We start from the raw sequence: 576,716 nt of genomic DNA on the forward strand, positions 1-576,716 counted from the left end.
GTCTGAATCCCTGCTCTGCCAAGGGACCATGGGCCAGTCACACTCTCGGTATAACCTGCTTCACAGAGTTTTTGTGAGGATAAAACGGGGAAGGAAAACGATATAAGCCACATTGGGTCCTCATGGGAGAGAAAAGGAGGGTATAATTTAAGGAAATAAATAAAAATATCACAAGTCTCAAAACCAACAATAAACAGGCAGCAGTAAATAGAACAGCAATAATTACTAAAAATTGCTGTAGCCAGTTAAGACTATTGAAAGCTCAAAACCACAGCATGCACTTAAAACCAATTAAAAGCAATATTGGAAGATGCTGGTTAATTAACTTAAAAAACACTTGAAATGAAAATATTTTGGCATGGAGCCAAGCCATTGAAGTCATATCTGGACTATGCTTCGGTTTACTGGCTCTCATCCAGCCCATTGCTATATCCAGATAATGGTCCAGAGCATCTCCTTTCTCACCTGAATCAAATAGAGGATTGAATGACATCTGCATATTGGTGACACATCACACTATAACTTCGGATTACTTTCCCCAGTGGTTTCACTTTAAACCAATGAAAACTATGATGATGATTCAAGCAGATATTAACTTGGATCCTGCCTGGAGTTCCTTCCCATGGGAGACTTCTGATTCCCCTCAAGCTACTCCTGAGGATCTCTCACCCCTCAGGAGCAGCACTTTGGGGTGTGCTTCAGGGATGCTGCAAAACTTGCCCCCCCCCCAAGTGGAAATCTAGATGGAGTACGAGCTATTAAACTGCATGGAGAAAATAACTGAAGCTTGGAGAACTCCATAACAGAGTAGCTATGGAGTTGAACTAACCCCTTCCCTGCCTTCTGAAAACATTCATCTGAAAATAAGTGGAACAACCAATCCTTGATGCTTCCAGTTCTCACCCCAGCCAAATGATTCAGAAGGATTCCATAATCAAAGGGGGGGGAAGTTACTGGGAGGTCCAACAGAATAGGGATATAGTCCCCCTGCCACATTCCTGGCAAAGGTTATCACCAGGGTATAACGCATCTGGATAATCAGTTTCATCTTAAAACTGGCTCTGAGGTGGATGACCACTATCAGTTTGAGGAACTTGCCCTAAAGAGGGCTTTTCAATTGTAGACAAATGGTTGCCTCCTGAACCAGCCTCAGAACCATTCTCTCTCTCAACTACCTCCAAGATCCATCTGGCCAGAACCATTCTCTCTCATCAACTACCTCCAAGATCCATCTGGCCATATACCTTAGCATTTTGAAGAAGAGGTAGACCAAATTTCTCTTAGCTTGCTGATAATCTCAGATCTCATGAACTGAAACTCATTCAACAAAATATGACTGTCTTATACTACCCAAAGGAGTCTTAAAGCAGTTTTCAATTGCCCTCCCTTCTTCTCCCCACAACAGATATCCTGTGAGGTAGGTGAGGCTGAGAGAGCTGTGAGAAGTGTTACAGGCCCAAGGAGGATTGGGGAGTCAAACCCAGTTCTCCAGATTAAAGGCTTCTGTTCTTAACTACTACATCACACTGGCTGGAGATAAGAATGCTTTGCCACTAAATGGCTTTCTCCTATGTTCATTTGAATTCATTTCAAATGCATCTCTACAGAGGTTACAAGTTCTCACTTGCCTAAATCCCACCAGGGAACAGTCTAAATTGGATGTGGAAGGGTATACTGATCTCATAAGCTAAAGTGGGTCAGATGGGAGATATCCAAGGAAGACTTTTCAGGGGAAGGAATGGCAAACCACCTCTACTTGCTAAAAAAAAACCCTTTGGGATGGCCATAAGTCAGCTGCAGTTTAACAGCACAGTAGTATACAACCATGACAATGGGTTTGATGAGAATTATTCCCCTCCCCTTTCACACCATCTCACATATTATCAGAGCAGAAGATGAAGAAACTCAGCACCAAGGCCAGAAGCAGAAAGCAGTGATCGTGAAGCCATTCTAGGTGCTCCTTCCTTGCTGGTCAGGCCAATGACTGACTAAAATTTCAGTCACTCCTGCAGCAACAATAAGGTGAACTGGTGGACTTAGAAATCTGCCTTGCCATGGTAACCATACTAAACTTTGTTGGGGGCATAATTCCAGTGCAGAAGAAGACTGGGAAGAATTCAGGAAAAAAGAGGAATGGTCTGATGTGGAAAAGACATTAGGAAGGGGAGGAGTTAAGAGGACATTTAAAATATATACTAGCAATGTTTCCTTACTGCCTTTTCTTCACTTTAGCAGTTTGCAGAGTCAGTGATGCTAGTCATATTTGTTCTAACACTTCTGGATATGATGTTCATATTTTTCCCTCTGTACACAGTATCTCCCTGAATTGTTAAATCAATTAGTGTTGATCTAGTCAGAGTGAAACACTTTTGAGTCCCATTGATCTCAATAGAAGAGAACAGCATACATTCTTAAATATCTGCCACTGAAATCAATAGGTCTGCAGTGGTTTAGTAACACAGTGCTTTTCACAGTGTGACAGATGTTCCAGGTGAACAGCTCTCACTGTGCAATGCTTCAGAATGGCCACCAAGATAGAATGGTTCATGCACAGCCATCATTCTGTTTTTGACAGCACATATATTTCTGGAAAACGGTGATACCATTTTAACACAGCCTAAAACTCCTTCAGAAATGTTCCTTCTAACAGGACAAACAGTTCCACAGAAGACTGAAATGTCATTAGTCTAACTTCACTCCCCATTACAGAAACGTTATAAAACATATGTGCTAATAATAACTTCTGGTGGTTTTGCCCTCAATGTGAAATAGATATGTGATGAGTTATATTAATATCTTGTTTTTGAGTGGAAATTCAACCTACGCACTCAGATAATGTGGTTAACATTGGAATATGTGAAATGTGTAGTGTGCAGAGCAGAGGCTTCTAATCTGGCAAGCCGGGTTTGATTTCTCGCTTCCCCACATGCAGCCAGCTGGGTGACCATGGGCTCGCCACAGCACTGATAAAACTGTTCTGGCCAAGCAGTAATATCAGGGCTCTCTCAGGCTCACACACGTCACAAGGTGTCTGTTGTGGGGAGAGGAATGGGAAGGCGATTGTAAGCCTCTTTGAGGCTCCTTCTGGTAGAGAAAAGCGGCATATAAGAACCAGCTCTTCTTCATAAGAAGAATATCCATAAGAAGCATTGGAGGGGATATATAGAATAGGAGCCTCCTGATATTTTTCAGATCTTCTCGTTCCCTGCTTTGCTCAATTGGGCCCATTATGCACAGAGTGGAAGGTCCACATTCGGGGTGGAATGGCGGCAGCTAAAATCACCAATTATGCACGCTGCAGGCAGCAACCCAGTTTTGCCACCATTTTGCCACTGTTACGTTCCGTCCCGTGCGTAAGCGGTTTGCTTCGCTTCTTCCTGCTCTGCGTTCTCCATGCCGCCGTTTCAGTGGCCGTGCATAATAGGCCTTGGAGACTTCCTGCTCCTTTGAGCATAATTCCTCCCTGCTTGCCTCCAGAACAAATAGACAGACTAAAGATAATAAACCAATTAGACAGACCTCTCTCACCTCTCTTTTTATACAAAGTTTTTTTCTTTTCTAGATATTCTTTTAAGTAACTCAGTTCTGTGATATATAAACTCTACTAACACTTAATGTATCTAAAATCAAACAAGTGAGACATTTCTCATGATTTGAGCTGTATTTCTGTTGATGTTTTCCATCTCTCTGTATTCTCCCATAGTCCCATTATGCACGGCCGCCAAAACGGCGATTTCGGGTCACATGGAAAACACAGAGGGGGAAGACGTGAAGCAAACCGCTTATGCATGGGACGGGATGCGACGGCGGCAAAACCCAGAGTAACCAATTGTGCACGCGGCGACCCCGGCGTTGCTTCTGGTTGCACCTCGGTCACCCGGAAGCTGTGCTTTCTTCCGTGTTTTGCTGACGCGGCTTTTTCGGTGGCATGCACCAAATCTGCAGCCGGTTGCAGCCGGCACCGTGTGTTATCGGTGATTTTAGTCGCCGCCATTCCCCCCTTGCATAATGGGCCATAAAGGTGTTGAGCCTACTTCTGATCTTTCCCTGATCCAGTAGTTCCATTTGGTTTACATCTACTATCTCCCCTTTTCTGTTCTGTCTTATTTCTTCTCTCGATAACACAGACGTCACCCCAGCATGCAGTGCTTCTACCCAATCCTGCTATTACAAAGTATTCCTCTTTGTTCAAAGATATCCTTCTTCCCTGTGCAAGAACATCTTCCTTCTCTTTGAGGGATGCTCATCCTGCCAGCCTGTGCTGCCTCATAAAATTATTGTATTTTAAAAATCGAGAGACCCATCAAGCATGTCAGCTTCATGACATAGGAGCAGGCCGCCCATCCAGGCTGCCGGGTTGCCTAGCAACCTATTTCTCACTTCTGTGATGAGTCATTTGCCTATTGCAATGCCTTGCTGATGTAAGCACAACCAAGGAAAACAATATTGCAGAGGCAATTTTTCTTGTTGGCATTCATTTATTAATTATTACCCTATAAAATGTTTATTCCCCACCTTGTTATGGCTCCTTTCCTGTTCAAAAGAAGCAGATCATGTGGGCTTAGGAAACACGGCTTTATCATTTCGTATGTGTGCTATGCAGCGCTCAGTCGGCATCAGACATCTGAATTTCATACCCACAAATTAAGCAAACAGATTGTTTTATTTTCAGAGGGCTGAATTTGCTTTGCAGTTGAAGAAATGTTCCTCAAGGGCCTCCACTTGCCTTGTTGTACATTTCCTCTCATTTTCTTTCTCTATATGGAGACAGAAATCATCTAGAATGCTAATGGTAATAAAGATTTTGCCACAAGTAGGGCAAACTGAATCAGCTGGCTCCTTGTTAATGTCATACTGTATATTTCCTTTCCCTGCTCTTCTGCTAGAATCGTAGAGTTGGAAGGGATCTCCAGGACCATCAAGTCCACCCCCCTGCATAATGCAGGAACTCACAATTAATTACCAACAGTGATCCCAATTTGATGCCCAAGTGATTACCTACCACCCCCAAAAGAGAGCCAGCTTGGTGTAGTGGTTAGGAGTGTGGACTTCTAATCTGGCGAACTGGGTTCGATTCTGTGCTCCCCCACATGCAGTCAGCTGAGTGACTTTGGGCTCGCCACGGCACTGAGAAAACTGCTGTAACCGAGCAGGAATATCAGGCCTCTCAACCTCACCAACCTCACAGGGTGCCTGTTGCGGGGAGAGGAAAGGGAAGGTGATTGTAAGCTGCTTTGAGACTCCTTCGGGTAGAGAAAAGCAGCATAGAAGAACCAACTCTTCTTCTTCTTCTTCTTCTTCAAAAATCTCCAGAATCCAGCCTGGCCTGGAGGAAATTCACTTACCATTTCACAGTGGCGATCAGCAATTGTCTGGGTATACAAAGCACACCACAAGTTGTAGATATAAAGATCTTGCTCAAATCTCATAACTTCTCTTTAAAAGCCTGTCCTAGGATCCAAACACTCAGATGTTATTAATGCAATATGTTCTTTGTTTGTGAAACATGGGAAAACTGACAGATGTCCTACCCTGGCTGTTTGAGCAGCTAGGAGGAAGCTGTTGCATTTATGCCTGTAACACCCATCTTTCACACACTGTGAGCCGTACTTACAGCGATGAACTGGGTGTACTAGCTGATGAACAATCTCATTTTTCATTTTAAAATTTTTATTGCAGTTTGGATGCTGGTGAAACCCAATAGCTCGGGAACAGAATTTCTGTTTTAATGCATATTTGGACCCCATGCATTGAATAGTAAGTTCAAAAGTGCCACTGGACTCAAACTTTAATACCATCCTAGGTCTTCCAAGGCCATATTACCCAGCTTGTGGGGCTCTGAAAGTGGGTTGCAGGCTAGCTCTCCCTAATAGCTACTCCTGCCCTTTGTATCCTCCTCTTTCCTTCTCAGCAGCTTCTCACATTCTCATCTCCCCCTCCTTCATTATTTATTTTTTATTTATTTATTATATTTACATATCACCCTTAACAAAGGCTCAGGGTAATTCACATAGAACTGAACAGAAACAAAACAGATAACTTAGATTAACAATAATGTATGAAGTGAAACAACAAGCAACATGGAACAGTAGAAAAATGTGGGAAACATTACATTAACTCATATTGATAGCCCAGTGGGTTCGGTGGAATTATGGTGAGTGCCATAGGAGGGAGCTCAGGAGGAGGGCCCTTGGGAAGTGATGGCACAGGTCGACCTCAACCAAATGCCTGGTAGAGGAGCTCCCTTTTGCAGGCCCTGCGGAACTGTTCAAGCAAAAATGTGAATATGATGGGGAGAGGAGTAGTTGAAAGAGGGTAGGGGCTGGAGAGAACTTGGAAGCAATATTCCCTCTTATCCCCCCCCTGAGTGGAGCAGTTCATATCCTGAACAGAACAGAACTGCTGTAATCTTAGGGCCATTCCGCAAGACTTTAATGTAGCAGAAGGCTTGCAAATTGTAAACGCTACTGATTTGCAGTTCCGCAAAACGTCGCACACAATCTGCCACACTCCTGAAACAATCCCGCAAAAAGCAATTCGTTGTAGCGCTTAAAGGGAAATCGGGAAAAGTGGATTCACCCTCCGAAAAGCGCTACACTCTTGGAAACAATCTGCAACAGTAGTGAAAAAGACCTGTGCGTTCCCATTGTTGCGGTTCCAACAAAGTCCCCCCCCCCGGCTCTCTCCTCCGAACTTCCGGCGAAGCAATCACCTTTTTTTTTTTCTCAGAGCAAGCAGAAAGCAATGAACCAGCGAGCCTTCATTCACCCAGCGAGGCTTCTCTGGCTACAGTCCCTCCACAGAAGTGCTTTAAAGCTCCCCTAAGTCCCCAAGCACAATAGCCCCGTTTGCAAGTTCCCTTTATTTTCGGCTGAAAATCGCGCCCATTCAGGGGGGGGATTTTTCTTTTCACTCGGGGGGAGTGTGGTAATGATGAATCGCCAGCTCACACGCCAGCTGCCAGCTAGATGGGTCTCTATGTTAGGAAGAATCAAGGCATATTTGTTGCAACGTGTGTTTTTTTATTTATTATTTTTAAAAAACTGTTCTTAAAGGGAAAGGGGCTTTCCCGGGGCATGATAACAACCGCCCATTGGCTGTACGTTTGATTGATGGCCAGGGGCAGGGCAAAGCACAGAAAAAATTGCTTCCTGTCTAGCAATGTTTGTGAGACTGGAAACCTGTGGGAAACAAATGAAACGCTACTGAATTCCACTAAAAAAGCAGGTATGCGTAACGCCAAGATTGCACTTTTAAAAATAGCGTTTCTGCTTTGTGGGACCAATTGGCAACATTGGTCCTTGTGCGGAAAGGCCCTTAAAATGGGCAGTAGGCAGTGCAAACCCCTGTGCTGTCCCAGACTGTTGTTGTGCTGGGATCCCTGTGTTAATGAGCAGCCACTCAGACTCACAGCTTAGAGAGAGACCACTGAGTGGGAGCTGTTCAGCAATCCATGGAAAAACCAGAGAAGGATCAAAGAGGTGTGTGTGTGCGTGTGTGTGTGTGTGTGTGTGCATAGGCTGCTCTTGGTGCTGCTCCTTCAGCTGCCCAGTCTCCTGCCCGCTGCATTGCCTCATGGCCTTCCACCTGTTGTGAGAGATGCACTACACTAAGTCTTTTGCCACCAGCCTCTTCACTCCTATCTGACATCTTCACATATCTCCTCAATTCAGTGCCTCTCAAGCATACCTCCTGAAATTCCAGCTTTAGCCTAACTGCCAGAAGGAGATGAACTCCCACTTGCTGGGGTTCATAGGGGGAAGCTGCACCCTTTGTCCACTGTTCGTTGGTTTCTCAAAAAAATTTGGTTGGGCACCATAGAAAATGGGATGCAGGAATAGAAGGGTGCCAACGTCTTAGTTTGTTTAGGGCACAAAAAAACTTTAGGCCTGTTGTGTATACTCTACAACAGAGATCAAGAGCTTGGCTCCTGGCACTAGCATTGGAGATTTCTGAGGTTTAAATTAATACATTCATTTTTTTTTTAAAAAATACAAAAACATGGAAGTTAACCACTATATCAGATTCCAATAAATTCCCACTCCTCACTTATTACCCTCACCTGAGAGCTAGTTAAGAGGAAATGAAGTCCGGGCACAAGAAAATCTGGAGATATATACAGGTATGTACATCTCCAGGGCCCTCTAGTGGCATTTACTCTTTCTCATCTGCTTCATGTGTGCCAGATATGTAGAGCAACTATATTCATATTTACTTGTGCAGATAATTCCTATTTAATTCAATGGGATTTACTCCTCAGTGGTCTAAAAAGAAGGTAAAGCACTTGTTTTTTTTAATAAACTGGGACTTTGGTTTTGTTTCTGAGATTATACATATCTAATGGACAATTGTGACAAGTATTTGCATATTGCTTGTGATCTGTTTAAAAATACTATCAAAAGGGTTAGCACTGACCTAGTTCTTACCGCCTTGATAAACCTGCATGTAGGCTGCACCACTCCAGGAAGGCAGGACACCTTGCAAGTAGAAAAGAGAAAGCAAAACTATAACCTTCCTCCCTGACAACTAGTTTTCTACATAGAAGAAATTTCTTATATGAAAGAATATTCTAGCTGCAATCTGAAGTGCCTAGATACAAGGTTAACTCTAATGTGAAAATTAAGCTAAAAAGTAATCAGCAGCATGAAGTAGCTGGGAAAGTTACTGGGAAAGTTCCCTGTGGGCTACTGTCCTGAAGGGGCCCTGGCAGCCAGGAGGAACTAGCATCATTGCAGGATTACCTGGCTCAGACTCAGGCCGGGATAATGATGGCAATGGGACAAGCCAATACCTGTTGTTGTTGTTGTTGTTGTCACCATGGCTCAGGTGCAGACTGAGCAGCCCCTGTGGCCCCCAGGGAAATTTGGCTTGGTGTGTTCCAGGGCCGTTTTAATATCATGGTGGGAGCTTCTATGGCAGGATGGAAACTAATAGGGGGGCTAAGAGAGCACCAGCTTGGTTCAAATTATGCTTTCAATTCATTTTGATCAATCCTGGAGGCTTTCTTTGTGAACAAGATGTTTGTGAAAACTGTAAGGTAAAGAATATAGGGAGACCAGCATTTTTATTGACCAGATCCTCTACGAATTCTGCCATAAGATGAATTCCACATAAGAAAGGGAACAAGGGCCAGTTTAAATGGCCCAAGTAAAATGCAGCTTAGGAATCATCACCTGTTCTGTGTCACTACTGAGGAGAAAGCAAATAAATACATAAACAACTGAGATAGTGCAGATAAACCTTGGAATTATTCTCTTAATTTTTCATTTTCGTGAATGCACGATCTGTGGGACCTTTCCACTTTCTGCAGGGCCTGCAAAACGGAGCTCTTCCACCAGGTCTATGGTTGAGGCCGGGTTAGTGCAGGAAGAACAACTGGAGTCCCCCTGTTGCCAACAATGTATACCATCTTGACGTCTCTCCTTTCGCCACATCTATGAGTGTGGGGGGGTTGAGGGTTCCGCCATCTTTACTTGCTGTTTTGATTGCTGTTGTTATGGATGTATGATAGTCCATTTTAATGAGGGTTTTAATGGGCTTTTAGCTGGACTTTTGTAAACCACCACGAGCCTTTGGGAGTGGCGGTTAATAAATCGAAGTAATAAATAAATATTAAATAAATGTTTCCTCTAAGAACCTTCTGGAAACTGTATGGTTTTACCATAGAAATTGTACAGTTTTACCATAGTGTTTCCAGTGATGCCTAGAGAAGCATGATGTCACTTCCAGGTTTCCCCAGAAGTGACATCATGCCATTGCTGACGGCTGCCCCCCACATGTGCGGCATCCCAGAAGGAGGAAAAATGCCCCAGATGGCTCTGTCATGCACAGCAGAGCCACCTGAGGCATATATTTTTAAGAATACAGTGTTGCATTATTATGCAATACCACATTGTTAAACAAACAAACAAACATGCAGTCTTGGGAAGAGGTGTGGCAATCTGCCCAGGCCCAAATACCAGGCAGCAGCCCGCCACAACATCCTCCATGCGGTAAAGGTCCAGGTGCCTTGAATGCCGAAAGCTCTCCGTTTAATCCCTGGTAATTCAAGTACCAGCACTGGGGAGACATTCTTGTAGATACCGGAAGAGTTGCTGCTAGCTAGAGTTGGCCGAAGAGGACTCCATAGGCCAATGGTCAGACTCAGTGTAGGGTGAGCTCCACATGCCAGTTTAACCTCAAAATTCCACCAGGTGTCATGAGGGCAGCAGAAAAGGCAACTTACTACATATAATGGGCTTCTGGTGAAACTTTCTTGGAATGAACATCCAAACCATTATCTGAAGTTGAGAGTCAGTGTTGTGCACTGGTTAGACAGAGTGTAAAACTAGATCTCGGAGGCCCAGGTTCAAATTCTTACCATATTTGGCACCAGTCACACACACTCAGCCTTATCTATGTCACATGTTGTTGTAAGGATAAAATAGAGGAAGAATAAAAATTTGAGCCATTTGAGCCAAAAAACTGAGACACTTTGAAAAAGATTTTAGTTTACCGTTGACAATGTAGCTTTGCATTCGTGCTACAATGCGGACCATACCATTTTTTTAAAGGACTCAGAGCAGAAAATGGAGAGGGGAGGGCGGGTGTGAGGGCGGGACAATGCTGCAGAGACTATCGCACCTTCCCCCCTCCGTACAGGCTTGCCTCTGGTTGCTCGCCAATGGGATGCGTGATAAAAAGTGGCAAATCCACTTTTTGAGATTTTCCTCATCTCGATGCAAATCTGGGCAAAACACGAGCCAGCCCCTGGAGAGCCTTGGAATGCAGGCAATGTCATGTGGAGGAGGCTCTAAAACCCACCAGCAACCAGAGGCTGTCCAGGAGAAGATTCCTCAGGCGGTAACAGTTTAAATTCAATCCAAGAATGAAAGTTTGTTTTATTGCATTTGCCACTAGGTGGTGCTGTTACACAGTTTCCCAGCGTTTTGAAGGCAGTTATGATATTTGGCACAGCAGACTTTTTAAAATGAACCAGCAGGTGGTTGAAGTATGGAAGAAAGCATAACTTCACTTAATAGTGTGTGACATTTACTCTGACTATTGTTGCCCATAGCTGCTGGCTGTAGCTTTTGCTGTCCTGTGTTTAGCCATCCTGGTGGTGCTCTCATGAATTGCTTCCCAGTGAACTCTGGTTCCTAGCGTGCATCTCCACTTTAAAAAGAACACATTTCCCTTGGTCTCCACTTCATTTTTCTCATTCTTTCCAGTGCGGTCATTCCACGAATCTCAGCTGCCTTCTACCATTCCTTGGCCATCACTGCATCAGCTTCCTCAGCCTCCCTAGGGTGCTTTGACATGGAGATGGTTCACTAGCCCTGTACATACAATGCCTCCAAGCACTGACTGACTTCGTAGGGAGGAACAATGGGCACAAGCACACCCGCCACACTCCCTACGTCTGGGTAGCTGCCAGGTCCTAAGCCAAGCACCTGTGTGTGAAGGCAGGGTCCAATTTTGGAAAGCGCTGTCCCTAATCACAGGAAGGGAGCACACACATGGACATTGGTGTCATGCTCACCACCTGCCAATCACACAGAGGGGGGATGTGGAGCCAGCATGCATGTGCCCACTCCGGATCCTGAGCATTCAGTCCTCACACAAAGGGGCCAAGTGTACAGGGCTTTCATGTGCTTGTTGCTGTTGTATGATTGCAGTGATTAGAGAACATCTGCACAGTTTTCCTGACACTTTTGTTGCCTCAGCCCCCATGGCCACCATGTGTCTCCCTCCATGGCAGGACATTGTTTTTTTTTTAATTCTGGAATTGCTAGATTACTATAGCATTATAATGTTATAATAATCTATTGCCACAATCTACTAATTCACAGCTTTTGTTTAAATAAAAATGTAAATCTCTAGGCCTTTATATTGCAGATTTAAAATGGGGGATGTGTACCCTATACTTTCTCCCTCTAACTCCACAATGTAAATTACTGGATACTTTTTAATTTACATGAAAGCAGAAACTACTATATCATCACAATTGCACTATAGCAATGTAGCAATTCCTGATTTTTTAAATAAAGTAATAGCCTCCAAGAGCTCGTGGGGGGGGGGATGGCAATGAGAAGGGGATGCAGCAAGGAAAACTTTTTGTTCAGCAAGGCTGCTGTGACATGTCCCTGCAGACCCTGCTGTAAGGCCCAGAACTAGCTTTTGCCTGAAAATTCCCACCCTTTAGACCAGGGGTAGTCAACCTGTGGTCCTCCAGATGTTCATGGACTACAATTCCCATGAGGTACTAGGCCTAAAACCTCTAAGGTACACATCCCTCCGATTGAATAAACTGAAAGTATCCCAGACAAGCTCGACACACTGGCAACATCTGATTCTGTATCCTCCAAAGCAGAATCCAAGTACTGATACAGATGGAAGTAATTTTATCTGCACAGTTCTGAGCAAAGCGGTCAAAGCGGGCCTCCAAGTAGTCCACTTCCTCCTGCAAGCCAGATCCCAACAGGCGGCTGAATATTCAGGACAGCTCACCAGGCCTGTAAGGTACAGGTGCAATGGTGATGGGAAAGTATTGTTCTTCTGCTGCCACCACAGCCATGACGTATGCTTTAAAGCTTGTTTCATCTTGTATTTGCCCTAGGTCTTCCTTTTCTGTCACTCTAGCTATCTCCCTTGTTTTTTTTCAATTGCTACAGCCCCTCAGCATACCTTGAGGATACCTGGCTATGAGAAAGAATGCCTGGGGTCTACTGCCCTTCTTGCTGCTCAGTAGCCTGAGTGGACAGAGGCAGTCTTGAGGGTGGTGTTAAAGAATTGTTTTCTTGATAGACCTGGCATTTAATAGGATCTTATAGCCCCTAGAGCAGGGGTAGTCAACCTGTGGTCTTCCAGATGTTCATGGACTACAGTTCCCATGAGCCCCTGCCAGTAAACGCTGGCAGGGGCTCATGGGAATTGTAGTCCATGGACATCTGGAGGACCACAGGTTGACTACCCCTGGTGTATATGACAGCCATTTGTACACAGAAGATGAGAAGGCTGAACCCAAGCTCACAGGTAACTGGACCTCTTTCAGGACTATCCTCTTTGTTCTGGAGATTCTGGAGCTTTCCAGGGGCCAGGATAAAGCCACCTGAAATGTTATGAGCCACATTATTCAATGCCACTCATGAAGGGAGGCAGCCTAAGATGAACAGTCTGTGTGATGGGAATGGAGGAGGCTGATTCGCTTTCCAACCAGTAATGAGAGTTAATCTCTTGGAAGTGACTCTCTGTCCATAAACAGCAATTACAGCTGATCACATTCTTTCCAGGAATGTTTGAAGAATGACTCAGGAAACTCAATGAGCCACAGACATCCAGTTGCCAGATGCCCTTCTTGAGCAGAGCTGCAAAGTCTGAATTTGGATCAAAAGTTCTCCCAAGTGTCTTGGGTTTATGTAGACAGGAGATCTCAAACCAATTTGTCTCATTAGAGACAGACGGTGCAAAAACAATTTTTTGAATTAGAGCTGATCTGCAGCTGCTGGTAGAAAAGCTTATGTAATTAACTGTAAAAGGAAGGAATCTCAGACTGCCTTTTTTCTTCCCTTCCTATTTATATTTAAGGATCAAAGCCACATTTTTGCACATTTCATGTTAACCATTGGGGTTTCATGCCAGGACTTCAAAATTAATTGGTTTAGTTTTTGAAAGAGCTTGTGAGGAATCCTTGTTCCTTGTTCTTTAAATAGGGGGGCTGTGACAGCCAGGCCAACCTGAGGGCCCAGGGGGCCAGCCTTAGTTAGCCCTGTAGGTGATACTCAGGGGCTGGGCCATAATTCTGTCCTGTTCATGCACATTTGAGAAAGTGGCATAAGTAAAACTCTCCACTCCCTTGCCACAGCCTTACAAATAGGCTCATCTGCTTCGCTGCCACTGGCCTTCTCTCTAGCCAGGGGAGAGGAGTGAGTCTGCTGTTCAATGGGCTCTGATGAGTTCCTGGAATGTGTCACAGCCTCCTGTCCAGACAGAAGCTAAAACGGCGCTGTTACTCCCTTCACCCAGTGAATTTTGTCATTATCTATTCTTCATGCATCCCAGCTGCTTTCCTGGTGCCTTTTGACATCATTCATAGCACTGGCAGTAGCTTTTTTTCTCCCTTATAGCATTGAAGTGGTTGGAGAGGCCTATCTGCTCCTCCACTGCCTATGGATTTTTTATTATTATTATTATTATTATTATTATTATTATTATTATTATTATTATTATTTGCAGAAGTACAGGCAGGATTTCGAAGAGGCAGAGGAACTAGAGATCAAATTGCCAACATACGTTGGATCATGGAGAAAGCTAGGGAGTTCCAGAAGAACATCTACTTCTGCTTCATTGACTATGCTAAAGCCTTTGACTGTGTGGAGCACAACAAATTGTGGCAAGTTCTTAAAGAGATGGGAATACCAGAGCATCTTATTTGTCTCTTGAGAAACTTATATGCAGGTCAAGAAGCAACAGTGAGAACTGAACATGGAATCACTGATTGGTTCAAATTTGAGAAAGGAGTTTGGCAAGGCTGTATACTGTCGCCTTGCCTATTTAACTTGTATGCGGAGCACATCATGAGAAAGGCGGGATTAGAGGAGTCACAAATTGGGATCAAGATTGCAGGGAGAAATATCAACAACCTCAGATATGCAGATGATACCACTGTAATGGCAGAAAGTGAAGAGGAACTAAAGAGCCTGTTGATGCGGGTGAAGGAGGAGAGTGCAAATGTTGGCTTGAAACTCAACATCAAGAAAACTACGATCATGGCATCCAGACCTCTCAATTCCTGGCAAATAGATGGGGAAGAAATGGAGATAGTGACAGATTTTATTTTCCTGGGCTCCAAGATCACTTCAGATGGGGACTGCAGCAAAGAAATTAAGAGACGCTTGCTCCTGGGGAGGCAAGCTATGGTAAATCTAGACAGCATCCTAAAAAGCATAGACATCACCTTGCCAACAAAAGTGCATTTAGTCAAGGCTATGGTATTCCCAGTTGCAATGTATAGCTGCGAAAGTTGGACCATAAGGAAGGCCGAGCGTCAAAGAATTAAGGCTTTTGAACTCTGGTGCTGGAGAAGATTCTTGCGAGTCCCTTGGACTTCAAGGCAAACAAACCGGTCAGTCCTAGAGGAGATCAGCCCTGACTGATCCTTAGAAGGCCAGATCCTGAAGATGAAACTCAAATACTTTGGCCACCTCATGAGAAGGAAGGACTCCCTGGAGAAGAGCCTAATGCTGGGAGCGATCGAGGGCAAAAGAAGAAGGGGACGACAGAGAATGAGGTGGCTGGATGGAGTCACTGAAGCAGTAGGTGCAAACTTAAATGGACTCCAGGGAATGGTAGAGTACAGAAAGGCCTGGAGGATCATTGTCTATGGGGTCGCGATGGGTCGGTCATGACTTCACACCTAACAACAACAACAATAACAACAACCACTACTACTACTACTACTACTACTACTACTACTACTACTATTATTATTATTATTATTATTATTATTCAGGGTACAAGATGAGGCTTGATGGTATAAACAGAGTGAATTTTGGCAACAAAAGTTGTCTCCCACCTCCCCTCACCCATGTGTACTGGGACAATAGCTATTTTTTTGGACCTAGTCCTACCTTGAGAAGCATCTCCAGCCACTGCCGAAATCACTTGCTTATACCAGCCTGCCCATCTCTTAACTTGACATAGCATATTGCGTAACTGAAATGGAGACTGACCATGAAACATCATAACTCACATTCTGAGGCAGAGTGACAGCCTTATGCACAGCACATGATACAAGCCAGCCTTTCAAAGCCAAGCAGCCCCATCAGCACAAATGCCTGTCTCCTGCCAAGTACATAAATGAAATATCTATGACATGTGCCCCTTAAAAACTTTGTTTGAGGAGGATGGGAGCAGAGGACATGTTTTCCTTTGGTACCTAAACTAATTTATCACTGTCAAAAGCACTGGCAGCAGAGTCATGCAAGATGCATATTATTAAAACAAAAAGGCTACTGCTGCTGAACTTGGGCTTCATTCCCTTGTTACTGTCCAAATGGGTGATATGTTCAGATCTCTGCATTACAACATCCAAGCAGTTTCCCTTCAAAAGTTGCCATAAAGTCTCAGTGGGAAAACAGGAACACTTCCATTAAGACTCACCAAACCAAAATGTGAATGTGGATCCTATTAGCTATTTATCAGCATGACTGGAAGGGCTGCAGGGCCAACTTCTCAAGGCATAGCTGCTCTTTGGTGCTGAGCTGAAGCAGATTGAAGACATATGTGTGCAGTACTGAAACCATAACATGATAGAATTTCAGTGACGTACAGAGTGTTGCATGCATCATTCTCACTATACATACATGGTGAGAAATTACTGCAGAAAGCATTTAGTTCCCCTAATTGGTCCCCTTTGGGGAGAAAGCAATGGAAATTCCTGACATTCTTGTAATACTGGCTTTATTTACAGGCAAGCCATAAGCAAAAGCACAGAGACATTCCCATGGGAAATCAGATCTGTAAACTCACATCAGATTCCCAGAGAGAGACACACGCACAGATAGACAGACAGACAGACAGAATGACCTTTCAGGGACTTCTGTCAATTCCAGTTGTGGCTGTCTGATCTTCCCTCTTACTGCTTTCCCACACCTTCAATGTACTTTAGCAATTGTTTGCAACTAGATTTTTCTTTTCTAGGAGAACTGGATGTAGTAGGGTAAAGAGGCTGAAGTTCTCAGAGCAACCTTTTCAATGCACATCCTCTAGCAAGAAGCAGTGATATCTGTGTTCAGTGCCTATGTCATAGCAGCATTAAGCCATAGAACAGCATTTCCAATGCCCACCTGATGTATTTTGTTTGGGGCAGTACAAAGGAAGCACTATATGAAGGCCACTTTGCAAGGTGCATCATGTGGGCTGGCTCTGAATCCACACTATTGCTATGCCAGCACAAGATCTCTTCCCTGCAGAGCCACTGCTTGGAGCCCATGCCTGATGTCATACACCTGAAAGCTCAAAGGGAACTCAAATGTAAGACAGTTGACACAAAATTATTCAGGATGGTGACTTGAAGAGCTCCAAGAGGCTCTTCACAATTGAGCTGCATGGTTGGCAATGTTGTTCAATGTTGGTAAGCATTAAGACTGTGCACACTAGGACAAAAAGTCCCAACTTCAGGTATAGATTAATGGGGCATGAACCTGCTGACACAGAGAGAGGAAAAGATTTCAGAGTCATAGTGGACAGGTCACTGTAAGTGTCAACTTGTGCTGCAGCAGTGAGAAAAGCAAATTCTATATTAGGAAATATTAGGCAACACAAAATGGTTGATATTATAATGCCCCTGGATAGATCTACAGCTTCATTTAGAATACTGTATACAGTTCCTATCACTGGATCACAAAAATGACATTACAGAAATGGTTTAAAAAATACAAAAAGGAGAAACCAAGATGATTAGGGGGTTGAAGCACCTTCCCTGTGAGGAAAGGCTGAAAATGCTAGAACTCAAAGACATCAAATGAAGCTGATGGGCAGTAGATTCAGGACAAATGGTAATACTTCTTGACTTTTTACACAGGGACTGATTAAAATCTGGAATTCAGTGCCAGAGGATGTAATGAAGGCCACAGGAATAGACAGCTTTGAAAGCCATTTGATAGACTCATGGAGTCTATCGATGGCTACTAGCTGTGGTGACTGAGGGGAACCTTCATGTTTAGAGCAGGAGACAAAATCAGGGGAAGGTCTCAGTCTCCATGCTCTGCTGTTGGCCATCCAAAGGAAGTGTTTGGCCATTGTGCAAGACAGGATCCTAGACTAGATAGACAACTGGTCTGGTCCAGGGCTTTTCTAGACAATGTAGGGCAGCCATCAGAGAGGCCAACGCTGGGAGTAAGTTGAGACTGGCCAAGGAAAGCCACTATAACAAGAAAAGCTTCTTCAGATATGTGAGGAGAAAATGTACAATAAATGAGGCAATAGGCCCACCTTTTGAGTGAAAATGAAGAAACTCTGAGAGAAAGCAAAAGGCTCAGTGTCTATTTTGCTTCTATTTTTTCCCCTGAAGAAGAGCATAGACACATCTAGAGATGGTAATAGGCAAGGAATAGTGTCTGGTTTGCAAGTTGACATGGACAGAGAGATTGTCAAGAGGCAGCTGCCTGCACTGGATGAGTTCAAATTCCCTGGATCTGATTGCATGCACATGAGAATGCCCAAAGAACTTTCTGGAGAGCTTGTGGAACCTTTGTCCATCATCTTCAGGACCTCTTGGAGGTAATCTGCAAACATCTGAAGGACAATTTGGTAATTTGGGAAAGTCAACATGGATTTGTCTCCAATAGGTCAGAACAACTGGTTTCCTTCTTGAATGCCTGATGGGTTTACTAGATTGTGGAAATTCAGTTGGTGTTATTTACATGGATTTCAGTAAGGCTTTTGACAAGGTTTCCCATGATGTTCAGATGGGTGAACTCGAGGACTTCAGACTGGAATTTTTGATAGGTAGACAGGGAACCGGTTAGAGAATCACACCCAAACAATATTGGTTGATCGGTCAGTTTTATAGACCACCCCTTGGAGGGCAGGGAGAAGCTCCTGTTGGCAGAGGCCTAGACCTGCAGTAATGGGTTCAAACTACATGTAGAATCGTACTGGCTAAATATCAGGAAAAAAAATTCAGTTAGAGTAGTTGAGCAGTGGAATAGGCCATCTAAGGAGGTAGTGAGCTCACCGGTGGTCTTTAAGTAGAAGCTGGACAGATACTTTAGGCTGATCCTGCACTGAGCAGGGCTGTATAGCTCCACTCTATGATTCTATATACTATGTGTCCCTCTTCCCCATTGTGTGGGTGACAACAATAGAGCACATTACAAGCAGAAACAGAGCTGGTCAACCTGAAGTCTTTAGCTGCATGGCTCAGTTTTATTTTTGATGGGAACTACCAGTAAAATCACCACTGAAGGAGAAGTAGTATTTATAACTGGCAAAGTAGAGCATTTCCATGAAACATGTGTCATATGCTTGGCTACTGTAAAGTGTTTGACTGAAAACAGCTAGATTTGGCTCCATTAAAAACAGAAACTACTTTTTGATAATTTAGTTTTAGGATTTTTTAAACGCATGTTTTATTGTACAGAGCTTTGAAACTAAATCCATTTGTCTGGTGATCATAATCCAAACCTTTGCTGCTGTGATTTTGGTTTTTTTGTCCTAGGTTACAACATTAGATTTGGGCTTTAGGAAACCAGGGCTGCACTTACTTTGTTTATTCTGTGGTGGATCCTGCTGAATCCAGATCAATTTGAACTTGGGTCTTCCTCTATTCCCCCCGCTCCCATTGAAACAAAAAAGTGTTCTGCACGTGGTTAGGGAAGCTCAGAAGGGGAGGGAGGAGCCAAGCACAGCAGGAGCCTCTTTCTTTTCTTGAAGGGGGGGGGATTGGCGACAGCAGAGGAAGGAGAAAAAAAACAAGAGGCAAATCTCTACCAAGAGAAGTTAGGGCTTCTGGAGCTTCTGCCGAGAGAAGTTAGGGCTTCCCCTTTAAGGCAAGTTTGCAGCCTGGGAACAAGGAAGCCTTTGAACTTGGCCAATCAGGGCTCCTCTACCACAGAGGCTCAGCAGCAAGTTATTTCAGGGAAAGCAGGCAGTTGCATGCTTTCTCATGCCAATTTTTCAAATATTGAGGGTTATATCTACTCTAGGATATTGTGGGGAAAAGGTAGGGTCACTCCGGAGTAATCATGCTTGTTGCAGAGGGAAAATTTAAATCAGACAAAATCAAAATGGAAATCACATTCATTGGAGACAGCAGGGACTGAATTGACCTGGGATTGGAATATAAGCTCTGGGCAGATTCAGCCCTGGATTCAAATCCTTGCTCAGTTCCCAGGGCAGATTCACACTTAGCATTTAAAACACATTAAGGGTACTCATAGAAGTGTGAATGTGACAGATAGTTATGTGGAAATTAATGTTTCAAACAGGTACACTTACAGGAATCATGAACTTATCCTGTGACAAATATGAGTTTGTCTTTAGGGGGATGTAAGAAACAGGCATATCTGGTTAAGTTTGGTCAAGTCACTATTTCTCAGACTGGCTTGTTGTGCAGTTGAAGTACTGTTTTAAATTATTTAAAGGGCAGAGATACAAGTTTAATCATTAATATTAATAATAATTAATAGTCATTATCTTTCCCCCTTAAATTATTATAAGGTAAATTATCATGGGCATCTCTGCCAACCGCTTTGGGATTTGTTTTCTATTCATATGGTGTCCCCTGCCTTGGAAAAAGAACAGATGTAATATCTGTTTCAACCAACATGTTCCTCATTTATCTTTGGTGAGAAGCGGCCATGAGGCATATCTGTCTTTTGTATAAACAACCAAGAACTGCTTATTGTTGCTTTTTCTGGAGAACTGACCAACCTAACAAGTGATACAAAATTCTACACTTTATGTAACAGATTCTAGAAGGGGTATCATTCCTACTTCCACACACTATTCTGTTTTATGCTGCTTCTTAAACAGGAGAGGTCATTTGGTTTTTATTTCTGGTATGAAATTGTCTTGTGAGCTCCTCAGATCTTGTCATTCCACACAATCCCCCCTTGACAGGAACTGTTACACAAGGAGGTTATAGATTAAAGCAAACAAAAATGTTCTTAAGACTTCCACTGAAAATTTGATCTCAGACTTCCAATGAAGATTCTGGAGCCTCGTCTTGTATACCTTTCCCCTTGAAGAAGCTCACACAAAGGTAACATTCAGGGTTGTTAATAATTCTTTCTTCAATCGTTCCATTGGAAATGGCCCCCAGTTTATATAGGTCTGGCTGTATAAACTTTTTCGTGCCAGATAACCGCAGACTTGGCCTCGTGTTCTCATTAGTTATATAATTTATTATAAAATGGTAATTGAGTGGATTATAAATTCAGGATTCTGCTTTTTCACAGGCCTGGAGCCCAGATTCTGCCTGCCTCGTGCCAAGATTCTGCTGGTTTCTGGAAGTGGCAAGAGTCACATCTCACAACCACAGTTCAAACCTGCAAGAGGAAAATAGTGTCATAATGGCTTTGTGCAAAGTAGCAAAGTTGGGGAAATTGGTTTCACTACTCTCTCTCACACACACTGCATTTCTGGGGAATTTGCAGGGATGAGACACATTAGATGTTTTTGCATTTGGAGGCTGTTCATCTTGCACCCAGAAATTTCATTAACTCATTTGCCCTTCTATCTTTCTCACTTATTTATTACATTTGTAATTCATTTTTCCAATTCAAAGATTCTTTTTCCACCCAAAGATCAAATTTTATCTTGATAGCTCGTAGTGTCATAAGATACAGGCATGGTGATACTCTGAGGTCTATTCTGCAGATTAAAAAAAATAGCGTTACACCAGCGCATGGCATAACGGTATAAAAAAATCATGCTTCCAGCCATTCCTCACCTCCTGGCTCTCTTGCTCTCCTCTGCTGCCTTCTTGGCACTCTGTGCCACTTCTTGGCACTCTGCATGGCTGCTTAAAATGGCAGAGGAGAGGAACGCACTATACATGTGGCTCTCCTCCACCTGTCAATCAAGCCAGGCAGCCAATCACCTTTCTCCCTGTTTTAAAGGGACCGCAATGCAAGCTAATTTTTTAAAAGTAAGATTTCTCCATCACTATGCCTATGCATCTAATCATAGATGCATAGTGCTTACTTTACTGACACCCCTTTTGGAATCATGAGCCTTGAAGCTTTAAAAAAGTAACCTGGTTCCCGATTTAGGGGGGGGGGAGATTGAGAGGCATGCTTTGTGAGTTAACTGGTGAGGAAATTTTTTTTTGCTCTGCCTGGATGACTTAACACGTATTCATTGCTCCAGGCCTTTCACTATATTTCCTGGGTACGGAACTGCCCTGAAAATAAAAGCTTTTCTGATTATCAGTTTATAGCCCACTGAATGTGCAAGTGTTAGTCATTTGCTGCTTGGGTTCTAGACATCTTTGTCTACATTAGCAGCATGCTTGTCCCAAAAATGTTACATGTTTTCCCAGCACAATAAAGTGGATACTGGAAAAAAACAAGTTTCCTTTCATCTTGTACTGTATTACTCTCGCAACCATTCTGCGGAATACAGTTGCATGAATTTCAGAAGCACTAAATATCATGACATCATTGACCATGAATGGCACCACTTTCCCCATCCCTGTATATTCATTTAATTTTTAAAACATCATGGCCTTTGTGGCTGAGCATTGACATCATGGTCTAGGGCAGGGCTAGTCAAACTGCGGCCCTCCAGATGTCCGTGAACTACAATCCCCATGAGCCCCTGCCAGCATTTGCCGGCAGGGGCTCATGGGGATTGTAGTTCACGGACATCTGGAGGGCCGCAGTTTTACTACCCCTGGCTAGGTAACCTGCAGTTCTGAAACATTCATCAGTGCTAATTTTTAAAACCCCTGGAAAGCAACAAATGACTACTTCCCTTGTAACATCACTCCAGGAATCAGTTTTCTAATGTATTTATTGACTGCACTGTTCTTCTCTCAGTTAAATTAGCACAAAAGAAAAATTGCTAACTGCTGCAAGGCAGCTGTCCCCATGGCAAGGTCTTTTCTATCCATTGCTCAGAAGAGAATATGTTGCTATTGAGTTGGGTCAGTGCTGAAGATAGTAGGAGGATAAGTGGGGAGTATCTGGAAAGGCCCTAAGGTTTGATAGAATATGTTTCTAAATAAATATTGGACACATCACACAGTTTTGACATGTTCAATTGTTTCCCATCTAGAGAGACAAGTTTGGGTCCCTATGAGAAAACCTAAGCCTGAGATAACCATTCAAGGCTTCTGAAAAATGGCATGCTATTTCAAAAAGTAAATATTGGTCACATGCGGCCCAGCATTGGCCTTACTGTGAAGCAGGACAAGGTGGGCAAAGGCATCTCACGTGGTGGACTATAGATGTCATTGAAAGCATGTTGGTCAGCAGTGATGCTATTACAAAAATGGGGGAAATTAAATGGGGGAAGGAACACCCTAGCTGCTTCGGGTTCCATGGAGCAACCAAACTAGCCAACCTACCATGGGAATGGAGGCAAAGTCTTCCAGAGTAGCGATCCCCAACCTGTGGGCTGCGGACCACATGCAGTCCGTCGACTAATTGGAGGTGAGCCGCGAAGGACCCCCCCCCCAGCCCTTTACTTAATCCCCCCCCTCCAGCCCTTTACAACACACTTCAGGTGTCATTGTCTCCCATCACTCCCAGATGGAACTATCTCGGTGCAGAGAAACAAGCTCAGGGTTCCCATTGATTTGTCATTGTCATGAGTTAAAATTTCCATGAAAATAAAATGTTCCTTATGTTCATTGTTGCGGCGTGTCTGTATCTTATTTTGAAGGGATGTTTAAACATTACCATAGCGATCAGAGAGCGTTAGGGCAGTGGTTGAGAGTAGAGAAGTAAATTACCCCCCCCCCCAGGCCTCAGTAAAATTGTCAAGCGTTGAGTGGTCTCCGGTGATAAAAAGGTTGGGGACCACTGATCCAGAGCATATGCTTAGCACTGGACAAGAACGCAAGTGTGGAGAGCAGGTCTGTGAGAGGACAGAATAGACATGCTAATGCCTCAATCTAAAATTGCCAAGTATTTGGAAGTGTTATTAAAGTCAGTGATATTGACCAATGTCTGGGAATTTGGAAAAGTATCTCTCATCCAAAATTACTTTAGTATCTTAGATACATGATAACAAGACCTATCAAAGCAAGTCTAGGGAAAGCAAGTCTAGGCAGTTTGCTTAATCTGAACCAGGGCAGGTCCCTCCAAAATACTTTCAGTGCACTATCCATTCTACAGCTTGTGGAACAAAGAAAGCACCTCTGTGCATGGAGAGGGGGGAGAGATTTCCTTGACAGCTGAATAACCTTTGCCCTATCCAATCTGGATTTAAATGCAAGGCTTTGTTTAAGGTTTCATTCTTCTGCCCAGGAATCTCCTATAAAAACCAGGGCGCTTTTTAGGACTTCTCCATGCTAGCATTTTGGAATACTTGGCCATACGTCGATCTACCTTCAGATCCGGCACTTCTAGGCAGCAGAATAACTTTTCGGTGGTTCCCCTTTGTGTCGGGTGGCCACGCGCTTCGCTCTCCTGTGTGCGGTGCTTCCCGCCCACTGTCTTTCGGGATGCCTGTCTGTCTCTCTGCTGGGGTGGGAAGGCGCCGGTTGCCCTCCCTCCGCTCGGCGGGGCCACAATCTCGCCCCGCTTAAGTGCTTTCCCTCTCCTCGGCCCAAACGCAGGCGCCCTAGCACGTGCGCGCCGGCTCAAGGGCCTGGGCCGGCGCGGCATGGCGTGGCGTGGCGGGGGAGGAGGGGCCCGCGGGATCGTGCGGCCGCCCGGGGCGTGTGTCCCCGCCGCACCGGAGGGCTTGTGCTTTTCGGGGCTGCGCAGGGAGCTGTCAGTCAGGGAAGGGCCCCAGCCCCGGGTGATGTCAGTGGATCAGCTGCTCTATAACAAAGCGCGGAGAGCCGAGTGCGGGAGAGAGAGCGGCGACAGAGGCAGCAGCTCCTCGCCTGGCCGCTCGGCGAGCTGTAGGGGGGACAGCAGCCGGACGAGGCGAGCGCCAAGGCACGGGCTAGCCGAGCAAGTTGACGCTGCCATGGACAGTGACGAGGAAACGCTGGAAGAGACCGTCGAGGGTAATCGCCTCCTGCCTGGGCCTGGCCGCACAGCTGTCGGGGGCGAGGGCGGAGGGGCTGGCCGGCCGGCCTGGCTGCCTCCTGTCCTCAGGCGGGGAAGTCGGCAGCGCCGAGCGGTGGCTGCGCCGAGGAGCCCTCCCCACCAGGAGTAGGGTCTCCGGGAGGGGGGGGGTAAACATGGTGCCTGCCTTCCCGCCTCCTCTCGCTTTTGGCCCCCACGGGCTCGTCGGGCAAGGGCGGCCAAGCGTACGAGGAGGGGGGGGGGCTCCGGGTGAAGTCGCCGGCCGGCGCGAGGGGCGAGGGGCGCGTGGCACGGCCTGGCCGGGCGTCTGGGCGAAAGCTCCGAGCCGTCCTCCCGGACAGAAATAGTTGCCCCACCCCGAAGGCGGGTGGGATCCCTCGTCCCCTCCCGCGTCTCTTTCCTGCGCGGAGCCTCGGGGAGGATGGGGGCGAGGAGCAGGCTTGTGGGGGGCGAGGCCCGTTCCCGACGTCCAAGTTCACTCCCGACTGAGTCCTGGCGGGGTTGCCGGGACTTCCTTCTGAGCAAATGTGACGGCAGCAGTGAGCTTCAAAAGTCAGGGCGCATCTTTAAAACGTGCATCTCTCTCAGTTCCCCAGCAGAGTCATGTTGTCAGAAATGTTTTCAGGACTGATGAAGTGAAGCTTAACGAAAGTTGAAGCTTTCCTGATCTTATCGCTGCTTGATTTATGGCAGTGGTCTTTACAAAATGTGTAGATGCCTGATCAAAACTGCAACCCGTGGCAAGCTTTAGTCTTCTGCTCTCTTAATTTCCTGCTTTTGGGTTAACTTTATTAATGTGCCAGAATCATCTTTCTAGTGTAGCTTTTAGTATAAGTGGAGATTTCAAGAAGAAGATAATGTTGAGCTTGGCCTCTTGATAGCTGTGGCCCAGTCCGTCCTCTATTAGAAGAGGAATGCGAATGTGTCTAAAATACCTGTAGATCTCCACAGGCTTTGAGCATGGAAAATGGTTGCATTGAAGTGCCCATTAAGGTTTGGAAGAGGGTGCTTCCAGCTGAGCTAGTAGAGGGGCAGGCAGGTGTGTGTTTGTGAAAGCACACTTCTCTGATGCTTAAACAGAAAGAGAAAAGCAGAGAGTAACTACTTTATGTTGTTCAGAGCACCTTGGTGGGTAGGGATCTCTTTCTCTGGGGATCTGATGTAGGATAGCACAGCTGCTACCCTGTAGGCGTTCCAGTTTGTGTATGATTGTAAATGAAGCAAACACTATATAAAAACATATTTCTCTATCCAGTTCTCTATCCAGCCCAGGCAAGCACATTCTCACTATTCAGGGAGGTGGGGCGCAGAAAATGTGCACTACTCTAAAATTGTTTTAGTGCAGCCTCCCTAGAGAGTGATGCTTGCTATTTTTATAGTTTAGGAGTTTCCTCCCCTGAAAAACAGTTTCTTGCTTTTGCATATTTTGTACTTTTAAATGTTGCTCCCAGAAAGGATACAATGGTGCATGTATGGTGAAGTCATATGGATTGTACCAGCAGAACTGATAGAATTGGCACAATGATGATTAAACATTGTTAACATGAAATATGATTCACTCTGTGTTTTAAATTATTGATTGTATATAAAACAATTGCAGATCTGGCATTCTGTAATTTGGACATAACTATGCAGAGCCAAACATTTCTTTCCTTCATTCAGAATGAGCTATGGCATTTCATCTGCTGCTGACTTCATTCCTAATATGACTATTTTTAAATGCTACCTTTTGTTTGACGGTGTAATTCCTCATTTGTTGGGTTTTATTACTCCCCATAGTTAACTGTTGATACTTTCCTAAGCACAAAAGGATTGCAGCTGTACAAAAAGCCTTTTTGGTACAGCATATCTTTGGAAGCTGAACATGCATGATGGAGGAAGAAAGATTCTGAATCCACCCTTATTTACCCAGCCTCCATGGATATGCTGTGGGGAAGGAATGATGTAGTGTAAAATATTTTGAATTTTTTCAAGCATTTGAAAAGTTACATTATTTTCCAGGGGCAGGCTTTAGTAAAGACAACTGGAATTATGGTATGCAACTAATGATTAGGTAATGAGAGTGACAGACAATATGTCAGCAAAAAAGGGATTTTTTCAAGCACTAAATAGATAAATGTTGCCTACTGAAAATGTAGAAAATTCTAGGAGTAGGCACTTACCAGTTGAAAAATAAAGTTGATTGGGTATGTTTAAAGCACTGAGTTTATTAGGACAGAAAATAACAACTCAACTTTAAACTTCAACAGGTTTGAGACTTGTGTTGATAACAATTATAATTTTAAAATATATTATTGTAACTTTTAAGAATTTCATGCAAGAATTTTACATCTGCGAAACATGCAGTGAACAGGTCTGCCATAAGGCTGACATACTGATACTCCAGGATTAGTCTACAGTTTCAGCTTTTAAAGAGGTTGAAATAGAAATAAAGCAAAGAAACATGGAGTAGGTAGCGTCTGCAGCAAGACAGAGACATGGCCAGTCCTAGGCCTCTGTGACTTCTTGTGTTTCTGCTCTGCTTTGAAATGCCTGCAGATGTAACAGGAGGTCAGTAATAGAAGCTTTACTTTGCTGCTGGGTTTTCTTTGATTGCATGCCCTTTCATTGTTGCCCTCATCAACAGACCATAATAAAACAAAAATATAAGTTTATACCTATAAAGTGCAGTTGTGGCTTTGTATTTCACCATAATCAGATAATAATGTGCTGGCAGGGGCTTATGGGAATCATAGTCCATGGACATCTGGAGAGCCATAGTCTGGCCACACCTGGTTTAGGGCAATGTTAATACAATGGATTTGGGGGGGGGTGTTACATGGTCATAATTACTGGCAAAGCCTATGCTAAATGGAGTGCACATTTTTTAAAAATGACATTGGTGAACAGAATGTCATAGTAAACTGATAATGTTTTCAAACTTTTGCTTTGTTCATACTAGAAATCTATTGATTTTACCTAGATGCTGCTTTTCTCACCATTGAAGGCCCAAAGTGGCATCCCCAAAGTGATCTCCCCCCATTTTATTTGATCAACTTTGCAACATGCTTGTGAAGTTGGTTAGGCTGAGAGAGTGCCTGTCCCAAGATCACCCAATTGCAAAGTGGGAATTCAAACCTGACTGTCCCAGCTCCCATTTGACACATTAACTACTGCACCATGTTTGCTATTATGAGCATTGGCTTTGACAGAATATGTATGTGAATGGGCAGCGCCATTTAATAATGCCAAATGAAAACAGTAAGGTGAGCACTGTGACTGCTTGGTTCCCCCTAACTTGTACAGTTTATTTCTTGAAATTTTCTCTTGTTGAGTCAGGCAGATGGGTATTTTCATTGCCTGCGGCACCTTTTGTTCTGTCCCTTCCATCTTGACACTGTTTTTCTGCCTCTCTCTTCTTTTTTCTGTGATTTCTAGTTTTGGAGTGAATGAACCATGTTTGACAGTAATTTTGTATTTATACTTCAGCTAAAGGGCTAACACACTATGCCCATTAAAGTTAGTTATACACATTCAAATCAGAAGTAAATCCTGTGAGTAAGCCCCATCAAGACTCTGTAGAACAAACGTTATCTTCTGCAGTACAGACTAATATAAAGTTACATGTTGAGTTTTGCCTGAAGACTGACGGTTGCACAATTTATGCTTCCTTGGCCTGAACTAATCATTCCTGCAAATCAGCCAAGTTCCAGTGTCACAAATCTCTCTATTTATAAAAGAACCAGTGCTTTTGGATTGGGTCATAAACTCTGAAGACAAATATTTGAGGTGACATCAAAATGCTTGAAGCTTGAGGGCTGAACAGATTTAATTAATTAAAAATTAAAAGGTGGCTTTAAATGTATTCCAAGTGTTCAGAGAGGTTTCATTTGGCTTGTGATGGAGTGGAATGAAGGTTCCATAAATTGACAGCTGAGTGGCACAACAGAATTGACAGAGTTTGTCAATACACCGTATAGTATTATATCAGAATATTTAAGTGCTCTTTTGTTTTCTGATATCTACTGAATTGCAGGAGCAATCCTATGCAGTTCTATTCAAAAGCAAGTCAGATTTTATTCAGAGTGGGATACTTCAAGGAAAGTTGGATTCAGGTCAGTAGCCATGATGGTCTAAAGCCCCAGAACAAAGTTTATGTCCAGTGACATCTTTAAACCAAGAAAGTTTTATTCAAGATATAAGCTTTTGTGTGCATGCACACTTCTTCAGATACATACTCGAAAGATTATACCTTAAACACAACTTTGTTGGTCTTAAAGGTACCACTGGACTCAAACTTTGTTCTTCCAGGAGATCATTCTTAGGAATGCAACCTATATATCACTTTGGATCATGGCTGCAGTCAAATATGAGTCAAGTTAATTCAATTGATATAGCAAGATCCACTTTGTCATCACACTTCATCCATATTCAGAATAGATTCATAGAGTTGGAAGGGGCCATACAGGCCATCTAGTCCAACCCCCTGCTCAACACAGGATCAGCCCTAAGCATCCTAAAGCATCCAAGAAAAGTGTGTATCCAACCTTTGCTTGAAGACTGCCAGTGAGGAGGAGCTCACCACCTCCTTAGGCAGCCTGTTCCACTGCTGAACTACTCTGACTGTGAAAATTTTTTCCCCGATATCTAGCCTATATCGTTGTACTTGTAGTTTAGACCCATTACTGCGCGTCCTTTCCTCTGCAGCCAACGGGAACAGGCATGCTTTCCATTTTTCTGACCCAGATGCAGAACTTTACACTTATCTTTATTAAATTGCATCTTGTTCTCATTTGCCCATTTTTCCATTGTGTTCAGATCTCATTGAACTCTGTCTCTGTCTTCTGGAGTATTTGCCAGTCCTCCCAATTTGGTGTCACCTACAAACTTGATGACTAGTCCCTCATGTTACTGTTATGCTTTAGTATTTAGTTTGGGCTGTACAACATTTCTGATTCTCATGCCCTTTCTGTTGTGGTATCTACTTTATGTAGAGGCTTGCGGGCAATGGTTTATAGTAGCATCAATCCATTCTGTGTTTCAAAAGTTTGTACAAGGCAGTCTTTTTACAGAGAGGATTAGGATTGTTGCTCTGGGCTATGGATTTCGGTGTTTCACTGGCAAATGAGAATGTAGTTGTGCTGTGATCTTTCTGAGTTGTGTTTGGCTTGGATCCAGACTAGACATTTTTGCAGGCTCAAGGATTTCTGTCCTCAGAGAATATCCTAGATCTGAATCTCTATAGGAGAACTTCTGGCTCCGTTGCCTGACAAATTAATCACAAATATTTTTACTGCTTGGAAACATAGTAGTACATACATAACAATGAGCTTTAATAAATTGCGCTGGTGTAAGCTGTTCCATCTCAAGTTCGTATTCACTGGTACAGTTAGTTTCAGGTACTTCCTTTCCTGTAATTTATTGTCAGTAGCTCGGTATAGATAACACTATGCCATTTGCTGTTTCAGTATGAAGGATTTGGGGAGCAGTGTTTTGGATGATTAAATACCCCACAGAAACTAACAGGTTTCTTAAAAATGGTTTCACTAGTAACTGTCTAGAATAAATTGTATGGATGCAACAGACAGCTAATTTTAAACATTATCTAGGTCTCATAAATTAGATGAAAGATGATATTGCAAATCTTGTAAATACATAAACTCATAGGATTTAGTATATTTACTATCTTCTTTACCTCTAAATAAAATAGTAAGATGGTGCTGGGACGAACTGGGACTCAACCCCTAACCACCAATCAGGTTGGCTGCCCTGGCTGTCCCATTCCTGATTGGACATCCATCCAATGAATGGCCAATCTGGAAGGATGTCCCACCCCTGGTTGCATCCCCTTCCAACTTCTTCCATTTGGAAGAAGTACCAGCCTGGTAAGCAGAAGCTGGGAGGAACTGTAGGCTGGTGGGGGGAGGAAGGGGGAGGAAGCCTCTGCCAGCACTCCCTCCGCCCTGAGTAGCTCCAGCTGCAGCCTTCCAAGGCCTTGGTAAGGCTGCTGGAGTGGCAGGAGGAGGAGCGGACTGCCCGACAACGCCTCCTCCCCACTCTGAAAAGGCCTACTGAGGCCTCAGCAGGCCTTGGCGACCCTTTTGGGAGCAGTGGCAAGAGGATCAGAGTCCCCCCCCAGTGCTTCCCCCTGCCCTCAAAAGGCCTGCTGAACCTCTCCTGGCCTAGGCTGGCCTGCCCGGGGATGGGGGGAGGGGTGGCCTAGCACCTGTTGCATTCAGGGATGCAACAGGCTTTTCTGCTAGTTTTTAGTATATTTACTACATGTTCCTTTTTTGTAGCCTGGTTTTATTATTTTTTAGGAGACCTTGATGATGATGGGCTGCCCCATGGATTTTGTACAGTCACATATTCTTCCACAGACCGATTTGAGGGAAATTTTGTGCATGGAGAGAAGAATGGCCGTGGCAAGTTTTTCTTTTTTGATGGAAGGTAGGCACATTGTCCTCTTTTGGGGGGTGGGGGGTGGTAATTATTTATGTCTATTCTGCAGTGCTTAGAAGTTTATTCTTTAACTTCTAGTTGTCATAAGCTATATGAAACAAATAAATGCAGCCTGTTTTGAGATGTCATCAAAAGCAGATCACAATTAGTTGTTTAGTTCTGCTCTCAGTCTTTTTTTAATTGTTGCTTTTCTGTGTTTGCCATAATACACTTCACATGGGAATACACGTCACAAAATACACGTCACATGCCCAAACCTCCACAGTTATGCAGGGCCTGCACGAGGGAGCTCTTCCACCAGGCATTCGCTTGAGGCCAACCAACTTAGAACACCTGCTGGTCCCCCCAAACACCCCCCCCCCGACTGAAATAATTAACCTCCCAATGTTACTTAATTGTTATTTATATTATAAATGTGGTATTGTAATCTTTTGATGCTTTACTGAAAGTTGCTTTGATGTTACAGTCTGTATAATGTTCCATGTAAGTAATAGAATGTTCAGTGTAAACCACCCAGCTGCAAAGAAGTGGGCGGCATAGAAATCTAAATAAATAAATAAATAAATATTTCTTGTCTAAAACAACAATGTATATTCTTTGAAGATGGAGGAATCAAAGTGCTAAGATAGACAACAGGATCTGTTCTGCAGAAATAGAGACTTTCCCTTACCTATAATAGTTGCTCTATTCATCTCAGTGGAAAAGAAAGAGACAGCCATTTGCTAGAATATGCACCACATCCACTTCACAGCACGTGTGAGGATTCATGTTGGGGTACAAAATTCATCATTGATTAGGCTTGAAAATGAGTTATGTGTAAATATGGCTCCTCTGATATATTTCTTTTTGTCAGTACCCTGGAAGGATATTACGTTGATGATGCTCTGCAAGGCCAGGGAGTGTACACTTATGAAGATGGAGGGGCTCTTCATGGCTCTTACATGGATGGAGAATTGAATGGGCCAGCCCAGGAATATGATGCTGATGGGCGATTGGTATTTAAAGGGCAATACAAGGACAATATTCGACATGGCATTTGCTGGATATACTATCTTGTAAGTTTGTTTCACTTCCTCAGAATAGATATTTAAATGCTTTCTCAGTGGGCTGATATATCTACTCATGTAATTATGTTCTAAGTCTTCTGTTGATCAGGGCTGGAGACAGAATGGTATCTGAAATGGCAAAATGTTTTGTATTATCAGGAGACACTCTTGCAACAGAAGCCTTATGTTCTGTGCAAGTCCTTTCTACAAAGGCTGTTTGAGTCCAGCAGGCTCCGTTTCAGCTACCTTTGGCCTATTAGTGTCCTAAGAAACTATACAACTGATGAGGCAATAACTAGGCATGTGCAATTGAAAAAAAAATTGTATTTTTTAGGTCTGGGTATATTGGGTCCAAAATGTTAATATTTCCTGATATTCCTGTACTAATATACTGCTGGGCTTCGGAAAAATATTTGGAAAAGCCAAATATTTTCACCTCCTGCACATTTAAAGGGACCAAGATCCATTTAAATGTCTGAATAACAGCTGATCCTGCAGAAAGAAGTCTCTCCATGGGACTGGCTTGAGCCATGCTGGGGGGGGGGGTTCGAATCAGCCCCCCCCCTCACAGTCCAAAAGACAGCTGATCCCGGGAGAGAAGAGTCTGTGAGATCAGCTTGGACTGTGAGGGTCCTCAGTTTGCCCCCAGCAAATCTGGCTGGCTGGCAGCCATTCTAGCTGTTCCTTTCGCTTCCCTCCCTCTGGAAGGGTGCAGACTGAAATGGAGGGTTTAAATGAATGCTGGCCACTTAAACTTAACAGCTAATTGGCAGATTGGTCCAACTATTGTTTAAATGGCTGGCATTTGTTTCAGCAGTATAGATTCTGAATATCCCTGAATAAAAACTATATCAGTAACTGAAGCAGATTAGAGAATCTGCATTTGGTTAGAAATTTAAAAAGATATCAATAAGTTATTGGGGGAGTGGTTTGGGTGAACTGAATGCACATACCTAGTGCTATCTTATTGTTAGCAAATGACACAGAATAGGACAGATTCGCTTCACACTGAATGTAGCTTATGTGGAAAGTACACTGTCATGGATAGCCATACTTCCTGTTAGATTTGGGTCTTATCATAAGTGCAGGATCTTACTTGGTCTTTATTCCTCTCTCTCATTAGGATAGGAGCTCATCTTATTTCTAAGTGTTTAGCGAATATTTGTCTTTAATGGTTCTAAATTTAAAGACAGCACAGCAGAGTTGCTTCTTGTTTTCACAAATGAATAGCTCTATTCAGGCCATTCAAGCTAGTGACACTTTGCCTAAATAAATAGTGAATAGGTTCTGTATTGACCATGTAGATGCTTTATACATCAATCTGCTGTAACAAAATGTTCTGAACTCTGAAGCTGGAAAAACAAATTATGCTGTTTAAACTTCTAAACTTTTTAGATGTCATCCCAGAAGAACAGTGATGAAACTGACTCCTGTATAAAGTGATGTAGAGAGACTAACTGTAAATACAGACTGTAGGATTTATGGATATTCCTTAAGAAATTACACCTGAAATCCTAAAACACTATCCTAGAAGGAATCCTAATTGAATAAAATGGGACTTCATTCTGAGTAGATCTGCTTAGTATTGATCTTTAATAATTTTCTTAGGAGCCATAGGAATGCTTGAATTTTGTTGGCAAATATACTGCAGAAATTTTCCTAGTGAATCTTATGGAACCCTATGATGATTGTCATGAATTGAACAGATATTACAGAAAGAAAGCCTAACAAGGCTCATGGCTGGTATGACTTACATTTTTGTGGTGCACAAACTAGCATGCCATCCTAAGCAGAGTTATACCCGTCTCAATCTATTTTAGCCAGCAGCCTTAGAAAGAATATAAGTTTTCGTAAGATGGCACTGTAATTCCAGTTCAAGCCTTTCCTATGTGGACTGGTTTTTGAAAGAGTAGAAAGATGACAAGAGGGGGCCTGCTAATACTCATGGGGGAGGCGTCCCACCTCCCACTCCCCTACTCTTTTCTTGAGCCCAGACTGGCCCCTGGACTCTCCTGCAGCTGCCACCAGGCCCTTGGGCTGCATCATTGCTGTGCCCAGTACTGCTCCTGGGCTGTTCTGCCACCACACCCAGTGTGGAGCATGGAGCTGCAGGGCTACTGGTGTCAGGCCCAGTGGGGGCCCCAGGATCTCTGGCAGCTACTGCTAGGCCCAGCAGAGCACCTGAGCTGTGCTGCCAATTGCAGCATGCCCAGTGTAGCTCCCAAAATGCACCAGTGACAGCATGGCCAGCATGGTTCCTGGCCTATATGGCTGCTGTCAGGCCCAGCACAGCTCCCAGACTGCATAGCCACTGCAGGAGCTAGCAAAGAGCCTCAGGCTGCACAGCTACCATTGACCACTGGAGGTAAGTGTTTTGCTTTTCAGGAGATATAACAACCCTCCATTGAAAAAAAATATATTTTTCTGCATACTTAGGGAGTGCTCCAAGTTTGCTGACAAATCTGTTCAGGTTCCATATGGTGCCAGTCTGCAAATTTAGCTATCCTAAGATGAGGGCCAAGAGTGGCTAATAGTATATAGGTGTTTAGTCTCCTTGATGTTCAGTATTTGGTGAAATCAAGCTGTTTGATGTGATTTGCTTTGTTTTAGTAGGAATTTTATGGATTTGTCCTAAGCATGATATAAATAAAGTAAATGAATTCAGACTATAATGATGTGATATGAATGATAAGAGAACTTCTGGGATAGAATGGGATCTGGGATCACTTTGGGGTCAAGTGAAATTAACTTCTACTAGGCACCCATGGAATCAAAACATTGTGTGGATATTTTATTACAGAAATGTTTACAGCTGACAAGGCCATAGCATTGTAAGGGAACAAAATTTTCCCCAAATACATACATGAATTCTTGTACCAACCTTGTGGTTCTCTTTCAGGATGGTGGGTATCTGGTTGGAGAAGTCAATGAAGAAGGAGAGATGACTGGAGAGAAGATAGCTTATGTGTACCCTGATGGGAAGATGGCCTATTATGGGCATTTCATAGATGGTGAAATGTTAGAAGCAAAGTTGGCAAATCTCTTATCTGTAGAAGAGGCAAAACCACAATTTGAAGTAGTCCCAGGCAGTAAGTTCCCACCAGAGGTTTTTGTATCATTGTGTTTGTACTTTTGCATCCCATGATGTTGTTCTGTCCAAGGAAACCTTTTAACAATGATGACAATCTGGATAGATGAATTTAATTTTTTCCCATGGAACTAAACCCCAACCAAGTACATGGGGTTCAAAGGAAGTCTCCTATATAGTCACGGACCAAACTCAGACCTGCTTCAAGTTCAGTAAGGTCATTGTGTCGTGTGCCCTCAGATTATACCTTTAGACCATGCTTATGTGGAATGAATGCTTGCTACTATGAAGTGTGGTGATCTAGAACCATCTCAATTTTGTATTTTGTACTTGTGTGTGCTTAAGCTGAGCACAAAGTACATATGCCTTGTGCAGAGTTTACAAATATGGTTCACTTACCACTTTTCTTATCAAAATACATGGAAGGGGATACCACATCTTTTGCAAACTGTGTTTATAGTGTTTATATTTTTGCAAAATGTAAGATGAAAAGCAGGCTTTAGCGGGATGGTATCTTTGTTTTCTGTGCGCATTTTCTTTTTAAGCTTTGTTAATGATAAAAATGTACCTATGGATATACACAATGAGTACCACCATAGGGTTTTATTTTTATTGATGATGTCTCTGCAAGATATAACCTAACATAAATCAACAACATGTAGTATTTCTCATTTTCATATCTGTCTAGCCTTCTAAACCTCCTCTGTTATCTGGGCTCCACTTAATCCAGAGCCAACATTTTGTTGGGTAGGTAAACATGTAGCTCTTTTGTCATGCTTCTGCTGATGAATTCTGATTCATGTTCTCCTGCCTTTATTCTTTCTTTTAATTGTGTAGGCTGCCTTTCTAGACCTACGCATGGCAGCTCACACCTAAAGCAATAAAATAAAACTAAACTAGGAACTCAAATTATAAAAACAAATCACATCAATAAAAAGTCAAACCAATAAAATATATAACTAAGAACATGATAATAAAACCAAATCAGTGCATTATAGCACATTAAACAATTATAACAGTCCTCAAAGTATGAACAGACAAAAAACAGCTTTAAAAGATGGAACCCTTTCTTAAAAGCCTGAGTAAATAGAAATGTTTTGGACTGATACCTAAAGGAAAGGAAAGTAGGAGCTAGGGAAGAGAGCATTCTGAAGGCAAGATGCCACCACTGGAAAAGTCCTGGCTCTGATTGCCCCAACTTAACTCTGCAGGTAGAGGCAAAAGAGCAGGGCTTTATAAGCTCAGCATGATTTAAGGAATGGCCATGTGAATGCAACTTGCTCAGTGTCTAATGCACAAAGAAAAGAAAGACATATTATTATCATTATATTGTTATTGTTACTGTTGTTACCACATTACTATAAAACTGAGTTAATCTATTGTTGTTTAGAATAAAGCTCTGATTGATAGGTGATTGATAGGTGATGGTACATATGCCACACTTCTTTGCAAAATTGGCCAGTTAACATTCTATTTAAATAAGTTCAGGAATCATTGCCCTGAATCCTGTACTTTGATTCCTCTTGGTCTTCCACTGCAACTTGTATATCCCTCAGATGCTAGGCATTTCCTTTTACTCAAGATCAATGTCTTTCAATGAGCTGCAGTGTTCCTAATGGGAGAGAAACAGGCTACACTGCATAAGAATACCTTCATACCTTCACTAAGGAAGATGAGTGGAAACAAGAGCTAGGATCCAAGCCATTAATTCTAAATTGAGTAAACCTGAACTAATCTTGATAACAAAATGATACATCTGGACACAGTTTGCAGGTGCAGAAAGAAGTGAAAAAGGTGGAATAATTGGATAGAAGTTTAATTAGCTATTAAAACAACCCTAATTAAAATATCTCCACTTGCTTTTTTATAAATAAAATTTCTTTGTGGTTGTACTGAATGCATTACCCTTTAATAAGAAATATGCTTGAATTTTAATATTACACATTAATTCCTTTACTGGTTTTGTTTTTAGGCCCAGTATACAGTTTTGATAAATCTTCTTCATCCTGCATTTCTACAAATGCTCTTCTTCCTGATCCTTATGAATCAGAGAGGTAGAATTACTTTTTTGTATAAATGAAACTTTCACTTTGCTTAAATATTTTCAATAAACTTTGGCTGTTCTGCTTGCATGTTAGTTCACCATCCTACAATCTTTTATTTTTTGAATAGTGAACAAGATGGCTTGTGAGGGTGCTTGTTAAATCTGCACTTTAACTTGAAAGATGTCTTCGATTGCTCAGTTGAATTTAAATGTTTCCATTAAAACACAATAATTGTCTTTAAAGGTGTGTGATTGTAGCAGACAACCTATTCCTCTTGAAAGAAGTTTTAAGGAACTTTTATACTTCAGCAAGACTGCCTGTTCACGCATCCTGAACATATTGGAGTAATTTGTGACAGACAGACATGAAACTGGTTAATTGTTGGGCTCTCACATTACCTCCTTCCCCCACCTCTAAAGTGTTCAGAAAGCCCTATTTGGTTGTGACTTCCAAATCTAGATGGCTTCGCTCATTGTTACCCATTTCTGTTCCCATAATAGGAATTTTTATCTGGAATCCTAGGAAGTGAGATACAAACTAACCTCAGTTAAGAAAAGTATACTCATATTTGGACGTCACAACTAACTGGATTTTATATTATCTTGCCATGTAAAGGGAGAGGGAAGAAGCCACAATTTAATCAGAGGTGTGCCTGTGACAGATGATGAGTTTATCATGAGCTTCAAAGAAGATGTGTGACCTTCTACCAACCAGTATACACAGTCAAGAAACCAAAGCATTCAGGCACATAATTCAGGGGATGCAGCATTTTCTTGTTTAATGCAGAAACCTCTGTCATATTTAACTTCTGTACTGACATATTTTCCTTTCTGGCTTAAGTAGTCCCTATGACTAATCAGTGGAGCAAAGAAAGCTTGCTTTTCTGTATGTGCATTATAAAAATTACACCTTGAGGAGACAAGAGGATAAAATGCTATATTTCTGTAAGGAGCTATAATTGACTTGTACTTAACTGTGCTACATCCTAATTTAGATCCAGTTTATCTTACTCTGAAATCTTTTAAATATATTTCTACTTACTCTGACATTTATGTTTCCATTTTTATCTCTGCCATTTTGGAATATAATGTAAAATTGGATTGGGGCTTGAATCCTAAGTTTCCCACTGAGTAAATAAGTGAGTTCCCAGTAGTGGATGATTATGTACTTAACGTGAGGGAACCTTAGGATCTAGTCTATTATATTGCAGAAAATTGCTGGCAAACCCTCTGAATAATCTCAGCATTTTTGTTTGTTTAATTGCTGGTAGATTGTTAGGTGTACCCAAAGTAATACAAACTGACAGAAATATCAGTGTATCTACAGAATATAAATATTTGACTTTACCTTTTTGTCAGGGTATATGTGGATACATCTCTCATTTCTAGTGCTGGAGAAGGGTTGTTTAGTAAAATAGCAACGGAAGCTGGCACAGTTATGTCTTTTTACAATGGAATACGGATTACACACCAGGAGGTAAAGTATAGAATTTTACTGCTGTTCAAAATACACTTTGTCATAAAAACTCTCTTGCTGATTGTTCACTCTGTTACATGCAGGCTTTAATATGCATGCAGGGATTTTGTAAAATGAGTAATTAAGGATACCATGGTCATTGTGGGAAGGTGCCTTCCAACTGCTAAACAAACAGGTTTTTATTTCACCTCCTTCACATGAAGGAAAGAGATGCCAAAGAGCCCAGCCATAGAAAAAGAAAATTAGCTTTTTCACAGATAATGTCCTCACATGACTAGCATTTATAATCTTCCTTACTCAAAATGTTTTATCGTGTCTGTTGTTTTTAGGACTGTTTGCTTCTCAGATTCTTTATAGAAGGAAGCCATGGTGGTGAAGCAGTTAGAATGTCAGTCTAGGATCTGGGAGACCCAGGCTTGAATCCCCTCTCTGTCATGGAAGCTTGCTAGGTTGACCTGGGGCCAGTCACCCACTCTCAACCTTCCCTACTTCATATGAGAAGAAAATGGAGGAGAGAACAATATGTGCCAATTTGGCTCCCCCCTGGGGAGAAAGGCAGGGAATAAATGAAATAAATATGAGTCATGGAAAATTATGAACTATGAATTATTCTACCTTGGTGCTAGAAAACCTTTTTGGCAGGTATGCCAGAAATTCATTGAATGGTGCAATAGAAGGGGAAAGAAGTGTGGGATGATTAGCTATGGACAGGATTACTGAAGTGAAATTGTCTTCTTTTCAACTTGACTTCTGACACACTTGCCATAAAGTTTGTCCACTGAGGTATTCCTGAAAAACAAGCAAGACAAAATCATAGAATCTTTAACCACTCCTGTGGAGCGGAAAAAATAAAACAGTAAGGGCCCCGAAGGTGGGCCCTGTCCGGGATGAGGAAGGGTGCCGATAGGCCCCTTCGCCTGGACTGACAATTGGAGTGCCCAATTGGCAGGCGCAAAGCGCCTGCCAATTGGGCCCTCCAATTGTCAGTCTGCTGGCAAGGGACCAATTGCGAGCCGCGCTCTGCGTCGGCCGCATGCAGCCGACCGCCGCCATTACCCGCCTCGCCGTGGAGAGGCCAGGTCGCCGCCCCCCTCTGACGTCGGCCGCATGCAGCCGACCGCCTGTGCCCAGCGGCGAGAGAGGCAGCGCGCCACCCGCTAAAAGCACAGGTCGCCCGCTGGCCCACGCACCCAGGAGCGGCTGGCGGAGGAACCTCCAGGAGCGGCGGCGCCGGAACATTGCTACCATCACCTGTGTTTCGGCCTCCAGCTCGCCCACCGCTATCTGCTGCCTCACACACACCAACTTAGGTAGGTGGTGGCACGGGGGGGGGGAGGAGGAGGCGGCAGCTTACAGCCCGGCCCATGGCCGGTCTTGGGTGCGGGGACGGGGCCCGGGAAGCCGGAGAGCCGCCCCGCCCAACTCACGAGACCCGCTAGCGCCCGCTGTATTTACAGTACAGCGGGCTTAGTTTCTAGTCATAGAATAATAGAGTTCGAAGGGACCTCATGGGTCATCTAATCCAACCCCTGTACTATGCAAGATGCTCACATCCCAATTGCTCATCTACTGTAACCTGCCACCTCTTTGCCTTCACAGAATTAGCCTCTCCCTCAGATGGCTATCTAGGACCTTTTCTGTTTCTTTAGCTTCTTTACAGACAAAGTTAAAAGCAATACTTTTACTTTATTTTGAAAATTAGGTGGACAACAGGGACTGGGCTTTGAATGGAAATACAATATCCCTAGATGATGAAACAGTCATAGATGTACCAGAACCCTACAACCATGCAGCTAAATATTGTGCCTCATTAGGGCACAAGGCAAATCACTCTTTTACACCAAACTGTCATTATGAATCGTAAGTATTACAGTTGCACTGAACAGCTGATGTTGATTTTGAAATGTGAGGCTCTTATCTAGGTATCCAGTAAATTGTGGTAACAGATGTGATCTAAGGACCAAACTGAGATACCATGAGAAATTCAAAGAAGCCATCCCTAGAAAAGGCTGCTAACCAGGGTGTCTGCTAGAACTGCCTTGTGCTTGAAGGGGAAACACCAAAGGGCACAATCCAAGTGTCTCTTGTACTATCACACACTATTCTGGGGGTGGAACACTTGGATGAGCTATACAGGCAAAGAATTTAAGAGTTACACCTTCACATCCTCTGCAAAATTATCCAGAGAAGTACCTTTCAGATCATTGACTGATTAATTAGTGCTCTTCAGAATATCACTGCCTAAGCTACCAGCTTGAGTGGTTTGTGGAACCAGATATTTAGAATGAGCAACCAACAGTTCCTCCATCTAGGAATGGAATGACCTAATCTCAGCATACAAGTGCATGCATATATGTGTTCTAAAACCTAATTCTCTTAATTATAGCTACATGGTTCTGCCTTCATTTGTGTAGCTGCTAGACCTCCGAGTAGAAATATGGAATCAGTTGCATGCATAGTGTTGACAACTTTTTAACTGATCCCTCCAGCATTGGTCAGATGATTACATTCATGCAGCAAAAGCTTCACCTGCTTGCTTCCAGACATTCCCTGTGCAGGATTGTACTTGAAAACTGCTGTCCCTTGCCATTCAAAATTTTGAGTGGTTCCACAAAAGTCATGTTGTAGAATACCCAACATACTTTGCTAATCTAAAGAGTTAATTAGAGTAGGTTTAAATTAGCAGTTCAAGCCTTGGTGAGACAATATAAACATGCACATTGTGTTTATGAGTGTATGAAGAACTATGTAACTCTTTAAGGAAGTGCCTTGAGTAGATACTTTTTTAAAGGTAAAAACAGATAGTTTGGGGCTGAGGGATGCCAATCCAGACTACAGAGATCAGTTCCCCTGGAGTAAATATATGTTTTGGAGGGCAGACTCTATAGCATTACTCATCTCAGAAGCTAAGCAGGGTTGGCCCTGCCCTCCCTTGGCTGTACCCCCAAATCCGGAATTTCCCAATGTAGAGTTGGCAACTCTGGTTAGGCTGCTTTCCCCCTTTTTGTGCTTGGAATTATAACATCACATTCTTCTTCACTTTCTAGGTATGTTCATCCTCGTTTTGGGCTGATTAAATGTATTCGCACTATTAGGGCTGTTGAAAAGGATGAAGAATTAACTGTGGCTTATGGCTACGATCACAATCCTTCTGGACAAAATGGGCCAGAAGCACCAGAGTGGTACCGCATGGAACTGAAGGCCTTCCAAGCTGCCCAGGAAAAATGAAATGTATGCAGCTTCCTTCTTCAGCAAACTGGATCTATGCACTACTTTCATACTGAAAATAGGAAAGCCAGAGATTTTTGTTCTATGGCTCTTCACTCTGTTAGAGAGGGATTCCTTGCATATTAACATACTAAATCTTGCATACTGAGTCTTTAGAGGAATTTTTAAAAAATTTTTGCTAGTGCTATGAAATAACTATTTATGCTAGACAGGACAGTGTGACTATTTGGCATTCTTCATCTAATTCTCCGTCATATGCAAAGATGCCAAAATGTAAAAAGACTGAATTTACTCCCTACAGTCTAGTTGTTACTGTGCAACTATATTTTATATACATGCCATTTGTCATGGTACTAGAATTGTGCTGTTTTAATATTCCTGAAGAGTAGTGTAATTTTAAAACCTTTGATCAACTGTTATTTTAAAGCAGGTTTTCTTCTTCGCACATAGGAGTTTGGTCTTTTAAGTCCTCTCTCTAAACAGTATTGCTTTCTAAAACTTGTCTGTTCTGAGTTAGCCTAAAGGTTTATCAGAATTTCTCCATACAGATATATTGGCCAGATGGGCGAAAACATTTTTGATGTGTTCCTAAAAATAGCAGGGTTGGTGTAAATAACACTTGGATAATTTCTAGTTGTTTATGTTTTAAAAAGATGAAACAGGAAACAGGGTAATTTATAAAGAAATGCTGCTGGTTTGAATCAGTATGAGACAGAGTGATGTAAAGATGAACCAAGTAGTCTCTTACTTGCTTTAAGCTTTTTCCTTCCTTTCCTGCCTCTATGATCATGTTGTTTCCAGGAATATTATTTGGTATGCAAGGACAAAGTCATGACAGGAGAGCACTGCACTTTTCTTCTGGTTTTACTGTATAAGACATGGTATAATAAAGAAAATTAAGAGTAATGTTAAAAGATTAAAGGCCAAACCTTGAACTGGTACAGTAAAGCAGTGCATTCTGTGTGTATTTAAATATATTTTTACATTCTTAACTAGCATTTATCAGTTATTTACTTAAAACAATTATCATTGTAAATCAGTAATTTTTCAGTAGTCTGTGATCCTGGATTTTAGCTTTTTAGATAGCTTTCTAAATATTTGCATTGCAATATTAAATAATTTGCTGTGTAATTCGTGTACCAGGAGTATTGCATATATGCCACTAGAATATTTTTTATTCCTAGTTTCCCTCTAGAAACAGGGTTGTTTTTTAAATCCATCTACTTGTATTGGGATTAAAACCACCTATTATTCAAGCTGGAGGGAAGTTCTTTTTTTTTTACATTGCAGGGTAGATTTAAAAAAATACACAAAAGGTTGTTATATGGTATCAGACAACCATCAGTGTAATTCTGTTACCTTGCTATTAATAGAATGTTCTGATAAAGCCTTATTTATTTTCAGCTTTAAAAAAATCATAGAAATACTTCTGATTGCTGTTATTTAGTCCTGAAAAGAGGAACGATTTTTGATTTTCATGCCTGCTTTAGATTTCATGGCAAAAATGCTGTGAACGGGGCTTTTGTATTCTGATTTTTCATGTTGGTGACTCTAGCCCACACCCCTTCTGCTTCTTCAAATATGGGAGGAGTTGAGATTTTGCTGACTCTGTTGCATTTGCTGAGACTGATCTGATTCTCTTGCTCATGGAAGTGTGAGCTGCAAATTGCTGAAATGCTAATACCACTTCTGGAAGTCGGTGGACACAAAATGTTATCTGAAACTTCTTTCTTGCACATAAGAATTTAATTACACAACCAGTGGAGTTGCTGTCAGTTTACAAATAAGTCTGTAGAACCATAGTACTGACTATAATATTGGTTGGTGAAGTGACCCAATACTCAGATATTGGTTCAGTTTAATTACCCAGTATTTAGTGAGAAGGCATTGTCTTCTGAGTTTGCTCAAATGCATCCCTTTGAGAGAGTATTTCTGAGATTTAAGGTTATAGTCCTAAACAAATTTATAATGGGACTTGCTTCTGATGAATGTGCTTAGGATCACATCACATTACCTAACTAATATTATAGCAGATGCTGTCTGTAGGTTGCTGAAATAATAGACTCACCCCTCATAATGTTTTGCCTTCTTCTCTAGGGCTGCTTCCACATGGCAACTTTTTCACAAAATAACTACTATGTAATAACAATTGCTGCAACAATCAGCTGGTTACTCTGAACTCCCAGTTTTTACACATAAATGCAATTAAACCTCTAGCTCTAATTCAGAGGAACTCCTAGATTGCTGGAATGGATTATTAGAACACTATATTGCAATCTAGCAAGTCTCTATTTTGTTTTGTTTTTCAGAAGTGCCACAAAGCAACTCCTCAGTGGCTTGAAGGGAACATGGTGGCAACGAGAGAAAATAGGGCAGGAAACTGATGCCGATGTGTGTGGAACTTTGGTAATGCACACCTTCCATCGATAGTGTGCTTTCAGCTGTTCTCAGAAAGATCAGAGAAAGGTCCAAGAGAAAGTATTCTGGGGATGGGGAATTATTATTAGACTTATGTGGGTTTTCCAAATGAAAGTGCTTCAGTATGATAGCTGAAGCAGAAGAACGTCAGCTTGGTGTAGTGGTTAGGAGCACAGACTTGTGGCGAGCCGGGTTTGATTCCCTGCTCCTACCCCACATGCAGCCAGCTGGGTGACCTTGTGCTTGCTATAGCACTGATAAAGCTATTCTGACCGAACAGTAATATCAGGGCTCTCTCAGCCTCACCTACCTCAAAGGATGTCTGTTGTAGGGAGAGGAAAGGGAATTTGATTGCAAACTGCTTTGAAATTTCTTCCAGTAGAGAAAAGTGGCGTGTAAGAACCAAGTCTTCTTCTTCAAAAACCTTCATGTAGAAGGAGCCTAGCAAAAAAAGATTTGCCTCCTATGTTAATAGACTAATAACTAGTGTTGATGTAGCAGATGGACTAGAAACAGGGAGGTCTGACTTTAGATCCCCTCTTTGCCATAAAGCTCACTGGATAACATTAGGCAAGTTGCTATTTCTCAGACTACTTAGCCTTACAGATATGAGGATAAAATGAGAAGGGGAACAATGTACTCTCAAAGCTGAACAGTGTCCCAGATGAACTATCTTTTTTCTACTTTGTAACTTCTTGTATTACCTAAATATTTCCCCTTTCTTCTGTAGCTTTTTTGAGATTGGTAGTCAGTGGGCAGTGTTAAAAAGAAAGGTACTAGATTATGCAATGGTATCTATTTTTCCTTTGTTATCCAAGAGAACGATGATAACCTGAGAGTTCCATCAGCCAGGATCTTAATATGAAAAACAGAACATCTTCTGAAAATAATTAGATTCGAGTTCAGTGGCACTTTAAAGACCAACTAGATATTCAGGATAATCTAAGGTGCTCCTGGACTTGAATATAGCTCATCTACTGCAGACTGATATGGCTGCCTTCCCAAAACTATCTTCCTGAAAATAACTAGGATATTTTGGAAATTATTCTGAAATGAACTGCCCTAGAGCAGACTAATGATTATTGGTCTTCTTTTTTAAATCATCTTTTATTTTACTAAACTTGGTCATGAAAAAGTTTGCCCCCTTATGCCTAGGAAAATTGCTTTGGCTGTTTCTCTCCTGTTGCACCTTGAAGACAAGTTCCAAGCAAGAGGAATGTATAGCATAGACCTGGGTGAGCCCAGGGAGAAATTAGGAGAAATGCAATAAGAATTCTATGCTCAGCTAGTTCTCTGATTCAGTAAAGCAGTCTCCCATTTTCAGACTTTTTCCCCTGCAAAGCAGTTTCTGGGAGGTGTACAGAACTGCTAAAGTAGGATCCTAAATAGTTTGTTGTGGCATATAAACTAGTTTTAACTTGCAGTAATCTTATTTGAAAAATAGTGGCAGCCATTTTTAATTTGTGTATGCTATTTTCAATACTTGAGTCATCTACAGTGCCCTGTATCAACCTTATCTGAATTTTCAAAAAGTCCACTCTAGTTTCATCTGCAAAAGCAGAGCAGACAGAAATCAACTACAATTTAAAATGTAATTATTTGCAATACAGAATACAATCATTTTCATCTCTGTTCTGTAGATTTCTGCCCTACAATCAGTAATTGGGCAAGCACTTTATATGATGTCACTGCGGATCTGCTTTGAATAAGTTATATGTACAGCAGCTACCTCCGTACTGTGGAAAGCCCAACTTAGAGGATTTACTGGAACGTTTAATAATTTTTAATCGCTCTTAGTGTTGCTGTGTTTTAGCCTAGTTTCACATGAGGTCACATATGGCTTTTTGGTATGGCACTTGTGAGCACTGAGTAAAGAGCATAGTGCTATTCAAATAAATCTGGTCAGTGTAATATATACAGGGGAATTCACAGAAGCAAAGTAGATCTGTTTTCCGACAGATGTATTTTTTTGGCTGACGTCCTCTGCTTTATTTGTATATATCTGTGGCAGCAATAGTCAGCTTCTCTCTTTCTCTTAACACTCTCATTAGCTGTGGATTTTTATTGGTGTGTTCCACATAGGGACAGGATTTTGTGGTTTCTTTATTGGTGGTGAAGCTGCAAATAAAGTGCAGCAGCAATGGCATTTCCATATGGCAAGTTTTCCTGCCCTAGTCTCCCAGCAGTGATCCCCTCCACCCCCCAGGCTACTATAGCTTTTGCAATTTTAAAAAAATGGGCACTAGGATATTGTTATATTCATAATACTCCTGTAACAACAGGTGTAGCAGGCTCTCTGAATTCTTAACTTTCATTACAAAAAAGTTTGTTTCTAATCCTTTTGATTGCAAATGTATGCTTTTTTCCCTTATACTTTTGCAAGAGAAGGGGTTAAATGCATTTTTTAAAACAAGAATTGGAAATACCAAGAACTCAGTACACCAGTTGTTACAATAGTGTGCCTATTGAAAAAATAGCAAGCCCCCTGGTGGCAGAACGAAGAAATGGCTGCTTCACAGTGAAGAGAAAATTACTGCCATGAGGCTTGGGAAATTACTTTTCCCACTAGAAAGTAGGCCTTACTGAGACCTTTTTCAAAACTTCAAAGCAAAGCAGGTTTGAGAGAGATTGGAGAAGAGTGAGGGAAATTGCACAAATGTACCATGATGCTGTGAAGAAGCAGGAAAAAAATCTGCTTTCTGAAAGCTTTGAAAGGGCCAGACATCATAGACTCCTTCATGCTGCCAAAACGCTTTGCCAAATTATGATGTGATCAGTCCAGTTTCTGCAATAAGTTGAAGATTTCTTCTAGATGGTTCCTATAATGGATGAAGAATCTTAACAGGATAAGAGTTTCTATTTGGGTTTCTAGGTTTCAGTATAATTGGACATACTTACAAACAAGCCTACAGGAACCTGGTAGCAAATATTCAGAAGCACCTATTGAGACAGCGATGGCCTTTCACAAATGCTATGCTAATGCTTCTTTGCATATGCTTCAATGAATAACAGCAAATTTTATCCCCATAGAAAAATGCCTTCTGCTTTTGTCTATTGATACAATAATTCTGGGATAGGGAGTGCTAAGGCTCATTGGCTACATCTAACCCCTAGACTTTGCCTCTGGTCCACACAGGAATTGTTTAAAGATTTGTAGGGCCCATAGCACCAGAGCAAGTTTAAGGATTCACGGGACCCCAACATAGTACAATTGCAATGGGAGTAGTCAAACTGGGGGAGGGGGAGAGGCTGCAACCCTGTTCCATGGGGGGGGGGAGGCACAGCACAGGGCCCCTGCAAGCATGGAGCCTGTAAAGTATGCAACATGTCTCACATGGTTAAACCAGCCCTGGGTCTGCACAGATACAGGCTGGCATCATGTGGTGACTTTATGAGAACTGGGTTGTCCTGCAGACAAAGCAGAAGTGTGTATGTTTGTGTGTGTGTCAAACCAGGCAAAAACTTTGTTAGCCTTAGTGTTTTCTCTGTGTTGGATCTTAACCAGCTTTTCCACACATAAAAATGGAAAATGGTATCCTCTTTGATCATAAAAAAGGCTATACTGGGAAACATGGGACTCGCATAAACAGTTGCAGTTGGATTTTAATAAAAAGGGTAACTGTATCAGATTGAGGGAAAAGCTGGTTGGATCCAGTTCTATGATCTTTTGTGAGCTAGTGCAATCAGCACATGGCAAAGAATTAATACTTTTTCCCAATAGTAGAATTATGATATATTTGTTTGCAGTTCTTTCTAATAAATTTAATATATATATATGTAGTGGATCATACAGAAAAGTGCCAACTTCAAAGTAGGTACAGTTGTGCAATAATACTCTGTAATCATTATGTTGCTGGTAAATTGATTCTATAATAGCACTAGAACTTTTATCTGGAACTAGTGGATAATAGGTTAGCTGCAACATACTTGCACAGATCAAAGGTTTTGACCGTTACTTTTTCTTACTGTTATTTATTGCTACTGTAAGATGGCCTTTTCCTTCTTATATTTTTACTAACAACCAAAATGAACACAATATAAAGCTGCAGTTATGAATGGAAAATACTGTGGTATTACCTGGTGAAAGCAGTGAAATATTCAAGCCATAAAATAGGGTGCAAGGGGAGTTTTACTTCACAGGTTTTCATGTGTGTATATAAATAGATATGTGAAAAATATTTTTATGGCAGAATGCACATGAAACCCTTATACTAATAAATTAATTTTATAAAAATTAGAAGAACATGCAAGTAGACAAAATGCTTTACAATGCAGAAATTAAACTAGTGTCTTACAACAGCAACAAAACATTACTCGAAGTGTGTGTGTATTGTGATTTTTAAACATTTGAATATAGGCATATTGGATCCTTTCTAAGTTCTTTCTCCTACCATTATTTGTTCAACACCAACACTGAAGTCAAAAAGTAAAAAGTCAGATGCTAAACAGTTGCCAACTTGGTGTAGTGGTTAGGAGCGTGGACCTCTATTCTGGCAAGCCAGGTTTGATTCTGCACTCCCCCCATGCAGCCAGCTGGGTGACCTTGGGCTCGTCATAGCACTGATAAAGCTGTTCTGACTGAGCAGTGATATCTGGGCTCTCTCAGCCTCACCTACCTCACAGGGTGTCTGTTGTGGGGAGAGAAAGGGATGGTGATCGTAAGCCGCTTTGAGGCTCCTTCTGGTAGAGAAAAGCAGCATATAAGAACCAACTCTTCTAATTGTTATAAGAAGATTTGCTTTGCTGGGATTTGTATCCACAGGTGCTGGTATGGCAGCCACATTAAATAGTGGTTGGTTAAACTTTCTGTCATATATGAAAGCTGCATTCACTTCTGTGTTGTTGTTTTTTTTAAGATCAATGGGTCTATTTGTGAACATTTAAAATAAGTTTTATAATTAGTATTTAAAATAGTCTTTAGTGTCTTATTTCATGTTTCATTTTTTAGGTAAGCTATCTGAAGTCTTCACAACATCCTATCCTATAATTGAAGGGAATAAAACTGAAGGGAATCTGTGCTCAGGAAGTCAGAGTATAACCGCTTGCACCTGTAGCCATGTAATTCTAGATCTTGTGTCAAGATACTAATTAGAGTGGTTTGTGCTGCTGATATAATGCAGGTTGTGTTGCCTTGACAAGGCATCACAGAATGCAAAAACTGTATTATCAACAGGCCGTGTCATTCAAAACTTTTATGAATACTAGGATGGAGGGGGGAACACGCTTCTTCAAAGAAAACTAGCATAGAAATATACACAATGGTAAAGGGTAGAAAGGGGGGGGAATTGGAAGAAGATAAGGCTAAGAAATACCAGCCAGTTCTGGCAAACTTTCATGAGATTTGGTGAAATCCATACATCAAAAAAAGTAAAATATTTTTATAAAAATAACATACTGACAATATTCAAAAGCACAAAGAGATGCTGTAACTAAGAGGTAGGTGTTTCATGACTGGGATACTGCACAAAGAATTATCAAGCTTTTAGAGGAGGGCTGTTTGCGGTTGGTTGCTTGGGAAGTATGCTTTGAAAATCCTACATAGTTATCCAATCAATAATTTATTAAGTTACAAAATTGGTCTCATAGTTTTTTAGATGTGGCAGTAGCAAAAAAACAAAACACTAACTTGCTCAAAATACTACATAAGCAATAGGAGAGGACAAATGTGAAGATTTCGTAGGGAAGTGATGGTGATTCAACATTCAATGGGAAGAAAGAATTAACAGTGACCACTTGCCCATGTATCAGCAGTTGATTTCACAAATGACCTTAATGGTACTGAAAATGCAAGAAGGGGCTGCACAATGAAAATACAAAGTCCCAAGTATGATAGCTTATTACAGGCACTGAAGCAACATACTTTGTTAAGCTGCTTGCTGATATTTGGCATGTAGCCCTTGACTCAGTTCATTGGTTGGCTGTCACAGGAACCAAAGGGGTTGTAGCTGCTAAATTTTTATTTTTCAATCTTCAGAAATGTGCCGGCAGAACAATTCAAAACAAAAGCCTATGGACTATTTGTGCGATGCTGTGTATATGCTGCAAGGGTGGATGACTGAATCTGATTTGTGATTCTTTTTTTGTAAAAACAAAACTTTCCAATAACAATGCTGTCTTAAACAATGCTGTATTAACTCTGTGTATTAAAGAGACACATGTTTTCACCGCAGACTGGGATATAACATAGAATGATTCATTTTATATTGTTATACTGTAGTGTGCAAACTATTCTACAGATAATTATTCACTTGAACAGGCATATTTCCCAGTACCTTAGCAAGATGAAGATAACAGTATTTTCATGTAGCTTGTTTTGTATAGAAATGACACCATCATATTACAATAATTATGAGAATATTACATTGCTTTTTAAATTCAGAGCACATTTTAATGTTCACAAATTGCTTTCTTGACTACAGAATTGAAACTATGCATTCTTTTATGTGACACAGAAAGATATAAAGATGGGAAGAAAAACTAGTATTTTTGTATAGCCACCAAATAGTGATCTGTGAACTTTCCATGTAGAAATGATACTTAACAATCATGTAAAAGGGCACATTATCACAAACTGGAATATTGGAGTCCCAGTTGTGGGTTTATACAGGGGTAGTCAACCTGTGGTCCTCCAGATGTCCATGGACTACAATTCCCATGAACCCCTGCCAGTGTTTTCTGGCAGGGGCTCATGGAAATTGTAGTCCATTGACATCTGGAGGTCCACAGGTTGACTATCCCTGCCTTAACATGTTTCATACATTGAGATGCACTTTTTTTCTCTCTCCCTATAATCTCTGTGAAACTTTCCAACTGTAACTACATTCTGTTTTCCAAAATAACTGCTGTATTTAAGACTCTTGGGGAAAATGTTCACTTTTTAAAAAATCAGTTGTCTTGCCATGTCCTGCTGGGGCCCATCCCTCACAGGTGAGACTTTATTTCGAGAGGTGTTAAAAGGCTTCTGTTTACAGGCAATTCTACAATATTTAATATATACTTGATGGTATAAAACAACTAATCATACTAGAATTATGAGCCTTATTGAAATCCATAGGTTTACTTGGTTCCGCGCCCCCCAAAACTATGGATAATTGTAAAAGAAACGTTTACATGAATGACAGTTGCACTTCCTGTTTTTATGAATGAGATTTTTTTGGTATGTTTTGAGTACTTGCATAGGGAAGCAAGGAAAATGTTTCTGGAGCAAAAAGTACTTGGAATAATTTTAAAATTTGCTTCAAAATGTGCTATGAAAGCAATTGCATTAAATGAATTAAACTGCTACAGCCTCTGTTTGAATAATTTTTGTTTTGTTTCTAATTGCCATTATGTTTGGATGCATCTGGAAGAATACTTCCTAAATGAAGAACCAAAGAACCACTTGAAGGTGAATAGAGAGGTCCATTCCGCACAGCGTTAATGTTGTTAAAGTCTCACTATTGTGTAATGCTTTTTTAAACATTGTGTACGGCGTCGTACACAATCTGCAACACTCCTGCAAAAATTGCTTCATTGTAGCACTTTTTGGGGAATCCACAAAAAAACGCTAGACTCTTGAGAACAACCTGCAACACATCCGAAAAAGACATGTGCATTCTTAATATAGCAATATATTGGCTGAAATCCCTCCACCAGCAATTGTCTGTAAAGTTTCCAAGCACAATACAGCCCCCTGTTCAACACTGCCCTAATTTCGGCCAGAAATTGCACCGGGGGGGGGTTAAACTGTAAGAGCATATAAACGATTAAGCGCCAGCTCCCACACCAGTGAAAAAGGTCTTTCTGATACATCGAATGAACAAATATTTGTTGCTACAGGTGTGTTCAGGTTATTAAAAAACAGTTTTTAAAGGGAAGCATGAACACAACAGTTAATAGGCTGTTCTGTTTGATTGACGGGCAGGTGCGGGAGGAAGCGCAGAAAAATATCGCCTCCTTTGTTGCGATTTCGGCGAGACTGGAAACTTGTGCATCACGAAAACAGCGCTAGTGGGAGAGCCTTTTCTCCGAGAAAAATGGCTGTGTGCATTACCGAGCCCCGCCACTATTGATTGCAGCGCTTTTCAATAGCGCTCAGATTTAGCTACATTGCCGGTTGTGCAGAATGGCCCAGAGTATCATTTCTAAAGCCTGTTACTTCCAATTCAGTGGGTCTACTGTGGGCAGGGCTACACATTGTATGCAATTCTTCTAAGGCAGAGGCAGGAGGACTTATAGACAAACTTGGCTTTGGTTGTCTCTGAGAAACTCTTTCAACTTTAATCCTCTCTTGGATGGCTCAAACTCCCACCCCCACCCCCACCCCTTGTTTTATTGCTCAAGGAAAAAGGACGGGGGGGGGCTGCCCTTATGCCATATTACACAATATGTAAATGGGGGGGGGTTGAAGTAGTCATCATCACCCTTCATCCCCCAATGCCCTTGTTCGTGTAGGGGAGTGGTATTTTCCGCCGTGTTGGGTATTTTTATAGTCTTTTAATGGGAGTTTTAATGGGGGATTTTGAGACTATTGTTACCCGCCACGAGCCTGTAGAGAGTGGCAGGAAATAAATCTAATAATAATAACTCAGAGCTGTAACAATAACAATAAGTGCTCATCTGAGTCACAGACCCTTCCAATTTCATAGAGGAAATCTGAAAGAGAGTTTCATGGTTGGATCATTTCAGTGCCTTTCTCCTTGTCCAAGCGGTAGAATCAGGGCCAGATTTACCATTAGGCTAACTAAGCTGAAGGCTAGGGGACCTCCAGCCAAGGTGTATAATATTTTTGACACTGTCATAGGCCTTTCTTACACATGCTATATACAACCTGTTAAGTGTGCAGGTTCAGTGAATACAATCTCAGATGTTCTTGAAAAACACCTTTACTCTGATCTGGTTTGGCCTCACTTGGAGTACTGAGTTCAGTTTTGGGCGCCCCAGTTGAAGAGGGATGTAGGCAGTGTATCCAGAGGAGGGCAACAAAGATAGTGAGGGATTTGGTGATCAAGACGTATGAAGAAAGGCTGGGGGAGCTTGGTCTGTTTAGCCTGGAGGGAAGATGACTGAGAAGGGATCTGATAACCATCTTCAAGTATTTAAAAAGTTGCCATATAGAGCAGTGGACCCCAACCTGTGGTCCGCGGCCCAATGCCAGGCCGCGAAGGCCAGGGCGCTGGGCCGCGGCTCCCACTCCCCGCCCACCGCGGTAAAAAACTCCCTCTCCCCGCCCCCCCCACAGTAAAAAAGCTTCTTACTGCGGGAGGAGGGGAGAGGGAATCCGGGCCGCGCAGCTCAGCGCGCATGCGCGGCAGGCCCCGCATGTGCACATGCGCGAAAGTGCCGCGCATTTCGGGTGCGCATGGTGCATGTGCGCATGCGCGGGTGTGGGCGCGCTTGCGCGCTGCGCAGGCGGGGCAGTTGCCCCACCGGTTCCCAGCTGGAAAAAGGTTGGGGACCACTGATATAGAGGATGGAGCAGAGTTATTCTCTCTTGCCTTAGAGGGATGGATCAGAACAATATGATGAAATTAATTAAAAAGAAATTCCATCTAAACATCTGGAAGAAGTTCCTGACAGAGCAGTTTCTCAGTGGAACAGGCTTCCCCGGGAGGTGGAGGGTTCTCCATCTTTGGACTTTTTAAAACAGAGGCTGGATAGCCATCTGACGTAGAGGCTGATTCTTTGAAGGTTCAAGGGGGTGGCAGGTTACAGCGAATGAGTGATAGGGTTAAGAGTGTCCTGCATAGTGCAGGGGGTTGGACTAGATGACCCATGAGGTCCCTTCCAACTTTATGATTCTATGATTCTACCTCTCTATTAGCAACACAGCTGGTTTGGGTTCTAAAATGTGTGTTCTGCTACAACACTCTTGACTCTTCCATCTTTAGTTGTGAGGGAGGGCAGGAATTAGGGGGGCCTCTCTTCCTCTAAATCCAGCCCTGGCTAGAAATGTCAAATATAAGCAATCCTGTATTAATTCAAGTTGCCATCCTCAAGGTGCTGGCTGAAGGTCTCCAGAAGTCACCACTGGTCTCTGGACAACAAAAGTGCCATTCTCCAGTGGCGGCGGCGGGGGGGGGGGTTGTCAGGTTTGGAAGTTGGTCCCTCTGGCATTATACCTCCCTAGACTCCACCCCCAATCTCTCCAGGAATTTCCCAAACCAGAGCTTGCTCATACGTTTAGGTATTTAGACAATCAGATGTAAAGAAGTTAAGTATTCAGATATTCTGCTGACCTGTTAAGCAGAAGTTTTAGAATCCCACCAATCTCAGCACTGAAACAAACTCCAGGAGAAACGAATGATCTGATATAAAACAACATAAATTCTATGGGTGTTATTCGATGGAGCATTTAGGTATTAACTGCCTCAGAGCAACTGATTGGCTATATTGCATTCTGCCTGGCTATAGGTCAGCCCAACTTAACGTGACCAGATTGTCCCACTTTTGGAGGAACATCTGGGGGCACCTGGAAAATTGTACTTATGTTGTAAGTAAAATATATATATTACAATACTATTTTTGTGTTCTATGAAAATTTTTGTTGCTCCATATAGACCAAATTTTAAATCAAGACCCCCCCCCTCCCGGTCAATGGTGTCCCGCTTTACCAATGTTAAAATCTGGTCACGTTAGCCCAACTTCCTGCTCCTTGCCCCCTATTGATTTGTCCTTATTTCTTTGTCAAACCGTGGCACTCTCTGTTCTTTCCCACAGGGGCTGGCACTAACAGAATCTATCACCCTGTAGTGGTGGTAGAAAAAGAGTCAGCAAGTTGCAGCCAATTTATGGTGATCCCCCTCAAAAAGAAGACTCCCTTCTTAAAACTTACCCTTTCTTTGTCCTCTTCTCAGCCAGGCACCTTATCCTTCAGTTTCCCTCTCTTCTAACCGTCATCACGTGTTGTGTTGGCTTCAGATCAAAGGCTGTGTGAGGGTTCCGTGAGGGTTCCGTGAGGGTTCCGTAATGAGACTCCAAAGACTATCACAGTCTAAGGAGTTAATTTCTGGTGGAGGGAAGGAGGCAGAAGCAATGACTGTGATGCAACAAATGCTAGTAGTTCCTATTGGCTAAAGAGCTGTGTTTTTCCCTGGAGAGTCCCTGTGATGCAAAGGTCAAATGTGGAATTAGGCTGAGGCCCCCCATCCAGGTTAACCTACCTGTCACAGATGTTGCCTGAACAAAATGGAAGAGGGAGGGAAGAACAATGAAAGCCACTTTGGCTGGTCTTACTGGGGAGAATGGCAGGGTATAAGTGAAGTAAATACATGAAACCAGTCTAAACTGATGCTCTGGCACATCCCTTGGGCATTTGATTTTCCTTTCCAAATGGCTCTCCGAAAAGGAGCAGATCACTGCAGTTGTAGAGGACAGCAAGGTGACAGGCAGTGGCTTCAAAACACCAGCTTTATAAGGAAGAAGAAGTTGCCTGACCAAAGTCCTCTTAGGCTGTTCAGCAGGTGTGTTTTGTTGAATTAAATGCAGAGCCCCTGAAGGATTTAATCTCTGCAAGGGGACCTGATTTTTAGAGATTACTAGAGAAGCCCCTTGGGCAGGTGGAGGAGAGATGCATAACAAGCAAAGGGAAGTGGGTGCTAATGTTGTGGGGCACTCAATGGGTTAAAAACCAGGAAACAAGGAAAGGTGCGCTTGCACAGGGGCGGGTTGGTTTAGACAACAGCTGGGTGGGGCGAGCCTTGTTCAGGCTACAATGAGAAATGAATGGGAGGCTGGAGGGGACAGCAGGGCTCTGGCTGACTCACCCTTGCCAGGACAGCCAGTTCAGGGGGAAGGGGGGCAGGTGTTTCTCTCAAGTCTGCCTTCCAGAGGGAGGAAGGGGTGGCTGAGGTAAGTGAATGCCTCTGGTGGCTAGAGGTGGGTGGTGTTCCCAAGTGCTCCTGGTGCCCTCTCCTCCAGCTCCCTTCCTGCTCAACAGACAGGGAGCTCAGCCTGCAAGGTACTTTCCTCAGAAAAGCTCAGAGTCAACTTGTGCTTCAGGACATTTGCCCTGGAGCCCGGTATTCTTATGATGTACCTGATTCCTTCTAGGAGGCAGGTACCTCACCCCTTTTCTCTTTTGTCCTGTGCAGAAAGTTTCCTTTCCTTTAACTTCAACTTCTAACTTCTCCATTCTCTAGGAAATGTTTGATCTAGGTCTGTTGAATCCTGCTAAATACTGTTGAAGCCGTTAAAATGTTTTAGGGGATTGCCTGTAATCACAAGAGGAACTCTTCCTGCACCTTCTCCAACAGAAATAACGCGCAGCCATAGCTGCTAGGCAGGTGCAAAGGCCAGCAGCTGCCTTTTCCAAGGGTTACAGCCACTTTCCAGTTTTAATGCTTTCTGATTTACCTAAAGGTACAAAATGCCTCTGTCTCATTAACACTCAGTAATAGCCTAGGATTGTTTGGGCTCAATGTTTACCTGGTGTTTGTGTGTGTATGTGTATGTGTTTTAATTGTGCCAGTTTGCAGCTGGGCTTAATTTTTCAAGTCAGTTATGTTTACAATGCAAACTCTTATGTGAAACCAAACTGTAAAGACATCTATGTTTCATCTGACCACCACATGTCCGGGTGAGGCAGAGTGAAAAAGATCACTGCTGCTAACTAGTTTACAAGGGACATTGTAGGTTCCATCCGGTAGCCTAATGGTTATTTCATTATAGCCTTGCGCAAGGAACTAGCTTTCACACTGAAATGGAGTCGACACACCTAAGCTAATTCTCACTAATACCTCAGTTGAAGAATACAAACATTCCAGTTGTAAAAGCATGAATCTGGAAGCAGGTTTAAGATCAGGGATGTGTCTGGTACATAAAACAAATATTAATTTAATACGTTTGTTATACAAAAGCCTAGAACATTATGAAGTGTACTTTTCTCCATGCCCTCCCCTGGGGAAGCTCATGTGGTATACATGGTCTGTCTCCCCCCCCCCCCCCGCCCCGATATTCTTATAACTATTGGGATAGTTAGTTAATATAGCATAGTTTGCCTAGTCACAAAAGCCTGATATTACATGTAATAAAACTCCCAAGAAATATATCGCAAAAGTAAAACAAATGTTTATTCAGGTAGATTCCGTTTGCATTCAGGTTACAATCGAAAGGAGAGAGAGAAGCCTAATCTAAAGATTACTAATTCCCTTAAGAAGTGGCAAACTAAATCCAGCCTCATGTACATGGAAGTATGAGGGCATTGTTTCTACTGGAGAGACCTGCTGTAGAGATCTGTGATTCTCTGAAGAGCCAAAAGGCAAGTGGCACTAAGAGTGATGTAGTGCCCCCCACCACATCCAAGCCTGTCAAGCTGCTTACACCAACAAAAACAACCCTGAGACAGAATGGCCAAAGGTCATTTGAATCTGGGTCTCCAGTTTCCTCGTCCAACATACTTAACCGATACACCAGACTGGCTCATAGGTTCTCTAACACAGGAGTGGTGTGTTGTCTAGAAAATAGATGGTGCCTTGAAATCATCATCATATACAATAAAAATGTACTTGCTATAATCTTGTATTTCTTCATTAAAATTAATCCTTTAAATGTTTTCCTAATATAGGGAACAACCTTTTCCAAGTTTAAAAATGTGCTGCAATTTTCAACTCTACCTGAATTATTGCATAGAAATCAAGTAAAATTGACAACAAAATATTGATAATTTATCTGTTGACATTTGATGAAGTACACATGGTCAAAGTGCATCTGATGCAGCCATGAAACACATGGAATGTTTCCATTTTAAAAAGCAGCACAAGTGAACAAGGAGATCTCTCTTCCTGGATTGTTCTCCTTTCAACAACACACAGATCGCTTCTAATTTTTCTGATTGGAAAAAAGAAGCAAAGCAAGCAACAAGCACATCTCTGCTGCTAGACTAGGTGGGGGCAGAGATCCTGAGTTCTCTGTCCATCACTAGGAAACTTTTCGACTTGCACTTCTGTATGCTGCTTTTTCCCCTGAAGGGACTCAAAGCAGCATATAGAAATTCAGCATGCCTGATTTGTGCTATGTGGACTTCAATATGTTCATCATTTATCCAATTCTGAATCAAAGAATATTTGATGTATTATTTTTCTTTAAACCATCAAAGGTTTTTGTTTTTATTTTGAGTGGATATCAATTTGTAGGCCTCCATAAATGTAGCAACTCTGAATGTTGACACCTGTGGACTCTAACAGACCCTAATGGAACGACATGTGAACAGTTTGGAATGTTGATTTTCTTTCTTTCTTTCTTTCTTTCTTTCTTTCTTTCTTTCTTTCTTTCTTTCTTTCTTTCTTTCTTTCTTTCTTTCTTTCTTTCTTTCTTTCTTTCTTTCAGCATATTTTGAAGGGACCCTTGCTTTTTGCCATATTTGAATGTTCCTGGTAACATCTGGATGAGCTGGAATGGATCGCTACAGATATTTCATCTTCAATCAGAAAAGCATGGTTGTGTTGGGGCTGTTACAGACAGCTTTTGCTACAGTGTGTGTCATCAGTGGATTAATAGATGGAGCTCTCAGAAGAGAATCAACACTGAGTAAAACAAGGATACCCATCTGGGCTGGAGTGGTAATTTCAAAGCTACCTTTCTTTGTGTTTATTAGATTAAGAGTGTGTTTTTGTTTTGAAAACCTTTTATCTTTTGTCTAGCAGACAAAAAGGCAATTGCGAAATTGTGAAAAGGTGTAATGTTGAGTATCTTTATTAAGAGTACACATCATGTCAAACGTGTTCGTTGAAAGTGAAAATTTCAGTTGCCACCTCTCCCCTCCCCAAGAAAAATCTGTGCTGTGTTTTGTTGTTTGTTTTTCTGTTTTCTGTTTCTAAAGATTCCACTTCCTTACAGAACCACAATTAACGTTTCGCAGGATTTACTCTCTGCAAGAACCTAGTGTTTGGCAGAAACAAAGAAGAGTCTCAAGGCATCTTAAATATCCCCAGATCCATTGTAGCATGAACCCACTTAATCAGATGCATGATGCATATACACACATAGTATATATGTCCACGTGATAGTTATTGTCTTGTAGTGATGGACCCTGTGGAGACTTGGGTTCAAATCCAAACTCAGCCACAAACCTTATTGAGCAATAGTGTGCAAATCACTTTCTCCTGCTTCACAGGTGTTGAATGCCACCCTGAAGTTTAATGAAGGGTGGGTTAAGGAAATAACTGACAGACATCCACACTGGGCTGGCGGAGGGAGGTGAACGGGGACTAAAGGGCTATAAAATGTTAGAGGTATAATCTTTGACACTTCTGTGCAAAACTATACTAGATGAGCAAGCTGATTATCTGCAACTGTTGCAAATGATTGATATCTTTAAAATGTTCAATACAGAAAAAGCCCACTAGGGGTTTCCTGGGGGGGGGGGGATGTGTGCCCATATTGTTAATGGATGATAATTTGTAGATTTCTGTATTTTGAATGTTGACACTGTTAATTGAAGCAATTTATAGTGCAATCCTAAACAGAACCACACCCTTCTCAGCCCATGGACTTCAGTGGATTTAGAACAGTGTATCTCTGCTTAGAATGGCACTGATAATTAAAAAATGCTTTTTTTCTTTCCCCTTTTCCCTGCCCCTCTAAATATTTGTGGACTGATATTTCTCTTTATACATTTGATGAAGTGCACTTCTTGCTACAATTAGCCTGATCGTCTTTTGGGCGCAACAGGACTAATTTTTGCTTTTGGTGCAAGAGATTTATATGGCTACCCTACTGGAAAGTATTAAGTGAAAGCGTGCATGTGGCCTGGCTGCTATATTGCCGGTCTCTGTTTCGGATTAATGTAATTCATTCTGGAATCCTGCCTATTTGAAATGGCACGGCTTCTTCGCTTAGTCCTGTTTCTTTAAGGCCGAAGTAGAACCCAGACTAGTCCGATCTCAGAAACTAAGCAGGGTCGGCTCTGGTTAGTATTTGGAAGGGAGATTTCCAAGGATTACCAGGGTTGTGATGTGGAGGCAGGAAATTGCAAACCACCTCTGAATGCCTCTTGCCTTGAAAACGCCATGGGGTCCCCATAAAATATGGGGACTTAATGGCACTTTCTACCACCAGGGGAGCAGAAGATTGGGTTGCTTTAATGATATTAGTTAAATTCTCTCCTCCTTCTGCTACTAATTTTAAATGTATCCTTATTAAAACCAGCTTTGTTTGTATGGAATGTGGAAGCTCTAACAAAAGCATAGCAAGCAAAAAAAAAGCAGCTGGGAATGGCAGTAGAGTAAGCAGGGTGTGTTTTTTGACAGTGCTCACAGGTACTGAGTGTCAGTCCTTCTTGGGGGAGGGGGCTCTCCCAAATCCTGGCCCATACAACTCAGTCAAATGAAAAGAGAATGGAGCCTCAGGAATAATCAAGTGGGAACCTGCAAAGGGGTGGCGGGATTGGCACAAATTTATGTAATGGCACTTCTTTTTCTTTGTTTCTTTTTGGAAAGCAAACACAACACCAAGAATAAGTAAGTAACGACAATAGCTTACTTCAGGTCAATGATTTAATCCAAATACCCTTTACTCATGCTGTCAAATCCCATTATCTTTTGTTATTATAAGCAGTGAGTTGGATTACATAACTTCTATTTTAGTGCCTCGTCTAAATGCTTTAACACCATACAGTGGCAATTAACCTGAAGACCATCCCTGGTAGGTTTAATACAGCAATCAGATTTCCACTAAGACAAAGAGAAAGCAAAAGGTGGCATTGATTACGAATCCCAGCTCTTGAGTGGACAGGTGAAAAAAACCTTTGCTCCCTCTGTAGTGTCAGAATGCTCTTCTCTATGTCCTACTGCAAAGTTTGAGCACATAATCTTATTGTAGCACCATGTGGCCAAGATCATGAAAAACCTTGATGTCTAGAATGAGTTTTGATCCTTATGAAGCAGATTTTGCCTTTGTATGCTACCAGCTGGGTGACTTCGGCCCCACTGAAGGAAAATACTCTTTATTTCACCCTCTCATTTTTCACTACCTCCTATTCTGTAGATTATGGGAGTTCCTGGAGTCATGGCTTTGTTTTCTTCTCAGAAAAAGAATCCACTTCTGGTAGGTTTTTATTATTTACTTTTGATTTATTCTATTAATTATTGGTGTTCATTTAACAGAATGGGAGAGAAGTCCACCATCACGTTCATATATAAACAGTTTATTATTCATATAATTACATTTTAGGTCATTAGTTCTTTATTTAAGTGATATTTAAGTGGAAGAAGAAGAAGAGTTGGTTCTTATATGCCGCTTTCCCCTACCCGAAGGAGGCTCAAAGTGGCTTACAGTCGCCTTCCCATTCCTCTCCCCACAACAGACACCCTGTGGGGTGGGTGAGGCTGAGAGAGCCCTGATATCACTGCTCGGTCAGAACAGCTTTATCAGTACCGTGGCGAGCCCAAGGTCACCCAGCTGGATGCATGTGGGGGAGCACAGAATCGAACCTGGCATGCCAGATTAGAAGTCCGCACTCCTAACCACTAGACCAAACTGGCTCTCACTTTAAACACTTTAAACAATATTTAAACAGTCATAAGACCAGAACAGTGTTAAAACAAGATACATAAAAAACAGATAAAATGGCAATAAAAGGAAAAACAAAAAACAAACTCTTAAGGCAGCGGTCCCCAACCTCCGGTCCGGGAACCGGTACCGTATCCATTTATCAGTCAGTACTGGGCCTCGTCCCCAGCTGCTACCTCGGGGGCTGCCCTGCCATTCTGCTGCCAGCTCGCCTTTGGTGCTTTTCAACGGACGCCATGGCTGGGGCTCCCCTCGGCATGGCACTTTGCAGATGCTGCTGACAGCGCCTCCTAGCGGGTGGCAGGAAGTCAGGGGCACCAGTGGGAAACCAAGTGGAGCAGGGGCTCAGGAGGTGACGTCCCTTGGCAAAAGACGACACCCCCCCCCAGGCCTCAGTAAAAATTGTCAAACGTTGAGCGGTCCCCGGTGATTAAATGCTTGGGGACCACTGCTCTAAGGAACAGGATGAAATAGAACAAATCCTAATTTACAAATGAATCAGCCCGTCATAAGGCAATGGATTTTGTATGCAGCATTGCAAAACTTTGTAGTAGTAGCAGACACCTGATGATTCTCATCACTGAGTAGCAATTTTACCAACACTGAATCACAGCAACCAGGAAACCTCATAAGCACAAGGACAATCAATCTGAGATGAATATTTCTATAGAAAGGGCAGTGTAATAAAACATGTTTTACTGCTTCTAATTGTTTTCTCATGGACAAAATCTCTTAGAAAAAAGGAATTTTTTAATATCAACTTTCCAAAATGGCCAAATGTAAATAGAGCATCTAGCGAGCATAAAAGCTTTTCTGAGACTATATCTAGGGATGAAAGGTATGCAGCAGGTCATAAAATGTATTTGGATTCATCAGAGGATAGAAAGGCAGGAGACCTTTCTATATCCAGTTGTCGCTCAATGTCCTCCGCTCTCAATTTGACCATTTGTTTTACCTGATTCACACCCCTTCTCAAGGAGAGAATGTGAGGAAAAACCCAACCTCTTCATCTTGCTTCTAGTGGCCACTAACAATGTTGACTGAAAGTCGTCCCTTAGAATTTGTATTTAATCTATGCCATGGGAGGATAGAAGAGACCTGTGGCTGCGCTCAACAACATACTCAGCAGGGGCACCCCTGTCTCCCGAAGCTTGTAAAACCACTCTCAAATATTCAGATTTAGTGACCTGTTTGATTTTGTGGCCACTTAATTTCTATTGCCGAATTTTAGGACACCTACCAAAAGCAATTACTTTTGTTTACTGATAATTTAACTCAAGAGGTTCTGTGGCACAAGATCAAGCAAGCTTCTTAAGTGCTCTGTTTAGCCCTATTGGAGTTCTTGACAGAATGACCACGTCATCAGTATATAAAAGTAAAGGTATCTGACGATGTACCAGTTTGGATGGATGAAGATCTGCCTTCCCTTCATCTATGAAAAATCAGGCCATATTTAGGTAGGCCAGGGGCAAGTTCTTCCTTCTGGGAAATCCCTGTAATTGCAAGTGGCTAGTAGGAAACACTGTCGTACTGCAAAGTCTGCTCCTGACTGCTGTGTGACTCGCAGCCTCAGAACCCCTCATTAACAAAATGGCATCCTGATAATCTAATATGGGTAAACTGTCACATAGATAGAGACATGGAATATTTTACTGAGAACAAATAATTCAGGGAGTGACTGGCTGTGACTTAGTGGGAAAACATCTGCTCAGCAGAAAGAAGGTTCCAGGTTCAGTCTCCCAAACATGCTGACCCTACTGAAAGTTGAGTTTGTCTTAGTTTTGGCCTGATTTTGTGCCCACACTCCAGATGTTGTATGAGAAAAATGCCTGCCTTGGTATTGTTACTGCAGTTTATAATGGTGGCATTCATAGCAGCTCTGGAGGGTTTTTTTGTGGGGTTTTTTGGCACTATCTTAAGCCAAAACGCAGTTTTTTTCTTCCCTTTTCATGTCTCTACTCCTTGTCTTTCATACAGGTGAATGCAATGATAATTGCCTCAGTATTTTCCTATTTCACCACTCTAATTGTAGTTGTCTATGCCTCTATAACATTAGAGTATGGTGAAAAATATGAATTCAACGATGTGTCCTCTTATCATCCAGCTGTGGTGAGTGCCAAATATTCTGACAAACTCTCACACTTCAGTTCTTATCATTTTAGAAGCATTGCAAATATTCAGGAAGTCTAAGGTTGAATTAAATGTCATATATAAAACAATGTTCATGAATTTCCTGTGTTTTTGACTCCCAGGTGTTTGTGCTTGATCGGCTTGTGGAAGGAGCCAATGTAACAATGCTGATTGCATCTCTCTCTAGTGCTGTTACTGTGCTCATTATTATTTATGTCAGTTGCCGAAGCCTTCCATTTTGTTCATGCTTTGACAGCGTTACTGGACTTGTAAGTAGCAGTATTATAAAACCTGATATGTTAAATTATTATGGGTTACATTGAAAATCCTCTTGGGCTTCTAAAACACACCTGTTTTGGATAATTTGATTACAAATGTTTTAGTTCTTTAGCTCAGCGGTCCACAAGCTTTCAGCCGCTGCGGACCGCTGCTCCGGAGTGGGGGGAGAGGGTGGCCCGGGGCCCCGCGCATGCACGGCAGCCCCAGCGCAAACACGCATGTGCGGACTGCCACGCATGCGCGTTTTCACCCAGCAGGGGCGCAAACGCGCGTGTGCGGCAGTCCGCACATGCACGTTTGTGCCGCCGCCATGCCGGCGGCCACGGCTCCCCCTCCCAGCCCCTCCGGGCCGCCAGCAGAACCGATTAGCTTGCGGCTCGGCAAGCTTCTCTTCCCTCCCCTCCCGAAACAAGAAGCTTGCTGGGCTGCGAGCTAATTGGCCGCTTTGGCGGCCGATTAGCTCGCGGCCCGGCGAGCTTCTCGCTTCGGGGGGGGAGGGAAGAAGGAGCTGCGGCCCAGCGCCAAGGCCTTTGCGGCCTGGCACCGAGCCGCGGCCTGCGGATTGGGGACCACTGCTTTAGCTAATTTAGCCAAGGCTTACAATATATGGTTTCACCCTATGTGGCATGTAAGCATCTAAAAGTTGTTAGCATGTGACCTACAAGCAATGAATTCTTGAAACTAAATAACCATGGGTCTCAGTGCTGTCAGTTTTCCAATTTGGGGAGGGGGGGATAAAGAAAATATAATGCATCTCTTGAGCTTTATATAGGTAAGGCTGTGGGTAAGGTTGATGATTCTATGAGATCATTTCCCCCTTTTTTCCCCTATAGGACTTCCACTAGGGTTGCCAACTCCAGCTTGGGAAATTGTTGGAGACTTGGGAATAGTTCCTGGGGAATAGAGGGAAAGAAGCTCAGTGAGAATGTAAAGCTCTCCAAAGCTACCATTTTCTCCAGGGGAACTGGTCTCTGTAGTCTGGAAAGTAGACAATGACTCAGTCATGGCTAAAGCTGTCTGGTGTTTGGTTGTAATGGCATTAGTTAAGCACAATTCTATGAAACCTGTGGTCATATTTATAGTCTGACATCAATAATTCTTATCCATACCTGTGTTCTTGTTCTTAGGAAAGACTCCAGTCTAATGAAGATCAGCTACAAACTGCAGAACTAGTTTGCATGTCACATGGTATGTAGCCTGTTTTTGCAACTTTGAAATTAACCATAACTGTTTTATCAGTCACTCATTAAATACATGATCAATTCCTGAGGAAAATATTTAGGGTTTGGAGGAAATAACTATTGCGCTCATGATAAACTCTATATTTTTTTCTAGGTCAAACGGATAGAATTTTTAACTCTCCAGTACAATTTCCAGATCTAAATTTAGGAGCTGATGAGATAACCAAACCACCTCCATACATCAGATTTTCTTAAGTTTTATGATAATGGATTTTATCAGAATTAATGTAAGAGTGACTTGCTATAAAATGTCAAAATCTTCAGAAGTCTATCATTCTTTAAAAGAGACCATATAAAATATTACAGATTCTCATGAGCAGAATAGCTTGTAGGCTTTGTGTCTTCTTGCATAGCCAATATACCTAATCTTATCACTGACAAAATGTGAACTTCAGGTCCCCGTTATATGAGCTAAAATGTATATCAGATATATACTAAGAGAACACTTCATCCAGAAACGTGGCTTTTAATACAGAAGATGGACTTCCACACACCGATTCATTTGTTGGATCAAGAATGTGTAAAAACAGATCACATGTAGAAAGTACATGCCAATTGGATTTAGTCCAAAAGTACTCCTATGGGAGAGAATACTATGGATGCTGTAAACATAAACATATCATCCTAGGTTATCCATTTCTCAATTAATTTACCTGCCTCGTTATTATATGAAATTACGTAACTAAAGAGTATTTTCTACAACATCACTCAGTTAGTTTATGGAAATAAACTAGTTTGCACCCCATCTTGACGATAATTTCATTGCTTTTCCTCCTTAGATTTTTCTGAAAAAGTTTAGAATCATAGAGTTGGAAGGGACCTCCTGTGTTATCTAGTCCAACCCTCTGCACTATGCAGGATGCTCACAACCCTATCGCTCATCCACTGTAACCTACCACCCCCTTGAACCTTCACAGAATCAGCTTCTCCATCAGATGGCTATCCAGCCTCTGTTTAAAAATCTCGAAAAATGGAGAACCCACCACCTCCCAAGTAAGCCTGTTCCACTGAGAAACCGCTCTGTCAGGAACTTCTTCCGGATGTTTAGATGGAATTTCTTTTGAATGAATTTCATCCCATTTATTCTGGTCTGTCCCTCCAGGGCAAAAGAGAACTCTGCTCCATCCTCTACACCAGTGGTCCCCAACCTTTTAATCACCGGGGACCACTCAACGCTTGACAATTTTATTGAGGCCTGGTGGGGGGGGGGTAGTTTACTCCTCTACCCTCTGATCGCTATGGTAATGTTTAAACATCCCTTCAAAATAACATACAGACACGCCACAACAATGAACATAAGGAACATTTTATTTTCATGGAAATTTTAACTCATGACAATGACAAATCAATGGGAACCCTGAGCTTGTTTCTCTGCAACAAGGTAGTCCCATCTGGGAGTGATGGGAGACAATGACACCCGAAGTGTGTTGTAAAGGGCCAGGGGGGGGAGAAGGTGTCCTTCGCGGCCCACCTCCAATTATTTGACGGGCCACATGTGGTCCACAGCCCACAGGTTGGGGATTGCTACTCTACACGGCATCCTCTCTATACTTGAAGATGGTTATCAGATCCCTTCTCTGCCAGCTACCTAAGACTGGAGTTGACATTAAAACAGAGGGAGCCAGAAAGAGGTGGAGGGAGGCTGATATAGCTTCTGACTGCCCTCATGGAAGAATGCAGTTTTGCAAGCCCTGTGAAGACCAACAAGACTTTCAAGACTCAAACCTCCCTGTATAAGATGCAAGAGCTTTGACTCTTGAAAAGTCATACCCTAAAAATCTTATTGATGTCTAAAGTATACTGGACTTGAATCTAGCTGTTTTATGGCAGATCAATACCCCGGTACCAGCTGTGCCAACCAGCATAACTTCTGCCTCGAAAAGAGTAAATTTTCAGTTTATTCTCTCCCAACCATTATCACAGTGCTAATTCAAACACTGAGGAGCAGAGCCGTATCCATGATAGCTAGTAATCGAAATACATCAAAAATGGAGACCAAATATGGCAGAATTGGATTTATTCATTTTAAGACAGTGTCACATAGTGTGGTTATTCTGACAAGAATGCACATAAAGAAAGCCTTCATTACTTTAGCAGGATAAAAAAATACAAAATGACAGACACTTTTGTACTTAAAGCATCATTGTTACACATGGACTCATTTTTTATTAATGATGTGTGCATATGCATAGTAATATGATTAAAATGCTGTTGAAAAATGTTACATATCATTATTTTGTTTTTCAATCTGTACAGTAACCCTACAAGTTCCAAAGTAACCAGCTCGCAGGTTGCATGGGGTACTGGGACTTACATGACTTCTTCCACTCCTTATCCACATCATTAAACCCTTCATTTTGTGCTTACATTTTTTAGTTTATAAACAGACACTGATATTACATTTGCACTATATCTTTTCCTTCATATTCTTAATTTATGTAAACAGGTGAGTCCTCCAAGAGAGGAATGTAAACCATATTTGAAAATTATACACATTTAAGACATTCTTTTATTTTAAAAAAATTACAATTATTAATAGAAGCAGTATAAGCTAAATGAAAGCTACTTAAGGTTTAAAATCGATAAAATTCCCTTTTTTCCAGTATTGTACAAAAAACCCTTGTAACAGATGTATTGATAAGAGAAAATTCCAAGCACCATCCACATGCATACTTAGACTAGGTTGTCCATGGATCATGCTTTTTAATGACTGAGGTGCAATTAATATGTATTTAAACCTAGACCATAAAGCTAGAGTTTTGTATTTCAGTATTTTACAACAGAATATTTATTCATGATATATCTGTAATTATCCTACAATGACCAATGATGATTATATTAAGGTGAAGGTTAAAAGCTTGAGAAGATGCTCATATTTACTTTTCCCCAACAGCAGAGAACAGTGCCAACAAGCTACACTGGCAGATTAAGTGTTAACACACAATACTGATACTTCAAAGTTTTCTACATATTCCACAGCTTACTTTCCCTTTTGTAATTTCAGGTTATCAAATGGTTACATGGCTATAATTAGAGGAGGCATCGTCCTTTCCTGTCATACAGATAATTTAAACCCTTTTCTTACATTATCTAAAAACTAGTAAAAAAGCCCATTGTATCCGAAGTACAATGGGTGCTAGCAGACTGGGGCAGAATAAAAGGTGGCTTACCGTTGAGCGGGTGGGCTCCCTGGCGGTGTCTTCTGGCTGGCGGCCATTTTCTTTATGGAGGCAGCGTGTGCCGGGCCGCTAGGGGCCTGGGGAGCCTTTTTCCTTCCCCCCCCCCGTTGCGAAAAAAAGCTCCCCAGGCCCCGGGGAAGGTGCTCCGCGAGCTGCGGAGCGCCTTCCCCGGGGCTTGGGGAGCCTTTTTCCTTCCCCCCCCCCCTGTTGGGAAAAAAGCTCCCCAGGCCCCGGGGAAGGTGCTCCGCGGTTCTGTGAGCCGCGGAGCGCCTTCCCCGGGGCTTTGGGAGCCTTTTTCGTTCCCAAGCCTTCTCCCAGCTGGCAGAGCGGCCTTGCAGCGTCTACGACGCCGCGAGGCCACTCCGCCGGCCGGGAGAAGGCTGCGCGGCTGACCGCTCACCTGTGGCTGTCTGCGCGGCTCGACTGAAGCAGGCAATGGGGCGGGATGGACACTTGGAGGGGCCAATCAGGAGCCGCTTTGCGGCTCCTGATTGGCCCCTCCGAGCTTTTATCCCAGACAGGGCCCGCCCTAACTCCTCCCACAGTGCCCTTACTGCTTTATTCAGTCCGTGGCGCTCCGCTCCGCGCCACGGGGCTGTTTAAAGATAAGAAATACACTTTATCCTTCACAACTATTGTTTTATTCACATGCAAGTGTATGCTACAATTAATTGTATGAGTCTTAAGTGGGAAACAGCTTTATATCCAGAACTTATATGAAACACAGGTGATCCATCTGCACAAGGAAACTAAAAGGTAACTTGATCGCAAGTTGTCTGATAATGCTATTCAGGAAGGTTGTGGGATTTCCCACTGCCAGTACTGCATGTTATGAGATAATCGTGGAAAGGCCCTTCTTTTCACTCTTCATTAGGAGCAGCAAAGCTCTTTGGATAAGAAACAGGCAAGGCTTCATTTTCATTCTCATCAAGGAGGATTTTTGATACTGTTTGCATAAGTGGAAACATCAATCCAGGCCTGTCATATGTACCTTTATACTATAGCAACTAACATTCATTTCTATTTTTTCCCTTATGGAATATAGCAGGATAGTCTGTATCACATAGTAAGGCACGTAAGTTCTTACTGCTGGAAAGACTGTGTAATTTTGTTATTTTGAAACATTAAAACAACATGACACAAATCAACCAGTCAAGCAGGATAGTATTTGCTCCTCCATATCAGTCCACCTAAACCTACATTTGCAGTTCACCGGACCTTTTCGGTAGTGCTACCACTTCAATCTTAACCGTTTAACGCAGGGGTAGTCAACCTGTGGCCCTCCAGATGTCCATGGGCTACAATTCCCATGAGCCCCTGCCAGCAAATGCTCAGGGCTCATGGCAATTGTAGTCCATGGACATCTGGAGGACCACGGGTTGACTACCCCTGATTTAACGTACAGGTTAGAGCTTAGTATCCTGATCTAAAATGTCCATCTAGAACTATCCCATGCTGTGACTGGTTTGGATGCCACACAGAAGAAGTCTGCTAAGACTTCAAGTCTCCCATTGGAATATGCCACTATTCACCACAGTAAGAAAACATGATTTTAAAAGCTCCAAAGTGTTGCTGGGGCAGGGCATGAAAAGCAGGTGGACACAGGCTGGTGAAGTGCAAATGGGAAGAGTGTTGCTCTTCTTATGATGCCAGACAGTTCTTAAAAGATAAAGTGATCCTATTGATTGTTCCTGTTTCAGAATACAGTTATAATCACAATATACAGTACGAGTTTTCTTTAGATTCCCATTATATGCCTATCTTGTAAGAGATGATAGAATGATGTATGTAATACATGCTGGAATAATTCTGGCTATTCTCTCTTTTCTATCATTCTCTCACTCAAGAAAAAGCACAGATCTATAAAGAGTGCTAGTCATATGAAAAATTATATTTTGAGTTTCAAACTACATCTTTATGCAGAAAAGCTCTGAATGTGCATCCCTTCATTCATGAACTTACTGAGATTATAATAAAGCAACCAGAAGAATGTGACAGACACCCAATATTAGCACTTAAGTCAAATCTTTCTATTCCTCTGTGCACCTGACAAAATAATGCAAAGGAAATATTAATTTTGCAGTTATTTACCAAATATTTGGATTGTTACCTTGTAACACTTCAGTTTCCTACAGAACTGTGGTTAAGCAGCACAATAACACAGCAATCCTGAGGAGAGTTTGCACCCTTCTAAGCATATTGACTTCAATGGCCTTAGAAGGGTATAACTCTGCTTTAAGATGGCACTGTAAAGGTATTAGAAAATTAGCATATTTTAATATCTCCTTTTAGTGGAGAAAAGATTCTGAAACTATAAGGTACTTTAATGGGATTACATCAAACTTCACGTGGAAAGCTAATTTCCGCAATCTAGAGTAATTTGGATTCAACTAGTACAAAGTGCAAAGAGTGTAATACACCTAGACATAAACGCATACAATAAAGTGCCAAAACGACCCAACATAATTCCTGCTGCACTGGATTATGACCAAGGCCACACTCTTAACGCACTTGCACACTAGACAGGCTGATTAAAAATAGTATAAGTTAACACCAACAAGTCATTGCAGGTTTTGGTTCAGATTCTAATTGTACTGTGCTATAATCAGGTGGTTGACTAAGCATTAATGGCTTATGGCTCTTAAGCTTATGAGCCAGGGTCATAAATATGGCTTCTACATGATCGTTGTCATCAGGGTTTTTAGCAGACGTTTCAAAAAGTGGCATACTATGAGTATCAGCAAATTTCTGTGCCATGTCCGTAGGTACCTGAATTGCACTTCTCAAATCGCATTTATTTCCAACCAAAATCCGTGGTACGTCATTGGTGAACAAATATTGCTTGCACTCCTCGATCCACAATGGCAAACTGTGAAAACTTGCAATGTTTGTCATATCATATACAAACACAACAGCATGTACGTTCCTATAATAGTGTTGAACCATGCTCTTCCTGAATCTCTCTTGCCCTGCTGTATCCCAGAGCTGGATCTAGAATGGTCCAAAGGGGCAGGGGTGGAGAAAAGAGAAAACACAAATAATTTCACTCATTGTGGGAACAAGATACCAGCTCAACACTTTAGAGTCAGATCTTTTCTATGGCGAAGTTTTGTTTACACGGGCATGTTAACAAACTTGTTATTCAAGGTTGCTGCACACTGCTTTCATGAATACTCTACCTTAGGGGTAGTCAAAGTGCGGCCATGGACCACAAAATTCCCATGCTCTAACCTCACTCCTCTTTTAAGGAAGTTCAAGAGGATTCCCCTCCCCCTTCCCCATTTTATCTTCAAATGGAGTGAGCGAAAAGTCCCCAGGTCCCTTCATGAAACTGAGATTTGAATATGTTTGCTCTTGTCAGTATAGCAAACAGTGACACCTTGGCCTATAGCTCACAAAGCTTGCTTATAATTTTTATCAACAATTTTACAGGTTGATTCACTTCCGGCTAGGTGAGAGGCTGCTGAAGTTTTAAGACCTCATCTCAAGCAGAGGTTTTGCCTCTGCAACTCAGGAGGTACGTTCAGGTCTGAAGTAGCACAACAAAATCTGAGAGTCCAATTGCACCTTTAAGACCAACAAAGATTTATTCAAGTCGTGAGGAAGTCGTTTTGCGCACGCGAGGAAGTGGCCATGCTCACGCCTTGAATAACCCTTTGTTGGTCCTAACGGTGCCAAGGGACTCCCAATTCTCAAGAGGTGCACTTTAACTCCCGGACTGAAGCACGGCCTTAAATGTACGCGAGGCCGCTGGTGACCCCTGGCGAGTCCAGGCTGGAGTCGGGTCTTTCAGCCTGAGCCTGCCCCACAGGGCTGTTGTGGCGGGAAAGCGTCTCCTGGGCGCAAGCGTGGCCAGCTGCCCTGCGGCGGCCAAGGGAAGCGCGTGCCCGCCTGCGCGGCTCCAGGGGCTCCCGGCGAGGGCCTTGATGCCGAGCCCTACCTTGATTCGCTCCCCGTCAATGGCGACGGCGCGCTCGCGGAAATCCACCCCGATGGTGGCCTCGGTGCGCTTCGGGAAGCGGCCGGCGCAGAAGCGGAAAGTGAGGCACGTCTTGCCCACGTTCGAGTCCCCGATGACGATGATTTTGAAAATGCGGGAGCGCGCGGGGGGCAGCGTCCCGGCCTCGGTGCCGCTGCTCGACAAGCTCAGCTCCAGCGAGGACTCCACGTCGGTCGCCATCGCCGGGCCCGCAGCTCCGCAGGCGCAGCCCCCGCCCCAGGCCCCCCGACAGAAGGCGGCGCGCACGCGCCCTCGCCGCCCCAGCGGTCGCACGAGCGCCAGGCCTGGCTAGGCGGAGACCGCTCTCGGCCGCTTCCTGCCGCTGGGCGCTGGGGCGGAGGCAGCCACGTGGGAGGCCGCCCCGCCCCTTGCTTGGGGAGGGCCGGGCGGCTGAGCGCAGAGCCCGGCGAGAGGCGAGATGCCGCCAGCGGCCGCCGTAACGTGACCCCCGAGCACCAGTGGGCGCGTCGCTAACGCCGGGGCCAGTCCGGGCTCAGGCCAAGCCGTCTGCGGCAGCAAAAGAAAAGTCCAGCGGCCCAGAAAGCAAAACCTTAAGAAGCCCCCTACAGGCACAGCCATTCTGGGTCTTGGGGCTTTCAACTACCCTTATCTAGAGGCGCGGTGGTACAGAAAGAACACCACCACTCCTCCCAGGCTTGTTCACTTACGGGGATGCCTACAGCTTTTATAGTCCGATGCTATCTCACTCCAGCCCCGCAAGCATCAAAAGCAGGTTAAGCGTAAAGGGGCCGACTGTACTGGAAGGGAGCTTGGAAAATAGTTCAGTTTCATTTACGTGCACCATGGGATTTGAACTACTTTGCATATACCTGCTTATGGCAAGAACGGTTATGGAAGCATTATTTCGTTGCTCAGCTTCCCTTGCCTTTTACAACTGTACACAAATATTGTGCAATTTGTTTAATAGGGCAAAGCTGAGATATGTAATTCTGAGCTCCAATCACTGTATCTGCGATTATAAAAACTGCCAAGATTGAAAAATCATACAGAGCAGAGGGAGGAGGAGAAATGTAAGAAACCTATATTAGTTGCCCATATCTACACTTCAGCAGAGCTCACAAATAATATAGTTTTTATCTACAATGACAAGGCTGTAGCGGCATGGTTTCTATTGCCATCTGCAAGATTTACAGATGGACATCTTGAGATCCCTGCAGACTAGGCATGAATGCCCTTGTAAATTAGTGGCTCACACAGTATATTTTCATTGAGAAACAACTTGCTCAAATACTAGCTCATGAACAGAGTGATTAACATAAGATTATGACAAAACTAATGTTGTTCATTAGTATACATTTGCACAAACAGTATATTTATAGCTGATGAATGAGGAATCCATACTTTTCTTATCACAGAAAGAGTAATGATCTCCCTTTAAAGGGATGCACAACAATGAAAACCACCAAAATGTCAACACTCAAATTTTGCCAACTGGCAACCATTTAGACATTTCCCTTGCTAAATATTAGGCCTCTAAGTCTTAAGTTTTCTAGTCTATTTAAGTTCTCCTTTAATTCAGTCTTCTCCAAAATGATGGATGTTATATTTTTTCAAGCTACACCCTTTGCTAACTTGTAAGTTACTATTCAGAGCAGCAGCCACTGATTAAGATTTACTGGGGAAGAAGGGTGGGAGTAGTGTCTCCAAGCACTGTTGCATTATGCATTGTGGGATTTCACCAACACTAATATGATTACATTGATCTTGCCCTACTACTATTTACCTAACAGCAGCTTTCAAATTCTCCAGTCACACAACTCTCTTTCAAAACATTTTATTGCATTATATTTGGTACCTTATGTTTGACAAAGGAAATTACATCTGTAACTGCAGGAATAAGAAGCTGGTCTGTTATTGAAAAAAAATCTTGGGCCCGTTAAAAGTTACAAAGTCATGGGCTTGCCTGAAACAACTGAGCAAGAAATATATTCTTAGAAATGTAGGGCTTCAAGTATTACAAACCTGTGACACTGTGGAAAAGTTCCAGAGGTATCTAAACTGCAGCACTTTTTTCTGCATAACGTGAACAAGGCCTGCTGAGGTTTTAAACAATTAGTCTCTCGATCGATCAGAAATTGGTAGTCAGGAGTTCTGCTCTTTGAAATTTCAAGCCATAGTTATGTTCATTTATATTTCCACTGTACGTGAAATATACATGCTGTCTTTCTAATGAGTTGGTGCCACATCACAGTGCATAATTTCATTTGGTTCTTGCATGACAGTTTTAACAAGTTTAGCCAACCAATGCTGTCAATACTTGTCTCCAAAGTAAGCAGATGATTTCTTTTCAAATGGTTAATTAAAACAAATAATGTTCTAACCAGTTCCTTCATTTAAAAACTGTGGTGCAAGAACACCAAACTGATCACGTGCAGTGAATTTCGGAGACACAACAAGCTTATTGAACACCTTATGTTTCGTTATTTTGCTTCATATTTTATGTCCCAGTCTCTACAACAATATTGTATGCATGTTGCAGGTTTGTCTGCAAATAGTGATTCACATCGCATACTTCCAAAGGGTAGAATCATCTTGGTATCAAAATCAGTCAGATGCTAAAGCCCCAACAACTCTTTGTGCTCAGTGAAAGGATCCAGTGCTAAAACAGCAATTCTGCTGTCCGAGATAGTCATCTCAACAAGACAAATTTAAAGTAATATTTCTGCCACACACCTGCTCCCATGGGTGTTAAGCCTTCAGATTCCATATAAATTAGTTTAAAAACAGGGCATGTAGATAAGGGATACTTTTCAATTTTAGCAGTGCTTAGTTTTTCTTTAACTGAGCCACCTATATCCAGTAATACGTTACTTTATATTATATACTTCGTCAGCAGGATAAAAAAGTAAAACTTTGAAGGCAACCATTTTTACTTCTCCATTCTCTGTGTACGGTAGAACAATTCAGCAGGTGCGTGACAAAAATATTATATACCAGATACGGTCCAAAAATTAATCCACTCTTTTTAAAAGTTCATATTTCATTGGCCAGTTCTTCGTTCTCTGCAGATATATCTCCGTTAACTGTGATCTTCATATCCTCTTCATATCCAGGGGGCATAAAAGCCAAAGCGTAAGGGAAAAGCTTATGACAATTTGCTCTGTATATTTCAGCTGCTTCTTTACAGTCTCCAAGGCTACCATCGTTCAATGCTTCCAATACCTCCATACAAGTCTAAAAAGCAAGGGAAAGAGTGTTAAACATTTTAGCAATTCCTATCAATAATGCATATTAATACTTATATTAAAAATGTTATAGCTAGGCATTTTTTTATTACAAACATTTGTTATAATGTTATCATTTACTTCTTCAAGTACTTTGATATAATGATTTTGAGCAGTTAATAAGTAATCTTTATTTCTTTAAAGAACTTTTATTCTTTAAGGAAAGTATGGTGGAGAGACACTTGGACACGTAATCCTTAGTTCTATGTCTACCAACAAATATGGGACTATCTTGTATTTTACTGTGGTCAAAGGTAATTTAGTTAAAATAAGGACAATCCATAAGTCAAATTAAAATTCAAAAAGAAGTAGCTGATCATTGATAATCCAAAATAATTACATAGTTATAAGATAAAAACAAATAGGTGAAATAAAATGATTATCATATATACATTCCTCCATCGAATGCTCATTAATCAGTAATTCACACTGACTATAATGCCCATGGATTAGAATGATTTTTTACTTAGCTGATTATCCTTTTGTATCACCCTAGCCAAAAATTCGGCTACTAGTTCTGTCATTTCTGGGGATTTATCAGCTAGTAAATATTGAGTGATTCTATCCATAGGGCCAGAGAGGTTTACAGTAATGAGGTCAATAAATCGTTGCCTGAGCAAGTAATGTGACAGACAATGAAGTAAAATATGTGATACTGAGTCAGACTCTGAATGACAGAATTTACATAATCTGTTCTCCATTGGTACGTTACTATATCTACCTGATAGTACAGCTGATGGGAAGATGTTTAATCTAGCGAGCATAAAGGCACGCTGGTGGAACGGATTAATAAGATTTTGTATATAACAAAATCTGTTTTAGAAGTCAACCCAAATCTGTGTTAGAAGTCAACCCCCCCCAAAAAAATGGGGGGAACAAGTCCGATTAATTCCCGCTTCGATGGACTGCCTTTCAGTATCATAAATTCTCTGTCTAATTACACATATATTTGAGATTCCTCATAATTAATCAAATACCTTAAATTGATACCCAGATTATGGATTTTGTATTGGATCTGCTGGTACCATTTAGAATCACTTAGCAGATCAATCTATAAGTCATGATAATAGATATAGGAAGGGCATTCCAATATCATATGAGATAGGGAGTCAACCCTTTCAAAGCACATTGGCAAGGCCTATCTGAATAAGACAGTTTAGAATCTCTTCCATATAAGACTGCTGAAGGGGTAGTGTTTAAGTATGCAAGCATGAATGCTCTGTGAGTCAAATGTCTAAAATAAGCTGGGATACTTGGGGAATGGAAGGATGCCAAAGAACGGGGCAGAGCACACTCTCCTAGCTTGAATAAGTGGGCTGGTATAGTCTTTTATGCATTTCTTAATAATTATGATAATGAACATGATAAATGAGATGGGATGGCCAGTTATGGAAATTTGCCAACTTATTCTAATTGTGGGGAAATTAGAATAAATTTCCATGTCATATTTCCCATCAATTCAAGTCATATTTCCCATCAATTCTCCATGTCATACAGGTAGTTTTCTTGGCTTTAGAAAAGAACATAATATTTGATTCTGAAAAACTGATCTTGAAATATTCAAATCTACAGTATTTTGAGGATAAATATAGATGAAATTCTGCTAAGGAGAGAGCAGTTACAAGATTGTTCAATTACAGATTGAAAAGGGTGCCAAGATGCAAGCTTGTTTCACTCCTCTATAAAGATGGAAATACTCCATAAGTTTTCCCTTGTCTCCATAGAGTACTTGAGCCATGTAAGAAGAACAGTGAGGTTTTTTAAACCAAAGCAGTGTTTTGTCAATTTTAGCATGCCACAATCTTCCCCACAATCTAATCTTAGGTATAGCAACAAAAGCATTTTTAAGGTCTATAAATATTTCATACAATTTACTTTTAAGTGGCAAAGTGTACTTTGAGCTAAGTGGGCTAAGATTAAGCAATGATCTTGAGGAGCAAAGCCCTTTCTGAAGACTAAAATATTACTACAGATAATCCATTCCTCTAATTCAGGTTTTCTTAACCAAGGTTTCATGAAACCCTGGTGTTTCTTGATGGCCATGGAACAATGGATGGGAGGTAATTGTTAAAACATTTATTGGGTGATATGTATATATGGTCATGTTGACCTTCCCCCCCCCCAAAAAAAAATGGCCAGTGGGGGCCTGGAGGGGGTGGGAAGGGGAGGGTCCCAGGTAGGAATGTACACAGCTATGATTCACAACCATATTCTGAACAAGTGTGCCACTTCTGAGGTTTCTCAAAGCCTGAAGAATGTTTCATGGTTGCGAAAGGATGCTCTAATTTGAGGTATAGGTATGAAGTATATAGCTCTGCCACTGATGAGAGGGTAAAGGGGACAGTAGTTTGCTGGATCTGCCTTGGAACTTTTCTTGAAAAGTAGGATGATAGAGTGTTATTATTTGTGTAACATTTGTGTACGGATCCCGGTAGTTCACAATTGTCAAATTAAAACAGCCATGGTAAGATTACAATTAAAACTGCAATGTGCATGTTCATTCATAATATGTGCTCTCTAGAAAATGGAGTATTACCGTGAAGCTAATTCCAGATCACTTTTTAAAAAAGAAATAGGAGACTACTATCTTACTTAGAAGTCATTCCTGGGGCAAAGAGAAATAATTTTGCATATTAATTCAGCCTGATTCCTCGCTGGAACTGTGTGGAGACAGTCCATTCGACCAGTGCTCTGCCAGCTGCACTGGCTCCAGATTGAGGACCAAATCAGATTCAAAGTGTTGGTACTCACCTTTATTTATTTTAGTATTTGTTAACCATCACTCTTGGACCCAGCTGGCTTGTGGCAGTTTACATAAAAATCTAAAACCCCCACATAAAACAGTACATACACAACCACGACAACGGCAAAATCACAATCTGCAGGATATCCCACTTTACTCCTGCCCTCCAGTCCCCATTCACAGTAACCATCAACCATCCAAGGGGGCAACTTCAACAGGCCTGTGCAGGGAGGGAGCCACTCTTCCTCGCCCGGTCTCAACCAAACGCCTGGTGGAAGAGCTTTGTTTTATAGGCCCTGTGGAATGCTGACAGCCCTGTCAGGTCCCTTAGTTCTTCTGGGATCTCATTTAACCAGTTTGGGGCCAGGACTGAAAAAGCCCTGGCCCTGGTCAAGGCCAGGTGTACCTTCTGCGGCCCAGGAACAGCCAGCAGATTGCTACCCACAAAGCGAAGAGCCCTGCAAGAGGCATGAGACAAGCGGTCCCTCGGATAAGTGGGGCCCAGGCTGTGGATGGCCTTGAAGGTAAGAACCAAAACCTTGAACCTGATCTGGAAGCCAATCGGCAACCAATGCAGCTGCCTCTTCATAAGCTGGACATGGGACTTCCACAATGACCTTGAGAGGACCCTAGCAGCTGCATTTTGCACCAGCTGCAATTTCTGGGTCAGATACAAGGGAAGACCCACGTAGAGCAAGTTACAGAAGTCTAATCTAGAGGCGACCATTGCATGGATCACTGTGGTCAGGTGGTCTGAGGACAGGTAGGGTGCTAGTAGCCTAGCCTGGCATAGATGGAAAAACACTACTTGGGTTACTTTCGTGACCTGAGCCTCCACAGATAAGGAGGCATCAAAGTTCACCCCCAAGTTTCTGGCTGCAGGCACAGCCATAAGCTGTGCCCCATCCAAGCATGTGAGGCATGCTTACTGATCCTGTTCCCTTCTACCCAGCCACAGGCCCTCTGTCTTGGAGGGGTTGAGTTTCAGGTGACTCTTCCTTCCAAGAGTCCAAACAACTGGCATATGTTTCAGTGGGGGAGTCCTGCCGGCCATCCATCAGGAGATAGAGCTGGCTGTCATCGAATTGAACCTGGCTCACCAGATCCGCACTTCTAACCATTACACCAAACTGGCTCTCCTACACCAAACTGGCTTTACTGTATTAATATGTTGAGATCAGTCCTAAGCCTTTGGGGAAGGGTGGCATGGAAATATGAAAATAAATAACATTTACCTGAAGATTTCTGTTCATAAGAGATTCATCAAGGCAGGTTGCCAACTCCACAGCTCTTTTCTGGCTAGCAGGATCCAAATAGTATACCATTTTGGCAGCTATAAGAATGGGGAGGGGGGAAAACAGCTCCATTCAGTTTATCATATAAATAGAACAATGTCAATCTCTTATATTTATTTCTGCATTTTAGTGATTTTGATTCTGCTTTTCTACATAAAACATTCAAAATTATTGTTCAACAAAAACACATGTGGTTCCACTGTGTCTTCTACTGAAAAGCAAGTTTTCATGCAGCAAGCAATGTTTAATTATGTCAGACACTGTAATAAAAATAAATAAATAGGATCAAAGTTATACAATAACGTCTGGCACAAAATTAAGCAAAATACCGAGCCCCTCCCCCATTTTACATTTTCATTTGCAGTTTACCAAGCTTTTAATGTAACATATGAAACTCTTATATGGTCACAGCTTAAGACAGGAGTCTAAAATAATTTAGAATATTTACTTATTTAGAAAATAATAACTTTTAATCCACTGGGATCAATGCAGTTTATTATTTTACTGTATGCCATGAAGTCTAATATGACTAAGAACATTTTCAAAACCACAGAACCACACTGGATAAGCCAAATTCCATCTCTACATGAAGCTATTTTTCAGAAACTTTCCTAACATACAACCATTCATGAATAGTGACCTTTCAAAGTTTAAAAACTATGGGTTGTGTGGATATTTCCCAAAACGAAATCAAGGAAAACATAATAAAAGAGAGATTTAACTGTCATTGTTTTTTCTATGCATAATTACTAGCAAGATGGAAAGTAGATAAAAACTTTAAGGTTTTTAAGATGCTAAAACTCTATTTAAGATGGAATTGTGTACATATGATGAGCATGTTATTGCAAAATGTATTAAATTTTATTGAAATATGACAAAGAAGAACAGATGAAGAATGTATTTTGGATATAATACACAGAACAATGGAAAAATATGGTAGAAGGGGATTAAATTTACATTAAGTTCTAGCCTTAAAGAAAAAAACATTAAAAAATGATGTATGTGACTATGAAAAAGTTGGGTAAAATGTATAAAAATACATCAGATAAATGCTGGAAATGTGAAAAACATGAAGGAACCTTCTACCATATGTGGTTGCTGTATTAAAGCAAAGAACTTTGGGATACAAATACATGCATACATGCAAAAAATTAAGAATATAAATCTACAAATCAGACTATAAGCTTTTCTTTTAGGACTGACAGATAAACACTTGGAAAACAGTCACGGGACTTTGTTTTTATATATGATAACAGCAGCGAGACTATATATGCTCAGAATTGGAAAACTACAAGAATACCTACAACAGAAGACTGGCTGTTGAAGATGTTAGAAGAGGTGGCTAAACTTACATCACTGATTAGAGAAAGGACAACAACTTCCTTTATGAGCAAATGGAAACCCCTTATAGAATTCTTGCATGAAAACGAAAAAAATGATCTGATGATTTGCGGTTTTAGGGATTTTTTTTTCAAAATAATTTTAATCTTAATGTAAGCAAATAATCTTATTAGAAATTGATACATCTGAATTACTGGTTAATTGTTTATGTCCTAGTCGACTGGAAACTCAAAAACTTATTTTGATGAATTCACTTAGTCTATTCTTTGTTCTTTTTTCTCATTCTTTCCCCTTTTTATAGTCTACGTTCTTTAGAAATTTTATTTTTTTTGTATTAAAAATTCTCTATAAAATCTTTTAAAATACTTCTATGGTCGGTATCCACCATTAACAGAAAAGTCCCAACAGTCTTAAATTTCCCCCTACATTTCCCTCTTAAATCCATGGAGTTGCAGAACCTCTATGGAAAAAGCCATACAAGTCACGGTGGCTGGAGCAAAGAGAAAGAAAAAAATGTTGATACTCTCTTTTGTAAGCATGGAAGATGGGGCAATTTTGCATGATTCCTCTCCTTACTTTGAAATGACCTATGTGGCCTTTTGTCCATACAGTCTCTCTACTGTGAGGATCATCTTTCTGCTCATCAAAAGGAACTAGTTAGGGGAAGGGAAGTATAGAGAACACTTGTACACATTGTGCTGATTGGACATGTTCCAATATAATTTAATAAAACTAAAGGAATAGGTACAGCTCTAAGGATCATATTCTACAATATTACAAACATAAGTTTAGTAGCTGCTTGCTATAGGCACTGTTCTCAATAATGTGTTTAAACAGCTATTGTATTCCAATAGCTCTATCCAATAGCTCATTTTCTTCAGGATAATTTTGTTGAGCAAGAGAGGTAAAGCCAATGCTTCCATCTGGAGGACGGATTAGGATTTTTACTACCTTCACCCAGAAGGACCTTGAAATTGGATGCCAAACATCAGGGACTATTCCAAAACACAGTGCCATGTAGCATAGGCAAAGGTAAAGGTATCCCCTGTACAAGCACCAAGTCATGTTTGACCCTTGGGGTGACGCCCTCTAGCGTTTTCATGGCAGATTCAATACGGGGTGGTTTGCCAGTGCCTTCCCCAGTCATTACCGTTCACCCCCCAGCAAGCTGGGTACTCATTTTACCGACCTCGGAAGGATGGAAGGCTGAGTCAACCTTGAGCCGGCTGCTGGGATTGAACTCCCAGCCTCATGGGCAGAGCTTTCAGACTGCATGTCTGCTGTCTTACCACTCTGCACCACAAGAGGTCATGTAGCATAGAAGAAACCAATTATCCCTTTTCCTTAACTTACAAAGGAGGGAGGTGGGATTATTTATTTTATTTTTTATTTATTTAGATTTATATACTGCCCTCCCCGATGGCTCAGGGCGGTTTACATTAAAACTAGTCAACAATACATGAAACAGTCTTCGTTAAAACATACAGTATGTTTATATTTATTATATTTTCTTTATATATTTATTATTATATTTATTATTATTTATTATATTATATTTATTATTATAAATTATATTATATTTATTATTTATTTATTAGATTTTTATACTGCCCCTCCCCGCAAGCAGGTATTTTCTTGCTAATCCCCCTCCCCCATGACTCTGTTCTGAGAAGATCTAAATCTTCAGCTGCAGCTCACAGGTGAGAGAGAATTCTATTAATATGCTCCATTTGCAGAAGTGCTATACTCACTCCTATGAGAGCTGTGAAATTGATCTCTGCATGACTCTTTTAGGTCCTCGACATTGGTACTCCATTACCCCCCCTTCCATTCTCTGTTGGATCCAACCCTATCTTACAGTTTTGCACCTAATTCAGTACTTCTGCTAGAAACGGCAATAGTCATGCCATATCACTTCTAAGATACAAAACTTCAGCATTTGCATATGATGGATCAAATGCTTGAATGTACTGATAAATCAGTAATTTTATATTCACAGGCCTGTGGGAACAAAAAGAAGATCATGCAAACATTTGGTATCTTACCCACTGTCTTCATCCAAGCAATAACTCACATGAGGCTGATCATGTGGCTTGGATCTAACATTCCTTTGAAAGTAGTATAGGCTAGTATGTTTAAATTTTAAAAAGTGTATGTAGGACAAAAACTGCTACATTATCAGACAACAAATATTTATTGAGGCAATACAGGGAAATTACATACCAGATAACCTGTGTGGTAGTGAATCATAGTTCTGTTTAAGAAAAGTTTCATTGAAGTTCTTTGGATTAGTTGCTCCAAAAAGTCGATTCATTTCTTGATTCAACACTGTTCTGACTGTTTCTGGTAGATCTTTGCTTTCAGAAACTATAGCATTAAAAACAGGCAGTAAACTTCAGGTTGTCTTTATTTTAATAAAAGGGCAATTACTGAATTATTTCCATTAAATCAAAGCCTAACTTTTCTTTACTGTATATTTGTTAAAGTAGTTTTGTACATTTATAGCAAATCATTACTGATATTGATGTATTTTCTATGGTTATATTCCAATTTCATTTCTCTAAAAATCAATATTATTTTTCCATATAAAATCAAATGATACCAATTTAATTGATATAATTTTTGTTAAGGATACTATTTATTGCTCAGTTCATTTATTTATCAATTTATGTATCGCCCCTCTAGGACTTGCCGTCTCAGGGTGGTAAACAACAGTTGAGACATTAAACAATAAAATTTACATTAGCAATAAAACAATAACAAAAACTTTAAAATCTTAATTTAAAATAGCTGTCAGTGCCAACAATAATTACTTGCATTGATGGTAAATTTACTAGCATAGATTTTGAGTAGGAGGTAAAGAACCGGGGTGGGGGGTGGAGACGAGGGGAAGGAAAGAGGCCCAGTTATTTGTTATAGAATGGTTTTCTAACTAGCCCCAAATGTAGGCCTGGCGGAAGAGCACCATCTTGCAGGCCCTGATCTCTCCAGGGAACTCATTCCACCAAGCAGGAGCCAGGGATCATTAGCTAGCTGGTGTTACTAGATCAAAGTTCTCTCTGGGGAACATGTTCAGAGAGGTGATCCTTCAGACATGCAGGGTCCAGATTGTGTAAGGCTTTAAAGAATCAACACCTTGAAATGGATTCATAACTCAACTGGAAGCCAATGAAGTTGCTGCAAAACAACGGCAGCAGCATTTTGGACCACAGCAGGGTCAAGGACACCCTTTAGACAAGATAGGAGCTGAGAAGAACCATATAGTTAGGATTATTGATCGGCATGCACCAAACTACAAAGCAAAATTTGGCACAAATCTTGAGCTGTCTGTGGTCCACAAACCTAAATTCCTTCCAAGAACTTTTAAAGCAGGTCATAGTGGTTTGAAGATAGAATAAAAAGCTTTCAGCGCTCTGCAAAAGCCACAAATACAGCTGAGCAATGCAAGAAAGCCTGAAACAGCTGCATGGTGGGAAGCAGGTTGTTCCCCACAGGTAATTTGCTTTTTGGGTTCTGCAAACCTTGTTTAAAGGGCCTGTAGTCCCTTTCAATGGGATTTTTGAGGTCACAAACTGGTTCAGTTTACAAATGAGCCTCCCAATTCAGGATTCAGTTTGCCGTTCAGTCACAAATAAATACATTCCATCTTTTCTGGTTTGTGCCCATCCCTAGCCAGCACTCTGCATACGTATACATGACTTCACATGGTAACTAGTACAGAGTTAGCCTACCATAGAATGAACTGCAAAAATCTTCAAAAAAGCCATCTCTGCTATATATTAAGAATCAAGACACATTGGTAGCCAGAGCCTGAACTATCTACTCTCCAGAGTCCCAGGCCTTTCTCACCACCTACTATCTAATTCTTTTAATACAGAAAAACTCAGGATTAAGAAGTGTGCTTGCAGCACATGCAGCTCATGGGTTAGAACCACACTAAAGTTTCTATAGGTACAAGAATTTCCACCCACAGAACATTATTTTCCACCTCCCCGCTACCATAGTAGCCTAAACCCACCCTCCAATTCTTTTCTTGTCAGAGAGGGAACTGTGGGCAGAAATCCTGAGAAAAGTAGTCATACTTTCTAGAGAACAAGATATGTCATATATTGAGTAAAATGTTCAGAACTATCAATTACAACAGATTACTACATATAACAGTTTCTGGAAGCATCTTGGCCAGGTCACAGGTTGGATTCATACCACTGCTGAAGAGGTGAATCATACACTCGTGAAGCCATGGGTGACTGGGGTCGATAGCAAATGCTCTCTTCACAGACTGGAGCATAAGAAGAAATTTTTCTGTTGGAAGAAAAATAATTTGACACTGGATTACAAGTATTCTTACTTTCTTGACCACCTAAATTCAGCAGAAAATCCAAATATGCTTTTATATCACAATGAAAATAAAGTTTGAAAGAATTAGTATAATAAACAAATAAGTATCCTCTGAGAAATCAAAGGGGCTTCCCCACAGATAAGAAGAAATGTCCAGAAAAACACATACCAAAATTGGAAATTTTGAGAGCATGGAAAAAAACTCATATGAAATATTTTCTATTTACATTGAGTGAAATGAATTTAAAGATAAGGTAAAGGTAAAAAGGTAAAGGTATCCCCTGTGCAAGCACCGAGTCATATCTGACCCTTGGGGTGACGCCCTCCAGCGTTTTCATGGCAGACTCAATACGGGGTGGTTTGCCAGTGCCTTCCCCAGTCATTACCGTTTACCCCCCAGCAAGCTGGGTACTCATTTTACCGACCTCGGAAGGATGGAAGGCTGAGTCAACCTTGAGCCGGCTGCTGGGATTGAACTCCCAGCCTTATGGGCAAAGCTTTCAGACGGCTGCCTTACCACTCTGCGCCACAAGAGGCTCTTAAAGATAAGGTAGACATGCTGTATACATGTCAATCCGGAATGCATTTCTACACTTAGGATACAAAATCTTCACGAGGGAAGCAAACATGGCTTTCATTGCTTCTCAACAGTTATGTGCCATCTGTTGTTCTTTTGAGCTGATGCAGTTTATCTTTTCACCTCTCTCTCAAATCACTATGACACATTTACCCAGGTATGTTCTACATTTGCAGCATGGAGAAAAAAGATCATGAGGAAGTAAGGCAGAAATTTGGTCTCTCTATCCTGATAGCAAAAATTAAGGGATATATGCTAAGATAGGAGTGCATCACCATGCAGTTTCCTGCCAGGTACTGGGCATATTTGCAGTTCTTCTTTTATAAAACAAAGGCATTTATAACCTTTAACTTCCATTAATATGTCAAATACTGCAATTTCATATGCTAAGTAAGTTTTGCATTTGATGTTGTTAAACAGTAAAACCTTTAGATAGGACAGTAACTATTGTACATATTCCAATTTCCCTCCAAATTTATTTATTAATTGATTTATATACCACCCCTCTTGGGCAGTGAACAACAGTTGAGCATACATTAAACAAAAAATTCCCCCCTCCAGGTCACAAATTTTGGAAATTTTACATTGGTATGTGAGAGACTATTTGGCCTCTGCCTTGAGGTGGATTTTAAATAATGCAATTCCAACTGGACCACTAGTTTTTTTGTAAGAATGCTGGCACTGTTGTTTGGCTGACTACTGAGGCATGCATAAAATAAGTATAGCTGATAATATAAAGAAGAATTTGCTTTTCAAGGTTGTTTCCCATATTAAAAAGCACAGGGTAATTTTATTGTAAGAGTAAGATTACTTTTAGAATCATAGAATCATAGAGTTGGAAGGTATCTCCTGGGTCACCTATTCCAACTCCCTGCACTACGCAGGACACTCACAACCCTACCGCTCATCCACTATAACCTGCCACCTCCCTGAACCTTCATAGAATCAGCCTGTCAGATGGCTATCCAAGCCTTTGTTTAAAAATCTCCATAGATGGAGAACTCACCACTTCCCAAGGAATCCTGTTCCACTGAGAAACCGCTATAACTGTGGTGCCCAAAACTGAACACATCCGACAGCCCAAAATCCCATTTGCCTCTTGATGTATACAACTATGAAATAGCAAGAACTCCTCATTGTACATGTGAGGAAGGTACATGTGAGACATGAGTCTCCTGGACCACTTGGCATACAAAAGAACGAAAGAAAGAACGAACGGACGAAAGAAAGGCTTGCAATTTACATTTGCAGATTTTTCTAGATTACTGATGCTGTTCCACTTTATGGCTTCTTCCACCTACCTTTCCTGAAGTAAATTTCAAAGGCAAAAAGATGAGTTTCTATTTTGTTCTTCACCAAATTCTTCAATGGAGTTAAAAACTTAATGGCTTCTTCTAACGGTGCTTCAACCTGGAAATGCAAAACATTTGCCAAAACAGGAGACACTTGAAACAGTTTTCTTATGTTTAAATGGACAAATTCATATAAAAAGAAACAGAAATTCTCCATGTCTGGGATGCCCAAGGGAGGCAGCAGATTAAGCCCTGATCCAGTTGTGATATTTCACTTTCCTTTTCTTTACATAAATGGCTACTGTTCCTCCCTCTGGGGAAAAAATTAAGTGCTGCCTTTAGGGATGAGTTGGTAACAAAACCTACCCTTCACCCCTGCAACCAGGTCATTGATGTATAGGTATTCCATGTTATTTAATAAAAGAGCCTTTGCAGTGATCATGTACTCATTTAACCTCTATGAAGTACATTTCTGTTCAATTCCCTAGAACTGCATATTCCAACTAAAATTCCACAAGAACAAATTACAGTCCACAGTTTGAATACCTTTGCTAGTTTCTCAGGAATAAGCTCTTCCTTCGGTCCTCCAATTTCTTCATCATCATCATCTTTCTTCTTTTTCTGATTTCTTTGCTGCTTTTCTTTTTCTGCATTCTTTTTTTCTTCCTCTAGCTGAGCTTTTTTCTGAGCTCTCCGCTGCTTATTGCGTAGCTTCTTTAGTTCTTTATCAGACATATTTGCTTTATGGAAACCACATTTGAACAAAGATTATGCAAAGAATATCCAGTTCTTGTCAATATAGTAAGCCTCAATTCTAGCAGCTCAAGTCTATTTCCTGCAGTTCCCTCTTCTATTGTTCTATTGTTAACCTTTATCAGGCTCTGAGTTATGATCCAAATCTGGGATGCTAGAAAAGTAACAGAAGGTCACTTCCAAGTTTCCCTCAGCTAGACATTCTCCAACATTAATAAAGATCAAAGGAACCTTAAAGTCAGTAATCTACATGTTTAGACCAAGTTTATGACAACAGATTCCTGTTAATTTTTGGCTTGACCATTTTAAAGAAAATGCATAATGGTGAGTATATTCTATTGTATATTCTATTGTAACTGCAATGAATACTGAGTTCTACATTTTTTTAAGAACATACAATGCACTTTAACTGGAATAAAATACTACCTAATTTTGCATTTCGTAATACCCGTGACTAATTTAAAAATAATACAGTAAAGGCATTCTTACACACGATTACTACAAAGCTAAAACCCAACTATATTGTATGCAGTGAATCTGGAAGCAGCTTATACCTGTATCAGCCTCATGCTCTTTATTCTCATCTGTCAGGGGGTTATCATGAAGTTTCAAATATATTTCTATGGCAATTCTTGCTGCCTTAAAATAAAATGGATGCTGCCGAAGTACATCTTCTAATTTCAACAAGTCCACATAAGATCGAAGTGTGATTTTCCTCATACAGTAAGTGTGGAAGTCAAATTGGTCATCTGTGATTTCTACAAAATGCTAATACAATAACAAGTCATTTAGCAAGTTTCAGCAATCCAAAAGATCTTAAACATGATTATAGACGTTATATATAGCTTAAGGGTTCTACACTATGAAGTTAAAGGCGGGCAACACAGTCAACAGACATCAATAAGCGTTGGAGAGGGGCAACAGTTAGACAGTACAGTAAATGCTACATGGCTAGAACAGCATTTTAATTCTCATCTCTCAGGGTGCAGGGCTCAGCAAGACTTCTGTCCAAAATCCTGAACATCCACTTCCGAATCAGGATAAGCAGCACAGAGGTATATGAGCAAATTTCCATCAGGCAGATCCTTATGCTTAACAATCACATTAAAACAACTGACAAAGCAAAACAAGACCAGAACTATAAACCCATGTCAAAACTTGCCATTTTTAGGCAGATATTCTTGAAGGGTTGAATTTGCCTAGGCTAGATATTGTGCTGTCTATTGAGACATGAAGTACCTGGAAATTGGCTCAGAACACAACCTTGTTTTTTAAGAAATAGCCTGGTAGTGGGACCAGGAGTATTCTTCCAAATGCATCTCATGTGAAAAGCTCTCTACCCTTCCTGACCAAGTCACACCAATCCATGCTTTTGTAGCCTCCAGACTACTACAATGAGCTCTACTGAGGACTGCCCTGGAAAGAAACAGGGAACATTCAACAAGATGCAGCAGTGCGCTTCTTAGTTGTGCTGTACTCTGTGGATATAAGGCCTCTTTTAAAACAGCTGCACAGGCTTCCTGTTTCTTTCTGGGTACAATACAAGGTGCTGGCTTCAAGCCCACTATGATCTTGTACTCCCTATCTGAACTTTATAAACTCTAATTCTGAAATGGGTAATTAAAGAATATTAAATTTAAATTAATTAGGTACATACTCTCTCAATTTCGTGGCATTTTTTAAGTGCTTCACCAAATTTATTCATTGTTTTATAAGCTTGGGCGCATTCTGTCTGGAACCACATACACTGCATTTCATTCAAGTTTTCTACTGCTGATGTTCCTTCCTGAAAAGGAAATTTTAGAAATGTTTCAAAGCAAAGTCATTGCATAAGTTCAATTTCTTTTCTTTTTTAAATCAATTCTGAATCAATAATTGAAATGTTTTAGAAAACATTTATCAGTTCTTAGAAAAAATAACAGGAAGAACACAAAGTGAACTGAGGATACTTGTCAGAAAAGCAGGCTACAACCAAATATCAAACATGGAATCTGAATGCAACATTAAGAAGTTTAAATTTAGAACGAGGCACTCTAGGTGTGCACATATTCTGTAGTAGTGTGAAGGTTTTTTTCATACATCCAATTTTTTTTTACTAAAAATATGATCAATAGCAGGACAGACATTAGTAGCACATATCAGAAGGTCCTGACATATGAGAAAGTTGCCGACAATATTTAGCAGACAAATAAAACAGAACTGAATTTCTTTATAAAGCTAATACATTCTGACTGTTTTTTTAGTTTAAAAAATGTACAGTAAGCTGCACAAACCCTTGTAAACTTTGAACACATTTCTTCTGCCTCTTTTATCAAGTTGGCTTTCAACATGTATTTTGCACATTTGGAGTTGATAAATCTATCTGCTGTGTCCAGGGCTTGGGCCTCATCCATCCATCTTGCCGCTTCTTTTATGTTTCCAGCATGCTTTAAAAAAAGAAATGAACTAGATAAATGAACTAGATAAATTGTTCAGCATATTGACAGGCCAATGAATTCCAATATTAAATAATGAAACTCATGGTTTTTTTAAATCCAAATCCATATCAACAGATTTCAAAGGAAATGGATGCAGGACAAGGAGATTAGGAATATGTGCCAGAAGAACAGAGAGACCAGGAAGCACTGTATAAGAAGGTCCACTCTGCTCACTCCGTGATCATACAACTCTGTATTTGCCAGACACTGCTGACATTTCTGACCACTCTAATATTTTCAATACCAATGGTGTTAGTACCAGCATATGGAGACAGACTGGAACGTTTGCCTGTTTAAAATATAAATTAACAAACTTATTAGGTGTGGCGCTATGTGGCAGGACCGCCCGGACCTTGCTGCCTTTGGCCGTCTTGCTGGCTCCCTTAAGAAAGAAACCAGTCCACTCTCTCTGCTCTGTCTTCAAGGTCTTTACTTTTAATGTTCTCACCCACACTGTACATCCATCCTCTCCCCTCGCTCCTCTCTCTCTCCCCACTCTCCTCAACTACCCACCCTCATGTGTTGGACCCTCCTGCATTTTATCCCTGTTTCTATGCCATGCCCCCTTCTTTTAAACCACTGTGCCATCTCCTGCTACTTTCCTCCAACTCTTCTGGGTGTCGTCTGCTTCTGATAGCTTTTCCCAGGGCCAGTGTTCTTGCCCAATGTCTCCCACTCTGGCTGTGTTGATGGAGCTCTCTCTTGCTCCTCCCAGGGGGAGCTGGGGCTGGGAGACAGGCTCTCGCTCCTACCCACCCCTTCCATGGGCCTGATGAAGTTTACTGCGATCCAGGAAGGACCTTTCTGCACTTCACTGTCTTCCTAGGTAAGTCTCCTTTCCTTCTATGTTTATCCCCCCCCCCCCCCGCCCTTCTCAGTGCCTGGTGATCCCTGTCTCTTCCCTCCCCATCCTTTGTCTTCCATGACTCCCCAGGTCTTGACACAGCCAGCCTGGCCCCTTTCTGGCCGGTCCCGTGTTTTTGTGCAATGTCATTCATGGCACGAAAAAGCCCTCCCCCCTCCACTGGCTCTGGTCTGCTGGCTGCAGTATTCCTCAGCCTTTATAGCTCTGGCAGGCCCAGACTGCCCCGGGTTGCAGGGCATCTCACAGCCCCCACTTGAGCCTGCGCCCATCAGTCCAGGCCTGAAGAGGGAAAGCCCACTGAGTTGGGGCATTGCCCCATCCATGCCTGGACATAAGGAGAGGAAGATTTGTACCAGCACCCAGATATCTTGCTGGATTAACCAACTTATAAATTGATAGAATGTGTACCCACAACCCTGACTGTTATCCAACGAAATTGCTCATTCTTCAAATACAAGAAAAGATAATGTTGTTTGGTACATAAAGGTCAGCTACAATAAGAATGAAATTACCTTGTAGATTTTAGCCTTCACAAGGAACAGCTCTATCAAGGTCGGTGTACTTTCTATTGCAGCATTAATGTACTCCAGAGCTATAGATGGCTGCCCTATTTTGTCATAGTGTTGTGCCAAGTAGTACTGGACCCAGAGCAATGTAGTTGGAGGTTCTTCTTTACCATCATCTATTTTGAAGAAAATACAATTTTATATTAGATAATGCCAAAAAGAAAACCCAGTGAAAAGAAAATATTTGCTTCTTCTCACCAGCCAGCTATATCTGGACCTCTCTAATAAATAGGCAAGTTTTATAGTCTCAGGAGTCACCACTGTAGTATTTGGGGGCGGGGGGCGGGGAGAGAAGGGTGGCCGGCAAAGTTAGATATAGGTAGTTCAGAGCTGACAATTCAGCTTAGCAGTTTCACAAATGTGCTCTTATTCCTTTAAAAACTATCACATTCAAGCTATATGAATTACAAGAACACAGAATTTCAGTCTTTGAAACACATCTTAAGGTTAGTATTTTAAGAGCACATTCCAGACTACAAGATTCAGGAATTAGGACAGATCCATGTTTCCAGGGATGTTTAGTTGTACTAGAAGAGCAAGCTGGTAGTAGGGGAGTGCTATGCGTATAAGTGTGCACAAATAATGCAGCCCTTCATCTATGACTCTGCCATGAGAACCCAGGACAAGCTAGATTTGAGCCCCAAGCTCAGCCTCTCACTTGCACTGCAGCGACTGAAAACCAGTGTTGCCCAATCTGTCAGCTCTGAGAGTGGTGTTCACAAACTGAAAATGGCCCCAAAAAGCACAGAGAAAATGAGTACAGGTGGTGCCAGAACTGCATGCCAAGGGAATTCCTGGCATAAACTAGAAATGGGTAAGGAGACAAGATGTAATTAAGAGGGAAGTCAGTATCTTCTACAGTGTTACACTTACCATTTGGATTAAATAATCTGCAGCTTTTAAGGGAAGTTTCATAACCTACTACCAGTTCTTCTATGATTGCCACCTATATTTGCAAGACATATATGTATGACAAGTATTTTAGTTTAACATAGATGACATAATCTCTACAAGATTCCAAATCATCATTAACATATATATGAGGCAATAGTAGAATCCAGAGCTGATATAACTGTGAACTTGTCTGCACACATGTTTACACTCCTGGTCATCAGTTAAAATTACAGGAGGCCACTTTATTTCATCCTTATAAGGTGATGGGCCAGGCTGCACCCAAGGCTTACAAGGACATGGTTACTAGTCCCTCCTTGTGTTTATTTTGCCTTTGGATTGACAACCAGAGAGTATGCTTTGGATTTGCAGGAAGACATCACTGAGTCTCCAGAAGCCAATTTCTTACTACATCCAATATTTTCTGATTGGAAGTGACCAACAGATTAACAAGAGATAGTTTGTAGATTAGAAAACTTTAACATTAGATTTTTGCTATCAGATTACAGAACTGTAAAGCAAGCCAACAGAAGGAAAGTCTGTGTCTAAGAACTAAAATGTCAGAACAGATGTCTCCTGTAATTGCATGGGGAGTTTATTTATTATTTACAAATTATCTGCACATACATGTTACTGCACATACACATGACTGAAAAAACATTTTCAAATAATGCCTTTATTCAAACAGCTCAGGGCTCAGTTTAACAATCCACATCCTAATTCTCTATCATAAAATTATAATACAGCTGCTAATTGAACATATATGTTCTTACAGATATGCAAATATTATTCCTTGAGCAGCATCCATAGAGGGCATGGATCCAGAATCCTATGGAGAAATATTAACTATGCTCCAAAAGTGTGCCATAAAGATGCTTTGTGACTTCTCAGTGTCCCCAACGTAAACAGTCAGAATGAGCCCATGAAAATTAATGTTTGCAAGGGGGTTAATGAGTATCTATGTCTATTAAACCAGGAGATGTATTTTTGAGTGTGATTCTAAGAAAAGTATCACACAATGATTACCTTTTCTTTATCTTTGTATAATGATCTCAAAGTATTGAAGACAGGTGGACAGCCTTTGCTGAAATTCATCCTTAGAAATTTGTCCAAACATTCCTTAAACTTTTCACCTTGGGAAGAAAAATATCAGTTAATTCTCTTGCATTACTCCAACAATTTTGGGTTGGATCTTAAAAGCACTGATGGAAAGGATTTTCTCCACCTTCCCCTTTTCTAATCAACCTGCTGGTTGTCCCAAAATTCTATGAAATTTGGAAGAGCTTTGCTAGCAAAATCAACCACAGGAAACCATCTCTTTCTCCACCCTCATCTTGCATCACAGGAAGGAGAATGAGATGATTATTATTCAGTTTTCCCTTGTCGCTGTAGCACCTTGTCCACTCATGCATTTTCACTGAGACTATCCTAAACCTTAAAGAGGGGTTTCAGGACAAATGGCAGATTGTTCAACAAAGGCAGGAAGAAAGATATTCCATTAACTTCTTCTGTGAAATCTTCTACTTGATCAACCCCAGTATCTAAATTCAAACAAAAAGCTAGTAATAACTGTCCATGATATTACCTGCCATGTAATTAATTAATTAATTCAATCAATCAATCTACTGCCCCTTGCTATAATGTCTTTATGACATTGTCAGATGCACACCCCACAGATCATTCTCGTAACAGAACCTGGGAAGATCTGCTTGCATCTTTAACTGCAATGTGTGAAGCAGGTGACAGGAAGAATGTTCACATTGAAGGTATTTCTATGTATCAACATGCCTATTGCCCTACCTGCAGACTGTAACAGATGCATTCCGGTATGAATAAAAAACACATCCATGAAACAGTCTCCAGCCACCAGCTGAATTGAACTTCAATCCATTACTGACCCAGATTTAAGCACAAATCTTTCTACTACTTCAATCTGTGTTATGTTAAGACAATGTGGCAAGCAGTGCTAAGACTTAGGACATTTTTAAAAAGGTAAAACTATTTATAAGAAGCAGCTTCTTATATCAGCTAAAACATACTTTATATGCAGCCATTTCCCAGACCTGATTTAGAATAAACAATATAGCAGACACAGTAGCTACATTCACATGTCAATGACAAACCATGGCTTATTGGCATGAGATATTGGCCTTAGAAATCCTTAGGTTAATACACTCCTTTCTTCTTCCTCAGCATAACGTTCAATTTAATCACTTTGGCATTTACCAAGATCTGTGATTTCATATAAGAATACGAAGACAGTCTAATTTGGCCAAATTATTCAATTAAGGTTTATCATGATTTATTGATCTCTGAGTCATATAAAGAGGGCTCCAGACAGGTAGTATCTTGGGGACTCAAAGCTTGCTCCTGCTGTATTGGCAAAATATGGTTTATTATATCTGGATACAACAGCCAGTATGTCTGCTAGAAATACTGGGGAGACACAAGTCAACTTTAGATACAGGTTAGAGAAGATGTTTGATCTCTCTGCCCTCCAAACCAGGAATGCTTTCTTCATCATCAATCTTTTTTCAGCAAAAACAGTGTATCTACAAAATTGCTGGTGTGCATATGTGTGGTAACACTCAACGTTGCTTAGCTGCAATACCGGATTGATATTAGTGGATATTATGTTTTTCCATCCTAGAGCAGATAATATTTTAATATTTACAGAACAACTTTTAAAAAGTTAAATGCAGTCCCCTGCCCCCAACACAAGCCGGCTCAACTTGGAAACAGCAAAAATGTATCTTTGCTGCTGCCTTTTTCAAAAGGGTGGGTGTGCAGGGCAACAGTAATGTCAAATCTCTGCAACACTAATGCTCTGGATTTCTACACTGCCACTCTAACAAAAGGTAGTCATGGCATCAGCAATCCTAGTCTGTAATGTAGACAAAGAAACAGTCAATCTACTATTCTCATGTCTACAGCTGATGAAAGAAAAATTCTGATGTCACTTCCAATGTGTTGATGAAAGAGTGATGGAACATGAAACATTATATTCTCGAAGGTTTAAACTAGTCTATTAAACTGTCATATATTTTCTTACCAGATAAGAAGTTTAATGGCAACCTTCTTGGAACCAGTCCTCTTGGGTACTTAGTCCAGGCTTCTTCATAAATCTTGAATCGCTCTAACATGTTACCTTACAGGAAAACAATCAAACGCAAGAATGCTTACAATTTTTTTTCCCTATGTAAATAATTTTTTAAAATTAAAAAAACTGCGTGTAAAGAGCCATCTAAGATTTAGGCAGACAATAAACCTTGCAATAACTGCCACACATTACAACAATAAAACCCTAAGTAAACAGCATTTCTAGTTAACCAAACATGTAATCAAGAGAGTATGAGATGAAAGTTATAATATACTGAGATCCTTAAATAAACACAAAAAATCTAGCTTCCAACATTAGAACAATGTAGACACATACAAAATGTATTTATCTACCATATTGCATTTTCCTGCAAAAAAGCATAACGAAGCTACTGCAATTCCATATGCCATAAAAGTAACCCAAGAGAATTCATGAATGCACGTGTTCTAGATACATTTTAATAAATACACATGCATCATATGAAGCTATCTCATACTGAATTAGACCTCCTGGACCATCAAGGTGTGACTAACACTAGCTGCCCAGTATCTTAGGCAGAGATCTTTTACATCATCTACCATCTGATCCTTTTTTTAGTTGCAAATGCCAGAGGGATTGAACCACCTGGAGCCATCTGCATTCCAAGCAGAAGTTCTACCATTCAGCTGCAAACCATATCCCAAAATGTTAACTGTTTCACAGGTTCACTCTTATCTTTACCCAAGCTTGTTACCTGGTTTAAGTGCCTTTTCTAAGCCTTTATAATAAGCCCAGTTTTCCGGATTTCTTTCTTGCAGTCCTCTATAAATCTCAGTTGCTTCTTCCAGCCTGCAGAGTTGTAACAGAAGTTCTCCTGTTAAAAATGTAGAATTACAAATCAATTGTGAGAAGAAGCTTAATATCTATTGCCTGAAACAAATTGTTTTGGACAAAATGCTCTCTTGTATGTAATTCACCGTCATCTATTAATATTGCCAGATTTAAAGGATATATTTATTAAAAGGATTTGTTCAGCTATACAACAAAACCAAACAAAAGTAATTTCTACCACAGTTAAAAATGCTGAGATATCAAAGTCAACTATTATTCCCCAAAAAGGTAGTGAGAATCCAACTGATGAGTACTAACTTTAAGAGTGGTCTTCAATCCTTCAGGATGAGAAACTGACAGAGCAAAAGACTGCAAGAAAAGACAACTATTCCAAAAGGAAATTAGCCCTCCAGAGGAACTGGTTGGCCACTGTGAGACAGGATGCTGGACTAGATGGCTATCCAAGCCTCTGTTTAAAAAATTCCAAAGATAGAGAACCCACCACTTCCTGAGGAAGCCTGTTCCACTCAGAAACTGTTCTAACTGTCAGGAACTTCTTCCGGATGTTTAGATGGAATTTCTTTTGAATTAATTTCATTCCATTAGTTCTGGTCCATCCCTCCGGAGCAAGAGAGAACATTCTACTCTATCCTCTATATGGCAGCCTTTTAACATCTTATCATGTTGGCTGCTAAGAGACATACTGCTCTTTCATGCTATTATACATCAAAGACAACTAGAACTATCAGACCCTATAAGACACAAATACTTGACTTAAAAAATCATCTAATAAGAAAGAAATCCAAATATGGCCCAGTTTTTGGAAAACAGGCATGCCCAACACACTTGTAATCTTACTGACTGGTTATCAATTTATGTAAATAACCTTGATGCTGCCAGGACCACAGCTGTTAATTATTTAAAATTTCAGTATCTTGCAACACAGCAATTAAATGTTATATTTGAATCAACTGAATTAGTCTCTACTGACAACTGAGTATAGAAAGCTGGAGTCATTAATACATTCCAGATTAATGCAGGTTATCTAATATGTTGAGTTAAAAAAACACCAACAAAAATCTCACCACATTTGCATGAATATAAGCTAATCTACTTTTGTACAAAGTAAATTTTGAGTATCTTTATGTTTCCAAATCCAAGCTTTCCTCCATAAACAAGACCTGAAATATTTCTTTTAAAAACAACTGAACTTTTAAAAAAACCTCAATCTATTTATGGAGGGCTCAACAAAAAAACACTAAAACTGCAACAATATCCACCCAGCCATGATCTTTGTTAGTTTTAGATCGACTCTTTTCATGTCTATGTCTCAGAGCTAAATATGGCCTTGAAATTTAAATGCAAACTAACCACACATTTAGCTTCAGTTGGCCATCAGTTAACATTACAAAACACAAAGTACAACAAATATAATACAGCAATGAAGTAATAGCCAGAAATGTGTCTCATCATTTCTGCTGCACTATATTTCATAAAATCATAGAATTGGAAGGAGCCATACAGGCCATCTAGTCCAACCCCCTGCTCTACACAGGATCAGCCCTAAACATCCAAGAAAAGTGTGTATCCAACCTTTACTTGAAGACTGCCAGTGAGGGGGAGCTCAACCACCTCCTTAGGCAGCCTATTCCACTGCTAAACTACTCTGACTGTGAAATTTGTTTTCCTGATATCTAGCCTATATCATTGTACTTATAGTTTAAACCCATTACTGTGTGTCCTATCCTCTGCAGTAAGGAAACTGAGTGAAAAGCTGTTTGGAATCAACCCTAAGTGGGGCTGCCTTAGAAGATCTGACAGAAATTTCAGCTGCAACAAAGAATTAAAAATGTTGGAAGTGAGGGATATAACTAAAATATTACTACTACTACTACTACTATCACCACCACACTGCAGTTTTCCATGTTATAATGCCATACTGGTTACCAGTTTTGTTCCTAGGCATAACTCAAAGTGCTGTTTTTGACCTTTAAAGTCTTTGTAAACTGAGAATATAAAATGCCACCATCTCCCAACATTTTCCTAAGAGAACCCTTCCCAGTCTAGAAATTTTGAGAACACAGAAAGTTATTTTCCCAGGAAACATTTTGCGGTGGGGTGGGGCAGGGAATTGAAAATTTGTGAAAAATTGAAATAGATGAGTTATTTTCTTATCATCAAACATAAACACATTTTACTGATTTAGCTTATGACTTTGAATATAAAATTGAAATATTTGTATATTTATGGTGTTTAGAAGCACAAATATCTTTGTTTTATAAAAGAAAAATTGCAAATGTACCCAAACTGTTGCACATGCTACCTTAATTAGTGCAGGTATCTTAATTTATATCACCTGGTACTAGTAAAAAAAGCTGAAGACACAAAACAAATTTTATAGTAAAGAAAATAAAAGTGTATTATTTGGACAGAAACAATCTCATACAGTAATAAGCAGGACTTCCAGAATATCTGGATGTCAAGTTTTTAACACTGAAACCACTAGTCTACCTAAAGACAACGAAGAATCCAACTATCTGTATATACGACTGCATATCTGTTCTTTCTAAGTAAGTGGATGTCTATCAAGAACTGGTGGTATACCTATTTCTATATACCTATTCCCATATCACTGAAATAGTATTTTCATACAGTTAAGACACCCCAACCTCACCTTCCTCATCAAGCCATATCTTGGTAATATATACCAAGATAGCTCCATTGATCCAGGATCCTCTCCTGCCTAAGGGTTACTATTTCTATTTAAATGCAGGACTTTAAGACTCAATGGTTCACTCATATGATACCCAGAGTAGCTATGAATGGGAAAAGGATCAGAATGGAGGTATCTAGACTCCCTTTTTGTTACCAGCTGAATGCTAAGCAGAAAATAAACAACAAAACAATAAACAAACATACATATTCAAATGTAAGACTGAACAATTCTGATTGTCAACTGTTATGCATGGACACTATCGCAAACTATTAACATACCATGATAAATCAGAGTTTCTAGGCAACTAAATTTTGTATTAAATATTTGTAATGCATCAATATATATATTATATATTTTTAGTTGTATGTTACCTTCTGCTCCCCTATTCCATTTTCCATGGACAGAAACAAAGCGGGCCACTGAAACAATGGCTTGCTTGGGTGCCATCAGAGGAATTCTTAAGTTCTTATAACTTTCAAAATGTTCCAACAAAGAACAAATATTAGTGGGAAGGCAGAAGAGGAAACAAACTCAAACCGGAAATGTTTGGGTACAATGGCAACCCGCAATAATCAGTTACCTTTTGTTTCTTCAACAGCTAATTTGTCACAGATTTGCTTTTCATAGGTACTAAGATGATCCAAAGCTTCTTTATATAGCCCTGCTTCTCGGAGGACCTGATTCTGGTACAAGAGCAGCTCACTGTATTCATAGTCAACTTTATCAGGAGATGTCTGCATATGTAAGAAAATGAAATAGTCATAATTTTAAGTTCGACAATAAAACGTAAAAAAAACAAATTCCATTCAAGCCAGCAAAGGACATTTGAAACACACATTAATACATTAATTTCCGAATGTAATCCAGTGTCTAAAAAGTTGCCAGTATGGAAAAACCGCCTGTATCTAGTTCCTTTAACTAGAAATGCAGTCTTCACTGTACAATCAAGATGTGTTTGCCAAATGAAAAACTAGCAACGCCTATTCATATACATGTGGAAGGGGGCACAACCCATGCACTACTGTGTCCTCCTCCTAAACAGAAAATTGGCAGAATCAGAATAAATGGATTTTTAAAAGAACTACTGGTTCTTTTACGTTTTTCATATGTAGCTGAGCTGCAGGCATATACTGTCTTGACATATTAACTCCCCATATGCTGTTCTGATTGCTGACTCACAATACCTGTTGAGTCTTCCTAAACTCTTCCAAAATCTTTGCTGCCATTTCATAATCTTCCAATAGATGATAAGCTATAGCATAGCCAATCCATGATGCTCGTTGTGCAGGTCGGAGTTGAAGCAACTGATACCTGGTTTCCTGCAGGATAGTAATAAACCAGCAGTTTTTACAATCTAGTCTATTTATGTGTTTATTACTGAAATTCTAAGTCATTAAATTTGAAATATACTGCAGGGAGATGTCATTAAAAAAAGTTCATTAAAACATGCAACTTATATAGAACTTTTTGTACAATACTTTGGTCATTCAACTGTACTTTACAAACATTATCTTTCTTTAAGCAAAGATGAATGCTTTATTAGATCTAGCATTTATCCAGAAATAAATTCTACATAGAACAGCTGAGCAGTGTGGGTCTACAGCTGACCCGTAAGGTTAGCTGCAGTTCATTTTACTGGTTGGTTACTGGTTGGTTCCACTCTTCCCCCGCCACTTCTAAGGTAGGGAAAATGAAACAAACTGGTGAAATGGCTGCCAGCCCCATGGTTAGAGCAAAACAGACTGGTTAAGTGGCTGTCAGCCATTCCTGCCTAACAACTGATGGGCACACCCAGCTGCTGTTAGGCTGAAATAACTGCAAGCCATTTCACCAGTCAGCTTGCTTCCTGCTGCTTGGCAGCAAAACTGACCAGTGAAATGGCTACAAGCCATTTAAACCTAACAGTGGAGTAAGTTCCTCCCTTCAGCTGTAGGTTTAACTGGCTGTGAGCCATTTGACCTGTTTTGCTTCCCCCCCCCCAGGGCTTCAAATCACGGGGAAGCAAAATGGACAGATTGAATGGCTGCCAGCTATTTAACCCTTCATGTGCAACACCTCCCTTTATCCCGGCTGTAGCCAGGAGAAAAGGGAATCCAAACTGGTTAGTTTGGTGCATTTTGTTTGGTTTGGGGCTGCCTTGAACCCTGAACTGGAATTTTTAGTTCGTGCCCATCCCTGCTTATAACTAATTTCCTCCATTTGGTTCAACAAGACTTGGTAACAACTCACTTGACATGTATTAGGACCCAAGAAACATAAACTGTGCTACTAGATATATAAATAGAATCAGACTACCAATGTAAATGGTCTCTATACTTCATCTACATAGAAGACTTCCCGCAATACAACATCTGATACACAATGGGAACATTCAGTATTTTTCCTAAAAACTGGGCCAGAGGTTGAACAATATTATCATAAAGAATAATGAAAACTAGATTCAAGTTGAAGGCTTGCACGGCTCCAGGAATATAGTCCCTCCACCACACTTAATATAAAAAAAAACATTTTACAGCATGTGTACATGGTTTTGTTTGCTGAACACTGTTCTAAGTTGGGGAGGGATGGTTTCAAGATAAATCTGCTGAGAATAGGATTCCCAAATAGGGGACTGCCTTAAACTGCTCAGTATTGCACCTGTTGATTGAACTGTTCCATTTCGTAGTCTTGGAAAAAAACAAGATCTTAGATTTCAGATAATTAATTACCAAGCTTTGTCAGGAAAAGTAACTGCAGAAAGATTAGAAGGCCCTTTTGCAAACCATCTCTAAGTCAGGCCAAAATAACAGCATTATCTGCATAAAGCAGGATAGGGACAACAACTATCAGCGAATTTCAGTGGATGGGTGGCAGTCATCAAAGACTGATGCTAAATCATCTTATCCATGGTTCCTTTTATATTTATGAAACTGCCTTGGTTGTGGAGCATGTCCAGGGAGTCCAAGTTGGAATAGGGCCAATCCCGGCCCCTACACCTAACGCACTCCAAGCCTAGCCGCTTGCTCCTCTGACACAATCACCAGACATGTGCCTACTGACCAAAGCCGCCACCTCTGCATCTCTCCACTGCTCCACCCGACAGACTAAAGAGGCGGAGCACACCTGCTGCCCATGCCACCAATGAGGGGCTGCCTCAGGGAGCAGTGCTGGACATGCCACTGTTCCACCCTTGTCCGGCCAACCTCAATGCCGACTGATGAGGAGGACCCGGCGGCCCTGCACGCCCCATGGCTACACGTGCGATCACAAGGTGCCACTGGTGCATGCCGAACCCACCTCTCTGCTGAAATACACTGCACTGATAAGAACAGCTCGACCGAAAGCACCCCCATGAGCTGCTGCTGCTGCACGCTGCGCTCGCTGACGAGGAGGACAAGCTGGGCCCACACCCCCCCCCTTGCTGCCCGTGCCACCACCTCCGCTACACTCACTCCAGATGCAGCAAGCCCTACTGGGAGCTGCCCCCACCAACCGCCGATCACCTCACTCAGCCTCCCAGGTCCGACACCGCCCGCAGTCACCCAATTGCAGCCTCCCTTCTGCCCTGCGAAGTGCTTGTGGAGCAGGGTCAGCTCTCTGCTGCTCCGCCTGCCTGCGTCCTCCCCTCTCCAAAACGCCCCGCCACTAGCTCCCGCTTCATTGAGACTGCAGCGGGCTTGGATACTAGTTTATAAATAAATTGAATAAAGAAAACATACCTGTTTCAAGTTAAATACATTTGTTAAGTGCCCTTCATATCCATAGCCTTTTGTCCCTACTACTTTGATTAAGTTTATGCCCAATCTAGGATGATTTACAGAATCAAAGGGCCCCTTAAGGCCAATAAAGCTTCCATATAATCAGCCCCCCTTTAATATTTCTCAACCAAATGATAGAAAACTAGACAATGGTCATGTGGATAAGCCCTGTTGATGCCCAATATAGCTTTTGATTCCATCCAATCCAAAAATTTCTTAAGCAGATCAGCAAAGAAGGAGGCCAATTAGTCAATAGCAGGATTTGTCCACTGGAATTAATCTGAGTAAAAATTGGAGCCAAGATTGTAGTCCGCCATTATGGATCAGCCTTGAATAACTCATTGGGAATTAGATCAGAGCCAGGGACTTTTCCTAATTTTAACCCCTTAACAAGGCATATAACTTCATTGATTGATACCTCAGGCCAAGGTGTTGTTAAAGATGAACAAGGGCTGAGATTTTTTTTTTTGCAAGTTCGAATATTATATCCTCAGTGGTTCTACAGGGGAGATTTCTCAACAGACCTTATTCCAATAGAATTTGCCCTTGCGGCATTAATAGGACTGACACATTTAAGGGATCATTATATTAAGCCTCTAATTGATCAATCATCCCCTTACACCCTGGAAACTCTCCCATGCTTAGTCATAAGGTTCCTAAGAACACTCTTGCAATAGCAAAATTTGTTTCAGTCCTTTTAGACCTTGCATTCCAAAAATTAGGAATGAGAATCTTCTGTTGCTCAAGATTTGTTAATCAGTGAGCATCTAATGGAATAAAAGGAATAAGAAAAAGTAAGGAACACCATAGATTATTTCTATAATAACAATCAAAGACAATCAATAGGATCTAAAAATAGCATATATTATAAGTGAAGTTAGTATTGACACACCTAGCTCATAAAAAGAAAAGTACTGCACAGAACAGCAAATGATATGCAGCTAGGTGGTTAAAGAAACATTTCTCTAGATTATCCAGGAATAAAACAGACAAAATTGATTATAATGGTCCCCAAAGGCTATAATGTAGTCAAAAAAAAATCCAGCATTTACTAATATTTACTGAATCCCAATACCATACCAGTATCAAGATTTGGAAGTTTTGGGAAATACTGGTATTTTTTCAAGTTTAAAATACCATATATTTTCCCCATACCTCTATAAAGCAGTTCCTACTCAAGAGACTATATCCAAAGAGCTAAAAACAGCACTGAACTAATGGAATGGATTTTTCCTACTTGCCACTGCAATCCCATGAAAAGCCAATCCTGAGCATCAGGGAATCATCGGAAATGGTGTGGGCACTGAGGTGGAAAGAGAAATCTGTGGAAATTGCTTCCCCCTGTTATATGTATGGAAGGGGAGTTTAGCTGTAATCTATGAGAAGGTAACAGAAAAGATAAACAAGTCCTGCTTCCATTGTAATTACTGTACTTGCAAAACAATGTTTTTAATTTCTCAGCTCACCCTGTAGCCTTCTAGATCCCTCATTTGAATTTGTAGCAAAGAGAGGTCTCTCAAGATTTGAAGATTGTCTTTATCCCATTTCAGGGCATTTCGATAACATTTGATGGCTTCATCATATTTCTTGTCTGACCTCTGGAGTAGACCATACACATGCCAACCTGGAAACTTTAATTAAGGATATCACCGTTTTGCAGAAAATAAAGTAAGAGAAATATACCATCTAATTATTTTATTTAAAAAAATTAAACATTTTCTAGAAGTATAAAACAGCTCACACATCTTACACATATGAAATACTATAGCAATCCACATGTATAAGAGTTAAATATGCGTGGCTATTAACAACATGCATAACTTTTAAAACATAGACATTCAAGACTGCAGATGAGTATAGTTAAATGCACAATCAAACTATTTATAGGACTTTGCTTATGTCTGAGCACTGGTCACCCAAATATATAAAAATGACACTTTCAAATAGAAAAAAAGAGGGTACAATGCTGATTTAAACATAAATTTCATTTGTAACACAGGCTGTTTAAAGGTATTCAATATCACTATTCTGCAAAACACCTATTAGTATGTGTAACAAAATCCTTACTTAGTAAGCAAAAATGAATCACTTGCATATATTAACCATTTTTCCCAATGAAAATGAAAAATATATCTTAAAGGATACAGACATGACTCTTCAAATCATTTCGTAGGCCTCTTCGCACCAATTCATATGCCTCTTCTTTCTTACCTAAACAGTTTAATGTTAGGCCTTTCATAGCCAGGGTTTCTACAAACAGAAACAAGATATTTTATCAAGCCATAATATCAGAAAATTTAATACATATTTAAGACACAGTAACTGGGAGTACACATTTGGGTATAGAAACTAAATTTCAAGCCACATTTCTGTTAAATCTTAAAGCTGGCTATGCTTTACAGAAGGGGGAATTCTGTAATTTATTGGAAAATGTTAGTTTCTATTCAACCAATGAAAATATATAGCCACATTTGTCTGTAAATACAAGAAATTTTTCCATTGTCACTCAGAAGTTTGCAAATCTTAAGCACCTGGGATCCCACAAGGAAATTTCTCTCAAGGTACTTGCAAAATGCAAGCAATTTCTATATTGGATTCTAGGGACTTGCGAACAGAAGCCCCTGAGATCCAATGGAGAAATTTCCTAAGGACAGGTCAGAATGGCACCTCTCATCCCAGATAACAGTTGACAAGTGGCACTGAATGTGGGGGTCCCCTCCATTACATGGGTCATAATGAAGGCAGGTGCTGCCATCAGGTGGACTACTTGAGCTCCAGTCAAGATTCCTTATGACTCACCTCAATGTGCTGGGCACCCTGACATAGCCTGTTGGAAGAACTCTAGACCAGTGGTCCCCAACCTTTTTATCACCGGGGACCACTCAATGCCTTTTACTGAGGCCTGGTGGGGGGGGGGTAGTTTACTCCTCTACTCTCAACCACTGCCCTAGCACTCTCTGATCGGTATGGTAAAGTTTAAACATCCCTTCAAAATAAGATACAGACACGCCACAACAATGAAGTGTGTTGTAAAGGGCTGGGGGGGATGAAGTAAAGGGCCGGGGGGGGGAGGCGTCCTTCAGGGCCCACCTCCAATTAGTCAAAGGACCACATGTGGTCCGCGGCCCACAGGTTGGGGATCGCTACTCTAGACAACTCAAAAGCTTCCATACTGTTTTGTTTGGCCTAAGCAAGACCACATTCCTTTCATTCAAGCAAATAAGGATTGCTGACTGCAGTATGTTCATTATATAACAATGTGTATGATGAACAACCTAAAGATTATTTCCACATAACAAACATTCTCAATGTTTTGAACAAATTCCACAAGTGATTCATTTTTCTGCAAAAAACTGACAAGACAGCAGATGGAAACCTAAATATAGCAAGTAAGCACTGTAACTTAAGCAGTCACATATGCAGGATCTCAGGACAAAAGTGAATGTGAGGCATATTTAAGTCACTGCAGAACAACTTTAGTGTGAGATTGTTTCAAGCACAGAAGCACTGAGAGGGAATCCTTCCTTTATATATCAACCTTTGTCCTGAATGGATTTCAAAATCAGAAGGCAAGGTGTTTTAATTTAGAGTACATTTTGTTATACGATGAAGGTTTAAGATTTCAGCATACTTACTCATTTTCAGCTGACTGCTTATAGTATTGCTATCCATTCTGAAGCTTCAAGTTTGGTGCAGGCTACGAACAGCAATTTTAGAATTATCTATTATTTGTTCTAAATCTATGCTCTGACAAACTCACCTCCATGTTCTGCAAACTTTGGATTGGAAAGAATTTGTTTGCAAAATTTCAGACCATTCCTGTACTGTTTGTGTTCATAACATCTCTGTAAAAAAAACAATCAAAGCTCTATTAGCATCCCATACATGCAACGGTATACACAACTATAGTTGCCAATTCTCTATTGCAAGATGCCAGTCAACCTTAGATATTAACTTTCCTGTGGTCAAATGGAAGTGCTCGGGGAAAGGAAAAACAGGAAGAGAACCCTGCTTCCTACAATTATAGATTGCAAAATTCAACCTAATAATGATATCTCCAAATTCTTCAACAAAGGAAAGAAAAAACAGCTATTTGTTATCCAGAATTATCATCTGAAGTCTGCTTGTTCCTGAATTTAAAAATGTATCAACAAGGTGATGGGTATAGTATAACATGTATTCCAGAATTTAAATATATATGTAAAATAACTGCCTAGTAACAGTGAAGACTATTCAAGATTATATTAAGAACAGTGGGCTAGAGAAATTTATCAGTGACAGAAGCCCAGAATTCAGGTATTTTGCCCTGTCCACATGAATAAGATTTAATTCTTTTCCATGAACATTTGTCCACAGCTCAGTTGACTTAAAATTGTGGTACTCTGATTATTATCCTAATATAAGAATTAACAGAAAAGGACCATATTATGAATATGAACATTTTAACTGTTCTTGAATGACTTTTACCATAGATTATATTATATTATATTATTTATTCATTTGATTTCTGTGCCACCCTTCCATATGGCTCAGGACTGTTTACCTACAATATCACGGGACGATACATGGAACGAATCAACATACAACATAGTCAATTCCAACAACAACAATCTGTGGTTCTAAACCACACAACTTCAATGATCCCAAACAAAAACAATATAACAGGAACAGAATCTTAGCTAAGGTCCCTAGAGAGGTCAGACTGGTTCAGGCCATGAAGGGGATGTCTGAGGGGGACCTGTGGTCATTCTCAGGCAAATGCCTGGTGGAAGAGCTCCCTTTTGCAAGCCCTGCAGAACTGTGGCAGGGCCCTGATCTCTTCAGGGAGCTCATTCCACCAGGTGGGGGGGGGCAGGACAGAAAAAGCTCTGGCCCTCATTGAGGACCAATGTGCTTGTTTGGGGCCAGGGGTCACCAGCCAGTTGGCGGCGCGTAATGCTCTTTTTGGGGTATAGGCAGAGAGACGGTCTCTTAGGTACACTGGGCCCAAAATGTACATCCTTGAAGGTAAGAACCAAAACCGTAAGCCTGATCCAGAATTCAATTGGGAGCCAGTTGAGTTGTTGAAGTATAGGCTGGATGTGAGATCTTCATGGTGTATTGGTGAGAATCTTGGCCGCTGCATTCTGCATCAATTGCAGTTTCTGGGTCAAAAATGATAGGCCTGCATAGAGTGAGTTGCAGAAGTCCAGTCTAGAGGTGACCATCGCATGGATCACTGTGGGTAGTAGGTGTTCTGGTGCCATAATGGGAGACAGCCTTTGTTTTAGGCAGCTACATTATTAAAGCAGATTATGACTGCTATAGGTTATGTATAAGTTCTAGCTGAAGGGACAAAATATTGTGTTTCTTGAGATGTTTAACAATAAACACTCATACTCTCCATATATTCAATAGCATGACTAAAATAATCTGTAAATTATGCTCAGCCATTGTCATGAAAGCCTATCAAAATATATGAATACAAAAGCTTTGCAATAGGCATCATAAATTGCTGTAAAGCATTATGCTGCAAAGAAAATAGGTACTTTCCCATTGACAACTTCCTTTTTTGGCTGGTATTTAAAAAAAAAAAAGACAGATTACCACTAATTAAACTCAGTACTTACTACTTGGATTGGAAAAGGTTTTCCAAAGTGTTGTATATAAGTCATTTATATTGTGACTACTTAAGATACGGAAACAGATTGAACCCAATCTTTTCTACATGCAAAGCATGTGTTCATCTACTGAGCTATGGCATATCCCTACTACCTGTGTACAAGCGACAAATACACTTAAGAACTAGAAATATTTACTTAAGTTCTTGAAGGGAAAAACAGAGGAACAATTTATATTACTCCAACTCAAAAGCAGACCCACATCTAATCCAAGATCAATCTGAAGTTTTAATTTCCATGAATGTAAATCAAACTGTTGCATTGCCAACTGTTTGCCCAGGAAGAGCATAACTATCCAACTTAATTAGAATGTATGTATAAAAAGAACTGTAACTCTCAATGCTCAAATTTTGAGGGTTTTTTTTTGGGAGGGGGCACAATAGCCTCTTTAACCATTTGAAACATGGAGAGTTTTACTGCATGGCTCCTTACTTGGGCTATCCTGATTCCACAAGTGAAAGATAGTATGGAGAGCTATAGGCTTGGAGGATCCTTGCGACATTCCCCAATGAATGGAGGGTTTGTAGAGAGAGGACCAGTGAGGGCTATAGTTTTGTGTAGGGACCAGAAACAGAAAAAGAATTGCTGCTACTTCCTAGCTTTAGTCAGTCAGAAGTGGAGAAAATGTTAAAAATAAAATGGGAAATATAGTTTCAACCCAGCAGACATTCAGGGAGCTGTTGGCAGAACTTATTAGATGAAATAGATGGGAATAGTAGTCCACCACAGGAAGTATTAGTAGACTGTTAAAAACGATTTCCAAATTTACCCACTCTTATGTCTTCAGTATTGGGAAGAAACAAACAAGAGAAGTTCCTTCTTATGGATCTTCGTTTTTTAAAATCAAGCTCCCATTTATAAGCTTTATTACATTTAGTCTTGCAATTACTTGATACATGAGACGAAGCACCTTAAATCAACCCTGCAGTTGAAGCTACATAGTAAAACAATGTGGCAGAAACCCATGCATTCTCACTGGAGTTTGCTCTGTCTGATAACACCAAATTTTGTTTACAGTTGAGCCAATTAGACCGATCTTGCCTTACAAAAACAGCATAAACCAGAATGAGATTAAGATGTTTCAGAGGGAGCAGCATGATTCTGTTGAGTAGGGCAGCCTTCCAAAGATTCTATCAGTGTCTCTTTAGGGTGTGCCCTGAAATATGCTCAGCTTGAAAAATAGCAGCTTATTTCTAAATCACTGATCAAGGTAAATATATTGGAATAACTGTCTATTTAGGCACTCTAGAACAAGTCAACTAAGAAGAGTCAAATCACCTTCATAAACTGATAAATAGTTGCTAACTGTAATTGTATCTTCCATTTTGCCCATATGGTTACTGAACATGTGCTCTACATATGCAACAGCAATAGTATAAATGGGGGGGGGGGGCGACGACAACATTCAAACGCACCAAGAAAGTATCTGAAATATCATTTCTTTTACGTGCACACAGAACTAAGTCAATCTAAAAACTGCCTAGTGCCATGTGTGGCTAGTGCAATAGAATTCCCCCGCCTCCGCTTTTTAGTGTTCAGTCAGTTATTAGAACAAATAAATATGAAACAGGTAGCATGAGCAAGTTCCCTTTAAGTTTAATTGTTCACAGTGTGAACTAGTGTTTTTAAATAACTAAAGGTAAAGGAAACGGTATCCCCTGTGCAACCACCGGGTCATGTCTGACCTTTGGGGTGTCACCCTCTAGTGTTTTCATGGCAGACTCAATACGGGGTGGTTTGCCAGTGCCTTCCCCAGTCATGACCGTTTACCCCCCAGCAAGCTGGGTACTCATTTTTCCGACCTCAGAAGGATGGAAGGCTGAGTCAACCTTGAGCCAGCTGCTGGGATTGAACTCCCAGCCTCATGGGCAGAGCTTCAGACTGCATGTCTTCTGCATTACCACTCTGTGCCACAAGAGGCTTTTTTAAATAAGTAGACAGTCTTTTTAAAATCCCCATCATTCAGTGTCCAGTTACCAGTTCCGTGTCACCATAATTTAATCAGTTGTATTTTTAAGCTATCAATACAAAATATTTTAAAGGGACAGTAGTGCAAATATCAATTTATACAAAGCACAAAATGATAGTATATACTTATTATACTAACTGGCTAGAAATAAAACCAGTATTCAGTTTCAAATTAGCAATACAAATATTTCTCAAAATAAATTAGAAACATACCACAGCACTGTAAGATTGTAGATGCCATTTATTGCTATGAAATGCAATCCAGTTATCAATCCAACTTGCAATAAAATGGGGAATCTTATGTATCAGTCATATTCTTACCTGTCTGTAAACTCGACTGAATAAAGCAACACATCAGATAAACAAGTACAAGATTGCATTGCACAAGAAGCAGAATTTATGTATGAAGCTGCACACTGAGATACATGTGTTACATTCTGAGATGATGAACGAGTGAGATGATGAGAACGAGCTTGGTGTAGTGGTTAGGAGTGCGGACTTCTAATCTGGAGAACAGAGTTTGATTCTGCACTCCCCCACATGCAACCAGCTGGGTGACCTTGGTCTTGCCACAGCACTGATAAAGCTGTTCTGACTGGGTAGTAATATCAGGGCTCTCTCAGCCTTACCTACCTCACAGGGTATTTGTTGCGGGGAGAGGAAAGGGAAGACAAATGTAAGCCGCTTTGAGACTCCTTCAGGTAGAGAAACGCGGCATAGAAGAACCAACACCTCTTCTTCTAAAGCATGGATTTATGGTGCAGTGACATTTAAGACCACGTTACACCAAACTCCAGATTATGTCAAACATCTCTCTCCAAATTATTACAACTGGTTAATGAACAAACCTTTATTGGCAACAGGATCCAATAACTCCCAAGAGGGTTTTTTTTTAAGCCAATTAATTTGAGAAGGAAAAAAAAGAAGAAACAAACACATTGATTTTTTCAACTGAAGAGTAATGTAAGCCAACATGAAATGGATCAAATGGCTAAATTTTCTGATTGGCAAACATTTAGTAAATGTGCATTTCAAATATTCAAAGTATTTCATATACATTATCTCCCTGATCCTTAGTAAAAGCTCTGTAAAGCAAGCCAGTACTGATCCCTAATTGCAGATGGATAGAACTGTGACTAGTTCAAAGCCACACACCAAGTTTGTAGGTGAGATGAAATTGAGCCATGGTCTTAATGGTTCCAATCCTATTATTATACCAGCTAAGAAACCCAGACACTACTGGGTAGGCTTTTTCTCATCTATACTTGAAGAACATATTTTGAACAACCAGCAGAATCATGTAATTCTATTACTAACCTTAAAAAATTTGGGCAAAAAGAGAAAATAGGATTCAACCTTGTACAATCTTCTGCAACCCTTTTTGGGCTGTTCAAGATTAGACATGCAAAGGTCCTTCTCCCTCAATTATGTTGAGTTGAGATGAGATGCAGGTCACTATGATGAAAACTGAACATGGTTGTAGTCCTATTCATTTTTGAAATGACAGGAATAGGAAATTCTAATGAGTATTTTCACATCAAGGGCTAATTTCTTTTCCCCTATCTGACAATATCCATAAATGGCTTCATTAATGTCACAGAGATGATTTCATTGCAGTCATAATGATATGCATTACATCAACGGGAGAATGAAAAACATGCAAAAGCAATAAAAGGAGTGGACCCCAATACATTTTTAAGGCAAGACAGATAAACAAAATTGTTTGCAATGGTTTAATCAGTGGTCCCCAACCTTTTTATCACCAGTGACTGGTCAACGCTTGACAATTTTACTGAGGCCTGGGGGGGTAAGTCTTTTGCCATTGCCACCGCCTGAGCCCCTGCTCCACTTGCTTTCCCCCTGGTGCCCCTGACTTCCTGCCACCCACTGGGGGCACTGCCAGCAGCAGCTGTGTAGTGCAACGCCGAGGGGGAGCCCCAGCCATGGCGGCCGCTGGAAAGCACCAAAAGTAAGCTGGTGGCAGAGTGGCAGGGCAACCCCCAAGGCAGGAGCCGGGGAAGAGGACGGGGAGGATACCGACTGATCCACGGACTGGTACTGGTTCCCAGCCCGGGGGTTGGGGAGTGCTGGTTTACATGACTTAATTAAGAGAACATACAGGAATGTCATTCCAGTTAGCAGTTAGGCAATATATGGTGTTGAGTGTAATATCGAAAACCAAATGCAACCAACTTGCTTAATTTACTTTTAAAGCATGCTGGATTCACAAACCACTTTAGGTACAATCCAATTACATCACAGTTTGAAAATTAATTTGACTGAACTGAAAATGGCCAGAGATTCAAAAGGTTATGTTATAGTTACTTGCACAGAAATAGTATTTATTTATTTCCCACCTCTCCAGACAATGTTGGCTCAAGGCAGCTCACGTAAAACAATTAAAAATCCAAAAATACAATACAATCCATAAATACAAAACATCCCTCATCCCCACACTTATAATCTAACATCAAAATGGTGATAAAACAAGAGAAAAACTCTTCCCCATGACTTCGCTGATCCGAACTCAACCCATTAGCATGGCTCTCAATGGTATCTCAAAGGTTGTGATCTTCCTGGCATCGGATCTAATACCTAGCATTTACCATAGGGCAGGACCCCCATTTTGTAACTCTGGGCACCCCTCCCTGGCCTCAACCAAATGCCTGTTAGAAAAACTCTGTCTTGCAGACCCTGCGGAACCTTGATAGTTCCATTAGGGCTCTTAGTTCTTCTGGGACCTTGTTCCACCAGGTAGGGGCCAGAACCAAAAGGGCCCTGGCCCCGGTTGAGGCCAGGTGGATGTCCCGGGGGCCTGGGACAACCAGTAGATTCATACCCGCAGAGCAAAGGGCCCTGTGGGGAGCTTAGGCAGACAAGCGGTCCCTCAGATAGGTGGAACCCAAGCCGCGTATCGCCTTAAAAGTCAAAACCAAAATCTTGAACTTGATCCAGAAGCAGACTGGTAACCAATGCAGTTGTCTCAGCACAGGCTGGGTATGGGCCCTCTAAGATGTCTTAGTGAGGACCCTTGTAGCCGCATTCTGCACCAGCTACAATTTCCAGGTCAAGGACAAGGGTAAGCCTGCACAGAACAAGTTACAGACATCTAGCCTGGAAGTGACCATTGCATGGATCACTGTGGCCAAGTGATCCAGGGACAAGTAGCTGCAATATAAAAATAACTGAGGTCACCTTAATTTGCAGGATATTTGCAAAAAGTAAATATACAATTTCATTACATGTTCACTCTAACAGGGTGTGCAGCAATGTTTGGGAGACTGCATTTGAGGAAACATAAGAGTTAAGAGCAAATAACAGTTTGCTAACACTTCGCAAGAAAAATTCAGTGCAATAATTGAAATCCTAACACATTATGGAAAACAGCAATATTTAATAATTTTTATGCACATTTGGGATGTCATGCAACATCCAGTAGCTACCAGTCAAAGTGATTGATGGAAGGCGATATTTTCCCAACATAACATTTCAAGCACTGAAATAACATAAACACTGAAATTTCAGACTATGGAAAGGTTAACTGCTCAGGAAGGAATATGAAATTTAATCAAATTTATAAATTGGTTGTCAGAGTTTTCCAGATAAGTGTGGTAAAGTGGTTAGGAGTGGAAAGATCATGGTTTAACTGCTCACAAAGCCATGAAACTCACTGGACGATCAGCTGTTCTTTCAGACTAACCCTACCTCATGAGTTTGTTGTGAGAGCAAAACGGGGGGGGGGGGGGGGAGAATCACGTATGCCACTTTGAGCTCCGTGGAGAAAAGGTGGGATAAAATGAGTTAAACATTACAAATATACCAAGTACAAGTTTTGTATTTTCTCCATGTACATACACAGAGCAGCATGTTAGAACAGACAAAATTTGTTCTTAGTGTCTGAATTTACCCATTTATTCTAACGGGGTTATTAATACCCTGAAGTTCTCGGGATTTTTTTGTTGTTGAAAATAAAATGAAAGGGGCATGACCCAATGTGGTGCAGCTAAATCCATTATACTTGAGAAATGTGTGATGTGATACCTGAAAATCCATATATTTTTGTTGATAAATGTGTAATGTGATACCTGAAAAGCTGTATGATTTTTGTAAACCTCTGGATATCATACTTCACCAATGAACAAACTTCATAAAGTATACAATACAAACATAGAATAAGTACTATGTGATGCATTGAACATCTTTAATTCATCTGCATTAACTAGTTAAATATATTTATGAAGCACAATTAACTATACATTCCTTCATATATAGGGGTAGACATGATCCGACTCACAAATCAAAGTTTGTTACAAACTTTGGCTTGTTCGTTAGTCCATGTTTGAGAGTAGAGAATCACCATGAACTTCCACAAACTTTGATGCAGTTTGTGGCAGTTAATGAACAGCTGAAAGCAGGTTCCAATGGCTCAGAGCTATTTAAACCCCTGTTTTCTCATCCTCAAAACAGTGGCAGGGAGCAAAAACAGAGGATTAAATGTCTCCACTTAAACTTCCAGTTCTGCTCCCCCACAAACCAACTGGGAACTGATAGGGAGGGTTTAAATGGCTTAGAGCCATGTAAACCCTCCACTTCTGCTCTCCCTCCCCCAGAGTGAGAGGGAAACAATCTGGAAGGTTTAAATGGCTCCAAGCCATCAGAAATTTGGGAGTGAAATGTCTCCCAGGGGGAACTTCACCTCCTTCTGGCTGCAGTTTACCACAGACAGTAGAAAGGAGGGGGTGAAGTGCCTCCCAGAGGATTAAATATGGAATGAAGTACCTCCCAGGGGGCACTTCAATCTCATATTTAATATCCTGGTTTTGCTCCGCCTCACTTTGAAGTGGTGGGGAGCAAAACTGGAGAGTTAAATGGGAGGAGAGTAGAATCAAAGGATTTAATAGCTTAATGCCATTGAAACCCTTGCTTTCTGCTTCCTATTGCTTTTTCAGGAGCAGAAATTAGCATTTAAACTTTAAATTTCTCATGAACCTATACAACTAGTTTGCTTCATGTTTCAGCCATGAATCAAATCACTAAATTACCTATCCCTTTTACTGTAGTGTTTAACCTTTTTCATCACCATCAGAAGACCATCATTTTCTCTGATGCAGCAATTCTAATTGAAGTGGACATTCTGCCTTTCAATCTACCCACTAGATTAATTTGCCAGAGACAAGTTATTCCTTTGAAAGAAAATGCAGTAAGATAGCTAGCCGGATTTACTAAAATCTGCTGCCCCAATCAAAAATCCAATCAGCATTTGACACCTTTTTAACAAAATATGTTTCTGGCCAACAAAAACAGCGGACACTGTATTTTGTAATATAAGGTCATCATACTCCTGGGTTTAAATTTTCAACCAGTCCTATTTTAACAATTTAAAAAATCCTTATTCTGTCTCTTTTGCATTTTGTACAATGCCATCAACACCAGAATGATTTAAGTAGCCAGAAAATATTCTCCTCTTTCCTCTAATTATCACATAAGCATTTTAAACCTAATCATACAATGAAATCTGTTCATGCAATTACTTCTGAAAAATGGTTAATTCCTCTAACCCCAATAACTTGGAAAAGTAACGTTTTATCAACAGAGAGCTCTTCTTTCCAAGCAAATGAACTGCCTGCCAATGTGCATATTTCTGTCTTGTTACACAATACGTTTTTTGGGGGGGAGACAACACAAAACTTGCAGAAAGGCATGCTATCTACTACAGACAATCCCACTATCATTAATTTCAAAGTTTTAAAATATTGAGAGTTCACATACTTTTCTGGATATCAGCTGTAAAGTACATACATGAGAAGAAAGGCCAAAAATACTGCCTGGACAGTTTCTGTGATGGATATTGACAAGATCCTGAGATATGTGCAGATTTCTATTTGGTGTGGTGGTTAAGAGTGGTAACCTCTAATCTGGAGAACCAGATTAGATTTCCCACATGTCCACATGCAGCCAGGTGGGTGACTTTTGGTCAGCCACAATTCTCACAGCTCTCTCAGCCTCACCTTACGGAGTGTCTGTTGTGGGGAGAGGAGGGGTAAGCAATTGTAGGCCGCTTTGAGTCTACTTTGGGTAGTAAAAAGTGGGGTACAAAAAAACAGCTCTATTTCTTCTTGTAACCAGAAACCTTTTAGCTGCTAAAATCATGTAAGGACCACATCAACAAATCCTTAGCATCTACTACAAATCAGTCACTAACTCAGAAGACCTTCCCTTAGTCACTCAAAGAGGTGGTTATCCAACCATTACTTTAAAAAACATACCTACAGAAAAATGATGTAGCCAATTACTAACAGGTATTTAATCAACCCTTTCTTGGCAAAGCGATTGAGAGAGCAGTAGTAGACCAAGTCTTCTTGGATAACTCATCTACTCCAGACCCTTTTCAGGCCAGACTATGGGACAGAGATAGTACTGCTACCTTTATCTCTGTCTGAATGTAGACAAAGGTAATGTTGTTATTATTGGATTTGTCCACTGCCTTTGATACAGTAAATCATGCCAACTTATTGACAAGCAGGTATTGGAGATGTGATCTGAACTGGTTCAAATCATTCCTCACAGATGAGACTAACATGGCTGCTATGGGAAACCAGTGTTCATGAATGTGGATGCTATCCATGTGGCATATTTGAATTTTTGACCTATTTTTTTTACTGCTTATTCAACTGGGGAAAAAAGCTAAGAGGTAGAAAGATAAAATACTAGTTTGATTATCTGTGATGGATCTAAATCCAAGTCACTGTGAGGAATTATTGTGAACAGATTTCTTAAAATTGGGCATGCATTTGTTTAATTCAAGCTTGCACTTAAAAAGGTTTTAGAAGCCAAAGAACACCTTATCCAGTGGAGTCCCTTAAATGTGTCCAATAAAAGAATTTTACAGACCTGTTTATTTGCATAATAGTATTGAAATGTGTGCAGGCTGAAACAAGCAAGAAACATTAACTTTCTCACCCTATGTCTAACTGGTTGTTCCAAAAGCCTACTCCCAGCTACAATATGACCACAATGGAATAATAATCACTCTCTAGTTTTACAATAAGATTGTGTCATCCAGTGGCTAAGATTCAGGATTGACCTAGGCCCACGTCCCATCTTAGTCATGGGCAAATGGCTGAGAGTACACAACCACATTACTAAAACTAAACACACAGTCTTCATGAATGCATGAATGGGAGACTTTTAGGAACATCAGGTGTGAGTTTTCAGGAAATAATTAGATTAAAAAGCCATGCAGACCTATAAGTTTATATACATCTCTGTACATTAAATATTCTATATACATTCATATAAATGATACATGGAGGATCCCAATTTAAAAAGCTAGAAGCAGCATTTTTTCTTATCAGTATAGTACTGTTTATAATATAATACAATGGAACTATTGTGTGTTATTCATGCAAATTTCATCTAATTAAATACAGAATGGGAACAATTTAGTGTATTGAAGTGTTGAGGTGAGCAACACTTAAAAGTGCTTATGTGCAGCTTGTATGATTAATTCATTAAAACATAATATTTTAATATTAAATACTTTAACAATGTAGGAACAATTCAAGTATTTTTCTCAGTTAAAATAACCACCTATGGTTCCAAATATATATTAACAGATGTTTGTAAAGGGAAACCAGTAGCAGAAAAGTCAACATCTGTACATTACTCCAGGGATTATATCTGTAACCTACAGCAGTGCTAGTAGGTAACCTAAATATCTCCAGCATTCTTGGCTTCATATATTGTAGCAAAAGAAATGAAGTGACATACCTTAACTGCAATGCTAGGTAACTAACATGATGCTGGGCTCTAAAGATTTCATTAAAGCAATTTAAGTAGATAATACAATGAATTTTAAACAGATCAGTATCTTCCCAACTTGCCACTACTTTCCAGTAAAACTTGGAAAGATTGTTCAACAAATAATGGAGATTTAGTTACCTACCCACAATGATTTCAAAACTAACCTTAAAAAAAGCTCAAGTTGATCAACTTTCTGAACATTTCTATTATGTTTAAATAACAAATTTCATTCTTATATCACTTTAACCACAATACTATCTTACAGATATTCTAAACCCAAAAGATTGCGCACTTCTAAGGAGTTAACATAGAAGTGTTCGCTTCATTGCCACATCGAAAAACTGGGCCATCAGGCCTATTTTCTAGTAGCTAACACAAAGCATGATGAGAATTACCACCCCCACCCCAGTCAGTCTTTGAACTCATTCTCAGACTTCATAAGAAAGGCCAGTTCTCCAGGAGCTTACAATAGGCTGGGATAATAAGTGACAGGTTGTACAGGCGTTAAGAAAGTGCTTGCCCAGGCACTTTTCAAAACAATTCGTTCAGATTGAAGACGGGCTAATGAGTCAGTAACTGAATATTTACCTCTTCCCTTAATTAAACGTCTGGGCAGAAACACCTGTCATGAATAAAGAGCTCAGGAGGGAACACGAGGCACTTGGGAAGTTACAGGTCCTCGCCCTATAAGTTTCCCCCCTTCCCCCACGATTTCACGTTCCAAAAGCAAAACAAGCTGGCCGTTCTAAAGTCAGGCATGCCTGGGCCGTTCGGCGGAGTGGGAAGGTTCTAGAGCCAGGAACGCCCGGGAACTCCAGGGGCGCGAGGCACAAAACCCCGGTCGGGCGCCCAGCGGGCGAGGCCTCCTTTAAGGGCGGCAGGAGAAGCAAGGCGAGCCCGAGCGGAGCCCCGCTTCACAGCAAGCCCCTCACAATGCCCTCCGACGTATCGGTCCGCATCCCTCACTCACCAGGATGCGCTTGAAGAGCGCGTTTTCCTTGGGCGGGAGGCTCACCGACGGCATCGTCTCCGCTGCGGATGCCTTTCCTGTCGCCGCTGCCGCGCCGCCGCTCCTTGCGACCGATGCGAACTCCGGACCGGTCAGTCGGGTCCCTTCTCACTGCCGCTGTCGCCAACTCCCAGGGGGGACTCTCCGCCAGGTCGCCACCAGCACGGCCGAGCTTTGCCGCTGTGGCTGCTCCTCGCCCTTCCGCTCTCCGCGGCCTCTCCCAGCCGCCCTGGCCTGCGCCCGCTTACCCCTACCCCGCAGCGAGCCCCAGGCGGCGGGCGGTTCACGTGGTAACTGAACAGGCCGGAGAGAGGAGGCGCCGCCAAAATGGCCGCCACCGAGGGCTTCCCCAGCCGGGTCACCCAACCGCGAGCGCATGCGCCACGACCCCATCGCTTCCCTTCCTCGGGGCCTGAAGGGGAGTCGGGAAATTGGAGCGCGCGTGCTCGCTCTGCCCTCCTCCTCCCTGCCGCTGCGGAAGTAGTGCGCCTGCGCTCGGGAAGACAGAGCTGCGGAGTGCGCCGTCGGGGTCTGCCTTTTGCGAAGACAATCTTGTCTAAAAGACCGTGGGAGGGGACCCTTGCAGCATAATTCACTATTTTTAAATTATATTATTTATAACCCGCATCCCTCCCTTGTGCTGAAGGGGGATTAACACGGAGTGCAGATAAAGCCTGTGATAGGACAAAAGCCTAGTTTAGGACTCCTGCTTGTTCTTGCTGCAAACTGCTATGATGATCTTTCTGGGGTGAATTGTAGCCAAATACAACACTGAGCCAAGTGGACAGCAGAGTTGGTCTGAAGTAGCACAGCAAAATTTGAATCCAATGGCACATTTAAGACCCACAGATTTATTCAAGGTGTGAACTTTCATGTGCATGTACACTTCCTTGGACTTGTCTGTCTTGGTCTTAGAGGTGCCACTGGACTCAGATTTTGTTGTACTGAAATTTAAGACCATAAACTATAATTGGGAGAATGGCATGTTTATAAATATTTTAAATGCAGTATAGGAACTGATTGGGGGAGGGAGGGCATTTACTTGGTGAAAACTACCAAGGGAAACTCCCAGTCCCTGAATAGGTTTTCTTCCATCTTTATTGAAAAATACAATGTCAAGTTGAGTTTCACACCTCCTTATTCTTTCTGCTTACTACACTTTCACAATTAGCCTCAGCTTGCTAGGAGAACCAGGTTTTAGCCCACATTCCTGCAAGGGTGGAGACACCTTATTCAGCTCCAGCCCATGGTCTAGTGTGCTGTAATTATGATGCAAGAGTAAATTGGTTTGAAGACAGATGGCTTTCAAAGAATTAGATATGATTCTAATTCAACTAGTAGTAGGCCTATGACTCTTCTAGATCTATTTCCTGCCCTTGGTTTTTGACTGGAAATTATTCAAAACATATGAGAGACAATGTTTGGTACCTATGCCTTTGTTGTGGTGACTCCTAAACAAAGGGCATCTATTTTTGACATCTCTAATTTCTTTTATTTTCTGAATTTTTTCTGTAGATACTTGCAATACAAGACAGCAACACCAAAGATAGAGCACCCCCCCCCCAAAATAAAAAGAAAAAACTAGCAGTTCCCACTGTAACATCTTGCTCTGATAACTGCCTGATACAAGTATACACTATTTCAGTACGACTTTTGACAAGGTTCCCCATCATGTTCTGATGGCTAAATTGGCAGACTGTAGATTGGATCTTTGGATGGTTAGGTGAGATAACTGCCTAGAAAACTGCACAAAGAGAGTGGTTGTCAATAGTATTTTATCAACGTGGAGGGAGGTGAGCAGTGGAGCACCACAGGGCTCAGTGCTGGTTCCAGTACTTTGCAATATTTTTATCAATTATCTAAACTAGGGGGAAGGGGGACTCCTTAAATTTGTGGATGACACCAAATTGGGAGGAGTAGCAAATACCCCAGAAGATATATAGTTCGACAAGATCTGAGCATGCTGGAGAATTAGGCAAATGAGAACAAGATGTAATTCAGTAAGGAGAAGCGCAGAATTCTATATCTGGTTCAAAAAAATGGGACGTGTGCATACTAGATGGGACATACACTTCTGGGTAGCACTGTGTGGGAATTTGATCTTGGGGTACTTGTGCTAAATGTAAGCTAAATACGAGCAGACTATGATGTAGTGGTAAAGAAGGCAAATGTACTCTTGGGCTGTATCAACAGAGACATCGCATCAAAATCACAAGATTACATCATCCCATTGTATACTGTAGCGATCCCTAACCTGTGGGCTGCGGACCACATGTGGTCCGTCGACTAATTGGAGGTGGGCCGCAAAGGACGCCTTCTCCCCCCCCCGCCCTTTACTTCATCCCCCCCAGCCCTTTATTAACACACTTCAGGTGTCATTGTCTCCCATCACTCCCAGATGGGACTATCTTGTTGCAGAGAAACAAGTTCAGGGTTCCCAATGATTTGTCATTGTCATGAGTTAAAATTTCCATGAAAATAAAATGTTCCTTATGTTCATTGTTGTGGCGTGTCTGTATCTTATTTTGAAGGGATGTTTAAACATTACCGTAGCGATCAGAGAGCGATAGGGCCGTGGTTGAGAGTAGAGGAGTAAACTACCCCCCCCCCACCGGGCCTCAGTAAAATTGTCAAATGTTGAGTGGTCCCCAGTGATAAAAAGGTTGGGGACCACTGGTATACTGCACTGGTCAGACCTCACTTGGAGTACTGTGTGCATTTCTGGAGGCCTTACTTCAAAAGGATGTGGGCAAAATTGAGAGTGACGAGTGATCTAGGGCCTGGGGAGCAAGCCCTATGAGGAAACATGGGAATGTTCAGTTTGGAGAAGGGACATTGATTGCTGTCTTTAAGTATTTGAAAGGTTGTCAGTTAGAGGAGGGCAGGAAGCATTTTCTGTTGGCTGCAGTGGACAGGACCCGCAGGAATTGGGTTTAAACTACATGAGAATGATATCCACTAGATACCAGGAATTTTTTTTTTCACATTCAGAGTGGTTCAGCAGTGGAATTGACTGCCTAAGGATGTGGTGAGCTCCTCCTCACTAACAGTCTCCAACCAGAGATTGGACAGAAACTTTTCCTGCATTGAGCAGGGGGTTGGACTAGATGACCTGTATGACCCCTTGCAACTCTATGATGCTATGGTTCTATACACTCCCTTCAAGAAGCATGGGTGAAAAGTGTTGGAAGATTATATCTGAATAAAACCTTTTTCTCAGTGCACTGTTTTTGTTGTTCTTTTGTACAATTACTCTCAACATTACATAAATTGGAATAAATGTGCTGTATGGATTTTTACAATGCTTTTAACAATAGCAGATTACCACAAAGTTTGGGTTTCACTAACACAATCATAGTCACAATAATGACAAGTCAGCAATTTCATTTATAACCAAAATAAAATGGCAGTCCTATAGGACTTTACCAAAACTTATTCCAGCATAAACCAACTTCATCAGATGCATGGAGTAATACATTAGGTATATTTATATTAAATCCAGGAAGGACATTGCAAAGAAAAGCCTGTTTAAAGCAAGATCCAATCCAGAGGCTAAACAGAGTATTATTTATTATTATTATTATTATTATTATTATTATTATTATTATTATTATTATTATTATTATTATTATTATATTTATATCCCGCCTCCCCCGGCTGCAGGTTTTCCAGCCCGGGGGATGGGGTACCATTTCCAGGGGATACCTGCAGGCCCCTCTTCAATTATATATTATGCTAGGGTCAGCATATTGTGAAAGGCCAAAAAAAAGAGGACAAATTTCTTGACTTCAAACAAATGCTAAATCTCATTTTAAATGCCCTTATTCAAGCTGTGATAATTGCTACTAGCTATGAATTTTCCTAACCTTCTAGCCCAAAAAGTGAACATCATCAATATTTTAAAAAGCGACCGAAAGAGAACGGACACTAATAAAGGGCATAGCGTAGGGATACCTGTGTTATGCACATTTATAAATATTATTCTAATATCATAGTTCCAAGAAGGAGGAACTGTAAAAGTTGCAAGAGTGCATACGAGCTATAAGCAAAAAGAACAAAATATATATTTTAAAAATCACCCTCCGGAGTTCATGCTCACTTTAAGGCTACTAATTGTTTCAGTGGTTAGTCCTGCGCCGGCTGCCGGCTTGCTCGTTGGTATATGACTCTCCTGTCTCCTGATCCCGCCCCTACAGCCATTTGATTGGTCGTTCGAACGGCCTCTTCCTAGAGGGGGAGAGGAGAGAAGCGACCGACATGGCGGCGCCCTGGCAAGCTGTGCGGCGGCTTCTGCGCTTCTCGGGGCACCCGACCCCCAGTGAGTGAGCTGGGCCGCTTTCCTGGCTTAATCTGGCAGGAGAAGACCGGGGTGCTGAAAGAAGAAAAGGCTCTTTCCCCGCGCAGCCTGTCTTTTCTTTCTGCCTTGCATGTGCGCTTGTTATACGGGTCTCGGGCAGGAGGTGACCTTCAGATGCGGTCCACGTTCCCCCGGTTGCTTTCCCTGAGCCCGATGGCTGGGGCGAAGCAGGCGCGGGACGGACACCGGCGAGGAAGCCTCGCGCTTGACCGGGCACGGAGTGTTGTGGAAACGGTTGAATGGGCCTTCATAGATAGCGGCTGCAGGTTTTCCAGCCCGGGGGATGGCCTGAAAGTACAGGGTATGCCGTGAAGCAGTGCTGGGTGGATGGGGCTAGTGCTGGGGCAGGAGACTTCTTGAGGGTTTTAGCTGTGAATGTTGCCCCGAGTGCTTGGGAGAAAGGCAACACACCCTAAAGTGCTTCGGTAGGTTTTCATCCTGACAGTTGGGATGGCTCAAGAACAAAGCATCTCACACACCTTGGCATTTCCAGTTTTCAGGATTAGGTGATGTTCAAGGTCTCCACCTGAGAGACCTGTTGCCAGTCAGCATAGACTGTTCTGTCCTTGATAGACTAGTGGTAATAGTTTGCGTAGAGTTATCCCCCACACACATCCCTGCACAATTCCCTAGGAAAATTCCCTAGGTGGTGAGCACCCCCTCACTGGAAGTCTTCAAGCAAAGGTTGGATACACACTTTTCTTGGATGCTTTAGGATGCTTAGGGCTAATCCTGCGTTGAGCAGGGGGTTGGACTAGATGGCCTGTATGGCCCCTTCCAACTCTATGATTCTATGATTCTATGAAAACAGACCTACCTTGTTTCTTGCTGAATGCATTGCTATTATATATGTTGTTGATGATGACATGCTTTTCTTCTCATACTAACAGCCTACTGAGATCTGGACTTTTAACAAAATGTTGGGAAGGATTAGTAGATTAATAGCAGAACATAAGTGTTTTGTATACAGGATTTGTCAGTTTTGAGGGTGTTTCTGTTTTGGGGTGTTTTTTTTTAAGAGGGATTTTTAATACTAGGCAGAGAAAGATGGCTGTACATATCCTTCCTTCCCCATGCCTGGATCTTGCCTCTTGTTTTGTTCTGAGATTCTATCCCCAACCCTTCTTCCTGATACTGTGTTCCTTTGGTTCTTGCTGTAGAGATTCTTACTTTCCTTTTATCTTTCATTTTGGCTTCTGGGAAGACCGAAGTTATGTTCCCTAAACAAACTGTCTGTGCTTATAGGTGCTATACATGCAAAATGACCCTAAACATTTTAAACTTTTTAATTAATACAATGTTTCTCTCCGTGTGTAGCTTATTTAAAAGCTGTAAATAAACCTTAATACAATGTAATTAATACATTAATTGCAGATTGGTTTTCAAAACCTGTCCTTTATTATTATTTTGGCTCATAACAGATGATCTCAACTGACAAAGAACAATGAAAATCAGGGGGGAAATAGTTTTGATTAGAGAGTGGAGAGAGTGGAGTATTTCTACATATGGCAAAGAAGCTTCCCAACAAATGAGTCATTTTTCTGTTTCCTCTATCCATCCCCCCCAAAAAAATGTTAAAGCATAAAATCCTCTTTTAAAAATCTTAGCTCAGACAATTAACTCCCTTGGCTGTGTTCCTTTTATGATGAGCAATGCTTTAATGAAGTACCAATTCATAGAGCAATTGCTATAGCTATTCAAATTATCATATCAAGTTACTACTTTAAGCTTCTGCAAGTTTTCCTCCCTTTCCTTTTCATGATTTCTGGTATTTAGTGAGAAATCCATTCCACTATTGATTCTTTTGTATTATTAATCAAGGATAGTGATCCTGAAATCCAGGCAAACCATCCCCTCACTTTAACTTGTCTGTGTGGTCCTTTATTCTAGCATTGTCTCGTTCTGCATTCACGGCAAGGAGGGATGATTCAAGTAAACCTGACTGGCTGAAAGTTAGTGTAACTCTTGGTTCTACAATAGCTATATGGATTCTGGTAAGAATAATTTATTAACAGTGTTCAGAAACAACTGTTCCTTAGTCAATATTCACAGCTCCATTTCTATAAAGCAGTTCACACATATGTGTTGTTGAGACTGGAAACATGTTATAAGATTCCAAAGAGAATTTTCTATTTTTGTGACAGCATTCTAAATCAGAAGCCAAAAGGCATTAATCATGCTTCTAAATATTTATATAGGCCCAGCTGTAAAAACATCAAGAAGGCCCTTCTACTGCCACATGAATTGACTCAATTGGGCTAATAGACAGTAGCACAGTAGCTATTTAAAGAGAATTTTGCTTTAGCCAGTTATATAGGTAACTGGCAGGAAACTTCACTGATATGAAGTTTGATTTCTTCAAACTTGACAGGTAGGGCTTGATTTCTATAACTCGCTCTTCCCTTGTCCTTGACTTGGAAATTGCATCTGGTTCAAAATGCAGCTGCTAGGGTCCTCATAGGAACATATTGGAGGTCCCATATCCGGACTGTGCTGAGGCAGTTGCATTGGCTGCCAGTTGTGTTCCAAATCAAGTTAATGGTTCTGGTACTGACCTTCAAGGCCATCCGTGGTCTGGGCCCCACATATCTGAGGGACCGCCTATCGTCTTATAATCCCCGCAGGGCTCTTTGCTCTGCGGGTGCAAGTCTGTTGGTGGTTCCCGGCCCACGAGAAGAGTAGCTGGCCTCAACCAGAGCTAGGGCCTTTTCAGTCCTCACCCCAACCTGGTGGAATGAGGTCCCAGAAAAGCAGTGGGCTCTGTTAGAGCTTGTACAGTTCTGCAGGGCCTGCAAGATGGAGCTTTTCCACCAGGCATTTGGCTGAGGCCGGTGCAGAGAAGATCTGTGGGCTCCTCCTCAGCATAGCCAGACCATCAGTCTAACCCCTATTCACATCCCCCTGAGGCACATTGGGGTCTGTTGGGTTGATAGGAGGAGAAGGGGCTGGGAGCTTTATTTTGTTTCAGGGGACTGTAAGGGTGGGTTTTAATTGGGGTTATAATGTGGAGGGTTCTACTCTGTTACCCGCCACGAGCCAGCTAGTCTGGGAGTGACGGGAATCAAATCAAATAATAAATAAACAAACAAACTGCTTAAAAGCAACCTTGGAAATAAGGGACCCTTGGAAACTGTCACTTGAATTAAGTTTCTTCGTGAAAACTCTCTCACTACAATATTATTCTTGTGAATAAATAGAACTTGATTTTTAATTGATGAGTGTCTTTAAATGTTGCCTGGTATGACTCATGCTTTAAACCTACTTGTGTTAAATTTCAGATCTTAAAAAAGCATGATGCCGATACTAAAGAATATGAAAGGAGAAAAGCAGAGAAAGAGTCTACGTTGTTGGCCAAAGATGGTGAGTATGAGCACAATGCTCTATGATTTGCCTATCCTGTTCATTAGTGAACAGAAGAGCCTATCCACTAGATAGCTCTAGGCAATTACTCAAGGGGGCAGATCAGGAGTGTCATTCAGCCCTACCAGCCAATCCATACCCTGGGAAACACCCCTGGTCCTTGTGGATGGCTAGCAGGGAACTACTCCATCCTTCCATCACATCCAGCCGTCTTCCTCAGCTGTGCCACACATGACTGGTGGGGATGGTAAGATGGTGGGTGATGGCTTCTGGTCATGGTAAAGAGAATGAGAAAGGCAAGTGCTGCAGTGCTATAAAGCACTGTCTTCCTACCTCCCTGCAGGTTGGTGCAGAAAGGAAGTACCATCTTATTGCTGGGGGGGGGGTCATGTAGGGCTGCTAACATTCTACAACTGGCCATTTAAGTAAAATACTAAATTTTGTAAGATGTGTTGCCTTTAATTGTGGAAACCATGGAAATTGTGGTTTTCACTTTAGGCTGTTATCTGTCTGTTCAATCTAATAGTATACATTTCTGTTTGCATTAAAAACATGCACAAAGGTCACTGTTTGGTCTTAATCTACTTGTTACAATTCTGAGTAATAAAGTTGTGTGTGAACTGTGAAAGTTACTTTCTCTAGGCCAGTTAACAGGATCCTCCTCAATATCAGGTTCATCTGCTCCATATTCGTCTGTTCTTTATCTCAGCCTTCTTAACTGTCACAGCACACATGGGTATCCCCAACAGTACCCAGGGAATTTCTGTACATCAGTAAAAATAGTGTTACACCAGCTGAATGGCATAGCACTAAATCATATTGTATCTCCCAGCCCCTCCTCACCTTTTTGCTGTGTTGCTTGTCTTTCACGAAACTCTGGTTGAGGAAGCCTGCTGTATACTATCCCAGTGATAATGAGCAATTGGTGGTAGAACTGGGAAGGTAGGCATCTGGGATATACTTTAAGGAAATATGGTAATATTCAAAGCATGCTTGTATTTTGAGGAAAATATAATATTTTTAATTGGGCTTGTCCGTGGCCTTTATAAAGTTTGTATCTCTAGTACCTGGTATTAGATTTTACAGCGCACATGGCCTTGGCCTGACAGAGTGATATTTCTGTCAGATCTAGACCTGGTAACAAATGAGTTCGACACCTCTGGCTTAGAGTATAGAACCAGGATCTGAGAGACCACAATTCAAATCCCTGCTTTGTCACAGAAGCCCTTGGGAAAACCTTAGGCTAATTACCTTCTTAGTCTAATCTGCATCATAGGATTGTTGTGAGGATTAAATTGCAGAAGGAAGAATATTATAAATTGCTTTGGGTTCCTATCAAGGCAGCCATGATAGTTGTTATCCAAGCTTTGGTGATTGCTAACATCTGATTTGTGGCAATGTTTGCAGATGTTGCAGATCTCTAGACTGGGTACCAAAACTGATTTAATAGTAACAAGGTACAGTTCCCACACAGTGTGCTGAGGCCTCTTGCCAAAGCCAGGATTATGCTTAATTTCTATAGTAAATATATTTATTCTGGAAATAAATGTGCTCTTTTTTTCACTATTGGTTTACTTTTAACTGGAGTGTTAACGATTTACTTTATCAGAATGTGAACATACAAACTATTAAATATTTATAATGCTGTGTAGATCACTGATAATCCAAATGGCAAAATAAACATTTAATACTTTGGGCCATTCCACACTCGTCCAAAATAGCACAATGGTTACAAATTGAAATCGCTACAGTTTTGCCATTATGCACAACATCGTTGACAATCTGCAATACTCTGGAAACCGATCTGCAAAAAGCGCTTCGTTGTAGCGCTTTCAGGGAAATCCCCAAAAGTGGATTCACCCTCCGGAAAGCGCTACACTCTTGCAACCAATCAGCAACACTAGCGAAAAAGTTCTGTGTGTTACCATTGTTGCGGTTTCTGCAAAGTCCCGCCCCCTAGCTCTCTCCTCTGATCTTCCGGCGAAGCGATCGCCATTTTTTTTTCTCCGAGCGAGCGGAGATAAACGCACCGGCGAGCCTTTGTTTACCCAGCGAGGCTTTCCTGGCTGCAGAGCTGTTTTAAGTCACTAAGCACGAAACAACACACAGCCCCGTTTGCTGGTTTATTTTCCCTTTATTTTTTACTTTATTTTCGCCCGAAAATCGCGTCCATGCCGGGGGGGGGGGTTATTTTTTTTTCACTCGGGGGGGGGGAGCGTGGCAACGATGAAATGGCAGCTCAAACACCACCTGCTACCTAGATGGGTCTCTCTGTTGCAATGAATCAACGCAGATTCGTTGCAACGTGTGTGTTTTTTAAACTTCCTTAAAGGAAAAGGAGCTTTTTGGGAGCATGATAACGGCCGCCAATTGGCTGCTTGACGGCCAGGGACGGGACGAGCTCGGCAATATCGCTTCCTGGCTAGCGATTTTTGCCGAGACCGGAAACCTGTGGGAAACGATAGAAACACAACTGAATTCCACTACAAAGCCAGGTATGCATAACAACGAATTCCACTATTTAAAATGGCGTTTTTTTGTCCCGCAACCAATTTGCCACATAGATCCTGGTGCGGAATTGCCCTTTGTCAGTTTTCACTGTCAAGATATTTTGAGTGTAGACAATAATTTCCCCCATCTGTAAATTGCAAGAGTCTCTCTTTTGCTTGACTTTTGGGAAAGGAGTGAATACAACCTAGAAGAGTCTGCACTGTGAGCCATTTCATTGTGATTGCTATTCTTGCTGTATGGTTTCATCTTTTTCAAAATCTTTTCTAGGATGAAGGTGTGCTCCTAAGAAGCTACAACATTTAATGCATACTGCAGAAGACGATTACTAATTTAGGATAATCCATTGGTTGTTGGATTATCTTCCTGATATAAAACTGTGACAAGAAGGGAAAGTGGCTGTAATTGTCATGTTTTATTTGGTTATTTCTGGAGCTTATAAATAAAATGTTACTTGTAAGGTATCTGTCTAATTTGATCTTTCTATGCATAGAGTAGTATCTAATTTGTATATGAAGGATATTTGTTTATAGGAGCAGTCTTCAACATGGTTACCAAGAAAATCATGGAGCACACTGACACTTTCCCTGGCACCTGCCAAGTGTTTAAAAGTGTGTGGGGCTTTTCCAAACAAAGCTTCTGACTAGACATTAGAGATTTGATTCTGCATATTTTTACAAACATATGTTTGGCAGCAGCTGCCACTGCTGCACAAAGCTTGACTGTGATAGCCACTTTGTGACTGGCTCCATCTTCTATGGCAGCCATTTTGTGACTGTGCCCAACATGATGTGTCAGAAGTTCAAATGTGCCCACAGGCTCAAAAAGGTTGGGGGGCCCTAGTTTACAGGAATGGTTACAGACATTTCTAATCAACTGTTAATTACAGTCTTAATTGGTCATTTAACAATAAATAAAACTTTATGTTGAGGATGTTTCCATTATGGTCTACCTGGAGTCCCTATGGGGAAATGTTACTGCTTTTTAAAATTCTAAGAATGATAATGACAACACAATAGATAAAAGCAGCAGCTAGAACTCCCATTTCTGGTCAACCCAGTAGGTCTTTTGAATTCTTATAAGCTTCTGTGGATTTAACTCACAAGACTTTAGAGAGTTAATTTTTCTTTTTGGTAACCTATACTAGCAATCTGTTTTGCCTCTTGTATTTGATCTCAGAACTAATATACCTTTTATGATTTGTTTTTAACTATAGCACATCTTCTTGCATGTAAACCGCCCTGAGCCATATGGAAGGGCGGTATAGAAATCAAATAAATAAATAAATAAATAAATAAATAAAATGGAATGTTGTGTGTATAAAATTGAACTACATTGGTCTGTGCTGAACTAAAATCCCTGGCAAACTGTGGAGACACTGCATTTTTCACTCTTCCTCCATATTGTAGGAGACCTGAGTCCTGATCTTTAAAAACATGTTTTAAAGCTGAGCTGTGGATGAAATACAGTAGCTATCACTGCCCCTAGCTCACCACGCTGCCTCTCCATGAAATCAGCTGACGGCTGTGGCAGTGGCCGTCAGAATGCGGTGCTCTGGCATTTGCGGCATGGCCAGGCACCGTGAGGCGCTCTGTAGATTCCTGCAGCCAGCAACTGGGCCAGGCGCCTCCTCAGGCCAGCGCTGGCGCCGCGCGCTCTCGCCTAGCCGCCTCACAAGTCTTCTGCCGCGTCGCTGAACACTGGCCTACCTGGCGAGCAGATTTGGCTAACGAGCGGAGAAAGCACGGGCAAAAAGGGAGTGGCCTCCGGAAGAGGCAGAGAACGCTCTCGATCAGGCAAAGGGCAGCCCGCGAAGAGCCTGGATTGGGCGAGCTCTCGCTCAGGCCCCGCCTTCGACCTCCTCCTCGCGAGAAACGGCCGGGACTGGCTGCCATTCTCTCCTTCGCTCGCAGCGGCTCGGGCCTCATTGTAGCCCGCTTCCTCCTCACAATGCCGCTTTTTAGGGTCGCATGGCAGACTTTGGCCTCCCGCTTCGGTAGGGCTGCGCCCCAGCTTTATGGACACGGTGAGTGAGGGGAAAGCAACGGGGCTAGGAGTGTGTCTGGCTGCGCTGGGTGGCACGACGAACTGAGGGAGGGGGGTGCTGGGAGCGCGGAGGAGTTTGCCTTGGTCGCTGTGCGCTGCCTGCGAGAGGAGACAGGAAGGAGACACGAAGGTCATTCTAGAGCATAGGCAATGGCACGGGACGCAGCCCAGCCCTGCCCAGCCCGCGTCGGGCTTAGGGGATCCTTTGAATGCGCCCAGCCCCCCCCCCCCCAGCAATCTCTTCTTACTGGATAAGGGTCCCTGAATGTCCAAGCTCTCCTCCTTAAACCATGTGCTTTGACGGGGGAAAACGAAACAGCCCCCAGGACTTCGTGCTCTCTCTCGATTTTCTTCTTGAGCTGTTTTCAATAGGATTCCGACACGGTCTGCTGGAGGAAAAACATATGGGCCAATAGTCGCCATAAGAAAAAAAAAGCCCCCCCCCCCCCAAACAAACCCAACTCCAACCCAGACAAATCTTGTGTGGGCCTAATGAAGCCTGTGCACACAGGCTGTGCAGCTGATGCAAATTAATGCTGAAGGGTGAGAGAAGCAAGAATGTGGAAATAAAGGGTGATTTTCCCTTCTTGTTTGGACTCATAAATAGAGCTGAGCTGGCACACCCACGAGTACTCATCCTTGGGTTCAGTGAAGAGAATTTGCAGATTGTGTTCAGTGCTGGCAGGTTGCATTTGTTTTAGCATATTCTCAGTTCAGAGCAATGCGGGATTTCTGTTGGATGTGTGTGTGGCTGCCCAGGGTCTAAAGGACTGAATTCTGCCCTTGACAATCTTAGTCTCTACCTCTGGTGATATTTGAATTAGAGGGTAGCCTTATTAATTTGCTGCCTGTGGATATTGTGATGGCCATTAGCATAGATGCAACTTGAAAAGGGATTAGACAGGTTCATAAAGTGTATTAATGGTTCCTAGCCATGGCAATTGTGGGCAATAGCTGCATCCAGTAGCAGTTAATCTCCAGTGCTAGGAAACAGCATCAGAAGAGGCTTGATATCTCCTGTGGGTATCTGAAGTGGCTCAGAGCATCATTCTCTCCCTTTTATTCTGAGGTGAGTCAGGCTGAGAGAGATAGATTGGCTCGAAGTTCCATGCCAGACTGGGGATTCAAACTTTGGTTTCACATATCTGACATGTTACAACTAAACAACACTATATAAAATAATTACTCTCTAACTCTTAACTTCAAGCATTGAATATATGACGAAGTAACATCCCCATTGTTATTTGTAGTTCGCCTTACTCACATGGACTCAAGGTGGATTACATATAGTGGATCAGTATACCATCAATAAAATGGAATATTCAGTAGATAATCATTAGGATATCAGAAGATCGGAACCACAAAGAAAGAACAGGAGTATAGCAGAAGAGTTCAGTCTTATAGGCCACTTTTCTCTACCAGAAGGAGTCCCTAAGCGATTTGCAATTGCCTTACCTTTCCTCTCTCCACAACAGACATACTGTAAGGTAAGTGAGGCTGAGAGAGCCCTGATATTATGGCTTGGTCGGAACAGCTTTATCAGTGCTGTGGCGAGCCCAAGATCGCCCAGTTGGCTGCACGTGGGGAAGCAGGGAATCAAACCTGGCTCGCCAGATTAGAAGTCAGCACTCCTAACCACTACACCAAACTGGCTCTGTAACCATTGAATAACCACTGAATCCATGTTGTCTAGTGGATAATTTTATGGAACTGAATGAGGTCCTTTTGAAATTATCTGAGAGTTGTAGCCTGGACTCTACATGCTCCTAACCATTATACCAAGCTGGCTCTCCAAGTATTAACATGATATATTAAGTAAACATGATATATTAAGTAGTACAGAAATTACATGATGGGATCCTGCTTACAATAGTTTTTATCCTGCAGTGAAGACCACAGGTTCCAATAATTTATCCAAGAAAATTTGTGAAACTGTTTTGTTCTGTGCAGCCTTATTATCTGGATAGGAAAATCCTCTTGAACAATTCAGTTTTGAATTGTTTGCACAAGGTCAGGAGAGAGAGAGAGCTTTCTTCAACTCTCCCAGTAGGGGAAGCTACAATACAGAAAACATGTGTATGGGCTATTTATTATTAAATTTCTATACCGCCAACTCCCGGACCATCCAGCTCGTGGCAGTTCACAACAGAATAAAAACGTAAAAACACAGGACAACGAGATTACCATCTCCCCAATAAATACATACAATATCCACAGTTTAAAAATTGGCAAAGATGACAGACATAAAAAGATCCAAATTCCTCACTCATCCATTGTGTCAACCAGATGTAAGTTGTAGCAGTGGATGGCCCCAGAGGGATTCAGATGCCACAAGGGTTGGGGAGGACCCGATCTTATAGCCCCATATTCAGCCTGGCCTCAACCAAAAGCTTGGTGGAAGAGCTCCATCTTGCAGGTCCTGCGGAACCTGAGGAATTGTTGATTTTATACATTTGTAGGTTGTAGGTCAACTGCATTGACCCCTCCTGCCATGAGCAGAGTTGTCGTCATGGTAGAGCCTTGAGAGACAGGAAAGTAGAAAGGAAGATGACTCTGAATGTAACATAATCCCACTTTTAAAAAGTAACAATTTTCTCAAATTAATATACACAACCGTAACTTGTTTGTGAATTTAAGGTGGCCCCATCTTTTATTTGATGGCACATGTGGGGGAAAACCCTAGCGTTCCTTTTAAGTAAATAGAGAATTGTGTTACTGTTTGCATTATTATATTTAGACTGGCAGCCAAATAGTATAGACATCCAATCTCATGGAGAAGCCTGCTCCATAGTTAGCAATCCTTGATAATAAAACAGTTTTGGAACTTCAACACTTGTTCCAAACAGAGTTATACCATTCTAAACGCATTGGTTTAAGTGGGTTTAGCAGAATATAACTGCTTATGATGGCAACTGTATGTGTCTTTAATTGCTTAGCATGGATAAAGAGAATCCTAACCAAAAAAACTAAATTTCAGTTTTTCTAAGCAGATATGCATTCTGTAGTACAAAAGGCATGTGATATGGACTATTGGGCTCAAGCTTATACTATGCTCCTGTGTAGTGCAAAGGCATTCTGAAATAGTAAACGTATGTTTTGTTAGTTTCTGTCATGATTAAACTCCTAACAAGTCTTGCTTAGGAAATTTCTACACTGGATTGTTAGATCAGTGAGTAGTCTACTATATCACAATTAAAATCTTCCATAGTGTTCGGATATCATACTGTATCTAAGCTTAGGAGATGTGTTGTAACTACTAACTCTGTGTTAGCAGCAAGAAAAAGATAGACACTTCAGTATTAAATATGTATGACCAAGAGTCTCTGAATTCTAAAATGAAAGATGCTTTAAAGATGTTTCTCTTTATACATTGCTGTATTGGTTGTGATTCCCTAACCCTAGAGTAGAACTTTCCCTGGGATTCATGTTTCCAATGCATGGCAACATTTATGGTTTTTATTGCTGTAATGAAGATGATAAAACAGTGAACACATTTTAAGATTATCAAGTATAGTTTTTTTTAAAGACCTATAATAGACCTACAGCCTATTGATATAAGTATTAGTTTTGACATGTGATTCTAGCTTATCAGCTGTGTGTTACATGAGCAAAGTTCCCAACCTCAATTGTCAGGGGAGAGCTGACAGCGAAGGGTGCTGGTACCTATGTCTTTCACACTGTGTCCTGTTTCCCTTCAGCTATTTTTCTTCCGTTGGCCATTTTGTTCCCGTTTCTCCAACTCTTCAATACATTTGAGTGGGGGACTAAACACCTGGAACAAGTTGCAAAGGTAGAAGAGGAGGCAGTGGAAATGCAACAACACTTATCCTGGAAAACCTTTTATTCTCACTATTTAATATTAGAACTTGTGTTTGCAGACACAATTGCTGCAATAGAAGTTCTCATGTTCGCCTTGCCATCTACTTGAGGATGGACCCATCCACGTAACAAGTACATTTACTGGATCCTACTGTGAAACTGAGAAGGGTACATAAGCAACACCCAACACCAGAAACCGAGAGGCTGCCAAATATGTTTCCACATACAACTTGAAACATGTAAAACTAGTAAATAAGCCCGCTGTACTCTAGATACAGCGGGCGCTAGTCGTGTGCCCCCCCCCCCACGGCACGGCGTACCTGTCTGGGCGGAGTCCGAGCAGGTCTGTGTGCGGGCGTGGCGCTGCTGCCGTGCGGCTCAGCCGCTATCGTTGCCACCATCTGCGCCACGGCTCGCGGCTCTGCCACAGCTGGCTGCTCGGGGCTCACGGCCCCTGGCGGCAACGGCGGCTCTGGCACCGCCGCCTCCGGGAAGGCGAGACAGGTAATGGCGGCGGGCAGGCGAATGTGCGGAGAGTGGAAGGGGGCGGATCGGGAGGCGCTTCGCGGCTCGCAATAGACCTCTTGCTGCCAGACTGACAATCGAAGGGGCCAATCGATTGGCCCCTTCAATTGTCAGTCCGGGGGAAGGGGCCTATCGACACCCTTCCTCATCCCGGACAGAGCCCACCCTAACTCCTCCCCACCAGCCCTTACTGCTTTATTCAGTCCGCGGCGCCGTGGGGCGGTTTAAAGATGATCTGTAGTCTACAGCCAAATGCTATGTTACAATAGCATTTGCTTTTGATCCCTCCAACAGGGAATCTTTAATACCCATATCTAGAGCTGATGTAGCTACCTATACTCACAGATTAGCGCATCATTGGTGACATTCAGCCATTTCAACCAGCCTTTCTAACTTCCAGACAGCTTCCCAACCTAAAACACCTTCTCATCAATAAGAATGGTTATAGTAGAGACAGAGGAACATGAACCAAATCCTGTAATACATCCAGATGCAACTCTATCCTTAGATGTACGTTGGCAATACCATCTTGGGCTCATCTGTTTGCTTGTAATTCAATTTAATATATGCCAACATGCAGCAATGGTGCGCTTCGTGGATACATAGGGCAAAAGGGCATTTTAAAAAACATAACATTCAGAGAAAGGTAGGAGAACATTTTAACTTCCTGGAGAGACTGTTGCAGATCTTCGGATTACTGTTTTTCACACCTTCCCCTACAAAAATTTAAAGGAAGAATCTACCATGAAAGTATTTAATTAGATAACATTAAAAGAATTAACGCCGCACAGCATCCTAGTTTGAAGACTTAGGGTTCCTGATTCAGTTTAGCGTAACCCACACTTTCAAAATGTTACTGGATTCTCCTTAACATGTTATAATCATGTTATTTTTATGCTGTATCACACTGTGTTCCTTTTCTGACACTTCATACTGCAGTGTGACTTTTATTTTGTGCAAGTCTTAAACACCATAGTTGAGATAATTTCAGTTGTAGCATTTTGCCTGTATTGAGTTCCTTTCTTAGAATGACATTTGATTTTTTTTTTTTTTAGTACCTTTCCGCCAGATGTCATCTGGAAGTCTTCTTGGATCTTCTAGGGAGAATTTGATATATGGTCTGTTAGCTGTTGGTTTTAGTGGTGCATGTATTTTTTATGTGAGTACCTGATTTACATTTCACATATTTTTATTCTTTCCATGAGCCTTTAAAATAAATCATATCAACAGTACTCCCTGTTGTGATTTTAGAATTTCTGTTTAAATTATAATTTCTGGCATGGAGATTATGGCAATGAGAATAGTTTGTTCTGATAATACTTTAAAAATCCCTATCTACATAAGACAATTATCTGAGGCTGAAATCTTCCACCACCACCATATTTATTTATTTAAACTATATACTGGTAAATAGCATTCAAGGGGCTTATGATACAGAAATATCTAATAGTATTTCTGTCTGATACTTAAAGAATTTGTATGCTTTAAGTCTAAAAGCCAAAATTAGTTTTAGAGTGTCAACTTGATTTATAGTTGAACTGAAACATATCCTAATGGTAAGAATGGTTGGAACAGGTTTGGGTATAATCCTAGATGACAAGAGTTTGGATATAATAATAAGTTAAAAATTGTGATGTAACAGTGGTGTCATGGGAAAAAAGTAGACATGTTACATTTTGCTTAAAATACATGTGTGTTCAGAAATAGCATAGAATTTTGCACAGATGTTACCTTCTATATCAGTGGTCCCCAACCTTTTTGAGGTTGGGGACCGGCAGGGCAACTGCCCGGCCGCGCATGCTCGCCTGCGCACATGTTCCATGCGCGGCCGAAATTGCGCATGCACGATTTTGGCCGCACATGGCATATGTGCGCATGCGCAGCCCAGCCGCGGCCCTGATTCCCTCTCCCCCCCCCCTGCAGTAAGAAGCTTCCCGGCCCGCAAGCTTGCGGCCTGGGAAGTTTTTTACTGCGGGGGGGTGGGGAGAGGGAGCCGCGGCCCGCGGGTTGGGGACCACTGTTCTATATGATAAATGCTATCTTCTCTATTGAAGGCAGACTCTGAAAGCATTAAGAGCAAACAAACTTAAAGTCTTGATATGTTCATCCTTTAGAAAGGGTCAGAGGTAGAGACAATAGAGCACCTGTCTTCGGAAAAATGGCAGTTATTTAAAAATATCTCTTCAATCCTGATTGGCTAGTTAGCATTTGTGTTTATGCACACTACTTCAGATACAGCGAAACAAGACATCCTCAACCATTACAAATGGGGTGGGGATGGTTAATTGCCAGGAAGGGATATATATATATATCCTTATAGCCATACCAACTGACATTTGTATGTGTTTGAGAAAATTGCAAATATAATATAAAAGTATTGCAGTTACCCTAACCTGTTCATTGACACGATAAAAACAATATAAAAGGCTGTTCTTCTTATTGCAGAAAGCAGCTTTTTTCAAACTTCAGTTTGGCTTTTTTACAGTGTATTTCCGGTTGGTATTAGGTGAAGGTTAATTGAACTTTAACTTTAGTGACAGCTTTGGCCTGAATTGATGGCCAGATCTTGGCTGCTAAGCAGGGTTGACCCTGGCTAGTACTTGGATGGGAGACCAACAAGGAAGTTCAGGGTTGCTAAACTTGAAGAGGTAATGGCAAACTACTTCTGTCTGTCTCCTACCTTTAAAAACCTGTGGGTTTGCCATGTCAGCTGCAATTTGACCACATTTTCCACCACCAGGAGATGAAGGTTACTAGAGCTCTGACCGGAATCTAAATGAGGAATTCCATGCACACAGCAGCGGTCTTGAAGGCTAAATGGTGTATTGCATTTAGGGCTGTCCAATCATAGATATGCCATGTAACTAGAGTTGCCAACTGGTCTGGAGAATATACAGATTTTAATAGAAACACTGTGGTTAACTGTTGCAGTTTTTTCTTGTATGTTTGTTTGTTTATTTGTTTGTTTATTTATTTATTTATTTAGATTTATATACCGCCCTCCCCGAAGGCTCAGGGCGGTTTACATTAAAACTAGTCAACGATACATGAAACATTTAAAATGCTAATTTGCTGGTTTCTGAGGTTTGATTATTTTTTTTCTGTTTTGATATTTACTTATTTCGGATATCTCTTTGCTGCCTCTTTAGAGTCCAGTTCAAGGCAGTTTACAATTAAAATCACCATTGGACATGAGAAGTGTAGAACTATCCATGAAACAAAAGCAGAATTTAAAAAAGTGAATAACACAGAAACCCCGTAATTAAGCAGCTGGGTAAAAATATGTGTTTTAGGCACCACACACATCTCAAAGGGGGAGGGAATTCCAAATGTGAGGTGCCAGCATGGAAAATACCCTGTCTTTAGTTACCACGTGCCTCATCTCTGAAGGTAGGGGCAGAGAGAGCAAGGTTTGAGATTCAGATTGTAAGTGGAGTATTGTGTAGTGTGGGAGGAGACAGTTATTCAGGTTGATTGTGTATTGCTTCAGCACTTTTTTGATGGGCAGGCAAGCCTTATTTAATCTAGTATTTGTGAAACCACAGTACATCTGCAGCAGTAATATCCCAATCTGAATTCTTAAAGATGAGTGCTGTTATGTAATCTATTTTAAGTCTTACAGGATGGTCACTTTGGATAATATGAAGTACAGGGAACGAATTGAACTAATGGAAAAAAGAACCAAACATGAATGGAAACCAAGGCCCTGGCCTCCTTCATGTAAGTTCACTATTTTTTAATTTCTGTTTTCTAGTTCTGTATGCTAACTCTTGATTAATAAAAAAAGAAAGTATTTTAAATTACAGTAGTTAGGCCAAAAAGAGGAAGGAATATTCAATTGCCTATCCAGTGGATTTTCACTAAACTACTTAAAGGGCCACACAGGGTTGCCAACTGTAGGTTGGGATGCTCTTGGAGATTTCGGGGCAGTGCCTTTTTGTGATGGGAAGGGATCTTAGCAAGGATGTAATACCACAGACTCCGCCTTCTGCTGCTGCCATTTCCACCATGGGAACTTATCTGTGTAAATTGGAGATCGTTTTTGATTCCCGGAGCTCTCTAGGTCTAGAGCTACACACAATGAAATTCTGATTAAATGTTTTGGAAAAATTATGAAGTTATTTAGATGGGATGTATTTTTTTTCTTGTTTACCAGTTGATTCTTTTGATTCTATGGTAAATGTAGCACTTAATTTTTATAAAAATAATATATTAATTAGACTTTATATTAACAAAGACAATGATTGGTGATTTACAATTTAGGAAAAGGTTAGTTAAACATGGCTAAATACACAATGCAATCAAAATCAGTTTGTGTACTATGTGGGAGAAGATTATAGTTCTAACTGGTCAGCATTTGAATAGCTCAGGCCCCAACAGAAAACACAAGTTGTGTCCTGCTGAGTTATTTAAAGTGCATGTGTGGAGGGGAATACATTCCACATAGGATATTCAGCAAATTGTTCACTACTGCTTAGAGCAAGACTGATTTTTCAGAAGCCCCCCCCCCCCAATGCCTCTTTCAATAGATAGTTTTCGCAATATTTTAAATTTAAATTTAAACAAAGAAGGCATATAGTTAGTACTTATTTCAATTGTTCATGACCCAGGTTCCCATAAGGAATGCTATAATTTAGCTTCATAACATATGAAGAAAAAGTATCTCCAAATATGTGCAGAGATAATAAATCTACCACAGTCTTAAGAACCTTTAAACATATCTCTGTACATACTCAGAGACACTTCTTCATTTGTCGTGAAGCTGAACTTAATAAATGTATGCTATATTATTAGTAAGGTTCATATACTTAATACATTTATCACAGCCTTAAAATGTTTAAATATAAATTTCTGAACTCGGATGAATAATTAACATTTTGTGTTGTGAATTGTATAGTTTATTCATTACAACTCTGAAGGAGGAAAGAATGAAGATATAGTATGGTTTACTGAGGGTTCTCAATTTAAATTGTTCTTGTATTACCCTAAAATCAATTCATAGGGTAACAGTTTATCTCCAACAATTTAATGGAAGAAAATGTTTTTGGTGAATATTGATAATGGCTGTACTGATATTCTCTTTTAGTTTATAAATTACACTTTTCAACTCCAAATTTAAAATTGCTGCTTTAAATATTTGAGTTTAATCACACTGTCTCTGCATTCCTCTCTAAATTTTCCAGCTGTAGTCTTGAAACCACTTGAGCACAGTCACAGTGAACTGTGTCCTATACAACTGCGTATAAGTATATGCGTTGGAAAGGAAGGGCAAAAAATAAAATAAAGTAACTATTTCAAGGCTTATACCGTGTTTCTTGAAAATATGTAGGTTGTCATGAAGGGTTTTTTTTGTTTGTTGTTGTTCAGTCCTTAACAGAGTTACATCCTTCTAAATCTATTGAAGTTAATGGACAGAAGGGTATATAACTCTATTTAGGAAAGCACTGTCAGAAATGTTGCTTACAGACATTATTTGCACTTGACACCTATTGAAGTCAGTACACTTGTAGTCTACAAATTAGTGACTGTACTTCCTTGGAATTAAGCACTACTGAATTTAGTGTAGTTCACAAATAAACAAGTTTATTTTCAAGTCATGTTGCTTCCTATGGAATGTAGGAACAACTAACTTGTAGGTTGAGCCTGGTCACTACAAATTACTATATAGCTCTCTCACTGTTCATCCTCAAATGTCTTATGATTTTAGTATTTATTTTGTCTCCCTTTATAAATGCAATAAAATACAAAATATCTTTTGTATTTTCCCTGTTCAAGATTTTCCTTCCCTTTTGTTTTCAATTATGTGAAATAATACTTCTGGGCTTGGTGTATTATTAATTCCAGTGTTAATCTACTATTTTTTTCTCCTCTTGTCTTTCTGTCCTTACCCTATGTAGTGTTTTTTGAGAAGAGAACTGGGTTATGGTTTTCCTTGGGCCATTTTTCAGAAATTACCTTGTTCTTCCTAAACTGTATTGCTGAGACCCCTTAAATATGAAACTTACTCAGAAAAAGAAAATAAGAATTTCCATTGACTTCTTAAAGCATTCTGTATTTCAAATTATCTTACAATTTGAAAAACCTGTAAGATCATTAGATTTATTTGTACCGTTTTTTATTCTTAATATATTTTAAAGGTTTAAACCTAAGATATTTTAACTATACATCCTAAAACTATAAAACAATAAAATAGTGCTGTAGCCTAATTAGCCCTAACTAGTTTGAGCTTGTCAGAGCTTGGAAGCTAAGCAGAGTCAGCCATGGTTAGTACTTGGATGGGAGAAACCAAGGTTGCTGTGGACCTCTGATCACCTGTTGACTTGAAAACTCCATGAGGAGACAGTTGTTTGCAACTTCATGGTACTTATTATTATTACCATAATTATTATCATCATCATTATCAGAAGATGATGGCAAACATTTTAACAAGACCACTGATCTTACAGGTATTCTTGTCAGGGAGCTAGGGTTTGCTGTCATGTAAAATTTATTTCATGCAATTTTAATCCCATCATTCCTCTAAGCAACTCAGAATGAGCTGCATGGAACTCCTGTCTTCTGGCTTATCTTCACAACAACCTTATGAGGTAGACTAGGCAGAGAAAATGGCTGGCCAAAGGTTATATGCTAAGTTTCAAGGCAAATAATGATTTAAACCTTGGCATCCTCAGTACTAATCCTGTGCTCCAAGGTTCCCTCTACACATTACAATCGCATCCTCTTCATTAATTTAATATATACCACCCTTTCCTTGTGGCTCATATTTGTTGGAGAACAACATGGAATGAGAGTTTTGTGTTTCTCAGATCCACACTGGTTCTTTTTCTGTTTGCAACTATAGCAAACTGAGAGAAGCAGCTTTAGCCTCTCTCCCTTTCTGTTGTTGCATCTGCACACGACCTCATGGATTTCTTGTTGGCTCTGTTGCAAAACTTACATGTAACTTGATTTTTACAACAGAGCTAATAGCAGTTCTATGGGATTCAAAAAGAGCAGATGCAAAAACAGCAGGGGACATGCACCAAAGGCACAACACTCCCATCGCATATGGGATGCAAAGTCTTATGTTCCTCAGCAAACAAGGATTTTGTAATGTGCAGATGAAGCCTGTCTATGAGCATGGTAGATAGGGGTGGGTGGAGAAAACTTAAAAGTCAGTAGAAACAACCTGTAAAATGTTTATCATAAATGCTAATTACCTAATTTTCAGAATAATTAGTTTTTATTATCTTCTGAGTGATTTCATTTTGTTCCCATTTCTATTATGTTTTCCTTTTTTCTGTCTTGGACCATTTATGCACTGGGAACTTCACTGCCCCAGCTTCCATGCAAGAACACAAATTGGGGGCGGATGAGGTTCACCGGGCCAAATGCTCCCCCATGTGGGTGCAGGAAGAGGTGGGGCAACCTGCCACGACTAAAACTCCAGCCTGCAGCCCGGCATGAAACCTCCAGTGCATAAACGGTCATAATCTTTCTTGCATTAGAAAGGTTGCATTTACTCTTTCTAATTGTTCTTCTGCTTTTATAATTTCAGAATAAAGTACAAGGAAAATCCCTTTCCATGCAGAAGGAATAATTTTTCAAAGGACAGTCCATCATTATGTACTTTGCAGCCAAATTTGAGAAAAATCATCTGTGTGGGGGATAGTTTTGTCCCTACAATTATATGTTTTTGAGCCTAAGAGATAGCACTATTTAAAGCATCCTGCAGAAGATGGCATTCATGAGATACTGGCTGTTTTGAAAGAATGCATTTATAATTTTACTGTCCAATAAAGCATATTGTACACTGATCTTGCTTGTCAATCTCTTTTTTGTCCAAACAGGCTCATTTTCCTGAAAGGGACAGAGTCAGGTATTATGGCCTCAGATTTACAAGTATGCAGGTTGGACTTAAAAACAAACAAAAAACAGCCAGCTGCATCTGCATATTAACAAATTGCTGTACTGTAAGCCAAAACAGCAATAATGTCTCCCATTTTTTTCCCCAGTTTAAAACTTAATGTTTAAAATTTCCTTGCACAAACTGTTATAATACTTGGAGGCCTAGTTCACATGATAGAACATGATGAATTTGTATCAAGTTTTAAAGACAGGGTCATTCTATAACCTGACAGTGTCTCTTTGTATATATTGTTTGTACTGCATGTGAATCACAAGTTCCTTTCCTGCTTTGTTTATCTCCTGGGTAGTTTCTCTGACTGAATTTCCACTAACAAAGGTTGTGCTGCACTGTTTTGTCTGTATGCTGTAGTGCAGGGGTAGTCAAACTGCGGCCAAACTGGCAGGGCCTCATGGGAATTGTAGTCCATGGATATCTGGAGGGCCGCAGTTTGACTATCCCTGTTGTAGTGCCTGCTCCGTTTAACCTTCATTTTCATGTTGTCTTATCTACAAAATTTAAAATCCTTATATGAGAATATTTCTTCCCATTTGCAGGCTGAAGTATTATTTACATACATTTCAGTGGGCTTCACTGTTTCTTACAAAATGACACAGGCAGGCACATTTCACAAATTGGTTAGCTGGGCTCACAAATATATTTGTCTGATTTGTGATGCCGTAGGGCAGTATATACAATGATAGTTTGCACTGAGTTGGATTGAAGAATTCCATTCTGCTAACTGGGGAAAATTTTTGTCCAGAAAGCGGATAGTTGATTTAGCAGAGAGTTGTTTGAGTCTGTTGCACCTAACTTGACTAGCTTTTAGTGTAAATGCAACCACATTCACTTCAAAGAAACAGTGTTATGCATGTAGGATTGTACCCTCTAATGGAGTGAATAGAGACTTCTTTCCATGCATGGGAGCGCAGGACGTAAAATGGTGCTGGTATAAGTAGAAACATTTTCTTGATGCAGTTGATAATGTCGCTGCTTGGTCCCAAAATCCTACAACTATTTAATTTATTTATTATATTTATATACCGCCCTCCCTTGGGGGCTCAAGGCGGTTATTGCACAAATTTATAGTGTGATGCTGTGCCACACAGGGGCTTCTAATCATGGCATCAGTGCCAACTTTTAAAGCCATCCGTGGTCTGGGCCTCATATGTGAGACTGCCTCCCTCCTTATGCCCTCTGCAGAGCACTTTGCTCTGTGGGTACAAATCTGTTGGAGATCTGTGGCCCAAGGGAGGTATGTGGGGGCTTTTTGTTCCTGGCCCATACCTGATTGAATGAGCTTCCAGATATGCTGAGGACCCTGTTCTGCGGGGCTTTCAAAACGGAGCTCTTCCGCCAGGTCTTTGAGGCCTAGGCAAGTAAGATTCAGGCCCCTTTCTGTGCTAGCTAGGTCATCAGGCTACCTCTGAGGCAAGTTTGCAAAGTCTATTGAGTTGGGGGAGAGGGAGTTCTGTCACCTCCAAGGGTGGTTTTTATTTGGGTTTTATTATTGCTTTATGGAGTTTTACTGTAAGGGATTTTTGTTACCCACCACTAGTCACTGTGTGGAAATGGCGGGCTATAACTTGAATTATAAATAATAAAATAAATCAAATATCGATTTCATAAAAAATATAATAGGCATATGAACTGAATGTATTCAAAGGAATCATTTCCATCTATTTTTATAATGACCAGTATGTGTTCAGAATCAGAATACCTTTATTGGCATGTATTATCTTCTGACAGTGCAGTCCTAAACCATGTTACATCCTTTTAAGCCCACTGATCTTAGAAGACTTTGAAGAGTTAACGTTGCTCAGGAATGTACATTGAATTTTGCTTCCTTACATCCAGTGATTCAGCATGTTTCTGCTTATTCTGTTAAGTACTTCATAGTAATTTTTGCTTCAGTTCATCCCATTATGGTGATGTAGAAACAATTTAGTTTTGTGAGAACTTGACATAGTACTATTCGTCATCGTAAAGTAGCTTTTGCATAGTACTATTCGTCATCGTAAAGTAGCATTTGCACCTGCCATCTTTATTTGTTCTTACTGGACTGCATGACATGCTTCATGATTTCTCTGTTGTATTAAATAAAGCCTTAGAAAGTGATGAATCTGAAACAAAGGAAGCTACTGATACAAGTGAAGAGCCAAAGGTTGCAGCTGCAGAAGAGTCTGAAGGAGTAATTGGTGGTGAATCTCAGGTCCAGAGTGAAGAACATGCAGAATCTATGGAATTGGAGAAGGGGGAAGAATCACCTGTTGAGGAGGCAACCTCTGCTGTGCCAGGAGGAGAGCAGGAAGCTCCTGCTAACTCAGAGGCAACTCAAGATTAAGGTTTATGTTAATGGAATTTCTGTTAACAGTTTTGTCTCCCACCACAGGAAGCACTACTCTGCTCCCAGTAGAACCCACAATCCTCCAAGTGGAAACAAGCTGCATGATAACACTTTAATTTTCATTTAAATGCTCTTGAGATTTCACGTCAGCTGTAGTGTTAACACTTTTTCATCTGGCACAGTTCATTCCATCTATTCAGGAGAGCGTCTAGGTTTGTTCAGAAGAAAAAGTATAGTATAAGTGAACCAGACTCTAGAAATGCAGTATACTATTTGCTCCAGCATGTGAGGTGGCTAAAATCATATTTCAGTTCATTAGAAATAGAGCTGCTCAAAAAACTAGTGTGTGGTGCACCTCACCCCTCCTCCACTTTTCTAAAGGAAAAAAAAGTCATTTTGTGGATGAAGAGAAGTGGTAGCATTTTTTAAAAACTTTGGAAATGGATGTGGAAATAATTTGTGACAGCCCCCTCCACCCTGAAAAAAAATGAACAAGCCATACTGAGTTAATCTTGGTGGCTATAATCTAGCAGGTGGCTAAATGTAAACACAGTTTGGGCTTGATTCCATTGTTAAGGGTCATCTGGATAGGTTTTTCATCTTCCATATGGACTGTGAAGCTTGGCATTTCAATTCATTCTGTTGGCAATATTTTCAAGATTAAGCTAATAAATGAAATAAGCAAAATTTTGATATTCTACTTTATTAAGGAATCTCCAGCATGTTACTCTCTGTAATCTAATTTCCTTTTGATATTAAGTAAAATTGTATCATGAATTCTGATTCTGGCTACCTGTAACATGCCATTAAAAAGATATTGCACTTTCCATGAAAACAAGAGGATCGCTGGGAGCAGCGATATATAAATATAATTAATGAATAATCAATAAATTTGCCTTGTTTTGATTTAAGCTTTAATAAAACATTTCAAATGAAGTGTATTCCCCCATTTTCTGCATTGGTGTCTCCTCAGTAGTCTTAGAGTTATTGGCTTTTGATTCATGATATAATTTTTATTAAAAGCAAAGGGCATGATATATTTTAAAGTTGACATTTGAAATTATTATTTCAGAAGTGTTTCATTAACTTTAGCAGTAATTTTCCTCCCCAGAATCTTGGGAGAAGTTCTTTCATAGTCATGGTACCTGAAATACTGATAGCTGAAGATGCCATGGATGGAAATTGGGTCCCTTTATATGCAAAACGTTAGTTTTGTCATTGCAGTGTAACCTGTTCCTTGTTCCACAAAGGTTCAGGTATTCACACAAAGTCTTCCTGTTAAATTAACTCTTCTGAGATGGTTCTGTGTACACAATAGGAACTGTACACACTAGTCTCAGATGCTATGCTGAGTAGGGAATGGGGAAACCCTTGGGATCATGAGCTTTCGTGTGGACAAATAATTGCTGAATCAGGATTATTATCTTGTTGGGCTTTTGTATTAAAAATAATACAAATAAAATGTCAGTGTAAGCTGTAGTATTACCTATTCTAATGTTTAAAACACTTGCTAGTATAAAGATTGGATGTGTTTTGTAACATTTTTAATTTATAAGGCTAGAATTATTCAACTGTAAACTTGTTGTTGCATATGGGCTATTGATTAAATTCAGGAATGTTATTTTTAGTACATCTAATAGAAACACAGTATTTGCTATTAAATAAAAGTTATCTCGGTCATCTCTGAATCACCTCTTATCTTAAGAGGGATGGGTTAAATATTAATTTAAGTACCTATAGCTGGAACAACAAAATGATAACTTCGTAAATATTGCACTGTAAAATTTCTAGGAATGGAAGTGAAGATTCCTGTTCTAATTTCTGCCGTGGAATAATTATTTTTGCATACAAAGAAACTGAACCAATTAGTTTCTTGCCTACCTCTTATTAAATAAAGGGTCTCATTTTACAACCTGTGTTTTGGTAAAACGTTTGGTATTTTCTGAAATTCATTGTCTATTAACAATTTTTTTCTTTGAGAAGGTGGAGAAATAATATACTAATGTGATGGCCTATGGTGAAATGTTGCAGTCTTACAAAGTTATGCATGCTTTGCATTTTTTTCTATTGTCTCACATTGTTTAACAGACAAGTCCTTTGTAGTCTACTATTGGCTTTCCTGCTTAAATAACTAAATAAAGTGGCTGCAACAGAAATTTGTAATCCACCTCTGCTGTGTGCACAGTTCATCCTTATTGTATCATTGGAGGGTGGCCAAATTGTACACCTTTTTTAACAAATATATCAGCAGGAAGCCCATCAACCAGAGCCTTCCAAAGATGCTGCTTTCGCCTAAAACTATGACTACTGAACAAACATCAGCCAGAAGACTGTTCTCTTCTTTCCCTCTGTGTTATAGAGATGGTAACTGACATGAAAGTCAAGTTGTGTTAATCTGCTTTAGCAATGTCCTTGACCATCCTGGCTATTAAAATCATGCCACGAGATAGTGATACCATGCTGTGTATATCCTCAATTCAAATGAATTGTGATTAAACCCCTGTTTAGGTTATCTTTGGTTTGACGATAGAGTAAGTTATGTCAGAGCAACTACATGCATTTCAGAATGAAACATCTGCCCTTAACTTTTTCAGTCTGGCTTTTGTCCAGAGGATTTGAAATAGCACTAGTGGCTTAGGCTGATGATTTTCACTTACAGTTGGATAATATTGCTCATATCTCATCTTCCAAACCTCTGGAGGCAGCTGTGAAGTCCTGGGATAATGTTTCGTGGCTTGATTTGTTTCAGTTTGGTGGTGAACAAACTGAAGTTTAATCCAGATAAGTTGTAGGTGAGGCTGGTTGGGAAAGCAGAGTGCTTAGATGGAGTCAATCTACCAGTCTCAGATGGGGTTAAGCTCTCTAGTAGATCATGTTAAGAGCCGTGGCTGTGTGTATGTCCGCAGGTTCTCCTGGACACAGCCTTTTTGACAGAAACAGGTGGATTCTGTTGCTTGGATCTTCTTTAAATTATGTCTGCCTTGTAATCTGGCCCCTTATCTAGATCTGGCTGACCCAGATACACTGATCTATGCTACCATAACTTCCAGATTGGTGCAGTAGTAACATGCTGTGTGCCTCTGAAGATGTCTCATAAGCCTCTGTTAGTAAAAAGAGGATTATACATTAACCAGATTTTGGGAATGATGAACTCAAAAGGCATTGTCAAGATCCATCTTTGAAGGTATATGTTTATAATCCAACAAGAGTACTTAAGCCTTACAACTAGTTGCATTCTGATTGACTGTGGGAACTGAGAAGGAAGAGGATGTTGATCTTTGAGACAGATCTGAAAAATTTTGCCATTTTGAAACTTTAGTACATGATTGGCTTGTACCTTGGAGTGTATTTGCCGTATTCTGACCAAAATGTTTTTCTGCAGAGATTCAAAACTGCTTGTGCCTCTGCATCAGTCCTAATCCTGTCTAGCATCATGAATTACTGTGAACCCAAGAATTTAGAGAGTGCCAGGCTACTACCCTAGCTCTCAGATCTTGATAGCATAGCTAGAGGGGTCCCCCCACCCAATGTGAATTAATTAAAACATTTCAAAGTATGCAGGAAACTCACCTTGAAGATCAACAAGGTTTTAATGTGTGTGTCAAAAGTTGTATTTGAAAAGCTGTATTTGCAAAGAAAATTGTTTTTTTTTTAAACCTTGAATTGAATAGCACTGTTTTTCCTCACAGTTTAGGACAGGAAGGAAATACACTTTAGTTCATTCTCATCCCACAGCTCCAGGCAGATTCCAGTTGTGTTCTGCCATCTGTTATTTTAGCTTCATGGAATTCTGAAAAGAACATTTGCATACGTCATTCTGTATTAGAGGAAATGATGTCCTGATGGCTGAATTAGCGAGGAGTGGGGAATCAAACTTGGTTCTCTAGATGAGAGGCTTTCTTAACCACAACCACAAGCTGGCTCCAATTGTAGAAGGGGGAGACAATGAATAGGAGAAATTGGGAGAACAAAGTTTGAGTCCAGTAAAGTTTTATTCAAGGTACTAGTAATTAAGCCCATTGTACCCAAAATACAATGGGCTCTAGAAAGCGGGGGTAGAGGGGGGGGGGAAAGGCGAGGGCAGCGTTGTGAAAGAAGAGGTACCTGAAAGCGGAGGCATTGTCGAGGGCGGTCGGCAGCAGCAGCGGCGGGACGTTCTTTTTTCGGCGGCGGGGCAGTAAGTAGTGGAGGAGGGAGGCCGTTGCTTCGGGCGGCGGCCCCCAGGCGGTCTGGCGGCGTGTGCAGCGGCGGCTCGAATGTTCCTAATGGCATGTTGGGCTGCGGCTCTGTAGGGCAGTGGTCCCCAACCTTTATTAGGCTGGGGACCGGCAGGGCTTCGGGCCGCACCCGCGGATCGGGCCCCGCCCGCGAGCCGCGCCCACGGATCGAGCCGAGCGGGCGCGGCCTGCACGGGCGCGGCCCGGCCCTGATTCCCTCTCGGGCAGCATCGGCGGCGGCCATCTTCTTGTTGGGCGGGGCAGCGGCGGCCATTTTCTTTGTTGTGCGGGGCAGGGAGTCTCCGGCAGCGGCGCTCCGCGCTGCTGGCGGGGGCTCCCTTGAGGGGAGGCAGGCGGCTCCAGGGCGGCATCTTCTCTTGTTGTGCCGGGCAGGGAGTCCCCGGCAGCCGCGCTCCGCGCGACTGCCAAGGGCTCCTTAGAGCGGAGGCAGGCAGCTCCAGAGCGACGTCTTCTGAGCGGCGGCCATCTTCTTATGGTGCCGTGGGCTCCCTGAGGCGACGGGCTGACGGCTATCTCCTTGTTGTTGCGGGGGCTCCCTCAGGAAGCGGCCTGACGCGGCGAGAGGCGCTTCGCGCCTCTCGCCGCATCAGGCCGGGAGCAACTGTGAGCCGCGCTGCGCGCGGCTCGCAATTGCTGGGGCTGGGAATCAGAGGGAGCAATCGGCAGGCGCTTCGCGCCTGCCGATTGCTCCCTCTGATTGTCTGTCATGAGGAAGGGTCCAATCCGGACCCTTCCTCATCCCGGACGCATCCCGCCCCAGAACCCCTTACTGTTTTATTTAGTCCGTGGCGCCCGCGGCGCCACGGGCGGTGTACAGATAATGCATATTATACATGCACTAGATATTAAGCCCGCTGTGGCCAAAATACAGCGGGCCCTAGCATGGTGGGTGGGTGGAGGGATGGAGCAAAGGAAGGAGGAAAAGGAGAAAGAGAGACAGAGAAAGACAAAGAAAGAGGAAGATAGAAGAGAGAGAAGACAGAAGAAGAGAGAGAGAAACAGGTAGCCAGAAAGAGGCAGATGGGAGAGAGGGAGGAAGGGAGAAAGGGAAAAACAGGGAATGCTGGGAGGAAGGGAGGAACAGAGTAAGGTAGGTGGCCTTGGGACCTTCTGCCGGGCCCAGGGGCAGGCTCGGCTGCCCCAGGGCCCGGCAGAAGGCTCCGGATGGGGGCGGCGGGCTCTGCGGTCTACTGCCGGGCCCAGGGGCAGCCGAGCCTGCCCCAGGGCCCGGCAGAAGGCTTCCTGCGCGAGGGGAAGCCGGCTGGAGGACTTACCGCTGGAGGACTTACCGAGTGACACTCGGAGGGCCCAATCAGGAGCCGCAAAGTTTTTATCCCGGACAGCGCCCGCCCTATCTCCTCCCCTTTAGCTCTTACTCCTTCATTTAATCAGCTCCGCAGGAGCGGTTAAAGATACTTTGTCAGAGAGAGTAAGGTAAAACAAGTCCTGGATCTGAAACATGCAGTAGAGCCTGGAAGCTGGTGACAATGAGAAAAAAACCCTATCTTTTAACGAGACATTACCATTCCTTAAAGCCAAACATATTCACATTTATCAGATAAGAATCTTGAAATAAAGTTCTGTTCTGTTGACACATAGAACCAAACAATGTGTAACAATGGCATCCTAGTCATGGAGCTCCAGTTTTATTTGTAATTTGGCCCCAACCTTGCTTGCCTACCTTTCAAACTAAGTGAACCAACTGAAAATAAGCATCTAACAAACGTGGAGGAAGGTTGTGTTTCCCCTTCCCAGATCATAAGAACCTACTTCTCAGAGCTCTGCCAGAGTTATTTCTGCTGGAGTTCTTGGTGTTCCCTTTTTTTCCTTTCCTCTGAGTTGGGACCCACCTAACATTTCTACAGAAGTGGATGGTTTTTGACAATTCCCCTCTGTCATTGAAGGTCTCAGATTTCCCCTTCATGTTGGCCCTGAGGGTCACCCATCCCCTAGAACAGTGATCCACAACCTTTTTATCACCGGGGACCGGTAAATGTTTTGACAATTTTACTGACGCCCGGGGGGGGGGGGTAGTCTTTTGCCAAGGGATGTTGCCACTACCACCTGAGCCACTGCTCCACTTGCTTTCCCGCTGGTGCCCTGACTTCCCGCTGCCAGCAGCAACTGCGCAGTGCCATGCCGAGGGGGAGCACCAAAGGTGAGCCGAGGCAGCAGCTAGGGAAGAGGACGAGGAGAAGCCGCGGCCCGGTACTGGTCCCTGGACCGGGGGTTGGGGACCACTGCCCTAGAAGAATGTCCCCTTGGGTGGACATTTGGGTTTGCACTGAAGGAGAAGATTAAAAAGTCACAGTCTGCTAAAATCTTTCCATTACCTGTAAGTTAATGTTTCTGCAAACATGATTTTCTTTAGCATATTAAAAAGGTAAAGGTATCCCCTGTGCAAGCACCGAGTCATGTCTGACCCTTGGGGTGACGCCCTCTAGCGTTTTCATGGCAGACTCAATACGGGGTGGTTTGCCAGTGCCTTCCCCAGTCATTACCGTTTACCCCCCAGCAAGCTGGGTACTCATTTTACCGACCTCGGAAGGTTGGAAGGCTGAGTCAACCTTGAGCCGGCTGCTGGGATCAAACTCCCAGCCTCACGGGCAAAGCTTTCAGACGGCTGCCTTACCACTCTGCGCCACAAGAGGCTCATTCTTTAGCATATTACCAATACATAAAGTTGAACAGCATCTTATTATTTTATTTATAATAAAATCAGAGTCCAGTAGCACCTTTAAGACCAACAAAGATTTATTCAAGGCATGAGCTTTCGAGTGCAAGCACTCTTCCTCAGACTATGGACTGCTTGCACTCAAAAGCTCACACCTTGAATAAATCTTTGTTGGTCTTAAAGGTGCTACTGGACTCTGATTTTATTGTGCTACTTCAGACCAACTCATTTGAATCTATTTTTTATATTATTTATTATTGGTTTTATAGATTGCTCCTCCCCGCAAGGCTTGGGGCAGTTTATATCACTCCAGACTTGGTATATCTACCCACAGAAAGCTACAATTTTAAAAGAATCTGGCGTAAGTCCAGGTTTGTATGTAGTATTTGTGGAGGGGAACAGGCATGCATGAGTGGATTCAGAGGTAAAATGGCACTAATGTAAGCAGAGAGATTCAGAAATCCATACCTTCCCATCCATATGATGGGCAAACCTGCTTCAGCTTGATATTTCTTTGTTTGTTGCGAACCAGATTTTTACAAGAGCATCCCAAATATGGGAAAAGGACAACAGACATTGCAGAATGTTGTAAGGATATTCCCCCTCTCCCCACAAATTCTATACCTGTATGGTTGCAAAATTAGATTACATTCTCTATGTGAAAGTAGATTCTCGAGAACACAGAACACACTAACTCTGTATTAATGCGTCGTGCTATCTGTGGGACTACTAAGAAGAAGAAGAGTTGGTTCTTATATGCCGCTTTCCCCTACCCGAAGGAGGCTCAAAGCGGCTTACAGTCACCTTCCCTTTCCTCTCCCCACAACAGACACCCTGTGGGGTAGGTGAGGCTGAGAGCACTGATATCACTGCTCGGTCAGAATAGTTTTATCAGTTGAAAAAATCAATGTGTTTGTTTCTTCTTTTTTTTCCTTCTCAAATTAATTGGCTTAAAAAAAACCCCTCTTGGGAGTTATTGGATCCTGTTGCCAATAAAGGTTTGTTCATTAACCAGTTGTAATAATTTGGAGAGAGATGTTTGACATAATCTGGAGTTTGGTGCAACATGGTCTTAAATGTCACTGCACCATAAATCCATGCTTTAGAAGAAGAAGGTTCTTCTATGCCGCGTTTCTCTACCTGAAGGAGTCTCAAAGCGGCTTACATTTGTCTTCCCTTTCCTCTCCCCACAACAAACACCCTGTGAGGTAGGTGAGGCTGAGAGAGCCCTGATATTACTGCTCAGTCAGAACAGCTTTATCAGTGCTGTGGCAAGCCCAAGGTCACCCAGCTGGTTGCATTTGGGGGTGCGCAGAATTGAACCTGGCATGCCAGATTAGAAGTCCACACTCCTAACCACTACACCAAACTAAGCAGAAGTGGACATTAAAGAGATGTGCACTGTTCAGCATATTAGTAATAAACTATTGGGATGATCCCAGAATTTCCTCAAGGAATTTATTCATGATAAATTCTGTTTATCTGTTCCTTTTGCTCTGAAATGCAATATTCTGTTGAGCACATAACGAATAGTACAATATTCATAACAGAAGCATATTTTCAAATGTGAGTAATCCACTGCCATCTGCATCAAGATTTTTTGTTGGTATATGCACAGCCAGCCCTCTTTGTTGTGAGCATTCAGTTTGATAACACATATTTGTAAACAGTGCTGTGTCCATAATATTAGACATCAGAATAAGGAGAAAGCACATTTTAAAACAAGACCACAGTCTAGTAAGTCAGGTTCTTTCTGCTAGCTGGGTTGCAGTAATGTCTTCCTTTTTCTCTGTTCTTGTTCTCACAAAGTTCAGTAGTGGACTACTTCAGTCTGAAGCATTGGCCCAGATGAGAAGATGAGGTGTGATTTCCTTTTAGAATTGAATGGCTTCAGATCCATGGGACAGTGGGTAAATTATTTTGTGCTGCCAATCATAGCCTACACTTCCACATGACCTTTGACTTGATGAGGTATTTGGAATACTTCCGTGTAAAAATCATGATTATCTGCTAGGATTCCTAGCTTGGATCCATCTTTTTAAAAAATTTAGTAAGATCACAGAAGAGTGGATATATGATTTTTATACTGCAGCATATGATAGCATTAATTAAACATTGAAATTTTGTCCTATTTATAAGAATCACAAGGAACCATCAGTTCCACTGTAAATCTATTTTCACACCATAGCAGCACTGTGACAAGGAATTCTTTATTTTTATATTGTTTATATATTAATACAGCTTATCTGCCCAAGTGTGACTTGAAGCAGTTTTTTATGCTTTATTATAAGAATCATGAGTATACATGTTTAAAATCTTAGCTTTTCACCACTGTTCATGTGCGATTTTTATGGTACAGCCCATGTCCATCTCTGCCAGTGGCCAGCAGGGTCCAAGCAATTTGAAGGGATACCAGTGTAAATTATGATTTAATGGTATATTTTGGGCATCTTCATGGGCATACTAAAAACCATGGTCATAGATTCAGGCTTTTCAGTTATGGGAGAACTACAAAATATCTGTAACTTTTATATGGACAAAGATGTCACAGTAGATGGTGGATTTGGGGTGTGTTGCTGTAAAAATAATGAGGATTCATGATAACTCATTCAAATCTATACTTTTTGTATTACAGGGACACTGCAAAGCTTGCTTCCCTCTCCCCAAATGATGCATGCTATACACGAGCTGTGATTTGACACTGGCCTTTTCACTGTTTTAAAAATAATGCAAAGTCAGGAGGGTACATATAGATCCTTCTAGATTTATTTTTCCCCATACTCTTGACAATGCAAAAGGCCTGCAAACTATCCAAGCCCTGCCTAAATTTGCTGCTGCAATATTTATAGAGAGATACTGCTGCTACAGGAGACTGAGGCTTAACCATGCATAGCACAATCCAAAATGGGGACCTCATGTACCTGTGAATATTCAAAAAATGCTGGGAACTCTAAGGGCATTTCCGCACCCATTAAACGTAGTAAAATGCTTACCTAATGTAGTCACTATATTCCGACCCCTCCATATGATGTCGCCAACATTCAGCGGCTCGTTATATCCTCCATTTTGAAGTGCAAGTTCAGGAATCACATAAAGTGAATTCAGCAACCTATTTAGCACTAGCTACTGGAGAGCAACCAGCAGAAGGAAGGTATGGCGACTCAAACGCGCTGAAGGCACGTGCCTCATCTCACCCTCGCACCTGCCTGCCTCTCCCTTGTTCCTGGGGATGGGAATTTCTTTTTAAAAATGGCTAGTTTACTGGACCAAAGAACAGGCAGGCAAGCATGCAGGCAATGCCATAAATAAAAGTTCCCCCCCTCAAAGTTGCAACACAAAGTTCTCTCTGCCCCCCCCCCCAATCAGGAACAAAATTAATTCTTAAAAGTATCAAAGGACTCATGATCCCATAAGGGGTAGCGTTCAAAAAGCACTATGCATCTATGATTCTACAGAGAAGTATGAATTTTAAAAAAATAGTGGGCATTGCAGGACCTTTAAAACATGGAGAAAGTGGATTGGTTGCCCGGATTGATTCACAGGCGGAAGCAAGTCATGTATAAGCCGCGTTGATCTCTTCTGCTATTTCCAGCAGCAGATGTGGAGGGTAAGATGCGTGAAAAGAAGGCAGACAAAGGTGAGACAGGAAAAAGGTGAGGAGGGGCTGGGAGGCACAATATGATTTAGTGCTATGCCACTCAGCTGGTGTAACGCTATTTTTACTGATGTGCAGAAACTTCCTAAAAATAGCACACATCTGATTTGACAGGATCTGGAAGCAGTAGAATATGAGGTTAAGCTTGAGGAGAACAAAAGAGCTGCTACTCTAGTCCCATTCTCTGCTGGTGTTCCTCAATGTTTCTTTCCATGCATCTGCTGACAGAACAATTTGGTTCCCAGTATCATAAGGTAAGTAAGTAAAGTCAGTCCTAGCTTGGATCAGGCATCACAGTTTATGGTCACAGGGTATGCCTTAATAGCCAAGAATTTACAGGGAAGCAAGGAGCACTGGGGAAACTGAAGATTGAAGTTGTGCCACACATGACTGGAATCACAGAATCATAGAGCTGGAAGGGGCCATACAGTCCATCTAGTCTAACTCCCTGCTCAATGCAGAATCAGCCTAAAGCATCCAAGATAAGTATCTGTCCAGCTGCTGCTTGAAGACTGCCAGTGAGGGGGAGCTCATCACATCCTTAGGCAGTTGATATCTAGCTGATATTGTTCTACATGTAGTTTAAACCTATTACTGCAGATTCTGTCCACTGCTGCCAGTGGGAAATGCTTCCTGCCCTTCTATAAGTGACAAACTTTCAAATACTTGAAGAGGGCTATCACGTCCCCTCTCAGCCTCCTCTTCTCCAGGCTGAAAATTCCCAAGTCCCTCGGCCTTTCCTTAGGACTTGGTACCCCAGGCCCTGGATCATTCTCATCACTCTACTCTGCAGCCTCAATTTTATCCACATCCTTTTTGAAGTGAGGCCTCCAGAACTGCACACAGTGCTCCAGGTTGGGTCTGACCAATGAAAAATTCTAGATTCTAGGAAGGCAGGGATGCAAGAATACAGGTAGTTTAACAGCCTGTACAAGTTAACATATTTTTATTTTGTTAATAGTGGCTGTAGGCCAAGCTGAATTATACAACTTGAACTCAGTTGTTATGCAATAGGTTTACAGTACACCCATCAGAATACCTCTGGTGGAGTCATGGAAGGAAACTGTGAAAGTCCAAAAAAACAAGTGAGCAGCTTTATGTTTTTAGTTCTCTTGCAAAATGGATCCCACATTTGGCCTTAGCTAAAGGGATATATTAGAAATAATTTCCACAATGATTTCACTTTCATATATAGCCCATGTGCTTTCTCACAAGTGCCAGAGTGGTGCAGTGGTTAGAGTGCTGGACTGGGAGCTGGGAGACCCAGGTTTGAATCCCCACTCTACCATGGAAACCTGATGGGTGACCTTGGGCCAGTAACACTCTCAGCCTGAGATACCTCATAAGGTTACTGTGAGGATGAAACAGGATTAGCAGAATCAAGTCAAAGTCAAATTTTACTTACGGTCATTCAGTCCAAAGTTCAAATGGACAATTAAAATAGCCAATGAATGCAAAAAGAAATATTGGAACACAAAAGGAATGTTTAAAATAAAATATATAAAACATGGCAGGATTAAAATTTAAGTAATGACTCAGTACGTTATTCAGTTAAAAAGGAAACTTTCTGACTTACATAATACCAAGCAATTTAATGGCAGCTGCCCCAAATTTCACAGTGTATAAAGTTATTTGAAAGTTTAAGTTATTTGATGGTTTTCATCAATGAGAAGTTTTGATATTGGTCTAAAGTTGGCTGGATTAAGTTGGTTCTTATAACATTATAGATGGGACAGTGTAGAAAATGTGTCTGCAAACTCCGTGTGCATGTGGGGGTTAAGAGCAAAGGCAAAGAAGTCTAAAATTCACAAAGCTTTTTGTAGTGCAGCTTTCTGTTGCAATGACATATATTAAACAGAAGAGGGCACTAAGTCAAAGACAGTAAGGTTGACAGAGAAATCATGCTGCTAACAAGAGATAACAAGAGGAATGAGTAATATATTTTTCCACTGGGTAAGGCTGGTGCGGTTAATTTTAAAATACACCTAGTATTTCTTTTCAAAGCACATTGGTGTGATTTGCACCCCTACCGGTTGGTGTTATAATTTCTTAAATTTATTAGATAAGATTATTAGATAAATGTGCAGAGCGTTCTGTTTCCCAGAAGCCTATTTATGATAGATAACGAACTGACACTTGGATGCAAACAATATTGATGTTTCCCCCACATAAATAACCAATTTCTTTCTTTCTGAACGTGTCATAAAGTTATGTATAATTTGTTTAATGGAGGTGAACTTTATAAACCTTTTGAAGTGTTTAATTGCTACTTTTAGTAACAAAGGTAAGATTTTGATAGAATAATTATAGTGACTGAGGTTAATTACTTCCTGCATTGTCCAGCTAATACAATGGCAGCTGCTTTAGGTTTAAACCAATTCAGGCCTTGCTTACTGATAATTCTTTTTTCTCCCTAATAATCTAACTTAGCATATGTTGTCCCCTGTCTTTATTCTTACCACAAGAGTTATTGTTTGCAGAAGTGTAGAAGTCCCTAAAGCATGCATGCTTAATGACATACCTTTAAACTGTCTAGTCTCTGGCTACTTTTGTTACTCTTTCATTTAAGGGATATAACTGAAAAACAAGCCAAGAGGCTTCATGTTCCTAGTCAAATGAAAGGTTCTTCAAACAGTGGGTTAATGTAACCACATTTTTCTAGCTTTGAAATAGTTTTTCAGATCAGTCTTGAGAAAGGAAAGTGAATTTAAAAAATCTGAATGTGGAACTAATGTTGACATTATTTATTTGGGATATTTCTATGCCTCATTTTCAGAGTCTTGCTCGAGGCGGATTACAAGTAAAAACCAGAGTATAAAATACAAACCATTAAAAACACAAGCAGCATAAAAATTATATATAAAAATAGCATACAATTAAAAAGCTGATGACCTCCTAATTAAAAGTTTGTATAAAGCCTGGCCCCCAAAAGAAAGGAAATTAGGTGCCAGGCGAGCCTGAGGGGGAGGACGTTCCAAAGGCAAGATGCTACCACAGAAAATACTGCCTCTAGTTGCTGCTCATCCCATCTCTGAAAATTTGGGTACAAAGAACAGTATGTCAGAGGCAGAACTTAATGGGTTGACAGAGCTGTGGGTAGCACTTTGCATTATGACCAGTTAGTTACAATACTGGACTTGGAACCATACAGTGTGGGCTTTTAGCTGGTGGGCTAGATAGTAGGGGAGAAATATAATAGTCCTTCCATATATAATAGCTCTGAAGCTCACAAAGAAATCACAGGGATGACTGAGAAAAAAACAGGAATAGTGAAAGACTCTCGTCCCTACACACTGTTGAGTTACAAGCCCTCCCCCAGAACTTATATGAAATTAACAGGAGGAAATTTCAACTTTTTTCATCCTTGAATGATAAATTGTAACTGTCAAATTTCTTGTACTATTAAATTACTAAGGGTACAACACACCTGTACACGTCTGCAAACCTACTGAAAGATGTCATTTCTCTGTATAAAAGATTTAACTATCATCAGAGTTGTTAGGAGTTGTTTGGAGGGAAAGGTGACCTTATGTTCAAAGAACAGGGAGTATTTGGCTGCATTCCGCTAATCATTTTCAGACTTACAAACCCTTTGCATCTTTTCATTTTTTAGTTTGGACTTGGGCAAACAGAAAATACATGAAGGGCAAAGAAGGGGAACGGTTGAGAAAGGCCACTAGTGAAAATGTAACAGAGGGTACCTGTGGGATGCAGACAGCTTGGCATAATCATGATCACGTAAGTCTGCCAGATAACAAAAGATACTCAGGGTCTGAAAGTCCATTTCCCAGTCAGGCTTTATACAAACAGTGTCAGGTCCAAAAGACAGCTATGGTTTGAGTCCAGGAGACAAGCTTGTGTATGAGATTCTGGCTCTATATGGCTAAATATTTGTTAGCAAAATAATGGCCCACCTTGGATGCTTGACCTCATCTTTAACAGCGGGTCGCTGTTAAATAAAAGGCTAAGACTTAAGTGGGCGGAGAATGGGCGGGGCCGGTCCGGGTGAGGGCCCAATCAGAAGGCGCGAAGCATCTTTCGATTGGGCTCTCACCAGGACAGTCCAGAAAGCAACGGGGAAGCGGCGTCACAGCATGAGCCCAGAAGCACACCCGGGCCTCTTTCCCCCTGGGCCTAGAAGCACAGCTGAGGCCTCTTTGAGGCCCCGGGTGTGTTTCTGGGCCCAGGGGAAGGCCTCCTCCCCCTCCCCCACTCTTCAAGGCCCGAGGTGTGCTTCTAGGCCTGGGGGGAAGGCCACCAGGGGGAAGGGGGGAGGAGGCTTTCCCCCCAGGCCCAGAAACACATGCAGAGCCTCAAAGAGGCCCCGGGTGTGCTTCTAGGCCTGGGGGAAGGCTGGGCTGCCGTAGGAGGGATAGGAGGGAATGAGCTTCTGGGCCCGGGGGGAAGCAGGCCTTCCTCCCAGGCCCGAAAGGCCTTCTTCCCCCCCTCCCCCCCTTTCTAGCACCCGCTGCATTTAAAAGTACAACGGGCTTTAAATCTAGTATAGTGTTAAATAAATGGCTTAAAGTTGTAACTACTGTATAGGAAGAAAATGAATGCGGGAGCAATGAGACAAAAGGCCCAGCAGTTAAGCTGACTATATTTAAGGTGTGTTAATTGACTTGAAAATCTATCCTGCTTTGCTCCAGTGCCTTTAACAGCAATTGCATTTAACATGTCACCAGGTAAATTATTCATATCATGAACACTATTTATCTTTAACATTTATTTCTTTATTTATTATATATTTATATACCACCTTCTCCAAAGGTTCAGGGAGGTTTACATAAAACAGGAATGATATAGATAATTTATAACAATAATACAGTTATAACAGCAAGCAACATAGTAGAATGATAGAACAATAGGGAGAACATTACATCAATGCATACTGATGGCTCAGTAGGTTGGGAGGATCTGCAGCAATTGCCATTGGATGGAGGCTCAGAGGGCCAATGGGAAGTGGTGGTTCAGGTCGATCTCAACCACATGCCTGGCAGAGGAGCTCCCTTTTGCAGACCCTGCAGAACTCTTTGAGTTCTGTTAGGGCCCCGATATCCTCTTGGAGCTCATTTCACCAGGTGGGAGCCAGGATGGAGAAAGTTCTGGCCCTGGTTGAGGTCAAGCAAGCTTCCTTGGGGCCAGGGATCAGCAGGAAGTTGGAGGTGGTGGAGTGTAAGGCTCTTTGAGGGTTGTAAGCAGAGAGGCAGTCCCTCAAGTATGCTGGGTCCAGACCACATATGGCCTTAAAGGTGATAACCAGAACCTTAAGCCTGATCCGGAATTTCACCAGAAGCCAGTGCAGCTGCTGGAGGATCAGCTGAATGTAGGACCTCTGATGTGTAGCTGTGAGGACTCTGGTAGCTGCACAATGGACAAATTGTAGTTTTCGAATCCAGGATAAAGGCAGGCCTGCGTAGAGCGAGTTGCAGAAGTCCAGCCTAGAGGAGACTCTTGTGTGGATCACTGTGGCTAGGTGTTCCGGAGTCAAATAGAGCGCTAGTAGTTTGGCTTGGCAAAGATGGTAAAATGCCAGCTGTGCTACCATTGTGATCTGAGCCTCCATTCTGAGGGAGGCATTGAGAATCACCCCCAAGTTCCTGGTGGAGTGGGCCAATGATAGCTGCACTCCGTCCAGGTGCCTGCATCTGTACGCTGAGTTACACACTGGTGCCTGCGCCTCCCCTCCCGCGGTGCGGTGCTGGCTGCGTCAGCCTAGAACAGTCGATTCAGATGCCACTGTGCACAACCCTAAGCTACTGCCCAATCTGGCTACAGTTATGAATTTTTCTGGTGGAAATGCTACTGAAGTCATCATTCCTGAACTTTATTTAGGTAGCTGAAAATCTTGCTCCATTAAATTACTAAGGGTACAACACACCTCTGCAACCTTATTTAAAGATACTGAAGTAATCATTTCTGAACTTTATTAAGGTAGTCAGCCAGTCAAATCTGTACTGGGATACACAGGAGGAATCCCAATTTAAAATCAGAAGTCTGAGCATACTGTAGTGTAGGCATAAGAGTTAAACACACTGATGAAATGGATAATAAGCATGCATTTTGCACACAAGGTCAAACACATCTATTCTACCTGTGATTAGAACTGCTAGGTCATTGCCTAGAGACTGATCAGAGACTGATCAGACTGATAAGGATATATGATCATATAGCCTGCAATGAACACAGGAAACTCCTTCTATCTGGTCAGACCATGTACTTATCTTGGGGAAAGCAAAGCCCCTCTCCAGCATCCGCTAAATGAGATTCTTTTTTGTTGGAAAATGCCAGTGATTGAATCTAACTGGTGCTTACCATTATGTCATGACCCCCCTGCACCAAGTCACAAATATAGGCTGCAAGCTCCATGTATGCATGTTTAAACAGGACTCTCTTATAAAGACCACTTATTACAAAACCCAAACCATCAGGAGAGTAATTTAAAGACAAGAGACATGGGTGTTGGATTATACATCGTTATTTATAGAGGGAAAGTAATTCAGTTACCTTTCCCAGATTTTTAAAGTATTATTTAGGGGTCAGGATCTATTTTTGTTGTTGTTAAAAAAAATTAGGTTTAAACTTGCAAATTTATTTTATTTATTTTTGGACTTATATCCTGCCACTCTTGAGAGACTCATGGCAGCTTACAATTATAAAATCTCATAGACCAATAAAACCCATATAAAACCCCCAACAAACCTCACAACATTGACAACCCCGCCTCTCAAGCAGACCATCCTAGGGGTGGAGTGCATAGATACAAATGCTCAGCCTGAGGAGGGGCCACGTTGATTTTGGCCCTGGCCTCAACCCAGAACCTGGCATAAGACCTCTGTTTTGCAGGCCCTGTGGAATTGTGATAGCTATTTCAGGGTCAACAGCTCTCCAATTCCACCAGGTCAGGGCCAAAAACAAAAAGGCCCTGACCCTAGTTGAGGCCCGGCATGCTTCCTTAGGATCTCCAACAGATTAGTACCTGCGGAGCAAAGAGTTCTACAGGGAGCATAAGGAGACAAGCAGTTCCTCAGATAGGTTGGGCCCAAGCTGTGAATGGCCTTATGGTGGCTAAATAAACAGGCCATGCTTTAGCATTCAGGACTATATCCAGAAAATCTACATTTCAGAAGCTGCTTAGATGCCAGTAGCAAACATTTATTTATTATTTATTGGATTTATCTCCCGCTGTTCTCAGAGACTGGCTCACGGTGGGTTACAAAAAAGACAATCCAGACAATAACATTCCATAAAATGCCCCTTAAAACCCCAATAATTACAATTAAAACAATCCAAAAATGGCAAAACCCACCCTCCTACAGGAAGGCCCTTACGAGGGTGGCATGCTGTCCAGTCACAGCTGATTTACACCAACCCCATAGGTTTTTCACGGCAAGAGATGTTCAGAGACAGTTTGCTAATAACCATAAAAAAGGAGGAAAGCAATCAACTTTGGTTTTTGGGGGGGGAGGGTTAAATTGTACTTTTATCTGATTGCTGTGAACCGCTTTGAGCTGGTTGGAAGTGTCAGCCAATAAATGAAATTAATAAATAAAAACATTAGTGTGCTGTAGTGACTAATACTGGTCTAGTATATGGGAAATCCAATCTACTGTGGAAACTTGCTGGGTGACCTTAGACCAGTCACTGTCTTTCAGCTTTACTTACCTTATAGGGTTGGTACTGCCAACTGGCCTTAAAAAATGTCATATTGTTATAATAGTACGTTCATGTGTGGAAATGAGCAGTTGAAGGTTTTCATGACATAAAAGTAAATAAAAATCCCATTAAACATCTATTACAGGGACAGGATTTTTTTCTGCAAGCCTTTACAGAGGTTTTGTAAATACAAAATGTGAGGGTGGGAGGGTGAGAATGATGTATGTTCTCTTCAACACTTTACTGAAAAATCAGTATACATTTGCTACAGGACAGCATTGCCACTCTGCAAGGGAAGAATAAGATACATCTACTTCCTATGAATCTTAATAAACAGACTGCCTTTTCTACTACACTGTAGAAAATGCATACCTTTTATTTCCTTTCTCTTCCCTGTAGCCTCTCTGCTTTTCCTGTTTTCTTCTCTCCTTTTTATAAATGTTCCTCTTCAGCTTATTTTCATCCTTGCCCACAGCAGCCTCTATCTGTGGGGAACCTGTACAGACATGCAGGTGCACACCTCACATTTCTCTGTATCCCCTTCCCTATGCCATTTCCTTTCCTCATATTTTCCTAGTTCCTTTCCAACCTTCCTCCCTTTTATATGCTCCTTCATCTTCAGTTATGTTATTATAATATAATATACTACAATTCTACATACCTTTTCTAATTATCCTCTCCTCTTTTTTGGCCTCACCAACCTGAGAATGTGTAACTGGCTCAAGATCACTCCTGAGCTTCCACAGCAGTGGGGTTATTTGAACCTAGGTCTTCCTTTCGTGATAACTATTGTACCAGTATGGCTTTTACAGAATGCCTGCTGTAAAAACAGTAAAAAGCAGCTTAGTAGCAAAAGGCCGAGAAGCGATCAGTGAGTCATGCAAGTTGTGTGGACGCTGAGTCCCCTCTTAACCATCAAAGCAGTTCTAGAAAAGGTGGTCCCCCCTTGCAGTCTACTGACAGAAACCAAGGCTTGAAAACTGGCAGTACTGTATGGATGCCTGGCAATGGCCATTGGGCACTGTTTCTTAAAGCGACAGGCACCGATTCTATTATTTGGGCTTTTGAAATCGCCTCAATATGTTTTTATATATATTTCAGATTTTTCCACACACCCAGGGCACTTTTCGGATTTGTAGAAAGACTGGACGTTTTGAGAATTAGAGACACTAGCATCCTTGTCTCCCTTCGCGACCCCTTTACCTCCTCAGACGCCCGCAATGAAAGTAAAGGCAGAGCCACGGCCGCTTCCCTTCCCCAATGGGCATGTGCGAGACTTGCGCACATGCCTTCTAGGCAAGGGCATTTCAGGTGCTTGAGCATGTGCAGAAGCGGAGGGTGAAGGCCGGGCTCGCGCGGGCTGCCCTGAGCGAGCGAGCGGGGCGGGCAGGCTGCGCTATCGCTCGGCCCAGCTTGTTCTTTCCCTCCCTCCTGTCTCCTCCCCCAGCGTTGGAGGCTGCTGTTCACGAGGAGCGCCCCCTTTCCCCCTCCTCTGCTGGTTGTGGCCGCTGCTCCTGCCGCCGCCGCCGGCTGTTTTTCCTCCCGCCGCCGCTCGGCCGGAGAGGAGAGGAGAGGAGCGACGTGACGCTTCCCTTTGACATCTGAGCAAGGTAAGGGAGGGGGAAACTGGGGGTCGTCTTGCGCCGTTGGCTGCGCGGCGTCGTCGTCGGAGGCGACACTGAGCTTCTCCGGCCCGCGGAGAAATGGCCCCGGCCGCTCAGGGGCTGAGCCCGGCCTCAGCAGTGGTGGCCGCCGAGGCTGAGAGGGAAGAGCCCTCGCCTCGCCCCCCCCCCAGCCCCCGGGAGTGGATCCGTTCGCGGCGACCAGGCCAAACGGTCTCCCTTCGTTGGGGCCGCCTCATCAACACGGGGGTGGGGGGGGGGAGATGTTTGCCCCCCCCCTGCCCTGAATCTCTCCCCTCCTTTTCTCCCCTTCTGCGCACTGGCTGGCCCTAAAGGGATCTCCCTCCTCCCTGGCCCCGAGGGTCTGGAGGGCATGTCCATGGTGGGGGGTGGGGGGGATCGTGGTCTCAGTCTCTGCCCCCATCCCGGTTTCTTCCTAGGATCCTGTCTGGTCGGGAGGATCCTGGGTCACAAACTGGTGTCGGAAAGTCCCTGGATCCCCCGTCCTCTTCTGCTGAAACGATTGTGCAATTTTTGTTGCGGGTGTGTGTGCACAGCTGAGGAAAGGAGAAGGGGCGAGGAGATGGGCTGCGATAGCAGACCGTGTGCTGACTCGGCGGAGGCCGGTCTGTCAGGTTTTTGTCTGGCCGTGTCATGTGAATGTTTGCGGGATACTCGAGTCATTGTCGAGGAACGGGGCGCGCGGGGGGGGGGGGGAGAAATGTAAAAAACGTCAGCGCAGTTCCCTCTTCTTGCTCCCATCGAGGCTGGTTTGGCTTTGTTGACGATAGTGGGAAGGGAGGGGAGCATAAGTGGGGTAATCGAGGCCATTGCCGCTGCCTGGAAGTGAGGCGGATCCAGTCTGTTGCCTGTCAAATGAGAGGACTATACTTTCAAGCCAAGCCAGTTCCCTTCTCTCTCTCTCCCTGTCTCTCTCTCCCCTACCCCTCCTCTTACTTTCAGTTTCTTGTGTATATATGGCCTCCCTTCCTGGATGTGAGGCTTGCATATGTAAATGGTTGGTGGAGTGTGTTGGTTAAGCCTCAGAGCGCATTCCTCTGTGTCTACAAAAGATAGCCCCCTCCCATGACAAAACAACAACAATCCTGTACCCGGCGTGGCTTACAAATATTTTCCACATCTACGAGAACGGATGTGGATCACTGCTCTCTTCACGTGACTGCTTTTTTTCAGGGAGGAGAGTTGTAAATGAGCCTTGACATGGTCTTTGGGGGGTTGGGGGTGTCTCTGTGTTAGTCTAGTAAGATTAAAGGATTGCTGTAGCTTGCTGTGTTTTCTTTTATTCTTTTATGGTCATGGGACTTGAATGAAATGCCCATTTTTTCTCATAGAATGCAAGAAGTAAAGGGAATGGTCATATGATGATTCAGTTTTGGAAAGAGAAGGCAGATTGGCTTCTCCTATTCTACCACTCTCTTAAGCTGTCATGATTTTAGTGAGCAATTGGATCATTATATAAATGTGAACAGAATATTAGGTCCATCTCCTTACAAATCACAAAAGTCATGGTACTTCTACGTTACAAGGAAGAAAAAGTAGATTTGAGCTAGCTACAGCTACAGGAGTTGGAACTCTCAGTGATTATTTGATATTTAATCAAGAAGAAAAAACTGTACTATTTGCACTGATGCAAATTTCCCAGCATTAATTTGGGGTGTTTAAAGTGACATTGGTGATCTATATGGCTTATTTTTGCAGGTTTTACTAGATCTTGAAGCAGGAAAAAGGTGTGCCAAGTTGGAATATTCAGCCAAGTTCTGTGTCAACTCATGTTTAGAACTGAAATAGGTGCTTTGGTGAGACACACAATAGAAGTATTGTGACTTGTACAGACAGTACTCTGTACAGAGACATGGAAGTGTCATCATACTTGTTTGCCTTTCTGTTGCCCTTGTACCTCCGTCACCAGAAAACTCATTTTCAGGGATTTAGAAATAGCTCAGAAAATGGTATTGCCTTCCCAAAGTACAACCAGTAAAGTAGTGTCTGATGTTGAGGATGAAATACTAGTTCACCATTGTTGCCCACACTATTTTGAGACTGTCTTGAAATGAGTTTGTAATGAAAATCTTTATCTAGAGCAGGGGTAGTCAAACTGCGGCCCTCCAGATGTCCATGGACTACAATTCCCAGGAGCCCCCTGCCAGCATTTGCTGGCAGGGGCTCTTGGGAATTGTAGTCCATGGACATCTGGAGGGCCGCAGTTTGACTACCCCTGATCTAGAGTTTTGCAGTGACAATTGCATTATAAGACTGCAAAACAAAACTTTATACATGTAAATATTTCATTCTGTACAAGAATGCTTTAATTTTGTTTGTATTAAGCTATAATCAGTAATGTGGACTGATTTTAAAACTGTATAGGCAGATTAAGTCTGGTACCTGCACGTATGTTGTGACTGTTTGCTCTGTATGAAACTGACATAACTGTCATGCTTGGTATTTTCATAAAACCGATTAATCAAAATGAAGATGAGCTCATTGAAATACAAAATTAAATTAACATGGTGTAAAAAAACCTCAAACTAACCCTTCTGATTTATGGTAGAAAATGAATGTAAAACAAGGATGGGTTGCATTGTTTGTGGTTGTTTATGACCCCTTGTGGCTTTTTCCTTGTCTTTATTCTACAGTTATTGTAGTGATTAATTTGGTAGCTTGCCAGTGCCCAGGTACAAGTCCGGGTGACTGGATACATTCCATAGATCCTTAGTTAGTTTACTTCTGGTGTAGTATGTTTTCTCTGGTATAGAAGGGTAAAATATTTAGAAATTTGAAATGAATAAAAAAACTTTTTTTGAGAAAGTACTGAAACTCTGGGGAGAAACAATATGCAGGTAGTAGCAACATAAAACAAAAACATTACCATTTTAAGGATATGAAATGTGTAGTTTATTTAAGTTAGCATGGTGGGTATATAAACTTAAATTAAAATTTAGGGTGTTAATTTATTCAAGATTAAGTCAACTACAATTCTGTTTATTTGAAAGTCAAATAATAATTGCAAAAAATTCTGATAATGCTCTACTGTTGCATCCTGAGACAGCAGTTTATTGCACATTTAAGAGCAAAGGAACACAATGGCATTTATTTCAGTGTAAACATAGCATGCTGTAAGTTATCAAAACTAGAAGAGGAAAATGAGTATCTTGTTTTAATTATAGTAATAAGAATAAAATTATAATTTTTTTGGACTTAGAAGTAGTGTGTAAACACTATTATACAGAAATGGGCTGACAGATCACAACCAAAGGGAGTGCTTCAGGGATCTATCCTGAGCCCTGTGTTGTCCAAAATATTTCTAAATGATTTGGATAAAAGAATAGATCGGGTGCTTAAAAATCTGCTGATGATACTAAACTGGGAGGGGTAGCAAATACAGCAGAAGACAGAATTAGGATACAGGATGATCTTGACAGGCTGGAAAACTGGGCTAAAATGAATAAAATGTGTTTCAATAGTGATTTATTTATTAGGAAATTTCTGGACTGCCCATCAGCACAGTCATCTCAGGTAGTTTAAAATATTATTAAAATACACAACAGTTAAAATTGTTAAAACAATTAAATTAAGTAAATAATTAAATATATCTGCAGACAATCAGTGATATATAGTTCTTGTTGGGGTAGGCTAGAGCTATTAATTTGCAGCAGGGGAGGCCCATTATTATTGGTAATTATAAAGTTCTGCATTTAGACAGGAAAAATTAAATGCATTATTATAGGATGGGGGAGACTTCTTGGCAGTAGTAGGTGCAAAAAGGATCTAGGGATCTTGGTAGACCAGACACTGAACATGAATAAGCAGTGTGACTCAGTGGCTAAAAAGGCAAATGGGTTTTTGGGCTGTATCAGAAGTATATTGTCCAAATCACATGAGGTGATGGTATTGTTTTAGTCTGCTTTGGTGAGATCTCACTAGGGTACTGGGTTCAGGTTTTGGGCACCACAACTGAAGAAGGAAGAAGGAACAGACAAACTTGAGTGTGTGCAGAGGAGGGCAATGAAGATGGTGAGGGGTTTGGAGACCAAGTTGTATGAGGAAAGGTCGAGCTTGGTCTGTTTAGCCTGGAGAGAAGATGACTAAGAGGTGATATGAGAACCACCTTCAGTTACTTGAAGGGCTGTCTTATAAAGGATGTAACAGAATTGTTTTCTGTTGGCCCAGAGGGGCCAATTAATTCAAAAGATTTTTTGGCTAAACATCTGGAATAAGCTCTTGACAGAAAAGTTCTTCAGTGGAACAGGCTTCCTCGTGAGGTTGTGGGTCCTCCTTTGGAAGTTTTAAATGGGGTTTAAAATGAAGTTTTAAACTTATTTTTATAAACTTATTTTTATTTTCATGGACCTTTGATATTAATAGACCCAAGTTATATGGCTTAAAATATAAAATATAAGGTAGTGTGTTGAAAACCTGGTGAAGCTGCCCAACAAGATCAAGGCCCTAACAGAACTTAAACAGTTCCATATGGCTTGCAAAATGGAGCTCTTCCACTAGGCTTTTGGCTGAAATTACCAAACTCTTCAATGCTCCTAAGTTATGTTTGATGTTGACTGTTATGAATGCTATGATCTTTTCTGTTCTTACTGTTAAAAATAGTTTGATTTATGTTCTACTTAACTGGTTTCTATGTACACCCCCCTGAGATGTCACATTAAGGGGAGGTATATAAACTGAATGAATAAATAAATACTATATAATACCTTTTCCCGGACTTTATTGTTATGGCAGTTATAGTCATTCTTTCTGAAGTGTTCCAAGAAAGCAGGTGCTATTATTGCAAATATGCATTGTAATGTCAGCATATAATTGGAGGGGAAGGTGAAAGAAAAGGCAGATAATAGGCAGAGTTGCTTTGTTATCACTTGAGGTGAGAATGGAGGAGGGAGCAGACTCAAATCCCGAGCTTCCTCATTGGGAGAGAAGTCATATTTTCTGAGGATTCTCAAATTGCATGGCAAACCATTCGGATTTGCTCCTTATGGACCTGATTTTTGTATCAAAGGTTTATTCCGTGGAACTTAGAGAGGCCATTGCGGCATTTTTTTTGTGGCTGCAGAAACAGTCTGGCTGTTTCATTTTGGACCAAATCAAGTTTCTGAACAAATTGCAAAGGCTTAGGCTCAGTGTATCCTGAGTGTAACCCCCACAAGAGCAGCCTAACTTTCAATTCCTTGAGCAGTTTTGTAATTAATGGTATGTCTTTTCTGGACTGAATTTCAGTTTACCAGCCCTCATCCATTCCATTACCATAACAATCATCCTCAAATTTGCTGGGTTTTTTGTTCTTAAATTGATGCCTTAGTTGGTTTATGTCTTAAAGCTGCTGTATGTAACATCAAGCAGTTTTCTGGAGAGAAATAATTTAAGAGAATAAACGTTCCAGGTACTCTAGAGCAGTAGTCCCTAACCCCCAGTCCGTGGATCAATCGGTACTGGGCCACGGCTCCTCCTCGTCCTCCTCCCTGGCTGCTGCCTCGGGGGCTGCCCTGCCACTCTGCCGCCGGCTCACCTTTGGTGCTCTCCAGCGGCCGCTATGGCTGGAGCTCCCCCTTGGAGTGGCACTGAGCAGCTGCTGCTGGCAGCGCCCCCCAGGGGTCAGGGGTGCCGGTGGGAAAACAAGTAGAGCAGGGGCTCAGGTGGCGCCGGCGACTTCCCTCGGCTAAAGACTACCACCCCGGGCCTCAGTAAAATTGTCAAGCGTTGACCGGTCCTTGGTGATAAAAAGGTTGGGGACCACTGCTCTAGAGCTGTAGCTGTCAGTCGTCTGCTGCCAAAATGGGACTCTTGTAGCACCTTAAAGATAATGAATTGTCATGTAAAGTGAATCAGAACTTACTTTGTCACTTGGATTTACTTGGCAAAAATATGCATTCACAAGCTACCAGCAGCAGAAGAAGGATGGCAATGGAGCACAATAGAAGCCAGTGGTGCAGCATTCCAAGAAATAGATATCTTGCATTATATATCATCAGGGTACAAATAAAAACAAAAGTCTAGCTAAAAGAATAAATTGTCCATCAGAAGTGGTATGGGCCATTCTCAGCAACTGAGCAAAGTAGGATGAAAACAAAAACCTGTGAGAAAGGGCAGCAAATATCTCTAATAAGCTGTCCCCACTTGAGTCTGACAGCATCCTAGAGACTGCCTTTGAATTTATTCTGTTGATGACTTGAGTGTTTCATTTTTAATGTTTAATTTGGGTGTGTTTCTTCTTTTGTGTGCAGTGTGTCTAGGTTGACCAAAATAACTGGCAGAAGGGTATTACTGGCATGTGATGTATATTTTACATAAGAAGGTATGAAGGTGAATGAACTGGCAGATGGTATCAGTTATTGGTGGGTTCTGTGTTTAGTATCTTTTGAGTAGATATGAAGACAGAGTTGACACTGGGGAAAGTTACAGAGTCTTGTCTATCAGTTTGCATCCCTGTTGGGTGGTTCATTCTTGCTGTTGAGCTGTTGCTTCAGGCTGGAGTGGTGGTATGTAAGTAATGACAGGTGGCTACTTCTTAAGGCCTGGAGAGGAAGACCATTTCCGCACTGGGAACTTTGTTGCTCTGGCTCACATGTGGGAGCACAAATTCAAGGCAGATGAGGTGTACTGGGCCAAATACTGTGCAGGAACAGGAACAGGAAAAGGTAGGGCAACTTGCCCTGGCTCAAACTCCAGCCTGCAGCCCAGTGCAAAGCTTCCAGTGAGGAAATGGTGGGAAAGACAGTTTTCTAGAGGAGGTATAGATGTTGGATCATGTGCTTCAGGGATTTTAGCTGTGAGCTTTAGGGGATACATTCTGGATTTTCCACTGGGTCTGTCTTGTAGACCAGTGGTCCCCAATCCCCGGTCTGGGGACCGGTCCATGGATCAGTCAGTACCAGGCCGTGGCTCCTCCTTGTCCTCCTCCCCGGCTGCTGCCTCGGGGGCTGCCCTGCCACTCTATTGCCAGCTCACCTTTGGTGCTTTCCAGCGACCACCACGGCTGGGGCTCCCCCTTGGCGTGGCACTACACAGCTGCTGCTGGCAGCGCCCCTCAGCGGGCGGTGGGAAGTCAGGGGCACCAGAGGGAAAGCAAGTGGAGCAGGGGCTCGGGCGGCGGTGACGTCCCTCAGCAAAAGTCTCTCCCCCCCCGGGACTCAGTTAAATTGTCAAGCATTGGCCGGTCCCCGGTGATAAAAAGGTTGGGGACCACTGCTGTAGACGGTGAGTGCTGAGTCTGGCCTTGTCCATCTATCTCTACTTACTTTGATCAGTACTGTAGTTTTGGGAATGCTAGATGTAAATTCATATACTGGCAAAGTGTGATTATATGTTAGAGATTGGTTGCATACGTCAGACCATGTAGTATGCTCTGGATAGTAGCTAGAAGGATGTATATGGTAATCAATAAATTACAGTTATAAAATGTTGACCGTGTAGTCGTATGGTAGGGTCTGGAAAGTGAAACTGCTACATAGACATGTTCATACTCAATTGTTAAAAATGTAAAACCACGCTGGGGATTTGGGATTTTGATGACTCAACTGCCTGGCTGTTGTTCTTTGCGCAGCCAGCATCTCTTCAGGTCTGCAGAACAGTTTTCTCCTGATTTTGATTCTATAGAGGAACAGATAGATTTAACCACCGTTTTTGTGTATGTTTTAAATACATCTTCAATGGCTATTAGTGTTTAGGATTCTGTTCTCCTTTGCCATGGCTCCCTATTACATTCTGTATCAGTTTTGTACAAGAATTGTAACTAAATAAGTGGGGAAGCTACAAGAGCTTGTGGGCATCAGTTTATTTCTGGTCAAGTGCCAAAACTCATATAGCAGTGATGGTTCAGATGAGTTATGTGTTGGCCACTGCTTGGAGCCAACCAAGTTGTGCATATTCTTTGGACGCTATTACCAGGCCCAAGCAAGTTGTGTGATATCGGGTCATAACCATACCTTGATAAGTTGAAGAAATGGTATGGTAGCAAGTTGTCTGGTGGTGACCACTGGTGGTGACCCTTGATAAGTTCTTCTTCCAGGGCAGGAGGGGAGGGGAGCAGGGTGGACTGGGAGGCAGAAGTAGCCCTAGAAATGGCCCTGTCCCCCTATTCCTTTTTCTCACAGAAACCAATGTTTGACAGCTAGCAGTATTGTTGTACTAGATTCAAGTTCAGTAGCACCTTAGAGATTATCAAGATTTTCAAGGTAAGAGCTTTCAAGAAACAAAACTCCCTTTTCCAGATATGATTTAATTTAATTTTGCACTTCTATCCTGCCCACCCCTGGTGGCTCAGGGCAAGTAACAACAATGTTCAATAAAGCATTAAAATACAGTAAATCAAAATAACACATAAATATAATATACCATCAACAGCTGGCCTCCCAACAATCAATCAACTTGGGAATATGTGGAAATAAATCTAGATGGCAGTTAATGACAACTCCACAGTACTTTATTCCCATATACCATTGGCAAAAGAAATGAAAATGATTTTGACGAGCTCCTAAGATTTTAATGTTAATTGTTTTGATGTTTTTAATGTTAGATTCTAATTTTTAATGTGGAAATGTCTTAACTCTGTTATTATAAATGTAAACTATCCATAGACCTAGGGGAAGGGTAGCATATACATCAGATAAATAATGGAGTAGGATAAGGTGACCAGATTTTAACATTGGTAAAGGTAAAGGTATCCCCTGTGCAAGCACCGAGTCATATCTGATCCTTGGGGTGACGCCCTCCAGCGTTTTCATGGCAGACTCAATATGGGGTGGTTTGCCAGTGCATTCCCCAGTCATTACCGTTTACCCCCCAGCAAGCTGGGTACTCATTTTACCGACCTCGGAAGGATGGAAGGCTGAGTCAACCTTGAGCCGGCTGCTGGGATTGAACTCCCAACTTCATGGGCAAAGCTTTCAGATGGCTGCCTTACCACTCTGCCCCACAAGAGGCTCTTAACATTGGTAAAGCGGGACACTATTGACTGGGGGAGTTCTTCATTAAAAATTTGGTCTATATGGAGCAACAAAAAGTTTCATAAAATGCATAGAATGCAAAAATAGTATTGTAATATATATTTTTTTACTTGCAATATAAGTACAATTTGCCAGGTGCCCCCAGATATCCCTCCAAAAGTGGGACGTTCTGGTCACCTTAGAGTAGGAGTTAATTTTTAATATTTTTTAAATGTGTTATCAGGTGATATGACCATATATAGTCATGTTGACCTCCCCCCCCCCCAAAATGGCCAATAATGGGCCTAGAGAAGCAAAGCTGAACAACTGTGTGTTGCAGGTCTTGTGGAACTGATTGAGGTCCCACAGGGCCCTGATCTCAGTAGGTAGAGCATTCCACAAGGCTGGGGCCAGAGGCTGAAAATACTGTGGCCCTGGTTGATACCAATTTCGCCTCTTTTGGGCTAGAGACCCTGAGCTGATTCTGATTACTAGATCTTATTGCTCTTTGGGAGAAATAGTGGCAGTCCTACAGATAGAACAGCCCGAGACCATTTAAGGCTTTAAAGATTAGCACCAAAACTTTAAACTTGATCTAGTTTTCAGTCTAGAGCCAGTGCAGCTGGGAAAGCACAGGTTGAATCTGTGTTCTCCATTGGGTCCCAGTATGGCCTCCAGCAGCTGCATTCTGGACCATTTCGAGTTTCTGGAACAGCCTCAAAGATAGCCTTTCGTACACTGAGTTACACTAGTGTAACCTGGAGGTGACTGTTCCATGGATCACAATGACTAGACAGGATGCTGATAAGTAGGGTGCAGATTGTTGGGCCTGGCCAAGATTATGCTTGGTATGGGTGACATTTATGAGCTTGGCCTCCATAGATAAGGTGGCATCCAGAATCACATCTTGATTGTGGTTGAAACCTCTTGATTGTGGTTGAAAATGTTAGTTTGACCCTATCCAGAGCTGGAAGTTGCACTGCATCACCCATGTCATGCTGATCCAGCCATAGGACCTCTATCTTAGCTGGATTCAACTTCAGCTGACTCTGCTTGAGCCAATCCATCATGTCCTCCAAATATGTGGCCAGAGAATCTGGGAATGTATTCAGATGGCTGTCTGTCAACAGAAATACCAACTCTTGAAATCTCATTCACCCAAAATCTTGTTGGTCTCTAAAGTGCTACTGGACTTGAATTTAGTTCTTCTGCAGTAGACCAGTACAGCTAGCCTCTGAAAATATTTTTGTAGTTATAGGTACTGACGCTGCTTGTATTATTGGTATTATTGGTGGTAATGGGAGGGAGAGATTTAAGATTTTTTTGCAAATTTGGGGCTTTTCTCAGATTAGTAGAAAGATAGTTTATTTCTGCTAATGGCTTTATTCTCTGGATTTAAGTATCCAAAGCTGCTTACCTAATTCTGCACTCTGTTTTATCCTTGCAAGGACCCTGTGAGGTAGATTAGGTTGAGTATTTTAGGTTGAGTATTTTATTTGTTTAGGGTCACCCAGTGAGCTTCCATGGCAGAGGAGATTCAACCCTGGGTCTCCTGCATCCTATTCTGATACTCTGCTACACCACTCTGGCTAATATTCCTAAATACCTAGCAGCCAAACAGGTCACAAGTGAAAAATGTTAATTTAAAGCAGCCTTTCTCAAACCTTTGACCTTGGAGGAGCCCTTGAAATAATTTTTTTCAGGCTTTGAGGAGCCCTGGAAATGATGTCAACTAGCCATAACTCCCTGCAGCATGCCTGGAAGTGATGTCACCAGAAGTGTCATCACCACCCATGTTGACAGGGAGCCTTGAGGAGTACTGGGGGGGGGGGGAGAGACAGGAGACAGTTTAAGGTGGGAGTAGGCATGCAGGCCCCACCTCCTCCCAGGTGCAGAAACTCACTCATGCTCAGATGGCAGGAAGGAGGAGCAATGGAAACAGCTGGTTCCCTAGCTTGTGGCAGGAGGAGAAAGACCACAGACCCCCTCTGGAGCTCCTGCGAACTCCAGGGGGGGTCCATGGACCCCTGGTTGGAAATCCCTGATTTAAAGCAATGAGTTGCTGATATGTATGGGATGAGACTGGCAAGCTACTGACCACACAAATGCTGTTCTAGAATTGGGTAAAACTTTTTCCTTTTCCTTCTGTCTTCCAGGACAGGGGTAGTCAAACCTGTTCCTCCAGATGTCCATGAACTACAATTCCCATGAGCCCCTGCAAGCATTTGAACTAGTGGGATGAAATTAATTCAAAAAACATCCCGCCTAAACATCCAGAAGAAGTTCCTGACAGAGCGGTTTCTCAGTGTAACAGGCTTCCCCGGGAGGTGGTGGGTTCTCCATCTTTTGAGATTTTTAAACAGAAGCTGGATAGTCATCTGATGGAGAAACTAATTCTTTGAAGATTCAAAGGGGTGGCAGGTTACAGTAGATGAGAGATAGGGTTGGGAGTGTCCTGCACAGTGCAGTGGATTGGACTAAATGACCCATGAGATCCCTTCCAACTCTATGATTCTATAACTTTGCACAATACTGTGAAATAGTGATTTGATTAAGATAGTGTGAGATTGGTCTTGTTTCTTTTTGGAAGGCAATGAGAAAATGATATTGTAGATGGGGTTGTCTGTCGGTAATCCAAACATACTGTCTATTGGAAACACTGTTCTAGTTTTTAGTTTGGGAATGAGCAACGTCGTGTGGATAAGGAAAAATGGCATACGTGTGCTTAGAGGTATTTAATTTTTTTAAAAAGGTGTACCTTGTATCAGGGACTCCCTGCCTTTGAATTAGACTAGGTTAAATTGAAAACGTTTGATTGATTCAGCTAATTATTCTATATCAAAACACTTGCATTCTTACGAATATAGTAATTAAGTTCACTAGTTTTTGTATGAAACGAGCAATATTGAGTATATATGAAAATCTAATCCAAAATTTGGCCTAAAAATAATAGCAAATGTAATGTATACAGTAGAAATAGATTCTACAGATCTGAAATAAATCTCTAACTCTCAAGTGATGCCATAACATTAAGTCTATTCAGAGTATTAAAAGTATCAGATTCTTTTTTGTTTTATTAACTGACACCCTTTTTTGATGTACATTTAAACTCCTATTTTAACTTACTTTTCACATTTCTTTCAGGATTTCTAATCATAGTAGCAGAGAAGTTGAATTTTGAAACATTTCTTCTTGGTTGACAAACTTCCTATATCTCAAGCTTCCAGCATTACCATCATTGGGAATATTTGGCTACTTTGCCACAATCCTTCTAATCATTCCAAGGAATGCACCATGACATCAGCAGTAGTTGACAGTGGAGGTTCGGGCCTGGAATTTGACAGCAATGGAGTACAAATTCAAGGCGAGGTCAGGAAATGTTAAATAGCCCGTTCTCATGCAGTATTCATAAATGTTGATTAATGGTTAGTAGAGGTGCAGGTTGTAAAGGAGATTGTTTCGTGAAGACTTATCAGTTTATAGTAGGAGGAAATATGGTATTTGATACAATACAGATTTGATGAGATAAACACATACAGTATGATTAGTAATCTTCATGTTCTTAACCTTAAAATGAATAGAACAGGCTTGGCCTATGCAATTTAAACTATGGGTTGGTTCCAGCAGAAAGTTCTACTGATACAAGCAATCTCTAACAGTAGATGTGATTTCCTGCTTCTTGTTGCAGTCTAACCCTCCCCCCCCCATTTTGCTTCTAGGACATAAGGGACCCCCTAGACGCAGCATGGGGGGAACTGGCAGAACATCCACCTACCCATGGATCTGCCAGCAGAAATCCTTCATGGGATCCCATCTCATGTCTGATATTGAAAACAAAAAAGTACAGCTTTCATGTTCCAAGATAATGGCAAATATCTATTCAATATTAGAGCCCAAGTAATGTGGACCTTGGCAGTGATCAAAATCCTGTATGTGAGGATTATGCTTAGCTATCCAATTGAAACCCCATTAAATTATAATTTAGAAGTGGTTCATTTTGGCTGCATTCATTTGGCTGCATTTTTGCCATAATTATTCCAATTTGCAATATTTCTGTAGGGAGTATTTTGGCATTTGGTAGCTTCATGACAACAACACATTACTTATTAATCACATGCAATGGATTCTGCATATCAGGACTGCTCTGATGCATTTCTGGTATAGCTGCAGGGTTGATAATGTTCTTCAGATGTTTTCGTGGATTCAATTATGGTGATGAACTACTGACACACTTTCTCACCCTTATAGGAGAATGACCCAGTCTCTGAATATCCAGCAGTGATTGTAGAGCCGGTGCCAAGTGCGAGAGTAGAACAAGGATATGCTGCCCAGATCTTTGTATATGATGATGAAACTTACCTTCTACAAGATGTTGCAGAAGAACAAGAAATTGAGACTGAAAATGTAAAAACAGGTAAGTTAAAAATTTTATTTTGTTAGTCTTTCCCAAAGTTTGGATTTCATATTAAAATATGTCCTCTTTCTTCTGAAACAAGAATGGGTAATAAGGAAAAAAATCACTCCTAGGGAACTTTAAAATCCAGCCATTGTGTGTACCGCACAAATATTCTACCTCTGATCTTCCTGTGTAAAATTTGGTTAAGGAACTTTATTCTCCTTTTAATTAATATTCAAAGCTAACAAATGGTTTGCCTCCTGGGGTGTAAGATTGCTGTCATTTTTTTCCTGACAAAAAAAACACAGCTAACCAGCCAAAAGTGCTTGTTAAAACTGGTGTTTTCTTTACACTTGGATTTTTGCAGTGCTGATGGTTTTTAAAATTGTTAATTTTTCAGACTATTCTGGTGTGTGGTTATAATAGGGAATAGCTCTGATTCTAAAAACTGATTAAAATATTAGCTATGGTAATTCCTTTAATATTAAGCAGTTTTGTAAGGTGCCTGATAGCCAATCTTGCAGGATCTTTAGAAATATTTTCATTGAGACTTTCAGTTAAAGCCATATCAATCAGTTGGTTATAATTTTCAATTAGGTATTTTTGCCAATCATTTTAAATCTTTACTGTCTACCTGTCATTCTATCATCTTAGCTGGGCCATAAATATACATACCAACCCCTCCTCCCACCTTCCACAAAAATTAATAGAATATTTCTACATATGTGTCTAAATTAGATGCTAAGGATGTTCTGCATTAGCAGTTAATACAGTGAAAATACTATTCAGTATCTGTTCTGCTATAACCAAGAACACCCTGTCTGTCTTCATTCGCAGAAAAGTATATCATGGAACAGCTATGTATTTATGTACTTTAAGAATTTGTCCTGATTTTTTGCCCAAACACGGCCACCAAGCCTTTTACATACATAGGCAGATATATTTTAAATGCACTTTGAACTTTCTGTACAAGTTGATGTAAAGAAAAATAAAAGAAAGGGGAGTTTTGAGGCCATGACTTCTTTCCTAAAACAAAATAAAGACTCTCTTGCTTAAGAAAATAGGTTAATAGAGGAGTTATCACTTGACTTCAAATGAAATGTGACTCTGTGTGTGCTTTTAAGTTTTTTAGAATGGGTGAGAATTTATTTTTTCCATAACAATAAGATCATGTGAGAAGTGTTTTCTTTTTAGATAAGCTGGTACTTTTTAAACATTCAACATTTTCTGGTTCTTGACTTCACATCAGAAATCCTCCCTGTGGCACAAGCAAAGCCTTTTAATTATAAAAATATTATTGCCACAGAGAGGTAGAAGATGTTAAATGAAAAACACAGAACTTAACAGAAGCTCCTTCATGATTACCACACAGTAGAAGAAAACCTGAGGCAGAGAACAATGTTGGTATGTATAACTTTTTTGATTACACATAGAAAAATTGAACAATGCAGTTATAAATAAGGGTGGGTTATAAAAATACAGAAAACCCTTTAGCCCCTTTAATGAAAAATACTGGTTTATGTTCTGAAACAAGTTTTCTTTCTTTTTCAGATTATGTCAGATCACTACAAATACTTGTAATCACTTACTACACTGTCAATTTCATAAGCATAAATTTGAAATGTTTTTCTCTGAATTTTCATATGTTAGGTTATAAAACATTTTTGCCTCTTTTGTAAATTAACTGTTGTAGTAGTTAAGTCCTCTTGATGTACTGCTGAATCAGGTGGACCTTGGCTTGATGTAACAGGGCATGCATTTTGTGATTAAGGGAACTCTTGTGGAACTATTTAGTTTAACAGAAGTGTCAAAATGCTGCTTGAAGAATCTGTAACATTAATTTTTAGACATCAGGTTTGTTATTTTGCTGTGAAATATGTGCTTTATGGTCACCTCCAGAATAGATTTCTGTAACTCACTCTACGCAGGCCTGCCATTGTCCCTGATTCGGAAATTGCAGCTGGTACAAAATGGAGCTGCTAGGGTACTCACAAGAATATCTTGGAGGGCCCACAACCAGCCTGTGCTGAGGCAGCTGCATTGATTGCCAGTTGCTACCCAGATCTGGTAAAAGGCTTTGGTTTTGTTCTTCAAGGCCCTTTGAGGTCTGGGACCCACATACCTGAGGGACTGCCTGTTGCCCTATGCCCCCCGCATAGTGCTGGTTGTTCCCGGCTCCAGGGAAGCACGCCTGGCCTCAACCAAGGCCCGGGCCTTTCTGGTCCTGGCCCCTACCTGGTGAAATGAGCTCCCAGTTGAGCTGCAGGCCCTGCAGGAGCTCTCAGCATTTCACAGGGACTGCAAAACGGAGCTCTTCCGCCAGGTCTATGGTTGAGGCCAGGGTGGGTGGAAGATCTGATTGGGGCCCCCTGGTGCTAAGCAACGTTCGGCCATGTGTCATTGATGGCCACCTCTCCCTATTCCCTTGTTTAGATATGTGTCTGGAGGGATCAGAGAATTGAATAATACTGCCATATTTTTTATTTGTTTTGATTCATTGTACTTTATTGTTGTAATAGGGTTTTAATGGGAACAATTTGTAACCCGCCACAAACCATTCTTGGGAGTGGCGGGAAATAAATCTAAATAATAATAATAATAATAATAATAATATAACCATTATTATAGACAGGAAGGCCTGGAGGATCATTGTCCATGGGGTTGCGATGGGTTGGACACAACTTCGCACCTAACAACAACAACAACAACAACAATGTAACCATTTTTTGCAGGGGAATATTGAATTTCTAAATACACTCTTGTGCATCCCCATTTCTTGGCAGTTGAAGTTGGCATATGGCATTAACAGAATTTTGGTTTGAAATGGGCTATATCCAAAATTACTGCAAGTTGTACTCCACCAGCAAAATGGAGCTTTCCTACTTTCCCCATCTTGCCTCCAGAATTCAGGGAACCTCCACAAACAGACTTGAGTGGTGTGGAAGTCCTAGGAGGAGCTGGTGAAAATCATCCCCCTCCAACTGGAGTGCTGTATTTGGTCCCAGTACTAAACAAAAGTACTGAGAAATTATCTGTATTTTGTGCAAAATCAAGATAGCTGCAGTGAAAAAAAAGACTGCTTTAGGTAACTGAAGTAGTTTTACAAATTATCCATCCATCCCATTTACATTTGAACCTTCATAGTATAGTACAATACAACATCTTGGTTTGAAATGTATAACATTTTTAAAAGTGAGAATTTGTATAAATTTTCGTAACATAATTTAATGTTGAACAACTTGGTGTTATCACTCCAGTTTGGTGTTCAACAATGGGACTTGGTTTTACTGCACTGCTGATTCAGATTCTTTTTTTATTAGTGCAGTTTGGTGGTTGGGAGGGACCTCTGAGCTCTGGTTGGTGGTAGGCTCACTTGCCTCGATCGAAAACCTGGTGGAAGAGCTCCAGTTTGCAGGCCCTGCAGAATTGTTTTCACTCTGGCAGGGCTCTGATGTTGTCTGGGAGCTCATTCCATGAAGTGGGGACCAGGACAGAGAAAGCCCTGGCTCTGGTTGAGGTCAGGCAAGCTTCCCTGGGATCAGAGATCACACAGTTTGTTGTTGTTGGTGGAGCGTAGTGCTCTCTGTGGGGCATAAGTGGAAAGGCAGTTTCTGCCCCTTCTTTCCTAACCCTACTACTTCTGCCCTATAGCCTCCTTGTGGTGGCTCTGCGATGTATAATTTCTATATATGAAAGTTGCTTTAAATACTAAATCAGCTGTCACTGAAGAAACACATATAATTGTAAGTTGCTTTTTGACTTTGGGGGAACTGTAGGATGCTCTGTTTTGGAACAGATCCAGTAGAAAGCTTTTCCTGACAGAAGGAATTCCCATCAATGGAGTGTGAATTCTTTCTCTCTGCCCCCTGCCAATTTAGGCTGCATCCCCAGATGTTCCTTGAAGTGATTCCTCTGTTGGCAGGGCAACAGGAACAATGACAGGGGAATTGTCAAAAACTGTCCCATCTATTCTGTCATATTTTCTGCTGGACCCAAATGATGCATGAAACCTTTTGCATAAATCTGCAATACTTGATTTGGAAGAAGAAACCTTGATACTGCCATAGTAATTCTTATATTTAATGAAGGAGAAGCAGATTTCCCATGTAGATCTTGCTTGCTTTTTAAAATATCAATTTCATTTTCTCTGCATGCTTAGTAGAATTAGTATGTTTAAGGTTTTACTACTCATAACTGAACAGTGCTGTTTGAACTTCCATATGGTAAATATGGTGCAAGTTTTCAGATTCTACTTGAATTTTGTGTGTGCTTATGTAAGACCTGCATTAATTGTATGTAACTTTGTGTATAAATAGTATTTAAGTGCATTCTAGCATGTATGTTAACTATAACAAGTGAGGACTGTGAAGACTTCTGGGAGGGAAGAAGACATTCTGTTTCTCCTGAGTCTTTCTGCCCCATCTTTCTCCACCTCCCCGCCCCACTTTTTGCCATTGTTGCTGCAGTTCCTACTTTCCCTTCTCTTTACCAGCATTCACTACCATTGGTTCTGCTTCCCTACTGGCTCTGACTGTTTTGTTCCATCCTTCATCCGTACTTCCTTTTTCTTATGGCTGCTTCCAGATTCCCCTTCCTTCTTGTTCTCTCCCCTCCACAAACTTCACTGCCCCCCTTCCTATCCCCAGCAACTACTTCTGCCCTACAGCCTTTTTGTGGTGGCTCTGTATGCAGATAACGCAGCTCAAAATAGTTTGTGGCCTAGTTGCTCCTCTCTTCCCAAGCATCCCTTGAAAATGCAAGGTAGACTGCAGAAGTTGGGCAATAGATCAATTCAGTGATGCCCTTTTCTGCACTTTTTAAGCTCTTCACCAATGCAGCTGCAGAAATAGTACCCCTTGAATTCTGCTAATCTCCTTGCTGCCATAATTGCCTGCATGTATTTAGAAATCATGGTTTATTTACTTTCTCCCCAGCTTTTCTTCCCAATAGGGACCAAAAGTGGCTTACATAATTCAGTTTTAATTTTAAAAAATATATTTTTTCTAAAAAATTGGGATTTTTCTTTGGATTTGCTGGACTTTATTGGCAGCCTTAGAGCCTCTTGTGGCACAGAGTGGTAAGGCAGCTGACATGCAGTGTGAAAGCTCTGCCCATGAGGCTGGGAGTTTGATCCCAGCAGCCGGCTCAAGGTCGACTCAGCCTTCCATCCTTCCGAGGTTGGTAAAATGAGTACCCAGCTTGCTGGGGGGTAAACGGTAATGACAGGGGAAGGCACTGGCAAACCACTCCGTATTGAGTCTGCCATGAAAACGCTAGAGGGCGTCACCCGAAGGGTCAGACATGACCTGGTGCTTGCACAGGGGATACCTTTACCTAAATAAATATGTAGATGAATGGGACTAGGCAGCAGTGCTGAAAACTGCTGTATAGTGTTTGCCTAAATTCAGTGGGATTTGTTTTCAGGTAAGCGTGCTTATGGTTGCAGCTATGACCTGCTGACTGGCACTACTTGTTGCTGAATTAGTTTTGTTTAATTTATACAACTTCCTGGAGGATAGTGACATTAATGCTTATTTGTGATAATAGCAATTACCTTTGTGCCCTGCTTGCAAGTTTACCAAGGCATATAATATAATGCTGGGTCAGATGGATCTTGGCTTGATAGAATAAAGCATGTATCTTGTGGTTAAGGGAACTCCTGTGGAACTATCTAGTATAACATTAATGTTCAATACAAACATGTTTACCACCTCAGCTTTCTTCTGACTAGTGTTCTAGATAAAATAACACCATTAATATTCACCCAACTGGTTTAATAAAGCAATTCACAAACTGCAGACCATTGGCCTGGATATTCCATTGCTGGTTGTCCAAGAGGAAGTGGTAATTGCAACAGTAATGATGCAGAGTCTGGAAGACATACGGCCAATTATCGGGATCCCTTTCAGCTCACCTCATTTTTGCGATATCTCCATATCATATAAAACAATCCCAATATACCTCTAAACTTTAGACATATACCGCTTAAGAAGAGCATATCTGTAAGCCTGTTTAAACACCTTCCCTGCAAATGCAACTCAGGGCAGATTTCTCCAAATTCCTGCTTCTAAGAGACTGTTTTTGTGGGTGTGATGTTCCTGACTAAGTTTTTTATATACTTATTGAATGTTCTAGGTTTGTTCAACTGCTTCGTCCTTTAGTAGGCTACTAGAAAAAAAATTAATTGTTCTGTGTGGATGAGAAGCATTTGATTAATGTAATATTAAGCAACAAAGACCCTATGTTTACTGTGATAGTAGCCAATATATTGTTGGCTATTCTCAATCATAGTCATGATTTCATGAACTCTGTAACTATTTAAATGTCTAATTCTCCTTCGGGAGCAGAGAACATCCACAGAGTGGGTTTTGCCACCAGCTTGTCAGGGAGGCAGGAGCTGAAAAGAAAGCCCCCCCCCCCAGTTTCAGTCCTGCGCCATGGCAGCCCTCTCTCCCCAGTTGTTCTGCTTTCCCAACCTGGGTTTTGTGAAACCCTGGGGTTTCTTTATAGCCCTAGAAGGGTTTCTTGAATGACTGGGAATTAATTAATATCTAACAGTTTTTAAATCTGTTAAACAATTAAATCTGTTAAACAATTATGATCATACATGGTCATGTGAACCTATGCTCCCCTTTCCAAAATGGCCAGTGAAGGGTATGGAAGGTGTGGGAAGGGGAGGGGTGCTGGGGGTGTATGCACACAGCTATGCTTCCCAACCATATTCTGCACAATTACACCACTATCTGGGGTTTCTTGAAGCCTGAAGAATGTTTCGGGATTCTGAATGATAAAAAGTTGAGAAAGGCTGGTATAATTCTTTCACTATGTTGTCTTATATATGCCAATAAAAGTACTCTGATTCTGATAACACCATCAATAGGCATGGCCTGCCATTTGAGGTTAGGTGTCTGGTTTACACATGCAGAACAATGATGTAGAATACTGAAGGCGTAGAGTGGACTGCCCCACTGCAGCCAGTGGATTCCTCTTTTGAATGTTCCTCACCTCACCATGGATAAGCTTTGTCGTGCCTCACTTTGCTTGATATCTGCAGTAGGCTTTAACAAAGCACAACGTTCCAAAAGGCGAGCCTCCACCTGTACTCTCATGTGGTGCGTGCCACTTTACCATCTCTGTCTCTTGGATGTGTAAACCAGTCCTTGGCTTGGTAGGGTCGAAGGAGGCAGTGCCACTTGCCATGCTTGTCACATCTGTGTGTCTTCCCCATCAAATGACCGAGTTGCTGACTGCTGCTGTTTAGATAACAGGGCTTAAAGGAGAGCTGTCAGTCCCAGGTCCGCCCTCGGATCCCAGAAATCCTCAACGCGACAGCCAAGACACTGGACTACACTGCAGGGGGCAAGACGGCTTTTTCCAGGACAAGGAAGGGCGAAAGACGCCGACGAAGGAGCGAGGCATCCACCTGGCGAAGAGGTCAGCACTCCGCAGGAACACAGGAGCGCTTCGTCGCCGGCAACGAGGGGTCTGGCCAGCTCCTGCCGCCTGCCTTCCTGGAGGACGAGGAGGGAAGCGAGCCGAGCGGGCCCTGCGCCGGCCTCGTCCAAGAGCGACTGGCAGAAACCCGGGGAAGCCTCCGCAAGATGCCGTTTGTGGTTCCAGACGCGCGGCTCTAGACTGGAGGAGGAGCGCTCGCTCGGCACTTCCTGTCTCCGAGGCCAGCGGCGGAAGGATCGCGCGCGGGGGAGGGAGCGAGCGAGGAGGAAGCGCTCCTTTGCCGTTACTCCTTCCTTGCCGCTGCAGGCGGAGAGGTCTTGCGCGGGAACGAATCGCGGCGCGAGAGAGCTCCGGCGAGCGGGAGGCGCTCTTGGCCGTGCGTTTGTAGCGCGCGCTGTGCGTGCGCGCACGCCGAGCGGCAAGCTCCCGCGTGCGCGCGGCCGAGCTGGAGGAGCCCCTGCGGGTCAATGCGAAGCCGCCGCCGCCGCCGCTGCTGTTGCTCGCTCCAGCGGCATAAACATGGCGACTTCCCTGCATGAGGGGCCCACGAATCAGCTCGATCTGCTCATCCGTGCCGGTAAGCGGCGACGGAGAATGGCTGGCCGTCTAGACCGGGGCGGGGGCGGGCGGGCGTCTGGGGGCGCGGGAGGGGGGGAGCGAGGGGGCCGGGAGCTGCGCACGCTGCTCTGTGGCTCTTCCCGGGGGCGGCACTGGCGCTGGGCTGGAGTCATGGGCAGCGGGCGAATCCAGGAAGTGGTCAGTGCGGCGCGTGTAGCGCGCGTTATGGCAACCTGACTGGGCTGCAGGGCCCCGGGCGCTCGGCGTCCGCTTGCTGCTGGCGGGCACAGAAGCGTGCGTCCTTGGGTGCGTGTGCGCGTTGCCTCCGCTGCGCCTCCTTTTGGAGCGCGAACCAGGAAGAGCGTGGTGATTGTTATGCCTGCCCCTGCGCCACGCCAGCCCCGGCTGCCCGATCGCGGTGGCAAAGGGCTTCTCTTCCTCGTCCGCGGAGCCCCCTCCCTCGGGTGGGCTACAATGGCCTCAAGGTCCTCCTCCTCCTCCGCCGCCCTCCCTCCCCCCCCCCCCTCCCTTGGCGGCGCCTCTTGTCCTCTAAACTTTGTTCCATGCTGGGGGGCCGCGGGGGGGGGCTGCGTGCGGGGGGGGGCGCCACGGGCCCCGGGGGCCGCTCCGTCCGCGAACGGACCTCGCCGTCCTTAGCGAGACTGTTTGGCCGCCCCCCTTCCCCCATAGCGGAAGCGCGGAGCTCCCTCAGGAGCCCCTGTGCGCGGGGTGGGGGAGGAGGGAGTGACGGGCTCCGCCGACCAATCAACTGTCAAGCGGGTTCGAAATCAGAATGCTGCGGTCTCCCTTGGGCGGGGTTAGGAGCCATCGGGCCTATCGGGCTGAGGCTGGGGTGATTGGCAGGTCGCGGTGGCGCTGACAATGCAAGGACGGAATTGGAGGGAAGAGGAAGGATTGTAAATACGGAAGCGAGGGCGGGGCTGGAGGAGGGGGGAGACAACTGCATGAGCTTTATTATAGCTTTTCAATAAACGACCTGTCCTCCGGGTAGGGTCGGTCGCTTCATGTGCAGATAACGTTTCCAGTATCCTTTCTATTTATTTACTGGGTATGTTATTGGCCAGCCAAGCTTTACTAGACTCTGCTCAGCTATTGACCCTTGGAAGTCGCCTTAACCCATCTCCCAGAGCAGTGTAGAGAACTGCGTTTCCACGCACAGGCAGTTAGCCATGGACATTTGCGATCGCTACCCATACCCACATGTTGCCATGGGAATCACATCTACAAATCAGGATAGGTAGTCGTGTTTGTAGCACTAGAAAAGAGCACGAGTCAGACAGCACCTTGAAGACTAACAAAATTTGTGGCCAGGTATATGAGCTTACACGAGTAACTGTTCACATCTTCATTTAAAATGATTTTCCCCTGATGTTTCTTGTCTATATTGCTTTAGGTACCCATTTCAAGTGTGAAAGAACTGCGTTTCTTGACGCGTAGGACATTGCAGAATTGCATGGATGCACAGGCTCTTTGGGAAGGTGCAGGTTTTTCCTCACCTTGCATTGCTTTGATGAGAAGGCTTTAAAAAAGGGGAGCTCTGTGATATATGAGTTATCCCTTTTCATCCTTTTTGCATATTGATTGGTGGTGCTGAGGGGAACGTTCAACACACACCTATTTGGGCAAAGTTTTGCAACGTGGCTGCATGTATTTAAACAATAGGATTGTGCTGCTGTAGATCTTTTACTTTTTTAAAAATCCAAAACTGCTGTCAGTGCCAGAACTAGTGGAGCACATCCACTTTTTAGGAAAGCCACCCAATTAGAGAGTATTTTCACTCTTCGTTTACATAATGTTGCAAACCTGTACTTTTATATATTTATATAAACAAGGGTAGAAATAGGGCCAAAAGACTTTGTTCCCCTGAGTCTTCACACTATTTTTCTCCTGTACAATCAAAGAATTGTTCTGGAAGGGATGGCATTATACTGGGGGAACAAGCATCATAATCCCCGAAGCTTATTGCCTTTTCTTGGTCTTTAAACTGTAGAGCAGGGGTAGTCAACCTGTGGTCCTCCAGATGTCCATCAACTACAATTCCCATGAGCCCCTGCCATCTGGAGGACCACAGGTTGACTATCCCTGCTGCAGAGGATCATTTGTGCATTTAAGGATCCCTGAAGCAATCAGGCTTAGATGCTGCAGGCCATATAAAAATGTATAATTTCTGGAAATTTTGAAGCCATGGACAAAAATGGGGAGGTTTTTTTTTTTTTTTTTAAGGAGTGAGAACAGACATGTTTGAAGAAATCGAAATATATAGAATATTTACCTATAAATTATAAACTTATTTTATTGACTTTATAACATAACATTGATTATGCATAACTGTTTTTAAAATTGTACAATTTTGCATGGTTTTGGGGTTCAAAAATATAAATGTTTTCGTTTCCTGTATTAGAACATTGAAAATATATACCAAATAATTGAGAGAGAGACATTGAAAACAGTAAACTCTTTTGTAACCTAATCTCATTAAACACATTGTAGCATATTGTTACCAAAATTCACATTCAGACAAGAAATATGCGATTAAAAATGTTGTATGTCTGCAGTGTACACAGGAATTCTCATTATCTAAACCTGTGCATCGTCTTCTATACACATTTTCATATTGCACATTTCAAAAAGATAAGTTTTGTAGTTTGTTTGGGTTTTTTTGCATGATAATTCTAGCTATAGAAACTATTACTTTGTTGTTAATTTCATTTATTTGTTATTTTAGCAGTTCCTTGAAATCAGTTTGTGGACTCCTCAGTTTAGGTGCCAGTTGCAGCTTCACGTAACATTCTTATTTTACTAATGTAAGGATTGATAACTTTCACCACATTGCATGCCTTCTATCCCTTGGCTGATCTACTGCCATGAGGCCATGGAATGTTTACAAATACTCTAACTTCTTGAGAGGAGTGGGTAAATATAGAATGAGGGAAATAAAAGGTCATTTGGGTTGGGTAATTTCTTCCATGGAGCTTAGATTCAGAGGCAGCTATGTGTTCTTAGGTGGGAATGGAATGGTAGACTAACAGAAATAAAGTGTTAGACAATTTGAGTGTTAGGAAAAGAGAGAAGGTAGACAGAGGATGGGGAATGAAAGACAACCTGGGAAACACCTCATACAAAGAAACAGGAAAGACTGCTGACGGAATGAAAAACAGGTAGATGTATAGGAGAGCTGTGGCTAAATGAAAAATGATTGGGGTGAATGGGGGTTGTGAAGCTGAATTTCATATTGCTTTGGAACAAACAGGCAAATATTTGGGTTCATAGCTCTGCTTATATATATTAACCTGGTTTTGAGAATTTGTTGCCTTTTGATATACTTTGATTTTTAAAGCATTTGTAATACTTTGGCATTGAGAGGTCTTTAGAAGAATATTATTGTAAACTTTTTTGTTCTTCATGGTCATTGAAAATATTTTGCACATTTTTATTTGAGGACTTATAATGAGAAATTCTCACACTATTTTCTCAAATCTAGGATCTCCGAATGCATCTATTGTATGTTATAACGGGAATTAGATGTTGTTGGGTTACCAGATTTCTGTTTTACATACCTATTTTCCACACTAGACTGCTCAAGAGCATAGCTAATGTGTATCAAGAATCATCTGCTTAATTGACACTCTATCTTGATGCAATTTAAAGATTGCAGTCTGATCATATTTCCTGGAAGTAATTTCCTTGAATTCAGTTTGAATGAGGAAACAGATTCAGGTTGGCCTTCAAATGTACTTTGAGGAAGTAGATTAAATTTAAATTATTGTGATGGCGGTGATACTTGGTGCCTCAGGGTTATATTTTGGCAGTTGTTTTTTGGTGGAAAGTTTAGCTGAACTTTTTATTTGTGACAGAAAATTGATATGCCACCTTTCCAAAGAACTTGCTTAAGTCTGATTACAAAATAAAATATAATAAAATAGTTTAAATTAGCAATATATTAAAAACCCAACTACATTTTAAGATTTAGCAGCATGAAGTGAGCCTCATAAAACCATTCTCAAGTATCAATTCCTTAATTAATAGTCTGATTAAAAATATTTTGGCCAGACTTGCCAGATATATTACTATTTTGAGGGGGGGCATGGAATTGGGGTTGCTGTAGGTGGGCAGGTAGGTGTACGTTTCCTGCATTGTGCAGGGGGCTGGACTTGATGACCCTGGAGATCCCTTCTAACTCTATGATCCTATGGTGTCTAAAAGATAGTTGTGTAGGCTTCAGGTTAACCTCAAGGAGAAGGCATTCCACATATTCCCCACTACTGACAAAAGAGCCCTGCCTCTGGTCACCATCTACCTTAACTCCTGGAATCTTTACGTTTGACCAGAATTTCTAGAAAACAGAGCAGCTAATTCATTTCGCAAAAAGGGTTGTCGCACAATCACATACCTCTGATTTTATTGTTCTACTTCAGACCAACACGGCTACTCATTTGAATCATACCTTGATGTGGTATGCATGTGGTGACCATCATGCACTTTTAACATTAGAACACAACCGCTGGAAAACTGTCATGCAAAGGAAAAGTGGTTTGGGGAATCAGCTGCGGATTTTGTTTGTTTTAGATTGTGAAAGGGCTGGGTTTGAACATTAATGGGCATTGGTGCAGGCAGTAATAGCTTTTTATGGCCTGAATCTTACTTTATTCCTAAAGGGTGGGAAATGGATAGGATTGTGTTTCTGCCTTATGTTAGCCAGTGTCCTTGGCAACATGTGGACAGCTTCACAGAGCCAGTTCCCCTTGTTGTATGCAAGTAATATTGGTGGCATGCTGATATGTGCAGCAACGTCATCACCACATTTAATGCAGAGACTCCTGGCATTGCTTCCTTTGTAACAGCACTTAACAATTCTTTGTATTTATTCATTCATACCCTGTATTTCTCCTCAGTAGGGACCAAAGCACCTCACCTCATTCTCTCCTCCATTTTATTTTCAAAACAACCATGTGAGGTAAGCTAGGTGGAGTTAGCTTGAGGGGTGATCTTGGGCTAGTCAAACTTCCATGGAGGAGAGGGGATTTTGGCCTGGATCTCCTAGACCCTAGTAGTCTGGCATTCTGACCTCTCCTCTCACTGGCTTTCAGTAGTATTAACTTCACATTTATCCTTTCCAGTGATCGCTTTTGACTCCTTGTTGTGTCTAAATGTTTAGCAAAATAGTGATTTCTATCTCGGTTGTGAATTGCATAGAAAATACATCTTCTGTACAGGTATTAGGACAGGGAAAAGAGAATGGTGCCATCTGCTGGGAAGCAGGATTTGAACATGTCTGCTATTGCTACATTGGGCTAGCTGCCACAGAAGGGAAAATATCTCTTCTTTATTATCCTTCTAATCTAGACTTTGGAGGAAGTGATTGGAGGAAGAGGACAAGCTGCAGATGGTGCCATGCAGTTGTGGATACCTTGTGTGGGATAGTACCAAAATTTTGTTTGCCTCCTTTTCCAGCAGACACTCAAGGTAGCTAACGGGAACAATAAAAGCAATCACAGTGATTAGAAGAGTTTAACCTGTTAGTATCTTCAGTAGTTAAAAAAATACATTAGTAGTTTATCATTTAAAATTAAACTAAAGCTGTATGAAGGGCGAGGGGAAAAATCAGTAAAAGGATTTATTTAAGGCATTTTTGTGCTGCCTTTCCACCTGATCAGGGTTCCAAAGCTTTGCACATAGAAACAAAACATCTGAACAGTTAAAAACTATCTTTTAAAATTGTGAAATGATTCAATTTTTAAAAAATCAGAATTAGAAAGGAGGGCCAGGAGAGGTTGTTGGAGATATGCCAAACAAAAGAGGCCTTTACTCTCTGGCAGAACACACTGATTAAGGGAGACCCAAAATCCTTAATCAGTGTGTTTTGGTGCCATGGCTGAGGAAGCCCTTTCTTGGATCATTGCTCATCTAGCCTCAGATGATGGGTGCAACCAAACTAGTGCTTCAAAGGATGACTGGAATGAAGGGGCAGGCTTGTGTGGGGGAAGGCAGTCCTTTAGGTGTGTTGGTCACAAGCTTTAAAGATCAATACCAGCACCCTAAATTAAGCCTGGAAGTAAATTGGAAGTTATTGTAGGTGGAATAAGACTGGAATTATATGTTCTGTACAATGCATTTGAGTATGAACAAGCAGGATGAATTTTATACAGTTCATGAAAGCTTACAAAGATGAAATTAGGGAATGTCTCCTTGGGTGCTTTGGAAAGGCCTTCTTTCAGAGAAGCTTGCCTTAATTCTGAAGGTCCAAGGAACCTCACTCCAGAATTGATAAAATGTGCCAGCCAATTACTTGCTCCCCAGGCTACCAGTCTTCCTTCCTGTTGCTCCGCCTGGCTGCAGGTTCTTGTTCTCCAGCTTACTGGGTGGGGAGGGAGTAAAGCCAAGGCCCAAACCTGAACATCCTTTTCTATATTAAGGAATAGGGCTGTGTTTGAACGGTTCAGGAAAGCAGTTTGTAAAGCAAACGAATCTGTGGACTGTATATCTTTGTATTATCTGTTTGCTCTGTTTATTCTCCTCTCATGTCATCACTTTTCTCATTAGGTTAATGCCATTTTCTGCATTGTTTAAAACACAATATCTAATGCCTTAGGCTTTGTTTCAGATGTCTGTAATCCTAGTACTCTTTTACAAACAGTCAAAGTAGATGTGGCTTTCAGGGAGGATGTCAAGAGTTTTCTAAACTGTGGAAGCCACTATTTATCCCACTGGAAAACTTAGTCAATGATAGCTACTAGGGTTGGGTGCTTCAGCAGCCGAAGCGCCCAGCCCTAAATTGTAAATTTCCCCAACAGGGCAAATAGCTCCCTGGGCTGCTATTAAGTTAGGTAGAGTCTGCCTTGTGTCACTGCTTCAGTTTGTATAATTACTTTCTTCTCCTGAAATTCTGTTCTTTAGTCATATTCTGGGGAGTATGGTATTTTCTGTTTTTATGTGATTAATTCCGATGTGTCACTTTTTCTGTACAGTGAAAACATGGTTTTGTAACTTGTGTATTAGGAGTGACAATTGGGAAATTGAGTGCCATAAGACAGGTTAGTTGTTCAGCTGCAAATATCCTGGCATTTCTGTACTGAATAATCTCAATTATCATGTAAATTATCGAGTAATGGTATCTGTTTTGACTTATCAATATCAGATGGATACAGGCTCTTTATTGATCTGCTGTTCTGAATGCTGACATAGTTTAGCTCTTTAATTACAGACAATTGCTGAACCTGGTTTACAGCATTCCCATTATAGTTTTTTCTTGATTGTGCTTTACAAAATCTAAGTTAAAAATCTTGTTTTGTGTATGTTACTTAGTTTTGCCTCATCTCTGTTAGATTTGACTTCTGTCTTACTTACTGGTAGATTCTTACATATAGTGAATTATTTCTAGCTATGTAAATGTCTTGGAATAGAACTTAAGAGGATAAACCATAATGTGAGCCCAGTGTGCGTTCTCATTTTTAAATACTAGAGAAGAGATGGCAGATACCATCAGTCTTTGCATGTACAAGCTAATGGAACTCTCTGTCTGGGTCAAAGGGCACTGTACTCTAGAGATCTGTGCTATCCTGTTTCCTGCTAATTATTTCAGGTCATTGTTTACTTCTCCACATTTCAAAAAATATTATAATTTTTATCAGCCTTCTGAGATGGTGGTTACGATTACATTTTTTAGAGCAGGGACTGGTGTTCTGTCCGATGATCCATAGTACTAGGGTTAATTTTTTTCAGGGTCTGGTCTTCAAGAGAGCATAGCATGCACTTGATATTGCTAGTATATGTACCAGCTCCATCTTTCATGGCATTCTCAAGCCACCAGCTTCCTTGTTGTGAGCAATAATCTCTAGTAACACTTTGTAGGCCTTGCCTTTCAGCAGTGGAAAAGCCTGATTTGCATATGCAGCTATTTAACTACTTCCTGCAACTGGAAAACTGTTGAAATATTTAAATTTATAATATTTCAGTTTTCATACTTTTTTTCCAGTGGAAATGCAAGGTCTCTTACAACTTTTTTCGCCCTATTTCCACTCTCACCTAGTAAGTTTTCTTGGTAGAGTGTGGATTCACACCTATATCTCCCAGATCCTGGTATGATATTTCACCCACTACACCAGGCTGGCTCTCTGAGAAATCAACATAGCTTCCTTTCTTGCCAAACAATTGTAGTGAACTAGATCTCATTTTCTATTCACATTTTCCAGAAAACTGGTATCTCTAGCATAGGTAATGTTCATGTTATTACAGAGTCAAAATAGATGGTCCCTAGCTTAAAACTGGGGATGAGGATGGACCCTTTGTGGTCCACATACCGTATTTGCTGGCGTATAAGATGACCCCCCAACATTTCCACTCAAAATATAGAGTTTGTTACATTATATTACAGTACCTGTCATTGTCACCATTGTAAGGCCTCAGCGCAACTGCAGGGCCTCCAGCCTGCTCCTGCATCGCCCTGTGACCGGCACTAGTGTGCAATTGCGCATGTGCGAGCTCTGCGTAGACAAGGGGCGGGCTGGAGCGCCGCTGCTTCCCGGAGAGCAGAACGGGCCGGTCACGCCGAAAAGGCTGGCACCCCTCTCTTGCTGCTGATGCTCGCCGCAGCCTCTCTGATGAACCGCTGCGGCCGCGCTAGATACCGCGTGATACTGGATGGTATGTAGAATGAGGTGGGCGGGCATTGGGAGGCCACTATGGCCACCGGGTGGGCATTGGGAAGCCACTATGGGCAGCTATGTCTATCCCAACTGAAGTGCACCCGGCGTATAGGACGACCCCCCCACTTGGAGGCATGTTTTTCGGGGGGGGGGAAGTAGTCTTATACGCCAGCAAATACTGTATGTCAACATTGAAATAGGCCATATTAAGTACTTTTAAATTCATGACGAGGCAGAGGTGATTCAGCTTAGATAGGATGAAAAGTAACCAAATCAATGATTTCAGCTCCTTTTTTTGGCTTATTCGAGCTGAACTGCCCATTACCGGCATTCGAACAATCCAAATCAAGGTGGCTGAATTGTAATTTGGCCATATAAATGCTCCTCCCCCACCCTTGCTTTTTCAGGCAGTGCACCTAGCAGCTGATGACTGGCACCCAGCCTGCTCGCTTTAAATCCCTCCCAACACACTGCGAAGGTGGGGTGAGCATTTAAAGGGAGCAGCCAGTACACCAAACAGCTGATGACAGAAACCCACCCGCACCCTTTAAATCCTTCCTCAGTTGGGGAGGAATTTAAAGGGAGCAGGCAGGATGCCTGTCATCCTCAGCTGTTTGGCAGGCCCTCTCTTTTCCCTTCTCAAGTAGCAGAGGTGCTGCTGCCTGGGAAGGGGGGAAACAGAAGCATGCATGCAAAGAGCCCTGAAACGTTTCAGCTTCGGCCAAATCAGAAAAGGTGAAGGGGTATTCGTGCATTTCAGATTCGGCCAATCATTTCCGGCCATATTAAAAGTGGTACAATTTTCTATATTTATTTTGTACATGTCTATTCATGACTGAACTTCAGCTTCAGAGGTACCAAATTGAAACTGTCTGGGGTGGATGTTGAACTACCTAACTACCCTGTCCATAAGCATATGTCAGTGTTTGTTTGTTTTTTAATGTCAAAAGCCTTCTAAAATTTCTGGAAAGATACCTTAATAAATATTTTGCAATACAGGTATTTCAAGCATGAGGCAGGTATTCTCCTAATGATTGAATGCAACAATCTATCGTGCAAGATCACAGCTGTTTCCTGGGTTCTCTTCTCTTCAGAAGTGTTCTCCAAATTTAGATCAGGGGAACTACATGGACTAACAGCTACTTGGGTCAGGGAGGCTGCAATACGGATGGGGAGAGAACCAAGCTACCAATATAAGAGAGAAAGTGACAACAAAAAATAGTGGATGACTACTGTTTCTGTATCTAGATTACAAATGCAAGTTTACAATCATTCTGCAACACAAAAGAAGCCTTAAATTTAGGACTTATGCTTTCAGTAGGATTTTACAAAGACAATATTAATCAGTTTTGAAAAAAAGAAGTTATAAACACTTATTAGAGATAAAAATATATAATAGCCACCTGTTACATATCACCCACATATGAAGGTGTATAAACATGCACACAATCTCCAGTTGCTCTTTCCATTTATGGAAATTTACTCAAAGCTAAAACACTCCAGCTGAGCTGTCAGCATCAAAGTCTATCTTTAGAATAAGCAGGGTCACCAATCCCCAGTGCCAGTAAGCTAATAAGGATTTAAGTAGTGTTTCTCTGCTGGAACTTCAAAAGAACTATCCTATTACATCAATATTCTAAATTAAGTTGGTGACAAGGAAGAACCCCTGTTTAAAAAATGAAAAAGGCTTTTGATCCTAGGAACCAAGTCACATATGAAACCCTGTGTTTTGGTACTGGTTTGAAATGCAATATCATGGAGGCCATGCCAGTTGGCAAGAGATTTAAGCATCTCTTTACATGGTAGAATGCCATTTCACCAACTAAGCAGCACGAGAGAGAATACTTCAATTGGGGGAATACATCCATAAAACAAATTCTAAATGTCACCTACAAATTATTTTTATTTCTCTTAAGTGGAAGCTAACAGGGTCATCTCTGGTTAGTATTTGGATGGAAGACCACCAAGGAAGTCTAGGGTTTTTTACACAGAGACAGATATTGCCAAACCAACTCTGAATGTCTCTTGCTTTGAAAAATCTGTGGGGTCTCCATAAGTCACCTGTGACTTGATGGCCAAGTATGTTAAGACTTGACAACTCATAATATATTTTCCTTAAATTGTTTTAATCTTAAGGAAGAAATGTCCCTGAAAATGGAATATAGTAGTTTTATCACATAGAAAGTGTGTGATACGCCTATTTTATATAACAGTAAAATGCTGAGCAAATGCAGTTTTAGAAATGAACATTTCTAAAAGAATAGAAGGAAGAATAGAGTGATGCCTTCACTGCCTGAAACATCATCGGCTCAACGAAGTTGCCATGGACTATATTCTTACTATACACATTCATGACCAGTAATAAAGCAACCCTTTATGCCTATCACATGCACTGGCTAGTCATTGCTGGGACCTGTTACAAAACAGTTTCTAGTATTTACTTGCTGAGTGCTTTTGTTCATCTGTTATCTGTAAGTCCTTGTATATTTCAAATGTACTTAATAGATGCAGCTATTGTTCCTTAACACCTTTGCATAGAGAGAGAAATGTTTTGAGAAATGACAGAGAAATGGAGCCCTCTGCTGGTCAGGGTCACAGAGGTGTGGCTCTACACTTACATCATGACAAACTACTGATAAAATATTGGATAGCCACGACAAACTTCTTTCTTTGTACAAACCAAGTTTCTGTATTGGGTTTTAGAATTCTGGTTTGTGTGGAGGGACAAACTCCAGTTTGCACAGACATCATAGCAAACTGGTATTGAATTTTGAGCTTCCATTTGTGCTCCACATATGAGGAGAGAAGGAAAGTGGGCATGATCATAGCAAACACACCATGCTCCTTCTCATCACAAATGGAGGTTTATTATGATATCTGAATGTTGTCCGTAATTCTTGGCCAGTTTCTCTGGCTCAGAGCCCCTGTTACCTCTTCTGTTAGGAGAGGAGGGCTTAATTCTGTATAGAACACATGCATTCTATGCAGAAGGTCCTAGGTTCAGTCCCCATCATCTCCAGCTAAAGTGATTTCAGGTAGGCGATGTTAGCAAAATCCTGTCTTTACAGATACCGTGGACAGCTATTTCCAATCTGTCTTGGCATAAGGTAACTTTATACATTCACAAATGGATAGTTATTTTTTTTAAAAACGTGGTAGTTAATTCTTTAATTGATTATGCTCACCATTAATTTATTATAACATAAAAGCACCTAGTAGAACTTGAGAACAAAACAGGTTTGGCCTGACATGAAGGGAGGGATCAATTCTTAAATGTTTTCCTTAACCCTGTACATTTCATAGAGAGAAGCCTGGACTGCTGTAGTAGGGTCTGGACAGCCAGGTTTGAATTCTGCCATGGAAACTAACTGGGTGATCTTGGACCAGTCACTCTCTCAGCCTAACCTACCTTACAGTGTAATTGTGAGGATAAAATGGATGAGGGGAAATCCAGGTTGTAAGTAACTTTCGATTCCCCATTGGGGAAGAAAGTGGCATATATAAATGTAAATGAATTTGTAGCTTTTAAACATTTATTGTAATGGAACTTTTAAGATTTGACCAATGGATACTGACCAATTTTTGGGTCATGTCACATAGCTGTTGTCAACCAATATATGTGTGTGATGGAGTTTACTTTTCTCTTTATCCAGTGGAAGCATCAGTTCATGGCAGCAATGTGCACTGTTCCGACAAGACAATTGAAGCAGCAGAAGCCTTGCTTCACATGGAGTCTCCAACCTGCTTAAGAGATGCGCGAACTCCTGGTATGTCAATAATACAGAATAGTATTTTGGACAGTGGTTTAATTTGCATTCAGTCAGAGCAGAACTGAGCCCTAAAGGCTTTAATTTAGTTGTGGGAAGGACTGAACTTCTTCCAACTTTCCTGAACCTTCACCTTGCCAGCTTTGATACTTTCTTCTGGAAGCTAGTTTACATATCATGCGAGAAGACTTGGGAGTCTGGCTGTGGCTTCATGTATTACAACTGCTGTTTGGAGCAGCTGTTGCACAGGGTTTATGTCAAGTAGCTTCTGTATGGCAAGTATAGTGTCTGGAGTGACCTTTGTTGACCTCAGAAGGGAAAGGTTGTTTGTAGATTGTATTTACAATATTATTTTTTTACAATTATTTCAGTTGCATATATTGGGTATTAAATCCTCCTAAAACTTGGCTTAGTCAGTTTGAAAACCATAGACTGATAGAATAGAATGTTAAGACAGCTTAGTTTTAATTTTATTCCATTCCTAGAAGTGTTTCTGAACTGATGGAATTAAAGCGTGGAAATCCAATCGAAATACATGTCTGACTTAGTTCAAGTGACTATTGGATTTTTGCATTTCTGCTTGCTCAAAGCTCTTTGGGCATACATACATTTGTGCTGGATCCAACCTCCTACCTCAGTCCAGACTCCATTGTATTGCAGGGTAGTCAAATGTCCTATGGAAATCTAATATTAGTCAAACCTTAGAAGAATTGGAATAACAAACTGCTGACTATGCAGTAATGGCGAAATTGATGTCATATTTGAAAAAAAATAGATCATTTTTGAAATTTGAGGGGAGATGGAGTATATTATTTATTTCTTCAATTTCTTCAGTTTATTATGAAAGTATCAATTATGAAAGTGGGGAATAAATTTAGAATGAGAAACAATCTGCATCTACAACAGTGTATAAATATAGAGCAGTGTTAAAGCATTATGGATAACAAAAATTCAAAATATATATCTAAAGAATTGGAATTCAAATAATATTCTTTATAGTTTTTTTCATTGTGAGATATATAACTTTTTTGGATTTTGAGGTATTAACAGTCATAGTTAAGAAAATAATATAGTGGTAGGGGACTAGTTTGGGAATTGTAAAGATTATGATGATGAGGATGTTGGGAAATTTTTTTTAGCCTGTTTTATATAACCTGAAATGTATTGCAATTTTTGAATAATATGAAAAATATTTTTAAAGACAGATGTCCTACCCCCAAAATTTATTGGGGAGTGGGAGAAGGCAGGTCTTTTAAACTCCTAGAGATTGCATCTATCTTCCAAAGCCTAGTTATTTTTTTGTTGTTGAGATCCACTCCTTTTGCATAATAACTCACATCAATTCTACGGATGTGATAAGGTCACCTTTCTGAGTGGGTACATAGCTGTATCTATAACTTTTAATAATACTTACCTAGATCTGTGGTTTTTTAAGTCGTATATACCCAATATGTTACACTGATTGGAGCAAAAACAAAAAACACCACTTTCATTTGTAAAACTAGGGATTGCATTATGCTTCTATTGCTTCGTTTTCAGAGAGAAAACTGCTTGTATTTTTGATATATAGTTTACTGGTGTACAGATGACTGTATTCTAAAATGAAAAATGTTGTAGACCTGCTTCTGTATGCATTCTGCTAAAAAAGGTATAACCCTGTTCACCACCCAAAAACTGGTGAATGTTTTTAATTGAGAATTTCTATTTTTTTAAAACCTATCTTAATTTATCTAAAGTCTATGGCTTGTATCTACACTATAAATGTTCAACTAGTTGGCAGAAGCAGACACAAAGTCTCATGTTCAGTGAGGGGGGAACCTGTATTGAGGCAGTAGGGCTGGGCAAGATTGCCCCTTCTCCTTCTTCTGTCAGTGGAACTATGGTAGAATATGAGGAATTTACAAATGAAGAATGTTGAGTCTCATTTCAAAAAGTATGGGCTGTAAAGTTTTCATATACATATTTTACTTCCGACCAACAAGAATTATTGTTTAAAAATTAGGACCAAGAATGATTTTAAAATATTAGGACAATGTTGTGTCACAATAGAAGTACGTATCATCCAACATGGGATACGATGATTTCTTAAGGCCTTCGACCAGCCATCTATACAATATTTTTAAAAGTTTCTTACAATATAGAACATACTAAATTATGCCTCAAAGCCTCACCTTATTTATTTGCTTTCCTTAGTGGAAGTTTTTGTCCCTCCTTGTGTGTCAACTCCAGAGTTCATTCATGCTGCAATAAGGCCAGATGTAATCACAGAGACAGTAGTAGAAGTATCAACTGAGGAGGCTGAACCAATGGATACATCTCCTATACCAACATCACCAGAGATCCATGAGCCAATGAAGAAAAAAAAAGGTACTTTAAAGTCAGGAACTTCAGAGTTTATGCATTTTGTGAACCTTTCTTTATGTTGTCTTTACCTTCCACCAATGAAAACAGTAAAACAGCAGATAGTGTCATTAAGCCACATAGACACTTATCTGTTGTTGTGTCACTTTGTGCCCTCCGGGCCAGAACAGTATCTAAGAAGTGGCATATTTCCTACATAGGTTATTACTTGGTTATTAATAACTTGATTTAAGGAAAAGTGAGGTTGCATATAATGTTGTAAACAAGTCAGATGACATGTTGAAGCAAGAGCCTTTTGCCTCTTCAGAAATGGTCTTGATTGAACCTACAGATGAACGTGAACTGTCTTTGCTTTATTTTAAGGAGAATTATGCAATAGTTGCAGGAATATTGGTTCAGATTTGCATACTGCCATACATGTTTCAGGAAAGATCGTTTCAAGTTACATGCACACCATCAGTGAGTGCCCTTTCTGTAAAAGAGGAATGTTCATGACTGACTTTTTTGTAAGGATATGCACTAATAAATAAATTAATGGATGAATGATCATCATCGTATATAATTAGTTTACCCAGGGGAGTGGTTATAAATAATGTACCTGTCAACTACATATAAATGAAATAGATTTTTTCCTTAAAAATTCAATGCTCAGATAAATTGTGACTTGCAAGATTTGCTTATTTGTCATTATCAGTTGGTCACCAACAACTAGTGGCCTATTTACATTTGGATAAAGCCTACCTTGTGAGGTTACCCAAACTGTAAAGTAGGTACAGGTTTCAGCCTTTCAAACTGTTCTTTGCAGCTGGCCGAAAGCCAAAAACTCAAGTACCATCAGCCATTTCCAGTTCATCTCCAGACTTGGGCATAAAGAAGAAGCCAAGAGAAGGCAAAGGTGACATTTGTGTAATAATTCTTGCAGAACTGTGAAGTACTTAGCAAACACACCTTAATTCTTACACAGCGGAAAAAGAACATCATATACGTTCTTGCTTGCTGTTTAAAAGGTTGTCAAGGCAGCCTATCGTGAGATCAGGGTTTTTGCGATTGTGATGGCTTGTTTGCCAAGCCAGAAAGATGAAGTGGCCCTTGCAATGAGGAAAGGAAATGGCTCAAGAACAGGAGGAGCAGTATGAAATGGGCATTTTCCTTAAAAAAATTATTTACATCTGTGTCTTACTTGATCAATTGATCATCAAGGCAGCTTAAAGGAAGCTAAATCAGTAAAACCCATGGGAATGTCATTACTGGCAGCAGAGTGACTATGATCTGGTTCATAGGTGCAAGAGAATGGCTTTGAGATGTTTGCAAGCCACAAGGATGTCTTTTGAATGGCTGAATATGTTAAAAATCACCTTTCTTTTTGTGCTGCTAAGAATCAGGGTAGTGTTCCAAAGGACTAACAGCTCTAGGGACTTGTATAGAATTATTCTAGGATTTATTGGATGAAGAATATTTCATCATGGGACATTTTTCATTGTACCTATTTTTCTTTTAGGCTTACGTAGTTGCCCCTTATTCACCAGCTAGCAATAGCGGTTTATGGTATTTCAACTTGTTTCTTGAGGCCTGGACAAAGTCATAGGTGACATTAATTTGTCATTGTGTTGAATATTTCCTGATATTAGAGATGTGTGAATGAGAGAGACAGCAGGAATGAGCCTTTAGTTTACTGGTACTGCTGTGTGTGTTCCTAAAATCACTGCATGCCACATGGTTATAGTATGTGTATTTCAGTGGGGTAGCCATGTTAGTGTATTGTAGTAAAATTAAACGGAAATTCAGTGGCACCTTAAATACTAACAACATTTATATTTTAGCATGAGTTTTTTTGTGAGTCAGATCTCACCTCCTTTGATAAAATGGAAAGTATATGTATTCAATCCAGAAATGGGGATGACCTTTACAATGTCCTTGTACAATATGACTTCAGTTAATGGTAGCGAAATATTTATATTGTAAGTTGATACTGACTCTTGTGGAAGATTGCCCCCTGCTGAAATGCTAGTAAATTACAGCAGTGGTCTTATACTGTGTTAGATATTTTGTAACAATCTACAGGAGGATCTAGGAAGTTTTAATTTAGAGAGTTTTGTTTGTTTTAACTCTACATGTACACTGAATATTGCTTTGGGAAAGCAATTGTACCTCTGCTTAATTTTCAAAATGTAGAAAATTTAGAGAAATTAGCTGGTTTGCTTTTTAAAGGATAGAGATACTGAAAGATTTTATTATGTGATTATCTATATTCAGATTTTCTGATCTTTTACAAAGTGTTTTAACTTTATTCCTCATTGGTCATTAACCATTATCTCAAGGAACGATAAAACTTGATCTACCGTTCAAGCATAAAGACTAGAAGTTCTATCCCTTGTTAACTTCATTGCGAGAAAACATTTTCTCCTATTCCCCAATAACAGAGACTTAAAACATCTAACATTATTTTAATGCTCATTTTAAAAGTATTTTCTTATAATTGTGACATGTAATACTTGTTCTTGAAATTCATTTAATTATTGTATATATATCCTGATCATGAGAAGGTTAATACATTAATCATTCCTGGTTTTGGCAATAGCAAGGGAAGTTTTGTACTTTTCTGTTTTAAATATGTAAATGACACATATATTTATTTACTGTAGGAAATACAACCTACTTGTGGGAATTCCTTTTAGACCTTCTCCAGGACAAAAACACTTGTCCCCGGTATATCAAGTGGACCCAGCGGGAGAAGGGCATCTTTAAACTTGTGGACTCAAAAGCAGTTTCCAAATTATGGGGAAAGCACAAGAACAAGCCTGATATGAACTACGAAACAATGGGAAGGGCCCTGAGGTACATATATATATATATTTTTTTCTTGTGTGTGTAAAAAGCATTGATGGGAAGGACTATTCAAACAAAACAAGAAGAAATCTCTGCACTAATTACAGATTGGGAGATTTATCATAGCAATAGTCTTGCTAATGTAGCCTTATGCTTTTTGAACTTGCCAGGGACATTGTTTTTCTCATAATGATGTTACTGTCATTCTTGTTCACTTTTTGATGTTACGCTGCAGAATCCAATATGCAGAGGTTATTTGGTTGAGAAAATGGCCCTGGGTTTACCAGTTACATCTTTTGGTCACACATGTAAAAAAGGGGAAAGTTATTTATAGGTGTTGTTCTGTACAGTATTCTTATACTTTTCCTTGCAGATACTACTATCAAAGAGGAATTCTGGCAAAAGTTGAGGGGCAAAGGCTCGTGTATCAGTTTAAAGAAATGCCTAAAAACATTGTGGTGATTGATGACAAAAGTGAATGTGGCGGTGAAGATTTGTCAATACCAACAGATGAGAAATCGCTAGAACGAGTATCATTGTCTGCAGAAAATCTCTTGAAAGCAGCCGCCTCTGCTCGCACAGGGAAAAATGCTTCTCAGTTGAACTGCACAAGAGCAGAAAAGCCGGTGACCAGAGTGGTAAATATCTCCTCACCCAGGCATGAAATGTCACCTTGTTCTCCCACCACTACCACTGTTCCAGTGACAACTGCTCCCAGGTTAGTGCTGCATGGCGTGCATATCAGGCATTGAGTTAAGTCCATTGAAAAATGCATCCAGATTGAGGATGCAAAGACATATGAACTGTTTGGGTGTGTAGGGCATATAATCCAAATATCACCTGAACGATAAAACAGGAATTAATTAAATCTAGATATCTATTTTTGAACATTTCGGCATTACCGTTGGCTTAACAGAAGACAGGGCTTTTTTTTTTAAAAGCTAACTCTTAAGGTTGTTCTTAATTGATTAGTCACATTTTAAAACTATTTTGATTTTAATGCAATTTTTAAAGCAGTAGGAAGACAACCTAAGCCCACAATTTTTCAGAAGCAAATCAAGTATGTCAGTGTTCAGTTTGGTGTGTGGAATTCTGATTTGTGTGTGTTGTAGTATTGTTGTCTCTCTCTGTTTAGTCTCTTGTTCCTGCAGCATGTTTGGTTTTAACACTGCACTGTTTTCACATATTTGACAGAACTGTTCGTGTGGCAATGCAAGTGCCTGTTGTAATGACATCCCTAGGACAGAAAATTTCAACTGTTGCGGTGCAGTCAGTAAATGCAGGGTCACCATTAATTACCAGCACAAGCCCAACAACAGCAACAACCCCAAAGGTGGTAATCCAGACAATCCCTACCGTGATGCCCACATCTGCTGATAATGGAGAGAAAATCACAATGCAGCCTGCAAAAATCATTACCATCCCTGCTACACAACTTACACAGTGCCAGCTGCAAACTAAAACTGGCCTACCTGGGACAGGAAGTATCAACATAGTTGGCACGCCACTGGCTGTGAGAGCACTCACTCCAGTATCTCTAGCTCACGGGACACCAGTGATGAGACTCTCCATGCCTCCCCAGCAGGCTGGTGGCCATACTCCTCCCAGAGTTATTAGTGCAGTCATCAAAGGGCCAGAAGTCAAAACTGAAGCAGTGGCTTTGAAGCAGGAACGGGAAGTAAAAACTCTGCAGCTTGTGCAAGAAGAAAAGCCAGCAGATGGAACCAAGACAGTTACTCACGTAGTTGTTGTGAGTACACCCTCAGCCATTGCCCTCCCTGTAACCGTGAAAACGGAGGGGATAGTAACATGCGAGAAATGAAGAAAAAGCAGCTGTAGTCCATCGTGGAGCTGAGCAAACTGACATATTTAGGGAGGCAGGGAAATGGACACAATCAAGGTGAAAACAGAGACTTTAAAATGTTAATAGTTATGCATATATTTGAATTTTACTGGCAATGAATTAATGTCCCATGTTTCAGTGGGAACTGAACCACAGCCACACACTGACACAACTGCCTCTTGCAAATTGAGACAATACTAAGCTGATGAAAAAAGGAAAATTCCAACTGGTGGGGGCTCCAGAAGCTCACTGCATTATCACGTTACACTAATGCATGGAACACTAAGCTGATTCTGTGAGGGATTCTCGGTTGCTACGTACTGGAGGTCTAAAAGAAAATTGTTACAAGACAAATCTGATGCATTTAATATGCATACCAGCAATTACTACTGTGTACTCACAGTATTCAACCGGTGCTATGTTAAACTTTGCTACTAGGTATTCTAGAATGTGAATTAAAAGGATTAAAGAGCTTCTAAGAGAAGATTGAGATCTAGAGGGATTTTTGTATCATACAGCTTAAGCAGATTTAAAATGAAAGCCTTAGACTGATTTTCAGTTATCTTTCTTGAAATAAGCTAATGGCTTGTTTGTGTAAAGCATTTTTTATTAAAACAATTTTTTTAAAAAAATCTTATACCTAGCACAGTATTGTTATAGAATGACATGTAACATATTTTGTATGGTAGCTAAGTCTGTCAGTTTCTTACTTGTGGACAAAGTGGCAATGGTTGTGTCAGCCTTTTTGCTGCCCCATGCCTGGAGTCAACCACTTAGCCTCGACATCTGTGCATACATTTCAGTTTCAGCTTCTACTCTGTCACTTGAAAGGTCACGCTTGGCATGAACTCGTGTCAGGTAGTTAAAAGCCTGTACATTTTTTTTTTAGTCAAAGTTAGAGGAAGTACCAGTGTTCAGAATGAACTATAATAGTTTGTATATTCAACATTTAAAGTATATTCTATTTTGTTGTACTCTTGTTTCAAAGTGTATTCAAGTAGGTTTTACTGAAATACAAACATGAAATTTAAGTTTAGTCTCTTATTTAAAAAACACCTTGTCTGCTAAATAGCATAAAAACTATAAATCTGTTAACAAAGATTTAGTTAGACAAAACTTATTTTGCAGTAAAGGCATAGTTTTTATTGATCGTGCTGAAGGAAAGGCAACTCCCCCCCCCCCATATTTCTCTGTCCTCCTAAATTAATAAAATAAATGTTATGGTTAATTATGAATGGTAATGAAAGAAACCAAGGGAAGAAAAGCTGTCAAGCAGGGACTGTACCAGGTATTATCCAAGCCATGCTACAAGAATTCTTAAAGAGGGATTAGATTAGCGTTAACAGCTGTTTCCCTTATCCTAGGGAAGGCAGAGAATTTCCTTGTCCCTGAAATCCAGTCCATCGTATGTCAGTACCTTGAGGAACAAGCAAAACCCTATGAGAAATATAGTAATCCAGTGGTAGATATCTCCAACTTAAGCCTTGTACTGATTTGAAAATCTTCTGTTGGAATGGAGACAACTACCACCGGATTACTGTATTTCTCAGTTTTTCTTCTTTTTTGCATATATCCACCTCTGTGACCTCTTTTTGCTTATCACCAACATAGTACCTTGTTGAAGCCTCCGTCCCCCCCCCCACCTGCCAGGGCGCAGGGGTGAATGCACGGCGGCCTTGGGGCTGGTGCTCCTCAGTGTTGCTGCCGCCACTGCCTCGCAGGTTCCTCCACTGCGTTGGAGTCTCTGCCGCCACCTCGCCTGCTGCCTAGGCACTGCCACTGGCCAGGTGAACTGGTGGACAGGGATCAGCGGCGGCTGGGACAGTGTGGGTGCGAGGCAGCGCGTGCGCCTCATGGCTGGCTTTTGGGATTGGGTGCTCCAGGGCCCGGCCAAATTTGGGTGTGGCCAGCTTTGTTGGCCACACCTGGATTGGCTCGTGGAGTGCAAGTGGTGTTCGGACACCCAGAAATGGCCCGGACACCGCTCCACCCATAGTGGTTCTTCTCAATTATATAGATGGCATAAAACTATCATTTTATTATATGGACCATAGCTAATCAGTGTACTTTAAAAAGAAATTAACATGCCTACATAGAGTAACTGAAAAATCACAAGAGTTAGGTAGCAGCAGTACTTCCCATTCCACTAAAGACAGGGGTGCTTTTCCACATTGGCCTGTTCATCTCTACTGAAGGAAAGGTGATGTGTATACTGAAATCCTACTCCTTCCTAAGCAGGGGTGGGATCCTACTCCTAAGGAACTGCTGTTCATGATTGTAAGGAAAACAACCAAATGACACTGTTCAGCACTGAGCTTCCATTTTAAGTTGCTTTGAGAGGTACTCCTCTGACTCAATAGGCAGGCCAGTAGTTGGCCTGTTCAATGCTGCTTTCATCTTTCGCAAACTTACTTCTGCAACGGCAGTGTGTGAAATGGCCTGGACCCATGTATTCCTTTGTTTCCAACTCCGTTGAACCAGGAACCAGATCTCTCTTCCATTCTCCGCTAAGTCTTCAGAATATTATTAACAAATTATTATTCTTTTATTTATTTCATTTTATATACCATCCCTCAGTATGACAGTCTGGGGCGGTGTCTGATTACATAATATGAAACTATTAAACCATTTCTGTAGATAGTGGTTTTGGACAAGGACTGTGTTAGTAAAGACTGAAAGTAGGGTGAACAAAGCACATTACAACTTGTTGAAGGATTGTTAGCTGCCGTAGTCTTTGCCAGTTGGTCAGCAGGTGTAATGGCTGCCACTTCCTGAGCTGTGTTGCCCCTAGACAGGTGTAGCTGGGGCAAGGAAATCAAGCTTGAAATAACTAATGGCCCTGTTGAAAGAGGAAAACGAACTTTATGAAAAGCTGGGGGAGGGGGAAGGTAGGAATGTAATCCGAAACAGATGAATCATCAACATGGGAGGCACAGTGACTGTTATTTAAACTGATAAGCAGCTTTTTAGAGGAAGCACTAAATTAATACAAGTATGTTAGCTGCACTCAATTTCAAGGCCAGTTGGTCTCAAAAGCTTGTAGCCATTGTCATGTAACTTTTTGTGAGTGACAGCACAATTCTAGGCATTTGTATTTGGAAACAAAGTTTTCTACATTCAGTGACACGCTAAAAGGCTTCAGGGTTGCATGTTAAAATTATTTATCCACAATAGAAATTGAAGCTCTGTACCCTTAACTCACCCAGTAAAGGAGACCGTATAAGTGCAAATTCAGGCATATTTTTAATGAAATAAAATCCGCATTACAGTGTTGCATTTACAGAATTAAATGGGTCCTAAATTGGGTCACCAACATTTGGTCAATCTATAACTTACACTGTAGTGAAACCTTTTTGGCCCATTTTGTGAATTTTGTGCATAATTGTCACATCTGAGGCAAATGCTGTAAGAACTCATGGATCCCCAAGTTCTACATATTTGTTAAGGAATCAGTTCTCAAACAGATGATAGTGACAGAGATTCTCTTTAGTCTCTGTAATGAGGAAATACATAATACATCTCTTGAAGCAAGCAATCAGCAGAGTTTTTGTGTCATACTGTTATGGCAAAGTCTTAATGACAGCATCTTTGAAGGAGATGGTTCAAAGGAAATTAGTTGTCTATTCATAAATAATTCTCCAAAGTCTTCAGGAGCATAGTTTGGAAGGCTACTAGATGTGCCAAGTAAGCTTAAAATCATCATCAAACCTAAACTATAAAAGCCTGTCAGGATCATCATTAAAGCTGAAGTCACATACTAGAGACAAATGGTCTGAAGGGTAATTCAAAGATGGTAGCCTGTTGGGTCCAATTTGTTCCTCAGTCAGAAGACTGAGAGCAGCACTCACTTGTAAGGCATGTTGTGAATACCAGATATAATCCAGTGTGTGCCTGCATTCTCCAGAAGGGCGGATCTTCCAAGTTGTGTATGGAGGTTCTGACAGCCCATCAGCACTCAGCAGCTTGTAAGCGCTATTTAAGTTCAGGCTGGAATTTGAGAATTCCTTGTAAACCTCTTCAGTGGGTTCAGCATTAAAATCACCACAGACAATAAGAGGGATCTCAGCTTCTTGGGTGACACTTCTCAGGTTCTGCAGAAGATCTGCACCTTGTGCAGATCTAAATCGTTCCCAGCCATTACGTGCTTTCAAGTGAGTGACAGCAATGCAGAACAGCTTGCCGGTTTCGTTACACTTTAGTATCTGAGCAATGGCTACTTGGTTGGTTTTTAGCTTCATAGCGGTCAGCCTGATGTTGTCGCTGCTGATTAGAATAAACCTGTCTTTAAGAAAGAACAAGGCACAGCCATCTGGCCCATTGTTATGCTCCACATCTAGACATGGAGACCATGGCTTAGGGAAGAAAGTACACTGGTAGCCCAGTCGACTAAGGAGTGGCTGAAAGGTGTCAAAATAGTGGTCCACTTCTTGTAGACACAAGATGTCTGGTTGGTATGCAAGGATCTCTTCGAGAATGAGACATTTCCTTTCTTCCCACCTGAGGGCTTCCACGGGGCATTGAACAAAGTTGTCTTTGCCTTCCCCAAGAGCTGGAATGAAAGAACATTCATGGTAGTTAAGCAGTAACTGGTGCATCATTTTTATATACACTACGTTCAGAAAATCAGGCTGTGGTGTCCCTTGTGATTAGCCATTGTGGCAGTATTCAGTTTTATCAGTTTTGCAATTTTAACTTAGCTTGCATACTATGTTTCAAATGGAGGCCTCAGGGTGATATGATGCATGTGGAAAGAACTGTAAAGTCCACTTCACATTCACAAGAGCATGAGGCAGAGAGCAGAAGTGGCAGAATGGACTGTCAACACGCCCGTGCTACAGCTGAAGGATCAAATTTTGCAGTGATCCTCTATGTTAACCATTGGTGCAAGCAAACGTTAGCCCAGCCAGTGAAAAGCCTACTGTCTTATTAGCATAAAGTTCTTAATGCAAAAGGGACTTCCAAAACTGGTTCCATCTCTCACAATTTATTCTACTGTCTCAGGGCTTCTCATCTTTTTTATCTTCCATGTATAAGCCAACTCAAGTCCTGATAGCTAAACCTGCACTATAACTTTCAGTTTTGTTCAACTCCTGTAACTAAGGAGTTAACCAATCTCCAGGTAGTGGCTGGAGAACTCCCCAAACTACAAATCTCCAGGTGACAGATCAATTCACCTGCAGAAGATGGTCAAACTGGAAGGTGAACTCCATGGCATTATAACTCACTGAAGTCCCACCCCCCAACTTCTTCAGGCTTCATCCCCAAAATCACGGTATTTTTCCAACCCAGATCTGTAACACCATCTGCAACTGATGTAATGATCCACTAATCCAATAGTGAAAGTCTGTGGAGAACATATGAGAGGCTCTACTAGATCCAGTCAGTGACCTATGTAGTCCAGCACCCTGCCTCACACAGTGGCCAGTTGTTCTGGAGAGACTTCAACCAAGACATATGAACCATGGCATTCCCCTGATATTGTCCTCTCAGTACTGGTATTCATAGGTTTGCTGCCTCCATATGGAGGCCCCCCCTCAAGTCACCATGGCTAGTAACCATTGATGGGTCCCGAGTTGCTAAAACTGCACCCCATATGGATCTATCTCACCCCCTTTTAAAGCAGTCTACATTTTGTAGCCATGATGAGATCCACTGGCAATGAATTACAAAGTTTAATCCAAAGTAAAATGCTTCAGTGGCCAGGAACAGCTTGAAGAATGTTTATACCTTGTGCGAGTATATTCCACTGCATGACTCTAATGGGTTGGTGGCTTCTGGAAACATTGGGCTGCAGGTTCACAAAGTCTCTCTGGAGCCGGGCAGGACGTTTCTGAAGAACAACTTGACATTCTTCAAGTAGATCCTTAGGATCTATAGGATCCAGGATCTCGGAGTCTGGGTGTTCCAAGTATTCTTGATGTTTGGAGACCGCACCACTGCTCAGAGTCTTTGCAAGAGCGCTGTACAGCCTGCTTGTACTGTTGCCCATGGGATGCACTGAAGGGAATAAAGAATGGCAAGTTCAGCAAAGACAAGGACAAGCAGTTTCTACTCCAGCTCTGCTAATACTGGATAGTCTTCACTCCCCCCCACCCCAGTCAGAATTAATGCCCCAAGTAGTTCTGCATAATGCATTATGATGTAGTGTAGGATGCTGGCACGGACATTTAGACAAACTAAGATGTTCAGTGTTAGAGATGCTGCTGTAGACATTATGTAGTGAGTTCAGATTCCTTCATAAGAATTACTACTTTCCTCTGAAAGAGCCAAGGGGAAAAGTAAATAGGGCAGATTTACCCTGATTTTCATGGTGTTCAAAGTCTCTATTCCAAATACTAAGATGATGGCTTTTTCAAAGTCTCAGGATCCAGAGATTCTTCTCATAAGACATTTAGATGTAGACTTTCCAAATGTGTTCTCTTTAGATCACTTCAAATAGTGCCTATGATGTGATAATTAGACCTCATAATAATAGTCCATGGGAACATCATTGTACCTACTTCCCATTAAGAGACACAAAAGCCCTCAACAGAAACATATCTGAAGTAGGTCAAATGAATGGGCCTAGTTTTCTCTCCTCTTTCGCTCAGCTTTGGATAACTGCTGAGGGCATCAAAGAGATGGCTAACATTTGGCTTCTCCCAGAGACAGACATGGATGAACAGTATCCAAAAGTAGAACTAACTGTGCCACAGTTTCCTGTACTGCTGGACAATGCATCTGAAGCCTAAAATACATCAGGAAGAACCTGCTGTGTGGTTCTTCCCTGAGATAACTGAAAGTGGGCCAAGTTCAGCCAGTAACACTGCTAACTGTGTGGGAATTTGAATTCAGGATTTCCCCAAACCTAGGCAAATCTAATAAGTACTATTTGTAATTTAACAGATATTTGCATACTGCTTCTCTGACAAGCAATCAAAGTAATTTCCAATTATATACCTAGGAAATATAATTGAAAGTATCAGCTGGTCAATTTCCAAATGTCCCTTGACTTATTCAAGACTCTTCTCCCCATACGATTACAAAGGAATCTTTTACCACACTTCTCTAGGCAGTCAATTCCAGAGGACTGAGACTACCACTGAAAAAGCACAAGTACAGGCTATCCTGGCTTCTCTTGGGGTTGGGATCGTAAGCTACACTACGTTGGCTGCACTGCAAGGTTCTGAGCTTTTCAGGAAGAATGCTTTCAGCAACTCATATCCCTGAGGTCACATGAGAATAAGGCCAAAAATACTTCTGTTATTTTATTTGTAAGAGTTATTATTCACTCTGCCACAATTATCTGGTCCTGGCTATTTGGAATGGCAGTCATCACCAGTGATTTCCTCTTGAACTCATTTAATCAGTTTACCACAGAACCTGAAAGTCCTTGGCTCTCTTTCACACCTATTAATAGTGCAGAAGTAGTCCTGCTAGTATCTTGTAAAGTCATCTGCCCTTATGAGTTCTCAATACAAAACACCTAGCTCGGAAAGATAAACTGCAGCTGCATTTTGTTTTAGACAATATTTTCACCATAGATTTGAAATGTCACCTCCAAGTAGGCAGCAGTTGAAGACAGCAGAGTTAGCAACTTGTAAGCAGTGATAAGAAAATATGAATTATCATAATGATGAAGAGGGGTAGATGAAGTCCTTTCCTAAATATGCAGTGCTGGCTCAGCAACACCACTAAGCCATGCCAGGCTGTGAAACTGGTTTATCCAACAAGTTAAATGCATCTGGTTTCCACAAACATGTACATCAACATAGTGTTCTTCCATCAAATGCCATCCCAAGTATGTTGCAAAGACCTTAACACAGTGCAACCTCAAAAATCCAATATTGGCTTGTTACCTGGGAAAATATGAAAAGGAAGACTACAGAAGTGCTCCTCACCGGTAATTTGCATGCAAGGATAACATTAAGGCTCTCTTGCCCTCGCTAATGGTACCCGAAGGCAGCATAAAGTTATACCTGACCATTAGAAAACGTTAAGACCAATCAGCTCAGACGTAGCTTATATTTCATATTGAAAGTTACTTACAATAAGCTCGCTATAGAAGAGACAGAAAACAACGTTCCATTAACACTACCCTAGAAAAGAACTGTGCTAAATTCCCTCTGGTGCTACTATGCTTCAAAATGCCCTTTGTATGTGGTGAGGAAAGAGCCTCTTGTGGCGCAGAGTGGTAAGGCAGCAGATATGCAGTCTGAGAGCTCTGCCCATGAGGCTGGGAATTCAATCCCAGCAGCCGGCTCAAGGTTGACTCAGCCTTCCATCCTTCCGAGGTCGGTAAAATGAGTACCCAGGTTGCTGGGGAGTAAACGGTAATGACTGGGGAAGGTACTGGCAAACCACCCCGTATTGAGTCTGCCATGAAAACGCTAGAGGGCATCACCCCAAGGGTCAGACATGACTTGGTGCTTGCACAGGGGATACCTTTACCTTATGTAGTGAGGGGTGCAAGCTAGTTGTATAACACACAATGGGGGAAGGGGAAATATGCTGGCCCTTGGAAGGGCAAATATGCATTGAACTAGGAATGTGCCGGGAATCCATGAAAAAATTAGTCAGTATAGCATAGAACCACAAAGTCTCAGTTCTTTGCCATAAAGTATAATTTCCCTCAAGGCCTGAAAATCTTAACTCCCAACTCTAGAGTTCTCGCTCACAGAACACCACAGAGAAGTTATTACTACTCTCTTCAATTTGCAGACCATGAGTGTCCCTCATCAGAATCCCCAGTTCAACAGGCAAAGCTTGGAGAAATTGACCTTTCTTTCAATTGGCTGCAAAACTTCTCAATTTATTTGACTGGCATTCTAAAGTAGGTTGTTACATGGTACATGTTTCCCATCAGGCTGCACAGCTCAACTATTTATGCCAATAATAGCAGCTTCTAAAAGTGTGAAGAGTAAACAAAAGCGGCAGCTTCTGTCTAAACTGACTGGCGGCTTTATACAATCTTTCACATATGCCAAGTTTCATGACGCAAGGGTTTACCTCCCACCCAGAGACAAGAGCCAAAGCAGTCACGAATGTTCTGTTCCGTTCATTTATGCATCATCCATTTACAAGAACAAAAAAACAGCACAGCTGTTCCCACTCACTTCCGCCCACCAAGGAAAAAAGCAAGGGGGGGCCCTCTGGATAATAAAATGATGTTTTGCAAGATAAAGCATCAACAATGTCAGTGAGAGGAAGGAAGAACTGATGGTCCAAGACTGGCTTTCGGCTGAGGAGCGGGGGTGAGACTAGCAGCCATATCCGACATAGAAAGAGAAAGCAAATCCATGAACAGCATATGGTTCACTGTCTGAAAACCGACTACACTTTCCATTTCTCATTTCAGACGGGCTTTCCTTTCTGGCCGTGGATTTAGATTACAAAATGGTCACCGGTGATTCTACTACTCCCATGACAGACAAATCAAACTCTCACTGCAGAACATACAAGTCATCTTGGCAATGGAGTGCTCACTAGTTCCTATTATCAAAAAGAACTGGCCGTTTGATTTAATACATTCCGCAGTCTTGTCTTGACCAAGCAGCTGCTCGTTCAAAAGGTTGGCCAACTTGACCTCAAGTGGAAACGGGACTCTTGTGCAAAGGCATTTTTCTATTGCTCCTCCGTGAAAGAAAGAAAAAATAAAGGACATGATTTTCCCCTCAGATATATATATATATATATATATATATATTTTTTTTTTTGGGGGGGGGGATAATAGTACAGTCAATCACACTACAGTTTTAAGGTCTTCAAACCCCACAATCTACCAGCTCTCCCATTTAACACAGAAAATAGATCTTACTGCTTACCACACTTCCTAGGGTACAAAAATATTGTTCTCCTTTCTAAATCTTTTTTTGGTGTGCGTAGCAGTTCCTGGACAAAAGCTATAACAGCATGAAGTGATCTCTAGGCATGCCCATATAAACAGGCCAGGGGTTACAGCTGGCAGAGTTCCAGACCATAAGCTCTGCAACATTTCAAATAAAAAGGCATTTAATAATGTTAAAGTTGCATACACACCTGAAAAACTGGAGGACCACATCAGCGTTAACAGTAAACTCTGTCTAATGGTGAAGCACAGGCACAATTAACAGCCTCTAAAGTCACATGAGCTCTCTTATATTTGCTAGAAGCTGGTCTAGTAGCGACCCCTAGTGGCCTCTTGCAAGCATGCTTCTAATGCTACAGGAAATGATTCACCCTATTGCTACAACTAACTCTTATCCAGCAATGCTGAACTAAGGGAAAAAAAGAAAAAAAGAGAAGACACGGGCAATGCTTTAATCTAAGCTTCCACTTGACAAAAATTCTCAGGGGCTCAGTGGTTGAGCGTCTGCTTGGCAAGCAGAAGGTCCCAGATTCAATCCCCAGTTAAAAGATCCAGCAATAGATGCTGTGGGAGATTTTTGCCTGAGACCCTGGAGAGCCACTACCAGTCTGAGTAGACAATATTGACTTTGATGGATTGTCTGATTCATTATAAGGCAGCTACAAGTGTTCATGGGGTTTGCAATTTCTTCCCTGCGTCCTTGAACTGATAATACTTTTGACTTGAACACCTTACAAGCTATCTTATGCAACTGACCTCTAGTATTCCTCTTGCATACGCAGATTCTCCTATCAATGACCTTTTAATCAACTTCCTCCAAGTTTACAGTATCCTGGATGAGACTGCAGTTTACTGATGGGCTGGTGGAAAGTGGAAAGCAAGATTGTCGGTACACAACCAGATCTGACATGTGTGCTCTAGCTACTGAAAGGTTGTTGCTTAAATGAATACAGTTCAATGTTTGGGGGGAGGGAGTCAACTTTAACTTCAACCTGGAACATGGACGTTGCTTTCCCTCTCTCCATCCAAGAGAAAGACATCTCCAGTACACTAAATATAATTAAAATGACAACGTTGACCCTGGTATGGTCCACTTTTACCTAGAATGAAACCCAATATTAATACTGATTCAACATCTGAGGACCAGTGCCCTAAACCAGGGGTAGTCAAACTGCGACCCTCCAGATGTCCATGGGCTACAATTCCCAGGAGCCCCTGCCAGACCTCACACAACTGTTTGTTGTGATAGAGCATGACACAATTTACAGGGCACACCGAGTTTTTCTAAAACACACAAACAGCAAATGTGCTATTCAGAATTAATATAAATCTAGGCATCTTATAAGAGCCTCTTGTGGCACAGAGTGGTAAGGCAGCAGACATGCAGTCTGAAAGCTCTGCCCATGAGGCTGGGAGTTCAATCCCAGCAGCCAGCTCAAGGTTGACTCAGCCTTCCATCCTTCCGAGGTCGGTAAAATGAGTACCCAGCTTCCTGGGGGGTAAACGGTAATGACTGGGGAAGGCACTGGCAAACCACCCCGTATTGAGTCTGCCATGAAAATGCTAGAGGGCGTCACCCCAAGGGTCAGACATGACCCGGTGCTTGCACAGGGGATACTTTTACCTTTAGGCATCTTATATTCCACCATTGTCCACATGCAGCTGCAAGACAGGACATCTAAACTACAAGGGAGGACATTTGAGGCACTAAGACATATCTCCAGAGAAAAAACTGAAAGCTTGATCCTACAAGCATCATCGTCAATACCCTGATGCCATGTACATATTTATACTGGTGTACACTAGCACAGAAGTGACATAGAAATTATAATCCAAAAACAAGCTACCCATCTTCTTTGTGGGTCCTTGCTAGGGGGAGGGGGGCTGGAACAGTGCCTGTGTGCCAAAGTGTCATTTGTCTCATGTACAGCTGTAAGATCAATGATGCTGCTACTTTTAGTGCATTGAAACCTGGTGAACAGTTCTTCTGTCTCTCCCCCCCCCCCCCAATGTACAATGTATTTGTACAACTGCAGTTAGGCTGTCACACTGATTTCCTCTAGCAGTGTTGTATTGATTCAATGTACTGTGTGGACTTTTTTTTTTTTTGCGCACATTGGTGCAACTACACTATTTTCAACTTGATCCAAACTGATTTTTCCCCTGCATAGATAACCTCAGTGTGCAACTCCAGCATATAAACTGCAAGACCACAATGCGAGTAATGCTGCAATATGAGCATTAGAAACCACAGGCATTGCAGCAAGTGAAGCAGAAATGTCCCAACATCATACGCATGACCTTGATGAATAATGAGCACTCAGCTTCCAGCAGCAGCCAGTCAGAGCCTTCTGTGAAAAGCTCAATAGTCTACAGGCAGAACACAGACCAAATTTTCTGGAACTCTTCCAGTGCCCAACTATTCAGCCTTGAAGCAAAAGGAATATCGGACCTTCTATCCGATTAGAAATGTTGCTTAATCATGCCTATGAAGCTCATTGTAAGTTGCTCAATAACTTCCATGCAATATGAGTAGCTTGCTCAGTACAGACAGCTAAGGTTATTCAACCAAACATTTCTGTGATGGTTGCCACACTATAATTTTACAGACATTTGTGGTTACTACCTTGTCTCTGGCCTTGTAGGGGGGTTGTTAATGGGGTGCTTGGTAATCTACACCCATTTGTCCACTTTTCACTTCCTTGCCCATGTCTTGGATACAGAACCAATCATTAAGTTTTCCCTAAAGGTAAAGGTATTCCCTTGTGCAAGCACTGGGTCATGTCTGACCCTTGGGGTGACGCCCTCTAGTGTTTTCATGGCAGACTCAATACGGGGTGGTTTGCCAGTGCCTTCCCCAGTCATGGTTCATGAATGCTGCTCTGTTTCACGACAGCTATTGCCACTTTCTTCTCTAACATCATTGCTGGAAAAGAACTCACAGACAATTTGTTCTTTTGAAACTTGCATTGCAATGTGGGTGAGAAAATGACAAGGAGCCTTTGCTCCAGACAGACAGATTCTCAAGCATGACTCATTTCTTAGGGCGGAAGGGAGGGGGGGAATCTCCCATGCCAAATTTAAGTTTGGCAGCACTCCGCCATCTATAAAAAAGCAACGAACGGAAACATGCAAAAGAATTTTGAGCACGTCTACTCTAAACATGCTTTTGAGACTGTCAAGAAGATGCCAGAGAATGCATATACACTAAACTGCATTTTGGAAGTGAAGATTCACAGTTATAGGCACAGGCAGTAAGCAGGGTAATTGACAACAGCTACTGCCATACATTCTTTATACAAACTCCTTTGCTTGCACTAATTGGGGTTCTTGATTATGTAACTCATGCATATTACTTGCAGGATGAAGTGAACTTCATACATTCTTGGTGGCTGCTTCACAGCAGCAAGTACTGTAAACATTTATCAAAGCCCAGGTCTGAGAAGGATGAGTTGCACGGTGATAAACAAACATGAAAATTTCTCCTCTCTGTTATATAAACTGCACCATCCCCAGCTGTTATCTACTTAAATATTAGGACAATAGGAACTAAGGAGGATGGGCATATGATTCACATTAAAACAATACAGAACATCAAGATTACTGCCCTTCTCTTACCATCATCCTAGATCAAGTCCACCTCCACTTATTTATACTTAAAAGTCTGAATCAGAGACTCCAGAGTTTCTCGGTGGGGATGCAGGGTCAAGCATTTATCCAAATCACAAACCATCAGGTTTTGTTTAGTTTGAACCCAAGAAACAGATAAACTTCTTTGGTTCAGATTAATTAGTCCCGGGAGGGTAAGAGAAGAGAGTGGTTTTACATTAGAACTTCTGAAAATACTGGTGGGTTTTCTGGTGGGTTTGGAAATGTAACCACAGGTTCAAAGTCTTTGAGTAAGGACAGAAGGAAACTCCACTCAGATGAAGTCAGCTGGGAGTGAATATGGCAAGAGGATCCCCTGTGCTTACGTACACTAAAATAGCTCAGTTTCATCTGCCTGTTATGACAGAAGGCAGCTAGGAATTCTTTTTTTGATAGAGACCAGACAGAACCAAGAAAGGGGTAAGAAAATCCATGTAGCAAAGGGTTCAAGTGAATGCAGATAATCCCTGCCACTCCCACCCTGGGAGCCAGTGTGGTGTATTGGTGGCAGTTTATAACCTGGTGAGCTAGGTTTGATTATCCGGCTCCCCCACACAAAGCCAGCTGGGTGACCTTGGGCTTGACACAGCACTGATAGAGCTGTTCTGACTGAGCTCTCTCAGCCTCACAGGGCATCTGTTGTGGGGAGAGGAAAGGGAAGATGATTGTAAGCTACTTTGAGACTCCTGGTAGATAAAAGCAGCATATAAAAACCAACTCTTATTTTTTTTTAAAGGTATCCCCTGTGCAAGCACCGAGTCATGTCTGAACCTTGGGGTGACACCCTCCAGCGTTTTCATGGCAGACTCAATACAGGGTGGCCTTGCCAGTGCCTTCCCCAGTCATTACCATTTTACCCCCCAGCAAGCTGGGTACTCATTTTACCGACCTTGGAAGGATGGAAAGCTGAGTCAACCTTGAGCCTGCTGCTAGGATCAAACTCCCGACCTCATAGGCAGACGACTTCAGACAGCATTTCTGCCGCTTACCACTCTGCGCCATACAATGTTTTTACAACAAATACTTCAAAAGCCAGAGAAGCCTAGTGTCTTTCATATCAGGCATTAAAGTGATAAGAACATGCTCTTTTCGTATACTAATCAGCTGACAAAGTCTAATGAAGAGGACCATATTATAGGTACTCACAATGGTCTGCAGCGCATCTCCCAGATCTTTTAAAACAAGTTTTACATAATTCTCTGAGCCAGGCTTTCGTGAAACCTTGCAGTTTCTTGACTCTCAAATGGTTTCCCAACTGTGTAGGAGTTAGTTAATTTTTAATATCTTTTCAAATGTGTTAAACATTTGTTGAATGATATGACCATATATGGTCATGTCAACTCCCCTCCCCAAATGGTCAATGATGGGCCAGGGTAGGTGGGAAGGGCCATGGGTTAGCGTGTACACCGCTATTCTTCCAACCATTTTCTGCATGATCAAGCCACTTCTGGGGTTTCTCGAAACCTGAGGAATGTTTCAGGGGTTTCTCAACAGTAAAAAAAGTTGAGAAAGGCTGCTCTGAGCAGTCAGGAAAAGCATAACTATATGGATTCCTTAGATACTGCAGAATTTAACAGACACTTAACAGAAGAGTGGTACTAGGCCTCTGCTGAGAGCACCATCTTTCTATTGTGTCCAGATCTTGCCAAGAAAGCTCCCTCGCTGAGGTCCATAAAAATAACCCAACTGGATTCTTAGTGACAACACTGATTTTAAAAAGAGCAAAAGAATAGTGCTGTCATATCTATCAGCTTCCTTGAGCATGAGCCCACTGCACCAAATGCTCCTGAAAGCATATGCTATTTGGGGGAAGGTTTTGCCGCCGTAAGCCAATACCGTTACCCCACTGGAATGCATTAGTCATTTTGGAAGCCAATCTGTGGATCAAAAGCAGAATAAATTAAACAAGAAACAGTGTAAAGTTCTTTCCATTCTGCACAAATACACAGCCCTCATTAGCAGAGATTTCAACATGCCTCCCCTCTAAATATGTCACAAGCATTGCTTGAAATGGCAGAACAGCAATGCTTCCTTCGGTGCCGAAGTCTCTAACACCCAGAGAAATAAAAATATCTTTTACAAGGTAGCAAAACCAAGAACACTGTGCAGTGGGAAATGTACCACATGATACTATAACACACTGCTTTGCTAAGAGGACAAACGAACAAGAGCCCCATAGCACCTTAAAGACTAACCAAGTTTCATTCCAGTTTCTCATACCTGCCTCTACTCCACAAGCATTCATGATGAAATAATGCGCTAGCCTTTAAAATGCCATAACACTGTTGGTTGTTTTTGCAGCCGCAGCCAAACCCCTCTGGAATCATTAACATCAACACACTGGGAAACCAGTCCATATTTTAATACGAGGGTATCAACAAACTAAGGGACAGCAAGAGCACAAGTAACTCCCTGCCCCCCCCTACATCTGGCGTGCATTGAAGCAGCAGGGCCCTGTGTCGCCTGGAGAGCATCACAATGAGCAGCCCCCCCCCCCCCAGCTCCCATCCGAGCAGTTGCTGAGCTAAACGGCCAAGACCAAACATCGAACCCGAGCGCTGACGGCTCCCCGGGTGCAAAACGGTAGTGTCCGACCCTGCCAGGTGGTTGTGAAGATTAAGGTGCGGCTGAAACCCTGCGGGAGGCTTCACAAGCCGAGCGACTACGGTTTCGTTTCCGGCCCAAGGAATCCCTCCCTCCCTCCCCGTTCCCCGGGCCCCGCGCCCCGCGCGGGAGAGCGCTCCGGATACTCACCGGCCGGAGGGCTGGCAGCCCCGGGCCCCGCAGCGGAGCAACCGCAGCGAGCGGCGGCGGCGGCAGAAGAGGCGAGCGCGCTGCTCAGCGCCACGGGCGAGCGGCGCAGCAGGGACGACGACGAGGCGGCGGCGGCGGAGCCAGGCGCGCAGCAGAAGTTGGCGAGGGCCGAGCACAGGGAGCGAGCGGGGCTTTGATACATAATCACGCGGCCCTCGGCAAGCCGGGCGGGCAGCCTCCGGAGCGGGACGTGCTGGCGCTCACCTGCCTGCCGACGGCCGCCGCGTCCCGCTGCCGGAGAGGAGGAAAGAGCCGCCGGGTCGCCCTCGGAGCCTCGCCAGCACAACCACGCGGCGCAACCGGCTTCTTCTGCGGCACCGAGCCCCAACGCGTACAAATCACGCCTCTTGCCGGCTCTGACGCCACCGGGAGCTCCCAACTGCAGACTCGGGGAGGGGGGGGGGTAGAACTTAAAGAATTCCGCCAGCCGCGCCGTCCAGGACAAACGGGAAGCGGAGCAACACACGGGCCAGTGGGGAAACGCTGCTTTTCAGGCGGCGAGAGGGACGCCCCGTGAGCTTCCCCCAGACGATCCTGTGCTCCCCCCCCCCTCCGTAGGGGACGTGGTGCGGTCTGCTTGCGCGACGGGGCTCCGGAAGCCGTGCTGCTGACGCCACCACGAGCGCTATTTCGCAGGGCTGGTGGGCGCGTCGCGGGAAGGGAGCCAAGTGCGCGCGCGCCACGACTGCGGGGAGGCCGGGCCGGGCCGGGCCGTGATCGATCGGAAGCGGTTGAGCAAGCGGGACTCGGTGCCCAAGGTGTCCCTGCCGCCTCTGAGGCCGGCGCTGGAGGACTGAGCCTCGCATTGCACGTAACGGGAAAGTAAAACGAGTTTTAGGAAATTAAAATATTTTTTTTAGTCTGGGGTGTCGAACTCATTTGTCACGAGGGCCGACCTGACATAATTGTTGGGTCGGGCTGTCACGCCAGGTACATGAGATATCAAGTTTATAAAAAGACACAGGCGCAGCCCCACCCCCCTCCTAGTTTCTGACATTTTTACTAAACCTTGAGACAGGTCTAGAAAAGTCATGGAGCGGCACCTTTTGTTGTCCGACTGAATAGCTGGGTTAATACTTATCCACACCTCTTAAGTAGGTAATGCATAGGATCTGTGTGTAGACACAAAACACGTCTTTGGATTGGTGGGCTGCCTGTTTACAAGACCCAAAACATTACAATGCAGTTCAGTTACAATGCAATTCCTACCTCCTCTAGGTCCATCATTGGCCATTTGGGGAGGGGGGTAGATCAACACGACCATATCGGTCATCATGTTGTTGTTAGGTGCGAAGTCGTGTCCGACCCATCGCGACCCCATGGACAATGATCCTCCAGACCTTTCTGTCCTATCATCTGATAAATGTTTAACAATTTTATATTAAAATTAACTCCCACCCATTCAGGAAAGCTTTCCAGGGCTGTCAAGAAACCCCAGGGTTTCATGAAACCCTGGTTGAGAAAGCCTTTTCTTACCTAAGATAGTCTTACAGTTTCTTCATCATCAAATTTTTATAGCATTTAAAATATGGTTGTGGTTGATATGATACCTATATAAAGACTATTGGTGAAGTGCTATGGATTCATTACCATCTCTTATGCCATGGCAGGCTGCCGTTCCTTCTAGTTCGCCATTGTCCATTCTGACTAGAAATGGCTCCTGTGGCCTTGTGCAGGCAGGCCCCTTGTCCAGACTTTTCTGCTTGGTATACTTCTTGCTGGACATCCAAGGACCTGCAGGCTATGTGCATGTAAACCAGGAGCACTATACTAAGGCTTGGCCCTTCTTCTCTCAACTTGTCCTTCCTGTATAATTCATGGAATGTGAGACTAGGTCACATTGTTGATGTTAGCTGAGTTCCAGCTGTAGTCGCTCATAACCACTTAAATGAGCATCAAAAGATATGTCCAGACAATTCTAAGGGACCCAAAAGAGCATTGCAACAGTTATGACATATGTACAGAAAGACCAGCCTGCCCTTGACATGTGCTAGTGGGAATGTTGCCTGTTTTCCAATTCAGCCCAAATGTGTACTTTGAATGGTTCAGCATAAGGAAGGAAACCTTCCCTCTGTCTGTTGGTTTTCCACCCTAAGTTAAAGGAATTGCTAGTTTAGCTATTACATGCATCTTAAAGGAGTATCTTGCATTTGATCAGTAATACATATAATATTACTAAGGGATTTGTTGATATAGTCGTGAGACAGCTCTACAAATTTGGAAGGAATACTAAAAATCAAGATAAAGTGAGAACAAAGTTTATTGATGAGAATAATGCAGTGATCTGAATTGGAGAATTAGCAAAATCAAGAGGTCAGAATAGTATTGTATATTTACGTATCTAATGATGAATGTTGCCCCAGAATAGGGTTCGAGAAAATCCACACAATAGGGCCATATATGGATGGATTTTCCCCTACAAATCTCAGAGAATCTAGATGTGATGAGATTAGGCACATCCTACTGACACTCTGCATTTTGAAGTGCTAATGACTAAAAATGCTGTGGTTTTGTGGCTTCCTATGACTTGCAAAACAGATCAGTTTCTGTACAATGGATTGGGCATATAAGAGAATGACAAACCAAAATGGAGGATGTGAATGGAAAAAAAATATCTGCTGGGCATGCTGGTGATCCCTGGCCCAAGTCATTTGGTCTCAATCAGGACTAGGGCCTTTTTGGTCCTGGACCCTACCTGGTGGAATGAGCTCCCGAAACAGCTGAGGGCCCTGTTGGAACTGACCCAGTTCCACAAAGCCTGTAAAATGAATTCTTCTACCAGGCATTTGGTTGGGGCCAATGAATTCCACCAATAACTTCATTTGTCCCCCTCCCTGAAATCCCAAATCTGAACTTGATGTTCAGAACTTACAATCAAGAGCTACTCTACAGCACTGACTATGAATACTGGCCTGATAGTTTCAATTGGTTTTAATAGTTATTAAATTATGTTTAAAATGAAATGGTTTATATTGTTTTAAAGGAATTATTGTATGGTTTTAATACTGAATTATGTTGGAAACTGTCCTGAGCTCGCTATGTCAAGAGGGGCAGACAGGGATTGCAAAATAGATCAGGACAGATAAGGGGTAAAATTGTATGGTGTAATGAATCTTTAGATATGGCGAAAATTGCAGTATAAATTTATTTTATCTCGATAGGAGATAAATATCTGAATACTGATTAGCCACATTGCATGATTAGTTTATTTCATTGTGTGTTTTTCTGTTTTGTGTAGCTCTATAAACTGTGCTCCTGTTTGTCTAAGCTCCTGACCATCCAAGTGAAAATTTGCAGTCTTTCCACTATAATGACCTAGCTATAGAACTCTCCCCTTGTAAATTTGTCCAGCCTATCAATCATTAATGCAAGCTGTGGTTCAAAGAATGGCTGGGGTTCATTGCGCAGTCAGGCATTTAAAGTGATAAAGTTCATCTAAGGAGGAAGCACTTTAGGGTAGCTTGCGTAAAGAGAAGTCTTGGTTCCTCTAAGACAGGCAATAAACCTATGAGAGAAAAGTTAACTTTATATGGATTTATAAAGGTGATAACAATTTACTTATTCTGTTTTCTGTGTAAAGAGATTAGATAAAATAAAGGAGAATTATGTAAGGCTTGGAAAAAAAATAAGTCAAGAATAATAAGCCTTTGATGCCCCCAAATGCTGCCTTCACCTCCTGGCACTCTCATTCATTTTGAAGATCAGCATCATCTGGGGGCTCAAGAAGGCTTCCCCCACACCATTGGCACCCCAGAGCTCATTCAGCACCGCAGAGGGATTGATACCTTCTTTCTCCTTTGCCCAGGAGCCTTTCTCTTCCTTTAAGAACTGAGGGGAACACCTGCCATTGAAAATGGGAAATAGCTCTTGGGAAACGCTGCTGTGGCCTCCCTGAGTGAAATAAGCAGGAGGGCGGGTGAGTGAGTAAGGATTGCTACTCCATTGCTCACTCCATCTGGGCAAAAGAAGGAGTGGCCCTTGTAGCTAAAAGTAACAGCTGATTCAGTGGAGAGAAAGGGGTGCATGAATGTTGGTGAGTGATACTCCTACACTTCACTACTGCTTATTCCCTTCAGCAACATTAGTCTTTGGGTCTTAGATGGAGGAAGCTTTTACTCTCAAAAGCTTATTTCCTGAAACTCTTGGTGGTCTCTAAGGTGCAGCTGGAACTGAAATCAAATTTTGGGGGCCACCACCTTGCTTGTTTGCATGCCTCTATTGAGATGCCAGCTGCACCTGCCAGACTTAATATAGGGCTTGTGGCCGGTGTTCCTGCTGCCCAGAGGAATGGGGCAGGCAAACAGGTGGAATCCCTCTGGGAGGAGGAGGGAAGTGGACAGAGGACCCACATCATGGGAAGTTCTTATTACCATCCTGAAAACAGAAGCTGATGCTGCACTCATTTTTTTTTGAGGGGGTGATAAATTTGTTGCCCAAGAATCTTTTACATTAATTAGACTTGTGCTGAATTTTTGGTCACATTTTTATAGGGTGACTGGAGCCTGGCGAGGCAGATATCTACATATCTTTCATGTCCATGCTTGATCTCACCCAGAAGCATAGAGCCAGTTTGGTGTAGTGGTTAGGAGTGCAGACTTCTAATCTGGCATGCCGGGTTCGATTCTGCGCTCCCCCACATGCAGCCAGCTGGGTGACCTTGGGCTCGCCACGGCGCTGATAAAATTGTTCTGACCGGGCAGTGATATCAGCGCTCTCTCAGCCTCACCCACCCCACAGGGTGTCTGTTGTGGGGAGAGGAATGGGAAGGCGACTGTAAGCCGCTTTGAGCCTCCTTCGGGTAGGGAAAAGCGGCATATAAGAACCAACTCTTCTTCTTCTTCTTCTTCTTCAGTTAGGAATGGTAAAAACAGTGATATCATGTGGTCAATCACATTTGGTTGTGTGCTGAGGTCAGTGAGGGTGTCATTGACCAGTCAGCTCTAGCAGAGTCCTGTGATGAGAAGACTTCTCAGAGGAAGGGGCGATCAACAGACCTGCTCCAAACCCACAGCCAGAAACGGACACTGCAGGAAGAGGCAGCCTCTGAAGAGCCAAACATGGATGCATAACCAGGTCCCAGTACAATGGCCTTGCAGCCCCTGAGCCCTGAGGGGACAGGGGAGAGTCATCTGCTGGCCAGTGCACTTCTGTTACCAGAGCCTCAGAAACAACATAGGAGAAAGAGAGGAGGTGCAGTGTCAGATCACTTGTGCAGTGTCAGCTCTCTATCAGCAATGAAGATAAGTAGTTCCAGGAGCAGGGTTGAGATGGCTAGCAAATGCTGTGTGGAAGCCATGATTGGCCTTGCAGCCTGTATCAGGAGCTGATTTTCTTGGACTTCAGCCTGTGTTTTAGAACTCTCCTTTTGTATTTCTTGGATTTGACAGTGAGTTTGGACTAATTGGTACCTGGACTTTGGACTGGCCTCTTGATGACACACTGTGTCTGTAGCAGAACAAAGTGGCTGTGCAGATGAAGCCATTTTACAGTGAGGGCAATAGTTGTATCAAATTGCTCTCCAAATAGGTTGTATTGTGGGAGGGGAATGCAGAATAAGGAGCCTGATTGCAGCCAGTTAATACTGAGGGCAGGACTTCCTGTATCACAGTGCCTTCATCTGAATGCGTGTCATGCATATAGGGGAAGGCAACCGACAATGGAGTGAGAAGTGAGTGCAGACTCAGTGGAAGGGAGGGGAGAGGAATGTGCACATGTTTACTCCTGTGAACAGACCCCTCTGTAAAATTACCAAAAGGGTGGGTGTATGGGTATGCACAGTGGGAGAAATTTCCATACCTTCCCCTACCTCCCTAACATTCATATGGCTCATATAGCAACCATGTCTCAAATCTGGTAAAATGGCCAAGTGAGAAATTGAAAAGGGATTCTATGACCACAGCTATTACTTAAATACTGCCTTAGAGGTGGTAGCAAGTTCTGGTGACCCTATGGAGTTCTCAAGGCGAGAGATATTCAGAGGTTGTTTGCTATTTCCAGCCGCTGAAATACTGACTCACATATAATTGATTAAGAGGTAAAAAGAAAGAAAAAACTGTTCAAATTGATCTGATGTTCAAGCCCACATTGAAGGCACTGTGAACTCTTGCCAGAATGTCCCAGTGGTTTTAAAAGTCAAATAAAAGCTAGAGTGGTTTTAAAAGTCATATAGAAGCTTTAACTCTTTGGTCCTTATACACTTTACCAGTTGAAGTTGCTGTTATCATAATATTAACTTCAGGGACAAAAGACAGGCAAAGGTACGGTACCTGTGCCCCCCCCCCTTTTCCAGGGCTAGCATGAGATCCCAATGTGTGCCTTTAAAATGTGCTGAGAAGATACTGTGAAGGTTTCCCAGCATTGTGCTTCCTTAAGGTCTTAGATTTACTTGGACTTGGTGATTTAGTAAAATAAGGTTGCAGTGTATAGACTAGCTAGTAGTACCACTTAGTAGGATATCTCCCAAGTAAATATGCATTAGGAGATGACTGTATGGGTGTTAATTATTTGAAAGATTGAGGACTGGCTTTTGTTGAATAAGCTGTTTAAGCACTATTAGTGATGCCAATTAAATTCCAGGAAGGGAACAAACAAAACAGAATGGAAATTCATTCTGTCAAAGCCTTGCTGTTCAGGATCTATGCCAAAAAGGAGAGGGTAACTCCCCACTGAATGGAATGCTGAGAAATTGAGTAATGTGCTTTGTAGAAACTGGTACTGGGAACTGTTGCTCATGGTTCCTATTTTTAGTTATTATCCCATATGCTTCTATGTGATTTTAGGACATCTTTGTTGTAGGTTAGTGGTTCTCAACCTGGGGGTCAAATGACCCTTTCATTGGGGTCGCGGCAGGGCAAGCAGTTTGGCCGGGGGGGGCACCATCCACACAACAGCCTTGAAGGGTAGATCAAGATCGAACGTTCATATTTCTGGAGCAATGGAAAAGAGCGAGTTTGGCATAATGGGACAAGAGGCAGAGCTGAACTGAGAAACTCTGGGGGAAAAACAATTTATATACAATCTTGAACAATGGATCTTCACACCATTGGTCAGTTTCGGTTTAATTTCTGTGAAAGAACGCTTGCATCATTTTATGGCTGGGGGTCACCACAACATGAGGAACTGTATTAAAAGGTCATGGCATTAGGAAGGTTGAGAACCACTGTTGTAGATCAATATTTTCCAATGTGAATGCATAGTATTAGGACAGAAAAGGAGTAAGTTTTGCAGGGAAGGATTGCTTGGATAGGAGAAACCTATGCAAAATGTGAAATCTCTCTAAATGAAATGCTTTTGCATCTGAAGATGACACATGCTGTGTGTGAATCTCACCAACATGGATTTCTATCTCTTGTTATTTATATGTATCCTTTACCAGATATGATAGTGAGATGTGGCTGTGTTGAAGAACTATGTGCTGGGTATTACTCAGCTCTCTGTGGAACAATGGGAGGACTGCCAAATCTCAGTTGGGAAATTTGGGGAGTGGCTATTTGGGAGTGGAGTCTGTGGAGGGTGAGGATTCAGGAAGGGTGGGAGCCCGAGGATAAGGCCATAGAGGTCAGTTTCCAGAGCAGTTATTTTATCCAGGGCAACTGAGCCTTGTTTATTTAGTCATTATGTTTATATATACTGCCCTCCCTTGTGGCTTAGGGCGGTTTACAATAGTAACAGTGGTTTCAGTAACTAGTAATAAGAATTCCAATAATGTTTCCATATAATAATTCCAATACTAATGGTGATGTTAACCTATTAACCAAGGTCCCATAGGTTGGTCGGTTCAGGATTCAGGAGGGGTTTCCGGGGGCCCAGTTTGATGTTGTTGGTTTGGTTGACCTCAACCAAATGCCTGGAGGAAGAGCTCCGTTTTGCAGGCCCTGTGGAAGTGTGGTAGCTCAGGCATGGCCCAATCTCTTCTGGGAGCTCATTTCACCAGGTGGGGTCCCTGATAGGAAAAGGTCTGGCCTTGGTTGAGGTCAGATGTACATCTTTCTGGGAGATTTTCGGCCCCTACCTGGAGGCTGGCAGCTCCAGTTGCAAAGGAAGCTTGGAGCTCAAGAAATTACTGTGTAATCACTGCCAGCATTTCTGTTGAGATTCAGAGTGTTGAAGTCAGTATGGGCTTGTTGTAATGAATGGTTTTGCTATTTGCATTTTTTCATATGTCTTAGAGCAGCTAGTGGTATGGCTGGAAGGAAAGATTAGCATGTGTTTATTGACTTCCGCACAGTACTGCTTTATTACAATCTGTTTTGTCATGTACCTTTTCAAGGGCCTGTATGTTATATTGATACTGATATGAATGTTTTTGGGACTGTTCATAATAGTGGGAAAGGATCTGTAGAAAGGGTGCTTTGTTTCTTTGTACAGCTGTTGTTATACTGACACAACAGTTAGCAGTTTGTATTTTCTGCCTTGATAACCTGATCCCAGCTATGTTTATTTAAAATATGTCTGTGGCGATCATCCTCAAGAGACCCACCTCTTCCCAAGGGCTCTGAACTAATCCTTGTGATTGAGGCCCCTGAAAAATTAAAGTGATTGCCAGCCAATCAAAGCACAAGGAACTCCATTGGATTGGGAGGAATCATAGAATTGGAAGGGGCCATACAGGCCATCTAGTACAACTCCCTGCTGTATGCAGGATCAGCCCTAAGCATCCAAGAAAAGTGTGTATCCAACCTTTGCTTGAAGACTGCCGGTGAGGGGGAGCTCACCACCTCCTTAGGCAGCCTATTCCACTGCTGAACTACTCTGACTGTGAATTTTTTTCCCCTGATATCAAGCCTATATCGTTGTACTTGTAGTTTAAACCCATTACTGCGTGTCCTCTCCTCTGCAGCCAACAGAAACAGCATCCTGCACTCCTCCACGTGACAACCTTTCAAATACTTAGAGAGGGCTATCATGTCCCCTCTCAACCTCCTTTTCTCCAGACTGAACATTCCCAAGTCCCTCAACCTATCTTCATAGGGCTTGGTCCCTTGGCCCCAGATCATCTTAGTCGCTCTCCTCTGTACCCTTTCAATTTTATCTACGTCCTTCTTGAAGTGAGGCCTCCAGAACTGCACACAGTACTCCAGGTGTGGTCTGACCAGTGCCGTATACAATGGGACTATGACATCTTGTGATTTTGATGTGATGCCTCTGTTGATACAGCCCCAAATGGCATTTGCCTTTTTTACCGCTGCATCACACTGCCTGCTCATGTTTAGTTTACAATCCACAAGTACCCCAAGGTCTTGTTCACACACAGTGTTACCTAGAAGCGTATCCCCCATCCAGTAGGCATGCTTTTCATTTTTCTGACCCAGATGCAGAACTTTACACTTATCTTTATTAAATTGCATCTTGTTCTCATTTGCCCATTTTTCCATTGTGTTCAGATCTCGTTGAACTCTGTCTCTATCTTCCGAAGTATTTGCCAGTCCTCCCAATTTGGTGTCGTCTGCAAACTTGATGAGTAGTCCTTCCACCCCCTCATCTAGATCATTAATAAATATGTTAAAAAGTTAATAAATATGTTAAAAAGGTGAGCCACTCTCAGTTTAAGTGGAGTGAAGGGGGAAAAAACCACACATACCTTCTTCTTTGGACAAGAAATTCATGACTCTGGAAAGGGACATCAAATGAGTCAGAATTTCATTTGGCTTTTAGTTAGGGTTTGTGAGTCAGCTTAGGAAGAAAGCTTATTTTAGTGGGATAAGTGAGCATCCTGTTAAAGGTCCTTCATTTGTGTGTATAAGTGCTCTGGAAAGGTGCTCTGTGAGAGAAAAGAGCAGCCTTGAGCCTGCTGAGATATCCTAGAGAAAGGGGGAATCAAGTATCCCCTCTGGGGCTATTTACTTTACTTGAGAGCCAGTTTTACTATATATATGTAAGTCATCCATACATAAAATATTTACCATATTGAATACTATATTTTCTGTTAAATAAATCTTTGCTGTTCCTTTCTGTTTCTTGTCTGTTGAGGCAAATGTCCACGAAAAAATGATCTCTGTTTACCTCACCTATAAGTACTGACTAAGCGTGGCAGGTTTCCAAATAAGAGACTTAGGGAGTGCATAGCTTGCACACAATTCAAGGCTTGTACTCCCCTTTTCATTTGATTGTGGGCAGCTGGGGCTTAAATAATCTATAGGGGAGGACAGAGCGGGGCAGGGGGAGGGACTGGACTTTCTGTTGTAACTTGCAATCCCAACATTTCCTTCTGCTCCGAAGGCAGTTGCCTCAGACACTTTCTCTCTCCTCACCTCAATGTCCCAATATTTCATAATCATTAATGTAATTCCAAGTCAGGTGTTTTTAAAAGGACTTCAGACTTAATTGATTTGTAAAGAATCGCAAGAGCATGACAGTGGTAGTGCTACCTAATGACAGAAAAAGAGGTTAGAATTGAGAACTTATGCATGCTGGTGGGACTCGCCTCCAAGCGCATCTGTATAGGATTTTGCTATAGGGGAACTGACAGCTCACAGCACGTAATGCATCTAGAACATGTGAGACGATGAGATTTTTCTCCCCCCCCCCCTGACAGTGTTAGATGATTTTGCTAACCAAATGAACCTCAGTTCTGGTTTTTAATTGAGGCACTCAGATATATAGGTTACTGAGAGAAGTCATGGAGGCATGTTTATTCTACATACAGGTCAGTATGAATGCAGCCTGCCTTTTCAGTTCATCCCAGATTCACTCTAGAGTAGTCTGAGAGTAGGGAAGACACCATATGCCCACTAAGGAGTTGTTGGTTTAAGATTTATACCAAGTTTAAAGGAGCACCAGCAGCAATCTGGACAATGATCCACGCAAGTAACGACCTGTTGAAGGGTGGCAATGCTCACCTTTAAACTTGGAAGTATTTCTGAGATTTGTGTTAAAATGAAAATAGAAATAGAGCAGATCTGGCAAAATAGCTAACTCAGGTAGTCAGAGATGGAAACTGATACCCTGCCACAAATTTTGTTTGTATTTAGGGTGCTATGGATACAGCCCACGTATGCTCTTTGCTGTGCAAATAAAAAAGCAGCTGCAATCCTTTATTTCAGGTTCACTAGAAGCAAGACAGACCAGGCCAAGAAAAGCCTACCCATAAAGTTTTGCATTGCAGAAATAAGTGATTAATTAATCTGAACAGAAGGACTGGGCTTTTTTCCCACCCTAACTGCTTTTTTCCCACCCTAACACAACAGGAACTAAGGAATGGGATAACACTGCACCAGTGTCTGATCTTATCAAGATGCTGTTATTACTTTACCTTAATGTCTCTTCCTGATGAAGTAATCATCCAGGCAGCTTCCAGCTGTCCTTTAATCATCGACACATTAAAATCATATTAGCAAAGGGTCCACCACACCTAGACACTCCTTCCAGCCCAAATGTAAAGGTAAAGGTATCCCTTGTGCAAGCACCGAGTCATGTCTGACACTAGCATTTTCTTGGCAGACTCAATACGGGGTGGTTTGCCAGTGCCTTCCCCAGTCATGGTTTCCTTTTTTGACCAAGTGACAGGTTTGCTGGATCATGGAAATACGGCTGATGTTGTTTACTTGGATTTTAGTAAAGCTTTTGATAAGGTTCCCCATGATGTTCTGATGGATAAATTGAAGGACTGCAATATGGATTTTCAGATAGTTAGGTGGATAGGAAATTGGTTAGAGAACCGCACTCAAAGAGTTGTTGTCAATGATGTTTCATCAGACTGGAGGGAGGTGAGTAGCGGGGTACGTCAGGGCTCGGTGCTCGGTCCGGTACTTCTTAACATATTTATTAATGATCTAGATGAGGGTATGGAAGGACTACTCATCAAGTTTGCAGACGACACCAAATTGGGAGGACTGGCAAATACTCCAGAAGATAGAGACAGAGTTCAACGAGATCTGAACACAATGGGCAAATGAGAACAAGATGCAATTTAATAAAGATAAGTGTAAAGTTCTGCATCTGGGTCAGTAAAATGAAAAGCATGCCTACTGGATGGGGGATACGCTTCTAGGTAACACTGTGTGTGAACAAGACCTTGGGGTACTTGTGTATTGTAAAATAAACATGAGCAGGCGGTAAAAAAGGCAAATGCTATTTGGGGCTGTATCAACAGGGGCATCACATCAAAATCACAAGGTGTCATAGTCCCATTGTATACGGCACTGGTCAGACCACACCTGGAGTACTGTGTGCAGTTCTGGAGGCCTCACTTCAAGAAGGATGTAGATAAAATTGAAAGGGTACAGAGGAGAGCGACGAGGATGCTCAGGGGTCAAGGGACCAAGCCCTATGAAGATAGGTTGAGGGACTTGGGAATGTTCAGCCTGGAGAAAAGGAGGTTGAAAGGGGACATGATAGCCCTCTCTAAGTATTTGAAAGGTTGTCATTTGGAGGAGGGCAGGATGCTGTTCCCATTGGCTGCAGAGGAAAGGACACGCAGTAATGGGTTTAAACTACAAGTACAATGATATAGGCTAGATATCAGGAAAAAAATTTCACAGTCAGAGTAGTTCAACAGTGGAATAGGCTGCCTAAGGAGGTGGTGAGCTCCCCCTCACCGGCAGTCTTCAAGCAAAGGTTGGATACACACTTTTCTTGGATGCTTTAGGATGCTTAGGGCTGATCCTATGTTGAGCAGGGGGTTGGACTAGATGGCCTGTATGGACCCTTCCAACACTATGATTCTATGATTCATTACCGTTTTACCCCCCAGCAAGCTCGGTACTCATTTTACCGACCTCGGAAGGATGGAAGCAACCTTGAGCCGGCTGCTGGGATCGAACTCCCAGCCTCATGGTCAGAGCTTCAAACACCATATCAGCTGCCTTACCACTCTGTGCCACAAGAGCCTCTTAGCCCAAATGTAGATGTTGTTAACTCCCAGGACTCGTTCAGTGTTTTTCCCTAGCTCCAGAGGTTCTCATTAGATTACAGTTTCTTTATCAAAGTCTGGTTCGCCTATTGACGAACCGTCTGTTCCTTTGGCATAGCTCAATTAATCCTATCAGGCTTTGTCTTAGGACTTCTGCGCCTTGCCCCTAGCACACACGGTACAAAAATTGCTATAAAAAGAACAGAAACACGCCATTTCTGTTCTCATGTTTGGTTCTCCCTCATCTCTTTACTTTCATCTGTGTCAGTGGTTCTCAATCTGGGGGTCGCATGACCCTTTCACAGGGGTCGCAGTAGGGCAAGCAGCTTGGTCAGGGGGGCGCCATCCACACAACAGCCTTTTGGGGTAGATCGAGATAGAGTGTTTGTCTGTCTAGATACTCTCTGCATATACAGTGGTGGAGAATCTTGCTCATTGCCCCTCTCACATTGCTTATCTGTCTCCTAGAATTACTAATTTCCCCATCAGAAATTGAAGAAGAGTTGGTTCTTATATGCCGCTTTTCTCTACCCAATGGAGGCTCAAAGCGGCTTACAGTCGCCTTCCCATTCCTCTCCCGACAACAGACACCCTGTGGGGTGGGTAAGGCTGAGAGAGCCCTGATATCACTGCCCAGTCAGAACAGTTTTATCAGTGCCGTTGTGAGTCCATGCTGGCTGCATGTGGGGGAGTGCAGAATCGAACCTGGCATGCCAGATTAGAAGTCCGCACTCCTAACCACTACACCAAACAGATGACAGATCTGTTTTCGGTAACACTACTAGACTCTTGCTCTTTTCTATTTGAACACAAGGCATCTTTCTGTCTTACTTTATAAGCAGCAAGTGTTGAAAAGACCATTCAACTGATTTCAGCTCTCAAGGCATCACTGAAATGCTTGCGGTGTTACTACCATAGATGAAGATAGATTGTTTTCATGTTCATTGTCTTTGGAACTTAGATTATAAGATTTCAGATTTTGCTCTTAGCATTTGACTACTTGCATCTAACCTGGCCAGCTGCTCTATGACATCAGCATAGCTAAACTTTAACAGCACAGTAGATCAGCCAAAGCCATTTATAAAATAGAGTGAACAAAGAGGTCTGAGGATCAGGAGGTCATTAAACAACAGGGCACAAGGGTGCAGGGAAAGGTGTAGCATACAATTGAACAATTACCAACTCCCCTCTTGTGGAAAACTGGCAACTATGCCTATATTTAAAAATTTATATCTAGCCCATATCTATATTGTCCCACGGTGGTGAATAGTCCAGCAACTAGGCTGTGAGGGCATCAACTATAATGGTCCAATTAACAAAATTAAGACAATTTTAAAATACAGTAATGAAAATGAATACCGCCAAGAATGCTGAAACTCTTTTAACTTTTATTGTATTGATATGTTGTGATCAACTCTGAGCCCTTGGAAAAGGGTGACATAAAAATCAGAACATACATAAATAAATACGACTGCGTTACATGCCTTCCTAAATACTGTGAGTAGAATTGGCAGGCCATTCCAAAGGACTAGTTTCTGGAAGTTATTGGTTGTATGATTAGTGTAGCTATGTCAGCAAAATCTAGATAATGGGCTAGCTTAAGAGCTAGGTATAATTGAAAGAGGGAATTCCTAGCTGATCCAGACATTTGACAGCTTTGATGCAGCGACATAGCTGAAGTGACATCTGAACTGGCAAGTCCATAGTTATAGTATGTCACTTGCCATTGATATGGTGATACATTTTTCAATCACTTCCATATGTCACCAAGGGAAGTGGCACCTATCATTACTAAACAAGCTTGGTCAGAGGTAATTTGTATTTATATATTTGTCACAGACATACTTGTTTCAAATGGGCGATGGTTACTTTTCAATATATACTTAGAAAAATAAACAAATAGTAAACTTGATGTGCATGCTGGCATCAGAGGGTGACAAGATATGGAACTCTGACACTGCCTCCCAACTGATTAATTACAAAATATGACGTAACTACATTCCACAAAGAAGTATTTTAGCTGTGTAAAGTAAATAGCTCTAGGTTGACTAGTGCCAAATATTTACCAGCTTTCATTAAGTTGAAAGATATTTCAACTTTATGCAAAGTTGTGTTCTGTTTCCTAGAAGGTCAGGCCAGGACCAATGGATTGAAATTAAATAATAAAAAAAAACGTTTCAGTTAAGAATTAGGAAGAGCTTCCTGATAGGGCAGTTCCTCAGTGGAGCAGGTTTCCTCAGGAGGTGGTGGGCTGTCCTCCTTCAGAGGTTTTTAAGGAGTGGCTAGATGGTCACCTGACAGCAATGCAAGAAGGAATGAGCTAGTGCTCAGCTCTTGTGGCCCTTTCTTACATGTTGATCATCATTTTAGGGTCAAGAAGGAATTTTCCTTCAGGCCACATTGATTAGGGATCATGGAGGTTTTTTGCTTTCTATTGGGCATAACAGAGCTCGGTAGGGGGAGGTAGTTGACAATTTCCTGCATTGTGTAGAGCAGTGGTCCCCAACCTGCGGGCTGCGGCCCGGCGCCGGGCTGCGGCTCCTTCTTCCCTCCCCTCCCTGAAGCGAGAAGCTCGCCAGGCCGTGAGCAAATCGGCCGCCAAAGTGGCCGATTAGCTCGCGGCCCAGCAAGCTTCTCGCTTCAGGAGGGGAAGGAAGAGAAGCTTGCCGAGCCGCAAGGAGGCCGGGAGGGGAAGCATGGCGGCGGCGCAAATGCGCGTGTGCGGGCCCCGGGCCGCCCTCTCCGCCCACTACGCTGCAGCGGTCCGTAGCAAGCGGAAGCTTGCAGACCGCTGGTGTAGAGGTTGGACGTGATGACCCTTGAGGTCCCTTCCATCTCTGTGGAAGAAGAAGAAGAGTTGGTTCTTATATGGCATTTTTTCTCTACCAGAAGGAGTCTCAAAGCAGCTTACATTCGCCTTCCCTTTCCTCTCCCCACAACAGACACCCTGTGAGGTGGGTGAGGCTGAGAGAGCCCTGATATTACTGCTGGGTCAGAACAGTTTTATCAGTGCCGTGGCGAGCCCAAGGTCACCCAGCTGGTTGCATGTGGGGGAGCGCAGAATCAAGCCCGGCTTGCCAGATTAGAAGTCCGCGCTTCTAACCACTACACCAAGCTGGCTATCTCCAAGCTCGCTCTCCAAGCTGTGTTTCTATGTCATTTATATATTTGTCATTTTTCTAAAAGAAATATTCAAAATAAAAAATAAATATTGGTCAAAGAACAGTACTTGGTTCCTTTTCAAGTACCAATATGTTAACCTTTTCAATGATGCTTACTGGTCTTTTTGAAAAAACCATCAAGTTGCAACTAACTTCTTGCAAGTCTTTTACTAGACAAGAAATGAGCTTAGGTGGTTTGCTATTTTCCTCCTCTGTGTAGTTCCCTAGTCTTTCTTTGTGGTCTCTCATCCAAATGCTAACTAGGCTGACCCAGCTAATCTTCCAGGCTCTGAAGAACCTAGACTACTTTAGGCTGCTATGCGGATATTGTTTCCTTGTCTTAGCTATTTTTGGTGAATGTTGCCATGGACTTAGTGAGGTAGATACTCAGATATTTGTACAGATATTCAGAAATACAGAACAAAGGATAGCTGATTTTGCAAATGTATTTGAAACCTTACATTAAATTTGGGACTTTTTGTGTTTTTGGTTCAGCACTGAACTTTTACTTTAGTTAATTAAATGCTGAATGACTGTTTTGAAAGAGCCGAAATCTTGAATATTCCTATAATTTTAAATATTAACTACACTTCTTTACTTGTTTGCCAGTGGAACAATGGGAAATGGTAATTTCTTAGCTGGGCCAAGATATGGTTGAGAACCTTCGGTCTTTGAAGGATTTTGATAGATAACCATCTTTCTAGGTTCATTTGCCTTTTATAATAAATGGTATTATGTGCAGCAATACATTTTAATTTAAGCATCTTGGTAATATTTCCTGGTTTTTTGCTTAGGAATCAAACCTAGATTACATTTATTTGGAAACTGCAGAAAGCAATTGTTTTCCTTCCTCATGTAAATGTCAGATGAAAACTGGAAATGGGTCTCAAATCTGATTGGTACTACTCAGATAGATTAGGTAAGGTTAGGCTTCAATAACAATAATTTTTAATGAATAACTGGCTCCCCAACATGTTATTCTGAATGTTGACCCTTTGCGGATGATTTGAGTACTGTGTACAGTCCTTGCTTTTCTTGGGCAGGAAAGGTACTAGCTCTCTTCTTCTCATTGCATTTGATGACAACCAGAAGGGAACAAAACATTTTCAAAAACAATCCCAAGGTTCCTTTCCTCCCTTATCTCTTTAGGCTCAGAGATTCTCCCACCCCCTTATCTTCAAACCCTAGTCCTGATTCAGCACAATAAATGAGAATGCTACTTTTCCTTTTTATCTCTTGGATATTTGGGGATTTCACATGGCATTAAGTGGATATCAGTTCTTCTGTCCAGATGTAAAGAGTATTTCTCATGAAAGAAAGAAAACAAACCAGAAACCAAACAAACCAGAAACCAATCCTTGGAGGATTGTTGTTTGAAAACACTACATTTTATCTGTATGACTTCTGAGACATCATTTCCCTCTGTGAGGGCAGTATCTGGATTTTTCTCTGTTCTTTATTTCTTAGTTTACCAATAGAATCCCCCTGTTTTGTGGCCTTTGCTGCTAGTCTGATGATGGTGCACACACAGAATTTTCAGGCCAGCCTTTTGAAACTGTCTGTCTTTAGGCTCATACTAATAAGCCGTAAGCAAAACTACAGGAGACATGTGAGTTGCCTCTCTATGGCAGTTGTTGAAATTTGGCCCCAGGGTTGGGACTGTGAATTTGATCAGAGCAGCATCAGCAAAGGATATGTTCACTCTTCCCCCAATCAAAATCTTCCCCTCTCCCCTGCTTTTCTAACCTCGAGGGAATATTTTCGTATAATAACAACAGCAGCAACAATAGTAACAATTATAACTTTCCTGCTGGCTCAGAAAAATACAAACAATTTAATTAAATCAGTTATTATATTAATGTAAGTTAAAAAACAGGGGATACCTTTACCTTTTAAGTTAAAAAAATATTAAAAGTTGCCTCCTAAAAAATCCTTACAGTAGATGGAAAAGTAACTAGGGGAAAGTATCTCCCCATCTATGGAAGTAAGCAGCTTTAAGGAGGAGGGATTTTGACTGGAAGAATTAAGTATCCCTGCATTTAGCTTTGATCAGATTTGTATTCCTGCCACATACCTGCATTTCATTAAGACCTATATGCAGACAATTCTTATGGCTCCCATGTCTAGATTGGCCTTTGGTGGCTTATTTTCTTTGAAATTTGTTATCTGTTTCTTGTCTTTAAAGAGTTTTTAAAAATGCATAAGGTTCAATGTGGCCCCTTACTGAAGTGTAAAGTTAAAAAGCTCTTTGCAGCACATCAGGTATTGCATCCTGATGTGAATAATTCCAGTGAAATAGGAATATGAAGAAGAGTAAGGAAAGAACTCCTCAAAATTATTGGCTTTCATGAAGACCATCAAAGTTTTGCTGTCTTCCTGAAATTGAAGAAGAGTTGGTTCTTATATGCCGTTTTTCTCTACCTGAAGGAGTCTCAAAGCGGCTTACAGTCGCCTTCCCTTTCCTCTCCCCACAATAGACACCCTGTGAGGTGGGTGAGGCTGAGAGAGCCCTGATTTTACTGCTCGGCCAGAACAGCTTCATTGTTGCTTTCCCCGTGCTATTGAAAATGATACTTTGAAGGAGTCTTGCTTGTGCTTCCAATACTGAAATGACTATTATATTAAATAAACATAGAAAATAAATTGTTAGTAGTCAGATGCCCTGTAACTGAGAATATGTGCACAATTTTGTTTGTGTCAGCAACCAGTAAGTAGTTCTGTGGCCTTTTTGGTTTTAGTTTCTGGGCTGTTTTAGAACAGCCAACTAGGAGAGGTCTGGCTTACCTAATAGACTTTGGTAGCTGTGGTACTTGTGGAATTAAAGTTTAGCAACAGTTAATAAAAAGAGAGTGTGCTGTCACATGATAACTTGTTTTATCCTGATGCTGCCTCAAGATCTTTTCAGACTACCTGGGATCGATGGGGAAAGAGAGAGTGCAGACTTCCTGGTTTGTTGAGAAGTTTTTGATTGAACCTTTGAAACTCTGAATTGGAGCTTCATATACAAGGACAGTCAAGTTTCCATGAGGAACTCATCTGACGATAAGTCCCCATGGCAGTTATGTGCCATTCTTACTGCATAGCCTGGCCCTTAATAGAGCTGTACTTTTGTTAATATTCTTAACAATTGTGCAGGAGTGCAAAAATACTTCAGAACATAGGAGCCGGATAGCAGTCACTTTTAAGACTAAAGGCTGAGCATTTAAACTATTTTTACATGTTGTCATAAAAACAAATTGATCTCTTTACAGCAGTCTGAAGAAGAGTTACACCATTCAAAGTCATAAGATCAAAGAAGCCATGTTGGGTCACGTCAATGGCCTATCCAGTCCAACACCGTGTCACACAGTGGCCAAAACCCAGATGCTATCAGGAGATCCCCCTGTAGGGCAAGAACTCAGAAAGCCCAGTCACTGCCCCCCCCCCCACCGTTCTATATGATTATCTAGTCCTCCGTTGAATCTTGTAGTTGTCCACCACTACATCCTACATCCAAATGTTAATTACTGTTTGGATGAAGAACTAATTCCTTTTATCTGTTCTAAGCCTCCTGTTCATTAATTTCATTGAGTGCCTGCAAGTATTGTGAGAAAAGGAGAAAAATACTTCTTCCTCTACCTTTTCTATCTGGTAAATATTTTTGTAAATCCCTCTCGTGTCACCCCCTCAGTCATTTCTCCAAACTAAAGAGCCCTAACCTCTTTAACGTTTGTTCATATGGAAGGTGTTCCATCCTCTCTATCATTTCAGTTGCCCTCTTCTGTACTTTTTCTAATGCTATAATATCTTTTTTGGGGTGCAGTCACCAGACCTGTCCAAATGTCCGGACAGAATTCCAGAGGAGATCACACCATAGATTTATACAAGGGCATTTTTTATACTGGCTCATTTGTTTTCAATTCACTTCAGACCTGGTGGATACATTAGTCTGACATTAGAAACCACAACATTTAGAAGCCAGTGGGGGAACATTTTAGATCAGATGCTGATCTAGGAGTAGCAGTTCCTTTACAAAGGAATTTTAAAGGGAGATTAGAAAGAGAGACTGCTGAATTGCAACTGATAGTGAAGCTCAAGATAGTGCATCCACCTGGACTGAATCAAGACCTAGGTTTCCAGTCCCATCACCAATGCTGATTTCTACATACCTTCAGTTATTCCAAACATATCATCCCTACTCCAATTATGCTTGCTGTTGTCATTTGCCTGCTGATGTCATTCAACATCTGAAATCATTCCACTTTCCTGTATGACAGATGGACCCACATTCTAGCTGTATCTGAAGAAGTGAGCAGGGACTCATGAAAGCTCATATCTTGCCACAAATTTTGTTAGTCTTTAAGGTGCTACTTAACATATTGGAACATTTAAGTGAGCAACCCTGAAGAAGTCCACTCAGAAATAAGTCCCATTTTATTCAGTAGGACTTACTCTCAGGAAAGAGTAATTAGGAATGCTGCCTGAAGTCTTAAGAATGGTTTCCTTTTTGTATTAATAAAATGAGACATTTCTGAGTAGACATGCTGAAAAAGCCCTAACTTCAAAGCCAGTTTTTCATAGCTTTATTTTGCTTTTTTTCTTGGCTGCTTAATTCATTTGGGAACCAATTTCTCTGACAAAATATGTAGCTTTTCCTCACTAGGTGTCACTGTCTGTACATTTAACAACTTGTAGTGAATGCGGTGTCTCTAATTAGAAAACAAAGCTCTTTGGAATGAGAGTAGAAGTGGCTGCAGAAAAAAAAATTCAATTACTTCCAAGTAAGGCTGTCTTTTCCCCTTGCATATTGCAAGAAACATTCGTTTTTGCTTGGGTAAAATGAAACCCTTTGAAGACTATTGGAAAGAAGAATAGCCAAAATGGTAGCATACTCTCCTTAGTCTCCACCCCTTGGCAATCTTGGATTAGACAGGTGTGTGCTGCTGGATTTCAAAACATCTTTGCTGGTTATCTTCTTTTCCTGTCTGCCATGTGCAGGCGGTAGGACTGATTGTATTTTAATCTTTTTTTCTCTAGAGGCAGAAACCAAAACAAAGCTGCCTGACTGCACGAAAAATATTGACACAATTTCCATCTCTTTTCTTGATTCTGATCTGCTCCTCCTCTCCTGCTGAGGAATTTCTATAGAGTGTTTAATTAAGGTGAGAATGTGAGCAAAATACAAAGCAGGAGGAATGCAGGAACTTGGCTTCCCTTGAAGCACTGAGATGAATGGAGAGTTTTGAGGGTTTTTAAAAAAAATGCAACCTTCGCTTTCCCCCTTATTTTGTCAAAGCTGAAAAATTAAAGAACTGTTTCATGGTTCCTAGCCATTTTAATTGCTCCTAAATAAACAAAGCAGTTTTTAGAGATATGGGCAATACTTGAAAGCTAAACAAACCTGCCACAATTTTATTAACTTGTTGTTTATGTGGTTTTATCATCACAGAGCACTATTAAATTGCAATATTCACTTCCATTTTGTATTCTGCACCACTGAAGACACTAGGAATATTGCCTGTCTTCTCATGGAGGTAGGTCTGTCGACTGCCACTAGCCATGATGATCAAGGTCAACTTCCACTCCCAGAGGTAGAAAATCCCATTAATAGGAGGTAACATCAGCTAGAGGACTTGACCTCTCTGCCCTGCTTGTTGGTCCTTCAGGACAACTGGTTGGCCACTGTGCAAATCAGACTGCTGAACTAGGTGGAACCGTCTAACAAGATGTTTCTTCTGTTCATTTGGTAAATGGAGAAAACACTATGGAACTGCGAAATATTGCTGTTGTAAAATTGATAATATCTTTGATGAAACATATATAGTAGCAAAATAAAAATAAACACTTATATACAACGTTATATTGTTAACTATGGGTTGGATCCAAAGTTGCTGTTCCACCACCATTACTACAGTTAAGATTTTCAAGAGGGATAGCCACTGCTGTATCAATTAACCTGGCAGTTTAAATATCAACATGTGGCTGTTTCATAAATGTAAAGCCTGTTTTCCATAGCAAATGCTTACCACTCTTCTGCTGTTTCCAAGCTAAGATGAAAAGCCTGAAATTGCACCTTTGAATATGAACATGATCTGACTAACTACACTCGGACGGGATGGGGGAATCTTGTTAATCAAGAATAGTCTTTTGGATCATGTTTGTGATTGGCTCAGTAGCCCAGTTTCCTGTAAAGTTAGATTATATCCACCTGGTGAAATTTTCCAGCATGGCCCATTAATATTATTGGGCCAGTAAAGGGCCACAGACCATCTTGCTACTTTTCCTGTTATAGGACAATAGTTTCAATTTGGACAGAGTTTCATCTTATATTGACAATGCTGCAGTGAATTTTGAGAAGCACAAGCCAGTAAAACGTAAGCAGATTGACAAGACACTGATAGATGTGGGCTGCAAATCCCATGTAGTTCATAATTACCTTAAAATGAGGAAGGGAGCTCTGAATTTTAATGTTGAAGTCTTTGTCATACAAATGTACAGTGAGTTCCCATATTCACCCAAATGTACAGACTCCATGAGGTCCTTCTTTCAGTTTGTAGATATAAAAAGATGTGATTTGGCATGGCCCAATGTGGTAGTTGTCACTTATGCCTGTTGTTGAACAAGTTCTTCAGTTTTGGCCTGCACTGAGGGTATACTTCCTGTCAAGTGGGGAAGAAGAATGAAAAAATTGCATGAGAAAGATTCAATCCAGAAGAGCAGTCATCTCTCCCTCTGTGTTATATGTGCTCCCTACACAATTTGATGGCATTGTTCAAACACTGTTGAAAAGCTGGAAAGTGCCAGTGTTAGGTGCACAGAATTTCATAGAACCCTGCATGACCTTTGTGAAAAGCTTAAGGAGAGGAGACAGAAACAGTTCTATGGAAGATTGGCTACAGCCATTCTGGTCAACATCTCTTCATCTCAACGGGCAGAATTCTAAACAGAAGGAGACTAGACTTTCTCAGGAAGCGTTGACTACCTTGCGAAATGGTATAATTTTGATTTGTCAGTTTTCAAAGACATGGCACTGCTCTCAGTTGACAGTCCGGTGATGTGGGATCCATTAAAGAGTCTTGTCAAAGCCTTTAGTTTTGGCCCTGATATAATGGATTGTGACAAGCTGTTAGATGATTTCTGCATTGTGTCCAAATGCCAAAAAGATTTCCTCACAGGAAGAGAAGATAGACCAGAGATGGGTAAAGATGTTTAGGCACATGCCAGATAGTGGTGACAGCCATCTGTTGAAGTTGGACTTTTTTATACTGTTTATCCCGGTATCCAATGCCAACTGTGAGAATTTTCAGCTTAATGATGCAACTCTGGAGCAAGGAAAGAAGCCATCTGAGTGATAGCCTTGTCAAAACAAGTGAAAATGAATTTCAGGATGCAACGTGAAGAATTCTGTGAATTCATAAAGTCAAGGCCAGAGTTGCTGAAAGCAGCAAGAAGCCAAGATAAATATAATTTTCTTTCTTGAAAGCAGAAAACAATATAACCATAACAGTTTCTGTTGTTTTATTCACTTGTTTTCATGTGCTGTTTGCTTGTTTTTTTGTTCTAATTGTTAAATGTTTAAATTAAAGTATTTTATCTTTTGAACTCTGTTGTTGGAGAAGGCTTCTGCAGATTCCATGGACAGCAAAAGTCACAAACAAGGAAATGCTAGAATGCATACAGCCTGGTAGATCATTGGAAGGCAAAGGCATGAAACTCTAGCTCACTTTCTTTGGCTATATTATGCAGTCCAACTCGATGGAGAAAGCAATTATGCTAAGATTGGTAAGTGGTAAAAGGAAACTAAGCTGTAAAAGGAAACCAGGCTGACAAAGGGGACGATGGTTAGACATAATCAAAATGGACACTGGCCAGAACACAACACAGCTAAAAGAAGCAGTGCAAGATCGAAAGACATGGTGACAGATGAGCCATAGGATTGCCAAGAGTTGGACATAATTGAATGACTAATGTCGTCATAATTTTATTTTAAAGCTTTTTGTTATTTTTGCAGTAAAAGAGGCTTACAACTAATATAAAATTGGAAGAGGTGGGGTGGGAAGTGATGGGAAGTGATATAGGCCAATGTATTTAAATTGAATTTTTAAAGAAATAAGTGACTTCAGAGGAGGCAGGTATGGGGAGAGTGCCCTGAAAGTGGCATCATAGGAAGGGCTAGGATTTTGGTGCAGTGTGTTGGAAGTGACATCATTGAAAGCGATGCAACTTGGGAAGTGACATCACTTGACCTTTGACTTGAAAGTGACACCACAAGTCACAACACTGCAAACGTGATGTCACATGTTAAGCACTACTTCAAAAATCTCCAGGTTTTTTCTGAGTCAGCTCTGGCAACCCCAGGTCTGGGGACAGGGGAATCAAATCATCCTTGCAAGGATGTAGAGAGTCAGAAACCCTCAGTGTACTTGACTTTACTATCAGTGTAGTTGACTTTATTATCTTATTAACTGTGCATCAAAATAGTAACTCTTGCTCCACTTATGCACAACACAGCTATAGCTTGACAAACTGGTGTCCTTATTACTGTTTATGGGATGAGTGGAAAGTATGTCACAGATACAGCATGGCTCTGGAATTAGGAGGACTTTGTGAGCACTGTATGTGACTGTGCCTAACCATCTTATCCACCCTGCTTGGGCTCATCAGGTTCTTGGAGGAATCTGGAAAGCAGTTGAGGCAGTAGCTACAGTGACTTGAGCTGTATCCAACTGAACAAATAACGGCTCATTTTAAGGCCTATTCTATGGCAGTGAAAACCTTATTTCTCTGCCACCATTTATATTATGCTTCGTTGAACACCATTGTTGTTCCAGATTACAAGAGGCTTATTACATCTAGGCCCCAAGGCCAAATAGTAAGTATTTTTGAACTCACTATGATCAATTTGCTAAATGCTTTACAGACAAATCAGTCATATCTTATTCAATACGGATGGTTGTCATATTATCTGCAGAAGGCCTGCATGCTCCCGAGGCCAATGTTAGGTTTGTATGGATTCTTTTCCATTGTTAGAACCTGAAGATGTAGACAGCATACTTGGGGCATTAAAGCCTTTCAGTTACTTATTGGTCTCCAATTCTTCAGAGTTAATTAAATCTGCAAGATAAAGGTTGCCTTAATGGATGACAAATGTCATCAGTACATCCTTTGAAAGAAGGGCTGGTTTGGCTGCAGTCCTAAAAACACTCACTTAAAAGGAGCCTCACTGAATAAATTGAGACTTCTGAGCAGACTGTCTTAATGTTGGTTACTTCCTTCATCTCTTAAAGAGACAACTGCAAACACCAATTTAAGATCCAACTGACGAGCAAACTGCAGGTCAGTGTTGAACCTGCCATTTTTAGCAAGGTTTAAGGAGAATATGGTGTCCATGGAGCTCTAAGCTTTTCTGGAAGAAACCAATTATCATGATCACTTTCAGTCTGGCTTTTACCTTAAGGATGGCACAGATGCAGCTTTTGTCACCTTGATAGATGAGCTACAGCAGTAATCTGAAAGTAATCTTCCTTGTTGTTTCTCTTGGACCTCTCAGTGGCTTTTGATAATCAGCATGATATCCTTGTGAACTGCCTGGAAGGCATGGGCCTGACTAGTGCTGTGCTAGACTTATTTGGATCTTTTCTGTAAGGTACGTTTCACAGAAGATGCTGGGTGACTTCAGCCCACTTAGCTTGTTTGCCTCTGGAGTCCTGGAGAGTACCATCTTGTATCCCCCCCATTTTTGACAACTACATGAAATTACTGTGAGAGATCCTCTTAAGATTTGGCTTGTCTCTCATGTATAGATGATACTCAGCATAAATCTTTTCATCAAGATCAAGGAACCTGTTCATGTGCTTGACCAGAAGGCTGTAAGGACCAAGATGAGAGTAAACAAACTGGTCCGGCAGGGCTTATAGGGCTCAAGAGGGCACCTGTGTTAGTATGCCATGTTTTCTTAGTTGGGAGGGAAGGAAGAATAGGAGCTGAAAGGTAGTTCAGAATTAGCCCACTGTTTTTACTGAGGCCTATTTGTCTATGCTGTGGAAGTATTGATTTCTCTTTAATGGTAGACTGGAATGCCTATGGGACAGAAATTTCTGAAAATTAAAATACCTTCTTTTCTCCTGCAAACAAAATTTTGATAGAGCAGGCCAATAGGATTATACTCTCTGAAGTCCTCCCAATTTCAGTTGGTGAACACAAGTCTTACCCAGCTGCTGTTCTTCCTTATGATATATATCTATAATAAAGACAAAACATGTTGAGCATTTCCTTCATGGGAAACAATTCTTTAACAGCTAGTAAGCTCTCTACTGATCATACAGTCTGTTTTTCTCTTCCCTTGTTTTGTTTATAAAACCCTATTATGTGAGATAATACTCATTTGTTGGTGGAGAAAAGACTGTTTACTGTACCCCTCAGGCTCAGAGGTATAATCTATCCTAAACTAAGGCAAGAACCAAAATGAGTGAGAATGTATTTTTAATGTACCAGAGTTGGGGTATGAGGGTGGGGAAATGTCATCATATTTGTAATCAATCCCACTGTGATTCACATCTGTCAGCATGAGTATGCTTTAGGTTAAATGACAAATTGGTTCCGTCCTTTAATTGCAGTGTTGGTTTTTTCCCACTCAGGTGCTTTGTTTTTCTTTTTTTCTTAAATTTACAGTTACCTCTGTATCAATATTTGCACATACTTCTAAGGAATGGGTAAGATCACGAGTAATTCCATTTAAAATGAGGAATGTTCCCACAGTGGATATATGGGTAATAATGGTAAGTAACAATTTCAGAATACCTTCATTGTAACTTGGCTTAAGGTCAGTAGTGAGACATGTATTGATTTATTCCAGTGAAGTGGGTCATGAATAAATTAGCATTACATTTCTAGGTTGATTTCCATTGGGAACTTGGTGAGAGTGAATGGAATATCATACTGCTGAATATATCTAAGAAAGTAATTGATGAGACGACATTTGTGGGTTTGGAGTATTACAACAGCATCCCCCCCCAACTCCCTTCCTCTTAAGCAACATTGTTCTATTTTGAGTGCTATGGAAGCATGTGACCATCATTGTTCTCAATCAGAAATGTAAGTCTCATAGTCAATGCATGCAATGTTTATTGTTTCTAGTTCTTGCTCAGGAAAAAATAACCAGTCAGTAGTATGACGTTTATTATTGAAAGACTAGGAGCCCTTTATTTCAAGCAGGACTGGAGAAGTCAAGGTTTTGGAAGTCAGAGGTTAACGCCTTATACCCTTCTTGCTGTTTCTATGATAGATGCCTCCAGAAGTCTTGGTTATAAATTGGCATAAAAACATATCCGCTTTTCCTAATGTCATACACATTGCCACTGTGTGTGATTTGAACTTGTCAGGATTCCCCAAATACATGTCTGTTGTGTCCTGGAGAGCAATCCCTACATCCCTCAGCTATAGTCTTCTGCAAGTCTGGCTCATAAGTCCTCATGACGGTTTGTAAGAAGAAAGTCAGACTTAATTTTCCTACAGATAGATAAAACAACAATCCTCTTTTGAAAAGGGGCCTTAAGCTCTTTGGTAAGTGGTAGGAGATAGTCTGGCAAAGTGAATTATCATGGGGAAGAGAGCTGTTAGTCTTTGGCAACAAAAGTAAACAGAATTCTTGGCACCTTGAAGTCTAGAAGATTTATATTCTAGTTTAAGTTTTTGTTGGCTATAGTCCACTTTGTCAGAGCTCTCTAACTTTGAGAAGGAGCATTAAAAACAGGCTACGGTTCTTTGCTGGTTTTGTTCATTTGCTTACTAGTTCTTCCAGCATTTTGGGAATATGCTGAACCTTCACACACAGAGAATGTGATGCCTAATGGACACTGGAGGAGTTGCTAAGTGCTAAAGGAAAATGTATTTTCAGTTTCACAGTAGCTGCTCCCTTTCCTGATGATTTCATTTAATGTACAGGTTCTGTTTAGGGTAAAGGTCAGACCCATTGTGTGGAATGGGCCAAGAGACTGAATCAAAACAGGTCTACTAAGTTAAGCGTGCATAGTCTACTTTAGCTTCATTCTGTTTCAGTAACTTGGAACTGATGGTTGCTTAGCCTTGAGTTTGTTTCTTTAACACATTTCTACTCCTCTTTCTGACTTAACTACTCTGGTATTTTTTAAACAAAAGCAGAATGCAGAAATATGTGGTTTTACACCTTTTTCCTTTTTGGCCATAGTAACCTATATAAGTAGCCCCAAAAGTACAACCACTTACAGGTTATCATTTTATTTCCGTAACCAAAAAAACAAACAAACAACAATTAGTAAATAAAAGTAGTGTTTTTGGTGTGACATTAAATTATCCTGAGAGATGGGGCCAAGGGGCCAATTGTCAGTCCAGGGCCAAGGGGCCAATTGGGAGGCGCACGCAGTGCGACTTCTGATTGGCCCCGGACTGACCAGTTAAGAGGTGCACAGTGCCTCCCAACTTGCCCACACCCCCCCCCCCGCCAGATAGGCACCCGGCTGGTGGAGCCTTCCATGCGGGCCTCGCAGCTCCGAGGCCTTGGAGCACGCTCCGAGGCCCGCGGACAAGGGGCTGGGTGGAGGGCATGCCAAAGCTGGGACAAGGGGAGGCTTCCATGGGGACAGGGCCTGGGGCCTGGAGGAGGGCCAGGTGGCCAGATGCCGATGGGAGGCTTCGGCTCGCCCCAGCCCGGGGACTCGTGAGGGAGGGGGGCAGGTGGGAGAGGCTTCGGCATGGCCCTCGAGGGCTGTGCTGAAGCTGGGGACTCGCGGGGGAGGAAGCCGGGAGTGGGAGATTTTGGCGAGGTGGGGCTACCCCCGCTCCTTCAAAGCCTGTCCTTATGGACAGGCTTTGAAGCCTAGTATATACATATTTGTACTATAATGGATACAATGGAATTCTGGCTGGCAATTCAGCATATTCAAAACAAATAACCTATGTTGAATTGCAATTTGAATGGTCTGTTTGAACTACGGTGTTAAATTGATTCAGCTGGTTAAGCACTAAGAATATTTGTCAACTTCAGTGTGTTAAATATGCTTATGAGAATCTGTCTCTTAGTAAGCTGACCAAAATGGTCCTGTGTCACATCTCTACCTTCCAGGAAAGTTTACACTTCCTTCCAGATTAAAAAAAAAATCCCTTGCTGAAACAGTGCACAAAGATAAGAATCAGAAAATAATACTGCATTAAAAAATCCCTTCCCCCCATCAGGCCTTGTTTTTCTGCACTTTGCAATCCATATAAACTGTGGCCTGCTCAACGTTCTCAGTACCTCCAAATAATTGTATTTGGAGACAGGCTGCCATGTGGGGAATACAATGCCCTGTGCCTTACACTAGAGATCTAATGAAACAGAAACAAATACACTGTTAATACAACTCTGTGAATGGATTTTCTGAGAAATAGCTTGTGGGATAATTCAATAATAACTTGTGCTATGGAGGTGTTTCTGTTGCCAAAGGAAAATAAAACCCTTAAAAATATAAGGTACATGTTCATGAAAAGCACTAGGGAAAAATCTCACACACAGAAACACAGCATCTTTCTCTCGCTTGGTTACATATACTTGGGCCATTGAAATCATGAACTAAAATAGGTTCATGATACTTCATATGCATCTAATAAAGTCATAGAACAATTGTATAATGACCGAAGCCTAGTACACAACCTAGTAAAAAATATAGTGCTTATAGTGAAGCCAACAAATTCTTGAATTGTAAGCACTCAAACGTAGAAGCAAGACCCATTGATTTCACTTGAACTTTCTTCAAAGTCAGAGAGAGGGGGCAGATTTTTCTGCAATACACACAGGCTTTAGATTGGGGGGCTGAAAGGAAGAATCGCTAAATCAATATGAAGCAAAATTGCAAGACCTCTGCTCCCAACTGCTCAAGAGAACAGCAAACTACCCATCATGAATGTCGCTTTTCATTTCTACCTAAGGCACTTTTCAAACTGTGTGGAATATGTGCATGGTAGGCATATAATTCATTTGATCATTTTCTAGAACAGATGAAACTTTTCACTCTAGTGGCTTGTTTTGTTCAGCCACCTCTGATGTAAGCTGTTAAACCTTCACTCCACCTGGGATGCACCCTTGATTTAAAAGACCTTGCAACTCTGCAAGATCCTTGGTCTTCTCTTCCCCCATCTCCACATACATTGTTTTATTTTAGAAAGCAAAGTAACAACATAGAAAGGATACTGAAAGAAAAAAAAACTATTGTGTGTATCAAAGATATTATATCTAACAAAAAACAAACTATTTCTTCTCAACATCCCCTTCATTGTAAAAATAGGATAGTCCTTACTTCTGTTAAGATACGTCTATATTTAACATTTTAGGTGTCAGATTTCAAAGCTAATTATTTTGCAACTACATTATTGTTTTCATCATGACTACATATTCAATATTACTTATTTTAGCTGCTTCTGTATACTCAGTATAAATTTTGACTGGTAATATATCAAAATACATAGGAAAGTCTATTATATATCTCATAGCTTATCATAAGAAAATAAAATATGTTTCTGCTCAAAATCCACTTCCTTATTATTATTATTATTATTATTATTATTATTATTATTATTATTATTATTATTAAATTTTTAGACCGCCCTTCTCCAAATAAGTCTCAGGGCGGTTTACAACATAAATAGTTAAAACACTATAAAATGCCCATAAAAACCCCAATTAACATCAACAAAAGATACATATAACATATAAGCGGCGGTGGTCACAATTCTGATCTTAGTTACCTGACTTCCCCCCAAGTTCAGCCTGGTGGGGAGAATAATATTCAGAAGAGGGTGGCACCAATACAATAGATCTAACAATGATTTTGATGTTAGAGATCTCAATATTGGAGGGGATCCTCTGATGCAGGGGTAGTCAACCTGTGGTCCTCCAGATGTTCATGGACTACAATTCTCATGAGCCCCTGCCAGCAAATGCTGGCAGGGGCTCATGGGAATTGTAGACCACGAACATCTGGAGAACCACAGGTTGACTACCCCTGCTCTGATGTATTTGTGGGAGAGCTGCCCTGGCCTCAACCATATGCCTGGCGGAAGAGCTCCGTCTTACAGGCCCTGCAGAAAGCTGGTAGATCTTATACACTTATATTAAAAAATGGTACTTTAAAAACTTGTTCTCATGCTGCTTCTGGATTGCAGTACAGTTATGTACAATTTTTGAGCCATTTTCCATTCTAAATTATTATTCTATTTATTTGTCTCCTACTTGCATAATGCACATTCTATATGTTCTCAAATTTCATAATTGATCTGTTTCTCGATTTGGTTATGAGTACACTCAAATGTACCCTTGCAATCTAGGGTGCACTCACAACTGTGGAATGCAGTGAGAAGCAATTGGATAATTTCTAGTAGAAGCACTATCAGGTTAGATTGTGTCCCCCATGTCTAGTTCAAGTGGGACCTACCCATGGATATAGGTATGGTATATAGGTATGGTATCCCCAACAGAATGGGGGAAAAGAGGGAGGGGAGGGAAGGTGTTGCAGATTAGGAAAGGAGACATTGGGTTTGAAGCAGAGAATGAAAAGAAAAAAAGGCAGAGAAATGCAGAGAGGGTTTAGTGATTAGCTGAACACAGCTAAGAGAAAGGGGAAGGGGATTGCATGGATGGCAGAGTGAGAGTGGTCTCTGGAGTAGAGTTTCTTTTCTCTCCCATGATTTTTTATTAAGGATTTATATACAGATGGGAAAGGGGGCGGGAGGTACAAATAAAAGAAGAGAAAAAACAACAACAAAGAACCGACATAGTAACTTCATTCTAATCATTTTTGAGTCTCCAGCCAACCAGATCATAAACTATCGTCTATATCAGATTTATCAATTTCTACTGAGCTTGCTTGTTAAGACTGTAATTATAATTGATTCTATATTTGCTTTTTAAATCTCTGCTCCGGTTCGGCCTCACTTCGAGTATAGTGTTCAGTTTTGGGCACCACAGTTAAAGCAGTTTCTCAGTGGAACAGGTTTCCTCGGGAGATGGTGGGTTCTCCATCTTTGGACGTTTTTAAAAACAGAGGCTGGATAGCCATCTGACGGAGAGGCTGATTCTGTGAAGATTCAAGGGGGTGGCAGGTTACAGTGTCAGCGATAGGGCTATTAGTGTTCTGCATTGTACAGGGGGTTGGACTAGATGACCCAGGAGGTCCCTTCCAACTCTATGATTCTATTCTATGATTTTAAAGCCTTTAGTGTAAATTTAATCCCCTTCAGCATCTCTGGAGTAGAGCTTTAAGGGAGCAAGGAAAGGGGAAGTGAACAGGACAGCTGGAGTTGAAGAAGTTCTCAGAGGAACCTATGCTCCAGCACACAAAACTTGCTAAAAGTCCCCAGCCCCTGACAGGTGAAACTGGCTTCAACCAGAGCCAGTGCTTATCTGCTCTTGCAGTAGTCTAGTGGAACAGTCTTCTGGGTGACATCAGGGTCCTGTAGGACTGAAAACAGTTCTGCAGGGCCTGCAAGACAGAGTTGTAACTGGACATAGAAATAACATCTAATTGCCACAGAGTTACATTTGTATAGTACTTTATTTCTCTCCCCCCCCCCTTGAGAAAGGGTGGGAACTCCTGGGCTTTTATATAACAGTGCTTTTAACATAAACTGGTTTTAATAGGTAAGCTGAATTTACTATTGTTTTAATGGAATGTATTACTATGTTGTAAACCATCCCGAGCCCTTCTTTAAAAAAAATAAGTTGTGGAGGGAAAACTGAACTGACAGCAAAAACAGTAGAGGTGGGAGAGTTACTTGTGTTACTTGATCCTGAAATGTGAGTCCAATCAAGAGTCGTGAAATTGAACCCAAAATGCTGGTGTGCACAGGAAATTCACATATTTTTCTGCTTGTGGAAGAAACAGTTTTTTCTTGCTACTTGAATTACTACTGGGGAATGCTAATGTGGCAAGAGATCAAGTTATCCAGATGATTAAGGGCTTGATTTTAGTTTACTATCATTTGGGAGGCTCTTTGGGAGAATGGAATGTGAAGTTATTGTCCCCCAAGCACAGATTGTTTATTTTGGTTTGGGTGTGAGGAAATCCCTTAGAATCACAAAATAAGCTTTAGACAGAGGGATGTGGTAGTTTCTCATGGGAACCTGACTGTGTCATCATGAGATGGCAATTTATCGCACTTAATTGCCATCATAACGCTCTGATTTGATTCAAGCTGGAATCTGCTTACTTTTTTGGCTGCATTGGTCCTATAAATATAGGAGTGTCTGGGGGAAAGTGTATTGCATGTATTTCATCCCCCTGCATGGCTTCAGAATTCTAAACATTTTATGTGTGGTTGCTCCTGTTATCGGCCACACTTCGTTTTGGGATCCCCCGTCATTTTATACCTTGCCTCCCCAACCTTGGCTACTTTGCCTAGAGCTGACTCTGAGCCCACACTTTTTAACCTTGGCTTCTGAACATTGAAGTAATGATTTTAAAAAGAATGCTGTGGTGTTAATAGCTGCACAATGCAGTCAGAAGAGAGCCTCTGACAATTCACAGATTATAAAAAAGTAAAGCCTAAAGCCTCATTCTTAGAAAAATAATTAAAGCTGGGAATTTCAGTTGCCAAGGAATTAGGTGTCCAAACCTCATTGAAAGCACTTGGAATTGAATCAGCGACCAGCTGTCTTAAAATTCTGATCCTTATGAATTGATTGAGTAGGAATTTTAAAGAAAAAAATACAGTTCATACCAACAGAAAAGAAAAAGGGGTTAACACTAGCCCAGTGCTCTCACTGAAATGTTAATTCTAGGCTGAACCCTACTTGTTCCTGAGGATCTTTCAAACATATTCTCAAGCTGCTCATCTTGACAAGCCTTTATAGTTGGTTAACAATAATTTCTTCCACTACCTCTTTTCCTGAATTATCAGGAGTAACTATAATTTCCTCGTGATACTCCTGCTTCACCTTTGGGATCATCCTTTGAATTACTTAGTATGTCTGATGATATTTCACCCTCTATGTTAAATTTCTCATGGGTCTGAAAAAGAATATGAAGAGTTGGCTTTTATACCCCCATTTTCTCTACCAGGAGGAGTCTCAAAGTAGCTTACAATCACCTTCCCTTTCCCCTCCCCACAACAGACACCTTGTGAGGTAGGTGAGGCTGAGAGGACTGCTTGGTCAGAACAGTACTATCAAGGCTGTAACTAGCCCAAAGTCATCCAGCTGGCTGCATTTGGAGGAACAGGGAATTAAACCCAGCTCTCCAGATTAGATGCGGCTTCCATCATTTTCTCATATCCAAAGTTGTTCTTTTTTCATCCCTTATCTATTTTTTAATTACCGTAAGTCAAATATATTGCCCCAGTGGCACTTACATTCTCATATGTCACCTGAGTATCCCTCTCTAACACATGAACCAGTGAAAAGGTTTTTGGAAAGGGATGTCTCTCTCCCTGTGCTCCATCGTGATAGCTTTGTTCATATGAACATTGCCTCCTGCAGCTAATGTTAGCAGTCAGACCCCTCTTCTCATTGAGGGGCACTTTGTAGATAGAAAATAATACTCTCCCTCTAATATCATTTCAAATATCATAAAGCAACACACTGCCTGGCCTAAAATGACACTACAATGGATGTCTGCCAGGGCGAGTCATGTAACTTAGGCATGTGGGAAGGAACAGCTGACCCATTAATGACCCCCCCCCTCTTGGGAGCTGCATAATTTAGGACAATAGGGTTCCCAAGAAACTAGCATCGAATCCAACTAAGCTCCATCCTCACCCATTTATCCTTATCACACAATACTTAACATGGTTCCCCAAACCTGGTAGCTTTCCTATCCAGTAATCCAAGGATCATGAAGAATCATTTACACCTATAATTCAATTCCTGGTGGACCCATTATGCTTCGCCTGGATCATTGTTCAACTCTAGAAGACCCATCAAGGTGTCGTTAGGAGCTAGCACATCAAACTGCCTCAGGCAGCACTTTACCCTATATCAAGGGGAAACCTGTTCCATAGTGTGTGTGTTCTTAGACTCTCTACACACCCCTACTTGCATGTGGGGCCTGCCTCCACTCCTCTCCTTAACTGCTGGTTAGGATTTGAGTTAGAGTAGTGGTAAGATTACCAAGGATTAAGCTACATGGGTTATAGGCAGGGATACATTGCAAAGTTACATTTAGGGCTAGAAATTCAGATTCAATAGAATCAGAGTCCAGTAGCACCTTTAAAACCAACAAAGATTTATTCAGGACAAAAAAACAAAGTTTTTTTTATCCCACTATTCATGCTAACCTTGTTCAACTTGTGTATCCATATTCCTCACAACTTATTTTATTTGTGATATTGTGATAATATGGCTAAATGTGACTGTAAAGTAATGGTAATGTTATGGTCTGTTGAGTTTACTCCCTGGCCTTGGGATAAGATAGTTACCTTGTAAGAATGTTTCACACTGGTATGGGAACAGATGGGGCAAGCAACATATGGTGATGTGATAGCCTTTGATCACTTTCACAGACAGTTTCATTTCTCCCATGTTGGTGTGAACAACAACTGAATTTCAAGGGGATTGATTGGCTGTTGGGGCAAAGAATTATCATTGGCTGTATTTGGATGTGTGACACAGTTTACTAATGTAACAGAATTAATTTTTGCTATATATTCCCACGGTCATTTAAGGAGTTCTTAGTCTGACGAAGAGTGCTTGCACTCGAAAGCTCATGCCCTGAATAAATCTTTGTTGGTCTTAAAGGTGCTCCTGGACTCTGATTCTATTGTGCTACTTCAGACCAACCAGACTACCGATTTGAATCTGAAGTTCAGATTCAGTCTTTTGTTTCAAAATAGAATTAAGCTTTTGAGTGTAGGGTTAGAATTTTATGGTGAGGGTATAATGAACAGTGTTAGCAGTAGAGTCAAAGCACTGGGTCAGAATTAGCAGTGTGCATTGTTTCAGCCAGCAATACTGGTGGGTTGAATGACCAGCAGCTTACCTAACAGTTGGTTCAAACAGCATTTTTGTGCTCTGGTTTGACTCCCGAGGGCAAAATATGTATAAGCCATGATTAGGAACGGACCCCCCCCTCCAGAGAAACATCCGGTAAAATGCTCAGATATGACATACAACATATGTACTGTTTACTGAGGGGTCACACCTAAGTATAACATTGTGCTCCTGAAGATGTTGCTCAATAATTGTTCAATATAGCTAAATAACCCTGGAGAACAAGAATTCTCCCAGACTAAGGCCTAACTGCCAGGGAATTAATTCTTCAAAATGTTTGTTTTTATGATCTGCAAAAGAATCTTATTTTCAAAACAGTCAAGTTGTTTTCTGTGACACTTAGCTGTGCCAGCAGGGGAGTTGCTAATGGCCAAGCTGTATTTTGAGCAGAGATTTATGATCACCTTCCCAGTCAATTAAAATTCCTGATATTACAAAGGCAGAATTCAATCAAGGTTAATTGGGGCTTTTGAAAAATGCTTTTCCAAAGGGAAACAACTCTGGTTTGTAGAACCAGATGAGTAGGTGGATGTTGTTTTTTTGTCTGGTGAGCTTTAAATAATTTTCAGACACATGCCTTGGTGGCACAAATAGAATCCACCTTCAGATTTTAAGCTCTTGTTATTGTGAATTTCTATCATAATTTATCATGTTGACTTATTGTTCTTTTTATATCTTCCTCCTATAAATGGGAGAGTGAAAAGTTTCCAACTAAAAATAGATTTTCTCTCTCTCTTAGGCTCAGAGGGATGACCTGAAAGTAGAATGGGATGTTGATATTTAAGCAACAGTTATCCGTTATGTTAGGCATACTTTTAAAAGCTTTTGCAGTCCAGTTGAGTGATTGTAGTTTAATTGCTAGCAGTGTAGTCCTGAACAGAGTTACACCCTTCTGATTCCACTGAAGTCAATGGGCTTAGAAGGGTAACTCTGCTTAGGGTTCACTGTTAATACACACTCACACATACTCAATAGCTGAAGACGCTTTCTGTGTATTTGCAGAAATGACAAGCTATTAAAATTCAACTCAGGTTGCCACAATTGTCTACATTTGCTTTTCTTGGCATCAAGGACCACTGTGACAGTCTGTAGCACACTTGATTGAGCTGAGAAAACACATGGGACCATCTCACAAAATGCAGACGATGGAGCCCCCTCCACTCACAGAGCATCTCATGGAGGGATGAATAATCATCCCAGCAGTTTTTTTTTTGTCAGAATCTGCAAGCCATTGTGTACTGTGTGGGGACTAATAGCCCAGTGCCCACATGGATTTTTTTTTTAAATGAAGAAAAACAATAAGAGAGGGGAAAAAAATGAAATTGCCTCAAGGTTCAATTTACTTCTCACACCAAGTGCTGTGTATCTTACTGCTGATGGGGACTTTCTTTTCTAACTAAATGCTGTTTTCTGCAATTCTCAAGGCTGAATTACTATTTGGCTTTACATATAAGCTCTGTGTGCTTTTATTTCTTTAAAAAATGAGTGAAAACCAGAATTTAAGCTCAACATTTGAACTCACATATTATACTATGTTATGAGGTAAAAAAAGGAATCTACCCTTCAGACATTATAAAGTAGTTAAAAGGAGACCATTTTGGTTTGAAGAACTGAGCCTGTAATTAAATAATGGAGACAGAAGGATTCTCTAGTGAATATCTGCTAATTAATTCTCTGTGTTCCTCGTAGAATGGAAACACATTTGTGAGGCTAAGAAATGGATGACACTTTGAGGGAAGTATAGCTAACCTGATGTCCCATCTGAAATGTGGTAGATGTTGAAAGACAGGCAATTCAACCTTCAATTTAATTAAATGAAATGTGAAGGGAAAAACAATTCTGCAGTGTTTAAAATGCACTAGCACACTGTACATTTTTGAAGATGATATGTGGTGGAGTAGATTTGTTTCTGTGAGTATACCCTCATGAAAAGTACAAAGTTGCCCCTGAGGAATATGTTGCAATGAGTCAGAAAATGTTAGATTCACTATCACCTTTGGGTGTTTCAGTTTGTCATATTGATAGACAGAACATCTTAGCTTAGACAAGTGCAAAAGGAGTACCCTACATTTAAATCTTACTCATTCTTCAGGGAGTTTAGAGCAATGTCTTTTGCTGTATCATCACAACAAATCTGCAAAGTAATTTAAGTGAAGGAGAATAGTTGGCCCAAGGTCACCTTGTGAGCTTCATGGCTGAGTGGAGATTTGAACTCAAGTCTCCCGATTCCCATTGCATGGACTAGCTAGTGAACCATAAGTACTATACTGTAGTAAACGAAAATCAAGAATCAATCTCTGGCTTGCTTTTTGATGCTTTTGACCTTTATCCAAATTGAAAACTTCTTTGTGCCTATAAATTTAATCTTTCATAGCTAGTTTAACAATTTCTATGTTTAAGTTTTCTTTTAATAAGGATAATAAAAATCTATTTTGGTAAACCCATGAAATATGAAGAAGTAGGACTTTATGGTGTTCTAAAATGGGCTGTTGTCTGGAAATATCTGCTCTGCAATCTAAAATGGCTCTCATGGATCCATAGAAGTGGTGGCGGGGTTTCTTTCTCACATGCATAGGCACAATCCTGAGGCGACTTGAACTGGATTAGTCTAGTTTGTTTTAACTAGGAATGCACACCCTGAAGAAAATTGGGGGGCTTTCCGCACTCCTTCAAAATCTCACAATGGTTGCCAATTGAAAACGCTACAGTTTTGCCATTATGCACAACGTCGTTGACAATCTGCCACACACCTGAAACCGATCCGCAAAAAGCGCTTCCTTGTAGCGCTTTCAGGGAAATCCCCAAAAGTGGATTCACCCTCCGGAAAGCGCTACACTCCTGCAACCAATCTGCAACACTAGCGGGAAAGTTCTGTGCATTACCATTGTTGTGGTTTCTACAAAGTCCCTCCCCCTAGCTCTCTTCTCTGATCTTCCGGCGAAGCGATCACCATTTTTTTTTCTCCGAGCGAGCAGAGATCAATGCACCGGCGAGCCTTTGTTTAGAGGCTTCCTCGGCTTCAGTCCCTCCCCAGAGCTGTTTAGTCACTAAGCACAAACAACAGAGAAGCCCGTTTGCTGATGTATTTTCCCTTTATTTTTCACACTGTTTTCGGCCGAAAATCGCGCCCGTGAAGGGGGGGGGGATTTTTTTTTAACTCGGGGGGAGCGTGGCAACGATGAAACGGCAGCTCAAACACACCTGCCCGCTGGATGGGTCTTTCCGTTGCAACGAATCAACGCATATTCGTTGCAACTGGTGTGTTTTTTTTTTTAAAAAACTTTCTTAAAGGGAAAGGGGCTGTTTGGGAGCATGCTAACGGCCACCCATTAGCTGCTTGACGGCCAGGGGCGGGACGAGCTCGGCAATAGCGCTTCCTTTCTAGCGATTTTTGCTGAAACCGGAAGCTTGTGGGAAACGATGGAAATGCAACTGGATTCCACTACAAAGTCAGGTATGCATAACGACGAATTCCACTATTTTAAATGGCAATTTTTCGTTCAGCAAACAATTTGCTACAAGGATCCCGGTGCGGAAAGCCCCTGGAAATTACCAACCAGTTTCAAGACTAAAGAAGGTCATCAACACAGAAGGTGGGGCTCTAAGAGAGATGATTGAGTTTGAACAACTGGGAGGGCTGTATGAACTGATCCTTGGCACCATGAGAAAGAAAAATGAAGGCAGAAATGAGTAATGGAAGTGGAGTAGATTTGTTTCTGTGAGGGTGTTGAGAGAAATGTCTTCATGTCTGTGGACTGGTAGAAACTCACCTTCAATAGCTTTGTAGTTAAGGGGGAAATTAAGGTACTGATTGTCCCAAGGGGTTCATTGCATAGCAATGGGAACTTGCTAGGTGATCTTGGGCCAGTCCTACGCATACACTCTCAGCATAACCTACCTGACAGAGCTGTTGTGGGCATGAAAGTCACACTGAAGAGGAAGTTGGGTCTAAATGAAGTAAATGAATAAGGAAGAGAGACATTTAGGCATACCGCAGTCACATTCTATAAGGTTGCCCTCTTATAGACATGAGAAATTACAATAATAAATACACATGATATTTCTAATGCCATCTGCTTCTTGTGGAGGAGGAGATACAAGTACATTTAGCAAAAATAACAAGCTCATTGCCAACTGTAGTGCTTTTACTGTTTTGCTGTTTGGAGGTTCATCTGCTACCCAGCTCTTTTATCCAGAGTGTTGTGCTTTTTTTTGTGTGAGAGTATTTATTCTATTTATTCAATATATATACCTCCCTTTTCCCACAAAGTGCGTCTCAGAGCATTTCACAGTAGTATAAAAATAGAGGTAATATAGTAAGTGTAAAATACTGAGTCTAAAAAGCAACGAGTCTGTAACTGATAGTGGTGGATCCAGCATTAAGCTCCTCAAAAGGCCTGGCAGAAAAGCTCAGCCTTACAGGCCTTGTGGCATCAAAGGAGGTTCTGCATCAGAGAAGGCATTCCACCAGCGCGGAGCTATAATTGAAAAAGCTGTCACCCAGATAGATGCAAATGAGCAACCTGGGGCCTGGCACCATCAATAGGCTGTAAAATGATGACTGCTGAGGGGGGTTGTAAAGGGAGAGGCAGTCTCAAAGAATAGCACTCCGTAATGATTTAGGACTTTGAAGGTCAAAACCAGCACCTTGAATTTTACCCAGAAACCAATGGGAAGCCAGTGCAGCTCTTTCAAGATAGACTGTATATGTGAAGAAGCCTGGCATTATGGACTACTTGAGGTCTTTGAGGTACCTTCAAGGGCAGGCCTGCAAACAGCAAATTGCTGTAGTCTATTGTGGTCATGACATGAATCACAGCGACTTGGTCCGGCTGTGGCACAGTAAATAGAGACATCACTATTCTTCCACAGCAAAGCAATCTCCATTTACTGAACTGGTGCCACTGAAAAGTCACAAGAGACTAGCATAATGGCTAAAATACATGTATTGTACACGTTCAGAGTCCCTGTTTAGAAAAGCTGCTGTTATTTTAAATTGCCTTTCTGAAGACTGGCCACTAGATGGTAGTAAAGGCATTTGCAAAACTGGTGGTGTACAGATTTTTGTAGGTGAAGGTGCTTGTTGCTTAGGGATCTCAGCGAAAGAGAAAGGCCTTGACGATAAATCCCACAAGCGGTAATGATTTCATAATGGATCTTAGGGATGAGGTGGTGTGTTTCTTTTTCTCCCTGACCTCAGTAAAAAAAAAGGAGAGAGATCAAATTCAACAGAGGCAGTTGTTCATTTATGTCTAGAATGCTGCCCATGTTAAATTTCTATTCAGGAAAGTAAGAAAATTTCACATCTCACAGCCTCTGACATCCATTTGATGTCAATAGTGAGTTTCATGCCAGGAGGGGAAGAATGCGTACACTCTCTAGCCGTGGAGTTCAGGGTGTTGGCCATTATTCACACCCCTGGCATGGACTCAAATGAAAATTAGTTGTATGTAATGTGTATTGATTATGGAGTACTGTGACACAGCGTCAGGATCCAAGAAGAGTTTTTAGTGAAGTCCTATTTCATTTTGCAAACCTGGAAATGTGGCTCAGTGGCAGAGCATCTGCTTGGCATGCAGGAGGTCCCAGGCTCAACCCCCAGCATCTTCAGCGGAAAGGAGCAGGCAGAAGGTGATGCAAAAGATCTTTGCCTGAGACTCTGGAGAGCTGCTGCCAGACTGAGTAGACCAGGCGTAATCAAACTGCGGCCCTCCAGATGTCCATGGGCTACAACAGCCCTGAGCCCCTGCCAGGGAATGCTGGCAGGGGCTCATGGGAATTGTAGTCCATGGACATCTTGAGGGCCTCAGTTTGACTACCCCTAGAGTAGATAATACTGACCTTGATAGACCACTGGCCTGAGACAGTATAAGGCAGCTTCACATGTTCATATGAAAAGTGGATTTAGCCTTGTCAATGTATCCATCAAGTAAAGGGGCATTTCAGAAATAAAAGTACGGCTAGGGTAGACTCCTGCCCCACTTTCTTTTAACGGCATTTTGTTCCTCCAGCAAAACCATCAGACAGACATTGACTTGGATCCAAAGTAATATTTCCTGGGGCACAAGGGCTTCTGCCTGCAGTGTGCAAGTATTTCACCTTTCCCCTCCCATAGGAGACTGAACCTGCCCCCCACTCCTTGAATTCCTGTTCCCGGGGGACTGGGAACCCCTAGGAAAAGGATTTCAGAGGTATTTTGGTATGTGGAAAAATCACATTACACGGGAGGAAGTCCAGCCGTGTTAGGAGAGGAATGCCCACTGAACTCTCCAAGGCTGCTGGGTGTCAGTAAGTGTAGCGGATGAGAGGCGGATCTGCCCCTGAAGGGGAAAACAGCCACTCAGCTGAGCAGAGGGGAGTGTTGCTCAAGCATCCAAACCTCTCAGAAGGGGGAGGGAAGCACAGCAGGAAAGAGTTCAGCTCCGCCTCAGGGTGAGGAGGGCAGGGAGAGCCCAGCAAAAGAGCAATTTGGCGGGTAGCTCTGCCTGGTAGTGTGGCAGGATGGTTTAGCTCTGCCTCTGAGAGAGAACTGAGTACCGATAATTCGACCCATCTCTGGCAATGAGTAGAGCTTTTACCATTTAGTCTGACTCTTGGAAAAGGATGGGCTGGTGTGGGTGGAGCCCTGTGTGTGTGAGAGGATCCAGCCTGTTTGCACCAGAAAGCATTAAAGAAAATTCAAACCATTCTCTGAAGCCATAGCTGGCTTCCACTGACATGCCTCAGTCTTTGTCTAGCTGGAGACCTCTGCTGCTGATCTGTTCTTTTCTTATGTAAATACAAAAATCTCCTATGTTTATATAAAAATCCTGACCCAATAGTCTCCATATTCTACATGTACTCCTCAAAACTTACCTCACGGCAGTGAGCCCATTCCTTTGCGCTTGCTGTCTTAAGAATATCTGGTAACTGAGGGAGGGATTTATGGTTGAAAGCAAACCTGATTCCCTAAAATCTTAAGACAGCCATTGTCCCCTGGGGGGGGGGCATTACTGGCCTTAACTAACCAGTGGCCTGATTTTAATACAAGGCAGCTTCGTTTCTCATTATCCCCAGTTTAAATGTTATCTATTTAAGGTCAAAATAGTGCCTTCATTTCATAACATTTTAATAATATTTAAATTCAGAGCCATCTCTTCCTTTTGAAATGCACTCCTTTAGTAAAACTTCCTCCCACATCTCTTTTTCGAAATGAAATCCCTTGTTTCCGTGGCCTCCCCCTCTCCTTGCTATGTACGGTGTTTCCCTCCTTCCCTTTTCCTTCATGTAACTCTAATTTGAAATATCTCTTGAGCCCGATATGTACTCTGTTTTTATGCAGCCTGTAGGAATCTTTATGGCTGAATTATTACTTCTAATTCCCTCCCCCCACCTTTTTATGTCTCCAGCATGTATTTTATTGACCCTCTCTTGTAATTGGCAATGCTGTCCTCAGAGGGGTTGCTGCCACCCACTTGCTGGAGGCCTTGTGGCTGGTGTGTGTGTGTGTGTGTGTGTGTGTGTGACACCAACTTTTCAGCTTCCTGATGTTACGACTGATGGATGCTTTAGCACCTTTCTGAATCTGACACGCAATTTGTTCCTGAACTATATAGGATGTTCTGGTAAACAATTTCATTACTTTTTCCTTCTCTGCAGAGACAAACCTTTCTGCATGATGGAACTGGAGCTTGTGATGGAAGTCTGAGGAGCAGAGGGCTGAAAGGCCATTTCTATTCCCAGCATGGGTAATCTGATACTCAAATACTGTTAATGGCTATTTGTTGTGGAAGTCCGATTGGGGATGTGCCTAGGTATTCTGGGTTTATAGTATGCTTTGGAGAAGGGAAGAAAAGAGGGATATGCATGTGCATGGCCTGCTTCTTAAGTACCTCATTGCAATTAAAAGTCTAGTTCCATAGACTAGCTGGTCCCTTATATGAACAGGATACTTATCAGCTCAGAGTGATGGTTTGGAATTGTGGTGCTTCTTTTCTCCTCCCCCTTCACTTACTGCATGGATACTTAAGGCCTAGTTCCTGTATTGGTCTTACATCTATTCCTTTTCTTGTTTTTGCCTTGAAAAAAGGCTACAGGTCTGGCCTTACAGAGCTATTTCACATGTTAGGCAAAAGTAGTTGGAAGTGAAGGACTTTGCTCTGTCTCTTAGCCTCAGGCTTCAGAGGGGGCTATAGAGAGTCAAGGAGATAGACAGACCAATAACCTGGACAACCTTCCTTTCAACTGCTCTGAAGCTATGCCTTTGATGTGCAGACTGTTTCTCTCAGACCGTTTACGCACTGCGAACTTCACTGCTCCCGTTCAAGAGCACAAATTGGGGGTGGATGAGGTGCACTGGGCCAAATGCTCCACCATGTGGGTGCAGGAAGAGGTGGGCAACTTGCCACGACTAAAACTCTAGCCTGCAGCCCGACATGAAACCTCCAGTGCATAAACAGTCCCTGGGAATCTTCCTTCCTTCTGGCAGACACCTTCTCCCCTCACCACATTACTCCATCTTGATGCCGTAAGGGCAGGACATGCTTTCCTGCATCTCTGTGCATCTAGTCTATATTAGAATCCTGTCTCTATCCTGTCTGGAATTCCTTACAATAAAAGGCTCATGTTAATTTTGCAAAGACAAAACGACTTTGTTTCTTAGCAGCACACACGAACCAGAAAGACCCTGCTGCATTATGTGCCTTGAGAACTCTGCTAACGTAAGATTCATTCCTGAAGTGAACCCAACTTTGCCATTCATTGTATACTCAACAGGGGATTACAGCCTAATGTAGTTCCCTGACAATTTAACCTATATGGTTCATGTGTTGGAAAAACACATTCTCACATATTCATACTTTAAATTTTTAATGAATATACTAAAACCCGTTAGGGCCAAACTATGTGTTCCTCTTGGAGTTCATCATCTGATCCCCAGGCATGTTGTTTAGTTTTAACAAGCAGCCTCCGAGGGAGGAGTAAAATGGATTGGTGCTGTGGTGCTGAGAAAGGTCCTCCCCTTTAAATAAAAAACTGTTTTCCTCTCCACCATTTCAGAACTGTTCTTTTCCCTTTGGGTACTATTAGCTCTGGCAGGGAAAAAACAGGCACATGCTTTTGGGCTTTTTTGGCCCTCCCAAGCAAGAGGATGCTTTTGATTAGGGAAATGGCAGAAGGTGAAAAGGTTAATCCCTCCTTCCCTAGGATTGCAGTTCAGATAATTTTAGTCTTTCTGTGGCTGCTTTGACAGCCTAAACAATTTATTTGGAGACCAGCAAAGTATTATTTTTTTCCCTTTGGTGTATTTTAAAGAAATGTAATATGTGAAGTAGTTCCCCACTACACTTATTCCACAAGACTCACACTTTTCATCCTTTTCATATCCAGTACTGGGAATTTAAAAAAAAAACACCCTTCAAACAAAATGTAACTAAAATAACATTTGTAAATTCTAGAAGTGGATTATTAGCATGAGTAATCCAGTGCACTTTGTAACCATAAGACTTATGATTTTGTTTCCCATTGCAAAATTACAAATCCTCCTTGTAAAAAGTTAGATTCTGCCCACATTTTATTTTATGAAAGGAAGGCAGCAGAATGTCAAATTACATTTTTGAATAACTCATTCCACTAGTAATCTCTTCCCCCACACAAAGAAAATGCAATGAAGGAATTTGATCCCTGGTTTTTAGAGACATAGACTTTTTCTCTTCTAAATATCTAGGCCTTGGTGAGACTTGTTAGCTGATTCCAATGTATAGTTCCTAGCCTGATCTCAGTGCAGCTTATTTCACTCTGATCACGCAGCCAAGGTCAGGAGCTGAAGCACAGAGCTCAATCTATTTCACGCTGTTACAGACTATTGCCCTTTTATAACAGGACCAAAGGCAGTCATAAAGTAGGTCATGAGATGGAGGATCTTTTGCGGGAATAACCCATACAAATATATGAATAAGCTAAGTAGCTTAGTTTCCTGCATGGCCACTTACTTAACCTTTCCAACCGTACAATCATTTGCTTGTGGGCATCTGCCGAAGGAAATGCTATTAAAGAACCTTAGCAAGAGCCCCCAAAGGCACTCCGTCTTCATTCCTGAGTACTCCAAAGTTATTGTGTTGCTAGGCAGGGCCTCCTAAGCTTTCAAGAGAAAGGAACCAATGGGAAGGTATTCATAGCCAAAATCATAGTTTATTTTTAGGTACATTTAAAATATTATCAAATTTCACATGATATTTAGGTACATTTAAAATATTATCAAATTTCACGTGATCTCTGGCTAAGACCCCCCTCTTCCATTTCTTTTTGCCACTGGCTAATGCTACCAGCCCTTCGTTAGTCAGCAGTCTTAGTTTGCATTAAAACAGGCCAGTAACCTGAGCAATCATCAGATTGGTCAGTCATGTGATCATAGCCTGTTGAAGTCTAAAATAGCGGAGCTAAAGTTTTCAATTGCTTGGTGTGCATCTAAGCCAGCCTTTCTCAACTTTTTAATCATTAAGAAGCCCTTGAAATATTCTTCAGACTTTGACAAACCCCAGGAGGGTGCAATTGTGCAGAATATGGTTGGGAAGCCTAGCTGTGTACACGCCTACCCTGGACCCCATCTCTTCCAGGTCCATCGTTAGCCTTTTTGGGAGAGGGGGAAACAGGACAACATGACCATATATGGTTATATGACCCGATATATGTTTAATATTTTTTAAAAATATAAACATTGATTAACTCCTGCCCAATCAGGAAGCCTTCCAGGACTGTCAAGAAGCCCCAGGGTTTCACAAAACCCTGGTTGAGAAAGCGTGATCTAAGCTATAATGTGGAAGGAACTGACTGCATAGCCGGGGCTTATACACAGTCATGAATGAGTCAACAAGAATTGTTCAGTCGATGTATATGAGTACCTTATTGATGCTGCAATGCAGATTGTATTGTTGGCACATTTATTCTCCCATTCTCTGCCTTAGAAAATACAGCATAGGAAATATGGTCTCTGCTGTACTATGGGATATATTTTCATTTCAACTCTAAACATTTCCCTTTCAAGAATGGATTCAAATAACACTTCTACTGTGTTGCACACTGGAACAATTTAGGCTTATGAAGAAATCCCTTGATCATTTTGCCACAAGTGTAAGCCATAAATTACCGTATAAACTTTCATATAAGCAGCCCTTTTTTAAAGCTGAAAAAGTCCCCCTCAGCTTATATGCGAGTATTACAAAAGCCCAGCTTCCAAACAAGAATGGAGGGTGGGGGTGGGAGACAAGTATACTTGCCTGAAGAAGCAAAGGCAGGAACAGCAGAGATGCAGCAAGCCTGGGAGGGAAAGAACAGTCTCTGCCTCCCCCCCCCTCACTGCCTTAACGAGGCTAGCACATGTTGCAGAAGGCTCTGAAGCCTCTGCCTCAGAGGGAGAACAAAAGAAGGAAACGCCCCTAGAGGAAGGAATAAAGGCAAGAGGGGTCAGAGGGAAAGAGGAGGGAGGAGGAGGGTGGGAAGAAAAGGGAAAAAAATCCTGCCCAAAACAGGGGGGAGGGAAGGAAAGGAGAAAAAGCCACTATCCAAACACCACCCTTGGCTTATATGTGAGTCAATATATTTTTCCAGCATTTTGTGGTGTAATTAGGTGCCTTGGCTTATATGTGGGTCGGCTTATATGCGAGTATATACGGTAGAACATCTTCATTAGCCTATTTTTCATAAACTTGCAAGAATTTCCACATCTGGCTTGCTGTCTTAGTGAAGCACTGAAATGACCATCTGTAGCAAAATGGTCGCTGTATTTGTTTCAAATTGCTTTCTGATTTACTGAAAGTGTTCAATAAATTGGCCCTCTGGAGGTGGAATGGCTCAAACATTGTGGCCTAAATAACTGGACATTGACAGGAGAGAAGCAGATTCAATTCCTACTCGGTTATGAAACTCACTGGATGAATGGGTAGTCACTCTCTCTTCTCTCAATTTACTCAGCTTACGGTTTGTGAGGATAAAATAAAGGGAGTGAATCCCATGCTGAACTTCTTGGAGATACATGATTCAAGTTTGCTCTCTAATGTTTGCAGAGCTGAACTTTGATAGCCCTGTAATTCTCTTACAAATGGAACTGCAGAATGTACTTTCTATTTAAGTATTTTAGGATCTTTCTAGAAAAACCTGTGGTTCCACAACGGTAAGTAATTGATAACTATCAGCTGTGCTTTCAGGACTTGATGCTGATCAGAGTTCTGCTGCCTGGTCACTGACAGTGTACCAAGAAACTTGGTACTGTTACAGCTGAGCTTTAGTATTGGCCAGTAGAAGTGATACAGCGAATTCACTTGATTTGTCATGATTTGATTATTACTTGAGTGAATGGAGATTGGCTCTCCATTACCTTTTCTCTTATTTCCTACTATGCTAAGCTGCTCATCTGTCCCGACTTCCGTGGGACACTCCCACCTTTGAGGACATTGTCCTGCATCCCACCCGGGTCTTCAAAAGTCCTGCTAGCCGCAGCTAGCGGCCAGTGGCTAGTCTCTGCGCAGCTCTGCCCAGCCCCTGCCCAGCGCTTTTGCAAGCACTGCCCCACCGTGAGGCGAGGTCTGCGGCAGCGGTGGCAGAGCAGCCAGCCAGGCCCAGGCGGGAAACCGACAGGCTCGCGGGAGGCAAAGGGGCTGGCGCTTTCACTTTCGGCGGCCTGCGTGCCTGCCTGTGCCCGGAAACTTGGCCAGGGAGCGGGCCCATAGTGGGGGGAAGGCGCTGAGGGGAAAGGGCTCTTGCCAGGGGGGGGGGAGTTCAGCACAAAGTCCTGCTTTTCCTGTGAGCACGACAGGACGAGACCTGTGTGCTTGGGAGGCGCGCACACCAGATGAAAGGGCAAGTGATGACGGTGAGCCCAGTCAGAGGGAGGGGGCTCAGCTGGGCCCAGGCTGCCATCTCCGCCCACGTGATCTTCGGGCTGGGCTGACCCCCTTCCAGGTGTTCCACTTCTGGGTGTCCCGCTTTATCTTTTTAAAAATCTGCTCACCTTATACTATGCAAGCCTTATAATGTAATTTGACCTAGAACTTCTGACAGCAGACTTTTAGCTTAATATTAATGTTGTCTTATGTTTTCATTTTATTTTTATAAAATGAGTGTAGAATTTTGTAAAGAAAAAGTAATGAAATCTCAAGAGACCTAGGACAGATCATTAAGGCTGCAGTATGAAATATGTTATGCAGAAGTAGTATTTGTACAATTACTTTTAATCTGCTCCTTTAGTCATGTTAGTTATATAACTGTGTTATTGGACTAAGGAATAGTAGACTGAATAACTTATATGCCAGAATTATGCACCTAAATTTTCTAGAAGGCTGGTTAGCTTCTGGTTTCTTCAGTGAAACAAAGTATCAATTTCTAAAAGCTGTCTTCACCTTCAAAAATCAGAGTTTTTCTTTACTTGAGTGGGCTTTTGCTCCTATGGTGTCTATAGAGTCATATTGGTTTAGTTCTGAACAGGTAACAGAATAAACATGATAATTTCAAAGAGGTTGCTATGTTAGCCTCTTACAGAAAAAATACACAGGAGTTGGGTAACACCTTAAAGACTAACAAAATTTATTTCAGCATGTGCTTTTGCTGACCTTTAACAAGGTCATAATAAATTTCCACATTATTTGGTACCATATTTAATAACATACATGCTGGATCCAATACAAATGTGTTTTTCAGTATCTTTTGCCTCTCATCATGAATCATAATGCAGAATTTACTTATTTTCTGCCAAGTCCACCACATATGATAAAATGATACATTTTATATTTTGACATTTCAAACATTTGTCATTATAACTTAGTGATTCTTGCTATATAAATGTCTACTTTTGAACATGGAACAAGAAACAAAGCACTAATTTCTTGTTCACATAAATATATTTAATAAAATATATTTAATAATAATTGAAAATTTTAAACATCTGTTATAGTATTGTAGGTTCACATCTAATACCCAAGCGAATACTAGAGCCTTTGGTTTAACAGTGAACATTTTGGGCTGTAGAATTGACTGCACACATGGTTGAAGCTTTCCATCTAGCCACAGATTCTTTACAGTATTGCTATTTCACCTAATCAGTCAACCTCTATCTAATAAAAACAATGAGGTTTTTATATCCTTGAGCCAGAATTTCCTCTATCGGTTTAATCTTATCAACTTGATAACAATTTATAGCTGTAATCACATACTGTTAGGTTGCTTAAATTTATTTTTCGAATTTGGAATGCAGTTCTCAACAGAGTGACGCTCTTGAAAGTCCGTTGAATTCAGTTGTCTTAGAAGGAGTTGTGCTATTAAGCAGATTGGGTGCAGAATTACAGCTGGTTTTGCTAGCAGATTCTTTTTAGTCTGTACCAGTTAGTCTAGGTGATTTGATAATGTTTTCCTGCCTGTCCCAATAGAATTGAATGGACAGTATAAAATTCAAACGAGATGTTGTCAATCTTAATGAGCCGTGTCCAGGTTCACTCCACTCATGTTCTCCCATGGTTGCATAGGATCTCTGGATAAACAGGTTCAGGGTCCTGACTCTGCTTGGGACTGCAGTGGAGGGGGGGGGAAAGAGGAAGTTCTTTTGTCCTCCCCCCCCATACTGTTTTCCTGATCTCAAATGGTCTGAGGTTAGCATTTTTTGTCCCATCTTGGAGTGTATGGGCAGTACTGTGTGCATGTGCAGCTACAGAATGGTGAAAATACCCTGCAGAGGATTCAGTAAACTGTACCCGACTCATTAAAATTCATAAGGCAAGCCTAAGTGATAACAATTTCTTGCACATGGGTGCCATTCAACAGTTTTTAAATCATTTATTCCCTTATTGCTCTGGCAGGGCTGTGGTAGTCTATGTTCTTTTCTAAAAGAAGTTCTATTCCTTATAAAACTATTAGTGATTATAATGATATTTTTATAAACATGGACCTTCTGTTTTGACCATGTAATCAGTTATTACTTGCAAATGAGATAAGTACCCTTGTGCCTTTCTGCTGACTTGTTCATAGGAACAGAAGTCCTGAACTTCTGGATTACCATTCCAAGAGCCAGCTAGGTGTAGTGGTTAAGAGTAGTGGCTTCTAATCTGGCAAGCTTTCCCGCTCTCCCATATGCAGTCAGCTACATGAACTTGGGCTAGTCACAGCATTGATAGAGCTGTTTTGGGAGGGGAGGCAGGTCAACATGACCATATAGTCATATCACCCAATAAATGCTTAACAATTTTTTAAAATGTATTAAAAATTAATTAACTCCCACCCATTTGGAAAACCCTTCCAGGGCTGTTAAGAAACATCAGCGTTTCACAAAAACCTTGTTGAGAAAGCCTGGGCTAAGGCTTGGGTTACTAGAGCTGGCACAGTTCATATATATTTGTTTATTTGCCCCTGTCTGCCATTGTTCAGAGCAGTTCTCTTTGGCAAAGGACACACAATTTTAGAGTTCATTTTCACAATGCAGTGAACTGCCAAGAACTCTGGCTGTATCAGCCAAGAAAGAGCGGGCACACTTTTGCACCACAGCACACAACTCTGAAAAAAAAATTGTTTCACTAATAAAACAAGGCTGTGTCCTCTTTAGAAGAGGAGGCGTTTGCCTGATGTTGGTAACAACATTCTGATGGGGCATAATTTTCAAACATTAAGGAAGGATGGCCAGCTACCTATCTAAACCTAATAGCCAAAGGGCCAGCCTTCCTGTGCTTTTTTTGGAGATAAGTATGGACAGAAAGTCACAAGGCAATTGGGGTATAACAGCACAAACTGGAATAAATACAGACAGCACTACTATAATGCTTAGAAAAACATGCCAAAAGACTCTTTAAGCGGGTAGTATAGAAAAACCTCCCATTCTGTGCTTTTCAGCCCTAGGAATCATTTCACGGTGATAATTCCATAGTAGCTGTGAATCCTGATTGGCTAAGAAGTGCCACTTCAAGCGTAATAAGAAGATAATCAATCATGTTGCAAGCCTTTGTCCTGGCAAAGGTATTTAGATTTCAGCCAGCTGGTTAATGGCCTTAGGGCCACCTGCCTGCCTGAGAAATAGAGAAGGTTTTTCTCTTTCTCTCCACAAAGCAAACAGAGGTATTGACTTGTGTGATAACTGGGGTGGTGATGGTGGTGATTAAATTTGGCCTCTTAGGCACAAGCAGAACTTCAATTCCGATGACTGGTTAGCTTTTCTTCTGCTGCTGAACAACTTTATATGCTGTCATCATTAATGTTCCCCATGTTGATTGCCCTTTCACTTTAACAAAGTGCAGAATGCTTGGCTTGTTCTCTGTTTCTCCTGGCTATAGGCGGTCGAATCATGATGAGGAAACTGTGCTTAAGTTGTGAGCAGAGAACTTGCACTTGGGGGTCTTCTCAGACCATCTTTTTCATCCAGTAAATGTGCAGCGGTTTGTTTGAGAGATAGGCATTTCCTCCCACCAAAGAAGCACTTGTTTGAGTAATCACATTTCTATCACCCATGCTACTGTGATCTTTTACAAATGCTGAGCTTTAATTTAGAATCACATACTTTTTAGCAGCTGAAATGCTCCAGTTGTAAGCACAAGAGCAGTTATCTAGCAAAACTGATCAATGCTAGCACAGCCATTCCCTTCCATCTTGCAAAAAAAAAAAGGCTTTTCATTTCTTGAACCAATTATTATTATTTAGCTTTATTGATGATGCCGAGCTTTGCTCTTCATCCCTAGAGTAAATTTGCAGCCGTAAGACTGCATTTTCTCTTATTGCATGAGGGCAAGATAACATGCTTTTGCACTTTTTGTGTCTCTGTGTTTTTAAAATGATGAAGAAAATCCCTTAGGCTTGTTTGGGCTGCTTTGTGCAACTAGAAAATAATCAATGCCATGATAGTTTCCGTGACCTTTCTACTGTCATGTGTTTCCCCAGCTATTACTGGGTTGGCTGTTGTTTTCTTTAAGCATGAGTAGACACCTTACAGATGCTGAAAAACAAAGCAGTATTGATAAAGAAATATTCTTAATGTCAGTTCTTTATTTTCCAAACATATATATATTTGTATGGGAGACTAGTCCAAATGTTGGTAGACAAAAACATGATAGCGGCCTCTGCAATATTATGACCACGCATTTGTCCTAATCAAGAATCACAAGAAGACAATGATTTATAAAATGCCCAGGATTACCAATGAATCTCAGTAAGTTACAGCAGATGACCATTTGCCAAGCAATAACATCTTGTGTTGCGATGGGTCGGACACGACTTCACAACTAACAACAACAACAGCATCTTGTGTTCCCCAGTTGCAGTGTGGGGCTTTCCCATAAGGCTCTTTCCTTTCCCCTTGAACCCTGTTACTGCTCAGCCTTGACATGGGAGAGAATGCTCCAGCGCAGGGATGCATTATGGTGCCCCAGAAGGAAGCTGAGCAGTACCGGCAGCACCGCAGGTGGGCACTTGGTTCTAGCCAGTTAGCAGTGATGATGACTGGTTGACTCACCTGTCCCCTCTTCCTGCAGCCTGGGAAGAGTTGAAGAGCCAGCCTGTACCTGCCGTCATTTCTGCTGCCGGGGTCTGAGCTGAGTTGCTCCCCACAGCACTGCTAGTGTTGCTATGGCTTGGCTCACACTGCTGTTGGCTGCCAGCAGTTCCTCAGAACTAGAGCCCTCTGGGAAATTTCCCAGTAAGGCAAAGGGCTGAATTACCTTTGTCCCTGAAGAAAAGCTATAGACAAATATCAGAGTGAAACAAAGTTTTGGGTCACTGCTAGCCCTGGATGCCCCTTAATCCTCTGTAGCTATTGAGATTAATCTCTGTTTTTTAGGCTGGGAAGTAATATTTTTACTTTATTGACCAACAGCCTGTCTTTCCTTTTATGTCTGCTTTGGAGCCCAGTTCACATTTTCTTTTTGTCTGTTGCCTGACAGGCGTTGTTGGACTAAGAATGACGGATGTTGCTGTTTCCACATCTCAGAAAACCCTAAGATTCAATCTCAAGATTGTCATGATGAGACAGGATAAATTTCCTGCCTTCTCCTCATCACAATTTGCAGTACCAAAGTGAATCAATTTCATACCATGCGGTGCTCTTGTCTTGGTCATTGGAACGAGATCAAATCCGAATGAAAATAATACAGATTACATCAAGCGTCTTGCTAAATCTATAAGGTTGGAATCATTGTGCTACACGTTTTCATTAATACGAATAGCTAATGGCAGCATGGAGACAAAAAAGAGATGCTTCCCACACAGAAGTGCACATTAGCAGCTGATATATTTGTTTCTGGAAAGCCTGATTTCATTTGCAAGAAAACTTTTTAAAAGATGCAGTGATTTCTTCCCTTCTCAGGATTTGGGAGGGTACTTGGGCATTCGCAGGTCCCTATAGATATCTGTACTCTTCATGGATTGTGATCTGAGCTTCTTCATTAGTCTTAGAATGAACAAAACTGGACAAAGCTCCTTGACGTGACTAGAATGGATAAATTTCTGTGACAATTTGTTTACATAATAAAATTATAACTGTAATTATGAGTAGCATGATTCTTTAGCACGACCCTTTTGCCTTGTCTGTATTGTAAACTAGCAGAAAACAAATGATTGATTCAAGTTGGAACTATATTTTCAGTGATGTGTGCTGGAAGATTATGCAGCAGTAAGGGACGTGTTTACTATGTACTGGGGATTTCAAAGAACTCTGATGGACAGAAGCAGCTCAGTATTGAAGAGAGAGAGCAGGTATCAGGAATAAGTCCATGATCGGTTCTCAGTAGTTAGAATCTAAAACGTTTTAGTGATAATTATCCTTGTGTGGTTGCAAGCATGCAGTTGAGAATGGGTAGTTAGGTATTGGCTGTGATAGATCTGCAGTTAGAATAGATTCAAGGCCTGATTTTTTTTTCTACTGCCTTTACATCCTGCTCCTTCAGCCGTCTGTTAAAAGGATACCAGTCCAAACTGATCCCCCTCAGAGCTGCTTTATAAATGATTGAAGCAAAGTGCAAGGTGAAGGATGCTTTTGTAGCCAAAACATTCACCCAGCTGGACTGAATAATAAAGGCCTGCAAACTTGTGAAGTGTCCATGTGACAGGAGTGTGCCACATGGCATCTGTATGTGAGATCACACAACTATGTGGTCCATGAAAGTCATGCTGATGCTCCACTGGGTAATCTAATTGCCATGGAAACAAGGCAAAGAAGCAGAATGAGTCTTTTAAAATCATTACCCTTTCCTATGACTGATCCTATCTCCCCTTTATTTTTAAACTTCTATGTTAGCTACATGCCTCTTTTGAACTCTGCATCAGATTTTCCACCATTTCCTTCCCTTTCCGAGTTTTGTTTTTCTTTTCATTGCATCACACTCATTCTTGCATTCTTTGTTTTGGATAAGGTCAACTCTTATCAGTTTCACTTATAGTACATATATGAGGCTTCAGTATATACTTTTCTTGACACTTGAGAAGGCATCTGGTTATATATTTCCCTACACAATTGTGTAATATGAGATATATGTGACAAATGTCAGAGGTCTTTCTCTGATGCATGCCTTATTCTGACATAACTGACTCTTTCGAACTATGTGGTGCAAGTATACGAGTAGTTACGTGTGTGTGTAGTGTGCTATCAAGTAACAGATGTCATATAGTGACCCCAACCTGGAGCTTTCAAGGCAAGTGAGAAGCATAGGTGGTTTGCCACTGAAGTGTCTTCCTTGAAGAGCTCCCTTCCCTGCTTAGCTTCTGATATCTGATGAGATCAGGCTATACCAATGCTGCCTTCCCGCTTGTTGTTACATAGTTCTCCCCTTAATACAAAACAATCCTTCTCCAGGCACAAACTCAAACATTAATTTTACTGAGACTGTACTGGTGTAAGTAGGGCTGTGGATTACAACCTTGAATTGTAAGTGCTGTATGCCACTATTGTATCCAGGAAGCAGCTGGTGCTTTCAAAGAGAATGTTACGAGTCTCAGTCAAGCTGGAATACCTCTTCTACCCTTCCCTCCATTTAATCAAAGCTGTTCCTTTGTGTTCCATCACAGTCCATGGATGGTCCCCTTATCTGCTGTGATAGCTAAAGATGTACTTCATGGTCAGAGAGAGGGGCATATACTTTTCCAGCATTTGAAATAGAATGCCAATGCCACAAACAAAGTGCAAAGCAGAGGTGAGGCATGATTTCCAAGCACCACACAATACCACCACATCTCAGACTGAAGCAGTAGAGGGCAGAGAGATGATGATTTTCTCAAGGACATCGAAGAAGAAGAGTTGGTTCTGATATGCCCCTTTTCTCTACCCAAAGGAGTCTCAAAGTGGCTTACATTCGCCTTCCCTTTCCTCTCCCCACAACAGACACCCTGTGAGGTAGGTGAAGCTGAGAGAGCCCTGATATTACTGCTCGGTCAGAACGGTTTTATCAGTGCTGTGGCCAGCCCAAGGTCACCCAGCTGGCTGCATGTGGGGGAGTGCTGAATCAAACCCAGCTCACCAGATTAGAAGTCTGCACTCCTAACCATTACACCAATATGAGAGAAAGAGGTGGAGTCTGATCATACCTTCCAAATCCGTTTCCCTTCCGTTCACTTCCATTCCAGGTTCTTTCCAATTAATTCCCCCCCTGTACTTAATTCCCATAATGTTCTTGTAACAAAAAAGTCTTTCCAAAATGCAACTCTCCCATGTTCCTACCAGTTGTAGTTCCTCTCTGCTTCTTTCCACCAAAATGATAAGTCCCTCATCTTTATCACTCACCATTTAGCCCTGTCTTCCCTTTAAACATATACCAGCAGCTTAATCCCATGTATGAAACCCTTTACCCTTTTTTAGAGTCAGTTTAATTGTTAAATAATTTAACTTTCCCTCCAATTACTTTTTACTTCATAAAGTACAGAAATCTTATTTGAGAAGAAAGCTTAAATTAATGAATAAAATAAAATCGATGGTAGGACCCAAATGCAAGTTTTAGAAATTTGTCTTGGGCTTGTGAACGGAAAGTTAATACATCTCAGCCAAGAAATACTTCTGGAGAGAAGAAGAATGACCATAGTTCAGCTTACTCCAGAGTTTACTACATTGTAGGCTGTCCCCCATACTCTTCTTGCTTTATAGTCTTGTCAAGCATGGTGCAGGAAAAAGAAATCATAGAAAGAGAATATAAAGTTGACACAGGAATAACAGCCCATAAAAGTGTCTGCAGATACTTTCAGGTACATCCAGAGATTTTACCAAGGGCATAATAAATAAGATGAAATTTTAAAGAGGAGTAGAATGACAAGAACTGGACAAAAGTTAAGAGGAAAAGATGCATCAGTTTAAGCTGGTAGCAACTGGCATGTCCAGGACTCTTCCTGTTGAACTTAAAATGAGATATGACATAGCATAGCTAAACATTTGTCCATGTTTACTGCAAAGCAAATGCCTCTTGAGTTCAGGAAAGTATGCTTAGGAATGCAGCTTTTAGTAGAATGATAGTCAATATATGACACAAATGGCCCAGGCATCAGGAAGTTGTGATGCCTGGATAGTATCCGGGGAGCTTGTAAAATTGGCTAGACTTGCATGCTGAACTATTTCCCTTTATCTGTTTTTTTCTGCAGAAAATCACCACTGCACACCACCCACACTGAGGGGAAACAATGAGAACCCATATGTCTTCTCCAATGGGGGCGGTGGTGGCGGCTTCAGCCTCACAGTCTTAATGAGAAGGACATGAAGGGAAAATCCTTCCTGTGGTCTGGTTTCCATCTTTAAACTTGAAGATGGACACAGGAGGACCGTTTATGCACTGGGAACTTCACTGCCTCACCCCCCCTGTCAAGAGCACAGATCAGGGGTGGATGAGGTGCACTGGGCCAAATATTCCCCCATGTAGGTGCAGGAAGAGGTGGGGCAACGTGCCATGACTAAAACTCCAGTCTGCAGCCCTGCATGAAACCTCCAGTGCGTAAACAGTCGAGAAGACATTCCATTTTTTAAAAAAAGTTGTGGGGAGACCATGAAACTGCATGTAATGTGCAGTTTTGCTTTGTCAATTATTCATTGTAAAATTCTTACTCATGCCAGCTCACAGGTAATTTGAAACCAGTAAAGGCATATCAATATTTATATTTAAATGTATTAATTGCCACTCCTGGTCCTGCTGACTCGAGGTGGTTTACAGATAAAAGACCCACAAAACAGTATAAAATGATACAGCATTGGTAGCACAGTTCTATCTGTTCCCTCCCAACCCACAGTCCACCAACTAGTCATGGGAGAGGTCATCTGCCCAGATAGATGGGCATGCAGGGAGCTTCTGGAGCAGGGATCCAGATCTTGCTTAGCCTGACCACAATCAAATGCTTGGTGGAAGAGCTCCCTCTTGCAGGCCCTGCGGAACTGTGGTAGCACCATCAGGGCCCTCATCTCTTCTGGGAGCTCATTCCACCTGGTGGGGGCCAGGACTGAAAAGGCCCTGGCTGAGGCCTGTCTTGCTGACTGGGGACTACCAGCAGAGTCAAACCTACAGTATGGAGTGCTCTGCAAGGAATATAAGGAGACAAACAGAACCTTGAATTTGATCCTGTACATAATTGTCAACCAATGCAGCTGTCTCAGAGCAGGCTGGATGTGGGCCCTCCAAGATGATCTCGTGAGGACCCTAGCAACTGCATTTTGTACCAACTGTAATTTCTGGGTCAAAGACAAGGGAAGGCCTGTGTAGAGAGAGTTACAGAAGTCTAGTCTAGAAGTCACCATTGCATGAATCACTGTGGCCAAATGCTATGGGGACAGGTAGGGCGCTTTTAGCCTGACCTGGCGCAGATGGAAAAATGTGACCTGGGCTACTCTAGTGATCTGAACCTCCATAGATAAGGAGGCATTAAAGATCACTCCCAAATTCCTGGTGGTGGGCACAACAACAAGGCATGCTTCCTGGTCCTGTTCTCTTTTGCCCAGTCACAGGACCTCTGTCTTGGAGCGGTTGAGTTTCAGGTGACTCTGCCTGAGCCATGCAGAGACTGCCTCCAGATATCTGACAAATGTTTTGTGTGGGGGGGGCACTCCAGCTGACTGTCCATCAGGAGACAAAGCTGGGTGTCATCCACATACTGGTGACAACCCAGCCCAAAGCTCGGTATCAGCTGTGCCAGAGGGTGCATGGAGATGTTGAAAAGCATGGGGGAGAGTACCACTCCCTGTAGCACTCCACAAGGGAATGTGAAGAGCAAGACAACTCTTCCCCCACAGCCGCTTCTGTGTCTAGGTTTGGAGAAAGGAGGTCAGCCACTCTAAGGCTGAACCCCGAATTCCTATCCCGATGAAGCAATGGGCTAACAACTTGTGGTTGACCATGTAAATGTGGCTGAGAGGTCTAAAAGCACAAGGATAGCTGAACCACTCGAATGCAGCTGGTGTCGGAGATCATCCATTAAGGCTACCAGTGCAGTCTTCGTCCTGCGGCCAGGACAGAAGCCCAGCTGCTATGGGTCAAGGACTGAAGTTTCTTCTTAGAATGCCAGGAGCTGGTCCATGGCGGCCCTCTCAACTACTGTCCCCAGAAACACAAGACAAGTCTCCATAAAATCTTTGCTTTAAAACTGTAGCAATAAACTTTCGTGAACAACTTGTACACATTTTTCTTTTTCCCTTCAGGCTGTCAGCAAAGCAATCTTGAGGCAAGGCTGGTGTTCTCAACTAGATGAAATACCTGAAACACAAAAGCTGAACTTTCTTTTAATCATGGAGTTCTAAACACAACATACTCTCACACAATGGTGCATCCACATGAAGTTCGCTTGGACAGTGGCTAAGCTGTCAGGCTCAGTTGTGAAAAATCACTATTCCACTCTCTGAAAGAAAATGCATTTTCTTGGCACTTTAATTGATTGGAAATGAAGAGCTTGGCTGTCAGATTTTGTTGATTGGTGATTATACTTAAGCAAGAAAGGTGATGCTTAAAGCTGGGGTGATGTGCAACATCTGCCAAAGTTGCTTGATGGTTGTGTGCTCTGGAAAGCCCAAAGATCCTTGTATGCACAGAAGATGTTTTTGGGTACCCACAAAAAGAGATTACTTTAATCACTTTTGCATTTGTGCTAATTGTCACATTTGCAAGTGATTTCCTTTTCACAGTACTATTCATGCAATTGCATGAGTTATGAAAGAAAAATTATGTTTCCTTTATGAAAGGACATAGATATCCTTATCTATGGAGAGTATCCTGGGTGTCCGAGATGGAATAGGGCCATCTCGGTGCCCGCCGCCTGCCATTGCCGCCAACCTGTTCTGGCGACCCTGTGGAAGGGGCCAGGTGACCCCAGTTGGGGTCGCGACCCTAAGCTTGAGAACCACTACGCTATAGCCTATTCCCCTTTCTTGCCTCCTCTCATTCCTATATATCAGACAGCCTACATTTATCTTCATCTTCAGATTTTGCTCAACCCTACCCCTGGCATGCTGTACTCAGGAAAATTATGTTCCAGCTTTGCTGTTACAGTTGGCAGGGTAGGCCCAGTTGTACAGGGTGGGTGCTGCAAAGAGTTTTAAAGGGCACCCTTCTCCCCTGTCTCGCTTTAGTATACTAATTCTTCTTTCCCTTCACCTGGCAATCCCAATTTCCTTATTCTTCTCTGTTTCCTTCTCTGTGTCTATTCATCCCACCCACCAAATGCTTCCATTCAGCACTGCACCATCTTGTTTGCCTGATTCCTTGTTACCTTACCCCCTGGCTGCCATCAGATACCTCATTTCTTTCATTCTGTGTTTCCTAACAACATTCAAATTGGTTGAATACTGGATTCAGCTCTTATTTATTTGATTTGGTAATTATCACACACCTATAACTGATGGGTTCCTTTTGTCAAATGCAGCAATGTATGCCAGGATCATTGAATCATAGAGTTGGAAGGGACATCCATGGTCATCTAGTCCAGCCCCCTGCACAATGCAGGAACCCACAACTACCTGCCTACCCACAGTGAGCCCAATGTCATGCCCAAGTGATCCCCCCCCCAAATCTCCAGAATCTAACCTGGCCTGGAGGAAATTCACCTACCATCCCACAGTGGCAATCAGCAACTCCTTGTTTATTCAAGGACAGGCTACCAGCACTGGCACATCCATTCCTGACCACCCACTCACAATCTGCCTAAGTTCATAAAATCAGCATTTCTGTCAGATGACTAGCCTCTGCTTAAAGACTTCCAAAGAAAGAGAACTCACCACCTCCCAAGGAAGTTTGTTCCACTGAGGAACCATTCTAACTGTCAGGAACTTCTTCTGGATAAGTACCGGAAAATTCTTTTAAATTAATTTCAACCCTCTGGGACAACAGAAAACAACTCTGCTCCATCTTCTATATGACAGACATTCAAGTATTTGAAGATGGTTATTATATCACCCCTTAGTCATCTTCTCTCTAGGCTAAACAGACCAAGCTCCCTCAACCTTTCCTCATACATCTTGGTCTCCAAACCCCTCGCCATCTTCCTAGCCCTCCTTTGGACATGCTCCAGTTTCTCTGCATCTTTCTTCAGTTGTCATGCCCAAAACTGAATACAGTATTCAAAGTGAGGTCCAAAAGAGCCAGCGTAGTGTAGTGGTTAGGAGTGTGGACTTCTAATCGGGTGAGCCAGGTTTGATTCTGTGCTCCCCCACATGCAACCAGCTGGGGTGACCTTGTCTGTTGTGTGGAGAGGAAAGGGAAGGCGATAATAAGCCACTTTGAGACTCCTTCGGGTAGAGAAAAGCAGCATATAAGAACCAATTCTTCTTCTTACCAGAGCGGAGTAAAGCGGTAACATTACCTCACATTATCTGGACACTATATTTCTTTTAATACAGCTCAAAATCCTATTTAACTTTTTAGCTACCAAGTCACACTGCTGGCTCATGTTCAGTGTCTGGTCTACTAAGACCCCAAATCTTTTTCATGGCAATCCTGGCCCAGCAAAGCACCCAATAAATGCTTATGGGTTTATACGTTATTTTCGACTATTATTTCCCCTTGGATTTCTTCTTTCTATTGTTCCAATGTTGTATGGGTTTTCTGATTTTCATACTTGGAAGATATTCTGTACTATGACCTTTTAACCTCCTTTTCAACATTTCCCTCAGTTTGGGTAAATCCTGTGCAAAAAGATAATTTAAAACACACTATTAGACTTGTGTAATTAAGATTATTTTCCCAGAGTGTATCATTTAAAACATAGACATTATTAGTAGACAGTTTGTGACCAATTTCATCAGTTCTTTGTGTTCCTCTTTAATTATTTAAGAGGAATGAATAATGCAATATTTACTCCTCAAAATGAGACAGAAAACTGACTTCCCAATAACACTAAGTGAGATTCCGAAGGTACGATTATTCAGTATTTGAATTCCTTCTGGCCAGAGTGTGTGTATATATATCACATTTGTACCCTGCCCTTCTTCCAGGGAGCTGTGTGCATCATACATGATTCTTTCTCTGTCACTTTTACAACATCCCCATGAGATAGGTCAGGATGAAAGAGAATGACTCACTGAAGACCACCCAGTGAGCTTTATGCCTGTGCAGAAATTGAATCAGGTCCTGTCCTATCAATGTCCAGCACTTAAACTATACAACATTGACATGTACTTTTAAATCTTCAGGGAATCAATTTTTCTGTTGTTTTTGGGAAATTTTTAAAAAGCCTGGAGTAAAACAGAGTACATTTTAACCAGCAGTGAAGTGGTCATTCATGAGTGGGTAGGGAATTTCATGGCTGTTTTCCCACGGTGGTAGCCCAAGACATTAACTACTACATCACACTGTCTTTGATTTCCTGTCACATTTGAATTCGGCCCTTCCTTGAGGAGCCCAGAATAGTGTACATAGTGTTCCTTTCCTATGCTATCCTTATAACAACTTGGTGAGTTAAGCTAGGTTGACAGATAGTGATTGTCCTAACATTAACCAATGAACTAACTGTTCATTCCTCAGGATGTAGCCCTATTTAGGATTGCACTGAAAACAGCTGAACAAAAATTTCAGGCTAGATCTCTCTGGTCAAACCCTACAGAGACTTAGGTTGCTTTAGCCTACTTCTGTTAGCAGGGCTATCTTTTGCTATTCTCATCCTCCTGAGAGGCTGGGAAGTGGGGAGCATGAGTAACAGTTGTTACTAATCACTAGGCGTAGCAAGTAAGACTCAGAATGCTAACAAGTGGGTAGCAGTGTTGATCTGAAGCAGCAGAACAAATTTAGAGTCCAGTGCACCTTTAAAACCAACAGTTTTATTCAAGGTATGAGCTTTTATGTGTGTGCACACAAAAGCTCATCACTAAACATTATAAAGTTGAAGCTGTGTGCACACAACTCACTCCCTACCTGATTAGTCTGTCCTGTGAGTGTGCTGCCAATAGGGATCACTGCCAATGAGGACCAATCAGTTCAAAGGGCACTCTGCCAATGAGGTTCGATCAGTTCAGATTGTATGCAGACAACTCACTCCCTACCTGATTGGCTCTCCCTGGGGCTATGCCGCCAATAGGGAGAGAGCACTCTGCCAGTGAGGGCCAATTTTCTGTCCTCTTCCTGCTGCTTGCTGGATGGATGGAAGTGCTGGATTTTTTGAAAGGGTGTGCTGTTGGTGAGTTGCTCCATCCTCAGCCTCTTCCAACCTACTATCTCCCCCAGACTCAGTTTTCTTCAGACTCAGTTTTTCTTGCTAACATGGTGTGGTGCCTTTTAGACTGGAGCGCTCTTCCAGCACATAGCTGGCATTGCTAAATTGGCTCAGGTGACCTGACAAGGTAGGGAGCTGTAGCCAGAGGCTGGGCAGAGGAATAAGGAGATCCTATAACAATTTTGGATTCTAATACCAGGTTTGTCCGGTGGGAGGGAGGAGCTCCCCCAGTCTTGCCTATCCTTTCTTTCTCTTTTTCTCTCTCTCTCACTCTTTCATTCTGTCTTTCTCTCTTTAATCTTCCTGAATCTTGAGATCCAGTGTGGTAAAGTGGTTAAAGAGCAGCAGACTCTAATCTTAAGAGCTAGGTCTGATTCCTATCTCCTCCAACATATTTAGCCATCTGGGTTGACAACCTCCAGATGGGGGACTGGAAGCCTTCAGGTAGCTTAAAGAGAGAAAGACAGAATGAAAGAAACAGAGAAAGAAAGAGTGAGAGAAAAAAAGACAGGGAAGGGAAGTATCAAATCTCCTGGAGAAAACAACTGCTTTGGAGGGGCACTGGCCCTCCTATCCCCCACCCCCATACAATAGTGTCTACACAGGTCACAATTGTCTCCACCTTCCCCTCCCACATCTTCCAAAGGCCAGGCTGGGTAGGCCATGGCGGTGTCGGCTGCCACCTTCCCAGCTGCCACATCTTCCAAAGGCTGGGCTAGGAAATCTGCAGAGGGGGTGGGCTGCCACCGCCTTCCTGCCTCCCTACATTTCCCAAAGTCTGAACCAAGCAGGGAGGGCTTCCTCCTTCCCACCCCTTCCTCCACCTCTCCCAAAGGCCAAGCTGAGTGGGGAAGGCCATGGAGGAGGGAAGGCTTCTTTCTCACCCAGCCCCATATCTATGAAAGTCCAGGCTGATGGGGCAAGACCATAGGAGATGGACTGTCTCCTTCCTGCCCACCCCACATCAGGTGTAGATTAAAAAGGGAAATTTCATTTGTAAGTTTTTACTACACTCAAAGCAACAGAATCCCCAGGAATTAAGGATATTAGTTTCTTATCTCGCTATATATGCTGACCTCATCCAGCCCTTGTATCTTTCTTCTTAACAGTTCTCTGGAAGGGCTATATACCTCTTTATTTTATTTCTTATTTAGAGTAATAGATTAGAATAGTATATTGTAATGTAATGAATAGTAGAATGTGATATAATTTGAAGTGGTAGATTTGTATGTATTTCTCTAGCCTTGGAACAGGGGGGATAACTCTACACAGCCAATTCCACTTCAAAGAAAAAGATGCCTCCAAGTGCTGCAAGAAGAAAGTGGACAATCCCAATGACACAACAAGAGACAAAAAGAATCTGTCCAATGGCTTAATCAAATAATATTAGAAATATAAGAGTTATTCTTATCTCTTTATTATAATTCCTACCTGGATTCAGCCAAAAACAGTGTCTATATGATTTTTCTGTTTTCAATTCAGTACCAGTTCAATTCATTACTAGTTTCATATTTCATTATCTGAATTGAAAGAGTGTTCCTATTTGTAAGGGAGAGAAGATGGTGAGATCATCATAGATGCCGAACACCCAAAGTTTTGATAAGCTTTTGAGATTAATTTTGCTTTCTTATATGTAATATTACTTGTCCTTATTGTTTATACATTTCACAGATCAGACTCTGTATTTCTTGTAGGCTTGATGAGAACTGTGAACTGTTGTCCATTGCCTTTCATGGCACAGTCTTTTTGTTCATCTACCAAGATAGCTGATATATAACCAGGTTGATTGAATGCATACCTCATAAACTTTTGTACTTGTGAACATCCCTACAGAATAAATAATCTTTGGGCTGTCAGCAGCTATAATGCTTTTGATTATCTGTTCCAATTTTTTTCTGATGCAAGAATGGAATTAACCTTCTTGAACTCAAAGGTATATACAAATGCCAGTTCCATAAAGTTGTATTTCTTTAATCACATTTCCTCCATAGGAACACTCTCTTATCCTTATTCCCTACTGTTTTCTTTTCACAAGTTGTCAACAAATAGAATTTTAATTTTAATTCTAACCTTGAGGCAAAAAGTGTGGTCAACTATAGTTCCACTTTTGGCAAAAATTTTATCTGCAAGGAAAAATAACTATGTGAGAGGTATTCCATTTCTTCATATCTTCAAGATGACTCATGCTAATGCTAATAATATGTTGATTGACTGCCACTTTTTCTGCCAGGCAAGGAATATGATCCACCTGATTAAAAATATATGCTAATCTGTTTATTTTCAGATATCTGCCAACTGTGATCAGCCTTGGAAGAACTGAGACATCCATTTTTCATTTGTAGCAGACATAATCTTGTGTACATATTTGGTAGGTAAGTTTGTTGTTTTAAGATACAGGTCTTAGTAACTCTTTTTTTTTACCAGTTTCATATTCCAGCATTCTCCCATAAATTTGTTGACTTCTTAAAAATTAACTAGGCTTTTAATTTTTCTAGCATCTAGTATCTCTTTACTTCAAAATTTGCTTTCTTATAATTACCGTATTTGCCGGCGTATAAGACTACCCCCCAACATTTCCACTCAAAATACAGTACTATGGGCCGCTATGGGCAACTATGTCTATCCCAACTGAAGTGCACCCAGCGTATAGGACGACCCCCCCACTTGGAGGCATGTTTTTCAGGGGGGGGGGGAAAGTAGTCTTATACGCCAGCAAATACTGTAAATCAATTTTAATATTAAAACTTGAATGATAGTAAGCACTGTTATTTTTACTTGTTTCATTAAAGGAAACTCAAATGCTTCTTCCAGATTTTATTAGCTCTTTCTAAGAGCCTCTTGTGGCGCAGAGTGGTAAGGCAGCCGCCTGAAAGCTTTGCTCATGAGGTTGGGAGTTCGATCCCAGCAGCCGGCTCAAGGTTGACTCAGCCTTCCATCCTTCCGAGGTCGGTAAAAATGAGTACCCAGCTTGCTGCTGGGGGGTAAACGGTCATGACTGGGGAAGGCACTGGCAAACCACCCCGTATTGAGTCTGCCATGAAAACGCTGGAGGGCGTCACCCCAAGGGTCAGACATGACTCGGTGCTTGCACAGGGGATACCTTTACCTTTATCAAAACTTTAGTTTTAAAATTTTTTTATTGTAAAAATACTTATTTAGTAGGAAGCAACCTTCTAATTTCTCATGTATGATTTATTTAAGCTGTGATTTTTCCAGAGGCAAAAGTAGCCACGGGGGGAATCAGGTTGGTCGACAAAAAGTAGAAAATAAAATCAAAGAAACCCTTAAAAGTCAATCAATAATAGAATCTTCTGGGAAAGTACTGCTGCATCTTCAAGCCATTCAAATTATTCACAAATCCTAACAGCCAAAATGAATGCATTTCTACTGAAACTGTCATTTGGTAAGGCACAGTTGGGAAATCTGTGTTTTTGCTTTCTTTGCAGCACCTGTTTTATGCACGCCTTTAGTAATTTAGTTCACTATATTCCCATTACCATATTTTTCCAGGACCACACTGCCTCGCTGACTCACTGGATTCTAGTTAATTTCAAGTACAATCAGAGGGAGTATTGCATAGGTGTTGCTATACATGTAACATTTACATATTTGGGATGCCCTTAGGGCTGTATAAACAGTGAATAATAAAATATTCCATCTGGTCGGTTTTGTGCTTTTTTGGTAGATGATTCTATGATTCAGAGAATTAGCTTTACATATATTTTAAGGATGAACAAATGTTCTCTGTATTTGTTTTTTTTTAAATATTTGTTTATATTTTTGGCAGCAGTTTCAGTTCTCTGCTGCTTGCTGTACCCGAGCTGGATAGTCAAGGCAAACCTGATCCTATCAAATCTCAGAAGTTTAGCAGAGTCGGTCTTGGCACTTGTAAGGGAATACCAGGGCCATGAGCGCAGAGCTGTAAAGAATAGGCGGTATAAAAATCCAAATAAATAAATACATACATACATAAATGCATGAATGAATGAATGAATGATGTGGGGACAGGTAAAGAAGAAGAGTTGGTTCTTATATGCCACTTTTCTCTACCCGAAGGAGGCTCAAAGCAGCTTACAGTCGCCTTCCGTTTCCTCTCCCCACAACAGACACCCTGTGAGGTAGGTGAGGCTGAGAGAGCTCAGATATCACTGCTCAGTCAGAACAGCTTTATCAGTGCTGTGGCGAGCTCAAGGTCACCCAGCTGCATGTGGGGAGTGCAGATTCAAACCCAGCTCGCCAGATTAGAAGTCCACACTCCTAACCACTACATCAAATGTCTCTTGTCTACCTCCCAAACAATCTTAGGATCTCCTGGCTACTTAACACATGTGCCACATGATAAATAATAAATAAATACTTTTTGCTGTTGACTTTGTAAAGTTATTTGCATTGTGTTTGCTTGTTGTCCAGTTTTTATATTCAATTTAAATGGTACTTGTGCACACAGTATATAAAACTAATGTGTCTGATTTACTAATACATAAATAATGTTGGAAAATGATTAAATCCAATGAGAAAAATTCATTGTGCGGAAGCGGCACAAAAATAAAGAACCTGGATTTGATACAAAGAGAAGTGAAATCAGAGTCGAGATTTTGGAGATAGAACAGCAGGGACAAGAAGGTTGAAATCACACATACAACAGGGGTAAAGGCAGGGGGATGAGGTTTTAAATAGGGAATAGAGGATCAAGTTGAATAACTGCTAGAGGGGGGGGAAGGTGTTGAGCTAAGAGAGAACTAGCCTGACAGTAGCAACAGGTGCGAAGGCTTAGGGCTAGTTACAAGGAGCTGTCCAGGCAGAGTTGTAGAGCTGTCTGTTCCTGGCTGAAAAAACTGGTACTGAAAAGCAAATAGCTATGCTGCCAGAAGGCTGTTGTACTATCTAACAGGTCTAGTACATTGTGCTTTGAAAAATCAAAATAAGTGATTATTTAATAACTAGGGACAAAGCCCATTATATTCAGGAATACAATGGGTGCTAGATTGGGGGGTTGGGTGGACCTGGAAAGGCTACAGGCTACCAGGAAAGGAACTCACTGGCAGGGGCAGCTCTCACGCAGCAGGCGTCTGCAGCCTCTGAACCTCAGAGGGAAGTGAAAGGAGGAGGGGTGGTCAGAGGTGGGGGACGGAAGGCAATTGGCTGGCTGCTGGATAGACAGGTAAGCTGGTTGGAGGAGGCACCCAGGGAAGGGACAGCTGCCCTGAGTGGGTGTTAAGCATTGAGTGGCACTTAAGCCATGAGACCAGCTCCTCCTCCTAGGCCTTACCAGAAATATTAAGTGGAACAGATTTAATAAGTACAGCTGAAAGCGTTGTCCAGCAGGGACTGCCTAAGGAGTTTGAGTTCTGAGAGATGACTTCTGTAAGATGAATTGCAAAAATATTGCCTGGGTGCTGTGGTATTGCATGCTAGATGGGCATTGGAGACTTTATCATCATCATCATTTGATTTATTACCCGCCACTTCCTAGGGGCTCGTGGCAGGTTACATACAGTTGCATAAAACCCCCGTTAAAAACCCAACATAAAAACACAGTTATAATCCAATCAAAACGAGATATGTTGGAAAAAAACAGTTTTAATAGGCCTCAAAACCAACTTATAGCGGAGTGAGAGGGAGGAGGGTGCAGATGTTGGATTGCAAACTGTCAGAGTGCCTAAAAATGCTTGAGAGGGGGGGGGGCATATAGATCTTCCTGGGCTGTACCGGCCTCAATCATAGATCTGGTGGAAGAGCTCCATTTTACAGGCCCTGTGGAATGCTGAAAACTCCCGCAGGGCCTGCAGCTCTTCTGGGAGCTCATTCCACCAGATATTTATAGATCAAGTTGACCATAAAGCCCTCATGAATCTGACCTCATTATTTGCCACTTTTTCTTGTAGGTTGTCAGCATTTTGAACATTCATATTGAAGAGAAGGATAATGGATGGCGTTTTCTTTTTTCAGGATAACATATAATTTGAATTTCTAAAGTGCATGAGAATATTTCTTCCTCTGGAAAGAAACAAACAAAAAACCCAACAAATAGTTTTGGATTGATTTTTTCCCTCCTTGGGAGCTAAATATTTAACCAGACCATAGCAACTGTTTTTATCCTTATGATCAAAATTAGGAAAACCAATTTGTCGTTTCTATAAGAGAGGCAATTCATTTGTAGTGATTGAAATGATCACATATGCAGAAGAAAACTAATTTTATACAGAATAAACAATTTCTTTATGTTTCCTTTAGCAGCAATAAATGACATAAACATGGGATACAAAAGGGAACTTGGGCTTTGGGCGTGAATCAGGAAGGTGCATTGTGATGGATTAATGGAATATCATAAATTATCAGATAATAAGTGTGATAATTGTTCTTATTTATCATGAGGCTAACTCGGCTGGTTCTCCTGTCATGCTTTCATTGAAACTACCCCTGAGGATTCAGTATGTAACAAATGTAGTCAAAAGGTCATTTCAACAATTTTAGTCATAATAGCATCCTGATTATCTTCTAATTGAAAAATGTAAACTAGAGGCACGTGAGATAATGGAGGTGACCCCTCTTCTAGAAATTGAATACAGAGTGTCATCGTGTGTCCTTTATCCTACAACTGAAAACAACACAATTTTCGGTAGTTTTTTGATTCTCTGGAATCAATTTTTCTTTTCTCTTAAAAACCCCCTCACTATTTTAATTTTGTTTTCAATGAAAACGGAACACCATTTTTTAAAGGATGGGAAGTGTTGCTTAGTTACATGGATGTCTAAGCAGGTAATAGTCTACTGTGGACTAAAATATCAGCTGATGGAATTTAGGCATCTTATTACTTGAATATCAGCTGAAGAATTGTCTCTTCATGTGTAATGGCTTGGAGATAATTCTGCCTTACATCAATAGTTGGTAATTCTTAACTCTCCTAGGTCAGTTTTTCATTTTGCCCAGCAGTACTGTGCTGTAAGGCATGTCATCCGTTACTCTCCTAAAATTCTGTGGATTTCTGGCTGCATCTCTATTGGTGTCAGGCGTCAAATCTGAATTCCATTCCCCAAAAGAAATGCTGATTCATATTTCCATTTATGCTTGGGATTTGAGAAGCAGTTTGTAGGAGAGTGAAGGAATGTTGGTGGACTGGCTAGAGGCCTGTATTTAAATCTGTGCCCCTGGCACCTTATTTTACTATTCTTGCTAGTGAGAGAGAAATTGCCATGAAGAGTTACATGACTATTAAGATTAATTGGACGAGTTGTGGTTAACTGCTTATTAGGAACTGACCCAGTAAATATCTGATAATAAAACCTTTGGCATAGTTACATACTTCTAAGTCCATTGACTGTTTAGTATCACACTGTAGTTCACACTAGGTTTGCTAGTCTTTTAGCATCTACTGGGTTTAACAACTAGTTTGTCCTATATTTATTTCCCCCCTGGAATTTCTGCATTATGAAAATCTGTACAGGATTCCAAATTACATCTGCCTCTCACACTGAACAGGCAATCGCCACATCATATAAGGTCCAGTAGTTTGAAAATATATTCGTTTTCTGATCTGTCTATGCTGTCTACTATTTTGGTCTTATTAGGTACGAAGAACAATGAATTTGTGCTACAATCTATTTTTGTATTTTTGTTTAATTTATTTTTCTCATATGTAGGGGGATTGCTTCATGTGTGCTAAGGGGGCTATCCCATCCCTTCTTGTATTGCAGGGCCAACATCAGGCATAGGCTTCACTGGACAGTAGCCAAAATGGTATTAGTATGGGCCATCACTGTATGCAGCAGTAGTTGTAGTTGGCCCTCTCTCTTTGGGTGGTGTCAGACTCCAGAACTAAGGTGAGGCTATAGCGCAATGGCAGAGCATCAGATTTGCATGCAGAAGGGCCAAGATTCAGTCTTGGCATCTCTAATTTAAAAAGAATTAAATTATATGTAATGTGAAAGAGCTTTATCTGAGAGTGAGCTTCCTTCCTTCCTTGGCTTTTATGCCATCCCTTCAGGTGAAGCTGGTAGCTCCTCCTTCTACTTAGAAAGATGGGCAGATTGCCAGGGAGCAACTGCTATTGCTTTCTGCTGTTCATGTTAAAGGAGCCACTGGACTCGAAGTTTGTTCAAAGTGGATAGGTAAATTCTCTTTGCTCCTTATGTTTTAAATGGGGAAAATGATAACCATGGTTATTTTATAGCTGGTATGGATGAAAGAAAAGCTGTGTGGGAGCACTAGGATGTGGCCATTTGAAAAAAATGTTTTTCAGGTTATCTGTTTAGGTTATACTTTGGAGCATTTGGTTTGCTGTAATCCAGAGATGCTGTTGGCTTGGTTCTGAATGATTGCTTGGTTCCGAATGATTAACTGAAGTGAGTGGACACTCATTTTAAAAAGTGATCAGGATTCACAGGATTTTCCATTAGGTGCACCTAATTCATGCACCTGCTATTGTCAGTTATCTGCTAATGTCATTCAGCATTTGAAATCACTGTGCTTTCCAGTATAGAGGACAGATGGACTCACATTCTAGGTGCATCTGAAGACGTGAGCAATGACTCATGAAAGCTCATACCTGACCACAAATTTTGTTAGTCTTTAAGGTGCTGCTAGGCTCTTGCTCTTTTCTACAGCAACAGAGAAGACTAACACAGCTACCCATCTTGCTCTGTCTCCTTAGTTGAGTAGAAAAGAGCTGTTGAGCAGTGCTGCGCTTTCAGTTTTAGCAGACATTTCATACCGACTCCAGGTCTATAATGGTAGGACTGTGAGAATGTATCCTCAAAGTGCTGCCAGGCCAATACCATGGCCTCCTCATACCACAATATCCTTTAAAAGCAAGGAATGGGGGAGAACCAGCATATTATGTTGTTGTTGTTAGGTGCGAAGTCGTGTCCGACCCATCGCGACCCCATGGACAATGATCCTCCAGGCCTTCCTGTCCTGTACCATTCCCCGGAGTCCATTTAAGTTTGCACCTACTGCTTCACTGACTCCATCCAGCCACCTCATTCTCTGTCGTCCCCTTCTTCTTTTGCCCTCGATCGCTCCCAGCATTAGGCTCTTCTCCAGGGAGTCTTTCCTTCTCATGAGGTGGCCAAAGTATTTGAGTTTCATCTTCAGGATCTGGCCTTCTAAAGAGCAGTCAGGGCTGATCTCCTCTAGGACTGACCGGTTTGTTCGCCTTGCAGTCCAAGGGACTCGCAAGAGTCTTCTTCAGCACCAGAGTTCAAAAGCCTCAATTCTTTGACGCTCGGCCTTCCTTATGGTCCAACTTTCGCAGCCATACATTGCAACTGGGAAGACCATAGCCTTGACTAAACGCACTTTTGTTGGCAGGGTGACGTCTCTGCTTTTTAGGATGGTGTCTAGATTTGCCATAGCTTTCCTCCCCAGGAGCAAGCGTCTTTTAATTTCTTTGCTGCAGTCCCCATCTGCAGTGATTATTATAGACAGTGGGATTAATTAGGGTTTATATTGTCTTTGGTTTATGTTTCTAAAGAACTCAATCATGGTATATTTTACCATGTTCTCAAAGGTGCACTGATGATCCTGAAAAGCCTATAAGTGAATGGCTCTGGTCCAAGTCTTAGATCCACACTAATTTCAAAGAAAGGTCATCTATACCAATGTGGCACGGATTCAAAAAAGACTTTGGAAGATCCAGGACTTCTGTGCTTATCTGTTATGCTGCATGAGGTGAGACTAAGAAGACATGTTATTGGTGAATACAATGAGATAATTTTGTTTGGGCAGGCATGGCCTGGCTTAGCATGTGGAGAAATGTAAAATATAAAAACAAATACATAAAAAGGAAGAGAGAAAAAACAGCCCTGATAAATGGCCCCACCAACTTCAGTCCTTATCCATGTCTATTGGGTTTTGCTTCAATACAGTCTTTTTTGTTGTTGTTCAAAGCACTCTCAATCTTTCATCAAAGAGATATCCAGGACTCTCCCAGTGGGTTTCCATAGATCTCAGTGTTCTTTCTGTTTCTTTTGCCAAGCTAGTCCTTGTGTTTCTCTTTCTTTAAATCTTTTATCCTCTAGTTGCGAATGTAGACAGTATGGATTACATAGTGGCAGCTCCAGATATTCCGCAAAGTCCTTGCTTGTTCTCACCCTGCAGTGCTTACAGTCAGAAGAAATGATGTGATGAAAGAAATTTGAAAGGCACTGTTAGGCAATCCTGAGGCTGGCTTGCCACATTCGTCCCTTTTTCAGCTTATTGCTTTCTGAATGTTTCTTTTGACCAGCCATCAATCATTATATATTCGAAACTTTCAAAGGGTCCCTGAAATCTTTCTTACAATGAAAGTTACTCATAGAGCAATTTTTTAAAAAAAAACGTAGATGGGAAATAAAGGTGCTTTGGACTTCAGGTTACACAAATGCTTTCTTCCAAGCTCCATTTGTCTGTCTTTTATTTTTTCGTATACCTGCCTTTCTTTTTCAGATTTTACCTCAGCAGGGCCCCACTAGTTAGCCTATGACGGACCTCTTATATGTGCTTAAGCAGCAGTCTAGAATAGGGGTTGTCAAACTGCGGCCCTCCAGATGTCCATGGACAACAATTCTCATGAGCCCCTGCCAGCATTCGCTGGCAGGGGCTCTTGTGAATTGTAGTCCATGGACATTTGGAGGGCCGCAGTTTGACTACCTCTGTACTCTAGAACAAGTAAGAAGATGAATCTGAGGACAAATGGCGCCACATTCTGACATACAAAGAAACTAGAGAATGCGAGAAAAGCAAAGCAAGCCACTCTGTGGGATTTTTCTCCTAGTCTTGGGGGGGGGGATCCTAGATGCTTCGTGTGTGCGCATGTGTGCAATTTCTCAAGCTTGGGGAGTTTAGCAATAACGACAGGTCCTTCTCTGGGTTATGATACAGACCGTGGGCCCCTCAAAGGTGACTTTATCAAGGACATCAGGAGTCTGCGAATTTGGAAAGACAGTCAGCTTCATATTCTGTCTGCAGTGGTAGTGTCTGGATTCTCTAGCATTGTGAGATATTATTACTATTGGCATTTCATTCATTGTTGTTTTGCACATTTCAGTATCCTTCCTCAGAAATAGATACCATTTGATATTAATTACTGCCTCTGAACTCTCCCTCATTATTTTGTTCATCGATAATTATTTGGAATGTTTCTGGAAAGTAAACATCCAGACTAAATGGAGGTTACTGCTTGCCCTTATCCTTTCTGCTAAAGTTCTTTCCCAAGCAGTTTGATTTGTCTCCCCCCTCCCCCTTCGATTATTTCCATTTTTAGGTCTCTTGCCCTCCGAAGTGGATCATCCTTGTAATTGAGCTGCAGGCTGTGAAACATTCCACCTTTTTTGATTAGTTTGAACCATTGATCAGAGTCATTTCTTGAGAAGGTCTGCCAACTTTGGAGTGAGTCCCTTGGAGTTTCAGATGCTACTGTACTTTTGATTAGCTCAAAGAGGGGTAGTTCTAATAACTGGATTGATGGGGTCTTTTGCTCCAGCATAACACTGACAGTTCATTCTTGTCTGCCAGTTTACTGAAAGGTTGCAAATGCCAAAGTTTATATATAGTGGTGAAAAAAGGATGGAAATGGACTCAGTTCAGTTAGACTTCAAAGCTATATGAAACACAGTGAAGGAAGCTGGCTTTTAGAAATAGAAACTAACTAATTTTGATTTTTCAGGTGATGGGGGATGCAGAGTAATTCATAACTGAGTAATAAACACTCATTCTTCTCTAGTGTACCTTCACCAGGATTAATTCATCTTTCTACACTGCACATCGGTGCAAAAGCCAAGCAAAACTATTCTAAAAACTCTCACAATTAATGCATGAAGAACCTATTTCCTTATCATGCTGCATATATTCCACCCAAAATCCCCAGTTTTAAAAAGGCTGACTTTTTTGTATCTTCATTTTATATTTTTGAGTGTTAATAGAAGTATGAATTGATGGATGAAGTGAATGCCTGTAAAAACTAATCAAAACAAAATTGGAAGTCTAAATCTAAAATAAAAATAAACTAATCCAAAAAAATGTTATAAAGAAACCCTAACCTCCTGAAATTCTGCTCCTAAGGATAGGGGACCTCCAGGGATATTACAAGGGGAGTCAGAAAAATGGTACCCCCTTCTGTCTGTGGAAAGCCTCCCCCCCCCCAAGACTGCAGTTTTTAAAAGCTTATGAATGCTTTACAAACAGAGTGAAGCACTGTGAAGGGTTAATTCTTCACAGAAACAGAGAGCCTTGAAGGTCAGGTTGCTCTAAGCCAGGGGTAGTCAACCTGTGGTCCTCCAGATGTCCATGGACTACAATTCCCATGAGCCCCTGCCAGCAAACGCAAATGCTGGCAGGGGCTCATGGGAATTGTAGTCCATGGACATCTGGAGGACCACAGGTTGACTACCCCTGCTCTAAGCAGCCAGGCTGATTAACATCAGCTGAGCAGAGAAAAATCTTGAAACAGCTGACTGCTGAGGAGATTTCTGCCTTGAGTTGAATACTGACAGTCTTATTTCAGTCCTAGCTGAGAAGAGTTGTCCTGACAGTTTTGAAATTCAGCCTTGACTGAGAGCAGTTTAATACAGACAGGAGAACTGTGGAAACCTGGAAAGGATGAGTGAGTAGTTAGAGAGAAACTCCCATGTGAGCCAAGGAAAAGGGATAGATCTTCAAGAAAGGAAATTCCTTACCTAGTCAAACAAGGAGTTAGCTCTTAAAAGCATAGTGATCACTGGTCTGATGTGGTTAGAAACTACCTTTAGAGATCTTAAGAGTCAGCTAAAAACTCAAGATGAGTATTGATGTTTTAAGAGAAGGGATTTGTGTACTGGAAATCACGTACGAGCCGTCTGGAAACCAAAAGAGAGAATACTACAGAAAGTGCTATAGTGTGTGGAAAACATTGGAACAAAAGCCTCTAAAGTCTGTGCATGTACTGGTTTTACCACAGAGTTATATACATTGAATTACTTTAGGAGTTTTAGTCCTGCTTTCCCTTGAGCTTTTCCCTCAGTATTGGATAAAATATTATGTTAATTTGAAATACAAAAAACATTTCAAGTCATATATGTTAAAAGGGGGCTCTTATTTCTTCCCTCAGGTTCCTATGCCGAGCAAACCACCAAAATATTATATTGTGATAGGATAGGGCAGCCAGAATTCTTCCGGAAAGAAGAAAACATAACTAGGGTGGTTCAGTCACAGAAGGGAAAGAAAAATAGAGGGGATATCTTGGCTCTGACAGAGGGGTTGTCATACCTCCCTTGGAGCTACTCCCTCCTAATGAAATAAAACTGACCCATTTCTATGACATCTGGTTGTTTTTCTATGATAACAAATTCTAAATCAGTTCTGATGTGGTGCAAGTCTTATTTAATTCTCACTAATTAATTCCAATGAGCCTCTTGTGGCGCAGAGTGGTAAGGCAGCCGTCTGAAAGCTTTGCCCATTGAGGCTGGGAGTTCGATCCCAGCAGCCGGCTCAAGGTTGACTCAGCCTTCCATCCTTCCGAGGTCGGTCAAATGAGTACCCAGCTTGCTGGGGGGTAAACGGTAATGACTGGGGAAGGCACTGGCAAACCACCCCGTATTGAGTCTGCCATGAAAACGCTGGAGGGCGTCACCCCAAGGGTCAGACATGACTCGGTGCTTGCACAGGGGATACCTTTACCTTTACCTTTACTAATTAATTCCAAATGTGCGAAGAAAAAATATAGAAATATAGAAGGCAGCCTCCAGAATTTCATATGGCTGTTGCATTTCTGAAAGGACTAGAAACTACTGGAGAATATATGATCTAATGTGCAATGGGAAAAGATGACTGGAAAATTCAGGGCTAGGGCTCTCGCCCTATTTCAAATTGTTCCCTCCTTTATTCTGATTGGCTTACTGAGGTTTTCCTGGTTCTTCTGAGAACAACAGTGAATTTTCTTCCTATCTTCAAGCTAGTATATACAGCCTGGCTTCTCTTTCTTATAAAGTATGTTTTTTTTCTACCATACATCAATTTTGTTCTTAAGCAGCATGTGCTCTACTTTTCTGCATAGTTAGACTGCCAACAGAAACATCATACAATTTTGCACTGAAAAGCAACATCTCAAACTGCATTTTTATTTGTTTTATGCCACAATGATTTCAGCACTCTGAACAATTAACAAGTCAGAATAACTTCTCATGACACTTTTCATGCTTGAGGAGAAGGAAGAGAAACATAGCAGAAGGCATCAAAACAGAAGGAGGAAGGTAGTGAGATAGATGTTGACAGCCCTTTATAACTCTTTATTTGTAAATAGGCATCAAGATTTCAGTATCATTGCTGTTTCATTATATGACAGTCTGTCAGATGATGTCTTATGTGCAATCCAGTGCACTAATGAACATAAAGCCAAAGAAACTGACTGGAACATCTGCCAACATATGGCACCTATCAAAATGTGCTTCAAGATGGACCATACAATAAGGAAAGAGATGTTGAGTTACCTGGGCATGTTGTTTACCTAAGGATGCAACTATTTTTACAAAACCTAGAGGCCATATTGGTGCATTCTTGTCTACTCCCCTGTATAAACACCTTTTTTTAAGGCAGTGCTCTGTTGACAGGTGTCAGGAATGAAGCTGATCTGGAAATTATAGCTTTCAGCAAGGCAGGTGCTAATCACCAGGTGTCAATTTATATTGACAGGCTGTGGACACCTGGATTTCTTCATCCTGTTATTAACTGTTTTCATATTGGTTAAAAATGGTCCCTGTAGGAGGTTGTCTTAAAAACCAGATTATAATTTTAGGTTATTGCTTACATTGTAGCATTGTTTCCATTTTTGGTTTCTTAAGTATATGACCAAGAAGAAAAACTGGGTTTCTCAGCCTCCTGGATCTCTGTTAAAATGGGAGGTGGGGATTAGTGGTAATATGATGCACATACATTTCTCTGAGAGGGAGCAAGCCTGTATTCAGGGAGATAGTGGAAACGTTGAGTTCTATCAGCACTAGAATGCAACAAAAACAAAAAGAACGGATTTTGGCCATGATGCTCAGTGACCATAATTGTATCTCAGTTTTATACAACAGTAACATACTAACAAGGAAACACATGAAATTAAGATTTCTGTCCCTTAATGTTTTGGTAAATATGAGAAATGTTCCTTTTTTATTTTCTCCCCTCTCAAATGTAAAAATTGGCCTCTTCACCAGCTCCTTAATCAAGCCCTCCAAAGGGCTACTGTATAGATCTGAGTGAAGCACTGAAGGCTTGGCAGGCTTAATCCTTCCTCCTCTCTTTTTGGGTAACGAATAGGGGTGTCGTCAGCTGCCTGCCTTGTGTTCATCACTGTCACGGTTGGCAGTGTAACAGATAACAGGATGGATTCAAGGCCACCAAGGGACTGAAGCCTGACAGGACCTCATTTATCACTTCCCTTTTAGGGGGTCTCTCTGGAAGAGCCAAAATCAAAGAAGTAATTGAGGTTCACAGGGACACATGGGGTTTGGGAGGACAGTTCTGCATTGCAAACAAACTTGATCTGTCAAATATGTTTTGTAAATGAAGTATTTTCCCGGAAGCAGTGAGTTTATAACTGTCACTTATTTCCCATAACTTACAGCTTTGCTGCTGATATTTAGGATTACATTTGCTTTCTCTTGTACCACAGATTAAAAAAAAAAACAGCCTGAATTGTATAGCGATTTTTAAAAATGGTACAGCCTCTTGTGCTTAATCAGTTCTCCTCCGTCTATCTCCTCCATCTATTTCAGCTTTGTGTGATGGGTGAAGTAAATACACTGCTTTGATTTGTGATCCACTGTGCACTGCCTGTGTGTGCTTCATGACAGAAGCTGTGATGGGTATAAAGACTTCCTTTCTTTTGGGGAATTGTGGGGGAGGGGAAGAATGAGTGCCGTCTTTGGCCAACAGAACCTGGCTTCCTCCTGACATGAAAAAAGGAAGGGATTGCTTTTGAGTTTCAGAGTAAGTAACCTCCTCACTCTGACTGGGGATTGATGGCAGAGAACATCACTTTATAACTTAGAAAATTGGGCCTCATATAAGTGCTTGAATTTGTCAGGGAAGCATCCTGCTGACTATGTTTGACTTTCTTCTAACTTGCCACAGGTATACTGCCTGGCAGCTGTGAAAAGACTCTGATTAGCCCCAATACAGCTTTATTGAGCAAAAGTGGAGCAAACGGATTCTGTTGCCCTTCTATTCTGTCCTACACTTGTGAGTTCACTTGCTGTGCAATGAGATTCTTCACTAGGCCAGGTAAAAAAAGCCTTTGCCACAACAGTTGTTTCACTCTACAGGCTCTTACTCAATTGCTGAATTCTGGCTACATAGACTATTTGCATGCTTTAGGCATGAATACTTTGTGCACAAGGGAGTTGGGGTTTGGGTTACTACAGGAATGCTATACAGAAATGCATCTCACATATTAGTGGCGTATCACGGGTACTTGGTTGGAATATGTAAGATTTGTAGTGTGCAAGATTTAACAGCATAAGAAGAATATCTTACAGGAGGCGCCATAGGAGATATTTAGTTAGCCTATTTACAATTAGGAACTTCCTGATACTTTCAAATAATCTCCTCCTGTTTCCTGATTGGCTCAGTTGCAAACTTCCTGCTTCTTTGAGTACCCTTTCTGCCTTTTCTCCTTCTGAACATTAGATTGTTAGGACAGTCTCTCTCCTCTCTTACAAAATTTGCTCCTCTTCTTACTAAATTATGTTATTATTTGAAGCATTTTAGTGCTTTACCCTCTTGCATATTTAAAGTCTGCCAACACTTTGCAGATTGCTGTTCTTGCAGGCTGGATCAGGGTTGAAAGCAGCTGCTTGACTGATTCCTGGTGCCTCTTTGCATACTCTTGTTGTCTGTGCACTGCTGGCAGGAGAAAGGTTAACTCTTTTAATTCCTAAGTAATACAATGTTTAGGATGTCTTATTTTCCTGTATAAATGATGGCCTTCCATGAGCCATGCATTGCTTCTCAGTACTGTTCATTCTATAGTTAGCCCGACAAAAGGGTGACATCAACACTTCTTACCATAATTAATTTCGCTGTGACAGTAAATAGTTTTACAATGAATTTCAGCTGCTGCCATAGATCATATAAATGAGTTAAGATATAACATTTGGATTGCCCTTATAAATTTACCAACATGATAGGGATTTGGATGAAAAGACTGTCCTATATACATAGGAAAGTGCTCAGGCAAAACAGAGGAGACGACCCAGAAGTAGCAACCTTAAATGTGAGCAGTTATGGCTGCAGGATTTTGTTCAGAATTCTTTTATTTCCATGCTGCTAAGTAGTCTAAAATTACTTTCAAGAGTTTCACATGATGCAGTGGAAATCTGTCACAGAAGAGTGGTGAAAAATTATGAGTTAAGGTGAGAAAAATGAGTGCCAGAGCAAGCTGGAGACAAATGAAGCTACTGGATGAATAAATGAGGGAGAGATACATGGAGAATATGAAATGAAAAGAAATGCTAGCTTTGATGGTGAAGGACACTAGGCCTCACTCAGGGGCTCCTGCAATCAGAGTGTTCAATGAGGAATCTTCTTTGGACCAGCTGCTGCAGGGATGGTGTTCTAAACAAGGACACTGAAGCAATCAAGACAGATGATAGAACCAGGATAAAGAATCATATCATAGAATTATATAATCATAGAGTTGGAAGAGGCCATACAGGCTCAATGAAGGATCAGCCTAAAGCATCCATGATGAGTATGTGCCCAGCTGCTGCTTAAAGACTGCCAGTGAGGGGGATCGCATCACCTCCTTAGGCAGCCCATTGGACTGCTAAACTCCTCTGACTGTGAAATTTCTCCCCCTGATATCTAGCTGGTACCATAGTTTAACCCATTACTGGAGTCCTGCCCTCTGCTGCCAACAGGAACCACTCCCTACCCTACTCTAAGTGATAATCTTTGAGATACGAAAAGACAGCAATCACGTCCCCTCTTAACCTCCTCTTCTTCAGGCGGAACATTCCCAAGTCCCTCAGCCTTTCCTTATAGGGATTGGTTCCCAGGTCCCAGATCATCCTTGTCACTCTCCACTGCATATTTTCAATTTTGTTCATGTCTTTTTTGAAGTGAGGCCTCCAGAAGTACAAACAGTACTCCAGCTGCTGTCTCATCAATGCAGTATACAGTGGAACTATGACATCTTGAGATTTTGATGTAATGCCTCTGTTTTTACAGCTCAAGACTGCATTTGCCTTCTTTACCGTTGCATCATACTGGCCACTCATATTTAGCTTACACTCCCCAAGTTCCCAAAGATTTCATTCACATACCCTGCTACCCAGATGTATATCTCCCATCCAGTGTACATGCGTTTCATTTTTGGGACCCAGATGTAGAACTCTGCACTTCTCCTTACTGAATTGTATCTTGTCCTCATTTGCCCACTTTTCCAGCATGTTCTGATCTTGTTGAACTCTATGTCCATTTTTGGGGCGTTTCTATTCCTCCCAATTTGGAGTCATCTGCAAATTTAATGTGGAGTCCCTCTACCCCTTCATCCATATATTGTTCTGATAGGTGGGACTTCTGCTCAGTTAGCTGATCAGCAGTATGGAAAAGTTATAATTTGCAGTTATAAAGCATCTTGTAATTCTTAGGGGGTGGTCATCCCTACAACTGCATGCAACATTTATTTAAACCCGCTCTACTCAATTCAGTGTAATATTTGCATATTTAAAATCCGATCATGTGCCAGGCTAAGAACCAAATTTATGCCACATATAGTTGCATTAAAAAAAGAATAGAGACACAGAGAGAGAGAAACAGCTGATCTTGATACATTCATTTTGCATTTTTGCGTGTTGTGGCTTAAAAGTTCCTGAGAATCTCCAGTCACTTTCCCATATTAGGTGGGTGTTTGGGGAGCTGTTACAGCATAACTTCTGCCTGAGGTAATGGGAAGGGCCAATGTTGAGGCTCTTCTCTTTGCCAGTGTCGCCCAGATATCCAGAGGCAGTAATCCGGTGGGTACTAGTCCCTGAGTGATGGTTTATCCTTTGTGCCCTGCTCGTAAACCACTCAGGGATATGTCACTTTGAGATGAGTGGGTGGAGGTCTTAGTTGCAATCCTGACTGATTAAGATGGCACCCTAAACTGAATGGAGTGCTATTTTGGTCTAACAGTTTATATGATTCCTTTACAGACTGTACGGGGGGAAAATATGTAGTGCTTCCTATAGGTTTCATAGTGAGAATCAGCAGGAAAAATACTACTCCAATTATGTATGGTGAAAAGACATAATTTTAAGTGTACGATTTAAAAAAAAACAACCTTAGTGAAGTTGAATAATAGTTATGTGTGAGAGGTTTCCTGTCAGGCATCTTTGCTCAGATTGCCTTCTGTTGCACTCAGCTGTATACGAAAGCACCCAAGTGTTCTGGCAGTGGAGGAGTGCTGCTTGGTTTGGTACAGGCAGCCATGTGTGGAAGAATTATTGCATGCTCAAGGTCACTTACAGCTTCCCATCCTACAGTGTGAATGGTGTCATTTGAAACCTTACATGGCGGTTTAACTTGCTAGAGCCAGGAGGGTGAAGACTCCCTAATAGCATTTGTTTAACTTTATTCCTCAATTGTAATTGAATTCTACTCCTAGGAAACATTCTAAGGGTTGCTTCCCATGGTTGGCTTTCCAGTGAACCCCAAAATGATCAATTTGGTATGATAATGAATGGCTTGGCATGGAGAGCTCTCTGTAGAACGCCATCTGATTTGAATGCAACTGCTCAGTAATGGCTGGTGACACTGCTGTTTGTTTTGAACTATAGGAGTCATCCCACTTAGTTCTAAAAGATTATTCCTGAGTGATTACTTTGAACAAGGGGAAGAAGGATAAGCGGAGTGGAGGCCTAAGGACATCAGCCAACTCGATGACCAAGGAATGTCTGGGGGAGGGGAAGGGATGGAAGTGAGGCAGAGAGGTATGAATTTGGGTCTTTGTGTTTTTGGGGTGTTGATGGATTAGATTCTGGAGGATGGCTCTCATTTTTCTACTATTCAAACTCCTCTTTTCCTTACCTCTCACCTATTTCCCCTTCCCAAGACAACAGTTTGTGTCTTGTTGACAGAAAGTAAACTTGCAAAAGAGAGAGTGTAGCGGTTAAGAGCGGCAGGCTCTAATCTGAAGAGCTGGGTTTGATTCCCCACTCTGCCCCATGCAGCCAGCTGGATGACCTTGCACTAGTCACAGTCCTGTTAGAGCTGTTCTCACAAAGCAGTTCTGTCACTCAGACCCACCTACTTCACAGGCTGTCTGTTGTGGGGAGAGAAAGGGAAGGCAATTGTAAGCTGCTTTGAGACTTCTTCAGGTAGTGAAAAACTGGGTATAAAACCAACTCTTCTTTTTCAAATGGCCTGAATGTACAGAAATCAGGCACAAACTTTCAACATTTTCAAGTACTTATTTCTGTGCTCCATGGAAACCACCCTGAGCTGTAAGGGAGGGCATTATATAAATCTAATAAACAAACAAATAATGTCATTTTTTGAAATTCAGCCATTCAGATTTTTCTGCTGAAATTTGGACTGATTAGCCTTACTTCCAGATACATTCTCTTGACAAAATTCAAACAGCTCTCTTGATTTCATGATGATAGAATGGTAGAATCTTGTCAAAGCAACATATTGAAATGAGTCCACAGTGGTTTAATATATGCTGTGCTACTTCTTAAAATACAGTACCAGCGTGACAGCCTTTCAAATATTTAAATCATGCCCCCCTCAACTTCCTCTTCTCTATTCCCAACTCCCTCAGCCTTCCTTCTAGGGCTTGGTCTCCAGGCCTTGGCCATCTTTATTGCTTTCCTCTGCACCCACTCCAGTCTGTCCTTTTTGAAGTGAGACCTCCAGATCTGCACACAGTACTCCAGGTGTGGCCTGGCCAATATGGGTGTACAGTAGGACTATGACATCTTGTGAATTGGATGTTATGTCTCTGTTGATACATCCCAAGGTTCCATTAGCCTTTTTTGCCACAGCATCACACTGACTGCTCATATTTTAGCTTACAGTCCACCCATGCCCCAAGATCTTGTACATGCACATTACTATACAGAAACCTGTCCCCCATCCAGTACTGTGATTCTCATGTTCGTTATCAAGATGTAGAACTCCACTTATCCTTGTTGAACTGCATCTTATTGTCATCCACTCAACTTTACACCGTATTCACTACTCCTCACAATTTGTCATCACCTGTAAATTTAATGAGTAGTCCCCTCTCCCACTCATCCAGATCATTTATAAAAACATTGCAAAGTACCAGTCCCAGAACTGAACCTTTTGGCACCCCACTGGATACCCCCTTCCAATGGGGTGACATGCCATTGACAAGTACTGTTTCGGTGCGGTTCTCCAACCAGCTCCCTATCCAGCTGTCCTGGAATTCAGTTCGCAATCCTCCAGTTTATCCATCAGAACATCATGGGGAACCCTGATGAAGGAGATTTGACTCTCAAATCTCATGTTCTGAAAATCTTGGTCTCTAAAATGTTATTGGACTCAAGTCTAGTACTTCTACTTCAGACCAATACAGCTGAAATTGACTACATCACCACACTATGCATTCATAAAACAGAAGCTCAGAAAGGTGGAGTTGTTTTAGTCTTTTACACCCTCATCTGCATCATTTTTCCATTCAGGGCATACCAAAGTGGTGACTGCAGTGCTGGACATAAAGGATTGGAAAACATAGTTCCTGCTCTGAAGCCCTGAGGAAGACTAGATGGCCTTGGGCAAATTACTTAACTTCCTAACCTGTCTCAGTGGGCTGTTTTCTAAAACGTTATTATGAGCCTCTGGGCTGAACAGTGGAATAGAGATGCTTTATGTACACACTATATTTCCTGGATGATGTTTTGTATGAAAGGCATGCCAGTGGGTGGGCAAAGTAAAATATTTCCTTGAATCAAGATATTTGTGCATGTTAGAATAATGTACTCATAACTCAAGGAAATAATTGGAGCATGGCCCTTTGGGAGCCATGGATCAGAGCATACCTATGAAGTCAAATATTGTAGCCTCCACATCTGAAGTTGGAAGATCTCACGGAAGCTGATATAAACAGTTTGGATTTTCCAATAATTGCAGATAATGGGAGTTCTACAGCAGCAGATGGCAATGATTCTGGGTATTAGAGAAAATATTTTATCTTCCCTTAGGGTTTCGTAATACAGGTTAGGAAACCCAAGGAGATTTGGGGGTAGAACCTGGGGAGGAACTTCAGCAGGATATAATGCCATAGAGTGTACCCCCCACCTCCACCTTCCATTGTATCCAGGGAAGCTAGTCTCTGCAGTATGGAAATCAGTTGTTCTCCAGACCCCACCTGTATGTTGGCAACCTTATCTACTTTATCTTCATGGCAATTATTGTTTTGCTCACAATAGTTTGGGAGCCTAGATAGGCTTGGGGACCTAGGGAAGCCTTTTCTCATGAAAGCCCCAGCAAGAGGTGCCACTTAGCACAAAGGTAAATGGTGAGGGTAGCTATCTTTTCTACCTGAGAGTAAAGGTACTTTGATCGAATTAAGAGCACACTTTAGATATTATTTCAGTCACTGAGGATGTGCTTCCATTCCCGACACAGAAAAGTCTGCCATTTGCAGCTGCCCTATCTGTCATAACCTTTGAGTACCATATTTTTGTTTTTTTATGGAGCATAAATGCTTGTATCTACAGCTGTGGTCTAGGAAAGGGGGCAAAAAGAAACTATCACCAGATATCATGGAAACATTCTGGCAGTTGCTTATTCTTGCCTCTGTCCAATGGATTTAAAGGAATAATTTGTTTTCCTCCCCCCCCCACACTAGCCTGAATAACATGTGATCCATAGTTATGATGTGCCAAGGGTCAGCTGTGCAATGAGGTAATAAACACAAAGATGGAAGATGAATGGCTGTGTGCTGCCCCTTTCTCTCAGTCTTTTTGACACAGACTGACTGCAGAACCTGCAAAGACTATCAAGTAGTTAACCTGCTGAAGCAGAGTGCAGCTGCAATGAATGGCTTGTCCTTTGGGTAAGAACATCTTTGAGACCCTTAATTACAAACCTGTAGGGCATACACAGTGTTGATAAATAAGGATGCCCCAATGGAAAAGGTGAGTCTAGCTCTGTGGTTATGATATCTTGAATGGCCCTGTATTCCTATTTCTGAAAGGACCTAAAGCCCCAAAATGAACTGCAGTCACTCCTGATCATTCTGCTCAGGCAAAGCTGTTCCTTATAACACAGGGTGGGCAGAAGGTTACTCAACAGGCTCTCCAACAGGCCTGTCTGCTCACTTGGGCAGATCCAGGCAATTGCCTCTGGGGTCAGAGGGGTGGAGGATCAAGCAGCAACTCCAAGGGGCACCCCTCCCTCCCCATGCTGCTGTCCGCTGCCATGCTGGCCAGGGTCGCTTCCAAGATTCTGGAAAAAAAATTAAAGTTACTCCCAGAATTGTAAAGCCTGCCTTCCTTGGTTTAACATATTTAGTGTTTGAATAGATCTGAAGTGGTTAGCCAGGTTTTTATTGTCAAAACAAATCCGAACAACAAACAAATCAAGACTGTTCTTTAGCTGGAAAGACTCCTTCTCAGCCTATAGCATATCTGTTGCTGAAGGGTAGAATAAGAGATTGATCCCAGGAGATGGGTTCCCTCAGGCTCACAACAAAGTAGAGTGCTGGTAAGTGAGGCTGGAGGATAGACCAGAGGCAAACATGGACCAGCTGCATGGATAGTTGAATTTGAGCCAAGGATTAAACAGGCCTCAGTCTGGGTAGAAAACATTCATTAGCTTCATCTCAACTGATCTCGCATCCAAAGCTTAAACTGCTTTATATTGATGTGAATTTACCAAACTTGAAGAAGCATTTTAGAAAGCTGTCGAAAGGAGAAAAAAGAGTTATTGAAGCTGCAAAGGACGTTTTGGTGGTGTGATTCCATTCTATCTAATTGCCATTTAGGATGGAAGTGGCACAGGAGATGTGTAGGTTCCCTGCAATGTCTGTTTCTCATCTTCTGCTGGGCTGTCCAATAGAGTAGGCAAAAATGTGCCCACTGAGGGGATAAATGAGTTCCAGGTGTGTTTGTGACTTACATATCTCATCATGCAGAAGAATGTACAAATCTGGTTTCTGAATGTCACTGTGGATGCAGACAGCTCACCTTCATTTATCCACTCCTGTTTCATTTATGTAATTTAAAGGAAGCATTAAAAAGACTGAAAATGGGCACAGGGAACAAGTTGTGCTTCAAGATATATTTGTGTGCAATACTAAAGACACTTAATAGTGCAGGGCTTCTGTGAGGTTCTGCGAGTGTCCCTTGGGGCAGCACCCACTATTTCCAAAAGAAGATGGACGTAACACAGGCTTGGATGAACTTTTGGGTTTTATTGACGCTTGCAGGGGTACACTTGCTAAACATGAGGAGTAGATGGGTCGAGTTTTGATACAGTAGAGCTCCCTCTGGAGGTGTCTGGCTTGCTGGAGGTCTCCTTGTTGCTTCCTAGGTCGATGTTCTTGGGCCTCTTCAGCCTCTAAACTGGGTGCAGTCCCTGCATCAATCATCCTCCAGGCTGCTTGCTTCTTCTCTGTCTTGTTCAGGCTTCTTTCTTCCTCTCCTCTCTCTCACTGTCTTCTCCTAACTCAACCCACCACCAACCTCCTTTTCCCCTTCCTTTTTTATCCTCTTCCTCTTCCTTGTCTCTTCCCTCCTTCTTAGCTCAGGAAAGTTTACTGTAACCCTACCCTCTTTCACTTTCCTGTCTCCCAGCCTCTTGTCTTTCTTTCCAGGCATGCCTCCAATTCAGCTGCTCCAGGTCTGGCCCACCTCTTGGCCGGCTGTTCCCTCTCTGCACTATTTCAGGTAAGTTTTGAGGGTTTTTGGGTGGAGAGGGGTGGGGCCTCTTTTTGTTTCCCCCCTTTCTTCCTCTCTTCCCCCAGTGTCCTGCCTGGCTGTCTCTCCCAGTCAAGGCAATACCTTATCCCACGCCCTTAGGTGGCCTGCATCATGGCCCAGAATGTCGGAGCTGTGAGATGGACCACTAGGTCCTCTCCCTGGTGTTTTGTTGGGCCCGACACTGCCTCCCAGGCTAGCGAAGGGGCCTCAGTCATCCCGCTGCCTCTCCATGGCCACGCCCAGGTTTCTGAGCCACCCCGGCTCATCCTCGACATGGCAGCACCTGGGGTCTTGTGCTGGGAATGCAGCAGAGAATTCCCCTGTGGCGGCGTTCACGTCCGCTGTGGAGTCCTCCACAATATTACCTCTAGACCTGACTTCTGCAACTCGCTCTACACGGGACCGTTCTTAGCCTTGATCCGGAAATTACAGCTGGTCCCAAATGCAGCAGCCAGGTTCCTAACAGTAACACTATGGAGGTCCCACATCCAGTCTAATCTCCATCAACTGCTATTCTCCATCAGCCGATCAGGCTAAAGGTATTGGTAATCACCTTCAAGGCCATATGTGGTCAGGGCCCAGTGTACCTGAGGGACTGCCTTTCTGCCTATGCCCTTCAAAGAGCCTTGTGCTCCACCACCGCCAACTGGCTAGTGATCCCTGGCTCAAAAGAAGTCAATTTGACCTCAACCAGAACCAGACCCTTCTCTGTCCTGCCCCCCACCTGGTGGAATGAGCTCCCGGAGGAGATCAGGTTCCTGACAGAACTTAAACTTCCACCAGGCATTTGGTTGAGGTCGGCCGGAATCAGCAACACCCACTTGTCCCCTAAACCTCCCTCTCAGGAATCTGCATCTAAACCAAGGACCTGTTTGATTACTATCCTGTTAAACTGTTATCTTCTGTCATTGTTATTATTTTTACCATTGTTGCATTTTAGTTTATTGACACAGAAACTGAGTTTAATGTATAGTTCCGTACGTTCAATGTGAACCGCCCTGAGCCTTGGGGGAGGGTAGTATATAAATGTAACAAATAAATAAATAAATAAACTCTGCACCATCACACAACTTCTGAGGTTCCTCGAAGCCTGAAGAGTGTTTCAGAGGTTTCTCAACAGTAAAAAGATTGAGAATGGCTGTAATAGTGTGTTAAATTCTATTGGTGTTAATGAAACTGCTGCTTAGGTTTGGAAGCAGTGGCGGAATCCTAAACCTGGGGAATTCAGCTGGTGGAGTCTGATTCAGGACTGAGAAGACGAGGAAAAACAGCTCTTACATACCTTGTCAAGTACTATGGTTTGGATCTACAGACTAGGTTAATAGACTGCTTGGCATGGCTTCCTGAAGTACTGTATTACATTTAAGGTGAACTGCTGGGAAATGTGGCATTCATTTCTGGACATAGGAATGGCAACTGTTGAGTTGCTGCGTTTTTTAAGGGCAGAGCTCTAGCAACTTTTGGATGTCAGCAGACAAACTCTTATGGTTGAAATAGTCCATGTCATCTGAGTTTGGGCTCATCATGTTTTTTGATAGGTTAGATGGAAGATAGAATAGGAGGCAGTGGACCAAAGTGAAATGCTGGTCTTTTGCAGGCTCTTTGGAATGCTTGGAATTAAAATGAATATAATATCAATAGTCTAATCAAGGCACAACTGTGTGAGCTCTCTCTCCTTTTTGCTTTATGACTCATTACCTATACAAATCTTTCCCCTATTCTTTTTGGCATTTACTTTGGAAATTCTGCTTTCTTCTCTCCTGTAGTTTTGTCTTGGCTTCCTTTTGCATGTTAATGCAGTATTCTATTTCTAACCTGATAGTAATAGATTAGAGAATATGCAAAGTTCTTGTTTCCATCTTAATGCAATTCTAGCCATGCAGACAACCTGAAACATGTCTTAAATAGACCAGCACCTGAGAATTTTTCATGCAGAATTCAATTTGAATAAATTCCAGTGTGAAAAGTCAGCTCTGTTTTCTGCCTTTTAGCTTTTCTTTCTTGTTTATTTGGAGGTTTGCTATTGAGTAGGGCATTTTTTAAAAAAGCAATCCTGCTGTTTGCTTTAATCTTCTAATTGTATCAACCTTTTCTACCCCCTTGAAGAGGAGCCATATTTTAATTGCTGTACTGAAGTTTTGTCCTGATTCAATGGGGAGACTTCAATGCTTCTTAAAGGATTGAAACTTTCTTTCTCCCTTTGGCTCCTGTTCCTTCCTGCACATCTGTGCCGCTGAAGCAGAAGTACAAAAGGGGAGACAGGAGATGAACAGGGTGCATACTGAAAACTTGACAATGAAGCAGGAACACAGTGCCTCTGCTGAATTGCTGATTCCCTTGTGCCTGAACACCAGATGGTGCACAGCACTGCAAAACTCTTAACAACCTGTGTGTCAGGTAGGCATACTGATGTGAGCATCTAGTTTCCAGCTTTATGTGAGGGGAAGGGAAATGGTCTCAGATATTCCTCATGAAATCTTCATACTTTACCTTGTGATTTTCCTATACATGTAAAGCTACCATCCACTTTTATCACATAAAGATGCTTATCTCATTGTGCAATACGTCACTTTTAACATCTTGCTGCAAAACAGCTTCTCCGGTGTTGCATTATGCAATTAAATGTATATCCTGTGGGCATGGCAAATGCACATGTTGCCCCAGAGCCACCTTTCAGTTTTATGGTGATGGCTTTCTAGGTTCAGTTTATGATTTTGGGGTGTGGCGATTGCTGAGTTGAGCACCAAAAGCAAACTGTATGGCATGATTCTTTATCCCAAAGAAAAAACACACCTGTGCTGCTGCAGGAAACCACAGACTGAGAGAACGTAACCAAACTATGTTCAACTACAATCAACAGGTCTCATATTCTATTGGATGGCCTCACAGAGCCAATGGTCAACAGCCTGTATGCTGTTTTGAGAAAGGATTGAGAAAGTGATGGTGAAGTCTGGAACTCTTGGCTGTCCAGCAACCCAAAATGCTATCAACAGAACTCTTTCCCTTGCACACTTACCTTCTGGGCTACAATTAGTATGAGGGGTGGGGAGAAATGCAAGAGATATAAATATATGAGAGAACTCACTTTCAAACATCTCACAGTGATTTGTTTGTGTTAAACATTCTTTCATGGGTAAATTTTACCTGCTTTGGACAATCACAATGTTAAGTATGGTGGCATCTTGCCTTTCCCAGGTGTTTTTGTGTTTCTGTCAGATCAGACGTATCTTGAATCTCCCTCAGATCATCACAACAGTAGCATATGCTAGGGTTGCTGAGCTGCCAGTTCTGAAATTTAGCTTTTGCTTTAAACAAACTAACCAAATGTAATTCTAGAGATCCCGAGAATAAGCCTAGACATATCTCACAATGTGTTATGGCTTTTGACTTGATATTTAAGCTCTCATAATAGACCAAACATATGTATTGAGGTTTGACTTACAGTATTAAATCCTTTGCTGAGAAAGTTACTGTATTATCGCTTCTGGACTCCTCAGGGAAAAGGCCAATCCATTCTGAACTAAGATGTCTGAGTGGGAAAGTTCACAAGGTCCTGGAATGATTGACGCTGATAGATATTTCTCTCTACTTTGATGACACCTGAACATTCCCTTAGCTCACCGTAAATAAGGGTTACTGCTGAAGACTGATTTTGTCATATCTACTAGTATGATAATAAACCTCAGCTCTTGGGAGGACATGATGCTATATTTAGATAAGTGATTCCATTCATAGGCCTGGTTTGCTACAGAAGTTTATTTTAGCAGTTAGGCAGGAAAATGTCCAAAGATTTCCCCCTCCCCAAATAAGTAGGGTAGAATTAGTGTATAGGTTTGTAAGAATGCTGTGGTGGATCAGACTAATGGTCCATCTTGTCTAGCATCTTGTTTCATGCATTACCCAGCCAGGTGCTCCCAGAAAGGACTACAAGCAGATCAAAGCTTCCATCTTTTCCACCTTCAAGCTGGTATTCTGAGGCTTACAGCCTCTGAACATTTTCACTGCATTATGTCATCATGACTAAAAGCTATTTATGGATTTGTCCTCCATAAATCTGTCACATCTCCTGGTAAAGCCAACTAAGCCCATAGCCATTACTACTATCTCATGGCACTGAATGCCACAAATTACTCTTTGAATTCCATTAGTCATTACTCAGTGTTTAATTATCTGCATCCTCATGGGCAACTCATTCCTATAAAATGCTTTAGATATTCAAACTAAGCCCACACATACTCTGCTTGTTACTCAAAGTACATCCCCACTAGTCATTATGGCCAGCGATTTGTTTCTCTGCAGGCCTTTGCAGCTCTGGTAGGCCCAAGTGTCCATGGAAAAGGCAAGGACTGTGTATGTACACAGGAGAGTGTCCCATGTCTCTGTAAATACTACTTAGCTGAATTTGCAGAACATAGCATAGTAGATGCAAGAAGTACTACGCAGGAGCACCAGCAGGGATTTTGATGGAGTGACCATTCTGGTCTTCTGTAAAGTGTCCTGCCATTAGGGAAATGGAGGCTGTTTCAGGCTGACCTTTGTATAAAGTAAGATGTCTGCAAGTGTTTTGGCAGCCTTTCATAGCTTTCCACAGAGTAAGATTCATAGTAATTGTCAGGTCAATATATAGCAAAATTGATAAATTTTACAGAATATGATGTACACAGGTATGTATTATGTGATAACTTGTACACAAATGGTATATTTCCATGTAACTTGAAAATTTAAGCAGCTCAAATGAGCTCAAATGAGTTTAAAACATTGAAATGTTTTATATTACCCTTGGTAATATCCCAAGGAGTAAAACTGTCAGATACGATGTCAGAACAATCTGACATACATCTTCTGGCAGCCAAGAATGACAAAATACATGACCTCTTCTGCCTGTAAAATGCACACGGATAATCCAAATGTTACATGAAATGGAAGCCAAGGGCTAATACTTTCACATTTTAAAATACCGATTCAAAATTTATTGAGACCAGCTGGAGGATTTGGACTAGAGATTTAGAGTACAACAAAGAAAGGACAACATATGCAGAAAATGCTGTTATGAGGACAAATAGGTAGCTACTAATGAGATTATTTCACAAATGTCTACTTTTGACTAGATTGACTAGAATTTATTTGTATTGGATTTTAAAGATCTTGTTGCTATTGGTTTTTAAGGGGTGATTTTAATGTCATTGCAGTTGCATTTCTTATATCGCCGATATCTTTGTATTTAGTGTTTTATTTTTAGGATTGAGGCATAAGTGCCAAGAGTCACAGGACATGGGGGGCATTATTTAGTGGTAGAATATCTGCTCTGCATGCAGGTTTAACCCCCAACATCTCAGGTTTAAAGGATCAAGGATGATGCGTAGGACCTTTGCTTCAGATCCTAGAAAGCAGAGAATGCTGAGGTTGATAAAGCAATCAGTAGTAGGCTTAGTATAGGTATGTGTATGTTGTCATGTGATAGAAATGTTTTATTAGAGTTTTGAAGGAAAAAAGCACTCTAATCACACGTAACTGAGGCAATGCAACTTTATTTTGTTTTGAGATATTGGAACCAGGGCACAAAGGTATTGTGATATGTGGCACAAAGGTATTGTGATATGTGGCACTAAGGAACATCTAATAGGAACAAATCAAGCAATGTCTATGCATCCAGAAATCAGAAATCTGGAGCAACCAAAACATGGAAGCTATCTAAAGGCCAATAAATGAAGTCGAAACTACTGTGCTCCCCCTTTCTGAAAGCTGCTTTTTTGGATACTGCAGCCAATTTATAGTAATTAATGTGATAAGGACAGCAGCTGTAGCCTTCTTTAATTTGTCAATCCTAGTACAGAGATAGAAAATGGATTAGTTAGAGATAAATATAGCTTACAGCATTTTCTCATGAGAACATAACTCTTCAGAAAGATTGCATTTTTGTAGCATGACTGGACGTTGGGATGAGAAACCAATTTGCCTTTGCTTTGGGGAATTATGCAGTGTGGATTGAATGAAAACAAATAATGTTTGCTTATTTTAAGTAAAACAGGAAATAAACTCTGAATCAGAGAGTCCATTGTGGGTTGGCAGTGTAGAATCACAAAGCCTGTAACAAAGATAGCTCTATAGTCGAGCCCAGGAGAATTGCATATGCCTTTCAAATAAACAGGGAAAGAGCAAGGAATCAAAGGTAAAGGAAAACAAGACGTGGAGTTGCTTTCTTATTGAATGGTGTTGTTAGATGCAAAACCATTAGAAAATTCTGTTGTTAGCTTGGCTGTGACTCACTGTGCCTCCAAAATAGGAGGGTTTTTTAAAAACATTATTTTCCCATCGGTTATGGTCTCCCTACTGCTCTGCTTTAGCCCTGGATTTCTGCATGCATTTTTGTGCCTTTAGTTTTCACTTTTGGTTTTGTGTTTGTGCTTCTCCCCCTGTTTTATCCTGATTGCTTTACCTTAATTTCCCTTGGAAGTTGATTTTGAGTTTCTTTTATTCACTGCATGAAATGTGTCTGTCAATTTTATATGTCCCACTCATTGGTGGCATCGCTGTTGGTGTCAGATCACCCAACCACATTTTTATTTTGTCTGCATGCCTGTATTTATGAAAACTGATATAATGGAAACATTTTTTAAAAAGTACTGAAATATTGATATATTGATATTGTGATAGGCGAAGCAAGGTCTCTGAATTCCCAGCTTTCATTTTTTTTTAAATAAAGCATGTCAATAGCCTCTCCTCACGGCATAAATAAAAAGACATATCTTTGCAAGTGGAGAGGGCTAGAGACTTTTCTTAAAAAGAAAAAAATGAAAGCATAATATCAATACATCAATGCGAGCACACACACCAAATAAAAATGTGGCCGGGTGCTGTGACACAGCCAGTGATGTCACCAATGGCAACAGGACTGTCCCTTGAGAAAATCCTGATTATTTAAGGTGCTGTTTCTTCACAAACAGCCCTGCTCCTTTCTTTCAGCTGTGAAGGGTCACTTTCACTGTCTTTTCATAAATATCATGGGTATTCTATGACAATCCTCTTTTCATAGATCCTGGTTACCACAAAGTTTGTCACTTTCTGCCAGTCCACTCACAGTACACAAATTACAAACTTACAGCAGCATTACCCATTTATCAGTAATGGTCCTAAAAGACTGACTGCTGCTGTCCTACCATTATTCTTATTTATTTATAGAATAAATTAAAATAGAAAAAATAAATTTGAAAAATCAGGTGCGACTGAAGCTTATATTGATAACAGCATTAGAGTTTCTGTGAATGCTCTCCCCTGAGTGGCACTTTGGGTCTTCTAGTGTCAGCCAAAAGGCACATCAACATACTGATTCAAAGTTCCAGTCACTGTGCTGTGGTAGAAGTGATCCTAGATATAACTGCCTTCATATATTACATAATAATGATAATGATAATAAAAAAACAGCAAATCCAGAAATTCCAACTCTTGGTCTGAAATGGCATTTTGAGAGACAGAAACTGACATCAATTAACATGGCAGAAATATTGAAAATTAATTAGGACAAAACTCTGAAGTATTTATAGGCTTGTGCAATTTAGAGTTGTCTAAAGGTTATTATTGTCATTTATGAACAACAGAGCTTATTCTGCATTTAGAGACATACCCCTTACTTCACCATCCAAATACCCAACAAAAAAAAATGAAGAGACATCAAGTTGGTATTTCTGTGTGTCTGTTCATGGAGTGCAAAATTGATGATCATTTGTTGAAAAGAATTTGGTCCTTGGCTGAAAAGATAAGTGAAAGCCCAGTTATTGGCAGAGTTTCCCAGGGGTCAGAGTTCTGTAAGAATGAATCACATACTGAATACTCCACTGATAGGTAATTTCAAGAATGTCTATCAGTTCAGAGTCTCTTGCTGTTTTTCCCCATTGCAAGTCAGCTGAACTGATAGGTAAGCAACATATTGTCTGTGAGGATTCATCCAGGCTTATTAATTAATTAATTAATTCATTAATAATTTGAAATACCCCGGTACTCATTACACCCAGCCTCAACCCAACGCCTGGTGGAAGAGCTCCGTTTTGCAGGCCCTGTGGAACACTGAGAGCTCCAAAAGGGCCTGCAGCTCTTCAGTGAGCTCATTCCACCAAGTAGGGGCCATATCTGAAAAGGCCCTGGCACTGGTCAAGGCTAGGCTAAGATGACCAGATTGGGACGGACCTGCTCGATGGCGGCGAGGGGGGGTGGCTCCTGCTTGTTGGTGGCGGGGAGAGGCGCGGTGGCACGGGGAGAGGCGAGGCGGCCAGCCTTGAGCTGGAGGTGGTGACGGTGGCAGAGCCGTGCAGCGGGCCAGCCCGGATGGGGCTGGTGGCCGGGCAGCTGCCTCGGCCCTGCCCAGAGCAGCCGGATTGGGCGGGCGGCCAGGCAGCTGCCTTGGCCCCGGCCCTGGCTTCGGGACAATTTAAGCAATGTGGCGGGACATGGGGCTAGTGGCCTGGAGGCGGGGAAGTCCTGCCAGAAGCGGGACAGATGGGCACCTTAGGCTAGGCATGCTTCCTGGGGCCCTGGGACCATTAGCAGATTCATACCCACAGAGTGAAGTGCCCTGTGGGTGGCATAAGGAAGTAAGTGGTCCCACAGGTACGTAGGACCCAAGCTGCATATAGCCTTAAAGGTCAAAACCAGAACCTTCAACTTGATCCAGAAACAGACTGGTAGCCAATGCCGTTGCCTCTGCAGAGGCTGGAGATGGGTCCTCCAAGATGATCTAGTGAGGACCCTAGCAGCTGCATTCTGTAGCAGCTGTAATTTCCAGATCAATGCAAGGGTAGGCCCACATAGAGCGAGTTACAGAAGTCTAACCTGGAAGTGACTGTTGCATGGATTACTGTAGCCAGGTGTTCTGAGGACAGGTAGGGAGCTAGTAGTCGTGCCTGGCATGCCGTCTGGGCTACCTTTGTGATCTGAGTCTCCATGGTAAGGGAAGCATCAAAGATCATCTTCAAATTCCTGGCCAGCAGTGCAGATGTCAGTTGCACGCCATTCAGGCAGGATAATTGCACTTCCAACTCCTGCCCTCTTCTCCCCAGCCACAGCACCTACATTGATGACACTGTTAAATTTTGTATGACTTACATTTTGTTCCTCCTTGCCCTGATACTTAGAACCAGTGTGGTAGAGTAGTTAGCATCTGGGGTTAAGCTGAGGAAGATCCAGGTATAAATCCTCAGTCTTGCCAAGGAAGTCTTCCTTAGGATCCCCAAAGTGTAGGGAATATGGGTGACATTTGGAGCCCCCCGTTCATTCTGGGGACCCAAAAAACCAGGCAAGTAATGTGATTTGAGTTTATATGATGTCTTCTGGGTGGTGTGAGAAGGTTCTGGAGGGAGTCTTGGTCAAGAAGCCTATGATGGTTGATGAACAGCTAAACTTTTATGCCAATCCCATGGCCTAGTTATAGAAAATGGTAGGTATGAGTGGGTTTGTCAGTTTCAATGCATTATTTCTCAGCAATGTTACCACATTAAAAAAAACTAAAAATTATGACTTACGGAGTCCTAAGGCAAGTGAGGAGAGTATACAGCAAAATGCATCCTGGCAAAGGTTGGATACACACTTTTCTTGAATGCTTTAGGATGCTTTGGGCTGATCCTGCGTTGAACAGGGGGTTGGACTAGATGGCCTGTATGGCCCCTTCCAACTCTATGATTCTGTGATTCAAATGGAATAATACATTGAGGATTCAATGTGGTGAAAGAAGTAAGCAAGTGTGTACTGTGAAAATGGTCTCAGAAGAATGTTAGACTGGCATTTCCTGGGTCCAGTTGTTTGCTGGGTAGACCATGTCCAATGATTATAGGAAGCTCTTACAACCACCACTGACTTTATATAAACCTCCATATGGCACTGCTGTGAAGCACCTTGATGTGTCCCGATTGAGTTTTGGTCATTTCACACTGAAAGTACAATTTGACTTGGATGTCAGACAGATGAAATCTGTCATGTTTCATCTTTAGGACCTGAACGTGAGCCAGATGATGCATTCAAAAACATTATCCCCCTAAAATTGCAAGCTAAGCCTGCAATTTCTCTATAGGAAGGTCAAGAACCTGTGAATTTTGGCATTATTTTTTCCTTTTGGTCTGTGATTAGTACCATTTATTTCTTTACCACAAAGGAAGACTGAAAACAGTATCAGTAAAGGAGCAGATGGCTTTGCTATGCCTTCCCAAAAAGTCTCCCACAGAAAACGGGAACATGTAATTTGCATGGGGCTTCTATAATACTTCTTTGGATCAGAGTTGTGCAGACAGGATCTGATTTTATGATGGTGTTTATGCATTTCTACACATTATTCATAGCATACTATGTTTCCCATTACTGAGAATTGTTTTAAGAGTAATCCATGTCAGTCAGCTACACCAAGATGAGAAAATAACATTTATTATTATTATTATTTCCATTTGAACTACTAAAGTAGATGCAATCTAATTTATCAGATGCTTGAACTGCACTGTCCTGGCTCAAAGCTGCAGAAGATTTGTGTGGAACCATCAAGAATTTTGAAGTTTGCATAGCCTATTTCCTAGTTTCGGTGTAGGGATTAAAAAGATCCTGCCTTTTCCAGGCATACATGGCAAAAATCTAATTTTGCATTAGAACTGTCATAGAGCTGCTGTGTAGCTGGCCCATAGAAATACAGAGGGCTCACTACAAAATCTGGCTTAGAGCAAAAAAGGTTAATCAAGAATCTAGAAACAAGGAAAGGACGAGTAATATATGATTGTACAAAATAAAATTCACATGACACTTTCAAACCTCCTATACTTAGTGGACTTTTCATCTGTTCTCCATAGTAAATAAAACTAAATTATTCTAATACCTACTTAAATATGGGGGAAAGAGGAGAGAGAGACACCATGATGTAATGAATTGCTAGCTTCTTTTGCTTTATGCTGGATTTTACAAAAAGAGTACTCGTCCAACATATCATTTCAGGATTCAGACATCCATTCCATGCACCATTGTCCATTACAAAAATAGAAGCTCTATTATAACTAGAAGGGCGATACTCTGTAAGCTAAAGAACACCGTCACAGATTGTGGGCCATCGCCCACTCTTCATATGTTGAAGGGAATATGTTTGACAAACATGCTAATAGAAGGGTGATTAATTTATGATATAAATACCAGTAAGCAGAAAAATTACTGCTATATACTGACTTTTCTGTGTGGAGAATAGAGTCAAATGTAGGCAGATGACATATAAAGAATTCCTCCTATTTGTTTCTTTTTTTTTGGCGGAAAGATGGTTCACAGCCTTAAATATAGGAAGCAGCTTGGATTCCCTACAGAAAATACTTTCTAAAGTGTAGTGCAAGAGTAATAGGCATTTAACCTCTTTGTAATCCCAAAAAGATCGTGGCTTGCTTACAGGTGTGGCTGGTCCTATTTTTATACAGCACCTTTGAATAGAAAAGCTTTTATGATGGGACCAAAGGCAACTCTTGTATTTCTAGAGAGATCGTAACAATCATGTAACCAAGAATGAGAAAGATTATTCTTTAGGCAAGCAAATCTGATCCCAACAGATCTTGGAAGTTAAGCAGGGTTGGCCCCAGCTAGTATTTGGGTGGGAGACTTCCAGGGATTGGAATCAATTTGGATGGAGTTCCTTCAAGGAAGACTAGGGGTCAGGACAGGGAGGCAGGCAATGTCAAACCAGCTCCAAATGTTCCTTGCCTGGCTGCCAGGCCCAGCTGCCACACCATACAATAAATAATAGTTACCCAGCATTCTACGGTATATACTCAATCCCCTCCACCAGTACTTTGATTTTACTATGCTTTTCCTTCATAAAAATTTCAACATAATCCCTTTAGTCTGCTGAAATAGATTGCTTCTATGGGGGGAAGGGGATACCAACATAGCTGCTTTGATAAAACACCATATGTTTTCCCACTGCAAATGCTGCATTAGATCCAACTCAGTTTTCTTTTGGAGAAAAAGGGAGGTGAAGGCATCTCCAATGACAACCCTAAAAGTCTATGCTGGAGATTATGGAATCTGCATGGACCAAACCCGTATGGGATGAAGGCTAAAGTGAGGCAGGGAATAAAATGAACAAGAAAGCTGAATGGATTAACAGGAATAGCCCGTATCATATGCTACATCATGACTAATGGGTGTACACACTGCAGAAACAGACCACAGATTCGGAGTGAGGAAGTATAATTGCACTTTTTCTGTCATAGGCAGACTAATTTTTAAAAATGTAGCTCTCCTTAATTTACATGAACCGTTGACAAGTAATTCTCGTTTAACCTTAGGCTAACAACAGCTACATAGCGGTGGCTACAAGGGACATGACAGCAGCAACAGAAGATGCCCTTTCAGTAACTTCAGTGCTGATGAGCACCTGCAAGACTGGCTGGCTTTATTCTTTTTAAACTTAAAATAAGGGCAGATCTTCCCCTCTGCCTTTCTGTAACAATGTTATTTAATTGCTAACTGCCTTTAAGACTTTAGCTGGTCAATGGAGACATGATGCTATCAGGAATCATTTGTCCTTTATATATTTCTGTGGAATGATCTATATTGCCATCCTGAGAAGGGTCCTTGTGGGTGTCAAACTTGGTTGCAGTCTCTAATGGAAATAAGGGGAAATTTTTTTTAAAAGCTCTAGTAAATAGATGTTTCTGTAAATGTAACTTCTAGTTTGCAAGTAGCTTTGAGTCCAAGAGATAACATTACCTCTGCTGGTGTGTGTGGAGGAAAAGAAAATAATAGGATTGCTGGTAAACAGTTCACCCTTTGAGTTATTGATTGATTAACCTCAACTAGCAACAATTGCACTGTTTTAAAAATATGTCTTTTCAAATTATTGAAACCTTTTACTGAGTAGTACGTGATGTGTTCACATGTTTTGCTTACTCTAGTTTAACCTCTACCCTACATACTATGTAGATCTCTAGATAAATATATATGTTTTGTAACAGAAGTATACATAGAGTTGAATGAACTGATGTGACAATTAGTATGGAGGATATTAATTTTTTTGAAAAAATCTGCTTCCATCTTTTTATTGTTGTAATTTCATGAATACTTTTGTAATAATACTTTTGCGTGTGGCTTGCTGGTTGCTCTCATTTAGCTTGTGCTACATAGTTTGGGGAATCCACTTTATGTGATTCCCCAGCTGACGCTTTAAAATGGAGGATGTAGTTACCGGTTTGCTGCTTGGCGCTGGATGTTGGTGATGTTGTGCAAAATGCCAAAAATATGGCATCTGCAGAAGGTAAGCATTACACTATATTTATCGGGTGCAGAGTGGCCCTATTTGTTTCTGAGCAGAGTTCTGGATTTTACTTTTAAGGCCCTAAATGTTTTGTGATTAGAATACTTGGAGAACCAAGTATTCTTGTTTAAGATCTTCTCAAGCCCTACATTTTGTACCGTGTACACTGAGGTGAACGAGGTAGTTGCCAGAAAGAGGCCTTTTTTCAGTGTTGGTCCTGTCTTTTTGAAATGCTTTCCATCTTAAGACTTGCCAGGCACTTAGCTAATTCTTCTTCTGGTGCTAGGCCAACCTTGTTGTTTGTTAGCCAGGCTTTGACTAAGGGGTTTCATTTTCTAAAACTCGTTTTATGGTCCCCTTCCAACCTGAGGACTGTTTTATGAATATCTTGTTAGACTACCAAATATCGTTCAACGTGGTGGAAAGTTCCACCTAGTTCCATCTGACTTGTGGTGACCTCATAGATTATTCAAGACAAGAGGCATTCAGAGGTGGTTTGCCCTTGCCTTACTCTGTGCAGCAACTGTGGACTTTCTGGGTAGTCTCCCATCAGAATACCAACCAGAGTCAACCTTGCTTAGCTTCCCAGATCTAACAAGACTAGACTAGCATGTGACATCCTGGTCAAGGTATTTCCTAATCCATATATCTGTTTTTATACCTTGTTTTATTCCTGAAAGTTCTTGGGTTTTTTTTAATGCTTTCATTGTATGGTTTTTAGTTCATGAGCCATCTCAGACAGCAGTTTACTTGAGAAACACTGCATGCTATTCTCTTCAGAAGAAACATAGATGAAGGAGCTGGATGAGCCATTTTGTGAAAAGTCTGGCTAATGCCAGAGAACAGAGGGCTTATGTAGATCTATACTTATTTAAACACTAAGGAAGCACCATTAAGGAATGTGCAGGAGAAAGTTAGGATTTTTTTTTTACAGGGGGTTGACATTGAAATGCATTCACCTATGGCAAATTGCTCAAGGGAATTAGGTATGTGTGTCTTTTGGGGAAGCAGAGAACTGATTCCTTGTTACAGAAGAAAGTTATATTGCAAAAAGCACTCAGAGGCATATGTGAGAAAACATTTCTGCACTTTCCTCTTGGGAAGCAAACTACATGAAATGAACTAATACATGAGGGATTTGCCATTTAGTTTTCTCTCGTTCTCTGACATCAGATCCATGGCAAGAGCTTATTGTGGCAATGGAGTTTGTGTGTTCCTTCTATCCCAAGAGGATGAATGCAATATTATAGCAATCTCTACTAATGCCAAGTTGGTCCAGCTCAAAGTGCAGCCCTTGCAGGGACTGATGGCAACGGTATAGCCATCTGCTGGGATAATACAGTAGCAACAGGATTTGACCCCAGGAACTTTAATTACCACTACTAAGCCAGCATCACTTTGTTTATGATTAGCAGACTTTGTAAATGACTGTGATCTTTAGGTAGGTTTTGTTAATTTTGACATCTTCAGCATATTAGCTGGGAGCACTTTTGTATTATTCTTTGTGGATCTGCCAGTGTCCCATTTATTCACGGAGCATCTTGCTGGCTTGTTATGAGGAATCTGTGCTCAGCGGGATGGACAGATGAGGCTTTGTCCATGCAGTAATGCTGCTAGCAGAAGCCAAAGAGAAGGCTATTTTTAAGTTGGACTATGATTGCATTTCCTACCTCCTTCACTGCTCCTGCTGACATTGATATAGTTATAGCTATTGTGATAGCCAGCCAGAAGCATAAGTAGCCTTAGAGAGGTAAAAGAGGAACATTCATAAGAAAGGCCTGACAGTGGCTGAAATAAGACCCCCACAACAGCAGCAATGACAGCTTCCATGGTCAGACTTTATGTACCCCTAGTCTTGTGCAGATTTCTTCCCGATGAAACTGAAGCATTTGGAGAGATGATGTCAGATAGATAGATAGATAGAGAGAGAGAGAGAGATTGATTGATTGATTGATTGATTGATTGATTGATTAGTGGGTTTTGGATTTTTACCTGCAATCACCACCCTCACTTTTCCTCAGTAAACCTGAAATATTATCGGTAGTCAAATTTTATTTTGGTGTGCATGGATTCTAAGGGCATTGAAAGCTGTCAGCTGTGAGGTAACCTATAAGAGTTTGTTCAGTGCTTCCTCCCAGCTTAATTGAGGTGTATAGTATTATAAGGCTTCTGTTCCCTTTTCCTGTTTTGGTTAATGTTTAGGAATACATTTGCTTCTCTATGGCCACACAGCATACCCCAGATAAAATGAAAACAACGTTTATTTATTTCCCTAGAAGGGGTGAAAGGTTTGGTAGGATTTCTGAGGCTTGACAATATTTACAAATGTAAGTAACAGCTTCAGTTGGTAAAAGACATAAGAACCAATTACTGCCAATACTGTGTAATCTGAGGACAGTGAGCAGTTAACAGCCAATATGTGCTCTGAGAGAAAAGTTATGAATGACTGAACTTGGAGCTGCTGAATCCCAGGCTAGAGCTATCAGAGTGCTTTGAAACGAAAACACAGCTCATCCCTTTAGTTTCCATCAGTCCTGGAAGACTACAGAAGGTTAATTAAACGCTGTGACTGTTTCCACAGTTGTGATTTGCTGGCACGTTCTCACTGCATTGGATTCTGAATGCAGACTCCAAAATTGTGCCTGGCATTCTGTGGTTTCTCTGTCTCTGGTTGGTATTCCATTTATGGCTGTGTGTTTTGCAGTTCCCTCAGGAGAGTGTGCGGTCCTGATTCCTGACCTCCCCCCTGTTTTATGGTCTGAGCATGTGCAATAATGCATTTATGCCCTAACACAATTGAAATTAAGAAAATGCCTCCCCCTTTTTTTGGTCACCCCCACTTCAAGGGGGGTTGCCAGGGGGGTTGCCAGGGCAGTCTCAAGTGCTGGAGTCACCTTGGGGACCTAAGGCAAATATCCACCTCTCCAGGTGAATGTGACCAGGCACCAGAATATGCCTCTCACTGACTGTTTATGCACTGGGAACTTCACTGCCCCAGCTCCCATGCAGGAGCACAAATTGGGGCGGATGAGGCGCACCCGGCCAAATGCTTCCCCGTGTGGGTGCAGGAAGAGGTGGGGCAACCTGCCATGACTAAAACTCCAGCCTACAGTCAGGCATGAAACCTCCAGTGCATAAATGGTCACTGGCTTGTTTTCACATTTCCTCCTGGATGTCACTGCTGTTCCCACTTGCTGCTGCACCTGGGGCTCAAGCAGGGGTGGCAGAGTTCAGTGGCATGCCCATCCTTCCATGCAGCTCTTCAGTTGCAGTCTATCAGTTGGGCCAGGCGAGCAGGGAAGAAAAGTGAGCATGGTACCAATAAAGCTCACACTGTAACACAATCAAAAAGAAAGAAAAAATTTAAAAATTTCCCCTCCCCCTCAATTCCCATGGCACTCAAATAACCCAAGCAAGGGGGAGGGAGTGTTTCTTGCACTGATGTGCGGCCAGTCATCATACACGCAGAAAGACAAAGCATGCTTTACACAAATGTTTTCCTGCACAAAATTTACGAAGTGCCCCAGGACACCTTAAATCTTAAGGTGCATTTAGATGCTGGAGGGGGAGATGGGGGAGGCAGGATGGTATGGAGTTGACTTTCAAGTGTCCCCAGAAAGCTGGTGCTTTTGCTACTGCAGATTAGCATTGTAATGCAATCATGTTCAAAAGGAAAAAAAACATGGAGGAGAAGGGAGGGTGGAGGGTGGAGGGTGGGAGGAGAGGTGGGCAGAGTTGATATGTCATCATTTGAGGTTGGAAGAGGAGGAGGAAGCTAACTCAACTCTTGAACTTCCTCAATTGGTAAACATGAATTCCCTCCCAGGGAAGGGGGGAGAAATCCTGTTTTAACAGCATTCACAAACAAAGCAGCAAACAGGGAGTGCATTTGGATCTGCAGCTGAACAGCAAGAGTTCACTGTAAAATGTTTGTGATTCAGTTCCAACATTAAGGTTGCCATTACATCATTTTTAGAGATTTGGAAACAGTCTGTGTAAATTTCTCCTGGACTTTTTACAAACTGCTTCTCTCAAAGATTCCCAGGACAGGTGACCTCCAAGGAAGGGGTAAACAGGCCCACGCCATGTCCATTTCTGCAAAAAGAGTGGGGAAAGCCTTCTTCCCTCTCACAACATCTGGAACTGGAGCCTTAATTTGTAGAAATTGGCATGTGAAACTTTTCATGCTATGAAGGTAAAGAATATTAGTTATTAAATGACATCACATTAAAACTTTGTTAAAGGGGTCAGATATTGTTTTCTCCAGGATACTGGCAACTATATGGATACCCATGTCCTGACTTGTGTCAGGTATCATTTGTATTTTGGTCCTGTCTCATTGGCAGCTGAAGAAGGGTATCTGCTTAAGAGTTTATTGCTCCAGTAAAGAGTTTATTGTTCCAATATTGAGTCAATGGAGCTAAGGCATTTCAGTAGTGGTTTAATGCTATATTGCTTAGCTTATAATGTTCCAACACCCCCCCCCCTCCCACACACACACAAATTCCACCTCCAAGAAAGATTGAATGGAGAAAAAGTGGCACTGTTTGAAATGACCAGAGAACTTCAGAGATAGCTCATTAACAGAAGTAAATTCACCGTATAAAATCCCCATCCTTGTATGGCTTTACTTGAAATCAGGCCAGCAATGGATAACATCTAGTTTAGAATGGTAATGTGAACATCTTCATCATTAGAAGCATGGGGCTTCCATCAAAAATGACAGTTCTGCGGTGCATTTCCCATCTTTCCTTCTCTGTAATCTCTACAATAACCTGCTCAATGTCCTTATTTTGGTATGCTGTGCGGTGTCCCACCCATGCTTCAAATATCATTGGTGCTGATGAGGGCAGTGCTATTTTGGGTGGCAACTCCGTATTTGTAATGTGGAGTTTCACTGACAGCAACTCCTCCGTAACTAATTGCTGTAGAAATTTCTAGAAAAAAGATACCATGGACTGCCCCTGTTGTTTTTTAAGGGTGAGCCAGGTTTGGGCATAACCAGTGGGATTTTTGACTCCTATACTATAATCTTTTGAATGCCCCTCTGTTTTTAAAATAAATTTGCCATGTAAAAGCTCTTGGGTGTGTAGTACCATCAGATGAGTACAAAATATTATGTATTTGAGGTTACATGAGGAAAACAGTTCTTCAAATGACTCTTCAAATGACTGGAAGGAAGGTACAGCTCACCAGGTGCAGACCTATTTCTTAAATTTAGCTCCAGTTGATATACGTTGCTTTTCTGCTATTGTTCTCACCTCAGACAAAATTGTACACCTTAAACAAAAGCTTTCCGAGGAAAGCTATTGTAAGATCTTCTAGTCAAGTGGATAGGTCAGTTGGCAGTAAAATTACACCATCTGGAGACAGTCTAGAAAAGTAGACTTTAAGAAAGAATAACAACAATTAGAAAACTGCCAGCTATTTTTCTGCTCTAATTGTCAGTGGGGGCCAGGCTCAACTATGAGAGAGACTTTAACTACATTCTTGTTCCCATATGCTCACTATGATTTACTAAGTTCTTTTGTGCGTGTGATTTGTGATACTGCTACAGGCAAATCTTAACTGTTCCATATTTCTATTAAAGGTCATATAACTAATAAAAAAAGGTATGGAAGGGCATATGTGGAGAAAGAGCAGGAGTGAGAGATTTAAGTGTTAAGCATTATAGCTGCACTAGGCAAGCAAAAATCTAAAATTATAGCAGGAATAATCGTTAGTGCTCCCACTTCAGTATGAATCATCCTTACTAAAGGGCTTCCATCTCCGGGATTCATTTGCCCCATTGAAGAGTGTTGTGAATGGAGAAGCTTTTTCTCAGAGACACGTGGATAACAGATACAATCAGGTTAATTCCCCCCCCCCTGTAAAACTGAAACTTGATCCTCAGCCATGGCTGTAAGAATGTACAGAATTAAATTCCTTACCAGTGTGGAAAGATGTATGTCAAGAAAGGCTGTGTAATGAGACTCATGCCCCATCCATTCCTTATCTTCATTGCTCAATCCCATTCTGAAAATGTGGAGGTTTTTTAAATTGAATATTCCCAGTTTTGCGTTAGATCGAATTGGCTCTCACACTGTAAAAGACCAGCCACACTCAGGTGTTAGGCAGGGCTGGTTCTAAGCCACCTGAATGCTGCTTGGGGTTTATTGGAGAACTGGCATTGTGGGCAGTGGGAAAGATGAAGTTTTCAACCAGTTTTAAGGATAAGATTTGGTCCTTTTTTTTCTTCCCACAGAAAGATGTGAGGGGGTCTGTTATGTGCAGCCAACTCCTCTTCACATGGAACTCAAGAAGACTGAAGCATTGCAACTTGCAACAGTGGGGGAAAGATGAAATAATAGTGGCTGCCATTAAGGCTCCACCGGCACATTGCACAAACACTATGTTGTTCCTCAGCAAACATGAGGCTTTTGCAATGTGTAGATGGACCTTCAGAAGGTGCTCTATGGAAAATAGTCTGGGAAACTACTGACCATAGAAAGGGGGGAGCAAGAGTAAGATGACATCTCTCATTCTGTCTTCATGCTGGGTTAGAAAGCTAAGGGATTAGAAGAAAAACCCAAACACCATCCTGCACTTCAGATAGGTTTCTTGGCATAATTTTTGCCCCTTAAAAGTGCTAAACTTCAGTAGACTTAGAAGGGCGTACATCTATTTAAGAATGCACAGTAAACCATATTCACCTCCCCAATAGAGGGGGAAATACCTGAAGAGGGGAAAGGACTGGCTGTAGAAGCAGAAAGGAGGAGGACAAGGAAAGTGCTGCAGCAACAAAAGAGCCAGGGGAGTTAATGCTTCACACTACAGGAAATCTTGCCACTGGCATGTGAAGGTGTCAGAGGTGACTCATGATTATTAGTGACTTTTCCCTTCTTGGAAACATGGAACTTGGTATATGCGGGTTAAAAAGCAGCATCATTCACCACCCCATGTGCCAAGCATGCAGTCAGGAACTAACTGGGAGGTGCAGCAAATTTGCTCTTTGCTTGTGGTGACAAAATTCCCTGAATCAGCTCTCCACATAAGAGGCTTCTGTTTCCCTGGTGGATTGTTCATCTTCCACTCTGTGCGATGTCTTTGTGAATAATCATGAATGAGGCACTTGCAGGAAGAATTCTAAGGATGTTCATTATGGCCCTATGTTTTTGGCTCTCTAGTAAATCACCTGAGTGGCTTTGCCTTCCAATTATAGCTTATTTTGCATACTCACGCAGGAAAGAGAAAACATTGATAAGCACCACGCATAGCCCCCAGCATCATTAATTCCTGGATGTCATGGTAAGGTCTGTCTCTGGGGTCAAGATTAAAAGATGATATACAGTCAAATTAATTAGTTTTCCTAAACTCGCTGCTTCAAAAATACCTTTCCAGTGAGATTCCCTCTAACGATTTTAAAGGTCATGTGAATGAATGGTTCTGTGTCTTTGATGTCAAGCAGGAATGCAGCAAGGCTACATTTACTTCCAAATGGTGCCCTGCTAGTCTATGAAACTGCCCTCCCCTGAAGGATTAGCAGCATCTCGGCTATGGAGTGAAATAGACAAGCACCGTCTGTGCTCAGCAATGCATAAGAAGGCTCAGTCTGGAGAATGAACAACACATTCTTGCGCCAAGTGGATGGCGAAAAAGCAGCCAAAACACGTTTTTGTGCAAAGGCTTGACATATTTTTAACTCTAGGGGGCAGCATTGCACTATGATTAGAAAATGTTCCTCCAGGTAATCCTTTAATGGAAATCTGGGGGAAAATGAACAAAGCCTTTTTTTTTTTTTGCCGCCTTCAAAGGCAACCATTGGTCAGGATAAAGAAGATGAAAAGGCTTTGTTATACTGGCCAGGCTTCAACTCTGATGATTCACTGGATTTAATATTAAAGAATTAGAATACTCTGGGGCATGGCATGGAGGTCCATCAAGACACTTCTTTTGGAAGTGATTTCTGATCCCACCTTCTGTTTTCCTGGCTGGATTCTTTTGTATTATTCAGCTTCGTTCTCCTTCCTTCTGTTCAAAACAGACAGCTGGGCTGCTCTCAACAAGATATTTAAAAGGCTAAAATAAAAATGAATCGTGCTCTGGATTCTCCCTTTAGAATTCTCTAAATTGTGATATGTGGCCTGGTTGTTATTTCAGGAGCAGAAAGAAGGCAAGACTGCAGAGAAGCAGTCAGCCTGGGTCTAGTCTTATAACTGTGGTACTCAAACTTCCTTCTCCATGAAGCTAGTCATTAATTCTCATTTTGAACTTTATATGTCATTTTTGGTTATTGGCTGTATTATAGCTTTATTTGCATTGCTAAGGGTGAAAGTAACTAACATTTCTTACCAGTCCTGCCTCCCTTAGAGGGGGGTCTGAAAGAGAAGGAAGCACACACCACATTTCTTAGGGGTAGCCTGCTCCAGCCCTATAGCTTCACCTCTGTGAATTACACATTTATATGAATGTCATAGCTCTATGACCAAGATCATAAGTACGCTTATTGTGCAGACAGTGAACAGAGGGAGACTCAGCCAAGGTCAGCTGGAAACATGGCTGGCATTAACAAACTCTAAAGGTGCCTTGCTACACAGTCAGAACTACAAACAGCGTGAAAATAGTCCTGCCCAAGACCAGCTGTGTCCTTTCTCAGCAGCTTGGGTACATACAGTAACAAGATGCTGGCAGAGGCACATGGGCATTATTCTACATGCCTGTGACTTTGCAAGCCTATGTGATTCATTCTTTCTAAGCCTATTGAACTAACCTATTGAAATAAGTGGGCTTTGACTGGAATAATTCTGCACAGAACTGCACTGCTAATGCAATACCACACATGAGCAGCAGTAACCTAACTGTTCGTGCCTTCCAGATTGTCTAAGCAGTCTATTTTTGTGTGTGTCTGTTTTGTACTGCTAAATCTTCCTTTTGGATGTGATGGTGAGATCAAGACAAGCTGGTGTGTTGACTCTGTCCATCCTTAATTAGTAATAGTGTTTGAAATGCCTGTTGAGATTAGTTTTATTTAGAAATAATTAAAACAGGAGAGAAAATAATTACTCTTTTCAGAGGTTTCTCTCTCTTCAACCTTGGGACCAGAGAAGCCAGTTGTATCCTCCTGGCCTGGCTATGAAGCACGGCACCTGGAGTATTTCACACTCAAATGATTGTGTGTGGGGAACTGGGGGACTAAAGGTTAAGAAGGGGCAACAGTTCCTAGCTGTTTATTCTTAGCAAAGATTTATAGATGTTAGCATCATTGTATCCTCAATAAGGAGATTTTCTTCAACAATGTCTGCTTATTGGGAGCAAGCTGAATTCTCACACAATGTATTTGAGAAGGAAGAATAAAGGGAAGCTGGTAGATGGGCACCTACACCTGTTTCTCTTCATAAAATAATTTTCCCCGTGGAAAACATGGGCATAAGCTGAGGAACGTTGAGTTGTTATGAGTTCAGCCATTCAGCTATATGAATTTTAAATCTCAGATGCCTTTTGTAGGATTTAGAAATCTGTCTTCTTGTACAGGATGCTTTGGGCTGATCCTGCGTTGAGCAGGGGGTTGGAATAGATGGCCTGTATGGCCCCTTCCAACTCTATGGTTCTACACTTTCATACTAGTCTCCTAAGCCTATTATAGTATTATAGATTAATATAATTTTATCTAACTGACGACAAGCCAAGATTTGAATATATGAAAAATAGTATCGGAAGGCCTAAGACTCTGGGCTACAATTAATGTCAACAGAAATGGATGTCAGAGAAAGCAACTCAACTCCCCACCATGAGACTTCTTAATTAATTCAGTATATTATGTCTGTTAATTATTATTTGTGTGCCTGATATACTCATAAAATTACTCTCACTAGACACCAGACAACTACTAACCTTATACCTGGCCAGTGAGAAGCTCTTGTCTCTTCCTAAACTGCAGAAGGGCTTGGTCACTGCAGGAATACAGGCCCTGACTGATAGCAAGAGGCAGCTCAGAGCCAGCACCAGTATCCAAGCTAATTCATAAACAGCTAATTCATAAACAGTAGAAGCCTGGGTATAAACTGCACGGAGCATAGGTACTGGCATGAGCTGTTGAGAAGCTATGAAACTTAGAGGCTGAGCAACTTAATATACTAAATGTTAAAATGCAAATATTTGTTATTATTCATGTCATATTTAAAATGAAAAAAATGTGCACAAATCCAATACATATTGACACATAGCATGACCTAATACAAAGGATCAAACACGATTCAACCCCTCTTGGGGTCTTCCTCAGTGGTCTGCTATTTAAATGCACTGATGCAATGTTGCAGTTGGGACTATAATCTCAAATAAATGAAAATATATCACAAAGAACATTGTTGTACAATAAAAACTTGTTAACTTTTAAATATAAATCTGTGTGTATACACATAGGGTAATGATTACTCACTCAAAGAAGAAGCTCCTGCTAGTAGAAAATGTCTCAATATATACCTTAAAGCTTATTTCAGCATAAGCTTTTATGAGTGATATTTCACTTCTTCACATGCATAATATGAAATGAAAACAAACTCTATTTTGTTTGGGAAATTTTGTTTGTTGGGAATTTTAATGGGGTTAGTTGTTGTGACACGCCTCGAGCCTGTCGGGAGAGGTGGGAAATAAATATTATAATAATAATAATAATAATAATAATAATAATAATAATAATAATGGTTACACTGCAGTTCATTGAGAATGTCAGTTCCGCTTCCCTAATAAACTTGCTTGGTCTTTACGAACATAAACTGGCAGGTTCCTTGTCTCTGTTTGCCTCTTTGCGTGTCTGTTTCCATGGAAATTGAACCCTGAGAAGCTTGAAATGGTTAAAAGTTAACCATCCACTCTTACTCATTTCACCTATAAGTCCCTATATTTGACATGGCAATATTAATTTGCATACTCATGCACTCGAAAGTTTGTTGGTCTTAAAGGTGCTACTGGCCTCTATTTTTGTTCTCTACCTATATGGCTATTGGGATATCCCTGAGAAGTTACGGAAGTTGTTGTAATCTTTAGCATATTTGAAATATGTAACATGTGGAACACCATGCATTATAAATAAATTTATTATTTCAATTTCTCATCTTCCCCCATGAAGATATAACCAATAAAGCTCGTGTATTTTCTTTGGTTAAGAGCACAGGAATGCATATGGTGGGGTAGAAAAGTCCTATATAAAGATTAATTACATCTGGCTGTTGGAATTTAACTTGACTGCACAAGGTGAGACAGTTCAATTATTTAATCATAGTGCTGCTTTCAGCTTCAGAGGCCCGGAATATAGTGAATGTGCTTCCGTTTCTTTTTACATTTATAATGGGTTTTGTGTCTAACCCTTTTTGCTCTTGCTCTGAGAACAGGACAGAGTGATACAATTTTATTGTGGTGAGATGCTTCATCCTCACACATTTGGACATCAAGTGCTTTTTGGTTAACAAACCAGATTAAGAGGTTGCCACTACTATCAGGGAATGGCACTTGCAAATACAGACAGAGCCAGAATTATTTCAGGATAAAATAACATGTGAAAAAAAAATTATGGATCTCTGTTTTGAAAAGGAAATGATCCCAATTTGGGTTGGTGACACATGGGGAGGTAAGAGGAAGCTTAATCCTTGCACCCCTGCACCAACTAGACACTTGAAATTAGTTTCCCATACTATTCATAGCTCTTTAAAATGGGGACGGAATGGGTACCATTTTCTTCAAAAATATGGAAAGCCATATGAGAATGAAGTTTCCTCCCCTTCCTATGTGGTTGTTCTCAGATCAGTGTTTGGTTGTTTAAAGTGTGGTGGGAAGATTTGATCACAAATCTCTCAGAGCTTTGTTTGTTTTGAGCTTTTACATTTTGTTTGAGTTGGTGATGAAGTCCAGGTGCATTGGGTGATGGACACAATAAATCTTGATCTTGGTATTATTATGGTATTGTATCCTCGACTGTAGTCCTTAAACCATATAGATTTAAGACCAGAAGAATGTAGGCTCTGGCTATTTACAACAAGCAATCTGAATTATCTTTTTTTAAATTAGAAAATATAATGCAATCTGACTGCCAAGGACAAGAGTGATAGTCAGAAGCAATTACTCCACCTATGTCTTCTTTGTGACTAAAGTGTGATCCCTGCATACTTAAAACAGTGTGGGAATGAATCTCTCAAGGTTCAGTCTAATATCTAACTAGTAATATAGCCTGCTGTACCTTGGATACAGCGGGCGCTAGCGGTGGTGCTAGCGGTGGTGCGGGTGGCTCCGAATTGTGAGGGCTGCGGCAAGGCGGCGGCGAGGGAGCACCTGGCTCGGAGTCTTCAGGGCGGCGGCGAGCAGGGCTGTGGCGAGGCGGCGGGGAGAGAGGACCGTTCGTCACGGCGGCGGTGGCGAGGGAGCAGGCAACTCCGAGTCTTCAGGGCGGCGGCGGCGAGAGAGCACCCAGCAGCCGCGCTGTGCGCAGCTGGCGGCTGCTCTGTAGCCAGTGCCCTGACGCATCAGGGCGCCGGCAAGGGAGCAACTGCAAGCCGCGTTGCATGTGGCTCGCAATTGCTTCCTTGGCGGCGTGGCAGCAATCGCAGAGGCCAACTCCTCCCCCCCAGCCCTTAGCGAATTATTTAGTCCGCGTGTTAACGATAATATTCAAATGGGCTGAACAAAATACATGGTTTCTCACCAGGCCACTTGGTGTTCATCAGGTAAGGGTGGAAAAGCTATATAGTAATTTGACCATCTAACACTAAGAACAGGTGCAGCTAAGCTACAGTTGTATAGTACCTTGAAGTAAAGCCTGGGACATAATTCTTGGGCTTCTATGGGTTTTTTTAAAGGAAAAATCAGATTTTATGTAAGCAATTTAAATTCTGAACGTATAAAACTCAGGTGAAATAGATGACACAATTTGTGTTTGACTAAGAAATTGCAGTCTATCCACACAGTGTTATACTGATAGATTCAGGTGGGTAGCCATGTTGGTCTGAAGTAGCCGAATAAAGTTAGAGTCCAGTTGAACCCAAACAAAAGAGAACCTTAAAAAGTTTGCTTGTTATTCCTGTAAGGCTCTTGTATCTGTTTACTGATTTATTACTCACCCTCTGCCTATAGATGTGTGGACTGGAGCAGTGGTCCCCAACCTTTCTGAGGGCTCGCGGGCCGCGCCCACGCATCCTGTCTAACAGTGATAATCCTGTCTAACAGCCGCGCCCTGATTCCCTCTCCCCGCCCTTCCGCAGTAAGAAGCTTCCCGGGCCGCAAAGTTGCGGCCTGGGAAGTTTTTTACTGCGGGGGGGGGGCGGGGAGAGGGAGCCACGGCCTGGCGCCATGGCCTTTGCGGCCCGGCACCGGGCCACGGCCCGCAGGTTGGGGACCACTGGACTGGAGAATTCCCCTTTCATTGTGTATGAGAAAGTATGTGTGCACATGAAAGGTTACACCATGAATAAAAAGTATTATACTGAGGCTTTATTAAGGAAGAACAAATTAATATCTGGGATTTGACAGAGAATAATTAGCGGAAGAGGAAAGGAAAAATCTACTATGCCTGTTCTTAGAAGAAATGTATGTTTACATCTCAGGAAGCTTAAGCTTAAAAAGTATTTCTGTAGCTGATCTCTCATCCAATCAAATCACCAGAAACTTTCTGTACTTCCTCACCTGCAGCATTTTGGGATTTCAGTGAATCTGATGGATTCAGCTTGTGGTATCAAAATTCTCTATCTCCCCAATCTCCATAGTAGGAAAGATAACTAAAACTCTATTACTTGGGCCACTTTGATAGCAGTTTCCTTTGTGTCTCCTAGCAATATAGCATTCATTCTAAATCTGTACATTACATCAGAATCTATTGACTACCATTATATGTCCAGCAGGATATTTCTGACATGGAATGTTGGTTGCAGTCCTTAGTCAATATGTAGTCCACAGTGATGCATTAGTCAATTGCTTTGAAATATTTAAATGTAATATTCCTCTTCAGGATATCATTAATATTTTTATCACTGTTAGACAGGATAATTTGATGAAAATTGGTTGAAAGGAAGATAGCAGGAACTGGGAAATCTTGCTGCTTCAACTTGCTGTAAGGTTAGGAATAATGAGAGTCTTGGGAAGTGTTAGAAATTGGTTCTGATACTTCCCCAGAGAGATGTTCAGCTTTCCTATCATGAAGTTCTGATCCTGATATCATTATGGTCACTTGTCTTCCCTGTGGTTTCCCATGGAATGGTAAACCAAAAGAGATTTTATACATTAAAGGTCCATCTTCGTAACTGTAAGGTCCATCTTGTAGACAGTTGTTAAGTCAGCATTCAAAACAGTCTGGATTGGATCCAAAGTACACCAAGGTTTAAACTAGGGGTGCAAATCTAATTTTTAAAAGTAACTGTTTAAACTATTAAACATTTTATGAGTTAAACATTTAAATGTAAGTACAGACTATTTTGGATAGAGGGAGAGGCACTGACCCACACACATCCACTCATTTATCACTTGGTTCTCAATTGCAGACCCCCCTCCTCATCAGGTATACAGATTATCTTGTTTGGTTTACATCCATGCTTAGAATTGGAATTCATAGAATTCTGTGATATTTGCCCCTCCCCCATCCTTCTGGGCCAATGTGAATCTGTGTTAAGGTTGCCATGCCAAGTATCCAGTTTTGAACCAGACAGTTCAGTATTTGCACTGAATTTAGAAAATTTAGAAAATGCCATAGATATGAATGTCTTCCCAATGGGAAGTCGTGCTCTTAGCCTAATGCTGTTGCCCAGCTACATCCAAAGAAGCCGATCCTGAGCCTCAATGCACTAAACAGAGAAAACAGAGTGGAAAGGAAGAGATGAACCTGGAGGAAGGGGAAGTGGTATAGGCTGGCTTTTGCCACCAAATGCCTTGGCTCTCTCTAGACAGCCTTAACAGCCTTACAGCCTTAATAATGTAACCTTATAGGAAGACATCTGGATTTGCAAGTACCTATCTGCTTGTTCACTCCCATTTCCACTTCTTTGAGTCATTCATATACACTGGCCCTCAGTCTCTTCTGAGGATGCCTGCAGGATCCTACCACCTGGTATGATCTTTTCTACTCCTCCTCCCAAATTTCCATTCAAAGACTTTTCTTTCTGGTTTGGAAAAGGTTTTGATGGAGCTATCACAGTTCTGCAGGGCCTGTAAGATGGAGCTCTTCCACGAGGCATTCGTTTAAGACTAGGCTAGGAATACAGCTGGTGGGATTTCTGTCTATCTGATCACAAAGGTGTGGTTTTTTCAGGAGGCTTGTTCTGAAAAAAGCCAGAATGGTATAGTGGCTAAAGTGGTAATCAGTTTTTGACATAATGTAGATTGTCAATTATTTTCCCATGTTATGTTTTTTGGTCAACAGTTTTTCATTAAATGTGTTCAGTGTTTTTGTTGAAACCATCTGGCAACCCTAATCTAAGCTGAGGCAGCTGGGGAAGAGTTATATAAACTTTTTTCATTTATCAGCTCAAAACCACCCTTTCCTTGCAGTTTTTTAACCTGTGGGAGAATGGAAACGCTGAAAGGTGACTAGTTATTTATTTACATCACAAACTCCCCACTTTTCTTCCCAATGGGGATACAAAGTGGTTTACATCCTTCACTCTTTCTCCATTTTATGCATATAGTCCTATGGGGTAAGTTGGGCTGAGACTGCTTGATGGTCTGAAAGCCACTGAGGGAACTTCCATAGCAGAGTGGGGATTCAAAGCTGCATCTCCCAGACCATAATCTAACACTCTAAACACTGGCTCTATGAAAATCTGACGAAAGAGGCTGGGTTGGGAAGAATTCTACTTTGTCAAATAAATTAGTACTCCTTTGTATTTGGTATTATCTGTAATATGTTTTATTTGTGGCAATGAAGCTTGCCAGGATTATGTATCTATGACTCTGAGGAGTGGGGACAACTGCACCTCAGGAGTGAGTCAGTAAGCAAGCAAGCTTTGGCATGTTTAAAGAGCAGTTTGTGAAATGTAACCCTATGATTATCTCCGTCTGTATTGTGAATTCACAGAGTGGCCTTCAGGCAAGTCATTCTCTCTGATCCAGACTGCCTTTCAAATGGAAATCTCTATTTGTTTTTGTAAAATGGGAATAGTGGCCTATGCAGGTCCATAGCCATAGTGGTGCACAAAGGGGCATGCCCCACTTAACCTTTGTCATGCCCCTCCTTTCAGCACTAGGGGTTATGAAATCTGTCACAAGTCTTCTGTCAATGAGAGAGAGCGTTTCCTCCCCTCCTCCCTCACAGGTTTTGCCAGTGGGAGAGAAATTCTTCCCTCTCCCCACCTCTTTCCCAGGCTTTCCTTTTGCACTTTGCTTCCTGCAAATAGTAGTTGATTTGGCTGTGCTCTGAATCATATGAGACAGTCCTTTCCTCTCCTTATCTTGCTAGCTCATTCCAGTCATGGATTCCTTTGATCGGCGGCACTGTAGCATATTAAGGTAGAAGCTTTTATGGGCTCTATCTTTGCCTGGGTGGGCTGTGTTCAAAGATGGTTGGAGTCAGAGGGAGTGGGTGGCAGCTGCTGTCTCTGTATTCTGCCTTTCATGGCTGTTTTATGATAATGCCATGCAGCTGTTTTGGACCCTGAAAACACTTGGGATTGGGAGAAAGAGTTTTGCATGCAGGAAGCATGGCATCTCAGGTTACTCTTGAGATGCTTTGAACAGGGATTACAATAATGAAAGATACTTTATAGAGGCAAATCCCCCCCACCCCCAGCAATAGAATATGCAAGTCTTTGAGTTCACCCAGGAAAGGGCTTATTTTCAAAGGAAAAAAAATGCAAATCACAAATCACACCCAGGACTGAGAACACTAGCCTAAACATTCTTGATTGTGAGGCCACTTTGGCCTTCAGGCTTGGGAACACAAAGTGGGGAGGGGGAAGTCACAGGAACATTCCAGTGAAGGGGCTTATCAGTCTTAGGTCAAGCTGCATGGAAGAGATCATGAAAGGGGAGCCAGGGGCTATCTGACAAGCTGTGAAAAAAAATATTTGTGCCCATACTTGCTAGGGGTACCAAATCCATGTTGGGTAATTCCTGGGTATTTGGGAGATGGAGCCTGGGAAAGTTGGGGGTTGGACATTAATCAAGAATAACATCATACAGTCTGTCCTCTGAAGTAGCCATTTTCTCCAGAAGAAGTGATCTCTCTAATCTGGTCACTGTAGGAGATCTCCACATCCTAAATGAATGTTGGCAACCCAATTGCATCCCCGCCTGAGTACCTATAGCTATCCTTAGGTCCTTATAACAAGTTATGTGAAGCCAAACCAGAGCAGGATTAGGGCCTTTTTTTTGGAGGGGGTGCATTTGGGGGGAAGTGCAAAGTATAGCCTTTGTACTACATCATAGCTCATTCATCGTAAAATAAATAAATAGTGACATGCTTACTACCACTGTACTCACACACTCCTCCCCCAATAAAAATTTTCTGGCTAAGGGCCTGGGCCTGCCTCACAGATTGCTGTATATGGGCACTGAAGAAAAGTTTTGCAACCATTTTCAAGTTAAATGTGTGAGAACCATGAGAAACAGACAGCTGTGATGGTATCTTTCGTCTTCCCTTAACCTAATTTATTTCCTCCTCCTCAATCCAGCTGTGTTTCTAGTGAAAGCTCAGTGAAGCAAGAGGAGATCACAGACAAATAGTCAGGAGCAAATGGACATCCAAATGTAAAATCCTTAGAGATGTACAGTCACCTTTGGGAATTATTTTCTTTTTTATTATGGTGTTAAAAAGAATAGCTTGGTCCTGAATTAATAGCTATCACTTTTTTGTATTAAGGTGGAAATTCCAGATCATGTTTGAAAGGCAGCATTTAGTTTTTTATTTATCTCCATTAGAATATAATTTTAGTAATGGCAAGTCATTTTTCACCAATGAAGGTGACAAAGTCATTTGTGCTTTAAATTTCCCCCCACTATTAATCTGTGGTAGCTGGCGAAACTGGGGTTGATATGATTAGCCTGTGCAATCATTTATCTTCCTACATAATTAATATGGAGCCTTAACTTTGGCTTTTGAATATTGATTTAGCCTTGCAGGAGATGAATTAATGATCAACCATACCTATTGTAGTTATGATAAATATTACCTACTTGCTTCCATTAAAACTGCATTTGTATGCCAGCTCCTAGAGTCATAGGCAAGGCGCTGTGAAATGTTCAGGTGCAGTGACTCAGGTGTGTTCTTCTGTTCCCTGTGCTCCTTTTTTAGATTTGATTTCACAAAATCAGCTTACGTTGGTAGTACTCTTCCTGATTATGCACATCGCGTAGTTTGCATCGCCTGACAGCATTCGATTGAAATATGCAGAGAACAGAGAAACAGATGAAAAACAAATTTCCCCTCAAATACTTAATCAGAGAGCATCTCTGTTCTATAGTGTTTGATCCGTTAAGTATGCCACTAATGGCCAAACTAGGAGTTCACCATGTCGTGTATTTCCTTAGAGTGACCAGCTAATGCAAACAATACATGATGTGACATGATCACTCTATGAGCCTCTTGGCCCTCATCTCAGATCAGTGACTGGCAAGAGGAGAGTAGGAAGAAGGACACAGTCATGGTGTTGTATCAGGCATGGCTTTCATCAGCCATTCTAAGGGGGTTCTCCTTGTCTGTCAATAGAATGCTATTATTAGAGCCAGTTTGGTGTAGTGGTTAGGAGTGCGGACTTCTAATCTGGCATGCCAGGTTCGATTCTGCGCCCCCCCACATGCAACCAGCTGGGTGACCTTGGGCTTGCCACGGCACGGATAAAACTGTTCTGACCGGGCAGTGATATCAGCGCTCTCTCAGCCTCACCTACCTCACAGGGTGTCTGTTGTGGGGAGAGGAATGGGAAGGCGACTGTAAGCCGCTTTGAGCCTCCTTCGGGTAGGGAAAAGCGGCATATAAGAACCAACTCTTCTTCTTCTTCTTCTTCTTCTTCATTAGGCTTTTCTTCTAGAACAGTCTAGAATTCTCTTTCTCAGCCAACAAGACAATTAGGTTTACCTAATTTCTTTCCTATTCAGTTTGTTAATTCCTTAAAAAAAACCCTTTTAATCATTCCAGTATCCCATCTGTTGTAAAGACACTCTGTCAACAATTTGTATGACAGAGCAAAGTTAGGCAGCCTTTATAGTGTCAATCACACAGTTGCTCCCTGGGCTTAAGGTCAGAAAAATGGCACAGCGGAGAAGATTTTATTTATTTATCCAATTAATATGCCGCCCTTCCCCAAGGACTCAGGGCGGCTTACTGCATCCATAGTAACAGATGTAAAACATCTGCACCTTAACATTTAGAAACAAACATCTTTAATCTGCTCCTGTGGATTAAATAAAAGAGTAAGGGCTGTTGGGGAGGAGTTAGGGCGGAGCGGAACAGATTAAATAAAAGAGTACGGGCTGTTGAGGAGGAGTTAGGGCGGGCTCTGTCCGGGATAAAAACTCTGAGGAGTAAATCAGGAGCCACAAAGCGGCTCCTGATTCGCTCCTCATAGTGGCACTCCAGGGCCAAGTGGCCTATTGGGCCAGGCTCTGATTGAATTCCAAAGTACAAATAGGCTGAGAAAGGTTGGGTACCCTTGAGTAAAGGAATATAGTAGGGAAACTTACAGGTATGCAGGTGGCATAGGACTGTGCTGTCAGTGCAATGCTATGCAGTAACCCCTTCCTGTGTAAATGGAGCACAATTACTATCCAGGGTGATTACTAGATTCTTCCTTCCAAGGTGTGCTGTTGCTCGCCAAGTGCATCCGTTTATGTGGGCGTGAGAGAAAAGTAGATGGGGAAATAGGTTAAGTTCACAGGGGAATATAGAGTAGGAGGGAAGCAAAGAGACTGAGTGTGTTCAGGAGTCAAAGGCAGAATGGTTTAATAAAACGTTTTTATAATTCCTGTCTAACTCTCAATTAATACCTGCCCCAGTTGAATCACCAAGCAATTATGATGGCTGTTGCATCGTTGGGTCAGAACTCAAGGGAGGAGCCCCAGTGGACAGTGCTGACACAGCTGCACTGCAGTTCTGTACAAAAGATGTGTAAGTATTGGTTCAAAGATTACATTGTGTCCCCCAGTCCAGCAATGATAGAGGGGAAGCTGTGGACTCTTTGGGAGCCCCATGTGTATACCTTGTTGATTATCTAATAGGCATGCAGCTAATGGAAGAGAGGTTGATTTTCTCCAATTCCCCCTCACAGGGCAGACCCTACATCTCACCACATCCTATTCCTGGAAGTCCCAGGAATGGTATTTTGAGGATAACAGTGGACTTCAGTGGGAAGGAAAAAAATGGGAAAGTTTTATTGAATAACTGGAGCTTCTCACTCAAGTCAACAACTGTGAAGTGACATTGACTTAACATTTAGGAACCATGTCATGTATTTTCATTATTAAACAGTCCTACCCTTATAAACTTTTTCATATTTCAAACCCTTTGTCATAGCCTCCATTACGACAGAGCCTTGAACTTCAGCCATTATGGCTCCTAGACAAGAATGTTGCTCCATCAGTCACTTCTTCACCCAATCTATGAGCTTTCTGGGCCTGCAACCATTTTCCCCTTTAAGAGATCATTCTTCTTGTTTCCTTTCCCAGTTCATCTCTTCCTTTTTCTCCTTCCACATTGCAAATTCTTGTTTGATACATCATCATTATAGGGGTTGTTCCTCTTCTTTTTAGCTAGTAGTTATTGGACTTACACACAGTAGTAGAGTTGGCAGCCCCCCCCCCCCCCAAGCCATTGGCAGGAGATGGAGAGGACAATGTTGCCAGATCCAAGTTGGGAACTACTGGAGATCTGGGGATGGAGCCGAGGAAGGACAGAGACTATAGTGGGTTACAATGCAACAGAGTTCACCCTCCAAAGTATCCATTTTTTCCAGGGGAACTGATCTCTGCAGTCTGTAGATGACCTGTAATCCTGTGGGATCCCTGGGGCCCACTTGGAGACTCACATCCCTACACAGGAGAATAGTCAAGACCCACATGCTGCTTATAGCTTATTAAACCCTGGGAAGACATATGGAATGTTCTTTTAAAATTAATAATAGAGCATTGAAAACAGAATATGTATAAAACTTGTGCAAACATACACACAGAGGAGAAGGAACGGGTTTTAGATCATCTTCAATTTCTTTATACGGAGATTGTACTTGAATCATCTCAACTGTCTGAAAACTGATAAATTTTGACTACCAGACCTTTAACTTTTCATAGAATTACAGAAAGAAGAGTCCTGCAGGTCTTTCTTTCCACGTTGTCAATTGCTAGTGGAGCTTTAGTACTTTGTCATGCTAACCTTTGAAGAAGAGCTAATAAATTAGCCAAGGCAGAATTCCTCCTGATTTTGAATCAAAGTATAAAGATTAAAATGGAGGGGAAAACTTGTACTTTTGGCAACTTCTTTGTGTACTTATTTTATGTTTTTAATTTTTGTTGTAGGTGGTAGTTTCTTTGGCTTTCAGTATTCCTGAACACGTTAGTCAAGGCTCGTGGGGAAAATACCGTATATATGAAAGTAGTTACCCTTAATTCATAATACTTTTAGCTGTACAGCTAAATCCAGGTTGGATTTCTGTAACTCGTTCTACGCAGGCCTACCCTTGTCCCTTACCCAGAAATTGCAGTTGGTACAAAATGCAGCATCATGAATCCTCACCAGGTCTTCCTGGAGGACTAATGTTCAGCCACTACTTAAACAACTGCATTGGTTACCAATTTGCTTCTGGATCAGGTTCAAGGTATTGGTTTTCACCTTTCAGGCTTTATGCAGCTTGGGCAGGACCTTCAGGACCACCTGCCTCCTTATGCCCCCTACAGAGCACTCCGCTTTGCAGGTATGAATCTGATGAAGGTCCCAGGGCTTTGGAAAGTGCTCCCGGCCTCAACCAGGGCCAGGGCCAGGGCCAGGGCCTTTTTGGTCCTGGCCCCTACCTGGTGGAATGAGCTCCAGGATGAGCTGCAGGCCCTGCCAGGACTCTCTGAATTCCGCAAAATGGAGCTCTTCCACCAGGCGTTTGGTTGAACCCAGGTGGGAGCCTTGGGGTATTCAATCTGGTCCTCCCCCCTGGCTCCTACAGCAGTGCTAGACTGTGTTGGGGGGCCTGTTTCCATCTCACACTACTACTACTACTACTACTACTACTACTACTACTACTACTACTACTACTACTACTACTACTACTTCTTCTTCTTCTTCTATTATAGAAGAAAGCTATGTTGTTCTGACACAGACTAAAGTTAACAGCTTCACGAGGCCTTTTTTACATATCTTTAAAGATGTCATAAATTGTGTCCAGATTTTCAGAAGACATTCAATATATTTTTATTTGCAAAATACTAAAAATAACTCTCATCTCTATTCTCTGAAAGACTGCTTTGACATTTACCTTTTTTCCCTTTGGAGTTTGTAATCTAAACTCTGCAAGACGAAAGGCACAACAATTGTTCTTCCACAAGCGACTGATTAGATCAAGTTCAATTAATTTCACGTTGAATCTCAAGTTTGGTCCCTGTGTGAATTTATTCTGAGCATGCTCAGTATAAGCTTGGCAGACTTTTCCTTTGTTGCTCATGTTTGTGAGATTGTATCTTTGTGAGGGGACGTTTAGATGGCACAGCTTCTGTCTGTTGGGAAAATCTTTTCAGCTGCTGTCAACTGAACTTAAGTATTTGTTGCAGGGGGCAAGAAACACTGAGAATGTTTATATCCACAGAAGCAGAGAGCATTTTCCGGCAAAGTATCTTTTTTAAATTGTCATATCTTAAAGGAAAACAAAACTGAATAGAAACATGTTTATCCTCAGAGCTTGGGGAACCATGCATTATTTATACTCCAGACTCTTCCATTATTTTGGTGTGAAAGAATATTTGATTGTTGAGAGCAACAGTTTCTTTTCTGAATAAAATAGGAAACAGCTCAAAAACAATTGTTTATTTTAGAGATCTACAGCTTTGAAAATGACCCAAATGATGGGGAGGCTGTAAAATATTAACAGCAAAATGCAACCTAATAGTGTTGTTAATAAGCAAGGACTACTACACATTAGCTATTAACAAACTTTTATATTGACTTTTTCATATTGATCTTTTTTCCAGAAGAAAAAAATAGAGTTTTTGTTTAAGACATAATACAAAGTCTACCACAAGGACTTTGGGTCAAATGTGCAATGGGTATTCTATGCCTTCCAGACATATGCAGGACAATCCTGATTATGACTGTGGCCATGTTGGGGAGAAATAGCTTCAGCCCCTCCCCTTTTTTGTGCCTGAGATGGTCCCAGTTATTGTTACAAGGAAGGTATTTATATGCAGCTATCAGTATGTCTAACAAGGAGTAGTTCATAGAGCCTATTTCAAGATGTAAAATGGCTGGGGAAAGGTTGCAACCACCTGCTTATGCAATCTGCTTATCGAACTGGAGGCTCAGGTCCAGGAGCATCTTCAAGCTGTGAATCTGCTCTTTTAAGGGGAGTGCAACCCCATCCAGAACAGGGGATAACCCATTATGTGGTCAGATCTTACTCCCACCATTTTTGGGGATTTTCAGTTTGGTATTCCCTCTGTTTGTCTCCTGGCACATGACATCAACCAGGGTGCTCAAGGCTGTTTCAGTCCCATAACTAGGACTGAAACCAGATTGGAACAGATCTAAACAATCTGCTTCATACAGAGATCTCTGAAGTTCCACCATATGTTATACCACATTGCTCAAGAATGGTATATTTGAAACTGGACTACAGTTATTCTACTCTTCTGGGTCTAGATTAGGTTTCTTTAAGGAGTGGAAGCACCACTGCAGAAGTGGCCACCCCATCTCTCATTGGTCCTCAGTGGGGGAGTGCAGTTACCTTATTGGGGGCATGTCCCCCAGTGAGTGCCAATCAGAAGTCCAGCATATCATCAGATGGACCTGACTCTTTTTATGAGGCATGATAAAAAGGTAGTGTATACATTTTCTAAATAAATGAATTCACAGGTAAATAATGGATAAAATTATATAACATAGCTTATAAGGTGTCTTATTATTCTTATCTCACCTGGTAAACAGCCCTTTTTAAAAAAGAAATCCAATCTGAGATTTTCTCAAAGGTGTCACGGATCTCATGAAACTTTGAAAAACACACACGTAGAGTTTGAAAAGAAAGATCTTATCTTCTTGTGTATCAAATGTCATAGGCCTTGGATCGTGACCAATACCACCAATTTCTTTATCATTTTGTTTCTGTGCAACAAAGGTGTGGCATCTTTAACCCTCCCCCCGCTCCGGAGGAGCGGGAGGAATAAAGGAGTAAGGGCAAGTGGGGAGGAGTTAGGGCGGGCCCTGTCCGGGATAAAAACTCGGAGGGCCCAATCAGGAGCCGCGAAGCGGCTCCTGATTGGGCCCTCCGAGTGTCACTCGAGGGCCAAGCAGCCAATGGGGAGCCGCGCAAAGCGCGGCTCCCCATTGGCTGGTTGGCCCAGCCTCGCCTGGGCCGGCCGGGGAGTTGCCGCTCAGAGGAAGAAGCCTTCCCCAGCGGTAAGTCCTCCGGCCGGCTTCCCCTCGCCCAGGGAGCCTTCTGCCGGGCCCTGGGGCAGGCTCACCTGCCCTTGGGCCCGCCAGAAGGCCACAAAGCCCACTCCCAAAGTCCCGAGCCTTCTGCCGGGCCCTGGGGCAGCCGAGCCTGCTCCTAGGCCGGGCAGTAGGCCGCAAAGCCCGCCGCCCCCGTCCCGAGCCTTCTGCCGGGCCCTGGGGCAGCCTAGCCTGCCCCTGGGCCCGGCAGTAGGCCGCAAAGCCCGCCGCCCCCGTCCCGAGCCTTCTGCCGGGCCCTGGGGCAGCCTAGCCTGCCCCTGGGCCCGGCAGTAGGCCGCAAAGCCCGCCGCCCCCGTCCCGAGCCTTCTGCCGGGCCCTGGGGCAGCCGAGCCTGCCCCTGGGCCCGGCAGTAGGCCGCAAAGCCCGCCGCCCCCGTCCCGAGCCTTCTGCCGGGCCCTGGGGCAGCCGAGCCTGCCCCTGGGCCCGGCAGTAGGCCGCAAAGCCCGCCGCCCCCGTCCCGAGCCTTCTGCCGGGCCCTGGGGCAGCCGAGCCTGCCCCTGGGCCCGGCAGTAGGCCGCAAAGCCCGCCGCCCCCGTCCCGAGCCTTCTGCCGGGCCCTGGGGCAGCCGAGCCTGCCCCTGGGCCCGGCAGTAGGCCGCAAAGCCTCCCGCCCCCGTCCCGAGCCTTCTGCCGGGCCCTGGGGCAGCCGAGCCTGCCCCTGGGCCCGGCAGTAGGCCGCAAAGCCTGCCGCCCCCGTCCCGAGCCTTCTGCTGGGCCCTGGGGCAGCCAAGCCTGCCCCTGGGCCCAGCAGAAGGTCCCAAGGCCACCTACCTTACTCTGTTCCTCCCTTCCTCCCAGCATTCCCTTTCTCCTTCCCTTCCTCCCAGCATTCCCTTTCTCCTTCCCTTCCTCCCAGCATTCCCTTTCTTCCTCCCAGCATTCCCTTTCTCCTTCCCTTCCTCCCAGCATTCCTTTTGTTTTTCCCTTTCTCCCTTCTTCCCTCTCTTCCATCTGCCTCTTTCTGGCTACCTGTTTCTCTCCCTCTTCTTCTGTCTCTATCTTCCTCCCTTTCTTTCTGTCTTTCTGTCTCTCTTTCTCCTTTTCCTCCTTCCTTCACCCCATCCCTCCACCCATCCATCATGCTAGGGCCCGCTGTATTTTGCCCACAGCGGGCTTAATATCTAGTATAGTTATGAAATTGTTGTATGATTTTATAAGTATAATTTGTACTGTTTGGTATAATTTGTACTGATATCCACTGAAGACGCACAGATCTTATAATACAGCCTATCATTTGACTTAGATTTTGTGCTGTAGGTTTTCTTTTTTAATGCATTACCTCTTAAAAGCCTTCCGGAGAACAGTTTGCCATTTGCTGTTATGTTGTTTTCAGTAAATGCTTGAAGCCTGATACTGTTGGTGGAATGATTGCATCTTCTATACAGACATAATTTTAACAAGTTGCATCTGGTTGGCTGTAATTTCATAAAACAGTATGCCACAATTTTCATATATATATATATATATATGAAATATTCATATATATATATATATATGAAATATATATGTATATATATTCATATATATACATATATGTGTGTGTGTGTGTGTGTGTGTGTGTGCACGCGCGTGTGAGTGCACTGTGAACTGTCAAGAAGTTAAACCAAAGCCAACATTTATACAAGTACATCCATTGTGGGGAGTGATTTAATAATTTCAGCTAAAATTACAAAATGCCTGTGATTTCTCAGGTGTGCCATGATAACTGTTGGATGATCAAAGGTCCATTAAAATAACATACTTGAGGGCAATTTACCCTTGATTACAAGATGTAGCAAATAAATGATAGGGCAGGGCTGTCTTCCTCATGCCAGTGTAGTAAGCTTCTCAGACACATATTTATGGCATTTATTGGAACCAGATTTCTGAATTATATGGACTCTTGATCTGATTCCTAGAATGATTCTTATATTCTTATTCTTGCAGATACGAAGCATATTCATCTAGTGCAGCAGAAACTAAAACAAAACCAAAACCCTACTTGAACACATTCTTATTTCCTTAACCTTCACTTATTGCCGTTTTATCCTGTAATGGAGCCACGGTACCTTTAAGAGTTGCACACAGGAAGAAATATAAGAAGCGCTGCTATCTCCATAATTCCTCTGAAACTTTGTACTAGTTCAATTTCTGCAGGCTTTACAGCTCCCCCTCCCCCTGCTTTGATGCACAGTATGATTCCCCTCTACAACAGGTCTGGAACTTCATTAGCAGGAAAGGCAGTAATATATATCCAACTCTTTGTTTCCTCTCCTATGCTTTTGGAATGGAGCAATGTGTAGATTACAAATGAAGAAAAGCAGGTTTTTCTAGGCTGAGCAATTCCTGTGGGTAATATAGGTACCCTCCCTTGTTACCCAAATTGCGTGGACACGTGTCCTAGAACACATGTCTTAAAGCTAGTGGAGAAGACCTTTTAAAACTCTCATTAAAAGGCTTAAAAACTCCCAACATGGTGGAAAAATATCCCACTTCCACCCCTACTACCAAGGCAACGGAAAAATGGAGAAGGAGCGATGTAAACTTCGACCCCCCAGGGGGGTCAATAGATCTACTTTGCCAACCCCAGCCTCAACCATAGACCCGATAGAAGAGCTCCGTTTTACAGGCCCTGTGGAACGTTGTCAAATCCCGCAGGGCCCGCAACTCACCCGGGAGCTCATTCCACCAGGTAGGGGCCAGGACAGAGAAAGCCCTGGCCCTGATTGAGACTAGGCGTGCTTCCCTAGGGCCATGAACGACCAATAGATTTTCCCTCGCAGAGCATAAGGCCCTGTGGGGGAAATAGGGTGATAGGCAGTCCCTCAGGTATGTGGGTCCCAACCCACCTTAAAGGTTAAAACCAACCATCCCCTCTGGACAGCCTATGGTTGATGGTGGGTTTTAGAGCCCCCTCCATATGACATTGTCTACATCCCAAAGCTGCCCAGGTTTTGGTCAGAGTTGCCTCGGGATGAGGGAAATCACAAAAACTGGATTTGCCACTTTATCTCATTTTTCATCAGGGAACAACCTTATCTCATTTCTCATCAGGGAACAACCAGAGGCAAGCCCATATAGAGGGGGAAAGGGCTAATGTGCCTCCCTCTCTTTCCCCATTCATTCCCCACCACCAGAAAACACAGATGAGACTGTATTTTGCCTGCCTGATCCCCAAAAAAATCATGGACAATTTACAGAAGATTTTATTTTACCTTTGACAAAGTAGCTTTGCAGTCCCACAGCAACATTTATTTATTTTTTCTTTATTATTAGATTTCTATACTGTCACTTGCTATAGCCTAGTTTACACATAGAATTCTAAAACAATAAAACCCCCATTAAAATAATAATCACAATGGTGACCATAATCTTTGGTGGACCGTGCCATTAAAACATGGACCGTGCCATTAAAAAATATCTCAAAGCAGAAAATGGAGAGGAGAGGGCAGGTACAAGGGCAGGACAAATCTACAGAGGCTATTGCGCCTTTCCTCCTCCATACGGGCTTGCCCCTGGTTGTTCTTGGATGAGAAATGAGATAACAACTCGCAAATCCATTTTTTGCAATGTCCCTCATTCTGAGGCAAATCTGACCGAAACCTGGACAGCTTTGGGATGTAGACAATGTCATATGGAGGGGCCTCCAAAAACCGCCATCAACCCGAGGCTGTCCAGAGGTAGATTCCTCATGTGGAAACAGTTTGGGGAAAGAAAATACTAGTTAAACTTTTTGTTTAGTTTCCTTTGAATGTTGTAAGCATGTTTAAGTGTTTAAGACTGTATTGTTTCTGTTTTAAAAACCTGTGACTACACATTGTAATTGCTCATTAATAATACCTGCTAAACTAAACATTTGTAAACTGCATCAGTACAACTGTGTTTTGTACTATTAATCTATAGTTGGGGCATCTCACCTAAAATACTTATTATTACATTGCCCCTATGACCTCCATCTTGGCTGAGATCCACTTTCTTCCAGGTTTTGTTTTAAGACAAAACAAATCCCTTGCCAGGGCAGAAGAAAATGTAGAGTGGAATGTAGAGTGGAAGCAGAACTACTTCCTTTCTTGATAAATACCAGCCTCTAGAATAGAGGTATCCAATCTTCTTGAGCCTGCGGGGCCCTTGTGCAATCCTGACACAATGTGGTGGGAGCAGCCACACAATGGCTCCCACAGAAGGTGAAACCAGACACAAAGAGTGCTACAGATTATCCTCAGTCACACAATGCAGCTTTCACCAAAGCAATGTTTGTTTGGTTTTTTTAAAAAACCTGTACAGCCAAGCATATCCCAAGTGGCCAATCAGAAGCCTTGCTGGTGAAAGCACCACCAGGCCCTGTTCACTTTCTAAAACTACTTGGTGGGCACCAGGAAAGGTGTCAGCAGTTGCCATGGGACTCACGGGCACCATATTGGGGACCCTTGATCTAGAATATGTTGACAGAGAATGGCCTCATCCCGAAAGGCCATTTAGAACATCATTTAGGTGCCCCGAGCTCACAACGGACCTTTTGTCACAACAGTTGCTATCACTACCATGTCCAGTTACTTTCCCAAGAATTTTGGGAAACACTTCCAGTTTCTCCTTGTTTTAATTTCGGAACATTCACCTGTCCCTTGCCTCTGGCCCCTTGGTGTCTAAGCTATGGCCATTTTTATCAAATAACTAGAAATAGAATCCCCCCACATGAATTTCTGTGTCATCTTCAAATCCACAAATATTTTGTGATCTCATGTCTGTGACACAGCACATGATCCATCTTTCCCCTATTTTGTTTCTTTGGTTCCTGGACTTCTCCCTGTGTCGAACCTTTGAGGGTCCTTGGCTGGATAGCTATAAATCTCTCTCTCCTCCTACCTTATTTCCCCCCTCCCTTGGTGCTTCTCTCTGCTGCTTTAGTGAGTTAAGCTGCTCAGAGTTTTTGGTGCTTGAAATAAATCTTGCTTCCAGATAGCTAACTCTCCTGCTTTGATGCATGATATGGTTCCTCTCTAATAAACCTTATTTCTGATTTTTATCCTGTATGGGCTCTCTATAAATTTCTTCAAACTGTCCAAACTTGGGGTAGCACTTCATCACCTAGTCACATATCCTTATTACTTGTATATGAGTCATTGCTTAGATCTGGTACTTATTTTGCTTGCTTCAGCTGATGTTGAAATCCATAGTTCTAGTTCCTTCAGCAGGGAGTGGCTGTGTAAAGGAAGGTAGTTTCTTCACCCTGGGATATCTTACTGTGGGTGTGATCTTCAAAAGTAAATGGCCAGTCACACAGATATCAGTTTTGAGCACACCATTTCCTAACCACATTGAAAGTCTTGTGCACTGTCTTAGGTACGGTCTACTATGATCCATTCAAATTTTGGTTAGGAGGTCCAAATACAGCAGTGATGGTGATCATTTATTTGCAGGTTGTATTTCTATCATGAGATAAACTTTCACATTTTGTGAACTGCTATAGATATGCTTTTAAGCTTCCCTTTACGTTTTTAATGCAGATTTAGATTGCAATAAAATTAAAACAATAGGCTGCATATGTGATTGAACTATTTTTGTCTATATTTAAATTTGTAATGTGAATGGATACTTCAAAATGTTGGTACATCAAAATATTGTCCATAGCACAGTTTTGTTGCTGCATTTGCTTTTATTTCTTGACAGATGCTAGTTTATGCAGACATCTTTAATAATGATAAAGAAGATACAGACTTAGCTAATTTTTTGTATTATATTTTATTAGAATTTAAGCCCACTGTTGCTGAAATACAGCGGGTGCGAGAATGGAGAGGCTGGGTACGAGTGGGGCCGCTGTATTTCAGCAGCAGCTGTCCCTGTGGCAGCCCGTCCCCTGGCTGCACTCACCAGGACTGTGACCAGTGGTGCCATCAGGCTCCCTGCTGGGCCCCGCTGGGCTGGGAGGCCGGTCCAAGGGGCTGGGGAAGGCTTGGGCGGCTGGGGTGCTCCCAGTTGAGCAGATGGCTGGGGGTAGGGCTTGGAGCAGGGCTGCCAGGTCTCCATCGTGGAGGGGGTGCAGGAAGGGGCGTGGGAAGCCTCACCCAGCTGGCAGCTTCCTCTGCAAGCGGGCAGCTTCATGCAGCGCTGGGAGCAGGCCCGGCATGTCCTTGATGCGTCGGGTGTGCTCGCAGGGCCATAGGAAGCTTCTGGCGACGTGGCGGCTCCATGATGATCGGACGGGCTCCAGTGGCAGGCTTCGTGGCCAGATTCCATGTGGAGCTGGGAATGGGAGCAGGGCCAGCAGGGCACTGTCGTGGCATGCATGCATGCAGGGGCGTGGGAAGCCTCAGGCGAGCGGCATGCTTCCCAATGATTGGCCGGGCTCCAGTGGCAGGAGTTGCAGGCCGGGCCACTGGCCAGCGTGAGGACGGCTTCCATGTGGTGATGAGCCTGGGAGCAGGGCCAGCGGGTCCCTGTCGTGGCGGGCATGTGAGCAGGGGCATGGGAAGCCTCATCCTGCCGCTAGCCTCCTTGAGGAGTGGCCAGCTTCACGGAGCGCGGGGAGCAGGTCTGGTAGGTCCTCGTGTCATGGCGGCAGTGGGGTGAAGGTTGCGAAGGTTTGTGTGTGGGGCGAGTCGGGAGGCGCAAAGCTCCTCCCGACTCGTCAGTGCTGGGCCAGGGGGCCAATCAACAGCTGTGGCTGCCATTTGGCCCCTTGGTCCTGGACTGACAAGTGGAGGGCCCAATAGTAACAGATCATGGACTCAGACCACCCCTACTGGCCTTAGCCTTTTATTAATACCGCGAAGTGGTTACAGATAATGTAAAAAACAGAAAAGAGCAGATAGGATAATTCTATGGGATAAATTAATAGGAGTAGCATTGTTTGTCTGTTATAGCCAAAACACCAAATATAGCACTAAGAATTAATAAATATATCATGGTATAAGCAATTTTAATTCAATATCAGCTAGGCTGCCAAATCTTTTGTGTTCTGGGTTTTTATGCTGCTTTAATGATTTTTGGTTTTTATTGATTGGCTTTTTAATGGTTGAGAATTTTAAAAATTTACATTTTTATATCTTATTATTATATGTGAGCCATCTCAAGCTGGTTTCTGAGGATGTAGAATATAAATGTTTTAAATACGTAAATAAATAAATATCTTATTTCAATATGCATCTGAGAAACAGATTCTGGCTAGTGTCAGATTGTGCCACAATAAATCTATGAGTGTTTTAAGTGACACAAGAATGTTTTGTTGTTGTCATTTCCTGGGGAAAAATTATATATGAGAATGTCTTAAAAATGTGCAGAATCTTGTTTAATTTATTCAGATTTCAGCCACTGGATTAAAAAATAACTTTTTAAGAATGATGTAGCAGCTATCCTTTCAAGGTTAGTATTCGTTCTCCTTGGCTCGTTTCTTGCAAGAAGTGCAAACTATGGAGATAGCAAAAGCTAAATCAAATGAAAACACCCAAATTGTCGACAAAATGCTATACGTTAGCATTTTCTTGGCCTTTTTTGCTGACAAGCCTTGGCAATCCTGGAAAGAAATACTAACAATAATCTGATTATAGAGTTCCTTCCATGCTGAAGTAACTGAAGGAGCCAGACTATTGGTCATTGTGGTACTCTTTCTTCACCTGCTGCCTTTGATGTGTGGATTAAAAAATAGACAATCGGAAAAGGATCTGCTGCTGACTTCATCCTGGTATCAAGTGCATTTTAAGATCCGATGAAATACTATACATAATGCATACTTACCAAAATGATTCAACTGTTAACCCCTGTGGCATCTCACTGAAAAAGGAATAGTCATAACTGAATATTTGCATAGAATGCCTTCATAAAATGCCTTCATATGGGCTCTTAAACCAACTTTGGCTTCTGAGTGTCTCTGGACAGCTGCATACAATGTAGTCTAGGCTATTACACTGCTGTAATTTGAGAAAAGATCACAGCTGAACAGATTTGTTTAATTTTGTCAAATATGTAGGAGACAAAGCAAGAACAAAATGGCTACATTGAAAATTACAAGAATTCAAATGTTTTTTCTACATTATAGATCTACATTATAGAACTTATCTAAATGCAACACATGTGCCTGGGCCTATTTAGTGGTTGACAGTAGTTCCTACCAACTGTTGAGCAGGAAGTAAAGAAAGAGGAATGATGAATAGATCTCCCTTGCTCCCTTTCCCAAAGATCTGATTGGTGCTATGGCTTATTTTCTAACAGGCAGCCTCAGCAGTCAAATGGGAGGAAGAGCCCTGCCCACAGCATCTGTCTGTGCATGCCATTCCTCATTCTGTGTACAAAAATCTGTTTTTGTATTTCCCTAGCTGGATAAGAGTGCATACATACTTCCTCACACAACTATAAAGTTCTCAAGGTTGTAAACCAAGGTTGGCAACTCTGGTTTGGAAAATTCCCAGAGATTTGAGAGGGAACATTTGGAGATGAGAGGGAACGCAGAAGCATATAATGACCAAGAATCCATGCTCTAATACAGTCATTTTTTTCCAGGACAACTAGGGATGCCAGCGTCCATGTGGGACCTAGGGAATCCCCCAGAATCACATATCAGCTCCAGACTACAGAGATCAGTTCCCCTGAAGAAATTGATGATTTGGAGGGTAGACTCTATGGCATTGTACCCTGCTGAGTTCCCTGTGCCCCCCTCCTGGCTACATTCCCAAATCTACAGGAATTCCCTATCCTGGATCTGACAACCCTACCCTCTCATCCCCTTTCAGTGTCCAGCAGGGGACATGGCACCCTAAAAGTGATCTCTGTAGTTGGGAGATCAGTTGTAATGATGAAAGATTTCCAGGCCCCACCTGGAGGGTAGCAAACCTATAGTCAGCAAAATGTAATAGTTAGATCTCAGTCATTGAAACCAATAGAACCAAAGCAATAAATAGATGCAAATTTTAAAAAGTAAAACTGCAAAACAGTAGTGGAGAACAACATATGTTAATAAAATATGAATAAAATAGAGATTAATCTTAGCAGTAAAACCGCAACACAATTAAAACTAATAGTAGTAGTAGCAGTAATACTAATAGCGGTAATAAAAACAGAACTAGCCATTTAAGCAATAATAAAACTTAACATTAAAACTATAAGTACCTAAATCATGGTACTTAAAGCTAAATAGTAAAGAGGCAGAAATGTATCTTAATATTTAGAGAAGACTTACCTAGGATAAGGTAGTCTCCAAGACACATTGGTCTCAGTCAGTTTTTAGAGTTCTAAAAGAAGTAAGCAGTAATAATAGGTGGAACCATCACCTTTTAAGATGGCAACTGGATACAGTATGCTGAAACAGGTAAGACAGTTGGTGGTCATCTCAAATATGAACCATATTATATCTCAGTTTTGTTATTCAACTCATATCAAAACTTTGGGGCCATTTGACTTATCTCCAAGTCTCATCTCATAACCCACATTTTCTTTTTGCTAATAGGGGAGGTCCTTCCATACTTTAAAAAATATGTTTTTAATTGAAAGGTCTCTTTGAAGTTTAGGAAAATAGACACAACAGGCAGAAGAACAGCTGGCAGTAAGTACAATGAATGACTAATTATCACTAACAAAAGTTCTCTCAGTATGAATAAAGCCAGGGGCTACATGCAGAGATCAGTATAGAAAGTTAAAAGGAATATTTTTGGAAAAAAGATTAAAATCAACCTGAATACACAAATTTGACAGAACAGTAAACACTTCTGTAGGCAGGACATGTAAAACCCAGATGGCAAATCTTGCCAAAACAACCCTCGCCTCTTCATTCTAAATTGTATACACTAAATCCCTTTTTTTTTAGTGTTGGAATTACCAGCTTTTATTAGTTTTTATAGAATATAGGTTAGAATAGAAAAAAGAAAAAAATTAGAGTACCTCAAATATTGAACTCCCATATAGTTGTTCCCTCCCTTATTCAACTAATACATTTGTTTACTTTCTATATAATCTGTATAGTAATGCCATAGTTCTTTAAATTCTTCTGTATGTTAAAACTAGTTAGCTTGGCCATTTTGGATAGTTCTCCAAGTTTATCTAACCGAGTTTATCCATTATCTTTGGTGTCTCCTGCTGTTTCCAGATTTTTGCTGTAACTATTCTTGTTCCGGTAGTTGCATGAAAAAAGAAATCTTCAGCCTTTTGAGGAATATTATCTGGCATTACACTTAATAATATATAATCACAGGAAATTATATATGCACAGGAAATACACAGGAAATTTGATATTCAACATTGCTTCTAATATACTAAAAATTTTGTCCAAAATGTCCTAATTTTTTTACAACACTAAAACATTTGATAAAAAGAACCAACCTTTTCTTTGCATCTCCAACACTTATAATATTCTTTATAGATTTTATTGATAAATCTTTTTTTTTCCTGGAAAAAACATTCCTCTTATTTGTGTCATATGGAAGACTGTCTCTAGGTCACAGTGGTAATGGCAACATTTCTAAAAATCGGAAATGGTTCTTTCCATGAACAAGACCAGTTTGTGGGCTTCTTGTCCTTGCTGTTGTATAGAAGCCTTTCATTAATATTTTTCACTAGCTGGTGAAATATGACAGTTCTTTCATAGCGTTGAACTGTCTGAATTCCCGTAATATATACATTCATCTCATCTCAGCAACATACTTGACCAACAGTTTGTCCAGTTTTTGTTGTGTTTAAAATGGGACAAAATTTGTTTGACTAGAGGCAGTGATAGTATCAAAGAAATATGTTTCTGCACTTTGAATAGTGAGGCAACTTTTAAACAGTTTCTCTTTAAAATTATAATCTGTTCCTGGGACTACTCTGGGCTGGATATACTACTGCCATGAATAGACTGTATCTCCAAAGAATTCTAACCAAACATTCACATAGTCCATGGAAATTTTGAAGGACATAGCCTATTTGTGAAAGAGACAAACAGTAAGTGTGAACTGAATAGAAAGTAATAAACTTACATACCAAGACCGCTACCTCAGCTCCCATGCTGGAGCACAAATATGGGGTGGATGAGGTGCACTAGGCCAAATGCTCCCCTGTGCAGGAGCAGGAAAAGTCAGAGCAACCTGCCCTGGCTCAAACACAAGCCCGCAGCCTGGTGCAAAGCCTCCAGTGCGGAAACGGTCCAGGACATCTTGAGGTTTCAAGATATGCATCCCTTCATTCTATGATTCATAGACAATTGTCCCATGATTCATTCCTCATAGTTCATTGGATCTTATCTGTTGGAAGCACACACATTCAAATATTTGACCTGAATACTGGCAGTTCTTGTAGCAATATTGTCTCATTTGGGGAGGCCACACAAGAAGACGACTGCTGTTAAGAGAATACGTCCTGTGTTTTGCTAAATGGTGTGTTTTGCTGAATAGTCCTGTGCTTTGCTAAATCTGTGGCTTCTAATATTGCAAATGACTGCATGTGAAGAGTTGTCTAAGGACAATTGTGGTTGTCAGAAAAATAAATGTTTCCTTCCTAGATTTCTTCACTTGATAAGATCATAGTAAGTTTCCAACATCTCAGAACAGGGTCTAAAAGAGCATCTAGGTACCACTCCAATGGGAATGTTTACCCAAACTTCTGAACCCTTTTGGCATCTGGAAATGGAAAATATCTTTCATTATAAATGCAAGTCCCTAGGATAAAAGGAGACTGGAGTTTCAACTCTAGCTCGTAAATGCTTTTTTCTTAGAGTGTTAAAGAGAAACAGTAGAGCAACCCTAGTACATTTGATGAAAAATATTAACAAGTGCTTCATACCCTTAGAGCTTTACATGTATGCCTAGAAAACACAAGAAGCCTGTTTCTTGCACATCATGTAAAGTTTGCTTGAAAATGAAAACACTGAAAAGAGAGACTTTGAATGCCTCAAACTATATTTGAAGTAACTTCTTAAAATGTTGTTTAATAAAATAAACTCAAGCATCTTTTCTTGAGGGGAGGGCTTAATGAGATTGGACTCTGCATTATTTTAATTTAGAATTGTAATCCACCTTGAGTCTCCGGGAACAGACAAATTATACATATTTTAATAAATTAATTTTAGAGTCAGCAAATATTGTAGAATGAATAGTGAAAGGAAATCGATCTTATGGCTGATGTTTTCCTAAATGGGGGAAAGGCAAGGGGGTAAAACAGATTCATTGATATTACCCTTAGAACAGCTATAATCCTGTGACCTATGAAATTAAAGGTAGGCAGACTCCATCTTGGATCAAATCAAGAAAACCTGATTATAACTGAGTGCAATAAAAATGCCATCTCATTGTAAGATAGCCACATTCCAGTTCGAAAATGGCACTCCCCTCCATCAGGGTATATTTTATGACTCTTGTAGAATCTTCCCACAACCAGATTAAACTGAATAAACAATACTTGTTGGGCGATAATCTGACATTCCACTCTAGGGAATACCCAGAATCTTACCAGCCTGCCAGATAAAGCATTGAAACATTCAGTCAGCAAGGACAACTTCATTTCCTACTCCACTAAAGTTTCCCTCAAAGGCCGAATTAACATGGGTGGAAAAGGCTGAGAGGGAGATCATATGGAAGCAGGGATAATCCCTGCTTCCACAAGAAGCTGATGCCTGGCTGTCCCCCTCCCAGGCTGTCCCCGGATTGGGCCCCCGTTTGCCCTGCTTGAAGGGAATGTGAAAGAATTTGCTTTCCTTTTTTTAAAGTGGGGGACAATGGGGCCTGTCCAGTGGCATCCTACAGTGGCCCAGAGGGGGCAAAAAATACCCCACTCAGCATTGCGGTGCTTCACCATGCCATGGGGCAGACTGGGGCTTGCTTAATTTGTTTTCCTGCAAAATAACTTCCTGCCTCCCTCCCCCATGTGGCAGAACCTGGTTCAGAGAGACATATTTAAGCAGGGGACCAGGGGTCCTGCTGAAATGTTTTCCCTACAGGGACATTTCTGTACTGGAACAGGTTGAGCGCTGAAAAGTGTCCCTTGTGAGGACACAGAAAGCTGCAGAGCATAAAGTTCTGCAGAGTAATTGGCCAGAGTAATCCAAGAGAGAGACATTTTGTTTCTTGAAGAGCAAGGTGTGGAATGGATTGTAGGGATAAATGGCCTCCCTTTTGACCCACTCAAGTTAGGATTCAAGGGCCCTACTTGTCTTTTTCGGTGAATACCTGTATCCAATCTCTCTGTCTCTGTGTCATCTCCCAAACATTTCTCAGGCCTATGTATGCAGACGTTATGACAAGGAGGTTTCTGTGTAATTGCTAAACATGCAAGATTCTCTCAGAAGAAGCACATATGCTAGCTCTTGGCCTGCAGAAGAACTTTGCTAGAGAAGCTGTTGAGTGTAAGTCCCTGAATCATATGTTATTTTAAATAATGTATTTTAAAACAAGGCGAGAATCTCATTGTGCTCAAGCTATTGGTAGCACGTTCCCCTTTCTTTATTATCAAAATTAAATTTAAAAAATTGAATATACATTATAGAAACAGGAATAATATTCCAAAACGTTTGGCATAATGCGGTTTTTTGGGATGGACAGATTCTGACTCCTAGGTTTGTGGTGAACCCTACAGAAGAGTAACAGTTGGACAATAAAGCAAAGTGAAACATGGAAAAAAAGAAGAATGAAAGTACCAGATTTGTATGTGTGACCAGTGTGCTGTGTAAAACAACTTTATAGAGGCAACATATCTAATAAAATGCTGTAATCTGTGGAAAATACAATAGAAAATATAGTTGCAGTAAAATAATTGCTTTTGATTGATTTTAGGCACACTTATTACTTGCTCTGTGGGTGTTCTGTCACTTGTAATATGAGCTGAACTTCCACAGAGAAATATCCTGGAGAGAACAAATTGTTCAGCCTCTGAGACTTGTTAAAACTTTGTTACTCCACTCTTTCATGTGCCTTCTATGCAGACTTGCTGACTTCTCCATATTTGATTTCTTTTTTGGCTGACTCTCAATGACACCTTTCCCCCCTAAAAAAAAGAAGTAAAAAACAGCACATTCTTCTCCATCCTGAATATAGTCTAAAATTTTAGGCATCATTTCTGTGTCTTTGTAACACATAACCTTATTACAGACATACCCTGGATTGGAAACTGGTTATATTTATAGTTTGGACAGGTGTGTTTTAATAAGTTGTTTCTGTTGACTTACAGAAGTACCTCTGAAGTGCAATCCCATGCATCTCTACTGCCTGGCATGTCGCTGCCTATGACCATGATCTCTCCAGCACAATAGCCTCCTGTTCTCGGCATAGGGCTGCAGTGTTTGTTTCTGGGGTGGAAATGACGGCAACGTATGTCTCTGCTCTGAAAACACATGCTTTGAATACTATACATACGTGTCCAGGCCATTTCTACCATGTCCCAATGTGTGCTTTCATACCTTTCTTCATAGTATTGCTTTCATACTTTTTTATATTTGTTGTTTTGTGGCTGTTGATATTAGAACTCTGAAATTTCTAGCCCCAGGTCCCACTGCTGCTAGGTATTTCATTTTCACTGAGTCCTGTTTTCAAAATTAAAGGCTGGTTGAAATGCATTTGCACTGGGTGCAGAAGACTTTTACAGCCAATGGCAAAGTCAAAGATAATTCAATATGTGCAGATTCCTAATGTTATGCTTGAAGTCTGGGTCAAGTACATACATTTGTTCAGCCTTTGCCTTCCTCTTTGAATCCTTTAATACCTCAGTCCCTTCACCATTATCCAGACATCTGAGTTGCCAAGCCATTCTTTTCTGTTATCAGCTGGAAGCGTAACCTCCTTCACATGCAGTATGAACTTCTTGTCTTTACATTTGAATCTCTCCATCAACTTGCTCTCCCATCTATCTGGCCATATCACCTGACATCTCTCTTCCTGTGAACTGCACAGTAATCTTGGCTGTCCTAAGGTCTGCTCTGTGAAATGACTCTATCCATCCTCTCTTGCTTTCCTCTGTGTCTGAAACCAAGGGTGCTGAGAAGCCACTGTGTCCTGTTGTAAATATTCCTCTTTGAGGATCCTGTTTGAGGATCCTGTTTGAATAGAAATGATGTGTGGATTCTATTCCATAGCGATACTTTCCTCCATGAATCTCTGTAGTATTGCTGATCCCCATCAGCATCCTGGGTCATGGGATTGTATAGCTGTGCAGCCCTGTTTGAAACATTATTTAAAAACATCTACATATTACTGCCTCTTTATTTTCCTTCAGATCCCTCCTCAAAAAGTTTTGGGTAGCCATATTGATCTGCTAAAGAATAGTTAGATTTTAGTAGCACCTTAAAAACCAACAAATGTTTGGAGGTATATGGGAATTTTTGTTGGCAGAGTTTGAGGAGTTCAGCACCAGATTGCTTAAATCTGGTTTTATTTAGAAGAGAAACAACTCTGTAAAGAAAGAGGAGAGGTCCTAACTGTTATGTTTTCATTAATTCAATCTGTTTATTATAGAAGCAAATTAGGAGAAATGATGCCCAACAACACAACAACTTTTATGAGCATATAAAGAAAGTATGGTCAAATAAACAGGAAGTCTCAAAATGAGCAAATAATCGATGAGAAATACACATCTCCAATGCCCCCTGTAGAATATTCTTCATATCCTTTTGAATTATGCTACAGATCTTGCATATTAACACAGTTTTGATGAAGGAAACTTTGACTTTTGAAGATTATATTCCCAAAATCTTGTTAGTCTCTAAATTTCTACTGGTCTCAAATTTAGCTGTTTCTCAAAAGAAAACACCCACACAAATACCAGAACACAGCAACAGATTGAGCAAGAGATCCGAATAGGAAATGATAAACAAGTAAATCCTCTTCCCCTCCCTCTGTACATTGCTTAGCTGATGTTAATCCAATACAGTCTTCTTTAAAGTTAGTATCATTCTAGAGGGTTCCCATCAGTTTGGAGCCTCTACTCAGGCCAGCACTCCCCCATATGGCAATGGCTGCCTTCAGCAGGCCCCAGGTAATAGCTCTGTCTGCCTCGATGGAATCAGCACAAAAAAGAGATTCTCCTCCTCGTGCCCCAAAACTTTGAAATCTCTGAAATAGGACCTCTAACATAAACAGAGCTGAAGATGAAATCAGCATCTGATTTCCTCATAAAATTGTAGTTGAAGCTCTGCTTCTCTGTGGACTCACAAAATATTATATGTAATTTTTTGCCTTTGTCTTACTTATTATTATTAATAATAATTTGTTATATGTATACTATTTGTAGATTACTGTATATCACTGCCCATACATGTATTTGCATTTTTTAAAATTACATTTAGCATATTCGTTATTTTTATGGTCCTCAAAATCTAAGTTTTTACCAGTTATAATCAGGGCATATTTTACCTGGGATCAACTACCTCTAAATTGTTTCAGGGGGTAGCCATGTTGGTCTTCAGTAGAACAGTTAGATTCAAGACCAGGAGTACCTTAGAGATCAACAAGATCTTGGAGGCAAAAGGGAGCTTTGACTGTTGCTGATATATCGAATGTAGTGTTCAGCCTCTAGATTAACTTTAAAAAATTCTGTTAGTGGTTGCAGAATTGCCCTAGTTAAAGTTGGCTGCTGGTCTTAACATCTGCTTACCGTGAAAAGTTGCTGTAGTCAGTAGGAATACACCTCCAAGTCTGTTAAGACTGCAGAAAGTGCATTTCTGAAATGCCATGTTTGCTTACAGTGAGAACTGTAATGGCACAGAATGCTGGATCTGGTGTCATCTTGAAATCATTATACTGTTTAAAAGCAATTATTCTAAATTCAGAATGCTGGGTTTGCATATATTAAAGTTGGCATCTTCGGGAAATTTGTATTGACTTCAACAATGAAAGTGCTTGACTTTTTTGTTCACAGCTGCCTCTTGCAAAACTGGAGTCTCAGCCATTGGGCAATCTTTTCCATCTCATCCTGCAATTTCTCTATCTTATAGTCAAACTTGATGTCATTTTTTTATATGTGTTTGCCTCAAGGGCTAGCAGCAGTACTGTAGCTTCAAGTTCTGTGTAAAAAGCAGGCCCAATTCTGATTCAAATCATGGCCAGGGAGAATAGAGGCTCTGCCTCCCCCTGTACCACTTTTGACAGTCAAAACAACTTGGGGATAGTGGGAGGGTATTATTTACTTTGACAGGAGGACACAGAGAATACCCCTCTGTAGCCTACCCCTAATTGAATAGACTGCCAAAAATCACATGGGGAGGGGGAGGCAGAATTTCTTCCTACCTGTGCTCCCTGGTCCTGATCAGAACCAAGCCCATCTTTTTGCACAGGAGTTGCCACGGGAACTTGCAGGTGTAGTATGGCTGCAAGTCCTTGTTGGTACTCATGTACAAAGCAACATCTAGTTTGGTTCTTAGTTATACCTTTAAGACATACTCACAGTTTTCTACAAGAGGGAGAAACATGAAATGAAGGACATTTGTTCTTTGTGTGCCTTGAGTCTAACAGGGTTGCCAGCTCCTTGGAGAAGAAACAGTCCTCAATGAGATATTATTTACCTCCATGTTTGGCTTAAACCAGGGCCAGCCCCCACTTGGTGAAATGAGTTTCTGGAAGAGATCTGGGCTCTGATGGAGTTGCAGGGCCTGCAAGATGGAGTTCTTCGAAGCTTTTGGATGGGACATGTGAGTGGGCCTCCCTACAAAAAACACCCCTGTCAACAAATAGTCTGGAATTAGATACATGGAAAGGGACGATGCTATCTGATCTTGTGATGGACTATGACCTAGTCAATAAAGTTTGACTATTGTAGACAAAAACCCTCCACTCCTAGAGTTTTCCATGCTCCAATAAGATTCGTTGTCAATAAAAGGACAGGATATGGGAGCTAAATTAATTGTTCCCAAGCCTTTCCTATCTTGTTGCTAGATCTCACAAGCAGCCAGTAATTTAGGTTTGGTTATGCAGATGATTCTAGCCAGCAGAGACCAATCAAAAGGCCATCAAAAGGTATACATGGCTTTAAATGATGCCTATGAGGGGACAGAGATGCGAGAAGGGGGTGATCAAATGCTAGATTGTGTTTCATCCTGGTGATGACAGGAGGAGATAAATTCCCTTGACACAAGGGGAATGTGATCTATTTTGCACGTTCCATCTGAGTATAACTAATAGGAAAGAACTCCCTCATCAAAGGCCACCATTACAATGAGGTGGTGATCGCAAAGTACAGGCAGGTAATGGATGGCTGTCAGAAAGTTGTAACTTTAAGAGTAGATAGCTGCCTTAGAATAACAACAGTCAGGCAGTGCCTAGATGGCAGACAGAGAAGCTGATGTTCCTTCAGTAGCTAATTGGAGCAAGTAGGAGATATGGGCACTAGTTGGAACCTGAAAATGTTGACAAATATGGAGCACTGGGATTGCTGACCCTGGTGGTAGAGACTTTATGACCATCTGGCAATAGTGTAGATACCTAAACAGAAGTAGAGAACTACTTGGGGATTCATGTGGGCTCAGAAGAATAGTATGTTTCCTGGTGGAACCCTGGGATGACTGCTAGAGAATCTGACCCTATCAGAGGATCCAAAGTAGAACAACAGTTGTCAGTATGGCCATTTATGCACTGGGAACTTCACTGCCCCAGTTCCCATGCAGGAGCACAAATTGGGGGCGGATGAGGTGCACCAGCCAAATGCTCTGCTTTATGGGTGCAGGAAGATGTAAGGCAACCTGCCTTGACTAAAACTCCAGCCTGCAGCCCGGCATAAAACCTACAGTGCGTAAACAGTCTATGTGAGGTCATTTTGTGACACATACATTACCTAAGTAAAAGTACAGTTCTTCTTACAGATGTCTGATTGGCTGCCCAGAGCTAATGAGCTGCCCCCAAGTGCCTCATTACTTCCTGCAGGATCCAAGGTAGGCCAATGTGTAAGCTGCTTCCTGTGTAGCCTGGCTAGATAGTATCCATTATTAAAGATAGAATTAGTAGGCATATTGGTGAACAAAAGCTATTGAGGAACAATCAATATGGATTCTGTAAAGAAAGATCTTGTCTCACTAATCTTTTAGAAGTCTTTTTGGCAGTGAACAAGCATGTGGACAGGGTGACTCAGTAGATGTTATTTACCTAGACTTCCTCATCAAAGGCTCCCATGACTTAGCATTCATGAGATAAGAGAACAAGTCCTCTGGTGGATAAACAATGGTTAATTAGCAGGAAACAGAGAGTGAATATAAATTGGCAATTTTCACAGTGGAAGGTGGTAAGTGGTAGACTTGGCTCAGTACTAGGTCTTGCACTTTTTAAGTTGTTCATTAATGATTTGAAGTTGGGAGTAAGTAGTGAAGGGGCTAACTTTGCAGATGACACTAAGTTATTTAGGGCAATGAAAACCAAGGGATCTGTTGAGGATGGATGGGTGGGTGTCAATGTGGCAAATGAGGTTCAGCATGGGCAAGTGCAAAACAATATACAGTGGAGTAAAAATCCTAACTATATACATTGTTGAGGTCCAAACTAGTGTTAACTGATGAGGAGCAAGACCTTGGAGTCATGGTAAATAACTCACTGAAGATGTTGACTCAGTGTATGGCAGCAATAAAAAAGATAAATCCTATGTTGGGAATTATTAAGAAGGAAATTGAAAACCAATCAGTCAGCATCATAATGCCCCTGTGTAAATCTATAGGGCAGCCTCCTGTGTACAATTCTAGTCAAAACAACAACAACAACAACAACAACTAAGCATTGGAAAAATGTGGATAAAAGAACAACTAAAATGATTAAGGGAATGGAATACCTTCCCTATGAAGAAAGGTTTTAAAAGGTTACGGCTTGGAGAAACAGCATTTGAGAGTTAACATAATAGAGGATTACAGAATTATGCATGGCATAGAGAAGGTAGCAAAATAAGTACTTCCCTTCCTCACAGTGAAAGAACTTGTGGGCACTCGATGACATTAATGAGCCATAGGTTTAGGACAGATAAGTACTTATTTACTCAACGTGTAATTAATGAGTGGAATTCACTGCCAAGAGGGGATGATATGGGGCAGAGGTCCATCAGTGATTATTAAGCACAATTTATAGATGGAAAATTGTGTCTGGGCATTGATGTTCTATATTTGTGGTGCTTGGGGGGGGCAAGAGTGGGAAGGCTTCTGGAGTTCTGGCCCCACTGGTGGACCTCTTAATGGGACCGGGGTTTTCGCCACTGTGTGACATAGAATGTTGGACTAGGTTCGCTGTTGGCCTGATCCTACATGGCTTCTCTTATGGATAGATTGAAAGTAGCTGCAACATAACAGAAGGTATGTGCTCACTGTTGACTCCGCACGTGGTGCTGTTGCCTCCTACTGCAGGGGTAATCAACCTGTGGTCCTCCAGATGTTCATGGACAACAATTCCCATGAGCCCCTGCCAGCACTGGCAGGGGCTCATGGGAATTGTTGTCCATGAACATCTGGAGGACCACAGGTTGACTACCCCTGCCTTACTGGTTTGCCATGCCAAAGGGCTACTGGACTTGCTCGGCTGGTGTACTGGGTCTTGCTTCCTAATTTGCATGACGTCTCTACTTCAAGAAAAGGTGGGAATGATCACACAAGAAATTTCCACCTTGCATTTTACTTTAAGTATATTGTAGAAAGGAGTAGCATTTGTCTTCCATACTAGGCATGAATGTGCAGGCATGAACTGTTCTGTGATACTGCACTTGCTGTGACAGTTCAATATTTCATACATAAGCCTACTATATAGTATGTGTATATTTGTTACCTGATTTCAGAACAAGCTGGAGGAACAGCTGACTTTGTGAACTCCCTGCACTGAAAAAGCATGGGTTTTGAGGTGAAGTCACCCAAATGTTCTGTTTTTGCAGCTTGATTTGCGGAGGCTCTTGCACATGGGCAGATCGCTTCTGGATGCTGTGAAGCTATGAAGTTTGCCAGACCTGAGGCCCATGGGTGAAATTGGACTCACCAATCTTTACCAGACAACCAACAAGAAGGAGCCAAATGAGCCAAATGAGAAATTAAATGTTTCTAAGTGGATCCCAGGATCTGTATGTGGACATTTTACCAGGAAATACTGACTAGATTTTTTGTAAGGATATGTGAAATGTAGAATAGTCCCTACAAGCATGCTTTTATAATTGAGCGAACTTGTTTGTTTGTTTTTGGCCCAAACAAAGTCAGAAGTCACATTGTAGAAAGCTTTTGCACATGTACTTTCATGTAGACAAATATTTGTCTAAGAAAAAGCTTGTCAGCTTGAGATCTCAGGGGGTGCTGATAGAATCTTTAGAAGAAAAACACTGGAATTCTAGCCTCTCAGCTTGAGAAACAACAAAATGCTTCCAAAAGTCACTATAGGAATGGGTTGGCCTGCTGTGCTGAATGGGGAATCAGTGACAGGACTGGAACAGGATTAAAACACTGAATAGTTTGTGCAGCTGTGAGAAATGAACGTATGTATTTGGGCATGCAGCATTTTGTTTTATAAGGAACAAAAATAATAAAATGTGGTTAGTTTAGCACTACACATTATATCTACCCAGAATTCCAGCAAGGAACACAGAAATTGGTAGTCTTTAAGATTCCTAACTTTGGCAGGAAAATTCCTTGGTGCTGAGTCAGGACTTTTCAGTTCTGTCACTAAAGGACAGGTGCACCTTCCACCACTGTTCAAAGATGCAGTTCATAAGAAACACACACACAAAAAAACCCAGGATGAGTTTAAACCTTTTAACTCCAAAGATTCAAATGCAAAGATGTAGAAGCTCCCCTTCTATAGTAGTATGTGTGTGGACTCAAGTTAATAAATGACTGCATCTTTGTGTCTTTTCCAAATATGGAACATCACATGATGTCACCTGGGTATTTGATTATGCCAATTTCCAATGTCTACCTCCCTGAAGCTCCCAGAAGTTACCATGAAGGCTGGAAACCCTATAGATCCCTTCCTGTATTTTCTCCTAAGAATGGCCTGTGAGGTAGATTACACACACATGTGGAGCAGGGGAGAGATTTGCTCAAAGTTACCCAGAGAAACAAATTATGATTTGCACCTGGATTCCCATCTCCTAGACCATTTACACACTGGAGGTTTCATGCCGGGCTGCAGCCTGGAGTTTTAGTCATGGCAGGTTGCCCCACCATTTCCTGCACCCACATTTGGCCTGGTACACCTCATCCGCCCCCGATTTGTGCTCCTGAATGGGAGCTGGGGCAGTGAAGCTCCCAATGCGTAAATGGTCTTTGTCTGGCCACTACAACAAACTGGCTCTAACATCAGTTGGCAAATAACATCTTGTTAAACCAACAAGATATTTTTTCTTCAGGCAATTGCAACTCTAACAATTTGTGCCCTGTGAAATGGCCCTTGAGAAACACTTGGAATTTCAAAGGATCGGTTGATGCATCACTTGACTAGCTTTTTACTTCTTTCCTAGGCATGTAACCTTCTTCTTATAAAAATGTGAATGAAAGACATTAATTTGAAATTCCAGTCTCCTTGCTGAACCTCCAATAGCTCAAGTATTCAATCTGGTCTTTGGTTTACTGATCAAAAGAAATGCTGAAGCCATAGAACCAGCAGTGCAGCAATATGCAAAACGAAACATTACAGAAGCCAGCTGAATATTTCTTATTTCTCAGCTGACAAAGTAGAGCACCTATGTCAGAAGGGCCATGACTTCAGCAACCAAGAGGCATACCATGATAACTGACCTGGCTATCAAGTTGAATCAACGTCTTGCTGGCTTCCATTCATTTTTTCACAGTTACAGAAATAGCAGTTAATTGTTTTGGTCTCTGGACAACACTTTACAAATTGTTTCAGGTGAGAAGCATCCGCTTAATTTTTCACTCACAATGCTTACAGCTTCTGTACTGTTACATGGGTTGTTGGTCACTCTCCATGTCAAAATAGGATCCTTGGGGTTTAAGGACTGTTTCACTGCTGCCACAAGGGCTGAATATCAAAGCACAAAATTACATACAGCCCCAACTGCCCTGATGTCAGAAGGCAAATCTGGTGTCAGCAGCCTATGTAGTGGTTAAGACTATCAGAGTAGGATCAATCCTGTTGAATTCATTGTCAATCCTGTTGAATTCAGATCGCTTTGAACTTGAGTCTTCCTCTTCCCCCCCTCCCCATTGAAACAGGAAAGTCTTCTGCACGTGGTTAGGGAGGCTCAGAAGCGGGGGGGGGGGCAAATGGAGACTCTTTCTTTGTTTTCTTGAAGGGGGGGAGAGGATCCAAGAAGTCAGAGGAGGGAGGAAAAAAATCTTTTCTTTTCTTGGGGGGGGGGGGAGAACGAAGAAGGCACACAAAAAAATCCAAGGCCGACAGAAGTTGAGAGAACTTAGGGGCTTCTCCTTTAAGGCAGGCTTGTTACATGATCACCTGCAGCCAATCATGGGTCCTCTACCATGGAGGAGAGCCCAGATTCAAAACAATGCAATTTTCTGAATATATTCAGGATTTTCAGCACTCCAAGATAAAGCACAATAAAGGTAGGGTCACTCCGGATCAATCCTTCTTGCTGCAGAAGGAAAATTAAAATCGCCCCAAATCCAAACGGAAATCGCATTGTGTGTAGAGGGCAGGGACTGAATCGATCTGGGGTTGGAATAAAATCCCCGTGCAGTTTACACCTAGGTGACCTTGGGCTGATCACTCTTTCTAGCCTAACATCCATCACAGGATTGTAGTTCTGAGGGAAAAAATGGTGGAGGGAAGAGTGGTATGGCAACCTACTTTGAATCCCCATTGGAGAGAAAAGTGAGGTATAAATATCAAAATAAATAAAGCAAAGTGCCCAGATTTTTTGCCTTCCTCCAGTAGAGGCAGATTATAGCTGAAAGAGACCATCAAGTATTATCTATGTTGCAGCAGATATTTGTCTTGCCCTATGTTTGGCCTTCAGGCTATACTTGCTTGCCGTTAGGATAAAGTTCTTGGCAAGGGTGTATTTCAGCCACTGGAGTCTATTAATCATCATTTTTAAGCCATCAAACTAATGCTATTTAATACTGATGAGGTACAGAATAAAGGGAGGGCAGCCATGGGCTTACCGCTGGTGTAGTCAAAGGACCAGGCAAGATGCAAACTGAGAGCAAGTGCATATTCAGGGATGTGAAAATGATATGAAAGGAACTGTTTTCAGCAACCAACCATCCTTGGGTAGGGCAAGACTTTTTCTAAACTGGAGTTCTTGCTTCTGTAGGCTCTATACCAGTAGTCCCCAACCTTTTTATCACTGGGCACCAGTCAACACTTGACAATTTTACTGAGGCCCGGGGGGGGGTAGTCTTTTGCTGAGGGATGTCACCGTTGCCTGAGCCCTGGCTCCACTTGCTTTCTTGCTGGCACCCCTAACTTTCCGCCGCCCACTCGGGGGCGCTGACAGCAGCAGCTGTGCAGTGCCATGCCGAGGGGGAGCCCCAGACATAGTGGCTGCTGGAGAGCACCAAAGGTGGCAGAGTGGCAGGGCAGCCCCCGAGGCAGGAGCCGGGGAGGAGGATGAGGAGGAGCCGTGACCCGGTACCACAGACCGGGACCTGTCACCCGACCAGGGGTTGAGGGCCACTGCTCTATACCACCCCCCCTATACATTTTAACTCTTTTATACTGAACCTGAGCCTTGAGGGAAAACAGACATCCCCCTACTATATCTGAAAGGCACCCCAAATCTCAACTCTGTGTATTTCATACAGGACTTATTTTGCGATGGCTTTAAAACCCATTCTGTCAAATCCTTGAAAGTGACTGTTCAAAAGTGACTCATAAGAGAAATCTAATTCAGAAACATTATCTGTTACTAGTTAAATGGGCTTTTTGGAGGAGATTATAAATAATGAAAGTGTTGGGGTTTTATATCAATATTTCCTGTTAAAATCCAGCTGCAGGAATCACCTATACCATGGGCAAAAAAATCAGGTTTGAATAGAAGAACATCATTATGGGATAATAGCATCCCAGGACTACAAAGGACAGGTTTCGATTTCAAAGCAGGAGGCATTGATTGTGCGACAATGTTATTTCACAATGATACTGTCAAATTGTCTTAATTTCTGTTAGGACAAATGAATAGCATAGATTTAGTAATTTTTGTCATCTATGTTCTTAGAATGTGCTGATAACTGCAGTATTCTGGTTTATAGCTCTGCAATTGAACTGGACATCAGTAAACTAGCTGTTATTTTTTTGGGTGAAAAGCCTGAGAAGGGGAGATTGTTTAACAGTTGGGCAAATCATTGGTGCTCTAGAGGAATGAAATGGAAATAGATAACACTGTGCATTTGGATATTTGTGTTCCAAAAATATAACTGAAATAATATTCAGGATTTTTTGAGGCAAGGAAAAAATGAATCCCTTCCAAATCCTGGAAATATACGGGATTAATCAGAAATATTGGGAGCCGGTGTTTGCAGGCTCCTAGGACTGTTCTCCCCTTTAAATCTGTGTTTCTTTGTCTCCAGGGTTTGATATTGACTTGTCAGGCTGCTTTAGCTAAGAACATTTCTAACTCCATTATACCCTATGAAGACCGTATCCAAATCTGGATAGCCCATGAAAGCCCAATCTCATCAGATTGCAGAAGCTAAGCAGGGTTTACCCTGGCTAGTATTTAGATGGGAGGTCTTCAAGGAACACTAGGGTCATGACACGGAGGCGGGAAAACCACCAGCATATTTGTGGATGCCTGTCTTCACCCTCCCAAGTTTCAAAAATCAGGAGGTCCAATTTTATGGGCCTCTAAAGAAGGTACACAAGAGCCTCTTGTGGTGCAGAGTGGTAAGGCAGCCGCCTGAAAGCTTTGCTCATGAGGTTGGGAGTTCGATCCCAGCAGCCGGCTCAAGGTTGACTCAGCCTTCCATCCTTCCGAGGTCGGTAAAATGAGTACCCAGCTTGCTGGGGGGTAAACGGTAATGACTGGGAAAGGCACTGGCAAACCACCCCGTATTGAGTCTGCCATGAAAACGCTGGAGGGCGTCACCCCAAGGGTCAGACATGACTCGGTGCTTGCACAGGGGATACCTTTACCTTTACCTTTAAAGAAGGTACCCTCATCTGTCATTGCTTTCAATGGATGGGAGGAGGGGAAATCAGTTAAATCAGTTAAAATCAGTTAAAATCAACCCAGTTCCTTTAAATACCTCTTGCAAACCATGACCTTTTCACACTAGGAATTTGTCCCCAGGCACTGCTCATTCAGGATCAGGCCAAATTCCAACTTCCAGATGATGTTAGCACCAGTCTGGGGCAGTCTTGGGCCTGGCATGACTCAGGCCCTCAGTCGGCCCAGGGCTGTGGAATCAGGTGGTCTTGACATGTCTTCTCCCTCACCTGCATAACTGTGTTGTTAAGAATTAAAAGATATGCCCCAGGCAGCTCTGCCATGCTGTGCAGCATGGCAGAGCTACCTGGGGCATTTTTTCTATTTGTAAGAATGTGTGATTGTGTAGCTATGCAATCATATGTTCTTACAAATAAAAAAAAGTTCCATGCTGCCCTGCTCTGGCTACCTTGTACGGGAGCGCAAATTTGGGGTGAATGGAGTGCAGAGAGCTAAATGTGTAGCAGTGGGAAGGCTTATGGTGACCTGCCCTGAGTCAGTAAACAGGCAGCAGCATGGTGTGGTACTTCCTGTGTGGTAAACATCCATGAGTAAACTCCAAAGGCATTGAAACGACTCACTGTCTCTTTAAATGCGTTCTGTAAATGGTAAGTACACTTGAAAGGCATTTAAAGGAACTGCAGTCCCTTTAAGTGTTCTTTAAATTTGGCAATTTAGCCATCCCAAAAAATCCCACATATATTTTGGCATTTTTCAGGGTGGCCATTTTAGATAGCTGAATTCAATCCCAATCTATACCTGCCTGAACGAATACACATAAAATACCAATAAGTTATTTTCCAGCTATTTTCCTCCTTTAGTATGCTGACTACACACCTCTGGTGCCACAAAGATTTTGTCACATGTGATTCAGCTTTCTGCGTAATCACTGTATTAATTGATAAGTAGCACATTCTTTTATGCCTTCTGGTAATGCATGTCTGTCCCCTATTGGTTGACAAAATATATAAATTTAAGGGGAAAGTTAAGAAATCACTCAAGGAATCTGAGCCACCATGGTTGATTGAGACAGAACACCACATTGCTTTGCACTACTGAGTTCTGGTTGCTAAGTCTAGTTTATGTCTACCCAAAGTCAGAAATAAGTTTAGTTTCAGATGCTGTCATCTACTGATGGAATATGGATGACTATACCAAGCCCACATAATGGATTACAGATGTGTAGGTTAAATACATTTGTCCTGAACTACTGAATTCTTAATGTATGTATAATATTTATTATAAGTACAAGCAAGCTTGTACTATTTGCTATGGATTTTTGCATATTTTACTTTTTTCCCTTCAATAAATATAATAAATACCTAGAATAAATATAATAAATGAGAATCTGAACTTCATTAACATGAAATGGCATAAATATGATGAAATGTTACTCCTTTCCTACTCCCCCAAAACCCCGTGGAAGCTCCTGAAATTTTGTTTTGGTGGAAGGGATCAGAAGACTGTAACAAACAGAATGGTTAACGAAGTGGGATGTACAATGGGATGGGGGAGTGAAAATAATTTAACTTCATCTGCTGACAGAGAGGCATTTATAAAAAGACAAAAGGAAACACTTCTTTACCAATGAATAATTAAACTCTGGAATACAGTGAGTTAGTGTGGCAGCCCCCAACCTTTGTAAGGCTGGGGACCGCCTGCGGGGGTGGGGGAGATGGCGGCCCAGGCGCCATGCATGCACGGAGCTGCTGTGCAAATGCGTTTGTGCCCATCGGCGGGACGCAAACGTGCATGCGCAGCAGCTCCGCGCAAACATGCATGCGTGGAGCTGCTGTGCATGCGCATTTGCGCCTGCTGGGGCGCAAACACGCATGTGCGACAGCTCTGTGCATGCGCGTATGGGCCCACCAGTGTGCTGGTGGCCGTGTCTCCTTCTTCCTCCTCCACGCAGCGAGAAGCTTGCTGGGCCACGAGCGAATCAGCCCCCGAAGTAGCTGATTTGCTCAAGGCCCGGTGAGATTCTCGCTGTGGTGGGGAGGAGAGGGTGGCACGGCTGCTGGTGGCCCAGTGCCAAAGCTTTCACGGCCTGGTACCGGGCTGTGGCCTAGGGGTTGACAATAGGCTTGTGCGATTCGGCCGAATAGCACAAGCCTAGTTGACAACCCCCGAGTTAGTGAGTTAGCAATGGTCATAAGCATAGATTACTTTAAAAAGAGGTTAGACAAATTCAAGGAGAAGTCCCACAATGGTTACCAGCCATGGTGTCTCCATATCCAGAAACCTCCACATTACGCAAACATCTGAATACCAGTACTGGGAGGCAATTATCAGGAGATGGTCTCAGCCTTGGGGTCATGCTTATATGGCACTCCAGAGAAACTGGCTAGCCAGTGTGGAACAGGATGCTGGACTAGATGGACCACTAGTTTGGTCCAACAGGCTTGTTCTTATAATTATTTTGCATACCTGAAAAATTTGTTTGCATTTTGTTATACTAATGTAGAGACGATTAATCCTTAATAAATGTCCTAGTAGCCAGAAGTTGAGATGCCATGAATTTTGTGGTGAACGTGAATGATAATCAAACTTACCATGTTTAACTGTGATGATTATACATGAGCTGATTGTTCTGTTTGATTTGGCACTGAAGGGCCTGAATGCCTGAGCAGGTTTGCACTGGATTTTTGCAGAACTGTGCATGCATGAAAACCCTGCTAATCCAAGCAAATCAGCAGCCATACATATCACTAAAAATTACTCAAATGAACACCAAATTATAGGACTTAAAAAAATAACATATGTTTATGATTCCTATGATTTGTGACTCAGTCTGTTTAAACAACTGCCTGTCATGCAAAGCGGTGGTATGACAAGGACTGGATGGACTCCATTGAGCTGTCAGAGAATGCACATGTTTTAATTAGCAGTTCTTAATATTTTGTGTTTTCATTATGGAAGCTGTATTGGACAGGTTGATTGGAGAGGTGGTACAGATTTCCCAACAGCCACAAACAGGTTAAAGAGCAGATGAGCAAACCATTAAAAAACTAGCTCCATATTCCTGACTGGTAAACAGGAGATGAAACAGATTGTTGGGTCATCCCTATACAGAAAGGGGAGGAATAGAAGTCAGCTTGCATTCTCTAAATGCAACTGGCTTTTAATCAATCTATATGTACAGATATCTTGGTGTAGTGGTTAAGAGTGTGGACTTCTAATCTGACAAACTGGGTTTGATTCATTGCTCCTCCACCACATGCAGCTAGCTGGATGACCTTGGGCTCGACACAGCATTGATAAAGCTGTTCTCACCGAGCAGTAATATCAGGGTTCTCTCAGCCTCACCCACCTCACAGGGTGTCTGTTGTGGGGAGAGGAAAGGGAAGGTGAATGTAAGCTGCTTTGAGACTCCTTTGGGTAAAAAAAGGTATATAAGAACCTCCTCCTCCTTCCTTTATTGATCTTGCGATGTTTGAGAAAATACAATGTTTGGCAGTCAAGCCATAACAGTTAAGTCAATATCTAGGATCACCCCTGAGGAGCTGAAGTGCAGTCATGAAATTAGGGTTAGTCGTGTTCTGTTCTCTCTCACTTTTTACAAGACTGTATTTAAACTCAGTGGCTAGTATTTATTTAGAAATCAATGTGCTTCCCCTCTTTCGCTCATAGTTTTTACACTAACGGTTTAATGTTTAGAAAAGTTCAAGGGTCTGTGATTGACAGCTATAACAGCAAGAAGCGTATATTTTGGCATTTATGAGCAAAAGCCATTGTTAAATGGTCAACGATAGCCAACGATGACTTCTCTACAGTTTTACGTAGTTGCATAAGCTGTCCATATGGTTTTATGATGTGTAATATAAAGCTGGTGACACTAAAAGCTGATGAAATTATACATTTGACACTAATTATTTCATCATATGTTCAAATTGCATTGTTTCAGAGTACCCAGAGTTTTAGGTAAATAACTGCATTTTTTCAAAATGCTCTGTTACTCTGCAGCTCTATTTCTCTGGAAGGACTCAGGACCAAGCCAAACCTAAAAGTCCCGTCAGTTCTTTTCTACAATAAATCTATTTTGTTCTTAACTAGTATGTGCTCAGCTTTTCTGAACATTGAGATTCTGTCAACAATGGCTCTAATACAGAAACAGAACAAGAGTCATCCGTCAATACAGAGATTATTCAACTGAGTGCAGTGGGATAAAATGAGGTAGTTAGTTCCATACATACCCATATATGCTTTTATTGTTGTTGTTTTAAGTAGACTTCTACACTTCTAGAGAATCCAGGAAATACCAGTGTTGTCATGTATCTGTGTTTGATCTACAAGATTTTAAATTGCCTATAAAGCAAAGATGTTTTCGGCTTTCTGCCTGAAAATTCAGAGGAGTGAAAGGGGAATATTGCTCCTGAAAATTTCATTCTCCCTGGAAGAAGACAGAAACACACAGCTAGAAATTGGACTGCCATTGAAACCAGTGAATACAAAAGATACACTGGAACTAACAGGCATAAAACCAATATTAAATAATTTCTCTTAGAATAATTAAAACAGTCCAAAAATCCAAACAAAAATGTTTTTGTAGCCATCCCTAGTATGCACTAGAAACTATGTGTCAGAACATGTACATCATGTATTTGCTACCTTTGTGGATGAGGCACAGAGCCAGACTCACAGCACTTGGATGTTTAAAAGTTAACCTAGGTGTAAACCGCATGGAGCTTTTATTCCAATCCCAGGTCGATTCAGTCCCTGCCATCTATACAGAATGCGATTTCCGTTTTGATTTTGGGCAATTTAAATTTTCCTTCTGCAACAAGCAGGATTGATCCGGAGTGGCCCTTCCTTTATTGTGCGATATCTTAGAGTGCTTTTAAACCTCAATATTTTCAGATTCGGATTGAGAAAGCAGGCTGTTTTGAATCTGGGCTCTGCTCCATGGTAGAGAACCCCTGATTGGCCAAAGCTGCTCATGTGACAAGCTTGCCTTAAAGGAGAAGCCCTTAATTTCTTTCAACTTCTGTCGGTCTTGGATTTTTCTCTTCCTCTTCTGCCTCCTTTGATCCTTTCCCCCGTCTCCAAGAAAAGAAAGAGGCTGTGCTTGGCTCCCCCCCCCCCTTCTGAACTACCCTAACCACGTGCAGAACACTTTTCTGTTTCAATGGAGGGGGAAGAGGAAGACCTGAGTTCAAATCGATCTGAATTCAACAGGATTGAATAATTGAATAAACAAAGTAAGTGCAGACTCTGCCCTAGCTAGTCTGGCTAGCTGCCTCCTTTTCTGTCCTTCAAGATTTTCCAGTTATCTATCTGAATTCATGCACATTACTTCTTGTAAATTCCAACAGCCATCAAGATGCCTTTTTCTATTTCCTCCATCTTAGACACCCATCCTAGTGAATATTTACCAAATTGGAATGTAGGCCCCCTACACATGAACACATAACTAGCACATACATATCTTCCTGATGATAACAATGTGTGCAGTATTTTGGGTATGAAGCTCGGATAGATGGTGTTAACAATTTGAATCAGACCTGAGTATATTGTGGGTACCACCTGGTAAAAAGAGAGTCTTTCTCTTATATAGCAGAGGTGGTAAGGTACCAAACATGTCTTGATTGGATCTAGTTAGGAGTCCCTGCACCTATTGTGTTGTTTCTGGACTTCTAGCTAAGTAGTCTTCTTTTTCCTCATGTAGTGAAGAAGTAGCAGATGACCAGCTTTAGCTCACCCTGCATATTTAGTGTAACTTCTTTGATCACAAAGCACCTAAAGATGTTTAGTCTTTTGTATAGAAAGTGCATGCTATTTGATGCTGGTCAGGAAATGAGCTTTTTTTGTACAAAATCATTATCTCTCATTCTGTTTTCTATACATTTTTTCCAAGATTCTTATTATCGTGGCACCATGTTTTAGGCTCATTGGTTGCACAACAGTTACGATGATAAATGTTAATTGTTCATTTAATTTTGATTAAAATTTTCTGTGTCATAAACCTTGAATTAAAGACTAATGGGCCCTCTTTGATCACTTTCTACGGCTGTTAAAACAGTGTTGCACTTGCCAAAATAGATTTGTTATCCAAGTGTAGCTGTTGAGTTCGCTACAACAGATTGCTGTACAGAACATACAGTGGTCCAGTGCTGCATTTGGATGTGTAGCATTATTATATACCCATTACTATGTCTTATTAGCTTTGAAGGAAGATGATCACTAGGCACATTTGGGTCATGACCTTGATTAATAGCCAGATGTCAAACAGCCTGGTTGGGTCTATTAAAACCAAACAACCACATAAGTAGCTGAGGTAACATCTTTCTCATACTTAATTTATTTTGGAAGGTATCAAAATTAATTATATAGATTGTGATCCCTCTGAGAAGTTGATTTGTAGCAAAGAATACGTATGTGGGCAACAATCCAAAGCACTACATGTCTTGGAATGCTGATGCAATATTCCAGAGTACCTTTTGGGTCTAAAGAAGAACATCCAGTCTAGTACAGGAAGCTGAGTCAAAACATATCTGAAAGTCTAATTATTTTGCAAATCTTCAAGACAGTTTTCTTTACTGGGCTATGAGCATAATGCCCATGTCAGTTAACATTTTGCAACAGGCCTTTTGCCTTTTCATCAGCCAGTCTGATGGGAAACTATCTTCTAAGTGTATTACCGATTTTCCACAAACATTTCAGCTGAATCTCCAAGTTGATACTTTCCCCCTGTACCATATGAAGGCAAATAATTTCAGTAAACAAACAACAATGGCAGCAGCAGGAAGTGAGGGACTGCTTTATCAAGGAAGATAAACAGAGTTGAGAAGTGGGTGTATATTTTTCTGACCTAATATTATAATCAGCATTACCTGTCATAGGAAATGCTGTTCAATCTTGCCCCAAGAGAGAGAAGTTTACCAAGTGGCTCTCTCCTTTCTGAGGTTACCATTACTGTCAAGGTACACTTATCCTGGACAATTATTTCAAAGTCTTCCTGTGAGACAAAGCAACCTGATGTCCCCTCGGGGGTTAACATGACTATTAGCAGGCCTGCTCTGGTTTGCAGGTGTCCATAATTGGGCCTCCCTGCTGATGCTATCTTTTCAAGGGCAGATTCAAGAATGTGGTAATTGGCCAATTGTGTACTCAGTCCTAGAAGGAAGGTGGGAAATAGGAGTGGATGTAACAATATTCTGGGTAGTTCCATCAAACGAAGTCCCTGATTGGGAGACCACCTGCAAGACCACTTGGGGCCAGACCACCTGGTACTAGATGGCCAAAGACTATAATTAAGTCATAGGAAAGGTGGAAACCATGCTAACTTTGTGATTCAACCTGGCAGTAGCTTTATGTTACGTTTCACTGTGGTGGATTGCTGCATAGAGAACACTTAAGCCTCTAGCTTGGACTGTTATATTCTAAGAAGGTGTGCCAGGTATTGAAGTATAAGGTAGAAACTTAGTTTTGTTGTCTTCTTGTTACTAGATTGCAGAGACAGTGTTGCCAAGTGATATTTTGTTTATCAAAAATTTAATAAACTGGGTGGAGTTCACAGGAAAAGAGCTTCCTAGTTCCAATCCAGTTCCTGGGAGACTCCCAGATAAGACAGGAATGTAATATGTTACACCACAGCCAAGAAGTCTAAGAATGTGAGAAAACAGGAAACAGAAGCGATTCAATGGTAAGGAAGAAGCACCTTGTGTATTCTCAGAGGTACTTTCTATATTTCAAGACTGAAACTGAACAAAAGCTGCTTGGGATAAGTCCTGGTGTGAAAAACATTTAAAAAGAGTGATCATTGAGGGAAAGCCAAATGAAACAAAACAAAATGTTCACCTGGTTCCACAGCCATGAAAATTGCTGCTGAAGCACTCATAACACTCCATCGAATAGAAAATGTTTCACACCAAAATCTGATTTTTAAGGTACAGCTCCAAATGCAATCCCAATTTGCTCCATGGTTTGTGAATCCTCAGAAACCACAGTTCCCCCCCCCCTCCCCTAGCAGGGAATTTGTGGTTATCTAATGTGTAAGTTCAGGTTGGCGTCCATCCTACCTTCCCACCTTCAGTGCTGTCATAATTTACGTGTAGATGTTTGAACTCTGCTTACCTGCTTCTGTGCCTCCCCTGCTTTCCCCTGCTTGCTGGCTGGTTTTCTTCTTCTTCCTGATTTCATTAGAATGTACATGTGTAATTACAAGCTCATATTATGGAGAATTCCTCATGAACAAGTCTTCTATGACCCTTTTTTACAAGCTCCAATCATTCCCTACCACTGACACTAGATAGAACATTTCCCTCCAAAGTAAACCAATGTTGGTCATTGTAACACCACTTCCCTCCCCTAAAGGTCTTCCCTTAAATATCTTTTCTTGATCAAACCTCTTAATTTTTGGCTTGTCTTTTCACAGCAGTCCCCCCACTGGAAATATTTGCTGTTTTGTGGTTAGGAAAAAGCTTCACAGGGTCCTACCAGTTCCGAGCCTTACAGAAGAATGAAGGAACCGGTAATTGCATGCCCTGTGTCTTTGGATGCCCTGTGTCTTGGGACTGCAAGTGGACCAGATACCGCAAAACAAAGTCCTTCATAGGTGATTAGGGGTTGGGACAATCCCACAATTGGGAAAATTGTAGATAACCCTTGACTGCCTTTGCAAATGCCTGCTGTGTGGATGGGGCCAGGGATCCAGTCACTGCCTGCTGGACGGCTCAATGCCACGGTTCCATAATTCCCCCGGGAATGAGTCTGGTAGCAGGCTTGCACAGGGAGCCATTGTTTAAAACTGCTGATCCAGGAACAGAAACAAGGCATCTACCACTTCATTATTTCAGAGTCAGAGTACCTTTATTGGCATAAAATAGCAAAGCATAAAACTAAAACTTAACAATTGCAGTTACGGAATACTCTTTCAATTATTGCTGAGTCCTTCACACTTAGTATAGTTTCTCATTAACAGATATAGATTTCAGTTTCTTCAAATATTCAGCTAAAGGCAAGCAATGTAGTGAGAATTTAGGATAACTTAGGATAATCCAAAAATATGTGGTATAACATGTCAGGGACATTATATCCATACAAAAAAATATATCCCCTGAGGGGAAATCTGCAAAAATCAAATTTGAGGGAAAGATGTTTAGGCAAGCTAATAGAAATGCTCTTTTTATGAATATGTCTCCAGAATTTTGGAGATATAAAAACATAGTTTTGTATATTAAATGAATATCCCAGAATTGGGGAGAGGATGAATGACTGGATCTTCTAAACTGTTGGCTCCAAAGACTAAAACTTCCCCATACCTGTGAACCAAAGGCCAATATATATATTGTTTAAATTCTGTGAAGAAGAATAGATCCTAGTGAAGGACTTCACCAGCAAATACTAAGTTGGAAAAACAACCACTGATAACAACCACTGATGAAAATACCTTTGAAAACAATTTAAATCTGGAGGCCATTTTGGTTGTTCTATGACAATTAAAAGAAGAGATAAGACATTTCTATATATATTTATATAATATAAATATAATGTTTAATTTTTTATTATAGCCTAGGATAGGTTCTTCTGTTATCATACTCATTTCGAACCGTCCTTTTTTTGTGGTGTGCATTATTATGCTGTCAGACCAAGCACTGCATGGATTTGGAGGGTCGGAAAATCAGAGAAAAATAGAATGCAATCAATTTGAGCTGCTGGTAAAGAGAAGCAGCCATTTTAGATTGGCTTTGCATTGGTGCAGCATTTCCCGAGGAGCCAATTCGAAACTGAGTTATTCTCTTCTAAGACCATTAACTTGAATTTACTTGTAATTCTGTTGCCTAGGATGGTACTATAATCAGTGCAATCCTAATAATACTTGCTTGGGAGTAAGCCCCATTGGATAGACCTGGGTGGGATATTGAGTAGACTGGCTTCAGTGGCAGGGTGTCAAACTAGACTTGGGAAATCTCATTTCAAATCCCCAGTAAATGATGAAGCTTAACAGGCAGGGCTTTCATCAGGCCAGTATAAAAATGTCCTACCTTTTTAATAGAGGCTTCTTGAGTGGAAATTGGCAGCTGCATCTTTTCATGACATGGAGGTAAATAACTTCACCTGGCAAATAACATCCCATTAAGTCTCCATTAAAGGAACAGGACATTTTCCCCCTCTAGGCGCCAAGTGATCTTGGGCTCTCAGTTGAACATAATCAGACTTGTGAGTAGAAAATGGGGGGAAAGAGAATCAGTGTTTGCTGTCCTGTCCTTTGTTTCTTGGTGGAAACATATATTAACTGGTAAGCCAAATGTAACAGATAGTATTCTTATCTCTGAATGTCGACATATTTTTTGCCTCTGAGAAGATGGTTTTAGTTCTGCTCTATAATTCGCAATTGGAGATACACCTAATATTTTGTGTACTTAAAAAAATTAGAGACATTTGCAAAGCATAGGAGCAGACGTTTAGCTATTCTAGGCTCTATCCGTTAAGTAACTGGGGTTGCCAAGAAGCCTGGAGAAAAATGTTCTGTCCCTTTAACTGAGTTTTGATGTGTGGGAATAGGCAGCTGAAGCTTTTCAGGTCATAGAAGTAAATAACATCACTTGATGAATAAGACCATATTAAAGGAACTGGGTATTTCCCCCTGCTGGTCAGTGGCCAAATCTAATATTTAATTTTGTTCTGGATATTTTGCTTTATTTGTTTATTGTGGCACTGCTGATTTTGGGGGCTCATTCAGTTTTTCTATGATATAACTTGAATGCTATGGACTTTCTATGGGATGAAAACCTTGGCATGCCAAAACTTGGCCAAGTTCCCTGCTAAAGATCTGAGAACATGGACTGAATCTTCTGTACATTATAGTCTTTATAATTACTGGCGTGTCTTAGCTGTATTAGTAGCCTTGTAGACTCGTATATTAACTGGTAAGACATTGCAACACCAGATGGCCTTGGGATATGTTGATTTAAACATTGGTATATTTATAAAGTGTTGTTTTGGAGTACTGCCTTGAAGAAGCCTTGCAAGGTGAAATGTGCATCAGAGCATGAAGAAGTCATCCATGACATCATCCTAGAACAGAAAAGGAATATATTTATCAAGCTTCACAATATTGTCATATTTATTTATTAGATTAGATTTATAGACCACTGTGACAGCAGGCTTGGGCCAGCTAACAAAATAAAAACCTGTAACAATTAAAATTAAACAATTAAAACCATTTAAAACCTTTAAAACTAAGTTCCTATGTGAAAGAATACTCCAACACAACCTTCATAGGGATCAGCATAATCCTAGTTTAGTTTTGTATCCCAGGTCCAGATGCGGGGAGGTGGGGAGGAGAAGAGGGGCCATTCTGATATCACTATGTGCTAACATTGACCTGAACCATATGCCTGGTGGAAGAATGCCGTTTTGCAGGCCCTTTGGAACTTTGGGAGCTTTGATAGGGCCAGGATCTCTGCTGGAAGCTCATTCCACCAGCCTGGGGCCAGGGCTGAAATGGGCCTGGCTTCTGATTGAGGCCAGTTACACTTCTTTGGGGCCAAGGACCACTAACAAGTTGGAGTTTGTAGAACGTATTGTGTTTACATTGTTAATACCTAGTGCTTCTTGTTGTATCTCTCCCTTTTTCATAAATTGTTATTTGGTAGTTATTTTCATCTTAAATTGTTTCAAGGGAGCTACATTGGTTATTATATTTACTGTCTGATGTAACAGAAGAAGTGTGATACCATATTGTCTGGTTGAATATAGTTACTTTATTTAATGTATGATAGCATATTTTATATGGCCCTTTATTTTATATGGCAGCTCTGTGCATGTGCATTTGCGCCTGCCGGCATGCCAGTGCCCGGGCTTCCCTCTCCCCCTCCTTCGCAGAACAGTCCCTGGCCTGAAAAAGATTGGGGGCTGCTGGCCTATAAGACAGAGCTCTTCCACCAGGTATTTGGTTAAGGCTGGTTAAGAAGATCAGATCCCTCCCTATTTGCCAGTCATCTGGGCAGGAGTTACCTCCTGAGATGGTGGTTGGGGCCTGTGGGTGGCTGCGGTTGGGTTTGCAAAGAGGAATAGACTAGTTTTATTGCCAGTGCATGGGATCATATATTTTTATCTGTTTTATGTGATTTTATCATTTTACTGTAAACCGCCATGAGCCAGGAGTGGCGGTCAACAAATATAATAAATAAAAGAATGTAAGCAGTTTAGTGACAAGAAAACAAGCAAGTTAATTTTCGTTCTAATACATTTAATACTTTGGTATCAGATGGGAAATCTCCTGCAGCTTTAAATACAAGCAATAATATAAAAAGTGTTCTGTATGTTGCAGTCCATCATGATGAAGCATAACATATCTACGTTTATTTATGTATTTATTATTTCTAATACAATTTATAAAACTGCCTCCTCAGCCCAGCCATCTCAGGGAGGTATACATCATTTAAATAACATTGATTAAAATCTGTTAAAATGTAAACATCTGCACTTTTACTTCCAGACTTCCCCACATTACCCTCCCATGTTGAAAATCAGATCCTGATGTTACAGGGCAGACTGTTACAAGGGAAGGGTGGGTTCCTGGATGTTATCGTTAGCCTGATCTCAACCAAATGCCTGGTGGAAGAGCTTCATTTTACAGGCCTTGGGCAGTGGGTAAGCTCTGAAAGTACCCATGTCTCCTTCAGGAAATAATTTCACCAGGTAGATGCCAGGACTGAAAAGGCCCTGGCTTTGGTCAAAGTCAGGTGCACTTCTTGTGGACCAGGGACCTGTTGGATACCTTTACCTTTACCTTTTAGATCACACCAAATGTGTGTATCAGGTTGCATGTTTCTATGACTGCAGTATCTCATTAATAGCTGTTGGTACTGATATTTTACTTTTATCTAGAAAGCTTTTAATAAAATTCTGACATAAATCAATCAGGTCCAGGAGTCTAACTGAAAAAGAAGTTTCTTACATATTAACGTGTTCATATGATACTTCAGAAATATTTATTTTTCAAGAAATTTAACAATAGTCTTATAGTTGGGTTGTTCCCCAGAATATAACACTTCATAAAGATAATGTAAACTGTTGTGCTATCACTTTAGTTAACAAATTTCATGCAGTTTGCCAAAGTAGAGGTAATCAGAAGCTTCCCTTTTATTTTAAAACTTTTGGAGGGCTTGTTGCCAAATCCATCATTATTTTTAGCTTTACCTTTGCCTTAAAAATTATAATTCTAGTTTTATTTAATAAATCGAGTCTTTATTACCAGAATGCTTCTCATGTTATGCAACAAAGTAATGTGTATGATCACAGAAAGCTGTCCCTCTCTAGTAGGAAGAGATATTTGTTTTGTAATCTGATAATCAGGAAGAGAATGTCATCTATTTGACTGGAACAGAAGATTATAAAATAGCTGTAATTCATCAGGAAACGTGAATATGTGTTAGAGTTTGCGTGGAAACTTTCTATGATGGATTATTTCCATTGAGTAGAAAAGTAGTCCCCATTGGGAAGTAAAGTGACATATAAATAAAATCAATAAAATCCATAAAGTTCTGTTTTTCCCCATAATCTCAAGGTTTCTGGAAGTTTTATGGAATATCTCCTGTTGTTGAATTTGGTAGTATTTTTTCTGCTACTGTGCTGCATTGAGAGTGATTGATGTATTTCCTTATGGTATGGCTTTCAGGCATGGAGTTCTCTGATACTTCTCTTTGTTCTGGTTGGCCAGTAGGGAGGAAAATTATCCTCTATCTGATAATTGGAATCTTTTGTTCTTGTTTGATTGTGAATCCAAATCTTCACCATGGTAAGGAGTCCATTTCTGCATTAGGAGACATATCTTTTAGCCTCACTTTGGATTTCCTTTGGATGCTGCGAGTTTAGCATTCCTGCAGTTGGGCTTTCCTCCCCTTATTTTCCATGCTGAAATTCATTACATGCTTTCTCTTGTTGTTGTTGTTAGGCTGTCCATCTGTGCAAGCAGAGGGATAGAAGGATTGCATTTCACAGACAGATTTCATTTCATCCAATTTCTATTGACTCTTAATTCTAATTCTAACCCCAGTTTAATTCTAACCCCAGTTGAAGAGGGAGGTTGACAAACTGGAACGTGTCCAGAGGAGGGCAACAAAGATGGTGAGGAGTTTGGAGACCAAGACATATGAAGAAAGGTTGGGGGAGCTTGGTCTGTTTAGCCTAGAGAGGAGATGACTGAGAGGGGATCGATAACCATCTTCAAGTATTTAATAGGGTGCCATATGGAGGATGGAGCAGAATTGTTCTCTCTTGCCCCAGAGGGACAGACCAGAACAAATGGGATTAAATTAATTCAAAAGAAATTCCATCTAAACATCCGGAAGAAGTTCCTGACAGTTAGAGCGGTTTCTCAGTAGAACAGGCTTCCTCGGGAGGTGGTGGGTTCTCCATCTTTGGAAATTTTTAAACAGAGGCTAGATAGCTATCTGATGGAGAGGCTGATTCTGTGAAGGCAAAGGGGTGGCAGGTTACAGTAGATGAGCAATAGGGATGTGAGTGTTCTGCAAAATGCAGGGGGTTGGACTAGATGACCCATGAGGTTCCTTCCAATTCTATTATTCTATGATTCTATGATACTATGATTCTATGCTATCCTATATACTTATGAACTTTGGTTTTACAAATAAATCCTTTATAAATTTGGAGCTGGCAGTGGTTCTCTGATCCATGTAGTGCTCTCCCATCTTGGAAACCCTTGTCCACAGTAAGGGAAAACCCTGGATCATGGGGGGGGGGGGAGATTGGCAAGCAGCTACTCCTTTGGGGTATATGTACCCCAATATGAACCACACACACGCAGTATTGTCCCCACAGTGCTCATGTGCTGAGTTATGGGCAAGGCCTCAGAATTGGAACCTGCAATTGGGAGTCCTGGTTCTTCCAGCAGGCGCCCCTGTACAATGACCAGGTGATGTCGGCAGGGAGGCCCATTGCAGCCCTCCTGTAGTTGGCAACCATCCAGAAAAGGGGTGCAATAGAGGTTGCAAAGAAAAAGCAGGCTGTTCTGTCACATAGTTATCTGAAAAAGATAAATGGACTCTTTGTTATGTTTGCTCTTGATATGAAACACGGTAGTCTGTACGATCACAAAAAGTTCCTTTTCTGCAGTTCAAAAGGACTTTGTTTCTATAGTCCACTAAACCAGGAAGAGAGTGTAATCTGCATGATTGGAATAGTGGATTATGTAGTAGCTGTAATTTATAGAGCAATGTGAAAACTTTCCATTGTGGATTATTTCCATTGGGTAGAAAAGTGGCACCCACTGGAAAGAGGTACAAATAAATAAATACATAAATAATAATAATTGACACCAGTTCCTCTTTGTGTATGTGCATGTAAAAATCCACATGTTATTTTTAGCTAGCATGCATCTAACAAAGTAGGCTTTGGACTCCAAAGATTCATGCTACCATAAATTAGACTCTAAGATGGTATGCAACTCTGTTTTCTTTCAATGAAGAGACTACATACCTACTGGTCTATATTGTCTCCTTAGTATTCACAGTCATTAACGTGCAGACTCCTCTGCAAACACAATTGCCCATGGCTCTGAAGATTTGCAGTTGCAGCCTGAAGGTTCTCCATATAATGGGGGGGAGGGGATCCTGTTCAGCTTCTTTGAATTTAGCTCCTTTGGTCCCTCAAGAATTAAACAGGGATGTGTGCAAGTGGAGATGTGGTGTATAGAGGAAAGTGCAGGAGGGGTTGCATGTGCTCAGTGCCTGGACATCTCTGATAAGACCATTGTTTGCTTCTTTTTGAGAGACAGTAAGCTGTCAGGAGCAGACTGTGCTCAGGGCCTGGCTCTTGCCACCCAGGGAGAATAGCCAGAGTTACTAGGAAAATGTTCAATCCTTTGGTGCTTCCGGGCTGGGCAAGAGTCTCCAGGGAACTCTGTCCTTCTGCTGTTTCTTGCTCATTTTTGTCTCACAGCTTTTGGCAAACATGCACAGTGCATCCTGTGACACTGTGGTGAGTCTCTCCAAACAAAAGTTTATTCTGGTGGAACCTCAACCTCCATCCCTACCCTAAGGTGCTCTGATTTCCAGTGAGGTATTTTTTTCTCACAAATCATGTCTTTTTTTTCCTTCCTCATAGCTGGATGAAAGGAAGATAATTTTCACATGAATGATTTTGGGCTGATGGAGGTGCAGGAGCAGCATCTCTGGCTGCCTAGATGTCAGTTATCTCACCAGGCTGCCTTCAGTCATTTCTGATACTGCTGAATGCTTAGGAGTGGCTGGTGCTTGTTTAATTTTACTGCAGTCCAGATGGAGGCTTCATGCTAATAGGAGAGAAGATCTGAATGGAAATCAAGACCTGGCTTGCCCCTTCCTGTGGACTCCTATGGATTCCTGCCATGTGAACCAGACTTCTCTCCCATTCATCTTTGTCCCCCTCTTTATCCTGTTCATAGAACAATGGCTCAGATTAGTTCACACAGATGTATGCTTACAAAGCAGGGGGGAAAGTACTTTGTATATTGTCCCATTTGGGCTGTGTAGCCTAAAGACTGCATCCACTGGACAAGAGTCCAGTAGCATAAGAGGAGACACAGAAGAAATAAATGACATGGCATAATCAGTAGCTTTCTGGTTAGCTTTTATGCGGATTTCAAATATTTTAAATGTTCATCATATTGCAAATTTTTTTTAAAAAGGTATGGGAGAGCAGTATAACCAACCATTCATGCCATGAATATTAAGCACTGGCAATATTTCATTGCTTTGGTGAATATCTACTATATTTAGCTAAACTCAACCCCCTCCCCCCCGAAAAAAAATACTTGCCAGATAACTCTGCATTCTGCAGAAATGCCGACAGAACTGATAGACATTTTATGCAGAATTCTTTGCTGCTATGGGCATGCCGGGATTTGACAACATAAACATGATACAGTATGAGCTATGAGGATATAGATGCATATGCCACTCTGGCTTGGGAAATTCCTGCAGTGCTGGGGGAAGTGGAGTTTGGGGGAGAGGTGGAAGCTCAGTGGGGGACATGATGTCACAGCTGCCATTTTCTTCAGGGGAAACTGATACCTGTAGTCTAGAGATAAATTTTAATTCAAGTAGAATTTCAGGCTCCACCCTGAGGCTGGCAACCTTACACCGTGGATGTACACAGCAGAGGCTTGGCCAATGCTGCCATTTGGGTTGTTCTTAATATAGGTATACATGTTTATAGTAAAATGTCTTCCCTCCACATATTCACATTTTATTAATTGTCATAGCTTCTTCAACAAGGGACTGAGGAACCTGTAGGAGTGCATTGGCCTAGGAATCTAAAACTTGTGCCTGGAGTGAAGGACAGTACTGATAAGCTGGAGTGGGCGAAAATCTAATTTACAGATTCTTTGGTTCTTGGCACAGTGTAGGTGGGGAACAATGAATGCAGCTGGCAGGCTAGTTGCTGATTGTCCTCCTATCTCCTTTTTGAGTTGACCATTGAAAGAGAACCAGTTTTAATTGAAGAGGCCAGGGAGGCTGCTGTTTCTTGGAAGTGGATGCCTTACATATTACCCCTGTTACCCAAATTAGAACTGAGTTGGGTAATTTAGCTAGCGAGAGAGGTAACAATGGAATTTCCATCCATGTATACCAGGGTAATTCCCTTAAAAACTCTTAATGAGCCACACCAGATTGAAAATGAATTATTTTTATTAATAAAACAATGATTGACATAAATTCCAAAATCAAACTAAACACACACACAAGGAAAACTAGCGTTTGGATGGCATGATAAAATTCAAAGGAGAGCGATGAGGATGATCTGGGGCCAAGGGACCAAGCCCTATGAAGGTAGGTTGAGGGACTTGGTAATGTTCAGCCTAGAGAAAATAGGTTGAGAGGGGACATGATAGCCCTCTTTAAGTATTTGAAAGGTTGTCATTTGGAGGAGGGCAGGATGCTGTTCCCATTGGCTGCAGAGGAAAGGACACGCAGTAATGGGTTTAAACTACAAGTACAGTGATATAGTAATCCCTCAGCCAGCTATGAGGACAGGAAGGCCTGGAGGATCATTGTCCATGGGGTCGCGATGGGTCGGACACGACTTCGCACATAACAACAACAACAACACAGCGATATAGGTTAGATATCAGGAAAAAAATTTTCACAGTCAGAGTAGTTCAGCAGTGGAATAGGCTGCCTAAGGAGGTGGTGAGCTCCCCCTCACTGGAAGTCTTCAAGCAAAGGTTGGATACACATTTTTCTTGGATGCTTTAGGATGCTTTGGGCTAATCATGCACTGAGCAGGGGGTTGGACTAGGTGGCCTGTATGACCTCTTCCAACTCTATGATTCTATGATTCTAAGATATAGGGCAATATAAGAGAGAAAGTGTAAAGTATAGCTAACCTCACAACTGAGGTCAAGGTACGCCATCTTGAGCTACTGCGCGGGAGGATGGGATTAAAAATGTGCAGAATTGCCCTTTATCTGCTGGACACGGCGGTTTTGTCTATGTATTATCTTGCAACCATCTTGACTAATGCTCTGTGTCTTCTTCATCCTTATCTTGAGTCATATTCACCTAGAACCAGCTATCTTGCTCTATACTTCTTTTTGGCATCTAGCTTGCTTCCTCTTGCTGAATCTCCCTCTCATTATGTATGTCCTACCCTGAATCCCTTATTGCTAAATTTCTTTGCCAGCCCAGCCAACTTTCCTTCCTGAACGTTGTCCAGTCAAGACCCCACTAACGACCCAGGACGCCCGTGATCCTTATGAATTGCCAGGCTTTCAGTAATGGGTCTTGGAATGTGAACTGAAATATTGGTCCTGAGAGAAATTGGTTTGTTCTCTTCTTCCTCACAGGATAGAGTTTATGTTAAGCTGCAGAATACTGGCCAAATAGTTAACCAATAGGGCTGCATCTTTTGTAATATAATAATTTCTCTCACAACATTATGTAGTCACTTCTTGCCTGACCCTGATTTCTTTTCCTTTTTGCCGATATGGTTTCTTTCCATTACTTGTCCACGAAAATGCTTTTTATGTTGCATTATTAACAGCTGATGTTACCATCTGTGTAACCTTTTCCCTGCGTTCTGTCTTGTTAGTCAGCCATGTTTTTGACCTCCTGCCCTGACTTTTCCAGGAAGAAAATGTCAGTGGACAAACTTGTAACCTGTTTTGGTGACCCTTAAAAATGATGTTGATTTTTCCCCCCACCCCTGGTAATTTATAGCTACTGTCACTCTGCAAAGTGTAGGGAGCACAGAGGTGAGTATAATTATGGCTGGAGGCAGATCCTTGAGTTGCTGAACAGGGTCGTAGCTCTGACTTAACCTGGAATTTCAAATGAGGAGAATCCAGTATTAAAAGGAGCAAAGCAACAGCCAGAGAAAGGCAGTGATGGTATGGGGTGGAGAGCTCATGGCCAAAAAAAGCCTCCCAGAGCCACTCAGTTCTTTCTCTAGACAGCTGTTGAGTCACGACTAGTATGTGGCTTCTGGCATCCAGCAAGCATCACAAAAATATTTAGATTTATTCTTTTCTAACAGAATTTTCAAGGTGCTGCCTGTTAATCATCAGTGTTTTTCTTAAGGCTGCTGCTCATTCACTTGGAAGCAGGATGAGAATAATAATTTGTGGATTCTGATGGCTTTGCTTTCCCTAATGCTCCCATGAGTCTGCTTCAAAAGAGCATTCATGAGTTTTTCTTAGACAGAAAATTTGAGACAAATATTCTTGTGTTGCTGTTTTTAGTAATCCCTCAGCCAGCTATGAGATTACAGTGGATACATCTCCATATGCTTCTGCATGATTTTATCCTGTCTCCAGGAAGCGGTAGGTTTCCCCTGAATGCTGGAAATGATGGTGTTTTATAGCTGGAAAGTGTGCACCAAAGGAATCAGCACATGAAATTCAGGAATAAACATGTGAAACTGCCATTCATTTAGGCTCTCATTGCTTTCAGGGGGACAATTATGCAATAACCATAGAAGCAACACCTAGTCTAATGACTTTTGCCTCTGTCTGCCCATTTTCCTCCTGCCAGTAATGCACACTGTGTGTGAATTGCTGACGATTCTAGGCCCTGTCCTACCTCTTGTAATGGACCCCACTAAGTGTTGTTTTTAGAAGGCTCCAGAATTATAAGACTTAACTTCCCATTGCAGCCCACTCTCTTAAGACATCCTGACTTGATCTTTCATCTGTATATTTATGTGGCTATGAACGTCAAATGCTGTATTGATTTGTTGAGTCTATTCAAATTCATCCAGGTAGGATCTTTCTTTGTGCCACTGCCTGCCACACATATTTTGTCTTGCAACCCCCCCCAGGGGGGGGGCTGGACTTAGGAACAGATAACATTCCTCAGATGAAGATCAGGAGGAACCAGAGACTATTCTGAAAGTCAACTGCCTACCATAACTATATCACTTCCTGATCCAGCCTCTTCCAGACATGGGCCTCCTGAATCCTGAGACCTCTAGTTGAAGGACCTACCACTGAAAGCTTAGATGCTGCCAACATGATAGAATCCAAAGCAGCCAGTCCTCTGTCTTCTAGGGCTAGATCCTGGTCTACCAGTCCCCAAAATCCCTCCACCTAATAAAACCAACAGAGACAGTGGGCCTGTGAAGAGATAATTCCAAAATAACAGAAGCAGTGCCTGTAGCTTTAGGAAATTAATGTCATTTCAGTTGCCATTGTGGGGGGTGGGAGGTTGCTATGTAGCTACAATAGTATCATCAGCTTTCCAATTTTGGTTCCTATCAGTAAAAGGTGGGGGAAAAGGGCAGGGCCTTTAATGGGGCTATTTTGGCCTTTGAAGGAGGACTCATCTGGGCCTAGCCTGATAGCAACCACTGGGCAACTTGATACCACATAACTTGTGCAGGTAACCATGGACCCAGGTGTTCAACACCAGCTATCCCAAGAAAGCCACTTAGTAGTATAATGGTTATAATTTCAGACTAATATATGGGAGACCCAGATTCAATCACCAGTCTGCCATAAAATCTCCCTGGCAACCTTGGACCAGTTACACATTCTCAGCCTAGCCTAGCTAATCGGATTGTTATGAGGATAAAATGAAGAGAATGATGTAGATGGCTTTGACTCCCTATTGTGTGAAAAGGTGGAGTATATATTAAGTAAATAAATAATATACATAGCTAAAGATGGGAATTTGATAAAAGGTTGGTTGGTTAGTCAGTGGGTGGATGGGAGCAGGAAAAACTGAGGATCTGGGAATTGCCTGGAGGAGAAAATGAGGAAATAATGTAGAAAGGGAGATATAGGGGAAAGTGAAGTGTTTGCCATGAAACTTTGTGGGCTACTTGCTTCACAAATGAGTTCTGCAGCTGGCATGGTGCAACTGGGTCATCATTTTCCTGGCTAGAGGCTGCCAGGGGTAGGAAAAGTGAAGATGGGGGGGGGGCAGATAAAAGACTGACTTTTTCCTTGGTGCCTCCATTCCTTCATTCCTCAGGTAGGCCACTTCCACCCTTTTGCTATCCTTTCTCTTTACATTTCTAATGCTCTCCCATCCAGTGTAATGGAATTCTTCATGCGGCAAGCTGCCTTTCTTGATTTTTCCACTTTTGTCTCAGTTCCATTTTTGTCTCCCTGACCTTTTTCTCAAGCCTTATTCTTCAAGTTTTTTCCTTCCTTCATCCCACGTGCATCAGGACTTCCCATCGTCTAGGATTCTTGCGTCCTGGGATGGCTTTTCCAGTCCTTGGCCTGTTCCTTGTGAATTTATAGCTGTAGCCATACCCATTGTTGTTTCCCCCAATGCTTCTGTGCACACTCAGGGAATTCAAATGTGCAATTGCAGTGGTGCAGTCCAGATTGGGCTTTGCATTCATATTACATACTATTTCTGCATGGTAGAAATGGCCCTGTGCTGTCAGTGAGAGCTTTATGTAATTCAGTTCAATTAAAAATAGCTCAGATATACCATGCACTTTTTATTGATGGCACAAACTACATTTAACCATAATCTAGTAAATGCTTAAGAATGGGTGCGACAGTGTTTCATAAGGAGCATAAGATCAATATCAATAACTTTTTATAGGTATTTAAAATTGTAGTTTTTATCTTCTGTGATAAACCTTGCTGCCTTTAGAGGCATGTCAGCAGACAAATGGGCCAAAAACTCTCCAAGGACTATATTCTCCAGATAAGATGACTGAAGTTGTGCATATATTGAACTTAATCATACAAAGACAACACTTCTTTGCCTGAGAAATTCTGTTCTCTCTCTGAAGAATGGTGACATCTCTGCCTTCAGTTATTTTATTCCTGGCTTGTAAAGAAAATTCTGTTGCTTTCTACAAATTGACAGGTACTTTGGCATTTTTACAATGTACTGTAATCTCTGTTCTGTGGCCAATATAGTTGAAATATGCTGACACTTTCAGCCTCTGTTGTACCTAATTGATTAATTGGACTTGGACTTCGCAAAGTGAACCAACATTGAAAGTAATGGTCAGGATCTAAATAATCAAGAATACGTATTGCACAGTGCCTAAGATTTATACAGTTAGGAGTGCTAAATGATGAAGCTGGACAGAGATAGCAGAAATAATACAAGGTAATTCCTGGAACCCCAGCATTGTGTTTTGGCAAGAAGGTCTTAGGAAATAGCTGATCTACACCAAGAGATTTTGCTTGTTGTGCTAGGAGGTTATTCAGCAGACCAGAAACTTTTGAGATCTATCCTTACTCTAAACCTTGTGAAGCATGCACAAGGCACTGGAACCTCCACATGTAGAGAAATTAAACTTAGAGATGACAGTATTAGGCAGCAGTGGCCTGTTTGTGGGCTCTCCATTGTGTGGAACATACTGATGCAGTAGATGACCACTGGTCTGACCCAGCAGGCTGGGATGTAAATTTTTGCTTCTATAATTTCCTCTATGCACTATTGCTGCTGCCCTCTCACTACAACACCTATGATTATTTTTTGAATACTGATCTTGTTGCTAAGATGACATGGCCTCTATTCCACTAATTCTGCCCTTTTTGTCCTTATAAACCTGAAACAAAAAGGCAGACAAATATTGTCTTATAGTGACCCCCCAAGACTTTATAAGATACTGGTTAATATTTTAGTAAACTGAATTATAGAGCAACCAAGAAGGGATCTTATATTTCATTGCAACATTTACTTTAAAAAATGGTTTCCAAAACGTAAGAAACACGTGATCAAACAAAAGTCTCAAAAACTAGTCTATAACCTAACACAACTTTTATCTAGACTAGATGATGAAGTGGATCAACTTTTACCTGATGATTAAATGTATAATGCGGTTAAAATTATTTATTAGATTAAATTGATTAAGGGATTGATGCAAAGAATTGGTAGGCTCAAATTATTGTAAATCATATTCGCTGATTTGTATTGTTATTACTGCTATCGATTGGTTAACTTATTCTGGGTATGGGGTGTATTGGTGTAATTATGAACTTTACTGAGATTGAGATTATTGTGTTGTAACTGTTGGGTGGACAGAGCAGGGAGATTGGGATGTTAGGTAAGACACCACTATTAGGATTCATGGGGATGAATGACATAAGGGAGTGGGCTGAAGGCACTGGGATACTAATGATATGGGGACAAGGGAGGTATAGTGATGGGAGGAGGTATGACAATAGAAGGGGATTGAGACAGGTATGAAGGCACTCAAACTCTTTCTAGCCTCCATCCCATACCTAGAGACACAGGGGTAGAGACAAAGGTTGTTAACCCAGCTCCAACACTGACGTTATGCAATGCCAAGTCTATAAATAATAAGACTGTGGTTCTCCAATCATATTTTGCAGAATACCATGTAGACCTGGCTTGTGTGACCAAGACCTGGGTGAAAGAGGGTGAGACAGTCACCCTAAAAGAACTTCCCCACCAGGTTTCTCAGTCCTACATTAGTCTCGGAGCAATGATTGGGGTGGTGGCGGTGGTGGTAGTGGCTATACTGATCTGGGAGGCTTCCTGGTGGTAGTGGCTATACTGATCTGGGAGGCCTTCCTTCCTCCATGCCAATGATCCTGGGTATTATGTTAGTCTGGGGTGGGACTCAGTCAAGGACTTGGCCATCTAGCTGGTACACTATCTACCTAATGTACTGGTAGATGCCCTGCTGAGTGTTCTGGAGGCAGTGACTGCCTGGGTGTTGCAGTACCCCAGGGTAATTATCCAGGGGTTTTCAGTGTCCATGTGGAAGAATCGACTTCCAGCTGTGGCATGGACCTGATGTGGAATGGCATTTATATCTGTTCTGTATTTTTGTATTAGTGGTGTCTTCTCTATGGGGATGGAATTGTGTGGTTTCCGTGCTGCTGGTGTGGCAATGGGGCCTCCAGACAGAAGTTTCCCTTGCAGTTTTCCTGTGCCAGGCCCCCCAGACATGACTATTCTCTCTCCATGGGCCACCAGAGTTTTTGCAGTTTAAAAAAAGGTCTGCACTAGAATATAATAATAGGTGGAAAATGTTCCCTGAATTGTCAGCTGTCAGCTGTTAAACATGTTAGTTTCTAACATCTCTTGTGAAGGCATCCTCTTTTCCTCACGGATGGGACTAGAGATTTTTAAAACACGAGAAGTCAGAAAACCTGCTACACCTACTGTTATACTAATATTCTAATGCCTATTAAATGAAATATAAAAAGTTTCCTGCGGGTGGTGGTGGTGGGGAAATGGCTGCTAAGGGACTGAGATGAAATAATGGCAAATGGCTGCAATCTAAGCTGGAACATCAGAATTTACCCATCCCCACAGCAGCCATCCCAGCTTTACTGTGAGCAGGTCGGAAAAAGATCAGAAAAAGATGGGGAACCCCCAGAAGTGCTTCTCAAAAGCATTGTACTCTGTGCAAATAACTGATTTGGAGGGCCTAGTTGTATAATCGACATTGTATCTGAAGAAGTGTGTTTGTCCACAAAAGCACATACATTGAAAGACACTTTGTTGATCTTAAATTTGTTCTGGATTTGTTCTGCTGCTTTAGAGCAACTCAGCTACCCACTTGAATCTTGTTGCATAATGGTTAGTATTTTAGATGAAGACTGAGTATACGCAGGACTCAAGTAACTACTTAGCTATGCATCACACTGGTAGACCTTGGGCTAGTTCCTCTGCCTTGCTTATCTCACAAGGTTGATGAGATAAAATCAATGAATGTGCCCTGAGCTCCTTGTAGGAAGACTGTCTTTAAAATGTGAAATACAAATAGATCCGTGTTTTGTGATGAGTAAAAATTGATTGAGGTGGAAAAATGCAACAAAGTTGTGGAAGCCTGTTTTCAAAATAAAAAAAGACTTTTAATTCCATATAAGGAATGAAAAGTCCCTTGTTAATATTACTCCATGATGGGTAAAACTTTATTTAGTGCTACCAACTAATCTTGGAACATTCTGCAAATTAGAGAAAAGCCTTCCCACCAGTTTCTTTTTGTTCTTCTAATTGGCTTCTCGGTGTTCTTTTCCTGGAAGAAAAGTTAAAAATATGTTCACTGTGTGTCTTTCATGTTTTTTCTTTGTCTGTGAGCTTGCCAAGAAGAGTGGATGCTGAACATACAAAACCGATCACCATGCTGCTAGCTACACTTAAGGACACCTTTAAAGTAGGTCAACAAAGCATGTTGAGACAATGATATTGTAATCCAAGTGCTGTAAATCCCTGGAAGCAAAGCACTGACAGGCATTTACAACACATCTATTTTCTCTTATTTTCTCTTATGGATTTCAGACCATTGCCATTGTAGCATACTACTGTGTAAAAGGAATTAGTCCAGTGAAGAGTGGAGGTGGGGGGAAGAGAGAGCACTTCCAGCCGTAGAGTGGTGGCATGGCTACTTTTACACTGTAGTAAGCTACAATGGCAATGGTCTGAAAACTGACTTTCTCTAAAATTAAAAGTGTACATGAAAAATGAACACTGAGATTCCATTTTCTTTGATTTTGCATTTTAGCCTGCTTTGAGCTCTTAAATTGAATAGTAACATAAATTCAAATCTGGGAAGAAAATCAACAAATGTGTCTTCAAGCACTAAAATGTAGCATTGGATTTAAAATGGTATCTCCTGTCTGCTTAGTACCCATAACTTGCAGTGCTTGTCAACGTGTTTCATATATCTCTCAAAAGTTGATCTCTCTCAGGGTCCCTACCCTCAGCCACTCAAAAAGGCAGCTATCCATCTGCTACTTTAAAAAACTACCCTTACAACAACAATAAAAGGCTAAGTATTGCCTGGTTTCTAATCTACCCTCTTGGAGCACAGCAATTGAGAGTTGGGGAAAGTTGACAGGAGATTAAATGTTTCTGGCTCGGGATGGCTCATCTCTAAGAGATGAAGGGGTAGCTGCTACAAATTGGGATTGGCCATTGAGAAGGTGATGAACAATGTTTATATACAAATGCTACATGTGTCCTGAGTAAAATGGGGGAGCTGGAACAATGTCAGAGGAGAACACAGACATTGTGGGCATTTCAGAAACTTGGTGGGATGAGTATAATGATATGGTGATTACTAGATATAAATTATATTGTTTCATTGTTTTAAGCATTGGTCACACCAGTGGTCTCGTATGGTCTGATTTTAAATGTGCTTATATTTTAAATAGTTAAACTAGGTTCTAGTACTGGTTGTGATACTTTTGCTGAAATAATTTTTAAGAGTCTTTCAGCTAACTTATAATTTTCATAGTAAATAAGTGCAGGCATGTTTGTTAGATCGTTTCTAGGGCATGATTTAGTTTTAAAAGCCAAACCCTGATAATTAGAGGTGCAAGTTGCTTGTAAAGCCTGGGATAAATTTGAATCTGCAAATGTAATTTGTCACTATGTAGTTTGACGCTATATGAACAAATACATGGCATTTTGATAGATAGGGAAACACGGAGGGAGATGGATTGTGGGAGGCCGAGGAATCTACCTTACAAGTACCATCCACATATTACAGTGAGTGCACATACATCCCATGTTTACATGTACACATCTGTTTGTAAAGGAGAACCAGCCCTTTTTTGCTTAACAAATGAAACCAGAATAAATGTGTGGTTTCAGTACTGTGTTCAGCTGTAGACATGTTGAATGCAACATGTAAATTCCTCAACTGTCATGAAAAGAAATCAAGCGTACTCTGTACATAGATTGTAGAAACGTTCACTGTAATGTGTGAAAACAGATGGATTGAATTGTATGTTTAGTGTAACTTCGGAACATGACCACAATAGGTCTGGCAATTGAAACACCATTCCAAATAAAAAATTAGTGCAGTTAGGAAAAAAAAGCCCCCCTCTTCCCACCCTTAGAGATGCCAGTTCCCAGGTGGGACCTGGGGATCCCCTGGAATGAGACAAAGCAGATCAGTTCCCCTGGAGAAAATAGATGCTTTGTAGGGTGAAGTCCATAAAATTATACTCCACTGAGGTCCTTCCTCACCGCAAATCCCACCCACTCCAGGTATTGCCCAAACCCGAGCTGGAACCCTTATTCCACCCTCAGATGAGTAAAAGATGTAAACAATAAAGCTGACCAGCGCACAAAACATTAAAATACTTAAAATTCAATTTTTAACAATGTTAACAAAATCTAAGCATTGAAATTTTTTTTCTTAGAGTAGGAAGGAAATCATTTTCAGACCCAAAACCTCAGAATCCCTTTTAAGAAGAATTATTAATGCTTTTGTTCTTATTTGGACTTTCTAACACTTGGGGACATTTTGTAGTGTGTTTGGTCTTAGGGTCACACAAAATTCTATGTCATTTTGTTCAATATTGTGGCCAACAAAACAATCTGGTACTGTTATGACATTTGATTCTATCTTTGTATTGGAATGTGATTTGTTTCTCTAAGAATCTGCATGAAGAATTAGTTCATGGCTTGTGTGAACCAGGCAATGAATCTTGAAGACTTGGCATAATTATTTACCTTTGATGTGATTGCTGCTGGCGTCAGCTGTCTACATAGCATCTTCATTCCATATTAGAACACAATAGAGTTTCCTAAGGCTAGGAAAACTACTGCCAAGGTGACACGAGGTCATACAGTATTGAAAAAAAGGATGCCTAAAGAAATTTACTAAAGATTTCTCAGTCAAAAGTATGGAATACCAATATTCACATTATTTTGCTTCGGGAGTTTTCAGCAAATAAATGTAGAGCTCCTAAAATTCCTGCTATTTCACTGCATTTAGTGAGATATGACTCCATGGGCAAGAATTATGCACTAGATTAATCTTTTCTGTAACAATAAAAGAGAATTGGGTTAGGCATTTTTTTTTTAATTAAAGAACTAAGAATACGTTCTATCTCCCTGTGGGGGAACTACATAGTGCTCATTGGAGCCCTCTTCTTTCTCTCTTGTGGTCCTTGGTCATACATGTGTACATGTTGTGCACCAGCCTGGCATCTCCAGTTAAAAGCACCAGGCAAAAGGTGACATGAAAGACCTCTGCCTGAGACACTGGAGGCTGGCTGCCAGTCTGAGTTGATGGACAGATGGCTTGGATAGTTCCATGTGTGATACTCTATGGCAGTGGTCCCCAACCTTTTTATCACCGGAGACCACTCAATGCTTGACAATTTTACTGAGGCCCGGTGTGGGGGGGGGTAGTTCTCTACTCTCAACCACTGCCCTAACGCTCTCTGATCGCTATGGTAATGTTTAAACATCCCTTCAAAATAAGATACAGACACGCCACAACAATGAACATAAGGAACATTTTATTTTCATGGAAATTTTAACTCGTGACAATGACAAATCAATGGGAACCCTGAGCTTGTTTCTCTGCAACGAGATAGTCCCATCTGGGAGTGATGGGAGACAATGACACCCAAAGTGTGTTGTAAAGGGCCGGGGGGGATGAAGTAAAGGGCTGGGGGGGGGGAAGGCGTCCTTCGCGGCCCACTTCCAATTAGTCGACGGACCACATGTGGTTCGTGGCCCACAGGTTGGGGATCACTACTCTATGGAACATTTCTTAGACTGTTTATGCACTGGAGGTTTCATGCAGGGCTGCAGACTGGAGTTTTAGTTGTGGCAGGTTGTCCCATATCTTCCTGCACCTACACGGGGAAGCATTTGGGCTGATGCACCTCATCTGCCCCTGATTTGTGCTTCTGCATGGGAGCTGGGGCAGTGAAATTCCCAGTGCGTAATGAGTCCTTGTGGCTACCCCTGTTTTATGGGGAAATTTTCCGAAAGAATTGAGAAAGGCTCCCCATCCTTATGGCATGGAAAGGGGCTGTAAAACCTAAGCTTTCAAGAGGCTTTTGAGGCCTTTATATTTCTGTTTAAATTAATACAGTGTGTTTTGACTTTCTTACTCTTCTTGCATTCTGATTGCTGGGAGAAAAAAGGGTTTATAAATATTTTACATGAATACACACACACTGAGAATGGGGATTTCTCAGAGCAGAGGAGTGGTCTGCACTGCAGATAATGAGAATTAGGAGGATTTCTACAGCAATTAAATTCAAGCAACACAAGTTGTGGGAAATGTTCTGCTCTCATACAGTTTATAGTATACATTGCAAAGGAGTTATGACAGCTTACAGGTAGTTTCTAGCTTTGGTCTGTTTTGTCTGAGTTTTGCTTATATAGACTTTTCCTGGCAGTATTTTTACCTCATAGGTCCATGGGGACATCCTTATTAACCTCACTAGTTTTTGGTAATAAGCAAATTGTGCTGGTTACATTTGAATATGAGCACCTTTTTTGTAAGTCATTAATAAAGTGTGAGCAACACTGTTTCTGTTGTATTTCCCTTGGGCACATCACAGCATACCATTGCCTTTGCTTTAAAATTGCCCTATACAGTTTTTAAATCTATGATAGGACTTCATTGCTCTCCTTTTGAGTCCCAAGGCTCCTTAACTGGCTGATGTGAGATGGTTTAGAGAAAGGTTTGAAAATTTAAATTCACTTTATGCACCAGTGCTTTTTCCCTCTGGGACTTTCTAATATAAGACTGTGAGACCGTGAGATGAGTAGTTACTGTTGCACTTTATGGATGAGTCATTTTCCAATATTTAAGACTTGGTGGAAGTACTCTCAAGATCACACACTTTTAAAATTCTAAATTAGCTAGAAAGAGAAAGCTCTGAAAATCTGCCTGTCATGGCTGAAGGTACACTGCAAGTTTCAATGAAGCAAGTTTCAATGAGGAGAGGGCAATGAAGTTGCCCTCTCCTCCTTCTCAGTGTGGCCTTCTCAGATTTCCCCCCATTTGGAGAACTCCTTTTGCCTGTTTTATAGGACAGGGTGGTAGCAGCTTGTCTGATTCCTCCGCTATAAGTTCCGTTGTAGCTGAAGGAATGATTTTTGTGTGGCTGGTTGCTAGTGTCTCTGCATCTAGCTGTTCAACTGAGACTGTTTCTGCACTGTGAACTTTGCTGCCACAGTTCTCACGTACCAGTTCTTAACACATATAAAATATGTACAGCAGCCAAAAAAAGCTCCAAAGTAAGTGCTGTAGAATATCAGAGTCACTTAATGAAAGAAGATGTCTAGTTTTCAGTCATTAGCTTTCTTCCAAAAGCTGCCCAAAAGTTTCAATGGTGTGTTTCTTTATTAGTGCATGTATTGCAATGAGTGAAGTTGGCTGCTGTGCATATTTTATATGTGTTAAATACTGGTGTGTGTTAAAACCAGACCTATGAAGAAGGCCCTACAAAGGCCAAAATGTGTCAGTCTTTTGATTCACATAGTGCATAGCATACTGGTTTGTAATAGCCTATGGGCTGGACATATATTTTTAATTTCTATAGTTGTTTTTTAATTATGCACAATAAAAGTAATATTATTTTAACAACAATACAGACATTCAACCTTTGTATTTCCTAACTGTTGCCAGTTGGGGGTTTTTTGGTTCCACCTCAAGAAAATTGCTATGCCAAAGGTGAGGCATCATCACTGTTTCTAGATGCCACTGGTGGGAGCACTGAGAAGAAAGCTTGAGGGGAGGACCTTGACTTGGAGCCAGTCTTTATTGCATTAGGTCTCTGCTGTTGCTTGTGTAAAGCAACTCCCTTTCATGATTTCCAGCAACAAGTAGTTTTAGCTTTCTAATCACAAACTGCAACTGTTCATAAAACACAATTCTATCATGTACACTGCTTTAAATTGTTCTGACATATGAAATCTGTCTGTATATTTATGGGACAGTGAATTCATTTGAACATTCCAGTGCTACTACTTTGCTGATGTTGTATTTTTCTTGTGGGTTGGCAGATTTTCTTTCATAGAAAGGCTTCAGTTTTCTGTGAGAGTTGAATTCCATCTGGCTTGTGCCTTATTATCTGAAACGTAGTAAGTTGACTCACCATAGGGAAAATTTTAAAAACTGTGGTCTTGTATTTAGTTTCTGACTTGATAGGCCATTGAGTGTTTCTAGCTGAAAAGGGCACACACATTTTCTAATTAGTTTGAGCTGGGAATCCATGTAACTAAATAATAAATTAATACCTCTAATCTGAGCTGGACATGAATATGCCTTTCCAGACAGGGTAAGTGTATAATAAGATTGCTTGCATGGCTGGGCTGAACTGTAATTGCTGTTAAAGTGACCTTCTAATAAAGGCACCTGATTACAGACACAGGGTTGGATTATATATATCACCTTCAGAAGGCCTCAATAGAGATGTATCTCCCCTGACTTTCACTCAGGAAGCAGACACCTAGAATCATAGAAACATGGAAGAATAGAGTTGGGAGGTACCTCATGGGTCATTTAGCCCAACCCCCTGCACTATGCACGACACTCACAACCCTAGCGCTCATCCACTATCACCTGCCACCCCCTTGAGCCTTCACAGAATCAGCCTCTCCGTCAGATGGCTATCTAGCCTCTGTTAAAAAATTTCCAGAGAACCCACCACCTCCTGAGGAAGCATGTTCCACTGAGACACCGCTCTGTCAGGAACTTCTTCTGGATGTTTAGATGGAATTTCTTTTCAATTAATTTCATCCCATTGTTTCTGGTCCGTCCCTCCAGGGCAAGAAAGAACAACTCTGCTCCATTCTCTATATTAGTGGTCCCCAACCCCCATGCCGAGAGCCTCGGCAACGGGCTGTGGCTCGCTCTTTCCGCCCCCCCCCCCCCACAGCGAGAAGCTCACCAGGCTGCAAGCAAGCTTCTTGCTACGGGACGGGGAGGAGAGGAAAGTGTGGCCGCCAGTGCCACAAATGCGCACACGCGGCAGTTTAGTGCATATGCACATGCACAGAGCTGCCATGCATGCACGTTTGTGCTCCCTGCTGGGAGTGCAAATGTGCATGCATGGCAGGTCCATGCATACGTGCATACACAAAATTGCCATGTGTGCGTGTTTGTGGCCCCGCCGGGCGCAAACGTGCATTCGCGGCAGGTCCACACATGCTCATTTGCGCTGGCCCTGGGTCGCCCTCTCCCGCTGCTCTATATGGCACCCTTTTAAATACTTGAAGATGGTTATCAGATCCCCTCTCAATCGTCTCCTCTCCAGGCTAAATAGACCAAGCTCCCCCAAACTTTCTTCCTATGTCTTGGTCTCCAAACCCCTGGCAAACCACATAAAAGATATGTTGGAGCAGGTGTGGCTTCAGGCAGTCTTGAAGGGGAGAGAAAATCCAACACATTTCAGTCTACATTCAGACCTCGTTTGGAACAGAAATGGCCTTGGCTGCCCTGGCTAATGACATTTGCTAGGAGAATAATAGGGGAATGAGACCCTGTTGATTCTTCTGGACCTCCCAGTAGCTTTTGATACTATCTTTCTAGAGAGGCTGGCTGGACTGTGATTCTACTCTAATTCCAGAAGATGCTGCTGGGGCACTATTGCTCAGAAGCATGTATACTATGTGGTCATAAAAGGTTCTATATGAAACGGTTGGAAAAAGTCATTTGGGAATATAGAGTGAGGTGCCATCAATATGCAGATAAAACTTCACTTTATCATTCCTTAACATCTAAGCTGTTGGGTTTGTGGAAATCCTGAATAGGTTCTGGAGAAGGTCATGGGATGGATAAAGGCGGATAAACCAATGCTCATCCTAGACAAGACAAGATTGAGGTGCTGATGGTCAATAGGGTTTTATTACTGTGTAACCTGTCGTGAGATGGCTTCGCTGATAGCGATGGGTAATAAATCTAATAATAATAGCAGTAGGGATTTGGTTAGGCTAGTAACTACTGAGGAAGTTTCTGTTCATGGGAAGAAAATCACCCAGAGCCATAAAGAATGGGCGGTATAAAAATCCAAACAAACAAATAAATAAGAAACTACAGGAAATAACAAAAAGGTCTGAGTTTAGGTATAACAGTTTCTCTCAGCAACATTTATGGAATTGCTGGTGCAGGTATCGCTAGTGAAATAAACCCCTCTTTGGATATCTATGGACCTTTTATGAGGTACAACCATACTCAAACAGTATCTTACTAGCCTGGTTAAATATTTCTGCTTTGATAAGTGAATGCCTTTTGCAGGGTTTAATTAATGAGATAAGTTAAAGCTTGTTTTCAAATAGCTCTGCAGAAGTAATTTTAACATGCATAAATATCACAATGGCTTCTTGAAATGATCTTGTATACTCTAGGGTCTCATTCATCTTGGATTATCTTTTCAACTTGTGAATAATATGATATCTTAATTATAATAATATGATATCTTAATTATAATTATAACATGCTCTCATAGGCTCCATTTAAATATTACATCATCCTCATCTTGAATAGTTCATATCGACCTGAGTTTAACTTATGTAATTAAAATATATATTTAAAATATTGATGCAATGGTGTTTAGAAATATATATGTTTAAATTAAACTGAAAGACCAATAAAAGTGGAATGGAGGCCTTGGTCTGTAACATTTCCTTTTCCAATGAAGGAGAAATTCCCTCTACATAGACAACAGCAGAAGAAAAGAAAGTGGATGTTGAAAGGAAGTTGGTGAGATATCAGAATCAGCACAAAGTCTTATTATTGTTTAGCCAGCCAATGACTTGGATATAGTTGTCATTTCTGCTGAAGGAAGGGATATTCAGTGAGTACAACTTTCTTACCTCTTCCAGCTTGCTGTGGCAAAAATGCCCTTCCATAAGGAAAACCACGAGAGGGGATCTGGAGATGTGCAGCAGGAAGGGGTATCACTCTTCCACCCAGAAATCCAATCATATAGCTGTTTTGAAAGGTAACATTGGATAATGCTCCAGTTTCCTTGGAAATTATGGGATATGCTTTTTGAAAATAAAATAGCCACAAACAGCACCCTGCTCAAATGTTAGCCATTTAGTTTGTCAGTCAGTAGTACAATGCGTTCCAATGGAGTTTTAAAAATTAAATCAGATGTCTCACTAGAGTAAATGGCTCATTTGAATGTTTGAGACACATAATATTTTATTTACAATTAGCTGGCTTCCTGTTTCTATACAGTTCCGGTTCTGCATTACTGTGGTTAGCACACTGCTGGCATTAGGGCATGTTAAGTAGCAATAGTACACAATAATTTGTTTACTCAGACTGCTGGGTGGATGTTGACCAAAGGCTTTCTGTTTGACTTACAGTGAAACAAGGTGCCAATATGCAAACAGCAGAGGAGGTTAATAAGTAATGTATTAAGGTGTTGCAATCCTGCCCTTTTTCAGAGAGTCTTTCCTGTAGAGTACATTTTCTAATACTTTGCATAGTCCCATTATATTAAAACATTACTCACACAGGAAGGAAGTTACCTGGAAACAAATAAGATCAAGATGCAGGCAAGAAAGAGGGAGAAAAACCTTTGGTTTTTGCTAGCAGGTTGTGCCTATTAAGTCTCTTTATAATAACACAGATCACAGTGTCTTGAAAATCTCGCAAAAGGCACTGCTTCTGAAGGACTATTTAAAGCACTCTTTAATATTTCTGTAATTTGTCTTCTGAATTATACTACTCAGTTCAGGGATCTCAAAATGCCTAAATTATGGTTTTATGGAATTATTTAGTGCCTTGTTCATAAGTACCCAAAACAATCATCCTAAAAGCTTATTTAAATGGGTTGATTGTTCCCTACCTTAGAGAGGCCTATGTTGGATAAGAACCCTATCCAGCATTATCCCCCCACCCCATCTGCTTGCAGCCAAATTATGGTGACCCCATAAGGTTATCAAGGTAAGATACATTCAGAGATTGGCTGCCTTTGCTTACCTCTGTGTTGTGACTCTGGACTTCTGTGGTGGTCTCTCATTCAAACACTAACCAGGGCCAACACTACTTTGCTTGTGAGATCTGATGAGACTGGGCTAGCCTCGGCTAAGCAGGGTGTAAACTGGACGGAGCTTTTACTCGAGTCCCAGGTCATAGAATCATAGAATCATAGAGTTGGAAGGGGCCATACAGGCCATCTAGTCCAACCCCCTGCTCAACGCAGGATTAGCCGTAAGCATCCTAAAGCAATTAAGTCGATTAAGTCCCTGCCATCTCGATTGAATGCAATTTCCATTTTGATTTTATCCTATTTACATTTTCCCTCTGCAACAAGCATGATTGATCCAGAGTGACTCTACCTTTATTGTGCAATATCCTAGAGTGGATGTAACCCTCAATATATGAAGAATCAGATTGAGAAAGCACAAGAAAGCATGCAGAGCTTTGCATGTTTCGAATTTGTTCCTGAACTCTGTGGTAGATAAGCCCTTATTGGCCAGGGCATCAGTTCCTGGTTTCCTTAAAAGGCAAGCCCTAACTTGCTTTAAAGGGGAAGCCCTAACTTTTCTTAGCAGAAACTGCAGTAGCCTAAACTTCTCTAAGTAGAGATTTGCCTCTTGGTTTTTTTCTTCCTCCTCTGCTATCTCCAATCCCCCCCCCCCTTCAAGAAAAGAAAGAAAGAGGCTCCTTCTGCGCTTGGCTCCCCCCTCCCCTTCTGAGCTTCCCTAACCATGTGCAGAACACTTTTCTGTTTCAATGGGGATGGGGGGGGGGGGAAAGAAAGACCTGAGTTCAAATCAATCTGGATTCTGCAAGATCCACAAGGGAATAAACAAAGTACATGCAGATTCAGCCTAATCAGAGATAAGTCCCATTTTATGTAATAGGGCTTACTTCCAGTATGTGTTTGCTTTGCAGTGAGATACCGGTTGCCTCAATAAGGACTCTGGACTCATAACATTTTGGGCATGAAATGGCCATAGCCTTTTATTCAACGGAGTGTGGCTTAGCATGGGGGGAAGGGATTCCACCTTCTTGTGGTCATCCAACCACAAGGCAGCCCAGTCAGCAGGCCCCACCTCAATTCATGCTGCGGGGAAGGGGAGAAGAGGCTGAGCCCTAACAGTCCATCCTGGCCAATCAGGGCTTCTCTACCATGGTGTTCAGGAACAAATTCGAAACATGAGACTCGGCCCCTCCCCTTGCTGCCGCGCTCCCCAGAGGCTGCCAGGAGCAGGAGACCATGCTCCTGCCTGCCAGTCCTTCCTGGCTCCCAGCTCCCTCACAGCAGTGAACCGTCCTGCCAGTAAGTCTCGGGGGCTCTTCTAGGACTGCAGTCTGGGATTTCCATGCATGTAGAGGCATTCTATTATCTATAAAGGATGTAGAAATATTTTGTGCTTAAAAAAAAAACAGCCATATTGGGCATTTTCTTCATAGAAAGGAATAAAGAGGCTCTGGGTCAAACATTTCAGATGAAGTCAGCCTCTTGAGAAAAATGGGATTATTTTTTCATATAATTGTTCATATAATTTATTTCTTATTATTTCCCTTTAGTATAGAACTACTTTATAGCCTCTCCTTTCTCAGGCTTTCCTATTCTAATATGAAATAATGGAGGAATTAGAATTTCTGTTTTATAGTCCGTATAGATATAAAGATTCTTCCATACTTGTTTTCTAAGAGTCCCCCCTTCAGGTATCTTTGACAGACCTCCTAAATAAATCATGAGAGAAATATTGGTTCTGTGAGGAGAATCCTGTAAAGTAATTGTGATACCTGGTGTGCTGGCCACATGAGACTGTGTCTTGGTGATAGTAGGTCTTGAAATGGTGCTTCCATTACAGAAGGTCTCATAAAGGCGAACCAGCTAGCCTGGAAAGTGAACGGTTGTGTTATTTTTCTCCAGAGTTCATTGCTTTATGCTGTATTGGAGCCCACCTGTTGAAAGAAAATATAGACAGCTCTGGTGCTTTATAGCATGAAACCAGCTATCTAAACTAACAATATATTCGTTTGAAATATGATTTCTTTTCTCTGCAGTTGTAATACACCAGCCACCTTGTCCCCAAATGCTTTACTTATTTACTTAGAGGTTGGTTTTCTGTGGCAAATAAAAGAACTTCTCAAATCAAGAATCAGTATCGGAAAACTGAAATAAAATTGAAATAAACCTGTTTTTAAAAGTACAAGTTGCAAAGAAAACAGAAACAAAAAGTAGTGGCATTTCAATGGGTGTAAGGACTTTTGTCTACAGACCATGCAAGCAGTCCAACTACCTGAAATCCCTTTGGGAATCGGAGGCTGACACAGATGGGGAACGATGAGAAATGTATGATCTGCAGGTGAAAATCCTTGCATCTATGGAAATATTAGTCTGGCTCCAAACCTCCATCAAGTTTAAATGCTGAAAACTTTCCTTATAGCTCTTTCAGCCTCTCTTTTTGAAACTGAATTGTTAAAGAAAATCTGGAAAATTTGGAGCTAAACACTCCATCCCTCATCCTTGTCATTTTTTTTTTTTTTTGCTTTGCAAATTCACGGAATTTCTCTGCAGTTTCATTTGGGCATGAACGAAGCTCCACTGTGAAATGAAGGTACTGGAATCATGCTTGCTGACCATTTTTTCCCAGTGCTAGCTCTAATCCCATTTATCTTGCAGAAAGCTGTAACAAATCAGCAAATGAAACGTGAAGTACAGTACAGCAGAGGTCCCAAACTTTTTCCGGTTGAAGACCGCCTCCGGGGGTGGGGGAGAGCTGCCGGCCCAGGTGCCGTGCATGCATATTTTTGCCAGCAGGTGGCGGTAACATGCATGCACGGCAGCTCTGCTTTGGCAGCGCTTCGCTCGGGGCCTGGCGAGCTTCTTTCTGTGGGAGGAGGGGAGAGGCAGGTGTGGCTGCTGGCAGCCCGGTACCGAGGGGTTGACGACCCCTGCAGTATAGTATGTTTATTAGGTTGATTGACCCATATAAATAATGCATCAATAGAAACTGCAATCAATTATAAAAGTTAATTGATTAAAAAATACAAAAGTATTGCTACATAAAAATATTAAGATAATAAAACAATGTTCAAAACAGTGTATTGATGGAAACAAATAATATGTTATTGTAGGTGCGGGGGAAGGGTTATAACATGTAAAGAAGAAGGGGGAAGAAACCTCAAGGAAGTTAACTGCAGGGACAAGGAATCAATACATCTTCTAGAGCAGTCCATTAACCCAAGTGATAAGATGGCCTGTCCATTACCTATGAAATGTAAAGTCAAAACACTCAGAAAATAACTTTTTAAAAACTAAAAGACAAAGTGAGAAGCATATTCTATAGTTATGCTTCAAATATCAAGAGAGTAAGAACAAAACCTTTTACATGATAAATAGTCTGTGATTTTACAGTTTTTCCTTCTCCAAGTCCTAAACCTATAATGGAATAGTTGATTTGGGAACTAGTTTTCTAATGTCAGCATTATTACATATCCTATAACTTTTAGTAGAAGTATGCTATCTTTCACCTGTGCTGCTGAACACTGAACATGTTAGTAAATACAGACATGGCATTAAGTCACTGCAGATTAACTCTTCACGGCTGCTTTTATAACTGCTGCTATAATGTCATGAAAAAATATACGTTTTTGTTAACTACTACATGTGACCTTGATGTGTATTGCCAGCATCAAATGCAATATCCTCCATCTATATATATACAATATAAAATATCTGTATATTGAGGCAATCTCTACTCCTCTCAATTTAAAGGCCTTGTAGAATCAGTAACTGAGCTATATGCCTATTATTGTACTCAGGGAGAGGCTATGCTTATAAAAGTTGATTTCCATTACTCTGCTTCATGGGTAACCTAAAACAGGGGATCAACCTGTTCTGCAAAAGAGAAACTGACTCCTCCCTGGTCATCCTATTGGTTATCTAGTCATCCTGCAGACCAATTATTAAGAGTAAACAACAACGCAGTTAGGAGAGTTACTAGGGTAGGAATGTTATGGTGAAGAAGGATGTGGTTATTGCATCAATCAATTATATAGGCTGGCTCATGTGTCTTATTCCTTAAAGTCCCTATAGTATTATATGGGACATTACCCCTGCTTACCAATTAACTATGTGGTAGCTCTGTGATCAAACACTGAAGTTAGAAGATAAGGAAATTAAGAAGGTTTTTTTTTTAATCCCCCCCCCCCCCCAGTTTCCACCAGTCAGTTTGGATAAATTCCCATCAACTAGTGACCTCTGCTTCAAACCATGATGAACAAGTTCTAGGCTTCCATTTGTCTATTTGGAATGAAGCAGGAAGTCTACCTGGGCTGAGTCTGCAATCACAGTTTAATTTCAATTTGAAGCAGTATCTTTTTAATTCTGTTCCTGTTTGCATCTGTTACTGCTCTCTCAGATATTATTCAAATTGCAGCATTTAAATCTGCATGCTAATAAGAAAACCCAGTTGCCAAGATTTTTTTTCTCCCCCTCCCTCCATTTGTTTGAGCTGTTAATCAGTCTCTTTTGATTGGTTTCTGGCAGGAGCTGGACTTTTTCTTCTAGGCTCTGCATTTTGCATTTCAGTACTTCTTGTTTTAAAGTTAAGGGGATGCTTAACACCTTGAAAAAAAGATTGTAAGGGGGGGGGGATGAAAGGGTCTGCTGCTGCTGGGATCTAGCCAGTCAGCAAAGACCTCACACAATGTCGATGCAGGAGGTGTGGGTAGGGGGGAGGAGAAGAAACTCCAAAATAAGCAAGGCACCTGCAAAAGAATACCTTGGGCCTGCATTCCCCCATTGCAGCAGAGAAAATCTGCTCTTAAATATGCCATTGAATAAGTAGTGTGACTACAGAGTCATCTGTGAAGATGGGAGAAAAACCCAAGCAATATCAGAGTAGAAATGTGGGTCAGGTGCAGATTTTTTTTTTAACAGAGACCAGTGAGCCCCTGGTTCGTCTGGCTCTCCCAGACAGGTGGCCTTCTGTTGGTTTGCCAAGTAGAGCTAAAAATGTGGAAGCCATTGGTAAGGTCCTCCAGTTCAGGCTTTGTCATTCTCTCCATGAACTGGATATCCCTGCTTATTCAGGTGAAACAGTCTTTCTGAAGCTTGGGGAATACATACTAGAAATCAGGGAATAAATTCTAGCATGGGCATGCCATTTTTTATGAGCATTTGAAATACCTTATCTATTCAGATGATCTGGTTGAGTCTATTTAGTAAAATTATCATTCTAGCTAATTACCATAGATGCTTGCAAATTGTTATTGTTTGCATATTTTATGGGTTTCTAATTATAAGCCTTCCCATAATAAACTTTTATTAAAAGGATGACACCCTCAAAGATTAAATGTCACTTTTTCTCCAGATGTGTTAATACAGGATGGTAGGCTATTATCTGCTTAGTTGCATTTCCTCATGCATCACATTGGTTATTACATCTATTTCGAAATATAGATATTATCTCCTATAAGTATGTAGAACCAAAATGTTTTTATAATTTACATGTTTCATTTTATAGAATAAAGTTGCTTCAACTGGTCTATTCATGGAACCAGCATAATTATATGTTAGCTATGTCTGTAGGTGTCACTGGCTTTCTCAAAATACAAAGGCCTTAATTCCTTTTTATGTGAGTCCCTTAGGTGTTCTGCCTGTGTAAATTAATACCCCACTAAAGAAGAGGCAAATGTACACCCATATAGCAAGTAAGAATAATACTATAATAATTGGTTTTTAAAGTCTTGTAACCAAAAGTAGCATTTATCTGTTTCTGGATGTTGAGGTCGATTTGGAATTATTCTGGGAACATGTCTGGGAATTCCCTAGGGTAGGATTGGCTTTCTTTCTTCCAACAGTGGTGTGATGCTAGTAATTTAACTTCAAAGAGTTGCATCATGCCTAATACCACAACATAATGACCTATTTCACAGTGAATTTTCCTGTTAGATTATTTGTGGGTAAAGATGGTTGTTCAAAACATTTCTACTGCTTGTTCCCACACGTAGGCTAATAGTCAATGGACCTATTCCTCCATGAATTAGTCTAATAGTATTTTAAAACCAATTAACCTAGTGACCATCACTACACCATGTGGCAGTGAATCCCATAATCCCATAATAGAATAAAGAAATACTTCCTTTTGCCTATCCTAAATCTATTTGCAAAAACTCTATTGGGTGACCCCCAATTATGAGAGCAGTAGGTAAAGTTTCTACTATCTCCATCCCAGATACAATTTTAAAGTCACCTTAACTCACCTTTTGCCTGAACAACAACAGCAAAGAAAAACCCTAACCTACTCAGCCTTTCCACACCAAAAGTGCTCTAATCTATTAATTATTTTGATTTTCCCTTTCTGTACTTTTTCCAGTACTACAATAAAGTCTAAAAAATACAAACACCTCTAACTGCACAATATTCCAAGCATAGCTGTACCTTAGATCCCTACAAGGACATTATGAATGCAGTCGTGATAACTCTTTCCTGGGAGTACACTCCACTGAACAAACTAGGTCTTCTGAGTAGACAGTTTAGAAAGGTGTTCTCAATTCTGTGCCCAATAAATATAGTGAAATGCTTACCTTTTTAAGATGCTATAATTTTGGCACTTTGCATGATGCCACCAGCCTCCCATGTCCATCCAGCAAACCCCAAGCAACATCCGCCATTTTAAAGTGGTAGTTGAGGAATCGCATAAAGTGGATTCCCCAACCTATGTAGCTGAGCTACAGGAGAGCAACCAGCAAACCACACACTAAAGAAATGTATGGAGGTGAAGAAGAACTATCTCTGCCTCCAATGTCCTGCCCTCACACCTGCGTCCCTCTCTCTTCTCCCGGGGATGTTTTTTTCTTTTTTCTTTTTTAGAGTTGCAGAGGCACGAGCAAACTCCCTGGAGCAATGAATAGGCATTCAATTATGCAGACAAAGCCAAGGAGAATTTCCCCCCCAAACTTGTCACACAAAGCATGTCTCTCTAAAGTCCCCCCCCCCAAAAAAAAACCAGGAACGAGATTAATTTAAAGATTCCAGATTCATGACTGCAAAAGGAGTGGCATTATAAAAAAACACTATGCATCTATGAATAGATGCATAGTCATTTCAATAGAGAAGTTTTACTTTGAAAAAAATTAGCGGGCATTGTGGGCCCTTTAAACCATTGTGAAAGGGGATTGGCTGCCTGGCTTGATTGACAGGCAGAAGAGAGGTGTGTGTAAAGCGCGTTGCTCTTTTCCGCCATTATTTTTAGTGCTATGCCATTCATTATGCTGGCATAACACTATTTTTTTTCAATGTGCAGAAATTCCTAGCACAGAATACATGTTTTTCATTAATGCTTTATACTGAGCTGATATTTGAAACATGCTATTTACTGTGAGTTCAACATCTCTTTCTTGTTTAGAAGAAATTCTTGCATTAGTTTACACTCCATTAGTGTATACATTAAGTTAGGATATTGGCCATAATGTGAACTGGCTTGTTTTCTTTTTGGAAGCTGATGAAAAAGGAATTTTAGTGACCAGTTTCTCAAAAGGCTTCCATCCTTGCCATTGGCATAGCCTCTGATCTAGTTTATCCATAATGTCCCTTTTCCCAAACTGCAACAGAGACAACTAGCTTTGTCAACCCCTCTCATTACAGTAGAGGCTCTATGAGTGTTAAAAGTAGGGTTAGCTGAATATGTGAAAAGACTTCAATAAATTTAGGTGTATAATATCCTCATGAAAACTTTACAAATGTTTTCCCTAGATTAGGACCCACTTTTTTAAAATGAGGCATGATTCAATAGTAGAGTACTTGCTGCTTTACCTACAGGTACTAGGTTCAATCAGGGGCAATTCCAGTTGAAAGGTGGCCTGAAACCCCAGAGAGTCGCTTCCTATCAGTGTAGACAGTACTGGACTCGGTAGGTAAATGGTTTGACTCACTGGGGTTTCGTAATGGCTCTGAAAGGGTTTCCCAAATTAGTGGGAGTTAATTTAATTTTTTTTTAATTTGTTAACAATGTATTGGGTGATATGATTGTATATGGTCATGTTGATCCCCCCCAAATAGCAAATGATGGGCCTGGAGGGGGTGGGAAAGGGAGGGTTCCCTGGGTGGGCATGTGCACAACTATGCTTCCCAACCAGATTCTACATGATCATGCCACTTCTAGGGTTTCTTAAAGGCTGAAGACTGAAGACTGTTTCAGGCATTTTGCAACAGTATAAAAGATGAGAATGCTATAAAGCATCATCATGTGTATGCATGTTTCCATTCTATCAGGTTCCCAGGCCATTTTCTACTTCTTATCCTCTGAAAAGTCAGAAAGAATGAGAAGGACCTGGCTGGGAGGCCCATTTTGCTAATGCTCCCTGATGCTCCTTTATTTTCGTGAAGAACTGAGGGATGATTGTGCTCCTGTTCTTTGATCATTCCGAAGTGCACTCACAATTTTTGGTGGAAGAAGTTCTTAGGAAAAGTAATAATAATAGGATGACTGGAGTCATCTGAAATCATGAAAGCCTCTTAGGGTCTGATTGAAAGCTATATGAAATGCAAATGTCTGTACATTAAAGCTCTTAAAATGGGAGCAGAGCTCAAGTATGGACAGATTTGATTTTCTACTCAAATTTATGGTAATGTCAAAGAAGAAAACTATCTGTCAAAGTACCAAGCTGAGTTATTGAACTTTTTGTCTATTATTTTGTTTCCTTTTTGATTTATTTCTGCATGCTTGCAGCATGTGTGCCCCTGTGTTGGGAAAAAACATGGCAATTTGGTACTGGATATAGCTAGATGATTCACAAAAGTCATTCATCTATGCGGTTTATTTTAAATGAATTCAGAAATGTACCTCCACTTTACAAATGGAAAACAGTTACAAAAGAGTGAATGCCTTCGCATGTACCAGGTTTGTGTAGGAACTCAACTTTGGGTTCACTTTATAGACTGTTGCATTGGTAGCATGGAAAGCAGTTAAATTTGGCAATTTCAATTAGGTAATAAACAACTTATCATGTAACCAATTACCTATGAAGCAGCACAATGTTAGATAGCCAATAGACTTTTTGGAAAACTGGCGAATAATTCTTTGGTGAGAGGGGACTGCACACCTAATTCGGAGGCACATTAACCTCACAAAACAAAGGTGTGGCTACAGCACATATTCCTGTTGTCACTGGAATGGCAATCTCCACATGATTCAAGTAGCCATTTCTTACATGGCTATAGATTTTATAGCCCTGGCCTGAAGCAGACATCACCCGTCACATATTAAGTATAACCAAGAAAGCTAGCACAGTGTAGTGAATGTAGTGGTGGGCTAGGAGCCTGGGATATTTGGGTCCAAATCTCTCCTTTACCATGGAAACTTGCCGGATGATGTTGGGCCTGTTACAAAGTCTTAGCCTGGTCTATTTCACAGGGTTGTTGTGGAAGACTGGAGGAGGGGAGAATGATTTTTCTAAGTTGGGGAAAAAGCAGGATATAAATAAATAAATGCATTGTCTCCAAATGCATGCATAATGTGTGTAACAGTCTATGCTCATCCTGACCAAGTGGGCAGACTTCTCTGGTTTTCTCCATGAAAGTTCAGCTATCTGTACACAAAACTGCTCCCCTTCACTAGTGCTAGAGCGCGCTCTATACAAAATATATAATGCTAGAGCTCTTGATATACAAAGAAGTTAGCATTTTCTACAAGCAACAGGTGGTCTGCATTACTTTGAGAAGGAGTTAAAATTGTTACTGCTTTACGATACGATTGAGACTGCAGTACGTTTGTGGAATGTATGTACTGTGCAGTTAGTGGACAGAAATTCACTGTTCATGTTTTATACATTTGCTTTAGGAAACACCAGTTTCTTTGGGGCAAATGTGATTGCCATGCAAATTATGAAGCAGTTTCTATTCTGGAACTAATTATCCAATTACTGTAAAGAGGAAAACAAAATTTGAGTCCTTTTAAGACTAACAATTGTCTGAGGAACTGTGTATGCACATGAAAGCTCATGCCTCGAATAAATCTTTGTTAGTCTTAAAGATACATTGGACTAAAATTTTGTTGTACTACTTCAGACCAACATGGCTATCCACTTGAATCTGTAAAGAGGAAAGTATGATATTAAAAGTCTTTTTCATTATTCTTACAAGTTTTGAGGATGTTCAGATGCGTGAGTATACTGTATGGGATTTGTTTCTGGTTTGCTATGCAGTGCATAACAAATTTAGAACAATCAGACATCATGGAAAAATCAGTGTGGTGCAATGGCTGGTTGTATCTGGAGATACTCAGGGCCATTCCACACAGTGTTAATGTTGCTGAATTGTTACCATTGTATAATATTACTTATTTTTCATTATTCACGATGTCATACACAATCTGCAACACTCCCGCAAAAAATGCTTCGTCCCCCTAAAAAAACTGCTAGACTCTTGAGAACAACCTGCAACACATCCGAAAATGACATGTGTGTTCTCAGTATAACGGTAGCAAGCATGTCCCTCCCTAAGCTCTCGCACCCAAGCTTCTGGGGTAGCGATTGCCATTTCCCCCCCTTAAAGCAATGAATAAGCGATGCTTCTTTGGCTGAAATCCCTCCACAAGCAATTATCTGTAAAGTTTCCAAGCACAATACAGCCCCCCGTTCGACACTGCCCGTAATTTCAGCCAGAAATAGCACGGGGGGATTTTCTTTTTTTTACTTTAAGAGCATGTAAACGATTACGTGCCAGCTCCTACACCAGTGAAACATCGAATGAACGAATATGCGTTGCTACTGGTGTTTTCGGGTTTTTAAAAAACAGTTTTTAAAGGGAAGCGTGAACACAACAGTTAATTGGCTGTTCTGTTTGATTGACGGCCAGGGGCAGGAGGAAGCACGGAAAAATATCGCCTCCTTTGTTGCGATTTCGGCGAGACCAGAAACTTGTGCATTACAAGAACAGTGCTAGTGGGAGAGCCTTTTTTTGACAGAAACGGCTGTGTGTGTTACCGAGACCTGCCGCTTTTGATTGCAGCGCTTTTCAATAGCGCTCAGATTTAGCAGCATTGCCCGTTGTGCGGAATGGCCCTCAGGTTCACCATAAAATTATTGGATCACCCTTTCACCACAAGAACAATGTTTGATTCCAGTGGCACCTTTAAGACCAATAAAGTTTTATTCAAAGTACAAGCTTTTGTGTGCATGCATGAAATTTCAGCCAAGTTTTCTTCAGGATATAAGCTTTCATGTTCAAGCACAATTCTTCAGATACTTGCAAATAAAAGCTTATATTTGAGTAAAACTTTGTTGGTCTTAAAGGTGTCGCTGGAATCAAACTTTATTTTGAGTGAGAGAAGAAGCGAACATAAAAAGAGCTACTGGATCAGACCATCTAGTCCAGCATCCTGTCTTACACAGTAGCCAAATAGTTTCTCCTGGATGGCCAACTACAGGGCCTAGAGGCTGAGGCTTTCCCCTGATGCTGCTCCTGGTTTTGGGATTTAGAGGCTTAGTGCCTTTGAATTTGGAGGTTTCCCTCAGTCACCATGGCATACAGCTGTCGATATCCTCCATGAATTTATTTTCCCTTTTATTTTATTCCTGTGGTCATCCCTACACCCTCTTCTAGACAGGGTGGGGGACACCGGAGGAAACAAAGGCAGGGCAATATGGTGGCAGCTCCTCCCCCATGGTCTAATTCTAATAGTAACTCCTCAACATTTCAGGCAGAAGTTCTGTTTAACACAATGCCCTTTAATCTTCACAATAAATCAGAAGCCCGACCTAGCCTCACCCACTCTGGAAAAGCAATTGGTGGGTATTAGGAAAAGTGTTGGTGGGCTCCATGGTACCCAGTGGTTGTTGTTGTTAGGTGCGAAGTCGTGTCCGACCCATTGCGACCCCATGGACTATGATCCTCCAGGCCTTCCTGTCCACTACCATTCCCCGGAGTCCATTAAAGTTTGCACTGACTGCTTCAGTGACTCCATCCAGCCACCTCATTCTCTGTCGTCCCCTTCTTCTTTTGCCCTCGATCGCTCCCAGCATTAAGCTCTTCTCCAGGGAGTCCTTCCTTCTCATGAGGTGGCCAAAGTATTTGAGTTTCAAACCCAGAAGTACCCCTCCCTTATTGGGCCATGTTTACTTTTTCACACTTTCACTTGAGACCTACTTACTCAGCTGAAGCTGCAGGGAAATCAAAGGAATGAGAATGCATGAATTTATCAAGTAATCCAAGAGCAAACTGGAATTGAAATCCCATCTCCCCTGCATTCAGAGATTCTATCCTCTGATCATTCTTATAAGGAGTAGGCATGTAAGGTACAGTGATTTCGTTGGTTGTGACTGAAAAGAACACTTTCATTACTGAGAGATCAGTGAAAAAGACATGCAAGCATCAAAATCCATGTGAGAATTTCCAAATTATAGGAGCAACACAGGCTCCATTTGTCTGAGTTGGCTGTGTTGCTAGGCAACATAGAGTAGCAAAAATGTTGCCATGCATTTGCTTATGTAAATGTATGTGGAAATCAAATGTTGAATTAGATCAAACAAAAATGACTGCCTATCACCTCCATTAGCTTTTAATAGTTGGGATAAAACGTTTGGAAAGGAACCAAAAAATGAAATGTTCTCCTTGTTTTCTTCTCTTTGCAAGCTATGCAGTACTGTGTTTGAAAACAGATATTTGTTTCTCACTAGGAGTCAGCAAATGTTTGGGAGGGTGCCCGTAGTAAATCGCGAACTAAGGATTGGTTAGGATTTCCTTTGTTCACTCTCAGGAACTCAGGTTGGTTGCGCAATATCCTGTTACTGTGAACTGCAAAAGTGCTGAGTAATGCTACAGCCCCTTTTCTATGGCTGATGCAAACCTGGAGAATTTGCATCATCATTTAGCAAGAGTAACTTGGTATGACAGGAGCTTATATACAAGTCCACGCGGAAGCTAGCTGGCTTCCAATGACAGAACGACACCAAGGTAGCTGTGTGAAAGAGCAGGTGTTCCTGAGGAGCATTTAGATAGCAGCTAAAAAAAAAGAAAGAAAGAAAAAAGCGTCCAGGACACCTGAAGAGTTTTCTACCTGTTGTTGAAGAGTTTTCTACCTGTTGAAAGGCTAGAGGCAGTGAGGTTGTGTGTGTGTGTGTGTGTAAAAGCAATTAGCTACACAGAGGCACAGAGAGGAACGGAATACCTGAAGTGCCTGTTGGAGAGTTTTAAAACATTCTTTTGTCTTGAGTGAGTTGGCAGGGCTGAAGCATGTTTAGGAAAACGACGGTGCCGACAGTCTCTAATGGCAACTACCTGGAGGAGCAATCAAATGGCAGGTTGGTCTCTGTGCGCAACACCAAGGCAGTGCAGGCAGACAAAGTGGTCCTGAAGAAGAAAGTCACTTTTCTGAGAGGGGTATCCATTATAATTGGCACCATCATTGGAGCAGGAATATTCATCTCTCCCAAAGGAATACTTGAGAACACAGGCAGTGTGGGAATGTCCTTGACTGTCTGGACTGTCTGCGGCATCCTTTCACTCTTTGGTAAGTTTGTGAAAGTTTATAATTGATCCTTGGAGGCAGCTAGCAGAATTTTAAAATGTTTGATACTGGATGTCAAAAGCCAGGTTGCAGACACGGGACTAATGGTGCTCCAGCATTTGTGGGGATTGTTTTGCTGGTTGGCAGGAGCTGTAAACTGCACAGATTGTCACGCAAAACTCTGCCGAACAGTGTTATAAGGACTTTAAGACCGAATGGGATTGCTTATGACTCCCTGAAGTAGTTGGAGAGAGGAATTTCCTTTATCACATTGTAAAGCTTGCCGTTTGTGATGGCTTTCTGCCACAAGCAAGTTACAGCATGCCCACAGAGCATTGGCAGCTTGTGAGGGGAACCACTCAGTCCAAACACCTGTGAAATGTGTACCTAGACTGACCCGGTTCCCTATCTGATAAATGAAATGGAGTAAACTGCTACCGAACTATTTTCTGGAAAGGCGGCAGAAGTGGTGTGAGAATGTTCATATTGTTAAAAGGCCATTGAAAAAGTACTGGTATGTCTAGATCTTGTGCCTGCTGATCCGTAATGCTCTCCTCTTGATGCTTTTTCTAGTCCATGAAAGTTTATGACATGATAAATGTTAGCATTTATGATATTAAATCTGTTAGCGCTTAAGGTGGTGGCCGTCTCCTGGTTGTATTTGCTGCAATAGACTAATACTCTAGAATTCGGTGCCTAATTTCACTCATTGATGAAACAGGACACTCCATGTATGCTCAGAATGTGGTTACATTGGTCGTTCCAGAACTGAGTCCTGACGTGGAACTCTCAGATTGTGAGATTGTGGAACTCTCAGATTAGGTTTTAAGATTACGAGTTGGTCTGGCTGTTTTAAAAATTAACATCATTGTCCTTCTTTAAATGGGAAAAAATAACCCCAGGTTTCCCCATATATTTATCAACTACACAAAGAATACAAAGAATTACATTCAGACCAGCCGTATGAAACAATGGGTCCCTTGACTGCTTTAATAAGTTAATCTGAAGGAAGCTGAAGACCCACATGACTACTGGCATCATGATTAGCCCAGGCTACTTATTTTCTAGTATTAGGAACTGTAGATAATGTGAGCGAGTGTCAAATATCCACTTCAAACACAAGGAACATGTGAATGTCTGCCTGTGTAAACTTGCACGCTTTGAACTACACAGGCAGGGCTTCATCCCCCCCTGCTAAACCTACAGTTGAACCAAGTCAAAAGAGATCTTGTTCAGAAACTGAACATATTGTTATTGCTCCAACAGTAATCTAGAGGGACATTTTAGGGATTAGACTCAAAACCAATAACATTTTTATAGGCAGAAGATAGAATTTGTTTGTATCCATGCCACATTTGAATTGACTGAAGAAACAGGGGAAAAAACCCACTGCTCTGGAATGTGTAAGTTTATAGCTTGTGATGTTTGTAAAATGTATAGCTTATGGAATTTATAACTTGTATAGTGTGTTCTAAAAATTCTTTCACACAAGCCTTACACAAAAACAAACCCTTGATCCTGCAAGGTCAGTACAGTTAGTTCACTCTGACTGGCAGCAGCTCTGCATGGCCTCAGGCAGACATATCACCGACTACCTCATTCTTTTAACTGGAGCTGCCAGGGGTTGAATCTGGCACCGTCTGCCTTCCAAGGAGATACTCCGCCACTGAGCCAAGGACCCTATCTAAGGATAAATGGTGTTAATTTAAGAGGAAACTTTTCATATAGGGTTGCTACCTTTCTCAGAAAAAATCTTATGTATTCTGGCTTTCACAAGGATAATATATAAATAGATGTGTATTCAGGGTTATGAGAAATATGATGTGATGTGTTAAGTATATGCTTGCAGGTATATGTATTCAAGTGGTTAGACAGGTGAAAAATAGCACACTGGAGTGTCTCTTTAACAGGAAACTAATGCAGACGTTGGAGTCCTGGTTTTGACTTTGGCAAACTCCTTATCATTGTGAGATGAGCACTCATTTTAGATAACACTTTATCTTGATAAAAGCTCGAGCTCTGGTTGGCATTCTCAAGCATGGTATCCAAGCAGCATACCAGGACTGAAGATTTGTGGACCGAGAACCCCTCAGTGCTTCCATCAATCATATATGGATTAATATTCAAACAACATTCCTTGACCCTGTGCCAAACACAGCCAGTACTCAACAAATATTAAGAGTACATGGGGGAGGGGGGGGGGAAGCCTTCGGCCAATTTACTTGTATTTTGCCAATATGTAAAGGAAGAGGGTGCCAGTATGAAAAGTAACTGATATAGCTTTTTCCATCCATATTTGGATAAAACTGATTTCTGGCATATTCTGATTTTGAGCAAACCTAAACCTGTTCCAACAGAAGGTACCAGTGCTGCTGATTTTGCTAGTTCAGATCTCTTCAGGGCCCTGTGGCTGAATGTATTTGGAAATATTGAACCACCGTTTCCTGAGACCACCTCCTGGAAGTGTTCTGTCAAGCAAAATCTGAGGACCAAACTGCTTTCCTTGGGATGTCTACAGTTAGATCTCTTAACATTTTAAAACAATAAAACCTGAAATATACTTGTGGGGCGTCTTCTTAGTGGTGTGAAGAATGGATACTTAGGATTACAACTTCACTCTCATATTGTAGAAGTATAATTAATGGGATGAAAATATTTGCACATAATATGTTTGAAAACAATATATTTATAAACAACAGTCAGTTTGCTTTTCCAAACTATTTTTCATATGAACTATGTTTTTGAAGGTGCTCTCTGTTATGCTGAACTGGGAACAAGTATAAAGAAATCTGGAGGGCACTATACATACATCTTGGAAGCCTTTGGCCCATTGCCTGCGTTTGTAAGAGTCTGGGTGGAGCTCCTTATCATACGGTGAGTAAACTTTGTTTACGTTTTCTGTCTTGCTAGTGCACAAAGGCGAAGAACACTTTTACAAAGCAGGTATGCAGGCATAGTCAAATGTGCTTTGTCTCGTAACCTGGGCTCCTCCTAGCTGCTTCCCAAAATATTTTTATTATAGGCTATGCGAAATAATGTATTTGTTTGAGCCAAACTACATGTTATGACAGGCACAGCTCCAAACTATAGCTGCTTATGCTATTATAGTGGGAAACGTAGGCATTTAAAAATTGCTGTGAGGCCCATGCTGCAGTGGCACCTGGTGATCTTGTAATCCTCTGCACCTTTTAAAATGCTGAAGCAGCTGGGGGGGGGCATGGAGGGAGGAAACAAGATCATTTGCTGCCACCCTGCCACGAGCTCGAACAGGACTGGTACCTCACAGAAATGTTTAAATGTTTACATTTTCCTCTAAAATGGTGTTGGTGGTCACAGAATCTGTGGCCACCATAATATGTAGTTTGGCTCTGTGTTTCTCAAACTGGGGTCAAGGGCTGCCTGGGGGTTCACAATGCTACTTTAGATGGTCCACCTGGGGGATTGACAAGAGTAGAGGGAGAGCTCTTTCATATCCACCTGGCTAATGAGGAAATGAGCCCTTTCAGTTTTCTAGTAATGAGACATGTGTAGAATTGAAATTATTGAACTGAAGTCTGTGAGACTGAGGTTCAAATTTCTCCTCTGCCATAGAAGCTTGTGAGGTGACTTTGGACCAGTCATACAATCTCAGCCTAATTTGCATCATAGGGTTATTGTGAGGATAGAACAGAGGAGAGGAGAATTATATAAGGCCACTTTGGGTCCCTATTAAGGAGAAAGGTTCCTCATTTCAGACAAAGGTGGTTTCATTAGGAAGATGCTGGTCACTGATCTCTGAACTGAAACTGATTGATATAGATGGACATTGTCCTTCAGGTACATTGTCCGACAGTTCATGACAGTTCATGACTCATAAACCACAAACTGAACCCAACTAAACTACATTTTCCTGGTTTGTGCCCATCCCTATATACAACCTCCATGTGCAAGTTCGGGACAGGTATGCTAGGTACAATTCTGCTTCCCCTTTAAGTATTCAACTTAATAATTTGAATCTGGCCATGTTGTGTTTTATATTGTATTTTGACCTAGACAATATTGTCTTGGTGATAAGTAACATTTCAAAATTCAAAATGGATTTATATTTTGACTCTGTTAGTGTGCTGGAGCCCTATAGGCGGTTAAAGATGGGTAAGCAGAGTGTTGAGACAGTACCGCAAAAGGAATTAGATGATTGCCAGAGGTCCCTGAGCAGAGTCTGTTCATTTAGTCCATTTTGCATTGAACAAATGCAAAACTAGCTTTGTAGGTGTTTTTCAATATAAGGTGGAAATCTATATAATGTTCATTTGGAAGTGTATTTGGCTGCCTGCTGCAATGGGAAGCATTATACTTCCTCTACTATTATATTTCCTGTGTGATGTGATGTGTGAAAAAGGAGCTGATCTGGTTAAACTGGTTCATCAGTACCTTTCCCCCTCCCTTCCCGAGAGAAAACATTTTTATATGGAGTCTTAGCTGACCAGAAGTAATCTTGTCAAGTAAAATTTACACTGGTAATTCTCTGCAGTGAACAATTACACAATGTCCAATTATATGAATTACTTCATACATTTATGTGCTAAGTAAACAAAGGCAGCTTAAGTGGCCAGCTAGCTAATAAAGTGATCTGTCCAGGACTTAGCCTCTTGATCTGTTTATCTTAGTTCTGTGTCTGATTGTCTCATACTCAAGTGAAACAAGCTTGTCTTTTCACTTCCTCTCCCTCCTCTCCCAGTCCTGTCAGCTCATATCGTCTGATCTTATTGCTACATGCACAAACGTAACAAAGCTTAGTAAGAATGATGTAGTTTAAAAAGAAGACAAAAGAATAGTGCTAAGTCACTATGAGCTTTACATATTTTTCAAATACATCAGTTTCACAGTAACTAAATTAATGATCAAATGCTAATATGGGTAGCCCAGAGCATGCAAATGGTGCACAAGAAGAAAGGCAAAACCGTTTTCCAGCCATGTAAATTGCATCATCCAAACATTTACCTGGTATTAAGCCCCATTGATAGACTTGAGTAGGATTCTTAGTAAACATATTTAGGATTTTCACTGAAAATCTGCCTCTTCCTCTGCATTAACTGTGCATGGATTTCTGATTTCCTTTATTCCAACAAAGTTTGTCCTCTGTTATATCTCAGTATTTATATAAACACTGGAAAAATTCCCAGAGTCTAAAGATAAGTCAGTTTGGAAAGACTGGAATTTAGAGCAAATAATAGGAAGTGGCTACTTAACCCTTAACTTAAGGTTTACACTTTTCCTTCTGTGGGTTCCAGATAAAATGGAATCTTATGAGACTCTACACCACAATTACCCCAGAGCCAAGTAGGTGGCACTGGTCAGTCATTGACTAGATCCTGTTTCCCCCAATACCCATATTGGCCAATCAGTCCAGAAGGTTGCCATGATAAACTGTAACAAAAGTCAACAAGAAGTCCAGAAGAATCAATAAGGTCATCTAAGGTCATCCATTCATCAAGGCAACCAAAGCCATTTTAGTTCCAAACTCAATCTGGAAATTAAGTATCCTACTCTCAAGGGGTATTTGCTACTGAATTGTAGTTATTTAAAGACCACAGATCATTTCTCCAGAGAGATTTCACAGCCACCTCCCAAAAGGTGTTTGGCACTAGAATCCTTTCAATAAGTATTCAGTATTTCTGAACTCATCCCCATTGGCAGCTAGCTTTGATGGGAAGGGTTGAGCACCACTGTATGTGATTTATTTACTTCCACAGACTAGAATACCTAAAAGCCATAGTGGTTTGCCCAAGCCCCAATAGCATCCTGTGCTCAACCAATAGAATTACTGGCATCCATATTATCGTGGATACAAGACATTTCCTATGAAATGCTTAGCTTGATGAAGAGCTCAGTTGGAGTGCTTTACACAGTCATACTGGTGGTAAAGAAGTGTGAATACTTCATTGCCATCAGTCTCATAAAGGATATCCCAAGGTGAATTCTAACCTGTGCTGGGTTCATTTCCTTTGCATTCCCCTTCATTTATACAATTTCATCTCCCCAAGGAGAATGGCCTCTATAAGATGGTGAAGGCTCCTAGGGACAGGCATGTCCACCCACAACATAACTAAGGTTCAATTATTGACCGTGACAGAGGTAAACTGAGATATAGCGGTTAGTCCTAAAAATATATTGATTGTACTAATCATCATTTGCAATGTAGACCACAGTTTGATTTTCTAAGTAATCAGGGAAATCATATTTAGCAGTCCCATATTGCAGTGACTTCCAGGGGGCAGCAATGACTAGCATTGTGTTTGCCAGTATTGAAGACATAGGGTTTTCATAGGGTTTTAATGAAGCTGGCAAAAATTCTAGACCTAGCACATGTCCTATACCTAACCAATGTGTACTGATCCATTGTTTATTTTCATCTGTTGTTGAATTACTGTGAAAAAAGGTCAGACAGTAACAGGAATATGGCAAGAATGGTGCTGGGATGGGGAAACAAATGTGAAAGGAATGGTGCTGAGTGGAGAAAGAAACCAAGTGGAGAGTAGGATTAATCCTGAATTGTACTTGTTAAGGGTGGAGCTTCAATGGTGCTTTTTTCTGTAATCTGTTTTCACTTTCTGTGGCACAATTAGTTTTCTTTAGAAACAACAGGCGTTTACCCCTATTTCGAGTATTGATGACTTTATCCATATAAGAAACAGAAGTGAAGCTTATGGAAGACTCATTAGTATGAAGGAATTTCTTTTCAAAAACAGCAATTCAGAAGCATGTCATGTCAGCCATTCTTATTTCCAATGAAGAAACGGGGGGGGGGGGAGAGATATGAGGAAAATTCTCATCATAAATTGTTAGTCTGACTGGATATTTTGCTCTTTTTAATTTTTATATATTCTTTTGCAGGTTATTTCCCAGTTATTGTCATTTCTGCTTTGTGTAAAGCTATCTATCTGCTATTTTTGTATGTTTTGTAAATTAAGCCCATGAGGTAATTTGTTGCACACGATATATTTGATTTAGCCAGCAGTTCATATAGACATGTATAAAATAGTATTCCTGTTCATTAGTGAAATGACCATTTCTTTTTCTCTTTTGTTAGCCCAGCTGCCACTTCAGTGATATCCCTGGCATTTGGACGCTACATTCTGGAACCACTGTTTATGCAGTGTGAAATCCCAGACCTTGCTGTTAAACTTATCACAGCTGTGGCCATCAGTAAGTCCTAGAGTTTGACGCAGCCTTTCTCTACGTTTCTACCATTGAGAAACCCCTAAAACATTCTTCAGGCTTCGAAAACCTCAGTACTGATATGATCATGCAGAAAATGGTTGGGAAGCATAGCTGTATACATGCCCATCTGGGGCCTCTCCCCTTCCCACCCCCTCCAGGTCTATCATTAGCCATTTGGGGGGGGGGAGGTCACATGGCCATTTATAGTCATATCACCCAATAAGTGTTTAACAAATGTAAGAAAATATATTAAAAATTAACTAATTCCTACCCATTCCGGAAACTCTTCCAGGGCTGTCAAGAAACCCTGGTTGAGAAAGCCTGGTTTAGAGAAAACAGGGTGAGGCAAATGATGCAGCAGAACAAAAGTTAATGACATGATACATATTATTTAAATTACTCTTCTTGATGCCCAATTTAATACAAATGTAAATGTAACCATAATTTTTCTAACTGAACTGTTTGTTATCTCAAAATAGTTGATTTTTGTAGATTTCTCATAGTGACCATAAAGTACTTCTAAAAGTGTGTGGTATGTAAGTGAGTCTATATGAATAGATCTGGAAAGGGTGGTGAAGATATTGGCAAAGGCCTTTCAGAAGTGAGAAATAAAATTCACTACTCCCTTGCCCTTGTCAAAAGCTGAAATGTCAGACATGATGTACTGGCAGCTGCTGAATCAGGTACAGCAGAATCCCAACACAGGTGAAAATATGAAGACCAGGTTAGGCAAGGTGAGGCACAAGTGGGGATACAATAAAAATTAATGGCTCAGCTGCTGCAGGGAACAACAGTAAGCTAATCCCTTCTGCTAGTGAACCAGAGAGTTCCGAACATAAAATATGCATCCTTGAGGGCAGCTACATAAGTTAAGCCATGTCAGTTAAATGGCATCCTGTTGTTAGCATGCCTGAAAATTCCATGGTGAGAGGTACAATTTGGCAGTGTTAAGCTCCTTATTACCAATGGAGCAAGAGGCTAAGCGTGGCTTGTCTATTTTGACTGACTCCAATTGCCAACCCTGGGTTGGGAAATTCCTGGAGATTTCGTGGCAGGGAAGGAAGCTCAATAGAGACAGATAGAACACACTCTTCAGAGTGATCATTTTCTCCAGGGCAGCTGATCTCTGAAGTGGGGAGATCAGTTGTAATTCTTGGAAAACTCCAGGCCCTGTCTGGGAATTGGCAACCAAATGAAAATTATTTTTTTAAAGAGAAAAGTCACGTTCTTCTCAATATTTATGAGGTTTTTGTTATAGCTGGTCATCTGGTGTTTGTCGGTCAAGTGCAGAAAGTAATGGTGTCTCCCTTGGGCTCCAGTAAATGTCTATTTTATTTCTTCCATTCCTGTACAATTAAACTTCATACTTCAGGCTCAGTAATATTATGCAAAGACTTGATATAGCCGGAGGATTAAATCCAGTGAAGACTGAAATATTAACATTTGAAGGTTCTGTGTCATGTAGAGAGTATGGACTCTTGCTGTAGATGGGATTTGGCTTCATTTTGGAGGTCCACTGGAGGAAGCTTATTACACAGGTATTTCCATGTCAGCCTCTGGCTTCCTGCAGTTTGCCAAGCAAAATGCACTCTATTTTCATTTTCATTTTCCTTCCATTGGCCTGGCCCCTAACATGTATGAGAAGTTCTCTCTTTCCTTGCTTGTCACTCTAGCTCATTATGGCAAAAGAGAAAATAGTCTTAGGATTCAAATAGTGCTAAAATTAAGTGTGCATCTTTTAAGAAAATATTTAAAGTTTAATGCATATGGAAATGTCTAATACTAAAAGAAAGAATCAGGAAAAAAGACATATCCACACATTTTGTTTTCTTGCATTTTCCATCTGCTGATCTATTATAGAAGGCTTGGCAGTAGTAAAATGCTGTGATTATAGGTTGGCCTCTTATACACATATGCATTAGAAAGCAGCAGCAGCAGCCAGGCTAGGGACTAGAAAGAAAATTAAAGGCATAGAAGAGTAGGAAAAGGATGCAAGGCAATTCTGATTACATAAAGGAATGAACTAATTTGGCACTTTCTTGATTCAAATTGACCTTGCACTTCCAGCCCTGAAAGAAAGAAAGAAAGAAAGAAAGAAAGAAAGAAAGAAAGAAAGAAAGAAAGAAAGAAAGAAAGAAAGAAAGAAAGAAAGAAAGAAAGAAAGAAAGAAAGAAATTTTTTTTGCAGATGGGCTTTTCCACCCAGGGGAAAATGAGAGTGAATCGATACTCGTCTGCATTTCTTTCTCTCCTAATTATGTTAAAACCTGAAGATCCATCTGAGTAATTGAATTAAAGTTGTGTTTTAGAGGTTAATACTTAAAATATTTCATGGAAAGATAGCTGTAAAATGGATGTTTGAAAACTGCAAGGTCTCTGAGAAAGAATGGAGTGTGTGTTCCATTAGAAAGAATTACTTAAGCATATGTAATTTGCACCCAATAACAGAATCATCTGGTATGGGATTTCATTACTGCTAACTTAATGGGAAAATCTTTGGAGATAAACCAGGAGTTTATACAGTCATTTTTTTTAAAAAGAGAAATAATCAATATTGCAGGAGGGCAGAGTTTTCCTGTAATAATGACACCCTCATGGGGAGTTAGGAGTGAACAGCAAGTCGTTGCCATGGGAACCAAATGAGAGGCAGTGTTGAACAAGTGAGATGACTTTGTTGCTTCAGTGAAACTAGAGATTCCTTTAGGAAGCCCTTTGAGAGTAAACCATACTGCTCTAAGGAGAGGCTCAAAAGACATGGATGAGGAAGTAATTAGAGCAAAACTGAAGTGAGATGACGCATACAAGTGCAAGGTGCAACAAACTGCAGGGGAAGTCAATTTGTCATTGGAGAACAACAAATAAACCACTCCGAAAAATAATCTTTGTGCCTGTGACTTAATATGGTAGTATGTCAGTCCTTATTTGGGCTTTAGTCTCCTTAGGAATTGTGAAGTGGTTGGATGTTTAGCAATACATTTAGCAATACAATGGCTGATTTTCAGGTGGACTGTATGGCATATCCTGCCTTCCCACCAAACCACCCTCATCAGGCAGCCCTAACACTGCCAAGTGCCCTCACACTCAATATTATATTTCCACTTGACTGTTTCCAGCAATTGTTTGGATGATTAAGCACCAACTAAGTGTAATGGCTAATAGTGGCGGCTTTTGATCTGGTGAGCCATGTTTGATTCCCTGCTCCTCCACAAGCAGACAGCTGGGTGACCTTAGGCTAGTCATAGCCCTAAAAGTGCTATTCTCACAGAACAGTCCTGTCAGAACTCTCTCAGCCCCACCTACCTCATAGGGTGTCTGTTGTGGGGAGAGGAAGGGAATTGTAAGCAATTTTGAAACTCCTTTGGATACAGAAATGCGGGGTATAAAACCCACCTCTTCTTCTTGATACAAATGAAGGAGTCTGCAGTGCTCAATCTCCCCTAATATTTTAATCCATTTCCAGGGGCTCTGTGACTCAGAGGGATCTGAATCAGGAAAAAGGAGATTGGAAAGATCCATTCTGATGAAATTATGGTTCTTCTGATCCAACCTCTTATGCTTAACAATGAAAACATCTTACCCTTCAGGGCACAACATGTTAACATTATTTATGTTCACCCGCATAACCATTTCTAGCATCATCAGTAATGCTAGGAAAAATTGAAGGCAATAAGACAAGAGGAAGACCCAACATGAGATGGATTAACTCAATTAAGTAAGCCATAGCCCTCAGTTTATAAGACCTGAGCAAGGCTGTTAGCAGTAGGATGTTTTGCAGGTTACTAATGTATAGGATTGCCATGAGCTGGAAGCAACTTGATGACACATAGCACACATACACAATGTCATTTAATATCATAGCATCATATTTTGTCTTAAGATATCTAGCAAAGTTTTTTTCAAAGCTGGATGTCAAAATTTATAATATTTCAGTTAGAGAAGAAGTCTGACCACTACAAAGATCTGTAGCTCAAGGAAAGATGTTAGACAGGTGGAGGAAAACTCCTCATGATGCCTCTCTGTGCATATTGAAGTCACTCTTTGCAACTGTGGGAACAGAGAAGGATATACATAAATAGAATAGAGAACATAGTAGAACTAGTTCATTTAAAAGAAAGGGAAGGGAAAGAAGCTGATGGGAAGGGAAAGGAAGCTGATGTGCAGTCTTGGCACAATCTGAAATGAATATGGAATAATTCATCCTTTCAGTTACAAAACAGATATGCAGGAACATAGTTCAGCATAGGGAGGATTCAATTACTACTATTTACAACAAACTACATAGTATGCAGGAGATAAGTGACTAGCAGTGCAACCTTATTTCTCAGAAATAAGTACCATGGACTGATTATGCACGGGGTGGAATGCCCGGACTGGTGGCGATAAGGTTGCGGGACTTATTCCCGATTATGCTTGATGTTGCCACCATCTTGGCCGCCGCTGAGCCCCAACTCAGGCCCTCAGATGCTCTGCAGTAAGGGAACGGGGAGTCTTCTGTGTTCCCTGAGATGCCGTGGGCACCATTGGGGCCTAGAGCGGTCCAACACTGGGCATGATCGAAGCTTCTTTCTCCTGCCTCTGTCCCCCGCTCACTAGTGTTGTCGCCATGAAGCATACATGGTGCTTCCAGCCCCGCATTGTGTGCGCGTGGCCATTACAGAGGGGCGGGCTATGTATGCCAGGGGAGCCCCTCCCTAGTGCATACCCGGGAAATGGTGGGCCTTCCCACCCCACTGCAATGGCACAGCAGCAGCCCAACTTGGCTACCTCCATGCATAATCGGTTATTGTGTTCCATGGGTTACTCTCTCACAAATGTGTTTGGTTTTGCAATCTTAAACTTCCAACGTTTTAATTTTATTCAGACAGAGCAAAATTAAGGTTCATAACAATTTACTCAGACAAGTGGGAATGGTGGAATGCTTCAGGGTAAAAAGACGGAGATTAGCTCTTCCTTAAGCATTTTTCCAGTGTTAATCCCACCTCAAGTTGCTCTTGATGTTTGCTTGTATTTCCCTGTTCTCAATTGGAGCTAGCCACAGTTTTGTGGGGACAATTTAGAGTCCAGTCCTAAAGAGGCCTACACAAATTCTTCCCAAGTAAGTGTTTTTAGTATTGCACTGTTAGATTAGGTTAGGAGTAGATTAAGCTAGGAAAATAGAAGACAGGGAATGGTTGAACACTCCATTTTGAAATTTTTAGCCATGTACTTCAGCTGCATTTGAGTAAAATGAAACTTAATGTCGGGAGACAAGTTCAGGATTCCCCCACATTACCTGTAGTCTGTCTCTTATAGAGCTAAGGTACAAAATCTATAATTTGCCACCTTCGCAAGTTAATTATTTTATTTTTATTATTTATTTTTATTTATTATTATTTTTATTTATATACCGTCCTACCCAGAAGCTCAGGGCAGTTAAGTTAACCTTTGCACAGATTCAGTGATGAAACTGGGATGGACACATACAAAACCTTAATGTAGTGTAATACAGAATATTTTAGGGCTATCATTGCCTTTGAAAAAAAGGATTTAAGGGGAAAGAATGATTAAACCTTAAAAAAGCATTTGCCGTGCACTGAAATAATTCAAGAGAAGGCACTGAGTGAAGTGATAGGGGGCATTCTACAGTAGGAAGGCCACCTCTGAAAAGGCCCTACCTCTCAAGGGCTACCCAACTCACATTTCAAGGTGGGGTATACAGAGAAAGGCCTGTAAAGATAAATGTCCTAACCATATATAATAGTGGCTCTGACTTACTGGGAGCCACTGGTTGACATGGTGGAGGCACCAGTTGGAAGAAGATGTGCCTGGGATGGCATGCCCAGTGGCATGCAGGGCAGGCACATTATGATTGCATGGTGTGTGTGAGAGGCGTGGTGCTTATAAGGTGCCATGTGCATGGTCCAGCCTCTTTTGCTGGCCATTATGCACGGGGGGAATAACGCACATTCGGGGTGGAATGGCGGCGACTAAAATTACCGATAATGCACGGAGCCAGCTGCAACCAGCCACAGCTTCGGTGCTTGCCACCGAAAAAGCCGCGTCAGCAAAACGTGGAAGAACGCGCAGCTTCCGGGTGACTGGGGTGCAACCAGAAGCGGCGCCAGGATCGCTGCGTGCATAATCGGTTACTCTGGGTTTTGCCGCCGTCGCGCCCCCTCCCGTGCATAACCAGTGTGCTTCGCATCTTCCCCCTCTATGTTTTCCATGTGACCCGAAATCGCCGTTTCGGTGGCCGTGCATAATGGGCCGTGGAGAGAACAGGTCCTCCTCCCTCCTGTTGTACTTGTATTTAACTGGGTTGGCTGGTTCAAGTTCAGGTCATAGTCTAACTTGGGTTGTTAGGTTATGTTATGCTATTGGTTGTGATTTGTCACAGTTTGCGGGTTGGCATAGGATGGATCCTGTTTGGAGGAGAATTCAATCTGTGCATCTGACTCTCCAGCTTAGGGGCCTCCATAAGACCGTTTATGCACTGGGAACTTCACTGCCCCGGCTCTCATGCAGGAGCACAAATCTGGGGCGGATGAGGTGCACCAGGCCAAATGCTCCCCCATGTGGGTACAGGAAGAGGTGGGGTAACCTGCCATGACTAAAACTTTAGCCTGCAGCAAGGCATGAAACCTCCAGTGCATAAATGGTCTAAGAGGTGGCAGGCTTGCAAGCAGCTGTCGACCCAGTTGGGAAGGGGTGGGCTGGCTGGCATGGGCTGGGACCAAAAGAGGTCTGTGCCCCTTCTGGCATCCCACATGGACACTTGGAAGGGACTCCAGTGACAAGGGGATCCGCATTCCTGACAGGGAACCAGTGCGGGCCCCCCTGAGTGCCACTGTGGTCCAGGGGTAGTCAGCTGACTACAAGTTGGGCTCCTAATCCCATGCCATACAAACACTCCTGTATGGTTAAGGTAATTTCATGTGTGTTCAGTCTTTCTCATGTTTGAGATAACTCATTTACAATGCCTGCCTTTCCAGGTATGATGCCACCCACCTCTGCCTTTGGGCTTTAATTGAAAAGCTGCCATTAAAATTAGGAGGATTGTGCCGCTGGCTGATCAGACAAATGTAGTTACAAAAGCAAGCTTTTATGTTGTAATGTTACATTATATCTCTACCTTCTTCACATCAAACTACAAAGCCACAATAGAGCACCCACAAAAAAAGCCTAGCAATCTGAACATGGTAGATCTTATAATAAAATCAAGCTATAAATGCAGATCAACTGTTGTCAAAACAAAGCTGGATTTTTCATGAAAATGAATATGATTCATTTACAAAGTCTGATTCATGATTCATTTGTGCAATTACTTAGCTAAAAAGCCATAGCTCAGATCCTCACTAGCTATTATCTATTTGGTAAGCTTGTACATACTTCTACTTCTACAGGGCAGCTCACTGTATGGAAATCAAAATGTTATTTGGGATCAATTCTCATTAAAACAAAGATGCTTCATGTTGTTCTTTAATTTCTGTGTTGCTCAATACAGTTCAAGGCAAAGTAGCTGAATGCATCATATGTACATGTTTACTTTACTTAGTAAGTTGGTGTTTTAGCACTTTGCAAACACTTCATCATGGTTTCTGGTCAGCATGCAAGCAGCCTTTATGAATCCTATTACTAACATAGATTTTGTCCTTTTTCACAATGGAAAGAAGAAGGGGAGACACCTCTGAAAACTGGAAAAGAAGATATACACAGTACCAGAGGCTTTAAAAAGAGAACTGTTACTACAAAAAATCTAAAAATAGTCAGTTTGTAAATAAAAGATAACTTCAGTGAAGTGTAAACAGTGAAGCAGTCCAAATAGGTCAATGTATAAACAATAAAGGCAGACAAATAGTATAAACAGTGAAAAAATCCAGTCTTCATTAGACTTGATTGATGTGTGAATAAATCCTTCCTAGATTTAGTATTGGCACTTTTTTGAAGGTGGACTAGACCCAGTTTACTGCATCTCTGCTGCTTCCTTTCCTCCCGTTCTATTATCATATGCTTGTGTCTAATACTAGCATGCTGACCAATGAAATATATACTCATTGGTGGATCTGGGCATTGCCAGCTAGGGCTCCTCTCCCCCCCCCCCAATAGTGCATATTAGTCTTTGGCATGGGGCTTGTATTGTTTTGCCTGTTTGATGTGTATTTTATATTGCATTGGTATGTCCTTTTAATGGGGGTTTTAATGGGATTTTTAATGAGGACCTTGTGACCCACCACGAGCCATTGTATGGGAGTGGCGGGGTATAAATCACATAAATTAGTGATTTATGTAGTCTGGAGAGCAGTTGTAATTCCAAAGCCTGGAGGTTGACAACCCTAGTGGGAATAAAAAAGCATTGGTGTCATTCTGTTTCAGCAGTGAAGCCTGGGGAAGGTGGTATTTGGGAGGGATGGGCCTTTGGCAGTGAAGCCTGGGGAAGGTGGTATTTGGGAGGGATGGGACCTAAACCAGGTACGACACTACAGAGGCCTCCTTCCATAGCATCCTTGTCTCCAGGGGAATAGACTGCTGTCATCTGGAGATCAGTTGTAATTCCTGGACCTGTCTAAAGGTTAGTAAGCCTAGCAAAAAATGCAACTGCTGCTACCAGGAAGAAGCAATGCGCCTGTCAACAGCTCCTCTCCAAATTGTCAAAGGAACAAACTGTTTGCAGACTGTAAATGGGACATAACATTGGGGAGAGAATGTCAGTTCTGCCTTCCTTTTTATAACTGCTGGCCTGCAGGTCAGACAGGCACTGCTACAGTTCTTAAAGGGGTGGAACCCTGTAAGAGAGCTGTTCGATAACCACCTCTGCTAGTTTTCATTCCATTTAGGAAACTTTTTTTTTTACAGGAAATCATGAATAGAGGAGCAAGCAGGAGGGTATTAATGTGAGCATTAAACTTAAGGACAATGTTTTGCAGGACCATAATTGTGAAGACTTGAATGATTATTTTATCTTGTCTTTAATTTTTTCAAATGACATGGAAATCTACAGTTAAATCAAACAAAGATTACAACTGAAAAGGAATGTGAAATTAATTTTCAGTTCAAAGGCAGAGTTATACCAGTCCATCAATTATCAGCACTAAGCGGTTGTGCCAGTGATGGGGAGTGGGGGGGGGGGAAGAGAGCTTTAATGTCTTCCCTTGAAAGCCTGCAAAAAGATTTATGGTTGGAACAATGGGAGAGAGAAAGAGAGAGAGAGAGAGAGAGAGAGAGAGAGAGAGAGAGAGAGAGAGTTTTAGCAAAGGCATGCTAAAGGCAAATGGGTGGGAAGGGGAGATGGAAAAGATGAGTTGCAAGAAGACGGCTGAGGGAAATACTCTGAAGGGCAACTCTCTCTTTTATGAATGCCCAGAATCTATACTGGGGGGGGGGGGGAAGCTCTTCCTGGGCAGAGTGTTTTTGAAGCAATGCAAACTTTCCTTCAACCATTCTCTCTTCTCCTTCCCTCCAGCACTTGTAATGGTCCTGAATAGCATGAGTGTCAGCTGGAGTGCTCGCATCCAGATTTTCCTCACCTTTTGCAAGCTCGTAGCAATTTTGATAATTATAGTCCCTGGAGTTATGCAGCTAATTAAAGGTATGAACAGAAAAGTAAATGCTATTTTAAGTGCTTTTATCTCTCCCCCCCCCCGTTCTCGCCCTTGCCCCTACCAAATAGTGCTTATATCAGCAAACTCACTTAATTAGTCTCTGCTTGTTTAACTTAAACTGCACACTGTCAGGTAAGTGACTGGATGTGGTACTGAGAATAACTTGTATTTACCACAGCATGCTGATGAGATGATATCAAGGCTGATCCATAAGTTTTAAACTAAGGACCAGAAAATTGGGCCTCTCAGCATAAATTGTATTGAGAGAATAATTTCTTTTAAAGGAAAAAAGTCCCTTTGCAATAGTAGATCATCCCAATGACTCTTTCTATAGTGCATCTGTCTATTGACAGTGTATTACTGAAGTAATGATAAATCAATTGAAGTGAAAGGCTTGAAGGTTACAGCTCTGCTTAGGATTGCACTGTTAGGATTTTGCTGTTACTATGAGGTCTTAGTTACTTAGAATATGTTTGGCCCCGGAACTTGATGACATGAAAATACAGCACCATACAAACAGAAATACGCTGTTTACTGTAAATCCAACGTAAAGAAATCTGAAACCTGGGCTAAGTGTATATAGCACATGCATTTGTCTCAAGAGTGAGCTTAGGTATTGTCTCAGGAACATAGATGGCTTGTGACTGAAATACTTCTGCAGCAGTTGCTGCAGTCTTTCCCCCTTCCCTGACTGATCCACTTCAGTGCTCCCTGACTGATTCACTAGTCAGACTTTTGATCTGAAGTTTTCCATCTTCCTCTCTCAAGCTGACACTCCTCTCAATTGGTTTCTACTCTTTGTCTGAAAGCTTCTCTCAGTGTTTTATGCTCCTCTAGTAGATACTTGACTTGTTAACTTTGCACTGCTTTGGGTTATCCTGAATCACCTGTTTTTGACATCATTTATATCAGGATGCAGTACAAATATCTTTTATAGTTCCTCTATATTTCAACATGATTAGTGCTCCACCTCCAGTTTTTCTGTAGGATGACAGTTAGTATCTCATAATAATGCAGAATGTACATGGCCTAGCATCTCAAAAGATCTCCTGTCCCAAAAGGTCTTCTTCAGTAGCCAGACTTTCCTTTGCTACTTACGTTTGCAAGCTTCAAAAAATATTTAATGTACAGTGCTTGGCATTAGGGATATAAATGAAAAATCAATTTGATTTGTTCAACATTTTATTTATATACAGTATTTGCTGGCGTATAAGACTATTTTCCACCCCTGAAAAAAATGCCTCCAAGTGGGGGAGGGCCGTCCTACACGCCGGGTGCACTTCAGTTGGGATAGACGTAGCTGCCCATAATGGCCTTCCGATGCCCGCCCACCTCATTCTACATACCATCCAGGGTCGCGCGGTATCCAGCGCGGCCGCAGTGGTTCATCAGCGAGGCTGCGGCGAGCATCAGCAGCGAGACAGGGGTGCCAACCTTTTCGGCGTGACTGGCCTGTTCTGCTCTGCAGGAAGCAGCTGCACTCTGGCCAGCCCCTTGTCTATGCAGAGCTCGCACATGCGCACTTGCACACTAGTGCCGGTCACAGTGAGATGCAGGGGCGGGCTGGAGGCCGTAGAAATGGTGACAATGACAGGTACTGTAATGTAATGTAACAAACTCTATATTTTGAGTAGAAATGTTGGGGGGTCGTCTTATACGCCCAGTTGTCTTATACGCCGGCAAATACGGTATATTTACTAGAGTTATTATATTTACTTGATTTTTCATTTTGTTCCTTTCCCCAATGGTTTTAAAGAGAAAACACATTTCTAGCTGGGACCTGAGAGGGTTGCCAGGATGTTAGTAACCTGATCATTCTACTGCTGGTTAGGAGAAAAACAAACAACAATAAAATTCTGTTGGGCCAACAATATGATGTCATTTCTGTAGAAAACCATAGACATTTTTTTGCCATTTTTAAATTAAAGAATGACGTTTCTTTTGGGTTTCCTCCAGAAGTAATGTCACACCATCACTAATGGTGACCCTTTATCTTTGGTCCTTGGACTCCTGCTAATTGCTAGGACATGACCCAACCCAACTACCCATCACCCTGCCTGCTAAATTCTGCTTCATCAGCAATTCTGCCCTTTAGAATGAGCCTACAGGGAAGAGTGGGCTATAAGATTAAAATTTATTTACTATTTATTATAAGAAGTACTAAATTCTTCCCTGGCTTGCCCCATGAGTTAATTTCATTTCACCATTATCCTCCCAGTGTGGCAAGACTTTCTGTATCAGAGGAGCAGACTGTCCATCTCCTTTAGCCATATACTTCACTTTGTTTAAAAATATTATGTCCACCTTTCATTTGGTAAAATATAAATGGACAGACTTCTGCTTTTGCCTCTAACCTAAAACAGTGTTGCTCTTCTTTTCACCCAGGACCAAGTTTCAAATATGCTCTTGATTAAAACTGCAGACAGTGAATGATTACAAACATTTATTTATTTATTTATTGAATTTCTATGCCACCCTCCCATAAGGCACAGGGCGATTTAAATCCTATTCACTGACCTCTCCACACAGAATCCTCCTTCACTGTAGCTCTCATGTCTCAATTGGTTTGACCTTGCTGTTGGTTGGAGGAGGAAATAATTCACTTTTATTATCCCCTTCAACCTCCACCAGCCTGATTGCCTTCACTCTAGTAGCAACAAACAAAGTTTGGCTCTGTCCTCCCCCCATCCTATCACAGTGAGGTTGTAGGAAGAGGATGTTGGAAATGCTCCCCTACCTTCACAAGCAGGCAGACAGGCATAGTACCAGTACAGAAAGTGAATGGAATAATAAACAAGGATGACTGTCTGTTCCAATGTGTTGAGTAATAAACCTGAATTAATGCAATTTTTATAAAAGAATTAATCTTGGTCTCTTTGGTGCCTTTTGCTTAACACTATGTACAAAATTTGAAATATTGTTTTTCAGGTGAAACTCAGCACTTTAAAGATGCATTTGTGGGAAATGCAGCCAGTGTCAAAGGATTACCTCTTGCTTTTTATTCGGGAATGTATGCCTATTCGGGCTGGTAAGTTGTATGGCTGATGGTTTTATGCTGAAGGGTTGCTTGATTATAAACTTCAGTGTACCATTCAGTAGTGTCCTATACAAATTTATGGTCATGTTTAAGTTAGAGTACAAAAGATGGCTGTGATATAGAGATCAAATATGAAGTACATAAGTAGGGATGATTTTAAAGTTCTTATCCCTGCTAGTTCAACAAGAAAATCTATTTCAATTTAATTTCTGCCTGTGAATCAAACTTGTGATTCTTTATTTTCATGCCATCTGTTTAATTGGCTGTTCCTCACTATATAATATACATTTCCCATAATTATTTGTGCATCAATCAGTCAATATATGCATAAATATTATATAAATTGTGTATAAAATCTATACAGAAAGTACAAAACTAGTAGCAGAGATCTGAAACTGCTGATGTAACCATTGCCATATAAAAACAAATCAGGTATAATTTGCTGTTTAATTGTATATTAGTTTCTATGATTAGCATTATTTACAAGTTTTTGGCTGCTACAATAGGCTGCTATTTTCACTCTAACGCTAGCACGTCATTATTGTGAAAATAAAGTCAAAATTGAACAGTATGTTGGATGCTAAGAAACCATACATAAATAACTATTAACATTAACTTTGTTAAAACTTTGGTTTTGTAGGTTTTACCTCAATTTCGTAACTGAAGAGGTAGAGAACCCTGAAAGGCATGTATCTCCCTTTCTTTCTTCTCAAAATGATCTTAAATTTTCTGCTGCTCAAAAAAACTGTATGCAAATATCTGGCAGGCCAGTCAAGTCACTCTTCCTCACAATGGTTTTAACACTTTTCATATCCTTCTTATACACTTGTGCTACTATGATGGAGTGAGACATATAAAATATGCATGAACTTTTGTGAGATAAAGGTTTTTGGGTAGGAATCTGCAAACTTCCAAGTATATATAACTCTTCTTTAGGCAGAATAAAAATGTTGTTAATTCTTCAATAGATGGGAACTAAATATAACCAAGCCATATGGTTATATTTCTCCTGGTCACTGTGAATAGAGTGCTTTTATCACATTTCTGAGTGGTTGCATCCTATTGAGACTATGCATTTATGAATCAGTTAAAATCAGTATCTTTTTCACTTCTGGGTGAGTAACTCTAAACATGCCATTCCATGATCCTTTGGTTCCGAAAAGCTATCTGGAGCAACATTTACCTTATTGAATACAAACTACTATTGGATAGGGATTGTCCATTTTCATCTATAATTGGATTAAATAGAAATTATCCTTCCTCATTAGGAAGTATTTCTCCATAAACAAATTATTCTTCTTTCTTCTGTTAGATCAGGATCCTTCATGTAATGGGAGACCATGGATCCAACTCTCTCTCACTTTAACGTAGCCTGGATAGCCTAGGTCCCATCAGATCTTGGATGCTAAGCAAGGTTGGCCCTGGTTAGCACTTAAAGAGTGAACCCTAAGGAATACCATAGTTGTGATGAGGGGCCAGGCAATCGCAAACCATGTCTCTTGTCTGGCAGCCAAACAATCTTAGGATCTCCTGGATATATTACACATATACCATATGATAAATATAATATTAAATGAATATATCTCCCTATCTTGCGTATTAGCCAGATCCAATGTTTTTATGCATGACCAGAAATCTAGTTTAGGCCTAGTCCTCCAGCACTGAATTTCAGTGTTATTTTATATTCTCATTTTATTTGACAGAAACTTTGTCATAATCTTTAGCTACTTTTTTTCCTACCAGCTAATTGCAGGTAACTTGTTTGGCCTTGACTCATGTGCCCTGAGGAGGAACTGAAGCTGTGCCTACTGCTGTTCAATACACATTGGATTGATTTGTGGTGGCATCTAAAAGTTCAGCTTCCTGCTAGCAGATGAGCCACTTGTACAATCAGGGAATTATCCAAGGCAAAGAATAAAAGCATCTGTCTCAAACAAGGTGGTCAAACAGCTTATCCTTTTGCTCCTTCCGCATTCTATTTCCTGAACCAGACTTGGACTTTGGCCATGTCTGTGTAATCTGAACCAGTTGTTTTCTGGTTTTCTATCTAAGAACTAGTGCAATCATCCCTGTAGTCAGACAGCTGACTGACACAAATGCTCACAGAGACCAATTATGCATGTCAGTGGTCGCACTGGACTGCTGCTGGAGTGTTGTAGCAGAGCAGCATGCTCTGCCGTTTAGGGGGGATCCTGTAAAGTGGTGCACACTGTTTATGCTGCTTTGTGCATCCTCATGGGGAATGCATTTTGGTGATGAACTAGCTCCATGCCAAAATGTGCCCCCCCCAGGGAAAGCCACTGCAGCAGAACAGTTCCACTGAGGAGGGCAGCAGAGTGGGGTTCATGTTAAAGGAAGGCAGGATTGCATGAGATCGTAAACCCATCTTCCAGAAAAATAGTGCACAAAGGCCCAGTCAACCCTGCAGCACTATGCAATACTGTGGAGCTGAGTGGGTCATATTTGTTCCCCCCCTGGCCACCATAGCACAGGGAGGAGCCAGGACTTCCTGTGTGCATGGGCCTGCCCTAGAAGCTGTACAGTGGATTGGGGCTGGGAGGGGGCTGGGATGACAGCAACGTCATGCATAAGCAGGGGTTAGCTCTGCTGCCATTCCACCACCAGCCTGGCCTTTCCTCCATGTGCATAATTGGTCATAAAGTGCCTAATTGTGTAATCAGTATAATCTTAAAATTGGAGAGCTCACAGAAGATCTTACAAGTTACTTTTATGAGTAGACACATGTTAAAGTGCAGTTTTCCTGATGAAAAAATGAGCTGCTACAATCTTCCACGATTCCCCATTTCAGAAGTAAAGAAATGGAATGTTCCATTCAGAAAGCTAAGAAATTGAAAATAAAGCAAAAGGCACTATGACCCATTATGCACGGGGGTTTTAGCGCACATTCGGGGTGGAATGGCGGCGACTAAAATCACCGATAACGCACGGAGCCGGCTGCAACCGGCCGCAGCTTCGGTGCATGCTGCCGAAAAAGCCGCGTCAGTGAAACGCGGAAGAAAGCGCAGCTTCCGGGTGACCGGCGCGCAACCAGAAGCAGCGCCGGGATTGCCACGTGCATGATCAGTTACTCTGGGTTTTGCCGCCGTCGCGCCCCGCCCCGTACATAACCGGTATGCGTCGCGTCTTCCCCCTCCGCGTTTTCCACGTGACCCGAAATCGCCGTTTCGGCGGCCGTGCATAATGGGCCTATGTGGCTTCTGTAGCTGAGGATTCCATTTACTTATTAAGGTAGATGTGCAAAAGGAAAATTCATTAAGATTATTTAATAGCTATTAGAATATAGTCTAACTATCAAATGGCTACTTACCATGCAAACAGAAATCTCCATGCTGGTAGTAAATCAGAAAAGTTTACTTCTTTGGAGATATAGTCCTGAAATAGAACTAATTAAATCAAACAGTGGAATTCAATTTTTTTTTCCTGGTGTACTAATGGGGAGGTAGATTCCAGCAGTCATTCAATGTCCACCTAATCTGACATTGTGATAGAGGCACTTGTTTGATTCATGTCATTAAAAGGGCACTGGATGACAACAGTTTCGCTCCATCACCTGTTGTAATCAGAGACAGTATTTTTAGTGGATATCATTCACTATTCCATGAGGCCTCTAATGAAGGGTTGAATATAAAAAGCTTGATTAGCTGACTCTCTCTCATACATAGGGATTAGTGGGCATGCTGTTGGGTGTACTTTGTTTGCTTTGTGGTAGATACTCTTAACTTTTCTGTAGGAGTTCCCATTGCACAGGTCTGCTGCAGAAGGCCTTTTTACAGTGGAATTTAAAGAGAAAATAATGGCTATTGTTGCTACTGATGTGGATAGGATCAGGATTGCAATTCTTCTGTATGCATAATTTGTAATACTCAGTAAAGAGCTGTAGATGCAAATTATTGCCTGGAACAAGAAACTTCCTTCTACCTTGTGATTTGCCAAAGTAAATGTTTACTTCAGAATCAGTCACAGTTGTAGGTTTCCAGGTGCATTTCACCACATAGAATAACTGGCAGCTGGTATTTCTATAATCAAATCATGCTCAAACTGAGATAATTAACCTTTTGCAATGTGAGGAATGAAAGTGTATCTGAAAACATTTATGAGGTAGCATGGATATAACTAGATGTAGTAGATCTCAATGCCATAGGGATATAGAAAAATGATTCCTATAGCCACTGTAGTTTTTCCTCATTTGATTTAGACCAAACCTATGAGAAAATTAGCATGTTTCCCTGTTTTACAATAACAAACCAGGTTGACGGATGGCTAAAGGCCAATATTTAAATGTGTTATGGGCATAATTTAATACAGGACTTCCAAGTCCATGTCCAAGAATGTATGTATCAAAGTTAAGTGTTTTTTGCCATTTGTTATTTGACAAGAAAGACTTGGTGTGACACCCCTCCCCCCATAGTTCAATTATAAGCCATAGAGTGAATACCATTATACTAAGCATGGAAGGAATTGGAGGTGCAAAGATCAACATATAACCATTAATAGAATAGGAAATATTGGCCACTGTGCATTCCATATACACCCTGGTAGTTTTGAGTAAATTTAGATTATGATCCTTGCCACATTGCTTTAGGATGCTTAGGGCTAATCCTGCGTTGAGCAGGGGGTTGGACTAGATGGCCTGTATGGCCCCTTCCAACTCTATGATTCTATGATTCTATGATTCTATGATTGGCATTTGCTATATTGGCATTTGTTGATTTTTGGTTTCTCTTGTGTCATCATGGTTCATTTATCAAAATAAATCTAAGTAAAGTGAACAAAGGGATAACAATAATAATCTAAGGACAATCCAGTAATAACAAAGCACATGAAACCTAAGTGCAAATATTACTCAGTCCTTCAAATTAATATTGTTCACATTTCTAAAACAATTTTTTCAGCTAGGGAACTTTAATGTGAAGCTTTCCAAATTTTACAAAAGGATGAAAGTGTAAATAAAGAAATGATAAGACCCAAAGGCAAATGTTCTTTGACACCTAGAGCAGCTGACACTTCTGGAGGCATTTTTGAAATGCCTTTGATGTAAAGGCATGCTAGCATTTGCATTAAATGTATATGTAGTCATTCTTTCTTTAAACATGAAACAGGCCTTTTAAAAAGTTTGCAAATGCTCTGTTTTTGTTTGCTAAATAACTTTGTGGCCATACAAGCAATCTATCTTTGTTTTAGAAGTTACACAGTGCAAAGAATGTATTATTGAGATGTATAGTGTTTGTAAGCCTACTCTCCAATTGATAAATCATGTCTAGTGGCCTGTTGGAATACAGAGAATGAATTGCTTTGGTATGACCTTGGGGTCTGAGATTAGTCAGTTTGTCTATTAGACTTTTCCAGCATTCTTCTCACTTCATTTATTCCTTCTGTTCTGTGGAGCCAAGATGCAACAGACTTAGAGCAAGTTGCCAGGGATTGATAATATCTGTCACATTGGGAAAGCTGGGGATCAGAATGGCTTAAATAATTGTCGTTTTCTTTAAACATCAGGTTTAAATAATCTGAGCGTCATATAAAATTAATAATCTACCAGTTCCTTATTTATATTAATTAATTGTGGAAAGTCACAACATCTGGAATCAATGAGAAATGAAGCATAATACTGGATATTTCCCCCCCTAGACTCCAAAAAGGTGATACAGACATAGATAAATGAGAGTTAAGCAGCTTCTGAAATGTCAGAGCACATTGGTGGATTCCAGCCCTTTAAGTTTGGGCATACTTCATTTTGATGCACTATCACAGCCGTTTCAATCAATAACTCATATGAAGCTTTAAATATCAATTCTGATGGGTTTAGCTTTTCAAAGACACTTTGCTCAGCTGTACTGAGCTCTTTTGAAAACTGTGTGTGTGTGTCTGTGGAGAGAATGGGAGCAGTTGGATGCTCAACATTTTTAGTAATGATATTTGCTGTGGAACGTGAATGTTAACTGACCTCCTTTTGAAGTCATATTTATGTTTGGGGGGCGGGGGTTGAAGTCCTTAGAAGTCTCTTATGATTTCTTTGGAAAATATGAGGGCTGTAATTAAGTTGTGCTGATGAATAGAGCGGACAGCAATACTACCGTACTTACATCTCTAGCTTTGTTCTGTCTTCTTGTGATCTTATCACAGAATTGAGGAAGATAAATTCTTGGATTGTGAAAAGTTACCAACTACTTCAAATCTAAAGCATTAACTTCATGCCTAGTCACAGAACCATGAGGATGTCCTTGCTCTTGAATGGGATCCTTGCAGAGAGGTTACTGGACAGACTGTAATCCTTACTCTAAGACATTACTTTTGTTTAGAGGCATTAGCCACTTTAAACACTGTTTCTCAAAATGTAGAACTGGGTACACAATTTCATGAATGTGTATCCTGCATGCAGGATAGCTGTTCTGGCTTTGCTATAGCTCTTAAGAACACTATGGGGGCTATGGTCATTAATAGAGGCCATGATTCCTGAGTTGCTCGTGGCCTTTTTGGTGCATTTACATTTGTTTTCAATTGCCATTCGAAGTCTCCCTGACTGTCTCTGGGGACTTCAACAGATGCTGTAACTACATCTCACATGGATGACTGTCTCTTCACACAGCTGGACTGACAAGCAGTGCTGGTAGCATAGAGTTTTAGGACTGGAAAGACAAAGATTCTTGGTCTTTTTTATTGCTTGAGCTATTTCAGTCTATTTACCTGGCTGGTACTTTATGTGGTATGTCTGCTGTATGCTTATGGCAAACTATGGTAGAAGGCAGAGAATTCAGTAGTACCTTAAAAACTAACAACATTTGTGGTAGGACATGAACTTTTATCAGTCACTGCTCACTTCTTCAGATGAAGCTAGAATATGAGTAATTTCTTATCTTCAACCTTAAAGTTGTGTAATTTCCCAGTATACATTACTTTTGTCTTTTTGGTGTTTAGCTGTAATCCAGCCTTGGAACTTTCTGTTTTAACCTTCATTACTAATTATTTTAAGTCTACTATCATCTGCTAAGAGCCTCTTGTGGTGCAGAGTGGTATGGCAGCAGTCTGAAAGCTCTGCCCATGAGGCTGGGAGTTCAATCCCAGCAGCCAGCTCAAGGTTGACTCAGCCTTCCATCCTTCCGAGGTCGGTAAAATGAGTACCCAGTTTGCTGGGGGGTAAACGGTAATGACTGGGGAAGGCACTGGCAAACCACCCCGTATTGAGTCTGCCATGAAAACGCTGGAGGGCGTCACCCCAAGTGTCAGACATGACCCGGTGCGTGCAGACATGACCCGGTCCTTTACCTTTACCTTTATCATCTGCTAATAATGTGGTGTCATCTGCATATCTCAAATTGTTAAAGTTCTTTCCCCCAATTTTCATCCATCCAAATCTAATCCAGTGTTCCTTCTGATATGTTCTAAATATAGACTTAAGAGTCATGGGATAAAATACATTTTTGTCTGACACCTTTGGGAATTGAAAACCATTCTGTTTATCCATATGTCCTAACAGTAGCCTCTTGTCCAGATAACATTGCACAGCAAAACAAGCATATGCTGTGGCACACTCCTTTCTTTTAAAAACCAACCTTAGCCTTTAATAATCTGCACAGCTAAAAGTTATAAAGTAATCTATGAAACCCAATCTGATTTTTTTCTGAAGTTCTTATGTATGCTCTAGTAACTAACATAAATTTGCAATATCATCTCTAATGCCTCTTCATTGTCTTAATTCAGTTAAACATCTAGTACTTCTTATTCCATATATGTAACAGCCTTTGTTGTAAGTTTTTGAGCATCATTTTACTCACTTGAGGAATTCATGTGACAGTCCAGGAGTTGCTGCTACTTGCTCTTTTTCTGGAATTCATTGTGTCCACAAGGCATCCTGTAATTAGATGGGATATACACCTCATTTTACTGTGATTCCTACAGTCAAGATGGATAGGACCTTTGACTTGTCTGGTCCCAATCCATCCCTTTGGCAGATATAGCCCTTTGTAGGTCAAGCCTTATTGGTGTACTAAGTGCCAGAGTATAACAAAGGGTATAGACTAATTCTCTCACTACATTATGAGTTCATTTAAACTAAGGATTTAGTCTGTAGAGAGGTTAATCCAATTCTAGGGCAAATAAATATATAGGTGTTGGTGTGTATAAGCTGATGGGATGGTCTGTTTTATTAGAGACTCCAATTATTGTTTAAGCCACCTTTAAACTGGTTGTGGAGCAGTATAAATAATTGGTTAAGGCTAAGTGGGTGGAGAGTGGGCGGGGACGGTCCGGGTGAGGGCCCAACTGGAAGGAGCTTCGTGCCTTCCGATTGGGCCCTCAGCAAGACAGACAGTTCTAGCCAGTCGGGATGCGCAAAGAGTCTCCCACCCCACCCCCCTGTGGATGGCTGCCATGGGGGATGAGAACAGTGGCTTGGACAGGCTGTGTCAGCCCTTTTCACCCCAAGGCTGTCCTAATTGTCGTATCCAACTGTAACTTCCTTCACTTTGCCTCAAAACACTGACAGAGCTGGCAGGAGGCTCTCCCCCCCCCACCTTCAGGCCTGCTGCAAAGGAGCTTTTAACAGCCCCTGACTGAGGGGAGGGAGGTGTTTCCAAGAGCAACACAGGGGAGTCTGAGAGCATGGGTGTGGGTATTCCTTCGGAGGGGAGGGAACTTTCCCCTTCTGCCAAACAGCTGGCTGACAGGGAGGCCACAGAAAAGCCCCTTCTCATTTAAAATACTGCTCACAAGATACTGCTCTAGACACAGCCAAGCCATGTGTATTTCTTCTTCGCAATTCTCTGCAGATTTGAGGCTTACTGCATAGCATTATTCTGCAGATGAAACTGGATTCTGTTGTGGAGGTTCTTTTGTCTCCCATTTCATCTGTACAACAACTCTGTGTAGTAAGCCTCAAGTCTTTCAATTCAACAACAACCTGTGTGGGAGGCCTTAAATATTTCTTCTCCACCACAACCCTGTCCAAAGTAGTCCTTTCTGATAGGGGAGCTGATCTTTATACCTTGCAAATGAGCTGTAATTCCAGGAGCTCTCCAGGATACCCCTGGTTTGGAAATATTCCTGGAGGTTTGGAGGTGGGACTTCAAAATCATACAATGTCTCAGAGTCTGGCCTTCAAAGGAGTCATTTTTGCTTGCAGAGTTGATCATTATAATCTAGAGATGAGCAGCTATCTAGATACTATGGTAGAGGCTTGCAGACTGCAGTTGGGGGGGGGGGAGTTGTGCAGGTGTTTCCCTCCTGGGCTATGGGCTATGGCCAGCCCTTACCAGCAACTGTATTCTGGGGTGCAGGCAGACAGACCAGCATCAGTCCTGTGAGTCTGGAAAGTGTAGGAAGATCTACATAAATATTTACAGCCTGAAACTGTAAATAGTGAACAAGTAAATGGCTGGAGAGACATAAGGACTGAAGTGACTTTTTTGGCCTAGCAAATAAAAAACTAGTATAAAAACTAGTATAACTAGTATAAATAAAAAACTAATATAAAAAATCTTACTAAGGTCCAGATTGCTGTGCACAGAGAGACCAGGGTTGCCAGCTTCCATGTGAGGCTCTCTACTCCACCTCTGTCATAGGGAGTCTGCTATGGGAAGAGGAAGGGAAGATGATTGGAAACTGCTTTGAGACACCTGAGGCCTGTTGGGTCGCTGCAGCCCATTTCCAGTTCTCTCAGACCTCTCACAGCCCCACATCCCTCATAGGTTGTCTGTTGTGGGGAGACAAAGGGAAAAGGTGTTTGTAAACTGCTTTGAGACTTCTTTGGGTAGTAAACAACAGGGTACAAAAAAAAACAGTTCTTCTTCTAAGGAGCAACCATGAAAGAAGCATGTGGGCACATAACATTTTATCAACAGTGAAAAGATGGAGACAGAAGGAGCAGGGTGGATATCTGTGTACTGTGACTACCCCGTGTGTATTAGGGCAGGGGGACATTTTGGTGTCTGTGGCCTAATTCACACAAGAAGGGAAATGATGCAGAACTGGGAGGAATTGCTTGCCGTGTAATCACCCCATAAGAATAGTGTCCAGTCTGATTTTCCCTTCACATATCTGAAGACATGGCTCTGGAAAGCTCATCTGTAACCACTATACCACAATTCCCAAAGGTCAGTCCTCTCCCACATTCAATGAAAATTCCAAACCACAAGTTCTTGACACACATCCCTCCACACCCATGCACTCATTTGTCACCACGGCACCACAACCTCCCACACAACACACACATTTAACCCCATGCCCTTACAGACTGAACAACTCCTCCCCTTCCTCTCCCCACCACCAAGCTCTAGTGCCGGTTATATTCCTGGATATAAAGGGCTTTGCCCCTAGTAAATACATAAGATGTTTCCCCACTGCAGTTTCAAAATCAAGAGTTTGTGTACCTGTAATACATTAATCAGAAAGGGAATCTGCCCAGTATAATATAGACAGTAGATTAATTTGAGTGATACATTTGCCACTGAAATAATGGAATTGCTATTAACTGTTGAACAGTCACATGGTTTCAAGTTCTGCATGCTTTTCTAAAATTAATTTTTTAAAAGAAAGGAGTATTCATGAATGGTTTTTTTTGCCCCGAATACTGGCCGATGGCCCAGTGCTAGAAATATTAATGATTCATCTGCATTTCTGTTCTAATCACCTATCTTTAACTTCATAATTTACCAATAATTTTTTTCTGCAAGTTGTCTTCTGATCTCTAATTGGGGATGAGATAATCTGTTTGAAAAGTGACAATATAGAATTGTTAACTCATCCCCCCTCACACATTTCATGTACTTTTAATGCTACATTTAGATAATATAATGTGGCACATAGACCAGTTTGGGATTAAACATACAGAAAATATTTTTAGATGATAGAAGAAAATCACCATGACTTTTTAACCAGTCATTATGTGTCATATACCATACAATAATGCAGTACTGAACGATGTGTAATGTTAGATTCAGATCTTCACAGGATAAGCAATATAGAACAGTGAGCTAAACAAGATAGGGCACACCATAGAGTGAGGAAGAATGAGGAGATGGAAGGCTAGAGGCAGCAGTCCAGTGTTGTTACTTTCTGTTATTGACCAGAATGTGTCTGTTAAGTGCTGTAACTTTCTGGCACATATGACTTCTCTTCATGCTTACAAAATATGTACTGAAAACAGAATGGCCCTTCACCAGCTTTCTGGGATGCTATTTCCACCTGTTCAAGAAAAGGCTTTCTCATGTGCCTCAGGCATGTTGTTTTATTATACATGCCATCATGGACTTTGCATATCTGAGGCGTCATGTGAAGGACATTATAGATAGATCTCATAAGAGGCATGCAAAACGAATGACCCATGTGGACACAGCCCCACTCAGTATATATGGGAACTTGATAAGCATTCTGCTTTTGTCGCATGTTTGTGCAGAAATGGCCAATACAAGGCAAAACTTCTGTGAACTAGATTTAACGTTTTACAGTCCTGCATATACCAATCATTGTTAGCAGAAATTATACTATTATGATAACAATTGGTCTTTCCTACTCTACATGTTTCTTTGCCTTTTCTCTTCTTCTTTTCTATTTCTCTATTCTAGATTTGTTGGGAAATAAGTCCATGCAGAGAGCCATTTGCTGTAATGTCAGAGCATGGGAAATGGAAATTATCTCCGGTTACAGCTTTGAGGCATTAGTAGTCTCAGCCACTGGAGGGTACTTTTTTTTTCTTTTTTTGAGGCAAGAGCCAAAAGCACTTTAAAATCAAAAGACTTTCTAACCTTATATTTGCTGCTTCAACAACACTGCCTCTGTATTATAAAGTAAAAATTACAGTTATTCATGACAAAGACTAAGTTGATATGCCAATCAAGGCTGATATGTCAGAGTGCTGATTTTTAGTCTGTGCTCAGTTTGAACTATAGGTCGAATGAATACTAAGTTCAATCCAAATCATTTGTTATCAGGCACAACCAGTTCATAGTAAGATTAGAAGCAGAAGATGAACTAGGTTTTTGTACCCTGCTTTTTACTACTTGAAGGATTACAAGAGAATATGTGCACTGGGTGCAAAGTCAGGTGCTATACAATCAGTATAATCAAAATTATGGAATCACATACAAAATGCACATTTGGAAGCATGTTTCCATGTATCCACATCTCTCTTTAGCAGAAATGTTTGACAAGTTGCCATAGACTGTATACTTTATTATTATTAAAAAAAACATTCAAAGATGGCAAATAATTATTGTTGAGGTTTGTAACTAATCATTTTAATGGAAACAACTGTGTCATTTTCTAGAATCTATATTGCAGCACTCAGTATCCTGCTGGGTAGGCTTTATCACCTGGGGTTCCATGGTCATACTTCTGTCTTTCACATCTGTTCCACTTAATATTTCTGGTAAGGCCTTGGAGGAGGAGCATGTCTCAGGGTTTAAGTGCCACTCACCACTTAAACACTCAGGGCAGCTGTCCCGCCTCTGAGTGCCTCCTCCACCAACCAGCTTGCCTGTCTGTCCAGTGGCCAGCCATTTGCCTTCCGTCACCCACCCCTGACCATCCCCCCTTCTCCTTCCACTTCCCACTGAGGCTTGGAGGCTGCAGTTCCCTGCTGCGTGAGAGATGCCCCTGCTGGTGAGTTCCTTAACATCTGCCTTCAGCCTTTCCAGGTCCTGGGGGGAGGGGGAGGCCATCCACAGAGTCCTTCCACTCCACCCCCCTAATCTAGCACCTGTTGTATTCCTGAATGCAACGGGCTAGGCCCCTAGTAAACAAAGACTAAATGCCTCAGCCAGCTATGTTCAGCACCTTGAATGGCACAACTTCAATTTATACAAAGGTGTCAAAGGCATCCTATAGCAACAAACTGCCCTTTTGTGATCCTTACTTTTAAAGAGTCTCCCTTCATCAGGATTTATTATTATTATTTAGTGTCATATAGTAAACAAATAAGAAAATGTAATGATTTGATCTATTTTACCTTTGTGAGTCTGGGCCATCAGGTTTCGATGCCATCAAATCAACAGATTATAAAATACTTAAAGAAATATCCATTAAAAAGAAGACCCGCACTTTTGGAACACCCATCTCCAAAAATTGTTTTGTATCTAGATTACTCTTCATAATGCTTTGTCTGAAACAGAGTAGTTCGTTTTCAGAATAGGGACCTTTTTAAACACATTGCTTGGGTTTAGGCACTTGCTGTCTGGAAGCATTTGAAGCAGACACATTCAGTAACCCAAACCTCAACAACAGACAACTCTATGTCACAAGCTCATCTGTAGTCAAAGGACTGCAGTAATTACAGTGGCAAGGAATTGAAATCTGACAGGCTAGTTTATTTCTAAATGAGATCATGTTCTCTGTACTGTGTTCTCCCATCTCTTTCCCCTGGCTGTGATGTTATTGATATGCAGCATTTGGTCTCTTTTGGCTCAGTTTTCCAGTGCTGTGAGACCCAATCTGTTCTTTCCCTAGCTCAGATGCCCTTATTTCTACCTCTAAGGTCCACATGAGTGAATGCCAGTTCATTGCCTAGTGCTGTTCATATGAGGCTTCTGGTAAGCTTGATATTAAACTTCAGTAAGCTTCTATTTTCCCCCGTCTCCCTACTAAAATGATTTTGGCTGGGGGCGCTGTAATTCTTGCTCATGAATCAGGTGCTCAGAGATTTAATCATTCCAAATTCACATGAGAATGTGGTGCAATAAAATATTTCTCCTTCTGTTCATTCTTTCTTTCATTCTTTTTGTAATTGTGCCACCCAACCTTTATTTGTTTGTAATACTTGGGAAACATGTGCTTGAAGATATATCTTGCAGCTATTAGCCCAAGTGTAAAAAGAATTTGAGCTGATTATTCCAGTTTGGATTAATTATCCAAATGTTATGGGTCTTTAAATACATCTTTAAAAATTATTTGGAAGCTTGCCATTATAGATTTTCACCCTTAATATGCAAATTTATTCTGGCCTTTCATCACAATGTATTCCACACACTGAAACCAAAATGTTGATTCTCTCCTCTTCAAGTGTGTGGTCATAAAGGGCAAATAATTAGATGCTGGTTCTTCATTGTGTTCCAGACTGAAAAATCTCTCTTATGTTGGAAAGACAAAGATTCACATTTACCATTCCATATTCACCTCTGTCTTCCAGCTGCTTTATCTGAGATGGAGAACACCATGAGTCTGTTAGCTTCCAGGCATTCCCTGTACATCTACATTGGTGCAATCCCTCTATGTCAAAAAGCTAATGTATCTGGTTAAGGCATCCCATCAGAAAGCCCCAGTGTTTCTTGCTGATGGAAGGTTGCCCAGAGGTCTTGAGATCACAAGTTACCTTGTCAAAAAGTGCATATCCATGCAGGCAGTTTACATGAAATTTGTGCTCTAGGCAAAGAGTTTTCTAATTATGTTCACTGAATTATGGGAATTTTAGGGGAGATTCATTGGGGATTCCTTAATAAGAAGATCAACTAATATCCTTATAGTTAACAGCCAAGTACTGGCCCATCTGGATAATCCCCCTGCCCCCACACCAATAATATGGCTAGTGAAGGCTACAATTTAGAATTCAGAACCCACAGGTTTGTAGAAGAAAATTAATTTGGTGGCACATGCAGGGCTCCCTTTTATCTGATCTTGAAACTTCAACTAGTTCAGAACATAGCTGCCCAGGTCCTTACAGAAACCAGGTGGAGAGAGCACATTCAACCAGTACTCTTCTAGCTGCACTGGCTCCAGATTAAGGACTAAATCAAGTTCAAGGTGAAGTACTTACCTTTAAGGTCCTAAATGTTCTGGGACCTTCATACCTGCAGGGCTACCTCGATGTGCCCCTGTGCCCAGAGCAATCTGTGATTGAGCAAACAAAATCTGCTCAAGATCCCTGCCCCCCAAGATGTCAAACTTGCCTCAACTAGATCCAGGGCCTTTTCTGTCCTGGTAATGACCTGGTGGAATGCTCTTCCAAATGAGATCAGGGTTGTGCCAGACTTAAAACTGTTCCACAGAGTCTGTAAGACACAGCTGTTCCACCAGGCTAATGGTTGAGGCCAAGGAATACCATCAGCAAACTGGCCTTCTGACATAGACAATAACTTCATAGCACTTCAGTTTTCCCTCCTTCTACTGGAGAGAAGATGGGAGCTTTTGATTAACATGAACTTGATTCTAATCTTGGTTTATTGTTTTAATATGTTGTAAACTGCCCTGAATCCTAAGGGAAGGCAGCCATAAAAATCTGATAATTTATAAATAATACATTACTGAATGCATGGGCTGGAATTACATCTTATTTCCAGACTACAGAGGTCAGTACCTGTGGAGGAAATACATGCTTTTCAGGATGGACTCTGTGGCATTGTACCCTTCAGAAGTGCCTGTACTCCCCTGGCTCCATCCCCAAATCCCTAGGAGTTTTCCAACACGGATCTGGCAACTGTTTCCCTTCCCCCAGCCTAGCTGGGGCTGAAATCACTATCATCTGTAGCAGATAAGAGTTGTGAGTTCTCTTCAGTTTCCCCTTTTTGTGTTGTGGATTTGTGGGTTCTCCATGATTCCCATATTGTGTTATCTGATTTGTAGCAGCCCATGGAGAAGATGTCGAGCCTTCCATTTTCTGTTCCATTTTTTTGACCTGAAACAGCCATGGAGTGGGAATGGTTTTTGTCTACTTGGAGAAACCTATTTGTACCTTTGTTGAAAGGATGTTATGCCTTTTTTTAAAGCATTTGCATTGGCTTCTTCAAGACCATAAAGATCAATTGTAGTACTGAACTCATTGATGCCGGGAAAGTAACATTTTGGCAAATACTGAAGAGAAAGTTATCTAGATTGTGGTTGGGCCCTAAAAGGACTTGATGAGATTGCTGGTGTGACATAAAGACATTTGGAAGATAGGTGATGTTCTTGTCTGGTGTGCACAAAACAGAGTGAGATCCTGGAGGTTTCCCAGGACAATGATAATACTTGATTGACTTGGGTGGACCCTAGATGAGTTTCCAAGGCAAAAGATTTTAATCTTGGTTACATTGACCAAATTAGGCAACAATGCAAATAGTCTTGATCACCATGGGATTAGAGAATGGGAAATGGGTGTACTTGTGGTAGGTATGTTAATCAAGGCTAATGGAATTCCATAGGTGATTCAGGAAGGAAGGAACACTTAAAGGGTGATAAGGCTAGCATTATTCCTAGGTGCGCTATTGACCTGCAAATAGGCATGTCTCTGGAATGGGGAGAGAACAGCTAGCGACTGAGTACTCCTGCAGGCAGATAATGGTGTCACCTGAGGAATCCCGGCAATTCCTGAAAAGCATGGCATCTGGCCAAAGAGTACATTTCTCCACTTTGTGTGTTAGTGCAGACATCATTGGTCAGCCTTCGGAAAAACTGACACACATTTGTACATTTCCAGCACTGAGATGCAGTTTAATAGCAGGATGTGAGCAACATTGATAAAATATGTTTCCAGGCAAACTCCCCCTCAAAGCAAGGGCCACTAACAAAAGAGAAGTGTTTTTCTTCTCACTCAGATATCACAACTAACATAATAAACAGTTATTGCCGAAAGCAACTAGACAGAAAATTACTACAAATGTATATATTAGCATTTCAAAATATGCCCTTAAAATATTAACAACACTGTAAGGGGAGCTTGTTAAAAAAAGGTTGCCTTTGCATCAAGCTTGTTTATGCTAAACTATCTTGAGGGGAGAAACATTGTCCTTCATGTTCATATTTCATGTGATTTCCTGTTGCAAAACATGAAAGCAACAGTGAGTTTGCATGGGATTGAGCCTGTTGTAAGGGATTCTGGTGCGCAATCAGACTCCCTGAGGTTCGGGACTTCCATAAGAGGCGACTCATAAATGTGCATGGCTGACCTAGCTGGGAGGCCAGGGGCTCATTTGGCTGGGCAGCCTGGGGTGCCTGTTGGCTCCCCCACACAGATTGCTTCACTTTGACCGTTTATGCACTGGGCACTTACTGCCCCAGCTGTCGTGCAGGAACACAAATAGGGGGCAGATTAGGTGCACTGGGCCAAATGCTTCCCCATGTGGGTGCAGCAAGACGTGGGGCCACCTGCCACGACTAAAACTCCAGCCTGCAACCCAGCATGAAACCTCCAGTGCATAAATGGTCCTTGGGCAGACTCCAGTAGGCAAGGGGATTTGCTCTCCTAGCAGGGAATGGTGCGGACCCCCAGGGTGCCTTTGGGCTCCGTGGGTTGCGGTGCAGTCCACTGACTGCTAGGTCAGGCTCCTTCTCCTATGCTGTGCCAACCTTCCTGTGGGGAGGTAAAAAGGCTGTGGCCTTGTTTATACCCAACATTTGTGTATTGCATCTTATTCCAGCCCAAAATGCCCTCATGCAAGTCAAAACATTCTGCTATAGATTTAGGAGCATAGTCATATCATGCTGTTTCAGCCAAGACAACAAATGAAACCATGCTTTATTTTTTAACCATGATGATTAGTTTGTGAAACCAGGGTTCAGCTCACAGATAATCATAGAATCATAGAATAATAGAGTTGGAAGGGACCTCCTGAATCATCTAGTCCATCCCCCTGCACTATCCAGGACACTCACAACCCTATTGCTCATGCACTGTAACTTGCCACCCCCTTGAACCTTCACAGAATCAGCCTCTCCATCAAATGGCCATCCAGGATGATCACTTTCATCCTGACTGATTCAACAAATGGGAGTTTAATTTCCTTTTCTTGTAGCCTGAGAAGGTATCATGGGGGGACAAAACAAGATTAAACTGCAACATCTTTGTTCATGCATCATGTGAAACCATAGCTCAGACTAGCTGAAGGTCAGATTCTGGCTTCCTGGTCTGACAGATCCATAATGGAATGACTTGAATTCAGATGATAATACGTACAGTTTAAATAACCTACGGTTTCATGAAATATATAGACTTAATTACAATCTCATGTCAAAACACTAAAGGTCATAGTGTTGTAAAACACCCTGAGCTCGCTTGCATGGAAGGGCAGCATAAAAGTCAAATTACAAACAAACAAACAATTATTTACATCCCTCCATAATAATTTCCATTCACTTTGGGCTTTAGTGTGTCTCTCTGCTCACAGCCCTGATTTTCTGCTACTACACGTTCTGTTGTGCTACAGCTTGTCATCTAATCCTTGCATGGTTTAAAACAGTCCTAGCCAAAACTCCTATATAATTTTGTTGAGGACTGAAGGAAGGCTTGTGCTCCTGTAGCAATCAGGATAGAAAAACTGTTTCAAGAAAACTCTAGAGGGAAAGGGCTTGGATTTTCCCTAGGCTTGTCAGCCTTCTATTGCATGCTGGTGTTCCTGAGGTGGAAGGAAATACAAACTAAAAAAATGGCTGCTGGCAATGGTGTAATATTACTTCTAAGAAAAAACAAAAACAAAACAAAACTGATGTCAGTCCTCTGTAGGAATTACCAGAAACTGGACTGTGTTACTGTAGCCTAGTTTCTATGTTAGCATAATAAGGAACCAGGTAGCCAGACCAAGTCAAGGCAGGAAGTAATCTTCTCAGCTAATATGTCATAGTATGTGGTGGAAAGCATTTTTTTGAAGTGGCATTAATTTGTTTCTCCATTCGTAAAAGAGGATCCATTGTGTCAACAAGGGTCAGCAAAGCCATACTGATTGCCAGCTTCTTGTTGAGCATTACCTCTGTTTAGTCAGTATTTAGTTTGAGTTTGTTCACTACCAGCCATTTAAGTGCAATGAACAAGTAGTGTTAATGGCACTTACCTCTACCATATCACCAAGAGAGATTCAAGTGTGTTGGTCTGTAGTATCACAACAAAAATTGAGTCCAATAGCACCTTGGACTCACCTTGGAGTGGAAGGCTCCTACTCAATTTTTGTTATATCACCAAGAGATTTGTATTAGGAGATACAGACTGATAGTTATCAGCCTATTACAGACAGTCAATCCCAAACCAGTGTCTTAGGTATGAAGAAGAAGAAGAGTTGGTTCTTATATGCCGCTTTTCCCTACCCGAAGGAGGCTCAAAGCGGCTTACAGTCACCTTTCCCATTCCTCTCCCCACAACAGACACCCTGTGGGGTAGGTGAGGCTGAGAGAGCCCTGATATCACTGCTCAGTCAGAACAGTTTTATCAGTGCCATGGCGAGCCCAAGGTCACCCAGCTGGCTGCATGTGGGGGAGCGCAGAATCGAACCTGGCATGCCAGATTAGAAGTCCGCACTCCTAACCACTACACCAAACTGGTATGTGATATAATGGTAAGTGTGGAAAAAGAAAGGAGATTATATTAGGTTTGATGGAGTAGGAGTGCCTTTCATTCTGGTTGCAGTCTCCCTTCCTTGGACCTACCATGTAACCCTTCATCTAGAATATTACTTTTAAGCAAGAAAGATATGAAGCTGGAGAACTCTGTCTGTCCCTCTCTCCTCTTTGTGGCTAGGGAGACAGATTGTAGGGTAGACAGTTGGAGAGATGGTGGCATTTGCTTTTTGACATATAACTTCAGATATTTTTGCTTCATATTTTTGCTTTTGTACAACTACTTATGTGAAAATATTAGATTCTAAATGGAATTCACAGAAACAGCTTGAAATGCTTCCAGGGGTAACATTTTGTCACACTAAAGTTGTAAATGGTTTGGAAATACAGAATAATGGAAATTTACTGCATTTACTGTCATTGTAGCTATGTGAAAGAGCTTAAGACGCTTGCTGATTAAGGTTTACTCAGCTGTGACATTAACTTCTGGCCATTACTGCACAGCTCAAATGATACAGGGCTAATTTATTTTGGGTTTGTTTTATTTTGACATGCTAGATTGGCTCAATAATTCTTTGGTGGCTAATCAGCCCAAACCTGCTTAATTTAAAAACAGCAACTAAAATCCCAGTGCTAATGGTTATGGGGCCAAATTTGCTTTATGTTAGCACAGTAAGACAAGAAAGTTCATCTTTTCTGGACTAAATATTGTTGCTAATGGTGATTGCTTCTTTACTATTTGTGTACTTGGAGATGAACTCCAAGATATATTTGCCTTGTATCATTTGAGAATGACATTCACTCATTTAAGTTATAGCTTTTGACAGTAAAATATAGAGAGATATAGAGAAATGGCAAACAGGAAATGAACAGAGTCTACTAGTGTGTTATGCAGTAACTTGAGTCAATCATATTATATGTGAACATCTTGGGCATTTAATATAAAATTGTTCGCATAAAGAAGCTCACAGTACTCATGGGATAATTGTTGTTTGCTATGCAGCCTGGAAATGTATTTTGTCACCATCTGTGGCCATAGTTCCTTCTATTTTATTATACAACTGCTAAGGCTTCTTTAAATTATATCTTCATGTGGAAAATCTACTTATTTCAGTTTTTTAACTGAATGAGGCAGGAGTTATTAAATTAAGTGCTCATTCCTATGATCAGTTTGGAATGTGGGCTGATCCATCCAGAATGCAAAATACACATGTGATACTGTTGGAGTGAGAAACTCAACTGAGAGCCCTGATATGACTGCTTGGTCAGAACAGCTTTATCAGTGGTTTGGCGAACCCAAAATCACCCATCTGTTTGCATGTGGGAAAGCACGGAATCAAACTCGACTCGCCAGATTAGAACTCCTAACCACTACAACAAGCTGGCTTTTCAGGCCAGGGGAAGGCATGGAGTTTCCGCCAGGACTTCCTCCATTCTCGAAAAAGGCCAACTGAGCCTCGGAGAGGCTGCAGCAGGCATTTTTTGGGCGGTGGGGGGGGGGTGCTGGCGGGAACTCAGTTCCTTCTCCTTGGCAGCCCTCCCGCCAGCACTCTCTCCTGGGGTGAAAAGGCCTGCCACAGGCTCTCCAAGACTTGGTGGGCCTTTGGGGGGTAGGGAACTCCGTTCCTTCCCTGCTCCTCCCAGCCAGCCCCACTGACCTCCTCCCCAGTGGTGGTCAGGGCAGACTGGCGGCGATTGAGCCAGACTGCGCCTTGCTGGGTTCATTGGGGGCTGGTCCAGCCTCCGTTTCTGGTCCACAGGCCAATCAGCTTTGCGTCCTGATTGGCCCGTGAACCAGAAACAGAGGCTGGACTGGCTCTGCCCAGGAGGCCTCTGCTGAAATATTAAGAGCAGCTAAGTGTTAAAGATATTTAATTCTCCAGGCTAGGCACTGGAAAAGCTGGAATTCTACCATATGAAAAGCTGAAGTTTCAGAGTGAAATCCAAAGCAAGTTTAATATGCCCTAATCCAGGGTTCCCCCATGGCACTCTCCAACACCTTTCATGGTTGGTGGGATACATGCCCATCAGGGCTTTTGATTTGCCATAGGATATCAGATGACACAGTGTTTGTTATATGTTCTCTCATTCCTCATTTCCAGTGTATTTTTCTAAAAAAATTACTCTTATTGTCCCCTGCATTTAGACTTCCTGTGTCTGTGCATGTGTCTCTGTGTGTATGTGGTTGGCTTCACTTCTGTTGGCAGCCATTTTGTGGTTGTGCCCACCACCCTTTGTCAGAAATCCAAAGGAGCCACATGCTCACAGTAGGAGTTAGTATTGCTCAGAACTCTGTGACACGTATGGATTATGCTCTGTAAGAATCCTCCTGTATTACAGTGTTTTTTAAAAGTACCTTACCTGTCAAATGAGAATAGAAAGAATTATATAATTCAATTTTGACCTCCTCCTTGTTTCTTTGTGGATTTAAAAAAAGAAAGAAAGAAAAAGATATGTGACTCTTTGTGTCTGTCAATGCAGACCTCCAAGATGGGGGGTGGGTTGTGATGGACAGGAGGAAAACTGTGACTCATTTGAGTACACGAGAATGCTGCTCCAGCATCCAATCACCTTTCAGGAGGTGGATGGAGTGTTGGAACAAAGCACAGCAGGAGTTCAGATCAGGTCAGCCTCAAGGAGAGTGCAAAGAGAGTTCAGTACTGCCTCAGTGAGTGAGCAGTTACATCTCAGGGCGTGCTCATAAAAAGTGTAGACAAAATGAAGGTTAGCTGTGCTTGGTAGTGTGGCAGAATGGTTTAGCTCTACCTCTATGAGGAAGTAGAAAGTATAGAGTACTGACTGATACACAAAATTATTAAAGACTATTCAAACTCTGAAGCCATAACTTCAGGTTCGCCGAGGGCAGTGGGCAATGTCCAATAAATAAAAAAAATAAAATAGATAAAATAACGAGTTTCAATTAATATTGTTTAGACAGGTTTCCCTTTTGTCTCTGGAGAGTTGTGTTGCTTATCAGTTCTTTGAAACCAGCTTGTAGATAAATATTCTGTGTTGTCAATATACAATTCATGCCTCAGCAACCTCCATATTCTATTTGCTCACCACAAAACTTATCTCATGGGAGTGAACTCTACCTTTGCTACCTTTAGAACCCCTGTTAATTGAGGGAAGGTTTATGGTTTAACAGAAAACTAGTTCCCTCCAAATCATAAGATGCTGCGTGGGTCCCATCAATTGACAGAAACAACCTTTCACAAGGACCTCATTCTGAAGCATGCTACTCCTTTTCCATTTCCAAGAAGGAATAGATAAATGCTCAGATAAATCCCTTTAATACTAATATCCAGGCAATGGGGTTCTTCAGAAACTTCTGTTGCACTGAGAACCGATGTATAAAGCAGATATGTGCCAAGACATTTTAATTCAGAATGCCCGATTTATACTCTCAGAGGCAGACGAGGCATCTTTTAAAGGTGCTAGACTGCATTTTAACACAAGAGTTGAAATGTGGGCTAATGCATTGCATGGTTATTGAAATGACAATATAACTCTTCAGCTGAAAATGGATATGGGTTGGATGGCTTATCCCTTAAATTATGAAAGCAGGTCTTCTATTTTTTTGGTGTAAGTTTGTCACTGCAAGCCATCAACTAACAAGTCACACTTGCTGGTGTTGCATGCTAATGGAATGCAGCCCCCAAAAGGTCTAACTGTGCTGGGAGAGGGGTGGGAACGGCAAATGAAGCAGGCTTCTGCATTAAAGCAGTCAGACTTCAGAGGTCATAAAACCCCTTATTCTGCTCACGGCTGCTGGGAACAAAGAGCGTCCCAATCTCTCAGCAGAGTAATGAATGACACTTGCTAACTAGTTTAGGTGTGTTTTTTTCTTGGGGGGGGGTTTGCTATTAGCAGGGGTTAGAGCTGCTCAGCATATTGAGCCAGGAGTCCGAGTTCCAAACAACACAGATCTTACAGTGCTTTCTCCTTTGTTAGTTATGAATTTCATTTTTATTTTTAGAGGGAATCGTATTAAGATATGTAGTGGAGGTGGCCTGTAGTGCTTTTCTCTAAAGACTGATAAGTGCTGTAAATGCAGAGCAGAAAGTCTGAGATCAAGGAACTAAAAATGTGCTTTGTCTGAACTCCAGAGAGCCAAAACAGGAAGTTAAGAGTTAGTATATAAAAGAAACACTAGGAAATTGTTTCGAGGGTCACTTATCTAAGGGCCTTTTCTTGTTAGTAATTCAAAAAACAGTATTTGCCATAAGCATGGTGTGAGATGACTTTCTTGTCCTTTGCACTGGGCAGCTGCTATGTGCTGCATAGAATATAGTTGTTTGATTGATTAAAATACTTCCTCTCAGACATTTTAAAAGTGGAGTCCATAGTAAAATTTTATTTACTACCAACTCAAAAAGTCTTCATCTAAAGCCGGGGATCAGTCAATGCTTGAGAATTTTACTGAGGCCCGGGAGGGTAGTTTTTTGCCAAAGGATGTCGCTGTCGCTGCCTGAGCCCCTGCTTCACTTGCTTTCCCACCGGCGCCCCTGACTTCTTGCCGCCTGCTGGGGGGCACTGCCAGCAGGAGCTGTGCAGTGCCATGCCGAGGGGAAGCCCCACCCATGGTGGCTGCTGGAGAGTACCAAAGGTGAGCCAGCGGCAGAGTGGCAAGGCAACCCCGAGGCAGTAGCTGAGGAGGAGCTGTGGCCCGGTACTGACTGGGTTGGGGACCACTGATCTAAAGTATTATTGGTGACTATTTTTAGATCCTCTCTTTTTCTCTGCAGAATTACTTCAGACTAAGTCCATGGAAATTAATAGTTTTAGCTTGGAATGACTGTGCTGACATTCTTCTTACAGTCCTTTTGAGCACAGATAAAGGACAATTTGTCTCCTGTTTATAATGTAAACAGATAAGGGTACATATCATAAATGAGCTCTTTTAACCTATGGTGTTTGATATTTGTGTCCAACTAGGTACCATGTAGCAAGACTTAATCTATGCAAAAGTATCCCTGTCATGATGGATGTCCAACAACACATATACAATTTCTTTCATAACCAAAGTGTTTCAGTGCAGATATCCAATAGTACATTTCTTTTTCCCTTTCAGAAATATACCACTTGCTATTTGCACTTCAATGGTTATTGTCACAGTTGGCTATGTGTTAACAAATGTGGCCTATTTTACAACACTCAGCCCTGAAGATCTGCTAATGTCCAAGGCAGTAGCAGTGGTAAGTTGAGGTGGAATTATACATGACGATTTTAGACAAAACATGCAATGCTATGCAGAGTTACCTGGTCTAACTCCTTCATTTCACAGGACTAGACTGGCATAACTGTTTAGGATTACAGTGCACGTCTTTAGCTGTGTGTATACACAGAGGTCATTTCCGCACAGAGGGTTAAAACGTGAGTGGCTTCCTGCTTGCAAATGCGGGATGAAAAATCTTGTGTTTGCAGCCCTTCTCATGGGGAAACCCCTCCCACATTTTCTCTCTGTCCCATCTTGGTTTTTTGCCTCCTGATGAGACTGCAAGGGAAAATAAGCCAAATTTCTCCTTCCACTCCTTGACTTGTCAATCACAGCAAGCCACCAATCACAGCACAGCAGTTCTCTCGTGGGCTGAAACATCCCCCCTGCACCCCCAAATTAATTTTTTTTTAAAAAGGCACATCTGTGTTGCTTTGTGGTAATACCACAACACAGATGCATAAAATCAACACTGCTCTGTTGCTATGGAGAAATGCCAGAACGATACAACATCTCCCCACATTTGTAATTCAAGTGTTCTTTTGCAGTTTATTTCTGTCTATGTGGATTTCTGAGATGCTGAACATGGTCCCTGAAGCCCAAGAAGACATTTTGTACTAATAGTTGGCTTTAAAACAACCTGCTCAGATCCCTGTATGATTGGCAGAAGGCAGCCAGATAATGTCCCCTCCCTTTCCCAGCTCATTTCACACCTCTAGAAAACACAAATGGGACTGTTTTTGCCTGTCCAAGTTGTGAGAAGGTTGGACAGGTAACTGGAGCCCAAAAATACATTTTGTGCTAATGCTTGGCTTTAAAACATGCTGCTCAGACCCCTGTATGAAGAGAAGGAGGCTGCTAGATCACCTGTCCCTCCCTTTTCCAGTTTATTTCCCACCTCCAGAAAACAAAAACAGGGCTGTGTTTTGCCTGCCTGATCCCAAAAAGACTGTGGACACTTTGAAGAAGATTTTATTTTACCTTGAATAATGGAGGTTTGCGGCCATGCTGCAACATGGACCACACCATAAAAAAAAAACTTATTCAGTGCAGGAAATGGAGAAGGAAGGGCGGGATTGAAGGTGTGATAAAGCTGCCAAGACTATCACACATTTCTCCCTCCATATGGTCATATCCCTGGTTGCTCACCTGTGGTTCATGCTATTTAGGGTGGTAAATCCAGTTTCCTGGATTCCAGAAATTGCGATTTAAAAATGGCCAAATTGTGACCCGGCTACTGAACAGCTTTGAGATGTTGGCGATGTCATGTGGAGTGGGCTATATATGCCACCAATATGCCAAGGTTGTCCAGGAACATTTTCCTTGTGCAGAAATGGCCAGAATATATGTCTTAAAATTGTGGAATAGGGTAGGCGTTCCCTTATAATGGATGACTGTAATATTGGCTTCCAATTTTATGGAAGTGTCAAGGAATGCTAACTAATTCAGAGGCCTTGTTTCATCATGTGATACAAGCAGAGGGTGACTGTGGTTCCTTGCATCCACTGACTATTAGAAGTGTGGATTTATAGTTCTTTTTCTTTTTTTCAGACTTTTTCTGAACGTTTACTGGGAAGTTTTTCTTTAGCTGTTCCCATTTTTGTTGCACTCTCTTGCTTTGGTTCGATGAATGGTGGTATTTTTGCTGTCTCCAGGTGAGTCAATGCAAAGAGCATTATAAGTGAAGGTTAAGTGATCAATCAGGATAAAGTCTGTAAATTACAGTGTAGAAACACATGGATCTGCTTTATACAAGTCAAACCACTGGTCCATCTAGTTTAGTTTTGTATTCTCCAATTGGCAGTGGCTCTTTAGGCTTTCAGCCAGAGAAGGATTTTACCAAGAACTTTCCTCATGTCTATACGTAAAACATATGCTTTACCACTGAGCCAGAGCCCCTCTCCTGCCAACTTCTTCAAAAGAAGTAAATCAATAATGACTTAATACTGGCACAACTGTACAGGGAATTGCACACATTTTCTCTCCTTGGCTTATCACATTGTTAATAACATTGAATGCAACAATGGAAAACTGAACGGAGACTGCAGAAAAATTCATTACACTTTTTGCACAACTTCCATTTATTTTAATGGGACTTAAACAGAAGTTTCTGGTGGATTTTTGCTACAGTACTGAAGTAATGATTGCTTTGCTGAGCTGAGAGAAGAAAAAATGGAAGCAGTGCCTTAAAATGTCTGTTTCTGAAGACTGTCAAAGGTGGGGGTTAGAGATACATTTTTAAGAGTCTATTTCCTTGGTAGCTGAATTTGTTTTCCTTTATTCTTTTTGGTTGGGACTTCAGATGCATATGTTAAATAGGAACAAATAGTACTACTGAGTGTAACTTTTGTGACTGTGTTTTACATCTTTGGTAAGTTACTTCCATCCATCTTGATAATGAGCATCTTTAAACGCTGTCCAAAATTATTTTCCCACCAGGATGTTCTACGTTGCATCCCGTGAGGGTCACCTTCCAGAAATTCTCTCCATGATTCATGTCCGCAAGCACACTCCTCTGCCAGCTGTCATTGTTTTGGTAAATCATACAAACAAATGTCCCTGTAGAAGACTGCATAATATAGGCTTCCCCTGCAGGATTTCAATATCACTTAAATAGTTCTTGAATTTCTGTTATTTATTTCCATTTCATAGGTTGGTTATGTATGGAGAGAGGTAGGGAGCAATTAGAGAACTGATCTATATCAGAGAGTCCTCCTCTGACTCCATGTTAGTCACATTTGACTTGTCTACACTAGCTTCTAAATCACACCTCATTACGTTTTATTTGAAAGTCTGAAGGAGAATGATTAGTTAAGCCCTTCTCAATGGAATGAATCTTCATGGGGAGGAATGCAGGGTAATAAAATTCTACATAAAAACTACACTTTAATGTAGTGTCTATGAAGACCCTGAAGTCTCATTATAGATGCCGTGCAGAGAAAATGCAAACAACAGTAACAGATAGTGGGATATTACTGTCCTATTCAGGATGCTGAAACAATTATTACAATTATTATTATTAGTAGTAATAGTAATAGTTTTGGTGGTAGTAGTAATGTAATAACAATAATACATGGATCCTGAATACACTATAAATGATATGCATCAGCAAAACTAATGCTTATCAAAATTGCCATGAGTAAATGGTTGGTACTGTGCTGAACGGACAAGAAATTGGAACAATTAATATCAAATGAGGAATTTTCCAAGGAGACTCATTAGCATTAAATAGAGGAAAGACTGTTAAACAAGAAGAAATTCAAATGCCAAAGAACAACATCAAAAATACTGAGCTTTGAAGGAAACAACAAATATCTTGGAATTTTCCCTTGACCCAACTTGGGCTACTTGGTTCCCAACAACAGTGGTGGGAATTTTTTTTAAATAAAAGAGAGCCCAAATGGGCCCAGAATGCATCCATGGTACAGGAGGGAGGGCTTCTGTCTCTTATCTTTTTTCCCATGTGGAGCAGCAAGAATGAGGCTGTTTTTTCTGTGCTGGAAAACTTTTTTTTTGGGGGGGGGGATAGTAGGAACCCGTCTTCCCTACACAATAGTGTTCCAAGCCTGTCCTTTAGTTTTTAAAAACCATTTTTCATAATGGCTCTATGGCTGTGGAGAACCTGAATGTGTAGCTTGGCCCTCAATTCTACTAGAATCCATTAGCCTTACTGCCAAATAAGCTTTGTTCAGATGGGGTCTTATATTTCCTTTAGTCCTTGTGAAATAAAATGTTGCATGTGAACATTTACAATGTGATGCACACACACACACACATACATACATACATACATACATCACATGGCTGCAATTCAGTAGTACCTAGAAATTAGTTATATATGATTAAGGGGTCTGATATGATGAATGTTGCAGTCAAGTGTTCACAGTGGAGGTCTATGGAGTGGAGGTCAATCAGTGTGTTGGCTGATTGAAAAGAGATTAGGAGATCACTCTCTGCCACCTTAACCATCACTGATGATTACTTTAAAGCCATGTTTTCCCAAGTGTTACCCCAAAAGGTCATCTCCTAATTAATTGGAGGAAATTGGCTAAAGGGATAACTGAGATCTCCATCATTTATAGGGATTGTTCTCTTAGAGAATGCTCAAAGTAAACCAGTTAGATATCTGACCAGAGAGGCTTTTATTGAAGGGGAAATAAGGGGGTACAACTCACACTGAAAAGACACACAAGGTTAGTTAAGAGGAAATCAGAGAGGAGAGTGGAGAAAGCTATTTTAGGGAAATATTAAAGGGAAAGAAGAGAAGACAGGCTCACATGCAAATAAGGTGTGTGCAGAGGTGTATACACACCTGGAACAAGATGCCATATTTTATATGGGAAAATGCTCCCTGAGGCTGTCTGATGTATTAGCCTGCAAACAATTAATTGATGGATTTTCCAGGAGTGGATGACTGTGATTGCTTTCCCTATAGGTGCTAAGGGATCTTGATTACCCTCTGAGTACCAGTTGGGAAAGCTATCAAGTTTGAGAAAAGTGTTAAGAACTGTCTAATTAGGGTAAATAGGTGTGTGTGTGGGGGGCAGGGAAGTGAGAATAGAAACTGATGAAATTAGTCATAAATTCTTGGGATATTAAATTATACGTGTCCTTGAAGTGGGGGAGGAAATTATTAACAGGTCAGTTGCTCTTTCCCACTTGTTCTAAACTATATGTTCAGACTTGTGTCTGGAGGCTTGTCTCTGGCTGGCATCCATTTCTGTGTTGTGTTGAGTACTTATTTGCACTTACGATCTCCCTGACACCTATTTCTATGTTATTTTTGGTCAGTCAGAATATTGCATTTACTATTTGTGCTGATATTCTGTGAGGGTCATCTATGATTGTCTAACTATATGCTACCTCTCAGCGAGAGGACGGGTCTGCATGCTAACAACCCGCTAGTAAAAATGCTATTTCACCAGTTCAGCTTTAGTAAGCTGTAAACAAGTATAAGTAAAATATCATACCATAAGGACCACTTACTCCCTTATAAACCCAACTCACCTCCACGGTAATCTTTGGAGGCCCTCCTTTGGGTGTCCCATTAGGTGGGTGGCAGCCTTGCAGAGGGCCTTCTTTGTCATAGCACCAAAGCTCTGGAACTCTTTTCTCTTATGTTGCTGTATTCTGTCCGTAGGTGCAGACTTTTGTGTGTCATTTGGCATTCCCTTAATGATCTCTCCTTCCCCTGACCAATGCGTTAATTGCTGTTTTTATGTTTTGTATGTATCTTAACTTTGTTTTAAACTGGATTAAATATTTGTGTTGGGTTTTATTATTTTACTGGTGCTTTGAATTGTTATCTAGCTTGGTGGCCCTTGTAAGGCTTGAAAGACAGAATAAAAATGTTCTGAATAAAAAATACAACTAATTTGTTATCATGGACCCTACCAAGGTTACTCCATTCAGTTTGGAAAAAAAGTTTAAAAGATACTGCCTCTGCTAACTTGTTAACTTGTAAATTTTGCCTAAAATTGTTTTGTTGCAAAATTCCAGGTATTCCAAATATATATTCCTATAAAACATGTAATAGTTATATAGCTATTTATATAGCTATTTAGGAAGGTTTGGGGAAGGCACTGGGAAACCATTCCGTATTGAGTCTGACATGAAAACGCTAGAGGGTGTCACCCCAAGAGTCAGACATGAACCCGTGCTTGCACAGGGGATAACGTTAACTTTACCTTTAGGAAAGTTAGAATGTAAGATATGTAACTATATGCAAAAACATTTGGGACAGAAAGACCCTCTCATGATTAATTTTATTTGTTGTTGTTTTTTTTTTGGTAGCACCCTCTGACTATGATAATGCTCTTCACGAGTGATATCTACAGTCTCTTGAACTTTCTCAGTTTTGCCAGGTGGCTTTTTATTGGATTGGCAGTTGCTGGGATGATTTACCTTCGATATAAACGCCCTGATATGCCTCGTCCTTTCAAGGTAACCTCAATAATGTGATTGGTTTGCATAAATACTCTCTCTGCTATCCATTTCCCTGCCTCTCCAATGAGAAAAGGATCACTGTCTAGGTTCCTTTATAGTACCATAAATAGTTCTAAAAGATTCATATTTAATCTTAATATGTATCCTTATACCTTTGATAGCACATTTTCATTCATACTAGTCAAATTCCAGACTACTGTAAATGGTCACTATTGGTCAAACAGTCTGTTCTACAGGAGATAACAGGTTTGTCCCCCAACATAATGGCAAAAGGATAGATATTCTCAACAAATTGCCCCAAATTACTTTATTTTTTTAAAAAAAATATTGCTTTAGATACTTCTAAGGATTTATCAATAAGCTTAGTGTCAGATTGTATCCTCTAATAATGTTTCCTGAATCTATTGCGTACGATTGGATTTGAAGAATCCATCCATTCTGCTATGGGAATCTGTCAAAGGAAGACAGAAGAAAACAGCTAATTCCTAGCAGGAAATGCCTAAATTTTAGGTCTTTAAATTTTGGAAGCTGTTAGTAAAAAAACAACCCCCCCCCAAAAAAAAAACCCTTCAGGAACAAAAGTCTCTGTTCCCACTGATTTTATTTTAACTTGCCTTACTGTCAGGGTGAGCTTTGGATTACAAGTGGGAAACTATGCCAAGTAACACTAGGCTGAACAGAAGCAACTAAAACTGAACCCAACAGCTAAATAATATCTAGAGATGTCTACAGTTGGCAACATCAAAAGAGTCTTCCTTGACAGAGAGTCTTAAAGAAAGTATTACAATTGCTTTAGCTCTCTAATTTTGGGCTAGTGATTAAGAGTGGTGGCCTGTAATCTGTAGAGCTGGATTTGATAATCACAGTTCTCAGAGCTTTCTCACCCTGACCTATATCACAGAGTGCCTGTTGTGTGGAGAGGAAGGGAAGGTGATTGTCAGCCATTTTATGATTCCTTCAGGTAGTGAAAAGTGGAGTATAAAAACAATTATTCTCCTAGAAAATGCATTTACACATTTTTTCACTATAAAAGTATGTAGTACAATGGAGTTCATTTGGGTGGGTAATTTAGCAGCTGCTGGAATGGTTAAGAAAAGTGCATTTTAATTTCATTTCTTTCATGTTTTGCACTTGGGGTGCCTATTCTGAACACCTGTATGTTCTGTAGGACTTCAGTGGGCTGCTCTGTATTCTCCAGTTCACATTTCATGGGATATTAAGAGCTGGTATCATTCAAAAGTCAGAGTCCATGCTATTGCAATAATATTTCTGATGTGTATTCCAGGTGCCGCTCTTTATTCCTGCTCTGTTTTCCTTCACCTGCCTCTTCATGGTTGCACTGTCACTTTATGCTGACCCTGTCAATACTGGCATTGGCTTTGCCATAACACTGACTGGTGTCCCTGCTTACTACCTCTTTATTATATGGGACAAAAAGCCAAGGTGGTTCAGGCGAGTCTTGGGTAAGTGCATGTTGATCGATCATTCTCTATTTTGTTTCTTTCCTGCATCATGACAGTCAGGAAAGCAGTGTGTTGTTTTTAAATTGTTCTCACCCGTTTATGACTGTTGCAATAAAGCCTCTCCCTTTTATTTTTTATGTATTAGCTGTTTTATCTGTTAAAATAAATCCCAGGCAATTTGAGAGACTTGGCTTGCATCAATAAAATTCATCATTCAGAAATCTGAACAAAAGCAATTTAGTTCTCCCCTGACATCACATTCTGATTCTCTGCTAGTCTTGGAGTTGAGTGGGCAATGGTTTTTAACAATATTGTAGTTGATGGGACACTGGTTTGCAAATTGTAATCATACTAAAATATCATAACCAAGTTCTAAATGCGTATGAGTTGATGGACCAAGAGTCCCCCCTGGCGATCAGTGGGGTGACAGATGTTGCAGCCAGTTCGGCCTCACATCCTACATGAAACGCCACAATTTCCCCAACAGTCAAATTTTATCCTGAATCTTGTTTATCCTTTTCTAATTTTTTCCCTTTATTGTTTATTAATTATTAATTAAGGCAATGGCAAAATGTATTCTTATCAGTACCTTTCCCACTTTATAATCCTCTCCAACTTGTGTGTTTCAGGTTCCACTTTTTACTACCTAAAGGAGTCTCAAAGCAGTTTACAATGACCTTTCGCTTCTCTCTCCACAACAACTCTTCCTCTCCCTCTGTGAGGTAGATGAGGCTGAGAAAGCTCTAAGAGAGCTTTGACTGGCCCAAGGTCAACGATCTGGCTGCATGTGGAGAATCAAGCCCAGTTTTCCAGATTAGAGGACACGGATCTTAAACACTACACCAAGAGATTAAGCAGGTTCATAGAGAGTAGGTCTGTTTGTGGCTCCTAGCCATGATGATTAAAGTGATTCTCCATGTTCAGAAGCAGTTAACCTCTAAATCCCTGAGCCAGGAGCTAATATCAGGGGAAGGTCTCTATGCCTTGTTGTTGAACCTCCAGAGGAACTGGTTGGTCAGTGTGTGAGATGATGGACTAGATGGACCACTGATCTAGTCCTACAGGGCTCTTCCTATTGTTCTTAACACTGGTAGACATATCTTTAGCAGCCACCTACCCATAGGATATAATAGAGGAATGGGACACCCTCTTTGTGGCCCCCTAGATGTGGACTCCTTGGACTAATCATTCTGAAATTTAGAGGGGAGTCAGGGAAGAGCCTCCTGGAGCTACCCTGAAACCCCAACCCCCCAGGTCCTGGGAAAGGCGGGAATGCCAAAATTCCCATTATAGAATATGGAGCGATTGGCTGCCTGGATTGAATGACAGGCAGAAGAGAGTCATGTGTAAGGAGCATTGCTTTCTTCTGCCATTTCCAGCAGCACATGTGGAGTATAAGAAGCATGAAATGGAGGCAGAAAAGGTGAGGAATGGCTGGGAAGTGAGACAACATTTAGCACTTTGCCATTCAGCTGGCTATTTTTTACTGATGTGCGGAAATGCCCCCATTTTTCTGGATTCCCAAAATCGTGATTTAAAAATGGCCTAATTGCAACCTGGCTACTGGACAGCCTTGGGATGTTGGCAACATCATGTAGAGGGGGCTCTGTAGGCCGCCAACATATCAAGGCTGTCCAGGAACATTTTCCTCGCGTGGAAATGGCCAGTATATATCTGTAATACTGAAAAGCAAAACCAGGGGTAGAACTACTAATTTTACCTGTCTACATGTAACAAAGCTCTTGAGACTGTTGTTCACAGAGAAAAACAAGTTTGTAGATGGAAAGATTTGGAGGAAAGAACTGATGGAAAGTGTGGTTCATCTTCTGTTCATTGCTTCTTTGTTCTAAGACAATTTCCTTGCTTTGGATTTCCTTTGGATGCTGTGGACTGACTCTAGCATTTCTGTATTTGAGCTTTCCTCTCCTTATTTCCCAGGCTGAAATTCACAACATGCTTTCTGCACTGATGGAGGCAGCCTCCCATCATGCTTTGTTCCCTTCCCCTTTTCCAAAAATGCATTTTTTGCAAAATGGTTCCTGCTTGCAACTTTGTGTTCATTGCACCCTTTAATCCCACCATTCTGTGTAGTTGATCACCTCACCCTGCTGTTTCTGAGTTTTAAAAAAAACTGCAGTTTTACAGTCTTACAAAGCAGTGTTATGATGTTATAACTCAGTTTTTTTTAATTGAAAAATTACATTTGGGAAACTTTGGGGGGAGGTGGGGAGGTGATAAACAACACTAAATGGTGGGATTAAGGGGCACAAGGAAAACAAAAGTGCAAAAAAAGAGAGACAGATATTTTGGAACAGAGGGAGAATGGCAATGTGGAAAGAGGCACTCCCAAACAACTCAAAATGGTGGGTGGGAGAAAAACACATTTCTGCATTTGGCAGCCCCAAATTATTCCCCCTTAAAAAAATTAAAATTAGTTTTCTGGAGATTCCTTTCCTGCAGGGCAAAGGAGGGGGTAATTTGGATCTGTGCCTGAAGAAGTGAATTTCAGTGTGGAAACAAACAAAAAACTCAACCCTTTAAAATGAAAATTTGAATGATATCCCTAGTATGGAAAGTCTATCCTTTCCAGGATATGCCTGGAACTGACGGGCCAAGCACAGGCAGTTTTAAGTGGATAAAAGCAATATCAGATGATACTATGTTTTTCTTGAAGTGCCTCTTTTTGAAGCTGATTAGCCTTCATGGGGCAGTTTGGTTGCAAGTACTTCCAAGGTAGTTAGATACTGATTTTTAAAATACCCCCTTTTTGGCTTATTTTTAAATTATTTAAAGTTTTGCTGCTATGTTTTTTACAAGAATGAGTATAACAAGACACCCTGGGTTGATGTACATCAAGTTCATCCATATGGCCTAGGCCACAAATTGTGTAATTCATGCACTGGCTGTGAATACCTACAGCTGCACAAACAAATAAATAACACCCCCCCCCCACACACACACACTCAGCCTACAGATTTAAAGGAGGTAGCCATCTTCCCTTATTCCCACTCTATAATATTGTCTTCAGTGTCTATATCATTATGCAGCCAGTAATCTAAAAACGCTTCAAAACTTTGATGCTTATAAAACATAAAATTTCAGTAAGGAACAAGTTATTCCCAGATATATTCTAAAGAAGGCAGCATTGCATTAGCAATATAATTTTAAAAAAATCTCATTGCAAATACAGGCATTGGAGTTTTACCTTTCCAGTATTCCAATAGCCATGTCAAAAATAAACAGGAGTTAAAAAATGACACACTATCATACCACTGCTCTTCTGTCAGATGCAGAGAAGTAACATTTTCCTACAAGCACTGGTATAAATAAAAAGAAGTTACAATGAAAATATATGATGCATTCTGTAAAAATCACTAGTGCCATTGAAAATGGTATCTGTAGCAATTTATTTCTCTCCATCTGAGATAAAGAGGAGATCTCATATTTTATTTGGTTGTCAGGATTTCCAATGGCTTTGGATCAGTTTCATGAGGCTGTGTGGCCACAGGATGCCAGTATTGAACCATTTTACTGAAGCAAAACAGAAGATGCTGCTTTCAACGAGATTATTGGGCAGACCTGCTTTCTGCTGGTTCATGACAATGCAGTTGATTCTTCTAACCCTGTGGGGAGAAAACAAACCAATGGTTTCTCAGCTGGGAGAAAAGCCAGATATATCTGTAAATAATACCGATATGTTTAGGATGCTTAAATAATATTCACAAATTTTCCTTGGTGGGTTAACAGCTTTCTCATTTCCCCTTCATGTTTCAGATAGCAAAATAAAAAATTATGCCAATGTACTGTAGGAAATCCCCCTTCAAGGATCGCTGCCTTGTTGTGGCAAGGGGGCTTGCGTAGTTCAGTGAAGCTATGAGCTATGCCGTGCAGGGCCACCCAAGATGGACAGGTCATAGCTGAGAGCTCTGACAAAAGGTGATCCACTGGAGAAGGCAATGGCAAACCACTCCAGTATCTTTGCCATGAAAACTCTATGGACAGTTCTAATAGGCATAACGATATGACGCTGGAAGATGAGCCCCTCAGGTCGGAAGGTGTCCAATATGCTACTGGGGATGAGCAGACGGCTAGTACGAGTAGCGCCAGAATGAATGAAGCGGCTGGGCCAAAGCCGAAAGGACGCTCAGTTGTGGAAGTAACTGGTGGCGAAAAGACAGTCCGATGCTGTAAAGATTTTTATTCCATAGGAACCTGGAACGTCAGATCCATGAATCAAGGCAAGCTGGACGTGGTTAAACAAGAAATGAGAAGACTGAACATTGACATTTTAGGAATCAGTGAACTAAAATGGACAGGAATGGGTGAATTTAATTCAGATGACCATCAGGTATACTACTGTGGACAAGAATCTCGCAGAAGAAATGGAGTAGCATTCATAATCAATAAGAGAGTAGGAAAAGCAGTCTTGGGATACAATCCCCAAAATGACAGAATGATCTCAGTTCGAATCCAAGGCAAACCATTCAAAATCACAGTGATCCAGGTCTACGCCCCAACCACTGCTGCTGAAGAGGATGAAGTTGATCAGTTCTATGAAGCCCTACAACACCTTCTAGAAGCAACGCCCAAAAATGATGTGCTTATCATCATGGGGGATTGGAATGCTAAAGTAGGAAGCCAAAAGATAACCGGGATAACAGGCAAGTTTGGCCTTGGAGTACAAAATGAAGCAGGGCACAGGCTGGTAGAATTTTGTCAAGAGAATACAATGGTCATAGCAAACACTCTTTTCCAGCAACCCAAGAGACGACTCTACACATGGACATCACCAGACGGTCAACACAGAAATCAGATTGACTATGTGCTCTGCAGCCAAAGATGGAAAAGTTCTATCCAGTCAATAAAAACAAGACCAGGAGCTGATTGTGGTTCAGATCATGAGCTTCTTGTTGCAAAATTTAGGCTTAAATTGAAGAAAGTAGGGAAAAGCACTAGGCCACTCAGGTATGAACTAAATCATATCCCTGACGAATACACAGTGGAGGTGACAAATAGATTTAAGGAATTAGATCTGATAGACAGAGTGCCTGAAGAACTATGGACGGAGGTTCACAACATTGTACAAGAGGTAGCAACTAAAACCATCCCAAAGAAAAAGAAATGCAAGAAATCAAAATGGCTGTCTGAGGAAGCTTTACAAATAGCTAAGGAGAGAAGGGAAGTGAAAGGCAAGGGAGAAAGAGAAAGATACACCCAATTGAATGCAGAATTCCAGAGAAAAGCTAGAAGAGATAAGAATGCCTTCTTAAATGAACAGTGCAAACAAATAGAAGAAAACAATAGAATGGGGAGGACCAGAGATCTTTTCAAGAAAATTGGAGATATGAAGAGAACGTTTCATGGAAAGTTGGGTATGATAAGGGACCAAAATGGTAGGGACCTCACAGAAGCAGAAGAGATCAAACAAAGGTGGCAAAATTATACAGAAGAACTATACAAGAGCGAGCTTAACATCCCTGATGACCACAATGGGGTAGTTACTGACCTGGAGCCAGACATCCTGGAATGTGAAGTCAAATGGGCCTTAGGAAGTCTGAGCAACAATAAAGCTAGTGGTAGTGACAGCATTCCAGTTGAACTATTCAAAATCTTAAAGGACGATGCAGTAAAAGTGCTACACTCAATATGCCAGCAAATTTGGAAAACTCAACAATGGCCACAGGATTGGAAAAGGTCAGTTTACATTCCAATCCCAAAGAAGGGCAATGCCAAAGAATGTTCAAACTACCGCACCATCGCACTAATTTCTCATGCTAGCAAAGTTATGCTCAAAATCCTACAAGCTAGGCTCCAGCAATATGTGGACCGAGAACTTCCAGAAGTACAGGCAGGATTTCGAAGAGGCAGAGGAACTAGAGATCAAATTGCCAACATACGCTGGATCATGGAGAAAGCTAGGGAGTACCAGAAGAACGTCTACTTCTGCTTCATTGACTATGCTAAAGCCTTTGATTGTGTGGAGCACAACAAATTGTGGCAAGTTCTTAAAGAGATGGGAATACCAGAGCATCTTATTTGTCTCTTGAGAAATTTATATGCAGGTCAAGAAGCAACAGTGAGAACTGAACATGGAATCACTGACTGGTTCAAAATTGAGAAAGGAGTTCGGCAAGGCTGTATACTGTCGCCTTGCCTATTTAACTTGTATGCAGAGCACATCATGAGAAATGCGGGATTAGAGGAGTCACAAATTGGGATCAAGATTGCAGGGAGAAATATCAACAACCTCAGATATGCAGATGATACCACTCTAATGGCAGAAAGTGAAGAGGAACTAAAGAGCCTGTTGATGCGAGTGAAGGAGGAGAGTGCCAAAGTTGGCTTGAAACTCAACATCAAGAAAACAAAGATCATGGCATCCGGCCCTCTCAATTCCTGGCAAATAGAAGGGGAAGAAATGGAGATAGTGACAGATTTTATTTTCCTGGGCTCCAAGATCACTGCAGATGGGGACTGCAGCAAAGAAATTAAAAGACGCTTGCTCCTGGGGAGGAAAGCTATGGCAAATCTACACAGCATCCTAAAAAGCAGAGACATCAGCCTGCCAACAAAAGTGCGTTTAGTCAAGGCTATGGTCTTCCCAGTTGCAATGTATGGCTGCGAAAGTTGGACCATAAGGAAGGCCGAGCGTCAAAGAATTGAGGCTTTTGAACTCTGGTGCTGGAGAAGACTCTTGCGAGTCCCTTGGACTGCAAGGCGAACAAACCAGTCAGTCCTAGAGGAGATCAGCCCTGACTGCTCTTTAGAAGGCCAGATCCTGAAGATGAAACTCAAATATTTTGGCCACCTCATGAGAAGGAAGGACTCCCTGGAGAAGAGCCTAATGCTGGGAGAGATCGAGGGCAAAAGAAGAAGGGGACGACAGAGAATGAGGTGGCTGGATGGAGTCACTGAAGCAGTAGGTGCAAACTTAAATGGACTCCGGGGAATGGTAGAGGACAGGAAGGCCTGGAGGATCATTGTCCATGGGGTCGCGATGGGTCGGACACGACTTCGCACATAACAACAACAACACTGTAGGAAATGTTATTGACCTTTACATCTCCACTGAAGACCTTTAAAAGCTTTTGCACCTTTGCACCCTGCTGTTTGTAGATTTCTGCTGGCAATATCTGGATTGGATCACTTGTTCTTGCTACTATACTTCTTGTTAGTTTTGAATTTGGATATGAACTGCCTTGGGGGACTGAAATGTTTTAAATAAATACATAAAAACAAAAAGCATATGTTATTGGTATCTATTCAGTTAAGAAGAAGTGAAAAAAAGAAATGGTAGCATTTAAAATCCCCCAAACTAAAAAAAAAAGTATTATAAAACATAATTCAGAATACCCAACAGAATTTGAGTAGGGCTCCTCAACCACCCATCAGTTCAGCTCATGTCTTTGTTGCCAGTCCTGAACAGGGAGCTGATTTTTTGATGGCTGTTCAACAGGCTGTATGTGCTAAGTGCTGTCATCACTTCAGAATTAATGACCTCCAAATGTCCTGCTGTTCACAGCCTTGTTCAGGTCTTACAAACTGATAGCTGTGGCTTCCATGGTTGATTCAATCCATCTCATGTTGGGTCTTCCTCTTTTCCTGCTGCTTTAGCTTTTCTGAGAATTATTATCTTTTCCAGTGTCTCAGCGACTCTTGTCTTCTCATAATGTGATCAAAGTACAATAGCCTCTCTTTAGTCATTTTAGCTTCTCGGGAGAGTTCAGGTTTGATCCGATCTAGATCCCACATAATTACCTTTTGGGGGATCTGTGGCATCTGTAAAACTCTTTTCTAACACCACATTTCAAAGGAATCAACTTTCCTCCTGTCAGTTATCTTCATGGTTCAACTTTCACACCCATACATAATAATGGGGCATACTATGATGTGAATTCTCTTGCTCTTGTTCACCAGAGACGCATCCTTACCCTTAAGAATTTGCTGTAGTTCCTTCATGGCTGCGCTTCTCAGTCTTCCTTTCCTTATGATTTCCTTGGTGTCAGAGCCAAGGGAATAGAAGCTCTGTAACAGTTTCAGTTTCTTTGCTGTCAATCTAACAGTTGTATAATTCCTCTGTAGTATTACTTGGTGGGTGCAGTTCAGCCTAGTATATCCCCCCCAAACAGAACAAAACCCATACAAATCAATGCTGATTCAGGGGTTCTTGGAGGGGGGGGACTATTTTAAACCTGATTCTCCTGTTTGATTTGGTAGCCTAATTGCTAAACTGGAATCAATTTGGCAAGATTCTGGATTTCTGAATAAATATGTGGCTCCATTATACTCTGTGGCGCCATTAAAGTCACTGCGGAATCTAGCCCAAGTCTATTAAGTGGGGTGGGGAGTTTGAGGTAGAGGCAGCTTGCAGCATAGCTGCTTAAGCCTGTCCTCAAAAGGACCCCCAAGGGAAGTTCACCTAGCAGAATGTCCCAGAGAATCTCTGAATTAAAACTGGGGGGGGGGGGCATTTCTGCAGGGACAGTAGAATCACTACAATGTATTAGCCCAGAAGCAGAACTCTGTGCCATCCTAACAGAGCAGTGGGGTCCCACAAGGATCAGTATTGGGGCTGGTACTATTTAATTTATTCAACAGTGATCTGAAACTAAGGGTGAATAGTGTAGTGGCCAAGTTTTCAGGTGACACCATTGTTTCCTATGGGGAAGGGAATAGCTAGACAGCAGTACAAGCCAAGCAGAATCACAATCCTGCTTGGTCCATAGCAGGACCAATGCAGGATTGGGATTCTGTGCTGCAGCGCTGGTGAGCTGGCATTCACCACAATGGGACACTGCTGCTGGGCACTGTTAGGATACTTACTTTCCTCCACTGCGAAAACTGTTCATTAATTTCTACTCTTTGCTTCCTGTTATTTAACCAGTTTTTAATCCATAAGAGAACCCATCCTTTTATCCCATTACTGCTAAATTTATGCAAGAGGCTTCGGTGAGCTACATTGTTAATATAATCATATTTATTAGTAATCCCTAGTGGTGATAATGATTGTTGATTGGTTTGAATCAACAGCATCTTTCTGCATACACAGTTTTGCAAAAACCCAGTGCAAACTTGTTTTGCAGGTGTTCATGGTTCTTTAGCATCGACCCAACAGGCTGTATTATTGGCTCAAGTCAGATTGAAACCTTTAAATGCAGTACATTAGACTGTCAAACAGACTTGTAGCAAAACCCGTAGTGTCCCTAAGTTGACAATGACTGTCCTTACAACTACAGTCCATATTTCCCCCTTATGTGGCCTACTTAGGTAGAAACATTTAAGAGTGTCAGTGAATTGGTATGTGATTTGAAAAGTGATCCTGAGCCTCACACTCCAGCATCTTCAAAGGGGTGGGGACTACCAGTAATGGTGATCTGTCATTGTGGAACTGCTTAGGGGGAAGCAAATAAGTGTCATCCCTCTGCCACTCTCACCTATTCCAATCAGAAGAAACTTTTTTTTAAAGGATCTCCCATCTCCCTTGTTACAGAGCTACATAAAATAAATTTTAGTATTCATGTCTTTGAAGTACTAATTCATTGAGTATAATTATTTGTTTTTCTATTTCTTAGTGGCCTAAGCAAATGGAATGACTGTATTTTCAACTGACAAGCCAATGTAATTTTTTCCAAAAATATTATTAGCCTGTTTGTCTTAAAAGCTCTCTTAAAAGTCTCCTGTGTATTCTGTTTTGCAGACTGGATAACTTCATCATTGCAAGTCATCTTGGAAGTTGTTCCGGAGGAGGAGAAGGAGATATCCTGATCTTCCACAACTCTGGAAAAAGAACAAATATTGAACAGGCATTCAGTTTGGGCATTGGTCAAGTAAAAGAGCTTTCTCACCACTGAAGCTAGGATGCTCAACACTGAAGCTTTATCTTGTTTACAAGACTACAGTCAATGTGACATGGCATTCCCTTTATGATATTGTATTATATGAGGAATGTCAGTTTTCATATTGATGGTTTTTATTGTAGTGCAAATGAACATTTGTTTTAAAAATGTTCGAAAATAGGTAGAAAAAATAGGACTGACTGTATTTATTGGGTCTGAAGAAAGACAGAAGAATACAAAAAAGTACTAGTACAATTATTCTTACGTCTTCTTTCTAATATCACAACCTTTAATTTAGCTGAGAACATCTAATACTCATTTAGAAGGTTCAGGTGGGTAGCCATGTTGATCTGCAGTAACAGAACAAAATTTGAGTCCAGTGGCACCTTTAAGACCAACAAAGCTTAATTTTGGGTATCAGCTTTTCTTGGACTCTTCTATAAGAGAAACCCACTGGCAGAATTGGTGGGAGAGGTCATTCTTCCTCAGTATAGCAATTTGGGTTGTATGGCCTTTCATTCATGTTGGTGTTCCAACCCTTGGCATCTTTTTGAATCTCACTGGTGGCTACTGGGGGAAAGTGGAAAGGAGAGACACCTTTCTCTTATTCTGACCCTGGCATAGAACCCAGCCTTATATTATGTATTCTGGATGGTAGTACCTTATGAAACTTTGTTGACTTAAAAAAAAAATCTCTGGAGGATTAGATATTATTATCTCCAATCCAGAACCTTGTCCTGTTATCATTTGGTCATTGTGCCAAATTTGACTGTGATGGCTATTGCATTTGACCTATTTTTTTATCACCAGCAGTTCTCAGTCAGTCCCATGAGCACAAAACCTAATTCTGGGTTGTCCAAAGCAACTGTATTTCTGAATGAAATGTATTGGAAAATATAGCAGCTGATAGAATTGGACCAGAAGAGGAAAACCCATATCTGTTAAAAGTGTAGTAATGTATCATAATAACTAGAGTGTTACTATGGTTTTGTTATGAAAAGTGAGATATCTAAGTATCTGTTTTCATGGTGAGTTGGTAAATCTTGAGTTTTGAATTTGCTTGAAGTACTTCCCTCAGTCTGAAATATTACTGAGTGTCCCTCTTCCCCTAAAAAACACATTTCAGTCCAAGGAACCATGTAAATAGTTGCATCCACAGAAGCTGGTATACAGATGTTTCTCTAGTTTCAGGTTACAGGTTTTAAAAGTGAAGTGAGTCTTAGAAAGCAGTTTGTGGTTTGACCTGTATCTACTAAAGTCGAAGAAAATTTGCCATGTTTGCCTAAGGAGCATTTTGGACAGCTAGATTAGAGTCCAGACCTTTAATACCAATAAGATTTTCTAGATATAAGCTTTTGTGTGTCATAGAATACCAGAGAAGGACTGCTTTGGATCCCAGTCCATATCTTATACGCATGTCTTGTTCATGATAGTGTGGCACAATGGCCAGGTAGTTGGAGTAGGACCTGGGAAAACTGGTAGAGATCCCCACTCTGACCCATTATGCACGGGCCAGAATGCCCGTGCTGGCGGCGGCAGGGCATCAGGGAAAATCCCCGATTATTCAAGCCCCCGCCACGAGTGTGGGCATGGCCCGGCCCAGGGACACAGAAGGCCTGCGTTATGGAAACACGGGAACTTCTGCGGTTTCCTGGATACTGCGGGTGCCTGCATGGACTGGGCCAGGCCAGCGCTGTGCATAATTGCCTGTAGGGACACCGTACGCCCCTGTGGGCTCTGTGGAGCCTTGGAGCCATCAGGGGCATCCCCCTGCCCCTGCCATAGCGTGTGGAGGGTGACCAGCCCCCCCACTCCCCTGGCCCCTCCTCTCCTCCCCCCGGTTGCTGCCACTTACCCTGCCCGGCAGCGTCCCAGGCTTCCTGGCCCCGGTGTACAGCGTGTTTGCATGCCCCGCCCCCGTGCATACACAGGGAACGGCATGGCGGCCACCTGATGTATCGGCTGCCATGCATAATGGGTCTCTGCCAGGGAAGCCTGGGCCAATAATTTCCTCTGTTAGTCTAACCTACCTCACAGGTTTGTTGTAATGAAGATAAAATGGAGGTTAAGAAAGTATGATGTGATAAGCTACCCTGAATCCCCTTTGGGAAGATATACTAGGTATAAATAAAATAAAATAAAATAAAATAATGTTTTCCTGGAAATAGTCCTATATTTCCTACCTGTGTTGTTTAAACTTAATGGGGTGACTATTTTAAGTGTTGCCACACCTATATATATTTAACACAAAGTAGAGGACCTTTAGAGCCTCTTGTGGCATGCAAAACATAGTGCCACTTGGGTTTTCTTGTAGAGGTGAATGAACGGGGAAGGGTGGGGGCATGTGATGAAGCAGCCCTCTCTGGATCAGTTAGGTGACCATGCTCTTTGTTTTTAAGCCTACTGTTTACATACAATCACTCTTTGGGGTCCAGTTACCATGTCCAGCCTCTCATAACTCTACCCAAACATAGAGTCTGAAACACCATGAATCCAAAAAGGAGGGGGGGCATGCTTTATTGTTGTGGCATTTCTCCATAGCAACATGGAAGTGTTGATTTTTTTAAATTAAAAAAGCATTTACATTGTGGTGTTACTGCATTAGTAGCAGCAACAGGAGCAGCAACATATTAGAACCAGCATTGCATACGTAGACCAATTTCACACAGAGGTGCAAAACTCACGCTGCCTTCTGCTTGCAGATGCATGGTTGTAAGCTGTGCATTCTCTCACACAAGACCTCTTCTGTGTTTTTCCTCCACGTCATAATGACTTTTTGCCTCCTGACAAGGTGGCAAAGGAAAAGAAGTCGAACTTCCCCCACTGCTCCTCAGCTTGTCAATCACAGCAAGCCACCAATCAAAGCAAAGCGGTTTAAAGTGCACTTCCACGTTGCTTTGTTGCAATTGTGCATGTCTTTATGTAGCACCAACAGCGAGGGATGGAAAATGCTTTCTTGTGTTTGCCCACTAGTAGCTCACTCACTTTATATGCAGAAATCCCAGGTATCTCCAATTGAGGGCTGTCATTTAGAAAATGGTTGGAAAGACTTTTCTCTGCATGAGGCTCTGGAGAGCTACAGGGTGGCAGGGCAGACAATATAACAACTGGCCATGAGAACAGTGTAGTACAGGTACATTATTCGTATCCCTAGGTATAGAAAGAATAAGCTGCTGATCAGTTTATGTGTTTACCATTTTAAAAGTTTACAGATGTGTTGGAATGGAATGAACCTAAAAGAGTTACTACTATGAATACTTATTTTCAGAGTAACTTTATCTTTGCAAATGTCTAAACTATTTCAATATGATATAGTTTTTCAATAACCATTGGAGCTATACTAATTAGGTCTACTCAGAAATAAGTAATTTTGTTCAGCGGGGATTACTCCCAGGAAAGCGTTCTTTCAATTGCAGTCCAAACTCATTGATCTAATGTCATTACAATTAGTATATTTAGAAGCAAACTGTCAAAGCCAGTGGCAGCTGCACAGGAATTATCCATTGTTGACCATAGAGTATGAGTTGGATGCACTGATTTCCTTCTACTAAGTGAATGCACCCCCTAAATGATGACAACAGAAAGTGGGTTCAACTAGTTTTTTTCTTTTTACTTATTTAACTATTTAACAATAGTATGGCTGCTCTGTTACTCACGATTTTGAGCGTGGGCTGCTCTAGGCCTCTGCCTACTGGTGCCTTTCAAGGCAGAACCACCTTTTTTTTGCCAGCCTTTGATTTTCTAGCCTTCACTGCTGCTTCATCCCTCTCCCCTGATGTGCTGCAAGGCGCCTACCAGTTCAGAAGATGCCCCTCGGCACCAAGGGTGCTCCTTTGCAGTGAACCCAGCCCAACGCATGTGATGGCTTTCTTTGGACACCCCATCACATCAAATATTTAATGGTGCTTGCTGATCAGCCTTACCTAAATTGAGCAACATGCCCTTCTCCTTTCTGCTAATTGTGACCTAACCGGTTTTACAGCCAGGACTATTTAATGGAGGAAAACCCTGTCCACAGAGACAGTGTGAAGCAGTAAACAAAAGGGCTTTACACCTGGTCAATCCAGAGAAATCCCCCCAAATTCCTGCTTGGCCCTAGAGCATCCAGTTAGTCCCGTTTGGCTCATAGGGAAGGTGGGTAAGCCACAGCAAAAATGTGTAGGTAAGAGAGAGCATCTGGATAAAGTAGGCAGCCACCCTCTCCTGGTCTGCTATGACCTAATAGCACCTTGTGTCTCATTTGAAGTTAAGAGGGGGCAAGGCAAATTGATCTACAACATGGTCTGCTGTGAGTTTCTCTTCTCTATCAGTCTGAAGAACGCCTTCTCCAAAAGAGGTCTTTTAACTTAAAACTTGGTTGCTGCTAACTGGTCTTGCAAGGTGTAATGCCCCTGCATTTGACAACCTGACATTGGTACTTTTTCTTACGATAAGGGAGGCAAAACATGTCCTCTATTTCGAGTTAAACACCAATAGGAACAAGAAGTCAAGCCACTGCCAGAAGGTATCTACTTCAAGGACAAAACCTACCAATTTTGTAAATTTAAAGCCCTTAACCAAGGAGGGTTCCAAGAATTAAGCTAGATTCCAATAATTACTGATTAATTAATTAATGTATCTCAGAATAACTTGATATTTGACAAATCTTATCTTAATAATGTCATGTTAGTTTCCTTTTTTTTGTTTCTAATTGAAACATTATATCCTCTCAATTGGAAAGTGAGTTTTTTCATGCACTCCATGAGAGCTATTAAAATAAAGGGAAGGGGGAGGGAAGGGCTGTGGCAGCCAATGAGTTCCTGCTTGCAGTCATATGAGCCAAAATACACTATAACAAGCCTGGCCAGTGGCAAGCTTGGAAACGCAGTCCTAAGACCATTTTGCCAGGAGTCCGGCCCGTTGAATAAAATGGGATAGACTTCAAATAGACCTGCTTAGGATGGCTTAATTATGATATCAAACTGAATACATGTATAGGTACAGAGCAGCAAATTCCAAGGTGGGTAAGAACACAAAACTCTACTAAAATGCTCGTTTTAATGTATCACGGAAACTATATCCCCAATGAAAATAAATGCTTATAAAAAATTAAACTGTCAGTATTGAAATGTGCTATTTGAATACGTATAGTAGATGTGGGGCATGGTTTGTTTGTTTTTTTGTCTGGAAAAGGTGCTGTAAGTTTTTGTAAGCATGGAAATTATAGCCAGAAATGTAGTCAGGATGAATGAGTTTGTTACTATGGCATCATATTATTAGAAACACTAGAGGGACATCTTTACAATAAAAAGTGTATTCTGTTGCCCGTCTTTGCCTTATTTGTGCTTCTCCTTAAGATTCTCAGCGGACTTTTATCGCCCCCATTCAATCCTCTTCAGCAGGGCTGTGTTGAGTAGCAGTCTTTACACTTCATCATGCAGGGCCTCTCCAAGCTAGTTAGCAATATCTCTTACAAGGCAGCTCTCATTTGAAGAAGTCGCCTGCAAAGAGGTGTAGGACGTGGGAACAGGTGCTAAGCATAAGGGTAGCAATTTAAGTCACTGCATGGAGGATGTTTTTAAATGGATTCTGCATAATAAATAACACCAAGTAATGTATAAGCTGGTTTAGAATCCCATGCCAAAAGTGATTGGGCTGTGTAGGGTGCCTGGCCAATCTGGAGCAGGCAGAAAGGGCAGGATATTCAAAGCGTACAGAAACGTTGCCAGCTGTTTGCACAGACAGCTGCTCTGCTCATGCCTCCCTTAGGACCACACAGTGGGAGTGACTGGTTGGGCTTTGGTGCTAAGGGTCGTTTCCCACATTGCCTTTTCCCCCACCAATGGTACACTGTCTTGGTGAGATTGGTTAATCCCCCAATAATGTTTGGTGGTATGATTGCAGATTAGATGCTATAATTCAGTTTACATCAACAAGCCTCTGCCTGGATGCATTTAAGGATGGAGAGTGGTAACCCAAGCAGATGCTGCAAACTCACCTGCAGGGAGAGGTCTTTCCAAACATTGGATATCATCACCTGAACTTGCATGCTGACCAGCAGAAAGGAAGAGGATCTCTCTGCATGGCTTCCTGTGCAGGCAAGAAGAGAGCAGTAGCTGATGTATTGCTCTGAACTTAAATCTTGGGTGGGAAGACTTAATTAAACTGCAGTTCAGATATGCAAAAATCAACGCACCACAGTCAAAACCAGATCTGGTATCTTAGTCTTTTGGTCATCTGCAGCAAGCAATAAACTTTGGTACTTCTGACAGAATAGACATCATTCATCCCACCTTTCCAGCAAGAATGGGTTGAACTGCATGTTTTTTTTTCTGAGTTTGGCTTTAGGTTTCTGATAGCAGACTGGGAAACTGACGGTGTGTTGTCTTTTTTCTCACTTCTGTGTTAGAAACCAACCAATTAGAATCCACCAGAGATTTCTGAAGGGCGTGTAGCAATACATAGTGTAGGCCATTCCTCCCCACACCTGCAAAAAGGGCATGAAACTAATCCTTGCATCTTAATGAGGAATACACTTTCATTGGAAGGCTAATTTTGTAGGCAAAAAGTGTAGAACAAATCTTGGCCTTTGCATATTGTTTATTAGGGCAACAAATTGTTAATTTGAACAATATACAAACACCCTGTAGTATTTTCTGAAGCTTCTCATGATAATTAAACTGCACCTCAAGCTGCTTCGTGAGACCTGTTTTCGACAGGAGTGCTGATAAGTATCCCTTTCAATAAGCAAGCAAGATTGGAACAATTATACAGAGCTCTCACAGCCTGTTGGAGGAAAAGAACAGAAAATGAAAATTAATCTAAAGTACATATAGGGTAATGAAATATCCATATCCAGTAACAGTCTTTGCAATTTCTAATTTAAGGATGGAATGACATCCTCCTCTGTGTAAACAGATGGATGAGGCACTCTTTCTGACCCTAACTGGACCTGTTTCCAAGGCATGTAACTGTGTGATAAATGTGCAATTAGGTTTTATTGTAATATTTGATTATTGGCATTGATGCCTGCTCAGAATTAAAACCTTTGAATACTCTGCAGCTATTTATTCTGGTGGAGTGGTGGGAATAGAAGATACAGTATTAGACATTGTATGCATCTTTCTGTCTTTCCTTGATCATTGCACTCATTGGGAAAAAACCCACAGGGGTATTGTGGATTTGTGATTCTCAGATCTGTAAATATACATCAACTTCATGAAAATTATATTTTTAATCTTAAGGACATCTCACAAGGAATCTGTGATATGTCACAGGGCATGGATTTGCAATTTAAGGACAGGGTTCCCCCCCCCCAAAAGCAATACTGCTAGTACAATTTACTAAAGCAGAGATGAATAACACCATTCCACCCCCCCCAAATGGCTTCACTGATCACTGTTGACCTCCCCCCCGACTGTTCATTTTATCATTTAAAATATTTCTAGCCAAATTTTGTCTCAAAATAAAACTCAAAAGGGTGAAAAGGTCAGACCCAGGACAGGTGACTGAGTTTTCCTTAGACAGGACTACCATCAGTGCAGAAAACGAAGAGTAGGTTTTTATATCCTGTGTTTCTGTATTCCAGGGAGCCTTAAAGTGCCTTATGATGACCTTCTCTTCCTCTCCCCATAACAGGCACCTTATGAGGTAGGTGGGGTTGAGAGAGTTCTTTCAGAACTGTGAATGTCCCAGGGTCACCCAGCTAGCTTCATGCACAGCAGTGGGGTGTCAAACCCAGTTCTCAGATTATAGTCTGACGCTCATAATAACTGCACCATGCTGGCTTTCTGGCTTTCTCATTAGCAAAACCAGTGGGTTGAATCCAACTGGCTTTTCACTGTTGGAAGGGAGGAGTTCCCCTTTGATATCAGAGATGCTTTGAGGGAATCATGAAAGCACCATGGACAAAACCATGAGAGAAAGCTTTCCCAAACTGATGTGGATAGGTTACATGCTTTTCTGAGGCTGACCACATGCCTCTTCGACCCTTGTCCCTCATGACTCCTCAAGGCAGGCGATGAGAGGATCAGGAAGAATCTCCAAAATATAGCAAATCTATCCCTGTCTTCAGGGATATTCTCCAAAAGGTTGAAGGAGACCATGGTTCGATCCTTACTGAAGAAACCATCTTTTGACCTACAGGAACCCACCAACTACTGCCCCATTATGCACCTTGCATTTCTGGGAAAGGTAGCTGAGCAGGTAGCTGTGGTTCAATTAAAAGTATACCTAGATGAAGCATTGGTCCTGGACCCATTTCAGTTCAGCTTCTGATTTGCCACGGGATGGAAACAGCTCTGGCAGATGACCTCTGAAGGCAGCTGGATAGGGGTCAATTGGCACCTTAGATCTTACAGCAGTGTTTGATTTTGTAGATCATGAGTTTCTGGCTCAGTATCTTGCTAACACAGGGATACAGGGGTCAGCATTACATTGGCTTGTCTCCTTTCTCCAGAGTCAGGGACAAAGGGTTGCCATCAAGGAAGATTGGTCGTGTCACTGTAAACTTCAATGTGGAGTACCACAGACATGATTTTCTGCCTGATTCTTTTAACTTCTTTATGTACCCTCTTGCCCAGCTTGTTCAGAGGTATGGACTTGGCTGTCACCAATATGTGAATGATACCCAGCTCTACCTGTTAATAAGTAGCCATCTAGATATGCCACCCAATTCCTTGGACAAGTGTCTGAATGCCATGATGGAATGGCTCCAGCAAAGCTGCATGATGCTTAATCCCCTTAAGGCAGAGGTCCTGTGGCTAGGAAGGAAGGGACCTGTTGAGGGACCACACTTCCCCTGTATAGACCATCAAGAATTTGGGGGTGATGCCTTCCTTACTATGGCTGTGCAGATCCCAACAGTAACTCAATAGGTGTTTTTCCACCTCTGCCAAGTATAGCTACTAGCACCCTACCTGGACCCAGAACACCTAGCCACATTAATCCATGTAACCATTGCCTCCAGACTAGATTATTGTAACTGACTCCACGTGGGTCTACCCTTGCCCCTGACCCAGAAATTATAGTTGGTCCATAATGCGGCGGCTCGAGTCCTTATGAGGACCCCATGGAGAACCCATCCACAGCCTTCCTCCAGAAGCTACATGGGTTGCCAGTTGTGCTCCAGATCAAGTTTAAGGTGCTGTTTTTAACCTTTAAGGCTTTATGCGGTCTGGGACCTGTCTATTTTAGGGACTGTATCTACAAGGACACCCCTAACAGAGCACTTCGTTCTGCTAGTGCCAATCTGCTAGTGACCCCCATACCTAGAGAAGTGCATCTGGCCTTGACCAGCCTGGTGGAATAAGTTACCAGCCAAGATCTGGCCCCTTTCAGAATTGTCAGCGTTCCTAAGGGCCTGTAAAATGGCACTCTTCCATCAGGTCTATGGTTGAGGCCAAGGTTAAGCACTTATTGTCATCAGATTGTCCCCCCTTGTCTCCTCTTCCTTTCCACTAAGCCTTGGAGAAACTCACAACATCCATCCCTGGGCCTAGTGATGGAGTTGGCTTGTTTTACGATTTTAATTTGACTGTTTTAAAGTGTATACAATTTAGTTGTGCTTGATACTGCTATTTGCAATTTGTATGTGAAATTTTAACTGTTGGAAGCTGTCCCAAGACTAATAGTAGAGAGGGACAGCCTCAAAATAAAACAACCAATTAAAATAAAAACTAGTAAGGCATAGAATTAGGTGAGATAGACTGCAGAAGCTGGTTGGATCAAACCCATTGTAAGTCTTGCCTCATGTGATTTTGATTCCACTTATGCTCCATACAGTACAGCATCTCTTTGGATCTCAAATATGGCAGTGTGAGCATCGTATCCTAGAAGATGGCAAAGGACCCTTTCTAATTATGAAGGCTCCTTTTTGTTTCAAGATTTCTTTTTGCCTATTTAGAAGGGTTTAGAAGGCAATTTGAAAGCTATACTCATGGCAATCTTTTGGTGATTTTGCACTAAATTTTAATAGATCAATATCTATGCCCACCAGACAATTGGGGAAGAGAGCAGCACAAGAGGCATATTACCTTGTGCACCCTGCACTAAATATGTTTTATGCCTTAGATGCAACCCTTTACTCCTCCACACTGGCAGCTTGATTCTTATGAATACAGAGCTCCTAAAATTCCATAATCAATAAAACAATTTCTACAGGAAGAACAGAAAGTTATTAGCACAGGTAAAATATGCTTTTATACTGAAGCATCTCTTGTTGCAGATTATATGGATATTTCAGAAGCACAGCTACCAACATTCAGAAATAAAACAGAATCCTCAGGTGTCTTATAAACCTTCTCTCTTTAGTTGAACAGAAAATGTAGATGGGAGAAAATGCTTTGCAGGTGTATAGCTGGAATTATTCTGTACATGGATTCTGGGTTGAAGCCTACTCTCTGCAGGATGGGAATAATGATACTGCAGCTGGAAATCTTCACGACCTAACTTTCAAGTAAGTGTTGTTATCAATGCAGTTAACCCATAGCATCTGGGGTTTCTGAGATATTGCTGCTATAGGCTTTGATGTTCTACCCAATGGTAGGATTTCAACTATTGGGTGAAATTAGACCTACAGTCCACTTATAAAAAGGAAGCAAGCCTAACATGGAAAAGCAGGGAAAGAAGAAAACTACGTAGCTGTCTGTCATGCAGCTTCTAAAATCACAACTATTCTGCTGGAACAAGAAGGTTGATGATCCCATTAATCTAACTGGCTTTCAGTACCCACTCCAGCAGATATATTATTCAATAAAAGCTTGGATTGTTTCACAACTTGTTCCAGGTAGGGATTCTCTTACACTCTGCTGCTAGTTACTCATAGGAATTGTCTTTGGGATGGGACTGTTACTAGAAGTGGGCCAAAGGGTTCTCCATCAAGCTTCTGCATATTCTGTACTCTCTGAATATTTTTGCTCCATGGTGTGATTTGCTATGTATGCTTATACCAGACAAACTGGTTTGGGCAATGATTAAGGACAGATGTTTTCACACATACTAAATAATGCAGTTTCAATACACTTCAGCGACCATTTGTAAGTGGATGTTGCCATTTCACACAGCAAAATCCATCTGCAAAGTAGATTGGAAGTAGGTTGAAAGTACGTTATTTAGTGTGCAGGAAAGCACTCTGAACACTGCGTGTCTTGCACCACTGTGTGTTAAGAGTCTGGTACTTACCTATTCTCTTAAAAATGCCCCCTTGTGGATAGCTATTATATAACCATCTGCTCAATCTCATTCTGTTTTAAAGAAAGGAGGCAGATTATGAAACTTCCAAGGATGTTATGACTATCACCTATTCATGGAATGGTTCTGCCTTCATACTGCTTTGGCTTATCACCTGATTTCCATACACATTTTTGCCTTAATATTTCCTTTGGATGGGGGGCATTTTCTGTTTTCTCTCTCTGCTTCTATTGAGATCACTTTCCCCCGCTCTATTTGAAAGCCAATTTTGAAGGTTTTTTGTTCATATATATAATCTTTCAGTTGGTTTTCATGGTCCTACTCACTCCCACACACCTCTAGCCCACATTTCAATAACTGGACTGTTGTAATTATCAAACCATTTCTTCTCCTCCCCTGAAAAAGAATGATTTTGTTTTCAATAAACCTTATGTTGATATATCAGTATATACTCCCCCTTAGGCTTAGTGGGTTCAGTAAATTATTTTTTTTAATGTTCTATCAAATTTATATCATGCTTCCTCTCCCCTGAATGGGACCCCCCCCCAAAAAAAAACAATACAGAGGATACAATAAATACACTTTAAAAATATAAAATGACCAAAAATTATCCCCATTAAAATCTATCAATTATCAAGCAGGGTGTGTGGATAGTGAATACACAGTTGAAGCATGCCAGCTGTCTGGTGGATCACAGTCAACCAAAGGCTACTTGAAAAAGAGAAGTACTGCATGCCCTGCAGAACCTAGGGAGGTCCCACCAGGCAAACATCTTCTCAGGCAGCTGGTTCTACAAGCTGGGGGCCACTACTGACAAGGTCCTTTACCTTGTTGACACAAAATGGACAATTCATGGACAAGACACCTTAAATAAATTCAGAGTATGTTCTACTGTACCCCAATCGAGACAGAGAAATGTTTGGAGCTGGAAATTCCCCATAGAATGGTAGTTATCACCATGGATATGAGTTTTTGCGATCATATCAATTGGCTTGAATACAAAGAGTACTTAGAATCCTGATTCCTCTTTCCTCATGTATCTCTTGCAGTTCATTTCTCCCCCTCCTCCCTTTCTTTTTCTGCTATCTTCTTTTAGTTTATCTACATTTTCTAGGTTTGGGTTATGGAAGAGAGAGGGACAGTACTGTAGATTTGTTCATTTTGTATTGTAATTTTAATTTTTAAAATGCCTAAATAGAAATGTACTTGCTCTATCCACATTTTGTTTCTTAATCATAAAGCAAACCTAATTCCCCATGCTGTGGGAGCAGCTAGGAGTGGATTCATTGCATCTTTTCCCTGGTTGGAATGCATGGCATAGAGGTTGTTTCCATTTGCCTTCGAGAGGACAAGAAATGAAATACTGCAGCAAGAATAAAAATCAACTGAAACTTGTAATGTTTTCAGGGGGGAAAAGACCCAACATAAAGATGAGTTTAATTGCCTCACATCTTTGGAAGCATTCTAAGGAGATCAAGGGACCCCATTCTGGAAACTGTGGTCTGTGAGGTAAACTCGATTATGGATTTTACATTAACATCCTATTTCGTAGAAACTTCACTTTCTTCATTAACAAAACATAGTCCCGATTTGTATCATGGCACTGCTGCTGTTTTGATTTATGAGTCTGTTATTGTAGGAATTGATTACTGCAACTCTGTTTGAGCTGGTTTTGCTATAAATAACTATGTGCCACATTTAATAGGTTTTCCAAACAACAATTCATGTTCACCTGATATGGGTCAGGAAACCCAGTAATATTTCTTCATTTTTTTTCTCCTTGGCCTTCAGCATATCAATGTTTACTAGCTGATAATGTTAAAAATCTTGAGTATGGCTTCTGGTTGTTTTTGTGCCAGATAACTTTAGTATCATTTTAATTCACTTGCTAAAAAGCTGATTATCCTGTTCTTTGCTATGGGGCTTCCTTTGAGGCAGACTTTCAGCCTACCATGACAAAAATTTCTCTTCCCAAAGTGTAGCTCCATAGGACCTTTCAATATCTTCTAGCTGATACTCTAACAACAGACACATTAAATTTTCACTTACATGAACACTGGAAAACTGTTCATTCTCTAGGTTTCCATAAGGATTGGTTTCTAAATTTCAACAATAACCAAAACCCTGGTTCTATATACTCCGAAGTTTAGTTTGGACCCATAGCATCATGTGCTGTGTTCCGCACATAAAATGGGGCTTTTATTTATTTTTTTTCAAAATTTGTAATCCGCACTCAATGAGTTCCGTTCACCAAACTGATTAGCTTTTGGTCACCAGGTCATTTACAAGGTCATTACATTCTTTCACACCTTTTGGATAATGTAGAAAAAATGCCAACCTATGGGCATCTCATCAGCTTGCACATGAGGAACCATTTTGCCGTATATTAAGAGCACCTAGCCACCAGTGCAGTATGCGTGTTTTGGGATTCATACCCACTCTCACAATTTGCTGAGTCTTCTCTCTTTTCTCTCCATAAAATCTTGGTTATTTTTCTGCTGCATCCACGGACCTCTTACCTCCAAGACTAGTAATTATAGGCCTCCCCTGAAAACTTCCCCCCCGTTTTATCCTACCTTTCCTTAGTTAACTCGGAGTTTATGTTTACTTTGATTTTTATTCTTTTAAATAAAAATCTTTCAAGTTAAACAACTACTTGTGTTATTTTGAAAGTTCTATTAAGGGAAAAAATTCCATAAACATATGTAGAGAGTCTCCATTATCCCACTCTCGCTTTATCTCTTTTTAAGCTAACTCCCCCAACTAATATGGAGACTGCCTCTCTGGGTAACAGTAGGACGGGAACTAACTCTGAATTTAGCCCTTTAAGCTTTTTTTTTTTTTTTTGTTAGCATCACTTTAATTTTCAGGGGACCAGGACTGATTCTGCACTTACATTTTTCCACCCACTGTTGATCAAATTCAGATCAATTTGAACCCAGGTCTTTCTCCTTCTCTCCTCCCCCACTGGAATTGAAACAGAAAGCCTTCTGTACTTGATTAGGGAAGCTCAGAGCAGGGAGGGAAGCTGTGGTCACAAAGCTGAACTACTTTTCCTGAACTGGCAAGGAGGGGGAGGTTGGTGAAGTCCAGCTAACATTAGTGCTTTATTCCTTCTCTTTTGATTCCCGAGCCAGCAGCAGCCTCTCAAAGAATGAAGCAAGTCTCTGCTGAGAGAAGTATGGGCTTCTGGAGCAGTTACTTTAAAACAGGGAGGGAAGCCTTACAACTGGGAACCAGGAAGACTTTGAACTGATGCCCTGGCCAATCAAGGTAGACTGTTTTGGAGCAGGAAGTTAATTCGCAAAAGAAAAAAAATCTACACACTTATTGATGGTGGTTTTTCAAATATCACAGCTTATATCTACTACTGGATATTGTGGGGGAAAGGTAGGGTCACTATGGATCAATCATGCTTGAAAATTTAAAAGCGCCCAAAATCAAAATGGAAATCAAATTCAATGTAGACAGGAGGGATTTATTTGGGCTGGGAGTGATTAAAAAGCCTTCTGCAGACTACAACCAGCACAGTTGTGTCTTGCTCCATTGGACCACCAAAGCTTGAAACTTCAGAAAACACATGAAATGTATACAGTGAAATATGTTTTCTTTAATTTATTTATATTATTTTTGTTGCTTTATAGTCTGCTTGGGGTCCCTTTGGGAAGAAAAGTAGGATAGAAATATTTAAATAATGCTTCTCTTACCAAGTTCCTTATAGTGATCTAATCCTGCAGAAAGTCTGGAATGAATTTAGGAGAAATCAGGGTCTCCTGTACTTCAGCTAGGAAGGTGTGACTCCATCATATGCTCCAAATAATGGCTGATATTCTACCACTCCACTCCGAGAAGTCTGAAATCTTCCTTCAGCCTAAGACAACTTCCTCCAGTATGCAGTTTTTCCTCTAGCAGAAGTGATGCTTATGCTGGAGAAAAGCTCCTTAGGTAAAAAAATGGTTTAGGGCCCATGTTGATGAGTGAAAGGCTGCTGCTGGAATTAAAAAGCAACAACAAAATAAAACCCAGTCCTCTGCTTGTATGTGGTTTGCAGGGCTTAGGCTATTCAGGGCTTTTAAGTAGTGATGACTGAAAACTGACAAAACAGGCCAAAAAACCAAATAGTTAAGCCTGGAACACTAGAGAGGCTTGCATGCAGTTTGCCACATCCCAAGGCAACAAAGGAAACAACCTATTTTGTAAGTTATATTTTCTGTTGGGTGCATTGGGTGGACAGATGGGGAGGGGGTGTTTATGGGGAAAATTGTGTGAATACATACTGCCATAAATATGCACTCAGATAAAATAGACAAGGATAGATGAGAGTAATGAGCCAGACCCCTCCTTCTACAGAATGACCATTGTGAATGGAGAAAACAGTTGTGGGAATTATCATGCACACGGCATTCTAATGCCCTATTTTTCTATTGTTTGAGGAGATTGCTCACGATTTGAAAACATCTGAAGAGCATGTCTGATTTTAAGGTCAACATGAGCATCTTGATTCATACCTGGAAGCTAATCAGCAGTCAATCAACCAACAAACAAACATATATCTCGCCCTGTACATATATACTTCCAAAAGGCCAGCTAATTACAGTTTCTGGACCTTTAAAAAGTCAACTTTATTTACAGTTTTGCATGTTCAGACCATTTTTCAGGCATAGCACTGATAAGCAGGAAGACATGAAGAGAGGATCCTGTTCTCTTTTTCTTCTTCTTCCTAGGCCATTCACTAGCTGGCCACCTGGTCTGCCTGTAGATCCACTGCTAACAGCTTCCTAGTTCACATGGCAGTATATGTGTGGGAGCAGCAGCAACTCCGGCTCCCCCTCCTCTACTGCAGAAGGTACACCTTGTCTGAGCATGGCCTCGTTTTATGGGTTTCTTGATTCACAGGGAAGTCAAGTAAGCCTTCAATATAGGATAGAGGTGAAATAGTAGTCCCTGTATTTGATTGGCAGTATGATCCCGAGATCAGCCAACTCTAGTATAAACAACACGAACTTGGCCACCTACAATTGCAATTAGTTCTGTCTGCTGTGTTTCAGGCTACCAAATGGTCTTTGTTTTAGGCTTCAGTTTTCAAATTCCACCTACCAGTGATGGATTCCAAGGACTTGACTGAAGAACTAAATCTCTAGGTCTCTTTTTAAGCACAGCTATCTACCACCTCAGTCTGATCTCGATAGCTAGATGGATTATCTGGCTATACTTCTGACTATTCACTATACTGTTCTGCCATTGCCTTTGTTCAGCTGGAAAATACTTCCTTCACTGGCTAAGGACTTTCTCTGTGGAAGGGCATAATTGGATACAACTTGGCAGAAGGGAGTTTAATTAAGGTATAGTATGTGCACATTTTGTGGAAACTTAGTAATAGTCTTACCTAATTTTCCTATAAAGAGCCTTATAGAGGAGCTGGGTTTGCTTTAGCCTGTCCATTCAGATCTACCATACCAAGCCACCAACAGTTTTGGTTTGAGCATTCTTTTCTCTTTGGCTAGAGTTTATATGAACCCTTAAGCGTCTTGTCCATTGGCAGCTTGCAAAGTCAGTGTAGACTCTCCTGAGTCTCAACCTTATCCCATCCTCTTCTCTCTAGTAGAGCTGATTCTGTCTACTGATGCATTAATCTATTGTGCAATACCCACAGTGCTTTCCCTTGAGAATACAGTTGAGTCAAGTAAACATCAGCCTAATGGAGAGACTCTGATTTCCTGCTTTCTCATTGGGTCTCTGCCATATGCTTCGCAGGAAGTGTAACACCTTTATAACAGCCTCTTGTGCAGTAATGTGTAGATTTAATGATGAAACACATCTGCTGGGATGACGTGTTTTTAGACGGAATGCTAGATTGACTCTAAAGAATGGATCAATTATTCCTGTGCCAAGAAGGAATTCAGGGATATTTTTGAAGGGATGATTAATTTTATTGCCCACCTCCACTTTTTTTTGTAAAACATAATGGATTCTGGACATTCTCACTATCAAGGCTAGTTGTGGCTTATTTGCTAAAGTACTGTGGTGCCTAAAGGCACTATTTGCCTTAAGGAGGCTTCAGAAAGGGTTTGTACAAGTTTTACAGCTGCTTTAATGGCCTGGAAGTGTGCTCTTCAAGCGGGGCTCTTAATCTGACTCTCATTATAGCTTGACTGCATGAAATTATATGAAGCTCCAAGCTAGATGAATAGGTATCCAATCTGCAAAATGAGCACTGCATTGAACTCTGGTCTTCTCACTGGTACAGCACAACCCAGCTGTAGGGAAGACTTATGAAGCAATTCCACTATATTAATTGAGATGACATGCTCTCCTGTCAGAAAGAGCCAAGGCGCTCTTCTGCCCAAATGGCAGGTATCTCTTGCTGATTCAGCATCTGGACTACTTTTCGTTTTACTGCCATAAATTTAAGGCACGGGTAACTACACATGGATAGGGCCAAGGTTAATGTTGGCTTTAAAACCAGAAACAGGGTGGTTGTGTTGTATTGCCCTTTGGATTATCGCTGACATTAAAAGCTTTATTGCTTATGTATTTCAGTTAAACACAACAAAATCTCAGTTAAACAATAAGTAGTTCCTAGGCTAGGAAATGGATTTCTCGGCATACCTAAAAGTATAGTCAAGGGGCAGTTAAACCAATTACTTAGCCATATGTGCTGTTGATACTATGTGCAGTTGTTCATTTGGATAACCAGTTTTGCAGATTAGAAGCAGATGCTGCAGGCCCAAGCGCATTCTCCTGGGAATAAACACCACTGTGTGAGATGAGGTTGATTACTGAGTAGGCCTTCATAGGATTGCTCCCAAAGACTACTAGATTATAGTAAAAATATACATGAGCACAGAGCCTCTTGTGGCGCAGAGTAGTAAGGCAGCAGACATGCTGTCTGAAGCTCTGCCCATGAGGCTGGGAGTGCAACCTCAGCAGCCGGCTCAAGGTTGACTCAGCCTTCCATCCTTCTGAGGTTGATAAAATGAGTACCCAGCTTGCTGGGGGGTAAATGGTAATGACTGGGGAAGGCACTGGCAAACCACCCCGTATTGAGTCTGCCATGAAAACGCTAGAGGGCATTACCCCAAGGGTCAGACATGACCCGGTGCTTGCACAGGGGATACCTTTACCTTTATACATGAGCACTGAACTTAGGGCTACCAAAAGCATTGTGGGTTGGGCAGTGTTTAAATGGGTTTCATTTCCTTTGCTGGCTCATGTTTGTGCTTGTACTTGTACAGTGCTCTTGCTGCCATTAGGTGCACCATTATATAGGTGGGAAAGTTACTTGCCAAAAAAAAATCCAACAATACACACAGAACCACATTTTATACAGCACAACAAATTGCAGAGGATACATCAGGTAGGGCAAAATGATACTAAATGTGAGGGACACAGCAACTATTATAAAAGTAGCAAAGTTTTTACTGGCAATTTTAAATGAAAATCTTTTACGATAGATTTTACATTTGAAACTGTTTGAAATTTTCATCTTATTCTTTGCAATTTTATGCCAATAAAGGTACTCTGAATCTGAATCATCAGGTAGAGGACAGAAATTTTGTTTAATGCTCAGAAATACAAGACATTTGCAATGCTGTAGAAAATTCCCCCATAAGAAGTTAGTAATAATTGTACACCGGTCATGGAAAATTAATTCCCTGTAGCTGAAAAGGTCTTTATTCTCCTCAAGGCCACAACCTCTGTTTACAAGAAACTGCAATATGTAACACAGCTTCTCAGAATATGATTATGGCACATTAATAAAATTATTTGAATATGCATGTCCTAGCACTCAAAATGTTTTATGCCATATCAAGAATCCTCATGATAGCCCTGTATTACAAGTAGGATGCTAACAAAATGGCTTGCCTAGGGGCACCTACTTGGTTCATAGTGGAGGTTAGAAGATCTCAACAGGGTTTTCAACAAACAATGCTGAATTAGTCATCATGCAGACCTGTAGGCCAATTTATCAATTCCAGTTCCTTATCATGAGCTGAGGAGACATTCTAGGGTTAAAGATTGGTCAGAATCATATTGCCTTGCTTCAAAGAAAATGGGAATAGTGAAGCATGAAAACTGCTGAGGCTGAAGATTGTACATTTCTCAGTAATCAGATACTAAAAGTAACGTTAAATGTATCATTTCTTCCTACACTGGGGATATGTGGACAGTACACGTGTTTCAATTATTTCCCCCCTTTTTGTTAGATGTTCTAGTGTTACCTTTTCTGCATGACAACTAAAAGCCAGGCCAGCACTCCTCTGGTAGGAAGATAATGCCTGCTTCTAGATGATGTTGGTGCCGGCCTGGCCCTGGCCCAGGTTGGATCTGAATCAGGCCCTCTGTTACCCTGTGGCAAAGGAACATGGATTCTTCCCGCATTCCTTTACTTGCCATGAGTGCCAATGGGGCCTATCTCAGGGCAGACCTTCCAGGCCTGGCTCCTCCCCTGCCTACAGCATCCTGGAAGGGACAGAAAATGGCCCAATTGGCTCCAGGGTACTTCACGGTGGTGTGGAGCTGACTGTAGAAAATTTAAAAATTTCTTGAAAATACCCCTCCCCTGCAAAGCACGGCAGAACTTCTCCACCCTGGTTGCCTCATGTGAAGGCAGTAATCTGGGCAGACTGGGTCTGGTGGAGAAATTTCCTGATTTCAATGGATCTAGACTGGAGTATGGATTTAGACTGGATTAGAATGGCTTTAGACTGGATTTAGACTGGATACAATAGTATTATACTATTTATAGACTACAATTTAAGGCAAGGTAAGGCTTAATATCAATCAAGATTGTTTCTAAAAGAAAGCTTAACAAATATGTAATTTAGAAAATTATACTGGAAGTACATTTATATCTGTGAATTTACTAATTGTAAATGGGGAATTTTATATATCCAGGTCCTAGTCCACAGAAACTTCAGTACAAGCTCTGTACAGAGTCTGTACCTTTACAGACCTGTGAATTACGATTTAAGCTCCTGAAAACAGGAAAAAATGTGTGTACATGCACCAAGAGGGCAATCAAAATGATAAACAATTGGAGCACTTTGGGGCATGTACACACATGTAGTATAAAGGCAGAAGAGTGTGAGGCTAAAACAATCACTGGCAGTTTAATTTGTCTATGGCTGAGAAACATACCAAATATTTATAACACAGTCCTCAAAACTGATATTTCTGAACTTGGTTTTCTTATGAAGTTACTAAATGACTAAGATGTCATTTAGACATCTTAATTCCTTGTATCGAATAGTTCCTCACTCTTCACTTACTTTCTTGATGTCTGAAGGATAGTAGTAAAAACTTTGTTACATGGACCCTACTTGTTCCCAAAATAGCAGATTTCACTGTCTCTGTGAAGAAATACATTTTTTCTTTAGAGACTTGAATTGAGCAAAACCTTCACTCTGGGTTTTAAAAGTGTTTCTTACTCTCTGGGCAGAGAATAGGCAGGGAGGGAAGGAAATCAGTTCAATTGCTTTCCAGACTTATCTCAGCCCACCTTCATACAAATACTAATAGGTCTAGAAAATGGGACAGTCAAAGGAACAGGGATTTGAAGGAATTGAATATTAGAGAGATCTCAGGAAGGAAATTTCTGGAGAATTTAGGAAAAACCTTTCTGACCTGGTCAGTCGTTGATATAAGTCAGGGGATCAAGCTCTCTTATATGCTGAGCCCATCAGAGCATTCAGAACTCTTAACTGAGGTTTGGAGGAGGTGGCCATTAGCCATATATTGACTTGGATAGCTTGAGGAAGCTTCAAGGTAATGGAAACTCTGTAATGATCTGTAAACCGGTTTCCTAAAATAATAAAATAGTTTTATTAACAACAGAAACATACTTGGTGTAGAAAGAGGAAAGGAGACAGATTTCCAACTGTCTGCCTAGCTATAGTTTGCAGTCATTCTGTCTGTTGAAGAGGCAAGAAGGGAGGAGGTGTGCTGAGAGGATCAGGAAGTCTCCAAATGAGCCAATCAGGAAACAGAGTAGAGTATTGCAAAAATCCCAGGAAGGTTCTAGTCTAACAATGCTAAATACACATCCTCCTGATGCCCCTCTTTGCATCCTATTCAATCATGCATACTACAGACCTTGCATATCCCAACATATTGAACCACTGTGGATTGGTCAGGTGAAATTCCAGTCATAAAACCCTTCTAATTTTGAACATGGCTGCTGTCTAAGAATGAACCATAAACTATCTACTGGTAAAGTGACATAACAGAAGGTAGACCAGACTAAGAACTCCCCAGAGGAGAATGATTGTAAATATGTGCTGTTTGTTCTCTAAATGAAAGGAAAGAAAGAAAACTGCTTTTTATTTAATGCCAATCTGAAAAGAACTCCACAGACTGTCAATTCATTTCTGACCACATTTAAAGGAACAGGTCCTCATTTTTAAAACCCTAAATGGTCTGAAACAGACCATTCTTAAATGAACCTGCACACCATTAAGACTGGCACCCTAGACCCTGACCTGTATGTCGCCACTTCATGAAGCAAAAAGTATGGTGACGACCAGGAATGGAATCTTTTTGGTGATGGTGTCTAGATTGTTCAGTTTCTTTCCCACATTAGCTCACAAAGAACATGCTAAGTTTTATTTTCCAGGTCACAATTGTTTCATTCATACAGAACGTTAAGATCAAAATCTACACAGGGTCTTCTGCCACAAAGAAATAAAACTGGCCTTAAACAGGGCCAGGGCTTTTTCAGGCGTGGCCCTGGCCTGGTGAAATGTTCTTCTTGATGAGATCAAGGCCCTCTGAGACCTTAAACAGTTCAGGAGGTCCTGCAAGACAAAGCTGTTCCATCAAGCCTATGGTTAAGGCCAGGAAATAAAATAGATGCTGGCCTCCTTACCTGAAAATCCATCCATCCAAAGAAAAGAAACCATTTGTCACTGTCTAACCCTCAGAAAGCCAGTTTAATCAAAGTAGAAGTGGCTTTAAAACATTTTACAACCTAAATTTAATGTAATGTTCTACATGATTGCTTTTATGTAAATTCATATTTATTTTTTTCACCTGCCTGGAGCCAACAATGGAAGAGGAAGTTAAAAAATAAATTATTACTATTATTTATTTTTATTATTGGCTGCTTTTATTGTTCACTGCATAATTGCTGATCTAGCCAGCTATTTTTGTTGATATTTAAATTGTTCTGTCATTAGTTGTTAATATTTTGATGGTGGTATGATTATTCAGTAAGGTTGCTTCCAACTGGGAGAATCCCAAATGGTGTGGATTTTATCCCCTCTCAGTAGTCTTGCTTTTCAGATTGATGGGTTTTGTAAAAGGGAACCCTAATAATAATAACACTGCGATGCCACCAGGGTGTAGTCTGCATGGGGCTTTTTACCCACTCCCAGTCCGAATAAATCTTTGTTGTCTACACTGAATTTGATTTCCACTTTGATTTTGGGCACTTTAATTTTTTCCTCTGCAACATGCATAATTGATCCACAGTGACCCTACCCTTTCCCCGTGATATCCAGAAGTGGATATAACCCTCAATATTTGAAAAATCGGCATCAGTAAATGTGCAGACCTCTGCTTTTTGCGAATTAACTTCCTGCCTCGTGCCTCCAATGCTGTAGCAAAGCAGTCTTTCCTGATTGGCCAGGGCATCAGTTCAAAGATTTTCTGATTCCCAGTTACAAGGCTTGTCTTAAAAGTGACTGCGATCCAGAAGTCCTAACTTCTCTCAGCAGAGATTTGTCTCCTCTGCAGTCTCCAATCCTCACATCCCCCTGTTCAAGAAAAGAAAGATACTCCTGCTGCGCTTAGCTCTCCTCCTTGCTCTGAGCTTTCCCAACTGAGTGTAGAACGCTTTCTGTTTCAATTGAGGGGGTGGGGAAGAGTAACACCCGAGTTTAAATTGAATTCAGCAGGATCCACAATGGAAAAAACAAAGTGCGTGCAGAATCAGCCCAGGATTAACTTCTGCAGGAAACAGGTGGCTCTGTGTTGGTGTCTGTGCTTGTTCCCTTGTCTTCAGGCTTCCATTATAGATCTTGAACATCTATCACTTTCCATTATTTCTCTACTGCCTTCGCTGGTGATAATTTAGCCTTCAACATTCCTCACACCCATTTTATATGGAAAATATATCTCAATGACACTAGAAGAAATGTATACATACACTTTACATCCCTGCTCAAAGAAGAGAATGAAAGCATTAAAAGATCCCAGTTTAGTATATTTAGAGCTTTTTTTTTTTTTTTTTAAAGAAGATATAGAGCTACAGTTCTGTCAAAAATTATTGGTGACCAAAAAATGAGATAGCATAACTAATACCAGCTTACTAGAAACAATTTTTGTCTTGATGTAAGAGATTCATGTTGCCAGAAATAATAATTTATGGACTTTAATTGTAGGAAAGAAAGCTTTTGCTTCACAAAACTCATCAACAAGCTGTCCTTCCCATTTTATCTGTAAGCAAAGGAGAGAGAAAATAACAGATGGAACATCCCTTGGTGCCAGCCATATATGCGTATGAAATATAGTCCAATCTTCTTCCACTGTGTTATGTTTCAAACTGCACAAGATCAGAAAAGGGATAGGTATACAAGATGAATGACTGTCCCCAATCAAAGATGCCCGGAGATTGGTGCTATAGTTTTAGAATTGGTAATAACTATATGCATCAGAAAACTAGCTTCTGCAGATCTGGGAAGGTTTGGATTTATGATGTGCCAGCAAATATCTGTCATGATGATGGGCAGAAAATAGAGCAGGCCTTTATATTGCAAGGATGCTTAAGGGGGTGCAGTGAATTTGTGTACCTCTTGTATTACTCCCCGAGGGATCCCATCTCCAGAATCCCAACAGTATCCTCAAGGGCTGCCCTTCATTTCACACCTTGTAATTAAATAGCAGCTATTCACTTAAGAGCCTCTTGTGGCGCAGAGTGGTAAGGCAGTGATATCCTGTCTGAAGCTGTCTGCCCATGAGGCTGGGAGTTCAATCCCAGCAGCCGGCTCTAGGTCGACTCAGACTGGGGAAGGCACTGGCAAACCACCCCGTATTGAGTCTGCCATGAAAACGCTAGAGGGCGTCACCCCAAGGGTCAGACATGACCTGGTGCTTGCACAGGGGATACCTTTACTTTTACCTTATTCACTTAAGCTGAAAAAAACTTCACTAAAGAGGCACATTTAGGACTCCAGTGGCAGGGTGAAGAGCAGGTTTACTGAGCAGTGTTATGTAGGGATACTTCAGTCTATTCCTCCTGATTTCAGATGGCTTAGAAGTGAGTCATTCTGCATAAAATTTCACTGTTAGCCTTTCCTGGTCAACCATAACTGATCAATGTTGATTAGTTCTTATATTTCTATCCTACTTTTTTTACACGGAGCTTGAGACAGTATTCTTAGATTTTCCTGGTATTTCCATATCTAGGCACTAACCAGACTCCAGCATGTTTAACATCTACAAGATGCTTTCATGTTGTGCACTAGGGCAGTCTTTCTCAAACTTTTTACTGTTGAGAACCCCCTGAAACAGTTTTCAGATTTTGAGAAACCCCAGAAATGATGTCAGCACTCCACACTTCCCTGCTATGCCCTGGAAATTACATGTCACCAGAAGTGACATAACCCAGACACTCCCACTGGATATGGCTTCACATCTCATCACCCCCACTCCCAATGCCAGAAATGGTCCAACTTCACTGGCCAAGAAGGCTGGGGCAGCGATTTCCTGCTCCTGCTCCTGCTCCTGCTCCTGCTCCTGCTCCTGCTCCTGCTCCTGGTCCTGCTCCTGCTCCTGCTCCTGCTCCTGCTCCTGCACTTGCACCTGCACCTACTATCACCCACCCCATGCAGTTCAATTAAAATGAGAATAACCCCTCTGGAATCCGTTCTGTGGGTTCTCCATAGAGGCAGTAATTGAGAAACCCTCTGTAAGTTCTTTGCCAACCAATCTTTTCATGTTTGATTGTAACATACAACTGTTTTTGATTTACGCTGATATTGAACTGAACTGAGGAACATACTGACAGAATGGGTTTCAGTTCTTTAAGAATATTTTGCTTTCAATTAAATGTTTTCATTAAAGGAAGAAACCGTGACAAGTTTATGAATTATTTGACATTTATTGCTATTAGCAATTACTGCTATCCAGCACTTCTCTTTGTTTTCCACCCAGAGCATGGGGGGCATTTCTGGGCTTTCTGCAGTCCTCCACCTCCAGAAGGTATGCACAGGCTGCCCCAGGTGCCCAACCCCCATGTCCTCCAAGTTGAAAGAAGCCAGGAGGTCAGGGCAATTTACTGGCAGCGGGACATACTCTGAGTCTGGCTCCTCTTCCACCCAGCATACTTCTGAAACTGGCAGGAAGTTGTAGAGATGACCTATAATTAACCCTTTCTGGCTGAGGGGTGCCTCCTGATTGGGTCTAAACTGCCTGGGTGGGCCATTCCTGAATGAGGGGCAGTTAGTGGGTGAGTAGTCAGTTCGGGTTTTGTAAGGTTTACTGACTGATGATGATGAGTACCTGGAGTACTGTGTGCAGTTCTGGAGGCCTCACTTCAAGAAGGATGTAGATAAAATTGAAAGGGTACAGAGGAGAGCGATGAGGATGATCTGGGGCCAAGGGACCAAGCCCTGTGAAGATAGGTTGAGGGATTTGTGAATGTTCAGCCTGGAGAAAAAGAGGTTGAGAGGGGACATGATAGCCCTCTTTAAGTATTAGAAAGGTTGTCACTTGGAGGAGGGCAGGAGGCTGTTTCCGTTGGCTGCAGAGGAGAGGACATGCAGTAATGGGTTTAAACTACAAGTACAACAATATAGGCTAGATATCAGGAAAAAAAATTTCAGAGTATTTCAGCAGTGGAATAGGCTACCTAAGGAGGTGGTGAGCTCCCCCTCACTGGCAGTCTTCAAGCAAATGTTGGATACATACTTTTATTGGATGCTTTAGGATGTTTAGGGCTGATCCTGCATTGAGCAGGGGTTGGACTAGATGGCCTGTATGGCCCCTTCCAACTCTGTGAATCTGTAATTCTGTGATATGATGTGAAGAGGGAATTTAGAGGGAATCTGGAAATCAAAGCATCCTCAAATAAATGGCATTGAAAGGAAATCTATAGTAAATATGGAAACACAGGGGCAAGCAAGACATTATAGTGGCATAACACATTATTATAGCACAGTAGGGTCAGGGAAATAGTTTAATGTACAGAATAGGCTGATAGACTCAGAGACCATTCTCCTGTCACGGTTTCTCCTGATGCCTTTATCGAGTCATTTTTTTTTCTCCCAGCAAGGATTACTGTTGATAATGGAGCCCCTAAAAGAGAAACGAGCACAAGTGAAGCAGTATATGTGCAAAATTCATTGTGTCTGAGGGTGGCAGCTACACCTACTTTGTATACTTATTTATCATGTCTAAGCCTCTGTGTAGCAACTTAGATGTCCTCCCACTGGGACTGAGGTTTTACCAGCAAGTGTTTGAAAACACATTAACACATAGGGTGAGATTAGATGGAAACCTCTGTTCACTAAATGCACTGAGTCACACTAAAGCTGTCCAAAATTCACCATTTCCAAGAGATGTGCTGAAAATATTTTAATCAGTTCTTGGCTGTTATATGAACTGAATGGTGTTTTTAGTGCTCAGCCATCTGCTTTCCATGTATTTTAATACCAATAAATATTCTAAATATTTCCTCTTTTAGCTGGTTGCACATGAGCTGCAGTTACTGTGAGTCTATTGACATGTAGGCAGCTTTTTCCATTCTGCGGCTACTGGAACCTGATGGCTTCATACAGACCATTTCATGCAGAGATAATTTAATGAAAATCATTAAGTGGGGATATGTGTGTGTGTATGTGTGTAGCCAAGATAAGGCATCTGCATCTACATTCACTTGTCTAGCCTGGTAGTGAAGGCTGAATTCATAATCAGAAAGTGCAGCCACCCATCTTTGACCCATGAATAGCATCTAGCTTTGCCATGGTATATAGGGAAAGGGATTATTGTCCATCCAAACTTGAAACTTGATGCCATACCGATAATCCTGGAATTTTGACAGCCCACTTTAAGGCTCAAAACTCCAATTTGTGGATATGGTACTTGGCTGCATTATCAGTGATGTCCCTACTGGGAAAAGCGACAGGTCTTCTTTTACCATCAGTTGCTTGACAAAGCACTCCTCCCAGTCCACTTGTACTTGCATCTGTGTGTTACACACTCACATACACATCCAAAAGCTGATATGTGCATTCTTTTCTGGACTGTATAAGGAGAGATTGATAATGAATAGTACTTTTCAGTCACTTATTTATATGGAAATTATAACAGCTTAGGAAAAATGTCCTGGCCACAAAATGAAGCCTGTTACGATGCATATGATAGAATATGGTGAGATGCCTCCTTCCTGCAATAGTGTGATATTGAATCACACTATTCCTCCCCTCCATACTGTAAAGCTGTCCTGCCATGTCTTCCCCTTCCCATATGATGTACAAATAGTAAATGCGAGTTAAACAAAACCACTACTGGCCAGGAAGGCATGGTGAAGGTGGATGGGGGGGGGGGAAGAGAGGATCGAAGAAGGCAGAGGAGGGAGAAAAAAATCCAAGACTGACAGAAATTGAGAGAAACTAGGAGCTTCTCCTTTAAGGCAAGCTTGTCACATGACCAATTTTGGCCAATCAGGGGTTCTCTACCATGGAGCAAAGCCCAAATTCAAAACAGCCTGCTTTCTCAATTCAATTTTAAAAATATTGAGCATTAAAAGCACTCTAAGATATCACACAATAAAGGTAGGGTCTCTCCGGATCAATCCTTCTTGCTGTAGAAGGAAAATTTAAATCACCCCAAATCAAAATGGAAATCGCATTCTGTGTAGACGGCAGGGACTGAATCGACCTGAGATTGGAATAAAAGCTCCGTGCAGTTTACACCCTAGTTAAAAGAAGCTGAATACAACATTGGAAGAATTTAGCCAAATAAAAGACGGGCAAAGAGAAACAGGCCATTGGAAATGAAGTGTAATAGTAAAGAAAGTAGTGGTAACTATAGGAGCAAAGCTTTATGGTTTAGTAGCCAAGTTAAAAAAAATCAAAGGGATAAAGGACAAAATAATATCTTGAGCTTAGACCCCAAGAAACATGAGTGGAGTCAGGATTAAAGAAACAATCTGGGGGGAAGGGCATAGTCAAATTCTGTGGCAGGAGGAAAATTGCTTCAAACCATCCTTTCCCCCTCCATAAACAGAAATGCTGTTCCATCAGAGGAGCTCCCCCTGCACCCATGGAATATTACTTTTGAATCCATGCCAAAGACTCTAAGGAAAGCCTCAGCGATTGGTCAGGAAGGAACCTGTGGAACTTGGAAAAGATGGAAGAAACTAGTGACCTAAGAGAGAAGACTGACAGGTCAGCCTATGCATACCTGGGAACATATTGAAAATGGTGACATGCATTGTCCTGAGGAGAGGCTCCAAGTGAGCTTGTAAGCAACATGAATATGCTCTCCAGGCAAACATAACATGTTTGAAGCCTCAGCTGCAAGCAAGGTGAGTCCTGCTCTGGCTGTACAGTGCTGAACAGCTTTCGTCCTGCTCAGGAGTCACCTAGTCATTGCAGCTTGTTAGGGACAAGAACAACATCATGCCATCAGGCAGCAGCCCACAGTATCATGGTCATTCTGATCATTGAATTAATTGGTTTGCATGAGTTTTGATTAATGACAGATTGTATTTATTAGCTACATTAATTAATTAACTAATTCATTGCATTTGTATGCTGCAGTTTCCCTCGAAGTGGGTCACAGATATATAGCAAAATGCAATTTAACAAATTAAACAATTACTATAAAACAAAAAGAAACAGACAGTCCCTGGGCTGGCCTTGATGGACAAGACTGCCTAGTGCAGGCCTCAGACCATAGGCCAAAAACGCTTAATCCTGAGCCTCTGGCTCTGCCCTGGCTTGGGTGCTACTTATGAGCACAGATTACCAACCTCCAGGTGGGTCTTGGGATTTTCCTGAAATTAGAAGTGATCTCCTTACTACAGAGATCAATTTCCCCAAGAAATGGCTGCAGCAGAGTCACATCACACTGAGCTCCATCCGCTCCCCAAATTTTGCCATCCCTAGGCACCCCCCCTATAGCCAAGAATGATTCAAGGTGGAGCTGACCACCAAACCAGGCTTTTTGCATGTGCAAGGAAAGTCAGTGAGATATAGCCCAGATAGAACCCAAATGACACTAACTTTTTTGCCAGCAAGCTATCAAATCTTTTCTCTCCCTCCCCTCACTATGATTGACAGCATTCAGTACTGAGAGTTACAATATGCAGTGGTCATTCCGTCAGCACGATTAATATATACATTATTACTGTGTCTAGATTTATTAGGATAGTACTTCAGGAATTTTAAACTCAACTTGTTTATCATACACTTGTCTTAAATGGTCGGTCTAGAATAGATGAACTCTTCTGGATCCAGTATAAAATCTTCAAAATTATATTACATTTCCTCACACCTTTCTGCTGTGCCATTTGTTGCTTGTTGGTTTGCATGTTTATAAAACAATCTATTAAAACCGTGCTGAAAACTCTGACACGCTCATCAATATCTCTTTCTTAAGGACATGGGAGCCTGTCTATTCCTACTAGCCTGAGCTCATGTTTTATAGCTAGCTTTTATGATGCTATTGACCACAAGGTGGCATAGTTGGTACAGATGTAACCTTTAAAATGGATGGCATTAGAAATGCAGAACAGTATTGTGATTCCTTCACAACATTTGATTTAAATAGTATACATCCTAAAAGCCTTTGTAGGCATCTCTCCAGTTGTGAAGGATCCTACAGATGATGGTTACCTCATATGGGTTGTCCAGTAATCAGTGACAGATCCACTTAGATATCTAATTTTTTCATTGCTCTGATAGTTTTACCTAAGGCATTCTGACAGTGCTGGATAAGTACTGTTTGGCCATGACAGATAAAACCCCCAGACTTTCAGATCCTGATGGACGATTCAGAAACGCAGATTTCCCCCCAGTGGAGTTTCAACAATTCCCCACTCCGTTTTATTTATTTATACCTGCTTTCTCCCCAAAAGGAAACCCAAAGCAGCTCATAATATTCTCCCTTCTTCTGTTTATTCCTCTCAACAATCCTGTGAGGTGCGTTAGGCTGACGCACTGAGAAATACATTCGTAAGGGCCATCAGGCCACAACTGACTCACTGGTGACGCAGCAAGGGGCTTCGAAGGCCAGTGAGAAGCAGAGGTGGTTTGCCATTGCCTTCCTCTGTATGGACCTTACTTTGTGTTTTATTATTTATTCACTAGGATCAAAGCCCTTTGTAGGCGATACAATGGGCTCTAGCATGGGGAGAGGGGAGGGAAACAGAGGAAAAAGAGAGAGGGGTAGAAAGGGAGTGATGGAAAAAGAGAGATATAAAGAGAGAGAGAAAGAGGGTAGGAAAACAGAAAGAAAGTAAGAGAGATAAGAAAAGAGGGCGAAAGGAGAGAGAGGTAGGAAGATATATATGCAGAAGCAAAGAAAGGAAGAAAGAGATAGAAAAAGGAAAAGATAGACAAATATAGAATAAAGGTGAGGGAGGAAAAAATAGAGAGAATTACAGAGAAAGAGACAGAATGATAGAGGTAGAGAGGGGGAGAGAGAAAGAAAGAAAGAAAGAAAGAGAGAGAGAGAGAGAGAGAGAGAGAGGGAGGAAGGGAAAGAAAAAGGCCCCTCGCCCGCACTTACTTGTAGCCAGGATTGCTGCATGGTGCAGCTTCTTGCAGGGTCAGTGGGGCTGGAGGAACTCTGGCCGCTGCCCCACTCAGCCCAAAAAGGGCCAGTGAGACTTGGAGATGGCATGCCAGGCAGCTGTCACCCATTGGGCTCTGGAGGTTGGCGGGGAGGGAGGGGGGAATGGCCGGTGCCTTCTTTGCCCCCCCAAAACCCCAAAAGCCCAGCATAGCCTCGAAGGGCTGTGCAAGTGGCCTCAGAGGCTTTGCTGGACTGGAGCAGACATGTCCCTCAGACCCCCTCCCCCTGAATGTGAAAGGCTTGCCTCGGGCCTGCGAAGTCTCAGAGCCCCTCTCCCCCAAAGGCTAAAGGCCTGCCCCAGCCCCCAGTACCTGGGAGCTGCCCAGAAGCCCACCTCTGTTGATGGAGATGTCCAGTTGCCAAATGGAAGTAAGTGGTGTCACCGGGTTTATGGAGGGGGCGGGCCTAAGTAGGGCTGGCTAATCAGGTGGTGCACAGCAAGTTGTATGCCTTCTGATTGGTCCCTGGGGACTGGAAACAGAGTCTGGACAGCCCAGACAGGTCCTGGACAGTCTCCACCCCGGAGGGTGTTGCCCAAATATAAGGCAAGCAAAGTGTTAAGGATTTGATTTTTTAATCTCCCCTATTTGCATCCAGGCTCAGTGTTAGGTCTGACAAAATTGACCATGCTATCCTCCCTCTCACAGAAAGTAACAGATGGTCTCCATGTCATCCAAGTAAACCATTATGGCATGATGGAGCTTTGAATCTGAATCTCTCAGTTCCTTGTTTAGAGCTCTAACCACTATGCCACACTGTTTCTCTTCTAACTCTGCCTGTCAAACCTAAGGGTTCTCACATTTAATTTTTATGATCTAGGATAATATTTACAAAAATACAATATGGTTCCTGCCTGCTTCAAATACTTTAAATATATTTCATAGCATTGAAAAAAGCATATCTATTTTAATATTAAAGGGGGGATATCTTTCTTTATTAAACAATAACTCTCTATGGGATTTGTAACCATTTTTAACACAGCATGTCTTCATATGACTTGTGGGGCTTCCAGGATATTTCAGCAGGAGCAAAGAAACTGTCTTAAAGGAGGATATGTGGGGTGGTTGGGAATGGATTATCCATAGACAATATCTGGGATGTCGATCTAATCTTCTTTTAGAGATGTTAATTTGCTTACATACAATATTTTCTATTTGTCTGAGCATCTGGACAAAAACTGAGTAAGTGAAAAAGAGATTACCAATAAATGTGCCTACATTTTAAAAAAAATACAAGACTGCATCCAGATAATTTTTGCTGCAGATGCCTTGGCAATACTTCAACACCAGGGGGCAGCATAATGCAAAAGTCCCATTCAGTTATCTCTCCCTGGCAGGTAGGGACATCTCAAGCAAGAACTCTGCCTGAAAGGAACTTGCCAGTTCTAACTCTTGTACCTCGCATGATGTTTAGCTTCTCTTGTGCTTAACAAAAGCGTTTGTTTCTCAGACTTCCTGCAACTTAATTCATTAACATGACAAAGAGATGGGAACTGGCACACCAGACGTATTCCCATTCAGGGCCCTGGCACACGACAGGAATTGTAGAAGCAAGTGCGAGTCCATTGGCACCTGAAAGGCCAACAAAGTTTTATATATGCACACTTCTTCAGATATGGAACATGGTAATTGTAGTTATTTAGAACTGGCACCCAACTCATAAAACTAGGGACACAGGGAGTTGTGTGTGTGAGAGAGAAGAATATTGAAACTTAAACAGGTTGATATGGCTGAGCATTTCACCCCCTGGTATCTCTGCAGCCAAACTAAACCAGCCACCTGTTTATTTCCATAAAAATTCAATTACGGAACCATCAGTTTATTCTTCTTATGTGAGCAATTAACTGCAGGATGTTCTCTGCTCAAAGATATTCTTGGCCCGTTCCCCCTCTCTAAATGGCTTGTTTTCTTGTTTCTGTTCTGTGGACTGACTCAGTGGATCATTGTGCCTCGCACCTCACTGCAAAATGAAAGAACCAGGTTCAATGTACGTTTCTTGAGATGTATTCTAACTGAACAGATAACATTTCCTAGCCAAGTGTTTCTCAGAAGCCCCCCCCCCACTGTTTGAATCGAAATGAGTGATACACTCCCTTTGAGATCGTGTCCTGTGTTCTGCCTTTGCCCAAATGTTCAGATGTTCCAAGGAACACCATGTCTTTTTTCCTTTGGATGAGACAGCAAAGGATATTTATGGTGTTCTTTGACACAATGGCTTTGTTTACAGATACAAAAGTGGAACATAGGTGGAGGGAAAGAGGGTCTTCTACAAAGGGAGCAGAGCTGTTCCTCCACATCAGATCCTCAGAGAGAGAGAGACTGAGACAGAGACAGAGACAGAGTGAGACCATTTTCACACTAGTGGTATCATTGGATTTGCATTTTTAAAGGGATGATTTTTCCATCTGTTCCCACATTAAAATTAGCCTTTCCAGGCCCACACCTGAATAGCCCCCTGACCGCAAGTTTTGACAGGCTTGGGACTTTGACAATAGCACCCCCAGTCTTGCAACTATGAACTGTATTGCAATTCCAGTCTTGGTACATGGGCTCACAATTATTGATCCATTCAAAAATGTTGAATTGACTTTGTAAGCCACATATATACTATAAAAAACACCAACTAGGTCACTTCAGTTATCATCAGAGGTCCTGCTTCAGGATCCCTCACCATCTGAGATTAGGCAGATCACCCAAGAAAGGACCTTCCCAGTTGTGACACCAAAACTGTGGAATTCCCTCCCCAGAAGATTTGTTTGTGCTGTTCTACCATTGTCTTTTTTCACCAGCTGAAGGCTTTCTGGCTTTCTCTGACATTCGCTCACTCCTAGTGCTCCTACTTTCTGTTTTTGTCTCTGTATATATACATTTATATGTTTAATGAAGTCATTTAAATATTTTTAGATGTAAACATTTTATTTTAAAGCTTGTTTTTTTTGTTGTGTTGTTCCCACTGCCTTGGGAACATGAAAATTGGCTGGAAATAGACATGCAAATATATTAAATAAATTAAAAAACTAAACTAAACTGTGGGATGATCAAGTTAATATGGCCTTCTTTGGACACATTTCCCTGTTTATCCATTGTTTTTGGTCAACCATAATAAATATTCTGGGATTCAGTTTTTTTTTTGTCATGTTTAGTTAAGGCTGTGTTGGGAAACAGCACTGTATTCTTCCTCTTTTGAGACAATGTCTGAACATGTCACAGAGAGAAACATGTAGACTTCTTGTTCAGAAGAGTAGCAAGGTCAGCAAGGGTCTCTGACCTTGTTCATCCTATGAGTGCTACTGGAATTTTGAGAGCAGGTAGGGGGGTGCTGCAGTCAACCACACTTGGCTGCTATGGGAGCAGAGGCCAGCCATCAAAGGCTGGAAGGTTCCAATCTAAGCATAGTCCTCTGATGTCAACATTTCAAAGCACATTTCATTCCCACATGTGGCAGAAAAGAGAAATACAGTCAGTAAAAAGTTATGCATGGCTGTATTCCGTTGAAACAAATAAGACCAGTACTCTGATGCTGAATGTATTTTCATGAAGGCAGTTCTGAAGATTTCACTGGAACTTAGTGCTGTATAAATGGATATTTGACACACAGGTTTCCTTCTGATGCTTCCTTCCCAGATTGTTTCCCTGTCATAATTTCTTAGCAGTGTTTACATGTATATTCGGAAAAGCCAAAATAATTAAAGCCTTTTATTCTAGGCAGGAGATCCTGAGGCCTGTATAGTGTTCTGTTTTCGGGTGTGGGTGGCCTCAGGCAAATCTGGAGAGAGACTATACACATTTTATAACAAACTTACTGAACTGCCTAAACCGCAGGGATCAAAACTGACCCAGATTCAGAGGCTAGGACTGTATTCATAGTTATAAACTTTTTATGGGGACACCCTGTATTTTGCAACTTCTTTCTACTACTGCCTCTTTGTGGAGTTCTCTAAATTTTACAGAAACACTTAACTGTATCTTTCATACATTGAGACAGAACTGCCCTAGAATTCAGCACCAGATATTCAGGATATATCTAGAAATCATATAAAATAGCCATTTAGTGATTCAAATGGCCTACTGTTGCCCACTCTAAATGACAATGATTCTCTGAGGTTTCAAGCAGAAGTTTTCCAAACCCAACTTTTTGAGATGCCCAGTATAAAAATCTGAGACTTACTTAATGTCAAGGATATCGCTAAGCCATGACCAGTCTCTGAATCTGACTTTTTTTTTTTGCTGTTGGATCTGCAGAGTTTGTGTATGCATGTTGTATTATTTGCATTTGTAACTTGTATGTTATTACTATGTATAGAAATACTTATATAAGACTAGCTTCAAAGCCCGTTCCTAAGAACGGGCCTTGAAAGGGCCCCCTCCCCGGGCCCCTGGCCAGGCAGTTTAAGGTGGCTTTGGGCCGCAGCTCGCATCCAGATCAAGTAGGGCAGGTGGGGGCTGGGCAGCTCAGTAGCGGGGCTGGGACAGAGCTCGTTAGGATGCAGTCAGCAGGCACAGCCTAGCAGGCCAAGAGGCCCTTGTTAGCAAGCCCTCCACCACGATCCTTTGCCCAGGGCCTCTACCCTTACCTGCTGCTGGCTCCAGGCACTGAGGCATCTGAGAGCAAAGAGGCTAGAGTCCAGGGACAGAGGGCAGGAGCTGCAGGGGCAGGGCCAATCAGGGAAAAACTGGATGCACCCTGATTGGCCCTATTCCAACTTGGACAGCTGGATACGTCCCACCCTCTAGGATGTTTCATAAATATATAGAGGAACAACAATGGATAAAGATGCACAAAGGAAAGCATATGTTTTGTGGGGGGAGGAAGCAAAAAATCAGAAATGATGAGGTTCAGTTTGCACAATAAAGAAGCAAAATCAAAATGGGGATTTTTGGATCAAAACTGCAGGAATGAGACATTAACCATAACCACACATATGTGAACATAGGAAATGGATCTGCTGACTCAGCAGAGGGGAGGGAGGAGGAGTTGAGATTGCCCCCCATGTGTTTCTTGGACTCCCCCTTGTATAATGCAATACAACCACCCAAGTCACCGTTTGAAAAGCTGCAATGACTTCTCTGCCTGTTTTTTCCCCCTCAAAAATACATACCGTACTTTATATTTTTAAACCTCGTCACATTTCAGCAGGACATAGTTTCACCCTTATAGACAACTATAATGTGCCTAGACAAAAAATAAACAGAGGGAACTAAATTTGTAACATTCGGCTTCTTCTGCCACCCATTTCATCCTAGGCAACACCGCTGGGCTTACAGAAATGGAAGGTGCTGTTCGTCAGTGTTCGAAACCCCAAACAAAGGACACTTGGAAAGCTTGTTTCAGTATTTGCTACTTTTGAAGGTACATCCTGCTCTGTCTGGCAATAAAGAGTACTACATTAACATTGTATGACTGCTGTCTCTCCTGGGATTGTCAGAAAAACTCCTGTAGATGTTTATCTCTTATGATGTTACCCATTGAGCAGCTATTTAAATAAACTAAGTGTGGCTTCTGTAGCTGTAGTGAGAATCTGCCTGGTGGCTATTTTGATGTAAACACCTTAACATCTAAACTCTGATGGTTTGGGGATTCTGAATTTTGCTTCTTCTTAAGAAAATGCCAGAAACAATTGTTCTGGCTAAATGTCACATCTGTTGGAAATCCTATTCACGGTTTTATTTATTTATTTAAAAATTATTAGCCACTTTTCTACCTTGTGGAACTCAAGGCAGCTTACAATGCAAATTAAGTAACATAAAAAAACAACCTAAAAGATCTCAATTTAAATTCTCATTTAGTATTGCCAATGACAGTAAGCTAAATTAGTCAAATTCAGTGCTAAAAGAAAGGGCTTTAAGAAGGAGAAATTATTCATTATCCAGCCAACTTAGATTACTTTGAAATTTTATCCCTTCAATGGTTTTATTCCCTCTTAGCCTCTTCTAGGCCTTGCTAAAGCTAACTTGAGTCAATTGTTAGACATGCCCCTAGATGTCATTAACCTGAAATCTGTGGCGTTTCTTCCTAGCCCATGAGGAGTGAAGAGATGTTTACCCTTTTTCCACAGAAATACCCAGAGTTACCTAAGCAAAGAAAAAGAGGAAATCTGGTGTACATGATTTCTGTTTTTAAGCAGGAAGGAATCTTTCCCCTGTTAACCCCTGCCAAAAAAGGGTACTTTGAGGTATTCAGTCAGCAGAGTGCTCCCCCAAATTCCTCAAAAGTGCAGTCTGCAGAAACTAAGCCTTCATTTTTTCATTTTTTCTGCTATGCAGTCTGTTAGGACACAAGGGAAAACAGGCTATTCAGGTAAAGTGAGCTTCCATGAAAAGCCTTGAAAAAGAAGCAGTTCGTTCGGACACTCCCTTCTTGCTCAAAGGAAGTCACCTAGCCTGATTCTTCTTCTTTTTTTTTGTTTAAATTCTTCCAATTGTTTCAGCTAAGACCTTCTCAAGCCAAGTGAGAAGAGGGGATTGGATTGAAAGCATCTTAGATAAGATTCCTTCTCAACGGTTCATTGTTTCTGAATTAGCAGCTGATTTGATTACATCCTTTCGAGTGTCCTATCCTAAGAGCTGGTTTAACCTAGTTGACCCATCACCCCGCAGCAGTTGATTTGCCTTCACCATCACAAGTGCCTTCTCTTAAGTGAATTGATTAGTAGAAGTAGTAATTGGTTAGTAGTGTATGCTTGCTAGGTCCAGGTCATAATCTAGGGCTGCTGAGAGAGAGAGAGATGGGGTTTTGATCATCTTGGAGGCTCCTGGAGCCAGGCAAGTAATGAGATTTGCATTTCTATGGATTTCTGTAGCTCTTCCCTGATCTGAGGTATGTAATGTATTAGGGTATTTGGGGGTGGGGGGAGAAATGTGAAGATCCTTTAGATTAGCGATCCCCAACCTGTGGGCCGTGGACCACATGTGGTCCTTCGACTAATTGGAGGTGGGCCCCAAAGGACGCCTCCCCCCCCGGCCCTTTACTTCATCCCCCCCAGCCCTTTACAACACACTTCATTGTTGTGGCGTGTCTGTATCTTATTTTGAAGGGATGTTTAAACATTACCATAGCGATCAGAGAGCATTAGGGCAGTGGTTGAGAGTAGAGGAGTAAACTACCCCCCCCCCACCGGGCCGCAGTAAAAGGCATTGAGTGGTCCCCGGTGAGTGGTCCCCGGCGTTGAGTGGTCCCCAGTGATAAAAAGGTTGGGGACCACTGCTTTAGATTACCATACTTTGGGGTCGACTTTGTACAGTGTTGCCTACTCTGACCCAGCTGTAAAGGGTCAAGCTAGAAATGAACTAGGACTTTCAGGGCACTTCCACACATTGAAAAAAATAGCATTATGTCAGCGTAATGGTGTAATGCTAAGAATTATTGTGCCTCTAGCCATTGCTCACCTTCTTCCTGTCTTGCTTCCATCTGCCACCTGTTTGTGCTTCTTACACTCCACATGCCTGCTTGAAATGGCGGAAGAGATCAATGCGCATTACACGCGACTGTCTTCTGCCTGGCAATCAAGCCAGGCAACCAATTCCCTTTCTCAATGTTTGAAATGCCTGCTAATTTAAAAAAACAAACAAAAACAAATCCTTCTCCATTGAAACGCTTATGCATCTAATCACAGATGCACAGTGCTTTTTGAAAGCCACCCCTTATGGAATCATAAGTCTTGAATCTTTTAAAAATTAATCTCGTTCCTAATTTTTTGGGGAGGGGGACTTTAGAGAGGTATGCTTTGTGTTTAAACTGTGGGGGAAAATTCTTTTTGACTTTGCCTGCACAATTGAATGCCTATTCGTTGCTCCAGGCAGTTTGCTCTAAAAAAACCCCCAAAAACCCATCCGCGGGAAAAGGGAGAGGGAGGTGGGTGCGAGGGCAGGACATTGGAGGCAGAGGTAATGCTTCTTCACCTCCATACGTTTCTTTAGTCTGTGGCTTGCTGGTTGTTCTCCTGTAGCTTGTGCTTTTTAGGTTGGGAAATCTCCTTTATGAGATTCACCAACCAGCACTTTGGTTGTGGTGTTAGGCTTGCTGGCCGGATCCAGGAAGTTGGCGATGTCATGTGAAACACCAAAAATATAGCATCTTCATACGGTAAGTATAATTAATGGGGTGCGGAATGGCCCTCAGAGCTCTATGTGGCAGACTTCAGCCAATTGCTCTAAAAAAGCAGACTTGATTGAAGAAGAAGAGTTGGTTCTTATTTCCTGCTTTTCTCTACCCAAAGGGGTCTCAAAGTGGCTTACAGCCACTTTCCCTTTCCTTTTCCCACAACAGACACCCCGTGAGGTGGGCGAGGCTGAGAGAGCCCTGATATCACTGCTCAGTTAGAACAGCTTTATCAGCGCCATGGTGAACCCAAGGCCACCCAGCTGGCTGCATGTGGGGGAGTGCAGAATTGAACCTGGCTCGCACTCCTAACCACTACACCAAACAATGATGCTCATATCTCTAAGTCTTTGCTAACCATCGCTACGTCACCTTTCTCCAAAGTCAGCTTGGTGTAGTGGTTAAGAGTGGCAACCCCTAATCTGGAGAACTGGGTCTTATTATCCATTCCTCCATATGCAGCCTGCTAGGTGAACCTGGGCCAGTCACAATTCTCTCAGAGCTCTTCACAGGTGTCTGTTGTGGGGAGAGGAAGGAGAGGTGACTGTAAGCCACTTTGAGACTCCTTTGGATAGTTAGAAAGGGATACAAAACCCAACTCCTACTCCTTCTCCTCAGATCCCAGAGACCAGCAGTCAACCAAAATAAACAATACAGCATAAGACAAAACTTATTTTATGCTGTGGTTTTTTTTTTGGGGGGGGGCTTGATTTTAATAAGATTCTATATGAGTTTATATTAGAGAGAAAATATTTCCAATGCACAGAATTATGTGAAATATAAATAGCAAGAACACAACAAAACTAGGCTAAGTGTTTTACATAATTCTCTAATATTTTAATCTAAGAAGATTTTAAAACATTATTTGTGTTAACCTGCATAATTTTATTGCATTGTTCAAAGGAATATTAGTGTCGCATTATTGAGTTCACTGGGTATGGTACTGAAACATTCACCCGATTGAAATGAACACCAAATAATTGCCTCATTACTATTAATGAAGTAATACAACTAAAAGGACTCTGGGGTCAAATTTTAATTTAATGGCATCTCGGCAGCATATTCTACTGTTTTTTCTTCCATTAAAACTCTAAGATGGTTGCAGATGTGTTTGCTACCAAAAACTTGTCTGTACTTGGTCCTTTAGGTCTAATAAAGATGTCTAGCCAATACTGTGATGTGGAACAACATGCAATAGCATTTATGACCAAGGAGGGTTTTAAAATAGAAGTGCCTACAGTTCTGAAATGTAACTAAATAACCTTGTGTTAAAATTTGAAGAGATTCAATTGTAAGAGGCTGGCAGATTTCGTATTTTTTAAAAAAGGATACACAAAGTGTTAGCTTGTTATATCATGTTAATGCCTATGGTACATTATGGAATCAATTGTACTTAATTCTATCCATCCCAGTGAGATTAAAGGTCAAACTAGAGAAGAAAATCTGTGATTGGATCTTCCTGATATTTAAAAAAAGATAGCTCGGGGATCCCAATCCTTGGGGTATAGGAAGGCAAGAACAGATTTAGTTCTTTGAAAACAATTACGGATTTTCCCTCTGAGAGTAACAACAGCATGGACTTTCTCTGTGTGCATTTTGGCTGGTGAAACCTTTCAGGAATAAAAAGACCCAATCATATATGAGAAGATCTGATTGACTGACCCTGAGGATGTTATGCCATTGAGTAAATCAACTTAACCTCAACTATGATTGACCTTGATACATTCTATAGTATAGTTATTCTGGCCACATATGAAGAGTCAAGTTGCAACTTTACTAATGTGTAATTAAATAGCAGGAAGCCTGTAAAAACAGAAAATAAAAATTCAGGTGTGCAATAATGTACCAGATGAGTATGTTTATTCTCCAATAAACCTTTTTACATAGCGGGCAGAGGAATAGAAATGATACAGGTAGGTGGGACTGTTCAAGGGTACTGAGTTGAGACATTCATGCTCCTAAGCATGAAAGGTGTTTTAATTAGACTTCATTGACACGTTTTTCATCCTTTGAGAAAAATATAGCCCATTTTATAGCTAGCAAATGAGATTCTGGAAACTATGAAATAGCAATGCATACACAAGCATATGCATTGCTATTTCATAGTTTATTTGGAAGTTCTTGTTTTTCCATATAAATTCGATATTCCAAGGGGGGGGGAACGTTGTGTTTGAAGCTACTTTAGAAAGAAATATGCTGAATAGAATTCATAGAGCCATGAAAATGTACATGTTAACTAACTCCATGGGGTGGTGTACATCTTCTAATATGGTAGCTAGTTGATCGCTCCTAGCTAACACGGCACACAATGCAATCTTAACAGAGTTACAACCTTCTGAAGCCATCTGTTTTGGAGAGCTCAGAAGGGCATAACTTTGCTTAGGATTGCACCAGTAGTTTTCTTTTCCAGCTTACTCTTTTCTGCTCACATCAGCTCAGCATGTTTAATGGCTATTAGTATGCGATTGCTGTTCTGTGGTCAAAATGAAATACATTTGGGGATGCCCATTTTAGCACTTGGTACCCAAATGCACACATTAAAAACACTACAATAGCTGTTACTAATTGGCAACTTTTGAGGATAATTTGCAGAGATGTTGTAGGTTGACTGTGCAGGAAAAGCTATGCTTTGTCAAAGTCATACTGAGGAAAACTTTGGCTGCTGAAAAGACTTTCTGCTCCCAGACAAATATGCCAGGACAGGAGATTCCATTCACATGGATGACAAATAGGCCTTGCTCCAGCAAAGCATAGATCTTTACAATAAAATGTGAAGGAAATGATATCTGCTGATTTATTTCTGAACTCTTTGCAGCTGTATGCACTTTACTCCCTATAAACCTTTACCACTGCATATTTTCATGTATTCTCATTATTCTTGGGAAACTCTGTCTCCTCTCAACAGCTGACATCTCTGCTCTGTTGTGTACAAAGACGACCCAACCCATTTTGGCACCTAACAGAAGGGATGCTGACTCAGAAGTAACTCTTGGTTTTAGTGGGTTTGCTCACACATGAGGCTGCGAACTCTGCCCGAAATTTCAGGTGATTTGATGGCAGTGCCTAGAGATTGTGAGCAATTTTACTTAAAAGCGAAGGTATATCATAAAGTTTGCCCTCTGAAGTTGCCATTTTCTCTAGGGGCAAACTGATCTCTATAGTCTAGAGATCAGTTGTAATTCCAGGAGAACTCCAAAATCCACCTGAAGTTTGGCAACCCGACATGTAAACATGCATTAGATCAGAGTCTGATGCAAAAAACAAAACAAAACAAATGGCACCTTATCCCCAGTAGAGTAAAAAGTATAAGAAGTTAAATAAGACCATTTGCTGTACTATGAAACTATCCCTAATCTTACTGCCTGAGATCTACTCATTGGTATTTTGTTTTATATCCCACCTTTCTTCTTTCCATATTTTTATACTCTATCATCATGTATCCATTTTTATCTGATGTATGTTAATAATAATATAATCAAATTAACTTTGTTTGCTGGTTTTTGACCATATTCATCCCTCCATCCCTCTCTCCATCTTCTATGAATTTAAGACAATGAACACGTATAGGATTCCTAGGGGGTGTTTCATCAGGGCCCTGACCAGACTTACAGTTGTCAGAAACTTCCAGCCATACCCTGGGATCTAATATTCCTCTGCAACATATATTTCTGCACATGATTCATTCTGCCAGTTGTGTATTAGGAGTGTACACTAGCACAATTATCCTATGGGAAAGTTGATAAGGTTCCAGTTGAAAATGAACTTCTTAACCCAAAATCATCAGAAAAAAGACTGCTTACTACTTTGCTTTTCACATATATTTCCAAACCAAGAGAAGGTCAATGCAATGGTGTTCAACATGTACATTATAAGACAAGCATTTAAACAGCTGTTCTGTCTGGAATGCAGGAGAAATGTTACATTTCTTATGTCTGCTTAACCATCTACTCACCTATGTACAGACAGCTGTGATTACTTAATTTTACTTCCAAACCACCCAAATGCTCCAATTTCCTTTAACCCAGACTTTAGAATCCCCTTGTCTCTGAACTTTCCTCCTTCCATTTCAAGAATAGTCAATCTTCAGTCTGCCAACAAATTATATTTCCTGTCTGGGACCTACTACTCTGGGTCTGGCCCCTAATGGCACTTCCTGAGTCTGCTTTAGCAAATAGTGTCACTTTGCGAAGACTAGATCAGGAGACTGCAGACAACAGCTAGCTAGGTGTCTAGGTCTCTTCTCTCTTCTGAATAAAAACTATTTTATTCTTTAAACAACCTGGTGCTTTGCATTCTGTGCACATTGAAACTCTGCCAACAAAATAAAGAAGAAACTTCTAGAAAACACACATGAATGCTTTTTTATTGTACCTTGCCTGTTTTTTATCAAGTACAGTGCATTTTTTACTGAATATACATGAAACAGTGCACTGCTGACATTTATTGATTTTTCGCTATATTAATAATCATGGCAACCAAGAGTAAACTTTCAATCTAAACAATATCCAGTTGGTCTTTGAATAAGAGCAGTGGCCAAATTATACCAGTAAAGTTTCCTTAAATTTATTTTAATCTGTTAAAATGCACCCCTCTTTGCATATAATAGAAGTTATAAGACCACAATTTAATAAAGAGAATCTTTCCCCCTCTATTTATATCCTGCTCCATGTTTAGTAGGCACTAGGATCACTAACAAAATTATCCTACTAAACATGTTCTATGGGTTACATTAACAAGAAATTATCCTCTAAATCAGTTGAAAAAACACAACAGTTCACCTGGATGGCTGTTCTAGAAGATGGCTGTAGTTGTAGTTTAGGTTCATAATGGAATAAGCACCCCTGCTGATATATTAACCTCAAACCATATATGGCTTTAAAGGTCAGCACCTTGAATTCCACCTAAAGGAAAAAAAATAATAGGGGAAAAGAGGGTATCATGAGTTCAGGAAGGGAGTTTTAACTTTGTTTACTCACCTGGTTGTGTTGCTCAAAAAAGACAGACCTTCCCCCACCCTTTATACAGATATAATGCGGCCCATAATATCTATTCTGGCTTCTAAATGTTACTTCCACATTTACTTGAATTTTTATTTATTGTTTATGTTCTCTAAATGTTCAAAGGAGATTTCAAGAAAAAGTAGAATATACAAAACATTAAATCCAATAATAATCAAATAATTGAAGTAATCCATAACAAAATGTAACATTCTTGCTACCAGAAACAAGCCAGTACAAAAATGCACTGGATTTTATTTAGGACTCAACTAACAAAATCTCACTGAAATAAGTCTGCATGTTGCCCTTTACCAGCTAACTGCTGAGCTGCAGCACCTCAAACAAGGTAAAGTTTCTGGATTAGCTTAAAGGGGTCTCCACATAGACCACATTACAGGAATTCAGTCTGGAGGTTACAAAAGCATGGCTGGATCACCAGAGTCAAGAAGGGTGCAGTGTTTTTAAACAATATGTAATAGATTGAAGGCTCTTTTGGCCTTTTTTTGAAAGCTTAGTTCAAAATTAAAAAGACAGAATGCCAATTGAATGCCTTGGGGCTAAGCAGTATCTCAATTATTTGCCACAAGGCCCTTTAGTTAGTTAAATGTGAACAAATTCTCCACAGGACAGCTGCAGAATCCCAAGCAAGTGGGAACTGCCAAATACTGGACATTAATGTGTTAATTTTGGCCAAAAAGAGCTCAGGTCAGCCAATTCAGAGCAGATGGAGAATGTCTTTTGGCTTTTCCTAAAAAAGTCAAGATGTTTTTATCCCTTCATTCCACTAAAAGTTGTTCAAGAATAAAGGAATACAAAAACTATCTCTAGATATCAGAAAATGGAAAATAATGTATGTGTGGACGCAAGCAGACAGTCTGCCCTGCAGGTATACCTGGCAATCAAATATGGTTTATTTATTTATTTTTGAAAGTTCTGCATATGAATTAGAACAAAATCATTTTTGCTACAGGCTATTTCTGATGTTAAGTATCCACCTAGGTTTGCTTGTTTTGCTTGCTTTCCATTTATAAGTATGAGCATCAAAACTGATGACCATGTACACTTCCCATAGCAAAACCTGCCCCTTGAAAATATTTATAAAGATGATCAGGATATTCAGATACATACAGAAATAACATTGCACAAAAATATTTACACTTGTGATGGTGTGCTACTTGTGCTATTTTAATGCTGAACGTGGTCGTCCTGGGATCAAAGAAGAAATAGCCTAGGAATGTAGGGTTACCAATTTTCTCTATTTTTCCTATGAGATGAATCCAGTGCAAGGACCCCCCCTTCTCTCTGTGTGTATATGGTGGGGGGAGGTAGGGTATACATGAGGGTTCCTGAACTTCCCAGCTCTTTCCTCCCCACATCTGCCATTTTTGATCCCAGAAAAGTTTACTCCCAGGTTCTTGGGACCACCATGGCATAATAGCAATGCCACTACGAGGCTGAAGATAGGAAGGAAATGGGGTTGAAATCATTCCCTTTTTCCTATACTCTCAGCTCTATTCATGTAAGGGATTGGAAGGAGTTATTTTGCCTCTTCCTATTACCCACTGAGGCCTATTCACCACAATCGTACTCCATGTGAGCCCTGAAAATCTGGGGCAAACTTCCTGGAGTCAGGTGGTTCTGGGGACAAGGGAGACTTACTTGTTTTCATCAGTGCTCTTTGCTGAAAGATTGCAGGGTCCAGCTCCTTGATTATGGCTATAATGAGGCAAGTGTTGCTTAACTGTTTTTTTTCCTTTTCCTAAGTAAAAAAAATTGGTTATTGGTTACTAGCTAACCAATATAGAATGACCAGCTATCAACCATGGCAGTCTTGTGGCTAGCAGACAGTCTTGCATTGTCTTAATGGGGATTCTGAAGGTATTCTTCAAATTTAATATACTTCTGTTTTCAAATTTCATTCAACCTGAAAAGGTACTCAAAAATGAAACTCAGTGGAAACTACCCTGCATGGTGATCATCCGGTGTATAAATACTCAGTGCATGGATAGGTCAGTTTGATTTGCCCCCTGCAAACAGCCAAATAAAATGGCTCGCAGCCAGTGGTGAAGCTTCCAGAACAACATGACAAATGGCTACCTGTGACAGAATCAAGCACATGTGGTGTCGTCTCTTAAAATTAAATCTGAAAAGGTCCCTTATCCAGCTCTCTAACTGTGTAAATATGACTGTATTTTATAGACACTCACACCTTTTTGCCTTTAGGTTAAATACAAGATTCCATGTCTAACACCTTCCCATGCAATTAGCCTTGACTTCAGTTATGTATTCTAATAGCCAACAAAAAAGTTGAAGAGCTACTATTTCAGCAGTCAAAATAACCAAACTATATAAAATTCACACCAAACTTCTAGAAGAATAATTAGAACACTCAGTGAGTTCTGCAAGCAGTGAAGGGCAGGCTTTGCCTATAGGCTTCATCCTCTGTGTTTTGAGCAGTCATTAACTCACTGCATTCATAAACTACCTGTGGGTATTTAAAATATTTATTTGGTTCCCCCTCACTAGCGTTATGACAAAAACATTCTTTCACACAGATACTGCCTGTGTCTGCCCACTATTAAACAAGTCCTTAAAGAATAGGATGTGATTCACCATCTTCCTGACAATAAAAATGGGTACTTAGTGCAGAGCTATACGCTTGCTTTTGTGAGTAGCAATTAAGTGATGTGGGCCACTTGTATGTGGGCTGTTCTCTTGCCAATTTTTTTTTTTTTTTGCTTCTTCTAGCTGGTGCATTGCAGCTGAACTCTAATCAACTTGAAAGAGAATGGTGTATCAGTCTTTGCAGCAAGGTCTGTGATAGATCATTCTGTTCAGAGAAGGAATTGAGAATGCATCTATTTGCTTCTGTGTGGCACTGGCTGATACAAAGAACATGGGCATTACCTGAAAGTGACAAGTGACATGCCAGGTATGGAAAATTGTATGACATTAGCTTTTCAAATAAACCCAATATATGTTCTTTGAAGTCAAAGATAATCTAGTTCTATACTGAGCTTGTTCTCATCCTAAGTTAAAAGTGACAAATATGATCACAGATTTTCCATATCAGATGTAGCATGTATTGCGATTTCTGTCCACAAGTCATGGAATACAACATTTCACTGAATATTCTGTTTATTGAATACCATTTGGAACCTGCATTGGAATCTGAGACCTGCTCAACCAGTTTCACTAAAAATCATTGTACTATTTTTGGCAATTTCATATATAGATCAGTTTGAAAAAGGGAGCTCCTCCATTTGGTTGAGGTCGACCTATCCATCACTTCCAATTGGCCCCCAAGCCCTCCCCTCCTACCATGACTGTTAACAAATCCACCCAAACCCTGGGTCTCAGTACGAGTTGAGCTAAGGCTCTTGGAGTTTCACCTTCCTTTAATGTTATTGTTATTATTGTTATTAAAGGTAAAGGTATCCCCTGTGCAAGCACTGGGTCATGTCTGACCCTTGCGGTGACGCCCTCCAGCGTTTTCATGGCAGACTCAATACGGTGTGGTTTGCCAGTGCCTTCCCCAGTCATTGCCGTTTACCCCCCAGCAAGCTGGGTACTCATTTTACCAACCTCTGAAGGATGGAAGGCTGAGTCAACCTCGAGCTGGCTGCTGGGATTGAACTCCCAGCCTCATGGGCAGACAGCTTCAGACAGCATTTCTGCTGCCTTACCACCCTGCGCCACAAGAGGCTCTTTATTATTGTTATTATGTTAATGTTATTGTTGTTACCACCTTACTGTTACCAGAATGATGTTACCTGTACCATTTTGTTGTTTCATGTAAACCTCCCTGAGCCTTCGGGGAGGGCGGTATATAAATACAATAAATAAATAATAAAAATAAATAAATATATCATCCTAGTGGCATTATAATGATGTATGTTGCATGAAGGAAGACATTATCAAGTAACTTAAAAAAAAAGAAAGCTGGGAGTTCATGGAACCTATAACACTGTTATAATGGTATACTGATATAAAGATGTGGAAGTGCCAATTTAAAATACAAAAGAAAAAGGCCCAATGGCCTGCAGAAGGGGGGGGGGTTGGCCACTGTTGTGGGACAGGAACTGGGAAGCTAGAGGCGAACTGGGAACTGGGAACTGGGAAGCTACATGAAAGCCCCACTGCTGCTGGTCTATTTCAGCAGCAGCACAGGAAAAGCACGCAAGTTTGTTCCTATGCGGAAACCATCTCAATCAACTTAGTATAACAATTAAAATCAAAATACAGAATAATCTTCATATTTATCATCTTCGCCTGGCCTTTACAGATCCTTCCCACCCATTGTCATGTTATTGGATGGCACTTCTTGATGGGAATCTTGATTTTTCTTTCTGATACTGGTAACCTAAAGCTTTTCCCTAAGTGTGTGTAGTTCAGTAAATGTGTTTGTGGGAGATTTACTCCTTAGGTGAGGTGCAGATAGAGGACTCCAGACAGAGAATCATAGTGTCCTCCACCTTTCCTTTTAACTGTATTGTTGCTCTCATTTATCTTGTATTTGGTAAAGGTCCTCCAAATAAAATGTTTAAAAAAGAAATGGCCAAAGGCCTTCTCAGAAATAAAGGTTAATACTTAAACAGAAAAGAGGAAGAAGGACTTACTTTGTTTTAGTAGCAATTGACCTCCAAATTCTAGATAGCCTGTCATAGCTGGTAACCAGGAGCTGAAGCAACCCTGAGGGCCTGTTTACACTTGTTAAATTCGTCCCTGAAGTTATTATTCAAGAGTGTGTGGGGAAAGGTTAGTCTTCACAATTGTTGCCAGCTGAAGCTAGCACTCTATCATTTCTCAGTTTCTTTTAATAAACATTATTACTCAAGGTGTCTTTTCAATACAATTTTAATGTAGTGTTATGTTCAATATTAGAACTAGTTTCAAGTGTCTGTTATTATAGATTTCCTTTAAGCAATTCATTATGGCATATAGAGGTTTTCAGCAAGTGTGCAATTTCCTATTGTTTTCTCAACATTTCCTATTAGCAATATTCTTCCTTTGCCATTTTAAATTAGGTTCTTGCTGGTCATCTGCCTTCCATTCTTCCACAACTGTTTTCATGAAAGGAGTAAGAGTGGAAAGTTTATGTTTAAGTGAACTTGTAATTTTCTCAATTTAACACCAACCCATTTTGTGTTCTTAGCTCCCCACTGCTTTAGTCACCACCATCTACAGAACATTGAAGTAGGGGATATAATGTGAGATACTGGAGGTATTTGGACATGAGAGTGCAAGGTTAATGAACACTTTACAGACATATGAATATCCTGGCCAAGTGCATGCAATGAGTGAGTGGGAATATGTGATGGTGTTCTTGAGGAAGAACACTGCTTTCCATTCATCTGCAGCTCTACTATAATCATCAGACAAGAACAGAGACAAGATCTTTACAACATTACCATACTAATGAAGGCATGTGATGCTGAATCTGATGGATGTGCAGCTTCAACCACTATGAAAGAGACATTTGTGAACCCTCTTCTAAAGAAGGCATTCCCTGGACACAAATGACCTAAATAGTTACCACTCAGTGGCTAATATTCCATCCTTGGGAAAGTGCTGAAGCAGGTGATGTCCACATAGCTTTAGGCAGTCTTGGAAGAGACTGATTATCTAAACCCATTTCAATCTGCAGTCAGGCCTGGCTTTGGGATGAAAATGGCCTTGGTTGGTCTATTTTTCAACAGGAGTGTGAGAAAGGAGTTAATCCTGTCGATTATTCTGGATTTCTCAGTAGCTTTTAAAGCCATCAACAATCGCATCCTTTTGGAGAGGCTGAATGGGCTGAGAACCTGTGACTCTGTTATTACTTGACCAACTGATAGTAGAAGGTGGTGCTGGAGAACTGATGCTTAGCTCCTGATATTTATGCTCCCCCCCCACCCTGGTTCCATCTTAGAGCCAGTTTGGAGAAAGCCAGCTTGGTGTAGTAGTTAGAAGTGCAGACATCTAATCTGGCAAGCCGGGTTTGATTCTTTGCTCCTTCACAGGCAGCCAGCTGGGTGACCTTGGGCTCACCACAGCAGTGATAAAGCTGTTCTGACCGAGCAGTGATATCAGGGCTCACTCAGCCTCACCTACCTCACAGGGTGTCTGTTGTGGGGAAAGGAAAGGGAAGGCAGATGTAAGCTGCTTTGAGACTCCTTTGAGTAGAGAAAAGCAGCATATAAGAACCAAATCTTCTTATTCACATACTATTTAACATCAATATGAAACCACTGGAAGAGGCTATCCTGAGATCTGGAATGAGATGTCACCAATATGTGGATGACTCCCAGCTCTATTTCTCCTTAACAGCTAAGCCTCACCTACCTCACAAGGTGTCTGTTGTGGGGAGAGGAAAGGGACGGTGATTGTAAGCCACCTTGGCCTATTATGCACAGAGGGGAAGGTCTGCATTCGAGGTGGAATGGCGGTGGCTAAAATCACCAATAATGCACGCTGCCGGTGGCAGCTGGGCACAGAATCGACGTAGGCCACTGAAAAAGCTGCATTAGCGAAATGCAGAAGAAAATGGAGCTTCCTGGGCGACTAGGGTGCAACCAGAAGCGGCGTTGGAGTGCCCACGTGCATAATCGGGGAGATCCGTGGTGTACAGGGCTTCTGGGTGTGCTTGCTCTCTCCCCTTCCATGCCCTTCGGTTCTGCTGGCAGGGCCTGTGCCTGCGCGTGCCATGTCTGCCCTGCTTGGCAGCCCAGCCTCGGTCAGCACCGTACTCGCCTCCCTTCCTGTTTGCCAATTCTTCTAAAGGAGGCATGAGCCACTAAACCTCTTAGCATAGCATCCAATGATTGCAGAAGTATATCTGTTCTATAGCTAAATGGGGAAATGTATAGAATCACAAAATCTGGGGATGATACCATGGTAGATGTTGTATTGCATGCTGTTTCTGTAACAGCAAAATGAAAAACAGGGGTTCAGGCTTTCAGGATTAGTTCATGAGATCATTTAATGCTGGGTCCCCCGGCTTTTCATGTGATAACAAATTTTCTCAAAAGGTGAGTTGAAATACAGTGGAAAGAATTAACTATGATCGCAAAGTCAAAGCCATACATGATCATGCAGCAACTGATAACTTAGTAAACTCTCAGCACTTTGGTTGATCTCATGAATCAGCTTTTACTTGTGGTGTTTCTCATTGATTTTCAGTAGATCATAAAAATAATATAGGATTGCAGCCAATGCTAGTACTATAATTCATGAAACAGAAGACAGTTTTGGCTTTGCTCCCAGATTGGGCCTCTTGGAGAAATTCTTCTGGCAAGGAAGGGAGATTGAATAGAAGCTCTGTTATCTCCCAGCTGGTGTATTGTAAGATTCTGCCACAGACACTATTCTTCAGCATACTTACTATGCAGTAGTTACTCGGACTTTGGTAGGAATATATCATAATGAGACATTTGACGGCTACAGAGTGAGTCTTATTGGTTATGGTGCCCATAGGTTGATAAATATTTACTGTGAATCCTTCATTTTACTTTATACATATTTTCTATACACAGATTCTTCCTGAAGATGATAGGTCACTAAGCAATATATTCATATAAATGAAATAAATATATAAATATAATAATAATAGTAATATTTTAATACACTGGATTTAAACAAATGTTAATGTGTCCCACTGATTTCAGTATGATATCTTGGTTGGATTGTGACCTATATTGCCTCTTCAACTTTTACTCTGCAATCTCAAATTGGCTTATATATTACTTGGAGCTGCTTTAAAAATTTTGGCTGCTCAGCCCTTAATGTGAGTTTCATATGGATCAAGCAAGTAGCTGCTCCAGTTTCTATGAATTTTGCTGTACTTTTCAAAGTACCAGAAAACATGACTGGGGTCCATCAGCTTTACTGAAGAGCTGATCAGACAAAAAACAAAACAAAACAAAAAAAACTCTATGCAGGAAGTATATGTAGCGTTGATGTAAATGTCCTTCTGAAGAGAATTCTTCTAAATCCAGAACAGCGCCCCCCATTCTGCTTAAGTTCATTCTCAAACTGTTTGGTTGTACTTCTTGCCCTCTGCTCACTTAGTCTCCACAAGTAACTGATAGTTATGTCTTAAAATAGTGAAGCTGGTTCAATTCCCCCAAACTGTGCGGCACACTGCATTTAATGGAGATGTGCTTACTCAGGAAATCAGCTTAATCAGGATGCCTCCAGGGGAACTGATCTAAGACAAATGATACTTAATGACAATGACTGGTGATTTATAGGGATAGTAATTTTGCTTTACTGCAGTTCTTTTTTGTGATTTAGTGGTGCTTCAATTTTTGTGTGTCCCAATCTCATTCTTGGTGATTGCTTTTATTCTAACAAATGCTTTTAGTGACACTTTATTTGTGCCCCATTGGAAAAAGATGTGTTTCTATTCCATGCTTTCCAGTAAATGCTAAATGCTAAATAATCCTGTAGTCCAACGGATGAAGAAGGTTGTACTTCTAAAGTTCTGTTCCCCGATTCCCTCAGCCCTCCCTAGACTCGAGCTACCTCAGCCAGTAACTTATCCTTTGTTGTGGTGGACTAGCAAAACTAAGTCTTGTGCTTTTCCCTTCATACATCCAAATGGCACCACAGCTGCAGCAGGAGGCAATAGTACTATCCCAATTTTCAGAAAAGGGACATAGAGCTAGTAATTATCACAGTGGCAGGTTCTGTCCTTAATTTACATATATTGGTTGGCTCTCTGTGTACAGGCTGAATATCCTGCACTGTATAGAAAAAAAAGTATTGATTTATGATTTTGTTAATATTCAGAATATCTGGATAGGGCATACATGACCAGGCATGTAGAAGTATACCATCATTTTTTTAATCAATTCAATGGATGGGTCTGGCATCCATCGTAGAGCCAAATAAAACATCTAGTCTGCAATCCCCAATAAAACCCACCATTCATCCGATCTACTCGGCTTACTACAGATTCTAGTTCAGGTAGGACCTTAAAATACTTAAAATAGATGTTGGACATACTGAGGAATTTAAGAACTGAAAAGAAAGCAAGCAGCAAGTACAGTAACAATGGTTTTGCAACAGTAGTGCTTCCATAGTTACACTCCCATGAGACTTTAGCATAACCTGTAAAACTGACCTTGACCAACAGCAACCCCACCTTAATTGTTCCTGAAAATCTTGTCCGCTTGTCATTCATTTGATGTTGTTAAAAAGTAAGAAAGAAGCTTTATATGTTAGTGGTGACTGTATATTTTGAATCTGAGCCAGCAGCAAAGTTTTATAACCATGTTAAGTGCCCCAGAGAGATGACGTTTGTAATGGAAACACTGGCAGATCCCTGACTATGGCTGTATGAGCAAGTACCACTATTATAAATGAGAGACATGATACAGGCCCACAAGGTAATTAATGGCAGGAGCTAAGTAAAATATAGACAAAATTTCCCACTGAGAGCATGACTCAATGGAACAAAATTGTAATAAAGCACAAGAAACGTCTATTTAGGAAAGAACTGCGTGAAATGGCTTGGAATATAAATCACACATTCATGCTACAGTTTGCAGACACTGCTGCTTATTCTTTCAAAGTTATGTTGTTCATATGAACAAGCCATTTTTGACAATGTGAAGGTAAAATGGAGTATACCATAATGAAATACAAAGACCAGATAGCTAAATAAATGTGTAATACACTCCTGGGTATAGTAGACTAACTCGAGATTTCTGAAACAATCTTTCATCTTACCCAGAATGAAGAACAACTTCAAAAAAAAGTTACACTGCCTGAGCTTTTATTTATCCTTCAGATGCATTGAAACCTGAATCCTGAACACAGTTATTTAGAACAAAGTGTGCAAGCTTTTTATTATTTACTTGGGATTAGTAAACTCCGTTGCAGACACACTGGTTGCAGCATACTTATGTTGAAGCGAGGTCACTATCCACCACCAGAATATGAAGGATGCCTTAGACATCCACAATTTAATGCATTTAAGGTTCTGGAATAAGAAGCAAGTTGAAGAGGATTGCTACCAGATACAAAGTAGGGTAAGGTGACCGGACTGTCCCACTTTTGGAGGGACATCTGGGGGCACCTGGCTAATTGTACTTATGTTGAAATTAATATATATATATATATATATATATATATATATATATATATATATATATATATATATATATATATATATATATTACAATACTATTTTTGCATTCTATGAAACTTGTTGCTCCATATAGACCAATTTTTTAATCAAGAACCCCCACCCCCCCAGGTTCTTGGGATGTGAGTGCCCCTGCCTAGTGTAGGGGGTTGGATTAGATGACCCATGAGGTCCCTTCCAACTCTATTATTCTATGATTCTATGACCTGAAACCCTGGTTTTTATGTGTATTTGTGATTTGGGAATCTTTGGATGCATACCCATTCTTGATTCTTGACAATTTGCTAGAGGTTCAAGGATTTCCTCTGCCTCTTAGGGGGATCAAGATATTAGTCAGAGAATGAGCTGTCAGATGTCCAGGGATCAAGAGGAAAGACAACTAGAAATCCAAAGGTTACTGAAAGGTTGTACTTCTTCTATGGACAGAGACAAGCCAGAAAAGAACAGCTTGACCACAACTAGGAAGGGCAGGGTCATGGTTCAGGGCCTTTAGAAGACTCCTTGGAGTGACATTGCTTCCAGAAAGTTGCCTAAGGAGAAGCCCTTCTGACCTTCTCCAGGAGTCTCTTTCAGAGAATGAGTGCTATGACCAAGAAATAACAAGTTTAAGCGATGGAAGAACTAAATTGATTTCAGGGATGGGACTCTCATAACAAACCTTGGGAAGATCTAAGCTGGTGCACAGACTAATAAGGGGGAAAATAACGCTTCTTTCTGACATCATTAAGTCTCCCATATCAGCCATCTCCCCACTATTCTGTGTTTTGTCTTTTAAATTTGTAAGCCTAAAGGCTACAACACGTATTTCTTGATGAATGTGAACAGCTCTGGGAGGCAATTGCTTGCAAATCAGGCTAAAAGTACAACCAAGTATACAGGCTGCCTTAATGGTAAACGCAAAAAGTAAAGCAATTTTGACCTCCTCAAAGACTGTAAACAGAACAGAATGTTTAATAAACCTGTCCTTTTAATTATATCATTCATATGCAGGAAGTATGGTTGTATTATGATAATAAAATATGATTAATGAATGCCTAGGTTGCATGATTCCACACAAGCATACATTAGTTGTTTATTTTAATTTTATAAGCATAACAGCATTTTGGGTAAGTCACTCATTCATCAATTTAGCATAGCTATTATAATTGATCACCACTTCCATATTTTCATCTTGGCTTTCTATGGTAAGTAGCTATGTATTTTCCAAGGGTTGTTAAATTGCAGACTTGAAAGAACCCTCTGTCTCATCAGGTCTGAGCCCTTTATTCTAAAATGAAGTATCCCCAATTATCCTTGAATGTAGCTCTCTTGAGTTTCCAAAAACTTGGAAAATAACTAGAATGAAATAGTTTATTCCTTGCCTCAATGATTGTTTGAATCCCCCACTGCCGACTTCCAATGGATCAATCCTTCACTGTTGATTTTCTAAACAATAGAACACCTGATATGTGCAACAAGTTGTTTCTTCTCCTGAACCTGTGATGCAAGAACGAGGTTTGAGTAGAAATCCATTTGGGGAAGGGGCAACAATGAATCCTTCTTTAAAGTAATGAATGAGAAGTGTGAATAGATTCAGAGGAGACAAAGGATTAAAGGCAGGAGTCTGACACATTTCCTTAGTTTAGTAGTCAACCATTACCATTACTACAGACTCTTCACCAAATTCTATGGCACACCCAGAGAACTCAGGGAGGAGGCAAGATCATGCTACTCCTGCCTTATATAAACTCAGCATGAAGTGAGAAATGGTTCCTTTCAGACCCCATGATTTATTGGTTCTATACCCCAAGACAGAGCCCACATTCAAATAACTATAAGCTACCAATTCAGGTACTACTATAATCATTTAGTGAGATGAATTGTAAGCAAATTTGTCATCAGGTGTTGTTCTAAGATGTTCTCAGACTGAAGGTCTAAACATATAATGCTACCTCATAACGAAGAAGAAGAAGGAGAGTTGGTTCTTATATGCCACTTTTCTCTACCTGAAGGAGTCTCAAAGTGGCTTACAATTGCTTTCCCTTTCCTCTCCCCACAACAGACACCCTGTCAGGTAGGTGAGGCTGAGAGAGCCCTGATATTACTACTCAGTCAGAACAGCTTTATCAGTGCTGTGGTGAGCTCAAGGTCACCCAGCTGGCTGCATGTGGGGGAAGCACAGATTCATACCCGGCTCACCAGATTAGAAGTCTGCACTCCTAACCACTGCACCAAGAAGGTAATTGATCCAGCTAGCCCAGTAGTGTCTATACTGAATGACATCAGCTCTCAACCTGGGTTTCAGGCTGAGATGTGACCTTTTGGATTAAAAACAGGTACTTTATGACCAAGAACCACACCTTCTGTGTGGGCAGATGCTGCAGTACCAGCTGCATTATCGCATTGGCCTTGCAAATTTTAATGGAAATTGGAAATTTACTTTTAAATCTTGTTTAGAAGACTTAAATTCTCATTCTAAGTTGGGTTGCCAGGCCTCTGGCCTCATCCTCTAGAAAATTTGGGGACAATGCAGGGTGACAGAAACACTGATCAACATTATATTACAAATGTAGAGTTCAGTGACACCTTTAAAACCAACAAAGTTTTATTCAATGTAAAACATTCTCTAACCTAATGAGTCTAAAGCAGCTTACAACTGTCTTCCCTTCCTCTCCCTAAAACAGGTATTTTGTGAGGTAGGTGGGGCTGACAGAGTTCTGAGAGAACAGTGATTGGCCCAAGGTCACCAGCAGACATCATATGGAAGAGTGGGAAATCAAGCCTCGTCCTCCAGATTAGAAATCCCCCCTACTTTTAACTACTATGCCAAGCTGGCTCTCAAGTGTAAGAGAGCCACTCAAGAGAGCCAGTTTGGTGTAGTGGCTAGGAGTGCGGACTTCTAATCTGGCATGCCAGGTTCGATTCTGCACTCCCCCACATGCAACCAGCTGGGTGACCTTGGGCTTACCATGGCACTGATAAAACTGTTCTGAACCAGCAGTGATATCAGTGCTCTCTCAGCCTCACCCACCCCACAGGGTGTCTGTTGTGGGGAGAGGAACGGGAAGGCGAATGTAAGCCGCTTTGAGCCTCCTTCAGGTAGGAAAAAGCAGCATATAAGAACCAACTCTTCTTCTTCTTCTTCTTCTTCTTCTTCTTCTTCTTCTTCTTCTTCTTCTTCTTCTTCTTCTTCTTCTTCTTCTTCTTCTTCTTCTTCTTCTTCTTCTTCTAATCAAAACACTTTCCACCTTGTTTTTTCAATAGAAAAATGAGGAAATCTCAACATCAGTTTTTAAATATTGTGCCTCATGTGATTTAATTTATAGGAGTGCTAAAGCTCTCCACTGATCTTGGAACATTTGTACCCTAAGATAGTTCTTAATTAATTTCAACTTGCTGAAGAACCTTTCAGCTGATGCAATTGGAACAGGAATTGTCAGGAACAACTGTAAAGCCACAACTGTATTGGGGACGTGGGGCTCATTGAACAAGATATAATGTAGCACAAAGTCTCTACAAGGTATCATTCTATAAAGAAGGTCAAGTGATAATCTAGGTTCTTTTTGTTTAAAACCAAATATCCCCTTCCTATGGAAATCTTAAAAGTCACTTTAAAAGTACTCAAGATAAGTACTGGTGTTTCAAGAGAAGGTCTTTGAGAACTGGAAAGAGTGTACCAGCCTTCTGAAAAACAAAAGAATTAGTGAATGCTCAAAGAAAATGTACTGAAAAGTTTGGGAAAAGCTTCCCAACATAAAGATTTAAGAAACCGTGACTAGGTTAAGAAACTCTCATTAGCCCGAAACATAGGAACTAAAGTCTTTGCAAGTACTGGTTTGACCTTGGAAATTTCACCTGACTTTTCCCCTCCTATATTAAATAAAATATTTTGTTATTTTTGAATTTCAAAGTGCCTTATGTACCAATTAAGTTGTTTAACTTAAAGTTTAAGTTACTGATCCTTGCCTCAAGATTCTGGGCTGAGCCAAAAAGCCTATATATTGTATTATGACAGGATGGGATAGCCAGGGCCGTTCCGCATTCGTCCAAAATAGCACAATGGTTACTAATTGAAATCGCTACAGTTTTGCCGTTATGCACAATGTCGTTGACAATCTGCAACACTCCTGAAACCGATCCGCAAAAAGCGCTTCGTTGTAGCGCTTTCAGGGAAATCCCAAAAAGTGGATTCACCCTCCAGAAAGCGCTACACTTCTGCAACCAATCTGCAACACTAGTGAGAAAGTTCTGTGCGTTACCATTGTTGCGGTTTCTGCAAAGTCCCTCCCCCTGGCTCTCTCCTCTGATCTTCCGGTGAAGCGATCGCCATTTTTTTTTCTCCGAGCGAGTGGAGATCAATGCACCAGCAAGCCTTCGTTTACCCAGTGAGGCTTCCCCGGCTGCAGCCCCTCTGCTTAAAGTCACCAAGCACAAGCATCGCAGAGGCCCGTTTGCTGGTTTATTTTCACTTTATTTTTCACACTGTTTTCGGCCGAAAATTGTGCCCGTGAGGGGGAGGGGATTTTTTTTTCCACTCGGGGGGAGTGTGGCAATGATGAAACGGCAGCTCACCATCACCTGCTAGCTGGATGGGTCTCTCCGTTGCAACGAATCAACGCATATTCGTTGCAACGGGTGTGGTTTTTTTTAAAAAAAACCTTCCTTAAAGGGAAAGGGGCTGTTTGGGAGCATGATAACAGCCACCCATTGGCTGCTTGACGGCCAGGGGCAGGACACAGCTCAGCAATAGCGCTTCCTTTCTAGCAATTTTTGCCGAGACCGGAAGCCTGTGGGAAACGATAGAAACACAACTGGATTCCACTACAAAGGCAGGTATGCGTTACGCCGAATTCCACTATTTAAAATGGCGATTTTCCATTCAGCAAACAATTTGCTACATGGATCCCGGTGCGGAATGGCCCCCAGAGTTCTTCAGCAAAGAAGAAAAGGCATTATTGAGCAACTCAATCAGTAAAGGGAATGAAAAGCAGGGAGACTCAGAGCCTTATTGGCAGAAGCTAAAATTGCGGGTGCCTTCCAGAAGCTTTCATTGGTTGGGAAATGACCAAGTATACCCTGTTCTGATGCCAGGCCTGTAAGAATACAATTTGTGTTTACTTTGTGAAGAAAGTGTTGCTTTTTATGACTTGGGTTTTTTTTAACTGTCTTTGAATGTAATTTTATTGGCATTAGGCCTGATTCGAAGGACTAATAATACAACTATGGCAACTAAATAGATACAAGACTAAAAATGCTACTGTTGTCTTTCCAACAACATGGTCCTCCTAAGCCCAGTGAACAAAACAAAAACCTTATGATCTATAGCCAGCAAAAAAAAAAAAATCATTTAAGAAAAGGATTAACTGGCTTGGTCGTGAGCCCTAATGGCTTGTGGTTCAATTTATAGCAGAAATTCACAAAAGAAAGTAATTCCAATACTAATGAAAACTGAAAAAATCCATATAATTTAAACTGAGAACTGAGCAATAAACAGAGGGAAACAACATCAATGGCAGAGATTGCTCCTCCTTCTAAGCCAGTGGTATTCAGTGTGCAGTAAATCGTGCTCAGCTCCAAAGACTCTGCCATCAGCCTTTATTGAAAAAATAAACTATTCCATTTTCTTTCATAGATCACACTGCTGAGTTTGGTCGTAGATCATTGCTTTATGTAGCAGGCTTGGAGCAGCCCCTCCTATCTATTGTCCATGGAAAACTGATTCTGTTAAAGAACATTTTTCAGTTTTCACAAAACTCTTCAGAATATCCCTCTATTATTTCAGTATGCCATTATTTCAACTGCTAAGTACTTCACATGTACAACTGATGCTGACACAGCTGAGTTTACTCTGCAACTGAACATTTGCTATGATCACACAGAATGGACTGTTAATCATAAACGTAGGGGAAATCAAGCCGGTTTACCAACCTGCTTCTGCAAGATACAATGACAGTTATTTGCTTGTGAACCCAGCAATTCCAGGCTGAGTTTAGGTTTGGCTGCCACCCACCACATAATAGGAAAAAGGCAGAAAAGGATACTGGCATTGAGAAGAATCCACCAGAGCAGATGGCATCAGACAGTTGCAAACAGCTGCCATGTCTGAAATAGGCAGCGTGAGGATTTCCCCCCTCAGTACCTAAAAACCGGAACCCTAAGAAATAAGGATTTTGTGTAGCAAGCATAGAAGCTCAATACATCTACAAAATCCATGTGTTGTCCCTTCAGGACCACATGGCAGCTATGTATGTTTGGAAGATTGTGGGAAGCTTATGCTTCCAGTACATGTGATTGTCAGGCTCTCAGTACTTGTTGGTCTTAAGGATGCTACTGGACTCAAATTTTGTTGTGCTACTTCAGACCAACACAGCTATCCACTTGAATCTGGTGAGTTGGGTTTGATTCCCCACTCCTCCTTCACATGCAGCCAGCTGGGTGACCTTGGGCTTGCCACAGCACTGATAAAACTATTCTGACCGAGCAGTAATATGAGGGCTCTCTCAGCCTCACCTATCTCCCAGGGTGTCTATTGTGGGGAGAGGAAAGGGAAGGAGATTGTAAGCCACTTTGAGACTCCTTCAGGTAGAGAAAAGCAGTATATAAGAACCAACTCTCCTCCTCCTCCTCCAGGTTCTAGAGACAGATTCACAATGCATGCCTAGCTTTCCAAGTCTTTTGAAGCCAGTAGGCTTAGAAGAATGTAACACTACTTGGGATTGCACTGTTGGAAACACATTTTCTGTTCCCTGGCCCCATTCATGATAGAACCTGAAGAACCCCCCATTTGCATTGATATGAATGGTAAACTGGATACCCTTTTCATAACATTTGTTATAAATATACTGAGAGTACACTATGATTTAAAGGAAGCCGTATGCTTTTGCAGGAGAGAAGACTACACCAAGTAATCACTTGCTGGTGTTTACTAGGTTTTGATTTAGTATTTTAATCACAGAAGTAATTTATTTATGAGTATAGCACAGTGCTCTCTCATTGTCATTGAATTAATTGTAGCACACATAGAGTAGATGGCATGTGAAGTACAGGAGAGCTTCAACATCAATCAGTTCTCAAGTGTAGGCATGGTGGAATTCTGGATGATTCCTTTAGTGCTTTGTCTGAACAAAATACCATGGCATATATTTGCACACACTAAAATAGGTACCCTGCTGGGACAATGGAGCATGAGGTTTTTAATAGAAGAAGAGTTGGTTTTTATACTCTACTTTTCACTACCCAAAGGAATCTCAAAGTGGCATACATTTCCCTTCTCTCTCCACAATAGTCACACTGTGAGGTAGGTGGGGCTGAGAGAGCTCTAATCAAACTGTGACTGGCTCAAGATCACCTAGCTGGCTTCATGTGGAGGAATTGGGGATCAAACCTGGTTCTCCAGATTAGAGGCCACAGTTCTTAACCACTATACCATGTTGACTCAAGTCAAGAAGCATATGCTTGATTATCTATCTGTATACCTATTTATCCCTTAGTAGGTTTGTTCTGAACAGTGAATTACTAGTTTAGCTCATTCTTCAGAAGCCCTTATGGAGATACATTTGACCTTGACAGCATGTGTGGGTTAACCCATGTCATTTTTAAAACTAATTTTTGCTGATGAAGCTATGTGAAATTCAGTAGCAATCCAGCTGCAGTGGTGACTTTTTGTAGGCAAGCTGTTGGGATTAAAATCAGCCAGTAATCTGGTAAAGGTAATGTTGAAAGGTTGTTTTTAAGCCATTTTAACAGCTTGAGCTGTACCTGTGTGCTCACTAGCTCATCAAGTGGTCACAGGTGAGGTTGCAATGGAAAAACTCCAAGTACATGTCCTGGGAATTCCTTTGTAACTACCTTTTAAGCTTTTGGACTCTGTATCAGTAAGGAGACTGAAGCAGATGAATATATTTCTGTAAATAACCATGCAGTAAAGATTCTCTCTTTTAAACCTCAAAGTGCTGTGAATCTGGACCTATGACTCATCCACAAAGGTACCGAATAACTGGATATTTTCAAAATGCTCTGTTAATCTGAAACACTAATTTTCCAGAGGGGCCTAGAACTGAGTCTAGCCTGAAAAACCCAACACAATCTCCCCACAATGAGCAGTCTAGCTGGAGTGTTAAAAATAATTCAAAGAAGGGATGGATGTTAGAAAAAACTGATGGGTAGAAGGACACCTATCCACATTTCGCTTGTCCTTTTTCCTTACATTCAGAAGCCAACAAAAAAGACTTCAGGAAAAAACAAAGCTTTCACTGAACTTTTTCCCAGTGCACTCTTGGGATTGAATTTCCTAAGAAATCCATACATCACAGAGAAAATTGGACTAAATAGTACCTGTGGAACAATTTCAAGTTGGGAAAATGGCACAGGGGAAAGGCTGAAGCACAATAAAATCCCATCCTGAACTGGACACCCCATGTGTTGAAACTGAGGTGAATAAGCCATTCAAGTCTGATAGTTACAAAGAGTGGGAATCCCAGGCCCAACCTTTGCACTTTGTACTGTAGGAAATGGTTATGATATCTGAAGAAAAGCAAAAGTTCAACTTAGTATTGCACTCTTGAACTCTTGGCTGGCTTTTTCAAAGGTCTGAATTCTAGTCTTCCAGATTTGTTTTTATTTGTTAAAATGTCTGCTTAATGTGTGCATGTCATCATATTTGCAATCCATTTTACCCTCTCTGCCTACCATCAGTTTTAATCGGTCTGTCTCTTTTGGCTTGGAAAACATCTTGTGTTAATGGAAAACGGCATCAATAATGAAACATTGTTTTGGTCCTCATTGGAACGACAGCCTAGTGATGCACAATGGATGTGGACAAGCGACTTGAGACAGGCAGACTTCCCGTCAGTCTCTTATTTTTGTCTCCAGGAGTAGTGAAACAGGGACAGTGCAGATGTAGTGGAATAAATCTGTCGGAGTTGTCTAACAATCTTAAGCATCATCCACACTATAATGGTTCCTTGTGACTGTCACTTGATTTTCCTTGAGTTATTTTGAATGTCAAGGAGAGTTAAAGAAGCCAGTGCTCACATTGAAAAGAGAGTCAATAAAAATAAGTCTTTATTTCTCACATGTCTGAACATGTAAAGGCGTTCTAATATATAATCAGACTGTGCTGGGTCCAAGAATGCCAGAAATGGGGGGTGGGGTGGCAATGACAAGCAAAGGCTCCTCTCACTCCTCTTTCCACCTATGAAGAAGACGAAGAATTGGTTCTTATATGCCACTTTTTTCTACTACAAAGCAGCTTACATTCGCCTTCCCTTTGCTCTCCCCACAATAGACACCCTGTGAGGTAGCTGTGGCTGAGAGAGCCCTGATATTACTGCTCGATCAGAACAGCTCTATAAATGGTGTGGTGAGCCCAAGGTAACCCAGCTGGTTGCATGTGGGAGAGTAGGGAATCAAATTAGAACCAGATTAGAAGCCCGTGCTCCCAACCACTACACCAAGCTGGCTGGTGTAGTCACTCTTGAGTCTACTCTGCCTGCTTCTATTGATGGGAAATTACTGGGGGCCATTCCGCACAGCTGGTAGAAATCCGTAATCAACACTGAATATTCCATTGCTGTGTATTCTAGCATTCCATTGTCATTTCACACCTGGCTCAAAACTCTGTTTTCCTAGTGGGACTGTTTCTCTTCCAGCATTCCTCAACTACTTCCAGTTTTTGCCAAGAAACAATGAAAACGCCACAAACTTCCCTTGTCCCCTCCTGCCTTGAGCCTGCCAATCAACTGGACAACCAATCAGACTCGGCTAGCCACACAAAGCCCACCTCCCCCTCCTTTAAAAAGAAAAACTCTGAAGTAATCATTGCAACACAATTTCATTTGTTCACAGAGGCATTGGTTATCTGTTACAGCTCTGTCTTCAAGTTTTGATAATTTCACAGAGCAAACTTTTATTTAGAGACCCAAATGGCAGCCCCTTCTCAGAAGCAAAGAGGTGATGCTTTGGGGCCAAAAGATTTGTCAGTGATAGGGAAAAATTATGCCTTGGAGAGTTGATTCCAACTGTGGTCTCTGCCCTTCCCTGCAGCTAACATGTCTGGATCTGGCAACCTCACCCCCCCATCCCCTTCCAGCAGTCGGGGGGGGGGGTAGCCTGTGTGTGTGTGTGTGTGGAGGGGGGTGTCTTTCAAAACCATAGAGCAAAGACAGGCTGGAAAGAAGTAAAAATATCACATTTTATTGGTCTTTTTCATTGAACAGAAAGACACACAAACAAGCAATATACCCAGGGAGGTGGTACAGGTTACCCTAGAGGGGGGGGGATAACCTGTAGTTTCCAGCCATTCACAAACAAAAAATGGGGGGGGGGACTGTCAACCCTGCAGTTTCCCACAGAGCTCTCTTTGTTTAGATTGCAAGCAACTTCCGCCATCAGGATAGCTAGTGAACAGAAGTTTGAGCAGTGAGCCAACAGCTATGCATTGCTCCTTTCCTGTACATTTTAAGGAAAATATTGTCTTGGAATTAAACATGTGCACAACAATAAAACAGAACACAAAATAAAATGTGACACACGCAAAAATCTGGGGCTGCCAGATTTTTGAATGGGTTCTAGTTAGACTAGCGAGTATGCACAGCTATGCAACATTCCCCATTAAAAAAAAACATTCCTGTCCCGTCCCCGGAAGCCACGGAGGCGGGAGCAAGGGAGGAACACCTCCCTAGCATTACAGAAACTGAACTCCCCTCCTGACTGTAACTTGGCGGGTGATTGCGGAATCAGTCGTTATATTGCCAAGGTGAATCCCATTTCCCGATTTCTCTGCTTCCGCTACAAATAGACAGATGGAGTGAAACTGGGATGGGAGGCTGACGGCATCATCTGAAACCATGATTTTAAAGTGACAGCATCTGGTAACGATTTTGCTGAATTTCCCTCATGCAAAATGGCCCTGGTTCTTAAAACTATTATAGTTTAGCTTTTTGTTTTAAATTTTCATAATGGGCCTATAGTTCGGAGCACCTTTAAAGCAAATGACACAAAATGAGGAGCTGTTGTATTTGGGGGATAAAAAAGAGACTGGAGTGGCACTGTAGGGTGCTACCTGTTTCCTGCTGAAGCAGTTTCCAAACCTGAAGCCTGATTTAACTGTCAAAGGGAACATGTAGTGTTTTGTGCCCCCAGCATCTAATTTCCAGTCAGTTGCTGCACCTGAAGTGCTGTGAAATACACACTACTCCTGTGCCAGCATGACAAGTGATTTGGGTTGCTGGTGCACTACCACTGCACATGCAAAGGTTGAAGGCCCACTTTAAATGCAGTACTGGATGCAAACAACATCACATGCATTCATTCTTCTTCGACACAGTTTTTCACTCCAATGGCATATAAACTGTTTTCCTGAAAGTCTTGATGAAGAAAAAATGCAGTTATCCCAACCTTTGCCACCACAGACAAAATTGAGGGGGGGAATTAAATTCAGGGGAGATCCAATGAGATCAATAAGATTCTGGAAGATCCAATATTTCATGGATCAGTGCTGCATTGCCAAATTTTCATGAGTAGAAATTCTGCTATATATTTAGGACAACTTTGCAGTATGTCAGATTGACTAAAAATACATTTTTGTGTGCGCACGTGTGGTTGGATTTCTGTACTGGATAATCCCAGAGAATCTGGTAATTTAAATTTTTTTCTGGCTCACTTACGTTGTGATAATGATTGCAGCACATAATACAGGTGAGAAAACTAAGCATATAGAAGCAATAGAAAGGTCAAGATTTATTATTTATATTTCATTTAAATTCAAGATCTTATGTTGAAATATTCATTTTAAGATTCATATAAACTCACACTAGACATCAAAAGCCCTAATTGTATGCAAGAATCCAACCTGCAAATTTTACAAGTATAATTACACTGCAGAAATTTATGGCAATAATATCTCACTATGCTCTCAAAATGTAAAAGTGAAACACAACTAGTAAGCAATTTTATGGCAATTTAACACACAGCCTTATAAATAAATAAGATAAATCTCCAAATAGACACCATGCTGAGTTTATAGCCATTATTTAATTGTCTTTATTACCAACCAGTGAATATAGCAATAAACAATAATTCTATATTGGCAGTATGGCCTTCGCTTCTTCTGACCTGTTTGCCTCCTCCCTCAAAGAAAAATGACACCATGACTCAAATGTAGGTTTTTAAATGACCTAAACCTCTACAGGCATTTTTGGTTGAGGACCTGCAGGGTAGACTGTACAGCTTGGAAGCAATAATGCACTTTTGATGAAGTCGGCTGCTGTTAACATATCTGTCATCCTGAAATACTGGATGAAATCTAGTGGAAATGTTGGTGGCAAGAACATGAAGTGGTGGTCTTGAAATTGAAGAGGCCTGAAAGGAACTAAAAAACATAGCGATCCAATTCACCAGCTGACAGCAGGAAACTCAAACACTGGGGTGAGTTTGCAGATGCCTAACTTGATGGGGGCTGATTAGAATCTTCCCATCTGTATATGCTCCTGCTGTGAATGCGGTTCAACTAGCTTGTTATTAAGATTCCTCAAATGATGTGAAGTCCAGGGGCTACAGTTTCTCTAGATGAAAGACAGACTGAATATATGCATATACAAGTGCAGTATGGCAGATGCAAAGAGGTCCCTAGCAATGCCAAACCTGCACTGGATTGTCAGAGCAACAGTGTGCTCCCCAGCAAGTTCCCAAACCTGACTCTGTTCCAGCTAAATACAGTACTCTGTGATTCCTTATCTGTCCAAATCCAATATGTAACTGGCTTAAAACTGAAGGGATGCATTAGAAATCCTCATCCCCCCCCCTTTCTGGTATGGTACACTGTGTATGTGCAGTATGCCATGAAAATACATAGGTAACTCTACCTTGTTGAGATCTTTGTGCAAAATGCAATTATATGGGAAATACAAAAAAGCATCTAGTGCCCCAAAGCAGTTATTCTTCTGCACTGCAGGAAACCTAAACATTGGTTCTGTTAGCAGTCTAACATCCAGGCAGCACTGAGTGCCTTTGTGATGCTGCGTTAGGCATTCCTAGCCTCTGCGTTTGGTACTCATAACCACTGGTTCAGATCAAAATAACATCTGGTTTAATTCTTGTACCCCATCCTAAACTAAGGCAAATACAAGTGAGGCAAAAATGTGGAACAAATCTCCTTGCTACATATGCTAAATGTACACGAAAAGAAGTGTCACAACCTTATCTATAGAAAGAAGGCTTGGATTCTTTCGTTTACATTCAAGCATTTCAGTTAAATGGCAGCTTGTTTTCCCCACCAGCTATAAACCCTGATATCAGCATAATTGTGGGATCCAGAGGCATAGCACTTCAGTAGTATCTAGCGTCATTCCACTTCCTTTTCAAAGGCCCATATAGTTTACCTCTGAGCAGAGTTGAAGGCCAAAATCACACTTTCAAATTTCTTTTATTAAGAGTGACTTTCATTTTAGCTCCAAATTTACCACAGCCCATTACAAAGTTGCCACTCTCTATTTGTTTTTATTACTGAAAATTAGTTACATCAAGGTGAATCACACCACTGTGTTACAAAATACATTCATGGAAGAGAAAAATCAATATCTTTTATAATGGCCAGTTAATACCTTATTACTTTTTCAATGTCCTTAATTTTGGAGCTCTGCCCAGTTTCCACCACTGATGGTTTAAAGTAGTCCTCAAAGCCTTCAAGCACTCCTGAAATTTTAAACTCTTTCTATATCTATTTCTGGTCAATAATATTTGATTAGCACCTTCAGAATGTGGAAGCCATTTTTCTTTATGATCCTATAGTTGGATGATCTGGAAGTATGATAGTCCCGTTGCCACGGTCAGAACAAAGGTGTATCTGCATGTCAGGCACACATTTATGTTTAAAACTGAAACAATAGCTTTGACTGAACTGAGGTAGCATGTTTACCTTCCTTTCCCTTTCCAGTGGTTTCAAGGTTATGCAGCAAGTTCTTTGAGTACAGCCATAAAAAACCATGGGACAGATTTAAGGCTTTTACATGTACTCTCAGTCCATCCACCAAGAGAAACTCCATCTCCCTGCAACTCCAATTTAGATAGCTACTTAGAATGCATATCTTTCCTATCATATTATAGATTTTGTTAACAATAATGTCCTTTCTTTTCTTAAAGCAACAAGCCTCATGTGCACTTAATCCTAAAGCAGTCTCCCAAATCTGTGCTCAGCCAACCAAAACTCACCAAGACCATCTCAGAAGAAAGGAAACTATCAAGACTAGGTTTTGGGGAACTACTAAATTCATAGGAGGGCCTATGAAGTCTACTGTATGTCCCCAAATTCATGAGATTTGTAGCTTGTATATGCAGAATATCATAAAGACTTTAGAACTATAGAAAATAAGGATTCCTACAAAAAAAAAAAACCCAGATTCAACAAGCGTGCTGAATATTAAAAAGGGTTCCTTTGGAACATTACATTGGAGAAATAGAACTGCAAAATATATCTTGAAGAAGAAAAAAAATATAGCTCCTGTGTTCCTTTACTAAATTGTATGTGCATGTCACAGAGAACATGCACAGAATCTGATTATGCATGCATGCATGCAGTTGTGCTAGACATGCAGCCATCCAGAGAATTCAGATGACTTGCTTTGAGATTATAAAATATGATTATTGACACAATGTGTGTGTGTGTGTGTGGGGGGGGGGGATAATTGCAATGGGCAAATAAGATGCAAGCCGGAGTTCATGTATCCATACTTAACATTGACATCTCAAGGCATTTTAAATGGTGTCTGCCCTTCCTGCCTTTGTGCTTTCCTTCCCTTCCTTCCTCCCCAGAAGAGAAGAGCTAATACTTCTTGGCCCTTTGATCTCCCAAGTCTCTTTAGCTCCTGGCAGCAGCTTAGGTCCTGGAAACAAAGTAAACCTGAATTCAAATTTCTGTGGTGATGTCCCATCATTCTGTCTTAGCCTAGCATCCTTCACAGCATGTTAGGAGGACAACCTCTATGTAATACTCACTGTGTACATAATCCGAAACTCTATGGAGAAAAGAGGGGAATATGACAGTGATCACAATAGTATGTTTTGTCTAAAACATACCGAGGAAAGATCTGCAATATGATAATTGATTAGCCATCATGACTTCCTCTGCACTGACAAAGCAGATGTTGAGTCTGAAGCATTGCCACCATTTTGTTTTCAAAATTAATCTCTGACCATTACACTTTACATGTTAAAATTCTAGCAACTTTTTGTGCAAAGGACTTCAACAGAACAGCCATATTGAGAATGCAATTGCAGTACAGCTGAGCCTTTGTGAGATGTTAAAAAACTTATCTCTAATTTATTTATGTTCTTATCTAGGGAGTCCTGTTTAGTAGTAAACAGACAGCTTTGGGTAAGTACTTATGAGAGAATGAGGACAGAGCTCATAAATAATGACAAAAAATATGTGATGCCAACATCTGGCTCATTCTAGTAGGGTCAGCAATTATTTTGTGGGAGCAAGTATTTGGTGTGGCAATTTGTTGATCTTTATCCCAATCTTTTCAATTTGATTATTTCAATTGTAGAATTATAATCAGTGCCAAGTATCACATTTTAATTTCAGTATTTGTAAAGCAAGGAAGCTCCAAGTTTTTTAAGATTAGAAGCACTCACACTGAATCTTGTAAGAATGTAAACAAACTCAGTTTTGAGCAGGAAGTATCTCAGAATTTGTTCAGTGGTAAGGAAATGCAATCTGCACATACATAAAGACATTATTGTATTTATTATTCACATTCAAGAATTGAGCCCCCAAACTAAAAGCAGGACATGAGATACCCTAGTTGCCCTCTGTCTCATATTATGTTCCAAATACAGTTGGACTGGGCTCTATTATAAGATTTGGTACATACTACTAGATTTTCCTCCTGGCTAAGGAAGTGTTAATTTGTAATAGTGCCGTAAAAAATGAAAGCACATCACAGATATAAGTTGTGAAACACATTAACTATTCAGATACTTTGTGTATAAACGTTTTCATGTCAAATGCAATTTCCCAAGGCCCACATCATAACCTCTTTAGTATGCTATAGGAAATTTTATCTTCCTACAATATTGGAATGAATCATAAAGTTTTAATTAAATGAAATAATCTTTGAGTTGTGCCAAAATGTTTATGCTCATTTCAGCTCATGTGCATTTCTACTTAGGGCTAGCAGGTATATCTGAAAAATAGGGATGCTACAGGAGTAGTATACTCCTTGCCCTTTGGCCAAACATTCCCATCAACCCTTTCCTTGGCTCCATTTACCTCTACAACCTCTTGTCAATATGATTGCTACTGAAATCTACAAATTCAGGAGTGGAACACTATCAATACATACTGTTATTTGGGGGTATTCAAGTCTCTCAATATAATTTCAGGTTCAGGATTTTTTAGTGATTCTGAAATTATTTAGGTTTCATTATTTCCTATGTGGGAAGGTTAAGTGGCTGTTTTTTTAACCAAATAAAACCAAAATTGTAGAAGAGTTAATACTCCCTGCCCTATTCCCTCGCCCACCCAGGTTTCAAGGAAAATGGATGAAGGGATCCATTCTATGGGTCCCTGAATTACGTACCCCCACCCCCCAGTAATCTTACTTGTCTTCATTGTTTCCTGTGGGAAAAATTCAAAGAAGCTGATAACCAAACACACAAGAGCAATCCCAAAAGCCTCCAAATCCAAACAGAATGAACAAGCCCAATTGACCCAGTGTCAAACAGAAGAATCCCAACAGAACCAAATTAAGCAAGGGACACCACTGGAAAGCCCAACACAACCAATGTCAAACCAGGGAGTCCCAGCAGAACCATGGGGCAAAGTGGCAATTCTAACAGAACGAACAGCCGTTCATCACTGACATTAATATCCCTTCTTCCCCTTGTAAAGAAGAAACACATCAATATAACAGGCATGATCTTGGTAGGCGATTCTGTGAGATCTGGTTGTGCTTGTTTTAAACTGAAATACTCATCTGTTTTCCTAATGTCTTGTGTCAATTACATTTATGAGTGTTTTTTTTTAGGAGAGTGGCAAAACCTTCCATTTTTGGCATTTTATTTATTTATTTTTTGCACAGGAGGGCTCCCCCCATAGAAGGGATCCCATTGTCTGGAAGAGCTGCCTCCTTCCCCCTTCATGCCCATTGACCAATAAATTCATTAAGAAAAATAGATCAAGTAGCCTTAAAATGCTAGACCAAAATATTTATGAACAGTTATAGCCATTATTGCTGAGAAAAATATCACCTGGATGCCCAAATATACCTGGGATATACTGATAAAATATATATTAGGATGTAAGGATATGTGTTTGAACTGTAAATCTATGAATGCACATTTCTGATCCCGGCTAATATTTTTTATAGCTAATGAGGAAATAATTAATTTTCCATTTGTTGGTTGGTAGTCCACCCAGAATGTTAGCAGCCACACCAGTAAGGAAGGCTGGCTGTGGCACATTCTATAAGTGCTACATTTGATTCTCATCTTTGAAAATATTTGTCTCTCTTTACGCACTGGAGGTTTCATGCCTGGCTGGGGGCTGGAGTTTTAGTCGTGGCAGGTTGCCCCACCTCTTCCTGCACCCACGCGGGGGAGCATTTGGCCTAGTGCGCCTCATCCACCCCCCGATTTGTGCTCCTGCACGGGAGTTGGGGCAGTGAAGTTCCCAGTGCATAAACGGTCTTAGAGCTATTAGTGCCCCCCCCCCAATTAATCATCAAATGGCAGTAACATGCAGCAGCAGAGGAAGACATTACTAGACCTGCAGACAGAGGCAAATGTAACTGATGTCGTCAAAGAATCACAACTTACTGACTTCCTTCATACTGATGAACTTTGTGAGGACATATATGAAAACAATGAATAAAACAGTTTGCAGCAGAATAGAGAGTTTTTTTAAAAAAAATCCTTTAAACTTTTAATCAAATGCAGCCAGCCTCTGGGCTTTTTCAGAACAATGTGTTAGAAGTACAGATGGTTTTTTTTTTGGGGGGGAGGCAAAAACATGGCATATAAAACCTGCATGCTTAAATGAAGATGTACACCCATCTTCTATTGCTGACAAATAAACAAAACCAAACTTGAATAACAGTCAGATGGCAGAACAAGCCAATTACACCTACAGAGGCAAGTACAATAAAGAAAGAAAAGCTGCACTCTAGGAAAAAAAACCAAAATATTATACATGTAATTAAACACATAAAAGCAAGGAAGTTGAAGGGCTGGATGCCTCTGCTGTTTTTGAAATTGCTTCTTGATAAAACTAATTTAATGACATCTTCTGGCAGATGTGGTCCAGTCATAAGGGATACTTAAAGGGAAAAAGGCAACAGGAGCCATGCTAGGGGGTGGATGTTATAGATGCTATAATATTATTCAGGTTTTACACATTTACAATGGTAGCATTACATGAAGAATGGATACAAATGAATTAACATTTTGAATAGCTATTTTGAAGACTGGTAGAACAGTTTAAATAGCTTGCAGAAGCCTGCCTGTAGCATTTAGCTTAATGGAGAAGTCAGAAATTATAGGCTGTGGCTGTTTGCTGCAAGACAGCAGGCATTTCTTAGCTCAAGGAATTAATTTTCTGTTGTATTTTCCATTAGCTTTAATAGAGGATTCAGTCACAGACAGGAATACAGCCAATAGTAAATATGTCGAGCCACATTACTACCCATTTCTAAGGTATATATCCACTAAGAGTGAAATGAATGTTTAACACAAACTTATTGTTATTGTGATGCCATCAAATGACATTCATTTTTAATTCAGGCAGTTCTGAAAATTACCAGCAGCATTTCATTTTACTTATATTTGTCCCAGTTCTGAGATAACAGGTGACTATCTAAAGTTCACATATTTCTTGGAAAGGTCAAGAAGGACAAGAGGACATGGCTCTGATGTGGCAAAAGTTGTGAGTTCTGGAGAAAGGAGCATTGCTGGTTTATCCATGTAGCACGTGTGTTACATGCTATGTCCCCCACATTTCTAGGGGCTCCGCATGGAGCCTTATAGAATCAGAGTTGGAAGGGGCCATACAGGCCATCTAGTCCAACCCTCTGCTCAACGCAGGATCAGCCCAAAGCATCCTAAAGCATCCAAGAAAAGTGTGTATCCAACCTTTGCTTGAAGACTGCCAGTGAAGGGGAGCTCACCACCTCCTTAGGCAGCCTATTCCACTGCTGAACTACTCTGACTGTGAATTTCCCCCCCCCCTGATATCTAGCCTATATCATTGTACTTGTAGTTGTAGTTTAAACCCATTACTGCACGTCCTTTCCTCTGCCTTCCCCTTCGTGGATCAGGGCTATAGCCTCTCCCCCCCCCCTTTCCATCTTTAAGGACACTCAGGGTGATATCTGTTTCCACTGTGGGTGACTCCTCCATACCCAGTCTGGTTGCTCCCACTGCAATTATAGCCTGCTAGGGCCCTGTGAATCCTTAAACGGGCCCACAGCCCCCCCCCATCCTTAAACCACTCCCGGAAATGAGAAGGAATACAATGGTACAGCCCCCTTCCCTTCCCCATTTTGAGGCCTAGGGCGACCCATTGGAGACACCCAGTAAGATGGTTGATCCAAGTCATTAGAGCTGAAAAGGGAGGAGCCTGACTAATAAGGCCCCTGACTCACCTGAGCCATGATTTGATGGCATGCCAACACTTCCTAAAATTGTTGAATAAAAGCTGTGACCATGTTTTAAACCATAATAGTTAATTTGAATGTGCATCAGTCTTGTAGCCTAGTTTGCCCTCCTACCAGTCAAATACGAAAGTAATGATTTGTGTATGGAGGGCTGAGTTATCTAATGGGGAGTGCACAGAGTGTTCAGCTGGAGACTTCCTGGGCCACCAAAAATTAATTGTTTGGACCAGAAAAGATCATTGTTATGTGGTGTTACTATATTTTTGTTACATGATATGACGTTGAGTGAAGAATAAAAATGTTTTATTCTCTTTGAATTACTGCAAGATTCAGTCCAAGTTCTCCCCCTCCCAGAACCCAAAAGCTAAAGTTCTAGTTGTGTGCACCTGCAGAATCAGAACTGGAGTGATTATTTCCTAGTACTGGTAGTGCATCTCAGAACACCCCAAACTGCAAGGGACTCTATATGCATACTTCATTTATGGCATTTACAATATAATCCTAAACATGTCCTATTCAGGTCTATGCAGGGGGTCATATACTCAGGAAAATGCTCCTCAGGTGTCACTGTTAGCCATCCCAAATCCAAGAAAGGAGCTATGCAAACACTGCAGATATAGTTGTATTCAAATGGGTAGCCGTGTTGGTTTGTAGTAGCACAACAAAATCAGAGTCCAGTAGCACCTTTAAGACCAACAAAGATTTATTCAAGGCATGAGCTTTCGGGTGCAAGCACTCTTCCTCAGACTATGGACTGCTTGCACTCAAAAGCTCACACCTTGAATAAATCTTTGTTGGTCTTAAAGGTGCTACTGGACTCTGAGGGCCATTTCGCACGGCTTCAAAGTAGCACAATGGTTGCTATTTGGAAACGCTACTAATTTGCCATAACCCACGACGTCGTAGACAATCTGCAACAATCCTGAAACCAATCAGCAAAAAGCGCTTCGTTGTGGCGCTTTCAGGGGAATCCAGAAAAGTGGATTCACCCTCCGGATAGCGATACACTCCTGCAACCAATCTGCAACAGTAGCGCTAAAGACCTGTGCGTTACCATTGTTGCTGGTTCTTCAAAGTCCCTCCCCCTGGCTCTCTCCTCCAAACTTCCGGCGAAGCGATCGCCATTTTTTTTTCTCCGAGCGAGCGGGGATAAACGCACCGGCGAGCCTCTTTCTGTTTAGAGGCTTCCCTGGCTTCAGTCCTTCACCTTTAGTCACTAAGCACAAACCACTGAAAAGCCCGTTTGCTGAAATAAAGTCCCTTTATTTTTTACAAATAAATTCAGCCGAAAATCGGGACTGTGAGAGGGGGGGGGATTTTTTTTTTATCACTCGAGGCAGCGTGCAAACGATCATACGATCAAACGACAGCTCACATTAGGCAGCTGGATGGGTCTCTCCGTAGCAATGAATCTACCTAGATTCGTTGCTATGGGTCGTTTTTTTTAAAAAAAAAACCTTTCTTAAAGGGAAAGGGGCTGTTTGGGAGCATGCTAACGGCTGCCCATTGGCTGCTTGACGGCCAGGGGCGGGACGAGCTTGGCAATAGCGCTTCCTTTCTAGCGATTTCTGCCGAGACCGGAAGCCTGTGGGAAACGCTAAAAAACGCAACTGATTCCACTACAAAGGCAGGTATGCATAACGACGAATTCCACTATTTTAAATGGTGATTTTTCATTCCGCAAACAATTTGCAACAAAGATCCCTGTGCGAAAAGGCCCTGATTTTATTGTGCTACTTCAGACCAACATGGCTGCTCATTTGATTGTATCAATCAATTTATTTATGGACCATTGACCAGTGAATTCCAACAAATACATAAAATACCACAATACATATAGATTATATCAATGTGGCATAGATGGTTAATAGCGGCAATTCAAAAAGATAAAATTAGCATATAATAATAATTAGAGAATTACATAACCGCTTTAAAAGAGCTCATAACGTGATATTTTGCCACCATACATGAAATTCTTATGTGCTTGTCTTCCAAAAGGTATCTTAGTATCAGACCTTCAGAATATTTAAAAGAATTTTCAAGAGGGAAGAAATTTGTAAGGAGGGGCATGATTAATGAATTCCTCTCTTCAGCATAGAGTGGGCAAAATAATGGAACATGGGCAGTTGTCTCAACAGTACCTGAACAAAGACAATGCCTCAGGACATGGGGGTGCTCAAAAACCTGCCCTGTAAAACCGCCAAGGGGAAGGCATTAAATCTAGCCCTGGTAAATGTCCAGAGATATAGATGCAAGTTGGACACAAATGATACTCCTCTGGTCCTGGATGATCTGCATGGATCAGATGCAGCAAATGTACTTCCCAATCTGGGCATGTGCAACAAAGGCAATCTGAAGGGGGATTGGGGCAGGAATCTTTGACATCAGATATCATGATATTTTTTGGCATCAGATGTTTTAACCACAGCTCATATGGTTGGCAGATGCATCTATGTTTTGATTCCATGAAGTCTTCTTTAGTGTATTTTTTGTGCCTTCAAGTCATAGCATATGGTTACCCCATAGAGTTTCAAGGCAAGAGATGTCCAGAGGTAGTTTGCCATTGCCTGCTCTCTGTTCCGACACTGATATTTCTTGGTTTTCTCCCATTTGAATCCATGGCCAACCATGCTTAGCTTCTGAGATCTGATCCACGTCAGAGCTCTTTAGGTGTATGTGCAGTTTTAAATCCTCATTTCTGCTACTGCATTTGCCAATATTTCACAAGAGTAGGCAATTTCAACAGTATGCTTTAATTCACTTCATGTTGTTCATAGAGGTCCCCTATCCCCCTTGACCACCTTTTGGGAGAGCATTTGGGGCAGAAGTGGAATGGGGAATTAATGAAGTTGCATTCTGCTGATAGAAATCCCCTCCATTACCAGAAACTATCTCTGGATGCAGACCCTTGTATTTTGCTAGTGGAAGTAATGCCAAATTTCTCTTTCTATACTGTTCATAATAAGCATAGCAAGAACATATTACTTTCTCTCTAAAAAGTAATTTTATCTGCTAGACTTTCCTTCCCTCACTTAAAATTGTCTTTAATAAACTTATCATGTCTGAGTAGCTCAGAACCAGTTGGAAATCTTACTAAGGGAAAGAAACACGTGCTTTTAATCCTTTCATTCTTCTAATGTGGAAATATCACGCTTCAAATATAAAACACATTTATGAATAACTAGAAATGTATAAAACCATGGGAAAATTTTGTTCTGTTTTCAAACACTGCCCTCTTTATTTCCATTCCTAAAAAAATTCCCACGAGACACTGGCATACATACAACACCATATTACTGAAATATTGAGAGAAATAACTTCTTAAAGAAATATTTAACAGTTGAACTACTGTGTATATCATAATACACTGGCACATGTATAAAGTTACATGTACAATTAACAATTTATCTTATTTAAGAGGTACAGTTTGCAGTGTGAATTAAGGTAAATGAAAATCTTCAGAGGGGATATGAATCTTAAGAAACAAATTCAATATTTATTGACACAAAAACAACACACACAAAACTCTGGGGAGAAATTAGTTTTGATAAATTCTTCCAGTAAAATGTATTTTATTTGCAATAATACTGGTGACAACTTCACAATCACACACAAACCATGAGAGCTAGATTTGAATCCATCAGAGGCTCAGATCATGATGGTAGTGCAGCTGGCATTTTACCACCTTTGCCAAGCCAAGCTACAAGCACCCTACGTGGCCCTGGAACATCTAGCCACAGTGATCCACACATCGGTCACCTCTAGACTGGACTTCTGCAAATCGCTGTACACAGATCTGCCCTTAACTTTGATCCGGAAACTACAACTTGTCCAGAACGCAGCAGCCAGGGTCCTCATCCTCCAGCAGCTGCACTGGCTTCCAATCGAATTCCGGATCTGGTTATCACCTTTAAGGCCATAAGCCGTCTTGGCCCAGTGTACCTGAGGGATCGCCTCTCTGCCAACACCCCTCAAAGAGCCTTGCATTCCACTATATCCAACTACCTGGTGATCCCTGGCCACAGGGAAGCACATTTGATCTCATCCAGGCCAGAGCTTTTTCTATCCTGGCTCCCACCTGGTGAAACGAGCTCCAAGAGGAGATCAGGGCCCTGATGGAATATGAACAGTTCTGCAGGGCCTGCAAAAAGGAGCTCCTCCACTAGGCATTTGGTTGAGGTCAACTTGAACCAACTGCTTCCCACTGACCCCCCGAGCCTCCCTCCTATGGTAGCCACTGCAGATCCATCCAACCCGCAGGGTCATCAGTATGCATTGGTTGACTTAGTGCTCTCCCTACTGTAAACAATGTATTATCACTGTTATAAATATTGAATTATCTGTATCATTCTTGTTTTATGTAAACCACCCTGAGCCTTCGGGGAGGGTGGTAGATAAATATAATAAACAAATAAAAATTAGAGGCCAACAAGATTTTTATGACATACATTTTTAAGAGTCGATGCTTCCTTCATTAGATCAAAACATCATTCAAAAGAGTATGCAGATCAGTGGATTACACTGATTGGTCTTTGGATATAGCCATACATACATGTGTCAGCCATTGTGCTTTGCAACCTTTAGTCATTTCAAAGTGTTCTCATCTCATGTGTAATTTATCTAGAACTCTGAAATTTGTGTTGCACAGAATGCAGAAACAAAATCAGCCTTCTATATTTAGCAAGCAAAGCCCCGCGGCAGAGGACAAGTAGGATTATGAAAGGGCATACCATTCTTCAGCAAAGGAAATGGTACTCATTCCTATCAGCACTTAATTTAATTCTTAATTAAAACCAAATCAATTCAAGTTCAAAGAATGAGCGTTGAAAGTGTCTTCTGCTAAAGCTGTCTGAGAGCCATTGTAGTAGGAAACTCAGTCCCAAGGACCTGGGGAGGGGGAGGCAGCAGCTCAGTCACATGTTACAGTACCAGCACAATGAAAAACTTTGTCTTTCCCATCTCTAAATGTGTGAAATGGCTCACAGTTTTGAACTTCTTCCCTTTTGGGGCTTCTTCTGGCGCATTGTAAATGGAGAAAATATACGGTTGTGTTCCCTAAGTCCAAGTTACAAACCCATCACTGCTGTCAATGGTAGTGATCTCTTCTCACTAGGGGAAATGCAATGAAGTTGTGAAGTAGTTGAACAGGGGTTGCTAAACTTTTCTTTAACAAGGGCTACTTCTGTGTAATGGGTATAACAAGCTCCTCCCTATTCCCACCCTATCCCCCTCAGCATGTTACCAATTTTTGTTCTGTCTATGAGTGAGAACATGGACTAGGAAAAGTACCAGAAATGAACCTCTGAGCTAAGGAGCACAGAGAAAAATCCTGTGAAATAAAAACCTTTTAAAAAAGAGTCTAAAGAAGATCCTTTTGCATTGTTTTCCTGGGACTCCTAGAGGATGCATGAGCTTTACTGTTGAGCAGCTGGCGAGATAGCAGTACCAGTATCTCACTGTTTTGGGGACTGGAAACTAGAATGAACCATCGTTAGAGGGTTTTTGACCATTCCTGCAAGTCATTTTGTCTAGAAGATATTCATAGAGTTGGACACAAACCAAACCAAATTTGTGAGTCACACACAGATCTTCCATGAACTTTTAAAGCAGTTCATTGATTTAGCAGAAAGCAAAGGTTTAAAGGCACTCTGAGTCCCTATAAACCCTGGCTTTCTATTCCCTACAAAAGTGGCCAAACAGCTGAATAGCAGGGAGGCACTCCCCACCATCTAACTGTTTTGGGCTATCTTGTATTGCCCCTTTAAACTTTAGAGGAACTACACAACAGCTATTGTGAGCTTTTTTGACAGGTCAAAAAGACAAAGGGGAGGTTTTGCTGGGCCACAATCCAGTTTGGTTCATGAACCAACCTTCTGGTTTACTTTGATGTTGTGCTCGTCCTTATTTATTTATTTATTTATTTATTTATTTATTTATTTATTTATTTATTTATTTATTTATTTATTTATATTTTAACTTGCTTATCACTGCTCTCAAAGACTCATGGCAGTTTACAATAAAAGAATAAACCCTTAAAATCCCCAGACATAAAAGATGGCAATTCATTAAAAATTAACCCCCCATCTCCTCCCCTGTCCAGCATGCAGTCCGGAGTTCTTTCATTAAGAATGAGAATCCTGATTTGATTGGTTCTAAGGGATCCTCTGATGGTAACTCCGGGACCACAGCCTGGTCTCAACCATATTCCTGGCAGTAGAGCTCCTTCTTATAGGCCCTACGGAAAGCTGGTAACTCTAGCAGGGTCCTTAGCTCTTTCAGGAGCTCATTCCACCAGGTTGGGGCCAGGGCTGAAAAGGCCCTGGCCCTGGTCAAGGCCAGGTGAATGTCCCGGGGGCCCAAGACCACCAGCAGATTCATACCTGGAGAACGGAGTGCCTCGTGGGGGGCATAGACAGACAAGTGTTCCCGCAGATAGGCTTTAAAATAGCCTTAAAGGTTAAAACCAATACATTAAACTTGATCCGGAAACAGACTGGTAACCAGTGCAGATGACATAACACTGGCTGGATGTGGGCCCTCTAAGCTGTACCTGGCAGCCACATTTTGTACCAGCTGAAACTTTCGGGTCAAAGCCAAGGGTAGATATTTGCAATATCGTGCTTGGGTAAGGCATTGACTAATACATTTTCAACTGCAGACCCATCAGATTGGGTTTATAATGCTGCAGTCTGAGTTTTCTTTTGAACACAAGCTTGTGCACACTGCTGTTAAGACTGCTGGTATGGGTGGGACATCCCCCATCCAGTCCTTGTTGTTGGCTACTGCTCAAAGTGGCATTGGAATAAAAATGCAAGGCAGACAGAAAGGAAGAAAGAAAAGAAGGAAGCAAGCTGGCAGACTGCTACTTCACTTCCGTTAAAACCTCAGAAGTGACAAAGGATAACCCTAGAGATCTCCAGAAATTCTATGGTAAAACCAGAAACTTAAAAACTGTTATCAACTGTTTATTAATGCAATATTAGTTGTATGAATTCCTGTTGTTACCCACCCTGAGGAAACCAGGAAGGGTATTTACTACTACTACTACTACTACTACTACTACTACTATTATTATTATTATTATTATTATTATTATTATTATTATTATTATTATTATTATTATTATTATTATTATTATTATTATAGTTTTCAGAGCTACCCTATGTCAATTGCAGATTTTTACCATAAGAGACATAGCATCACAGCTGGTGATATGGCCACCTATGTGGTCCCCATTCATCTTCCACTAGTTGCTATTGGCTTGGCAATCCTATATACTATTCAACATTGACATCTTGGAATGACCGTTTTAATAAGACAGGAACATTCCATGTACATTAATGCTTGTGCTGCCAGCCGAAGACCTTTTGTGGAATGTCCAGCATTAAGTGGCATTGCACACAGTTGCAATGTAATTTCTACCCACATAACTGGAAGAGGTATCATACTGTAGCTGCAATGCTGTAGCAATCCTCACAGAGTTTGAGTGGATTGACAGAATGTCACTGCACCATGTGTTGTCACTTCCACTTCTGCATTGCCATGATACCACTCTCCCCAGCAGAGACAGTAGGGAATTGCAGGCAGGGAATATAGGCAGATTGTAAGTGGGTGGGCAGGAAGGGTTGTATCAGTCCTTACCTCTTGTGGCTCTTTCTTGCATGCCCAGGGAAATGCTGCTTACTGCTTGGGGGTCAGGAGGTGAATTACTCGTTTTCTTGGGAGTGGCGTATTATATAGGCCTGCAACTGGGGTCACTGTGTGTGGGAAGTAGTTGTGAGTTCAGGGAGTTGGACTAGATGACCCTGGAGTTCTCTTCCAGCTCTATGATTCTATAGCAGAAAACGTTGTCACCCTAATTACCCTAATCAATCTTGTATCAGGAAATAATATATTGTCTTTTAAAAAGTTTCAGGTGTGACAGATTTAAGACCTCAACTATGCAAAGAGGTGTTAGTTCAAACTGAATTGGGTTTCTTAAAATGAGTTTCTTATATGGTTGCCTGCTCCTATATTTTTAAAGCATTTAAAATTTTAGAACAATATATTCCCAAAGATAGGTTTTTATGTGACTGGTTAAGATTTTCACAAGGCTCCTGCCACATTTAGTTCTTGCTAATAAATAATGTTCCTGATAGATTTTAAAAAATGGTACCATTTACTTGATCTTAAAATTTGGATCGTTCACTATAATGCACATAAAAAGCAGAGGCAGCTTTAAATTGTTCCCTGTGGTAGCAGTATTGACCATGCAGTCCATTTGCATAGATCAAAATATAGAGCAAAGGATTTTCTCCAAACCATCACAAATTCCCTCCTTTCTCAAAATAATTGCAGTGATTTGAACAAACCAGCATCAACCCAGTTCACATTATAATCCACCATACATGAATGGTGGGCAACTTCAAGATGCCTCCTTGGGAAGAGAAATGGACAGCTGCCTCCATTTTGTATACAGTCATCAGCCGTTTTATTTACAGCAGCACTTACACTAGTGCTATTTTCTGAACAGAAGGAAAACATGACAGTTGGCAGTTGTTGTTTTAGTTTGTTATTCATACTTTTATCTCTTGTACTAAGCTGATAAAATGGCTGTTTTTCACCTGGGAAAGGCTTTGTAGCTGATGCCTGGCTTTGCTTTTAGTAAGGCTTTTTATGTAACTAGGATTTTCAGTGAGATTATTAGATGTTCTGTACGCATTTATTGGCATAGTTGCCTGTTCTAATTCAAGTAATCCAGGTCTCCAAAGAGATCAGGCCAAACTCATGTATAAGTGCTTCATTATTTTCTTGCTCTATTGGCTTAGTTACACCATATTCTTCCTCAAATTGCACTGTAAATCTTCCACATTTAGAAAAAAAATACCTAAATTCCTCAATCAGTTTTATGGAGGTTGGGGGTTGGGGTGGGGTGGGAGCTTGATTAAAGCAATAGGTTCAGTTTGCCAATGGAAGACTGAGCTCTGTTTGAAGTAGGCTGTTCTTTTCTGGGGATAAATAGGTCATGTCTTTTTGGCAAGTCTATTTAGACTCAAATGAAAAATAAAGACACGTTTGTTTTTCAGAAATTTGAGAACTTTTCTCTTCCAGCGGTAGAGCGCTGATCAGTAACCTACATGGGATTAGTTGGAGTATTAATTCAACTTTTTTTGTTTTTCATCTGAGAGGTTCTGTACCCAAGGACTAGTTCTGGCTGCAGGTTCATTGATTTGATGAACAGTCTGAAAAAAAGGCCTGTTTACACTTGCAAGGTGCAGCCTGAAGATGTCCAAGTTAGAGAATCACCCCTGATGAATAACTACCTGCTTCATGGCAAACTGGCCTAGGATTGCCTGCTCCTAACAAAAGTAAAAAGAACTTGACACAATAATTTGATTTTCTGCCCATTTGCTAGGAGAGCCGGTAGTTCCTGTTTAAATTTTGCTTTTTAATTGTTAAAACATTGTTTAAAAGATTTTTGTATCTGTGTGTAAAGGCAAATATTCATAATGTAGCAGGGAGGGTCCAATAATTAGTTCAAGGCAAAGGCATGTCATGCACCCACTATGCTGCTTGGTTTTTTCCTGTGTCTCCTTCCCCTGGCCATTTTTTTCTTGGGTACATGTGCTGCAATGGAGTGCTCTATGCAGATTTACTTCCATGGCGGGGGCATCATTGCTCAACTCCTCATCCATAAAATAGGGTGATTTGAGTGCACTTCTTGGCCTTGCTAATACAGGCACTTCAAAACAAACAAAAACTCTACCCAGGATACTGGAGAACTGCTGCCATTCAGAATAGATAATAATAAGCAGCTAGGCCATTGTGGGAAACAAATTTTTGGAACTTCTGATCTGGCAAGGCTCACCTTGTGTTTTTACAGGTAGGTTTGGCTGGCTTCTTTGTTGCATTACAAGATTAATTGTACTGGGATCACTAGCAGATAATATTAGTGAAGACTGAAGTCTGCTGACAAGCTTAAAGAATTGCTTTAAGAAATTGGAGTTTTTGTTAGTTCAAGAAACTTATTAGACAACATTCTGTTAAATGAACCAAGAATAAGAAATTTGCCACATGGCAGCCAGATTTCGCAAAAAAGTACACATGTTCATAGTAGATTGAGTGATGACTAAATTTGGTCTTACAATGGTAAGAGGACTTCATGTTAGCCTGAGGCACAAAGAAACTTTATGCATGCAAGACACTGAAAATACGAAGTCCATGGAGATATGACAATACTTTTACTATGGAGCTTGATTCATAATACACTGGGAAACCAAAACTTTCAGACCTGGAATCATTTAGTGACTTCGGATGTTTCCATAAGACTAAAATTAAATGAAGAAGGATTGGTTCTTATATGCTGCTTTTCTCTACCAGGAGTCTCAAAACAGCTACAGTTGCCTTCTCTTTCCCCACAACAGACACCCTTTGAGGTAGGTGAAGCTGAGACAGCCCTGATATTACTGCTCGGTCAGAACAGCTTTATCAGTGCTGTGGCAAACCCAAGGGCACCTAGCTGGCTGCAACTCAAGGAGCAAGGAATCAAACCCAGCTTGCCAGATTATAAATCTGCACTTCTAACCACTACCCCAAACTACTACTTGGAGTTAGAAATTATGGAAGCATTTATCTTCAGTTTGGACTTAATACAAGCAGTGCTACTGCTGAAAGCAGTGACAAGAAAGACAGTTGTTCCTTTGGGCTCCTTGCCCTATGGGAGCACCCACTAGTATACTTCTGCTTCTGTCCAGATTCTGCTAGCCACTCGGTAGTTGTATACTTCCTTGTGCTGTAGCCATGGTTCTTGCAGCTCCATCACTACTATCCATCTATCAAGATCAAGACTGTTTATTCAAGTGTAACTTACAACAATGGAACTAATGATGCTTGGAAGTTGGCTCCTCTAGAGATATAGGTGATTTTGGGCCAATCACTCACTCTCAGTCTAACCTGCAGCACAAGATTATTGTGAGGATGACTGGGTGGATCCACCAAGCTCTTCCACTGAAGACAGAAGAAGAGTTGGTTCTTATATGCTGCTTTTCCCTACCTGAAGGAGGCTCAAAGCAGCTTACAGTCACCTTCCCATTCCTCTCCCCACAACAGACACCCTGTGGGGTGGGTGAGGCTGAGAGAACCCTGCCCGGTCAGAACAGGTTTATCAGTGCCATGGTGAGCCCAAGGTCACCCAGCTGGTTGCATGTGGGGGAGTGGAGAATTGAACCTGGCATGCTAGATTAGAGGTCCGCACTCCTAACCACTACACCAAACCGGCTCTATGTTTAGAGCCAAACATAATAGCTATGTTTGGGATCATGGGACATGAAGGGACAAAAGCTGGATGGAAGAGTGGCTATTAGAAAGGGAATTGAATTAAATTGAGTAAAAAAGCTGGCTGGATCCAACCTAAAGAAAAAAAAGGGAGGTCTACGTAGACCAACCTAAACTCCTTGGAAAAGACTAGAATGAAATATGGGAGATAGGTTTTCCTTTGTTGTTTAGGGAGCAAAAAAATTATCTCAGTTTCATTTCTACTAAAAAGTCTTTACAGTTGGACATGTGAAAACAATGTGCAGGTGAACACTTGGGATCTGGACACTACATTCACTGATTCCTTTGGGACTTCCAATAAAACCCCTTGAGTTCTACATCTGGTGAGACCACCTGTTCTTGGCAATGAGGGCTTTAATTAAAATGATATTGGATTAAGGTATGAAAATGATCCATAAGGGAGGCTTCACTGGCATACTTATTTATTAAGCAGATGTTTGCTTCCTACTCATTGAACAACCTAAAACTTTTGAAGTGAGACTTACCCTGAAGCTGGTTAGATCACAAACTGCATCAATACAGCAATTAAGAATTTAGCATCAATATCTCATTTATTAATTATGCTTAAAATATATACTTCTTAAAATGAAAGCAGAGGTGACAGCTCAAGAGACAATTAATTTTTTGCATACTTACACAACATGAAAATATTTATTTGTAGCTGTTATATTTACAGAGCATTATATATGAAATATTCACGGTCTTCCTGTTTACTTTAATTATTCACTGGACTACAGCTGCCAAGGAAGGAAAAAAAGTCCTTGTTGTTCTTAGAAAAAACAGCTCTCCAAACCAAAGACGTGTAACCTGATAACCTACAGCTCTTAAACCACAAAAGCTAAACAGTTTTAAGTGTTGATTTTGCCTTTAGGGACATCACCCAAGCTGCCCTAACTCAACTCTCTTTCAGCTGAGGTCTGAAACTGAGCCAAACTGAGCCAATGGCACTGCAGGTGGGCAAGTAGATGAGAAGGATTCTCATCTAGCTACCCACCAGTAGCACCGTTGCTTCAGTCTCAGCATCCAGCAGCTGAGAGGAGAGTCAAGGAGGGCGATAACCTGCAATGTTTTGCTCACAGTCCCTACTTGTATCTTCTAATAGTTAATTCAGTTAATCTGAAGATACTTACATCAGTAGGCAGGAACCATGGATGAAATGAAAGGTCATGCTACAAATCTGAAAAATGCCTCAGGTTTTGAGAAAACTCTGAAATCTTAAATAAATTAAAAAATTTGAGGGGGTTAAAAAATCAAAATGATAAAAGGAGTAGAATACTTGTACCTTAAAGAAACCGATGTCTTCTGTGGCCTTTTCTAGGCAACCACAAAATTCTGCCAGCATCCCAAGCTTGATTTCTTTTCATAAGAGGAAGGGGGCAGAGTATTTTCCAAGGCTGCTTTGGCCTTTGAAGGAGGACTCATTGCAGCTGGACAGGACTTGTGACCACATGACTTGCATGACTCATCCAGGCCTAGGTGCTTGCTATTGTTTAACAGTAGACACACCATGGAAGCCAGTGTGAATTTTTTATTAGGTCTAGGAGATCCAGGTTCATATCCTCATTCCATTAGGGAATGTCAATGGGTAACTCTGGGGATAGAGAAAATGTGGGTAGTTTGTTTGGTGTGAAAGAGAAGGAAGCAGGAAAAGGTGAAAATATGGAGGTTGCCTGCAGTGGTTCTCAACCTGGGGGTCGGGACCCCTTTGGGGGCTGAATGACCCTTTCACAGGGGTCGTAGCAAGGCAAGCAACTTGGCAGGAGGGGTGTCGCCGCTCCTCCTGAAGATTTATATACAATTGATATACAATCATAAACAATAGATCTTTACGCCATTGGTCAGTTTTGGTTTAATTTCTGTGAAAGAACACTTGCATAACTTTATGGTTGGGGGTCACCGCAACATGAGGAACTGTATTAAAGGGTCATGGCATTAGGAAGGTTGAGAACCACTGGCCTAGAGCAAGGAATGACTGCGGGAAAGTGAAATAACTCCCTTTGCAGGTTCTTCATAGTACAAATGGGCCATACTTTTTCTGTGGAGAGACTGCCAGGGTTAGGGAAATCAGGAAAGCTGAAGGCAGGGAGACAGATAAAAGTAGATCAGCTGGTGGGTGGAAAGAGAGAGTGTGTGTATGGGGGGGGGATAAGTCCTTGTGAGTCCCCCATTTGTTCCTTCTATTTACTGTTTATCATAAACATCTATTAATTTGCAGTTTTTTCTGGTGCCTATTCAAATCCAGTGCTTTTGTCATTATCGTTTATTCTGATTTTACGTCATTGTAATGAAACTTAAGTTAGGTAGCTACTAGTGTAATTGGAAATGTCTTCAGGAATGTAACAAAATACACTGTGATGACAGCAAACACAAAGACTTATTTTTATATAGGGCACCCCCTTTTTCTTAAAAACAAGATCCATATTTACATTCTGCATCACCAACCTTCTATAAACATAGTAAGGATACTTTCCCCAAATTCTAATGGAAGATAGCGATATACTCACATGGATATTTGTGTATTGTATCTGTACCTGTATTTTATTTTTCTGCAGCTGTCTTATTTTTACAAACTTCTGATACTTTCTACTTTCTTACCAGGAAATGCTAACCATCTATTTTGCCTTCAGGCAGATCTCCATGGTTCAAATTGTCTTAGTCTGTCAGAGGGCTCCACTTGAGGCTAATCCGAAAACTCTTTATATTTACATTCCAACTTTAATTTTTCAAATATTTTCCTTGGATCAAAAGAACTGATTGCACTAAAACTAATTTTTGCCTCAAACCTGGAATCAAAACTTGAAACCTGAAAATCCTAATTTGCAGTGTGAAAACTATTTACCCTACAGTTCTAAGATTTTTTTTCCCCTTGGGAGGAGACACCCTTGAGTAAAATGGGACTTATTTCCAAGTAGACATTAAACATTGGCATGAGAAGCTACAGTAAATCTGGGCCATATATTAGATGTCACATCCAAAGCTCTTCATGGCCTTGGGCCCTCATATTTGTGAGACTGTCTGTTCCCCTATGCTCTGCTTTGTTCATCAGAGAAAGGTCTTCTGAAAGTGCCAACCTGCAAGAAGGCAAAATAAACATCTACCTGTACATGTTCTCCATTGTGACCCCCATCTTATGGAATGACCTGCCCATGGTCAGGAAAGGTTGGTCCCACTCTCCTGGTTTTCTGCAAACTATGCAAAATCAAATAATTCGAGAGGACTTTGATATATCAGGTGATAAGAGTTTAAAACAACACAAGAACCCCCCTCTCTTTGCTCAGGTGATTCGAGTGCCACATGAATGAAGGGATGGATGTACATGATTTCTTAAATTTTTGATTGCGGTACGATGTGAGTGAGTGATTACACGTGCTCAGACTCCCAAAAAAGGGGGAAGACATGATGGAAGGAGGGACCACCCACTGTCCTGATGAAAATGTAAAATACATGCTGTGATTGGAGTCCTGACCACACACAGGAGAAAACCAAAAATACAGAATGTCTGGCGCAAATCCAGAGTCTATTTTTGTGACTGAATCTGCAAGATGCCAACTGCTATTGGAATCATACTCTTATAAGAATTTTGTTTCGATTCTCATTTATTATATTTATTGAAGGCCCCCTTTACTATGAATGCAGAAAGAGCTGTAAAACATTTTGGTCTTGGTGCTGATGTTAATTAGAATATTTTCATATATTGCTTGTCTCATTCCCTGCCTCCCCCCGCCCCCAGGGTGAGATACCTTCTGCCTTGGTGCCTCCACAGAGACACTCATCAGGCCTCAGAAGGAAAGGGAAGGTAATTTCTCATACCCATGTCCTCCTTCTCCATGCCAGAACATCCTCCTGCACCAACTAAAAATGCCTGGCTGTCATCGTCCTAAGCCTATTTTGAGAGCCTCCTTATATGCTTCCTCTCTCTGAGTGTAACTCCTCCCCTTCACCTTCATTGGAGCTATCCCCTGGTTATCAGGGATGGGCTCTTGGCATTTGTTTGCACTTGCCTCTGGAGATGAGTAGTCCCACCCCCAGATGCCCCTGGCTGTCAGTGTGAGGTGTGTCCTCCCTGGCTGGTTCAGTATTGGGACTAAGCTTGATAGAGCCATCTTCATCTCCTGCCTGTATGCTGTCACTGGTTTTTCTGGCCTCTACTGGCTGCCAAGTCAGGCCTTCTACTGCCACCTCCTGGCCTCTGCTGGTTTTAGTCATCCTCTGCAACCCCCATGCCACGCATGGCCATCAACTCATGCCTATGTTGGCTCAAGCCAGCCTCTTGCTCCTCTGGTCTCTGCACTGCTGCTTCCCTTGGGCTCAGCCAGCCCAGGTGCCGAAGCCAGCTCCTCAAGCTTTCCTTGCCTTCCCTGCAGACTGCCTGGTTGCTGATATCTCCCATCCCCATGGTAAGTAAGCCTTGCAGAGTTTAGCTCAGGGGTGTCATGTGGGGGGCATCCCCAATGGTGGGGCTTGGTGGCTTGGTAGGGTCTCTTCTTCTGTGGGCTGTTGTGAGTCCAGTCCACAAATGTGCCAAATCTGGATAGTTACATTATCATACTTACAGTGCTTTTTCTGTCAGGCAGTTCTGTTGAATAGACTGGAGACCTGCTCAGGATTGCTCTCAGGATGCAATCCTTATTCCTTCATGGCTGGAGAAAGCTTAGAAAAAAACCACAGGGAGACAACTTCCACAACATAATGTATGCTTTCACTTCATAGTTTCAAGTCAGTGTGCTTAAGACTGGGATATGGGTTACAAAACCTAGAGTTAAAACATCTGTGAACAGTGATGTAGTTTTTAAAAATTCCTGGTTTGATATTTCTTCATGGAAGATAGCCTTTTTCATGGTGGTCTCATACATTCCTCAGATTTAATGCACTTCAAATAGTTTTCCATCATTATGTCAAGGTAGGACTTCACAATATGTTTTGTATTTTCTGCCTCATACATCAAACTATAGAATGTTATCCATAAAGCAAAGCTGTCATTGTGCAATTTTTTTAGCAAAGTTCTCATTTTTTATCTGACATCTTGAAATACCTAAAGTAATAAAAAAACCTTTTTTTATTGCATATTTGCTTTTGTGCTCATTCTATCCCTGTCAGTCTACATACAGCATAGCAAAATGATGGTTTAGAAAACACCTTATTGGATTTTCTGGCAGGCATGAAACCTCACTTCTTATGCTGGGTCATCATTTTAGAAGATAAACCAGATAGAAACCCCAAAAATGCACACCTGTCAAAGACCTATGAATTCTGGATGGTGTTCATGTTACTGTCACAGGTAAGAGACATTTTTGAGGAAGTGCAGGACATGGTAGGCACAACTGTCACATATATGGAGGTTGCCAAGTATTTCTACACGTGATGGCTTCTTTCATATCATCACCTAGCCATGAGCAGCCTGTGCCATGTACAAGAACATGTTTCTGGAAATCCACAGTTTGG

The 576,716-nt window shown here is 41.5% G+C and overlaps 9 protein-coding genes and 1 long non-coding RNA gene across 36 annotated transcripts; 7 read left to right on the top strand and 3 right to left on the bottom strand.

Moving 5' to 3' along the window:
• The first annotated feature begins 24,167 nt into the window (after positions 1-24,167).
• Positions 24,168-52,020, top strand: SETD7 (SET domain containing 7, histone lysine methyltransferase). Of its 3 annotated transcripts, XM_077300250.1 has the most exons (9): positions 24,168-24,670; positions 30,992-31,121; positions 31,987-32,188; positions 35,079-35,268; positions 37,240-37,321; positions 38,671-38,788; positions 40,491-40,648; positions 41,836-42,019; positions 44,326-52,020. In XM_077300250.1, the coding sequence occupies exons 1-8, from the start codon at positions 24,319-24,321 to the stop codon at positions 42,014-42,016; spliced, it is 1,413 nt and encodes a 470-aa protein (XP_077156365.1). In that variant the 5' UTR covers positions 24,168-24,318; the 3' UTR covers positions 42,017-42,019; positions 44,326-52,020. The 3 variants fall into 3 exon arrangements, 2 of the variants coding, with proteins under 2 accessions (XP_077156365.1, XP_077156364.1); XM_077300249.1 differs by lacking the exon at positions 44,326-52,020 and having other exon boundaries at positions 24,170-24,670; positions 41,836-43,272; XR_013224791.1 differs by lacking the exons at positions 37,240-37,321; positions 41,836-42,019; positions 44,326-52,020 and having other exon boundaries at positions 40,491-40,644.
• A 4,090-nt stretch (positions 52,021-56,110) lies between these two features.
• Positions 56,111-67,790, top strand: LOC143819107 (uncharacterized). Of its 4 annotated transcripts, XM_077300254.1 has the most exons (8): positions 56,134-56,263; positions 56,554-56,773; positions 58,739-58,971; positions 61,397-61,456; positions 63,899-64,030; positions 64,174-64,320; positions 65,458-65,518; positions 65,666-67,790. In XM_077300254.1, the coding sequence occupies exons 3-8, from the start codon at positions 58,807-58,809 to the stop codon at positions 65,764-65,766; spliced, it is 666 nt and encodes a 221-aa protein (XP_077156369.1). In that variant the 5' UTR covers positions 56,134-56,263; positions 56,554-56,773; positions 58,739-58,806; the 3' UTR covers positions 65,767-67,790. The 4 variants fall into 4 exon arrangements, with proteins under 4 accessions (XP_077156366.1, XP_077156369.1, XP_077156368.1 ...); XM_077300251.1 differs by lacking the exon at positions 56,554-56,773 and having other exon boundaries at positions 56,111-56,263; XM_077300253.1 differs by lacking the exons at positions 56,134-56,263; positions 56,554-56,773 and adding an exon at positions 56,276-56,372.
• Positions 67,791-68,992: 1,202 nt separating this feature from the next.
• On the bottom strand, positions 68,993-73,090 carry RAB33B (RAB33B, member RAS oncogene family). 2 transcript variants are annotated; one of them, XR_013224792.1, is made up of 3 exons: positions 72,691-73,090; positions 70,138-71,741; positions 68,995-70,023 (listed from the first exon to the last, which is right to left on the bottom strand). XR_013224792.1 is itself a non-coding variant. In XM_077300258.1 (2 exons), exons 1-2 carry the CDS (start codon positions 72,928-72,930, stop codon positions 71,298-71,300), a joined length of 684 nt encoding a protein of 227 aa, XP_077156373.1. In that variant the 5' UTR covers positions 72,931-73,090; the 3' UTR covers positions 68,993-71,297. The 2 variants fall into 2 exon arrangements, 1 of the variants encoding a protein (XP_077156373.1); XM_077300258.1 differs by having other exon boundaries at positions 68,993-71,741.
• Positions 73,091-74,529: 1,439 nt separating this feature from the next.
• Positions 74,530-120,299, bottom strand: NAA15 (N-alpha-acetyltransferase 15, NatA auxiliary subunit). 2 transcript variants are annotated; one of them, XM_077300256.1, is made up of 20 exons: positions 119,898-120,299; positions 107,257-107,341; positions 105,642-105,746; positions 104,963-105,120; positions 100,944-101,078; positions 100,340-100,493; positions 96,967-97,086; positions 96,186-96,281; positions 94,160-94,266; positions 93,116-93,188; positions 92,189-92,358; positions 90,608-90,760; positions 89,992-90,120; positions 88,889-89,102; positions 88,128-88,321; positions 87,591-87,699; positions 85,578-85,676; positions 83,598-83,741; positions 79,974-80,071; positions 74,530-75,945 (listed from the first exon to the last, which is right to left on the bottom strand). In XM_077300256.1, the coding sequence occupies exons 1-20, from the start codon at positions 119,949-119,951 to the stop codon at positions 75,745-75,747; spliced, it is 2,598 nt and encodes an 865-aa protein (XP_077156371.1). In that variant the 5' UTR covers positions 119,952-120,299; the 3' UTR covers positions 74,530-75,744. The 2 variants fall into 2 exon arrangements, with proteins under 2 accessions (XP_077156371.1, XP_077156372.1); XM_077300257.1 differs by lacking the exon at positions 119,898-120,299 and adding an exon at positions 119,516-119,774.
• Positions 120,300-124,104: 3,805 nt separating this feature from the next.
• On the top strand, positions 124,105-130,625 carry NDUFC1 (NADH:ubiquinone oxidoreductase subunit C1). The gene is made up of 4 exons (XM_077300260.1): positions 124,105-124,254; positions 126,184-126,287; positions 127,572-127,653; positions 130,432-130,625. Exons 1-4 carry the CDS (start codon positions 124,194-124,196, stop codon positions 130,434-130,436), a joined length of 252 nt encoding a protein of 83 aa, XP_077156375.1. The 5' UTR covers positions 124,105-124,193; the 3' UTR covers positions 130,437-130,625.
• A 1,362-nt stretch (positions 130,626-131,987) lies between these two features.
• LOC143819110 (uncharacterized) lies at positions 131,988-148,950 on the top strand. Its single transcript, XM_077300259.1, has 4 exons — positions 131,988-132,187; positions 137,607-137,710; positions 140,166-140,271; positions 146,542-148,950. Exons 1-4 carry the CDS (start codon positions 132,112-132,114, stop codon positions 146,778-146,780), a joined length of 525 nt encoding a protein of 174 aa, XP_077156374.1. The 5' UTR covers positions 131,988-132,111; the 3' UTR covers positions 146,781-148,950.
• A 17,416-nt stretch (positions 148,951-166,366) lies between these two features.
• ELF2 (E74 like ETS transcription factor 2) lies at positions 166,367-208,673 on the top strand. 9 transcript variants are annotated; one of them, XM_077300266.1, is made up of 9 exons: positions 166,367-166,616; positions 178,721-178,945; positions 179,825-179,990; positions 200,302-200,415; positions 202,645-202,782; positions 203,582-203,671; positions 205,419-205,611; positions 205,976-206,320; positions 206,797-208,673. In XM_077300266.1, the coding sequence occupies exons 2-9, from the start codon at positions 178,871-178,873 to the stop codon at positions 207,422-207,424; spliced, it is 1,749 nt and encodes a 582-aa protein (XP_077156381.1). In that variant the 5' UTR covers positions 166,367-166,616; positions 178,721-178,870; the 3' UTR covers positions 207,425-208,673. The 9 variants fall into 9 exon arrangements, with proteins under 9 accessions (XP_077156381.1, XP_077156384.1, XP_077156380.1 ...); XM_077300265.1 differs by having other exon boundaries at positions 166,369-166,616; positions 202,609-202,782; XM_077300269.1 differs by lacking the exon at positions 203,582-203,671.
• Positions 208,674-210,665: 1,992 nt separating this feature from the next.
• On the bottom strand, positions 210,666-224,065 carry NOCT (nocturnin). Of its 3 annotated transcripts, none has more exons than XM_077300276.1 (3): positions 223,938-224,065; positions 213,173-213,442; positions 210,666-211,994 (listed from the first exon to the last, which is right to left on the bottom strand). In XM_077300276.1, exons 2-3 carry the CDS (start codon positions 213,432-213,434, stop codon positions 211,159-211,161), a joined length of 1,098 nt encoding a protein of 365 aa, XP_077156391.1. In that variant the 5' UTR covers positions 213,435-213,442; positions 223,938-224,065; the 3' UTR covers positions 210,666-211,158. The 3 variants fall into 3 exon arrangements, with proteins under 3 accessions (XP_077156391.1, XP_077156389.1, XP_077156390.1); XM_077300274.1 differs by having other exon boundaries at positions 223,674-224,046; XM_077300275.1 differs by lacking the exon at positions 223,938-224,065 and adding an exon at positions 217,463-217,562.
• Positions 224,066-224,338: 273 nt separating this feature from the next.
• On the top strand, positions 224,339-373,051 carry LOC143819116 (uncharacterized). 10 transcript variants are annotated; one of them, XR_013224795.1, is made up of 7 exons: positions 245,988-249,369; positions 250,395-250,817; positions 267,355-267,443; positions 289,592-289,679; positions 312,077-312,149; positions 345,382-345,493; positions 370,777-373,051. It is a non-coding gene; the product is annotated as an uncharacterized LOC143819116 (long non-coding RNA). The 10 variants fall into 10 exon arrangements; XR_013224796.1 differs by lacking the exons at positions 245,988-249,369; positions 250,395-250,817 and adding an exon at positions 224,339-224,555 and having other exon boundaries at positions 289,592-289,675; XR_013224798.1 differs by lacking the exon at positions 312,077-312,149.
• A 50,935-nt stretch (positions 373,052-423,986) lies between these two features.
• On the top strand, positions 423,987-491,434 carry SLC7A11 (solute carrier family 7 member 11). The gene is made up of 12 exons (XM_077300278.1): positions 423,987-424,613; positions 427,358-427,484; positions 431,680-431,795; positions 441,249-441,374; positions 444,316-444,415; positions 445,065-445,109; positions 468,744-468,867; positions 470,439-470,542; positions 471,327-471,423; positions 474,681-474,830; positions 476,119-476,296; positions 485,994-491,434. Exons 1-12 carry the CDS (start codon positions 424,337-424,339, stop codon positions 486,059-486,061), a joined length of 1,512 nt encoding a protein of 503 aa, XP_077156393.1. The 5' UTR covers positions 423,987-424,336; the 3' UTR covers positions 486,062-491,434.
• Positions 491,435-576,716: the final 85,282 nt, after the last annotated feature.

This window comes from Paroedura picta, chromosome 10, assembly GCF_049243985.1.
Source record: "Paroedura picta isolate Pp20150507F chromosome 10, Ppicta_v3.0, whole genome shotgun sequence".
Classification (NCBI taxonomy): Eukaryota; Metazoa; Chordata; class Lepidosauria; order Squamata; family Gekkonidae; genus Paroedura; species Paroedura picta.

What these genes read in the sequence shown, in the direction of transcription:
- NOCT (XM_077300274.1), bottom strand. Translation starts at nt 223,875, where the DNA reads ATGTATCAAAGCCCCGCTCGCTCCCTGTGCTCGGCCCTCGCCAACTTC. An exon ending in GGCTGCCAGCCCTCCGGCCG is followed by an intron (nt 213,443 to 223,673) that starts GTGAGTATCCGG and finishes TATTCCCTTCAG; the next exon opens with TGCATCCCATGGGCAACAGT. An exon ending in GTGGAATATACTCGCACAAG is followed by an intron (nt 211,995 to 213,172) that starts GTATAAACATTC and finishes CTTTCATTCCAG; the next exon opens with CTCTTGGGGAAGGCAAAGAC.
- LOC143819107 (XM_077300251.1), top strand. Translation starts at nt 58,807, where the DNA reads ATGGATCGCTACAGATATTTCATCTTCAATCAGAAAAGCATGGTTGTG. An exon ending in TACCCATCTGGGCTGGAGTG is followed by an intron (nt 58,972 to 61,396) that starts GTAATTTCAAAG and finishes CCTATTCTGTAG; the next exon opens with ATTATGGGAGTTCCTGGAGT. An exon ending in CCTCTTATCATCCAGCTGTG is followed by an intron (nt 64,031 to 64,173) that starts GTGAGTGCCAAA and finishes TTTGACTCCCAG; the next exon opens with GTGTTTGTGCTTGATCGGCT.
- NAA15 (XM_077300256.1), bottom strand. Translation starts at nt 119,951, where the DNA reads ATGCCGTCGGTGAGCCTCCCGCCCAAGGAAAACGCGCTCTTCAAGCGC. An exon ending in TGATTTGAAGAGTCATGTCT is followed by an intron (nt 105,121 to 105,641) that starts GTATCCTTTAAG and finishes TAAAGTTTCCAG; the next exon opens with GTTGGCATGTGTATGGTCTA. An exon ending in AATGCCACGAAATTGAGAGA is followed by an intron (nt 89,103 to 89,991) that starts GTATGTACCTAA and finishes TTATTGTATTAG; the next exon opens with CATTTTGTAGAAATCACAGA.
- RAB33B (XM_077300258.1), bottom strand. Translation starts at nt 72,930, where the DNA reads ATGGCGACCGACGTGGAGTCCTCGCTGGAGCTGAGCTTGTCGAGCAGC. An exon ending in TTGACGGGGAGCGAATCAAG is followed by an intron (nt 71,742 to 72,690) that starts GTAGGGCTCGGC and finishes GGACCATTCTAG; the next exon opens with ATCCAGCTCTGGGATACAGC.
- NDUFC1 (XM_077300260.1), top strand. Translation starts at nt 124,194, where the DNA reads ATGGCGGCGCCCTGGCAAGCTGTGCGGCGGCTTCTGCGCTTCTCGGGG. An exon ending in CTCGGGGCACCCGACCCCCA is followed by an intron (nt 124,255 to 126,183) that starts GTGAGTGAGCTG and finishes CCTTTATTCTAG; the next exon opens with CATTGTCTCGTTCTGCATTC. An exon ending in CAATAGCTATATGGATTCTG is followed by an intron (nt 126,288 to 127,571) that starts GTAAGAATAATT and finishes GTTAAATTTCAG; the next exon opens with ATCTTAAAAAAGCATGATGC.
- LOC143819110 (XM_077300259.1), top strand. Translation starts at nt 132,112, where the DNA reads ATGCCGCTTTTTAGGGTCGCATGGCAGACTTTGGCCTCCCGCTTCGGT. An exon ending in GCCCCAGCTTTATGGACACG is followed by an intron (nt 132,188 to 137,606) that starts GTGAGTGAGGGG and finishes TTTTTTTTTTAG; the next exon opens with TACCTTTCCGCCAGATGTCA. An exon ending in GTGGTGCATGTATTTTTTAT is followed by an intron (nt 137,711 to 140,165) that starts GTGAGTACCTGA and finishes ATCTATTTTAAG; the next exon opens with TCTTACAGGATGGTCACTTT.
- ELF2 (XM_077300265.1), top strand. Translation starts at nt 178,871, where the DNA reads ATGACATCAGCAGTAGTTGACAGTGGAGGTTCGGGCCTGGAATTTGAC. An exon ending in GACTGAAAATGTAAAAACAG is followed by an intron (nt 179,991 to 200,301) that starts GTAAGTTAAAAA and finishes CTCTTTATCCAG; the next exon opens with TGGAAGCATCAGTTCATGGC. An exon ending in ACAATGGGAAGGGCCCTGAG is followed by an intron (nt 205,612 to 205,975) that starts GTACATATATAT and finishes TTTTCCTTGCAG; the next exon opens with ATACTACTATCAAAGAGGAA.
- SLC7A11 (XM_077300278.1), top strand. Translation starts at nt 424,337, where the DNA reads ATGTTTAGGAAAACGACGGTGCCGACAGTCTCTAATGGCAACTACCTG. An exon ending in ATGTATGCCTATTCGGGCTG is followed by an intron (nt 444,416 to 445,064) that starts GTAAGTTGTATG and finishes TTGGTTTTGTAG; the next exon opens with GTTTTACCTCAATTTCGTAA. An exon ending in GTGGTTCAGGCGAGTCTTGG is followed by an intron (nt 476,297 to 485,993) that starts GTAAGTGCATGT and finishes TCTGTTTTGCAG; the next exon opens with ACTGGATAACTTCATCATTG.
- SETD7 (XM_077300250.1), top strand. Translation starts at nt 24,319, where the DNA reads ATGGCGTGGCGTGGCGGGGGAGGAGGGGCCCGCGGGATCGTGCGGCCG. An exon ending in GCTGGAAGAGACCGTCGAGG is followed by an intron (nt 24,671 to 30,991) that starts GTAATCGCCTCC and finishes ATTATTTTTTAG; the next exon opens with GAGACCTTGATGATGATGGG. An exon ending in TACGGATTACACACCAGGAG is followed by an intron (nt 38,789 to 40,490) that starts GTAAAGTATAGA and finishes TTTGAAAATTAG; the next exon opens with GTGGACAACAGGGACTGGGC.